Below are 477,207 nucleotides of genomic sequence, written 5' to 3' on the forward strand. Positions count from 1 at the left end.
TTGAACAATTCGGTGTGAAAGTGGAGGAGGCGGGAAGGGGGAAATCAGGAGGTGTTAGGGATGACATTCATAATGGCAACACTGTGCACCTATTTTGGTAATAGGCTTTAAACTTCTAAGAAGGTGAATCCTCTTATTTCCAGCGTTTATTTTCTCCTTTGCTGTAAATTTATCAGTTGGGGTCAAGTCTGCTGCAAGCTGTGAGGAGCCTGATGGGAAACGAAAGCCCTGGGTCCTCGTTAGTGCAGGGAACCTGTAATTTCCCAGCTTTCAAACCCTCCTGGGTTAATCTGAGTTTGCTTTTTAAACTTAGTCATCGCTGCCTGGTGAGCATGGGCACTTCTGCTCCTTGGCATTCCTGCTCCTGGAATCCCTGCTCTCATCTTCCCTGGAATCCCTGCTCTCCTTCTTCGTGGAATCCCAGCTCTTCTCCTCCCTGGGATCCCTGCTCTCCTGTTCCCTGGAATCCCTGCTCTCATGTTGCCTGGAGCCTCTGCTCCCCTGTTCCCTGCAGTCCCTGCTGCCTTTTTCCCTGGAATCCCTGCTCTCATTTTCCCTGGAATCCCTGTTCTCCTTCTCCCTGGAATCCCAGCTCCCCTATTCCCTGCAGTCCCTGCTCTCTTCTTCCCTGGAATGCCTGTTCTTCTCCCTGGAGCCCCTGGTCCCCTGTTCCCTGGAATCCCTGTTCTCCTTCTTCCTTGGAATCCCTGCTTTCCTGTTCCCCGGAATCCCTGCTGCCCTGTTCCCTGGAATTCCTGCTCCCCTATTCCCTGCAGTCCCTGCTCTCCTTCTCCCTGGAATCCCTGCTCTTCTCTTCTCTGGAATCCCTGCTCTCCTTCTCCCTTCTCTCCTGCTCCCCTGTTCCCTGGAGTCCCTGACATTCCTGTTCCCTGCTCTCTCCTCCCTGTTCCTGGCAGGTGAGATGCCTTGGCTGGGGGTGTCTGGCACACCAAGGTTGGGCTCAGCCTCTCCCCAGCATTTACCAGCAAATCTCCTTCTCCTGCTTTAACCTGGGAATTCAAGTTCTCTCATTTAAATACAAAACGACTCTCCCCAGACTATTTCACTGCCTCGTTTTTGTCCTGAGGTTGGGGCAGCGCTGGTCCCCCCTTCCTGAAGCCACCATTTCCCCTTCCCAAAGAGGAATTCCAATGCCATTTGCAGTTGCTTTTTCCTCCCAAGAAGTGCAGGCCAGCAATTGCAGCCTGCCAAAGAGGGGAAAAAAAAATCCTCAGCTTTAATCTTTGTGAAGGGAGAGCAGGTGAGGGAACAAAGGAATGGGGAAAGCAAGGGAAGAAAAGGGTGGACAAGAGGCTGTGGAGGGAAGCTGGTGTGTGGAGAGATCAGATGGAAAAGGCAGCTTTCGTGGGCAGGGATGTGAGGAGGAGGACAAAGGGCTGAAGGCAGACACTGATGGTGTGTGGGGTGGCAAAGCTTCAAGCAGGAGCCTCCTGGGACCTCATTTTGGGGGAGCTCTGTCCCACCCACACAGGCATCACCTCCCCAGCTCCTTCCCAGCACTGACAGGAGCCAAACCCTGTGGGCATCGCTGCCTCTGAGCTCTGCTGACTCCCAGGCCTGTTCCCAAACTGCTGTCGTTCCAAAAATCCCTGGGATAAAGCTGGAGTTGTTTATTCCACATTCCCTGGTCATGCCAAAGAAAGGAATGGGGAAATTGATGTCCTGGCATTCCTACTAGGAGAGAAGTTGTGGATTGTGAAACTTTGTTCTCTTCATCTCTGCTGTGATGGGAACATCTTGTGTCACCCTGATTTTTTAAGTTTTTCTAAGCCTTCTGATGTTTACATTCTTGTAATGAACTTTTTCACACACTTTATGTAAATAACTCATTGTTTTGCATTCTTTTATGGAGGAGGAGAAATTTGATGGACTGTTGGTTTGTCCAGTGTCATTGGAGAGGTGGCACTGTCACCCTCCAATCCACTGCCACTTTTGGAAATCTATAAATGTTGGAGCCAGAAAATAAACTTCCCTTTTTTCTCCTTGAGAGCAGCAGTGTGTGCACGTGGTGTTGTTTCATGTCCTATAGTGACAATCTTGCATTGCCCTCAGCCCTCAGGGTGGTTCTGCAGAGCTGCTCCCTCTCATCCCTTCTTCCACAGACCACCAGGAAACATCATTCCCATGTGCCTCTCCCCAGGGAAAGGATGGGAAAACCAAAACAAGCCTGGATGTGGCCCTGGGTGCCATGTAAGGTGTTTGGGCTGAGTTGGACTCAATGGTTTTAAAGTCTCTTCCAACCTGGTCATTCTGGGATTCTGTGAACTCTGAATTTCTCTTGGATGCCCCATGTGCCCAAGGCACAGCTGAAAGGTGCTGGGGTGTGTCAGGGATAACCATGTTCCAAGAGTCTCTGTTAAAGGGAAGGTCTTTTCCAGCAATATCTGCTGGGAAATGAGTTATCCCTACATAGGAAACCCAGGAGATGCAGACTGACACAAATCAACTCCCTGAATGAACAAAAAGCTTCTAAAAAGACAAAATGCATTGGCTTTATAGCTCGGATTTGAAATGACTCAGCAGTGCAGGTACCTGGTTTGTCCTTGCTGGAGAAGAGATCAGAAGAGGACACAAAAAGGTGGTAGAAATGTGACATTTTGGGGGGATCAGAGGCTACTCCTGGCTGTCCTGTGGTTTTGCCTTTCTCCCCACTCCGACACGTGCCAGAAATGTATCATTTTTACAGGATTTGTCTGGTTTGGGTTATGTCTGCCCTGGGATCAGGGTCTCTGAGGGCAAAGCAATTCCTCATTCAGCTCAGAGGAAAAGGCTGGAGCTACGTCTGGAGGTGGCTGAACATTTATAGGATATGATTTCAACTATTAACATAACTATCCTGTATTGCATCGTCTAATAAAGACATCAATTTAAACCCCTTACAAGTGGCAATTACCTAATAAAATGCAGTAAGGATCTTCCAGGTTGGCAGTAAAATTAGCATTACTGGGTTTTAATTAATAGCCCAAGCCTGAATGGCTCTTCCACGTCCTGTGCAGGAGGAATGGCTGCGTGACTGTTTGTGTGAATGGGACCAGAGTGGGAGAAGGAGATCAGTGAGCCCTGAAGGGGCTCCAGGCCTGGAGAGGTCGAGTGGTGGAGGGGGTGTGTAGGGCCAGCCCATGCTGGGGGGAGCAATGGGGCTGCTGTGCTGTTGTGGAATCCCAGAATTGTTTGGGTTGGAAGGAAGCTTAAAGCTCATCTCATCCCACCCCTGCCATGGGCAGGGACACCTTCCACTGTCCCAGGCTGCTCCAAGCCCTGTCCAGCCTGGCCTTGGGCACTGCCAGGGATCCAGGGTGTTCCAGATTGCAATGCAAGATGTTTTCCATTACTATCTGTATGGCAGATTATCTTTTGTCAAGTGGCAGTTTGCCTTATCTCTCTCTGAGTGATCACAATCACACCTCCCTTGGTAGGGGACATCTGCTGATAACAGCTATGGAATGTCCCTGCATGGCTGATAAGAACTACAGCATCCCATTGGGAGATGTGAGCCCAGAGGGAGGAGCCAAGCATTCCTACCTGGATATAATCTGGAGATTCTGGGACACCAGCCAAGCATTCCTGCCTGGATATAATCTGGAGATTCTGGAACACCAGCCAAGCATTCCTACCTGGATATAATCTGGAGATTCTGGAACACCAGCCAAGCATTCCTACCCGGATATAATCTGGAGATTCTGGAACAGCCGCCAAGCATTCCTACCTGGATATAATCCAGAGGTTTTTGAGACACCAGCTCAGCTTCTGCACTGGATTGCCCAGAGGAACAGCAGCTGCCTCTTGCCCTGGATCTCCAGAGGCAGAGACTGCACCTTTCTCCAGGATCCCTGCTCCAGCAGAACCAGCCCTGACACTGCAGGAGGGCTGAGCCACAATTCCAATGGTTCTGCTGCCAGCACCCTGACCCACAGGGTGTCAGGCTGGGTTCTGACTCTGGCAGTGTTGTTCTAGTGTACTGCATTGTTTATTTTATCCTTTTATTTTCTTCCCTATTAAAGAACTGTTATTTCCTGCTCCCAAATTTTTTGCCTGAGAGCTCCTTAATTTCAAATTTATCGCAATTCAGAGGGGTGGGGAGGGTTCACATTCTCCATTTCAGGGGAGGCTCCTGCCTTCCTTAGCAGACACCTGGCTTTCCAAACCGAGTCACAGGGGCAGCCACAGCTGCTCTGGGCACCCTGTGCCAGGGCCTCACCACCCTCACAGTGAGGAATTTTTTTCAGGTATCCAATTCAAATCTCCCTTCTTCAACTTAAAGCCATTCCCCCTTGTCCTGTCCTGATGCCAGTGCCCCACAGACTGAGCAGCAATGCTGTTACCATCACAGCTCCCTGGCACAAGAAATCCCTGTGAGAGCCCAAAAGCTCCTTGTGCCCGAGCTTGGGGCTCTTTTCAAAACCCTTTTTGGAAACAATTTGGCTTTGCCATCGCCCCTTCTCCCCTGCAAGGGGGTTGATGTCCTCTTGCAGCTATTTTGCCCAGGTTTATTCAATATCCTTGGTGCCCCCAGGGTGCTGAGCTGTGTGAGGAGGCTGCCCCTGGGGAAGCAGGTGAGATCTGCCTCTTCCTGCAGCCAGATCTGCCTCCCCCTGCAGCCACAGGCACGGACACTGTTTGAGCTGGGCTGTGACAAAGTCAACGTGTCAGAAACCAGCGAGCACATTTGTGATGGCAAAGTGACTTTATTCCTCAGTGGCAGAGTGCCTTTATTCCTTGCAAATTTGTGATGGCACACTGACTTTATTCCTCGATGGCAGAGTGACTTTACTGCTCCTTCCCGGCTTTTATGGTGTAACTGCAGGATTTTTGATGTGCTACAAGGAGCCCTAGAGCGAGGCTGCCTTGTGCTGTCATCCCCCATCCTCTCTGCCCTTTTCTCCCTGCTCCCCTTCCCATTTTCCTCTGCTTGCTGGCAAGCTGCCTGGTGGAAGCAAATAGCAGGGATGCTGCACTGATGGAGGGAAGGACCCCCGGTGTGCTTCCCAGGAGGGTGCCTCCATCAGCCAGAGAAATCTCAATGCTCCTGCAAGATTGCTTTTCCGGGGAGGGGAGGGGAGAGCCCAATCTGCCTGCAAATGTGCTGTTGGAGAGGGGGAAAATCAAACCCTGGCGTTTAGCAGAGCCAATTTCCTCCAGGAACAGGGAGAGGGAAGTGGTGGCTCAGATTGGCGCTTCCCGAGCTAATTGTATTGACAAAATAATGAAAGTATTTGTATGCACTTGTTCTTGTTGTGTATAAACTGCAGCAAATAGAAATCCACAGGATTATTTTTTTTTTTGGTGTTGCTATTTCTCAGGCTGTTCAGAGCTGGGAAATGATGGGAATTCACTGCACTGGCAGGTCAGTCTGGCTCCGTGTCCCATCCTACTCCTGCCCCTGATGCCCAGGGAGGGAGGGATGGGGTTCAGGCCTGCCTGAGCCACAGCTCACACACCATCTGTTGTCTCCCGGGCTGCTCCTTAATTTAAAGGGTGGCTTTTGACTAAGGAGCAGAGCTGGGGGCTGTGTTGGCTCCCAGGCTGTTCCAGTGTGCTGGGAGCAGCTTACTGAGCCTGTGGGATCTGTGTGAGCATGGGGCTGCAGGGTTTCCAGCAGAGCTGCAGGACACTTCATCCCAAAACACACAGTTCCCCTCCAGCAGCTGTGCTCCTTCCTTCTGGCAGGAAACCTGGCTGTAGCCATGATATTTTATGGAAAATCCTTTCCTTAGGATTTTTCCTCCTGAGAAGCTGAGAGGCCTCAGGAACAAAATGCAAACAATGATTATCTGCTGCTGTGGAATGCAACAGGTGCATCTGGGATTGGTCTCATGTGGTTGTTTCTAATTAATGGCCAATCACAGTCCAGCTGGCTCGGACTCTCTGTCCGAGCCACAAACCTTTGTTACCATTCCTTCTTTTTCTATTCTTAGCCAGCCTTCTGATGAAATCCTTTCTTCTATTCTTTTAGTATAGTTTTAATATAATATATATCATAAAATAATGAATCAGCCTTCTGAACCATGGAGTCAGATCCTCGTCTCTTCCCTCAACCTGGGACCCCTGTGAACATGGTCACACCTGGCCACTTCTGCTGAGCCTGTACTACAGTGGGATTTTTTATGTGGTTTTTCTTCTTTTTTGGAAATCTGCTCCTTTAACCCATTTCCAGTCCAAATTGAAATTGTAGGATGCCAGACTGCTTTGGGTTGGAGGGTGTTGCCCTGTTTATTTAAAGTTTTTCTAAGCCTTCTGATGTTTACATTCTTGTAACGAACTTTCTCACACACTTTATGTAAATAACTCATTGTTTTGCATTCTTTCATGGAGGAGGAGAAATTTGATAAACTATTGGTTTGTCCAGTGTCATTGGAGAGGTGGCACTGTCACCCTCCAATCCACTGTCACTTTTAGAAATCTATAAGTGTTGGAGTCAGAAATTAAAAGTTCTCTTTTTTACCTTAAGAAAGGTGCGTGTCCATGCCGTGTTATTTTGTGTCCTATAGTGACAGGAGGGGACCTTAACGCTTCTGTCATTGCACCCCTGCCATGGGCAGGGATGTGGGAACCCAGGAAATTCCTCTGGCTGCCCTGGAGGACTCGAGACCCTGCCCAGAGACCTTGGCGCAGAGCCCCAGACCCCTGTGCCTTTGATTTAGCCCTTGGAGAAAATAATTACCAACCTTATATGAAGGATTACAAGCCATGACAGTTTAAGTAGAATGACAGTGAATTTATCACAGGGTGAAAAATCGATTTTTTGGGTTTTTAGAATGGGGGTTCAGGGGGAAAGGTGGAGGGAACTGGGTGTGTCCAGCCTTTCTCCTTCTTGGCCTCCATCTTCTGCTGTGATGGTGGCACTTTGGGATTGGTTTAGAGTAGAAGCTCACTGTCTAACATAGGTGATGGGTATTGGGAAGTAATTGTAAGCATTGTACACGTAGTTTTAGTATAAAGACATAACACTGCCCTGGGGGCAGGCAGAGTGCCTCTGTCTGTCCTGCTGAGTGGACCTTGGCTGGACAGGAGAAAGAATTTTATAGATAATAAACAATAAACAACCTTGAGACTGAGAACTGAAGAGCTCTGACTCCTTCTTCAAGCACCAGGCTGGGAAAAGAGACTTTCTAACATATTTTGGGGTCACTGTGAGCAGCATAGACCCTGAGACAGGGACACCTTCCACCATCCCAGGCTGCTCCAAGCCCCATCCAACCCTTGGCCACTTCCAGCGATGCAGCAGCCACAGCTTCTCTGGAATCCCTGCCCTTCAGCTTCCCCTGTTTTATGGAGTGGTTCATCACCTGCTCATGTGTGAGTGAGATGATGGAGAGCAGTGCTGCTGAAAAGTAATTGTTTAACGTGCCTGCTGATCCCACATCTGGGAGCAAGCTGCCAATATTCCAGCACTTTGGAGATGAGGCTTGATCCTGCAGCTATTTATGGTCTGTTTAGGGCTGTGCATCACTCGCTGTTTGTTACCAGAGCTGCAGGTGTAGCTTCATGGGGAGGGCCTGGTAGTTTTGGCTCATTCAGAGTTGTGGAATCCTGACTGGAGACTCCAGGCTGTGGATGAGATGAAGAAAAGCCTTACAGGCACTTAAACAAGGGGGTCACTGTAAATGCCTCAGGTTTGTGGATGAGGGGATGGAGAGGAGTGTTGGGGAAAATGAAACAGGAAAGCTTTACAAATATGATTGTCTGGCAAAAGATTTTGAGAATATAGAAATTATAAACGAGATTGAAATGAAAGCAAGCTTTGAGATCCCTCAGCTACTGAACAACTGGAAAACAATGGTGTGGCTGGCTGAAGGTGATCCCCTTTTGATGGAACAACACCCTCTGCTTGCAGACAGGCCCAAGGGGCAGAGCAGACCCTACAGCTTGGCAGAAGGGGCCCAAAGAGGAGTTTTTAGGGTTTAAAATGTAACACAAGATGGTAATGTAATGATTCTTATAGGCTGTATGGAAATGCTACAGGATTTGTATCTTGTACTAGATTGGTTAGTGAGAATCAGAATATTCAACACAGAAGATGATTTATTGTATTGTAACAGGAACCTCACTCTCTTACCCTCTTACTCTCTTACGCTTTTACTCTCTCATCCTCTCATCCTCTCTCCCCTTCTCTTCTCTCAGTCCTGCTCTGAGCTGTGCCTGGCAGCTCCCAGCAGGGCCCTGCACCCAGGCCCTTTGCAATAAAACCCAAATTCCAAGCCCTGGCTGCAGAGATCTCTTGTCTCCATCTGTCCCCACTGTCCTACCCTCCGATGCTCCTACAGAGGAGAGGAGGAATAAATGACCTCTGCTGCTGCTTTTCAGCTGCTTTTTGGTCTTCTTTTCTGAGTTCTCAGTTATCCTCAGCCAGTGCTGCCCAGGAGGGCTGGCTGCTGCCAAACACCCTTTTGGCAATTCCAGCCACCCAGCTTGTCCAGGCCAGCACTGGCAGAAGAGGCACCAGCAGCTCTGGAGAGAGTGCAGAGAACCAGAAGCCCTTCATAAAGTGTCACTGATGTGGAAATACAAGATCAAATGAGTAGCAATTCGTGTGTCACTGCATGACAGAACAAAACCCTCTACCGAGGAATTAAAGCCATAAATATCCTACAGGGCCCCTTCCTGCTAACATGTTCCTGACATCTGGAGTGGCAGCCCACTGGAACCTATCTGCTGTCAAAGAGCTGTTGCAATTAAGTCGTGAATGCAGAGGGGAGAAGGGGGAAAACAATTTTTTAAATGACTTGGCAGGTGATGGAAAACCAAAATACCCTTTTCCATTAACGTGAGCAAATTTACCTTAAAAGGAATTGGGTTAGAGACTCAGGAAGTTAATTGCCAGAGTCATTCAGTCAGGTTTTGGTCTCCTTGGGGCCGGTGTGGGAGCGATGGAGTGGTTGGGCTCCCACCTGGCTCTGTGCTGCTGCAATATTTAACACTTTCTTGGCCTCCTGTGCTCCAGCGTGGCTTGGTGGGCACATGGTGGTGTGGGGATCCAGCTGGGCCCAGCAATGGGGATGGTTTTGGGAGGCAGTGATGGGATTCACTGTGCCAGGCAGGAGCTGTTGGGGTTTTGGTGTGGGGCAGCACCACAGCCTGGTGCTCCCATTTGTGTGGCTGATTGAGGGGCTTAGGAGATCACAGAATCATTAAGGTTGGACTTTCATCTTCCCCAACACTCCTCTCCATCCCCTCATCCACAACCAGCACTGGTGTGCTCACTAAACCATGTAGACATAGATACAGGGCCATTTTGTAGCTTGTTAGTAGAATGCTGTAGAACTCACAGCTTGTAAGACTGTGATATAGATAATAAATAATAAACATCTGAGTCTGAACACAAAATATAATCTCGAGCTCTTTCAATCCTGACCTGACAGAAGATAAAGAATTGACACCCAGCTGCTGGAGATCTGCTGGCTCTGGATGTTGTTAGGTGGGACTAGAAGGAGAAGGGTGTCAGGGTGGGGAGTTGTGTAATTAGCTTGGGCTGTGCCCTCAGAATATCCTGGAGGACACTTCCCAGATCTTGGGCTTTCCAGGAGCTTGGTGGGTGCCAACAGCCCAGGGATTCCTCTGTGGGTGAGCAGTACCCTTGCTTCAGTGGGAAGCTGAGCTTGGAGCTGGGAAGGGCCATGTGGAGCTCCTGAGTTGCTGTTCTCAACTCTGTTTTTTCCCTGCCAGCCTTAGGAGGTGCCAGGCAGCCCCTTGCAGGTGATCTTCACACCCACCCCTCACACCCTGCAGGATTTTGGATGCCTCAGCCAGGCATTAGAATCCTTTAGCACCCCACAGGGCACCACCAGCACACCCCTGCAGGAAACAGGACCCCTGCACAGCTGACCAATAGGATTCAGCAGAAACAATTTATTGTTTTTATGCACTTATTTATACATTCTAACTCTCTGCACATGCTGATCATGCTCTTCTTCATTGCTGCTTTTGTCTTGTCCACGTGTCCTGTGTGCACCTCTCACAATATGTGTTTGGTCACAGTCCAGGTGCTTTGCTGTCCCCCATTATTGACTTCTTGTGGTCTTGGAATTCTGTTTCTCAGCTTCTCCTTTCTTCTTTTAGCACAGTTTATGTCTTAGAAACCTTGATGAATTCCACAGTGCCCTGAAAAAATCCTGATAAGAGCAGTTCCAATCAGGATGGCTGGTGCACCCTGAGGCCCAGGTTGCTCAGATACATTCCCCACCCAGTGTGAGCCATCCCTGCACCCCAACCATCATCCAGGGCTGCAGGATCAGTGCCTGGGGAGCTCATTGGGATTCTGGGCACTGCTTGGTGCCATCCTGCTCGTTGCCTCTCCGCAGAGGTGGCTGTGATTTGCATTTTGGAGTTCGCAGGAGGTGTCACCCAGCAGAGATCCTGGCAAGCTGCGTCTCGCAGAGAATTCATTTTCAGGGGGTTTCACTCCCTCCTTCCCAATCTGGCTGGCTTGATCTCGACTAAAGCATGCAGCTCCTTTGATTCATTGCAAGACACACCAAACCCAGTGCAGGCTGTGCTGGGCTGGGTTTTCCTCCTCATGGCTCCGTGTTTGGCTCCTCTCCAAAGGGCCAGCACTTGGGAGACTGCCATCTCCATGCCTGTACTGGAAATTGTCCTCTCTGGTTATCTAAAAATCAGAAAATTTCCAGTACTGCCATCTCCATGCCTCTACTGGAAATTGTCCTCTCTGTTATCTAAAAATCAGGAAATTTCCAGTATTGCCACCTCCATGCCTGTACTGGAAATTGTCCTCTCTGGTTATCTAAAATTCAGAACATTTCCAGCACTGCCACCTCCATGCCTGTACTGGAAATTGTCCTCTCTGGTTATCTAAAATTCAGGAAATTTCCAGCACTGCCATCTCCATGCCTGTACTGGAAATTGTCCTCTCTGGTTATCTGAAAATCAGAAAATTTCCAGCACTGCCATCTCCATGCCTGTACTGGAAATTGTCCTCTCTGGTTATCTAAAAATCAGAAAATTTCCAGTACTGCCATCTCCATGCTTGTACTGGAAATTGTCCTCTCTGGTTATTTAAAAATCAGGAAATTTCCAGTACTGCCACCTCCATGCCTGTACTGGAAATTGTCCTCTCTGGTTATCTAAAAATCAGGAAATTTCCAGCACTGCCACCTCCATGCCTGTACTGGAAATTGTCCTCTCTGGTTATCTAAAAATCAGGAAGCAGAATTGTTCCCAAATGCCTCCAGCTGACCATGGCAAACTCAGAAAATAAAGGATCATGGCTGACAAGAGGCTGAGAATTTCAGATTGTGTCAATGACTTTTTTGCAAGGTTTTATTTAAGCTACTTCTGAGTGGACCTGATTTTCAGAAGGGCCCTGATTGAAGATTGATTCTTGTAAGAGACTATTTCAAAATTACCCATCACTTTTGGCTGCGGGTTTGCTAAATATGCAATTATTCCACCAGCAACTTAGTCTTGAGCAAACTGTTTTCTGTAATATTTTTTCCCTCTATAATTTACACAAATGGGGGAAAAAGACCTAAACTGAATAACCTGTGGCCAGTGATTGGAGCTGTGCTTGTGTTCACTCTTTTTGCTTAAAAATGAGATTTTCTCCCCAGCCCTAGGTGATTCAGCACATCCTGTTTGGGTTTCTTGTATCAGAAATAAGGGCTGAGAATCAGCTGGAGAGGAGGGATGTTCTTGCCCTCCTCCTGAATTTGGATTTAACTCTTAAAAGTAGGGAAGAAACCCATCCCTTCTCTTTGAAGTTCCTAGAACCTTCCCTCTCCATCCCTGCTGCCCTGCCTGAGGTTTGATGCACTTTGAACACTTATATTTGCTTTAAAAATGGGCAAATTGTGGCCTCAGAGGAGTTTCTTCATGGTTTTGCAGGAGGAACAGGTGGGGAAGCTCCCACTGAGTCCTGCCGTGGGTGCTCATGGCATGAAGGGGCTGAGCAAGGAGCAGGGATGGGGAGAGGGGATTTCAAGGATGATTCCTCCACACCATCCAAACTCTCCCTCACCACAAGCACCTGAGCATCCCTAAGCTCCAAACACCCACCAAAATCAGGCAGGAATTTTCCCTCCTTCAAACCTCACCCTGCAGTGCCTGTGCTGGAGCAGCAGCCAGGTTGCCTGGGCTACACAACCATCCTCTTGGATTATTCCTGGTAAATAATATTTGGTTTTTCACTCGGAGCAAATGGCCTCCGAGTCCATGGAGTAATTTTGGGCCAGCTTGCAGAGCCTGTGAGTTTAACTCTCCAATTTGGCCTGCAGCAGTGCTGGGCAAATTGCTCCCAGCAACTACTTTATTCATCCAAAACATGGTTTTGTGCTGACCCAAGCGGTCGACTCAGCACATGTTTTCAGCCAGGAAAAAAGAAATTAAAAAAAGGAGGCAAATTGTTTCCAAATGCTGCGTGTTTTCTATAAAGGCAGCTATACAGGGTGTTTTTGAAGGGATGGTGGAAGAAAAAAGCCATCTGAAAGGGGGGTGTTTCAGCTGGTTCAACTGTTCTGCTCGTGTTTGCAGCACTGGGAACACAGGTGCGTGTTTTTAACTGACCTGTTGTGCTGGGTGCTTTCCCTTTGGAGTTTTATCAGGAGGTCAAACATCCTGGATGTCTTCCCTGCATGGGAAAATTGGGGGAAAAGATTTTAAATAGGAACTTTGGAGTTTTATCAGGAGGCCAAACATCCTGGACGTCTTCCCTGCATGGGAAAATTGAGGGGAAAGATTTTAAATAGGAACTATCTCATTTTGTGCTATTGGAGAACTCTTAAGACCAACTTTAGACTTAGACCTGGGTGTTGCAGGTCTCCAGGCATCACCTTGTCTTTTTCTCCATGTGAAGACCCACTGACTGCCAAGGAATAGCTTAACCCTTTCCCTTCGGCTGCAGAGACTGAGGTTCATTCCTTCTCCTGCCATTTGCCAGACCAGAACCAGCCTTGACTGTCACAAGGGTGGCACTGAACACTTGGCCTCCCCAGGAGCCACTCTTGGGTGGGTGTTTGGCCGTGTAAAGGTGGAGAACATCCCTGTCTTCTCCCCACAGCCCTTCAGGCTCATACCACACCAGGTGGGCTGTCTGGGAGATGGGGAACAGCGGCGTTCACATTCTCTGAACAGACAGAGACATAATTCTCACTCCCAGGATTTTTCCTGGGGAGGCAGTGAGAAGCACAGAGAGAAGAAGAGAAAACCTTTCTTATCTCTATTCACTGCTCCTGTTGTTTGGCACATGTGGAATGTGTTATGGAGCTTGTTTACCCAAAGTGATTTGTCAGTTGGATTCTGCTGAGGATTGTTTTGTTTCCTTGGCCAGTTGGGTCAAAACTGTGTCCTGACTGTCTCAGAGAGTCAGGGGTTTTTCTTTAGTATCTTTTGTATAGTATAGTATCTTTTTAGTATCTCTTTAATATAGTATAGTTATAATATGGTATTAATGTAATATAGAAGAGTGTTAATAAAGCAATTGTTCAGCATTCTGAATCATGGAGTCAGAGCCCATTATTCCCTGGCCTGTTTCTTCAATAGGGAACTGGCAGATCCTTATGGGAAAGGACCTGGGAATGTGGATTATTGGGACTGTGGTACATGGCAGAGTGACTGCATTCCTCAGTGGCAAAGTGCCTTGTGTTGGTGTGGTTATTTTTTTCTCTTCCATTCATGAACAGGACAGGACTGCTGGGGTATGTTCCTTGAGCTCTATTTACAGCCTCAGTACATGGCTGAGACAATAGGAAGGTGGCAAAACTTATGTACAGCCAGCAGCAGTCAAATATTTCTTTGTTACAGAGCACTTTAAAAACTTTCTATCCAATAGCAAATTGCTAAAGCTTACAGGCAATTGTTTTAGCCAATATTAAAAGTACACATACACCTGCTTCACACAATTCTTGCTTATCTTCTTTCTATTAACAATACACAGTACACCATTATTAAGCTTAAAATCGAATAATTACTAAGCTGAAAATCTTCCCTTTACTATTTATCACATGCCTTTATTCCTTGCAAATTTGTGGTGACACAGTGACTTTATTTCTTGATGGCAGAGTGACTTTTACTGCTCCTTTTATGGTGTAGCTGCAGGATTTTTGATGCATGGTTTTGTGCTGGGCATGGTTTCGTGCTGACCCTGATTATTTACAGGCAGCTCTGGAATTCTTTTGCTGATGTTTCCTCCAAGAAGGGCTGCTCAGGCACATCTCAGGGCCACAGCTGGCAGTGGGGGCTCTTCCCATGCCACAGGCTGTGACCCCTGTCCCAGGCACTGCTCCCAAACCTGGGCCATGCTTCACCCGCGGGTCCATGAATTCATCTGTGGGACTCTGAGCTCTGGGGGATGCTCCTCAGCACGGAGGGGGCTGCCTAAGCAGCACTTGCAGCTGCTCCTGGAATTTTCTGGGTGTCCTACAGCAAACAGGCTCCCCTGAGAGACACAACTGCAGAGATGAGGCGCTTTGAAATGGGCGAAACACGGCGACAACGCCTCTGATGAAAGAAGGGGAGGGTGGCTGATGGTTTTGTCTTATTTAATGCTGACATCCTGAGGTCAAACCATTCCCCCCAAGGAAAGCACAGCCCCATTAGTCAAACACAGCAATCTCTAGCTTTGTAGTTTTGTTGCATGATTTATAAGCCACTGGGGTAAAAAAAAAGTTTTTCTCTGAAAATACCAGGGAACATTTTTATCCTTGTTGCGTTCCCTTGCTCATTTTAACTTCAGTTTTACAACATCAAAGCTGGAGTTGAGCTCTCCTGGTACCAGTTTGCAGGATTCAGTATCTTACCACGTCTGGCTGCTGGCTCTCACCAGTTGTATGGCAGGAATTCATCCCACATCCCCCTGGAATTCTGTAAATGAGCACCTCCTGTTCAAAGAGGTGGAATAGGAACAAGGAGTCAATTTTTGAGCTCTGTGGCAGTGAGAGCCGTGAGCTCTGGGGTGTTTACAGTGGGGTAGCTGAAATCCAGGTGTCAGCCAGCATTGGGACAGAGGATAATTTTCCAGTCCTGATTCCTGTTGGGAAATGTCAGATCACCCCTGCCTGGGACCTCAAAAATGGGTGTTTTAGGGACTAAACCACCTCTCTGCTGCTCTCAGCTAGGCCTGGCATTTCGGCTCTGTGTGAACTCTTGATCAGGTCAAAAAGTAAAACTCCCTTTTAGGAAAGATTTTAAGATGATGGAGGGCTTTGTTTCATTTTGCATTTGCAACTCTAATGTGTTCTTCCCCTGTGCTCCCACCCACTCCTCACAGTCAACCCCAGACTCTCTACTCACATGGCTATCAGTGTCACTTCTCAAACATGTCTTTCCTTGGAAATCCAGCTTTTCATCAATTAAACATTTTTGACAGCTTTTCTGAAACAAATCTTAAAAAAAAAAGTAAAAATAATTAAAAAAAATTAATCTTTGCTTTCCCACAAAGTTTTGGTGGCTTTACCTTAAAAGACTCAAGCAGCCCAGCAGTGAAGGTGACCCCAGAAGGATTTTGGGGCAGCTTTGGGCTGCTCTCATGGGTGGTGCGGGGCACAGCCTGCAGCTTGTCACTGTTGCTGTTAAGAGAATTCTGCTCAATGCTTGTGTGAGTTCCTGGCAGGAAAGGCTGGAGTGGGTTGGGATGGAAGTGCATGTGCCAGGTGTGTCCCTGTGTCCCAGCCAGGTCCTGTGCAGGATGTTTGATTTCTGCTTCCCCCTCCCCCAGAAGCCCCCAGGTGTGACCGTGTTCACAGGGGTCCCAGGATGAGGGAGGAGACGAGGATCTGACTCCATGTTTCAGAAGGCTTGATTTATTATTTTATGATATATATCATATTAAAACTATACTAAAAGAATAGAAGAAAGGATTTCATCAGAAGGCTGGCTAAGAATAGAAAAAGAAGGAATCATAACAAAGGCTTGTGGCTCAGACAGAGAGTCTGAGCCAGCTGGGCTGTGATTGGCCATTAATGAGAAACAACCACATGAGCCCAATCCCAGATGCACCTGTTGCATTCCACAGCAGCAGATAACCATTGTTTGCATTTTGTTCCTGAGGCCTCTCAGCTTCTCAGGAGGAAAAATCCTAAGGAAAGGATTTTCCATAAAAGATGTCTGTGACACTCAGGTAACAACCCATCATGTAGTTGAAGGTCCTTTCCTCATCCCTTGCACCCACCTCTGGGTCCCTTGGCCTCACTGCTCTGCCTGGTTGGGGTCTGGCCTTTTCCCAGTCCAGCCCAGTTCCCCCTGGATGCTCCTTGCAGGGATTCCAAGCACAGACAGATATCAAGGGTGCATCATTCAGAACGAGGGACACATGCCTGGATCCAGACTGCCATGGCATGAGCCTTGTGCAGGTGTGAGCCTTGCCCAGGGCTTGGATGGGCTGGTGAGCTGTTTTTCCTGGAAAAACAGGTGAATCTATTGTTTGCTTCATCACCTTTATCCTCTTCTGCTGCCAGATTTCAGCCCCTCACTGTGACAGAAGACTTGGAGCTGAAATCAGTTTCAGTGTCAGTGACCTCCTCATGGGTCCTTCCTGCGCTTGGGGAGCAGGGCTTGAGAATCTCATCCCAAACACAGCAAATGCCTCATAAACCACAAATGCAGCAATCACATCCTCTTGCTAAAAAGCACAAAATCTATAAATAAACCTGCAAATGTAACTTCTGTGGCCAGCTTTGCCCAGACCTCGGCCTTTTGCCTCAGAATAGGCCCCATATGTTTTATCTTCTCTAAATGCAGTGTAAAACAGTCTGTTCCCTTCCCTGAAAACTCTTGTCTTTGTCATCCATCCTTCTCCTCCCATCTGAATCAGATTTAATTTTCTTGCCTAGTGCCACTTAGAAGCCCCTAATGAACAGAAGGTCCCATCCCTTAGTGCCAATCATACAAAATTGGTTTCGTGGGCATACAAATGCTTCAGTGCTGAGACTGAACTGGCAGGACATGATGGCTTTGCAATGACTTGCAGACTCCTTTAATTAAGGTGAACATGTTTAGCTGGGGAAAAAAAAGAACACAGTCCATGAAAGTATGCTAAGCATGTTGATTTAATTGGCAATTACTGAATTTGAAATAAGCATTCAAGTGTAGCCAAACCCCTTGTAAGACAAAAGTTCGGCCCCAAAGTCCTCTGAGGCAAAACACCAAGAAAATGAGGCAGAGAAGGATTAAATGTCTTGCCCAAGGTCATGTGGGAAGCCATGGTGGAGTTGGGAACTGAGCTGGCTTTTCCTGTGGCCATCCTTCCTCCACAGCATCCCTCACATCAGGGACAAGGGGGTGCCCTCAGGGTGAGGGAGGGCAGGGCTGGATGGGATTTTGGGAATTGGGAATTCTTCCCTGAGAGGGTGGGCAGGCCCTGGCACAGGGTGCCCAGAGCAGATGGGGCTGCCCCTGGATCCCTGGCAGTGCCCAAGGCCAGGCTGGATGGGGCTGGGAGCAGCCTGGGACAGTGGAAGGTGTCCTTGCCCATGGAATTGTGTGGAGCTTTAAGGTCCTTTCCAACCCAAACGCCTCTGGGATTTTGTGATTCTCCTCATCAAGCTGTGCTGCTCTGTCAGCATCGTGGTGCTCAGAAAGGCTTTTTTAACATAATCTCCTGTGCCTTGGCTCAAATGTCTTGCTGATCTTTCCTTCCCTCTTTCCAGGGACATTGGGAATGTCATTGAGCAGCTGGGACAGGGCACAAATCCATCTGGATCTGCCCTTTGTGCACCTGAACACCCTCCTGCCACCCTCCCCAAAATTCCATCAGTGTTTGGGGTCTGGGGATCCATTGGGGTTTGGGGTCTAGGGATCCATCAGTGTTCAGGATCTGGGGATCCATCAGTGTTGGGATCTGGGGATCCATCAGTGTTTGGGATTTGGGGATCCATCAGTGTTTTGGATCTGGGGAATCCATCAGTGCTTTGGGATCTGGGGAATCCATCAGTGTTTGGGATCCAAGAATCCATCAGTGTTTGGAATCTGGGCACCCATCGGTGTTTGGGATCGGAGGATCCATCAGTGTTTAGCATCCAGGAATCCATCTGTGTTTTGGGATCTGGGGATCCATTTTGGATCTGCAGTGGGCACAGAGAATCCTTGGGCACACACAAATCCTGGCCCCTTCACCTTTCCCGTGCTTTGCTCACCAGCAGCATCTGCAGAATTTTAATTACACTCATTAGGAGTGGTTATGCTCCCCTCAGTTTCCGAGCATCCTTCTGCATTAAAAATCCCTCCCAAAGCAGGTGGGGAGAGCTGCTGCTCCTTTTCATTCCCTGAAACACAATCATCTCCCAGCATGGCTGTGATGCTGTGGCACTGGCCATGTTTGGAGGGACATGTGGAGCCAAGCCGGGGCCTGAGCAGCAGCCAAGGACTGGCAGAGCCAGTTGGCACTGGCCAGAAAGAAGCACTTGTGGTTTTTATTCAAATATGGATTTTTTTTTTTTTTTTTGCTATAAACCAGATTATTTTGTGAGTTTTCTTTTGCCACAACTCCTCTTTGTGGAGGAAAGTTTAAGAAGTTTTTGGCAACTCCAGACCTGTGATGCCAAACCATTTATATCTGCAGAGGAACATTTAAATTCTGCTTTTTTAGTGCTTCCCTAAGCTTTGCAGGGAGGGAAACTTCCTCCATAAACAGGGAAACTTGACTTTTCTGGTTTCTAAGACTGCCTTAATGCTTGCTAAAATAAATGTAAACCCTTGCCTATGTGCCAAGGTGTGGGACAGCCCTCCCACAGCTGCTCCTCTGCATCCATTGTGCTTCTAACTTTCCCTGCTGAGCTTCCATTGAGGAAAAGTGGAGAAATCAATTAAATCCAGCACTGTTTAAATTTGTTTTCTTGTTCCTCCAAAGAGCAATAAGTCACGGCGTGGCTGGGGAAAGCTCTTTGCATTTTGAAGCTTTGCATCCTGCACCTGGCTGGAGTGGGAATTGTGGATAGCAGCGGGCTAGAAAGGGTTGTGGAGATGGACCAGGGTCAGACAGGGACAGGGACAATGGAAAGGCTTCTGAAATGTAGTTACTCCTGGAATTACCCACTTGGGACCTAAAGGAATGAGGGGTTTGGCAGGAGGTGATGATGTGAGGAGGGAGAGGGGACTTTGGGCAGGGGGACTTCCAGCCTGGTGAGGAGGTGTGCCAGGGAAAGAGCCAGAAATCCAGGGAACAAGACCAGGGCAGGGTGCTTATAATCCCCTGGAGGATTGATTTGCCAGCTCCTAGCAAAGGACAGCAGGACCCTGAAATGGAGACCAGCTCTGTGACAGCAGTTGGGTGTCACTGCCCTCTGTGATTTAAAAGGGCAAATTGAGGGGCAGGGGAGGAGAATGCCTGGCTTGGTTTGGGGTGGGCTGCTTGAAGCCCTTGCTGGTTTGTTGGGAATGTCCACGAGCTGGGGGTGTCCATCAGATGAGGATGGCTTTGTGGAGAGGATGTGCATTGTACAACACCCAACGGCCTTTGGAGAGCAGGAGGCTCTCACTGCCCTCCAAAGGGAGGAGCTGCCACAGGATGCTGGACAAGATGATTTGAGGTCTCTGTGGGCCTGCAGATGGACAATAGCCAGGCATGGGGACCCTCAAATTCATAAATCAGAGCCTGCTTGGTGAGATCCTGGGCATCAGGGAGGGAAGGTGTCTCGGGGCCTCTCGCTGCTCACAGTGACCCCGAGATGTGTTCCAAAGTCTCTTTTCCCGGCCTGGTGCTTGAAGAAGGAGTCAGGGCTCTTCAGTTCTCAGTCTCAAGGTTGTTTATTGTTCCTTATCTATAAAATTCTTTCTCCTGCCCTGCCGAGGTCCATCCAGCAGGACAGTTCCAGGCACTCTGCCTGCCCCCAGGGCAGGGTTATGTCTTTATACTAAAAACTACCTGTACAATGTTTACAATTACTTTCCAATACCTATCACCTGTGTTAGACAGGGAGCTTCTACTCTAAACCAATCTGTAAGTGCCAACATCACAGCAGAAGATGGAGGCCAAGAAGAAGAAGGAGAAAGGCTGGACACACCCAGTTCCCTCCATCTTTCCCCCTGAACCCCCATTCTAAAAACCCCAAAATTCTACATTTTCACCCCATGATAAATTCACTACTATTCTACTTAACTGTCTTGGCCTGCAGATCCTCATCTAAGGTTGGTAACTTGCTCCATGGGTCATAATCAAACCCACAGGGGCATCTTGGGCTCTGTGCCAGGGTCTCTGAGCCCCCAGCAGGGTCTTGGCCATCCTGGGCAGCCAGAGGGATGTGCTGGGTTCCCACAGGAAGGGATGCTGCTCCAGCCTGCAAGGGCTCCTCTCCCTTCAGGACCCTTAAAACCAGCACCTCCAGCAAGCCAGGAGTTAAACAAACAGGAATTCCTGCAAGATGCCTACTACAAACACATTGTTACTGCAAGATGCCAGCTACAAGTGCAACATATTTTTCTATATGTGCCACTTATGTTTTCCACGCTGACTGTGCACATGGGGAAGGTGTCGGTGCCTCGGTGCGGAGCTGCCGGGGAGGGAGGCACGGGATGAGGGGGTTGATGGGGGCAGGAGGCTGATGGCAGGAGTCTCTTCTTTTCACAGAAAGTGAAAAATCAATCCTTGACCTTTAAAGGAGTTTATGAATTCCTGGCTTAGGGATCGATGTGCATTGATTTTTGTGTGTCTGCGTGGGCTCGCCGTGTACACGATCAGGTGATGGAAGCCAAGTTTTGCTGAGTCTGGAGCAGGCAGAAGCAGGTGTTGTCTCTGTTGAGCTGCCAGGAGTGAAAACATTATTTTTCCTCCTTTTTCTCTACGTTTTCTGCGTGGCAGCTGGAGGTGGAGGTCACTCAGAGACACTGTGTTTGGTATTTTGGTGACAGCACCTCCCTGCCTCCTGCCCTGCTGCTCTCCATCACCCTGTGGAGCACCCCTGTGTCTCCCAGCCCTTCCCAGGGATGTTGCTGCCTGTCTGTCCTCATTGGAATGTTCTGGAGCATCCCTGTGTCTCCCAGCCCTTCCCAGGGATGTCACTGCCTGTCTGTCCTCATTGCAATGTCCTGGAGCATCCCTGTGTCTCCCAGCCCTTCCCAGGGATGTCACTGCCTGTCTGTCCTCATTGCAATGTCCTGGAGCATCCCCGTGTCTCCCAGCTCTGCCCAGGGATGTTGCTGCCTGTCTGTCCTCATTGGAATGTTCTGGAGCATCCCTGTGTCTCCCAGCCCTTCCGAGGATGTCACAGCCTGTCCCAGGCCATTTAAAGCTTCTGCTTTTGCAATTTCAATGGGCATCAATGGAGCAAGCTTTGATCCATGTTCCTGCACTTCATGGCACCCCGTGCATTTTGATGCCTTTCACTTTGGCAAAGATTTTTTTTCCACTATCCATGCCATGTCACTCATATCTTCCCCTCAAAGTTGTGTCTTCCTCCTTGATTTTTTCCCCTGGTTTTACAGCACCTGTGAGGTTAGGTTTTGCATGTTTTGGTCCTTTGCACTGCACCTCATTTCCTCCCAGACAATTTTCTTGTAGTCACTAAATGTCTCAATTTTCTGGTTTTTGGGTTTTTTTTGTTTAATTGCATTTCATTTGATCATATCTCCTTTCCAGAGTGTTTGTGAGCCTTGCTTTCCTGTTTTGAAAGATTTTGTTTCCCTTCCCAAAAGGAAGTGAAGGCTCCTGGCTGGTTCTGGGGGGCAGCATCACTGTCCATCCCTGTCACACACATCTTTTATGAAAAATCCTTTCCTTAGGATTTTTCACCTGAGAAGCTGAGAGGCCTCAGGAACAAAATGGAACCAATGGTTATCTGCTGCTGTGGAATGCAACAGGTGCATCTGGGATTGGGCTCATGTGGTTGTTTCTAATTAATGGCCAATCACAGCCCAGCTGGCTCAGACTCTCTGTCTGAGTCACAAGCCTTTGTTATTCATTCTTTCTTTTTCTATTCTCAGCTAACCTTCTGATGAAACCCTTTCTTCTATTCTTTTAGTATAGTTTTAATGTAATATATATCATAAAATAATGAATCAAGCCTTCTGAACCATGGAGTCAGATCCTCGTCTCTTCCCTCATCCTGGGACCCCTGTGAACATGGTCACACATCCCCACAGATCACTCAGGACGAGGCTATAGCTGCTTGTTCAAGGGGTGATTTTTGGCAGAGCTGGTGCTGTGGGTGTAGAGATTTAGTGGCAGTCAGGTTTGTCACCCCTGGGTGAAGCCCCCGAGCCCAGACTGGCACAGGAGGTGCTGTGAGAACCCAGATTCCTGCAGCAGCAAGCCAAGCTTTCCCATTTCCACCCCAATAAAATAGCAATTTCCTCAAGACTGCAGACTCAGCCAGCACAGAAGTTAGCTTAATGAATTAAAACTCAAGCGTGGCTTGACCTCGGAGGTGTGACGTTCCTCTTGTGAATGAGGATTTAAGGGAGGAGACGTGCTGGCAGCCCAGCCCCGACGTGTGAGCAGAAGCAGAGCCCTCCTGTGCACATTTCTATATATATTTCCATATATATTTGGTGTGTGTTCATGTCCTCCCACTGATCTGCTGAGATGGAGCCGTGTGAGCTGACAGCTGCTGGGGAGCTGAGAGGTGCTGGGGGTGGGAGGGAACAGAAGGCTCCAAAGGCTGTTCAGCTGCCACGGGCTGGGGAGGGGGGCAAGCAAACAGAAAGGCTGACGTGTTTCAACTCACAAATGCTGCAAGAAAAGTGGTACCAAATAGCAGCTACCACAGTGTGACCGTGTTCACAGGGGTCTGAGGATGAGGGAAGAGATGAGGATCTGACTCCGTGTTTCAGAAGGCTTGATTTATTATTTTATGATATATATTATATTAAAACTATACTAAAAGAAAAGAAGAAAGGATTTCATCAGAAGGCTGGCTAAGAATAGAAAAAGAAGGAATGATAACAAAGGTTTGTGGCTTGGACTCTCTGTCTGAGCCAGCTGACTGTGATTGGCCATTAATTAGAAACAACCACGTGAGGCCAATCCCAGATGCACCTGTTGCATTCCACAGCAGCAGATAACCATTGTTTGCATTTTATTCCTGAGGCCTCTCAGCTTCTCAGGAGGAAAGGTCCTAAGGAAAGGATTTTTCATAGAAGATGTCTGTGACACCCACAGCACAGGCCTGAGCCCAGTCTCTGGAGCAGTGAGGGGATAATTGCTGGTTTTTCTGCAGCAAACCCCAAATGGGCCAAAAGTAGCAGCTGATGTTGCAGAATCCCAGAATTGGTCAGGAAAGGGAGCACTGAGGCTCGTCTGGTCCAGCTCCCTGCTCCAGCAGGGCCATCCCAGAGCACAGGGCACAGGAGTGTGTCCAGAATGTCCTGGAGCATCCCCAGTGAGGGACACTCCACTCTCTCCCTGGATGATCTGTTCTGTGCTCAGTCACTGCACAGGGCAGGGGTTCTGCCTCCTGTGAGAGAATTCCAGGATCAATCCCTGCCTGTGGCTCTGGGGCCATCGCTGGGCCTGGAGCAGAGCCTGGGCCTGCTCTGACCTCTGCACACAGGGACAGACAGGACAGACAGGGATGGACAGACAGGGACAGCAAGGGACAGACAGGACAGACAGTCAGGGACACACAGGACAGACAGGGACACACAGTGACACCTGGGGACACCCAGGGACAGACAGACAGGGACAGACAGGGGGACACAGGGCCGCCTACAGACACACAGGGACACCCAGAGACAGCCAGGGACAGACAGGACAGACAGGGACAGACTGGGACACCCAGGGATACCCAGTGACCGACAGGGACACATAGCAACACCCAGGACACCTGGGGACACTTGGGGACACCCAGAACACACAGGGACACTCAGGGACAGCCAGGGCTGAGGCCCCTCTCTCTCCCTGGGGCTCCTCTCCAGGCTGAGCAGCCCCAGCTCCCTCAGCCTTTCCTGGGCACGGAGCTGCTCCAGGCCCTTGCTCAGCTCCAGGAGCTCCTGGCCCTGCTGTGCTGAGGATCCAGAGCTGGACACAGCAGCCAGAGCTGGGCACAGCAGCCAGAGCTGGGCACAGCAGCCAGAGGTGCCCCCAGGGCTGGACACAGCAGCCAGAGGTGCCCCCAGGGCTGGGCACAGGAGCCTGAGGTGCCCCCAGGGCCGGGAACAGGGGTAGGATCACCCCCGACCTGCTGGGAATGCTCTTTGTGAAAAACGCCAATCACTCGGTTTTAAAATTTTGAAAGTTTAATAGTAATAAAATGGTTATAAAAATAGTAATATAATTAGAGTAATAATAATTTGGACAATTTGAATTAGGACAATATGAGACAATAGAAACAAAGAGTTATGGACAGTCTGGGTACCTTTTCTGGGCACCACAGGCCCGAAAAAGGACCCACGTTAACAGAGGATTAACCCTTAAAAACAATAACCTGTTGCATATTCATACACCTCATCCATGATGCATAAATTCCATTCAAACACAGGATTCTGTCTGTCATCATCAACTTCTTCCTCTGAATCCTAACAGCATCTTCGAGGCAGGAAGAAGTTCATTCCTTCTGATAATGGGGCAACAAATTCTCTTTCTCTGAAAGATTCAGGTGTCCTGTGGCTGCTATCTCTGTTTTTTTATATATTTTTATAACCTAAAACTATTCCTATTTTTTATAACCTAAAACTATATTTAACTATATTTAACTATATTTAACACACTACTTAAGAAAATGAATACAGCAAAACTTTCTAACACAACACATATAATATTAATTTTAATATTTGCAAAAAGCCAATCATAAAATATGCATTTTTCACACTCTTCCTAATGCATCCCTGCATCCCTATGGCCTCCTCACCCCCAGGGCACAGGGGGACAGCTCAGTTCTCCCTTCTCTGCAGAGCTGCTCTCCAGTTCTGGTGTCCAGGATTTCCCTCCCCAGGAGCAGGACCTGCATTTGTCCTTGCTGCCCAATCCTGCCCACCTCTCCAGCCTGCCCAGGTCCTTCTGGAGGGCTGCTCTGGCCCTTGCCCCAGCTCTGAACAGCTCCATCTGCATCCCATGGGGTCCATTGGAAATTAGGAAACATTTGTTCACTGCAAGGCTGTTCAAGTCTGGGTATGGTGGAATCCCTGTCCCTGGAAGTGAGGGAATGATTAAATTAATTCCCTTTTAGTGAAGTGTGTGGGTGTGGGTTAGTGGTGGCCTTGGGTTAATGGCTGGGCTCATCCAAGAGCTCAATTCCAACTTTTATGATTCTAAGTGTGGGAAAAGAAGGTTGTGAGGCTTGCTCATGGAGCGGGGAAACTGAGGCACAGAGCAAGAATGAGCCCATGGATTCTGCAGCAGAGTGAGGAAGCAAATTCAGGCCCATCTTAAGACATTTTTTTTCCAGAAGATCCATCTCTTCCCCTTGCACCATCTCCTTTGGCTTGTGTTCCACATCTTTGATCTGTAATGCAATCCAGTAGGGAAGATACTCCCCTTTGCTTTAGAAATCGAGGGATTTAGAAACCAAGGGATGGGAAGTGGCTCCTGCAGCCAGCAGGGGCTGCATTCCCCAGCCCAGGCCCCTGCTGCCCTCTCCATGGGTGATGATGCCTGGGCAGGTCCATGGGGTGGGAGCTGTGAGGGAAAGCCACCCCCTGGTCCCACTTTATTGAATCCAGCAGCTTCTCCAGCCTCTCCCACTGTCTCTCCTAATGTATTTCTATTTGTTTGATCTCCTACAAACTTCCCCTCTCTGATCTTCTGATGAAATAATAAATCTGAGGCCCTCGAAGACACTTCACGGCAGGAGGCTCTAAACGAGAGCCCCTTTAAGCATTTAGAGGTTTTTTAATGTGACAATTCCCTCCTGCAAGGGCACAGGATATCCTGGATTGCTCCTGGCTGTACTCCCTGGACAGTACAGGGCCATAAAACTCCTGTCAGTGGGAACGTGAGGATGTGGAATATCCTCCTGCCCTGTGCCTGAGGAGCTGGGGAGCAGATGCAGAGGATGTTTGTACCTTTGGAAAGGTGCACAGCTGGATCCAGGCTGTGCTGAGCATAACGTGGGTGTGCTGTGTGCCACTGGGATGGGGAGGAAGGAAGACTTGGAGGGGAGGTATTGCTTATTTTCACTCCTTAAAAGATGTTAAAAAAATCACCACAAAGTGTGTAGGAATGTTTTTTTTTTTGTGATAGCTGGCTGGAGAATGTGAGGAATGGGGGTCATTATGGGCAGCTGTGCTTGTTATCAATAGGGATATATATCAAAGGGATGTAGGGATATCAACCTGTGGTCTGATCTCTTTGCAATCCTTTCTACTCCAATTCTAAGTCAGGAATTAATTAAGACCAATAGCCTGGGCACACAGACAAGCTGGATCCATGTGCTGGGTTTTACTGAGAGCTCCTTAATGGAATCAAAGCTCTTGGAGTGCCCCCAGGTGAATTAAAGGAGATTTTGGTCCCAAATAGAGACAGTAGGAAATGCTCTTGCAAGGATGCTGAGTGCTTGGTGAGACATGGGAAATGGTTCTCCAGAGCAGCTGTGGCTGCCCCTGGATCCCTGAAAGTGTCCCAAGCCAGGCTGGACAGGGCTTGGAGCAGCCTGGGACAGTGGAAGCTGTCTCTGTCCATGGCAGGGGGTGAAACAAGATGGGCTTTAAGGTCTGTTTCAGCTAAAACCATTCTGGGGTTCTGGGGTTCAGTGCCCTGCCCACAGTGTGATGGAGAGTCCCTCTGCCCTGGGCTGAAACTGAATTTATTTGGTGCAGTTAGAGCCAGGGCTGGAGCTGGGATCATCAGAGCTGCTGAGAGGTGACCCCAGCCCAGGGGCAGGGATGCTCTGCAAAGCCTTTCCTGAGCCCTCTGTGCTGAGCTGGCAGTGGCTGGTGAGGTCTCTGCAGTTTTCCTGTAGAACCTGAACTATTTTGTGCACAGGGAAACGCTGCACCGGCTCCGGCAGGTCCGGGCACTGCTGCAGAACCCGCAGGAATTGGCAGCTCTGGCAAACACAGTGCCATCGTGTGGCTTTGGTGACAGAGGGACAGAGCCCGGGTGTCCCCAGCAGCTGGGCAGGGAGGTGCTGCCTGTCCCTGATCTCTTTATGAGGTGTAATGATGTTTGTCTCTTTAGCGGGTTTGGCTGCTGCTGCTCCTCATTGCATCGGATCCCTGATCTGATCACATCAGAGCTCCCTAAGTGAGTTTGCTGCTGCTGAGGATTTGTGTGGGAGGAGAGAGGGAGGGGAGGGCAGCTTTGGGGGATCTGCCAGCTGGAGAGCATCTAGCTGGGAAATGCAGTGTCCCTGCTGCACGGCCAGGGCACAGGAATGTTTGGGGAGGCTGGATGTGACTCATGGAATGGTTTGGGCTGGAAAAACTTCCAAGATCATTGGGCCCGACTGTTAAGCCAGAACTGCCAAGCCCATCCCTAAAGCACGTCCTCAAGTGCCACATCCATGGGGGTTTTAGATCCCTCCAGGGATGGGGAGTCCACCACTGCCCTGGGCAACATGTGCCAGGGCTGGGCAGCCCTTTCCATGGAGAAATTTTCCCCAATATTCAATATAAACCTCCTCTGGCACAACTTGAGAGGTTGTTTCCTCTCATCCTGTCCCTGTTCCCTGGGAGCAGAGCTCAGTGCCCCTCCTGTCAGGAGCTGTGCAGAGCCAGAAGGTCCCCCCTGAGCCTCCTTCACTCCAGGCTGAGCCCCTCAGCCGCTCCTGGGGCTCCAGCCCCTTCCCTGGACCCTTCCTTGTGGTTGGGATCCCTGTTTCACTTAGGAGAAAGCAGAGAGGATGAAATGGGGGGTTTAAACCCCGGTATCCAGCCTGTCCAGATCCCTCTGTGGACTCCCTCATGCCCTTTCACTGGAGGATGGCACAGCTCAAAAGTGCATGAAAATGACAAATCCTTCATTTCTGGCGAAGGGGGAGGCTCCTTCCCCTCCTCCTGCCTTGGGGTGGGGGTGATAACTCCCTTTCCCATGCTAATGGATGTCTCTAAGTGCTTTCCAAAGGCATGCATGGCTGCAGCAGTGCCAAGCTGTCATTCCCCCATCCCAGTGGCATCGGGAAAGTTCGGTCGGGAGCAGGAAGGATCCTTTGTGCTGGATTCTGCACAGAGAGGAGGGGAGGCAACAGAGAAAAAGCTTCACCCAAGGTCACTGAAGGAGAGAACAACCCAGGTATTTTATTTCCAGGACCAATAACCTCTCCTTGTGCTTCTTTTTGTCATTCTAGTTCTTTTTTTCCCCTTTTCCAGTGCTGGCACTTGCTGTTTCGATCCCATCCATCGCGAATATTCGGGCAGTCAAACACCCGGGCTGGCTAAACATCCTTAAGTGATTTTAAAACGAGGGGAAAAACATGAGCTAGGAAGAAAATAATGAAGTTTGTGGCTCTGAATCCTAAGCAGTCGCTCTGGTCGGGGCTCTGTGGTGTGCAGGGATGAACTCATCCTGTGCCAGCCAATTGGAGGTTCCCTCAAGCCAAGCTGCTTTATAATTAAGTGATAATTGTTTTTGCTGGGGAGCACACAAGAAAGATAAACAGCTTGAGGAATCAATAAGCATCAAGGTCATAGGCTGAGTTATTTACTGAATCATCTGCAATTTATCTCCCAACTTTTCTGTACAAAAGAAAACAGTGGCTCTGTTTCACACAGGGTTTGGAAGTGCAGCGTGAGTGTCATTACTTGAAAACAAAACAAAACCCAGCAAATTTGGGGCTTTCATCTGAAAAACCTTCAGGATGAACCAAGGAAGGTTTGGGGGCAAACTGCCAAAGAGCAGTGCAGCATCCCCACACACACATCCCCAGATCCACACGTGCACTTGCTCTCTTACATTGGTTGAACCAAATCGATGCAAAGCCCTGCCTGGACATTTCCTTCTCATTAACTTAAATTTATCCCTAATTGACATGGACCAAGCTGCCCCGGACTCCGTGTGCTCTGAGTGTGAGCAGCCCCTCACATCCATGGATTTGCAGCCCTTTGAAGCTGAACTCGTGCTTGGCAGAGGTGGGAGTGCAGCACAGGGGTGGAAGGAGCAGGAGCAGCCTCAGTGAGGGTCCTTTTCCAGCTGGTGACAGCTGGAAGTGGCCTCTCCGTGCTGTGGTGCTCCCAGCTGCACTCTTGGCCTGGTCCAGTGGCAAAGAACAACAGGGAATGGCTTCAGTCTGACAGGGGGGAGGTTGGGATTAGATATTAGGAAAGGATTGTTCCCTGTGAGGGTGGGGATGCCCAGGCTGCCCAGAGAAGCTGTGGCTGCTCCTGGATCCCTGGAAGTGTTTAAAATGTCAAGCCTTAACCTGGTCTAGTGGAAGGTGTCCCTGTCCATGGCAAGGGGGTTGCACTGAGGTGAGTTTTACATCCTTTCCATCCCAAACCATTCTATGATTCCACCCTCAGCTGAGGGTGCTCCTGCACTGTAGCTGATTTATTGGTGCTTGTAGCTCCAGGTTAGTCATTCCCTCCCTTGTGGTGTCTCAGGCTTTGCTATAGACCCTTCTATATGTTCCTCAATCCCTAAAATAATGATTGTGGGATGCTTTTCACTGGGAGACCTCAATTCTGCTTGGTATCCCTATTTCACTTAGGAGAAAGCAGAGAGGACGAATTGAGGGGTTTAAAACCCTCAAGATTTTCTATTGAACCAGCACCAGAGCAGGGACCCTGGGTCCCAGTCTGGTGCATTATCCTCTGAACAGCATTGACCCCTTGCACCAAAGAGAATATTTAATTTTTACAGCCTCAAGTGAGTGCAGGAAAGGCTTTTCCCTGGATAGAGATTGCAGTATCCCCATTTCCTCACGCGAAATCCAAATCAACTCTGAGCTGCAGAACTGATAAATGAATTAATAGCACAGATATGGAATTGTGCAGTCAGGAATTGTTTGGCTTGGAAGTGACCCTAAAGCCCATCTTGTTCCACTCCCTTCCCATGTCAGGGATGCCTTCCAGCAGCCTGCATTGCTCCAAGCTCTGTCCAGCCTGGCCTTGTAACCTCCAGGGATGGGACAGCCACTCCTCTGGCCTTCTATGACCCCATTCCCAGCACCTGGGTGCCTGAAGTGAACATTTCTGTGTGGAATCTGCCCCTTTTGCCAAGGCTCTGGAGGAAGGTGTCGCGTGCCGCTTCGCCCACGGCAGCCCTGTGCTGCTGGCTGGCCCCAAAACAGATTAATGAGATCAAAATCCATCTGGCAGCTCACTTGCTGCTGTGGGAGGGCTTTGGCAGCTCCGTGGCTGTGAGCAGCTCTCCTGCCATGGTAATCTCCTCATGCTGAGTTCCTCCTGCCTGCATTGATCAGGTTTGGTTTGCATCAGATAATCTGTAATCTCATTTTTTTTTAATCTTCTCCCTATATTGATCAGGTCTGGTTTGGATCAGGTAATCTCCTCATGCTGAGCTCCTCCTGCCTGTATTGATCAGGTTTGGTTTGGATCAAGTAAACTCCTCAAGTTGAGTTCCTCCTCCCTGTATTGATCAGGTTTAGATCAGGTAATCTCCTCATGCTGAGTTCCTCCTCTGTGTATTAATCAGGTTTGGTTTGGATCAAGTAATCTGTAATCTCATTTTTTTAATCTCCTCCCTACATTGATCAGGTTTGGTTTGGATCAGGTAATCTCCTCATGCTGAGTCCCTCCTCCCTGTATTGATCAGGTTTGGTTTGGGTCAAGTAAACTCCTCAAGTTGAGTTCCTCCTTCCTGTATTGATCAACTTTGGTTTGGATCAGGTAATCTCCTCAGGCTGAGTTCCTGTATGGATTAGGTTTTCCTCCCTGCATTGATCAGCTTTGGTTTGGATCAGGTAACCTGGGGATGGCAGAGCTGGGAGGGTACAGGTGCTCCTGGCAGAGCTGGGAGGGTACAGGTGTTCCTGGCTGTATCCTGACAGGGGCTCTAGAAAAGCTTGAGCTTTTCCTGCTGCTCTCTGATCACAGAGCTCACTTGGCCCCAGGGCCCCTCTCTGAGGTTTCTCTTTTCTGTGGGCTTCCTGCAGTGCCCGTGGAGTTGGTGCTGGACCTTCCAAACCCTCCAGTTTGTAGCATCCCTGATCTCTTGCTGGCTTTCCATGCTCCTTCCCCTTCTCCTCCATGAGAGAATTCCTCCCATATTTCACTCTCCTGCTTTGTGATGCCCTGTTGATCCCCATTGCTTTGCTCCCCTCTCCAATGTTTATTGCTCTCCTTTGTGTGGCTGCCAGAGCATCCTCCCATTTCTTTGTCCTGGTTCCCTGTGAGCCAAACCATCAGAGCAGATCCTTGGAGCCTGCTGTGCTCCTTTCCCTGCAGCAGTGGAGCTGAATTTAAGCAGGCTGGAGAGGGCTGGCTCAGTGAGAGATCCCAGATCCCAGTGCCAGCACTCCCAGTGCTCGCAGGTGGGAGTGCCAGGAGCTGGTGAGACAGCAGGGATCACCCACCCTGTGTCTCTGTTACTCCCCCTGCTCCATGCTCTGCACCCAGCCTGCACAGCACAGCAGATTTCTGGTATTGGTTTTTGCACCTCTACCAGCCACACTGCAGACAAGATCTGGGGTTCTCCTCTGCTTAGGGACATGATATTTCATTTTTCCCACAGTCTTCCTGGTTGGCATTTAGAGATGCTTTCCATGGGATGGCATTCACAGGTTCAAGCAGCTGTTGAATTATGATGTGGTTATCTCAGAGAGGAAAAAGTAGGAGTGCTTGACCCAGAGGGCCCTTCCAGTCCCCTGCACAAGTCTCTTTTGTTCAGTTCTCTGCTCTGATGCAAACCATGAGAGCCAAGCTGTGACCCCCTTCCCTGCACATCCGTGCCACCAGATGCATTCCAAGTGCTGCTCCTGTTATCTCAGGCTCCTTTATCTAATGTATTTATCATACTGAGGAAGCAATCCACACACCTCCTCCTCCTCCTCCTCTCTGCAAGGGCTGCAGTGCATTAACTGCCACGCCACCAGCCCAAATTACAGCTTGGCATAGATCAGCCCTGGCTTTTGAAATCTATTTAAATGGATGGAGCGATCTCCAGTGAGAGGCTGGAGAGAAGAGATGCTGTGTTAATCTGTAATGAAACATGAACTAACCCTGAAGGAAAGACAAGAGCGTGTGAATGGGGCCCTTGTTGCAATGAGCATTTCCCATGATGTTCTCATTCTCTTTCCATTTTTGCCATATATCCTCTGCTCTCTCTCCCCTTTTTCCTTTTCCCTTTGGAGATGCTCTCTATAATGATCCCGTCACTGGAGTTTTCACGAACAGAAATGAGTTCTTTTATTTCATTTGCTCACGACCTGAAGAAACTTTAAATGGAACTGGTGGTAGTGAAAAGCAAGCTGTAAGCGTGGAGATGACAACCTTATATTATATTTATAAAGTCTGCCTTCAGATGAGTTGGAAAATACTTTCTGTACTTCAGGAAAGAAACTTTTGAAATTACTCTCCCACATTACTATTAATTTAATTTCTTAAAGTTGAAGTGTTTGCAAAGTCAAAAAGTGCTTCCATTCGCTGTATCTGTGTCATAAACTTTGCTGCTTTATAACACAAATGAAATTGTTTTGAAGCTCGGGATTGAAATTTTCAAAAATGCCTAGAGCACTTTGATTAGAGCTGCTTGGAAAAAAAATTCTAATGAATCAGTTTTTCAAAATGGAAACACAGATTCACCGAAATCAAATCATTTTGTGGGGGCTATCACCATTTTCTCATTTAAAATTTCATCAAAATGTTTTATTTCAATGAAGCCAAATCCCCTTGGTTCAGTTTTGTGTGTGGTTATGCTGCAATTTGTCATAGGGAGCGGTGTTAGGAGAGGAAAACAAAGCCTTTGATGAGGCTCTTGTCAAAGAGGTCAACTTTTTGTTAAAAAAATGTATTGGAGGTGGGAAACTTGCTTTTCCTGGTTAATGGAGAAGATGAGGCAGGTTGGAATTTCCCAAGGACAAAGAGGTGGTGGTTGCTCCATCTGTGGTTTCTGTGGAGGTTCCTCCTGGCACTGACCCCATCCAGCCAATGCTCCCCATCTCCCGTGTCAGGGGAGCTCAGCTGTTGCCTCAACTCATAAATCAAAACTTGTTCTGCTGGGGTGAGATTGCTTTGAAGATTAATTCCTTTGAAAGGTTAGGGCTGAGGGCAAGAAGGGGACCTTTCTCACCCCTGGAAATGGCAGCGGTGCTGTGAAATGTCTCGGTCTGAAAGAAAAGTCAGGGCTGAGTGGTTGGGGACATGGCTGTGGTTGTGTTTGGGGATGGCTCCCCTGGAGCTGTGGGGCCCCAGGTCTCCAAAAAAAAGGAGCTGGTGCTGTGTTCTGGGTCACCACAGGCCATGAATCTCTGCCCTCCTCCTCTCCATCTGCTCTTGAGGAACATGATTCCATTGGAAATTTGGGAATTACAAGCAGGGGGATGTGCTCCTCCCAGTCCCATCCCCGTGGGAGGCACCTGCTCTCCTGAGCAGTCACATTCATCCCAGTGGTGCTTCTCCAGGTGTCCTTTGGTTAAAACCCAACCATGTGACTCTACCAGTCGTGCACCACAGTCTCTGCGTGCAACACCAATCTCTGATTCCCTTTAAACACAGAATATTCTGTCCTGGGGTATGGTCTGTGTGGTGGGACTCCACCTGACATCAAATCCTCCTGTTGTCAGAAAAAATGAAATTATCCATGTCCTGAGGGATTTCTTGCCTTAGTAGGTGACGAAGGAGGAATGGAGGGTACTGCAGCCTCTACCATGCCCCATGAAACAGCACTGAGCTGGCTCAGGCAGAAGCCACAATCCCAATAAAAGGCTTTCCTGGTTTCTTCAGAGCTCAGCACTGCTCCCACTTGTTGCACGCCCAGTTCTGGTACACTCCTCATGCCCACACATTGATGTTTGCTAATTTGCCCCGTTTTTTGCATGATGAAGGGTTGGATGAATTGAAGTGAGTGCCCCATCCCTGAGAACCTTTCCTACTACAGCTTCTGGTGGACCTTGACACCCTTGTGCTACAAAATCCCAGGAGCACTGGGCTGGCCAGGAAGGTTTTCCATTCCCAGTGTTGGCAGGTGCAGTGGGAGGGTTGGAATTTGGGGATTGGCCCAACCATTTCTCCTGCCTGCTTGCCAATTAATCCCCTGCCGAGCAAATACCTTCCCTGTGCTTTATCATCTTGAAAAGAGTCTTAAAGACAAACAGAAAAGCAAGAAAGAAACAAACCAAGGCACCCGCCAATAAATTCAATGCACCGAGGAAAACACAGAAAACACTAAGCAAACTCCAAACAGCCCCTTCCTCTGAGTTAATTAATTGGAGCCCTGTTTGGGAACAAGCACCCTCTTAAATCCCCCATTGCTGGATGCAATTTTCTCTGTACAATCACTCGGTGTCCCTGACGGACAGGAGCCCAATCACTTCTCGGCAGAAGGCGAGCGCTGCTGCAGTGCCCAAGTGAAAATAATGGATTTTTAACATTGCTGCAAGGCTTGTAAATACCAATGGGAACCAGTTCCAACCCTCCACGACTGCCTTGTGGTCCCTCCAAGCTGACAGGAGGTGGTGTTGGGCTCCAGCTAGGGTTTCCTACAACAGGAGACACGGTGCTGGTGATGGGGGTTGGGATAAGATGATTTTTAAGATTGGTTGCAAACTCAAACCATGCTATGATTCCATGATTTTTTCAAGTTCTATGGCTTCTCCCACCAGTGCTTGCAACGGGTGCAGGAACTTGTAAATGGCTGGGCTCTGGGATGTGGAAGATGATTTTTAGTGGGGGGCAAAGACCTGGAAGGAGCTGGAGCTGCTGGAGCAAGTCCAGAGGAGCCCACGGAGCTGCTCCAGGGCTGGAGCCCCTCTGCTCTGGAGCCAGGCTGGGAGAGCGGGGGGTGCTCACCTGGAGAGGAGAAGGCTCCAGGGAGAGCTCAGAGCCCCTGGCAGGGCCTGAAGGGGCTCCAGGAGAGCTGGAGAGGGACTGGGGACAAGGGATGGAGGGACAGGACACAGGGAATGGCTCCCAGTGCCAGAGGGCAGGGCTGGATGGGATATTGGGAATTGGGAATTGTTCCCTGGGAGGGTGGGCAGGCCCTGGCACAGGGTGCCCAGAGCAGCTGCAGCTTCCCCTGGATCCCTGGGAATGTCCAAGGCCAGGCTGGACAGGGCTGGGAGCAGCCTGGGGTAATGGAAGGTGTCTGCCCACGGCAGGGATGGAATGAGATGAGCTTCAAGATCCCTTCAAGCCCAACCCATCCCAGGATTCTAAGATGAGACAAGCTGGGCTCAGAGGGGTGAATGCAAAGCCTTGCAGGTTTGAATCCCTCTGCTTGTGATGGGAAGCAGAACCAACTTTTGAAAGCAGGTTTTATTGGGACAGGTGATGCTGAACACCTTTTGCTGGCTGTTTTGGATGGGGCTTGGAGCAAGCTGGGAGGCTGGAGCTAGATGAATTTCAAGTTGCCTTCCAACCCAACCCAGCCTGAGTTTCTGTGCCACTGCTCCTGCCATCCCTGGGGTGGGAGTTCAGCACCTTGGGGTGTGCAAAAAGCTGGGGAAGGAGACAGACTGGGCAGGATGTGAGCAAATGGATGGAGCAGAACTCAGGATGAGCTTTGCTCAGCTCTGAGCAGCTTTTAGCTGTTAAATTGCTGTCTGCGTCCTTGAGCATGAAGCAGCCCTGAAGATTTTGGTGGCTGCTGGTGCTGGCCAGCTGGCTCAGGCCATGGGGTCAGTGCTATTAAAGGCCTAATTCCCAGGCACTGCGCTAACAACTTAACTATGTTTATAATATCAGCGAGAACCCATGTCAAATCCATTGTTGCATGATGTGACCAAATCCATTACTGCACACATGGAAATCAATTACTGCACATTAGGGAACATTTAACACTTGAGCCTTTTCCGCTGCCTTGTTTGCGCGCCGTGGCCGGAGGAATCGTTATCTGCCACTCTGGAAATGGATTTGCTTCTTATTTTTTGTAACATCTGCAGGGGATGTGTGCAGGTACGGAGTGAAACACATGCACAGTGCTTGGTTAATGGTGAGGAGCTCGAGCAGAGCTGGGTGGTGCTGAGCTGAAGTTACTACTGATGGGTTTTATCCCAAATGTGTGGGAATAAATGTTTTCCTCTGCTGGATTCACACATACTCCTCTAGCTGATGCTTCTGTCTCCTGGAGCCACCTCTCCCACGCAAGCAGAGCTCGTTGGCCCACACTGCTGCATTCCTCCTCTGTTTTCTCTGCATTTAACACAAAAAAAAAAAACCTCTGTCAAGTAGAAAACTGCATGTTTACTCTGGAATCACAGAGGATCAGGCAAGAAAAGGTGTTCTGGGATGTGCTGTGGTGGCAGCAGGGAGAGAGCTCATGCTGACTGAGATTTGGCTTCACCTTCCTCCTTAAACAAGCTCACCCCCTGAGGTTTTCATGGGATTTGAGGACAGGGATAGACAAAATCAATGTGTAATAATAGCTAGCTGGAAAAGAGCTCCTGTGCAATGGGATAGAGCAGAAATGTCTCCTACCCCTTTCCATCTCGGGGGTGGGCTGATGCACCTCTGCTCCTGCAACGCCCCAATCCTGCACCCTCTCCCAAAGAGTCAGGATTTTCCTGCCAGGAGCTGCTTGCACATCCCACCTTTCCCCCAGCTCTGTGCCCTCACTTAGCAGGTGCTCTCCACCTTCCTTCTCCTGTGCACCCGCTGCGAGATGAAGGAAATGGATGAAGGTTAATTTTTTCGGTCCCTCTCATAATGACTCATCCATAACGATTTCCATTGGTTATATTTCCTTGTGTGACAGAAACAATTTACTGCATTCCTGCAAAGCCTATTTTCTCTGCATGATCTGCTTGTGCGGAGGTTTGGGGAAGTAATTTACAGATATTTTGCCTCAAAATAGCTTACAAAGACAAAAGAGTCCTGTTGACACCAAGGTGCTCTCCTCATGAGCTGGGGAAACGGCATAAAACAGCTCAAAAATAAAAACACTTTATGGTAGTCACTCAAAGTCAAATTCTACACCACACACTGTGGTCAAAAGCTCTTTTTGCTGGTGGGGAGGCACAGGAGTGCTTTGATTCAGGTTTGCCTTGTAGGAGGATCCTCAGTGACATAAATCAGCAGGGGTTTCAGTGTAGGGGGTTGCGATGCTGCTGATGGATTTGGCCCTGGATATTTTGTGATGGGGAAAGGCAGCCATGGGGCTGCCATGAGGTGTGAGGGCACAGAACTCCTGAGCATTTTCCAGGTAGGATTTTGGTGGTTTTGCTGTGGGATCAGGGCCAGAAGCCCCAGGAGGAGGCAGAGGGTCAGGGGGCAATGCATTTTGGCAGAGTCCAGGTTTTCTCTGGGTGTCAGCGCCCTGCTGGAACCTCCCTGCCCAGCCAAACTGCTGCCTCTGCCAGCAGCACTCAGATCGTGACTATTCAAGGGAATTTGCTCAGGCAAATGTTTCTCCTAATGCCAGTGTTCTCCAGCTACTCAGGATATTCTGAGTGGTGTGCTCAGTGCTCTGCAATGGATAGCTCTGTTATTTCCTGGATGTCCACTATTCCAGGACATGATGCCCCCTCCCTGCTTGCTCCCATTGCCCCACAAGCTCAGCATCTCCTGTGCCTGGCAGAGCATGGGAATCACCTGTGGCTGATTCAAATGGGAGCAGTGGGGGGAAAAGTTTCACGCTCGTGTCTCCATCTGCTCACTTGGTTTGAATCTTGTCAGCAGACACGGTGGCAGAAGGTGAGGAGTGTCATCCATGAGAGCAGGCACAGTTTTGCCTTCCCCTGCAGGCTCTGGTGTAGATAGCACAGATAACACCCTGCAGGCTGGGAGCAAAGGCCACTGGCACACCAGAAGCTGCAGGGTGAGGGCAAGGCTGTGTGCCAGGCATGGGGGATAAATTAGAGACGGTGAGTGGAGGGGAAAAGTTTTTATGCCAAGGAGCTGGGCTGTGCTGCAGTCACAGCTCATCCAAAGGAAGCAGTTCATGCAAGGCATAGGAAAATTGGGAGCTGGAGCAAGGATATGGGCTGAGAACATGGGCTTTGAGTGAGCACAGCACAGAGGCTCTGGTTTAACTCAAGATGGGTGAAACATGGGGCGATACCAACTGGTCTCAACTTTCTGCCTTGCCTCCATGCTGAATCCCTTCCAGATGCTGGTACCCACCTCCAAATTGCTTGGGATTTACTGGGAGCTCTTAGTTCCATTTTTGCTTTCCCTCTTTGTCCTTGCTCTGCTGTTTATTTTGGAAAGCAAATGCTTGTTCTGTGAAAGATTTGGTGCTGAGAAACCAAAACCAACCAGAAATTTCTTAACACATGCTGTTCTAACACCTGATGCTCTTAGACCTCCAAGCTATTGCAGCTCTTGAGGTGAGGACAATTATCAAAGCTGTCATGTTCGAGGGCAGTGCTTGTGCTGCTGTCCTGGTATCCTGGGGAGCCTGAATCACAGAGCTGAGCTTGGTACCTGCCTCCTTCCAGCACCCATGAGACCCTTGGTGTCCCTCTCAGCAGGGCTGGGGAGTCAGGGCAGTCGCAGATCTGGGGGTGGGAAAGGCAGGTGGCTGTTGGTGGGCATGGGACAGCTGGCAACATCCAACAGTGGCTCTTTATCCCCCTCCCACCCCAGGAACACCAGGGAGCGCAAGGGAACATCAGGGAACACAAAGGAGCAAAAGGGAGCACAAGGGAACGTCAAGGAACACCACGGAGCACAAAGGAGCACCAGGGAGCACAAGGAAACACAAGGGAACATCAGGGAGCACCAGGGAACACCAGGGAAAACAAGGGAGCACCAGGGAACATGAAGGAACACCAGGGAGCACGAGGGAGTGCAGGGGAACATCAGGGAGAACCGGGGGACACAAGGGAGCCCCAGGGAGCACAAGGGAGCACAAGGGAGAACCAGGGAGCCCCAGGGAACACAGGGGAGTACCAGGAACACCAGGGAACACAAGGGAACAGAAGGGAACCCCAGGGAGCCCCAGGGAACACAAGGGGACATCAGGGGAGCCCCAGGGAACACAAGGGAACACAAGGGAGCACCAGGAACACCAGGGAACACAAGGGAACACAAGGGAACACAAGGGAGCCCCAGGGAGCCCCAGGGAGCCCCAGGGAACACAAGAGAACACAGGGGAGCCCCAGGGAACACAAGGGAACACAGGGGAGCCCCAGGGAACACCAGGGAACACAAGGGAGCCCCAGGGAGCCCCAGGGAGCCCCAGGGAACACAAGGGAGCCCCAGGGAGCCCCAGGGAACACAAGGGAGCCCCAGGGAGCCCCAGGGAACACAAGGCCCCTTGTGCTGCCCATGGTGTCACTGCCTGCAGCGTGGGCTGTGGCGCTGGGGCCGAAGGCCGTGTCTGGCCCAGCTGTCAAGGGGCCCTTTGTGCAGGCAGCCAGGGCAGATGGTGCCACGTCAGGCCCGCTGTCCCTCTGAGTGCTGCGGGTGCCATGGCTTTGTCACATCAGCCCCCTGCAGCACAGGCTCTGCGGGGATTTGGTGACACTGAGTGCCCCCAGCCCTGGCTGTGCTCAGTGAGCTGGGGAGGGCAGGCAGCAGCGTCCTCACCCTCCAGATCTCCCCAGTAGTGTGTTTTTCTTCCTCTGCTTGGCTACTCAGTCTTCCCTGAGGGTCAGGAGCTGCCTTTGCAGCGCAGGAGGATCTGTGCATGTGTCCCTTCCTGAGGGCTGCAGAGCAAAGGCTTGGGCACCTCAGGAGCTTCCTGGAGGTGAGAGAAGGGGGTGCCTCTCCTGAGAGCAACCAGGGAGACCACAGCAAGGTTTTAACCCCTTGAGGAAGGGATGGATAAGTGCCAGCCCACGTGAGTGGCAGCAGAAGAGGCTCTGGAGCAGGTCCCTCCTGGCTGTGGTTGCAATGGTGAGGCACTTGCAGCCCCTCTGGTGGCTGCATGGCTGTGTTGACCTGCTGCATGCCCCATGCCATGGCAGAGGGTGTCCCCAGAGCACCAGCAGAATCTGTCTACTGGAACAGAGCCCCCAGAAACCATGGGGTCTGTTCCAGCACACGGATAAGCCCCATCCCTCTGAAGGCAGGGGGCTGTTGGCATTAAGTTCTGGTGCAAGTGTACAAGTGGCAGCAGCAGCTTCTACCAGATCTAGGCATGAAAACAAGACCATTTCAGGCTCCAGGTTAATAATTTTTTTTTTTTTTTTTTTTTTTTTTTTTTGTATACCATCCATCCAGCACTGATATGAAACTTTCACCTGAAATCACAGCTATTGAAAACTCCTCTTTTGAAAATACAAAGCGAATTCCCTGGATGCTGAACACGTTTGTTGCAAATGTGGTTCAAGCTCGTTTCTATTCAGGGCCCTTTTCAAAAATGTTGCCCACAAATCTGGAGGATCTCTTCTTCCTTGAGCCATCCCAACCCACTGTGAGGATTCAGCACAGTCCCAGATGATGCCTTGGGGCAGTTTAAACTCCACCTCTCTGCAGAGCTCTGCTCCTGTACTCATCCCTTTTAAGTCTTCAGGGAAGGATTTTTGGGATGCACACACCTTTTGAAGGTTTGTTGGTAAAAGGCTGAATTTCTCCCTAATTTCATAGAATCACAGAGTATTTTGGGCTGGAAGGGACCTTAAAGCTCATCTCATTCCACCCCCTGCCATGGCCAGCAGCACTTTCCACTATCCCACATTGTCCAAGCCCCGTCCAACCTGGCCTTGGACACTTTGGCCACATTCCAGGGTCTGCATTTAATCTCCAGTTTTTCCCAGTTCCTGTTGCAGCAGAACAAACCAGCGTGTGGAGCAGGGCTCTTGTGTAAGAGCCCCAAAAGAGCAGCTCGGCCGACAAGGTTTCTCTCTGTGCTAATTTGAAATGAGGTGAGCGATGGCAAATTGAGTTTCAAGGGCAGCAGAGACAACTTGTCAATTTAGCCTGGGCTCCTCTCCGCCAGTGCAATCCTTGGGAGCTGGAGCTGAGGCTTGTTTACGGCAGTGGATATAATAGCTGCAATCCCCCAGGTAGATTAAGCAATTGCTTCATTTAGGACTCGCAAAACTCGATGACATTTTGAGGGATTTTTGTTGACCTTGCGAAGGACGAGTGCTGACTTCCCCTCGCTGCCCTCGTGGGTTTTTCTAATGACTCCAGAGGGAGAAACAGAGCTTGTCAGGGTGGGAATTGCCATGGGATTGGGTTTGTTGGGGAGGTGAGGGTCTCAGCTCTGTGTTCACACCACCCCTCTGTTGGGTTTTCATGGTTACATTCCTAGATAGGGATGTGGCTCTTTCTGGAGTGATGTGTGAGCAGGTCCTGTGTTCTTGGTGGGCCTCAGTTTCTCCTCTGTAAAATCAGTCTAGTGGAAGGTATCCCTTGGAACAATATGAACTTTGAAGTCCTTCCCAACGCAAATCATTCAGGGATTCTATGATTCCTTGTTTAAAAAAAAAAAAAAACAAAACACAAAATAAAATGCAGAGATTTACTGGCAACACGTGTTGGGCAAAAGGAAGGAAAGATGATTTTCTCTTGTGGTACTATCCAAAGTCAAACAGGTGATTTGTAGCCCCAGACTTAGCAGCAAAACACTTCAAACAGGTGATGTGGCACTGAGTGGGATGTGGAGGCACCAGGAGTTCTGGCAGTGCTGGAGCAGGTGATGCATTTTTGTCCTGTGGGTTTCCACACCTCTCCAGCTGCTGCATGCTGGAATGCCACCAGGCACAGGATCCACATCTCCAGGTGTCTGAAGCCCTCTGCAGACCTGGCAATCCCAGCAATGGTGTGTCCAGCCCAGGAGGCAGCTGCTGGCACCTCTGGCTGCCCAGGGAAAGCTGGAAGGAGAGTTTTATCTGGGGCAGGAGACAAGATCAGGGTTCTCAGAATCCCTGCTGGTCAGAGTGACTCTGGGATACGTACAAGCCTCTTTTCCCAGCCCAGCAATTGAAGAAGGAGTCAGGATTCTTCTGTTTTTGTTCTCAAGGTTGTTTATTATTTCTTATCTATAAAATTCTTTCTCTGACCCACCGAGGTCTGTCTGGCAGAGTCGGGTTGAGGCACACTGGTGTTATCTTTTATACTAAAACCTCTGTGTACAATATTTACCATAACTTCCCAATACCTATCACCTATGTTAGACAGTGAGCTTCTACTCTAAACCAATCTAAAAATGCCAACATCACCCAGAAGATGGAGGCTGAAAAGAAGGAAAAAGGACAAGGCACACCCAAATTCTTCCATCTTGGGACCCCGAGCCCCCATTCTAAAAACCTCAAAAATCTGTTTTTCACCCTGTGACAAAATAACTATTATTCTACTTAAACTCTCGACTTGTAATTCTCCATATAAAGGTTGGTAATTGTTTTTCCATGGGTAAAGATCACAGTCACAGGGGTCTGGGGCTCTGTGCCAAGGTCTCTGAGCCCCCTGGGCAGGGGCTCGAGTCCTCCAGGGCAGCCAGAGGAATTTCCTGGGTTCCAATAAGGGTAAGGGGTGAATCACCTTCAGCAGGGGCCACGGTGGGATAAACGGGCAATGGCAACTCTCTGTTTGGCTGCTGAAACTCCTCAAGCAGAGAAAACCAATGGAAACTTCTGAACTATTAAGGAAAAACCCCACAACCTTGACAAGCTGAAAGCTTTGAAGGCAGGAGCGTGGCGGGTGCCATCCCTGCTCCCCGTCCCGCGGCTGATCCGTGTCTGTCGGCACTGGGAGTGTTCACAGCTGCATGCAGGACATGGGAAGTGCCTAATGACTGCTGCAGCTGGCGTAATTCCTAAGTAGCTGTGGCATGTGGCTGCTGGGGAAAGGATTTGGGGACTGACAGGCTGTGAAAAGTGATAGAGGAGGGAAATGCCAGGGTGTAGGGAATTAAACACATGCACGGATTAAATGAGCTCGGGACTGACAAGCAGGACTGGCATTGCCTGAGCCTGGCTTGTGATCATGAGGGCAGCAATGGTGTTTTGGGGTGCAAAATGGGTGGAAAATGGGTGAGGAGGGAGCAAGCCCTGGTTCACGCCACCCTCATCGTTCCATGATTCTTCCTGGGGTTTCGTGGCTGTTTCAGAGGTTTCCATGTGAAACAGGGATTCCCCAGCTGCCTGCTGCAGGTGTTGAAGGCATTTGGGGCAGGAAGAAGCAGGATCTATCCCCCCAGCCTTTGCACTCCACGCCATCCTCATTCCATGATGCTTCCTCAGATTTCTTGGATGTTCCAGAGGTTTCCATGTGAAACAGGGATATTGTGTTTGCGGGGCCCCACGTGGCAGGGAGGAATGATGAATCTGACTCCATGTTCTTAGAAGGCGAATTTATTATTTTAAGATACTATATTATATAAAGAATACTATACTAAACTATACTGAAGAATACAGAAAGGATCCTTACAGAAGGCTAAAAAGATAATAATGAAAACTTGTGACTCTCTCCAGAGTCCCGACACAACTTGGCCCTGATTGGCCAAGGAGTTAAAACAATTCACATGAAACCAATGAAACAATCACCTGTGGGTAAACAATGTCCAACCACATTCCAAAGCAGCAAAACACAGGAGAAGCAAGTGAGATAAGAATTGTTTTCCTTTTTCTCTGAGGCTTCTCAACTTCCCAGGAGAAAATCCTGGGCAAAGGGATTTTTCCAGAAAATGTGACTGTGACACAGGGATGACTCAGCTGCCTGCTGCAGGTGCTGAGGGTATTTGGGGTAGGAAAATGCAGGATCCACCCCCCAGCCTTTGCACTCAGGGTTGTCTCGCCACTTTTTTGGGGAGAATCTCTAAGCCCCTTTCCCTGCCCATCCTGGCAATGCTCTGTCCTTTCCACACACTCACATCCCTTCCCTGGGTTTTCATTATGGTGATTAGGGAATGAAAATTATTTTCAATATTTTTTTTAAACCGAATGATGAACTGATGAGCTGCTTTTGCTCCTGCCATATTGCCAAGTGCCTTAATAGTCCTATTTCCTATCCAAATACACTTCATAAGTCATTGCTCAGATGGTCAATGAGCAACAGCCTCTGTAACTATTCCTGATTCTGCAGTGAGAGCGAGGAACCAGGTTGTGGAAGCCCAATGAAAGGAATTATTGGTGTTTTGGAATGGAAAGAAACACCTGGCAAGGTCTGTGTAGTTTAGAAGAATATTATGGGGTTGAGGTGACACATTAGCATCAGGATTCAAACAGAATTGGGCTCCTCCAGACTGCATGTCCTTGGATCACTTGTTTTTATTCCTTTTATCTCTGCTGGCAACATGGGAGCACCAGGGAACCCAGCAGCAAACAAGGAGAAGCTTGAGAGCTCCAAAGGTATGAACTCAAATTCATATTTTGAGGCAGGACACTGCTCTGGGCCCTTGGGATTGATCCCCAGTACTGGAAAAACTTACTGGCTTCAACAGGCTGGAGCTTGGTTTGCTCCAGGATTCCTGGGTGCTCCAAAAAGTGAGTGGGAGCCCAATCTGGTTCTTAACCTGCAGGAGAGGGCCTTAGATGGATTTGCTCTCAGCTGGAAAAGGCTTTTTCCATCCCTCTGGGGTCATCAAGGTGGTGAGGAAAGAAATTATATCAATAGTCCGAAGAAAAATAAAGCCAGAACCTAAGAGAAGTCAAAAGCATCTTAATAAAGAGTAAAGTGCTGGAATAAATATTATTAGAGTATCTTCAGCAGCAATAAAAGTATTAATTTGCCATTGCAGGAGGGAAAAAATAACAGCCAACAAAGTGTTTATGCTCAAAACTGCTGCCAAGGATTGCTTTACAGCCAATGCATTCTGTTTGACTGGGATTTGCCTTTCCCCCTCCCTTTTCCCCCTCGTGGAGCTGCCTGTGTGGCTGTAGGTGATTGTGAAGCTCTGATCTATTGGTAGGGTATCCCTCAAACATTCACATGCAGCTCCCCAGGGCTCCACAACTTGTGATTTTACTTTATTCTCCTTATTTTTTTCTACATTTTTTTATTCCCACCATGAAGAAACTGCTTTGCCAGTGGCTGCTCTGAGAGGGTTTTACACACCAGACTGGCAACATCTGATGTATGGCCACATTTGGAGCCACAGACGACACCAGCCTTAATAACATTCCTCTTTCCAGAGTGCTTCCTGTTAAATATTCATGAGATGATGCAAGAGCCACCATCCTGTGGGAGAATGGGGTAGGATGGGAGGGACAGAGACCAGAGATCTCTGCAGCCAGGTCCTGGAACTTGTGGGTTATTGCAAAGGGCCTGGGTGCAGGGCCCTGCTGGGAGCTGCCAGGCACAGCTCAGAGCAGCCCCAAAGGAGCCCCAAAGAGGAGCCCCAAAGAGGTGGGAAGTTCCCATTACAATACAATAAATCTTCTTCTGTGCTGAATATTGTGAGAGACAACTGCTCACTTTGGAAATTTAAAGAGGTTTATTAAACCTTGAAAAAAATCCAACAAAGGACTACACAAGGGAGAAGCTGCAGCGCTGGGAGCTGCCCCTCATGCACAGCACATGGCCAGTTCATGTCCAAGATGGGTGCTCAGGCTTTTATACCCTGGGGTTGCATCAGCCAGCCCTGGCCCCTCCCAAGGTCTGTCACTCAGCTCTTCTGTGCCATTTATCAGTGCAAACTGCTTTCTTGTCACTGCATTGGAGCTCAGGTGTTGCCATGCCCACCCCCTGAGCACCCCAAGCTTTTCCATTCCCACCTGCCCAGGTAAGGGACACCTGTGCAGCTTCTTTGTACCTGTCCTGGACAGCCCAGGCTGTCTGAGGGCAGCAATACAGGGGGGAAAGGAACCATGGGGAGAACAGAGGCCATCTAAACTGCAATAACATAACTGTACATCACTAAAGCTTGTCTTAATATTCACACAATAGTTATCCCTTAATTGTGAGAGCCAATCATCTCATTATCCATCTAGAACAATATTCTAATTCTCACTAACCAATCTAGTACAAAATACAAATCCTACAGCATTTCCATACAGCCTATAAGAATCACTACATTACCATCCTGTGTTACATTTTAAACCCTAAAAACTCCTCTTTGGGCCCCTTCTGCCAAGCTGTAGGGTCTGCTCTGAGTCTTGGGCCTGTCTGCAAGCAGAGGGTGTTGTTCCATCAAAAGGGGATCACCTTCAGCAGCCACACCATTGTTTTCCAGTTGTTCAGTAACTGAGGGATCTCAAAGCTTGCTTTCATTTCAATCTCGCTTATAGTTTCCATATTCTCAAAATCTTTTGCCAGACAATCACATTGATAAGGCTTTCCTGTTTCATCTTCCACAACACCATCATCAGTGAGCATCCCTTCTCCCCGTGGTTTGATGGGCTCACTTTTGGAAAGGCAGGTGGGCACCTTCCCCTTATTATTCCAAAACAGCTCCCAGCTGGCCAAGCCTCGACCTGCCCTCACTGATTGTGTTTTCAGTGGATGGATGTTGGGCATCACGGATTTACTCAGGGCAGGGGACGGTGTATGGAGTCAGAGGGATGTGCTTTTTGAGTCTTCTTAACTGCTCCAGTGTGGCTTCAGTCCAGAGATAGGATTTTTGTGGCTGTGCAGGGGATGGAGGATTGTGGCAAGCATTGAGTGGGAAGAGTTGGAGAGAGAAAAGGTCCTGTGCTGAGAAGCTTTTTCTGCCTCTGAATAAATTCTCAATTTAGAGTCAAACTCTTTGTCTTGATGCCTTGTTGGGACTACCCAAAACCAGAGGCCAGACAAAATGAAGGGAATAAAAAGCAATTCTGTTTATTGAAAGCCCTTCAGGTACATTTAGGGCAGATAAAGCCCCCCAGGGGCTACAGTAAAAAAATGGTCATGGGTTTTCACACTTTGATAAGTTTGGTCCATTTGCATTTTGGGGGTGAATCTGCCAATTCCAGCTTCAGCTGATGAAGTCATTGACCCCAAGTTTGCTGCCCCCAACTCCCTTTTGTTCCCATCTCAGGGCCTGAGGCAGTGAGGTGTCCTTGATTGCCAGGCCTGGAGAGGAATTGTTGTGTCTGCCCCAAATGGGGAAGCAGCAGCTCCCACTGCGTGTGGAGTTTAGAGTTACACACTAAAGAACTGCAGGGCTACAAATAGATGGAAAACATAACAGCTAAACTCCTAAGGCATCACTCTTACCTTACTTAGCCCCTGCCATCCCTCTGGGAGGTCTCCGAGGCTTTTCCCACCTCTGGTTCCTCCCTTAAGTTTTTTCAAGTCTCAGAACACCACTTAGGTGCTGCCAGAGAGTGGCTGCAGGGGACAGAGGTGGCTTTTCTCCGCCCAAGGGGAGGATGAAAGCGCCGTTGCCGCTGGCTAATGATGTCTTTCCTTTCCTTTGGTTTGGGAGGGTTTGTTCCCAGAGCCGCTCCGCGCTGGGAATGTATCACTGCTGGCAATTCCAGCGTTACTCACACGCAGCAGCATTAAAGCAGATATTATATCCCAAGGGGAGATGGTCTAAACTCAACATTTCCAATTGTTTTAAAGTCCTCTGATTTTATCCGAGAGATAACGATCTACAAATTGCACTCATCATCTCTGAAAGCGGCTTTTCCTGGAATGTCGTCTCTGCCACGGAATTGCTTTAATAGCAGAACTAGCTCTGATTTGCATCTCCACCATTAGGTTTGGAGGCTTTTTAGGGAGTAGGCGACTTCCCCCATTTCCTTGCAAAGAGGGGCGGAAGGACAGAGCTCCAGTCTGCCAGGGGTGCTGTGGGAGCTGTCCTGGGATGTTCCTGGGGCACCAGGCAGCCTGGGATGCTGCTGGGGCACCAGGATGCTGTTGGAGCACCAGGTTTTCCATCTCAGAGCCCCTGGGATATTCCTGGAGCCCTGAGATGCTCCTGGGGCACCAGGCTGTCTGGAATGCTGCTTGGGCACCAGGATGCTGTTGGAGCACCAGGTTGTCCATCTCAGAGCCTCTGGGATGTTCCTGGAGCCCTGAGATGCTCCTGGAGCCCTAGGATGTTCCTGGAGCCCTGGGATGTTCCTGGAGCCCTGGGATGTTCCTGGAGCCCTGGTATGGTTCTGGAGCCCTGGGATGTTCCTGGGGCACCAGGCTGTCTGGAATGCTGCTTGGGCACCAGGATGCTGTTGGAGCACCAGGTTGTCCATCTCAGAGCCTCTGGGATGTTCCTGGAGCCCTGAGATGCTCCTGGAGCCCTAGGATGTTCCTGGAGCCCTGGGATGTTCCTGGAGCCCTGGGATGTTCCTGGAGCCCTGGTATGGTTCTGGAGCCCTGGGATGTTTCCAGAGCCCTGGGATGGTTCTGGAGCCCTGGGATGTTTCCAGAGCCCTGAGATGTTCCTGGAGCCCTGGGATGTTCCTGGAGCCCTGGGATGTTCCTGGAGCCCTGAGATGCTCCTGGAGCCCTGGGATGTTCCTGGAGCCCTGGGATGTTCCTGGAGCCCTGGGATGTTCCTGGAGCCCTGAAATGTTCCTGGAGCCCTGGGATGGTTCTGGAGCCCTGGGATGTTCCTGGAGCACCAGGCTGCCTTGAGGTGCGTTGCCGCTTGTCAGAGGTGCCAGATAAGCTCCTGAAAGCCGTGTGTGAAATCTCACAGAGCAGCTTTAACTCCTTCCAGTGCCACCTTTGGAATTCTTAACCTCAGCAAGGGGCTTTTGGCTGAGTTTCCAGCCAGTGTTGCCTCATTTCTGCTTCATCCTGGGAAGGCTGAGTGGATGTGGACATGTTTGTAGCCTCCAATTCAGCACAGAGCTGTGATGGTGTTCACAGGGGTCTGAGGATGAGGGAAGAGACGAGGATCTGACTCCATGTTTCAGAAGGCTGATTTATTATTTTATGATATATATTATATTAAAACTATACTAAAAGAATAGAAGAAAGGATTTCATCAGAAGGCTGGCTAAGAATAGAAAAGGAAAGAATGGTAACAAAGGCTTGTGACTGACCAAGACAGTCTGAGCCAGCTGACTGTGATTGGCCATTAATTAGAAACAACCACATGAGCCCAATCCCAGATGCACCTGTTGCATTCCACAGCAGCAGATAATCATTCATTACATTTTGTTCCTGAGGCCTCTCAGCTTCTCAGGAGAAAAAATGCTAAGGAAAGGATTTTTCATAAAAGATATCATGGCTACACAGAGCAATAACACCCATGCCTGGAATGCTCCTTACTCCAGTAACATCCACTCAGTGATAGGGAAAGAGCTCCAAAGCTGCTCAGAGGGGCAGAGCAGGGGCTCTGTACAACAAGCCAAGGTGCCTTGAATAAAGAAATTAGATTATAGCAAGGAGGCTTTTAGGGGAGATAAATTGGGGTGATTCTTCAGCTTCCTGTTCACTACCTATTTATTCAGGCAATTGGGTGGGTCATAACAATTTACAGGGAGTGCTGGATGTGGGGTTGTGCTGCCATCCCGTTATCTCTCCCTCATGGCCAGCAGAAGTGGTCCCTGAGGATTGCCTGTGCTCAGAGCAGATGCACAAATGCAGCCAGGGCTGTGCATTCCCAGCTCGTGGTGTGTTTAATGTGAAATCATGGCTTTAATCTCCACAGAGGAAGTTTTTAACCCTTATAAGAGAGAACAAGGCAGCTGCAAGGAAAAGGGAGCAAGTTTTTATGTACTCCCATGTTTTTTCTAATTATCTGAGGACATTTGGGGCACAGAAGATTGGTGTCTGTGTATTTATTAATTTCCTTGGTGTATCCATATGGATGGTGCCTGCTGTGTGTGATGCACAGGCAGCTCAGCGCCGTGGGGCTGACTGTGCTTGAAGCCTCCTTCACTTCCCAATGTTTATATTCCCATGCCAGGGGCACATTAGGAAAGTCTGGGCGGGTGAAGAGGGAGATGGGGATGAAGGACCAAGCCCTGAGGGTGAATGATTTGGCAGGACACTGGTACTGGAAATGTCACCCTGCTTGAAACCACCCCAGCTGCTGGCGGGTGAGCCCCCAGGATGAGCGTGCTGGTCTGGAAATGGGACACATAATATTCCTAATAATTTCACAGGCAGCTCTGTTCGTTTCTGAAGTTAGAGGAGCCACTTGTGCTATTCTGCCTGGCTCTCTTTATGGTATAATCTCCCATTGAGATTCCAGGCACAGCTCCGCTAATTAAAATGATGAATGCCGGAGGAAGGCTTTGGGTTTCGGGTTGGGTTTTTTAATTTTTTTTTTTTTTTTCCTTCATCCTTCTTCTGGTGGGTCTCACTGGTATCTGCACACACAGAGGCTGCTTCAGGCAGGGGATATTTGCTCACTGGATGAGTAGCCAGCACAGATAGAAACGCTCCCATACCCACACACAAACAGAGGCTCCGAGATCCCGAAGCCACGCGGCTCCTGCCAGCCTGGGAATCGTGTCAGCTCACGTGGCACTCACAGCACCTTTGGAGCCATCCCTCAGCAGCCATCCCACCTCCAAGGAGGGTGCTGAGCTCTGGGCTGAGCTGCTTTCCTGGGGCTCAGTGAGCTGCAGCTCTCCTGCTCTCGCTTGGCGTGGAGGGCTTTAGGGGCTGCTGGACATCCTGGGGATCCAGGAGGGATTTGGCATCCAGAGGGGCACTTCTCCAGCGCTGCTCCATGCTCCCTGGAGTATTTTAAAGAGCTGCCGTGCTGCTCCCTACTGGCAGCCACATATTGGTGACATTCATTTGCACAAAAATAGCTGGAGCTAAAACTTTGCTCATTCCAACCCCCGGGGCAGAAATCAAGGACTGTGGGGATCCTTTACCTTCCCAAAACACCACCGGGGGGCTGATTTCAGCTGCCCACCAACATTTTTCTACTCTAAATGTCTTGTGGTTTAATTAATAGGAAGAGATGCTAAATTAAGAGATCTGATGGGCTCTCTTCTCCTGTAATTAAAGCCTTGTTTTGGAGTAGAGGCACTCGAGAGCAGCGTTTCCATGCGATGGCAAGATCAGGGAGCAGATGTGTTCTCTGGTGGGCTGTGAGGGAAGGGAATGAATGAGCAGAAACACACCAGGAGGGTCCGTGGGGGGGATTTGAAATGTCTGTGTTTGGCTGTCACCAAAGCAGAGCTGCAAAGAGCAGCTGTGAGGTGCACACCCATGTGCTGACATGAGCTTGAGCAGGGAGGCTTCATGGGGGAAGGGGCAATCTGGAGGAAGCAGGATTAATTTCCTTGGGATTTTTCTTTTTTCTTTCCCTTCTCAAATCCTCCCTGTGGCTGTGAAGAAGAGGATGGAAACCATGGGAGGGTTGGATGTGTCCTTGAGAGTTACACACATAGGAGGCTGCCACATTCCCATGTCCCAGCTGGGATGTGGGGCTTGCTGAGTCAGCCCCAAGGTGGCTCTTGTCCCAGCACTGGCTCTCAGCTGGATATCATCCCATGTCCCACATCAGAGCCAACCCTGGGGCTTTGCCCACCCTGGAAAAGCTTTGCCTTCAGCTCCTCACTTCCCCAGGGTGACAAGGGCTGGAGGAGTTTGCTGGTTTAAGAGTAAAATGAGGAAAAACTCCATACCTGAGCCAAAGCGTGTCACAGACATCTTTTATGAAAAATCCTTTCCTTAGGATTTTTCCTCCTGAGAAGCTGAGAGGCCTCAGGAACAAAATGTAACCAATGGTTATCTGCTGCTGTGGAATGCAACAGGTGCATCTGGGATTGGGCTCATGTGGATGTTTCTAATTAATGGCCAATCACAGCCCAGCTGGCTCGGACAGAGAGCTGAGCCACAAGCCTTTGTTATCATTCTTTCCTATTCTATTCTTAGCCAGCCTTCTGAGGAAATCCTTTCTGCTATTCCTTTTGTATAGTTTTAATATAATATATATCATAAAATAATAAATCAAGCCTTGTGAAACATGGAGTCAGATCCTCGTCTCTTCCCTCAACCTGAGGGAACACCGTCACAAAAGGGAAATGATCCCAAGTGATTTGATCAGTGCCTGCTTACCAACACATCCTCTGAGCATGCCAGGAGCAGAGGCAGCCTCAGCAAAGGGGTGACACACACTGCCCTGGGATCCCAGCCCGGCATGCAGAGGGGATGGGTCCAGTGTCCAGCTGCTTTCCAGCTCTGGAATGTCTCGCTTCCATCTCCTGAATGAGCAGTTACCTGGCACCTTTTCCTGCTCGACTCTTCTTTGAATTCTGCTAAAAAACCTGGAGAAGGTGAAAGTCTGGTCCTCTTGCTGTCATGGAATCAGTAGGGTTGGAAAATCCCTTCAAGACCGAGTCCAACCGTTCCTCCAGTGCTGCCAACTCGTGTCCCCAAGTGCCACATCCACATTCCTTTTGAGCACCTCCCAGAATGGAGATTCTGCCACTTCCCTGGGCAAAAGGTGACTTCCCTGTCACCCCTTGGGACACAGCTCAGTGTGATGACATCTCATCCCCCTGCACTTGGGGATGCACGGGCAGAAAATCTCCAGCTCACGTTTAATTTCCATCAGCCTTTGGTGAATTTGTAGCTCCCTCCTCTGTCTCTGATCCAAACAGCTGTGCTCGTGGGGGCATGGGAAGGCACAGAAATCTTGAGACAGATGCTCTGACTCGTGCTGCTCTTTAATTCTGATGATTTAAATGGAAATTGTGAGTACCTACTGCGGGACGAGCCCGGGCGCTCCGCAGCCGTTGAGTGTTGTGAATTTTACGATCGGAAGCGTTTGTTTCAGGACTGGATTAGTTTGTTTTCATTTCTCCTCTTGCCTGCTGATCATCCAACTGTCTCATTGTTTGGGTGAGACGCAAAGATGCTCGGAAATAGCAATAATAATTAAAAATAACAGGCAGCAGAACCAAACCAGCAGTCTGCATCTTGGCTGGTGGCCACTGGAAACAGCTCGGTCAGGAAGCTGCAGGAAAACCCTCTGTCCTGGAGGTTCTGGGGTGATTTCCATGGACAGCAGCATCCAACCCCTTCTCCAACTCTCCCTGGAGTTCATGTCCTAAGATGTATTTTCTATCTTCATGGAGTCGCTCAACTCCAGCATCCCACCCTCCGAATCCATCTGGCTTTCTGCCCACAAGATTATGTTATATAAACCACCCCTAAATGCAGTGTCTGGGAAAGGGCCTTTATGTTTTAATTCTCAAATAGGCAGGGAAAATTGAGTGCTCTGATTGGCATCTGCAATCAGAGCCCCATTCAGCAGGCGCTGTGAAGGGAGTTGATTGCAGCGAGTGCTGCTCTGACCTTCTGGGGCCTCTGCTGCTGCCTCGGCTTCATTAACAGGATAAATATTTTTCCAGAAACAACATTTCCGAGCTGCCAGAAGTCATGACAGGCATGGGGACTACTCTGTGGCATGGTTTGTGTCGAGGCAGCTTTTCACAGCTCTGTGGCTGAAGGTTTGGGTGATGCCTGGGTGTTTTTAGCAGTGTGGCGATGTGGCTGGGGACACCTGGGCTTCTCTCCTGCAGTGCCACCGAGTGGCACATTGTCATCCTCCCTCCTTACATGCTTTCCTTCCCTCAGCAGCTTTCCTCCCCCCTTTTTTCCATTGAGTTTGTGAGCCAGGCAGAGCAAGAGCAATGGTTTGGGAGGTTTTGCCAAATGGAGTCTTGATAAGGCCCCAGTGGTTTGAGATAACAACAGTGCCAGCGATGGTGGTGGGGTGGTGAAGGGCAGCTGGAGATGTGTTCCATGAGCACTCCTGGAGCACATCAGGGATGTGGATGTGGCTGATAACCTTCAATCCTGTGCTGTGACTGTGCTGCTGTGCCCACACCTTGGTACTGAGTCAAATGCCCCCGAGTGCCAGAGCCTGGGACTGGGATAACAGCATCTGCAGCATCAGATGAGCCCCTCCGTGAGTTACAGCCTGGTCTCTGCTCCAGGGGCCTCTCAGCATCCTGCAGCCGGTAATAGATGTTTTTAATTCTCAGAGAATTATTGAACAAACATCAGGGAAATATGTTTTACAGTCCAGCACTGGCTCTGAGCATCATTAACATTGTTATTGGAGACGAGGCGGATGATTTAAGCAGGGGCCTCTGACAAAGACACACACCTGTCCATGAATAAAAGGCTGCAATTTAATACCCTCACTGGTAATTAAGAAGAGGATGAGGGTCAAGTGTGATGCCTGTTTCAGAGGTGTCCCCAGACGGGGTGGCAGCAGTGATGCCTCCTTCTCCACTCCTTGGCACGGGGAGCAGCCCTGGCTGCAAGGAGGGGTCTGTGAGGGCACTGAGTGTGAGGCACCGAGTGCTGGCTGGGCTCTGGGGCTCAGCTCACACGGAGCTGCACTGATGGAAGTGAGCAGAGGCTGCCAACTCAAAGAGCAGGAGCAGCCATCTCCTATCAGGGCACAGCCATCTGCCCCCCTGGCTGGGCACTGGCAGCCACCAGCATCTGTGGCCCTGGCTGAGGCAGGAAGGGCTGGCACATCCCTTCATGCCTTGGCAGTGACAGCTTCCCCCTGACTCCCAGCCTGCCCTGATGCCACGGGTTGGGGAGTTCAGTTTGTTTTGTATTGACCCAAAGCCCCCTGCAGCAGTGAGTTCCTGAGCTCCTGCTCAAGGCATCTCACCAGGGCTTTGCCATCAAACAATACCAGAGTGGCTGGGTTGAGGCTGGCCCATCCCTGGAAGTGCTCAAGGCCAGGCTGGACAGGGCTTGGAGCAACTTGGTGTAGTGGAAATTTTCCCTGCCCATGACAGGTGGGTAGAAAGAGATGGTCCTTAAGGTCCCTTGCAACCCAAACCATCCTGGGACTCTTAAAATGATACCAGAGCAATGTCCCTGTGAGCTGGGTTCAGAGGGAATGATGGAGCAGGGAATTGCATCTTCCCACTGCCTTGTGCATCTTCTCACCTGTGACGCAACCTGGGGCTGTGACTGGGGAAAATTCTGTTTCCATTCTCCTTCTGCCTTCCCTTGGTCTGTCAGGTTCTCCTGCGCTGCTGGGGCTTGCACAGACTCTGCTGGTGTGTTTGAACCCATCTGTCCTGGGCACAGTGGGCACACATCAAGGCATGGTGTGTCCTGCCCTGCTCGGTCCTGCTTGCCTCTGACATCTCTGCCAGCGACTGAAAAGGCTGATGAAAAACCCAGCACTACAAACACGATAATCCTTGGAGGGCCTCAACAGCTGAAATCTTGTATTTTGGCTGTCAGCGAGCTCTAGAAATGCTGGTAAACACTGATTTTGCTTCATTTGGATGCAGAGATGAGCCTATGGGAGGGTTTGGAGGAGCAGAGCTTGTTTGCATGCATGTTTAAGCGCACAGGCGTAGTCGTACACATGTCAGCGCAGAGTTTGGTTCACTTCCCTTGCATCCTGCGTAGGCAGCCATGCACGGAAATTACTTCTGCATCAGTCATGATCCTCTGCTAGAATAAAGGACCAGCAGCTGGTGAGCTCCTACAGCTCCTTGCCTGCCTCCCCTCGGACCAAGCAGCATCTCTTCTCCGCCCACGCACCTCAATTCTTTTTTGGTGTCCTTCTCTCCTGCTTTCCTACTGCTTGTGACTCTGGGAGAGAAGGGGGCGATGCAAGTGCTGGATCCATGGTGGGGAGACTCTGGGTTTTGATTAGGAGGGCTCTGTCCTGCTGCTGCAACACTGAATCCCAGCAGGGTTTGTATTGGAAGGGACCTTAAAGCTCACCCAGTCCAACCCCCTTGTTGCAGTGCAATTTCCTATTTTACCTATCCCAATCTCCTCAGGTGTGCCAACCTTTCCCCCTCCCCCTTTTGCCCTCCTGCTGAGAGCTCTCCATCAATCTTAACATTCCAGCAGGCGTCGTGTGGTTGGCAGATGCCTCTCAGGTCTGGGCTCATTGGCCTGTCCTAGTGTCTATCTCCCTTGAGCCTTCCCCTGCTCACACCTGGTTGGCCCTCACCTGTCCCTTCCGTCCCCCTGTCCCTGGGGCTTAAAAGGACACGAGACCACGTGGCTGGGGTCTGTCTGGGAGCTGTTACCACGTTCAGAGGTCTACCATGCTGCAATAAAACTCTGGACTAAGACTCTACGACAGAACTCGCTTCTTTTCTCTTCACTGCTCCTTGAACCTTTTCCACCAGAGGTAAACTGAGTTCCTACTTTGCCTGGATTTGTTCTGAGTGCCCAGCTGCAGCACCCAGCTGGCCAAAGGTATCTCTGGGGTGAAAACGCCACAGCTGCCGCCTTTGGTCCAGCAGCGAGGGCCAGAAGAATTAGGACCCCCACACCCGGAAACATTCGGGGACTAATATTCAATACCCCCTGCTATGGGCAGGGACACCTTCCACTGTCCCAGGCTGCTCTGAGCCTCCTCCAACCTGGCCTTGGGCACTGCCAGGGATGGGGCAGCCACAGCTGCTCTGGGCACTCTGTATCAGGGCTTTCCCATCCTCACAAGGAAGAGTTCCCTCCTAACACCTAATCCAAATCCATCCTCTTTTAGTTTAAAACCATTGCCCCCTGTTCTATCACAACCTGCCTATCACTCACTGTTTGCCCATTCTCTTCTCGTGCAAATGGCTCAAGCGCCCACCTCGCAGCACCCTCAGTTGGGAAGTCTCTAGAAAACTCTTCAGAGCTGCAGTTTTGGGGAAGCAGGTTCCCTGGGGCTCTGTGTGAGCGCCTCTGATGTTTTCCAGTCTTTTCCACCAGATTGCACCCCCAGGTTGTGGGTTGGGTGTAGGCATCTTGGTGAGGGGCTGAGGAGCCACCCAGCGAGAGCGGCCGTGGGAGGAGAGGCAGCAGCAGCAGCAGCTCCTCCTGTGCAGCCTCAGAGGATGAGCCTGCTCCCAGATGAGTGCATTGTTATGAATTCCCCAACGGTGGGGGAAAACTTTGATCAGAGCTTGCACCTCATTAGACATCAGAGAATTGAGCCGTGAGACACCGATCCATAGGCAGCCAGGCTTCATTAGCTGGGCTGCTCATGGGACTGCCTGCTTGAGGAACACAGGGAGGCTACAAAATTGACTTTTGTTTTTAATTATGTTTATGAGGACTCAGTGTTCCCCCCCCTTCCATATTATTTTGCTCTCAGGTCTCTAGCGAGATCAGCTTTGGGCAGCTGAAATTGGTGCATCTTTTTTCATCAAAGCGAGCCAAAATTTTCCTTTAGTTGAATACTGATGTGTGAATCCCTCTGCTGTGCCCTGGGGATCATATTTTGGATCAGGGGCCTCATGGGCCAGGTTTCCATCTCGATCACCACATCCCTTGTTGTGTATCCATGTTTCTCCTGCGTTGCAGGAACCAAATCCCAACGTGGTGCTTTGATTGAGCCCAAAAAGCCCAAGTTAAACACTGCAGTTCAGGAATGTCAGGAAGCAGAAATATCAAAAAGAAACATTTCGACATTTTCCAACCAGTCCTTTTCAGAACTCTCTGATAAAAAACCAGCTGGAAAAGGCTGTGGGATGTGTCAGCTGTGGTTTGGGGTCAAACAAGCAGATTTCAGAGCTGCAGAAATCACTGTGGGACAAATCCAGGCAGGATTTAGCCATTATGGCAGAACCTTTGCAATTTGAGGCTGGGTTTAGAGAGTTTTGTGTGAGCTGGGCTGTCTGATTTCCATCCTCTGCCCTGCCCTTGGTTTTTGGGGAGCCTCTGCCTGAACATCCCCTTCAGCAGAGCGAGGCAGGCATGACAGCCCATCCATAAGGACAATTCCTATGGAACTCCTCATTTGACAGGCATGGAGGACAACAAACATGCCCCTGAAAAGCCTGATTTGCACCATTCTCCTTCTCAGCTGTGCTCTGAGAAGAGATGTGCCAAAGCACAGAAGCCCCACGTGCTACAGACGGAGCCCACAGCTGAGAGGATGGAATTACTCACTCACGGACAGCGTTCCAGTCGGGATCACAGCTCAGAGAGAAAATAGAAGCAGGCAAGGTAGTGCTGCTATTGCCTCCAACCTGCTTGATCCAGACATGGAGAGGAAAAGCAGAGTGCAGAGCAGATGAGAGAGACATTTGCCTCCTTGTGTGCAGGCTGGCAGGAACCAGGGATGGAGGAATTCATCCTCGAGTGGAGGGGGGAATAGGAATCCATCCAAGCTGATTAGTGAGAGGTCTCTCAAAGAGACAGGCTGGCTGGATTTAATTCCCTAGTCAGCATTCCCAGTATATTGATCTCCTCCTAAGTAGGAGGGAGGGGGAGCAGAGAGAGGGATGGTGGGGAGCAGGGAGAGGAGAGAAAAATAGGCTGAGGTGGTGAGAGAGAGAAGGCAGAGGGAGAAAAATAAGGAGTGGAAGAGGAGAGCAGGAACACAGGAAAATGGCAGGGCTGCAGAACCAGCAGTGATGATGCTCCAGCTGTGCCATCAGCCAGCCCCAGAGCTGCCACAGGAGATGGAGGAGTTGCTGCTGGAAAATGAAGGAATCCAGCTTGGCTGTCCTCTCCTGGATCCTTGTCTGTGCTGGGGATGCAGCAGACCTCTGTGCCCAAGGAAGGGATGCAGGAGCAGCCCTGAGCTGTCTGGGTGAGGAAGGAGGGTGATCAGGTGCTTTCAGATGTTCCAGAGCATGGGGCAAAGGCAGGAAACTTCAGCATCTGGTACCTCCTGCACCACCAGGGATGGAGAAGGGAGAGATAAAGTCTTTGCAAGACAGGAACCCCCACTTGCAACAAGCAGGAAGCTTTCATTTCTAGCCCCAGCTGGTTGTGAGATATTAGGCATTAAAAGTACATTATTCTGATTGCTGTCTTACTTCTTTTTCCACTTTTATTCCTCACTTGGATTCCAGCACGATTTTAGTGTGCAGTCCCTCTAGATCCACAAGTGCCAGGAGCCGGTGCTGTATACCATCCACAGGCTCAGCCTCCAGCTCTCACACGGGATAATTAAAGCATTAATCTCTTACTCCAGCAGCCTGGAAGACAGCAGCTGCTAAAATAACATGGGAGGACTGCTGCAAAAAGGAGCTTTGCTTCCAAGAGAGTGGCAGCAGCACCTTTTGAGGTCAGCAAAGCTCCTGGGGCTGGGGAGGGTCCAGGGCAGAGCACAGTTCTGGCCTTTGAAACTAGAGGCTGCTCTTGAGTCTCAGATCTGCTCCTCCCTAAAAACTTCCAACCACGTATGAGGCAAAATGTTTGAATTTCTTCATATTAGGTTGGGCTTGGACTGGGTTGGTGGCTCCTTTTCCAAGGAGTTGTTGGATCCTTGGGAAATGCAGCCTTGAGGGAGAGGAAGATCCACAGTGGTGCTACTGGATGAAATCTCAAAAATTGTTCTCAAAAAATTGTTGGCTTCTTGCTCTGGGAATATTGATTATTTTAAATATTTTTGAATACTGAGTTAAATATTTTGAATATTTGAATATTGAATATTTTGAGTATTTGAATTTTGAATATTTGAATTTTGAATACTGAATCCCATCTTTGAGGGAGTACTGTTTCTAAATTTTTTGGGGGGTTGTTTTGTTGTTTTCTCTGGTTTTTTGGGCTCTTGCAAGTACCTGGGCTTAATGTCTGTAGAAAATATTAATTTTTGGGGCAATATTGAGGCTCAGGAGAAGAGGGATCTGATATCCTGTGTGTGACTCTGTAATAAGGCATGTTTCTTCAGCAGGGCTAAGGAGAAGGTACTGGAGCGTGACTTTATTGAGATTACTGCTCACCTGTGAGGCTGGGGATGTTTGCTGCCGCTCTCAGAAGAGTGGCAGGGATTGTTTAGTCTTGATTAAATGTGGAACGTTGGCTTCAGAAGCTCCACACCCCCTTTGGGTACTGAATTCCTTCCCCTGTTCCTTTGGCATCCAGCTGCAAAACATCTGCAGGGTACAAAGGGGAGCTTGGGCTCTGGTGAAGGTGCAGGGCTGTCCCTTAAATACAACATCCCAGAGGAGCTGCTGCCAGTGATGCCTTGAGATTTCAGCCTTTATATTTTCCAAACCCTGTGCTGCATTAGTGCATAACTCTAACTCCATATGAAGTGTCAGCTCCTGTCTCCACATCTTGGTCAGACACAACAATTCCTCTGGGCCTGGAACCCAAGGGCACCCAACAGCCTCAGGCCCAGAAAAGTACAAATAAAAGTGAATTGGGGAGGAGCAAACTGGGGGAATGGGACTTCATTGCCTGAAGCTGTAAGTGGAGGATTAACCCCTGATATTTAATGGACCAAACTGATAATTGTGTGAAAAACTTGTGACCCTGCCCATGCTGGGTGCAGCCCCTGGGACGCTCTGACTGCCCAAGGTGTGGCTGGTAAAGGCCTCTCATAAATCCCCACTTTATTCTCTGAACTCCCTCTGGCGTCTGTTCCAGGAGCCACTCCAAGGCATCACCAGTGCAGATACAGATGAAACTCCTGGCATCTCCTCTGAGAAAGCCCCCAAACCCTCCCACACACCCTAGGGTTTCCCTTCATGATGTGCCAATGATTTCCACAGCTCCATGAACGCCCTTCAGCCCCATTTCCACTGGTGCTGTGGCTGACAAGGTGGGTGTGCTCATTTCCTGGTGTGAGGAAGGCAAGGCAGCCTGAAGGAAGCTCCCAAAGAGCCCCCAAACACTGATCAGTGGCTGAGCTGGAGCCCCCGAGTGCCACCCATGGGGACCCTGATGGAGGAGCCCAGCCAGGGCATGGAGCTGGGAATGCTGGAGGGGGAAAGGACAGAGGAGAAGTGTGGCATGGCTGTGAAGTGGGGTAAGTGAAGAGAGGAGGTGGGTTTTGTTGTTTCTGCCTTGTTCAGCTCTCCAGGCCATTGTCCTTCACTTTTCCATCCTCTGGGGGTAAATCACTGCCTCTCCAGGCTCTGGATTGCTCTGTCAACACCTTCCTCCAGCTGCAGTGCTCTCATGGATGCAGGAATGAGCGCAAATCCTTGGGAAGTGGTAAAAATTCCTTCCAGAAGAATAGGTCTACACTGCAAAAGGAAAGCAGAATAACCCTCCCAGCTTCATCCAGGAGCCACTTCAAGCACCCAGCCCCGGGGAATCACGGCCAAGGGCAAGCCCTGCCCCTGGCTGCCCCGAGGAGCCACTGCTCCAGCCTCCCCTCTGCCCTGCCTAGCAGGGACTGCTGAGGGAAAAATTAACTTTTAATTAAGTAGCCTGTGGGTAGATGGACAAAAACCCTGGGAAGGTGATCTAAGGGTACACTTAGGGCCAGCTCTGCATGTGCTGCTTTATGGACCTGGACTTCATTGCCCTGAGAGCAGGGAGGTGCATTCCCAGGCAGAGAGAGGTGAGTCTGCAATTTTCAGCTGAGTGAACAGGTCGGGCAGAGTGTCAGCAAGACCTCCTGTGTTAAGCAGGAGATCTCGTTGTGGAAGACAACTCCTTCGTGAAATAAACACGGGCAGGAGACTTTTCTGCTTTTTAATGCCTTTATTAAAAGCGATGAGCTCGGGTGGGGAGATCCGATGGGTCCACGCTCACACCACCACGCTCACACCACCTCACACCACCACGCTCACACCACCGCTGCTCCCAGGGATGATTTGGAGGAGGAGAAAAAGAGCTGCTGTGTCCACTGATCTGTGGGCAGAGCTGGGGGTTCCATCCTCATGAGGTCATCAGACGATTCACTTGGTCTTCTGGTTTAACATTTGAGGTCCTCTGTCTAGCCGGCATCTTTAGGTTAGGATGAGGGGTAAAAAGGGCTTGGCAATACTGGATTCTGTTCTTCACATCTAGCCATTGCTTTGATTCATCAATTTTGTGTTGGCTCGTTGTTTTAGGGGTTTTTGGCTAGGTTTGGTGAGGGGTCTCTCCCATTGCATGCTGGATCCGATGTCATTTGCATACAGACTCGATGTCCCCTCCTCTTCACCATCCGGGTGCCTTCCTCCAGGAAGCAGCAGGCTGCCACTCGACAAAAGGGGGAATTCTTAACCATCAAGGACAGGTAGTTAACGAAAACGACAGGTGATTACAACAACAAACAGTCAGAACTCCACCCTGGCAGCAACTGGCCCAACCTGTGAACTCTGCAACCTTTTTTTAAAAAATTGGCAGCTTTTTCTACTCATAACATTCAGGAGCTCACCTCCTCCTTGCAGCTGGAGGCTCCCACCTGTGGCAGCCCTGGTGTGGGGAGGGCAGGGATGTGGTGCTGCCAGTTGACAGTAATGGGATCCACCTGCTTGCACACAGGGCTGCAGGAATAAAAAATGCTCCATTGTGCCTCTGGAATAGCTGCAATTAACAAAATCTGAATAGCCAAGGGCTGGATTCATCTCACAGCACGGTGGGAGGCAGCTTGAAATGTACCCACAAGCACTGATTGGGGTCTGGAGCTTAATTAGTCCCCGGGAGGCTCCCAGTTAGGATGTGAGATGGATGTGCTGTGGGCTCCAGGCAGGCCTGCCCCACACAGGAGTGTGGTGAGCTGCTGTGAGGAAGGGCTGGGAGCTGCCCTTGGGCTGCTGTCACCCTGCAGCTACAGCAGAGAGGGCACGTGGGCAGTGCCAGAGCCTCTGCCCTGCTGGGCAAAGCCACCCCCATCCTGCTGCTGCTGGAGTCACACAGTGCCAGCAGGCCTTGAGTTGGAAGGAAACTTAAAAACCATCTTGACTTAAAAATCATCTTGTTCCAACCCCTGCCTTGGGCAGGGACACCTCCCACTGTCCCAGGCTGCTCCCAGCCCTATCCAACCTGGCCTTGGGCACTGCCAGGGATCCAGGGGCCAGCAAAAGGTGTTCAGCATCACCTCAGTCCCACTAAAACTTGGTTTCAAAAGTTTGTTCTGCTTCCCATCACAAGCAGAGTGATTCAAACCTGCAAGACTTCACATTCAGCCCTCTGAGCTTGTCTCATCTTAGAATCCTCAGATGGGTTGGGCTTGAAGGGATCTTGAAGCTCATCTCATTCCAAACCTCCCTGCTATGGGCAGGGATGCCTCCCACTGTCCCAGGCTGCTCCCAGCCCTGTCCAGCCTGGCCTTGGACATTCCAGGGATCCAGGGGCAGCTATGGGCACCCTCTGCCAGGGCCTGCCCACCCTCACAGGGAACAATTCCCAATTCCCAATATCCCATCCATCCCTGCCCTCTGGCAGTGGGAGCCATTCCCTGGGTCCTGTCCCTCCATCCCTTGTCCCCAGTCCCTCTCCAGCTCTCCTGGAGCCCCTTCAGGCCCTGGCAGGGGCTCTGAGCTCTCCCTGGAGCCTTCTCCTCTCCAGGTGAGCACTCCCAGCTCTCCCAGCCTGGCTCCAGAGCAGAGGGGCTCCAGCCCTTGGAGCATCTCTGGACTCTGCTCAGCAGCTCCAGGTCCTTTGCTGGGACCCCTGAGCTGGACTCAGCTCTGCACAGGGGTAGAATCTGCTGTGGGATGAGTCCAGGATGCCCTTGGCTTGCACAGGGACAGAGCTGTGGGTTCTGGCTCCAAAGCTGTGTTTTATTCATGACTCAGCCATTTCCCTACCTACAAGATGAGGATAATGATACATTCTTCCTTTCCAAAGAGCTTGTCGTCTCCAAGTGTGTTACAAACTCTGGTAACAATGTACCTTAATTGAACATTTTCACTTTTTTAGAGTTCCAAGAGAAAGTTTGCAGCGAGAATAATTCTTATTTTATCTGCATTTGATACCGTGAGGTGTGTGGCAGAGTACAGATGGTCACATCCAAGGTGGGAAGAGGACAAAGAACTCTCCAGGGCCCCCCTCCCTGTTGTGACATTGGGACTCAACGTGCTGAGCAAGCACTTGTAAATCAAGCCAGCAAAAATTAAAGGCCCCAGTAATGGGTTGGATTAATCTGCTCTGACTTGACTGTCTAAAAGTTGGATGTCAACGTTTGGGGTTTGTCGCCTTGGGCTCCCTCCTCGTCGGTGGAGAGAAATGGGCATCTCCAGAGGCCATCCATCTCCTCCAGACAGGCTGCCTGGATGAATTGCCCTCTGGAGGTGCTGGTCTCTCTCTCCATTGATAAAGAGAGCCCTGAGTACATCTTATATATTTATATTGAAAGTATATGGAGAGGGATGGAGGTGAGTCCTGCCTGTTGGGGTGGAAAGGAGACAGGTCTGCTGCTGCCCTGGTACCTGGTGCAAGGCTACCCCTAAAGAAAGGAATAACTGACATTTCAGGAGCTGAATCCCAAGGAGTGTTTCACTAAGTGTCTTGGTTTGCAAAGCCAGGTGTCTGCTAAGGAGGGCAGGAGCCTCCCCTGAAATGGAGAATGTAAATCCTCCCCACCCCTCTGAATTGCTATAAATTTTAAATTAAGGGGCTCTCAGGCAAAAATAGGGGAGCAGAAAATAACAGTTCTTTAATAGGGAAGAAAATAAAAGGATAAAATAAACAATGCAGTGAACTAAACCAACACTGACAGAGTCAGAACCCAGCCTGACACCCTGTGGGTCAGGGTGCTGGCAGCAGAACCATTGGAATTGTGGCTCAGCCCTCCTGCAGTGCCAGGGCTGGTTCTGCTGGAGCAGGGATCCTGGAGAAAGGTGCAGTCTCTGCCTCTGAAGATCCAGGGCAAGAGGCAGCTGCTGTTCCTCTGGGCAATCCAGTGCAGAAGCCGTGCTGGTGTTCCAGAATCTCCAGATTATATCCAGGTAGGAATGCTTGGCTGGTGTTCCAGAATCTCAGATTATATCCAGGTAGGAATGCTTGGCTGGTGTTCCAGAATCTCCAGATTCTATCCAGGTAGGAATGCTTGGCTGGTGTTCCAGAATCTCCAGATTATATCCAGGTAGGAATGCTTGGCTCCTCCCTCTGGGCTCACATCTCCCAATGGGATGCTGTAGTTCTTATCAGCCATGCAGGGACATTCCATGGCTGTTATCAGCAGGTGCCCCCTCCCAAGGGAGGAGTGATTGTGATCACTCAGAGAGAGATAAGGCAAACTGCCCACTTGACAGGGATAATCTGCCATACAGATGGTAATGGAATATATCTCGCATTGCAATCTGGAACACAAGGAATATCCTGACTGAAGCTGGAGGTGTTTTGGCTGTTACTGTCACCTATATCACAGCTTGGTGTAAATCTGTGTAGCTGCATCTCACACGTGTGGGCACAGGACAAAACCTGCTGCTCTTGAGCAATCCCAGCCAGCAAATAACACAGGTTCAGCCAGCTAAGATTTGCATGGAGACACCAGAGTGATGGGCAACATTATAAAATCATAAACCAGAGGAAATGGAAGTTTTGGGCTCCTAACTACCAAACCCCTAAGCTCTGTGCATTTTGTCTTCCTAAAAACTATTCCAGAGGTGTCAGAAACAAACCATGCGCTTCCAGTCTCTTGTGTCCTCCTTCTGTATTTCAAATGAATAATAGATAAAGGAATCATTTTATTTAAAGAGAACGAGTTGAATAGTTTGCTTTAAAAAAACCCACACAAAAAGCACCGTGGCACTTGGTCCTGATTTCTCTTATAAAGGAAAACTTCCCTTTTTCATTTATTATTGAAGTAAATTAAGCTGATTGTCAGGAACGTGTGTGTTGGGTGAAAACGCTGCCATTGAGAGTTGGGATGAGATGAATGAATTTAATTTACCCCTTCAGAATGTTCAGCTGATGAGCAGCACCAGCTCTCGGCTCCCTCCTCCTCCTGGGAGAGCCCTGCCAAGTTCCCTGGGGTATTTTCCATGCTGGGATTTTATTTCTTCACAGGGGCATCTTGTCCCCTTGCCCTAGGGCCAGACAGGGAAAAAGAGGACAAGGAGACGTGTGGGTTTCTTCCCTGCTCCCTCACAGAGTGTTGTAGCAGCCAAGTCCTCGCTGGGCTTTTTCCAGAGCCAGAAAACGCCTCAGAAACTGCTCCAAGCAGGCCAGAGTCAGGTGCTGCTTCCAGATTTCCCTGGGATTCACGGGAAGCAGGGCTGCATGCCCAGGCAGAGGGTGAGCTGGCAGCCAGGGGGATGCAGGCTGGCACTCAGAGCCTCACTGGGTGTCGGGATCTCTGCTGCTCAGAATGACCTCACCCAGCTTGTGGTGGAGGAGACATCACTGATTTCCACCAGTGCCTCCAGAAACAACCAGGAGAGTTTTTCTCTTGGAAATTGGAGTGATGGGGTCTTATCAAATGTCCTGCAGGGATGCTGGGAGTGTGTGTGGAGCTTCTGTCAGGACAGGGAAGGCAGAAGGGTGCTCGAGGCAGGGAAAAGCACTCACCAGCTGGGAATACTGGGGCTGGTGGAGGAGGAAGATGCTGCAGCTGAGGTTTCAGCCCTGGTGAAGGAGCCATTGAATTCCAGGTTATTGCTTGTGCCACACAGGCAACCAGGCAAAGGCTAAATCCTATAATTATCCAATAATTAAGGTTGTGAAAACCTCTAAGATCAAGTCCAACCATTACCCAGCGCTGCCAGGCTCTCCATTAATGTCCATGTTCCCACTGGCTGCACGCCCTGAGCTCGAGCACATCCCAGGCTGGGCCAGCAGTGGGGGAGGCTCAGAGAGGTGAAATTCCCTGGAGAGAGCCCAGCTCAGGAGAACACAGGAATACTGGAATTGCAGGGAAAGCTTTGGCTGGAAAAGTGACCCCAGAACAAACACATGGTGACTTTTCACAGGAGAGTGTGGTACCAGGACAATGCTTCCCACTTGCCAGGGTTATATGGGATACTGGGAATAAATTCTTCTTTGTGAGTGTGGAAAGGCCCTGGCACTGGGTTCTGAGTCCAGCTGCTTCTCTGCTACAGTGGTTTGAGACTCTCAAACCACCTTGGGCAGCCTGGTGCAGTGGAAGGTGTCCCTGCCCATGGCCCCAGGAATGGGATGGGCTGTAGGGTCCCTCCCACCCAAAACCATTCCATGATCTTGGAGCAGAGAGGGAGAATGGGGCTGTGACCAGGTCTGTGCTGCTGACATAAATCAGCAGTGATCTAAACAGGAGGGTGGTGCTGGGCTGGGCTCTGGATGTGGTGGTTTAACACTCAGGTGAGACCCATGTGCCCTGCTCACGCTGAATTTGGGTGTTTGGAACAGTGCTGTGACCATGGAAGTGTCTTGGGCACCATCCTCCCCCTCCTCAGGGATGTCTTCAGGCTCTGCAGAGCCTGGGGGATTTTGGGGTGGTGCAGAGTAAGCACGAGGAGAGCTCCAGAAAGCTCCAGTGGCTCCTGAGGATCGCTGAGCTCGGGGCAAGAGCAAATGAAGGGCATCCTCTTGGAAAGAAGAGGCAGAGAGAAGGAGCCACAGCAGACCTTGGCACTGGGAGTGTTTGCCACTCGAATATTGCTGGCTGCAAGTGTGATTTTCCCTCTGCCAGTAGGTCTGTGTACACAGAACTTGCACTGCTGTTGCAATTACTCTGCTCTAAAGTGGCTTTTCTGTCGCTGCTTGTTCTGCCCGAGGAGCAGGACAGCCTGTCCTGGTGCCTTCCTCACCAGTGGCACTGAGCCACTCATTGTCACCAGTATTTGGTACCTGCAAATCCAGGCCACCTGCTTGGGTCAACTTAGTTCTTGTCTGGATTTGAAAAATTAGACCTAGAAGCTTGTTCTAGTCTTCTTCTTCTTCTTCTTCTTCTTCTTCTTCTTCTTCTTCTTCTTCTCCTTCTTCAGATTATTCTCAATATTCATATTCTCAAATTGAATATATTCTGAGTTGTTCTCAAGGATAATCTCTCCAGCCACCATTTTGTGCTTTATTCTCCCCAAAATTCACCAGCAATTGCACAGGAGGATGTGGCAGAGGGAGAAGGTTTTATTGAACTTTTCTCCTGGTTGGTTTATCTTGAATTTCAGGCAATTGTGATAACTTCAATGACTGACTTTGGGTCTTGATTATAGGGTTGGCCAGGCAGGATTTTGCTTCCCAAGATCAGCTGAGGATCAGCTGCAGCACTGCAATGAATTTAGGGCCAGAAGGGACTTTTAGATCACACAAACAGGCCCTGGAAAGTCATTAGGTACCTCTTTCCTGAGCCTTGGATTTGGTGTTTGTTGAACATAAATCTTCCGAAAAGGTGTTCAGGGTTGATTTAAGGATCTCAGGAGATGCTGAACCCAGGGCTGCCATTGGTAGTGGCTTTTAAAGGTTAATCACCTTTGCTGCTAAACATTTGTGCTGTATTTAATTTGTCTGTCTTTAACTTCTTCGTTGTTGGTTATTGCAGTGTCTTTCCCTGCTGGGAGAAATCACCTGGCATTTTCTTTGATCAAACTCCTTCCTCTCTCCCCCAGGACTGAAGAGTTTCCCTGTGTCCTTCAGCTGAGCTGTGTTTTATCATCCAATTTATCCTCACACACTGGGGTGATGTATCCAGGTTCCTCCAGCTTGCCCTTTTTGGTCATTTGATAAAAATTAGAAATTAAAAGGGCTTTGCAAAATGGAGGGGAGATTTTACAAGCCCAACAGGATTCAGGGGATGGGAGAGGGTGAAGTCTGTGTTGTGCTGCTCCACTGCAGAAATAGCCTGACAAGCACAGGAGAACCCTGGATACTGGGCTTGGGCCAGAAATGGGTGGGACAAATCAAAAGCTTTGTGTTTTAAAGAATGTAATAGATTTTAAATTGCATTTCCTTTAATGAATGACTCACCCAATTACCACAGCCTGAACACCTGCGCCCGAGAGCCGACGTCTCCGGAGAGGCTTTTGCTTTTAACATTATTTATTATGCTGAGTGTTATGGCATTAGGAGCAATCAGGGAGGAGAGAGGATGGGTCAGGGGCAGCACCAGGGCAGCCCTGGGTTATCCCCCCCCTGTGCAAGGAATTCCCAAGCTCCCCTTTCCACCAGGCTCATCACAGGACAGCAGAGGCTCTGCCCAAACCCCTCGTGCTGGGGCTGGGCTGATTCCCCTGGGCCATCCAGGTGGGAGACTGGGCAAAGGAAAATGGCTTTGGACTGACAGGGAACAGGGATGGATGGGATATTGGAAAAATTCTCAGCTGTGAGGGTGGGCAGGCCCTGGCACAGGGTGCTCAGAGCAGCTGTGGCTGCCCCTGGATCCCTGGAAGTGCCAAGGCCAGGCTGGATGGGGTTTGGAGCAGCCTGGGACAGTGGAAGGTGTCCCTGCCATGGCAGGGGTGGAATGGGATGAGCTTTAAGGTCCTTTCCAACCCAAACCAGTCTGGGATTCTGTGTTGCTCCTTCCTGTGCCTGAAGGGGCTGGGGCTGGCTTCACCTCCAGGAGAGCTGAAGAGGAACTTGGGATACAGGTCTGGAGGGACAGGATAGAGGGAGGAAAATCTTGGGGAAGAGAAGATTGTGAAGAGACCTCAGAGCTCCTTCCAGGGCCTAGAGGGGTTCCAGCATAGGAAACTGGAAAGGTTCCATGGAAAGGAACTGGGGACAAGGGATGGAGGGACAGGACCCAGGGAATGGCTCCCACTGCCAGAGGGCAGGGATGGATGGGATATCAGGAACAATTCTTCCCTGTGGGGGTGGTGAGGCCCTGGCAGAGATGAGAGGCTGTGGCTGCCCCATCCCTGGAGCTGCTCAAGGCTGGATGTGGCTCTGAGCACCCTGCTCTGGTGCCAGGTGTCCCTGGCCATGGAGAACCTTGGAATGGGATGTGTCCAGAGAAAGGCAATGAGGTTGGTGAGGAGTTTGGAACACAGACCCTGAGAGGAACCCCTGAGGGAGCTGGGGGTGCTCAGCCTGGAGCAAAGGAGACTCAGGGGTGCCCCCATCACTGCACAGCTCCTGAAAGGTGCCTGTGCTCAGCTGGGGCTGGGCTCTGTCTCCAGGAACTGACACAACCAGAGCACACAGCCTCGAGCTGCACAAGGGAAATACAGGCTGGAGAGCATGGAAAAGTGTTTTACAGAAAGGGTGATAAAGTTCTGGCATGTTCTGCCCAGGGAGGTGGTGCAGTCCCCATCCCTGGGTGTGTTTAACAAAGCCTGGATGTGGCACTGGGTGCCAGGATTCAGTTGAGGTGCTGGGGCTGGGTTGGACTCAATAATCTTGAAGGTCTCCCCCAATCTGGTCATTCTGTGACTCTGTGCATTTTTTAAAACAAACCCAACACCTTGGAGCCGTGAGAGCCAGGATAACTCAGCCCTGACCCTTTTTGCACAGGAGTGGATGATCTGGGAAGGCAATTTGATGCCATCTTGAGCAGTTATTTCTCATCCCCCCTCTCCAGCACGGAGCAGGTCAGTGCTGAGATCCCTTGTGTGGGGCTGGAGGAGCAGGTCCCAGGCAGGGCTGTGGCTGTGCTGGCTGGAGGGAGACAAAAAGGAGACAAAAATAAAATTATCCCAGCTCCTGGTGCTCTCTGTGCTCTGCCAACGCTTCTGCAGGCCAGAGGGCTGAGCTGATGTATTTATGCACCTTCCCCTGTCTGTGTTTAAACAGCACCTTGGAAAATGCAGTAAAAGAAGCCACAACTCTCCTCAGTGTCCTCTAGGGGTTTTAATTTATTTTTATGGTGTTGGATCCTTGCTTTGTTGTGGGTTTTTTAGTTGTTTTTTTTTTTCTCTCCCAGTGCTGGAAGTTGGCTTTGCTGCAGAGCAGAGGTGGTGCAGAGAAACAGAGGCCAGTGAATTGCAGAGTGTGAAGAGATATTGTGAGTGAGGATGGAGGGATGTGGCAGAGCTCCCAAAGATCTCTGGTGCTATTTTATAGTCTATACATTTATAATCAGTCTGTCTTTTTTCCCAGTGGATTGAATTGTTTTGGGCCCTGTTTTTGCTGGGGCACAGCCAGGATTCCCTGCCCTGTCCCTGCCTTGCACCAGGCACTTCTCCTGCATCCCTGTGGACAAATCCTGGTGTGAGCTGAGGGTGCTCAGTGCTTGAGGACAGTGTTACCCCCAAATCAGCCCCCAAAACTGCTGTGGAGCTTCTTGCATTTCCCAGCTCTGGATTCTGTGCCACAGGGAAGGTTCCTGTGTGAATCCTCTGTTATGCTCATAAAAAATTGTTCAAAATAGTTTTGTTGGTTCCCCCAGTGACTAAAATAGCAAGAAACAGTAAAAATCTCTGCATTTTATGTGGGATGAGCATTATTTTCTCCTTGCAGGCAGGACCTGGGTGATTTGAAGCCACCCCAGCTCTCCTGGCCACGCTGGATGCTGCATCACCTCGAGGAGGAGAGGTCTCTGAGGTACCTTATTTCTGCTTTTGGTTTTCTCCAGGTTTGAGGTTTTCTGTTTGCAAGATGATGTGTGCCTGGAGGGCACAGAGCCCTTGTCAAAGCACTGAGGGTGGTTCATCCTCTGGCTGTGAGGTGTGAAGTGCCCGCACAGTGGGGTTTTGGGAGCCTGGTTTCATCTGGCTGGCATTAGGTAGCCCTGCTCCATCCAGAACTGGAAGATTTTAAATATGATTTTGAAAACCCGGAGCTGTTTCAAAGCTTATAAGGCTTTTGACCTGTCTCATTTATGCTCACCTCCTGCATTGCAAAGGGAGGAAGCTTAGAAATGTGAATGATGTGAAATACAGTGTGAAATCTTTTGAGATGTCTAAATCATGTGCATATACACACAGGCACTTCCATCTCCTTAAAACTTCATGTCTGCTTCCTCAGCTGATCCTGGTGCTGGGAGGATGCATGAGCTGGGAGGAGGGGGAGGATGATGAGGGCTCCCATCCCCAGTGGCCTCCTGCTCCTCTTTTTGCTCCCCCCTGTGCTCCAGATGCAACATCCTCGTTCAAATCCCCTCTGGGATGTGGGGACAGCAGGAACAACCCCCAGCGAGCTCTGGGCTCTGCATTTCTGAGCCTTCCATGGCTTTTTGATCCTTTATTTTCTATCTCACAAAGCATGTGTCACAAAATGTCCCTTAGGTGACACATTAGTGTCTCTCCCTAAATGTAAGTTTTCAGAATCTGCCTGGTTTTCATATAAGTGTGTGCTCTTCCTGCTAATTTTTCAAGTGGATATTTCAAACCTGCTGGTTGTGCTTGGGCTCTCAGCTGTGCTGCAGAGGCTTTTTATTTTTTTTTTATGGTCTTGTTAAAGAAAACAATAAGTTAAATGTGTGCCAGGCAGTGTTGGAGGCGTGGGGGTGTGGGTGGGCTGTGCAGCATCTTCCTGAGGATATTGGTGGGGAAAAAAAAAAAAAAAAACAACCCAAAACTTCAAAGCTTTTGAAAATTCCAGCTGCTAAGGGGTGACCCTCTGGTTCTTGGCTCTCTCAGTGCCATCCCACCTCACTGTCCTTTGTTCCTGATGGCTGCTCCAGTCCAGAACTGGTGTCCCTTGGTGTTCATGGGGGGATTGGAGGGCAGGGGCCATCTTTTTATCTCCTGTGGCATCAGAGCTGCCTGACAGCCCCTTGCAGAGGCTGCTGTGGCTGGGAGGGAATGGAAGGGTGAGGAAACCACAGGGAAAGGCAGAAAGAGGGAAGGGCTGGAGGGAATGAATGAAGCAGTTGGAGCAGCATCGGTGATCCCAGGTTTTCCCAGTCATTCAGTGATGCTGTGTGTTTGCCATCTAATTCCATCCCAAACACCCTAAATGTTGCAGCGTGATGCTATTCCAATACCTAAACTGGAAATAAAGCCCTGTTTAATAAACAGCAGTCAGCATTTCATTTCCCTGAATATTCCGGGAGCAACTGCTCATTATTCTGATGATTTCCCCCCACTGTAATTATTCCAAACGACCATTCACAGATTCCACTGTTGACTTCCACGTCCATGCAATCTCACACTGAAATATGGATATATTTTGGTGTCCTATTGAAAATTCAATAGGATCCAATTTCAATGGCTATTGCCTTCGCCACCGTGCCTCCCCTCTCCAATTTCCCAATGCTACAGCTGCACAGTGGAGAAGAAAGGATGCAGCAGACATAAACAGCAACGTCCAGCTGAAATGGGGAGAGAAAAATTACTTCCTTGTACTACCACACTCCTGACAAGAGCTGAGTCTTTCTTTTTTCTGTTTGTTTTTTTTTTTCCTTTTTTTTCCCCCCTTTTTTTTCCTACCACATTCAATTTTCTAGCTCTGCCAGGCAGGTTGCAGGACTAATCTTGAACGTGCCTTGAGCCTGCTGTATAACACCACGGGCTTTTAAAGCTTGGGATGGGGGAGAAGGAGGAGGAGGAAGAGGAGGGTGTGGGGAATGCAATTAGTTTGGGGTGGCAGGATGAGCGGGAGAAGCTAAAATTGCAAATGAGGGTTATTTGGGGAATACGAATCCCGTTCCTCCCAGGGTTTACCTGCCTTTCTCTTTTGGCAGATGGAGAGTGGGAGATGTGAATTAGATGGGAAAAAAAAAAATCCCTAGACAGTCTGCAGGGTCTCAAATGGTGCTTTCATCACAGCCAGTGTTTTGTAATGTGCATGTTTATTTTCCCCTTCATCTGGAGTACAAAGGATGTGGTGTTTGAGACCTGCCAGGGGCTGACTGGTGCTGGGAGGCTGGGCTGCATTTGGAGGTGTCACTCCAGCTCCAGGGAGCAGAGCAGATGCTGGGTGGCTTTGAGCACTGCAGCAAAGGTGTTTCCGCTGCTGCACCTTCCAGAGCTGAGAATACTCATCAATAAATAATTTCTGGTGGGTTTCTGTCTGTTCCCAGCTTCCAGAGGGCTCTCTTGAGGTGGGATTGTCTGAGACACCAAGGTGCCTGCAGGTTTCTTTATTGGTGTGGTGGGCCACTGCTGAGCCACCTCAGAGTGAGCTCAAGCTCCAGAGGAGCAGGAAAAGAACAGTGAAAGAGTTTTCCCCCCCAAAATTTAATATCCCATTATCAATTTGGAAGAGATAATTAGAAATGCAAAAATTTGAGGGTGAGTACATCTTCCAACACCTTCCAGGACAGACTTGGGCAGCTGGCTGAGCCTTTGTCTTCACTCCCCAAGTCACAGAGGGAGCTTGAGGAGGGGAACAAAAGGGAAGGGAAGGCAGGGATGTGCCAGGGCTGTGTCCCCCCCAAGCCCAGCAGCACACACAGGCAGCAAGCAGCCACTATCTCCTTGAGCCATCTGTTTGCAGAGACTCTGCCCATGCAACGGTGCCTCTTCCCACGTGGACTTGTTGCCTCCTTGTAATCCATAGGTAAACAGACTTTTAATCAGCTGGAAAGCAGGGAGAGGAGGTGGTGAGCCACGATAAGAGTCCAGTTGGGATGGGGACTGATGGCAGCTCGAGCCCCAGCGGGTGGGTGATGGGAAGCATCCCTGCAGCATCTTTGGAATACAGAGAAAAATGGTTTGTTTGATGGAAGGGAATGAGTGGAGGAAATAGTGAGACCAAGCAGAGCATGGCCACTGAGCAGCTCTCCAGAGGCTCTTACTGCCTTGGTTTGCTGCTGTGTTGCTTGAAATCTGGAATTTTATGTAGAGGATAAAATTTCCTAGAGAATAACATTTCCCTGGGTAATACAATGCCCCATCCTTGTGCACTGGGTAAGAGCAGGGCACTGTGGGCATCGCCTTCCTGCAGGGATGCAGCTCACTGCTGCCTCTGAGCCTGCAGATTTGAGATCTTTGGGGGCATTCAGCCTGGCAGGGCTCTGGGTGGCTCTTTCATGGTGCTGTCTGGTGTCCAGGTGGGAGATCCCACCCTTCTCCATCCACCCTTTCCTTCTGCTTCTTCTGCTGTGAAAACCACCTTGTCCCTCAGCACTTCACCATCAAACAGTCACAGAATGTCCCAGATTGGGTGGGAAGATCCCATCCCATCCAACTCCAGCTTCAGTTTGATATATTTACTACAATTACCATCTCCCAGCTTGGGTGGGGTGACCCCATCCCATCCAACTCCAGCTTCAATTTGAAGGGGAAACAAGGCGTGCTCAGTGCTGGAGCTGCTGGGGTTTTTATCTCCCGAGGTGCTGGGATGCCAGAGGTGCTGCAGACGTAGCTAAAAGCAGCCTCAGGCAGAGGGCTGGGGTTTGGGAAGGTGCTGTGGAGCTGGGGCAGTGACCTGGTGCCCTACAGTACATGGCATTACCGTGTTTAATGTACTCAGCGCTAATCTTTCTCTAAACACAAGCGATCTTGCTGAGTTCAGCACTGAAAGAGCAATAACCAATGAAGGAGATGAGATTAAGAAAACTCACAAGAATCAAATGTGCTAGAAAAGGGCTGGGGAAGTGCCAGGGGCACTGCAGTAAATGACCTCCCTGGGAATCGAGGACAAATAAAATCCATGCCCCGTGTCTCTGTCCCCTCCCAGGCGCCTTGCACTGATGCTGGAGCCCTCCCCTTCCTGGTGGGGCCGTAGCTGTTGCTTTCAGGGTTATTTTTGCACTGGAATACAACAAATCCTCTGTGCTATGGGGCCCAGACGAGGATCCGTGTCGCTGCATTCAGAAAAACTAACCTCTCGAGCTCAAGGAGAGCTGCTTCAGTTGGCAGGAGCATTATTCTGTCTGGAGCAGCCTTGAGAGGGCAAACAAAACCTCTGAGCTGTGGCTCTTGCTTCCAAAGGCTCTCTGCAGGCAGGGATGCTGGTCAGAGTGGCTTTTTTTAATTATTTGTCAGCCAGAAACAGCCAAAAATGACCCAAATGTCATCAGGATGGGATGGAAATGGCGTGCAGCATCCTGAGGGAGTTGGTGTCCCAGTCTGAGCTCAGCTGGGAAAATCTTATGAACAACTTGCAGGTGCTCAGTGGGCATTGTGGGGACTTTAACCCCAAGGATGGGATGGATGAGGGGATGGGGGTGGGTGGAGGTTCTCCCCCAGTGCTCAGTGGCTTTTTTTTAATTTGTCAGCCAGAAACAGCCAAAAATTGACCCAAATGCCACCAGGATGGGATGGAAATGGGGTGCAGCATCCTGATGGAACAGGTGTCCCAGTGTGAGCTGGGCTGGGAAAATCCTATGAACAACTTGCAGGTGCTCAGTGAGTGTCGGGGTCTCTGCTGCTCAGAGTGACCCTGAGAAGAGTTGGAAAGTCTCTTTTCACAGCCTGGGGCTTGAAGAAGGAGTCAGGGCTCTTCATTTCTTGGTCTCAAGGTTGTTTATTGTTTCTTATCTATAAAATTCTTTCTCCTGCCCTGCCGAGGTCCATCCAGCAGGACAGTTCCAGGCACTCTGCCTGCCCCCAGGGCTGTGTTATGTCTTTATACTAAAAACTACCTGTACAATGTTTACAATTACTGTCCAATACCCATCACCTGTGTTAGACAGTGAGCTTCTACTCTAAAACAATCTAAAAGTGTCAGCATCACAGCAGAAGATGGAGGCCAAGAAGAAGGAGAAAGGCTGGACACACCCAGATCCCTTCATCTTTCCCCCCTGAATTTCCATTCTAAAAACCCTAAAATCTAGTTTTCCACCCCGTGATAACTTCACTATTATTCTACCTAAACTGTTGTGGCTTGCTGATCTTCATCTAAGGTTGGTAACTTCCTCCACAGGTCATAATCAAACCCACAGGGGCATCCTGGGTTCTGTGCCAGGGTCTCTGAGCCCCCTGGCAGGGGTCTTGGCCATCCTGGACAGCCAGAGGGATGTGCTGGGTTCTGACAAGTGGGCATTGTGGGGTTTTTATCCCAAAGGATGGGATGGTGGAGGGGATGGGGTGGGTGGAGGTTCTCCCCCAGTGCTCAGCAGCCTGAGGATGCCCTTCACGACTCCCAGGCATCCCAAATCTGCTGCCTCAGATCCCTGCCCCTCGCGCCGTGCAGCCTCGGAGGCTGCGGGGATGACTTGGCAGTGATATATTTACTACAATTACCATCTCCCTTCCCAGAGGAGGCAAAAAAAAAATAGATGAATAATATGTTTTGAAGGTGTCATGGAGTGAAAGCAAGAGAGGAGCTTGAGCCTGAACTTATGAATAACTTATAGGCTTCCTCCCTTCATGCAGCTGCTCCGTTCGGGCTTATCTTTCTCACCCGTGGGAGGTGTAATGAAAGGAGCAGAGCTGGGCACCCGTGGGCACGAGTCTGTCTGGCTCCGTGTGTCCCCTGCACGCCAGGGCTCGGGGGTGCTGGAATGCCTTTGTGCGGACACGTGGGCAGGGCCGTGCGTGGAGCTTTACAAATTCTTCCCATTGTCAAGAAGAAAGGGTCATTCTGCACATAATTCACCGCTGGTGTTTCTGGCAGAGCGCTGGGAGCGTTGCTTTCACTCTCCCCTTGCACTGGGGAGCCACGAGGAGAAGTCATTTCGGATGGGGAAGCAGGTGAGCCCTGCAAGCCTTAAAATCTGGGAGGTTTTGGTTCAGTTCGTGACACAGCTGGAAATTCCCTCCCCGGCCTCATGTGGTGGCTTAGCCTACCCAAGTCTTATTTTTCCAGCCCTAAAATGAGAAGTAATTTGCTCTTGTCTCAACACCTTCCTCTGCTTTCTCTATTTTGACTTGAAGAGCTCAAGGGAGGGACTGTTTTTACCGGGTGTACACACGGAGTGGAGCATAATGGAACCAGGATCTTATCAAAGGCACGCCAATGCTATTGTAATGCATACAGTAATTATAGGGATGTATATGGAGGGATGATGAAAAAAAACCCAATGAAACATGGCATTTCCCTCTGGAAAAAATGTTAGTGAAGTAAAACCACGCCTGGGAGTATGTCAGTTCCAGCAAAAAATGTCTATTAAAAATTATGCAGTGCTGCTCAGCAAGGTCACAGCGCTCCTTTTAGAGCCAGTTAGAGGTTTCCTTGCAAAGCAGCACATCAGGATTTTTTTTTTTTCCCTGCAGACTTTTAGCCAAGGTGTTGTGTTTTGGGCTTTTATTCAGATTTAGGGGCAGAAAAAAATTGAATTTCATAGAAATTTTGCAGGAATTTCTGCCGAGAGGAGCCTTCTGCATGGAGGGATGGTGTCCCTGGTTAACACCAGGTATAAATATATATTTATATATGATTTCCAGTGAATAACTTGTCCCCCCATCCCTATCTCAGGAGTGCAGCCCTGCTATCTGCATGTTCCTATCAGCCCAGCACGTAGATATGGACGAGTGTAATGGAGATATTAGGCATTTATTGCAAGGCATTCTGTTGAACATCACCTGCTGCTCAACATGAAAAGTTGATGTTCCCAAAGCCACAAGCCAAAGGCTCCTTAAGAGCTGTTCTGGTGCTCTGGTAAATATCCGTGCTCAGAGCAGGCGCTGTGTGGATTAATAATGCATGGAGCAAATCTGTAGGAAGAGCAGCGACTGCGTAGGGCTGACTTAGAAACTGCTCTCCCTGCTTAGGCAAACAGGCAGGGAAGTTGTGTTTTTTAAAGCATAATGTGTTGGTAATAAACCAAACCAACCTAATTGACCATTTCCAGCTGCTCCAAGCGCAGTCGCTGGCTCGGCAAGCTGGGGGTCAAAGGAGCTTTGCCAAGGGTGGTAAAAATTGCTGTGTGGCATCTCATGGTAGGCAATTTATGCAGGTGGAATGGTGGGGAGGTTGAGATGGGATGGGATTAGGAATCTTTCCCCCTTTCCAGGGGTTTTCTATCAGCTGGTGGTCGCTGGAGCAGCAGTGGGTTTGTGCTCCCAGCCCTGATATCATGACAAGATTAAATCCTCCACATCCTGTATTTGGCTCTGGAGAAGTGTCCTGCTGCACCACTGGGTCATTAATGCCACTGTGCTCATTAGCTCTCGCTGTCCTAATGAGCTGGGAGGTGCTGCAGGCCCTGGCAGGGTGTGGGGGGCTCCTGGTGGTGCCAGGAGCTGGTGGTGGATCCACTCGACCTCCTCAGGGTCTGTGGGTTGAACCAAGCCTTGGGTGGGGACAGGAAGGAGAGCTCAGAGCCCTCTGCAGCAGCCTGCAGCCACTTTCTGGCAACTCCCCGTGGAAATTGGTGGGACACAGCAGTGGAGGTGCTGGGGAGCACCCAAGGAAGGGTGAATGCGTCTTGTCTGTGGCTGGGGACAGTGTCACCCTTTGGCTGCTGGCAGGGACGTGCAGGCATCAAACAGGGCAGGTGGGAGCACCCAGCCTGAGCTGCCAATCCCTCCCAACGTTTGACATTTGAATTCTTGTCAGATCTGAGGATGGGGCTTGAGCAGAGGGACCTGTGCTTTGTCACCTTCCTGCAGCACAAGGACTGGCCTGGATCTGACTCAGAGAGTCCCTGGGTGATAGAGAGAGAAACACAGCTGGATTTCCAAGAGTTCGCAGCCAAGTCTTCTTCTGAATTGCAAAGTGAACAGCTCAGATTTTTGGAAACCTCTGAGGAGGCATAAATACAAAAAGCCAGAATATCTTTAATTTTTTTTCCTCTTTGTCATTTTTCTCCTGGCTATAATGTTGTTTGAAGGGGCTGTGAGTCACCCCGAGCAATCAAATGAGACATCCTTATCACTTATGAAAATAATATTTAATGTGATAGTTTTTATTTAGGTTGTTTTAAAGGGGTCTCTGTGGGTTCTGAGCCTCAGATATTCTTTTTATTGGACAAAGGGTGGAATAATTTAAGGTTTTTGTTTCAAGGACCTCTTCTGTGTGGGCATGTGGGTGTCATGCTCTTGATGCTGGGTTGTGGTGTGGACAGATGTGTTTGGTTTGGGAATCCTGAAGTGGAGAGAAGCCTATTTTATTTCTGGCGTTGTGAAATAGGGACCAGTGGTTGGCATGGGCAAGGAGCTGAGGTAACAGGAGTGTGTTCAATCCTAAACTGGGTCCAAGGGGCCCAGATGCTGCTCAGAGCAGGGGCTTGGTGTGAGGAATCAGATGAGCATGGGTACAGCATGGAAAACCCCCCTTGATCTGGACTAAAAGGAGATTTCTGCTCCAAACTGAAGAGGTTTTCCTTATTAAATTTTCTTCTAGAGCCATTTCCACGTGGGTTTAGGTGCACAAGGGGAGGAGGCTTGTCGGGGCTGTCCTGCAGAGATCAGCCCCCCAGGAGCAGGTGCCCCTCTTCCTTTGGGGCCAGGCAGGTGGGACGCAGGGTGGGTGTGTGTGTGAATCCCTCCCACCACCGTGCAGCTGGGGAAACTGAGTCACAGCACTGCTGCAGCTGCTCCAGGAGGGATTCACCCCCTTTCCCAGAGGGGAAGAGCTTTGGGGGGGTTTCAAGGGTGCTCTGGGGGTGTGTGGGTGATGGAGCAGGGGGGTGAATGCTAAAGGGAAGTGTGGGGGGTGCAGATGCTGGGGGAATTTAGGGGGATGCAGATGCCCAGGGGATGTGGGTGCTGGCTGCCAGGGGAGTTTGGGGGGATGCTGGAGCTGGGGGGATGCAGATGGAGGAGGGAACCCTGGGGGCTGCAGCTGCCAACACTGAGGGGTATGTGGATGCTGAGGGGTGGGGTGGTGCAGATCCTGATGGGATGAGAGGGCTGCAGATGCCCCGGGGGGGCAGTTTGGGGGTGTGGATGCCCGGGGGGGCAGTTTGGGGGTGTGAAGGCTCGGGGGGGCAGTTTGGGGGTGTGAAGGCTCGGGGGGAAGTTGGGGACTGTGGGTGCTGACAGTGACGGGGGTGCGGGTGCTGGTGGGGTTAGGGGGATGCAGAAATTGGAGGTGCCGATGCTGGCGGGGTGCTCGGGGTGTCTTTGCCGCTGGGGTGCTGGGCTGTGGGTGCTGGTGGGGTTAGGGGGGTGCAGATATTGGGGGTGCACATGCCCGTGGGTGTTCGGGGTCTCTTTGCTGCTGGGGTGTGGGGGTACAGGTGCCGGGTGTCCCAATGCTGGTGGGGTTGGGGGGATGCAGATATGGGGGTGCCGATGCTGGGGGGTGCTCAGGGCGTCTTTACTGCTGGGCTGCGGGGGTGCGGGTGCCGGCAGGGTGCGGGTGCAGATATTGAGGGTGCCGATGCCGGCGGGGTTCTCGGGGTGTCTTTGCCACTGGGGTGCAGGGGTGCGGGTGCCGGCAGGGTCCGGATGGTGCTGGGGTTAAGCGGTGCAGGTGTTGGGGGTGCAGATATTGGGGGTGCCGATGCTGGGGGGGTGCTCAGGGCGTCTTTACTGCTGGGCTGCAGGGGTGCGGGTGCTGGCAGGGTGCGGGTGCAGATGTTGAGGGTGCAGATATTGGGGGTGCCGATGCTGGCGGGGTGCTCAGGGCGTCTTTGCCGCTGGGGTGCGGGGGTGCGGGTGCCGGCAGGGTCCGGATGGTGCTGGGGTTAGGGGGATGCAGATATTGGGGGTGCCGATGCTGGCGGGGTTCTCGGGGTGCCTTTGCCGCGGGGGTGCGGGGGTGCGGGTGCCGGCAGGGTCCGGATGGTGCTGGGGTTAGGGGGATGCAGATATTGGGGGTGCCGATGCTGGCGGGGTTCTCGGGGTGCCTTTGCCGCGGGGGTGCGGGGGTGCGGGTGCCGGCAGGGTGCGGGTGCCGGCGCGGGGGGGCCCCGCAGCCAATGAATGCTGCGCGGGGGCGGCTGCGTGCGCGGCCGGCGGCGTGTTGCAGCCGGGCGGCGTGTGCGGGCCGGAGCGGCGGGCACGCAGCGCCTGTCCTCGCACCTGCAACCCCTTCCGACCCCCTTCCCCCCCCTTTTTTTTTTCTTTTGGGTTTTTCCCCCCTCCCCCACCCTTCGGTGCTTTTTTCCTTTTTTTTTTTTTTTTTCCCCTTCCTTTTTCCTTCCCTCCCCCCCCGCCCCTCTTCCTGCGCTTTGCTCCGGGAAAACGCTGGATTTTAAACCTTTCCCTGCCCGGCAGTGAGTGGGGAAGGAGAAGGAAAACCATGGCCCAGGCCAAAATGCACCACCCCGTCTCTTGGGTGATCTTCGCCGGGATGGCCGCGCTCCTCCTCCCCCAAGGTAGGGAACGCCGCGGGGGACGCAGCTCGGGCGGGCGGAGGATGCGCGGTCCCACAGCAGCACCCTCCGAGGGGGCTGGGGGATGAGAATCCCCCAAGAGCGGGGATGAGGGTCCCTCCAGAGCGGGGACAGAGCTGGGAAATTGTCCCCAGCCCGCCGTGAAGTTGCGGGGGATGCGGATGCGGGTGCGGCGCAGGAATTCCCGGTGCACCGGGCTGGCGGCGGGGGGGACACCGCTCCCCTGGCGTCCTGATTATCTTTGCGGGTGCAGGAGGACTCTGCCATCCCAGCACGATTCTGGCAGGATCAGTGATCCAACAGGCTGGGGGGCACGGTGGGGGGACCGGGGTTCCTTCGTGCTCCCCCCACGCCTTTGCTTTTCCAGCAAGGTCGTCCGAAAAACTCGGTGCAGCCCCGCTCCCGCCGGGCTGGGAGTTGGGAAGTCCTGGTCCAGTCTGTCCCGGATCAGCACGGCTGCCTCCCCCCAGCCGGGGGACGGTGCTTGGAGGGGAGGGGGTGCTGTGCAAGGGAAAAAAAAAAGAGCAAAAAGCGATGGGAAAAGGAGGGGGGAAGAGGCGGCAGGAGCCAGCCCCATCTGGCCGGGAGCGCCGAGCCTGTCAGCTCGCGTTAGGCTCCTCGCAGCCATCTGGAGGGGCTGTGGGAGCGGGGTTTCCTCCATGGGAGGAGAGGATGGAGCCGCATCCTGCCCCGGGCCGCCGCGGGAGCTCGGGATGCGCAGGGGATGCGCCAGGGGGATGCTGCTGCGCCTGGACCGGGGCTCCGGGGCGGGATGCGGGCACTTCCCGGGGACACGGATGCACCCCGGGAGGGGATGCAGGCGCTCCTTGGAGCAGGGATGCACCCCCGGGGCGATGCGAGCATTCCTGGGCCAGACGGATGCAGCCCGGGGGGCTGTGGGGTCTCCTGAGGATGGATGCGCCCGGCGGGGTGAATGCACCTCCTTCTCCACAGGCGGATCCTGCTCCCTCTGCGCTGCTCCCCGGTGCCCGCGGAAGGCTGGGGATGTCCAAAGCAGCCCAGCCTCGTCCCCCGTGTGCCGAGGAGCGCTGCAGCAGGAGCCGGGCGGGCTCTGGGAGCCCAGCGGCTGCGGGGCTGGGGGCTGCGGGGTGGCCAGGGATGCTCACTGCGTGTCTCCCACCACAAACTTCTCTCTGCTGGGCAAACCGGGCCCGCCGCTGCTGCTGCGGGGGGAGAGCCCCCCGTGCCGTATCGACCGGCACAGGCTGCTTAACATGCACATCACACGGTGCCGAGGCATCGCTCCTCTTCGCCTTCCTCCCGCTCTCCGTCTCGCAGGGCTGCTGCTGCCCGCCCGGCATTCCTGCATCCCAGGGGCTTCCCCCGCTCCCAGCCCTGCAGGGAACCCGGGCGGGGTGTGAAGCGTCGGGGCTCCCCAGGAGAGGGATGAAGCTGCGCCTTTCCCTCCTCACTTCTCCTGCTCGGAATTGAGGCTTCATTTGTTTTATTATTTCATTATTTTATTATTTTTTAATGCTTGCTTTGGGGCTCCTCACCTGGCTTCCTTGCAGTCTTATTCCATGCCTCTGGTCATCCTTCCTGCTTCCTTTCCTTGCTCCTATCAAAGCTTCCAGATCAAAAAGTAGTTGGTTTTTTATTTCTTTATTTATTATTTTTATAACTCTCCTGGGCAGCAGAGCAGTGGGGAGGAATGTGCTGACTCCCTGAGCCCAAAATCCCCCAATTCCCTGCATTTCAGGAATCTGATGTGGGTGCCAGAAGTCCCTGAGTCACTCTTGGAGTGAGGGAAAGCAGGGAGCCACGTTATTCTGTGGGCTGGGGAGGACCCAGGGCAGAGCTGTGGGGAACTGGGTGAAATATTGCCCAGGGCAGCCTTTGGCAGCAAAAAGTTGGGGCCTTTTTAGGGCTGGGAGTTGCTGCATTGTTGGAAGGAAGGAGTCCCCTTGGGAGGTTTTTCTTGCGTAATTTTATTTAAGAGTCATTGAAAAAACCCCTCAAACACACCCTACGAATAATTTTGTATTTTAGCACAAACTTTTAAAGAGAGTTTTGAGAAATTTGGGTTCATTCAAGCCCAAGGTAATATTTAGGTTTGTATGCAGTGCTGAAAATCAGCAGTAATGTGCTTCTGCTTCATGAATTCTTCTGCTAATCCCAGCAGTTTTTGGAATTCATAAGTTTTCCCTTTTGTTTGGTGTCCAGAAGTGGAGCTGCCTTGTGTTTGAAAAGGTGAAAATAATTGTCATGCAGGAAAACTGTGTTTGGCACAAACCTCCTCCAAATATCTCCAGAGATGTGAGCTGCCCTCTGCAGCGGCTCGTCCTCCCCTGGGTCATTTCCCTATTTCCAGCCAAACAAACAAGAAGAAAAGTGGTTTGTGAGTGTGCTTGAAAGGAAAGTGGAGCATGAAGTGGGATAATTCAGAGGCGTTTGACCACCTGCATTTGTGCAAACATCTGTGGGTCCTCCGAGTTTTGCAGATTCACTTTTGTGGAAATTTTGTACATTTGTTGGATTTGTGGAATTGCGGCCCTAAAATGGGAGCCGTTGAGGGTTGTGTCCACCAGGAAAGAGCCTCCTGAGCCCTGGAATGTCCAGGGTGGTTGGACACCAAGGGAGCTGGAGAGAGAGGCTGGGGCATTTCTTGGATGCTGCATCCCCTTGGGAAGGAGCTGCAGGTGTCCATTGCATCCACTCACAAGAAGGATGGATCCAGAAAATGTCCAGCCACAACTTGGGAGAGGAGATGGGAAGAGGGGAGGTTGCAGAGGGCTGGGATAGCCCCAGGCTTCGGGAAGTGAGCGGCAATTTGGCAACACAGCTCTCATTGTGTTTGCTCTGTGTCTTTCTTCTGTGTGATTTTTAAATAGCAGCAATGAAAATCCAAAATATCCTCACACAGGGCCCAGGCAGCAGAATTTTCCCTTCCCCCTTTCCTGGCTCAAAGCAAAGGGGTGTCCTCACTTAGGCCCCATGTCCTTGACCCACAGCCCACCTGGATTTCTTAAGGAAGAGGCCAAAATCTCACCCCAGCACTCGGGAGTGGAAGAGACAAGAAAACTCTTCACTCAGCCACACGTAAAAGGATTAACCAGGCTAAAAGGTCATGGAAGATTTAGCTGGGCCTTTAGCATCAGTAAGCCAAGAATTATGGGAATTTGATTTACAAATTAGCATAAAGACCTTATTCTAATAAGCATACAAGCTGAAATAGGTATGTAAAATAATAGCATGTGTCAACATCCTACACAGAGCGTTCCTCATCCGAAAGAATTATTCGCTCGTTCGATGTGGCTGGGATGCAGATAATTCCCAAAGTGAGACAGGCTGTGCTGGTGTGTGATGGAAAGGCTGGATCTGACCCAGAGACACATCCACAGGGAGGAGGGGCTGGGTGCTTCCCCTTAGGAAAGGCAGGATTTGGAATCTGGGTTGGGGCTACGAAAAAAAAAAAAAGTTATCCCCAAAAATGCTGTGCCCAAAAAATGCTATCTCAAAAAAGCGTCACCCCCAAAAAAATGCAATCCCCAAAAAAATGCTATCTCCAGAAAATGCTGTCCCCAAAAAATGCTGTGCCCAAATATACTATCCTAAAAAATGCTACTCCCAAAAAATACTATCTCAAAAGAGTGCCACCCCCCAAAAAATGCTGTCCCCAAAAATACCGTCCCCAAAAAATGCTACGCCTGAAAAATGCTGTCCCCCAAAAATGCTGTGCCCAGAATCCTGTGTGAATTTTCTCTCAGTGGAGGGGTGAGGGGAAACCTGCTACTCCCTAAAAATGCTGCCCCCAAAAACCCCTAGCCCCCAAGAAATGCTATCACCAAAAAATGCTGTCGCCAAAAAATTCTACCCCCAGAATCCTATGAGAATTTTCTCAGTGGAGGGGTGAGGGGGAAACCTCGGGCTACTCCCAAAAAATGCTGCCCCCAAAATCCTGTGAGAGTTTTCTCTCAGTGGAGGGGTGAGGGGAATCCTCCTGGCAGCTCGTGCAGGAGGTAATTGCACTAATGAACGTGTATAAGAAAAATTACGTGTATCGACATCTTTTTGTGAATGCTCGGATTTATTGGTCCTCAGGAAAAATATTAGATGTGGTTAATAGTTATCACACAGGTCAATAAAACATGATATTCACCCCAACGGCAGAAAATAGCTTTTTAATAGGTAATAACAGTAATAATCAATACCTACATGATTAGATAACCCAGTTATATGCAGTACATAAAAGGAGGGGAATGCACTCTGCCTGCTCGATGCTGGATTTGGAGCGTGGCTGAACATCTGTCATTGCTGTTGATTCCCAGCAGGGCTGAGGAGGTATCAGCACCTCTGGAAATCAGGAACCACGTGGCATTAATTGGCACATTTTTAAGATTCATCAGAGCAAGCAGGAACCTGAGAAGACCTTTGGAAAGCAGCTGAGCTGTGCAAAACGCTGGAGGCACCCAAAATGCTGGAAAGGGGATGGGATTTTGGTGTGGGTGGTGGAGCTGCAGGTGGGTTTTCCAAGTGTGTTGTCATCTTATTGCAGGGGTGCCATGCTGTTGTCTGCTTATCACAAAAGTTTCATATCTTCTTGGTGTTTCTCCTGAGTCAGCCCCTCACACTGTTGGGTGCCACATTGTTGTCTCTTTATCACAAAGTTTCACACCTTCCTGGTGTTTCTCACGGGCAGCTCCTCAGAGCACTGACTCTCTCTTCTTCACCCTGCTGCACCCAACTGACTCCAGTTCCCTTCTCAAGGGGCCAACCACTCTTTTATAGCATCTTCTTCTCACTGGGTACAGCTGTGGCCTGTTAAAGTCAGGCCTGCTCCTAATCTTTGATAATTGGCCCAGCTGCACTCCTTAGGGGTAAGAATACTTTCTATACTGTCTTTATTTTCTAATATTCTATCCCACTACACAAGTGTGGATTTCTGCTGCTTCTCTGGGGGCCTCCCTGTGCTGAGCTGGTTACACAGCAGCGGATTGGCAGGATACAAGGAGGAGTAAAGTTGTTGTAGTTGCTCTATGCTGTGGTTGTGGAGAGATCTCAGTGATAAAAATCATGATCAAAATAATTAAAAATAATCAAAGTGCAACGGAAGCTCCATTGTGTGTAATAAATTCCCTTGCAGCACAGGAGGAGGTGCTGGAGTAGGTTTGTGTAGTAGCTACACCAGGTTTAGGAGCCTCACTGGTGGGCTGGAGACGTGTGAGGTCCCATCATTTCAGGACAAATTTCAGGATTTTCAGTCATTTCCTGGCCATGAAGCACATGTGAACCAGGTGCCTGTGGCCACCTGCGGCGGGTATGTGAGGAGGAAAGGATGGAACACCACCTCAGGTGTTCATGGCCAGGGTTTGGAGCTGCAGCTTGGCCTTGGAGTTGAGCTCTTGGCTTCTAGCAGGGGCCAAGATGAGCCAAAATGCCAAATGCCAGACTTGGGGATTCTGTGGAAGCCCAGGTTGGTGTCCAGCTGCTCTCTCTTTCCCACATTTGGGATGAGCTTCATGGGTCAGAAGGAGATAAATATCAGTTTGAGAAGTAGAGAGGATCAGGTGGGAGCTGGGAGCTTGTGAAAAATCTGCTCTGGTAACCTCAGGGACCATCCCTGTGTGCAGGGCTGGGGCTCTGGAGGCTGCTGTCAGTTTTGGGATATCCCTGTGCTTCACAAAAGCTGCTTCTCCTTTCTCCACACAGGAATTCTGACCAGCACAATAACCCTGGCTCGTGGTTTTTCCATCTTCCTTTAACTTACTCCTGAGACGAGTGCATTTGATATGAGAAGTGTCTGCTTTGTGTATTTTCCTTGCAGTTTTCACTTAAAAACACCTATATTTTGATTTCCTCCCCCATTTTATTTTTTCCCCATGGGGAAGAAATTGAGCAGTTGACAGATCTAGGTCAGGTTAGTGAGCAGGGCTTGCTGTTTTCTGTGATAAACCAGGAGTGGATGGGGAGAGCTCTTCCCAGGAAGCTCCAGTCAGTCAGTGGAGGTGAATTTCAGCTTTCCTCAGCCTGGGAAACACCATGTGAGGAGCAAATATTTGGCCATGGGGATCAAAAAAAGACCTTAATTTGTGTTTGTCTTTGCTTCCCAAACTTCAGTAGTGGCAAGAAAGGGAAAAACGTTCCTTGCTTGTTCTCCAGTTGAAGGGACAAGAGCTTTAAAGAGGGGAAATGGGATTTTTTAAGCATTACTGTCATTCTCCTTTGATGGGCAGTGACAAATCTCCCATTAGACTCAAACCTGATCCATCTCTGATGTTCATGGCAAAAGCTTGGAGCTGTGCCTTGGATTTGGAGTTGAGCTCTGGGTTTCAAACAGGAGCCAAAATGAGCAAGGTGCCAGATTTGGGGATTTTGTAGTGGAAGTCCAAGCCATGCTTCTGTCTTCTGTTGCCAGCCAGAACCACACGTGGGTTTTTCATGCCTTTAGAGGCTTTTATAGGAAAAAAACCAGACTGGGAGAGCTGGGGGTGCTCACCTGGAGAGGAGAAGGCTCCAGGGAGAGCTCAGAGCCCCTGCCAGGGCCTGAAGGGGCTCCAGGAGAGCTGGAGAGGGACTGGGGACAAGGGATGGAGGGACAGGACACAGGGAATGGCTCCCAGTGCCAGAGGGCAGGGATGGATGGGAGATTGGGAAGAAATTCTTGGCTGTGAGGGTGTGAAGATACCAGAACAGGGTGCCCAGAGCAGCTGTGGCTTCCCCTGGATCTCTGGAAGTGTTGAAAGCCAGGCTGGATGGGGCTTGGAGCCACCTAGGATAGTGGAAGGTGTCCTGTCCATGGCAGGGGTTGGAATAGGAGGATCTTTAAGGTCCCTTCCCAACCCAAACCATTCTGGGATTCTCTGAAAAAACAGGAACACAAAGAGTGATCCCTTTGCACCCCTTGGGGCACCCCAACCCCTGCATCCTGCAGGAATTGCATCCCAGCACATCTGGAGCTGTAGTTGGCAGCTGGGAGGAGCTGCCACCTTCCTCCTCCTCCTCCTCCTCCCCAAGCAGGCACCTTGCTCGTGGTCAACAATAAATCAGAGGTGCTGCCTTGCCAGGCTCTGCTCTCTGCTGCCAGGAGGCAGAGCTCGGATTTTTGATGTGCTTAACAGTTAATATGTCTAATGCTGAAAGCTGTTGTAAATTAATTGACCTCTTGGCCCCCTTGTCCTGTTGACTGTTCCCACTAAAGACAGTGGTTGGCTCTTGGCATTCTTGCCCCCCTCCTCCACCTCCCAGTAATGCTTTGCTTGCTAATCAGGGCAGTCAAAAAAAAGGAGCCTTGACTGTGAAATGCTTCAGAGGAGCTGCATGGGCAGGTCAGGATTCTGGGCATCCTCTGTGCCTGAATCCCTGGTGCTCAGAGTGTTCCCTGTGTGCTCTGCATGGAGTCCTCTGCCTTCCCACGGGGACAGTGGGGATGGAGGTGCTGCCAGAGTGAAAAGCCCCAGCACAGCCCCAGGGACCCTCTGGAGGTGGATGGAAGGGTCACCTCTCTGCCCTGGGTGAGCTGTGGCTCACCCCAGGATGTGGGTCTGGCTTGGAGGAAGGATGAGGGTGGGTTCTCATCAGGGATTTTTTGGAAATTACAGAAAAATATCCCAGAACAGTTTGGGTTGAAAAGGACCTTAAATCTCATCTCATTCCTGTGGTAACCACATATCCTCTGAGCAGAGAGAGACATAGCTGTCCCAGGATTTTCCCGGGAAGCTGTGAGAAAGTTTGGAGAAAGAATTAAAACAATTATTATCTCTCTTTCTGTAAATGTTGTTTATAAATATGACTCTCCAGAGTGTGCTATTCATAGTTCACCAACAAGAGGGAGAAGATTCCTGAAGGCAAATCAGGCCTTAGGTCCACCATTGTTCCTACAAGAACTGTGGGTTTAAAAATAAAGTGCTTTCCATGCTTTCTGGTGATGGAGTCTCTGTATCACCTTTGTCTGTCTCCAATACCTCTTTGGTGATGCATTCCACCCCTGCCATGGACAGGAACACCTTCCACTAGACCAGGCTGCTCCAAGCCCCATCCAACCCAGCCTGGAGGGGTTGGTGTATTTTCCTTGCACACTGCTGATCCTGGGAACCCTGATTTAGCTTGGAAAGGAGCTTGGAAAACCACAAATGCTCAGTCCATAGGGCTGGTTTGTGTCCTCCAGTGACTCATGGTGGGAGAGAGAGAGAGCAGCTGCTAAGGAGTGGGAAATGCCACAGGAAATTGTGTAATATTAGAAACGAAGCAGAATGTTTCAGGTTTTTCTAATTCCAAAATGAACTAATAATAAAAAAAAAGAACAATCACAAATTCCCAGTGAAAGTAAATTCTGGGAAGAGTAAGGATTGATTTTTGAAACATTTTCTTCGGAGCTCGCTGAGGCTTTATGTACAAAGTTGTGAAGTGATTTAAAAAAAAAATAAAAAGAGCTCCAAAGGCCGTGTTCCAGCAGTATCAAAGAGCCTGGAGTCTCCAGCCTTGTTCCATTTTGTATTGTTATTTCTTCAAAACAGATCCTTTGCTAATGTTTCCATTTTACTAGAAACAGAATTCTTGATTTAAAGAACTGGTTTGAAAGCCAGACCTGACCCGCCTCACTGGAAGCGTGACAGGCCCACAGAGCAAAGCAAGGTTCATTAATGCCATAATATTCTCTTTCTTTTTTTAGTGTTTGGGGCTTTTTTTCCCCTCTTCGAGGAGTTATCTGGTGTATAGCACTTGGTTCCTGGCTTGGTTTGGGTGTTTTTAGCTTTCATTCCCTTTCTACAGGACAGATGGTATTTAGAGATCACAGGGTGCCTCCGTTAGACTTTTACTTTTCCAAAGTCAATTCCCCAAGCCAGCACTGGGGTTTTTGATAGCGGGCCAAGGTGCAGGAGAGCGGCAGGGCTGGCTGGCACGGGGTGCATTTGGATTTAGGATGAGTGACATCTCTCTTAATGAAGCTCTTTTTGGAACAAAGCTGGCGAGGAGCAGGATCCGTGATCCATTAGAGGCCGGGGTAGTGGCAGAGCCAAAACTGCCTTGTCACTGGAGACAACATGAAAAAAACGTGTATTATTTATTGTTTACTTTTTGTGCCGCTTTTCTGCACGTCAATGCTTCCCATTGTATGTTTTGGGCTTCAAAACCTGACACCACATTAGAAACCATCTCCAAAGCCCCCAAATAATGCATAAACTATGATTATTCCTTCTGATCCACTTGTGTTTATGTAAATGGCTGGAAAAGCATTTTTCAGCTTATTTCAGAAGCTTAAGGGATTCATACCAAGCCTATTATTGAAAAATCAGAAAGTGAAAAGCAACTTCTGAGACAAGGAATTAGCAACTCAATGGCAGCGCTGGTGCTGCGGGGTCTGGCTGGACCACAGATGGGAATTCCCTTGGGATTCAAAAATCCAGCAGGTTTGGTGGGCTTCAAGGGGAGAGGGGACTCAGAGGAGGTTTGGGGTCAATCCAAGGGGTTGAGGGGCTGCAGGGGGAGTTGGGGCACAAACCATTGGTGCTGCTGGGGCTGCTGGTCTGGGTTTTGGGGGATGAAGCCCCCAGGCACTTGGGGAATAATCTCTTGCATCCGTGGGTGGGAAGGGGCTGGCAGTGCCATCCTTGCTCCATGCAAACCTTTTCACTCTGTCCCAGGAGAGGTGGGACCAGATGCAGATTCTCTTTGGGCTCCATCCCGTTCCAACCAGCCCTGCAGCATCTCATCCCTCCTCTCCTGCTGCCTTTTTTTTTCCCTGGTTTGGTCCCTTTCCCCCTTCCTTATGTTAATTTCCCACCTGAGCACCAAGTACTTTATAAATAGCAAATCTGAAATGAATTTCCTAGCAGCAATCATTATCTCCCTCGACAGCCATTAAACATTCACACAAGCAGAGCAAAATGACAAAGGGGATTGATTTTTACAGTATGTTGGGGGGAGGTAGGAGAAAGGAAATATGTTGACAAGGCTTTTTTTTTTTTTTCTCCTTATTTCCCCCCTCTCTCCATTCTCCCCTCCCTTCCACATCCTCTATCTTGGTGGAAATCAAAATCACCCTTTTGGAGATTGGGTTGGGAGGGGATGGGAGACAGCGAAGTTGGAAATAAATAACAATAAATTAAAAAAGAAAAGGTGAAAACCAAAAAGCAGCAAGTTCTTCTTCGAGCAGCAAGCTCTGCTCCCTTCCTCTGCAGCCCCCGGAAGCCTCGCTCCGATCCGCTGGCCACGTCCAAGTGGTAAACACGAAGTTGGTTCCGTGGCCTGGCTGTGGAGATGAATATGTCAGAGCTAATGCCTGTGAAGATGGAGGGGTGGGCTGCAGGGAAAGGGGGGGCCCAATCTGGGAGCCTGCTCAGCAGAATAAATGTGTTGATGCAATCGTTGGGAGCGGGCGAGCCGCGGCCGAATGAGGCACTGTAGCTGAAAATTTAACTTTGATTTCAATTTTCATATTTGTCAGCAATAATTAGATTCAAGAAATGTTTTTGCCGCTGTTCTAAAATACTAATAAGTAGGAGCCTTTGTAGTATGGCTAATGGAGTCTTTTTTTTCCTAGTGGGCTAGAAAAATTCCATTAAAGGGAAAAGTCATACTATATTACTGTGCTTCAACATGCAGTGGCTTTGCTGCCACAGGAATATCTGTGCTGGGAAACAGTGCAGGGATGATGCTGATGCTGGATCCTGTGGCTGGGATTGGGCAGGGCCAGAGGGGACCCCCCACATCAAACTGGGCAGGGAGTGATGCTCTGAGGGGCTGCTTTGGGAAGCTTTTGAACTGCTCATGGGATGATATCCCAGTGGCTCTCATCCAGCAGGCTTTGGCAAATTGTTTTGGTGTTGCCATTTCCCTTTGGGTTTGACGCCTTGGATCAATGAGGAATTTCCCCTTGTTGGCTCTGCCAAAGGCAGAAAGCTCCTTCTACCCCTCCCCAGCCTGCAGGGTGGATTTCCTTGGCAGCACTGCCAGGTTTTATCCCAGGGAGATGCCGGCAAGGAAAGTGATATTAAATTTGCTGGCGATATGCAGAGCAAATGGGGAAGCTCTAAGTTGTGTCATTCTCAAGTTACTTCAGCCTATTAAGCAAACAAAAGCACTTGTGGAGTGAGAAATGGAAATGGCCAACGTGGCCCGATTAATCCTGGAGGTACAATTCCATTAATAAGCCAGCTTTTAATAGGTGGCTCTTTCCAGGAGCTGCTGGGACGAAGAATTGATGTATTCACTGTAATTGTATTGCAACTAATAGGATCAGAAGAAAATTGTATGGAGAACTTATTCCTTTGCCACCATATTCCAATCAGTTGAAATAATACAGGAGGGCCCAGCATGGTAATGAGACTTAAATCTAAACAGGAATACTTTAAATTTTAGTGTGAGGAGGGGTTGGCTTGTGCTTTTGCTTCCCCCTAGATTGGGCAGAAATAAAAAGAAATAAAAGAGCAGTTCAGAGAGGAGCTGGAGGAAATGGGGATCCCAATCCCAGTGGAAATGCTCCATGGTTGGGTGCTGGGGCTGCTGTCTCAGCTGGGGATGGGATGTGGCTGCCGGTGCAGAGCTGTGCCAGCTCAGCCTCTGTCCTGAATGCTAAGGGGGGTGTCTGGATGCCCAGGGATGGGACTGCCCCCTTGGCATCTCACCCAGAGCCTTTTGTTCCCGTCATTGGCAGCGAGAGGAGCCTTCCCCCTCTGCAGCCGCTGTGGTTCACTGGCAGAGCTCATTAACGAGCCTCAGGTCCTCCCTCCATTCATCCCCCATTTATTCCCAACTCCATCTGCAGGCTCTGATGGTTTGCTGATCCTTTCTTCCCAAAGAACTCCTGCAAAACCCCACCTTCTGCTTTAAGGAGCAAATGTACTTTTGTGGCTGCGGCTCTGGGCCCCTGTGGGCTGCAGAGAGGGATTTGGGCTCTAATCCATGAGTGTCTCTCCAAGGGACCTTGGAAGAGAAGAACTGTGCAAATCCCAGGCAGGCTGGGTGGCTCAGCACATCCGAGCTGATGCACAGCAGTGCCCCAGGATGCAGATCTCCACAATATCAATGGAATTGTGGAATGATGCACATTAAAGCAAGGGAAATACCAATGTGGGAGCTGCCTGACCCAGAATCTGTGTGGCCCATGATTTGTGGCGCTGGGGCTTTGCCATGAGAAGTTTGCAATCACTTTTTGTCTGTTCATCACTGGTTCAGGGCTGTTTGTTTTTCACTCCTCCTCCCTATTTGTATGCAAGCTCTGACCCTGCTTTGGTAACAGGCTAGAGAGTAAATAGAAAGGGGAGGGGAAAAAAAAAGGCAAGGGAAAAAAAAGCCAAGGCACAGTTCAGCTCAAATCCCCAAGGAAACAGATGTGATTGCCTTCCAGAAATGGCTCCAATAAGGCCAGAAAGGAATATTGCTTTTATAGCTTTTGGGATATAAAACATTTAGAAAATGTGATTGACTGGTAGCGCCTAATTTATCATTTATCCATTTCTCCCTCCACCCAAACACAGCAGTATACTCAGACAGACTCATTCCCACCTTCTTTTGGCTCTGTGCCTCTTTCCTGTGTGTGACACACGTGCACACCCATGTGTCCTTGCACGCTGAGCTGTGTGCACACACAGGCACGTGTTCCCCCACGCTCCTGGCTCCTTGTCCCTGTGCCTGTGTCATGGATTTATCATCGTTCTGCTAAGCACTCAAACTCCTGTGGCTATTTATAATTAATGCTCAGAAACCTGCCAATCCATTTAATGACACCAGGAGGTCACGGCCTCCCTTATAGCTTCCCATTAATCATCATTAGAACAGTTCTGGGTTTTTTACGTTCTTTTAAAATGTTAATTCACCTTTATAATGCTCCTTTCAGCTCTGACTGTAAAGGGATACTCTGTAGTCACTCCAGACTGTCTTGCAAGTGTGTGCAGGTGAAAGGCTCAGTGGGACAATTGCACTTGATAAAGTCTCTTGGATGTCTCCCGCTGGAATGAATTACACTCACAAGCTCTGCCAGATGGGATTTCTGCACTGCCCTCTGCCGCCGGCTCCTCGCACGCTGCTGGCTCAGCTCCCTCCCTGCCGGCTCCATCCCTTGCCACTCGCCCCTCCTGAACCGCAGGATCACAGAGTCCTGGGGTGGCTTGGGTGGAAAGGGACCTTAAAAATCCTCTGGTTCCATGTTCCAACCCTCTGGTTCCAAGACATGCCAAAATCTGGCTTGGTTTGGAAGGCCAGGTGTCTGCTGAGGAAGGCAGGAGCCTCCCCTGAAATGGAAAATGTGAACCCCCTTCCTCCAAATTGTTATAAATTTGAAATTTAGGAGCTCTCAGGCAAAAAATATGGGAGCAGGGAATAACAGTTCTTTAACAGGGAAGAAAATAAAAAAAATAAAATAAACAATGCAGTAACTAAAACAGCACTGCCAGAGTCAGAACCCAACCTGACACCCTGTGGGTCAGGCTGTTGGCAGCAGAACCATTGGAATTGTGGCTCAGCCCTCCTGCAGTGTCAGGGCTGGTTCCCCATGTGGAATGAGCTTATCCATGCTGGCACAGAGCTGGCTCTGCCAGGCTGTGCTCAGGCACAGCTTTGCTGGGCAGGTTTTGTAGATCTGGGGTGGGCTCATGCACAGTTTGGCTTTATGGGTTCTGGTGTGTCACAGACATCTTTTATGGAAAATCCTTTCCTTAGGATTTTTCCTCCTGAGAAGCTGAGAGGCCTCAGGAATAAAATGCAAACAATGGTTATCTGCTGCTGTGGAATGCAACAGGTGCATCTGGGATTGGCCCATGTTGGTTGTTTTTGATTAATGGCCAATCACAGCCCAGCTGGCTCGGACTCTCTGTCTCAACCACAAACCTTTGTTATCATTCTTTTCTATTCTATTCTTAGCCAGCCTTCTGATGAAATCCTTTCTTTTATTCTTTTAGTATAGTTTTAATGTGATATTTATCATAAAATAATAAATCAGCCTTCTGAAACATGGAGTCAGATCCTCCTCTCTTCCCTCAACCTGAGACCCCTGTGAACACGGTCACACTGGTGTCTTGGTTTGGGTGGAGCATCCATCTCATCCCTTGTGAAGGTTAACAAAAATCCCCAAAATCCCAATTCCCAGAGAGCAGGGCTGCTCCCATTGTTGAGTCCATCTCTGTCCTGCCAGTGCCCTGGGAGCCTCCAGCCCCTGTTGTGTGTCCCAAAGCACCCCCTGCCATGGTCACAGCACAGGACATCAGCAGAGATGGCAAGAGGCAGCTTGGAGGAAGGAAAACTCCGGGTGCAATCTGGTACCTTTGGCAAGCAGCAGTTCCTCTTCAGGAGCCCCCTCCTGGCTTGTGGTTGGAAGCAACCATCCCTCTCCAAAGTCAATCTGTGCTTGCCACCAACAGGAATGGCTCCAAAGCACTGCAATCCTGATCCAGACTGGGGTGTTGATCCTTTTGGGAGCAGTCCCATGGCCCCCTGTGAGCTGTGGGGACTTCTCACAGCTCTGGGTGCCCAAGCTCCAGAGCCTCCCATGATTTCTGCTCTGTGCTCATCCAAGAGGGGAGACGGCAGCAAGGACACCCAGTTCCTTTGGTGGGAAGCATGCACAGCCCTGCGTATGCTCAAGGAGGGCAAAGATTCATGCTGGCCTCTCTTTTTGGGTGAAATAGGATCACTCCTGCTCCTTTGGAGACTTCTGGTCTGGGTGAGAGCCGAGCCCAGGCCCGTTTCTCTGAGTAAATACGCCAGCAGCATTTGGCTTAATGAACTGTGGCTTTTAATAAATGGCTCTTATCTTGCTGAAGTGCTGCTAAATTGTCAGGATTTAAAATTAGCCTAATAGATTTGTGGGCGATGTTTTATTCACTGGTTAGTTGGAAAGAGATGGAGAGGGGGGGAGAGATGGCTCCACCCAGTTCTCCCTGAATTATACACGAGTTATTTATTTGTTTGGGCCGAAGGGGAAATGTTCTGGATTAATGTGCAATGCCTCAGCACCTGACTTAATGAGAATTTAGAGACCTATCCCAAACTGATATTCCCCCATTAATCACTCGGTGGCCCCTCTGCTTTGCTGTCCCTGGGATGTGTTTTTTATGGTGGTGGTTGGGTTATGGTACCCACAGCTGCTTGCCAGGAAAAGGGGATGAGGATGGACAAGGGAAGTTTTTGGGTGCTGTGGTGGTTCCAGGACCACTTGTGCAGCTTCGCTCCGTGTTGATGTTGAAGTAGAGCCCGTAGATCTCTGTGTGCACCACACCCACCCGTGCAACTTGAGTTCTTGAGCTCAAAGCTGAAGTTGCTCAGCTTGTGATGCATCCCATGAACTTCCATGAGCCACTTTGCCTGTATTTCTTTTGGCAAAGCTGAGCTGGTTATGATCCTGTTGACAGTTTGGAGACATATGGAGAGTCAAGGCAGAACAGTGTCTTATAATAGAGTAAAATGGGATCTGGTTGGGATGAAAGATGCCAGGGAAATGTCAATCACTATCATTATCCTAACAAACTGCTGTACCTGCAGAGATAATAATAATATTTAGCAATTATATAGCACCTAACAAGCTCAAACAGCACAGACTGCAGCTAATTAAATCTCCCAAGACTTCCTTTGGGTGGGTGATTTCCTCAGAGCGTGGACCAGCTTCCCAGAGTGTTTCCTGAGAAGCTAAAGGCACTTCTTCCCCATTTCACAGGTAGGGAAGGGTGGTCCTGCTGCAAATCCACGCAGTGAGGGTGGTGGGGTCAGTCCTGGCACTGGGTTGGGCTGTTTGCTCCATTAGGAGGTATTGGGTGGGCTTGACTCGATCACCCGATGGCCAAAGGTGTTTGGGTGCATTGATGTGCTTTTCCTTGTCCTTTCTGGAACTGGGGAGACTTTGGGTGCTGGACACCCAAATGAGGACCCCACCATCACCCCTTGGTGAAACAGAGGTGCTGGTACAGATGGTTTTCAGGGCTGGACAGTCAGAGGGTGTTTTCTCCTGTGTCTGTCTGCTTTGCTGGGCTGCTGCTCGTTCCCTCTTGGTTCATCACTCCCCATCCCATCTCGACCTGCATCCTCACAAACCCTTCTGCAGGGTGCCACACCAACCAGCATCCCTGCTTTGGCTGAGCCATCCAAGATCACAATGACAGAAAGCACGACTTGGAACATTTCCCCATTTGTGCTCTCACCTCTCCCTTCCTGGCAAGCAGCAGGTGAGCCCTGCCTGGATCCAGCCAGGCTCCCTGGCCCCTGCCCGGTGTGCGTTCCTCCAGCCCAGGCAGCCCCTGGTGTCCCTGTGACTTTGTGAAGGTCAGCGTCGGTGTCTGAAGTGGTAGCAAGGCGTGATGCGCAGTGTCAGCCATAAAGGAAATGTTGTATATAAAAGATAAGTTTTTTTTCTTTTCTTGTGGCAGAGGAACAAGGCACCGGGTTCATTTAGCATTCATAAAGTCTTGCTTTGGAAACGCCTTTAAGTACTGCTGAGGGAGACTTGAAGGAGCATGTTTGAGAGTCAAATGCACATCTCCTTGGGCTCTCCTTTCATCTGCTTTAAAAAACACAATCTTTTTTTTTAATCTTTTTTTTTTCCCCTCTGTAAAAATACTAATCTTCTCCAACAGCAGCAGACACCCAGGGTGCAGGCGCTCGGCAATTAGCTCAGTGAACAGAATAAGTGAGGAGCAGAGGGAAGGGGGGACTCAGCCAAGGACCTGAGGACGCTGAAATCCTGCCTGCTAATTAGGAGGCAGCACAGGATGGGGCCTGGGTAATCCAGGTGCTGAGTCACAACAGCCCAGTGTGCTGCCCACTCGGGTGGCAACGTGGCCCTCTGTCATCCTCTGGGCTGAGAGGAAGGCTCCCCAGGGAATTTGGGTCTTGGGCTGGGGAAGAGTCCAAGGGGATGAGGTGAGGATGAGTTTGGCTTGGTTCATGACCTGGCAAGAGTAGTCCTGATTCTGAGCAGGTCACGAGTAGCGGTTGGGAGAAACATGTGGAGGTTTTGGCGCGATTCCTCCTTGGAATCTTGGCCAACATGTGGAGTGGAGTGTCCATCCTCCAGAGGCTGGGCTTTCCCTCACAGACAGTCATCCTCTTGGAGTTGGTGTCAGCATGGAAATTCAGTGCACAATTCCTGTTCCCCTCGCAGCAGCTGAGGCAGAAGGAGAGAGACAAAAGCAACAAGGGTTGTCATCATCCAGACTTCTTCAGATAGTGAGGAGCCAACTTCTTGGGAAGTGTCAGATAGGCAGAATTTCAGCTCAGCCCCTTCTTTTGGCTGAAACTTTTCTTGTCCTTGAAATCTCTCCCCTTGTCTCTTCACTTGAGGGAAGGGAATTTACTGTGATGGAATATGTTGTCTTGTGGCTTTTTATGAAAACAGCACATGTGACTGCCCCTGTTTCCTGGAGCCAAAGGATATGGCTGGATTTCAAAAAGAAAAGGACTGGATGATTTCATTATTGCTAACAACTGTTCCCACCAAGATAAGGGCAGGCTAATCACATTCTCTGTGAAGAAGTACCAAGGGAACCAAAGGGGAACGTTTCCATTTGATCTTCCACGTTGTCTTCTGTGTTTTGGTCCTCTTCAGTGCTGGGCAGTGCCAGGAGCAGGCTGTGAGGCTGAGGGGATTTGGGGGAGTCAAGGCAGCAGTTCATGGTGCAGTGTCCTGGTTATCAGGGGTGTCCCAGGCTGGAGATGCTCTGCCAGCAGCTGCCTCCACATCAGGATTTCTTTCAGTGACCGCCTGCAGTCAGGGCTGGAATTCCACATCCCAAACTCTTTGAGCGGAGCCTGAGCTGATGAAGGAGGCTGAGCACTGAGCAGAGAGGGAGTTTTCAGCTTTTTATTTTTGATTTGCAAGTTGCCCAGAAGAAAAGTGCCACCTCCTTCAGAAAAAAAAATTAAAAAATCAGTGCTTATGGCTAATGAATTTGCTTTTCTTAATTACGTTTTGCAGATTCCCGGTGTAGATTCCCCAGAGAACTGATCCATAGCTGGAAGCCCCCTCTGCAGTGAGCATGCTCCATCTTTAGCTGCCAGGAGGTGATGCTGACCGTGGTGCAGCCTGGGCAGGGCAGGGCCAGAGGTGAGGGATCAGATTTTGGCTGTGCCCTCTGCTCCCCTCCACTGCCTGCACGGACTGAGCCGCACGTGTCCCCACTGCAGCCATCCCTGTGGCAGGGAAGGAGCTCTCAAGGCTTTGATTTGCCTCGTGGCAAGAGATAACATTATCATCTCGTCCTTTAATGACCTGAGGACATTGAGGATTTTTCACATCAATTTCTCTGTCCCGGTAGCTCTGATTCTGCCACGGGTGGGTAGTGCACAATCAGTGCAGGCAGAGGGGATGCAGTAACTCGGTTTCCCCCTCACCCTTGTGTTGTTTGCATGCCCTTGGCTCCTCAGGAGCTTGGTGCAGGCACTAATTGATCCATCCCGTCGGCACAGCCAGCATGGAGCTGTCATTTGCTGAGCAAAGTGGGGTTCTCCCTTCTGGAGCACAGGGTCACCGCTTCAGGTCCCAGCAGCGACCACCCAAAGAGAAAAGATGACTTATAATTACATTCATAATTGAAAGTGATTAATGGTAGCAAAAGAACTTCGAGCGATTTCTTGTAATTAAACACTAATTTTAGTTCCTTTGCAGTGCTAAAGCACCATGTTTGCTTTACTGGGGATATTTATGGCTGCGCCTTAGCACAATTTAAAATCTTAAAAATACATGTTCAGTCATTAAGAATTTTGTGGTGACTGGGTAAACAAGTAAACATCAATTAATTTGTTTACTTTGTGTCTGTAATTAGTTTTTATTATTTCAAATTTTGGAGGATTTTTATTCTGGAGGATTTATGGCTTTGAGTGGAAGAGTGGAACCCTTGATCAGTCCCATACCAGGGGAGTCCTGCCCTGTGCTCTGGGCAGCTCTAGCTGCCAAAAATCCCCCAAAGAGTTATGAGATGGAGGCAGGAATCACATCTGGAGTGGTTTAGGCTCGGAGGACATCATGGCCAAGTGTTGAGCCTGCTGGCTCGGAGGCTTTGGAGCAGGGAAAGGAGCTGTCTGCCCACGGCAGATGCTCGCTGGCTGTTGCTTGGTCTTGAAGAAGTGTCACCAAATCAGCTGTTTCTGCCAGGTTTTGGCTGTCTGTAAGCGACACCTTTCAAACTCAGCTGCTGCTCATGATGCTGTGTGTCAGGGGTTGCTCAGGGCTGCTCTCCTTCTCCCCTTGCTCCAGCTGCCAACACCATCTCCTCCCCTCCCCTCTTTGGAGGCAGCTTTTACCCTGGATCCAGCTTGGATCTAGCCTCGACTGAATTTTGGGGATATATTTGCAGAATTTAGTATTTAATCCCTAGTACTCTCATTGTATTGGTTGATTTTGGATATTGACCTGTCAAATGAGGCTGGTTTGGGGTTTGGCTGTGAACAGGGAGCTGATGGATGCTGGCTTGGATGGCTGTACCTGGATACAAGCATTGTGGAGTCACCAAACTGGGCAGAATTCCCATCCTAAGGAATGTGGGCTGTGTCAGACACCTTCCCAGGTCACAGTGGTCTGCTCTGACTGGAAGTGTCTTTAAGTCTAGGTTTATTCATGGCCCAGTGTTGGGAAGGATGAAAGTTTGAAAGAAAGTCTCACAAATATGTGTGCTTAGCAGAAAGATTTTTAAATGTAGAGTCTGGTGAAGGAATAGAGATGGAAGCAGATTTTGATATAGAAGAAAAGAATTGCTGAGCCAGTCTGACTGGATAACCAAGGAGGCAAAGGGTGTGTTAGTTAGAAGGGGTTTTTATGGCTTAGAGAAAGGATAAACCCACCCCAAACAAGAAGATGTTTTTACCAAGCAGAAAGAGAGCACAGGCAGACAAGGCAGCAAATGTGGCAAGTAGAAAAAAGGTCTTAGAATTTTCCACTGCAAGAAAACTGAAAAACAACTTCTAGCTTAAACTGTAATGTACTGACTTTGAGTGATTGGAGAACAGTAACATGAATATGGTAATGACAGCAGTTATGATAGGCTATAGATAATAGTTAAAGTATAGATTGGTTCTACTGTATTAAGATGCTCAGCAAAGAAAAGTATAGAATGCATTGGAACCAAAAGAAAAGTATAGAATGCATTGGAACCAAAACCAAAGGGCTCCAGGCCTGCCTGCAGCTGGAGCTGACAGCTGTAGGCAAAGCTCTGTCACCCACGACCTGGACTGCTGTAACACCTTGGACACAATAAACTGCATTTTGTGTACAATAAACTGCATTTTGGAGAGCCCCTTGAGTCCCTCATCTCTCATTTCAGCTCTTACAGCCCAGAGCAGCCCTACAGGATCAATGTTACACCCAGGTGTGCCCATGTCCTTCCTGCACCTTGACAAAGTTGTTTTGGGAATCTGTTTCCCAAAAACTTGGTCCTGCTCTCAGAGCAGCACACTGGGGTGGAAAGCTCTTGATGGAAATCATGTCTCTTCCTCACCAGTTCCCTGATTACTTGCTAATGCTTTTCATTCCCTCTTGCTGCTTGAGAGAGCTGATCGTCTGATTAAATTAAGACAGACACAAAAGCAGCTGGCCTGCCAAAGACTTGGATTTTATTAAAAATAATATTGTTTACAGAGTTCTCTCCCTTTATGGCGCATATAAAACAGTGTGTTCCACCCGAGCAGCCGGCAGACTTGCTGCAATTTACCCAGGAAAAGATGGAAAGACATTAAACCCTGGCTTGATAGGGAGCAGAGAGGGCATGGAGGAGACAGAGGTTGGGGATGAGAGACAGAGTGTGGCTGTGGCAGCACATGAGAGGGAAGGAAATGCAAGGGAAATCAGAAGAGAAAAGGAAGGATGGTTTCCTGATCCCCACCTCCCCTTCTCCCCTCGCATACCTGTGCTGAAATGAAGCTTTCAGCAAGGAGAGGGATCATGGAAAAGAGGAGATAAACTAGGGCAGAGAGCTTCAGCTGGGGACACAGCCTCCGCTGGAGCAGGAGGAGAGCTGCTTGCCCTCCTTGCAATATTCAGGAGCCCTTCCCAGGCTTTCTGTGCAGGTGGAAAGGTCTGTTCTCTGCTCATCTGAGGTCTTGCAGATGTTTTGCAAGTCCTGGGGCTGGGACTAGGTCAGGGTTGGAAGTGCTGGCTCCTGCCCACCCAAGCGCCTCACCAAAGAGCTCTTGTGCTGTGTAAATCAATTATTTGTGGTTTCTTCACACTTGAAGGGCAAAGGAGGGTGTGCAGGGAGCAGCACAGCGATGGGTCATGGCATGAGGGGCTGGCAGTGAAGCAAGGAGGGACAGGGAGGTTTTCCCAAGGTCACAGAGGCAGCTCAAGGTAAGACCCAAACTTCAAGCAGGGTCCTCACCTCCAGCAACCCTTGTGTTGGCTGAAAGGGGTTGTGCCTCACTTAGGGGAGGCAGGGATGAGCCCTGCTTATGCCCTGCTGCAGCACTGCCCTGGCTCTGCTTGGTTTTCTCTCTTCTTCCTGGGTCTTCTCTTTGTTTGTTTGATTTGGTTCCAAATAATTAATTGCAAAGAGCCATGGCTAATGGTTTGAATGAGGGGTGGATGGGTGCTTTAATTAACTCGTGAGAGGATTATACACTTGTGTTTTCAGTCTCCCTGACCCCAGCTGCAGTGACAAGGCTTGAGCACCCCATGTTTTGAGGGAGCTGAGCACCCGTGAACGTGGCATGTGCTGGGTGGGGGGATCAGCTTGGAAACCCACCCAGACCGTGCTGGGAAGATTTGGCAGGGATCCTGATTGTGGTTATCATGGAATCATAGAATGTCCTCAGCTGGAAGGGACCTACAGGGACATGGGGGTTGCTCCTTTCCCCTGCATGGGTGGGGTCTCAGGTCCCATGGGAGCAAGGTGTCCCACTCTCTTTCCCTGGAGCACTGAGCTCCACCCTGGCATGGGTGATCTGACTCTGACCACGTGCTGGTTTTGGTACCATAAAGGGGTTTGGTGGCGTGAGGGAGTTTTCCTTTGAGTTGTACAGAGACTTTAAGGATTTAATAAACCTGAACCACGTTTTGGACTGATTCATGTGGAATTTGGGTTGAGCATGAGCCACCTGCCCCTTCTTTGCAAGGTGGTTACTGTACAAGCTTCCAAGAAGAGATGCCTTCTATTTTCCAACTTTTCCAGACAAAATCCAGCCAATGAATCTGGTTGGGAATAAGCTCAGCAGGGCAACCTTGGGCAGGAGGATTTCTACAAAGCCAAGAGCTCAGGAGACTGTGAGACAGAAGGGGATCTTGGAGGAGGTCATCCCTTTCTGGCCTCCAGGCACATGGAAGCTTGGTGGGTGTCAAGCCCTGGGCTGATCCCTTGGTCTGAAGGCAGTGAGAGGTTTGGATTGTATCAGCAAGTGCTTCAGCCTCTGCAGCCCAGCACATCACTGTCTCACAAGTTTTTGCATAGAGAATTGCTGAGAAGATCTTTGAAGGCAAAGGCTCAGCTCTCACCATCCTCCCCACCCACCTTCCCCCTGCCCATTCCTAAAGCTGACTCCTCCCAGTGACTACTCCATGTTTTAGGATAAAAGTTCCTCCTTCATGGCTGTTTTAATGTTTTAATGTTAAATAAACTCCCAAGACCCAACTCCAGGAGAATTACTGAAGGAGCAAGCTCCTTTTGCAGCTCCTTCACTGCACAGCTGAGGAGGTTGGGATGGGGTTGGGTCAAGTGACTCCCTGAATGAGTCAAAAGTGCTTTGAACATCCAGGAGAGGCACAAGGTTGTCGCCTACATCATGCACTGAGTCACCGGGCAATTTCCTGTCCCTCCCAGCACAGAACACTCCAGGTGGGAGCTTCAGCATCTCTGCTTAAAACAAGCCTGATTGGGCTTGCTCTCTCATGGAAAATGCATGAGAAAAACTGCATTTCCATGCTGGTTTTTTTTTGGATCAAAAGTCATTTTTACTCTTAACAAGGCTTTTTTGGCCTTTTTTCAGTGGTTATATGTGCCTCCAGAACCCTCCCCACTTATCAGTCCCTCAGCGAGCCGCTCGGTTCAATTGCTAATCTGCTTTATTATGTTTTTAAATGCACTTTAACAGTTGAGTTTCATGGCTTTTTTTTTATTATTTTTGAGGCCAAACTCCAGCTTCTGAAGTGCCAAGCTCTCTTTTACTTCAATGGCAACCCTCCCCATTTATCCCAAGGCACAACATGGTCCTCACACTGTTTGAAATTAGATGCAGTGATTAGAGCATTTCTCAGCCACTGCTCTGCACCTCAAAGGACAGCTCAGAGAAGAGGCTGGAAGTTGGAGCTGGGGGTATTCATGCACTCAGAATGTGATTTCTTGGGACTTTGCACTTGTTTGAGCACTCTACAAGTGACCTGGAAAGGGATGTCTGCTGGAAGGTGCTGAACTGGAAGTGGTGGTGGTGGCAGGAGGTCAGTGATGGCCATGTGAGGATGCCTCTGATCCGTATCTGTGATGGATGATTCTATCTGTGCTTTTGCCCTGTGCTTTTTATAAGTAAGGCTATATAAGTAAGAGTGGTGTGTCGCAGACGTCTTTTGTGAAAATCCTTTTCTTTAGGATTTTTTCCCTCCTGAGAAGCTGAGAGTCCTCAGAAACAAAATGTCAACAATGGTTATGTGCTGCTGTGGAATGCATCAGGTGTGTCTGTGACTGGGCCATCTTGAACGTTTGCAATTAATGGGCAACCACAGACCAGATAGCTTGGACTCTCTGTCCGAGCCACAGATCTTTGTTATTTCATTCTTTTCTATTCTTAGCTAGCCTTTTGAGGAAACCTTTCCTTCTATTTCTTTTTAGTATAGTTATAATGTAATATATATACATCATAAAATAATAAATCAAGCCTTCTGAACGTGGAGTCAACATTCTCATCTCTTCCCTCATCCAAGAACCCCTGTGAACACCGTCACAGTGATGAAATACCGAGAAAATGGCTAAAAATTGCTGAGAGTGCTTCTGGCTCCGGCAAGGAGCTGCTCCAAGGGCTGAGACAGGCTGGGAGAGCTGGGGGTGCTCACCTGGAGAGGAGAAGGCTCCAGGGACACCTCAGAGCCCTTGCAGGGCCTGAAGGGGCTCCAGGAGAGCTGGAGAGGGACTGGGGACAAGGGATGGAGGGACAGGACCCAGGGAATGGCTCCCAGTGCCAGAGGGCAGGGATGGATGGGATATTGGGAATTGGGAATTGTTCCCTGTGAGGGTGGGCAGGCCCTGGCACAGGGTGCCCAGAGCAGCTGGGGCTGCCCCTGGATCCCTGGAGTGTCCAAGGTGAAGTTGCACGGGGCTTGGAGCAGCCTGGGACAGTGGGAGGTGTCCCTGCCCATGGCAGAGATAAGCTTTGAATTTCCTTTTATCTCAAACCCTTCCAGGATTCCTTTCTGACTCTGTTCAGCACCGTTGGTTCCGGCAGCCGTGCCCTGGGGTGTCTGTCAGTCAGGAATGTGTGTCTGCAGTGCTGTCTGCAGCCTCGTTAGGCGCCGGCTCTGCCTGGGGCCGCTCCTTGGAGAGCCCTGCCTCGGTTTCACAGGAGCTGAGCATTTTGTTAGGGAGCTCGCTCAGCTGCTCTGAGGAGTTTTTTAATTTCTTTCACCCCCGTGTTTTTCCTGGGGAATTCGTGTGTGCCACGGGGAGGTGTGGTGGAGAGGACAGATGTTGCAGATGTGGGCTTGAGCTGATGCTGATGGTACCTGGAGGTGCAGGATCCACCTGGGGCTTGGCAGAGGAGCTGTCACAAGTTCTGGCTGTATTGTTTTTTGCCCTTAGAAATACTTTTCTCCTCTAAATGCTTTCTCGTGGGGTGAAACTTTAATGTCAGCGCTTCAGACAAGGAGACTGAGCCCTCCAACAAAAGGAGGATGTGATTCCCAGATCTGGATGGCTTCAGGAGCCACCAATCCCACTCAGCTTGGGTGAAGGGGACTCGTGTGGGAGGTACAGTTGTGCTTGGGGTCTGACCTGAGAGCAAAGGGTGTGATCTAAGCTTGGAGACAGCACGTCATGATAACCTTTCAGCCTTCAAATCTTTGCAGAAGTGTGAAGGTCCATGTGCCCTCTGAGGTGCAGCCTTGAAACGAGGGTGATATATGGAAATACATTGGGTAGCTCTGTTTAATCCAGGCCAGCTGCCACCGTGCTCTTAATGATGAGCCCTTGCTGTCCCTGCAGGTAGGAGTGATATTTGTCTGAATTGGTTTAGCTTCTAACAATGGCCAGAAAACCTGTTCTGATTGAGTTGCCTCAGGAAACGTTCAGTGCTTCTGTCAGTCACTGTCTGAGCCTCAGCTGTCATTTTGGGCTGTGCCTTTTCAATCCTCCCCTTGTCAGAACCCTTGAGCAGTGCAAGAGAGGGCCTGGGATGGATGGAATTATTCTCTAGTTAAAGCCAATGCTCTTGCACAAACAGTGGTGTGTTCGAAACACCACAAAAAGTGGGACAAGAGCTGGGGGAGAGTGGAGGGGAGAGGCGATGATCGCGCTATCCACTGAAGCAGGGTTGTCCCTGGAAATGGAACATGAATAAGTAATCTGGATAAATAATGGAGCTGTCTGAACTGTAACAATAAAGAATAAAAGTGCTGAGTGTGTCTTGCTGTGATTTGTGGGGTCATGCTGTCTGAGGCAGTGGAGCCCTTGCTCCCACTGGTGAGCAGGAGCTGCGCATGGATCTGCTGGATGCCACAGAGAGGATTTCTACTTGCCACTGTCTGTGGTCCAGATTTTATGCTGCTGCAACAGTTTCATGGATCCTGAGAGGTTCCCGTGTCAGTCTGGTGAGGAATGACCTTTGTGGGGTTAGGACTGGGTGGATCCCAGCTGATTTCACCCTCCACTGGAGTTGGACACATGTGGGACCTGCTTCATGGGCAACTGAGCTGCCCTCTGGTGATGGAGCCCTTCTGCAGGGGCTTCACGAGCCTCAAAGTTATTCCAAGCTCCCAAACAAAACCCCTGTTGCAAATTAGTGGGTTTTTCTTCTGTCTCTTTGAAGGAATGCACATTCACCTGCTTTGTATGGTATTTATGTAAGATGTTGTGGAAGATGAAACAGGAAAGCCTTATCAATATGATTGCCTGGCAAAAGATTTTGAGAATATGGAAACTATAAGCGAGATTGAAATGAAAGCAAGCTTTGAGATCCCTCAGTTACTGAACAACTGGAAAACAATGGTGTGGCTGCTGAAGGTGATCCCCTTTTGATGGAACAACACCCTCTGCTTACAGACAGGCCCAAGGGTCAGAGCAGACCCTACAGCTTGGCAGAAGGAGCCCAAAGAGGAGTTTGTAGGGTTTAAAATGTAACACAGGATGGTGATGTAATGATTCTTATAGGCTGTATAGAAATGCTATAGGATTTGTATCTTGTGTTAGATTGGTTAGTGAGAATTAGAATATTCAGCAGAGAAGAAGATTTATTGTATTGTAATGGGAACCTCGCTCTCTTACCTTTTTTACTCCCTTACTCTCTCACCCTCTCACCCTCTCTCCCCTCTCTTCTCTCAGTCCTGCTCCGAGCTGTGCCTGGCAGCTCCCAGCAGGGCCCTGCCCCCAGGCCCTTTGCAATAAACCCCAAGTTCAGCCCTGGCTGCAGAGATCTCTTGTATCCTACCCCCGATGCTCCTACAGTAAGGGAAGAGAGTTGTCAATTCTTACTCCATCTTCTCTTTCAGTGACAAAGCAAACCCTGGTGCCTTTCATCTTTCTCTGGAGTTGTCTGCATCTCTCACCCGTTTCATTGCTATTCCGTGGATTCAGCCCGGCTCGTCCCGGCTGGGACGTGCAATCAATTGCTCCTCATCGATTAGAGATGTGTGTCTTGCACTGTGGCAAACGCACTTTGGATTGATCTCAGAAGAAAGGGAACCTCCAGCTGCAGGCTCAGGGCAGCCAGATGTGCTGGGGAAGGAGACAGAGTGTCAGCACGGGTCAGTGGGGAGGTGATAACGTGTTAAGTTGCAGTGTCTTGACCTTTGCCTTTCTGGGAGCCCAGTGTGCAGGTCGGGCTGAGGTTCTGCAGCTGAGCCCTTGCATTAAACCAAGTGGAGCAAAACGATTCTCCTTTGTCCTTTTTACAGCACTCCTGTTAAGATTTGCCATCTTCTGTAGCCTGGTTGAATCCTCCATAATTTGTGGGCAGCTCTAACACCCCAGTTCCTGAGGTATTTCTGTCCTTTTTATCCATGTGTTCAGTGTTTTCAGAGTGTATCACTATTGTATTCCCAGGGTGCCGGACGAAGGAAGGAATGATGAATCTGACTCCATGTTCTCAGAAGGCTAATTTATTATTTTATGATACTATATTATATTAAAGAATACCATACTAAACTATACTAAAGAATACAGAAAGGATAATTACAGGAGGCTAAAAAGACCATGAAAACTTATGACTCTCTCCAGAGTCCCGACACAGCTTGGCCCTGATTGGCCAAAGAGTGAAAACAACTCACAGCAGAATCCAATCAAACAATCACCTGTGGGCAAACAATCTCCAAACACATTCCAAAGCAACACAACACAGGAGAAGCAAATGAGATAATTATTGTTCTCCTTTTTCTCTGAGGCTTCTCAGCTTCCCAGGAGAAAAATCCTGGGCAAAGGGATTTTTCAGAGAATGTGAATGTTACATATTGTATCACAGTTGTCCATCTTGCATTTCCTACTGCTCATTTCCATAAAAGATTTGAGATTCTGGTCCTACCCTCAGAACCCTTCCAGCCCCTTTCCTTTCCTCCTGGCTGGGCATCATCTACAAATGTAAATCAGCGCTCTCCCAGCTCTGTAACGCAAGCAGTTAAATGTAAATGTTGGAGAGAGCAGGGCTGGACAGACCCCGGAGGAATCCTGCTGTAGGTTGGCCTCCTGGCATGGTTGTAAATAATAGATAAGCACTCTTTGAGAGCGCTTTGTCAACAGGCTGTTCTCCCTCCTCCCCTCTGCCCCCAGCCTCAGCGATTACATCCACTCCGCGCTTCCTCAACTTTCCTCGGAGGGGCCGCGTGGGACTGGCATCAGGAGCCTTATTAAAGTCAAGGTATATCATGTCTACAGCTTTCCTCTTATCCACCAAGTCTAGTTATCCTGTCAAGGCGGAAATTAGGTTGGTTTGACATGATCTATTCTTGACAAACTCATGTTGGTGGTGGATGTGGGGTTTTTTTCTCACTTTATTAAATTCCCGGGCCTTACAAGCTATGATAGTTTCATCGTTTGTTTTAGTATCTTCCCAGTGATTGAAGCTGAGCTGATTGCCTACAGCTCCTGGGTTTTTTTACTTAAAGATATGAAGATTTCTTGCCCTTGCTGCTGGCCTCCACGAGCTCCCAAGGAGCAGTGCTGATGGCTCAGCGACGTTTCTGCCCGATTTTTCATCACTCTCCAGAGACTTTCCTCAATCTCTGCCAGTTTAATTTTTTCTTTTAACCCATCTTCTCTCCCTGCTCCAGTCTGAAAGCCATCTCCCTGTTAACATGAATTTTGGAGCTGTCTGCTGGCCACACACCTGCCTTTATATGGATACAACCAAACACAGCTCTGAGGAGCTCTGCCACATGCTTTCCTTGACTGCTTGGTGACAGACCCAACATTCATTTTCCTTCTCATTTGAGCAAATCCAAGAGCCTTTTTATTCTCCTCTCATATCTCTTGCTAATTAAAACTTGTTTTGCATGTAAGTGCTGCTGACTTTATCCCTCTATGCTATTGTGGCTCTGTTATACCCATTCCTAATTATTAGCCCTTGTTTCCCTACTTTTTTCATGATTCCTTTTTTATTCCCAGGTCATTGAATGGCTCTGAATTCAGCCACAGCAGCCTCTTCCTAGGATTCCTACCTTCCCTTTGCACGGGGATAGCCTGCTATTGTGTGTTTAATAAAGTCTTTTTCAGTAACTGCCAGCTCTCCCCTTCTTTGTGATTATTTTCCCAGGAGAACCCATCTACAAGCTTCCTGAATTTTTTGAAATCTGGCTTTTGAAGTCCATTATCCATATTCCACAGCTTTCCATCTGCTTGAGAACTCGATCGTTTCATCACCACTCTCACCCAAAATTACTTTCCTCCTTAAAGGCTGAAGTCCCTATTCCCTAGGCAGGAAACCTCAGGCTTTTCCCTGTGCCTTCCCAAACACTTCCCTTGGACAGGGATGGACTGTGTCCTGCCAGACACTGCTCTGTCTGTCCTTCTGGCTCTGTCCCTTGGTGGAAGAAGGGCTTCCCAGGGATGTTACCCCATTCCCTTGGCTTTCAGCCTCTCCATGTCCCGTGCTTGCACATTTTGGGTGGGCTGGGGGATGTCTGCTGGTTGTGTCCTGATCCAGATGGGGATTTTGGGTGGTTTGCTGCCATCCTGGTCACCTCCCTTGTCCAAACCACATGGCACATCTGTGCCCAGCTCTGTGTCACCATTGAGTCAGGAATGGATAAGTGACACAGACTCTAGGTCAGAAGGTAAGAGGCTAGAAGCCCTGAGCTTATTGAAACCCCATCTTTTATACCTGACTGGGGACCTGATTGGTCGTTTAATCAACACATTTCACATGATTGCCTAATTAAGAAGCCACCCTTTAGTAAAACATCTTATGAGAAAAATAACTTGTTCAAAACACCAACTGCAGATAGTTTATCATTTGTTTAACATTCTTTCTCTCTGCCTCCCTAAAACTTCCCAGACCAATTCATGGGGAAGTTTAACTAGCTTTCTCTCTCTCTGACCAGACTGTCATCTCCACACATGAAGGAAGGACTGGCTTCCCTTTCCAAGCCTCCTGCATCAATGCCCCAGGAGCACAAGGGTTTGGTGGCCATGACAAACCCCATGGGCAGTGACAGCACCTGGATATGCTGCAGGCAAAAACATCTTACACCTGACTCTGAACTTTAAGGCAGCAGATTTGGGTGAAGCCATTCCCATCCTCCCTAACAAAGATGTGTAGGGCTGGTTGTCCAAGACCTTTAAATGTCAATAAGGAGTTCTGCACAGCACACAAATCTTGGTGGGGAGCTGACAGGGACTGCAGTGCAGGGCGAGCTCCCTGGCTCCTGGTCTGCCTGGGAGCAGAGAGCAGAGCTGGGGAGGAGCTGCAGTCACGAGCCCAGGGCTCTCAGCAGGGAGGGCTGGTGGTCGCTGGAGCAGATCCGTCTGCATCAGTGAAGTAGAGGAGGTTTAGATGGGATATGGGGAAAAATTCTTCCCTGTGAGGGTGGGCAGGCCCTGGAACAGGGTGCCCAGAGCAGCTGGGGCTGCCCCTGGATCCCTGGCAGTGCCCAAGGCCAGGCTGGGCAGGGCTGGGAGCAGCCTGGGACAGGGGAAGGTGTCCCTGCCATGGCAGGGGTGGCATGAGATGAGCTGAAAGGTCCCTCCCAACCAAACCTGTCTGGGATTCAATGATTGAGTGGTTTGAGCATGTGGGAGTCTCCTTTCCCCTGGGATTTGTGGTAGCTTTTTTAAGGCAGGGCCAGGCTGTGGCCGCTCAGGGATGGTTCCAGGGTTTGGATGCAAACGTGGAGATGTTGCAGAGTGGTTGGATGGCATCAGGAGACTCCCAGTGAAGTCTGAGATGGCAACAACAGGCCCAGTCTGAAATAACTCAGGCAAACAATCCAATTCCCTTGGATTCTAGTGAGAATAAGGGATTTGCCCCTCCAGCTGTGCCTGAGAAACCACAAGTGTGAGTTGCTTTGCTTGTGCTGGCACCAGCCAAGGTGAAGTTAAACCCTGGCTGCCTCATGTGTTGGATTGGTGTTAAACACAGGGATTGGGGGGCTGAGCCTGCCCCCAGCTGCTCTCTGGAGCACGGGAGGCTGAGCAGGCACTCTCAGAGGATGCAGTTTGGCATCCCCATGGCAGTGGTGGAGCAGGAGCTGGTGGCAGCAGGGCTGTGGGTGCCACAGCGATGTCCCCATGTGGTGACACCTTGGCAGGGAGCACACAGTGACAGACACCTTCCCAAAACAGGCTGCTGTGTCCTCAGGGATGTGTCACCAGTGCCCAGCTGGGACAGCTGGATGTGCTGCTGCAGAGGGGCACAAACACACAATGGATTCTCTATTTCTGATAGAAAATGCATCACCCACGAGCTCAGGCAGGGGTGCTGTGGGGTGGGCTGGCTGTGCCTGGGTCCCACTGAGACCCCAGGACCCCTACCCTCTCTCAGAGAGTTGCAGTGCCTCTCACCAGCCCAGCAGCACATTAAATTTGATGGATGTCCAGAAATTATCATATCTGGGAAACCCTCATTAATCTCTGTCTGCCTGGCTGGGTTTTATTGTCTCCCCTTCCTGTGAGCCCTGATCCTTTCTCTCAATTGGTGCCAGCTTCTTCCCACCCAAGTTTTGCCTCCCACCCCTCTTGGCTCCTGCTGCACCTCTGCACCCAGGGCAGCCCCTGGCAGAGTCTGTGATCCAGAGCCCACCCACTGCAAACTGGGAGGCAGGGCTGGAGCTTTTGGAACAGTCTGGGTTTTATCAGTGTTTATTTTTATGGCTTTGGGGGGCTGTGGGAGCAGAGGGGGAGGTGGCTGCAGCTATGGGCTGGTCCAGCCTGGTGCCTGGTGTTACCTGCTGGCTTTGGTAAGGGAATGCTCCTCCACACCTCCAGATGTGCTTCACTGATGGCACCTTGTCCCCATCTACACTACAGGACAGGTCTGCAGTCCACCCCTATATCCATGCCTGGAATGACTGGATTTCTTGGTATCCCATCATAAAATGGTTTGGGTTGGAAGAAACCTCAAAGTTTATCTTGTTCCATCCCCTGCCATGGTCAGGGATAACTTCCACTATCTCAGGATGCTCCAAGCCCTGTCCAGCCTGGCCTTGGACACTCCCACACATCTCAGTGGCCCTTTGCAATGGCTTGTTTCAGGCATTTCTGTATTCATTCTGGCAATTCATGCAACACAGCAGCGTGTGCAGGGTTGCAGTTGTCTGTAGGGAAAGGTTCTGGATCACTGAGGAATAACTTTGGATGGAAGGCCCCAAAGATCCAAGCTCCACCCATGGAGTCACACTGGTGGAACAGTGGAGCAGCTCCAAGCCTCATCCAACCTAACCTTGCCTCTTTCCATTTGAATGAAGCATTTGGATGAAGCATTTGCTATGTCTCTGGGAAACCTGTGCCAGTGTTTTACCACCCTCACCACAAAACATTTCTTCCTAGAATCATCTGTACTGGGAGTTTTCCCTGCTCCAATGGGCAGCCTGGTGGAGGAGGGAAGGTTACCCTTGCACAGGGGCTCCTGCTGATTTGTAACATCCCTTTCCTGAAAGTTTTCTGTCTGCTACACATGACAATTTGTTGAAGTTGAGTGAAATAAACTTCTTAATGATTCAACTAATTTTTCAGGCTGCTGCCACAGTTTCCCTGTGCAGTGCAGGCCCTCTCTGCTGGCACCACACATCCTGACACACTTGGGAATAGCTCAGCCCCATCAGCAGGGCTGTAATTTGGCACCAAACCTCTTTCCACACAAAGATTTTTTTGTTTAATAAAGCATAAGACTGAGCAGTTTGCTCTCGCTCGTAGGTTTTGAAATACGCATTTAATTTCGGCTTAATGAGGAAATTATTGTGTATAAAATGAAATGCTCCGTCATGGCTCTCCAGGACGGGGCTGTGTAGGATGAGAGCTGTTGGGACAAGTGATGCTGGGAGATCTTGGGAATGGGGGCAGCTGAGGGGAGAGACCTGGAATGATGAGGGTGGATCTGCAAGGCAGCAGTGACAGATCACTGAATCGTGGAATAGTTTAGGTTGGAAAACACCTTTAAGACCACCCAAGGAATACCCAAACCACTCCCCCAGCACTGCCAAGCCCACAACCAAACGTGTCCCCAAATGCCACATCCATACATGTTTTTAACCCTACTCCATGGTTTGACTCCACCACTTCCCTGGGCAGCCTTTTCCAAGGCTTGACATCCCTTGCCATAAAGAAATTTTTCCTAAAATTTCCTAAATTCAAAATTTCCTAAATTCAATTTCCTAAAATTTTCCTAAAATCAAGCCTAAATCTCCTCTGGAGCAACCTAAGGTTGTTTCCTCTTGTCCTTGTGGTGAAATCCTAGGATGGGAATGGCCACTGCAAAGGAGAGCAAAGAGCTGTACAGAAGAATGACTTAAATTTTCCAAGTATTTTTATTTATAGGGAAGTTTTCTTGCGTGAGCCTCATCAAATGTGTGGAGCTACTTCATGGCACTGATCTCCCAAAGCTGTGCAGTCTGGGGGTGGCAGAGGAGGAGGTCTGGGCACAGCAGAGATGCTCTGATAGCTCTTGGCAGAGGTGCAGAGCTGGGATAGGGACTGCAGGCCCTGTATGCTGTGGAAAATAAATGCCTGATTTCAGTTCTGCCTGGGAGGAATAACAGGATTTGGAGATCTTTAGCTGCAGGGGAGCCACAGCCAGGTGTGCTCCCTTGACTTGGAGCACAGCACAGCTATGGCAAGGCAGGGGGAATTCCAGAGTGGTTTGGGTTGGGAGGGATCTCAGAGCCCCTCTCATTGGGGGGCAGAGACACTTTCCAGTGTCCCAGGCTCTTGGGAGGTTGCATTATTTATTCTGAGACAGTGAACAGTCTCTGTTTCAGCCCGCACTTTTGAAGAATAAGTTGGAGTTCTTCAGTTCTGGGTCTCAGAGTTGTTTATTGTATCTTATCTATAAAAATTTTTCTCCTGCTCTGCCGAGGTCCATCCAGCAGGACAATTCCAGGCACTCTGCCTGCCCCTGGGGCAGTGTTGTCTCTTTATACTACAAACTATGTATAACATGTTTACAATTACTTTCTAATACTTATCACTTATGTTAAACAGTGAGTTTCTCCTCTAAACCAATCCAAAAGTGCCAACATCACAGCAGAAGATGGATGTAGAGAAGAAGAAGAAGAAAGGCTGGACACACCTAAGTCCCTCCATCTTGTTTTCAAAACTTCTATTCTAAAAACTTCAAAATCTACTTTTTCACCTCATGATAATTTTATTATTACACGACTTAGACTTCTGTGGCTTTCAGGTCTTCATACAAAGCTGGTAATTTGCTTTACAGGTCATAATCAAACCCACAGGTGCTCTGGGCTGCGTTCCAGGGTCTCTGAGCCCCCTGGCAGGGGGAGACAACCCAGAGGGATGTCCTGGGTTCCAACACCAGGTTTCTCCAAGCCTTGTCCAACCTATTTTGGAGGACTTTCAGTGGCTGTTTGCAGTGGATCATTTCAGGTGTTTCGGTATTTTGATAATTCAGCCAACACAGCAACACGTGCAGGGTTGCAGTGTTCTGTAAGGAAAGGCTCTGCCGAGGATGAGAGGTCCTGAAGATCCAAGCTCCATGCAGCCCCTCCAGTCACACTGGTGGAGCAGTGGGGACGAGTTCAAAGCCACTGCACAAATAAACTCTAATAGCTTTCCTCTTGCATTTATGTTATTAGGGGGTTCGTTTGACTGGCCTTATGATGATAAATGAAAAATGCTTTGCACCATTACATCGGGTGCTAATGCGTAGTGGGAAGAATTTTCTACTCATTAAAAAAAAAAAAAAAATAAAAGGAAGAAGGGGAAGGCAGAGGGGAAAGTGATGGGTTTGTGCAGCAGCACTGAGCTCTTCCCATGCAGCACCAGCCTTTCACATGTCCCCCCCTTGTCCCTCTGCTCTTGCTGGGCTGGGGCAGGGCGGCTGTTGAGTCCTTGTAATGTACAAATCCACATCTCCACATCTCAGTGTCACTCTCATCCCGTGTGTTACTCTCCCTTTGGCACCACATCCCACATCCCTGCAGGGTTTGGGATGCCACCTCCAGCCCCAGATATGAATCAAGGGCGGTTGCTGTGGGGTGAGGGGCAAGCTGGGGCCCCAAAAGCTCGCTCAAAATCTGCAGCCACCCTTGGAAGCCAAAGGAGGAGTTTGACAGTCCAAAGGCTTTCCTTGGTTTTCAAGCCGTGGAGCAAATTGAGTTCAGAGGGTCACTGTTACTCCCAGCTGCTGCGACAGAAATCCCTAATGCACCGTGTGCCTGCTCTCTCCAAAGCTTCAGCTGCTTTTTTATGAGGAGCTGTCACTCTATTATCTGGCTCTGAGTTGGTCTTTAGCTCTTTAACCTCATGAGAAGGGAGGGAAAAGGAACCTTGAAAAGGGGGGAAAATAAAGAGAAAACAGGATGCTCCAAGAGCAGCTTTTCATCCTCACTCACTGAGCTGTAATTGGGTGCTTGGTGAGAGCTTCTTTTGAAAGGGGCAGGTTTGAAATGTGCTGGGTGGGGGGAGAAGGGGCTCTCCATGTCCTTTTCGGGGGGGAGGTGGGTGCAGGGGGTCAGAGCTGACCAGAGACACCGGCATCAAACAGGGACTGGCTGTCCTTGGTGCTGGTGTGCTGTCACCTGCTTTGCTGCCCTCCCTGGTGCAGCCAGGAGGGAGGTGAGGAGGGGACAAGGAGGGGACCCTGGTGGCAGGTAAGGCTTGGAGGGGCTGAGCCCCAGCCTGCAGGGGAGCAGGAGAGCTCAGTGTGGGGCTGGGGCATGGGGTGGGTGCTGGCAGGGATGCATCACCTGTGGGTGCCTGGGTGCTGGGATGGATCACCCATGGGTGTTTAAATGCATCAACTATGAGTACCTGGGTGCTGCTATGGATCACCTGTGGGTGCCTGGTGCTGTTATGGATCACCTGTGGGTTCTCAGGTGCTGTTACAGATCACCCATGGGTGCCTGGTGCTGCTATGGATCACCTGTGGTGTTTAGAGGCATCATCTGTGGGTGTCCAGGTGCTGTTAGGGATCACCTGTGGGTGCCTGGGTGATGGGATGGATCTCACATGGGTGTTTAGATGCGTCACCCATGGGTGCCTGGGTGCTGTTAGGGATCACCTGTGGGTACCTGGGTCCTGCCACTGTCATTGGGGTTGTGGGTGCCCAGTGCAGCTGTCAGGGGGAGGGATGGTTCTGGAGCTGATGGTTCTGGAGCAGAGGGATGAGATCCCTGCTGCTCCTCCCTGACAGTCTGGGGCCGTAGCGAGATGGGTGGTGGCATTCTCTCACAGAGGGAAACTGAGGCAGGGGTAGATTAGGCACCAACCCCATCCCTACTTTGCAGCCAGGAGCTAAACGTGAAGAGGAGGCAGAGCAGCAGTGAGGGGCTGCAGATTCCCCAAGCCCCAGCTCCTTCCAGCAGCAATTTGCTGCTCCCGGCCGGCTGCTCCGTGGCACGAGACAGGGCTTTGCTGTGCACTCTCTCCTGCATGCTAAACACGGCGGCTCCCTGCAGGATCCTGCAGCCTTCTGCACTGCTCTGCTGCAGAGGGGGTGGGGAGGCAGCTCTGCCTTCCAGCACAGCAGCCGGCGGATGGCGGGAGGTGGGGAACTGCAGGACACGGCTCTCCTTCCCTGCACACCCTCCCTCCTCTGGGTCTGTTTTCACCCCAAACATCCCAGCATGGGCCCAGCCCAGGCTGCTGCTGCTCTGGGTGCTGCTGGAGTGTAACTCACTCACCCCACAGCGATGTGCAGCCCCACACCCATGCTGCTGCCTGTGGGAACCCAGCACATCCCTCTGGCTGTCCTGAGCAGCCCAGACCCCTGCCAGGGGGCTCAGAGACCCTGGCACAGAGCCCAGAATGCCCCTGTGGGTTTGATTGTGACCCATGGAGCAAGTTACCAACCTTGGATGAAGATCTGCAAGTCATGACAAATTAAGTAGAATAATAGTGAAGTTATCACAGGGTGGAAAAGTAGATTTTGGGGTTTTCTAGAATGGGGGCTCAGGGAGGAAAGATGGAGGGATCTGGGTGTGCCCAGCCTTCCTCCTTCTTCTTCTTCTTGGCCTCCATCTTCTGCTGTGATGGTGGCACTTACAGATTGGTTTAGAGTAGAAGCTCACTGTCTAACACAGGTGATGGGTATTGGACAGTAATTGTAAACATTGTACAGGTAGTTTTTAGTATAAAGATATAACCATGCCCTGGGGCAGGCAGAGTGCCTGGAACTGTCCTGCTGAGAGGACCTCGGCAGGGCAGGAGAAAGAATTTTACAGATAAGAAGCAATAAACAACCTTGAGACTGAGAAATGAAGAGCCCTGACTCCTTCAAGCCCCAGGCTGTGAAAAGAGACTTTCCAACTCTTCTCAGGGTCTCTCTGAGCAGCTACAGATCCCAACACTGCCTGTCCCGTGGGTTTGTCTGTCTTTATTTCTGCTCCCCAATGGATGACACTGTGCTGGGGTGGGGTTTGTGGATGCTGGCTCCTTGTTTGACCTCCAAAAGGTGTTGCTGGTGATGAGAGATAAGGTTGTGGCTGTATTCTGACCATGGGTGCACTGCATGTCCCCTGCATGTCACTCCCAAGTCCATGCTGAGACTCTGTAGGAGAAGTTTTGAAGAAAACAGAGCAGCTCCTACATTTTTTAGGGAACACATTTTTATTCCTTCACTTAAGTGAGGTCTTCTGTTCTTCCTGTTGGGAATCCACTTGGTTTCCATTTGTTCATACTTAGGAGCACATTCCCCTTTTCTTTCCCTGTGTTCATGATAAGTAGAAATAATGTGTGTTTTAAGAGTTAATTGGATGAGACAACTTGAAGAGTTGAAGACCTTGAAACCATAAATTTTAGAGCCATTTTGAGGTGTTTTTCCAGCGTGCTGAGCCTGATGTGTACAGCAATGCAAAACTTTAGATAAGATAACAATAAACAAGAAACTGAAGACTGAAAAAGTCCCATGCATCTCCTTTTACCTGGCACAGAACTGCTACAGGAAAGTTTCTCCCATCCAGGGAGCCCCCAGAAAGGCCCAATGTAAAACAAACATCAATAACTGGTGCCCCGACAATGTTTGTAATTAAGTTGTTTGTAATAAGTTGCTCCTACATTTTTTAGGGAACACATTTTTATTCCTTCACCTCAGTGAGGTCTTCTGTTCTTCCTTTTGGGAATCCACTTGGGGTCCATTTGGTCATACTTGGGAGCACATTCCCCTTTTCTTTCCCTGTGTTCACGCCAAAATATGAATTCAAATATTCAAAATATGAGAGCAGACTCTTGGAGTGGTTGCTCCAACTCGTCCTCCAAACCCACTTGGAGATGGTTTTCACCAGCTCTGGGAGCTGAGAGCCAGGGATGGCTCAGGCCACGTGTGGTGCCAGGCTGAGCTTTGGGGCTGTGCTGGTCTCTGCTCTGCAGGGAATGAGCTGCTGAACGGATGCATGGATGGGGAGGAGAGGTCCTGAAGGGTTTTATCTCATGAGAATCCCTCAGGAGAACAAGCTAGGGAGGTGTGGAGAGAGCTGGGAAGGAGGGGAGCGATGGGCTGGCGTGTTTGGGAGGGAGTTCAGTTTCCTGGCTGGTTGGAAACAGGCAGCTGCATGAGGAACAGCAGGAGCAAGGGGTTTGGGACAGGTCTGGAGGCCAGCAAGGACCCTTGAGTGTGGGACATGATGGTGTCCTCAGGGCTGGATTTCCACATTCCTAAATAAACCTCCATGGCTGCAGCTTTTGCTTGGGTTTACTGGCAGGGCAAGAGCACAGGAGGTGCCTTATGATCTTCAGAAACATGTCCCTGCTATTTCCAAAGAGCTCCTTATTTTTAAGCAAGGACCAGAAAACATCCAATTTTGCTTTTTCCTCTTCTCTAATAATTCCTCCTTTTCAGAGCTAAATAATAGAGAGGGAGAGGACACCAAAAATAAAAATGGAATCATTTTTTTTAAGAAATTTTTTTATCTGCTCCTAACAAAGAAACCACTAAGGAAACATGTCTGGGGTTTTTCTTTGAGACGAGGCATTTTGAGTGGGGTGAGGGTAGAGAAGGAAAGAGAGATCACATTAAAAACTTCCACCAGCTCCAGTAATGAGATTAAGGGAGCTGCCAGATGAAACCATCTGCCTAATCTTCTACCCAGAGTCGCTGCGTTCTCAACTCCCATCCAAGGAGGGGACCAAAGCCACCTTTTGCCATGGACAGGAGATGTACAGGTGTCTGCCAGGGAAGGACTGCTCACTCCAGACACGGAGCTCCTCACTGAACATCCGAGGAGAAGGGGGAATGAAAAGGGAAAAAAAAAATAAAAAAGGGAAGAAAAAAAAAAGAAAAAAAGAAAGACAGTCATAAAAAAGACAGTTTGACATTTTCTTGACTGTTTTGAAATTTTCCTAGCACAACAAGCTGTTTATCCGCCACTCCAGCTCTTATTGAATTAAAGTGTGGAGGGGGTGTTAGGAAGAAATCAATTCGTGCTCCATATGCTGCTCTGCCGAGGAGCGCGGCTCTCTGCACACTATGGAATATGTAGGGAAGGGTGGGGGAAGGAGAGATAAATCCATCAGCTAACAAGATAAGTGCCTTGTTCCTCCATCTGTTACTGCTGTGTCCTTATCTGGGATTGCAGCATGGCAGCAGTGATACATCTTGTGTCAGGTATTATATTCCAAATTCATATGAATGAATTTCCACGCTCGCGCTCCTGCCGCCGGCCCCGCCGCGGCTGCGGGCTTTGCCCAGCTCCTCTCTCCCTGCTGGAATTTGTGACTTGAGAGGGATCATGTGGGGACAGCTCCAGCCTGGAGAGGGGCTGGTAGAGCCTGGAGGAGGGCCTGGAGGATGGCCAGCCTCGGGATGCTGACAGGGTGGACATGTGCCTTTCGCAGACAGGAAAATCAGCTGGGGAATAAAGCGTGGGCTTAGGGGTGGCAGCAGGGACAAGGGCTTCTCGGGTCTTTGCTTTTCTGCTGAGTCTTGTGAGGTGGAGAATTGAGTGGGCTTAAACCAAAGTAGGATAGGTCTAGATGGGATACTGGGAAGAAATTCTTGGTTGTGAGGATGGGGAGGCCCTGGCACAGGGTGCCCAGAGCAGCTGTGGCTGCCCTTGGATCCCTGGCAGTGCCCAAGACCAGGTTGGACAGGGCTTGGAGCAGCCTGGGACAGTGTAAGGTGTCCCTGCCCATGGCAGGAGATAGAATAGGATAGGATGAGCTTTAAGGTTCCTTCCAACCCAAACCTTTATGGGATTCTCTGTGTTGCACATCCTTGGGGTGCAGAGGCTGCACTCCAGCCCTCACGTCCCATGGACAGCAGGAAGAGAAGCAGTGCCAAGGTGCCCTTCATATCATCCTTAAATTGGGCTTTTTTGGAGGCATCAACCTCTGCTACTGGTGGAAGAACCAGATTCCTGCCTTGGAGCAGCTAGCCAGGTTTTTGGGAGCAGAAGTTGGGTGGGATGGATCTGCTCCTGCTGTGAGAGCACGGGGAGCTCATTTAGCTGTACATGCCCAAAGTCCTGATGGGCACCTCTGCCCAGCTGCAAACCAGATCCAAACATCAGGCTGCAGAATGCTGAGTTCCTACACCGTGCTTGTGCTTAAAATCAGTTTGTCTCTGGACTGGGCTCAAGACTTGTACTGGATTCAGTGGCTCAGTGTGGGATGAGCCAGGCTTTTCAGAGCTGGGAGCTGCTCTCAGAGTCTGCTCTATGGCTAATCCTGGTGCACTTGTAATTGAAGGCACAAACAAAAGCTGGTGGAGGATTTTTGGGTGGTCTTCAAACCTCTGGTGTCTGCAGAACCCATCACTTTCTGGTTGTGTTGGTCGTTACAACCATCTGGTGAGCTGGGGGTCCTCAGAGCTGTCAGCAGCCTCAGGCTATAAATCCAAGTCTGGCTGGGATGCAGGCAGGCTGGTAAAACCCACATCCAGCATCATCCTGGAGTGAGGAACAGCATCACCATTTGTTCCTTCATGTTTTTGAACACTTGTGTGCTGTCGGGCCAGCTTTTCCTGGAGAGGACACTGTGGAGACACAGAAAGTTTAAACAGGGGATGGGAATGCATCTAAGTCATCTCTAACTGGCCATACTCCACTGAGTCTCTCCTGACCTGCAAGCCCTTGGGCTGCCCTCAAGGACCTGCTGCCACCAAGGAGATGAATTGAGTCTGCACTGCTCATAGAGGGTTTTCTCTCTGTCTCTCAGCTTTGGAAATGGGATTTTCCTGGCTGGAAAAAGAAGAAAATCACAAAAGTTTTTTGTACAACTGGGCTGTGTGAGGCTGGAGGGAGAGTGGTGAAGGTCAGAGCCAAATCCCAGCCTTTGGCAGCATGAGGGTTTGGAGCTGGGTGATTTATTTTGGGGCCAGTTTTCAGTCTGGGTTTGTATGTGCTGGCGCAAGGCACAGACTGTGGCACAGTGCCCAAGCCAAGAATTCAGAAACCTGTTTTTAGACGTAAAATCTAATTTGGAATTAAAGCACAGGAATTGCTAATGTGCTCGTGGGAATAATGCGTGCCTGGATCCTATTTTCTGCTTCTCATGTGTGTTAGACTCCTTTGAGCAGCATCCACGGAGAGGGATCACTCAGGGTGATGTGTAGGGCTGGGACAGAGTCGGGAGGAGGAGTCACTAACCACCAAAACCTTTGGAAAGGGAGAAAGTGAGATGCTGCCATTAAACACCTGGACCTGAGCATCCCTTCTGCCTGGGACTGGGATTTGGGAAGAATTCAGCCCCTCTGAATAAATGGTTCAATGGATTTGGTGGGGTGATTAAATTGTCATTCTGCTGCTGAGGATATCAGTCCAGGTGGCCCTGGGGCGCAGAGGGATGTGGGCAATGAAGCAGCAATAAAAGCAGGACTTGTGCCTTTTTTCAGGTGGTCTTTTCCTCTCCTTTTGTGCCTCTGAATAAAAGGAATGAAAGTGAGAACGCTTATCTTTGCCAGTGTGAGCATCGGGGGAAAGAGCACGTTTCACTTGCAGAGCGGTGAAAAGTTTCAGGAAAGAGTCAGGAACAGGACCCTGAGCTCAGCTTGCCCTGGGTTCCCTCAGAGCACGGGAGGTGTGATTTGATCTTGAAATATCCTCTCTGAACCCATCTCAAGCTGAAAAGGCAGAGAGATGCCTGAGGGAGAAGCGGGAGCATCGTCTCTGCCCTGCCTGCGGGAATCGGGAATCGGCGCTGGGACAAAACCCAGCTGCAAAGCCAAGACTGAGCAAACCAGGTGTGTCGAAGCCAGAGAGGATCTTTTTTCTCATTCCCACCTTCTTGCTCTTGAATAAAGATGCTATTTTTATTTTCCCTTCTGTTTAGCCCCAATGGGCTTAACCCATCTCTGCAGAGGCACCGAAATCCCAGCTCTAATTTCAATTAAGAGCGCTCCTTTTGATTGCAGCCCAGGCTGGGGTTTGGGATCTATTCCTAATCCCTATATTAGCACTGATTCATCTCTTCCATGAGTATTATCATCAGCAGCCCTTAGGGAAGGGAGGGGAGGGATCATTCGGGAGGATAAATACCATTTGTTTGTGTTTGTATTAGCTTCCACGCCGCATCCTGATTACATCCCGCATTTTGACACAACAATTATTATTAATTTCCCGGCGTCTGCGTTTGGATTCTCGCCGACACAAAGGGAAGATGACGGATAATGTCAGGCTCGGTAATTGGGTGGGGGAGGGATGGAGAAGGATATGGGGGGGGGGAGCATTTGGGATATTATTAGATTGCAGTTCTCAGTGTGGAGAGGGAAAGGTATTTCTCAGCAGATGTCGGCACTGGCTATTTATCCGCACGTTAGCGCCAGCGGAGCGATTGTCTGGGACATGCTCAGCTCCCTCACCCCTGCCCCTCTCTGCCCTCTTCCACACAGAAATCCCATCAGCTCTGTATTGTGGGAATTGGCTTTTCCAGGGAGCCCTGCTGGTTGCTTTCTGCTCCGGCGCTACCGTCTTTGCAATTAACTTGGCTGTGGTGAGCCCCGGCTGGGAAGCGGCGAGCACAGGGCTCTGGGAGGGCTCTGCTCTGGGGAATAGGGGTTTGGGACAGGCCCCATGGGGCTGCAGCCCTCTGGTGGGGGTTGGAAGGAGCTGGTGCCCATTGGGGAAACTCCACGAGCTGCCCAATGTGGCTGCAGGCAGAGCCAAGGTGGGAATCCACCAGTCCGGCGTTTCAAAGATGTTTTCCATGAAGATCCAACATCCTTGACATCCAACCTCGGTCAGAAACTGTTGGATGTTTGGCTGGGGGAAAGGTGGCAGATTATGAGCAGAAAAGTGATGGAGAGACATTGCTGGTGAAGATATCAGAGCAGGGCATGTGCCCTGGTGTCCCTCTGTCCCTCCTGCTAGGGATTTTTGATAACTGCCTGCTTTTTTCCTTCATCCGGCCTTCACTGGAGAATTGCAGCAGGGCTGGTGTGTTGAGCACAGCCCAAGTGATGCAAAATCCAGAAGAATTCTCAGAATGCCTATGCAGGCATGCACAGACAATCTTCTCCTCCCAGATCTTGCATCCATCAGCTGATCATTGACTTGCATTGGATCATTCCTTACCATCACGGGTTGCCCAGAGAAGCTGTGGCTGCCCCATCCCAGGTTGGATTTGGGGTTGGAGCAACCTGGCATAGCAGCAATTGTTGGAATGAGATGGGCTTTAATGTCCCTCTCAATGCAAACCATTCTGGGCTTTGGCATGGTGGTGTCTGGAGCAATGTGCTGGGAGGGAAGGGCTCCTGCCCCTCCCGTGCCTCGCTGCTGCCTCGTCCCTCCCGCGGTGCCTGTGCTTGTGAAACGCTGCCTGCTTCATCCCCTGCTCCCGCCATGCGGAAGGAGCTTTGAGTTCAAGCTGGGAAAATAATAAATAAACCAAAGGATCTAACTGTGATTCAGCGAGCATTGATTTCTGAGGCTGCTCCTGAAACATGGAGAGATGCTTGAGATGGAGGGGAAGCTACAGGAGAGGAGGAACAGATGGGTCTTTGAACCTTTGGGAAACCTCCCTTCTCTTCCTTATAAATCTGTGCGGGGCAGGTGATGTGCTGGAATATAATTTCCTCCCCAGCACAGGCAGTGAAGATGGTGATGAGATTGGTGGGGTTGATGGGGGGGAGACCTGCAGTCCTGGGGGGTTTCAGCAATGGGATCCCCAGGCTCTGTTCTGAGCTCTGGCAGGGGTTTGGGAGATGAACAGAAGTGCTGCTGGTGCCTGACCCTCCCTGGGGCTGCAAAGTGCCTTTACAGCTGTGCCAAGGGCAGCAGCACAAGGTCAAACTGTGTCTCTGCCTGAGAGAGGACCAAGTGCATTGACCTCCTAACTTGTGAAATCATTTGAGGAGGGTGATGGGTTTTGTTCTTTAATGTTTGAGCTTTGGCTGTGCCTGGCATCTGCAGTCAGTGCTGGGTCCCATGCCCCTGTGCCAGCCCCTTGGCTGGATGCTGCTGTGAGCCTCCTGTCCTGCTGGGGCAGGAGGAGATGCCTGACCCTCTGTTTCTCGGATTTGTGGTTGTTTTGCTCACCATGCCCTGCTCTGACATAGCCAAATCCCCCTGCTCATGCTCCCTCCCTCTGCATTGGGTCCTGTCCATCCCAATTCCTCTCCCTTTAACATGTCCCTGAGCTGGGCCCTGGCTCTCCTTCATCTCTGGCGTGCAGGTTTTCCCTGCAGGGCAGGAGTCAGGAGCATGGCTACATCCAAATCATCTTGTGCATCACCAGTTAACCCTGCAAAGTGTTTAACCCTGAGACTGCGCTCCCAGGGCTGGCAGCTCTCACACAAAGGGACATCTGCTCCATCCCTGTGGTGTTCAGACAGTTGGGTGCCAAGAGCTGCAGTGCTTGGAGGCTGCAGTTGTCCATTGGAAGGGCTACACACATCCAGCCCTGGAAGTCTTCCAGGCAAGGCTGGATGGGGCTTGGAGCAGCCTGGTCTCGCGGGAGGTGTCCCTGCCCGTGGCACGGGGTGGAAAAAAATTATTTTTAAGGTTCCTTCCAAGACTGACACATAGAACTCGTGGTCCTGGTGGGGCACAACTAGGATGGAGGAGGAGGCACAACTAGGAGGAGACACATATCCTGGCTCTGAGTCCTGCCCATGGATAAAAGCAGAAGGTGCCTCTGAGAGCTTTCCTCTGAAGTAGGGCTGCTTTCCCTGCTGCCCAGTGGCTTCTCTGGCTGACACACAAAGCTGGGCTGGCTGGAGCAGTGGCTTTGTCTCCATCAGCCGTGCAGGAGGGGCTCTGGGATGAGCCAAGCAGCTGGGCTGGGCTCACAAGGTGGTGTGGACCCACTCTGGGGATGGGATCCTGGTCTGGAAAGAGAATTAAGGGATTTTGTCTGGGTTTTGCCCCTTCTGACAGCTTGTTGAGAGGGCTGTCGTGGGGCTGGAAGCACCTCCTGGGTGTAGCCCTGAAGTATTTACCTACAGGGTGGAATGGGCTTGGCTTGGTGAAAGGAATGGATTTGATGCTTTGCTCTGAAATTAGGCCAAATCACAATCTCTGGATGCAGCAGCTGAAATAATAATAAAAAAAAAAAAACAACAAAAACATGCATTGCAATTAAATTCATTGTGATATTTAGTCTTTTTGGAAGCAAGATCAGCAGAAAGAGCAAGAAAGACTGAGTTAGGCAAGGGTGATGTGGCCTGGTCCCTGTGTGTGCTGGACCTGGGGGATGAGGAGCAGTTTGGTCCCAGCCCTGTGATCCTGGCCAAGCCTTTCTCCGTGTTTTCCCCTCTCAAACTTTGATCTTTTCTCTTCAGCCTTTAAGCACTTCCAGCCGTGGATTTGTGTGTTCAATATCCAGCCCAGTTCCTGTGGTGTTGCTAGGGGTTAGCATAATGGCAATAGTAAGGCAGGGAATTATCAGAGACCTTATCAGCACAGTCAAACCTGAACTTTTTCCATTTTTCCCTTTCACCCCAAAAGCAGGATGGGTTTTCTGTGCACTGTGACCTGTAGGTGCTGGACCCAGGCCATGGGGTCATCTCATCTAATAGCAAATCCTTTGTCCTTAGAACAATAAATCCAACGTTTCATTCCCCCTCTTGCATCTTTTTATGTCCATTTGCACATTGAAATCTCTTCAGCTGACTCCTGCCAGTCTTTACAAAAAGCTTTTGCTGCTTCAGATGTTTCAAAGATTGCAGGGTTGCCCATCAATCCGAGAGCTTCCCTCGTAAGCAGCTCCAGCTCTGCAGAAGGCAGTGGGAGGGAGGTAAATGTATTTGGAAAAGATGGGGAAGGGAGGCAAAAAGAGAAGGGGTTTTGTACCCTGTTCTCCAGGGGAAAGCATTTTTTATCTCTAAATCTGTGTAATTGATGCTCAGATACTCTGGTGATGAGTGCCTTAGAAATGCATCTGCAGTAATAATCTAATATCCGTTTGTTAGGGCTCCAAGGAAATCTAATAATACTGATACTTTGCCTAATAGAGCTCTTTTCATCCCAGGATAAAATGCAAGGAGTTTGAGATGGAAAAGACCAATTTTAGGTCGTGCAGTTCATCTCCCTTCCCATGCAAAGTCTCGAGGTGTCTTGCAGACATTAAATAATTAAGGAGTAGTTATGGTCAGGGAGGCAACTGAGTGAGGAAAGCAGCAGCTGGGGAGCTCCTGCGTGTGCTGCCAGGCTGGGGACTGGGAGCTCCCTGGGATGCCACATTCCCACCCCACTCCTGGTGTGAGCCAGGGCCTCTGGGTTTTGCTGGGGCCTTGTTTGTGTGCTGCTCTGGACTCTGAGCACTGCTGAGGGTGGAGATGTGTCACCATCCATCCTTACGAAGGGGATTCGTGGTGGTTCGTGGATTTGATCTCAGGGTGCAAAAAGAACTGGCATGGCACAGGGGGTTTGCAATGATAATCAGAACAAATGCTCCTTTATTGAATGACCACAGCAAAATACGAGAGGGATTAAGGGAGAGAAAAATATAGAGAAAGAGAGAGAAAAGAGAGAGAGAGAGAGAAAGAGGGGGAGGATATATCTACCAAATGTAGAGATGACGTCCTTTGGTCCAGTCCAGTCAAGGATCTGCCTGTTACATCAGGGACATCTCAAAATCTCTAGGAAACTCAGAGGTTTTTATTATGATAATTCTATTGAAAATTGTGAGGGAGAGGAAACAGATACAATAAGGAATAGATGTAACAGGTAGTCCATGCTCTCAGCAGTAAACGAGAGCCATTGTGTTCTTGGTCCAGCGGTCACAACCTGCAGGCACACATCTCGCTTTGGTCAGCTTGCCTCCCCCACACACCTGCCCCGGGCTGGGGGGTTCAGTCCCAGTCCTTGGGAGGAGCAGAGGGGCCTTTTCACATGGGGGTTCCATGTCTCAGTCCTTGGAAGGAGCAGAGGGGCCTTTTCACACGGGGGTTCCATGTCTCAGTCCTTGATGGAGAGGCTCCTCACATCTCAGTCTGTCTGTCACGGTGGTTGTAAAACAGGTGAGGGTCTTCTGTGGGGGGACCACCCAGAACTCAGGAGAATCCAGCCAGGCTGAGAGGTGGGACAGCTTCCAAAGCCATTGTTGCAAAGAGGGCACAGTGCCCCCTTCTTCTTCTCATTGGGCTCAGTGTAGCAGGCTGCAAACACACCTGTGAAAACAATAACCCAGCACTGTGCTCTCAGGTCTCAGGCACATGACTTTCTCCTTCAGAGCCAGAGATTTCCAGACAGGGGGGTCTTCTCTTCAGTGGTCCCCAAATGACAATCGTGAGGCAGATGAGGGAAAATTCAGACAGACTCTCACAAGGTGACACCCAGCTCCTCGGGTCCTGGCCAGCCCAGCTGTTCTGGGACACCATCCCTGCTAGCAGGGGATTTAGCAATGGCATCAGGGTTCAGGGCTGGTGGTGCCAGCCAGGGCAGAGCAGCAGCTGGGTGGCTGCAGGCACAGCTTCATCTCCTTTCTGACCTGAGAAATGCAAGACAGTGATGGAGCTCACCTGAGCTGGAAGCTCAAGGTGTCCCTTCTGCAGGAGCAGCTCCAAAGAGGAGGCTGTGACATGATTTTCCAGTTCACTGGCAGCTCCTGGCAGGAATCGTAGCAGATGAATCTCCCTCAGTTTCTGGTGGTTGCAGTCACTTGGTGTCAGTTTGTTATCTTTTGGAAGAAAGGGTTAAGGGCTGGGTTGAGGTTTGCAAGTGATGAATTACTAACCAACTCTCAACCCTCCAGCTATGAGTTATCAACCTAGTCACAAAACAACTAATAACACCCCTAGACAAAAAAGGACACAAATGAGCCCTAATTTTAACATCCCTCATAATCTTCCTCCTACTCATTAACATTCTAGGACTGCTACCCTTCACATTTACCCCAAGCACCCAACTATCTATAACCTTAGCCCTAGGTTTCCCCTTATGGCTAGCCACCCTCCTAACAGGACTCAACCTCAACCAAGTGATGCTCTCCAGCCTCACCCCACCTAAGGGCAGGACCAGCCCAGAATTCAGCCCCTCCATTGCTGAATCCATATTAGGTGTGATCCCAGCAGTTCCCTGCTTGGGAAGCAGAGCCATGATGGTTTTACTCCTTGTTTGCTCCAGGGAGGACCAGGCAGGATCCAGCCCGTCCCAAGGGCTCCACTTGCCCTGGGGCTGTGGAGGGAAGAGCAGGACAGCAGGAGCTCCTGCAGGACTCTGGCTGCTGCCAGTTTCAGCCCGTTGTGGCTCTGCATTCCCCAGGACGAGGGTGGCAGGAGGGTGGGATTTGGGGATTTGCAGAACTGATGATGTCTGCAGTGAGGATCTGCCCCCTGTGGCGGAGCGGGGGAATCACCTGTGACCGCTTCCTCGATGTGCCCTCCTGGAAATAGCCTGGAGATGGAAATGTCAAGCCTGGAGCTCCTGATGCCAGCCTAAAGGAGGGGATGAGCAGAGGGAAATGTGTGTGTTGGTGTGGGAGGGTGAGATATGGAGAGAGTGATGGGGGGAGACAGGGCAGGACAGAGATGCAAATGCCACAGGGAGGGCTGGAGGTGATCTCTGCAGGGATCAGGCTGGCAGAGATCCCAGGAGATGCTTGTGATGCTGTGTGGGGCTCTGTGAGGAGGGCAGGGGGTGTGCTGGGCTGGGCAGTGAGCATCCCCTGCCTTAGGATGCTTTCCCCAGGACTGTGGTGCCAGAGTGTCCGCTGGCTCCAGCTCCCGAGGATGAGCCCCAGGGAAGGGATTCTGCTGGTTAAACATGGAGATGTGTCCTTTCATCCACACAGAAACACAGCACGGAGGGATGGCTGCTCCCCTTCCCTTCCCTTCCCTTCCCTTCCCTTCCCTTCCCTTCCCTTCCCTTCCCTTCCCTTCCCTTCCCTTCCCTTCCCTTCCCTTCCCTTCCCTTCCCTTCCCTTCCCTTCCCTTCCCTTCCCCCTCCTCTGGAAAGACTCTTGGCCCTCTGCTTCTCTGCTGAGTGTTAATTAGAGGGCCAATTAGTGTTCAAGGTCAATTGGATTTGCACACTCGCTCCAGCAGCAATTGGAGGGAGCCCATCTCCTCATTTTGGGAGGTGGGAGGCAGCTCCCTCTCCATCACCAGCCTGGCAACGTGCCCTGCACATCTGGACTGCTGTGTGCACATCTGTGCAGCCTTTCCCTGGCTGATGGGGAGCAGCAGGCACTGCCATGGGGAGAGGGGAGAGAGGGCAGCACCTCTGCCACAGTGGGGTGAACCCAGGAACACTCAAATAGGAGGAAAAAATAGATTTGGGAAGCTGGCAGAGGTGATAGGGAAATGAAAGGGTTGGAGCTGTTCAATTTGTGTTTCAGCAGCTGAGCTGTGGCTGGATTTGCTGCAGTGGACAGCGGGATGTTGAGGAGAGGGCAGGTGTCAAACAGCTCATGAACAGGGACCTCAGCAGGGGCCAGCATCCTCAGCCTCAGTTCCTACTGCTGAATCTTGCTCTAGCAAGATCCAGGCAGGAGGATTTGGCCCTTTGTGAGTTGTGGACAGTCAGGACATGCAGTATCCTCTCCAGGAATTGGTGTGTGCAGGGATAACACTGGCAGCTCCAGTGCATCATGAGTGGGTGTTGCACCACCCCAGCTAACTGGAACATTTGGCTTTTTTGGGTGTGGGACAGGCAGCAGAGCTGGCTTTCCATGGCTGTCTCAAGTGCAAAGGCACAGCAAAGGCACAGGGAACACCTTCACGTGGTTCTCCCCGGCCTCAGGTGTCCTCAGGTGTCCTGCCAGCTGGGCTGTGCTGCAGGGCCAGTGTCCCTGCATGGAAAAGGTTTTGTAGCTGAGATTTTGCCACCCCTCTGCTCAGCCAATGTGCCCACACAGCCCACCCTGGCCTTGCCACTGGGATTTCTGGGCACAAAACAAGGAGCAGAAGGAGTGGAAGCATGCACAGCAGCTGATGCCTGCACCCAGGTGTGTGACACCAGCACCTGCCCCATCCCTGCATTCCTCCCATCCTGAAATTCCTGTGGGTGCAGAAATACCCCTCCAGCGTGCAGCCAGGACTGCTCACGTGCCCTGAGAGACACAGGCACCGTCTCCATCTCCTCCACCAGCTCCTGCCTTCCTCACAGGCAAGGCTGGCTGTGTGAAATCTGTGCTGGGGGCATCCTCTGATACCAGCTCCAGTCCAAAGCCGATGAGGAATGCACAGACTGACAGTGCTGGACTGCATACTAATGGTGTGAGAGCTCGCAGGGAGCAGCGAAGAGAAAGGGAAGGAGCCAGACTGCAGCTCCTGGCTACCCACGATTGATTTATTACCAGGTTTGCTGATGAATGTGTGAGAAACGCTATTGGTGATAAAGCAGAAAGCCCGTAATTAAAGTAACAGCTTTCAGTTTTTAAGCACTGCTTGGGTGTTTTCTTGTCTCTGGCAAATTTTGTGGCTCGGTGCCACTCGGCAGCATCCTCCCCCCACCATGCTGAGCCTGAGCTGCCTTTGGCTCCAGCCTGGAGGCTCTGTGCCAGCCTGGCAGCTGGTGAGGGGTAGGGTATGGTGTGGTTTGGTCAGTGGCTGATTTGGGGAGGAAATACGGCATTTTTGGAGCCCTGGTGGCACAGGGATCTGTGCGAGGAAAATTCCTCTCCTCTTGCACTTGCCTTTCCTTTCCACCCCAGCATGTTTTCTTCATGCTTTCAGGGTATGCATAGTAATGCCTCACACTCTCTGCCCCATCAGACAGTCCATGAAATGCAGGATAATCCACATCATACGTCATGCCACTCCCTCAAAAACCCAAACATTATCTCCCAAACAGATGGCATTCAGTCAGTACACTCACCAGACACACTCTTGTTTCAGGTACCATATAGCCCAAGTGTTCCTACCCACGGCCAAGCCACAAGCGTTACCCAAAGACCCAGAAACTTTTCTGCTGTGCACAACACCCAAATGTTGTGAATGAAATGAAATATGGCATTTTTGGAGCCCTGGTGGCATATGGATCTCTGCAAGGGAAATCCCTCTCCTCTTACACTTGCCAGAGAGCTGGCCAGGATCTGGGGGATACAGGGCACTGATGCTCTTCGTTAGTGTGGGGATCAGGATTTTCTTTAAATCCTTGCTGCACCTTGCAGAAGGTGCTCAGCACTTTCCCTATAAGCATGTGCCTGGTTTTTGTGCTCCTGCCCAGACCAGGAGCTGCTCTTTCCTCCTGCTGGGGGATGTGCAGGTGCAGCCCAGCCCAGCTGAGCACTCCACACCCACTCCAGCGCTGTCTCCTCCTGAAAGAGCGCTGGGGGTAGGACAATCGGGACAGACGGACACGAGAGATCTCTGCAGCCAGGTCATGGAACTTGGGGTTTATTGCAAAGGGCCTGGGTGCAGGGCCCTGCTGGGAGCTGCCAGGCACAGCTGAGAGCAGGACTGAGAGAAGAGAGGGGAGAGAGGATGAGAGGGTGAGAGAGTAAAAGCATAAGAGAATAAAAGGGTAAGAGAATAAACGGGGTAAGAGGTGAGAGCTAAGAGAGAGAAGTTCCCATTACAATACAATAAATCTTCTTCTGTGTTGAATATTCTAATTCTCACTAACCAGTCTAGTACAAGATACAAATCCTACAGCATTTCCATACAGCCTATAAGAATCATTACATCACCATCCTGTGTTACATTTTAAACCCTACAAACTCCTCTTTGGGCCCCTTCTGCCAAGCTGTAGGGTCTGCTCTGACCCTTGGGCCTGTCTGCAAGCAGAGGGTGTTGTTCCATCAAAAGGGGATCACCTTCAGCAGCCACACCATTGTTTTCCAGTTGTTCAGTAACTGAGGGATCTCAAAGCTTGCTTTCATTTCAATCTCGCTTATAGTTTCCATATTCTCAAAATCTTTTGCCAGGCAATCATATTTGTAAGGCTTTCCTGTTTCATCTTCCCCAACATCCTCCCCTGGCTCAGAGCGCCTTTCCCAGCTCCATCCCCTCTCCAGGGCTCCTGGCTGGGGGGAGAAAAGGACCTGCTGCTTAGTGGGCTGTGGATCCAGTGATCCACAGGGAAATATCTGGTGCCCTCGGGTAGCAAATGGAGCAGAGAGGCACCGAGCCCCGCGCAGGAAGAGGCTGTGATGGATGGGCTGGTGGATGGGAGGATACGTGCAGTGAAGGATGGGGGAGAGGAGGTGAGAGCTCTGCCCGTGACAGATGGACAGACAAGGGGGGTGTGTGAATGTGTGTGTGGATATATGGGCAGGTAGGTAGGGAAAGGGTCTCTCTGATGAGAGATAGATTGAGAGAGATGGATGGATGGGATATTTATAGTGATGGCTAGGTAGATAGAGCTGGATGTGTGTTGATGAATAGGTGGATGATGGATAGAGGGCAGGGATTGTGGGAGCTGGCGAGCTAAAGGGTATATATGGTGCTAGATAGATTAGATAGAAGGATATATGTGATGATAGAGAGATAGTATAAGCAGCAGTCTCTGCATCCCCAGCAAACTGCTGCTTTTAGCTACTCCAAGCTCTGGTGTAATCTCATTTTGCCCTGGTAAATTCCTTATCAAGGCAGCTTTAAAAGAAAAAAAAAGAAAAAAAAATGAAATCTCCTTAAAAGAAAGAAAAAAAAAAAAAAAGGAAAAAGAACAGATCACCACCAGTAGCACTTCCTGACTCCTCCACCAACAGCCGCTGACCCGGGCTGGCTGTTTCCATGATGACAAATTAACTGATGCTCTGCAGCAGCTCCAAGTTTTTCCCAGCACCTGTGGCAGGGCCTGCCCGGGAGGGAGTCGACAGGGAGAGTCCGTCTGTCTGTCCCTTGGCTCCCTCCTCCCTCCCCACCTTGGGGAAGCCTCTCTGTCCTCGGGCAGGCTCCACATGTCCCCACAATGCTGTAGGCACACGGGGTGTCAGTGTGCGGGGTGTCCCCAGCACTGGCTCATTGGCTATGGGCTGTCTGTCTGTCTGTCTGTCTGTCTGTCTGGGCTCAGCACGTCCTGGCAAAGCCTGGGGTGATCCCCGGCGTTCACCAAGAGCAGGGCTGTAAGATGAGCCTTGGCCTCTGTGAAAAATGCCGATTTTATGATTGGCTTTTTGCAAATTTTTAAGATGAATATTATAGTGTTGTGTTAGAAAGTTATGCTGTATTCATTTTCTTGTGTGTTAAATATAACTTAGATTATAACATAATGTTAAAATAAAAACTATGCTATGTAAGATATTTTTTTAAAGAAAGGACTCACAGCGAGATAGCAGCCACAGGACACCGAAATATTTCAGAGAAAGAGAATTTATTGCCCCATTATCAGAAGAAACGAACTTCTTCCTGCCTTGCTCAGCCATGAAGATTCGTCAGGATTCAGAGGAAGCAGCTGACACTGCCCAGACAGAATCCTGTGTTTGAATGGAATTTATGCATCATGGATGAGATGTATGAATATGCAACAGGCTGTTGCTTTTAAGGGTTAATCCTCTGTTAAAGTGGGGCCTTTTTCGGGCTTATGTTGCCCAGAAAAGGTACCCAGACTGTCCATAACTCTTTGCTTCTGTTGTCTCATATTGTCCTAATCCAAATTGTCCAAATTATTATTACTCTAATTATATTGCTATTTTTATAACCATTTTATTATCATTGAACTCTTAAAATTTTTTAAAAACAATTGATTGGGGTTTTCCCAGCTCCTTTCCTTCTCCCTGCTTCCTCCTGCAAGCAGCTGAGGAGCCCCGGGGACAGATTGTGCAGAGAGGAGAGTAAAGCTCAGGCTGCAGGATGCTGCAGGATTCTGAAGGATGCTGCGGGGTTCTGAAGGATGCTGCAGGGTTCTGAAGGATTCTGAAGGATGCTGCGGGGTTCTGAAGGATGCTGCAGGGTTCTGAAGGATGTTGCAGGGTTCTGAAGGATGCTGCAGGATGCTGCAGGATGCAGGGCTGCATTCCGGTGCTGTTCCCCCATCCCCGAGCAGGCACACAGACTCGGCAGACGCGGGGAAGTCTGGCGTTCCTCTGCCGATAGCAATTAAGATGTGCTAATGGGTTCGGAACAGCGCATAAAAAATGTGGATGTTTCACTCGAGCCTTCTGGAAGCTTTTGCTCATCTGCAGACATTCCTGCTGGTGGGAAAAGAAAGCGTTCCATGGCACGGGCGTCTTCTGTGGTGGCATCTGGAGTGGCCTCCTCGTCCTGAGAGGGAAGATGTGTCCTTACAAACAATGCCATGGCTGAGGGAAGGGGTGAGAACGGCTTTGAAACGGGTCTGAATGCTTCTACCAACTTCCAGCAGCAGATTTGTTACAGAGCCCAGAGAGCTCAGCTCCTGAATCAGACTGCACAAGCCTGAACTTCTGAACTTTGGGGGGAAATTGCAGATTTAAGGGGGGATATGGGCGGTTTGGGCTGTACCTTCCTAGTGCCTCAGCAATGGGGAAAGGCAGAGGGCAGCGTGCTGCAGGGAGTTTAGGATAAAAGGAAGCTGTGCCCTCTGAAACCATGAGAGAGAAGCCCCATGGGTGTGTGCCCCAGTGGACTCTCTCTCTTTATTCCAATAAAGTTGCAGGACTGCTCTGTCTCCTTTATGGACACTGGCTTGTCCCAGTGGGATCCTCCACGCAGTCCCACACGTGGTGTGGAAGGTCAGGGAGCCCTCGGGGTGTTTTCTGAGCACTCCCACAGAGGTTTGACCTCAGCCTGCCTTTGGGAGCTGCAGGATGCTGTTTTATCCTTCTCTGTGTCTGTGTTGGGCTCTGCTGGGGAGACATTGGAGAGGGACAGGAGTCCTGGACAGAGCAAAGGCCAATGCTGCTGTGGGGATTTATTCCCACAACAGCCAGGCACTGTTTTTAAAGGATTTGATGACAAACACAGTTCAGGCCTGTTGGCTTCACTCTCTCAGGTTGCTGATGAGGAGAAAGGTCATCAGGTTCTCCCTGGCTCTGGGGTTCATCCAAGAGGTGGTTGAAGGGGTGGTTTCCTCTGCTGATACTCAGCACAGCAGCCAGGGCATCCTGGAGGATCATTCAGGACCTGGAACCGCAGGAGTCCCCATGGTTTGCAGGGAAAAGCTGTAGCTGCTGTTTTCTGGCTGGATGCAGACTCTGCATTTTGTAGAATCACGGAATGGTTTGGGTTGGAGGAACTTAAAGCACACCTTGTTCCAACCCCCTGCTACAGGCAGGGACACCTTGCACTGTCCCAGGGTGCTCCAAGCTCTGCCCAACCTGGTCCTGGACACTGCCAGGGATCCAGGGGCAGCCACAGCTGCTCTGGGCACCCTGTGCCAGGGCCTCAGCACCCTCACAGGGTGCTCCAGTCTAAACCTGCTCCTGAGTGCCCAATTTAAACCTGTCCTGTGTCAGTGTGAAGCCATCTGCTCAGTCCCTGTCTACTCCTCATCCCGCTTTGGACAGCACATCCCCTGGTCACTGCTCCAATACCCTGAAATTCAGGAATAAATAATGCACAGAGCCCATATGATGCTGGTTGCCTTTTTCCACCAGTGCCTGTCCCTTTGGGAACCAGTAGAAATCCATTTCTGGTGAAGCTGGCTTCCCCTTTCCTAAAGTGGAAATAAATCCATGCAATAATCAAATATTTCCAGCAGACTGAGAGTTCCCTGCTCTCCTCCTAGACAGAGGAGGAGATCCCCTCTCGTGCAGACAGTGAGACAAGGGGAAATGCATCTCCATGCAAATCCCTCTCCCCTTCCTTGGCAACTTCATCTCTTGATCATTTCTGACAGCCCAAGTTTTGTCAGCCAGACACATTTGAGGCAAAAAAAGAAGGAAAAAAAAAAAAAAGGAAAACCACAGCAAGTCAAAGCAAGTTGGAGATGTGATTGGGGGAAGGGAGAGGGAATAAGAAGTAGGTGGAAAAGGAGGGTCCCTGGAGACAGCAGTGAATATGTAAACTTTCTCGATTTCCTCTGCCTACTCATACCTCTGTGTGTTAACAGCTAGACAGACATCTTGTATATATTTGATAAATAAGCCTCTCCATTTATTCAGAGGAGTGAATTTGTAGCTATTATGATTCAAATGGCATGACAGGTTCAGGATTGTTGTATTTTTTTGCTATTGAGTTTACAAAAAGAACAAAAACCAACCTGAAAATTGCGAAATTCAAAGCAATTTTCTTTGGCTATGAATCCTCACAATGCAGAGATAGACAGAAACAGTTTTATATATATATATGTATATACAAAAATAATACAAAGGCCGGTCCAAGTGCCTCTTCCCTCGAGACAGGAGGATGAGGGGTGCAATAAATAATTTAGAAATTGCTACCACCACTTGATTCAGAGTGATGGATCTGGCATGTGTTCCAACAAGGCACATGCTGTATTCATTACCCATTGAGCTACATTTTAATTTCTCCCTCATTAACCTTATCTGTGACTGGGGTTGTGCATCAAGTCAAATCCTTCGGATGTCAATCAATTCATTAGATGGTTGTTTAGTTTGTCATATGTGCTGTTATCGCTTATTAGGCTGCCACGCCGATCAATCAATCAAAAGGCAGCGAGGAGCTGGCTGGAAGGGACACGGGCAGGCAGCAGGCAGGCAGCATTCCATGGAAAGGGCTGCCTGGAGCAGAGCCCATGCTGCCAAAAGGAGCATGAACATTTTGTGTGAAAAATGGGTGGTTCGTGATTGGCTTTTCACAAATATTCAAATGAATGTTACGTGCGTTGTGTTAGAAAATGATGCTGTATTAATTCTCTTAAGTTGTGTGTTAAATATAGTTTTAGGTTATAACAAAATGTTAAAATAGAAACTATGCTGTGTAGGATACTTTTTTTTAAAGAAAGGACTCACAGCGAGATAGCAGCCACAGGACACCTGAATCTTTCAGAGAAAAAGAATTCATGATTCCATTATCAGGAGAAATGAGCTTCTTCCTGCCTCGCTTGGGCAGGATGATGCCATCAGGATTCAGAGGAAGAAGCTGACACTGCCCAGACAGAATCCTGTGTTTGAGTGGAATTTATGCATCATGGATGAGATGTATGAATATGCAACATTATTGTTTTTAAGGGTTAATCCTCTGTTAACATGGGTCCTTTTTTGGGCATATGTTGCCCAGAAAAGGTGCCCTGACATCTGTAACTCTTTGCTTCTGTTTTCTTATATTGTCCTAATCTAAATTGTCCAAATTATTATTACTCTAATTATATTGCTATTTTCATAACCATTTTATTATCATTAAACTTTCAAAATTTTAAAAACAAGTGATTGGTGTTTTTCACATTTTGCAAAGTGGAAGGGAAAAAAGATTCGGAGGCACTCAGATGGCTGCTGTTGAAAACCACAGCTTTGTTTCAGGTCATTGAAGCAAGTTATAGACACATAAAAATAATAATAATAAGGTTAGTTGGGTGTTTACAGTCAGGGCTGAATGCTTGGTAGGAAAGATGTCATCTCACCATCCTGCTGGCACAGAAAGTTTCTCCTCTTGACTGACCCTGCCTCTGTTTCCACCTCATATTTGCTGCCCACTGAGTTCCTCCAGGGTTTCCAGCTGATGGACCATCAAAGAAAGGCTCTTGGCTGGCTGCATCTACATTCCCACCTTCTTGGCATGGCTCATCTGAGCATTATTCCCATTCATGGATTAGGTCAGAGGCTTCACCTGCCCTGTTAGGAGAGGGGCAGGACCCAGGACAGTCCCAGGAGCCCCATGTGCCCCCCAACACAGCCAGACCTACTCCTTCACAGCTGTTTGCTCCCACTGGTGGCACTCTGGGGGAAGCACAAGAGCGCTTGTGTGGGGGCTGGATATGAGCCAGCAAATGCCCAGGTGGCCAAGAAGGCCAAAGGCATCCTGTCTTACATCAGCAATAGGAAAAAATTTCTTCATCCAAAGGGATATCAAGCCCTGGAATAGGTTGTCAGTGGTGGGGTCCCCATTTCTGGAGAGATTTAAAAGGCCTAGATGTGGTACTTGGGGGTATGATTTAATGGTGGCCTTGGCAGTGCTGGGGGATTGATTGGACTTAATGATCTTAGAAGGCTTTTCCAACCTAAATTCTGTGATTCTAGGGCATGGCAAATTTTGATGCATTGCTTTGGCTGCTGGCAAATCCTCATGCAGAAACTCCTGTGGCAGTCCCAAACCTCTCCATGGAGCACCCAGGAGAAGGTGTCAGCCCAGCAAAGGGCTGCAGGTGCTGCTACGTGCCAGACTTCTTATTCCTCCTCTTCTCCCCAGCATGAGGCTGTGAGTGCTGCAGGGCTGAGTTTCTCCACCAAAATAATAAAATAAAGACATCCAGAGAAGTTGTGGCTGCCCCATCCCTGGAAGTGCTCAGGTCAGGAGGGATGGAGTTCTGAGCAGCGTGGTCTAGTAGAAGTTGTTGCTATATGTGGCGGGGGTTGGAACACTCTGAACACTCTGGTTTTTAGGCTTGCTTTCAACCCAAACCATTCTATGATTCCAAAAGTGTTGGTTCAGGTTTGTGTGTGTTTGTGAAGGTGCTGCTGGGTGTTTGCTGCCCACGTTAGTGGCACTGGATGCTGCATGCCTGGGAAATTATCCCTCTGTGCCTTGATCCAGGCAAGCTGTGAAGTCCTTGGCGCTGAGCCGAGCCCTTCCCACAAGCCCAGTGAATCCTGCCCTGCTTTGGGAGGGAAAGCCACTTTCCCTCCCACTTTGTGCCCCTGGTACCTGCTAATGAGTTCCTTTTCCACCTTGGCATCCTCTCCCTAATTGGGAGGCAGGGACACAAAGGACTTAGGTAGCACGACTTCATTGTAGATGGAGTGAGACGGAGCAGCAAGAGGGGACAAAAAATATCCATCACTTTGCTTATAAAGTGCAGCTGGGTCTGCAGCCATTCAGAGGAAATGGCTGTGGATTCCCCCCCGTGTCATTCTTCAAAAATAGAGCCATTCTCCTCCAAGTGCTCTTCCAGGATTCATTTGAAACCCCCCATTGTAGCTCGGCCGCTGTTGGGTTTGGAGCGCAGGAGTTGGCAGCTTTTAAGAGCTCTGCTCCTGCCACAGGTGTCCTTTGGTGACAGTGCCTCTCTATTAGGGTACAGCAGGTAGATGCCACTGCTCGGTGTTGGGGAGGCTGGGACAAGCAATCCTAGCAAGGCGCCGGCGTTTCAATTAACTGCCAAGACAGGCAACATTTCAGGACCTGTACATCTCTCTCCGCAGCAGCTGGGATGTATTGTATTATAAATAACAATAAGCAGGCTCAGTCAAAGGCTGTAATTGAATCTCTTCATTTTGCTGACTCGGGTGGAAAAGCCCCTTTGAGTGAATTATGCCGCGGGGCTGGGTGATTTGGGGATGTGTAAAGGTAACACACACTCGCTGTAATTAAAACAAACATCCATCCCTGTCCCTGTCACTGCCCTCGGGGTGTGCAGGAGCTGCTCTGATGGTCTTGCTGTGGGCAGATCCTGCTGCTGGGCTGGGAAGCATCACTCAGCTCTCCTAAACTATCCCTTCCCCAGGACGAGGGAAGAGATGAGAATCTTGACTCCATGTTTCAGAAGGCTGATTTATTATTTTATGATATTTTATTATATTAAAAATGCTGTACTAAAGGAGGAGAAAGGAGACATCAGAAAGTTAGAAAGGAAATTAATGATAATAAAATCTTGTGACTGACCAGAGTCCCGACACAGCTGGACCTGTGATTGGTCATCGAGTAGAAACAGTTCACATGAGACCAATCAAAGATGCACCTGCTGGTGAACCATCTCCAGGCCACATTCCACAGCCATCAGATTGTTACTCTTCACATTTCTTTTCTGAGGCTTCGCAGCTCCTCAGGAGAAAAATCCTAGTGAAAGGATTATCATAAAATATGTCAGTGACACCTTCCCTTGAAGGGTGTTCCTTGATGACCGAGCTGTGGATGTTTGTTGAAGAGGAAAAGGAAATTCCCTCCTCTTGAGGTGTTGGAAGGGGTGAGAAGGGACTTGCTGTTCCTCCATTCTCTTATGGTTTTCCTTGCAGTGGTACTGCAGCCTCCTTCCCATGTTGCCAGCTGTCCCCAGGCTCCAAAATCCTCAATTTTGTGATCACAGAGACCTCCTTCATGCTGATGATCGTCAGGTAGATGCCCATCTGGCACACTCCAGCTGTGGGCCCAGCATTAAGGAATTTTTATGGATTTAAGCAAGTACCCTTTTGTGGCTGAAATGGACTCACGTGGGTGGTGTTGCCAACAGGAATGAGCAGTTTAGTTGACCTTTGCTTAAAGCAGTAGCCTGGCATGTCTTTTGGCTAATGGAGAGAGCCAAAGGTTGATGCCTTCCTGTTCCCTTCCATCCCTTGTGCCTGACTGCTCTCAGCACACACCCTTCTCATCTCATCTCTTCTCTCCTATCCAATCCTATCCAATCCAATCCACTCCAGACATCTCCCCAAGGCCAGCACATTTTTCAGCCCAAATTTTGCATTGACAGAATATATTACATCTGCGGCGAGGCGGAATATAAAGTGAGGAGGAGTTACTGGGGGAGCACAGGGAAATGAGGTTTTCTCCACTGCGAGAGCACAGGGTTAAATTGGCAGCTGCAGCCAGAGCTTCTAGGTCCCTCTGCGCTGTTTCAGGTTTTCTTGGAGATTTTTTTGTTGAGAACATGCTCCACCTTTTTTCTTTTCCCCTCTAGAATCCACTTTGTAAGTCGCTTGCTTTTTCTTTTTTTATTATTATCTTAAACATCCATTATTTAGAAACTGCTGGAGCCTGGAAACCAATTTCCATGCTTATTTCAAAGAGTTTGCAGCGTTTAGGTGGTTATGTACAGGCTATTACATGGACTGACCATGGGGAAACAGCCTGGCAGGGCTGGGTGCCCTGTGGGGAGGGGACAGCAGGCAGAGGGGTAAATATGGGATAACTCCTGCCTGATGGACATTTGTACCTCAGCATGCTGGGGGTGAAAATCATGGAGGATGAAAATCAGTGCTGCTTTTGGGACAGGGTCCTGTGCTGGAGGAGGGATGGGAGCCCATATTCTCCCCCTGAGAAGGGGAGTTGTGGTGGGCAGCTCTCCCTCAGGGGATGCTGAGCTCCTTCCCGGATGGGGACGCGGTTGTCACGAGTGTCCTTGGCTGTTCTTGGCTTTGCAGGGCTCAGTGTGTAAAGCAGTGGATCCCTGCAGATGCTTTAAGCTACTCAAGGGATTAGGCAGGGTTATGAGCAATCCCAGGATGGAGGAAATGTGGAGGCAGCTTGCCACCAGCCTCATCCTCCTCTCCTCCAGCCAAGGAAAGGAGTGGAGGGATCTTTTTGTCTTGGTTTGGCCCTTTGAGGGTGGGTGGTTGAGGAAGCCCCTGGTGCAGGAGGGATCCCTCTTCCCAAAAAAACCTTGCTGCTCATATTTAGGGCCAAGGAAGTGGTGGGAGGGAAATCCAGGATTGAGGGATTGAGTTCATCCCTCTTGTAAGCGCGTCAGAGCCAGCGGAGTCACGGCAGGAGGAGAGCTGGTGGGTGCAATCCCAGCCCGAGAGCAATCCCTAAATGCCATTGCCTCAGTGTGACCCTCTGCTGAGCCCTTGTGAGTCACAAGGATCCCTCGTGGTGCCACTCTGGTGGCAAGGGAGCACTGCAGAAGTCACCACCACGAGGGCATGGACAAAGGGAAGAGCTGTCCCAGCAGGACGTGCTCCTTTTTCCCAGCGTTAAGCCCGGAGTCTTTTATCCTGTGATTTCAAAAGAGCTGAAAAAGATCAATCAGTGGCATTATCTCTGCTTCTTGCAAACAGAACCGAGGTAGCAGAGCTGAGCTGGGGTCAGACAAGCCCCTGCCCTCCCCGGGTGCTCCTGTCCCTCTCAAAACTCCCCAGGGTGCCAACATGAGCAACTGGGGTCTGCAGGAGGTGCCATCCACGGGGCATCTCCCCTCCTGCTGCCTGTGACAAAATCAAGATAGAATTATAGAATCCTGGAAGGGTTGGGGTTGGAAAAGACCTTAAAGCTCATCCTGTTCTACCCCCTGCCCTGGACAGGGACATCTTCCACCATCCCAGGCTGCTCCAAGCCCCTTCCAGCCTGGCCTTGGACACTCCCAGGGATCCAGAGCAATCACAGCTGCTCTGGGCACCCTGTGCCAGGGCCTGCCCACCCTGCCAGGGAACAATTCCTGTCCAATATCCCATCCAGCCCTGCCCTCTGGCACTGGGAGCCATTCCCTTGTCCTGTCCCTCCATCCCTTGTCCCCAGTCTCTCTCCAGCTCTCCTGGAGCCCCTTCAGGCCCTGCAAGGGCTCTGAGCTCTCCCTGGAGCCTTCTCCTCTCCAGGTGAGAGGGGTAGAGCCTTCTCCTGTCCTCTTCCCCATCTCTCCCAGCCTGTGGAGAGGGGCTCTTGGAGCTGGTCTCTCCATGGTCTCTCTGGTGTGGCTCCAGCAGCTCCAGCTCCTTCTGCTGTGGCGTGCCCCAGTCCTGGGGGCAGCTCTGCAGCTGGGGTCTCACCAGGGCACAGAATCCCCTCTCTCTCCGTGCTGCCCTCACTGCTTGGGGTGCAAGATCATGATGGGTTGACTGTGTTGGGCTGGTTTGGTTTTCCAGGCCACAGCCCAAACCTGGATGCTCTGCAAGCACCCACACACCAAATCCAACCATGCCGGATCTTCCTGAGCCACAGCCTGCTCAGGGCCCTCTCCAAGCCCCACCATCCTCATCCTCATCCCCACAGCAGAAGGCTGAGGCTGGAATCCTCGTGGTGCTGTTGGTGGGAGGCAGGCAGCAGTGCAGTTGGAATTTTCCCCGTGTCGCCGTGAGTTAATTCATTCCAGTAAATCATCCAAAATAATTTGCAGCGAATATCAATTTTCTGTGCGAACTTCTCGCTGGCTGCACAGAAGTATCTTCTGCCGACACGGCTCCCTTATTCTGCTGATCTGAGACAACAAAGCAGCTGGGGAATAAACAGGAGGCGAGCTGGAGTCCCCAGGGCTGCCGGCACCAGGGAGGAGCCTGGGCTGGAGCTCACTCGTGGATAAAACCCAGCGAAGGCAGCGATGATTAAAGGCTAATTTGCTGTCTGTGTAGTGTTAAGTGCCCCCCTTTCCTAACGAGCAGGAGGCGCTGCCAGCCGTTCTGCTTCGCCGCCTCTCTTTTATTTACCTTTTCAATTATTTCAAGGCTTTTACGAACTTTGATAACGAACATATCTCCTCTGTGAGACCCCTCTGTGCCGGGTCGGAGGCAGGGGGTGTTTTTTCTATGCTGAGAGAGACTTAGATGAGCATCAAATGTCTCTAAAATACCCCCCAAAAAAACAAACCAGAAAAGCCAGGCTGCTCTGGCTGTCTCGTGATGGATTTCAGCCGTGAGCAGTGCTGGCTGTCACTTGCTCGACCTTTCTCCCCTACCAGCTGGTAGAGCAGAGCTGTCCCAGAGCCAAAGGCATGGCTGCATGGAGCTCTGTCACCCCGCGAGGGTGGTGGCAGGGTGAAGAAGACTCAGTATTAGCATCTTAACCACCGTCTGCCCTCCAAAAAAAAAAAAAATTAAAAAAAAAATCCCAGGGAAGACTTTTGGGGTGGTTCGGTTGTTTTTAAGGATGGCATTTTGTGATGTTTTAAGCGTGGTATGCAATGTTTTTTGTGTTATTTCATAGGATTTTGTGATTGGTTAATCTCTGTGCTGTGGCTGCGCTCACACCGGGGTTTGGAAAACCCGTTTTGGTGTTTTGGCTTTTGTTCTCATCCTGATGGGAAAATCTTGAGAGAGTTGGGATGAGGAACCCATTTTATCTCAGAATCACAGAAGGGGTTGTGTTAGGAGGAAGCCTGAGGCTCATCTTGTCTCACCCCTGCCATGGCCAGGGACACTTTCCACTAGACCAAGCTGCTCAAAGCCCCATCCAGCCTGGCCCTTCTCCCACCCTTTATCACAGACAGGAGCTGCCAGGTGAGAGTTTCTGAGTGGGGCTGTAAAGGAGAGAAAAGAGGAGCTCTTTCCCCACTCACAGAGCCTGGAAGCAGCTTATCCCTGTGGTACATACTGCAAATGTCCTCAGCAACCCTTCCCAGGGGCTCTCTGGCCAGGGTTTAACCTGCACACAAGGACTGGAGTGCCTTTGGCTCCTCATCTGCAGAAGCAGCAGCACTGCAGCTCCTTCCTGGAGGAAGGAAAATCGCTCCTGGGTGCTCAGCAGCTGGAGCTGCTCTCACACCGGGCTGGGTGTCCTGTGATGGGGACCTGGCCCAGCCCTGGGGAGCTCAAAATAGATCTGGGGCACCCATTTGCAACCGGTGCTAGGATTGCACGCAGGCTCCCCTGGGGGAGGCGGCCCTGATTAAAAGAACTATTTTTACAGAGCCTGGATGCAGGGAGGAAGAGGTGATAATTAGCTGGTGGCAGTGGCTGTGCTGCAGGACCGTGTTCGGATGGGTCCCTGTGCTAGCAGGGAGATCCACACCGCCAGAAAAAACCCTGCTGGAATCTGGAAAGGGCTGGCTCCCTTCTCCTCGCCTCTCCCTCCAAGAAACCCTGCTATTTTATTATCACTGTTTTATTTTCATGGATGTAGCACCTGCTCTTCACTCCCACAGTGGGAGCAACCAGGGCGTCGAGGGCTGCTTGGGAATTGTGGCTGTGTGGTGAAGATCATCAGGAATGATTTGGGTGATGTTTTTTCACCACGAAGAATTTATTTGTTTGTTTGCTTATTTGCTTTTTAGATGGCTGTGAGACAGGATGAATTTTTCATGCGGAAAAAAATTCAAGTGTTTTATTGTTTGAAAAATTGGCTTTAAGTACACGCGTGTGTATGTGCAGTTGGGAAAAAAAATGGAGCTCTTCAGTCGTCTCCACTTATTTATTTATTTGTGTGATGCATCATGCAGATTTATTTAATTGATGGCAGCACCTGGAGTGTGTTAGGCACTTCCTAAGCTCTCCCAAAGGCCGGGCTTTGGTTTTGTGCTCAGCCTAAGGACAGACAGACACAGCGCTGGAGGTCAGCAGAAGGGGAAGAGCTGCAGACAATTTATGTAGGAGCTAAATCTCTTCAGTCTGAGCCGCCCAGAGCCAGTACCTGCAGCCTCTCAGGGGGCTGGATTAGCTCCTTGTCACCTCCCCAGAGTAGATTCAGCTTATATATATATATTTATATATATAAAATGAGTGTGTGTGTGTGTATTTCTCTTTCATTTCACTGGGCTAAAAACTGCTGAGTCAAAGATTTATTCTCTTCTTGAGCCCCTTGGAAGGCAGATAAAGGGGCTGGCAGTGCTGAGCAGGGCCATAAATAATGCATAGAGCACAGGAGCAGCCAGCCCAGCCCCTGCTCACACCGAGGAGATTTCTCCATAACATATTACCCTGTCTCCCAGTGCCGGCACTTCTTCACTCACCTTAGGCTAACACCTACTGCTCAGAGAAATAAATATATAAAGGAGCCTAATAAAGGCTCTGGTTACCAGCATTCCTGCCTGATCCATCGCTGAATGCCCTGCTCCCAGTGCTGTCCTGGGTTTGCTGCCTCAGGAAGGCACCGTGCTCAAGGTGATGTGAGGACAAAGGGAAAAATGTGCCTGATTGTCCTCCTGCCATCCCCGCCAGGGCTGGAACACTGCCTTCCCACCATCCCCCTGCATCTTGGGGATAAGGCTCTTGTCCATTTAAATGCAGAAAATGTCCCTGTGCTGAGCTGGAATGCCAAATCTGAGGCAGCTGAGAACGTGGAGGAGGTTCAGATGCAGCTGAGGTTGGGTCTTCACCCACAAGGTGATGCAGAAAATGCCTCTTGGGATGCACTCTTGCTCTGCACCATTGATCAGATTGCTTACAGCTGCTCCTACAAGTCTTCCTCCCCTTTTCCAGATGTTGCTGCTGGTGGCCTGAGCCTCTCCATGGTTGGACGATGGCTTGGGAAGGTTTGGTGGCGGGAGGGTGACAGCCCAGCTGAGGCGTGGCTGGTCCTGGGTGCTCCAAACAAAGCTCTTGCCTGCTCAGGGTGGGAAGAGGCTCCTGTGGAGCATCGAGGACTTGTGTGGCCTCAGTGCTGAGCTCTGAGCAGTGCTCCAGGGAGGAGGAGCGAGCCCTGGCACAGAGGGAGTGAGGGTGTTACCCAGTCAGTGGCAGCTCAGGGGCCTTTTTCACGCAGTCCCACACCATGGGGGGCCTCAAAGGCCCTTTCCCTTCCCTTTGAGCTGCTGGTTCAAACGAGCTTCAGCTGTCAAAGAGAAACTCCGAGCAAAACTGTTGTAGTTCATCCTCTTGCCATTGAGTCCGGGTGCAATAAATTGGTCCCAGGCTGGCACAGGGGATCCAGGTGAGTAAATGGAGCAGGGGCCTCCCTGTCTCGTGGTGCACAGTCAGGAGATGCTGCTGAGAGAAACCAAAAAGCAGCAAATGTCAAATCGATGAAAGAAAAATCTTTCCTCTCCCTTTTTTCTGCCTGCTCACAGAACACGCTGCTGCTCCTGAAGTTTCTCAGTCTGCTTTGCCTTGGTCTCCAGCCTCAAATCCCTGTCAGGAGCTGCCTTTGAAACCCAAAAATAGCTGTGGAAGGGTGAGAGGGAAAGACACATTTCCCACCTGACCTGGACAGCCTTGGAGAGTTTGGAGGAGCTCTGAGCCATCCCAGTTCAGGGTGCCCGGCACCCTCTGCTTGGGGAGGTCAGGAAGGGAGATTGGCTTGGGAAGGGTAGCCCAGGAGTGCCATCTTCAGGATTGTCGTTACCTTTTTTCCTGAAGTTCTAACGAGCAGGTTGGGTGCTGCTGCTGCAGTTTGAGCTCGCTGAAAATCCTCTGTGGCCAAGTTTTCCGTGCTTCACCCTAATTCTCCTCCCTGGCTCCTGCTGCAGCCATGCATGCTCCGGGCAATGCCTCTTCAGCGACAATTCTTTGGGTATCATTTTGCTTAGTTGTTTGATTCCACATTTTCAAGGGTATTTGGAGGAAATGTGGATGGTTCATCGCCTGGTATTTGAAGGAAGCGGCAAATTTAATTAAAAAACATGAGGCAAAATTAGTAGTAAAGGAGACTGATTGCAAGGTTTGATGTAGGGCAGATTTAGGTACGGCACAGGAGCCCCAGGAAGCACTGGCTCCCTGCTCCATCCCACTTCTCTGCCCTTGGGGACAATAATAACAAGGAGAAGCAGAGGGAGAAAGAAAAAAAAAAAAAAGCTGGTTTTTATTGTTGTTTGTGATTTTTACATAAATTTTTCAGATTGCACAGCCTGTCTTGTCTTTTTTTTCCCCTGTCTGCTCTGTTTAATGCAAACGGCACCTTCCCGCTGATTGCAATCACACACTGATTGAGAGCAGCTCCTCTGCCTGGGCTGGGAGGGAAGGAGGGAGCTTTAACCCTTTCCCTCTGCAGTCTCACTCCTTCCTTGCTTCCTCCCATTGCCAGAGGACTCCAAACCCACTCCCCAAACCCTCTGCTTATGCATGCGCCGGAGCTCCGCGGCGCTAACAGTAAATTTATTTTCATAAGTGAAAGCTTTGAAATAGATACTGACCTGCTGCTGCAGGGCACGGGCCCAGCTCCAGCTAATATGATTAGGAAGAAACTTTTCCTGCAGAGGAATCCTTGCCTATCTGCCTGCTGCAGCTGGGTGCCCCGGGATGCTGGGAGCAGCGGTCACCAGGGGAGGGGGCAGCCTTGGCAGGGTGGCTCTTTGTCTGTTCCACCCCAGTTCTTGTTTCCTCCTCATCACAGCTGCTTCCTGTGGTGCATCCAACAACAGCCAGCCCTCATGGCCCCTTTGCTCCTGGCAGGTGGATTGGTGGGGAGCAGCCTCGCAGCTCACAGGGTCGTGGAAGGGTTTGGGTTGGAAGGGACCTCAAAGCTCCTCTTTGTCCAGGCGATTTCTCCTTTCCATTTCTCCAAGCGTCCAGGTTGCTCCCAGTCTTGTTCAGCTTGAGCCAGAGCACTTCCAGGGATGGGGCATGCACAGCTCCTCATGCACAGGCTTTGCTTGCTCCCAGGGACTGGGATCCAGGATCCAGGGATCCCCATAGAAAGATCATCATGGAGAGTGGCCATGGAGAGTTTGGCACAACTGCTGCTGGGCTTTTTGCTAATTCCCATCTTGTGAAAACTCATAAAAGCTCTTAAATCTCCATAATCCTTAATCCAGTGGACACACACCTTTTCACAGTGGAGATGCACAGGCTGTGGGAATGGTCCAGGAATTTGATGAGTGCAAATCTCAATTCCACGTGTTGCCTTGAGGCTTGGATCACAGAAATCTGCCAGGCACCAGGAGTGATGAGAGTCCTCCCCAAAAGGTCACTCCTGCAGGCAGCAGGGCTGCAGTGATCGCTCCTGTCTGGCTGCTGGTTGTCCATGTGGGGTGGAGGAGCTGAGGATCAGCCAGGAACAGGGCTGAGAACTGCATTTCTTCAAGGCTGGCAGCTTCACACCCAGTGGTGCAACCGGGTTTTGATGCATTGTGCAAAAATAGGAGCAAAATCCACCCTGGTGCTTTTTTGCAGGGATTCTGCTGGGAGGGAGCTCAGCCAGGCCAGGTGTGTGCATCCCAAAATCTGTTCATGCCAGGTCCCTCCCTTCTCTTCCCCTGCCACAAAGGTGCCCCAGGAGATAGGGAGGGGAGCTCTTTGCAGGCACAGCGATGCCTGCAGAGGTCGGCAGTGAATGTGGTCCATGGGCTGATAAGTTACCTGAGAAGGGAATGACTTCAGGGATTGGATTGTGTTGCCCAGCTCGGTTACGTGGAGATAACATCGTGGTTTGAGACATCGATCACTTCAAAGGAACCTGCAGAGGGATTTTAATGCCTCGCAAATTGCTTTTGCTTCTATTCAATTTACATTCACGATTGCACAGAGCGTATTTAGGAGCTTTCCAAACTGCCACAAACAATGACAAATATCTCCTGAAACGTTCTCCTGTTGCAGTAAATTTGACCTGACAAAAGAGAGGGAGAAACTTCAGCCTCCTTCAGCGCCATAAGGGTCTCCTAACCCCACAGGGATCTGGGGTTTCAGCTTGCCAGCCCCAAACCTTTGTGGGAAAGGCATTGGTGTGATGCTGCAACATCTGAGGGCTGGGTCAGGATGTTCTGTGTGAGAGAAGTCACTGATCCTGGAATTACTTCCCTGTGGAAATTCTTATTGATGGAGCTAGAGCCTCTGAAAGGGCTGCTGGTGCAGATTAAACAGAGTATATTCCTGGCAGTGGGAGGCTAGGAATTCCTTTCTGCCAACCTTGTTTTGTTTGGGGTTATTATTTTACCCCTAAAGAGAAGAGAAACACTCGAACTTGATTTATAACTCTCTCTATGCCCTTACCACTGGAGACTTGGTAAGGAGAGACAGGGATCAGTTCTGCACCAGAAAAAACCCTTCTTGCTTTAGCTGGGGCTGTGAGGTTGAGCCGTGGTCCCAGTGTCCATGGGAAGGACTGATTGCCATCCTGATTAGCACACAAATGAGAGGATTGGGAAGGAATCAAGGTGCTGGGAAACAACAGGACCTGGCAGCACGGCTGGGATTCCTAGCACAGGGCTCTTCTCATATAACACAGGGTCCTCAGGCCATTTGTTCTGGGGATTCTTGCTATGGCAAGAGGCACAAGAAGTGCCTCTGGGCTGGGATGTTTCTCTGTGCTAGGCAGCCTCAATAGTCCCATCAGCCCTGTCATGGCCTCTCCAGTGCTACCCAGCCCACCACCCCACGGGAATTCTGCTAATGGAAATGTAATCAATACAGCAGTGATTGGTTTGCTGGTGAGAGAGGATCCCTTTGTCCCCCCAGAGGAACAGGCTGTGCTGATATCTGGGGGAGCACAGGAGTCCCCAGCCTCATCTGGGGATCCCAGCCATGCTAGTTTGGGATTTCCAGGCTGCTCCAGTGTCACTGGATCTGATCCTCATGGTGTCAGAGATACAACAAAAACCTTCAATATTTGATCCTTATGCTCCCAGTGCTGCCATGGCTTTGGCATAGGCATCTTTCTGTGTCTTCTGATGGGGATAGGGCTGGGAGAGGAGGGCAGATGCCAGGAGGAGGGAAGGATATTTTTGCCAGGCAGTCTCCAGGGCTTGCTTCTCTCCAGCACAGCTTTTCCCCCATGCTTCCCAAACCTTGGTCAGGCAAAGAACCCTGTTGCCTGAGTTTAATTTCATTAAAGATGTTAATTCTGACCCTGCCTCTGCATATTCATGAGGCAGTGGTGTCCTTCCTGCCATGGGCAGTCAGGATGAGCTGCCATCACGGCACACAGTGGGTGCACATCCCCAGAACCAGAGGGTGCCACACTCAGCTCAGCCTCATTCCCCTCCAGCTCATACCTGCTGGCTCCTGGAGGCTTTCAAAGCCAGTGCAGAGCTGCAATGGGCTTGCCCTGAAACTCCCACTGGGTTTTTCCAGCAGCATTTGTTGCCCCAAAGTGTTGGAGCGTTGGGGGGTAGGATGGTTGGGACGGATGGAGACGAGAGATCTCTGCAGCCAGGGCTGGAACTTGGGGTTTATTGCAAAGGGCCTGGGTGCAGGGCCCTGCTGGGAGCTGCCACAGCTCAGAGCAGGACTGAGAGAAGAGAGGGGAGAGAGGATGAGAGGGTGAGAGAGTAAAAGAGGTAAGAGAATAAACGGGGTAAGAGGCGAGAGCTAAGAGAGAAGTTCCCGTTACAACACCATAAATCATCTTCTGTGTTGAATATTCTGATTCTCACTTAACCAATCTAGTACAAGATACAAATCCTACAGCATTTCCATACAGCCTATAAGAATCATTACATTACCATCCTGTGTTACATTTTAAACCCTAAAAACTCCTCTTTGGGCCCCTTCTGCCAATCTGGCAGGATCTGCTCTGCCCCTTGGGCCTGTCTGCAAGCAGAGGGTGTTGTTCCATCAAAAGGGGATCACCTTCAGCCAGCCACACCATTGTTTCCCAATTGTTCAGTAACTGAGGGATCTCAAAGCTTGCTTTCATTTCAATCTTGCTTATAATTTCCATATTCTCAAAATCTTTTGCCAGGCAATCATATTGATAAGGCTTTCCTGCTTCATCTTCCCCAACACCAAAGGACTTCTGCAAGTCCATGTGGCCCCTGCTTGCTTAGATGCACCTGGATGACCCCCAAAGCACCCCTAAACTTCCACAATTATTTTCCCAAATGGAAATCTATAGATTGCAGAGGCCAACTGAGCTCCTTGGCATGGCCAGGACATCAGAGTGAAGCCTCACATTGTGTCCATGTCCTCAGATTTGCTCTGTGGTACCTGCCAGAGCACCTCCTGCTCTGATAGAGCCTGAGATTTCAGCTGGGAAATGTCAGCTAGCCTTGGATGGATTAAGGGGTTTTGGCATCACTCCTGGCACCTTTTTATCTCGTTCCTCCATGAAGCTGTGATCTCAGGGATGACTGTGCTCCAGGGGAAAGCAGCTATCAAATGCAGCAAGGAGCAAAGCTCCTATAGCAGAGCAAAACCTATTCCCAAGGCCCCCAGTGTGGACAGGCTTCCCAAGCCCTTTCGTTCAGCTGCTGCTTCTGTTTGGGGATGGCGTGTTTGGCACTTTCCCTGATTTTCCTGCACTTGGGGGGTCTGAGATAAAGCCTTCCAGTATTTCCCATCTACCCCAGGAGACTGGGAAGGGCTCTGAGGGGCTGGAGGCTGTGGTGGTGTTTCCAGCTGGAGCTGGAGATGGTGGGGCAGCCTCTCTGTGTGGGGCTTTCAGGCTGGCACTTTGTGCATCCCTGTCCCAGCTCTCTCCACCTCGTCCCCTCCTTTGTGGAGCCATGCAGCAGCACAGCACAAAGCTGCTCTGTCCCCTGGGCCCTCTTGCCCTTAGATGGCTGCAGAAGGCTGCCAGCCCCGTCACTGGGCTTGATTTAATCCTGGTTTTTGTGTAACAGCCTGAAAATCCTCCCGGCCATCAGGGCACAGCACATTAGGGAGCTGGAGACTTGTGTTCAAACCTTGTTCTGGGCTCCTGTGGAAATGCTCCCGTGGCTGTGTCAGCTGTGGGGAGGTGCTGGGGTGCACAGGCAGGACTAGATTACATTTAGAGAGTCCCTCCCCACTCCAACTATTCCATGATTCTATTCCATGATTCTATTCCATGATCTTTCCCAGATGCTTGGGATACCCAGAGAAAATGAACTGCTTTCATACTGGTGTTTTCTCCCAAGTGTTTGGGTAGGGAGGTAAATTTGAGGGTCTGAAGAGTGAAGGAATGTGATTCATGGGCATGGGAGTGCTGGGCCCCTCTCCTGTCCAGGCAGGTTATTGCCTCCAGCATATCTCTGATCTGCACTGAATGCTGCCAGCTTTTAGGGCTCAACCCCTTTCCCTTGGATAGCCCTAAAAGGCACAGAGGAACTCTGAATGTCCAGTCTCTGCTGCCCTATTTGCTGCTTTATCCCTCCAAATCCACGTTGGCACTGTAGAAAATATCCTGATTATATTCCTCTCCCCTGCCTTGCCCCTTTTTCATCGAATTAGTGGATGCACCAGGGCTGATCATTAATCTTCCATGGCTCTGCAGGAGAATCTGCTGGGGTGAAGCTGTGGAGTCACTGCTGCACAGGGCTCTGACCCTGCCCAGGGCTCAAGAGGGACCCTGGGTGCCACTCAGCTGGTGGCACAGTGTGGCTGTGCTGGCTGGCAGGAGAGCAGCCACTGGGCTCTCCTCTCCTCTCCTCTCCTCTCCTCTCCTCTCCTCTCCTCTCCTCTCCTCTCCTCTCCTCTCCTCTCCTCTCCTCTCCTCTCCTCTCCTCTCCTCTCCTCTCCTCTCCTCTCCTCTCCTCTCCTCTCCTCTCCTCTCCTCTCCTCTCCTCTCCTCTCCTCTCCTCTCCTCTCCTCTCCTCTCCTCTCCTCTCCTCTCCTCCCAGAAACAGGAGAGTCATAAATCAATCTCGAGTGTTTCTCTTCTCTTTAGGGGTAAAATAATAACCCCAAACAAAACAAGGTCGGCAGAAAGGAATTCCTAATGACAAACTTACTTCAGCTAGGACACCAGGGGCTTCAGCAATATGAGATTAAACCTGCTGTGCTGAGACTCTATTACTCCATATATTACTGTGTGCTGCTGGACTGATGGTTCTCACGGGCGGAAATATAACCCTTGGAAATGTCAAGGCACATAATAAAGAGACCTAGCAGGGGAGGCTGGATGGCTCCAGGGATTGATAAAGCCTTTACAGCACCAGAGCTGCTGTGAGGAGGGGTGGGTGCCTGCTGGAGCTCACACACTTTGCTGGTCCCTTTGTTAGATGGCTCCAAGGGAGAGGTGACATGGGAGAAATTCTCCTGGAACAACTCTGTCTGGCCAAGTTTGCTTTGGAAATAAAGCAGGGACCTCAAAATGAAAGCTGGGATGAATAGCTGCCTCCTTGTGCAGTCTCAGCTGTGTTTGTCCCTGGGGTGGCTGTCACACTTCTACCTCTTCATTAGCTCTTAATGCTCCCCGTGTCCTCTTGGCATTGCAAATCCCTTGGGGACAGGATGTTTCCCTGGGAGCCCGGCTGGGTCTCCTGGGTCTGTGTGAGACCACGCTGTAAATCTCCTGGGAAGTGTCTCCCTAATGGCTGGTGGATAGAGCCATCTCAAGGGGAGAGCAGGCAGCACTTGGGATCCTGGCCAAGGACCTGTAACAAATCCTCGAGGGGAGCAAAAAGCATTTTCTCATTGGCATGTGGACCTGTAAATCCTGGGTTTGGGAACGGGCACAAGCATGAGGAGCTGGATGAGCTGATGCCAGTGGGTCTGTGAGTTCCCAAAAACCCCACAGGCCAGTGCTGGGCATGGCTGGGCTCCCTGGTAGCCCTGCTTGGTGGCTGGAGGCTGTGAACCTTCCCAGCCCTCCACGGCGGCTGCGGGCTCGTTAAGGCGAGAAGAGGGAAATAAATCTCCTGGAACTCATGAACTATTTACAGCAGTGCTGAGCAAGCAGTCTGCAATTATTTATTTATTCTCCCCAGGACTCTGCACTGGTGAACTCAGAGAGTTGGGAATGCTGCCAGGGCTTCCCAGTCCAGCCCCACACTGTCTCCTCTACATAGGGCTCCCAGTGGGCAGGCAATTCCCTGAAGATCCCAAAAGGCAGCACACACACCCTGGGAGCATCTATGTGCTGTGTGTGTCTTTGGAGGGAATAAAACCCAACCTTTCCTTGCGCTGAGATATTTTCAGGTCTGCTCTGGCTCAGCATTCTTGTGCCCAGGGCCACAAAAAGAAGGAAAATCATACTGTGGACGAGGAGGATATTTTGCAGGGAGATGTGTTGGGGGAGTCTGTTGCATGTGAAATGTATCTGCAGCTGGTTTGGGGTGTAAGGGAGGACCAAGAAATGGTTTGGGTTAAAAGAGACCTTAAAGATAATTTTGTTCCACCCCCTGCCATGGGCAGGGACACCTCCCACTACAAAGGTTGCTCCAAGCTCCATCCAGCCTGGCCTTCAACAATTTTTTGAATGGTGCTTTATTTTATGAAATAGTCATTTTCCCCTGAAGAATTCCCAGACAATCAATAGAAATTTATGAGTGATCCTTCCAGTAATTACACAACCTCCTGTGTTGTGAAAACAGGTCCTGTAAACAGCCAAGAGACAAGTCAGGGTTTGCTGGGCAATATCCACAGGACCCTGTGTCTGGGAGGCCCTGCCCTGTTGGCCTTCCCTTCCCTTCCCTTCCCTTCCCTTCCCTTCCCTTCCCTTCCCTTCCCTTCCCTTCCCTTCCCTCTTCCTGGGCATTTTCTACCCCAGAATTAGGGTTGATGGAGAGGATGCTGTGAGGATGAAGGAACAGCCCCTTTCCCTTTCCTGGCAACACTGGAGTCTCCTTACTGGCACTCATGTTTCTTCAAAGGCATTTTCCTGCTGTGGGGCTTATGGGCCAAGGACACTTCTCGCCTTCAGCTTTATATCTGTCAGTTTGATCAGCAAATGGGGGTGAGGGCCATAAAACTGTGGAGGCTGAGTCCTAGTCCCTTTAATCCCTCCAGGAGGGCCGGCGTTATTTCTCCGCCGGGAGCGCTAATAGGATTCTAATACGCTGGCAAATGGGATTTTTTACAACTGCCATTCTGCACTTACGGAGGCGGTGTGTCACCAGGACAGCCCTATAAATTCTGCAGATGGAGGGGGCTGCTGGCTTGGGAGGGGGAATGGTGCCCGTGCTGGTGATGTTTGGGAAGGATTGGCCGGGTGCCCCATTGCTGTTTTCCATGCTCTTGGAGCATCACCATGGCTTGACTGGGCAGTGTTGCTGGGCTGGTGGTCGGGCTGATGGGGCAGGGGTGGTTTGTGGTAGAATTTAGAGTTGGTGTCTGGAATTTTGGACTGATCCATTTTGCTCCTTCTGTGCCCTCTTTACTCCCTCTGTGCCTTCTTTGTTCCCTCTGTGTCTCCCCCCGTGCATGTGTGTGCCAGGATGAGCATCTCTTTGATGCTCTCAGCAGGCAAAGCAAGGAGTTGTTGCTTTGAGCATGTTTTCCATGCTCTTGGAGCATCACCACAGCTTGTCTGGGTGGTGTTGCTGGGCTGGTGGTCAGGCTGATGGGGCAGGGGTGGTTTGGCTGTTTCTAGTAGAATTTAGAGTTGGTGTCTGGAATTTTGCACTTGCCCTCCTTGTTCCCTCTGTGCCCTTTTTACTCCCTCTGTGCCTTCCTTCTTCCCTCTGTGTCTCCCCTGTGCATGTGTGTGCCAGGATGAGCATCTTTTTGATGCTCTCAGCGGGCAAAGCAAGGAGTTGTTGCTTTGAGCATGTTTTCCATGCTCTTGGAGCATCACCACAGCTTGACTGGGCAGTGTTGCTGGGCTGGTGGTCAGGCTGATGGGGCAGGGGTGGTTTGGCTGTTTCTGGTAGAATTTAGAGTTGGTGTCTGGAATTTTGGACTTATCCTCCTCTGTGCCCTTTTTGCTCCCTCTGTGCCCTCCTTTTTCCCTCTGTGCCCTCCCCTGTGCATGTGTGAGCCAGGATGAGCATCTCTTTGATGCTCTCAGCAGGCAAAGCAAGGAGTTGGGTGCTCAGTGGTGTTCACGTTGCTTTAAAGGAATTGCAAAGCCCTCATAAACCTGGCAATGTTCCAGCAGGATCTGTTTGTTCCTCCCCATCACTGCTGCCCCCTGCCTGTGTCTCCTCTGTCACAGTGCCTGGAGGGCTCCAGTGTGAAGGTTCCATCCAGCTCCCAGCTGCCTTTCCCAGCCAGCTCCAGGCCAGTGGGACCATCAGGTTTGTGGAATGGCAGGACAGGGGTTCATTGGCAGTGGTCACTGCAGAGTGGCCATGCATGGAACACCTGCCCTCGTCAGGGAGATTACCTGGAAGAGCAGGAATATCATGTCTTTGGAACTCTATTCCTTGTGTTCATGCACATGGAAATGTAGGCAGAATTGTAGGACAGTGATGCATTTATGGCCTTGCTCTAAATCCCTGGGCTAGAGCAGGGCTGGCGGAGAGGGCAGGCTCCATGGATGCAAATGGATCCCACTCCATGTGAACATCACTCTGCACCCATGGGACACCCCAGGAACTGCACTTCATCCCCTCCTCAGCAGGCAGTGCCTGGCTTGAGTGCCAAAGCCATAAATATTGTATCACTGTATCCAATCTCAGCTCTGGATTGATTTTCCTCCAGCCTTGATCGTGGGGAGGCAGGGAGACGGGATTATTTTCCAGGGCAATCACAGGTTGATGGCTCCTTGCAGCTGCTTCCACACTTTTTGCCATCAGTAAATAAGCAGCTCCCCACGCTGTGCTCAGAGTAGCACCTATTTCCCTGGGACATTCTCCAGGTTTTCATCCTCCTCTGCTGCAAATTGGTACAGGAGAGTGGCCCGACCCTTCTTGTTTTACAGCAGCGTGGGCATGTCAGTTTTATCTTATCTATTATCACCTCTGCCCAAGAGCTAACAAGATCTCATCTACCTCTCTCGCAAATCTTATTTGTCATCACATTCCTCCAGCTGCCCAAAAGTCCCACCCTGACGTCAGGAATCCTCACGCCAAGCGCTGCACAGGTTGATTGCCAGAGACAGAGCTGCCCCACAGGTAATAGAGCAGCTCTCCTTATTCCCACTTTACAGGCAGCTGAGCCGAGGGGAAACGCGTGGTCCAAGTTAATAAAAACTCCTTGAATAATCCCCCTGTGATTTTTCCAAGGTTATAAAGGAAGACTGAGGTTTGAAGAGAGATGTGGAGAGCGCTAAACAGAAATCTGGCAGTCCATAAACAGCTCGCTCCAGGGTTTTAAATTGTCAGGATGCAACCAAAGCAGCAGAGTTCCTTCCCCAATTAAAAAATAAAACAAATTTGAAAAGTTCTGCATGTAAATCGGCACCAGAGAATGAACTCGTGTTGTGCAATAAATAGGTGAAGGCAGGAAAATGTCACATTTTATTGAGGGAAAATCTGTGACGGGAGAAAATATCTTCTCTGAGACTGATATGTTTGGGGAAAATAAAATAGCAGCAAAGTGGCTTTTTCAGAGTCTCAGCTGCAGGAGGAGGTGGAGGAAGTGGGTGTCCCTGATATCACAGATACCTCTGCACCCAGGACCTGGGAACATCATGGAAAAGGGCTCCTGAGCTGCCACTGGCTCCAGCAGAGAGTTGATGCAAAATTGGGAACATCTGCTGCCCTTCAGGATTTGCTTCTCATGCTGTTGTATCCTACCTCAACACATCTGGGCAAGGAGAGGTGGTGAGACAGCTGCTGGGGACAGCAACCCTTGAACTTACCAGCTGGTGTGTTAGCTCAGGCTGCTCCAAATTCTTCCAGATTCTGAAAATCCAAAGTTTTTCTCTGCTTGGAGCAGTGACTGCAGCTCTCTGTGCTCCCAAAGTTCTGGAATTGGGGTCAAACCAATGCAGCGTCTCACAGGAATGGGTGGGATGTCCTCTCCTGGACCAAGGGACTCTCGAATGACAGAATCATGGAACCACTGAGATTGGGAAAGACCTCCAATGTCATGGAGTCCAATCTTTGATCAACCACCACCTTTTCAACTAGACCAGAGCACTGAGTGTCAGGTCCTGCCAAAGCCAGGGCTGCATCTCCCCTTCTCTTTTTTCCTAGAAAAGACAGGGGAGATTTGTCCCCTGGACAAATTAATCTGGTCTTGTCACCTTGGTTTTTAGTCATTGGAATGAGACTTTGTAGGAAATCATCTGGAATTGTGGGGGGAAAGTTGCAAACCTTCAGTGGTGTGTGGGTATATTTTGGTAGGTCCTGCTGTCTCTGTGTGCTTTAACCCCAGGATATTCCAACCCCTGCCCAAACCTGACAGGGTGCACTGCACACTAAGGTGAGAAGCAGGAGAAGGAGATGAGATTTTTTTACTGTTTTACTCCCAAAATTGGCTGTGACCAAATCCATTTGCTCGACAAGCAGTCTGGAGATGGAGGATTTGGACTTAGGAGAGGAATATTATTAGGAGAGTGCAGTATTGCAAACCAGGATGGGCCCTGGAAGGGGTTTTCCACCTCCTGAAGCATCTGGCTCTGGGCACTGCTGGCAACATATCCCAAACCAATGGGATTTCAATGGAAACATCCATTTCTGCAGGTAGGAAACAAACACTGACAACAGAGAGCTCAGCAGTGAGTGCAAGCAAGGCAGAAGAAAGATGAATATTTGGCTTGCACAGAACTGTTTTATTCTGTCCCTACCAGAATAGGATGCTCCTTTCCCATTCAGAAGAAAAATGAGGTTGTAGTGATGATCTTTGGGCTTTATTTGTAGAAAGGATTTCATGGCAGGAAGGCAAACAAGGAGGAGAGGGAAAACAAAATCATAGAATGGTTTAGGCTGGAAAAGCCCTTTCAGGTCACCAAAGTCCAACCAAACCAGCACTGCCAAGGTTACCATTGTCCATGTCCCCAAGTGCCACATCTACATGGCTTTTAAATCCTTCCAGGGATGTCAAATTCATCCCTGTCCTGGACAGCCTGTGCTAATCCTTTCAGTGTAGATTTTTCCCTAATATCCAACCTAAACCTCCGTTGGTATCACTTGAGTCCATTTGCTCTTGGTCTTCCTATGCTCTTGTTGAACCTTAGCACGATTTTTTCGTTCAAAAACTTTATATTAAATATTTTTAATTGGTTCTTTAAATAATAATTGAGCTTGGAAGAGTCTGAAGCTTTGTAAGCCCTACCAAGGATACGATGGATGTGAAAGTCGTGCATGGCCAAGCCTTGTTAGGAGCTGCAAACTCTCTACTTGACGGGAAATGGAAAATAAGACAAATAGATCAATTTTCATTGCAGCGAAAGCTTAGCAGTCGTGGGCTTCAAATTTCCTCTGGGGGCTAATGTTGTTTAACTTATTTCTTAATGGTCTGAAACACGGGGTGACTGGGGCTGTGGCCTTTGACTGCAAGAGAAATATAAAGTTGCCCTAATAATGGAGCGTTGGGAGTTATGAAAAGGAACTGGATAAATTAGATTGTGGCCTTGTGTGTGGCAATGGCAGTGTCCTTCTGGAGAGATAACGATCAGTATTTACTGAGGGGAAGGAAAAAACAGGCCAAATATCTGCTGTACATGGAGAATCTATTCCAGATACTGGGATGGGTGATGCTGTGTTCATGGAGTGCTGGGATTTCACATGCTCCCAGGGACTGCAGAGGGGAAGCTCCAAAATGTGCTGCTGGCAAAAACCAGGCAGGTTTCTGGGCTCAGCAGAGATGTGAGGAGATGAAAGCACTGAGGAGGGTTCTGTGTGTGATTTTATGGCAAGGAAAAGCTCTCACTTAGGCACTGGCAGGAAGGAATGGATATCTCCTAACACATGGGGCTCATGTCCTTAGTCACGCCGGTGGAAGTGACCCGATGCGAAATAGAGTTATAGATTTTTTGTGCTGCTGGACATATGGCCAGAGTGGGATTTAGAGCTGCTTTTGCAGCTTCTGGGCTGGGGCTGCAACTGCAAGGAATTGCTGATACAAAGATGTTTCTGGAGACTCCTCACCATTACCAAGAAAATAAACATTAAAATAAAGATTTTTGCAGTGAAACATTATATAAAGAGCCCCAAATTGAATTTAAGTGCTCAATAAGAATCAAATTTTTGATGTAAAGCTGACTTTTTTTCTCCACATGACCACTGTATGATGCCAGTAGAGGCTCAGCCAGACCCATTGGGACATTTTTTGGTGCAAAAGGCTTGTCCAGACTCAGTTCTCCTATGGTTTATGTCCCGTCTATTGTCCCCAGAGCTTCCTTGAGCTTTTGGCACCTCACGCTGCCCACTGGCCCCTGGGGGAATCAACAGCATCAGCAAACCTTGCAAACCTTTTTCAAATTCTCCTTGCTCCATGGGTTCACTCTGTGGAAAGGAGCTGTAGGGAGGGGCGACTTGCAGCAAGAATCTGGGATGAAATCCTCCTTGATCCGGGTGATTTGTGACATTTCACCTGTCATTTAAACTTCTGAAGTTGTTGCACTTGGGCCAAGCAAACCTCAATGTAAAGTGAAGGAAAAAAATACACGAATTATGTATGTGTAATATATATATTTGATATGCAAAACTCAGTCCGTTGATGTTTTCCTTTCTCTTGTTGAATATTCCCCTTCCTTATTGGGGAGCTGGAATAAAGTTCACAGCGCCGGGAACATAATTGAGCAAACGGCCTCTGCACTTATCAAGTGCCTCTGTTCTGCTTGGGCATTTAATCACCTGCAAAAGCCATTTATTGCCTCGTATACTCCTCTTCTATGAACATTAGCCCTTAAATACCTGGCATAATTAAAGGTGAAGCCGCAGCGCCGCGCTCCGTCTCCTGCCCGTGGAAGGGTAACAGATGAGGTGGGAGTTCTGGTGGAGTTCAAGGTGAGAGCCGTAAAGCCCATTTTCTGCATGTGTCAGGGACATTATTTTAGGAATGTCTAATTCTGCTGGTGAAAATTGAGGCTGGCTCAAATAATAATTCACGCTTAATGAACTTAGAGTTATAGCCCCGGTGCTGCGATTCCCTCCGTGCCTGGCGCGGTCGATTGGCCTTGTCAGATGTTTAAAGGATGGTGAGGAAATGACAAAAAGGATTTGATGGAATTAGATGGAATTCCCCCCAAAAACCTATTCCTTTTGTGTTTAGATCCCTGTCGGGGAAGAAAGAGAGAAATTTGCCGCAGCTTTGGCTGTAATCCAGTCGGCTCCTTGATCAGGACTTTTCAGGGCTTTAACCTTGTGTGTTCTTCTTGCAGCTCAGCTCTTCAAAGGGCTCGTGCCCTTCCTTTATGTGAAGGAAAATAAACACAAAGCCTTGATGAAGGGTTAACACAGGGAGCTGTGTGTAGGGAGCAAATTGAAGCACTTGTCTGCCACGTTCCTTGACGCACCCTCGGCTGCCCAACAATCAGACATCCAAAGGCTCCATCATTAATGCCCTTATCCTCATAACACCCCTTTGATGGTAAATTAATGGGCTGTGGGATGTAGAACATCAGACTGTTGCTGCTGCTGGGTTTATCCACTGGCAAATTGTATGGCAGGGAAAGGTTTGCCTGCTGATGAGGGTGGGGAGTGGAGCCTAAGGCAAGCATCTCATTATGGCAAGGAGACAGCAAAATGTGAGTCCACCCAGGAGCTGGACTTGGTGATCCTTATGGATCCCTTCCAACTCAGGACGTCTGATGATTCTGTCCTGGCTTCATGCCCAGGGGGTTTAGGTACCATCTGCTGATGGTGGAGGTGTTTGGTCATACAGATTGTCCCACGATGCATCCTAAGTAGGGCAACAAAGATGAGGAAGGGCCTGGAGTGGCTGAGGGAGCTGGGAAAGGGGCTCAGCCTGGAGAAAAGGAGGCTCAGGGGGGACCTTGTTGCTCTGCACAACTCCGGACAGGAGGGGGCAGCCAGGGTGAGGGCCAGGCTCTGCTCTCAGGGAACAGGGGCAGGAGGAAAGGAAACGGCCTCAAGTTGTGCCAAGAGAGGTTTAGGTTGAATATTGGGAAAATTTCTTCATGGAAGGGGTTGTCCAGCCCTGGCACAGACTGCCCAAGGCAATGTTGGAGTCCCCATTCCAGGAGGGATTGCAAAATCATGTAGATGTGGCACTTGGGGACGTTGTTTAGTGGAGGCCTTGGCAGGGCTGGGTTAATGATTGAACTCAGTGGTCTTAGAGGGCTTTTCCAGCCTAAATGATTCCATCATTCTGTGATTACATGATACAGCTGTTACATTTGGGAGGAAAACCTGAGATGAAAGAGTAGGGTCTGGGGCAAGTGGAGATCAATGAGATCCCCCAAATCAGCCCCATTATCCACCCCTCTTCTCCCTAAGCACATCCCCACAGCAGCATTGCTGCACCCTGCATCGCTTCCTAAAAAGACAGGGATATTTCTGGCTGTTGGAAACACGAGACATCTGTATAAACAATTGTATTAAGCTGCTGTTGTAGTAATTGTGTTTGTACAGTGAAGCAAAAAGGCTCAGTTTACCCCTCTGCTGTCTGGAAATGATTCCTTTAGGTTATGTGTGAAGCGTTTCTTCAGTGTGCTGATTTCATTCAAGGGGAAGGAAAAAAGCAAAGATCCCATTACAGTGACATATTCTTCCCCAATGGTAACTTTATCCCTGCTTCTGGCTCCGTGCAGAACCATAATTCATTTTGTCACAAGGATAGCAAATAAATAATAAGAATAAATTGAGCAGATTATCTCATCTTTAAGCCATGCCCAGCATTCATCAAATCCATGCCAAGAAGTAAGACTTAGCTGCAGTCAAATTGATCCTACAAGAACACCTACCTTAAGCTCCATTAGGGTACCTCAGAGCTGCTTGCCCATTTCCTGGTCCTTGGCTGCTTAAAATGACAAGTCATTAAAGTGACACATTCCCAAAGTGTCCTTTTTTCTTTTCTTTTTTTTTTTTTTTTTTTTTTTGGTAATAAAAGGGCCAGGAAAAACCTAGATGTTGCTATTTTTCCTCATTGATTTTTCCTGAAAGGATGAAACCATGCAAAGGCTAAATCCAAGGCAGGAGAAGTTTGCTGCTCATGCTGCAGATGCAAAAACATCCATTTCTTCTCTCGCTTCACTGAAGTTTTAATAACAGCTGCTGCAGGGACTTTGCACAGGACTAAGGTCTCATTATTTTTAAAGAAGATGCTTCTGTACATTTACTGGTGGTACTGCAAAGTGTTATAAATAATTAACGTGGAACTACAGCAACTAAACCTACTGCAGTCCGACTAATTGGTAAACAGCCATGTATTTCACTCGGAGTACATGAGAGGTATTACCACTTCCAGTGGGATGATTCACTTGTATAAATTTACGCTTATGAATAATGGTTTGAAGGGCTGAGGTTTGCTTTTATTCATCTCACAGTACTCAAAAAGCAGTGGGTGCGTCAGATGAAGAAAGGTGAGGTTTGTTTCCCCAGAAAATATTGGTTCTAAAGCCTCGTCTAAACTAAAACTGGGACAGAAGGAAGTCACTTTGGTAACAAATAACAATTAATTCACTGGAAGGCTTTGTGTTCAGTTGAAATAATATTCCCTGAACCTGCTTCAAGCCCCTTCCCAAGTCATCACAAAACAGCACATCCTGAATGCAGAATTAGGTGGTTGATTTGCACTTGTGCTCTCAAGGTGTGTGTGACGAAGGTTGTGCCAACAGCACAAGACTCATCTCCTTGTTTATAGGAATTTAACCCGATATCTTTAAGCTGGAAAACATGTGAGGATGAAGGGCTCCAATTTGCTTCAACTTGATCTGGAACTTATTTAAGGCTAGGCTGGAACAAGTCCTTTTCAAGCTGAAATAGTTTGTACTCAGGAGTGTTTGCCCCTGTTTAGGTGGGTTGGTTTGATAACGGGGTCTCATTAAATGGTGCTGGCTCTTGCTCAGCTCCATACCCTCTGTTATTCCCTACATGTGGACTCCAGGAGCAATTTTCCACCTCAGGTTTGCCTTACCCATGTGCAAAGGGAGCACAGGTTGGGCATGAAACCGTTTCCAGGTCAGAGGAGGAAGGTGCTGGTGTGGGTTTCATGCAGGAGAAGGGAGAGCTGAGGGTGGAAGCCAACATGGCAGTGGTGTTAAAGGGGGAAAGGTTTGGAAGTTGGACTTGCAAAGTCCTCAGCTTTGCAGCAGGTTCGGCAAGAAGTGAGGCTGTGCCTCAAAAGGCAAGCTGCCAGCGTGGTGGCACACAACATTTCAAGACTATATATAAATATCTGACCTATTTCTTATGGATAGCACAATAAGGACTCGATCAAAACCCCATTGAATTCTGCAGGAGTCTTTCCATTGACTTCAATGGCTTTAGGATTGGCCCCTATAAATGGCTCTTGAGAAGAAGATAGTGGTGCATTTGCCTGACTATTTTTATAATGTGTTTGATCACTCACTCAGTGATTTTTCCAACTTCAGCCGTTCGCGATGGGGAGCCAGTGCAAATTACAACGTTCGATGTCCAAAGAAATGTCTCTTGAAATTGAACGGAGACGCATAAAACAGATAAATGTGTTGGCATCCCATGGCCGCAGAAATGAAAGGGGAGCATTAACACTCATTAAAAGGGACAAGTCAGTGCCACGCTTCCAGCGACCCTGTCATGGGAACACGAGGGTTTTGTCATTTATTTTTCAGTACTCCCAGTTTTTGGACTAGCGTGGGACTTGCAGGATCAGTGGGCCAGCTCATCCCCTGCCCTCTTTTCTGAAAAATGGGAGTCTGGGGAAGGTCCAAGAAGCTTCTCAGAATGTGGCTGCAGAGTTACAATCACAGAATCACAGAATCTCTGAGGTTGCAAAAGACCTCTAAGATCACTGAGTCCAGCCATTAGCCCAGCACTGCCAACACATCCCACTTGGAGAAGTTTCTTTCTCTGAAAGCACAAGGGCTTGTTCTATTCTGCCGTGGAGCTGTGCAGGTTCTCATTGCTCATGTAAGTCCTTCAGCCTGATGGTTCCCTTTTAAGCTCTTCTGTTTAATGAAACCTGGTGTCAGAGGTTAATCATGCTTTGTGCAAAGAGGGGCCTCATCTCCTACCTCTGCATGGAGCTGCCTGTTGAATTTCACCGAGAGGCTCGTCTGTCTCTCCTCTTTGAGGGCTGGGAAGCACCAGGCATTGGGTTTGTGGTGAAAGGCTATTCCAGCACCACTTACAGTGAAATCAGAATATCTGGTATGATTCTTTTCCACTGGAGTTTCGCATGGTGTCACCAGTGGATATAATTTCCATAGGTTGGAGTATCAGAGAATTATGAAATGGTTTGGGTTCAAAGGGACCTTAAAGCTCATCTCATTCCACCCTGGCCATGGGCAGGGACACCTTCCAAAATCCCAGGTTCCTCCAAGTCCCATCCAACCTGGCCTTGGGCACTTCCAGGGATGGGGCAGCCACAGCTGCTCTGGGCACCCTGTGCCAGGGCCTGCCCACCTTCACAGGGAAGAATTCTTCCCAATATCCCCCCCATCCCTGCCCTCTGGCAGTGTGAACCCATTCCCTGTGTCCTGTCCCTCCAGGTCCTTTTCTAAAGTTCCTCTCCAGCTCTCTTGGAGTCCCTTTAGGCACTGGAAGACTCTTCCAGCATTCTCTTTTTTCTCTTATTTTATGTAATAAAAACCAATGGAATGAAAATGAAAGCATTCAGAGATCCCACTGATCACTGGGAATATTCTGTTCCTGGAATATTCTGTGATGTGAAGGAAATTGAGTTTCAGATTTTTGCCCCAGGTTTTGCACCAGATTTCAAAGTCTTTCACATATAAAAGAGAATTTACATTTTTTGGCTTTTTTACCCCCCCGCAGGAGATAAAGCTGTCTGCTTTTGCTCCTGTTGTATCCCACTCATCAAGACAGGAACACTCAATTTTTGTCACACCTTGAAATTTCCAACTGAAGGCACAGAGCATTTCAGGAATACTGTGTTCATAGATTGCTTTATATGATAATAACAGAGTTGTGCTTGCTTTTTTTAAAAGCATTTTGTGGATGTCTTGGAAGCAACAAGAGGATTAGGGATGGAAAACTGGCTGGAGGTTTGCTCATCACGACTCAGCCAAATCTCTGGGTTTTGTAAGGATGCCTGCTTGGTCTGTCCTTGCCTTTTTTTTTCATGGGTACAGAATGGATACAAACCCTTCCTTTGGTTTCAAGGAAAAGATAATACATTTTTCTTGGAATATAGAATCTGAGACTCTACTACACCCTGTGGCAGGAGTTTGCCCTCTCAATGTCACCACCTGTCCCAGGGCTTGTCATTTAATTCTTTGCTTCTTGCTCTGTCCCCCTCAATATGCAGCAGGCAGGGCGGAGGGACAGCCGCCTCCCCTACCTGCTGTGGGGAAGATGCCCACGGAATTGATCTCATTTCTCTTCCATGTCCTTACTCTCTAATTGCTCCCCAGCAGACCTGGGCTGCTGGAAATCTTCCTGCTATCCATGCTCAGGGGTCCAGCCTGGGAGCTGGTTTGGGCAGGTTGTGGGTGAGATGGGAAGATCTGAGGTTGTTCTCTCTGCTCTGACTTTGCTGGCTGTCCACTGGGGAGACCTCCTGGCTCTTTTTCCTGGGTCACAGTGTCCTTCTCTGCTATTTACTGAGCTTTAAACCCTCGATTTTCTCAGCAAATCCAGCCTTTGTATGCCTTAAACAAACAGGGAAACCTTTTCCACGTGAACTACAGAGTTTGTATCTGTATTTGTTGTCTGAAATTCACACTATGGGCCCCAAAAGCAAAGCCTGACCCAGGGAGCAAGACTAAACCCCTCCATTTTTAGGCTGCCTTAAGTAAAGTCATTGGAATGATCTTTCTAAATCTTGGGAGAGATCAGGATTAATTTGACCATGTGGGATTTTAGTGGCTGTTTTTATGTATTTTGTGTAGGTGCTCTTTAGAGAGATTTCCCATTGAATCCCATTCTGGGATTTTAAAGGGATGACTGCTTGCTCTGTCCTTGCTTTCTTTGGGATGGATACAGCATTGGGTGGTGGTCCCAGCCATTGTTTTCAAGGAAAAATGGTAAATTTTGGTTGGAATAAGTGGGTCTGAGGCTCCTCCACAGCCTGTGGCTGCAGGTCACCTTCTCAGTGTAACCACCTGTCCCATTAGGAATATTGATATTCCCAGTATCTCATTCTGGGATTCAATATTGGTGTGCCACTCAGTACTGGAATATGCTGTTAGAATGGACTGACCAAAGACCTGGATGCAAAAAAAGCAATTAAATAATGAAGAATAATAAAATAATATCAACAGCACTGGTGTAAGTCAGGTTGGTGACTGGGCTGCAATGTGTCAAAGCTCTGGTCCATGCACCTGCCTGGGGAATTAATCTGCTTTTTCTCCCTTCTTCAGGTAGATGAGACAATTATCCCTGTACTTAATTTTTAAGTCTCTGACCTGCTGAAGTGCAGGATCCTGTATTTCCCATGATGGATTTGTCCATCAGTGCAGTTCCAGAGGGCCAGAAGGTGCTGCTGATGCTGGGGAGAGGTCCCTGGTCTCAGGGATCCTCCGCCATCAGCCCCAGCAGGAACTCTCCCAATTCAAACTCACCATTTTTTTGCCTAAAGGCAAACTGAAAATTAAGTGAACTGATCTGTTTAAACCTTTATAAATACGTGTTTAATATCTGCTTAATGGGAGATGGAATTTATGAGCCGTTAAGTGATGCCGGATCATTTTTATAAGAATGGAGAAGTCTAGTGGGAAAACTTCCTCCTGGGACATAATCTCATATTATTATTTTTTTAAGAGAGAGAGATTTAATATGTTACAGTTGACGTTTGCAGTGACACTGGAATATTTCCTACACGGGAGCTTTCACAAGTGCTTTATAAATCTTGAAGGGTTTAAGTTAATGAAATCCTTCTGCCAGTGGGAAGGATTCCACCTCCTCTGCTGAGGGGGAAACTGAGGCACAGGTGCAGGAATGTGCAGAGGGGGAATGGGATCTGTGAGTCCCAAGTGGATCAGGGTGGTCGAGACACTTCATGGCATTTCCCCAGTGATGAGACAACGCTGTGCTTTGCATCTCCTTGGATTTGAGGGTTTTGCCTTTTGTGTGGTTTTGGAGATGATGGTGGAAGCAAAGGATGCACCAAGTGTCCTGCTGGGACAGCTCCTGGTCCCTGTCCTCTGCCCCCACTTCCTTCCCATCAGTTTTTTCCTATTTTTTTCTTCCCTTTTTTTTCTTTTTCCCTTTTTTTCATTTTCCTTTTCCCCCCTTCTCCATTCTTTTTTCTTTATTTCTTTTACCTTTTTCCTTTTTATTATTTTTTTCCTTTTCTCCTATTTTATTTTTCTCCCTTCTAATTCTTTCCTCTTTTATCCTTTTCTTCTTTCTCTTTCACTTTTTTCTTTTTCCCTTTTTCTTTTTCCTTCATTTTCATTTTTCCTTCATTTTCATTTTTCCTTTTCCTTCTCCTTCTTCTTTTCTCTTTTCTCTTTTCTCTTTTTTCCCTTTATTCCCTTTTTTCTTTGATTTTATTTTTACTCTATTTTCCTTTTCTTCCCCCACCTTTTTTTTTTTTTTTGTGCTCTCATCTCCCACTCCCTTTGCAGGGGATATTTCTGATGTGAATCCAAATTTCAACTCCTGGCTTTCCTAAGCTGCTTCTGCTGCAGTAACCCCTTGCTTTGGATCCACCTGGAGCATCATTATTATTATTATTATTATTATTATTATTATTATTATTATTATTATTATATTGCTGCAAGGGCAGCTCCAACCCTGGCAGAGATTCACTGCACTGGGGTGGGCAGGGGGTTTTGGGGACATGGATCAGCCCAGGGAACATCTCTGTTGTTGTTTGTGACGTAAAGATTTCCTGCTTGGTGACTTTGGGGGTGGCACTGCTGCCTGGAGGAATAAAGAGCTTTCTGCTTCCTGCATCTGGGGCTGCAATGAGATTTTTTTTTTCTCCTTCAATGCAAAAAACATCAGTGAAATCCCTTGGTGGATGTTGCAGTTTGCTTCTAACATTTGGCGTATTTCCGAAAAAACCCTCATGCATTTGTGATATGAAACTTTTATATTTTTTCCTCTCTCTTTTTTTTTTTTTTTTTTTTTTTTCTCCCTAAACCTGCATTTTGTGGAGGATCCAATTGCTGTATTGTCCTCAGAGGAGAGGAGGATGGATGGATGGATGGATGGATGGGTGGATGGATGGATGGATGGATGGATGGACAGGGGAGATGCCAGTTTCAGCTCATCAGGTCACTCCCCATCAGCAGAGCTGACTTGGTGCTGAGCTGTTTTCCATCTCCAGCCCCATTTTCTCCCAGTGCCAGGAAAGCCTTGGTGGGGGGAGCTGAGCCATGCAGGGCAGCAGATCCCGGTGCAGGAATTGCGTTTTCACCGTGTGGATGCAGCTCCTGGGCATTGCTGACAAACCTGGGCCATGCCAGCAGTGTCCCTGCCCCTGTCCCTGGCTGTATTTATCATTCCAACCCTGTCCTGGGTCCCTGGCCTGCATCCCACCTCTCATCCCAGCCTCCTCCTGCCTCTGGCTAATTAGGGACAGCAGAGCCTCATTAGGATGGCGTCCAGACAAGGGCTTTGACCCTTTCCCTGCAGCTCTTGGATGGAAAGTCAGGATGTGGCTCATGGGGACTGAGTTTTGCAGTCCTGAGGACTCTGCCTCCTTCCCCCTGTTCTGGGGGTGCTGGGGGATCTCAGTATCCCACAGGATGCTCCTGGATGATCCTGAGAATAGCCCTGTGCAGGAGCAGCGCTATCTCAGACTATCAGCACCCGTTTGTCTGGTTTCTTATGAATAATTATTAAAAAAGAAAGGCAAGAGAGGCAGAGAGAGCTGAGGAAATAATCTTTTTACATTTTAATCTGAGCAGTTTTCAAGCAGTTTGATAAGGCGGGTTGTAGAAATGTCAGCTTCCCCTTATCTCTAATTGACTTAAAGTAGAAGGCAGCTTTAATCCCGGCATGCAGAGGAGCTTCTGATGGGGAGATGAGGGCAATTGATTTCTGCCTTTTTAATTAACAGTCTGACTGCTTTTAAAAACAATAGGGAGGGGGGAAAGGAAGGGGAAAAGCACATGGTGACATTTGGAGCTGGCAGCGTGGGGATGGACAGGGGCTCTGGGGCTCTCCAGGAGGATCAAGGTGCTGCCCAGCTTCCAGAGAGTTAGGATGGACTGGTTCCAGTTTAAACAGGGAATTGCTTCCTGGAGAGGGGGCAGAGAGTGGGGCTGGGGGATTCCCTGCATTGAGCAGCCTGTGAGGATGGGGGGTGTCCTGTGCCAGGCCCCTGAGCTGGGGACTGGGCGTGCTGGCTCTGCTCAGGCTGTGGGAGGGTGACAGGCTGTCCTGGGACACGTCCCTCAGCCACCCCACCAGGGCAAACCCACAGTGGATGGAGAGGGGGAAATGGTCCCACTATCCTGTGCCCCCTCCAATATCCTAGAGCTGCTGTGAGGAGCAGGACCATGGGTTTGGCCAGGAAGGGGCAAAATGGATGCCATTCCTTTGCCAGGCTTTCCTCTTGCCTCCTGACCTTGCTGTAGCTCTGCTCCCCGCCAGCCCACACACACACGTGTTTGTCGGGGTGCATGGAAAGTGCTTCCTGCATGGGCAGCCCAGGAAGGAGAGGTTTGCTTGGAGTCCTCTCTCACACTGGATCTGTAGCATCACACAGATGATCTCCACAGAGTCCCCAGCCTCCTGCAAACTCCAAATTTCTCGTGACCCCACCAGGCAGCACATCACCAGTGGGGAGGAGGCGAGTTTTCTGCAGAGGTGGTTTTCTGTGTAGGAAAGCAGCCCAGATGTGCTGATGATTATGGCTTTCACAGCAGGGGAGCTGCTGCTGCCACTGTTCCGGCTCCATTTGCTGTCCTGCTGCAATTGGCTTCCACGTGTCCGCTTAAGTGTCAGCCACGCAGCAGAGGATTGTTTATGCAGCACTTAGTACCATCCATGGGGTAATGGGCTGTGCAGAGGACCCTGGCATAATTGGCAAAATGTCTGGAAGTGGATTAGCCGTGTGTCTGCACGGCGGATATTTGGAAATAGATACATACGTTCAATTTTTAAATACATATTAAGCTAAAGTCCTGCTCGGCACGGGGATCGCTGCACTGGGGTTAATGTTGTGTGAATGGAGGGGGTTCCAATCTCCCAGGAAGGCTGGGAGAGGCAGTGCTGGATGCCTGGCTGGATACCAGGAGGGGCTGTGTCTAGTGGGAGGTGTCCCTGCCCGTGGGAAAGGGTTGGAACAAGACAATTTTTAATGTTCCTTCCAACCCACACCATTCTAGGACCCCGTGACTCCATGAGATTAGTGGTTCACGCAGGATAAAGCTTTTTCATTACAGCTGGACATGGGAAGCAGGACTTGCACCCAACTTCATCACTGTGAAGGGGCTGTGTGTCCATGGTGGGGCAGGACAGGAACCACCTTCCCCAGGAGAACGCCCCATGCTAAATCCCAGAACTTTTAAAGTTTGAAAAGACCTCCCAGATCAAGTCCAACCTGTGACTGATCCCCACCTTGTCAACTACACCAGAGCATGTCCAGTAGCCCCTTGGACACCTCCAGGGATGGCGATTCCCCCAGGGATAAGCAGATTTGGGGTTGTGGCTGGAGGAGAGCAGAGGGATGCAGGAGCATCCTGGGAACACCAGCTCTGTGCCAGTGGTTTATTTGCACTTTGCTCAGGCTCTCAATGGAGGTCAAGCTGTTCTCTCTCAGCCGTGCCCCAGCTCCCCTGGGCTTCATCTTGCTCTTGTGCATTCCTCAGCCTTCTTTTTATTCTTATTTTCTCCAATCATCTCCTCTCCTACCAGCAGGAGGGAGAGGAACCACTAAACCTGCCCAGGGACACGAGCCTGGACACATGGTGCTCCATGGCACCTGGAGCAGAGGATGGCCACTTCCAGACGTGGGGTTTGGGGCCATCCCAAGCATCCTGGGGGTGCAGAGCCCTGTGTGCCTGCTGGCACCAGCCTTCCCAGCCCTCCCATTGCTCATTATACTCCAGGCACTTGCAGTGAATTGTTTAACGAGCTTTCTGCGAGGCTGAGCAGATGAGAGGAGCGCGGGGCTTGGAAAGGAGAGGAATAAATTGGGAATGCTTTTGATTTGTGAAGAGCCGTGATGAGCAGGAGGGAAATCAGACCTGGAGCATCCCTATCAAGGGTTTGGCATGGAATAGGGCTTAAAAATGGAGCTTGGCCCTGTTCTCTGGTATTTTTAGCCCAGATGCAGGACTGCAGGACCTGCGTTTAGCTGTGTGCGTTGTGAGTTCCAAAGGGTTTGGCATCTGCTCAGAGCAGTGGTTTATAGGTATCAGATTTTTGGCTTTTAGAGCTCCCTAATAACTCATAATTTCTTAATACCATGTGCTGTCTCTCTCGTTCTAACAAATCAATTTGTTATGGGTTATATCTGCTGCTGAACCGTGGTGGGGAGGAGAAGGAAGAACAGTTTTCTCTTTGCACTTTTCACATTCCCTTTTATATCCTAAGGGTTATCAAGTCAGCCACCAAAATGCCATGGCTTAATGTGATGGATATTTAAAGTATAAAACAATCCCAACAGCAAAGTAATACAGCAGCAGAAACACTAAACCACATCTGAAGTGATGAAATTGGGTGCAAGTCCTGCTCCCCATGTCCAGCTGTGATGAAAAAGTGTTATTCTGTGTGAACCACTAATCTCATGGAATTATGGAGCCCTAGAATGGTTTGGGTTAGAAGGAACATTAAAAATTTTCTTGTTCCAACACCCTGCCATGGGCAGGTACACCTCCCACTGGACCAATATGTCCTGGTCCTGAAATTCCATTTAAATTGTTCGGTTCCAAATATAAAATTTATATTCCAAATATGTATTTTCAAATATGAAAATTGTTCCAAATCCACCCAGATAAAATCCTTGCTGCCTCCAGATCATCTCTTGCCTCCTCATCATCTCCAAGGAAAAAGAAACTGGGGATCAAGCATAAGGGCAAAGGTGTAGACACTCAGGGTACAACAGCCTTGATGGGTTGGAGGCTTTGCTCCAAACTCCTGAGGAGATTTGGCAAACCACGAGGTTTCATTAAAAATTAATGGACCTTAGGCTGGGAATTGCATGGAAAAATGGGAATTGGACCTCTAAAATCACCTTGGTCCTTTGGGAAGTGTTGTCCTCGTGGTTCCCATTCCCAAAGCTCAGCATGGATGTAGATGATACAGCTCTGGTGGTGGCATTGATTTCCCGTCAGGATCAGGCTGGAGGGGCTCTTTCTTCAACCAGCCTGAGATTTTTGCAGCTTTGTGATTCAGTATAATTAACATCTGGGAGGAATTAAAGGGGTCTTGGGGGAGAAAAGCAAGATCTGAAGTTTAAATAACAATTTGGTTTCAGCACAATTAAAAATAAGCTGCTTTGCGATTACCGGCACGGCTGCTTACACGGAGATGTAAACGTGAGCTCTGGGAGGAGGAGATAAAGGTAGGGATGAACATGGAAAGAGCAAGAGGCTGAGGAAGGACTAAACCTGATCCTCAGGCTCTGGGGAATGAATCCAGGTTGCACCAATACAAAAAACATCACAAAAAGCCAGAGCTCAGTTGCCACTTGTGGTCTTCTCTAGAGCCTCCTTGTCATTCTTTATATGCAAAAATGGATCTGAGCGCCAGCTCCACTCACCAAAGGAAAAAAAACCCCAGATCCACTCCAGAAAATCAAATATTTTGCAGGTTGGGTGCCAAGACCCTCTTGAAGCTGATTGGTATCAGTGGCCGTCTGGGAATCTCATGCGATTCCTTTAATTGCTTTATTTTCCCTCCTCTGATTGCATCTCACAATGTAGAATTGGGAAACAGGGAAAACTGAAGCAAACAGAAATTTTTGAGTGCAAATTAAATGCTCCACTTGCCCAGCAGCAAAACATTTGGAGAAAACTTCAGCTTCGGGCCTGATTTGAAATAAAGCCAAATTTTTACCAACTTGCAGCAAATTATGGGTTTAATCCTGGTTTGGGAGGCTTTGTGATTGAATATGTGCAGTGAGAAGCAGCTCTAAAAAAGCTTTTTGGGGGGATTTGACCATCTGCAGCCTGGCAGGAGGATATGACAGAGTTCTTGGGGAAATGGCAAAGTGAGAAATACATGATCCAAGGAAATATCATTTTAATCACGGTTTAGTTGGGTTGTGCAAGCCACCGGTGGAAAATATGACTGGGAGAGTGGAATGAAGCTCCAAACCTATAAATTTGGGATGGGGTGGGTTTGTGGAGTTGAGGATGCTTTGCTTCATCTCCTACTTTCCATATATCCCTACACCTGCTGTGTCCCGTGATGGACCAGCCATATCCCAAAACCATGAGCCCATCAAAGCCCAGCAAAGGAATAAAGCTCCTCATTTCCTTCCAAACCTGTGTTGTACTTTGTTGGTGAGACACAGCAGAGTTCCTGGTTTTTCTTTCTTTACAGATTTCCATATTTATTACTTGCGTTGCACTGCAGGGGGAAAAAATGTTTTGCAATTGGAAATTTCAGTGGGTTTGGAGATGCCTGTGCTCCTCCTGCTTCTTTGGAGTGTTGGCACCATTTGTTGCTGGATAATTATATTTTATCTGTTTAAGGTGGTGTTTTGGTGGGATTTTTTATGGTTGTGTTTTCTGAGGGAATTTCATGTGATGGTTTTATTTCGATCCTTTCTTGGGCATAAAACCTTAGAGCACAAATGCAGCCTCTGCTTTGTTTTGAGGGAAAATGCCTGTGGGAATTTAAGGTTTGGAATGTGTAGGTTCCATGCATTTTGAAGGGTGGAAGGTGAGCAGACATCAGTGGAAGGGGAGTTTGAGAACCAAAAGTGACCCTTGACTACCTTAGGAAAATCCCCAAAGTTCCTTGTAAATGCAAACAAATGTTTTCAGCCTGTGAACAGGTTTGTGACACTTGTGTTTTGCACGGACTAAACATGCAGAATATATGGGGAGCTTTAAAATTTGATTTTTAAAGCACAAAAGGCAAGTGGAGAATGAGGCAGGAGAGATCTCCAGGTTAGAGTGTCTCCAAACCTATTGGAAACCTGGAAATGTGATTCTTTTTCCAAGTGGCAATGTGGGACGTGGCAGCTGTGAGAAAGTTTCTCACGCCTTCAAAACTCTCAGAAATTGTCAGTGGGACTGGCACAGGTCAAAAATGACAATCATTCTTATTTTGAAAGACATTTGGACTTGTTCTAATGTCCCTGCTATTTTCCTCACCTTTTTTTTTTGACTGCAAGATGTAGAGAGATGAAGCCTGGAGAGCCTGCAACCGCCTGGAACTGATTTGGGTGGAAATTACAAAGGATTTTTTAATCCCTTTCTCTCCTAATAGTTTCTGTGGGTTTTTTGTTTTCTTTTCTTTTTTTTTTTTTTTACTTTAAGGTGAATTTGATCCAATAATCTACACAGAAGTAGCAATTTTGCACAGAAACTCAATTTGCATTTCCAAAATACACCCAGAAAAAAAAAACATCCCCAGCTTCCACCAGCTACCGCCAACTTGTGTTTCCTCTGGGAATGAGTCTCTCATTTGTCTTTTAATTTCTCAATGCTCACTTGGTGCTTAGTTTTGGGCACAGATTTATTGCAGTGATCATTTCCCCAGCAGTTTGTACCTTTTTCTGTTCAATATTGTTGGTGCTTTGCCTTGCAAGTGGTTTGGGCAACAGTGGGAGTTTTGTTCCTTGTGCAGGAACATCATTCATGGCTCAGATTGAGTCTTCTGGGCGTTGTAGTTGCCTGAATAATAAATAATATTAGCAAAAGTCAGGAGCAGAGGATAATTGGGCAGTGAAATACTTTGTGTTGGAAGTTCTGCTGCTGCAATAGACTTGTTCCTTTCTTTTATTGACCCTTGATTAAATTTTTGTAACAATTACAGACCAATAATAGGCAGCTATTGATTTCTGGGGAGGTGAATATCAAGATTTATGGACAGGAGAGTGGAAGCTATTGACTCTGAGGAGAATAATAGCTGGAATCAAGTGGGGGGTTGCTCATGGAGGCAGGTTCATTTCCATGTCTGATCCAGTGGTTTCTGTCTCTCCAGCTTTGGGATGGGCACACTATGGAAATGCAGTGCCCCTTGATGTGGGTACCTGCCTGGTGAGAGCTGTTCCCCCATGGCTTGTCATCAAATGGGCTTTGAGAATGGAAATCTAATTTATCTCCACGTTATCCTGGAATTCCAGACTGGTTTGGGTTGGGGGAGACCTCGAGGACCATCCCATTCCAGCCCCCTGCCACAGGCAGGGAGAGCTTCCACTAGACCAGGTTTCTTTAGAGCCACCTTTGTCAAGATCAAGTATTTTCTACACAAAATCCAGTTTTGTAGAGTCCCCAAACTTAGAGAAAAGCTGGGACCTGCCCCAAATCCCTGAAATCACTCCTTTTGGTGCTTCTCAATCCGATTCTTGGCACTGAACTCAGTTTTTTTGTTTTGGGAAGTGGTTTGTGCTTTTCTTCAAGATCTTTCCGTTTCTCTTGCAATTTGGGAGGAAAAAAGTGCCTGCAAGCTCTCTTTTCATCTCAAAAACTCTCCTAAGATCCCACTCTTGTGCTTATCGCCTTTTCCAATTGAGGCTGGTGCGTGTCCTCCCAGGCACTTGAAATTAAAGGGTGCTTTGAAACAGCGCTTTTAACGGCACCAGGAGGATAACAGGCAGCTGGAAATCACTGCTCCATCTCCAAACCCACAGGAACCTGGTGCTCCGGGTGGATCTGGAGGTGCTGCTGCCTCCTCCACCATCCCCGTGGATGTGCCAATAGGTGGCAATCTCTCCACGTGGAGATGTGCATGTGGCACCTCTCCTGGCACGTGTTGTCCTTGCTTTGCAGGAGCTGATGTGGGAGTTGGATGTGGCACTGAAGGGAAAGAAGAGGAAAAAGGGGATTCATCTCTTTCATGGTGCTACCTTGGGATTCCCGCCAAAGTTTGGTGGTTTTGCTGGGAGAGTGGGGTGGAAAAGGGGGACAAAGCAACTTCCATGTCCCTTTAAGAGCTTTTGTTGGTGTAATGGAATCCTTGATCTTGCGGCTGCATAAATCACAGGCAGGCAGTTCAAGTCAATTCATATTTTTGCAGTTCGTTAGCAGCTCGGGAGGAAATTGCATTTACTATAATTGCCTCTAATTGCACCAGATTAGTGATTACAATTATTGATGGTGGCTGATTATTCATTAGGCTTCAAATCAATTCCCCTGCTTCATCATTACCCAAAACAGTAACTCTGATGAGGAGAGAAAGAGGTCTGCAGGAGTCTGCGGCCATGCTCCTGCCAGGGAGCCTGCCAGCCTCCAGAAGCCGTGTGAAATCAGCACTCCAAGCTGATTAATGCCTTGACAGGATGGGAAAGGTCGTTAGCCAGGACTTGGGATGCTTTTGGTGGCCAGGAGATTAATTAGTCCATCCCCTCTGCACAGGCAGTGCTTCTCCTGTCTCAGGTGGCTTCCTTAGAGGAAAACGTGAAACGGTGAAACATGGCTGAGCTTTGTGGAGAGGAGTCTCAATAAACCACACATGAAGTGGTCCTGGTGTGATTGGTGAGTCAGGAGAGCGGTGGGACAGAGAGCAGCAAAGGGAGCAGCTCTCCCAGAGCAGCCCTGCATTCCTGCAGCACAGCCCCAGGTGCAGGCAGCCACCTGCGCCGCCTCCCAGCCATGGCTAATTGTCACCAGAGCTGCCTGACTCGCATAATAACCAACGCTCGGGGCCACACACAGCTCCCAGGCTGCCTGCACTCCCAGCTGCAGTGGTGCAGGGGTTGGCTTTGCCATCGCAGCCCTGCTGCCCCGACCCTCTGCCCTCTCACGGGGGGCTGAGCTGCAGCCAGGGTTGGTGCTGCTCCTGGGGGCTGCCCTGCCCTCCCACCTGGACAGCTGTGGCATTCACATTCTCTGAAAATCCCTTCACCTGTGATTTTCTCCTGGGAAGCTGAGAAGCCTCAGAGAAAAGGAAAACAATTCTGATCTCATTTGCTTCTCCTGTGTTGTGCTCATGTAGAATGTGTTTGGAGATTGTTTGCCCACAGGTGATTGTTTCATTGATTTTGCTGTGAGTTGTTTTCACTCTTTGGCCAATCAGGGCCAAGCTGTGTCAAAACCCTGGAAAGAGTCATGAGCTTTCATTATTATCTTTCAGCCTTCTGTAAGGATCCTTTCTGTATTCTTTAGTATGGTTTAGTATAGTATTCTTTAATATAATATAGTATCATAAAATAATAAATTAGCCTTCTGAGAGCATGGAGTCAGATTCATCATTCCTCCCTGCCACGGGAGTCTCTGCAAATAGAATAGAGAGCCAGGGCTCTGAGGAGCTGGGGGCACCTGGGATGAGGCTGAGGAGCTCCTGTGGTTCCGTTGTCTGGCATGGGTGGTTGTCTGGCTGGCTGTGGCTGGATGTGATGCTGCTCACCACTCTGACCCATCAGAACGTGTTCTTCCTCCCTCCCATCATCATCGAAGCATCACAGAATGCTTTGGGTTGGAAGGGACCTTAAAGCTCATCCAATCCCAGCCCCTGCCATGGGCAAGGACACCTTCCACTGTCCCAGGGTGCTCCAAGCTCTGTCCTACCTGGCTTTGGACACTTCCAGGGATGCAGCAGCCACAGCTTCTCTGGGGACCCTGTGCCAGGGCCTCAGCATCCTCATGGGGAGCAACATCTTCCCACCTGCCCTCTGGCAGTTTAAAGCTATTCTCCTTTGACCTCTTCCTGGCCTTTTCCAAAGTCCCTTTCCAACCATTCCCAGTCTGGGATGAAGGGTGCTTCAAGATCCCAAGCTGTCCCAGGGGCTCCTTTGCAAACATTAATTATATTTATCTTAAACTGACTGGTGGGTGCTAAGAGTGGATGTGGTTTGGCAGAGCTTGAACATGTCCCCAGAAGTGATGGATATGTGAGCAGCCTTCCATGTTCTGGGGATCTCATTCCAGCCATCCCCCCTGCTGTCCCCACAATGAAACAGACCCTGGATTCCTTCCTTTTGTGGGGACTGAGGGATGAACTCAGTCCTTAGAGCAGCTCCAGCTGTTGGCCTCTGTCCCGTGATTTACACCAGCCCAGGGACCTGAGTGCCAGAGTTATGCCTGTCAGGCAGGATTGGGATTTGTAGCTGAGCAGGACATGCAGGTCCCAGCTGTCTTCTTAAAGGCCACTTATTACCTACATTTCCCACCTATTGATCCTGGTTCTGCTGCCGTGCTCAGACACTGCTAGGAAAAAAGAACCATAAAAAGAAGGGAAAGGTTGGTTCTGTTCATTAATCTCAGCCGCTCCCATCATCGGGAGGAACAGGGCCTGAAGGCTCAATTAGCCTTGGTGGCTGCAGCCCGGTGACACATGGCAGCTTCCATCACTTTCCTCACAGATCCTTTCCCTCCCCACGTCTGTCTCCAGCTGTTTATCCCTCACAGCTGGCCCTCAGAGGCCTTGGTGCTGGGAGACAAGGTGGGGAGCACTGGGGAGCACTGGGAATTGCAGCCTGCACTCAGGTGAAGATGGGAATGTGGTGGGCAGGAGCTGACTCAGCTGAGACAGACAAGGTCACTGGTGTCTGCCTTCTTGTGCAGGATTTGGAACTGCTGTGAGATCCATAAGGATGCTTCTTTTCAAGATCTGGGATTTTTTTATCTGAAAGTGAAAGGATTTGGGTTCCTAAATCTCCATCCCACACTCCCAGTGCTGTTGCCATCTCAGGTGTGCGTCACCTGCCAGGACAGGGAGGGACTTACGTGGGTTACAGGGACATCTCACCTCACTCTGAATGTCCCACATGTAGATCTGGCTCATCTGGACCTCCTGCAGTGCCAGCAATTGCATTTGTCCTGAGGGAGATGAGATTCAGATTGTGGTGCTGATGCAGCTCTGTAACATCTCCTGCTGGGGCAGAGGCAGAGCAGGCTCTGGTTTAGGAATATCCCAGGGGTGTTTGCAGGATATGAGGCCAGAATAAGAGCCAGGGAATCATCAGAATCATAGGATGGCTTGGGTTGGAGGGGACCTTAAAGCTTATCCTATTCCACCCCCTGCCATGGCAGGGACACCTCCCACTGTCCCAGGTTGCTCCAAACCCCATCCAACCTCACCTTGGGCACTGCCAGGGATCCAGGGGCGGCCACAGCTGCTCTGGGCACCCTGTGCCAGGGCCTGCCCACCCTCACAGGGAACAATTCCTAATTCCCAATATCCCGTCCATCCCTGCCCTCTGGCAGTGGGAGCCATTCCCTGTGTCCTGTCCCTCCAGGCCTTGTCCCCAGTCCCTCTGCAGCTCTCCTGGAGCCCCTTCAGGCCCTGGCAGGGGCTCTGAGCTCTCCTGGAGCCTTCTCCTCTCCAGGTGAGCACCCCCAGCTCTCCCAGCCTCCAGAGCAGGGGGGCTCCAGCTCTTGGAGCTTCTTTGTTGTCTCCTTTGGAATCTCTCCAGCAGCTCCAGGTACTTTTTATGTTTAGGACTCACCCCACGACTGCTCCCCTCTGGCTCCCACCTTCCCAGTTACCCTCTGCCCCTTTCCTGGCCTTGTCAGGTCCATTCCATTCATTTGGGAATTCCTGCCTCCTGCATTTTGTGTACCATGACTGCCTCGTTTGGGCCTCTCTGCTTTTCCTTCTAATTTGTCTGAGCATATGCTCAGGAGTGATTTGTTTGGTGATTGTTCACAGAAAAGAATTATTCTTTTATCCTGCCATTCTGAATAGCCACGAGCATCTCCAGTCCCCAATTATTTTGCAGTTTGCATTCAGCAGGAAATGTTACAGCAAAATTCAGACAACTTGCATTCCTCTCCCACTGTCTCTGAGTGCCCAGCCTTTGCAAACACCTGTAGGATTTTCAAATGCTGTGGAGAAATCTCCTCTTCCACTGACGAAAGAAGCAACTCCAAAATAGGGACAAAAAGTAGGTTTTAGGTTAAAAGGCAGAAAAAGCAACCCCAATATTTTCCAATCTGATTTTTAAGGACTAAACTCCTGCTGAAGGTTTGGGATCAACAATACTGAGAGCACCTTCCATGGGTTTGCATGGAATTAGTTAAAATGGATTTATAGAAAGGGACTTTTAAGCAGTTTCTCTTTGAAAACTTCAACTTGCAAAAATTAAAGGAAAAACTAAGGTACCAGTAGGGAATAAAACTGGCATCATCAGAGCCTTTCTAGTGGAGCAACACAGCTTGAACTGGACTAATGAGCCTGAGAGTTTAAAAAAAAGATTATATATGTCTCTGTATCTCTATATCTCTGTATCTCTGTGTCTCTGTATCTCTAAATCTCACATTTGTACCTTTGAAGTCCTGGCAGTTGGATATCTTGGATTTGGCTGGGCTGCAAACACACATGATATTGGATGTCCACTATTTATTTTGAATTTTCTGCATTTGACTACTTCCATCATTGTTGCAAGAGGCTCCTCTTCCCCTGTGATGCTGTCCAGTGCCCAAAAGTGACATTAAGTAGGTGCAGAGTTTGTCCTGGGGGTGTCCATGACTCTCAGTGATGGCAGAGGGGTCTCCTCCTCCTTGTAAGGCCGAGTCAGCATTATTTAGGAAGCTGAATAAGGAATTTGGGATCTGGGATTCTCATTTTGGGGTGGAAAGATCTTTACCTGCAGATAAAAGAAGTTAGAAAATAATTAACTAGCTGAAATAGTTATATCCAAGCTGGATAATTTACCTGCTCCCAGGCAAGTGTCCTTGCAGGATGTGAGCCTAAGAGAGCACACGACTCCCAGCCTCATCCCTCTCCTGCCTAAGTGCTCCAAGGGAGTTTTCGGGCGATTTACGGCTGACTGAGGAGATCAATCTCTCCAGCAGATGGGAGGGAACTCATTTTGGGGTTTTGAAGCAAACACAGTTAAATCTTCTTTTCCCGGCTGAGCTGCTTGTCTTGGAATGACAGGAGGGCGGACAGCTGGGAGCCCTTCCCTGCTCCTGCCAGGAGACTCAGGGATGCCTTTGTGGCATTCACATTCTCTGAAAAATCCCTTTGCCCAGGATTCTTCTCCTGGGAAGCTGAGGAGCCTCAGAGAAAAGGGAAACAATTCTTATCTCATTTGCTTCTCCTGTGTTTTGCTCGTGTAGAATGTGGTTGGAGTTTGTTTACCCACAGGTGATTGTTTCATTGGTTTCATGCGAATTGTTTTAACTCATTGGCCAATCAGGGCCAAGCTGTGCCAAAACTCTAGAGAGAGTCACGAGTTTTCATTATCTTTTTATTCTTCTGTAAGGATCCTTTCTGTATTCTTTAGTATAGTATAGTTTAGTATTCTTTAATATATTATAGTATCATAAAATAAATTAGCCTTCTGAGAACATGGAGTCAGATTCATCATTCTTTCCTTCATCTGGGAGAAATGCAAATGCAATACTCCTGGAGAAATGGGAGAAATGCAAATGCAATACTCCTTCTCTGCTCCTGGATCTCCAAACTTCACATGGTTCTCCTGGGGGAGCCGGTGTTATAGGGATCTGGCATGGGATCTGCAGGCTCATCACCACCAAGGCATTGCTGCTGTTTTTAGGGAAAACCCCAAAACACAAGGATTTATCTGGGCATGGACAGTAGAGCTGAGAGGGAAGCTGCTGGTGGGGGTCTGATCCCAATGGCTGAGCTGTCACTTCGCTGTCTCTGTTGGACAGCTTTCCATGCCATTTCTTTTTGATGGTTTGGAGTGAAGCTACCTGCTATTGTCATGGAAACAAGCTGGATGCAGGGTCAGGTGGCAGCAGGCAGCACAGAGCCATCTGACCCTTGCCTGCCTCTGATTCCCCCTGCTTTCCCTGACATCCTCACTCCAGCTCCCCACCTGGTGCTGCTGCCAGACTCACAAACTGGCTCCCAAGGATGGATGCTCAGCAGGAAGTGAAAGCAGAGGGTTGCTCCTAACCTTGGCAGGAAATTCCAGCTTTCTGCTGGGCTTTGTGTTGGTTGAATTCATAGTATGAATTCAAATTCCCTCCACCCCAGGCCTGACAGGAATTTCTAAGTAAGTGGAAGTTGTGGCAAAAAACATCCCAAATCAAAAAGAGGGAAGTATCCATATCAAATTGTACCTGAGGCAGAATCCTCTGCTTTCTTTGACTGATGCTGCAGGAGGAAAATTGAAGTGAAACACTTGGAATTTATTGAAGAGATGAGAATTGACAATTTGATCTTTTTTATGCCTTTGGTTTTGATGCCATTGCTCAGGTTTGGAGTTAGGTTATTGAAGCAGTGCTGGGAATCAAAAGCAGAATTTGTGGATAGCTGTTCCTGGCTCACAGTCAGACCTCATAGGAGCCACAAAGCTGCTCCGTGCCTCAATTTCCCCTTCCTTAGGATTAACACAGCCTGAGCCGTGCAGGATCTTACTGGGGCACAGCCCATGAGGCAGGGAGCAATTTGGAGGCTGGAAACATTCAGAAATAACTTTTTGTCAGTGCCCAAATTCCCGATCCGAGCGAGAGCACTTCGGAAAGGTCCCAGATGCTCTCAGGGAAGCGGGCTGCTCAGCCAAGCGGGACGGAGAGGCGCGTGATACAGCGGAGAACGACAGCCTTGTCACGCTGACTTATGATGGATGAGGAAAAAACCCATTTCTCATCGGCGCTGGGAAGATGTGAAGTGTAAAGAAGGATGCACCAGGAGTCTCCGAGCGATTCATCTTGTGTCGGGCTTGCTCCTGGAGTCGGCAGAGTCGAGAGAGAGCGCGCGCGTCGGCAAAGCCAAAAGGCGCGAGGGAAGGAGGGGCTGGGGAGGAAATTCATTATGTGGAGGATAATCCCAGCAGGAAATATCAAAATGTCAGCAGCACCCCAGATAGGGGAGAGGAGAAAAATTAACTGGGGGCGTTTGTCACCTGGTTAACCAGGCGTGGATTGGAGCATAGCAGTTGGGTGCCGAGGTGACGGCTGCCAGGGTGGGATGGGAGGCTTTGAGGAGCAGGGAGAGGGGCAGAAGGAGCTCTGGATTCAATGGAGAGGGGGAATTTTGCCTTTGGGGCTTCCTTCTGCTTTACAGGCAGTTTCTGCTTGCGACTGGCCCAGAGGCCCCATGCATTTTAGGTGTAGATTTCCTCCAAAGTGGGTATTTTAAAGACCCAGAGGGGCTCAGATGGGCATTTGGGATAGCTGCTGTAGAGACAGAGGGCATCAAGCAATTGAATACCTTGCTTGGACTGTCAGAAAACCCATCTCAATATGGGTGCCACATTGAGCTGGCGTTTTCCATGGAAGTTAAAAAAATTACTACATCCTTGCTGCCAAAGGGCTGCTCTTCGCCTCTCAGGAATTAAAGATCTCAGGATATTTTTTAATCCCAAAAGATGGTGCCTCTCTGCTGGCAGAGTGAGGGCTGGTGATTCCCAACTTGGCCACTGGTTCTGGTCCCATTAAAGGCTGTGGAGCCCCAGTGGCCACTGAAGGGAAGTGAGGGAGCAATTGGGCACTGGGTCCTTGCTGTTGTTTGCCCAACCTACATCAGCCTGGCCACATCCTGTGGTTCATCCCTGGTGCAGAGAGAACCAATTTCCAGCACAGGAGCTGAGCTCCCATCTGGACTGCAGCAGCTGTGTGAAAGGAAGTCAGGACTGAGCCCATCCAGAAAAGAAAACCTTGATTTTCTCCCTGGCCAGGGTATTCAAGGAGTTTTAGTGTTTTATCCCATCCTACAGTGAATTTCCATGCATGGAGCTGCCCTCAGTATCCCCACAGGAGCTTGGGAAGGGTCTGCACTCCAGGAGGGTTTCCAATACCTTGTTTTTCATTTGGTAAATCTAAAAAGCAGCTTTGCTTTGAGAAATCTCTTGGGTCAGGTGGAAGCAGTAAATGGCCAGGATGTTTAGAAATGATTGAGCCATTTATTTCTGAGTGACACCAAACCCGCTGCCCCAGCAGCATTTCCAGCTCTGTGTCCAGGGAGAAGTTTTAATAGCTGGAGTCCCAGGGTGCAGGGTTTGGGATAACAGTTGGGGCTTGACACCAAATAAAAATCCCCTATTAAAGAAATCAGGTTAATTTACTGTGTGAAATGAACCAACTTAAACTGCTCCCGAATAGACAATATATTGTACTATTTTAGTGGGAAAAATTATCAGAAGCCTTAGCAGGAGCCTGTTGGTCTCCTGCCCATGCTGCTCCTGGGGCTCTGATGGATGCTCCGTGCCTTTCTTCCCCACCATAAAACCCTTCTTCATCCAGGTGATACAGAAATCCACAGATGGGAGCACTCAGCATCTCAGAGCTGCTCTCCAATACACTCTGCAGCATCCAGGGAGCTGCTTATTCCATCCTGGGAGCATTTGGAGAGGATTCTGCCTGTGCCTGAAACCAAACCCATGTGGAGGTCTGGGAACAGGTTGCAGACCTCAGAATTAATGTTCCTGTGTGATGCGTTGTGATCAGGGAGGAGACACCTGCACTGAGCTGTTACAAACCCATCAGGGACCCAGAAAGATCTTAGAGGTCTTTTCTAAACTGAATTCCATGATTTTATGAAGCAAGGGAGAGTTGGAAAGCTTTGGGTGAGAGACATCTACTACACTGTAAAATACCAGGGTGCCACTTAGGGCCCCATTCCACTCTCAAAAATTGGTGTGTTTTCCCCATTTTCCCAACAATGCTTTTTTCACCCTATTTGTCTGAAACTTCTCCATTTCAGTGCTGTGCCTGTGTCCTTCAGCAGAGATAAACCCCAAATGATTTCTCCTATCGATCCTCACCGTGAGCATCGCGGGGAGCCAGGGGTGTAAGTGCCACTCTCTTTCTGCGCTGCTCTGTTAAGTGAGACTTTTAGCAGCAAATCTTGAAAGGGAAAGACAAGTCTCCTCCACAGCCGGAGCCCCCTTCTCCTTCCCTCCCCAGGAAGCCGTGGTACAACTTGAAACCGATTAATAATACACAAAGGGATGATGTGGTTGGGCAAAGTGCGGCGGTTTCCTCGGCTACCTTGTGTTATGCTTTTATTAAGCTGCGAACTAAAGCGAAGGAGAGGGAGTGATTTTATAGCCTGCAGCGTCTTGTTTGCAGATTATTTTTCCAAAGATGCTCAGTAGAATATCAATTGGCTGTGATGAGACATCCCGGCAGGTGCTGCCTTGCACGGAGGAGGCTGCACAAGTCCCTCCTGGCATTTGTGTGCTCATCCCGTGCTCTGCCCTGGTGGAATATGGCCTGACACGGGTGGGAACAAAGAGAAAATTTTGGGGTGGGCAGCTCTAAGTGCAGAGGATGGTTTGGGACTGAGGCAAAGCCCCGCTGGCTGTGCTGTTCCATCCCTCCAGCCCGGATCCAGAGGTTTCTGTGGAGGCACAGATGTTCAGCCCCGCACGTCCAGGTTGCAATGGCACTGCTCATTAGCATTTGCAGGGAGCTCTGCGGGGCTGGGGCTTGGCTGGGGGACAAGGAAACAGCCCGTGTGTCAGATGGCAGAGAAGGGCAGAGAGAAGGAAAATGGGAGGGGACCCGGCGGAGTGCGCTGACTTCCCAAAGTCACACTGCAGTGTGGGGCGGCAGCCAGGTGCCTGCCTGCTCTCTCAGCCCCCTGATCTGCCTGCTGGATTGTGCTACCCGAAATAAAACCATCTTTTCTCTCCCTCTTGGGGATGGACTGGGGGCAGCTCGGGGTGATTGGCATCTTTCCGAGCGGCTGTGGCGAAAGCAGCTGAATTCCTGAGTGTACAGCATGAGAAAAACGGGGGGAAAGAAGCTAAGCAGGGGTTTTGCTTTACAAAAGTAATACTTGCTGGTTCTTTGTGATGCTCTGAACCCTCCATGATGCCTTGGAGCCCCTTTAAGCACCGGTTGGTGGAGGGTGCAGACAGATTCCTGCCATCAGGCAGAGCTTCCCAAGAGCCACAAAGCCCAATCAGCAGGAGAGGAGCGGTTGAGGCGCCAGCGGTCTTGGAGCTCTTCAGCTGATGAAGAAGAGCAGGGTCTGGACAAATTTGGAATAAGAAATCAGCTGCTGAGGAGGAACACCTAGTGACCTAGCTGGGGAAAGGAGGCAGAAAGTTCTCCTCTATTACTTGTGTGTCTTTTCAGAGCATCTTTAATCATATCCCGCGTCATCTTCATCAGAGGGAAGGTGGTAATCAAGGCAGCTGCCTGAGGCTGATGCTGTGTCTTTATGCTGCTGAGGCTGTTCTTTTTGGGGTAGTCAGGAGAGCTGCTCTGGAGTGTGGGAGTGCATTTGGGATGTATTTGGCTTTTTATTTTTTTTTTATTGGAGCCACTTAGGAGTTGGCTCACATTGTGCTAAGGACAGGGATTGAGATGCTCTTGCCCAGGGAGTTAACGAAAGACAAATGCAATGTAGTCTCTTATTTATTATTTTTTTCTTCCTGCCTTCTTTTCTTTCTAGTGGTAAAATGATAGAATTTCATGCAGTCAATTGAGGCTATTGAGTTGTTTTGCCACTAAAGTTCTGGAGCATTGACTGTATGGATTCACAGTGTCCCCTCGCAATAACATCCCTTTTAACAATGTGCTATCAAGGGAGAGCTGTGCAGGCTTTAAAAGGTTTTCCACGATTGTATTTCTCTCTCTCTCTCTCTCCACTCGATGTGCTGAAAGCAAACCTGGGGCAGGTTTCAAGGGAAGAAGGGGGCCTCAAGTCGTGGCTGTGAGGGAATTGATTGTGCCTGCATCCTGCTTTATGGCAAGACACCAAATCACAGATTTTCTTGGAGCTGGAGCCACGTGGGATGCTTGCCCCTTCCCTCCTGGGTCCATCACTCCAGCTCTTGGCTCCTTCAGGAGCCACTGAGAGGCAGCTAATACTCTGTACTTACAATAAAAGTAAGGGATAAAAGGAATGCAAACCCAAGGCTGAGAGGGAAAGCAAACAGCTGAAAACCCCAATTTTCTCTGAATTCCTGTGATCCCCCCCTCTGTGCGTGCTTGCCCTCATTTGCTGTTAGCTCTGCTCTGCTGCCCAGAGGAGGCCTTTGCCTGAATGGAGCAGCACAGGGAGGTGCCAGGTCGAGCTCCTGGGTGAAATCCCATCCTGGTCCTTCTCACCATGATTCCATAGTGCTGTTGGTCTTTGCTCTCTGAAGGCAGAGTTTAAATGAGCTTTCCCTTCAGAAGAGAAGCGTGGCTTTGTTGAGCATCCCCTGGTGTGGTCCCTGTGGCTGTCACTGCTCTGGGGCACACCTGGGCACCCCGAAGGTTCCAGGTGGGGCTGGCATAGCTGGGCAGACCCCTCTGGGTTCAGTGCCTTGGGCTATGGCCCATGTAAGATAAGCTGCAGCCCAAAAAGGTCTCAGGAGGCATCATCCAGAGTGGGCTCAGCCTCCTGGGGTCCCTGTGGTGTTCAGTGGGGCAAATCAGAGAATCCCAGACTGGTTTGGGTTGGAAGGGAACATAAAGCCCATCTTGTTCCAGCCCCCTGGCACGAGCAGGGGCACCTTCCCCTAGACCAGACCGGATCTTGGCAGCTCTGGGTCCCCTGAGATCTCCTGGGAAGCTCCATGTCCGTGCCTGCTCCAGAAGCATCTCTGGCATTGCTGGGCCTCCCACCAGCCCATCCATAATGCAGATCTCTCCAGGTGTCCTTGCTGCAATATCCCTGCAACTGATCAGGCTGGGGCTGGGATATTTATGAAACTCAGCTTTCCAAATTTCAGCTGGTTTTAACCTTCACTCCTCGGTTTCCTGGCTCTACAGTGTGTTCTCTTTTAATAACTGTAACCCATCTGATAATGTTGTTGTAAATTAATGATCTGTTTACAACCTTAACTCTGTTTTAATGAAGACTTTTTTTGTTGAGGAAAATAAAAGCTGCTGTAATTATACCTTGTAACTGCAGGGTTTTATAGCCGGTGAACTCATCCAACAAGCAATTTCGATTAGTTTATCCAGGCAAATATTCTAGTGTTGATTTCATACATATAAAAAACACACACAGCTACTTCCAAGAGCAGCAGAAATAATTATTACTGGATCCCTGTGCCTGTGTCTCGAGAGCAAACTCGTGCTAGATTTTCTGATGCTTACAAAAAGTTGAATTCACAGTGCTGCCTTTCTCTGGGTAAAAGCTTTAATAGTATCTTTCATCTGACTAGTTCCCTATTTTCCCCAAACTTGTATCTTGGAGATAAATGTGTCCTTCCATCAGATTTTATTGAAATGGGTTATAAGGTTTAGAAATCACTGGAGATGGGGAAAGGAAACAGCCGGGCAGGCACTGCCGGTGTGTAAGGCTCATTTCCTCAGGAAACCAGGCTGAAAATGCTTTGGGTGCCATTAAAAAGTTGGAGCTGTCATTTCAGGGGAAAGCTTCAGAGAGACTTGGAAACTGTTTTCCAAGTGGTTAGTTCAGTCTGTGTTTCCCAAAGTGCTCGACTTGGATTGCTGGACAAATTCCTGAATTTCGGAGGCTCAGCAGCTCAACTTGTTGAGGACATTGGAAGAGGTGGCTGCTCCTTTTGGTACCTGCACTGAGCCAAACACACCAGATCCTTCTGGAGAAATTGTCCAGCACAACATGTTGATACCTTTATTCCATTTTACTGGAGATTCTGGTTCTCATGAGGTTCACCAGGTCCAAAAAGCCCTCGCCTCCCAGCAGCTGGGGTTGGAGCTGATTGCCAGAACCTTTATGCCAAGGACAAAGACAGGGAGCCAAGGCCATGGGCTGGGATCTGGGTGACCTCAATTTTGGTGCTTTTGGCAGAGGTGGGTGTAGTTGGCAACTCTGCCTTTAAGTCCAGAAATTCCTGTGGGATTGGGGAAGTCAGGTCAGTCTTCCGTGCTGATGGTGCTGCAAAGGAGCACATGAGGATGGTGATCCCTTCTCCTTCTCTCTGAGCCACCCCTTCTCTCCACCTGGAAATTGCTCCTAAGCAATTGTTCCCTCCTCTCAAGCTTGCTGATCATGGTTCACACAATCACAGAATCCCAGAACTGTTTGGGTTGGAATGGATCTTAAACCTCATCTCATTCCTACCCCCTGCCATGGACAGGAACTCCTTCCACTGGACCAGGTTAATCCAACCCCATCCAGCCTAACCCTGATCTAATCCAACCTGACCTTGAACACTTCTATGGATGGGGCATCCACAGCTTCTCTGGGCAACCTGTGCCAGAACCTCAGTGCCCTCACAGGAGCTGGGAATCTCCAATATTCCTGGCTGCCTTGAACAGTCCTGGTGCTCACCATCCACACTCAAACCCCAAGATTGTTGCTCTTGTCCTTTCTCACAGTGTCCTGTCCCAGCCCTGCTCTCCTGTTCCTTCACCCCTTCCACGCTGCCATTGTCCATGGATCTTGCTTCTCTGACTGCACCTGCCTCTCTTCTGGGCTTTCTGCTCATGTGAGATGTGCAGGTTTAAAAATAACCAGTGCTGGGCATGAAATAGGAATTCTGGCTAATGAGGGCACTGGGATTCACTGCCCATGATCACACCTGGCATAAAACCTGCAGGGTTTGTGCTTCAGACGTGACCTTTGCCATCCTGGACATGGCACCTAACTGGTGTTTTTCTCAGGAGGAGGATGAGGAGGAGAAGCACAGAGAAACACCAGCTAGAAAAACCCTATCCTCAGGTATAGAAAAAACTGAATTTCCTAGAGATTTTCTTTATTTTATTTGAGTTTCTTTCCTGCGGTAGGATGCTGCTTCTGCCTCGTGGATTCCCTACGTTATCACAGTATCAGTAACACCAGTGGAATGATTTTTTTCCTTGGAGGCTGTCTAGCAAGGCCCCTGGAGCAGGGACACTGGCCTCAGCATGTTGAGCTGCATCCCTGCCTTGCAATCAATTCCTCCAATTCCAGCCCCCTGCTGCAACCACAAAAAGTTGAACCAAAAGCATTTCCCGCCCCTGAAAATCCATTACAGTCCCTGTCACAGGCCTTTTCTCACAGTTGCTTTTTTTTTTTTTTTATTTTAATCTATTTTTTTTTTTTGTTGGGTTCAGTGGGGCTGTTTTCCCATCCTGATTACAAGGAGTTATCAGAGAAATCCTTTGCCAAGTGTCATCCCAGAGCCACCTGAGGCAGCTGGAGTAGGAGTTATCAGTGTTTGAACAGGTATGGAACAGGCTCCTGGCCACAGACTGGGGCGATGTCCTTCCTCTTGTCCTTGTGGCAGGCAGGAGGGACCGGCTAATGAAAGACACTGAGGAAAAAATGGCTTGGATTGGAGTCTGGCTGGTCCCATGAACTCCAGCTCTCCGTGTGTGGGATAAGGTCCCCAGGTGCTGAACCAGGACCGTGCCTAGGGATGCTCTGGCTGCTTTGAGCTGTCCTGCCAAAGCTGCTTTTCGATCCAGCATCCCATTTTAAAATTCCTTCTCCTTCCTTCTTAAGTGCAGAGCTCCAGGCAGTATTTTCGATCATTTTATTTTACTTCTTTTTTGATTTTTTTCAATTCCCAAGTGACGCTGCTATCTGAACCTTGGGGATGGGAACGGAAACACTGTGGGAAATCTATGCTTTAATTTTCTGTCTTTTTTTTTTTTTTAATTTTCCCTTTTCTTCATATCTCCACCAAGGATCTGCATAGAGCTCCTCTATGTATCATTTATTCATCTGTATTTCAGCATGAGAGGCTCTGCCTCGTGATGGAGATGTCATTTGCAAAATAATAAGGTCCCGCTTGCTGCAAGAAGAGCACCCCCACTCTTCCCCCACGAGGTCATTGCCTTCAAATTATAAATCTTTTTAACCATTACCTCATGGGTATCCACGAGCACAGCGCTCAGATTAATCCCAGGTCTGCTTCCTTGGCGTCTCCTCTGCTTTTTCTTTTTGCCGTGCGTTCGGCTCTCGAGCGTCGGATCTGGATTCCTAATTGGGTCGCATCAGAGGATCTTTGCCATCAGCTGCTGAGCTCTCTGCGTTGTGCAGGGGCGTAAGTCACAGATATCATCCCATAATTAAGCTGGTATTAGGTGTTGGGAGTGATGCTTCCCTGTTTGATCCCTTCCTGTGCCATCCAACGTCCCAGCAAAGCCGCAGCACGCGCTGGTCCCTCTGCTCAGGGCGAGGTGGAGACAAACATTAAAAAGGATTTTGGTTTTGTTTATGGGGTTGTTCCTGCAGCAGGAACTATGTAAATGATGAGTGACAGTGGGGCACTGGTGTTTTGGTGTGAAAAGGGCTTTGTTTTGGCCTCTGGCCATCCAATCCAGCAGGACACAGTGCCAGACCCTCATGGAGGGTGCCCATAGGAGCCAGGGATGCAGAGTTGGCTTCTCCCAAACCCCAAATCCATGGACACAGCCTTGATTTCTAATTTGGCTCATCCATACCAGAGCCAAGGGAATTGTGCTGTGCCACTGGTGAATCCCTTCCTAAATAAAGATGCTTTTATAGGACATACCCCTGAAGCCCATCCCATTGTCCTCTTCCCTAAATTTTGGGTTTTATTCCTGGCATCTGCCCCCAAACCCACCTGAGGCTGAGCCAGCTGCATCCCAGGAGCTGCTCACGTGGCCACCCTTACAGAGGGGAAATTATTAATGACCCAAGGTGTAATTATCTGTGTCTTAAGTCTTGCTCAGGCTCTGCTGACATCTTTCCAGAGGAGGGAGGAGGGGTTTCAGGGAGACACCTTGCTGTTTAATAAATAAAAGAAGAGATTCATAAAGTGTCTGGCAAGCACATTCCTCACATAGAAATGTTACGGAATAACACGGGATGAATAATAGAAAAGGTTATTGAAAAATTCATAATTTCCAAGCGCCAGTGAAGGCCAGGCTTCCATGCCGTTTATTTGCCTGTAGAAAAGTGATTAAAATATATATTATTGTCCTGTCCATAGGAAAATGTATTATTAAGTGGATACTAGCATGACATTTGAAAAATCCATTTCATTCCATTTAGTGGCGGGCGGTGGGAGGGGAAGGGGGGTCTTTTTCCCGCTTTTGTGGAGGAAGGTTTTAAGGGCGTTTTAGTCAGGCCTTCAGAAAAACAGTGAAAACATAAAGAGGGGGAGGGTTTAATTACAGCCCCTTCCCTCCCAGCGGTGCCCTTCACTCTCTGTTTTCATTCCTTTTTGCCTTAAAAATGGAATGAGGTTCCTTCACCTTTATTTATTGCTTTAATTGCCAAGAAGGGGAAGTGAGGACGGACGGGGGGGGTGCAGGGATGAGGGATCTCGTCCCTGGATGACACGGCTGAAGGGTGGGTGGGTTTCTGCCATGGTTTTCAGAGGTTTTCATCACTGGTGATCTTGTAATGTTGACCTAATCAGGTCAGCCTGGATGACCTGGAAGCAGAAGGACTGTCCTCCATGCAGGCTGTGCTGGTGGGGTTGGTGACACCTAGATTGTCACACTGGGCTCCTCCCTCTTGGGTCATTTCATTAACCTGAGTGCCTACACAGCCCATGCTCACAGACCTGTCCTGAGTCTTGGCTTGGAAAAGGGGAGAATTTGGGTTTTTTGGGAGATGTTGGGTGTGTTTATTGGGCTTGATCCCTCCCCTGATCCATCCAGCCCAATTGTATAATGAAGGGTGAGAAATTGTCCCAAGAAATTTTCTTGACCAAATACCAGGATTTTGATCAATGTGACTATAAAAAATAACTCCAAGTTATCCTTGTGTTCTCTTGGATAAATATCTCCTCTCCAAGCCAGCCACATTCCTGTAATTGTTTTGGGGATGGGTGTGATGCAAGGTCTCCGGGCAGACCAGGTCAAACCAGAGGGTGAATTTGTGCTGCACCCGTGGGATCTGATTCCTACAAAACTCCATGTATAAAAACATCTTTCCACAGGGCAAAAGACATGGGTCACTGAACAGATTGTTTTGGGATATTTGGGCTTTTTCTCCAAGAGCAGCCTCAGGAGATGAGCATTTTGGACAGGAAAGTTGTGCCATGCATAGCCAGAGGCATTTTGTATATCCAGTGCGTACACTGGATTGATCTGGGGATTAAAAGGCAAGAACTGTCCCCTCTGCTCCGTTAATGTCTGCAGGGATGCATCATCCCACATTAGCCTGGATCCGTCCTCGAGACGAGAGGTGGGAGCTTTCCTTCCCCCTCCCCCTCATGCCTCAGATCTTGAGCTGAGTCTATATTTGCTGCGTTAATGACTCGGAGCCAATCTCCAGCTCCTCTTCAGTTTTATTCATAGATCCCATCTGGGACTGTCGGAAATAGAAAGGCAAAACCTGCAAAGAAGCCATGTGGCAGGAGAGGACATGAGGCAAGGAGCTGTTTCTAAAAAGAAAACAAGGCTTGGGATTGACTTAAACTATTCCTCAATCTGGAAGGATTTGCCATGTATCCTCAATTAAGGCACTTTAAAAGACAAAGCTGCTGCTTTTAGGGTTTTAATGAAATGTTTTGATTTTGAGGCAGTGTTCGAATTTGAGCTGGGCCTCCAGCATCTCCAAAAAGCAGCTCACAGAGCGCTGATGTTGAGCATCTCTGGAGGTGATCTCCCTCCATCCATCCATCCATCCATCCATCCATCCATCCATCCATCCATCCATCCATCCATCTGCCCCTTGTGTGGAAAGCCTCAGACCCTGCCCCTCAAATTAGATAAAATACATAAACACAAGCATGTCTGAGACGCAGAGGTGTTCATTGTGTAAAGCTCTTTAAATCTGCATGGAAAATCAGTCTGGGAGGACAGGAATATCAAGATCTCTCTGCAAAGGAGAACTTAATGTACCCAGAAGCCGCTGATAGACTGACTGATAGCTGGAGTCACAGCCCAGTGGGCAGCCTCTTCCCCTCCTGCTTGGAAAAAAAATAACTCTGAGCAGGAATAGATGCTGTGCCTAGGAAAATGGCAATATTTGGTGTGGAGGGGCTGCAGCTCAGTGCTCCCCCTGGAATTGGGAAGGATTAGGGAAAAGGAGCAGGGGTGGGTGCAGGGATGACAACGTGGCAGCGATAGCTCCGTGGTCAGCATGGTAAATGTGTGGACACAACTTTTGTGATCAGCCATCTCTCCTTGCTTATTTATTTTTCTTTTCTCCCCCTCCCTGCCTTACAACCTCCCCCCTTCTCATTCTCTACCTCTCCCTGCCCAGCCCCAATACCCATCTTGGAGGATCTAAATTAAAATCTGTTATCATTTCCTGGATAATCCCCTTTGATGCCCTGAATACAGCAGAATCTGTCCTGCTTCAACCTTGCATGTAAGTGCTGATAGCTTTTGAACAGCTAAATGGCTTTGTATATCTCATACAAATGTCTGTCTCATCCAGGAGCTGGCAAGCCCCGCGCAGTCGGCTGGGGAAGCTTTATGAGTTACAAGTGGAATTACTTTGGAGAGATGCTAAGGAGGCCAAACCTTTCAGAACACGTTCCCTTGGCATCTTCTGTCTGGCAGGGCCGGGACTTGCATTGTCTTAACCTCCCAGAGCAGCTAATTGGTGTCATGGTGCTGATGCCATTTGTCATCAGGGCTTTCCTGCATCCAGCCCGCTGTGCCAGCCTGCATCTGCCCCTCTGGGCTTGGCTCTGGGGACCAGTTTGCCCCAAACCAAGCTCCTGGGGGGCTGTGGGTTGAGGAGAGCTTGGGCATGGTCTTTGTTTGTGGGTTCTGGGCAGAGCTGAGGGTGAAATGGGTGTTTCATAGAACCGCAGAATGGTTTGGATTGGAAGGGACCTTAAAGCTCCTCTCAGTCCCACCCCCTGCCACGGGCAGGGACACCTCCCTGCACCAGGTTGCTCCAAGCTGCTTTGTGCATCTCTGCCCTGAGATGCACAGGCTCAGATCCTGGTGCTCTCCCAGCAGAGCCAATCTTTGTGCTGGGGCTGGGGCTGCTGGGTTGCATCCCCAGTGTGAGGGGCCCCTTGTCCCTCTCCATCCTGGTTATCCATCCTCACTAGTCACAGGATTTTGGAAGCTCTGTCAGACCCTCCCTCCTCTGCTTTCCCTGGGGATCTGTGTTGTGTCCAGGGATGCAGAGGGATGCCCAGGGATGCAAGGTGAGGGATGTCTCCTTCCTTAAGCCAGCCCATCCCAGCAGCACCTCTTGTGCCGTCCTTGCAGGAGAGCTATGAGGACACGGAGCCTTGCAGAGGGGAGTTTTCCCGGTGGGAATGGATTGTGAGCTGGCAGAGCAGGGCTGCTTGGGGCTGAGCAGGTCAGTGGTGCTCCTGGAACATCCCAGCTCTGGGAGTGTGTCCATCCCCTCCGTGCCATGGTTTAACCCCAGCCAGAAACTCCAGCCCAGCCCAAACTGGCAGAGTGCTGCAAAATACAGAGTACAGCACTAAGCCATTGCCTGTCTGAAATAAAAACCTCTCCAGCCGGGACAGAAACCAGGAATCTCTGCAGCCAGTGATGTTTTCATGCTCCCTGGAGGACCTGGAGGGATCTGTGGGCATCTGGGGAATAAGGGGAAGGAAATTCTGCAGGAGGCTGGTGATGGTTCAGCAATGGCCCCATGACATGAGCTGATGTGGCAGGGCACAGCTGTGACTGGGAAGCATCTTCCCAGCTCCTTGCCCCAGGTGATGGGATATAAAATCACAGCCCCATGCCTGGGGAGAGGCACTTAGCCAAAAACCCTGAGGAGAGAGGATTAAAGGAAGGAGCCAGAAAAAGGGAGGAAGGGCTTTATTTTTTAAAAGAAAAATGAACAATAAGTCATTTTTAGTTGCAGTCACTTCTTCCCCATGACTGCCTTGCTGCTCCTCTCTGGTGCAGAGCTGGAAAACAGTGGACCTACATCCCTACATCCCTTGGTTAAATTGTGGAGCATCAGTGGTGGGTGGGGGTGCAGGAAAGGGGAGCTCAGGGTTCTGCAGATCACCAGCCCTGTGTTCAGCTCAGGGGGAGAGGACAGGGCACAGCCAGCCAGCACCAGCTGCATTCATTCCTCAAAGCTGCCTGTTGTGCAGGAATTCATCTGCCAGATCAGCCAGAGAGCTAGCAAAGAGCACCGGAGTGGACTTAACCTTCCACCTCTGCTTGTGCTTCCTCAACAAAAAAACCCCAAACAAACTGCTCTTGCTGAGCAGGGACTTTATCAGAATGAAGGGGGAAGCAGGCAGCTGGGCTGTGGAGGGCTTCTGGCTCAGGGCAGGCAGCCCTGGCTCTCCAAGTGTCCCCTGGGAAAGGGGGGATTCATCCCTGCTTGCTCTTTCTCTCCAAAGGCTCTGAAATCTCCCAGCTGTGTCAGAGGGAGCTTCCCCTGGGAGCTGAGGTGCCATGGCTGGTGGGAAGGGGACAGGAGCTGACCTTGCAGTGTCAGATGGAGCAGTGGCACAGGCCTGGCATGGGCTCTGGCTCTGGCTGATGCTGATTTTCCCCTTTGCACTGACGCTCGTGGCTGGGGACAGCAGCTGTGCTGTGAGTGCCTGTGGGAAGAGCAGGGCTGGATGCAGCCCATCCATCCATCCATCCATCCGTCCCTCCACATCCATCCATCCATCCACCCATCCATCCATCCATCCATCCATCCATCCATCCCTCCTCCCATCCACCCATCCATCCATCATCCATCCACCCATCCATCCATCCATCCATCCTTCCATCCATCCATCCATCCATCCATCCATCCCCCTGCATCCATCCATCCATCCATCCATTCATCATTCATCCATCCATCCATCCATCCATCCATCCATCCATCATCCATCCATCCATCCATCCGTCCCTCCACATCCATCCATCCATCCATCCACCCATCCATCCATCCATCCATCCATCCATCCACCCATCCATCCATCCATCCATCCATCCATCCACCCATCCATCCATCCATCCATCCCTCCACATCCATCCCTCTGCAGGGGCAGCTTGGGATGGCAGAGCCATGGGCACAGTTCCTGCTCTGCCCTTCTGACAAGGGCCAGATGTGTGTCCCTGTGGCTGGTGACTCTGGTCCAACAGTGGCTTCTGCCAGTGGTGCTCCAGGTGCCCATGGGTAAGGTCAGCCCTTCCCAGCACTCTGTCTCAGTTTCTCCCCTCTGCAGGGCTGGGATCTTGCCAGGGAATGTGGAGGTTTGTTATTTTCAGGCTTTGGGATCAAAACTGGTCTCTGTTGTGATGGAGGGTGCAGAGGAGGCCAATTCCTCCAATCCCTGGGATGTGAGGATGCTGAGGGAAGAGATTCGAAGCTTGGGCCCTGAAGTGAGCAGTGTTTCTGAGGCTGATGCTGTTGGGCACTGGTGTGATGAGCTGCTTCCAATCTCTGCATCCTCAAGGGCAGGAGATCCCTACCACTGATCCCCTTTTCCCCCCAGCCTTTTTTTCCATGCTGAATCCAGTGGAAAAGCAAAAAAGCACTCACCCCCCCCCCCCTTAATGAACTCAGCATTAATCGCTTGTGTCAAATCCTTGTGCTAACAAGCTGAGGAAATCAAACAGGCGTCCCCGGGGAGACCCAGGGAGTCAACACTCATCCATTAAAATGGTAATTTTGTATTTTTCACCAAGGCATTTGTCGCCTCTTGCCCTTGTGCACTCGTTAGAGCTTTGGCCTTTAAATTATAGTGATTTTTTTTTAAAAAAAACCCCAAACAACTAAACCGCAAAACCAGCTCTCTTCAGACTTCTTCCCTTCCTCTTCCCAGGAATGCTGAGCTGTGTGCAGGGGAGCGTGTCTCCAGGTGGGCCATTATATTGGCTTCAGTAATGGCAACAAAGTGCTTGTGGCTTCCAAAACAACTCCTTTTCTCCCATGAATTTAAAAAACTGATCCACACTAGCTCCAAAGAAAGCAACTTGTGAATGTTCTGCCTGAATCCAAGTAGGAATTTCAGGTCATGCTGTTGTTCAGGGCCTTGCAATAGTTTCTTGCTTGTGAGGTTTCTGGGAAATCATGGAGGTGTTTGCATATCCCAAGGGGTTTTGTGGGTGTTTGAGTGGAGGAGGTGGGGGCTGGCAGATGTTTGCTGCTTCCTTGTTTTAGAAAGTTGGTGCAAGCAAGGTTTTGTTAGGCTGCCAGAGGAGGTGGACGAATGCAGCATCCCTTCATCAGAGCTCAATCAGGTCTGGGTTTTCAGCATAAAAATGGCTTTTCCCACCTGCCCCAGCTGCTCCAATGAAAGATATCAGCTCTCCCCACAAACATTGCAGCTTCATCACCGTGCCAGTGGAAGGCTGTTAAAATTCCCGTGTGTGCAGCAGAAAAAACAGGAGTTATTGAAATGTAGCATCTCCAGAGCAGCCTGGGAGAGGAGGAGCAGGCAGGAGCCACAGCGCTGCTGCTCCAGCATCACATGGCCTGGGGAAAACCAGTCTGCTGCCCCAGTGCCTCAGTTTCCCCATCAGCAAAATAACAACAGGAAAATATCCTTCCTGGTGTGTCACCGTCATATTTTCTGAAAAAATCCCTTCACCCAGGATTTTCTCCTGGGAAGCTGAGAAGCCTCAGAGAAAAATGAAAACAATAATGATCTGATTTGCTTCTCCTGCATTTTGCTGCTTTGGAATGTGGTTGGAGATTGTTTATCCAACATGTGAATTGGTTTTACTTATTGGCCAATGATGGCCAAGCTGTGCTGGACTCTGGAGGAGAGAGTCACGAGTTTTTCAGTAGCATCTTTTAGCCTTCTGTAAGTATCCTTTCTGTGTTCTTTAGTATAGTTTAGTATAGTTTTAGTATTCAGTATTAGTATAGTTTTAGTATTTAGTATTATATTAGCATTCTTTAATATAATATAGATTATAAAATAATAAATTAGCCTTCTAAGAACATGGAGTCAGATTCATTCTTTCTTCCCTTTGACGGGGGTCTCAGAAAATACCACACTGGTGAGATCAACCCCCCCTGTTTCAGTGGAAAGTGTCCCTGCCTGTGGAAGGGGGTGGAATGAGATGGCTTTTAAGGTCCCTTCCAACCCAAGCCATTCCATGATTCTGGGATTCTGGAGGCATATGGAAAATGCCATGGAAGGCACAGATTGCTGCTGTGTCAGTGAAGACAGACACGATTTTAAATCAAGTTAGGGCTCATCTGTGCTGAGCAGGAGAGCGAGGGCTTGGCTTGGGGTTTGTTTGCCTTTTCCAGCTGGGATAGCTGTGGAGTCCAGTGCCTGCTTCGTGCAGCTGGGGTTGCTCATTCCTGGCTTTGCAGAGGTGGGAGGGAGCTGTGTTGGACTGGCAGCTCTTTGAGACAGGGGCTCTCTCTCATCTCTCACTCTGGCACAATTAATACACCCTAACGACGTGTCAGGCGGCGCAGGGACGCGAGCGCGGCGGCGGCGTTTCCCAGCGGAGCCTGCCGTGTGGAATCCGATGAATAATCATGCCCGTCCTCCTCTCCCCACGTGGAAATATTCCAATAAATAAATAAAATAAATGACATTTTCTCGTTCCGTTAAATTTTTTTTCCCCCTTTCTATTTTTCATCAAAGCTCTCCCTCTGGTGAACGATTTGCAGGCAGCGTGGTGCGGAGCGGCTCCGAGGAGAGGATCTGCTGTGGTTGATGTGTTTTTCATCATCTCATTGTCCCATTTTCTGGGATGAAGGAGACTGGTATTCCCCTCCCCAAACTGGTTTTTGCTTGCCATGATCCAGCTGCTCAGTGCTCCCCTGGAGCTGGGACCATTTGCAGCCACGAGGCTCTGCCTGGGCAATAGGAATGGGGAGAAGCCCTGAGTGGTCAGGAGGGGTTTGATTGGACTGACTTGGTGTTAAATTAGGGCTGGGTCATATTTCCTGAAAAATCCCTTTGCCAGGATTTCTTCTCCTGGGAAGCTGCGAAGCCTCAGAGAAAACTGTAAATAATAATTATCTAATTCGCTTCTCCCGTGTTTGCTGCTTTGGAATATGGTCTGGACATTGTTTACCAACAGGTGCATCTTTGATTGGATTCATGTGAATTGTTTTTACTTAATGACCAATCACCATCAGCTGTGTCGGACTCTGAGGAGTCAGTCACGAGTTTTTATTATTCATTGTTGTTAAACCTTCTGTCTGTATCCTTACTCTTTTTTAAATACAGTTTTAGCATAGCATTTATAGAATAGAATAGAAAGGAATGGAATGGAATGGAATGGAATAGAATAGAATGGAATGGAATAGAATAGAATAGAATAGAATAGAATAGAATAGAATAGAATAGAATATCAGCCTTCTGAGAACATGGAGTCAGATTTCTCATCCCTCACCTCGTCCTGGGGACCCCTCACAAACCCAACAGCGGGTGGGTTTCAATGGAGATCAGAAGGGCTGTGTGTGTGCACAGTGACAGTGCCAGGGGCATTCTGCAGGGCTGTGGAACCAGGATTAATGGCTCCAGCATCCTTCAAGCAAACTGTATCTCAGAGTGCCTGGTGCAGTTAAATGACACAGGACGGTGGGTAATAGATGGTGTAAAGCGCTGGAAAACAGCGGCACAAAGATATGGCAGGGGGAATAAATTAAAGCCTTCCGTCAGAAAGCCAATAATGGGGAAAGGGGGAGTGGAGAGGTGGAAACAAGGGAGAGGATATTTATTTGCAGCTGAGCTATGGAAGGAGTGGAGAATCAATGATTAGAACATACAGCACCTCATGCATAGCACCAATATATACACAGCAAAAACATGGCCAGGTTTGGGGGGAGCTGGGGGTGCCCAATTCCTTCAGCTGCTGCTAAAAGGGATGCAGTGTGTTCCTGTGCTGAGGTTTCTCCCCTTGAAGGTGGATTTTTGTTTGGTTTGGGCTTTTTCAGAAGTGCTGAGAGCTTTTGGAATTTGCTCTTAGCTGGGTCTGGCTTCTCTCTGCTGCTTTGGTTCTTCAAGGTCAGTCTTGCCTGGTCTCATCCAGCAGCTGCTGTGAACCTCATGTAGAAAACTGGATTTAGCCTCACACCTACCCCAAACCCCCTGAAGGAGGGAAATCTCACACACCAGGCTGGGAATGGGATATTAAATAGGAATTTTTACACTGTAACCGGGACAGCAGCACGGCTGCACCCACTTCTAGGAGCTTAAGGAGAGCAAGGAATGAGCACTCCATGCCCTGCCAGGATGTCTCAGTTCTCATTCATAGTTTATTCAAGGTCATACATTGCCATGGGACAAAGCAGCAGCTTTGCCAGGCCTGCTTTTATCAGGAGGCACGAGAGGTAGAGGAAGGAGGGTGCGGTGAGGGGATGAAGATCCTCGTGTGCCTTGTTAGACAAGTTTGCAATCCAAGGAGCAGCTTTGCAGGCGTCCTCACGTCCCTGGCTGTGCTGGGGAATGTGTCAGTGCTGCTCCCCAGCTCCCCATTCACCCCCTCTGATAAGGTAATGAGATGCAAGTCTTTGGTGTGTTTGACAAGCTGCTGTCCTACAGCGCGGGAGCTGGGAGTGCTCAGAGGCTGGGAGAGGAGATTAATTAATGCTAAAAGACACAGTTTGATGTGGCAATGAAATTTCGATTATAATAATCTCTAATTATCTTGTAGCACAAGTGCCTCGGCTCTCCCAGGTGTCTTCCCCAGTTTGAAATTGTTATTTGTCAGCATCAAAGGGAGAGAGGAGCTGGTGCAGGGGGTGCACGTGGGGTCCCTTGGGATGGGGAGCCCAATTTGTGCCAGGGGTATCCCTTTAGTGGGCACATCTGTCAGCTTCCAGGGATCCCAAATCCCAAATCAGGGCAAAGCAGGGAATTTGAGGTGTCTTCAGTGCACTTTCCACGGAGTGCAAGAGCACAGGGAGGCAATCTGAGGTCTGTGCAGCTGTTTTGTGGCACTTCCACTTTGCCTTTCCAAAGTGTGTCATTCAAACACCTGGTCCCTCACAGCTCTTTTTTCAGTTCCTGATGGTTTTTACTCAAAATCAACTCATTCCCAGGGAGAACTTTGGTCTTGACAAAACGACACTTTACCCAGGAAAGTAATTTCCTTCAGCTGCTTTATTGCCTCTCCTCCAGGCTCAGTGAGCTTTAAAATCCTCCTCCTCCTCTCCCATCAGCCTGAGCCCTTCTATTCCCAAATCTTCAGCTGTGGTGTGTTCCTTCCCAGAGGGGTCTGGTGGCCTTTGGAGGGGTCCCAGTGAGCATGGCTGGACGGTGTGTGTGGAATGGCAGATGGGCACAGCGGCACCTCTAGGAGCAGGAATACTTGGAGGGGGGCCTGTGCAGCTCCAAATCATATTTATCTACTCCAAATAGTCTCTGGAGAGGAAACATCTTGGGTTTGAAGTCACAGCCCCCATGGCATTGATGCCTTAGGATTTCAGCTTTTGTATTTTCCATCTATTTGTAACCTGCAGTTCTTTAGTGTAGAACTCTGAACTCCACACGCAGTGGGAGCTGCTGCTTCCCCATTTGGGGCAGACACAACAATTCCTCTCCAGGCCTGACAATCAAGGACACCTCACTGCCTCAGGGCCCAGAGATGGGAACAAAAGGGAGTTGGGGGAGCAAACTTGGGGTCAATGACTTCATCAGCTGCAGCTGGAATTGGCAGATTCACCCCCAAAATGCAAATGGACCAAACTTATAAAAGTGTGAAACCTGTGAGTCCATTTTTGTGTGTAGTCCCTGGGAGGTTTTGTCTGCCCTAAATGTACCTGAAGGCTCTCCAATAAATAGAACCACTTAATTTTGTCTGGCCTCAGTTTTTGGGTAAGCCCAGAAAGGCTCGGTTTATCCGGTGCTTCCTGGGGCTGTGGGGGCAGGAGATTTCCTGTAGCCACCAAAACCCTGTGAGTCCTGGGGGAGCTCCTCTCCTTCCCAGGAGCAGCAGCAGGATGGGGGAAGGCAGGGGGCATCTCCAAGCCCAGCGTGGGAAGGGTCCAGCCTGCTGCTGGCTGTGACCTGTCACCACTGTCATTGTGACCAATGCTGACATTGTCCGTCCCAGCATTATTTCAAGACAAAAAAAGGTGGGGGGAAAGGCAGCCAGTTGCAAATGAAGCACCTTTTCCAAAGCCTTTCCCATTCTTTCATCCTTATGGGTGATGGAGAGCCCCCCCTCCAGCCCCTCACTGCCTTCCCATACAGCTCCAAGCCTCTCCAACAGCATCCCAAATCCCAGCCTTGCACTTCAGCATCTCCAGAGAGAGCGGAAAAGCAACACAAACCACAAAAAAAAAACCAACAAAAAACAACCCATCCCCGTGTGGGTTGTTTGGAGTCACAGCTCTGTTTGCAAATGAGCTTGGGGGCTCACTGGGTAAAAAAAGGGCATGCTTGGTGAATCCCATTTCACTTCCCCAATGAGCTGAAAAACTCTTGGATAATGGGTTATGAGTTGTAGATCTGTTTGATTGCATTGTTGCAAAGTGGGAATTGTTTTGCAACATAGATTCTTAATCACTGAGGCATCTGTGATTGAATGTGTCGAAAATTGGTTGAAATTGAAAGTTAACTATACTGCAGACAGCTTATTCTTGTGTATAATTGAAAATAAATTCTAATACTCTTCTTGAAAAGGGCTGCCAGGAGGAAATTTCCAACCTTGTCGTCTCCTCAGCTCCCTCCTCCAAATCCACAAATCCTCTCCCTTCCCCTCTGATCCTTTTCCTCTCCATCTTTTAGAGCTGGGAAAGAAAAACCAATCTCTGCACATCACTCCCTGCATCCTCAGCCATAAAATATAGAACTTGTAAATAGTTCCTTTTGGAATGCCTGTGGATGGGAGAGCTGGAAGGATTTAGAGGACCAGGACACTGGGATCAGGGGTTTGTTTGCCAAATATTCAGCTCTTCTCTGAAGTGTTTTTCAGTGTGAACAGACTCATAAAACTTCAGAATGGTTGGGGTTGGGGGGGACCTTAAAGCTCATCTCATTCCCTTGCCATGGCAGGGACACCTTCCACCATCCCAGGGTGCTCCAAGCCCCATCCAGCCTGGCCTTGGCCACTCCCAGGGATGAAGATTCCCTGGACAGCACAACTCCTCTCACAGCTGGGCTGGTGCTGGAGGGGGAGCTGAGCTGCTGCTGCTCCTGGCTCTCACTTAATTCAGCATCCAAGCAATGTCCTACAGAACTGAAATTTGACAAAATTAAGGCTGATACAGGGGAATTTTATACCCGCAATAAAATTTTAGTAGGGATGTGATTGCCCTGTGACACCTCCTGCCCCAAGGTGAAGGTTTAGCAGAGCTCAGGAAGAATGAGCTGTTCCAGGGAATCCCATCATCCACTGCAATGTGGGCTGGGGGAGAAACCTTTGCCAGGGTGGTTCCTGCAGTCCCCCAGGGACAGCAATGGGGAATCCAGGTCTCAGGGCACTTGGGATGAGAGCAGAGCTCTCCTGTCACAGCAGCTCTCTGGCCACACAGAGAAACACAACAAACACTGCAGGAACCACCCTGGCAAAGGTTTCTCCCCCAGCCCACATTGCAGTGGATGATGGGATTCCCTGGAACAGAGAGAAACACAACTTTCCCAAGCATCGTTCTGGGAAAGGCTGTGAGAAGATCAGAGAAAAGAATGAGAAACAATTCTGTGAGAAACGCCAATCACTTGTTTTTAAAATTTTAGAAGTTTAATAGTAATAAAATGGTTATTAAAATAGTAATATAATTAGAGTAATGAAAATTTGGACAATTAGGATTTAGGACAATATGAGACAATAAAAACAAAGAGTTATGGACAGTCTGGGTACCTTTTCTGGGCAAAATAAGCCCGAAAAAGGAGACCCACTTTAACAGAGGATTAACCCTTAAAAGCAACAGCCTGTTGCATATTCATACATCCATCCATGATGCATAAATTCCATTCAAACACAGGATTCTGTCTGGGCAGTGTCAGCCTCTTCCTCTAAATTCTGATGATGTCTTCAGGACTGAGCAAGGCAGGAAGAAGTTTGTTTCTCCTGATAAGAGAGCAATAAATTCTTTTTCTCTGAAAGATTGAGGTGTCCTGTGGTTGCTATCTCACTGTGAGTCCTCTCTTAAAAAAAGTATCCTACATAGCTTAGTTTCTATTTTAACATTCTGTTATAACCTAAAACTATATTTAACACACTACTTAAAAGAATTAATACAGCATAACTTTCTAACATAACACATATAATATTCATTTGAATATTTGTGAAAAGCCAATCATAAAATACATATGATAAATAAAATCATAAAATACACATTTTTCACAATTCTTATCTTCACTTGCTTCACCTGGTGTTGTGAACACGTGGAATGTGTTATGGAGACCTGCTTACCAATGGATGGCTTCTTAATTAACCAGTGGTGATGGTGTTTAACTAAAGGGCCAATCAAGTGCACCTGTAGCAAACTAAGGTATAAAACTATGGGTTTCTTAATGAAGATTATTATTCAGCCTTCTGTAATACATGGACTCCATGCTAATTATCCCCCAGCAGGGCCCCTTGCAATGATACTCTCCCACCCCAGTTCCAGGTCACTGCTCCAGCCTCACCCCACCCTGCTCCTCAGGGCTGCAGTCCCAGCCCTTGCCTTGCTGTGCCCCAGCTGCCTCCATGGCTCCTCACACCCCGGGGATTTTTGGCTCAGAGATGATGATGCACACAAAAGGTCCTGCCTCCCCGTTTTATGCAGCCCACGGGGGTGAAAATCAAATGGTTCCCTGCTTCTTCCAAGCTTTTGGCAGTCTGCTGGGGGTTATTCTTCGTGGGATGAGAGGTCAGTTCTGCTCAACAAAGGGAGGGGACTTTGGTGGGTTTTTTTTTTTTTTTCCCTGCACTTATCTCAAGCTATTTTTATTCCTTTTTCCACCCTGTGATGGGACAGGCAGTCAATAGGGTGCTTTCATGGCCTCATTTTGGAGAGGCCTTTGGAGGAATTGAAGAGATGGGTTATTATTAAGTCCTCATCATGCTAAAGATGCTTTGAAGCCACACTTGGGCCTGCTCATGATCTAAGCCTGGACCACCAGAGAGGAGAGGGCAGGGCAGTAGCCTGGGATGGGGAACAAAAAAATGAAAAGCTTTTTTTTTTGGTGTATTGATTCTCCTTTGGTTGCTTGGGAAAAGCAAGTTGGAATCTTCTGTGCTGCCCGGAAAACTTGGGGCAATGCTGCTTCCTTTTGGAGGAGTATCATGATTTTATAAAGAATGATCACAACTTAAAGCTGGGTTAACTATGGAGATTTTATCATTTATCAAATGATAAATCATTAATATCATGATTTTATAAAGAATGATCATAATTTAAAGCTGGGTTAACTATGGAGATTTCATTATTTACCAAATTATCATCCAAATTTGGCATTTGACATCTTTTGGGAAAGTACCAGCAAAGAAATAAAGCAAGCAAGTGGCTGAAACCTGAACTGAGCTTAGTGATGCCTTTGCTTGTATTAGAAATTTGCACAAAATCAAGTGAATTGATTTTAAATCAATTTATTTAAAATGGTGCAAACTCCTAATACAGACAGAACTAGTTTAACCTTTGCTAAAATTGATTTTGCTTGCAACGGTAAATTACCAAGTGAGACTGAACTGATTTAATGGAGGGTTAAGCCTGTTTAAGTGTGTCCATTTTCAGGGCTTTCATTGGTTTGGAGAGGGGGGATGGCCCAGTCCTTGGGGGGGCTTGGGAAACTTGATTTTCCTTTCTTGCTCTGCCATAGATCTTGTCAAATTCTCCTCTCTGGGGCTTGGTTTCCTATGTGGGATGGGAGATTTAAAATTTTCCCTGTTTTGTAGGAGCACTGTTGCCTTGGTGGTGAGAAGCACCTTAGGGGGCGTCTGTCTAGGAAAAAATAGCTGCTGCTCCACCAACTCAACTGAAAATGACAACAGAGGAGTTGCTAACAGGTTTCCTTTAATTGGTCAGGCTGAGCCAGAGCCATATTCTGTGTTTCAGGATGGAAAAATTGACATTTTTCCAACACGAAGTTTACACCCCATCCCTGCGCTGCCAGCATCCCTCCTCCATCCATCAAACTCTGCATTTCAGGATGCCTTGGAGCATCTCCTCCAGGCTGGAGGGGGCTGCATGCTCTGCAGTCCTACATCCCCTTTGTTGTGACATTTGTTTTGCAGGGCTTGTTTGAGGAGATGGATGGGGCTGCTCCAGCCTAGCCTGGCTCCCCAGCGCTGGGTTTAAGGTTAAGGTGGTTTTCAATATGCCAGAGCAGCCCAAACCTGAGTCTTTGGACGTGGAGGAGCCTTAGTCCACCTGTACATCTGTTTTCCAGTGGATAGTAAATCCCTGTGACTTGTCTGGGAGCGATGTGATTTGAATTAATCAAAATGCTCAACTGCAGGAGGGGGGAAAAAACTCGGGTGTAGATTGACGGAAGCAATGGAGTGGTGATAACTGTGTTTTAATCCAGTAGCTGAGGACTTAGAGCAGCAGCCTGGGAATCAATCCTGCTTTTTTTTTTTTTTTTTTTTCTTTTTCTTTTTTTTTTTTTTTTGCCTCGGGGAATTTGAACCTGCAAATAACAGGGAAGCACCAAAGGATGTTGGGGATGTTGGCAGATGGGGGGTGCTGGGCTGGCCCCTGCTCAGAGCTCTGCCTTGTGTACCCATAGGTGTTTATTAATTAGGAATCCGAGTGGCTCCCTTGTTCAGAGGTTAGGAGACTCGCTGGGGAAGCTCTGGTCCCTCTTCTCATTAAGGTTTAATTATACAAAGTGAAATATCATCAACAAGGGGAGCAAGCCCCCCTGAATGCTCAATGAGGGGGTGGCTGGCAGGATGCCGGCCGTGGCTTTGGGTCCCTGGGGATGGGGAAGGCTGTGAATGGCTCCCATCTGGAGTGGGGGACATTGGGAGCTCTTCCCTTTTCCTGTTGAGCTGTGGTGCAAATCTGGGGAGTCCAGCCTGCAGTGGGGTGGGTGTAGGATGGGGTTAATTCTACAGAGGTCACTTGCCAACCAGGTGTGCTATGGAATGAGTGGTAAATGATCCAAAGCTGCTGATAAGTTAAGTTTCCATCCTAACTTATCAGCAGCTTTGGATCATTTGGATCATTTTGCTGGTGAGCTGCAGGTTCAAATTCCCCAGGTAAAAAAAAAAAAAAAAGAAAAAGCAGGATTGATTCCCAGGCTGCTGCTCTAAGTCCTCAGCTACTGGATTAAAACACATTTGCCATTCCTGCATCCTGGGAGCCCATAAATTCCAGGGATTATTAGCAGCTGCCATACAGAGAGCAGCAGGGCACCTCTCACTTGAGGTTTGGAGCCGCTGCTCTCCAGGCAGTGGAGCAATGAGGAGGAAGGGTGGGTGAGGATGTTCCTCCTCCTTGGAGCAGGTCTGGCACCAGCCCATCATCCCAGAGGATGGGAGCACTCAGGGAAGGCTCTGTGGATGGGTGGCTTCATTTTGGCTTGGAGAAATGGTGCTTGATGAGTGAAAGCATCTCTCTGAGAAGTCACACCGTGCTCTTGCTGCCTGCAGCCTTTGTCTCTTTTATCACCTCTGGCATCTTGAGCCTGGTGTTGCCCTGGTTTTTTTTAAGTTCTTCTAAGCCTTCTGATGTTTACATTCTTGTAACAAACTTTCCACGGACTTTATGTAAATAATTAATTTATTTGCATTTTTTTATGGAGGAGGAGAAATCTAATAGACTGTTGGTTTGTCCAGTGTCACTGGAGAAGTGGCACTGTCATCCTCCAGTCCACTGTCACTTTTGGAAATCTATAAATGTTGGAGCCAGAAATTAAACTTCCCTCTTTTTACCTTGGAAATTCCAGTGTCCACATCATTTTATTTTGTGTCCTAGAGTGACATCCTGGTTTTCACAATGTGGAAACTGAGGCAAGGTGATGAACAGCGGCTTTACTGCCAAGATCAAGACAAGTTTCCTGTTTTTCCTGCTGCTCTGATCAGCAGGGTGCAGGCTCTGCTGTGGCCAGGGCAGAGGCAGAGCAGCTCCAAGGAGTGGGTGGTAATGAGTTCACATTTTGGAAGTGCTCTCAGGTGAAAGTTGCTCTCCAGGAGAAGTGCAAAGAGTGCTGATTTGCATTCTTATTGCAGGCAATATCCATAGGGAGAGAATGTCAGAACAGCTGTTATGTCAAATTACCTTCCTCCAGTAACAGGGGATTTTATCTGTCATCTCGTGGAGGGCAGAGGCACTTGCACCCCTTGGGGGAAGCCTGGGTTTGCATATTTTTTACATCCAGTGCTTTGTGGAACGACTTTGGTGAGTCCAGCACTGGGAGAGGTGCAGGGAGAGCAGATGGAGCAGAGCAAAGGGGGCAGAGCAAGGGCTGGGACCAGCCCAGGTGCTGCTCTTCCCTGTCACAGACACATTTTATGGAAAATCCTTTCCTTAGGATTGTTCCTCCTGAGAAGCTGAGAGGCCTCAGGAACAAAATGCAAACAATGGTTATCTGCTGCTGTGGAATGCAACAGGTGCATCTGGGATTGGGCTCATGGGGTTGTTTCTAATTAATGGCCAATCACAGCCCAGCTGGCTTGGACAGAGAGTCCGAGCCACAAACCTTTGTTATCATTCCTTCTTTTTCTATTCTTAGCCAGCCTTCTGATGAAATCCTTTCTTCTATTCTTTTAGTATAGTTTTAATATAATATATATCATAAAATAATGAATCAGCCTTGTGTAACATGGAGTCAGATCCTCGTCTCTTCCCTCATCCTCAGACCCCTGTGAACACGGTCACACTTCCCCTTCCCTTCCCCAGGTCTTTCCCCATCCCAGCCTGTGGCAGCAGCTCTGTGTGTGAAGCTTTTATCCCAGCCTTTCAGTGTAATCACTTCTTAATTAATTCAAGCGATGGCTTTATTTCGTGAAGCTCGTTTCCAAAAGCTTAATTTTATTTCTATGCAAAATTAATATTTTTCGTTTTTCTGCTTGGAAAAAGCACCCACATCCGCAGGGAGGGGGAGAGGAGGAAGCTGAGCCAGCACAGCTCCTCGCACCAAAAGGTTTCTGCTGTCGTCTGTGTTTTCCCAAGCAGCCATCAAGTTCTAGTGATCATTTGCAGGGAGCAAAAAATAAAAATAAAACCAAGCGTGGATCAAGATCGTTAAAAGGCTCCATCTGGATGGTGCTAAGGATGGGTGGTGGCAGCAGGACCTGGCCCTGCCCGGCCTCAGCTGTCCCCATTGCAGCCAGGGGCAGGCAAACAGAGTATTTTTACATTAAGGTGGGGTCTGGGGGCTTGCAAGAGCCTCCAAATGTCCTTTGTGCCTCTGGGCTGGGGGCAGTGAGGGCCTGCAAGCAGGGGGGGCTGGGATTGGATTTGGGGCACCCCAGCTCTGTGTGGGGAGGGCTGGATGTGGGCAGGGATTGCCCTTTGGGTAAGGCTGCTGAACAGCAAAACGTGCTGCGGATGCTGCCTCCCTCTTCCTCATGCTCCCAGGACACCCCAGTCAGTCCTGCCCTCCCACAAGTCCAGCCCAGGCTCAGCTCAGGCTTGTTTTGCTCATGGCTGTCCCATCCCCGAGTTCCAGGCTGAAAGGGGATTTCATTCCCAGCAACAACACATCGTGCCTCAGTTTCCCCTTCCACAAAAGCCTGCTGGTGCCTTTCCTTGAGGTGCTCTGAAGGCTTTTAGGAGAGCAAGGTGCCACTGCCATGGTCAGCGTGGATGGCTCCACTTGGCTGTGCCTTTTGCCCAGGACAGCTCTGAGCAGGGCCAAGGCTGTGACCGTGTCCACAGGGGTCTGAGGATGAGGGAAGAGACGAGGATCTGACTCCATGTTTCACAAGGCTGATTTATTATTTTATGATATATATTACATTAAAACTATACTAAAAGAAGAAAGGATTTCATCAGAAGGCTGGCTAAGAATAGAAAAAGAAGGAATGATAACAAAGGTTTGTGGCTTGGATAGAGAGTCTGGACAGCTGGGCTGTGATTGGCCATTAATTAGAAACAACCACATGAGACCAATCCCAGATGCACCTGTTGCATTCCACAGCAGCAGATAACCATTGTTTGCATTTTGTTCCTGAGGCCTCTCAGCTTCTCAGGAGGAAAAATCCTAAGGAAAGGATTTTCCATAAAATGTGTCTGTGACACAAGGCCAGTTAGGCCTGACAGGAAATGTCCCCTCCCTGCTAATCCTGAGTGCTCAGTCCAGGCCTAAGCTGCTCAGTGGCATTAGGAGTCTAAAAAGCTTCAGGTGGGACAGGGCACTCCAGGGAGAGGGCCACAGGTAGGACTGGGTGTCCCCAGCCAGGTGAGACACTGTGCCCCAAAATAGCCACAGGGCAGCTCAGATGGACTGGCCTTCCCCAGCCTCTCCTTGGGATTAAATCACATCCCCCAAATCCCAGCCTAAAATCTGTGACTCACTCCTGCAAGGGCTGGGACACCCACACTGTGCTCCCCATTCCCTGACAGGCACCAGCAGCATCCCTGCTGGGGCTGTGACTGTGCCCTGCACCCCTGGGTCACACACTGTTAAATATATGTTAAATATATGTTAAGTATATGTTAAATATTCTGTATTATTAATTGTATTATTAATTGTTAAATATTCTGTTTTATTAATTGTATTCTGTATCTCATTCCCAAGCTTTGATGCACAATTCCTTTGCTGTGCCCTCATTCCCATGCTCCAAGCAGAAAGAGTCCAGAGCCAGTTAAGTGCTGGAAGTGTGGCAGAGGGACGCTGAGAGAGATATTAAATCTCTGTAGCCTTTCAGAGGCTCCATAATTCATAATCCTGAAACGCACAGGCTGATAATTGCCTTAATCACTGGAGAAACATGGCCAAAATGTACTGAAATAAGCCATAAAACTCATTACAAGATAACAAGATTCTATCTATTCTCGGAGGTCGCGTTAAAGCTTGGCAGGTCAGGGAGTTAATCACCTCCTCCAGCAGAAGCAACACTGATAAGCAGCAGAGCAGAGCCCAGCCCTGCCTGGATCCCCTGATCCCACCCTGCCTCCCAGAGGGATCCCAAAGGGATGGGGTGTCACCACATCTCACCGAGAAAAGCAAGGCTCAATTCTTTCCAATAATATTTCTGGGTTTTACATTCTCTGAAGCTCAGCGAAAGGAAAAACAATTCTTATCTCATTTTATGTGCCCGTGTTTGTGCCAAAGTAGAATGCAATACAGAGAATGTTTACCCAGAGTGATGGTGTTTTGTTTCCTTGGCCTATCAGGGCAGGTGTGTGTCTGTGTCAGCACTGTTGGGGCTGTCAGTCCCAAGATTCTGGGCAGTTTTGTGCAGGGTTGAGTGCTTGGCACATTCAGTCTAGATATAATGTAATAGAGTATAGAATAATATAGTATAATAAAGTAATTAATTAGCCCTCTGATAAGATGGAGTCCTCCTCATCATTCCTTCCTTTGTCAGGGCATTCCCTGCAAATGCTACAATGGGATGCAAGGGGGAAGCTGCCATGTGGCCATTGGCGTTGGATCAGAGGGAAGAACTGTCCTTGGGGAGGGTCCCCATGAACAAACCCAGCCTGAGCTGGGCCTGAATGGATTTGTGGGAGGGCAGGACTGCCTGGGGGGTCTCTTGCTGGATGAGGAGGGGAGAGGGAGCATCAGCAGCAGGGTTTGCTGTTCAGCAGAGACAGGACTGGGCAGGATGAGTTTTCTCTTCTCCTCAGAGAGGTGATGCCTCCCACGCTGTCTGCAGCAGCCCAGTGCTCCTGTATCCCCAGATCCCAGAAGGGTTTCAGTAGGAAGGAGGTTTAATGACAATCTGACTCCAAACCAGGGATGCCTCCCACTCAACCAGCTCGCTCCAAGCCCTGCCCAACCCGGCCATGAACGCTTCCAGGGGTGGAAGGACCCACCTGGTATTTTCTGCTCCTTTGCCCAACCAATCCAGCCTTGGCAGGACACACTTTGAGAGGGAGACCCCTTTGCAGAAAGTTTTGCAGGTTGGCATGCTGTGCCCTGTTTTTCAGGGATTGATAGTTAGGGTGCTCTCCTCCCTTCCATCCCTTGTGCTGTGTGTCCACTTTGCTCAATCCCAGCTCCATGCTGTTCCATATTTTAGTGGGGGGAACTGTCTGGAACCATGGGTTGGGGTCAAGTAGTCTCCTTGAGCCAGGCCTCATAAGCCCTTGGAGGTCCATTACTCACCCAAGATAGCTCAGCTACCTTTGGAGGCATAAAATCAGCAGGATGGCTTCTGTTGCAGTGCTGGAAACAAAAAGGTTGAATAAAAGGCAAAATAGCAAACAGAGAAAAACTGAACCAGGTGCAAGAGGTTCTTTCTCCTGGTAAAACACCCACAAAAGTGATTAGTTCCTTTGTTCTCTTCTTTTTCTAGTTAATTGCCCAGGCAGGACTGTTTGGCTTCTGTCCAATTACAGTATTTGCAGGGAATGTCCTGATGAAGGAAGGAATGATGAGGAGGACTCCATCTTATCAGAAGGCTAATTAATTACTTTATGATACTATATTGTTCTATATTCTGTACTATATTACATTATATCTGGAGTGAATCTGCCAAGCACTCAACTGGCTATCCTTAAGTTTGAGGTGAAGTCCCCCAGGTCCTGTGAGGTCTCTTTTTTCACCTAATCAAGGAGAGAAACCTCTGGGCTTCTTTCCTTTTGGAGGGGACAAAGGATAATTTTGTCATTCCCTCAGCAGGGTTCACTTTCCCATACCCATCCCGTTCTGGAATGTTCCTGGCAGGGCTGTGAAGGAGAAGAGCCCCTTTGGAGGGGCTGTGGAGGTTCCCCAGGGGTTCCCCCACCACGGGAAAGCCTCGTGCTGGCCCTGCTGGCAGCTGGATTTGTGGTGATGGATACTGGGCACGCAGCTAATCCATAATCCCCAGTAAATGCTGCTGATGAGTCAGTGCTCATTTAACATGAAATAGCCCTCCTGCGAAATCCATCTCCTCGGATTTAGCATGGCTACTTGTTGACTAAATATTAATTGGTTATTAAAAGTATCGCTGGGAGGGAAGGAATTCAGGATCTGTGTCCCATGGATGTGGCTTCTCCTGGCCCCTGGACACTGGGACCTGTCCTGCTCCAGTTTCTGAGCCCTCCTTGACCAAAATTGTTATCCCCCTTTTATTTACCACTCTCAGCCTTGAAGGAGCTGCAGGGGAGGGATCAAAATGCTGGCAGCAATAATAGCAACACCTCGCACGTCCCTCCTTTTCTGACTTAATCCTCCTTCCTTTTTCCTTCTCTTTTGTATGGATTTTTAAAATAATTATTGGTTTTTTCCCTCTCCCCTGCCTTGAGGGATTAATGCAACAAAATACAACAAGGACAAGGGTTGATGCCTGTGGTACTGGGGAGCAAGAGGGGCTGGCAGGAGGGAGAGGAATGTTGGGTTTATAAAATATCTCCTGGTGTCTTCCAAACCTCTCTAAATCCTGCTGTGCAGGAGGGAGAGCGGTGCCTTCCCCTCCATCACTCTGGAATTGCAGAGCTGGGGGAGATTTCCAAGCCTGGAAAGGGTGAAAAGGACCAGAACACCTCTCCTGGTGGAGCATGGGGGTTGAAGGGGATCCTAGACCCTGGAATGTATTTATAGATATTGGAAAAGGGGGTTATTGCTTGAGATCAGCACTAAGGGACGCAGCATCCCTCTGTGTTACTCTGCTGTGGCTGAATGGGGTGTTTTAAGCAGAGAATTGGGAGAAATGTGGATATTCAGTTATTTTTGGGGAGGGTGGTCAGTGGCTCTGCCCTTGGTGCCAATCTGAGCAGAGCCTCCCCATCCTCCCAGAGCCACCTGCAGTAATTTTCTCCTGGACAGGATTTTAACCAGGAAAATCCTGTCAGTTGGAAAAACACGTCATTTTTTTTTTTTTTTCAGCATGAAATGAAAGAAAGGAATGCTTTTTGTGTGCTTGCCGTGGACCTGTGCCCTGCTGGCTGACAGGAGCAACAGTTTAAAGCTGTCACACATTTTCTATCCCTCAGCCCTCCCTGCTGTTCCACAGGGGATGGTGGGTCCTGCAAATGAAGACCCCCACGGGTGCAGAATGTGCTGCATTGCCCTGTGTGAAAAATCAATGAATATGAAAAAAAATCATATATATATATATATATATATATATATATATATACACACACACACACACATATATACATACATATATACATATATATACATATATATACATATATATACATACATATATATACGTTATATATATGTTATATATATGTTTTTTATTTTGTATATATATATGCTATATATGTTATATATACGTTTTTTATTTATATATATATGTTATATATGTTATATATATGTTATTTGGAATATGTGTATATATATATATATGTATATATATGTGTGTGTATATATATATATACACACACACATATATGTATATGAATATATATGTATATTCCAAATAACATATATATATACATATATATATGTATATTCCAAATAACAAAAACCCCAAATACACAGGAAAACTTGCTAAAAAGCAGGGAGAAGGGAGAGCAAGAGCTCCCCTCAAAGGAATCGTTGTTGCAGAGGGATGTCTTGGAAGCTGATAACAAACCTGATAATAAATCCAAGCACTTTGCCGGGGAGGTGGAAGGGGATCAGCGGGGGACGCTGCAGGAGGACACACGCACAAACTGCTGGCACGGCTTTGGCTCTCACCCTGCTTTTCCCAGCAGGGTTTTCTCACATTCCCACTCTGCAGTGCTGGCTCCGAGGGGCTGCGGTCCCTCCGCGATGCTGGAGCATCCCCGTGCCGGGCTGGGATGAGCGGGGAGCGCCCGGCGGTCGGTGGGACTCGGTCGGTGGGACTCTGTCCCCATCTAGCGATGGCTCCGCCGAGCCTGGCGCTGCTCTGATCCCGGGCTGGTGTCCCTGACACCGGGAGAGACCGAGCGCGACCTCTGCCTTCACCTCCCCGCTCCAAAGCCCAGGCAGGAGCGAGAGGGGGAAACCCCTCACAGCCACTTCTGCTCCTAAAGCTGAAAAACTGCGGGAGCGGCAGGGGATGAGGAGCGGCACGGTGACAGAAATCCTGATTTTAGGGTGGTGTAAGAGAAAAACCCAAAGAGTTTAAGGGAATGAGGGGCAGGCAGGCTGCCAGAAATCCTGATTTTAGGGTGGTGTAAGAGAAAAAGCTAAAGAGTTTAAGGGAATGAGGAGCAGGCAAGGTGACTGAAATCCTCATTTTAGGGCACTGCTAGAGAAAAACCCTGAGAGTTTAAGGGGATGAGGAGCAGGCAGGGTGACAGAAATCCTGATTTTAGGATGGCATAAGATGAAAACCCTGAGTTGAAGGGAATGAGGGGCAGGCAGGGTGACTGAAATCCTGATTTTAGGATGGTGCTAGAGAAAAAACCCAAATAGTTTAAGGGGACAAGGAGCAGGCAGACTGAAGAGATCCTGATTTTAGGACGGTATTAGAGAAAACCCTGGGAGTTTAAGGGAATGAGGAGCAGGCAGGGTGACAGAAATCCTGATTTTAGGATGTGTTAGAATGAGAAACCAGTAATTTGTAACAGCAGGGTTCATTTGCCAGGTCTGGGCTGGGACTGCAGAGCACTTAGAGCATGCTCCAAGTGGGTCTCGACTTCAGGTGTTTGCAGGGAAGAAAAAGGGATTTATGTCTCATGTACCCAGCAAAAAAGAGATTTATGTCCCATGTATCCACAAACAAAAGGGATTTATATCCCATGTACCCACAAAAAGAAGGAATTTATGTCCCATGTACCCACAAACAAAAGGGATTTATGTCCCATGTACCCACAAAAGAGGTGTGAGAGCAGGCAGGGTTGGGGTGGGGGGGATTTGTGAATCCCTGAAGCGGAGGAGGAGGAGGGAGGTGAGGATGAAGCACTGGCAGCCGAGTGTGACCCTGTGACTGCAGGGATGGAGGTGATGGAGCACTGGGAGCTCCAGCCTCTGTTCCAAGCAGGAGCTGTCTCAGTCTGGTGCTCTGCAGTAAAAGCATCACCAGAGCCACGGGCTGAGCCAGGCTGAGGCAGGAGGGGGTTTGTGTGTGCTCTGCTCTCCAGCCTGCCCAGGAAGGATGCTGCAGGGGAGCCCAGGCTGCAGCAGGACGTGCTCTGCTCCCAGCCATGCTCTGTGACAGTCCCTGTCACTGCTGCTGCTTCCCTGCATATGGGAGAGGCATATGGATGCATGCAGGGGTCCTCCAGCTGCTCCCTCTGCTCCTGGTGGGAATTGTCAGCACGATTCTCAGCCTTAATGAATTACCACCACATCCTAAATGCACCCTCAGTGCCCCCCTCCAGGCAGCTCACGGGGCTGGAGATGCTCTGCAGAGGGATCAGATCAAACTCAGCTCATGGGGCTGGAGATGCTCTGCAGAGGGATCAGAGGAATGAGACCAAATTCAGTTTATGGGGCTGGAGATGCTCTGCAGAGGGACCAGACCAAACTCAGCTCATGGGGCTGGAGATGCTCTGCAGAGGGATCAGAGGAATGAGACCAAACTCATCTCACGGGGCTGGAGATGCTCTGCAGAGAGATCAGACCAAATTCAGTTTATGGGGCTGGAGATGCTCTGCAGAGAGATCAGACCAAACTCAGTTTATGGGGCTGGAGATGCTCTGCAGAGAGATCAGACCAAATTCAGTTTATGGGGCTGGAGATGCTCTGCAGAGAGATCAGACCAAATTCAGTTTATGGGGCTGGAGATGCTCTGCAGAGGGATCAGACCAAATTCAGTTTATGGGGCTGGAGATGCTCTGCAGAGGGATCAGACCAAACTCAGCTCATGGGGCTGGAGATGCTCTGCAGAGGGATCAGGAGAGATGAGACCAAATTTCTTCCCTTTCCTGTTTGGAGAAAGTGTGGCTGCACATCACATTCCTACATTTGAGGTTTTCTATATGTAGCTCATATATGTGCTGTAAAGGTGGGCAGGCGGATGGATGGGGATGATAAAACTGCTCTTTAATAACAAATATCTCTTTTTGGCACTCAGCTTTCCTTAGAGATAGGGCCTGTTAGGCTGCAGACAGCACTGGAAAGGATGCAGATTGGAGAATTTGCCTTAAATGGTTCAGGAATGAGCTGGAGAAAGGCCCTCATTGAGTCCTGAGCTGCAGGAGGAGAGGGGAGAATTCCAGAGCTCCCCTTGTGCTTGGGTTTCCCATCCTTTGCATGGGATGTGCTGAGATGTGGCCACCAGAGATTAATTCCTCCTTGGAACAGAGGCTGTGGATGCCTCATCCCTGCAAGTGTTCAAGGCCAGGCTTGGAGCAACCTGGTCCAGTGGGACTAGAAGATCTCTAAGGTCCCTTCCATCCTAAACCATGCTGTGAGTCCCTGCTTTCACCTCCCTTATTTGTTATTTTGCTTTTCTCCAGCTCTTTCCTTCTCTCCCTCAGGGGGAAGCAGCCACGTACACACATGGGACAGGAGGAGATGGGCATTGCCTGAGCATGGCGCAAAAATAAAAAAAACAACTGTACCAGAGGGAAAACTGGACTCAGGGAAGCCTTTGAAAGTAGACAGTCCTTTAAAAGAGTTGGGAAAAAAGAGAGGAAGGGAAGTGGGAGGAAAATATCTTTCAATTTTTGCCATTTCAAAGCTTTAAGCTGACCTGATTTCAAAGAATACGTGTGTAATACTTTCCCTCTTTCTTCTCTTTTTCCCCCCTAATAGGTAAGTGACATTTTATTCTACTTATCCTTGAGGCAAAGTTGGATTATTTTTTTTTATAGAGGGGGGATAAGACATGCAGGGAAGGAGCCACACAGGCACAGCAGCCAGTGGCACCAGGAGAGAGGCATCCAAAAGCTGTCCAGGTATGTGAATCCAGGTGGGGACAGCCCAGGGAAGGGGTGCAGCCCTTGGGGGACATCCACCCATCCCAAAATCCTCCAGTGTGTCCAGTTTTGAGAAAATCATAGGGAAAATCCTCAGGAGGGGCCTTCCCTGCAGCTGTAGGGAAGCAGGGTGGATGCTGTCAGGAAAAGGAGCTCGTGCTGGACTGTGAGCATGGGGGTCCCTGCCTGGTTTTGGGTGCTGTGACCGTGTTCACAGGGGTCTCAGGTTCAGGGAAGAGATGAGAATGTTGACTCCATGTTTCAGAAGGCTGATTTATTATTTTATGATATATATTACATTAAAACTATACTAAAAGAATAGAAGAAAGGATTTCATCAGAAGGCTGGCTAAGAATAGAAAAAGAAGGAATGATAACAAAGGCTTGTGGCTCAGACTCTCTGTCCGAGACAGCTGGGCTGTGATTGGCCATTAATTAGAAACATCTAACATGGACTAATCCCAGATGCACCTGTTGCATTCCACAGCAGCAGATAACCATTGTTTGCATTTTGTTCCTGAGGCCTTCTCAGGAGGAAAAATCTTCCTCAGCTTCTCAGGAGGAAAAATCCTAAGGAAAGGCTTTTTCATAAAATGTGTCTGTGACAGGTGCTGCTGTGGGGTTTGGGTGGGGTGGATGTGCTGAGGGTCAGGTGTATGGATATGAAGGCTCACTGTTGTTTTTACAGCCCTTTATTAATGACATTGGATGATGTTTTGGTGCTTTGGTGTGGGGGAAAGCACGACAGCCATGGAATGGATCCAGTTAGCACATGGAAGTGCTCTCTGAGCTCCTGGAACACACATTGCAATGGCACTGGGCATCTCCCTGTGCATCCCTCCCAGCCCTAAAAGCTCCTGCTGATAGAACCAACCCTTGTCTTTCTGGGCTGCTGCCTGTGGAAACCACATCGTGTGAATACCTGGGATAATTTACTGGGAGTACTTTTGCTGATGGCAGGAATGAGGTCATTTCTTGGGGGCCGTTCCAGGCTGATCTCCTGTGAGTGTGCTGACTTCTCCTGAAGGTTTGGCCTGGCAAGACAAACCTGAATTACAGCAGCAAATACCCTGGGCACCGTCCAGGAATGGCTGGGGAAGAATTATTGTTTCCTGCCCCGTTTTTCTCTGCAGCAAGATGACTTTATAACCATGGCTACGTGAGCGGGACGGGGCACTGCTGAGCAGGAATGCAGGCTGAGCTGGGAGTCTGGGAGAGACAAAAATACCTGTAAACAACAGCAAAAATCCCAACCTAAGCAAACAGCAGCGCATCTCTCCTCCCAGCATTCCTCTGGAGCCCAGAGGAGTGCAGAGCAGCGGGTTCTAACCTTTGTTGTCAGCTCTTTCTTTATTTTTCATCTCCGTTTCTGCTCCTCATAACTGAGTTGACCACTGAGTGAATCCCACGCAGGTGCTGATGCTCCAAGGGTTATCCCAGAGCCCGGCTCTGTCTGAGCTAGAGAAACATGGAAATCTACATTTTTTGACTCAAATGGGAGGCAGAACAAAGAAAAGAGGCTGGAAAAGAATAAATGCAGGCCGTGGAGATCACAGCTCTGTAGGAAGTTGTTATTTCCATGAAATCCTAGCCCAGGTTTGCATGGATCAGCAGCTCCCTGGGACTCTCTGGGACTGCTGTTCTTCATTAGCAGCTTGCTGTGGGGGGAATATTTCTTAAGCCATGTTCTTGTTTTTTCAGCTGTTTGTTTTCTTTACCAAAAGAAAGTGTCAAACCCTTTTCCAAGCCTGTTTTGCTGCTCCAGTGTGGGGGTTTTAGGAGGAGCAGGGATAGGGAGGAGACAAAGCGTGCAGGAGCTTGTGCACATTCCCACAAATTATTAGTTATATTAAAAATATTAATCGAGCCTTTTTGGGGGGAGCTGTGAGAAAAACGATGGTTTGAAACAAGTCAGTGTTTATATTTCCGCGTTGAACTTTGTTCTTTTTTCTCCTGCTCGAGTTTGCAGCATAGAAGGGAAAATTAAAAGTAAATGACTTAAAACCCACTTTGCTCCAAGAAGATAATTTCCCCGTCACTTTGATGTTTTGTTTCAGGGAGAGGGAGGGAGTCCATGCGTAAACTCGAGGTTTATCGGGTGATGCTTGAGATCCATCCCTGCGGCCTGGGAGACCCGGGCTGGATGGGAAAACCAGAGCGGAACAGCCCCGAGGGGAGCCGAGCCGAGAGGCAAAACACGAAGTGTGTTTGAGGCAAATATTTGGACAATCTCAAGGCTTTGTTTAAACTAAACGTCAACTGTTAATAGCCGACCCCGCAGGGAAAAGCGGATCCTCCTGCCGAGCGCAGATTAGAGCATCGCTGATGGGGGGGACCGCAAAGTCAAAGCAGTCCCGAGCTCCAGAGCTTCTGCTCGGGTCCCGCTTGGAAAAGCAAAGAAATGAAGCAATTTCTTCCCCGAAAAGATGAGCTTGTGCATCCCTCAGTGGTTTGGTGTCAGGAATAGAAAAGGTGCCCCGCGGCGCTGGACAGGGCTGGGTTTGGAGTGGTGCTGGATGGAGGATTCCGTGTATGATTTAACCAAAAATGTGGGAATTTATGGGCTGCGAGATTAACGCAGCACCAAGGCTGCTCCTTCACCCCTCCAGCCCCGCTATCACACTTCACAGGAATTAGGAAGCGGCAATATATAGATTTTAATAATTTTTCCTTTGATCTTGCTTGTCCTCATCCCTTTCCCATTCACACCCCAGTTTTTGATCTCTGTAAAGTGTTTACACCCCACAATTATTGTAATTACCTGTAGGAAAACCGGAACGAGCTGCCAAACCTGTGTAAATCCAAGGGTTTTTAACCTTTTCCCTGCTGGGCAGCCCTCGCAGCAGATGCCTCTGAGCCGGTTCCTGTCTCGGTGCCCTGCTGGGCGCTGGCTCTGCTGTATGAAAAGTGTTAAATGTGTTAAATACGGCAGGTGTTACACAAATTGCTCAGGGTTTAGGACATGTAGGAGGGGATAAAAGAGCTTTTGCTCCTTTAATTTCCCCTGTCTGTCCCTGGACCTCTGCCTTGCATGAGGAAGTAGGAGCTGGAGGTGGTTCCTCCCCAGCCCGGACTGGTGACTATTTTCCTCTCTCATTTGGAATGGATTTCCTTCTCCTTGGACAATTATTTATTTTTTTTTCCTTTGTTTGCTGCTTGGGGAAAGCTCTCTGGGCACTGGAACAGGCTCCCCAAGGAAATGGTCATGACTCCAAGGCTCCCACTTCAAGGAATTTTAACCAATGTTCAAGGAATGTTTAACCAATGTTCCCATGCACAGAGAGGGATTCTTGGAGTGTCCCAAGCAGCCAGGAGTTGGGCTCCATAATCCTTGTTGGTCTCTTTGAACTCAGGATATTCCATGATTCTTGTGGCTTTTTGGGGATGCCCAGCTGGAAATGCCACTGGGAGCAAGACAGTGAGTGATAACAGGAACAGAAATGGAGAATCATGAAAAATGGAGCTGTAATTCCATCGCACCGAGGTGGGGAATCCCCAAAGGGGGGTTTATTGTAGGGATAACAGGAACAGAAATGGATAATCATGAAATATGGAGCTGTAATTCCATCACACCGAGGTGGGGAATTCCCAAAGGGGAGTTTATTGTAGGGATCAGTGGAAAGGGGGTTCAGCAGGACCTGGAGGGGCTTTGCTTTGCTTCAGCTCCAGCCAGGCCAGTGGTAAATGGTTCCCTCCATCCCTTGAGTGTGGCCGATGGGGAAAATTCAACTTCAACATTTCCCAGGCTTTGGAAAAGCTTTGAGGCTAAAGCCGGGCAGATGAGCCAGCCCTGCCTGTATCTGCTGCTGCAGAGAAGGGAAGGACTGAGCTTCCTCCCCCCGAGCACGAGGGGAAACACGGGGGAAGCACCAAGCACTGCAACAGGTCCCATTTCCTCCCCTTCTAATCCCTGATTTCGGACAAACACCGACCCAGAAAGGGAGAGGAGAGGAATTAAATTAATGAACACAATTTCTCCCTGTCATTGCACTCTGACTAATGAGTCTATTTCTGGGTAATAAGAAGGAGCAGGAAGTGACAAGGCACTGTAATGAATTAGTGGCCCAGAACCTCGTTAGTCAGAATAATCTTTCCATGAAAGATAAACTATGCAAACATTAATTATGAAGCCGCTGCGGAAATGCATTTTGTTATTTGGCATCCCAAGACATCTCTCCAAGTTATTACTGAAGTGAGATGCTTTAAGAAACAAAACAAAAGGGATTATGAAAAGAAATGGGGATAATATGCTGGGCTCCAAGCAGGAGCACCTCTGTGGAGTGATGCACGAGGTGAGCAGCCGGGTGATTTCCAGGGGGCAGCACAGATTTCCAGGGTGTCCCTGGCTCCTGGTGTTAATCATCCATCTCCCACTGCTGCCTGTGGGTGCCTGCCAGCCCAGAGCCCAGTGCCAGAAGAAATGTCAGTCCGAAGAATTACAGCCTAAGGGGTTTAAAAAAATAATAGTAATTAAAAGAAAAATAAAATTAGGAAGTAGGATTTGGGTTATTCATCTATGTCACTCTGCACATGGGACTGCACGGTTTTGGCTGCGTGAGTTTTGGCCAGCTCAGTCTCTCCGTAGCTGGGTCACTGCTGCTTTCTGAAAGAGATGTCCTAAAACTGGCTCAGGGACATCTCTGTGAGCCACAACCAAGGCTTGGATTTCTCTGGAGGTACTGGTACAGCAGCTGAAATGAGGCTGGATTTTAATGAGGGGGAAAAAAGCAGCAACATCTTTTAAAAAAATATTAAAATTATATAGATATTATATGTATGTCTATAGATCTCACATGGGAATAAGGAGAATCATTCCACCCCCATTCTCCAGCTACTGCCTGCTCCCACCTCCCCTGTATTAGTGCAGCTTGTCCCAATTTTCTTCTTTGTTGTTTTTATTCCCAATGTATTCCGGAGCTCTTCTCCCAGATTTCAAAGAGGCAGCACCCGGTGTTTGGGCTCAGCCGTGGCTCTGCCTTCCAGGTGCAATTACTGTGCAACACAACCTTGTCTGGTGCAGTGCCTGTCATGGCAGGAAAAGGGGGGAAAGGGGCTGGGGGGTGGTGGGGCTGGGGAGAGGGAGGGAGGGAGGGAGGGAGGGAGAGGGCAGGGGAGAGGAATCCGGGGAGAGGGATGGAAGGAGAGGGCAGGGGAGAAGTACCTGGGGAGGGATGGATGGAGGGAGAGGGCAGGGGAGAGGTACTTGGGGAGAGGAATGGAGGGAGAAGGCAGGGGAGAGGAATCCGGGGAGAGGGATGGAAGGAGAGGGCAGGGGAGAGGTACCTGGGGAGAGGGATGGAAGGAGAGGGCAGGGGAGAAGTACCTGGGGAGGGATGGAGGGAGAGGGCAGGGGAGAGGAATCCGGGAGGGATAGAAGGAGAAAACAGGGGAGAGAGGTACCCAGGGTTACATGGAAAAAGCAAAGGAGAGATATCCAGAGAGGAATGGAAGGAGAAGGGAAGGGGGAGGAATCCAGGGAGGGACGGATGGAGGAAGAAGGCAAAGGAGAGGTACCCGAGGGAAGGATGGAAGGAGAAGGCGGGGAGAGGAATCCAGGGAGAGATGGGAGGAGAAGGCAAGGGAGAGGAATCCGGGGAGAGATGGAGGGAGAAGCAGCCTTTGTGTCACATTTTAATACAGCAGCACTCCCAATGACACCTTGCAGCCCCCGCAAACCCGCTGCCAGGGTGGGTGGGATGGATGTGGTGGATGTGATGTTCTTCTGGGACTCTGCTTCCCTCTGATGCTCTTCTAGGACGGCCTTAAGTTCCATGCCATGGATGACCAGGTTTAGTTTTGATGCCCTGGGCGGATTTTATGCAAGTGGCAGAACAAGCCAGGTACTCGCACAGATGCTTTTGCAAACCCTGCTGAGCATTTCCAGCATTATTTCAGTGTTATTTTGCAAACCCTTTTCCTTGCCTCCCTGGATCGCAGATCGCCGTGCGTTAATGGGGAGCAATAGTGGAACATTGCCTTCGCAGAGGCTTGCAGGGTACATCGGTAATTACGAGGCGCTCAGAAAGGGCCGTAATGGGGCCAGCCATGCATTGTGGCAATGCAAATACTCCGTAACAATCTCTGTGCTGCCTCCAAGGCTCCGTCTCGAATTCGAATGCGTTCCTACGGCTCCAGCTGCTCTCAGATGGGTCTGGTTAACGAGACACAACTCCAATAGCCCGAGGGTAGCTGTGCGCCGAGAGGGTATTTTTGGGTCTGGGTCAGACTCGGTCATACAAGTGTTATAAAGGATCAACGAGAAAGGCAAATTAATAAATGCAAAAGATTTTATTTTTGCGACTGAAAATACAGTCCTCAAAAAGCCACAGCCAAAGAGACAGTGTCAAGCCTGGGATCGGCGCTGGGTGAACCTGGATCCAACCTCTATCACACCGGATCTCCCTCTGTTCACAAATGCCATCCCAGCAGGGCTGTTTTATACAGTTTTTTCTGCCTGGGGCAGAAGTGCCCCAATTTCCTTTGTCACTCCACATATGTATGAAGTTTCTTTTCACTGTACAGGGCCGGACAATCGCTGTTTCTTGGGTGGTGGCGGTGCTGATCATGTCAGGAGCAGTCGAGTATTCAGATGTATGTTCTTGACGACTTCAGTTATCTTGATTGATGACACTTATCAAGTACTGATCGTCCTTGGGTGTTCCCGGGTGGTTCCAGGAAATCCCATCTCTGTGCCAGCCCCGTTCTTTTATTTGTAAACGAGGCATTCATTCCCACTGCCACCAGGACTTTCGCAACTTGGATGTGGTAATCTGTCTCTGGGTAGTCTGTGGTCAGAGGCTCATTGGAGGTTTAATTTATTTTACAATTTTTATTTTATACATTTTCCATCTAAGCATTAATTACTTTACATTACATATTACACAAGTTTAAGATGTCTTTTTGGTCCCCATCTTGGGGGTCCACATCCAAACTGCTTAACCTGTGGGGATGGGAATATTCTGTGGAAAGTGAGGTGCAATCCCTCTCTAGTTAGGAGTTTGTTGGTGATCCTGGTCAGCCGGCCCTGGCCAAGCACTCAGCCTGAACAAATCCATAAACATCTTTTCCCAGAGGCAGGAACACGCAGTGTCAGCCTGTCTTTATCCAGTTCCTTATGTCAAAATAGAATACTTTTATAGACTCACAGACTGGGTTGGGTTGGGAGGGATCTTAAAGCTCACCCAGTCCCACCCCTGCCATGGGCAGGGACACCTCCCACTACCCCAGGTTGCTCCAAACCCCATCCAACCTGGCCTTGGACACTGCCAGGGATGGGGCAGCTCATCAAATTCCCTGGGCAGCCTTTGCCGAGGAGGCCTCACCATCCTCACAGGGAACAATTTCTTTCATATATCAAACCTAAATTTCCCCTCCTTCAGTTCGAACCCAGACAATGAATGGTCTCCGCTTGTTGTAGGCCCTCAATCACAGCATGAAATTCCAGGTAATCACCACCATCGTCCTCGCTATTGTCTCATGAAAGCGAGAGAGAAAAGAAATAACCCCGACCTTGTCTTTTAAAAACGTTGTTATTGTTTTCCGGCAATTGTTGGCTCGTTATGCCGGTGCTTGAGTTAAAGGGAGAGAGAAACAGGCTGGAAATAAGCTGAGGAACAGCCGTGTTAAAGCGCTTTGCACCGGAGCTAAAGGACTCGGGGCCGGGTAATTAAGGAGCCCAGCATCCCCCCCGCACCCGGGAATTGTGTTTCTGCCTCAGGTGCTTCTCTGCATGTTCAAAGTGCACAGGAATGGATCAAACAGGATTTACTCCTTTCTGCAAGGGCTGCCTGACAAGCCAGGATTATGCTCTGGGAAAGCATCTGATGAGGAATGAAATGAGACATGGCCAAAAAAAAAAAGCGCTTTTTAGAAAAATACTGGGAAGGGAAGGGAAGGGAAGGGAAGGGAAGGGAAGGGAAGGGAAGGGAAGGGAAGGGAAGGGAAGGGAGAAGGGAGAAGGGAGAAGGGAGAAGGGAGATGGGAAAGAGAGGAAAGAGAGGAAAGAGAGGAAAGAGGGAAGGAACAAATGAAGATGTTATCTTGGAAAAAGGGAATGAAGATGCTGTCCTAGCTTTATGGCCAGCTGGTTCCTTGGGTAATACCTCAAGATGGAACAGTGATGGGAATGTGAAGGGGCACATGTGCAGCCTTCTTTTTTACCTGTCCTAGACAAGCCAGGCTGTCTGATGGTCACAATCCAGGGGGGAAAAGGGAACTATGGGGAGAACAGAGGACATCTAAACTACAATAACATAACTATACATCAGTAAAGCTTTTCTTAATATTCACACAATAATTATCCCTTAATTGTGAGACCCAATCATCTCCTTATCCATCTATAACAGGAACATCACTGGGATGGGAACAGTGGCCCATGTTCTCACCCATTAGGATAGCTGGGGTGTGGCCTGAAGGAACATTGAAGTTTTAGTTTGATTTTGAGAGGAGTTTGAAGCTGAATTTCCCAGGAGTCCTGACCTGCCAGGTGGGCTGGTGTCTCCTGTGATATTCCTGCCGTGACTTTCTGCCCCTCTGAGCCCCTCTCTGGAGCTCTGCGAGTCCAACAAAGCAATCTCTGGTGGGCTGAGGATGGAGCCCACAGGAAAAGGAGAGCCCTTACCCTAATAAACTGTGCTGAACTCAAAGAAGCCATAAGGAGGGGAAGGAGGCCATAAGGAGGGGAATTTTGGTGGGTTGAGGATGGTGCCTATAGGAAGAGGAGCGCCCTTATCCTAATAAAATGTGCTGAATTCAAGGAGGCCATAAGGGGAAGGGGGGAATCTCTGCAAGGGGAACTGTCTGGACAAACAGCTCTGTCCTAATTCAGGGCACAACCACACACCCTGGGGATGCTTGCAGCCCTTTTCCCCTCCTGCCTAGCAGAAGGTGACACCTCAACCTCTGCACACAGCTGGAACTGAGCTCTGTGCTGTGGTGGAGCAGGACCTGGCAGGCACATGAAGCCTTCCCAGCTGGAATTCCCCTACCAGCGGAAATCCCCACCAGGCCGTTGTTAAAATAGGTTAGAAACTGTTGTAAAATAGTTGATAATTGTTAAGCATATACTGTTAGTTTGGTTATGGTAAAAGGGTTTAAAAGGGGAGTTATAAGAAATTACACCTCAGTAAAGTGCACCAGCCCCCAGCAAAACGAGCCAACCTGGACAGAACTGTAATGGGCCAATCAAGCTCCTTAAACCTTCATGCAAATGAAGGATACAAACAGAAACCAATCAAAAGGGAGAAAATACGGATAAACAGGGGCATCTGACCCAGGGAAGCTGTGCTGCTCCACCTGGAACATCGGGGCCATCACAGCTGAGCAGCCCCAGTGCTGGCACTGCAGCATCCTCGATGGGAACTCTCCTGCATGGCCTGGGCCCCCTTTGATTTAGACCTCTATTTTTCTTATAATAAATGCTGGAATCACTTTAGTACCAGGAGCCTACTCTTGTTTTTAACATGTACTGTTAGTTTGGTTATAGTAAAAGGGGTTAAAAGCGGAGTTATAAGAAATTACACCCAAGTAAAGTGCACCATGCCCCAGCAAAATGAGCCAGCCTGGACAGAACTGTAATGGGCCAATCAAGTGCCTTAAACCTGCATACAAATGAAGGATCTAAACAGAAACGAATCCTCAGGATAAAAGGATAAAAAGGGGTATCTGACCCAGGGAAGCTGTGCTGCTCCACATCAGGGCCCCAGTGAGCAGCCCCAGTGCCGACGCTGCAGCATCCTGGATGGGAACGCTCCTGCTCGGCCCAGGTCCCCTTTGCTTTAGGCCTCTATTTTTCTTATCATAAATGCTGGAATCACTTTAGTACCAGGAGCCTACTCTTGTTTTTAAAAGGTACTGTTAATTAGGTTATGGTAAAAGGGATTAAAAGGGTCGTTATAAGAAATTACACCCAAGTAAACTGCACCAGCTCCCAAGAGAAACAAGGCAGCCTGGACAGAGCTGTAATGGGCCAATCAAGCGCCTTAAACCTTCATGCAAATGAAGGATCCAAACAGAAACCAATCCAAAGGGACAAAAAACAGGATAGGAAGGGGCATCTGACCCAGGGAAGCTGTGCTGCTCCCCTGGGACAATAGAGGCCGGCACTGCAGCAACCTTGACGGGAACGCTTTAGGCCTTTCTTTTTATTATAATAAATGCTGGAATCACTTTGGTACCAACAGCCTGCTCTTGTTTTTAAGAGCTGTTGTGTTTTCCCTCCTCCCATCCCTCCTTCATCCCCCAGCCTGGTTTCTGGCCCCCATGGGGTGTCTGCTGTGCTGGGAGCTCAGCCACCGGCAGATAATTGACTTTGGAAGCGTTTCATACGAGATCCGGGAAGAAAACAAGGGGAAATATGTTATTTTACAACCTTGATACTCCTGACCTGATCGGAAATAAATACACCCAGCAGCCTGGAGAAATGGGATGCTGCGGAGAGGCAGGGATGGAGAGCGGGGCTGTGCTGGCCTCGCACGGCTCTAATGGGTACTACAAGGCTCCGCTGTGGAGTAAAGTGCTTGGGAGGATGCACGGGGTGCATCCAAGGCAGAAGGACAGCCCCGTTTTCTTGGTTTTCCTCCCTAATCTGCCGCTGAGGGCTCCGGTGCGGCGCCAGACTGGTGATACTGGTGGCACTGGTGCGAAGGTGGGGGGGTTTGCTGTGCTCTGGGAGGCTCCAGAGGGATCTCAGCTCCCTTGGCATGCAGGAGGTGAAGCAAAGCCCCTCCATTTGCCATGATCCAGCTGTTGCACCCCCAGATGGAAAAGCTTTGGCGCTGACACCCAATTCCCCAGGCCGGGGAGGGTCACAGCATCACCCCCAGCACTGACCAGAGCCTCCGGGGGACCCGGGGCACCTTGGCTGCCCCTGCCCTCCCCGTCCCTCTCTGCCATCTGTGCCAGGGTCGTTAAAGGTGTGAATTAGTGCTTGTCGTGGGCGCTACTTAAAGGTAATGAAGTTTACTTGGCGGGGTAAATTACCAGCTCTCTTTAAATGGCCCTTTTTTCCCTTCATTACTATGCAGATGTATGCTAATGCGATGGTCTCCAAACACAGCTTTGATGACCTTCTAATTTTTATTTATTTATTTACTTGACGAAGCAGTTTTGGCTGGCAGTGTAATTTAATTAGCAGCTCCATTTCAGGGCCTGCCTGGCAGCCAGGGGAGAGGAGCTGGGGCTGCAGAGGGGCTCCTCAGAAGGAGACAGGGGTCCCCCCAAAACCTGGGGGTCACAGAATCCTGGAATTAGGGAACGGTCTGAGTTGGAAGAGACTCTAAAACTCATCTCCTTCTACTCCCTACCACGGGCAGGGACAGCTTCCACTACCCCAGGTTGCTCCAAGCCCTGTCCAACCAGGCTTTGGCCAATTTCAAACTGTGCCAGGGCCTCACCACCCTCACTGGGAAGAATTTCCTCCTAATATCTAATCTACATCTCTCCTCTTTTAGTTTAAAACCGTCCCTCCACATCCTGTCACTCCATGCCCTTGTAAAAAGTCACTCTCCCTCGTTTTTGTAATCCCAATTTAAGTACAGGAAGATGCAGCACGGAGGCTCTGGCCTGCCTGGACTACCCAGGGGTGTATTTAGGGAGTGACCGGTGGGATTAATTACATGAAGTTTCTCGGGTCCTACAAAAGGAGAGTGCTGTAAATATGCTGAATAAGAGGAAATCTCTGCATCTGGTCAGAAGGAGGGCACTGCAGGGAGCATCTCCTGCAGGCAGAGCCAGCCTGTGTCACGCTGCCAGCTGTCCCCTGCCCGGGTGGCCACTGCCAGTTCAGTATCTGGGTGTGTGTGGGGAGCAGCTCGGGGACAGACCAGGGCAGGGAAACGCCTCTTGCAGAGCATCAGCGTGGCTGCAATGAGCACAGCCCGGGAGGAGCATCCCCGGCAGCTCCACTGACAGATCTGGAATGCCTCACCTGCAAAGGAACGTGTGGCACTGCAGGAGTCAGGGGCTGGCTTGGAGAGTCAGGTCAGGCAGGACATGCAGGCAGTGTCTGAGCACCCGTGGATAGGCTTGAGTGGTGATTTCCCAAATTCCTCTTCTATTGGACCTCCCCTCATTTCCCCCATCCTTTTCTCTCCTCTCCTTTCTCCAAATCCTCCTCTTTCCTTTTCCCCCATCCTCCTCTCTCCCCTCCTTTCTCCAAATCCTCCTCTTTCCTTTCCCCCCATCCTCCTCTCTCCCCTCCTTTTCCTTCATCCTTCTCTTTCCCCTCCTTTCCCCTCATCTTTTTCTCTCCTCTCCTCTCCTCTCCTCTCCTCTCCTCTCCTCTCCTCTCTCCTCTCCTCTCCTCTCCTCTCCTCTCCTCTCCTCTCCTCTCCTCTCCTCTCCTCTCCTCTCCTCTCCTCTCCTCTCCTCTCCTCTCCTCTCCTCTCCTCTCCTCTCCTCTCCTCTCCTCTCCTCTCCTCGTGCCCTGGGGTGCTCAGACATGGCAGCTCCAGCTGCTGCTGTTTAGGTTTAAGTGTTTACATTTGTTTATCACAAAGACACCCCTGAGATTTCCTGGCTCATCCACAGGCTGGGCCAGAGAGCTGAGCGAGGAAACCCACAGAAGCTGTTTGTCAGCAAAACCAGCCCCAAAACCACCCCCAAAACCAGCACCTGGCTCTGTCCTTGGCTTGGAGGTGCAGGGAACAGAGCTGGGTGACAGGGTGGGGACTGTGAAAAATGAGTATTTTATGATTGGCTTTTCGCAAATATTCAAATGAATATGTGTTATGTTAGAAAGTGATGCTGCATTAATTTTCTTAAGTAGTGTGTTAAATATAGTTTTATGTTATAACATAATGTTAAAATAGAAACTATGCTATGTAAGATGCTTTTTTAAAGAGAAGACTCACCTAGATAGGACACCTAAATCTTTCAGAGAAAAATAATTTATTGCTCCATTATCAGAAGAAGCAAACTTCTTCCTGCCTTGCTCAGCCATGAAGAGGAAGAAGCTGACACTGCCCAGACGGAATGCTTTGTTTGAATGGAATTTATGCATCATGCATGAGGTGCATGAATATGCAACAGGCTGTTGCCTTTAAGGGTTAATCCTCTGTTAACGTGGGTCCTTTTCCAGGCTTATTTTGCCAAGAAAAGGTACCCAGACTTCCGTAACTCTTTGTTTCTATTGTCTTGTATTGTCCTAAATCCCAATTGAAATTCAAATTTTTATTACTCTGATTATATTACTAATTTTATAACCATTTTATTACTATTAAACTTTTAAAATTCTAAAAACAAGTGATTGGCGTTCTTCACAGTGCTGTGGGTGATCTGGGATCCCTCTGCTGGGCCCAGGCAGGACCTTTCCATGTTTTTGGCTGCTTTCAGACTTAGACCAGGTTGCTGACCCCATGGTTCACCTGCAGCTCTCAGTGGCTGAGCCTGCCACAGGGTGAATAATAATAATAATAATGATAATATTAATAACAAGAATAATGCTCTGGCAGCGGGATTGCAGCCTCTCCTGCCCATTTGTTCCGCCTGGTTAGAGGCTAATGGGAAAGCCAGAGGAGGGAGCACAGCCCAGAGGAACCTGGCTGGATGGAGCCTCCCACAGCATCCTTCATCCTTAGGGATCCAGGGTGTGAAAAACGCCAATCACTTGTTTTTAGAATTTTAAAAGTTTAATTGTAATAAATTGGTTATAAAGATAGTAATGAAATTAGAGCAATAATAATTTGGAGAATTTGGATTAGGACAATACGAGACAATAAAAACAAAGAGTTACAGACAGTCCAGGTACCTTTTCTGGGCAAAATAAGCCTGAAAAAGGATCCACTTTAACAGAGGATTAACCCTTAAAAGCAGCAGCCTGTTGCATGTTCATACACCTCATAAATGATGCATAAATTCCATTCAAACACAGGATTCTGTCTGGGCAGTGTCAGCTTCTTCATCTGAGTCCTGACTGTATCTTTAGGGCTGAGTGAGGTAGGAAGAAGTTCATTTCTTCTGATGAGGGAGCAATAAATTCCTTTTTTTCTGAAAGATTCAGGTGTCCTGTGGCTGCTCTCTTGGTGCAAGTCCTGTCTTAAAAAAAGTATCCTACATAGCAGAGTTTCAATTTAACATTATGTTATAACCTAAAACTATATTGAACAAATTAGCAAATAAACAACCTTGGGAACGAGAGCCAAAGAATTCTGCCTTCTTCAATCTCAGGGCTGAGAGAAAGAGACTTTCCAACACCTTGGGGTCATCTTGACTCCAGAGACCCCATCAGATGAGCTGCCCAAGCCCCTCTCATTATTTGCTTTCCAAGCTCTCCATCCTCTGTGGAGGAAAAGTGAACAGCCACGTGCCAGTTGGGCACAGAGGAGGTTGCACACCTCTTCCTCAAATCCCCCTGTTCTGTCCTGAACCAGGAGCTGGGAGCACAAAGCTGTTATAAATAATCAACGAGAAAGCTAAATTAATAATAATAGCGAAAGATTTTATTTTTGCGACTGAAAATACGATCCTTGATAGCCACAGTCAAGCCTGGGGTCGGTGCTGGGTGAGCCCTGATCCAACTTCTATCGCATCAGATCTCCCTCTGTTCACGAATGCCATCTCTGGCAGGGCTGTTTTATACAGTTTTTTCTGCCTTTTTCTGCCTGAGGCAGAGGTGCCCCTATTCTTTTTGTCACCCACATATGCATGAAGTTTCTTTTCACTGTACAGGGCTGGACAATGCTGTTTCTTGGGAGGTGGCAGGTGTTGATCATGTTGTGATAAGTCCAGTATTCAGATGTATGTTTTTGATGACTTCAGTTATCTTGATTGAAGATTCTTATCAAGTGTTGATCACTCTTGGGTGTTCTGTATGGTTCCAGGAGAAGCCCATCTCCATACCATGTCCTTTTGCTTGTTAATGAGGCATTCTTTCTTTGCTGCCACCGGGAGTTTCACAACTTCTACGTGGTAATCTGTCCCTGGACTGTCTGTGGTCTTAGGCTCTTTGGATTTTAGTTACACGTAAAATTGATTCTACAATTTTTATTTTATACATTTTCACATCAGCATGAATTACCCTACATCACATATTACAAAGCCATTTTGGTGAGCTTTGTCCCATCCTGTCCTCAGCCAGGAGCCAGTAGCACAAAGCCATTTTGGTGAGCTTTGTCCCGTCCTGTCCTCAGCCAGGAGCTGGGAGCACAAAGCCATTTTGGTGAGCTTTGTCCTGTTCTGTCCTCAGCCAGGAGCTGGGAGCACAAAGCCATTTTGGTGAGCTTTGTCCCGTCCTGTTCTGAGCCAGGAGCTGGGAGCACAAAGCCATTTTGGTGAGCTTTGTCCTGTTCTGTCCTCAGCCAGGAGCCACGAGCACAAAGCCATTTTGGTGAGCTTTGTCCTGTCCTGTCAGCCAGGAGCTGGGAGCACAAAGCCATTTTGGTGAGCTTTGTCCTGTTCTGTCCTGAGCCAGGAGCTGGGAGCACAAAGCCATTTTGGTGAGCTTTGTCCTGTTCTGTCCTCAGCCAGGAGCTGGGAGCACAAAGCCATTTTGGTGAGCTTTGTCCTGTTCTGTCCTGAGCCAGGAGCTGGGAGCACAAAGCCATTTCTGTGAGCTTTGTCCCATCCTGTCCTGAGCCAGGAGCTGGGAGCACAAAGGCATTTCGGTGAGCTTTGTCCTGTTCTGTCCTGAGCCAGGAGCTGGGAGCACAAAGCCATTTTGGTGAGTTTTGTCCTGTCCTGTCAGGAGCTGGGAGCACAAAGCCATTTTGGTGAGATTTCCCCCTGCAGCCCAGGCCTGGGCGAGCTCTTGGATGCTGGCAGCAAGGAGGTAGTTCAAACTTTTATTGGCGTATTCATGTCCTCCGATTGACTGATAAACTGGCTCCTCATTATGTTTTTGTGTTCTACTCGTCTTTTTAATTAGCCTAAGGGCCTCATTAGCAGCAGCAGCAGCAATGACTCTGTGATCAGCCTTGCCTGGCATCCAACCTGCATAATGTCACACCAGCTCCGTGCAGAGGGGTTACCTGTGAAGTGCCTTCCCTCCTCCCCAGGGCCCTATTCCCGAGGGAGAGGACAGGGAGTGGGATGGGGAGTGGCAGTGCTGGCTTCATGAAGGGATGCTGCAAAGAAAGAGGGAGCAAGCGTCAAACACTGCTCAGAGCTTCTGCGTGCTCTGCTTTGCTCCTCTCCTATTCCCTTTTGGGTGGGGGTTTATGCCTCAGTTTCCTTGCCTGAGCCCCTTCCCCCACTCCTGCTCACAGTTTCACTGGGGGGTGAGGATCCCTCTGGATGCAAATTGCTCCCTCCTCTTTTTTGGGGACTTGACTTCTGTAGGAAGCCAAAACCTCCTTCACCGTGCAGCAGCCAGGGAAGGCCCTGCCTCAGCAGCCAGCTGGTGCCCCTTGCTCTGCCTGTGCCATCAGGCAGCCAATTAGCAAGAAATTAATATTGTGATTAGCAAATATTATGATTTTCTATCTGAATCTGTAATAAGCTGATTATTCACTCGTGAGTAGAAGCCACTGCTGGTGGATGAGGCTGCCTTTACCCTGCTGGGATGGAGCTGGGCAGGTCCTGGACAGGAGCATCATCCTGCCTGGAGAGGGGGATTCCATCCTGGGCTTGTTGGGCTGCATCTACAGGTCCTGGAGGAGCAGGAGCAGGAACAGGAACAGGAACAGGAACAGGAGCAGGAACGGGAGCAGGAGCAGGGGAAGGAGCAGGATAAGAAGAAGGAGCAGGAGCAGGAGCAGGATAAGAAGAAGGAGCAGGAGCAGGAACAGGAGCAGGAGCAAGCAGGAACAGGAGCAGGAGAAGGAACAGGAGCAGGGGCAGGAGCAGGAGAAGGAGCAGGGGCAGGAGCAGGAGCAGGAGAAGGAGCAGGAGCAGGAACAGGAACAGGAACAGGAACAGGAGCAGGAGAAGGAGCAGGGGCAGGAGCAGGAGAAGGAACAGGAGAAGGAGCAGGAGCAGGAACAGGAGCAGGGGCAGGAACAGGAGCAGGAGAAGGAGCAGGAGCAGGAGAAGGAACAGGAACAGGAGCAGGAGCAGGGGCAGGAGCAGGAGCAGGAGCAGGAGCAGGAGAAGGAACAGGAGAAGGAGCAGGAGCAGGAGCAGGAGCAGGAACAGGAACAGGAGCAGGAGCAGGAGCAGGAGCAGGAACAGGAGCAGGAGCAGGAGCAGGCAGGGTTTGCTGCAGGAGCAGGAGCAGGAGCAGGAGCAGGAGCAGGAGCAGGAACAGGAACAGGAACAGGAGCAGGAGCAGGAGCAGGAGCAGGAGCAGGAGCAGGAGCAGGAACAGGAACAGGAACAGGAGCAGGAGCAGGAGCAGGAGCAGGAGCAGGAGAAGGAGCAGGAACAGGGGCAGGAGCAGGAGCAGGAACAGGAGAAGGAGCAGGAGCAGGCAGGGTTTGCTGCAGGAGGTGCAGGGCTGCAGCCTGTCAGCAGATGGCAATGCCCTCCTGCCGCACGGCACAGCAGCCTGGTGGCACTTTGGGGACATCAGGGCTGGTGGGGACCACCCTCCCCAAGCAGCACTGCCGTGCCTGCAGCAGCTGAGAAACCCCACAGAGAGAGAAACAGGCTCGGTGTGGTGAGCTGAGCTCTGGTTCTTCACCCTGCACAGCTCCTGAAAGGTGCCTGTGCTCAGCTGGGGCTGGGCTCTGTCTCCAGCAGCACTGACACAACCAGAGCACACAGCCTCGAGCTGCACCAAGGGAAATCCAGGCTGGATAGCAGGAAAAAGTTTTTCACAGAAAGAGTGATAAAGTTCTGGAATGTTCTGCCCAGGGAGGTGGTGGAGTCCCCATCCCTGGGTGTGTTTAACAAAGCCTGGATGTGGCACTGGGTGCCAGGGTTGAGTTGAGGGATTGGGGCTGGGTTGGATTCAATGATCTTGAGGGTCTCTTCCAACCTGGTCATTCTGTGATTGTGTGAATTTCCTGCCTTGTGTGGTTCCTGCTGCAGCTCTGCATGAGGCTGGGACTGTTCTTCCTGCTCATCCCACAGCACCCATGGTGCTCCTCCCCAGAGGGGATGGTAGAACTGTAAAATAGTTTGGGTTGGAAAGGACCTTTAAAAGGTCTCTAATCCACCCCCCCTACCAAGAGCAGCCAAACCAGGGTGCTCCAAGCCCCATCCAACCTGGCCTTGAACACTTCCAGGGATGAAGAATCCACCAGCTCTCTGGACAACCTGCTCCAGTGTTTTACCCCTCAGGCTCACTGTGCTTTCCCTATCAAATTTATTATTTTTGAGTTAGCAAATGTCTAGGTTGGTGTGGGACATGCTGATGGACATCAAAATCTGCTTTTTCTTTGTGTTATCCTATGCATTTTGGATCTCATGGAAAACATCCTGTATTCAGGTGTTTATCCTTCAAAAAGATATTGGCAAACTTCCCTCCCTTGCTGTTGCCAGAATACTGATGAGGGATGACAAGAGAAAATTTTCTCTGTGCTGCTAAAGGGGGATGTTTTCCTCTTCTTGGGGAAACTGAGGCACACACAGTGATTTCTAAAAGCCAAAGGAAAGGAGGAGAAAGCAAGGTTTCATGGACTGAAAACTGTGTGTTCTCCCTGCACCTGTTCTATGCCAGTCTGGGACAGCTCAGTTTTGTTCTCTTGCAAAAAAATTACTCCAAAATGACCCAAATATGATAATTTATGACCATCTTGTGCTCTGAGACTTCAGGTGCACAGGGGCCAGACCTGAACTGGCTTGGAACAGCGGGGTTTTATTCTGTACCGCTCCGTACTTGTGAAACAATCCGCGGCTCTGGCTGTTTATTGTGAAATTATCTGGCTCTGGCATGCAAAACGGAGCTGAGCACTAGATGGCGAAAACGAGCCGTGGAAAAGGCTGGTGGTCCTCACCCCGACATCCTCCCCTCCCTCACCCGCCATCCTCCTCATCCTTACCCCACCATCCTCTCCTCCCTCACCCCAGCATCCTCCTCATCCTTACCCCACCATCCTCCCTGCCCTCACCCCACCATCCTCCTGGTCCTCACTCCAGTATTTTTTTTCTGGACATTTGGGAAAAAAAAGAAGAGATAATTTGTGGAACATGATTTCTGCAGCTGCCCCTCTTCCCTCACCTTGAGCATCCTCAGTCCAGGAGGCGATGGCTGTGCAGGTGCTTCAGCCTGGCCCTCCTGCTCTTCTCCTGCCTCTCTTGCTCTGTGATCCCCCCCACCCCAGACTTGTGGTTCACCCTGAGCCCCCTCCAGCCCCACCTGCAGGTCCCTGAGGCTGGACAGAGCTCATTGCAGCACTGGGCAGTGCTGATGGGGCTGGAAATGGGAACGGTGAAAGGCTGGCTGGAGGAGGGGTGAGAGGATGTTCTGCAGTGCTGCCAGGCATGGACTCATCCTGGCCTGCTTAACCTGCTGTGTGGGAAATCACTGCACACATCATGGGCATTGTGGCACCCAAGCCCATCCCAGGGCATCTCCTGGACTCAGCCTGGCCTGCTTAACCTGCTGTGTGATCAGGGAAATCACTGCACATCTCATGGGTGTTGTGCCACCCTGCCCAGGGCATCTCCGCTGTATCCCCAGGCTGGATCCTCAGGGATTTTCCTTATAGGTGTGGGTTGCTTTTCCTGCCAGCTCTGCATTGTCCCTTCCCCCTGTGCAAACACACAGAGCATCTTTGTAGAAACAACAAAGCAGCATCACCTCCTCTCCTTCCTCCTCCTGTCCTTCCTCCTCCTCTCCCACCTGGTGCCAGTGTCACAGGGGCTTTGGCTGCCTGGGGCTCTCCCCTCCCTTTTGGGGAGCCTGGCAGTGCTGTCAGAGCCTTTCCTGGCTGCACAGGCCGTGGGCAGAGCAGGCTCCTGCTGGTCAGCCTTTGTTTGTTCTCCTGCCACCAGGCTATGCTGGGCTGGAATCGCTCCTCCTCCTCCTCCTCCTCCTCCTCCTCCTCCTCCTCCTCCTCCTCCTTGGAGCAGCCTCTCCTGTGTGTGTCTACGAGCTGTGCCTAAGGCATGTTTCCTCCCATGGAGAGCTGGCCCTGGCTCTTGCAGCTGCTTTTCCTCCCCAAGCCAAGGATGGAAGGGGTCTGCTGCATGCTAAAGCACCACAGTCCATCCCAGCAGGAAGCAGAGGCTCAGGGAGAGCTGTGTGTCCAGCTGTCTGTCTGTCCACCCTTCACAGAACCACAGAATGACCAGGTTGGAAGAAACCTTCAAGACCATCGAGTCCAAGCCAGCCCCAACATCTCAACCCTGGCACCCAGAGCCACATCCAGGCTTTGTCAAACACACCCAGGGATGGGGACTGCACCACCTCCCTGGGCAGAACATTCCAGAACTTTATCACCCTTTCTGTAAAAAACTTTTCCCTGCTATCCAACCTGTATTTCCCTTGGTGCAGCTCGAGGCTGTATCCTCTGGTTGTGTCAGTGCTGCTGGAGACAGAGCCCAGCCCCAGCTGAGCACAGGCACCTTTCAGGAGCTGTGCAGTGATGGGGGCACCCCTGAGTCTCCTTTTCTCCAGGCTGAGCACCCCCAGCTCCCTCAGGGGTTCCTCTCAGGGTTTGTTTTCCCAGCCCCTCTCCAGCCCCATTGTCCCCTCTGGATGTGCTCCAGACCCTCCATGTCCTTCCCAGGCTGAGGGCCCAGAGCTGGGCACAGCACTCCAGGTGTGCCCACCCAGTGCCCAGGGCAGGGGCACAGTGACCTCCCTGCTCCTGCTGGCCACACCATTCCTGACCCAGGCCTCCACAGCCTCTTCCTGATGCCCACAGCCCTGATGTTCCCACCTACATGAGGATCATGGAAGGAGAGGAGAGAAGTCCGGGTTGGATGGAGCTCTGAGCAACTTGGTCCAGTGGAATTTGTCTCTGCCCGTGGCAAAAGGTTGGAACAAGGTGGATCTTGAAGGTCTCTTCCAACCCAAAGCATTCCATGATGCTGCAATTCTGTGACAAGTGTCAAAGCCCCAGAGCCAGAGGTATCCATGGCTTCCCAGAGTGAGCTCAGGAGAACTGACATCACCCCCAGAGCAAGGAGTGGGGTTTTAATGATTTTAATGGGGGAGAAAATGGGTGTGGAAGTTGGATGGGAGAGGTGCTGAGCTTCTTCAAAGCACTGCTTATCCAGGGAATTCATTTTCTGCTGTGGATTTGCCACAATCAAGAATTGAATTCAGAATTTCTATTTTTTTGGGTTTCAATTACAATCCTCTTGTTTGCTGCTTTTCCTGAAACTCTTGAATATGTGGATCCAAACTTCCCCAGGGGCTGAGCAGTTTGCAAATGCATTCAGGCCCTGTCCCAGAGCACCTCAGGGGAGGTGACACCATGTGTTCAGTGACACTGCAGGAGTGACACCACACAGCCAGGTGAACAAAGGCAGCTTGGTGGGGACATGGGGACTCTGATCCAGGCTGAGTTAGAGACACCACTCTGTAATCACTGGCAAAAAGGGGATTAAGAAGGGGCTTCGTTGAGGGCTTACACATTTCTGAAGGGAATTGAGTGGATTGATGCCACGAGACTCTTTGAACTTGTGTCAGATTAGAGGAACAAGTGGGCATCAGTTTAAGCCAAGATGCAGCAAAGCAGGACATTAAAGGAATTTTGGTGAATATACATATATTTTAAATATTTTTCTGTGTGCTAAGTCATTGACTACCCAAGGCAGCAGTCAGAGTAATCAGTGCAAATGACTTTAAAATGAGGCCAAGTTGATAATTAGGGATAACAAATGTCATGTCAGGGAAGTGGTGGCTTGGCTCAATGGCTCTGGAGCTTTGCAAAGATTGTCCAGACCCTGTGTCCAGCCAGTGAGGGAGGAGGAGGAGCAGGAGAACCCAATGATGGGCCATGCTAGTTGTGCCCCACTCAGCTCCGTGTGGGTTAATTTTATTGGGAATTCTTTAGAAATTCTTAAGAATTTTTTGGGAAATCTGTGGGAATTCTTGGGGAGTCCTTTGGGGAATTCTTTGGGAATTCTTCAGGAATTGTTTTGGGAATTCTTGGGGAATTCTTGGGAATTACTGGGAATTATTTGAAAATTATTGGGAATTCTTTGGGGAATTCTTTGGGAATTTTTTGGGAAATCTGTGGGAATTCTTCAGGAATTATTAGGAATTCTTGGGGAATTCTTTTGGAATTCCTGGGGAATTCTTTTGGAATTATTGGGATTTTTTTGGGAATCCTAGGGGAGTTCTTCGGGAATTATTGGGAGTTATTTGGGAATTCTTGGGGAATTCTTTTGGAATTATTGGGATTTTTTTGGGAATCTTAGGGGAGTTCTTCGGGAATTATTGGGAGTTATTTGGGAATTATCGGGGAATTCTTTTGGAATTATTGGGATTTTTTTGGGAATCCTAGGGGAGTTCTTTGGGAATTATTGGGAGTTATTTGGGAATTCTTTGGGAATTATTTGGGAGTTCTTTGGGAATTCTGTCTGCCCTTTTGGGCTGGTTTTGGGGTGCCATTTGCAGAGGAAGCAGGAGGCTGAGGGAGGCACAACCAGAGAGTGGCTGAGCGAGCTGACTCAAACACCACGAGGACTTTGAGCTCGCCATCAGTAGGTTCTGGAGTTAACACCTCTCGGTGTGAGTGCCTGATAAGACATCTGATGTTCAGCTTAGCACCGAATCTCCTCTGCCTGCTGCAGCTCCCAGCAAACACAGCCCTTTCCTGAAGGGAGGCAGGGTTTTTGCCTGTTTGTGAAGTGCACAGCAGGGCCCCGATTTCAGCCGTTATCTCTGGAGCTCACTGGAACAATAACAACATCTGAAATCCTCGAGTTTTGTAATGACTGTTTTTTACAAAGTCTCTTCTAGTTGCGTTCGAAATTTTTTTATTTTTTTTGCCTTTAAGTTGCTCTGTGAATAAATTGAAAGCAGATACAAACCACAGCCAGCCCCCTGAAAAGTGTCACCTTCACAGTGACGCCGAGCGTGGCGCTGACAAAATCTCCTGTCGGGCGGCGCTGGCAGATGGCAACGTCCGCTGGGATGGAGCAGACGAGCAGCGAGCAATCCTGCAGAGAAACGGCCAAAATAGCCCCAATCCACCCCAGAGTGGGTGTCCACTGGGACAGGGGAATGCTGCCAGGGGGTGTAGCGGGCTGCCTTGAGCCCTCCTGAGGAGGTCTCTGGTGTTGAGATGACCCCGAGGGGTTGGAAAGTCTCTTTATCCCAGCCTTGAGACTGAAGAAGAAGCCAGGATTCCTTGGTTCTCATTCTCAAGGTTGTTTATTTTTTCTGATCTATAGCATTGTTCTCCGACCCACTGAGATCTGTCCAGCAGGTTGGGTTGAGGCACACTGACTGCCCTCAGGGTGGTATTATCTTTTTATACTAAAAACTTCGTGTACTTTATTTACAATCATTTTCCAATACCTATCACCTATGTTAGACAGTGAGCTTCTACCTTAAACCAATCCAAAAGTGCCAACATCACAGCAGAAGATGGAGGTTAAGAAGAAGTAGTAGGACAGGATATGCCCAATTCCTCCATCTTGTCTCCTGAACCCGCATACTAAAATCCCCAAAATTCAACATTTTCACCCAGTGATAAATTCACTATCATTCTATTCAAACTCCTGTGGCTTGCAACTCCTCGCACAAAGTTGGGAATTGTTTCCATGGGCTAAAATCAAAGGCACAGGTGTTTGTGACTCTGTGCCAAGGTCTCTGAGCCCCCTGCCAAGGTCTCAAGAGGAATCTCCTGGCTTCTGACACCCTCCCAGCTGGTGGCTGCTGAACCCACGGATCCAGGCAGTGACAGGACAAGGGAAGTGGTTTTAAATTGACAGAGATCAGGGTTAGGTGCGATATTAGGAGGGAATTCTTCCCCGTGAGGGTGGGGAGGCCATGGCGCAGGGTGCCCAGGGAAGCTGTGGTTGCCCCAACCCATGTTCCAGGCCAGGTTGGATGGGGCTTGGAGCAAACTGGTCTAGGGACAGCTGGGGCTGGAACTGGTTGAGATTTAAGGTCCTTTCCACCCCAAACCAGTCTGGAATTCTACAATTCCAATCCCAACCACCTTCCCAACAAATGCAAAGCTAGAAGTAGCCTGGGAGTGTTTTATCTTCCTCTCCTTCCCCTTCTTTTTCTTTCCCCCACCCCTGCTCATTCCTTGCCATGACTCCAGCAGCCATGGAATGAAGTGCAGGAATTTATACTGGCCAAAGTGGAATGTATGAGGCTGATTGCCTTCATCTCATTACCCTTAATGGGAGCCCGTGTAGATAAATCCTGCTGGGTCCTGATGGAAGCTTACCTGTGAATATCTGGCGTGCAGTGTGAGTTATGGGAATGCTGAGCCTGGGGGAAGGGGAGTCCCACGTGTCACCTGCTGCAAAGCTCAGGAGGTAAAGGGCTCCTGTGGGGATTTAGGAGTGATCCCAGTGAGATACACAGGTGACAGATCTGGGATGGATTTTTGGGTGTCGCCCTGATTTTTTAAGTTTTTCTAAGCCTTCTATGTTTACATTCTTGTAACGAACTTTCTCACACACTTTATGTAAATAATAGATTGTTTTGCATTCTCTTATGGAGGAAGAGAAATTTATGGAGGAGGAGAAATTTGATGGATTGTTGATCTGTCCAGTGTCATTGGAGAGGTGGCTCTGTCACCCTCCATTCCACTGTCACTTTTGGAAATCTATAAATGTTGGAGTCAGAAATTAAAAAATTCTCTTTTCACCTTGGAAGAGCTGCATGTCCATGTTGTGTTATTTCATGTCCTATAGTGGCACCTGTGAGTCCAGTGGCTGCTTTTGTGGGTGATCCCCTTGTGCTGGTTATGGTGGTGGCCCATGGGTGGTGGCCTGGGGTTTTTTCACTGGTTTATCAGTCCCCACCGTGCTGGATCAAAGGGGACAGTGGGAGCCACTGTCCTGTCCTCCCCACATCTCTGAGATGCTGGAACAGGTCACCTGGAGAGGCTGTGGACTCCCCACCACCCCTGGCAGTGTCCAAGGCCAGCTTGGATGGGGTTTGGAACTCCCTGGGACAGTGGAAGGTGTCCCATGGTAGTGAGTGGAATGAGATGAGGTTTAAGGTTGTCTCCACCCCAAACCATTCTGGGGTTCTGTGATCCATCCTTGCTGCTGGCCGTGGATGGCCATTTCCTCTGGGGATAGCAAAAGGAAAGGAGGAGCCATTTCCCAGGGCTGTCAGAGCTACAGTCCTGCTGGTATTTACTTTTTTTTTCCCCAATAAGCCCTGAATTCCCTGGCTAATTAAATAGCAAGTGGCTATTAAGCTCTTGCCTAGGACTAGGCAATAGCTTAAGGTTTAATAAGGCAGTAATAGGCACTGTGTGTTTGTACGTGTGTACCCAGCCTGAGGTGGGAAACCTCAGCCCAGGTGCTCTTTAAATAGTCAATAGTTATTTATTAAACATGGGGCAGCTATCCAGAGAAATTTAAATTAAAGGCCTGGCTGAGAGATGAGCTTGGATTTAAAGAATTAAAGGGTTAGCAGCCTAGCACAGCATGCCCTGGAATCCTAAACCTGCATTCCTAAAACTGGAATAGCAGAAGGAGGCAACACATTGCCATTTAATTTGTGTGAGTTGCCTGTTTGCTCTGCAAATACCAGTGAAGGTTAATGTTTTTAAAAGTTTTGGGCTGGCTTTTTTCCCTCTGATGGCAATCTGGGTGTGTAAAAGCCCAAATGACAGTTCTCCTGGGGGTGTTATTTCCCACTGGAGCCCTCCAGCTCCCGCTCCTTCTTTGGTGTGAGGCTTGTGGGCTCCATATGTGAGAATTATAGAGTCATAAAGAATTAGGGTTATAAGGAACCCTAAAGCTCATCCAGTTCCATCCCCTGCCATGTGCAGGGACACCTTCCACTAGATCAGGATGCTCCAATTCCTGTCCAACCTGGCCTTGAACACTCCCAGCTATCCTTGGAAGTGTTCAAAGCATCCACAGCTTGTCTGTGCAGCCTGTGCCAGCTCCTCCCACCCTCCCAGGGAAGAATTTCTTCCTAAAGAGAATCCTCTTGTCTTTATGGGCTTCCCCAAAAAGGTGATACCCAGAGTGGCAGGGTGCAAAATACCTCAATTAGGGTGGAAAATTGCATCTGTGGATGGATGACACCTGGTCAGGGCATGGAATGTCAGTATTACACTCTAATATTTAATGTCAGTATTATACAGTAATATATATATATATATATATATATATATATATATATATATATATATATATAACAATAGTAATAATAATAATGTTAATAATAATGGTAACAACAACAACAACAAACAACAACAACAACAATAATAATAATAATAATAATAATAATAATAATAATAGTAATAATTAGGGTGGAAAATTGTATTCGTGGATGGATGATACCTGATCAGGGTATGGAATGTCAGTATTATACTGTAATATATTTTATTATATATATATATATATAAAATAAAATAAAATAAGATACTAATACTAATACTAATAATATTAATAATAATAATTAGGGTGGAAAATTGCATCCATGGTTGGATGATACCTGCTCAGGGCATAGAATGTCAGTATTATACAGTAATATATTTTATTTTATATAATAATAATAATAATACTAATACTAATAATAATAATAATAATGGTGGAAAATTGCATCAGTGGATGGATGATACCTGCTCAGGGCATGGAATGTCAGTATTATACTATAATATATTTAATGTCAGTATTGTACACTAATATATTTTATATATAAATATACATTAATATACATATTATATTATATTATATTATATTATATTATATTATATTATATTATATTATTACTACTACTACTACTACTACTACTATATATAGTATAATATACAATTAATCAAATCTCAGCAGGGCTTTCCCATATTCCTTGGCTTCCCTTTCCATCTGTAGTGATCCTCACTTCTTTTTCCTTCCATCTTCCTCCTGAGGAGGATGGGCTGGCTCTGTCCTGCTCACACTTGAACCAGATGCTTGATGACATCTGGGGACTGGCAGAGCTCCCCCCGTGGAGCCTTTTTCCTCTGGGTTTGTGTCCCCTGTTCGGGCAGCCAGCAGGGAGCTGGTTCCCAACACGTCAGCTGTGCCTGCAAGCACCTCGCTGTGTGTCAATAACTTTGCTACAGTTGGTTCAGCATTGCTCCAGGAAAAAAAAAAGAAAAAAAAAAAAAAAAAAAAAAAAAAGGAGGGGAGAGTGTGGGAGTGGGGAAAGAGCCTTAACTGCTGCTGTTTATCCCTCTTATTTTCAGTTCATTTTATGCAGCTTCAAACACAGCCGACACTCACCCGGGTCCATTAATGGAAAATAAAGGTCAAGGCTGGAGGCAGCGGTGCTGCCATCCCCGGCTCCCACGTGGTGTGTGCTGAGTGCCAGGCCAGGATTTTCCATCTTATTCTCATCTGGGGGGACCAGCTGGGGCTGAATTGGCTCCGAGTGCCAGCGGCCTCCTGGCCCAGCAATGGGGACAGCACCAGGCAGGATGAGTCCTGGTCGCTCCTTGGATGTTCTGCAGTGAATCTCCCCGCAGGAATAGTGTGGTTACATTTAGGAATCAATTCCAACTCTCTTTCAGGGATTTAGGGTCACAAGCTGCACCCCAAAATCTCACTTGTCTTGAAATATTGCTATTAGCATTCTCCTTAAGGCAGATTTACTGATTTTGAGGATTCAAACAAGATGAAGTTTATTTGCTGGTGTGCTGATGGTGCCAGCAGTTTCTCCAAAGTGTCCCAGGAATAAGATTGGCTGGAATATTGCCTGTGAGCAGCATGAGCTGCTGACACAGGTCTGGAGCCTAGGCCTGAGGCTCCTGGACTCCATCTAATAGGAAACATGAGGGTTTTGTCAGGGTGATATGGAGGGCTTGAAGCCATGCTTGGGTGTTGTCCAAGGGGATAAGGCACTCTCCTCTTTCAGGAATTCTGCAGAATGGACTGCTAGCCCTTCACATTTTGCTGGTCCTTCAGCCTGCAGATCCCATCTCTCCACAGGAAATTAGGGAATCCTGTATGTGCCTTTTGGGATTTGCCTTTTGTTTTTCCTCCCCCTGAAATTTGCTGCTGGTCTCCCTGCAGGGCAGCAGGAGATGCTGGGGAAGTGGCTCTGTTTTGCCATGCAATGCTCCCAGGCCTGTGCAGGGATCTGGCAGCTCTGTCACCTTGCTGTGCCTCTCACACCTCACTCAGCTCTTTGCTTTATTGCCTTTGATGAGTAAACCTGACCAAACTATGGATCCTGAATGAAAGAGCCAGGAGCAGCAGGTTGGTAGGAGCTGTATGACAGCAGCTGGAATGTCACAGGCATCTCTTATGAAAAATCCTTTCCTTAGGATTTTTCCTCTCGAGAAGCTGAGAGGCCTCAGGAACAAAATGCAAACAATGGTTATCTGCTGCTGTGGAATGCAACAGCTGCATCTGGGATTGGTCTCCTAGAGTTGTTTCTAATTAATGGCCAGTCACAGTCAGCTGGCTTGGACTCTCTGAGCCACGAGCCTTTGTTATTCATTCCATTCTTTTTCTATTCTTAGCCAGCCTTCTACTGAAATCCTTTCTTCTATTATTTTAGTATAGTTTTGATGTAATAAATATAATAAAATAATAAGTCAAGCCTTCTGAAACATGGAGTCAGATCCTCCTCTCTTCCCTCTCCCTCAGACCCCTGTGAACACAGTCACACTGGAACAAACCTGGTGGCAGCAGACCCTCACAGAGCAGGAATTTGCCCCTCCTGCTTCCCACCAGAGCTGGATAACTTATTCAAGGCAGGCAACAGCAGGTTTTGTGCCTTGCCTTTGCATTTTTTCTATATTTGTGGCTTTCCCCCCTGGTTTTAGCTTGTTGTGAGGCAGCTCCTGCCTCTCCCTCATGCACAGTCACTGGATGATGTCTCTATCAGGCTTGTGCTGAGCATCCCTCCCCAGTGTGGCAGCACTCGCCCAGCCCCAGCTCTCCTGATGTGTGACAAAATCCTCCTGCCACTGCCCTTGGGCTCTGTGCTGCAGCTCTGGCAGAGGGATGGGGATAGGGGAGCTGCATTTCCAGGCTGGTACAAAATCCATGGTGCTTTATTCCTTCCAAGGTGCTCACCTGGACGCTTCCATGTGTCAGGATGCTCCTGTTCCTCACATCTCCCTCTTGCCTCATCCCCTACCTTTTTCTTGTGCAGGCTGCAAAGATCATCCCTGCTTCTCCAGGGAGCATCTCCAGGACTTCTCCGTGGGCAGGGAGCCCCGGGGCAGTGGGAAATGCTCTTTAGGACCAGCAGATCTTCCTGTTTGTATTTCAAAGCACCACTGGAGTGGGACTGGGATTTTTGCCAGAGTCTTGCTAGAGGGAAAGTTTTCTCTGGCTCAGTTCACACAATGAAGATTTCTCTTTCTTTTTCCCTCTCTGCTTTATTCTGATAGCTTTTTTAACAGGATCAGCTAAATAAGCAGATAGAGTGTACCAGTTCACAGGCCCCTAGAGGTGAGGAGCCACTGCAGATTAAAGTATTTTTGTGATCTCCAAAGCAGCTGTACTTTATATGCAGGCCCTGTTTTGCTGATCCTATTAAGGGGTATGGTGGAACACAGCACCCCGTGGCTGTGTGTGTCTGGCTTTTTGGGAGCAGGGTTTTTTGGTTGGGTGGTGGATCTTGTGCATTGCCTCCTTGCCTGCCTTCCCACAGCCTCAGAAAAGGTCTGTCCTTAGGCTGAAAGGAGATTTCCATTCATTCAGGACTAAATTCAGGACTGAATTCCATAAGGTCCTTTAGGAAAGGACATCCCCCACATCTCAAAGGTCACCCTCTGCTCTGGAGTGACTCCTGCTCTGCTGGGCTGGAGGGAACTGTGACAGTTCAAGGGTCAGGCTGGAAATTCCCTACGGGTATTAATCCCTGTACGTGATGCAGATGCTGTGGGCAAGGTCAGGGGATGTGATCTCTCCTCTTTACCAACTCTCCCATATTTTGGGGGATGTAGCTTCATTTCACCCCATCACTGCTCTTCCAGCTCATCTCCATCCCTTCCCTGTTTCCATTCCCCTGGCCCAGGGTCTGTGCAGAGATTTGAGGTGCCAGTGATGAGAGGCACGGATTTCCCTCCTCCCCCTGTTCACTGCTGAAAACCCAGCATTAATCTGAGTTTCTAAACCAACTCTTCTGCAAAGCACTGGGCCCACTCACCCCTGAGCCACCTCTCAGCTCCAGAGGATCCTGCCCAGGGACCCCCCCTCACACTAATGAATAAGGACAATAATTAATGATCATTGCTCTTTGTGTTGAGGACTATGACTGCTGTCACTGCTGACTGCTCTGGCAATTACCAAGGCTGCTCCCTCCCAGCTCTGGTCAGCAGGAGAGGAGGAGGAGGAGGAGGAGGAGGAGGAGGAGGAGGAGGAGGAGGAGCAGGAGCCGCAGAGATGCTCAGGAGTCACAGAGATACTCAGGGCTGGCCATCTCCAAAGTGTCCCTCCCCAAAGTGTCCATCCCCAAAGCATCACCTTGCTGAGTGCGGGAGCAACCAGCAGCAGGTCCCTGTGGTTCTTCAGCCACCTCACCCTCCTCCTCCTCCTCCTCCTCCTCCCGGTATCAATCAGCCTGTTGGAGCTTTCCCAGCTGGGTCTCACTTTCTGTTCCATCTCATTTGACATTTCATCAGCTGTAGACAGCAGAGAGACGTGTCAGCTCCTGAGATCCATCCCCGACCTGCCAAAAGGCTTGTGCTCCTTGGCAAGAAATGTGATTGTTCTGCTTGGTGGCAGAGATTTCTCTTTGTGTTAGCTTGGGGAGGAAATTTCAGCCCCCATCCCATTTCCTTCCCCTTTCCCAGCAAGGGCTTGGTGCTTGTTCTGGTGTGATGGAGATGTGGCTGAGCTTTAGTGGGTTATACACAAACTGACACCTGCCATGGGAAAATCCCAGCAGAATCCAGAATTTCTGCTTAAAAGAGGGGGAAAACCCTTGTGTTCCCCTATGGAGAGCATGGAGATCTCTTGTGGAATCGCTGATGCCTGCTCAGAGTGGAGGGAGGGGCTGGGCAGGTACAGTGATGCCACTCCAGGAGTCCTGAACCCTCCCCTTCCATCCTTCCAAATTCAGCTGGGAAGCTGCTGAGCCACGCCCCAGTTTCCCCTGAGATCCAGCTGCTCATCCCTCCCTGCAGCTGGCCCTCATCTGCATGCTCCAGCTGCTCTCTGGGTGACTTGTGGCTGGTGGGAAGAGCTCATGGCAGAGAGAAGAATTCTCTGCATGTTTCCACATTCCAGTGTTTTCTCTGTGTGTGTGTGTGTCAGCGTCCCATAAACAGTAATGATGGACATTGTGTTTTGAAGCTGTTTGAAGGGAGAACATAAAAGCTAATAGGTAAAAATGGGCTCTTCCATGCAGATTCCTTAGGAAATTAAACCCAGCCTGTCATTCAGCAGGTTTTGTGATGCCCCTTTCCACGGGGCTGGTGCTCCCATGGGTTCAGTTCCTCCCTGTGGAGGTGAGATACCATCCCTGGGCTCTGTGCAATCAGCTCAAAGAGAGGAAAGGATGTCTTTGGAATTGTTGGCAGGTGGAGGAGCTAAAGGAGGTGAGGATTTAAGAGCCTGGATTCCTCACTGGGGCTGTGACTTGTGATAACGCCCCAAGGCACCGACTGAAATGCACGTCATAAATTAGAACCAAAAATGTGATTACTTTGTCGCTTGGAAGACAAATGTGTGTGCCTGGGGAGTAACAAAGCAAGTTTGATTTGTTGTTGTTTGTACTATGTTTACTGTTATTATAACTTATTCCAAATTATTCCAGTCTGGAACAGAGAGGAGGCTGTAGCTGGCAAACCTCTTTTGAGGGTGGGTTTGGGGAAAGGGCCAAATCCTAAAAAGCTGAGTGCTATGGCATGAAATGGTCTGGAATATTGCTGGGGGGAAACTGGGAAGGTCTGGAGAAGTGTTGTATTGGACTCATACAAGAGTCCGAAACACACGGAATTCCTACAGAGAAGGTCTGGATGATGGAGGGTGTTGGGTGGAGCTGGAGATCCTGAGCCAGGAGTGCAATCTGAGAGGGAGGGGAGGTCCTGGTACAGGGGGTCCTGAAAATCTTCCCTGGCAGTGCCCAAGGCCAGGCTGGATGGGGCTTGGAGCAGCCTGGGATAGTGGAAGGTGTCCCTGCCATGGCAGTGGGTGGAATGAGATGATCTTTAAGGTCCCTCCCAACCCAAATTACTCTGAGATTCTGTGACAAAATAAATCAGAGAGAGTTGTTACCTGCTTTTTGGGGACAGAAAGATGAGCTGGAGCCCTGCTGGATGCTTGCCTACCCCGTGTAACCTTCAGCTCAGAGCTGAGTCCTTGACTTTGGACCCAGCTTGCTGCTCCATCCCTCCTTTCTGAGGGTGGATTTGGGGAAAGGGCCAAATCCTAAAAAGCTGAATGTCATGGCATGAAATGGTCTGGAATATTGCTGGGGGGAAACTGGGAAGGTCTGGAGAAGTGTTGTATTGGACTCATACAAGAGTCCGAAACACACGGAATTCCTACAGAGAAGGTCTGGATGATGGAGGGTGTTGGGTGGAGCTGGAGATCCTGAGCCAGGAGTGCAATCTCTGAGAAGGGGGGGGAGGTCCTGGTACAGGGGGTCCTGAAAACCTTCCCTGGCAGTGCCCAAGGCCAGGCTGGATGGGGCTTGGAGCAGCCTGGGATAGTGGAAGGTGTCCCTGCCATGGCAGTGGGTGGAACGAGATGATCTTTAAGGTCCCTCCCAACCCAAACTACTCTGAGATTCTGTGATGAAATAAATCAGAGAGAGTTGTCACCCCTTTCTGGGGACAGAAAGCTGAGGTGGAGCCCTGCTGGATGCTTGCCCACCCTGTGTAACCTTCAGCTCAGAGCTGAGTCCTTGACTTTGGACCCAGCTTGCTGCTCCATCCCTGCCTCTGAGCAGCATCTCCTGGGAGCAAGGCACTCCTGAGCCCCTCCAGGCACCTGCCAGGATGAGTGACAGAGGATCCTCCCTCCTTTCCTCCCCTGTAGGAGCAGAAATCTCCAAAGAACGCTCCATCCCCCATCATTCCTGACCGGGGGAAAAAAAGAAATGGATCTTCTAATACCCATCTCCACAGGAATCTCTAATGCTAAAGAGCTTAGAGGGAGCACTCATGACTTTGAGAAGAGTAAAAGGCTCCCTTGTCCCCTAAGCGGTGTCCGGCTCAGTGAGCCAACACGCTCTGATACCATGGCAGATGGGTATTTCCAGCATTTGTTTTGATGATGAAAGTGTACATTGTGCTCAAAGATGCCCCCAGGACACATTGTTCTCTGGATAAAGGGATGGAAATTAAAACTAAGTTCCCTAGGTCAAAAGGACGCTCGTTAAAGCATTCAGGCCTAAGAGGAAAAAGAGGGGGGATTAAAAAAAGACCCAATTGTAAAACCCAGCCCTTTCCTTAAAGGAAGGTGGCTCTGGAGGAGGTGTGTGGGCTCAGTTTGTTGGTGTGTGGGCTCAGTTTGTTGTTTCTGTGCTGGAAAAGCTCAGTTTGGGTGAGGATCTTGGTGCAGTGCACTTTGGCCCAGGTTGGGGAGCAGGTTTGGGGTTGGTGTGCTGGAGGGCCAGAACATGCTGGGGTAATTCTTATTTTAGGGTTGTATCCAGTGAGGTTGGGCCTGGCAGGAAAAGGCAAAGCTGTGGGGTTTAATCCAGGGATAAAGCATCAGGATTTGGTTTAATCCAGGGAGAAAACACCAGGGTTTGGTTCCTTGCATCAACAAGGTGGTGGGAAGGCAGGGGTGTGTTCAGGTGATGGTGGAATGGGATCAGGCACTGCAGTGCTGCAAGGTGTGTGGGAAAATGGGGGAAAAAAGGGAGGAAAATGCAGATTTCATTAAGGTTTGGGTCCAAGAAGGGCTGTGCCCGCTCCCTCTGTGCCTGCTGGACCTTCCCCTCTGCTCTCCACCCCCTTCACAGCTGAAGAAGAAGCCAGGAGCCCCTTAAGAACCACGTTTCCCTGGGAGAATGGAAAAACACCAGGTCGTGGAGATGGAAATGCCAATCAGTGGGAGCGAGGGGAAGAGAGGAACAGCGTGTGGCCTCTGCAAATTGCAGGAAAAGTGACACAGTTATTCAGAGCTGCTCAGGGAGGGAGGGAGCTTTAGTGGATAGATGGGAAAAGTGGTCTTGGATTCCTTTTGTAAGCACATTATTGAGCCAGCATGGACAAATTGTTTCCCATTTTTTTTGCCCCAGTTTCCCCAGCTGTTCAAAATGGGAATGATTTTTTACCTGCTGCCTGACAGGGGTGGGAGAGGAGCTTGGGATGTTCTTCCCAAGTGCTTGGGCATCCCCAGAAAGGCAATGCCACAGAAAGGCCAGGTGCTTTTGGGGCTCCATAGCAGGATCAGGCACTCAGCTGTCAGATTTAGGCTCTAAACTGTTGTTATCCCATTGGAAAATATGTAAAGGCCACCAAGATAATAACCCAGGCCACCCACCAAAATAATCAGATTTTGTTACTCACCATAGTTAAGAGATGAATTAGGAAAAAACCACATTTTGAAGGTGACCTCTCCTCTCTCTCCTTCCCAGAACCAGCCCCAAACCAACAATCCTCCTGTTTATTTTCCAGTGTGGCTCTTTTGGAGCTTCTGTTCCCCCCATTTGGGATTTGATTTGCCCTCCAGAGATCAAAAAAGAGCACCATCATTTTAGTTCTCTCCTCTAGATCAAGAGAGAAGATTAATTTATTAATTTACTAATTTATTAATTTATTTTGTGTGTTCTGGAGTGTGGAGCTATTGTTTCTCCTTAAACATTTCCTTTCTGGAGTCAAATTTGGGACTCTCTGCCCCAGAGTTAACACCAAATTCTTCCTTTCTCTTCCCCAAAACCATATCAGAATTATGGATCTCCTTGACAGCAAGAAATATTCTGGGGCTGCCAAGTTTTTCATCCTTTTCTCCATCCTCCACCAACCCCCACTTGTATTCTGTCATTAAAAGGGTTCCTTTTGATCTGGAAATTAATTTCCAGATAAACTCAGGCACACAGGAGCCGTGTGCATCCATGAGTGGTTTGGTGGCACCAGCTGCAGATCAATCCCAAATTCTGCGACATCCCTGAACCCCAGCGGCCCCAAATGCAATGAGGTTTTGTAGGGTAAAGCTCTTTTATGGAAAAATAGATGTATAGAAATGTGAAGATATATTTTTTTTTTAATTTTCAATTCCCCCCTCCATCCCCAATTTTTTTCTGAGCTTTTCCCTTTGAGGGTGGCAGGGATTTTTTCAGGAGCTTCACACCTTTCTCCATGCAAGATTTCTTCTGCTGCTTCCAAAGCCAAGGCAATTTTCCTGATGCTCTGGCTGATAGAGTCCTGCTGAAATCCCAACTTCCCTTTTCCCTTTGAAGTAACCCTCTCTTCAGGGTGGTTAAGCACAAAAGCTCCAAAAAGCAGCTGCTGAGGGCTTAAAAACAGGGAGAAAAGAGGGAAAAATAGGAAAAGGCCGCAACTGCATAATTTTTTTTAAAATCCTTTGTATTTTAAGGGCTGTGTTCACCTAATGAGGAATGCTGTGGAAAAGAGATCCCTTCAGAACAGCACGTGGGAGGTGTGGGAATCACAGAATTCCAGAACAGTTTGAATTGGAAGGGACCTTAAAGCTCCATCCAGTCCCACCCCTGCCATGGCAGGGACACCTTCCCCTGTCCCAGGGTGCTCCCAGCCCTGCCCAGCCTGGCCTTGGGCACTGCCAGGGATCCAGGGGCAGCCCCAGCTGCTCTGGGCACCCTGTGCCAGGGCCTGCCCACCCTCACAGGGAACAATTCCCAATTCCCAATATCCCATCCATCCCTGCCCTCTGGCACTGGGAGCCATTCCCTGTGTCCTGTCCCTCCATCCCTTGTCCCCCAGTTCCTCTCCAGATCTTTTGGAGCCTCTTCAGGCCCTGCAAGGGGCCCTGAGTGTTCCTGGAGCCTTCTCCTCTCCACCTGAACATCTCCTCCCAGCCTGTCTTTGTAGGAAAAGTGCTCCAGCCTCTGGAACACCTTTGTGCTCTCCCCTGGACTTGCCCCAGCAGCTCCAGGTCCTTCTGTGTGATGGGAATGTGTGGGAATCCCAGAATCCCAAACTGGTTTGGGTTGGAAGGGACCTTAAAGCTCCATCCCATTCCACCCTCTGCCATGGCAGGGACACCTTCCACTGTCCCAGGGAGCTCCAACCCCTCCAACCTGGCCTTGGACGGGGATCCAGGAGCAGCCACGGCTTCACTGTGCAACACAAGTTCAGAAAAAACCCCACAAGTTCATGAATAAATTTAATTTCCTTGTGCCTCAGTTTCCCTTTCTCTGCTGTCACCTGGCCTTGGGAACACGCTTGGGAAGGGTCCATGGACTGAGCAGAGCCTTTGGCGATGCTGAGAACCTTAATCCAGACCTAAAAGGTGCTTAAAAAAATCCTCCCTGCTTGACTTTCAAGTGGATTTATCCGTAATTCACTCTCCATGTATGTACTAGGAAGGATTTGGGCTCTCAGAGGGTGGGTTTAGGTTTTTTTAAGACGTATTACTTTTTTTATTCTTTAAAGGCAGCACACGAGGGGAAAAGCAGCTAAGTTCACCTTTAAGGATTTATTATCATTTCTCTAGAGCAGGTATTTACTGGGGGTACTTCTCGGAGGAAATGACTGTCGATTATAAAAAATAAAATAAAATAATAATAATAAAAATAAAAAAAAAAACTTCTCTCCTTAAGCTAGTAACCTTGTGGAGTGATGGATTGTCTTGCTGAAAGTGGAGTTAGGGAGAAATGGAGACTGAGAGGAAGAAATGTAGATACTGTAACATACTCCAGGGGGTCGGGAAAAGGGATATGAATTATTAAATAAAATTAATAATTGAAATAATTAACAGCTGCAAGAGATTTTTTGTCCATCCTCCACATAATAGGAGAGCAATGTTTAGTATCAAGCTGGAGTAACCATGAGTAATTTGATGTTAATTAATTTGTTGGCTCGGTATTCTAAGCATTTATGGGTGTTTTCTTTCCTTATAAATATATTAATAAGTTTAAGTCATTCTACAAAAGTAATTTCGAAAATAATAATAATAAAAAGAGAGGCCTGGCAAATGCAAGTCATTTATTTTTGATCAGTAATTAAAATGGTTTTCCCCCCACTCTCATGTACATCAGAGGAAAATGGCTTTGTTCCGAGGAGCTTCTAATCCTTATTTTCCTTCCTCTGATAGGAGTTTATATCATTTGTTATTTGGGTCCAGATTTATGGATTATTTTTCGCTGTGGGCTTTTGGAGTCTGTTGCTGGAGCTCCTAAAGACGGGAGGATTTCCTTCCCCAGCCCCGTCCCTGGATAATTCAGGAGAGGCTTTAAAAGATGGAGTGAGATGATGTATTTGGGGCAGGTAAATTTGGGAGTGCTGGATGGGTGGGTGATGGATGTGGGCAGGAGGAGCCAAACCCCTCTGGAAGCCCTGCTGGGAGGGAAATCCATCCAGAGGGAGAGCCAGGGGCAGATAAATGGGAGCAGTGGGGTTGATTGCAACCCCAAATGTTCCTCACCAGGGCTGGAGGAGCAGGATGCAGATGGATCCAGGGGTGCTTGAAGGATGTGTGGCTCTGGCAGGGCACAGCACTGCTCTGCTGACCTTCAGCTCTGTCTTTGCTGTGGAAAGGATCCCAAATGTCCCTGTTTGGGACAGCAGAGGTGTCCAACACCTGTCCTGGGGTCTGCTCCTCCTGCTCACATGCATCTCCCAGTGAAATACCGTGACTTGGAGTGGTGTTGCTGTTCTTCAGGAATGGGTTGGTCTGGTTGAAGTCTGTGGGGTTTTCCAGGGGTTGGCAGCCTCAAACTGAATCCCAAATTCCATCCCAGGAATTTGCTGCTGGGAGAAAATTCCCTGTCAGAGCTGAGGTGGCAGAGACAGTGCCCTGTGTGCCACACTTCACTTCCACCTGGGGAAACTGAGGCCACAGCAACACATGGGAGAAAAGGCTCAGGGGTGCAGGCAGTGTTATTTTGCCTCTGGATTGGGATCTAGGGTGGGATGCTTGGTGTTTGGGATATTCAGTGTTTGGGGTTCATTTGGAATGCTCCATGTTTGGAATGCACTATGTCCAGGACAATGTGTTCAAGTCACTCAGTATTTGGGATGCTCACAATTTGGGATACTTGGCATTTGGGATGCTCTGTGTTTAGGATGTTTGATGTTCAGGAAGTTCAGTGTTTGTTTGGGATATTTGATGTTTGGGATGTTTGATGTTTGGGATGCTCAGTGTTTGGGATGTGCTCAGTGTTTGGGATTTCAGTATTTGGGGTGTCAGTGTTTGGGATATCAATGTTTGGGATGTCAGTGTTTGGGATGTGCTTAGTGTTTGGGATGCTCAGTGTTTGGGATGTGCTCAGTATTTGGGATATCAGTGTTTGGGATGTGCTCAGTGTCTGGGATGTGCTCAGTGTTTGAGATGTCTGTGAGGGATGTGCTCAGTGTTTGGGATGTCAGTGTTTGGGATGCTCAGTGTTTGGGATGTCAGCATTTAGGATGTGCTCAGTGTTTGGAATATCAGTGTTTGGGATGTCAGCATTTGGAATGTCAGTGTTTGGGATATCAGTGTCTGGGATGTGCTCAGTGTTTGGGATGTGCTCAGTGCTTGGAATATCAGTGTCTGGGATGTGCTCAGTGTTTGGGATGTCAGTGTTTGGGATGTCAGTGTTTGGGATGTGCTTAGTGTTTGGGATGTGCTCAGTATTTGGGGTGTCAGTGTTTGGGATGTGCTCAGTGTTTGGGATGCTCAGTGTTTGGGATGTGCTCAGTGTTTGGGATATCAGTGTTTGGGATGTGCTCAGTGTTTGGGATATCAGTGTTTGGGATGTGCTCAGTATTTGGGGTGTCAGTGTTTGGGATGTGCTCAGTGTTTGGGATGCTCAGTGTTTGGGATGTGCTCAGTGTTTGGGATATCAGTGTTTGGGATGCTCAGTGTTTGGGATGCTCAGTGTTTGGGATGTGCTCAGTGTTTAGGATGTGCTCAGTGTTTGGGGTGTCAGTGTTTGGGATATCAGTGTTTGGAATATCAGTGTTTGGGATGTGCTCAGTGTTTGGGATATCAGCATTTGGGATGCTCAGTGTTTGGGATGTGCTCAGTGTTTGGGATGTGCTCAGTGTTTGGGATGTGCTCAGTGTTTGGGATGCCAGTGTCTGGGATGTGCTCAGTGTTTGGGATATCAGCATTTGGGATTTCAGTGTTTGGGATGTGCTCAGTGTTTGGGATGTCAGTGTTTGGGATATCAGCATTTGGGATTTCAGTGTTTGGGATGTGCAGGGGCTGTGGCAGCAGATGGAGGCTGTTGGATGGCAAATGGCATCTCCATCCTCGGGGAGCAGCGGGATGTTATCTGCAGGCAGCAGCAGCAGCAGCAGTGTCCCTTTGCAAAGCTCAGCACAAAATAGTGGAGCAGGGAAGGAGATAATTCCCATCCTCATGGGCAGAAGAGAGCCAGATCTATTTCTGGCCTGGCTGTGGGAGAGGAGTTTGCAGGGAGTTTGGATATCCAGGCTGCTCTGGAGTTGGCTACCAGGGGCAATTAAGGTGCTGAGCTGGAGGGATAGAGGAGAGAATCTCTGGGGATAGACAAAAGGGTGGGAAATCCCTTTTTTTCCCCCCACTCCAAATGCTGTGGGAGCTGCAAGGTGCCCGGGGGCAGGGACCGACTGCTCCTGCCCCAGGGAGTGAAAGCATTAAAAGTTGGAGGTTAAAATGATGGAGCTGAGCTGTAGCAGCAGAGTTCTGTGTATTTCTCCCACTCAGGGATTTGCCCTATATTTAATTTTTTTCCCTGACTGCTTTAGTGACTCTGTAAACGTTGCAGAGTTTTTGTGTCTTTTTTTTTTGCCTTCCTGCTAGATGAAGTGGGTTTGGTTTTTATTGAATCAGTTCCCTCCGAGGATAGAGGTTGCGAGTGGATAAAACCTCTTTCAATCCCATAAAAATGCCGTCAGGGGATTCACTTAAATTTATTTAATCCTGTGCACTTTATCGCGGTCACTTCATCATGGCAGGTAAGTGGATGCTAATGGATCCCTTCTTTTTATGGCCTGCAGACTCCTGGAATTAGATCCCCCAGCTGCAAATCTCTCGTTTGTGGTTGGCATTTCATCTTCTTTCTTTTATTTGATTAGCGGAGGGAGTGAGAGGCAGGACGCTCATTTCAGGGAATTAAGGCCAGGACAGCTCGTGGCTCTAATCCACTCTGACCCTCTGGGTGCCACCAGCCAAAATTTCACCTGGAGGAGATGCTCTCAGGGTGCAGGACACGAAATCCTCACTCCAGCCCTCCCATCCTGGTGAGCCGGGGTCTCTCAGTCCAAGTTTATGTGATAAAAACCACACAAAGCTTCTGCTCTTCTCTGCCTCAGCAATGAGTCAGGGTTGATGTGAATTTTCCTCTTCTGATGGCCTGATTCACTCTGCTCCAAGCCTGACAGGCCTTTTTCACTGAAATGTTGAACTTCATTGTCACTGAACCATTTTCTTTTATAAAGTCGAAGTGTTTGGGTGCTTTCGGGTGAAGGTTGTTGAATTGCCTGCTCCATTAATGCTTTTAAAACAGAGATATTTTATCCTCTGCTGTCACAATCCTGTACTTTTGTTTTTTTCCTTCCTGAACCTGCTTTAGTATTTAATTTTGGCTGCTAAATCTGGAGGCCTGTCCTGTCTGACCTTTGAACTGCAGGATGCTCAGGTTCAAGGATGAGGGATGCTGATCCCGTTGGTCCAGCCCTACCTGGGAGCTCCAGCACCTGTGATGCTGCTGAATCCCTTCCCAGCAGGAAAATACATTATTCAGGCTTAGCATCATGAACTGCGGTGCCTGCATGGAAATTCTGGCCAGCTTAGGCTTTGGAGAAGCTGAGGGTTGCAGGGTTTGTGTTCTGGGCATCAGCATTTTGTCCCCAAGGGACGCCTGCAAATATGTCCCAGAGAGATGAAAAAGGCTCCTCAGGCCCTCATGGAATGTGTTGTAGGGTCTTATCTCCAGAAAAACCTCACCTGGGGGATATAATGGAAATTTCCTCATGGCAAAATGTCCTTTTACAGCAACAGGCACCCGAATCAAGCCCACCTCCAGAATACTCTGCAGGGGGAAAGCAAAGCTTGGTGGGGGCAAATTAACCTGGTGGTTGGTACCATGGGAGGAGTGGTGCCTGTGGATTCCCAAAGGGATTTATTGCCTCTTGGAAGGGATCCCCTGCAGGCCAGAGCATCCCTGAGCAACCAATTCCCTCCTGTGTGCCCCAGGCAGGGGAAGGCTGGTGTTGGAGTGTTAATGGAAAAATTAAATAATGCTGGAAACACAAAACCATCAGGTGAAAAACAGAGTTTGAGTTATTAAGGAGCCCCCTCGTCACTCACTGCCGAGAGAGAGGGGGAAAGGGAGGGAATATTGGTGTTTGGGAAGCCCAATTATTTCTGAACTGCAGACAGTCTTATTAACTTGGGCAGAAAATTAATTACTCTAATTAGAAAAACTCATTGGAGTTTGGTGAGGAGTTAGTGGGGGAGATGATAGTGGTGGGGGGGAGTTGGGGGAGTCACCAAAGCCGTGGGAGGGAGGGGACAGAGGGGTACACAAGCAATGGGGGAGCTGCTGAGATTAATGGGAGAAAAGAAGAGATGGGCGAGAGGAAGGAAGATTTTATTTGAGTCATAATGGTCTAAATTTAGCAACTTCAGTCTTTAAAAAACATGGGTATTCTTATACGTGCACACTCATATATATATAAAAATAAATATATATATGCACAGACTCACAAATATATATATATACATATACATATACATATATATATATATATATATATATATATATATATTTGGAATGTAATGCAGAGATTTATCTGACTTTCTGTGGGTGGCTGTATTTATTTCCAACGTGCCAGCCCGTCAGCACGGGGGGTTGTTAGAAAGTGCTGGGTGGGTGGTTTTTTTATATTCACGGATTTATAGAGTCCTTAAAACATCTGTTCCATCCTGATTCCACAGTCCTTCAGCAGCTTGGGGAGAGGGAGATGTTCCTCGGCAGAGCTGTCTGGCTGCTCATGGTTTGGATAAAGATGCATTTGCTTGGTGTTAATAGTGGTGATGCAGGAAGGGGAAGCAGGATCCTTCCTTGGAAGGGATCCCAGGAAGGAAATTCATCCAGGATTGATGCTGGTGGGGCAAAATGCTGAGTAATGGGAGCAGGAAATTGGGAGTTGGGGTTTTTGAGGGAGTCTTGTAGGAGTTCAGTAAGAAATCAATTTTCACTTTCCTCCTATGAGCTGTGGTTACAAAGTGAGTGTATTCACTCATGCCCACACGGGTAAAGACAAACATTGATTCCAGGGACATGATGGGATCCTTGGGACTGCCCTGTGCAGGGCTGGGAGGTGGATTCAGTGATCCCTGTGGGTACCTTCCAACTCAAGATATTCTGTGTTTCTATGACCTTTTTGATTCAAGAACACTGAGGCCAAGGATGGGCAAGGACCAGCATCTGGTAGTCAGTGCCCTCATTACAAAACCCAGCAGCCAACCTTGTAATACCAAAAAAATCCCAAAATCTGAGACAAAGCACAGCTCTGGACGAAGTGGAGCTCTCTGGCGTTTGGGACCTTGGTGTCACCCACAAGTCACCACTGGCTGATGATTGTGCAACAAGCTGGATGTGCAACAGCCAGAGTCTGGGCAGAAGGGTTTGTGCTGAATTTGCTGCCCTACAAGGAGCACCCTGTGCCCCCATCCTGAGCCCCAGAGCAGTGCCCGTGGTGACATTGTGGGACCAGCAGTGACTGAGCCAACCCTGGCCCTGCCAGCTGCACAGGCCCTCAGCTTCTCCCCAGTGCCTTTGCTCTGCTGCCTTTGCTGCCTGTTACTGAAATAACCTGTCAAGCTCTCACTAATAATGAGCCATAAGTCAGATTCTCTCTGGTAGGTTGCCCTGGGTGTCTATCACAGTCTTTAGGGGTGACCCAATTATGGTAATTGGCCAATTTTGCTACCGGTGCTCAAAAAGAATTGCCAAACAAAGGAGGAGAAATCAAAGCTCCCTAGAAATTAGCAGAAACCCCAAATCTAGCTATTTTTCAGACTTTCTTTTTAAAGGCATGAGGTGCCTTTAATATTAACCTCTTCAGTGTGATGCCTGCAGAGAAGAGTGAAATAAAACCCCAAACGCAGCAGATCACGTCAGTGATGCTCCTCTTGGGTACCACATCGTGTACTCCATGCCCAGGATTGCTCACAACCCAGAGACACAGACATTTGTTCAGCTTCAGAGCCCAAAACTATGTATTTAGAGCAGTAGTTTCCCTCCCACTCAGTCATAAGGCCTTGATTTTGCAAGAATCTCTCTGATTATACAGAGATGGACTCAAAGGGGGAAGGTAGAGGAGAGATTTCTTTTCCACCCAGCTGTGAGTGACATGTACCTTCAGTTAGTCAGGGCAAGATAAAGGGAATAAAGAACAATTTTAGCCCCATCCTTGCTCCTTTCTACCCACCTCCTCTCTCCCTACTCGCTGGCCTCGTGTAAGAGCAGCAGTATTATTTCTGCATCAGAATAATAATAATACAGAGAGAACACACTGCTACCACTGCTGTGACCTCCTGCCCAGCGGGCTCGGCAGAAACGCTGCTGGAATTGCAACTTGGCACCGAGCTTTGTAGTGAAGCATTGCTCCTGGCTAATCTATAATTTACAAAACACACTCAGATTCATTTTTTATGGGCTGTTTTGATATGATGCCATTTAAAAAGCGGAAAGAAACAATGCACCTTTTTAAAGGTTGCTCCTGGTTCTTCTTGCTCTTTTTTTTTTTTTCCCTTTTCTTGTTATTTTTGTTGCTGTTGCCATCTGGCCACAGAAAGGGAATTTCTGTCCTCTCACAGGTGTTGGACTATTCCCTGCAGTGCTGGGGACAGCCTCGTGTCACAACCTGCACCTTCAGCATCCCAACAGGCTGTGCCTACAACCCTCTGCCTGTTCCTCTTGGCTTTTCCCCCCTCTGCTGGCTTGGGATCCATATCTCAAAGGAGGAAAATGATGTTTTATTCCACCCTCCGCTTTTGCTTAGGAAGGCTGGGCAGGGATAGAGAGGGAGGGTGATGCTGACATCCCCAGGGATTGGGGTGGGCTTGGGTTTCCCACCTGTACTGTCGGGTCTGTCTGTCTGTCTCTGCCCCGACACGGGCAGGGCGGTTCTTGGGTGGCACGCGATTCAAAGGACGAGTCTGGACTCTTCAGCTTTTCGGTCTTCAGATTGTTTATTATTTCTTATCTACAAAATTTTCTGTCTGCCCAACAGAGGTCTGATCTGCAAGCAGTCACAGGCACTCTCTGACCACCCATGGGGCGGTCATGTCTTTTTATACTAAAATCTACGTACACAATATTTACCTTTATTTTCCAATACTTTTCACCCATGCTGGCAAGTGCACCTTCACCATAAACCAATCCCCAAGTGCCAACATCACCACAGGAGATGGAGGACAAGAAGAAGAAAGAAGAAGGACGAGACACGCCCTGATCCCTCCATCTTGTCTCCATAACCCCCCTGTACCAAAAACCTTAAAGTTTATATCTCACCCTCTAAATGTGTCTCTTTTACACCTTTTACTCTAAAGTGATTCTCTTGTCCTCAAACTCTTGTTACTTCTGTGGATGGATCAAAATCAAGCCACCAAACACTCTTGGCAACATTCCAGGATTTTCGAGACCCCCAAGGGTTCTCCTGGCATCTCTGGACATCGGGAACGATGTGCTGAGATCCCACACTGTACCACCGTCCCATACCTCCTGCAGCCTCTGCAAAGGGGATATCAAACTCCTGGCAAAAGAGGAAAAGTTTCTGCTGGCAGTGGGGTGGCTCAGCACAGAGGGCTGAGCCTTTTTGGGGGGACCAAGGCTCGTTTCTCTGTTGGCAGTGCTTCTCCCAGGTGTTTTACTGCCTCCTCTTCCATGTCTTCCATTTTATGGCGCCCCTTCCTGACTAATGCAAATCCCATCCGGCATACATTAGTGGGAAGGGCAGCGTTAGCAGGAAGAGCAGCACTGTGAAAAACCAGCCATGAATCTTCTCAGGCTCACAGGGCTCTGTGAATAGCACAGGAGGGATTAAATGTGTTCATCTTTCCAATCCAAAGGGAAAGGAAGAGGTTTCTCAGCAGCCCCCGGCTGCAGCGTGTCCGTGGCAGGATGATGGAGCTATAATTAACCTCCTCCCTGGTGGAGACTGAGCTGCTGTGCAATCCCCCACCACTTGCCCAGTGTGGGAAGCAGTGTCTTGAGCAGGAAAAGGTTCTTATCTGCTGATAAATAGAGGCTGTGGTGTTCAGCACCCAGGTCCTGGGGTGCAGGAGCACCAGCAGACCTCGTGCTCATTTTTATCCATGTGCAGGTTGGAGCTCGGGTGTTTTATGCCTCCCTTCAGCCATGAAAAGAGGGACTGCCAGCCCACTGGTGAGGAGATCTGCTGTTCTCCAGAGATGGATGGGAAATAGCTTAACTCTCCTGGCATTTCCATGCAGTCCCAGAGATCTTCAGCTTTATTTTATTCAAATATTGAGGACAAAGGAGCACAAACCACTTTCTGTGCCACCCAAATGGTCTGGGTGGGTGCTGCTCCATAGGGTGTGCTCTGCCAGGTGTGTGATGGGAGAGCAGATCCCACACACAGCTGATCCATGGCAACTCGGTCTCCTGCAGGGGCACAAGGGTTCTGGGGCTAAGAAATGGCTCAGGTGACACAAGGCTCTGGAGGAAGGGGGTAATGGAGGGGGAAGGTGGTGCTGGGGGTGTCTGGAGGGAGAGATGGAGTGTGAGCCTGTCACAGTGAGTACCTTAGTACATATAACAATGCCTCACACTCTCTGCCCCATCAGACAGTCCATGAAATGCAGGATAATCCACATCATACACTATGCCTCTCCATCAAAACCCCAAACATTATCTCCCAAACAGATGGCATTCAGTCAGTACACTCACCAGACACACTCTTCTTTCAGGTACCATATAGCCCAAGTGTTCCTACCTATGGCCAAGCTGCAAACATTACCCACAGACCCAGAAACTTATCTGCTGTGCACAATGTCCAATCTCATGAATGAGGCATGTCCCAGTATGCCCTTTGTGCCATCCAAATGGTCTGGGCGGGTGCTGCTCCATCGGGTGTGCTCTGCCAGGTGTGTGATGGGAGAGCAGATCCCACACACAGCTGATCCATGGCAACTCGGTCTCCTGCAGGGGCACAGGGGTTCTGGGGCTAAGAAATGGTTCAGGTGACACAAGGCTCTGGAGGAAGGGGGTAATGGAGGGGGAAGGTGGTGCTGGGTGTGTCTGGAGTGTGAGCCTGTCACAGTGAGTCCAGGAGATGCTCCAAGGGCTGGAGCCCCTCTGCTCTGGAGCCAGGCTGGGAGAGCTGGGGGTGCTCACCTGGAGAGGAGAAGGCTCCAGGGAGAGCTCAGAGCCCCTGCCAGGGCCTGAAGGGGCTCCAGGAGAGCTGGAGAGGGACTGGGGACAAGGGATGGAGGGACAGGACCCAGGGAATGGCACCCAGTGCCAGAGGGCAGGGATGGATGGGATATTGGGAAGGAATTCTTTGATCTGAGGGTGATGGGGCCTGGCAGAGGTGCCCAGAGCAGCCGGGGCTGCCCCTGGACCCCTGGCAGTGCCCAAGGCCAGGCTGGATGGGGCTGGAAGCAGCTGGGACAGGGGAAGGTGTCCCTGCCATGGCAGGGGGTTGGAGTTTGATGAGGATGGAGTCCCAGGTCTCCTGTCACCCAAACCATCCTGGGATTCTGTGACAATTCTGTGACACAGCAGCTGACAGGGCCTGGCAGGATGGGACTGTGGCAAGGCTGTCATGTCCAGAGTTAAGAAACATCATAGTCAGTGCCATGCCTGAGGAGGAGTAAAGCTGGAGTAAACCTGGAGTAAAGCAGGAGCAATGCAGTCTCTAGGGAGGAGCACGTGAGTGAGGAGCACTGAACAGAACCAACCTGATAATGAATGCTGCTGTTACAGCACCTGTCACAACTGCTCAGCAGTTTAATACTCTGCAATGTCAGATGAGGGAAACATCTTTTGCTGGTGATTGCCACTTCTTTTTTTTTAAAGGGAAAAAAACATTCCATTCTCTCAGTGTTTATTTTCCATTCATCCTGTTTTTAAAGGTGGGGAAACTGAGGCAGCACATTGCACTGGCAGTCCTGGGGGTGAGGGGAGCTGTGGGTTCCTGTGGCATTGCTCCCCCTCCCATCCCCTGCCCCTGTTAATTCTTGGGAAAGAAGTGTGCAATGTTCTTTGGAGAAGTCCACATGGCCCTGACTGTCTGCATGGTTAATATTTAGGTCAGCAGAATCTAATTCCTTTTAAAATCATAATATTATCATTGTAATTGCAAATGTTTTCATTAGGCTCTGGCACTGGGGAGCCTGGCACAATCCTGCAAAGGGGCTTTGGTTTCTGGCTTGGGTGTCCAGAGGAGTGGCAGGGAATAATTTGTTCCTGTTTCCATCCCACTCCAAACCTGTGGCTGACACAGGGGTTTGAGGCTGTGCCCTGCCAGCATCAGAGTGCACAAGGAGAGACACGAGTGGCATTGCCAGGCTGTCATCTGAGTGTCACCTTCCCACTGCACTTCCAATCCCCTGGCAGAGAGAATTAGCTCTCCTTAAGTGAGTTATTGTGTCTCCAAGCCAGGGCTCTGCTTCCAGAGAATGAGACAAAACTCTCTGGGGATCCAGTCTTAAAACCACCTGCCTGGGAGTTCTGATAGGGGACTTAGTGCCAAAATGAATATTCATCCTTTGTGGTGGGAGTTATGATCCTGCTCCCCATCTCAGGGGGGATTACAGCCCTTTCCAAGAGGGATGGTGTCCTGGGGTGACTGGGTGTGGCTTGCTGTGGGGTGGGGAGCAGAGGAGGGGCTGTCCCTTCCCAAATATCCCTGTCCCAGGGCTGTGATACAGGACAAGCTGAGGAGGGGCTGTCCCTTCCCAAATATCCCTGTCCCAGGGCTGTGATACAGGAGGGATTGAGGAGGAGCTGTCCATTCCCAAATATCCCTGTCCCAGGGCTGGGACAAACTGAGGAGGAGCTGTCCATTCCCAAATATCCCTGCCCCAGAGCTGTGACCCAGAACAAACTGAGGAGGGGCTGTTTGTTCCCCAATATCCCTGTCCCAGGGCTGTGATACAGGAGGGACTGAGGAGGGGCTGTCCCTTCCCAAATATCCCTGTCCCAGGGCTATGATACAGGACAAACTGAGGAGGAGCTGTCCATTCCCAAATACCCCTGTCCCAGGGCTGGGGCAAACTGAGGAGGAACTGTCCATTCCCAAATATCCCTGTCCCAAAGCTCTGATACAGGAGGGATTGAGGAGGGGCTGTCCATTCCCAAATATCCCTGTCCCAGGGCTGTGACCCAGGACAAACTGAGATGGGGCTGTTTGTTCCCCAATATCCCTGTCCCAGGGCTGTGATACAGGAGGGACTGAGGAGGGGCTGTCCCTTCCCAAATATCCCTGTCCCAGGGCTGTGACCCAGGACAAACTGAGATGGGGCTGTTTGTTCCCCAGTATCCCTGTCCCAGGGCTGTAATGAGGTAAGCTGGAGTCCTGATTTTCAGGCAGGGCTGGTGAGATGCTGGCTTAGGCTGGGACAGGGCAGAAAAGACGATGCCACCTTCTCCATGCACTCCTTCCTTTCCAGTCTGGAGCTCCAGGACTTTCAGCCTCCAAGAAGATCATTCCATGCTGTGGCTGGCAATCATCCATTAGTCTGTCTGCAATTCCTCCAGAAGCAACCTGGTGTAGCATCTTTACACCACCCCCAAATATCCTGGGGTATTTACTGTGCAGGAATTGATCCTTTATCTGGGAACACTGAGGAGAAAACTGCAGGAATCAGGTCTTGGACAGCAGAGTTCCTCTGCAGCTTAACTGTCCCTAGCTAGGGCTGCAGGAAGCTCTGCCAATCCCTGTGGCAGCCTGCAAGAGATAGCTGGACTTTGCTATGCTTTGATTAAATAACATTTTTGTTTTTACAGTGGTTAATCCATCCAATTCCCTTGGCACGTTGCTGCTCAGCCTGGGATAATTGGGATGGTGCCGGGGTGAGGGGCATCTCCCAGCCCCTCACCAGCACCACAGGATTTTGAGCACAATTTTTCCTTGCAGTTTTCCTGGCCAAAATCACAACCTGTGCAAACTCTGCCCTGATCAAATCTACCAAGCCCCAGTTTTGGAGCCGTCTGTTGATCAGAGAAATGGGCTCGAAATTGGGCCTTTAATGGGAACACAACTCTCACACAAGTGTTGGAATTAATGGCAGTGCCCTGCTGCGAGCTGGCAAGTTGGGCATTTGATTCCAGTTACAGGAAATTGCCATAATTTCTGCTCCATGCACCTCTCAAGTGACGCTAAACATCCATCTTTTTTCCCTCCCTTATTTATTTCTGTTGGGAGGAGAGGATGATACGTGGGCGCTTTTCCCCACCCGAACCCTTGTCTTGTTTTCATGGCAACCCCTGCTTAGCAGCAGACCTTTTGTGCACTGAAAAAGGCAGGGAGAAGGGAGGTCTGGAGGGAGAAAAGGATGGCTGGGAGGGAGAGGAGCCTGGAAATTAGATCTGAAGGGCTGGTTTGATGGGTGTGTGGATGCTGGGACTGCTGTGCCTCTCTGGTGTTGTCAAGCTGGGAGAACCAAGGGGTGTCCCAGGAGATGTCTGAATGCTGGGGATGGAGCACTGGGGTCCTCAGGGTGCCATTCCCACAGCATTCCCTCCAGGAACCTCAAAGCCATCCTGCAGAACACCAGGAATGGCTTCTCCTAGCAGAGCCCCTTGTTCTGCTGCAGGCAGGCTTCTCCTGGGGTCAGCAGCTCTGTCCCACTCAGCTTTGCCTGGGGACATCAGCTCCTTAAATCAGATGTGGAATACAAGTGTGTGTAAATATCCCACCCTGCAGGGGGATACAGTATGAGGGTGGCATAGAATGGAATCTTATCCAACGAGTTGCAGCTGGAGCAATTACTGAAGATTAGGAGCAGGCCTGATCTTAACAGGCCACACCTGTAGCCAATAAGAACAAGTGGCATAAAAGAGTGGATTGGTGGGCACTGGGGTTAGATGGATGCTGCAAGGACCAGGAACAGTCAGTGCTTAGAGGAGCTGCCTGTGAGAAGCATTGAGGAGGTATGAAACTCTGGTGATATGGAATCCTTGCACCATAGTGATAAAAAAACTCTTGATATATGAGACAGCTCCACCCATCACTTTGAGCTGTTTATTTATCCCTGCCTGAAGGTTGTCCTCATCCCCCTGGATGCTCCATTGGGTTTGGTGCTCTCGTTTCCTCCTCTCCTGCTGGTAAAGGTTACCTGGGGAGATTGAGGCACCAAAGCACCAGGGGCTCTGCTCCCAGTAGTAAAACAGAGAGAATAGTGAGGAAGATCTGCAAAGATGGATGTGAGGAGGTTCCCAGAGCCTTTAACACTGGTGTGGGAAGCACCAGAAAATGCTGAGGAAGAGGTGAATAATTTTGTCTTTAGAACAGTGTAAAATAAAAGAGACCTGGAGGCACCGAGGGCCCCAATCCTGGCTGGGGTGAGGCTGTGCCAAGAGCTGGAACCAGTGCCTGACCTGGTATTTGAGCATTGACTCCTTGACTCTCTGCTGGTTTCTTACCATGTCCTGGGGTTTTTCCACAATTCAGAGCAAAATGTTGAGCTGAGATTTCTGGGCACAGGCTGTCTTGGGGAGTCCAACACCAGCAATGCTGGAAGAGGGGGGGATCCAAAACCTCCCAGCACCATGGTAGAGGGATGCTGGCTTTTCCCTTGGGTGCCTCTCTCTGTAGCAGACTCTATCCAAAGCCCAAACAAGAGAAGGGAGTTTCTCTCTCCACCTTTTAAATTATTTCTTTCACTGTTGTTTTTCCTGGGCTCGCTGTGGTGCAGGATGACTTATCTCTGCTCAAGTTAGGATCCTTTTATTTCCTACCAGCCCTGGCCCTAAGTCATGCAGTGCTCCTTTGACAGAGCTGTAAATTCCCCACATCAGCCTGACAGCCAGTGAACAGGGTGAGGACATTGGGAAAAATGAATTTCTGGGGATACAAAGAGGATGAAGCTCTTGGCATCCTCTTCCAAGGAGGAAAAAGGTGCAGGGATCACAACCCAAAGACCCCGAAGCATTTTTGGGGCTGTTTGTATAGGAAAATTGGATAAGATGATTCTCTTTTCTTCCTGAGGGAATATTGTCTTAAGAAATAATGGCAGTATAGGACAGGGAAATGCAAAGGAGTGCACACAGGTGTGTGTGGAGGAATCTGTAAATAAGGTTTTAAATTAAAAAAAAATCCCAACAATCATATGCAGCTGTGGAGATCCCAAATTGGTGAAGGCACATATTGCTGAGGGCTGCCTGCCAGCACCTGCAGTCCCAGTGGCAGTGGCTCAGGAAGGTAGAAAGTAGAACCTGATCCTGGTTTTCCCCATGGAAAAACAAGGAAAACCCCACAGCTGTGGGTTTGGCAGTGCATCAGCAGAGTTGGCAGCTGTGGGGAGGATCTGGTTTGTGTGTTTTGGGCTCATGTTTGGTTTTCTGTTGGTGTGAGTGTTGGTGAGGCCTTATCAGGGCTCACACACACCCCTTTTTGCTGGAATAATGTCCCATCTTTGCTCTGGGAAAATTCTGCTGGGAGTTCTGGACAAGATCTTCAGGCCGTGTGTGTGTGCATCTCTAAGGGTGAGTTTCCATCACTGTTTAAGGATCATGGAATGGTTTGGTTTGGGTGAGACTCTATGGTCCATCTCATCCATGGGCAGGGACACCTTCCCCTGTCCCAGGCTGCTCCAAGCCCTGTCCAGCCTGGCCTTGGGCACTGCTAGGGATCCAGGGGCAGCCCCAGCTGCTCTGGGCACCCTGTGCCAGGGCCTCACCATTTTCACAGCCAAGAATTCCCAATTCCCAATCTCCCATCCATCCCTGCCTTCTGGCACTGGGAGCCATTCCCTGTGTCCTGTCCCTCCATCCCTTGTCCCCAGTCCCTCTCCAGCTCTCCTGGAGCCCCTTCAGGCCCTGGCAGGGGCTCTGAGCTCTCCCTGGAGCCTTCTCCTCTCCCACCCAGCTGCCCCAGCCTGGCTCCAGAGCAGAGGGGCTCCAGCCATACATCTTCTCCATGGCCTCCCTGGACTGGCTCCAGCAGCTCTGTATCCTCCTGTTTTGGGCTCCAGCTCTGTTTTTCCATCCCTACTCCCCCATGGTGATGCTGAGGCTGAGCCGTGCCTGCCCTGGGCAGGGGAGAGCCAAGGGTGTCCCTGGTGCCTGGGCAAGCAGTGCCAGCCCCAGCCTAACCCAGGCTGTGCTCCAGGGGGAAAGGTGCCCCTGTCCCTCCCTGCCCCCCTTTGCCAGCCAGCACTGCCCTACAATCCCAGCTGACCTTCTTAAAAGGGATCAACCACGCCAAGTGAAGAGATGAAGAGTGAAGGGAGGAGCTGGGAGGAGGAATGAAATTAGGAGCAGATATTAATAACCATGTTAAATATTTATCTGACCTCCTTTCACATGATCCTTTTTAATGGTGACCCAAAAAGCTGATGTGCTAATATTCATTCACTCTCACTCTCCTTTCTGCCTCTCTGTCAAAGCTTTGGTTTGGAGCAGGGAAATCCAGCTCCTTTCTCGCCCTCTTGGTTTGGAGCAGGGAAACCCAACTCCTTTCTCGCCCTCTTGGTTTGGAGCAGGGAAACCCAACTCCTTTCTCGCCCTCTTGATTGGGAGCAGGGAAATCTCGCTCCTTTCTCGCCCTCTTGGGCTGGAGCAGGAAAATCCAGCTCCTTTCTCGCCCTCTTGGTTTGGAGCAGGGAAATCCAACTCCTTTCTCGCCCTCTTGGGTTGGGCTGTGGGAGAAATGGGGGTCCCAAGGGAGCCTCCTTCGATAAAGTGACACTGATGGTGATGGGCTTGTACTCACAGACTGCTCCTGCCTTAATGATGCTCATTCACATCTGACTGAAGGATTTGTTGGGTTTATAAAAATTTTCTTTGCTTATTTTTCAAGTCATCCTGCTCTGAATGGCTCCAGGCACTTTGAGCTGTAGCTTGGGGGAACGTCACTGCCTTGCAACTTCAGGGCTCGGGGATGGGAGCGTTATCAGCTCAGTGAATGTACGAGTCATTAGTGAGGGTTGCTGAATTCCTGACTGCCTTTCCTCCTACACGCCTGAAAGGCAGTTGTGCTGGAGTGCAGAAATGTCTGCTGTGGTTTAACCTGTTCAGAGGAAGATGAGAGTGGGACAGAGCATGGGAGCCACAGGGTTTTGGTTGTGGTTGTTATGAGGCAGGCCCGTGCTGGGGCACAGGGGAAAAGCAGAAATAAGTCAGGGTAATTTTAGTTCAGGGAGCTCCGTCGTGTGTTTCTGATCACATTTGTGCTGTTTTTCCACTTAGCCCTCGGGTTTCCTTCTCTCATCAGCTCCTGAATTGCAGGAGCATCAACTGTGCATCCAAACTGCTCCGTGTTTTCTGTCACCTCATCAGCCTGCCTTTTGCTGCTGAAGTGCCTGCTGTGCTCTCCCTCTTGTTTTCATGGCTCAAAGCCTGTAAAAAGCCCTTGAGAACAATGTGAAATATCCTTTCACATTATAGTATTTGTCTTTTTAAAGGAAGCTGAATCCATTAGGAGCAGGACTGAATACAGTAGCGGGATTTTTCTAATCCTGCCGACATCAGCCCCCTGGGATGAGCCCCTTTCAGTCAACTTGACTGGATCCTCTGTGATTTAATTTGTGTTTTCAATTTAAACATCAGCTAAACCACAGCATCTCCTCTCTTGGCCTCAGTTTCCCCTTTGCAGGGTGGAGCTGAGGGCATTTTCCAGCTCCAAGGTCCAAACCTGTTGGGTCTCCCCTTGCTCCAACATCCTGCAGAACCAACAACCATTTTAGTGGGGCAGTGCTTCTTTTTTGGGTTAAATGAATGGACTTAGGGATGAAAAGTGGCATTTGAATCCACTGCCAGAATGCAGAGGCCCTGGGACAGCTCAGCAAGGATGATCCCCATCCCTGGAAGTGTCCAAGGTCCAGTTGGGCAGGGCAGCCTGGGATGGTGGAAGGTGAGTTGAAGCAAATTGAGCTTTAATGTCCCTTCCAACCCAAACCATTCCAGAAATCTGTGATTTTTCCACTGGAATGGCTGTTCCCACAACCTGCTGCAGGACTGTGCCTTTAAAAATTAATTGCATTTATTTTAGGGAAGAAAAAAAAACCCAAAAACCACATGTTTTTTGCATTCCTGAACTTGTCCTGGATGGAGATTTCCACTGAGAGTCTTTCACCAAGTCCCCATCCCCACTGCCTCCAGCAAAACAGAAATGTGTTTAATCTTCCTAAATGTAATCCTGTTGTAGAACAGGAAATTCTTCGCTGGTCAGAGAGGATATTAAGATGCCTGCTCTGAAAAGTGTTTGAAATTATCATCATTAATCTGGAAATGATTATTGCTTAGTTCAAGCTGAGTAACGTGAAAAATAAAGTTAACCTGAAGTGTATACGGGGAAAAGTAAATTGGATTTTTTAAAAAGCTCTCGTTTGCCTAATGGAAGATAAGATTAATAGCACAGCTAGGGAATTTAGAGAAAGTGCAGGTTTCCAAAATTTAAAAGCAACTGGTGTTTAAGATGTTTGGAAACCTCCCAGTTGGAAAGAATTCTGTCTGACCCAAAGTATTCCATGATTGTGTCATTCCATGAACCAGGGGTGGTGTGACTGGACCAAAGTATTCCATGATTGTGTCATTCCATCCACCAGGGGTGGATTTGGGCAAGGGGTGAGGTTCAGGTGTGGGAAGGGCTGCAGGCACCTGATTCCACCCTCAGTCAGCGTGGGAGGAGCTGGAGCCTCTCAGATGAGCAAATTGTCCAGGTGTGACCTCCACCAGAGGGTGGTAATGAGGAGTGGCTCGGAATCCTGACCTGGGGATTCTCCCAGAATCTCTCCCTGAAGGATTTTGACTTTATTAGAGTCTCTCTTGTCACTGACCAGATCTGGGTTAGTTCGGGTTGGCTTCTGCTTCCAAGCGGAGCCAGCGCCTGGCAGATGGAGGAAGCCACATGATGGAAAGGAGAGCTTTGGGAGGGAGCTCTTTTCTGTTTGTTTTGAGCAGAGATCTGAGATAATCACTGCTCTTCTCCTCTTCTGTCAGACCTGCCTCGAGTTTGGCGCCGTGAACTCTCCCAGGTTTATTCTTTCTGGTTTTCTCTCTGATTTGGATCTGAGAACCATCACCTGCTGAGCTCTGAGAGCAGCACAGTCATAAATCCTGGGTTCCTCTTGCCTGCTTGATCCCTGTTGATGCTCCTTAATCCCAGGTCTGTGGGGGCAGCAAACTCTTGTCCCCAGCCCTGTCCAGAGTCTGTGTTAGCATTGACAGAAGGTTAATACCGATGGGGTTTCACAACTTTTTGATTTATTGTCTTTCAGCGTTCATCACTCTTTTCTTTAAATTAAAACTCCCTCCAGATGGGGTTTGTGACACAGATTTATTGATCTGCAATAAAACCTCCCTCATAACCTGTACAGCTGCCCATTCATCTTTCAGTGAAGGAGGGATCATTTCTCTGTGGATGTCCCAAGAATGAAAGCGAGTTGTTAACTTCTTCCCTCTTCTGCCTGTCTGGCTTCTTCCACGATTTCCATGCTTCTTTTTGGGTCATTTACAAGGCTCTAGATGGGAAAAACATCAGTTCTGAGCTACTCCTCAGGCTCCTTCTGTCTTCGGGTGGGATTCTTCATGTTGTCCTGTGCAGGGCAAGGAGTTTGACTTCAGTGAACCCTGTAGATCCTTTCCAACTCAAGATATTCTATTATTTCTTGATCCAGGTGCTCAGAAGGTGATGTGGTGGCAGAAAAGCCACCTGGGCAAGCCCTATGTGATAACATAAGACATAACAGCCTGGTTTAGATCCTGCCAGTCCTAATGAGGATTCTGCCTCTGACTGTGATGGGGATGTACAGAGGGAAGGAGCAATGGTGAAAGTTGTGTGGCTTCTCTGGTACAAGAAACAGCAATGATAAGGTGCTGGGAAAAATTCTAACAAGATGAGTTGGCTGGAAGCTGAAATGATCTCCTTGTGTGTGGCTTCTTGCAGTCTCTTGGGGTTTGTTTCACAAATGCCTCAGTTTCCTGATCTAGGAGAAACCCAATCAGAAAGTGTTGTCTTTGGTGGTGATGGGGTTTTTCTGAAGTCTGTGTTGTTAATGATGTGAGCACACCTTCCATAAGGGTTTCAGTCTTGGGCCTGAGTTATTAGCAAAGCTGTTTTGTTTTTTTTTTTTTTAAGTGTGTCCAGAAGAAAAGTGTGTTTGTGATAAAAAAATATCACAGAATCCCAAACTGGTTTGGGTTGGAGGGAACCTTAAAGCTCATCCTATTCCAACCCTCTGCCAGGGGGGACACCTTCCACTATGCCAGGTTGTTCCAAGTCCCATCCAACCTGGCCTTGGACAATTCCAGTGATGGGGCAGCCACAGCTGCTCTGCCAGGGCCTCAGCAGCCTCACAGGGAAGAATTCTTCCCAATATCCAATCTAAACCTGATCTCTGTCAGTTTGAAGCCATTCCCCTTGTCCTGTCACTACATGCTCTCGTAAAGAGTCTCTCCCTGTGATGTTGAAGTATTGAGTTACTGCAATTTTAGGCAGATTGATAAAAAACATGTCCTCAGAACACATATTAAAGTCTAGACTTGCCCAAGTCAATTCTTCTTCCTGAGTTTCCCAGCGGAAAAAGACAAAAATGAAATAAAAGGCAAAATTTCAGTGGTCTGAGGCAAACCCCTCGAACTTGCATTTGTGTGTGAAGTCTGGTTCCTGACTTGATAGACCTGATACTTAACAGCCTCAGGAATCATGTAGAGCTGTTCATTCTTCAGGAAGCAAATGGGATTAGGGAAGGATCAGTCGTCCTGACAATTGGAACAGGGTTTTTTTTCAGGTGCCTCAAAGCACAATGCTGTGTGAAGCAGGATTATGGAATGTCTGCCTGAAGTCACTCAATGCATTGAATGTGTATAAAGACAGCTTGCGTAAGGCTGGCAGGTGTTGGCTGAGCACAGGAAGGATGATTTTGGGTAACTGTCTTGACCCAGCTACATCTCTTCAGGTCACAGAATCATAAAATGGACTGGATTGGAAGGGAGTTTAAAGATTATCTCATTCCAACCCCCTGCCATAGACAGGGGTGCCACCCTCTAAATCAGGTCACTGAGATCACAGTCATGCCCAAAAATGTCTCTTCTGCTGCTTCACCTAGATTCTAGAGGTGGTCAAAGCTGTACCAGCAGCCCTTTGGAGGACATGGGGAGTGGGTGTAGCTTCAGGAGAAGCACGTGTGCTGGTGGAGGCATGAATGGATGGATGGACCAGAAATGGTCAATGGGAAAGGTCATAGAGCAGGACAGAGGGGTGAGCAGTGCCCATGGATAACTGAGGATGAGAGCTGGCCAGGGCAGGGGCGCTCAGGGGAGGCTGGGCGAGTGTTGAGTCAGAAGGGAAGGCACTGTCATTTGTCACCATAATCAGGAAACCAGGCTGAGAAGGTTTTAATCACTGTGCACGGAGCTGGAATGCAGAGCAAGTTTATGGTTTACAGTGAGCGGACTGACACAGCTGATTGATGTCAAATATGTCATGATGTATATTGTAAAGCCAGGAGATTTAATGGTGTAACTCCATGGTAGTCTTGGAAGTGAGGAGCTGCAGAGCAGGGAGTGATTGATGGGCTCATTTACATGTAAAATTGCCGATGGCATTGACAGCGCTGGTATGCGCAGGGAAGATAAGAGGGAGACAGTGAGATTCACTCTGACCCTGATATTGAAATATTAAAATACAGCTGTAGGATCATCTGGACTTTGCAAAGTGACTGCATGTCTGGGTGTGTGTGAGCACATAAATACATGGGTGCTGGTGGTTATGATTGTGTGCACAGAGACCTTGGAGAGGCAAAACAGCTCCAGGTGGTGCTACCAGCCCTTGGCTCAGGCAAGGAGAGTTTGTGCTGCTCCTGCACTCCCAGGGAGATGAATCCAGTTGTTTCCTAGCTTTGGAGGAGCTTTGGTCCCAGTGCTTTTTTGGGGCAGTCCTGCAGAGCAGAGCAAGCTGGATTCATCCTGGGAAGGGCTTTCTCCAGCAAGCACAGGCTGGTAGCCTGTCACAGACATCTTTTATGGAAAATCCTTTCCTTAGGATTTTTCCTCCTGAGAAGCTGAGAGGCCTCAGGAACAAAATGCAAACAATGGTTATCTGCTGCTGTGGAATGTAACAGGTGCATCTGGGATTGGCCCAGGTTAGATGTTTGTAATTAATAGCTAATCACAGCCCAGCTGGCTCGGACAGAGAGCCAAGACACAAACTTTTGTTACCATTCTTTGCTATTTTATTCTTAGCTAGCCTTCTGATGAAATCTTTTCTTCTAGTCTTTTAGTGTATTTTTAATGTGATATATATCATAAAATAATAAATCAGCCTTCTGAAACATGGAGTCAGATCCTCATCTCTTCCCTCATCCTCGGACCCCTGTGAACGTCACAGTGGCCCAGGGCTCGGCGTGTCCCATGGCACAGGGCTGGTTTTGGTTTTCCACCTTCAGTGCTCCATTGCTGCAGATCCCTGTTGTCACCTGGACTGTCAGGAGCAGGACTAGTGCAGGAGCTGCCTTTGTAGCTTCCACCTCCTTCTAATTTTGGTTAAGTGAGGAGAGGGAGAAAAGAAGTGTCACTATAGGACATGAAACAACACAAGCACACACACTGCTGTTTTCAAGGGGAAGAAAAAGGAAAGTTTATTTTTTGACTCTAACATTTATAGTTTTCTAAAAGTGACAGTGGATTGGAGGGTGACAGTGCCACCTCAAAAAATGACACTGGATAAACTAACAGTCCATCAAATTTCTTCTATAAAAGAATGTGAAACAATAAGTTATTCACAGAAGGTGTGTGAGAAAGTTTGCTACAAGAATGTAAACATCAGAAGGCTTAGAAAATTTAAAAAAAATCAAAGTGACAAAAAAAGGGAATTTGGGGCTGTGAGATGATACAAAGTGAACATGGTGGGGCAGAGAGGCCGGCCTAAATAAACTGTCCAAGGAGTTTTGTTTTCATTATGCCTGCAGCAAGCCCTTCCAATTGCTGGCAGGGCTCTGTCACACCATCCTCCAGGACAGTTCTGCAGGAAGCAAATTTCTCCAGGATAGCACCCCTGGGATTTGGTGAGCAGGAGCCTGGGGAAGGTCATGAGGAGAATCAAGGGGGCAAAGGGAAAGCCTGGAAGGGGTGCAGGCATCCAAGGGGTTGCAGACCCGTTTTGGGATGGTTTTATCAGGATTTAACTCTCCATCATCCACTGCAGCTAAAAGCCATTCTGCCATCCCCAGCCCAGAGTAGCTGTGTGTGGGGAAAGTGCCTCCAGTGAGGCTGCTGGGCTCACCCCCAGGGTAACTCATCCTTGTTACACCATGGAGAAACTGAGGCATGAGCAAGGGAAGGGAAAAGCTGACTTGGGGAAGGATGCAGGAGCATCCCAAGGAGGAGATGGGTGTGAAAGAGGAGGTTATTCCTTGCTCCCTAATGAGGGATATTTACATGGAATTTACCTCCATCCGCTTGGTCCCTGTTGCCTTTCATCCCATCCCTCATTCCAACCTTCTGGACAGTCATGGAAGGACCTAAACTGGGGTATTTTCAGAGGTGGGTTGACTAAGAACTAAGTGAGCTGACCCTGATAGAAAAACTTAAGAGGCTTTGCAGGGGATTAAGTGACTGTATTTTAATCTTGTATTTTAATTCGTTGTGGGGATGTCTTGCCGGTCTGCCTGGGGCTGTGGAGTCACTCTCCATCCCTGTTCCTGGCTGCAGATGCTCCTGGGACAGATGGACCAAGTGGAGCAGGCAAAAGACAGTATTTACAGGAATTAATTTGAGTTGCTCTTTCCCTAAATGAAAAGCCTGATATTAAAATTATCCTTGAAAAGGACTTTTTTTTTCCCCTTAAATTTATGAACTTCTCTGTGGTCTTTGGAGACAATTATAAATTATAGAACAGCCATATATCTGAGCCAGAGTTGGAGGCAAAGAGGCTCTGTCAGGGAGAGCAGCTGTGGGGGCAAGGGGAAAAGGATTTAGACTTTTTTAGACTTTTTTTTACTTCCTGAGCTCATCTTGGTTCTGATCCCAAATCCTTGGAAGATGTTGTGTATTCCATTCCCATTAACTCTCACAGACTTCAGAAAACCTTTTTCTGAGCAGAAATTGGGATTGCAATGCCAGATCAGTGCAGTGTCCTATCTCCAAAAGCTGCCAGCAGCAGATGCTTGGGGGGGAAAAAAAGTACAAGAGAATTATGTTGGAGCAATAAATTTCATCTGGGAAGTTGGCTGGGGGCTGCACAAACAATTATGCTTAACCTGTCCTTGCCCAGATGGGTTCCTGAGATAAAACAGAGGATCCACAAGGATGTGAGACGTTGTTGGATGTGGAAGGGTCATCTGTGTTTCCATTTAGCCCTGAGCATTAAGAAATGACAAGAGAATGGAGAAGGGTTGAAGGGGATGGTCATGAGGAGAATCAAGGGGGGGAAATGGAAAGCCTGGAAGGGGGGTGCAGGCATCCAAGAGGTTGCAGACCCATTTTGGGATGGTTTTATCAGGATTCAAGGGTCATCTGTGTCCCCGTGTAGCCCCAAGCTTTACGAAATGACAAGAGAATAGAGAAGGGTTGATGCTGGTTTATTTTCTTGCTGTTCCTCTCTGCAGCTCCTTGAATCCATCCTGAGGGCAAGAACATTGGGAGAATTGCTGGAAGTGCCTCACAGAGCACCAGTCCTGAAAAATGGATGGTTTTTTATGGATTTGGGTTTGCAGGGGAGAGTTTCACACATGGGTGCTTGCAGGAGCACTGTGGCCATCCCCTCCTGCAGCACAAAACTCAGATGCACTTGGGGTTGCCCTAATCCCAGTGGATACTCTGGTACTACAGCATCAATTTGCCCATTTTTAGGGGGCCCAATTGTGCCAGAATCACTTTGTCTCTAATTGCCCCACGTGGGAAACATGGATTTACAGTGACAGCTGCCCAGTTTGTGTCACTGGAGCACAGAGCTATGTCCCCAGGAGCCACATGGGCCTCCTTGCAGTCCAGCTTAGGGCAGGCAGAGATCCCAGATGGCTCAGCTTTTCCACCTTTTTTTCCAGGAAGGGCTGGGTTTCTCCTTTTCTTGTGCCTCAGTTTTTGGTTTTTTTTTTTTTTTTTGTTTTTTTTGCTTGTTAAAAAAAGAGACTGAATGTGTTTCAGTGATGATTTTGTGCAACCCAGTAAGGCTGCCTGAATTTATCATGGAATCTCTGATTGGTTTGGGTCGGAAGGGACCTTAGACCTCCTCTTGTTCCACCCCCTGCCATGGGCAGGAGCATTTTCCACGAGGTTGCCTCAATCCCTGTCCAACCTGGCCTTGAAAACTTCCAGGGATGGGACATCCTGATAGAAAACAGTGAGAGATGGAGTTTGAAGGTTTTTGGTGAGTCAATGAAGAGAGGAGAGACATTTTGGGGAGACTGGCACAGCTGATTTCTGCCTTTGAGAGTTCTGGGCCCAGCATCCCTGTTCCTGCAGAGTGGGGTGAGGAGGATGCTGGGAGGGTTGTCCCTGCCATGGGATATGCAGCAGTACTTCCTCGGGGCATCCTCATCCCTCCTTGGGATTTGTTCAGCCTGGTGAGGCTGCATTTTGCAGGTTGCACTAAAGATGTGATGGTTTAACCATCCATTGGGTGCAGCTGCCCTTCACAACATCTGGTGACAGGGACAGGTGGCTTTCCCAAGCATTCAGTGTCCTGATCCCCCTAGCTCCCCTTTTGCCCTCTGCCATGTCCCAGTGGCATCCATCCATCCCACCACCCCTTATGTGGGAAGTTGAGGCAACTTTTTGTTTGTTTATTTTAATTATCATCTTTCTCCACGGCTTGGTGCTCCCGCAAGGGAGACAGCGTCCGTGTTAATGGGATTATGTGTGCTGTTTGCTGATGGGGACGTGTTCTCCACTTCCTCTCCCTTTGAATTTCACCCGGATAATTGATTTCTGTCTCTTCCTTGGCACTTGCTTTTGCAGCACGGGGTGTTATTAGTCCCCTTTTGTTTCATTGCTGAGAGACGAAGCCTTTACACGGCAGCCCAAGCACAAACAATTGTTGAATCTCCTGTTTTCTTTATTAACTAACTGGGGATTCCAGGCAGCTTGAAGCCCTCAGAGAGACACAATAACCTCAGTGATGGATTGAGAGCAAAGCAGCTCCTTCCTGCTGCCAAGAGGCTGGGTGGATTATCCAGGTGTGTGTTGTTGGTCATGAACCTAAGTGGGCTCTGTCTGTCTCCTGTCCATCCATGTATCCCAAGATGCTGGGAGCTGAGGGAGCAAATCCTTCCCTGCTCTGCATGAGAGGAGTTGAGGGTGGGCTGAGATTCATGGCACTGGCGTGGGATTCCCCTCTGCCATGGCTGGCTAGGAGGGAAGAGAATCATGGAAGGATTTGGGTTGGAAAGGAGATTAAGGCTCCATCCTGTCCTGCCCCTTGCCATGGGGAGGGACACTTTCCACTCCAACCCCATTCAACCTGGCCTTGGACCCTTCCAGGGATCCAGGGGCACCCTGTGCCAGGCCTTCTCCACCCTCACAGGGAAGAATTTTTCCCAGTATCCCATCTAAACCTGTCCTCCCTCACCTTAAGGCCATTCCCCCTTGTTCTGTCCCTACAGGAGTCAATGCCCTTAAATGAGATGATGGAACACCTTCCATCTGGTTCTTCTTAAACAGGGACATACAGATTTAGGAAAAGCAGCTTTCCAGGAGAACAGGCCAATTTCAAAGGAGTGTTTGAGCAGAACTAAAAATACAAGGAAAATTAAAACATTTTGCAAGATTTTAAAATATAATATTTTTCTTTTCCTTGAGGAAAACAAGTGATTTTCTGGCTCAAAATAGAAGATTGAAGCATAGCTGAATTTTTCTTATCATTAATAAGCAAAAAAATGTGAAATCTAAAGGTCATGTTGACTTCGGCCCAACTTTCCTCAAGTTTGAGTAATTTGAGAATTTTGGTTTACAGCTTCTTCCCCCCTCCTTCCCTACATAGGAAAGGGCAAAATTTTTATAGAGCAGGAACAGTTATTTTCTTCCCAGCTCTTTTTCTGACTGCCGAGATTTCCATAAGAACATCATGTCTAATGCCACACAAACACTCTGAGCACGGAGAAGATGTTGGGTTGTTAAACAAGACTCAACTCCATGGAAAATAAATACAATTGAGTCCTCACTTGTTAGGTTGTCCTTTGCCCCACTCTCTGGGCAGAAATAGGATCTGCTATCCCAAAACACAGGGAACTGGCTTCTCTCTCTGCCCTTCTGGCTCTTGGCTTTGTTTTCTTCTATTTGCATAATTTCTCGGCTTGTTTTCCCTTCTTATTGTTTTTTCTCCTTTCGTTTCTCTTCATTTATTTCCTATTCTCTTGCTGCCTATCTTCTCTTTGATTTTTGCTTTGTTTCTTCCCTCCCTCTCAAGCCTCAAATGTGGGTGCTATGAATGAGTGATTTCTAGAAGGAATAAAACCAGTTAGGGAGGCAAAAAAAGCAACAACATTTTCTGTGCATCATGGTGTAAAATGTACAATAATCAAGCAGAACCACTCTAAGTGAATTATGGCAAAAAAACGCAGATTACCAACATGTCAAATACTATTAGCACTCACATTTGTAGAAGCAATGTATGCACAGAGGAAGGGTTTTGTATTTTAGTTTATTTTAGCCGTGCTTTCTTTGTAAAGTGAATGCCAGCGACTCCTAACAGCTGGCTTTGGTGTCTTGAATGAATTACTGATAAAAAAAGAGAAGCAGGACCTTTTCCCAGGACCATTTCTCATGATGTCAGGTACCAAGGTGTGACTTCTTGCAGGGACTTCAGGTGTGCTCCTGTATATGTGCAAAAGTCTCATTTCATTGGAAGGGATTAACAATCCCTTATTCCACTGGAGAAGGGAGATGCAAGAGAATCAAAACTAAAAGACCACAGAAAGAGGAATTCTGACTGGGAATTTGATTTGCTGACATGGATTGGAAAATTGAGGAAGGGTGGCTTTAATTAGAGGGATTCCTAAAGGACCAAGTGTCTCATGGCATCCTCAAGGACTGGTGGAGTTGGCAATTAGTTGGTGGCCCTGATGACCATTGGAAGAGGCCACCATGGCTGTTCATATTAAATACTCCTAGAATCATAGAATATCCTGAGTTGAAAGGCACCAACAAGGATTATCCAAGACCAGCTCCTGGCCCTGTGCAGGACAGCCTCAGGAATCCCACTGTGTGTTCTAACTCAGCTCTCCAAACAGCCAAGCCTGAGGACCTTAGATGGGGATGCTTCCCTTGTCCAAGTTTTATGAATATTTATTAATAATAATATTGCCCTCCCAATTTCATTAATAAAGATTGCTCTTGAATGCTTACAGCTATTTTTCCTTGTATGGTGGAGTTTGGAAGGATGAGGAGTTCAGCCAAGAGATGAAAGCATTCTGAGTTTGGCCAACAAACCCATATCTCCACCTCACCAGTGTTTGCTCCGGGGTGAATCCTCTGCAGAGCACAAGGAGAGCACACAAATTTGTCCCTCTTTCATAGAAACTGCTCCATTTTGCATGAATAAATATTTGTTGGGCCAGGAGGGATTTTATAGCCCATCAGCTCAGGCACTCAGCCGGGATGGAGGAGATGTGTGCCCAGGTCCCTGTTCCAACGTGTGGTTAATTATTTATCTGCAGCAGAATGGCTGAGAGAGACTGAGACAAAGAGCCAGAGGCCAAGTCTGCAGCCTCATTGCTGGATGAGGTTTGGTTGCCAAGGGAGGCCATGAATTTTATCCCTGCAGATAAGTGGCTTTTTTAGGGTTCAAGTGGCTTTGCTGATCAAGATCTGTGCAGGCAGCATTAAACTGGGTTTTAAAGATTGCTCCTGATAAATTGGGTTGGTCTAAGGGGAGTGGTAGGGGGTTTGTATTTTTCTAGGTGGAAATTTTCCAAGGTCTAGGGAAAGGTGATGGCTCTTAGAAATGTCCAGCTTTTTCCAGGATGGGATAACTCTTTCCCATCACATGTTTTCTATTGGACCCCTATGCTCTCTTCTTCCTCAGACACCTTTCACCAATTTCCCTTCTCAAAGGACAATTTGTCCAGCCTGGATTTTGTCTGGGCTGTCATGCACCCGCTTCCCAAGGAACACTGCACAAGAGGACCTGTTCAATGCAGGAATCCTGGGAAATCTCTTTGAAGAGCTCAACATTCAGCTGAGGTGGTTGTTGAGCCCCAAGCCTGTCCCGGACCAAAGGCCAGCAAAGAGGTCACTTTACCCAAAACATAGGCATTTAGCTTAAAGTCAGTTAATTAGCAGCTGAATTAAAGTGAAATAAGTTGTAGTCTAATAGACCCAGGCTTGCAGAAGTTTCTCCCATCCATGCTTTTCCAGAAGGGCTGAGACTTCAGAGGTGTCGTGTGGCCTCTAATGAAGACACGCTCTGAAGTCGGTGTGTGTCCAGCAGTTCAGACTCTCGTCCTCTGCTATTGAGTGGGAAGAAAAAGGTCACCTTCATGACCTCCCCCAGGCAGATCTTACATATAGCAAAGCTGCAGCTCCTTGACAGAAAGGCTGGGAAGCAAATTAAGCCATACAAACTGTTTGTCGACCCACTGAGCCTTCTTCATTACTGATTTGCAAAATTATGCTTCTCCTCCTCGCTAAAAAATATCTGGGATACTTTCAAATAATTACATAATCAAAACAATTGACTCAACTTTAGAAAAATCTGTTACTTCAGGCATCTTCTTATTAGTGGTTAATAAGAAATAATGCATTAGGTGTGAGTTAGTAATGGCAGGTTCCATTGGATTTGGTCTGTAAATGAAAATGGTTTCAAGATGTAGGTTTAATCTAAACCTGGATGAAGTTTAGGCTCAACTTCAGGTTGAAACCTGCTCCTGTTTTGAGTGGGGGAGTAGATCAGGGGTGTCTGGAGGGCTTGTCTGACCTCATGGCTCCCTGTGGAAGATGTTCTTCATGTCTTTCATGTTGCTTGGATTTTCCTTTTGAAGTCAGTGGAAGGATGTCCCTGAGCAGCAAATCTTCATTAATACCTTGCTCTGGTTTTCTCTAAGCACTGGACTCCTGAGGAACACCAGAATCACAACACTGAGATGGTCAGTGAGGCCTGGAGAAGCCTCCCAGCCATGGCTCAGTTCTACTTCCCAGTGCTGGTGTCCCTGCTGCCCCAAAGGTGACAGTGACTTTATCCAGTGCCATTTGTCCTGTTGTGGGAGACCTCCCCAATGTCTGAACGCATGTTTCTGCTGAGGAGCAGCTCGAGGACAGCCATGTGTGTACTGCCACGTTTTATATTAAACAAAAATAAATTCCCTCTAATGCGAGCTTTTCAGACAGGTTGTCCTAATATATTAACTTCTGTCTGTGTTTTGAATAGTCAATTTCACGGTGAAATGAGTTCCTAATAATATATTTACCACCTGGGAGAAATCTCCCAGCCATCTGGAAAGGAGTGGGGATTTAGTGCCTCCAAATGGAGATTGGTTTTTTATTTATTTATTTTGCCTATGGTTTATTCCCTCCCCTAGATCAGACCCAAAAGATGCTTTGGGTCCAACTTGACCATTGCAGCAAGTTTTGGGGTCTTTTGCCCCATTTCCAGTCTGGCAAGAGGTTCCCTGCCTGTGGTAGGAGAGTTGGAAATAGATGATCCTTAATGTCTCTTCCAACCCAAGCCAATCAGGGATTCTGGGATTTCTTTCTGGTATGGAGGTGTCAGAAGCACGTGGAGGTTCTCCACAGCTTCTCAGGCTGGAGGCTGCTGTTAAGGCAGCATGGGGACATGTCACCTGCACCAACCCTAAGCTGGGACAGCTTCTGTCCCAGGCACTGAGGACTGAGGTTTGGAGGAAGAGGAGTTTTCCTTGTAGGTGCTGGCAAAGCCTTTTCCTTTGGATGGAGATGTCAGTGATACATGACCTAAATCCAGGCCAGTTTGTGTAATACATCTTTGGAACTCTGGTAAAATAGGAGCCAGATGCAAACCAAGCTATCCCTTGATTATGTGGGGGAAATGGTGAATTCATCATCACTTGAAGTCTTTTAAGCAAGACTGATTGTCCTGCTAAAACCCAGCCAGAGCATCAGCAAGAAGTGACTGGGTTTGCTGGTGTTTGCCTCAGTGCAAGGGAATAATCCCTGTGTTTGCTCCGGCGCTCACAGGGTGAAATTGTGTGGCTTGGCTTCTCCAGGCTGTCAGCTTTGATTGTCTCTTCTGGCCTTAGACATTGTGGATTGATGGAAGCTCATCATGGCCTTCCTCTTGTGTCCTCACGTAGCTTCCCCGTGTGCTTAACCCTCATCTTTTATATCACTGGAGTATGAAATTCCCGTGTGGCTGAGAGAACTTGGTGCTCACCCAACACAAGTCCCTGTGGAAGTGAAATCTGATGGCTCCAGGGCTTGAAAATCATTAATTTTGTTTGCAGAAGTGATAGCATTAGGGATTTTGGCATATCCCCACCCCCTGCTTTCATGCTCTGCACAGGTCGCTCACGTGACACGAAATGAAACTTTTTGCTGGGGGATTTTGCACAATCCACATGGGAGATATCATTGAATTCACAAAATCACTCAGGACACATTTGCACGTGTCATTGCAGGGGGAAGGATCTGCAGCCCTGCTCTTGGAATTTTTCTCTGCTGCAGGAATGTGTGTAACCTGGTGGATTTTATCTGCCAAAATCTTCTTGTTGGGAATGGTGGGAGAGCCTGCAAGAGAAGGTTCTAAAGCAAGGAGGCAGCAGGGTTAGCATGGACCCATCTCTCCACAGTCACAGAATCCTGCTCTGTAATTTCCAGGGCTGTTGTATATGCAAATTAAAACCATGAGGTCACAGAATCATGGAATGGTTTGGGTTGGAAGGATCCTTAAAGATAATATAGTTGCACCCCCTGCCATGGAACATCTTACACTGCCCCAGGTTGCTCCAAGCCCATCCAGCCTGGCCGTGGACATTTCCAGGGATCCAGGGGCAGCCACAGCTGCTCTGGACAACAAGTTTGCCCTCCCCAAAAGACATCTTAAACCTCCTTTGTTTTTTTCTGGGTTAAATGAGTTCAGGAAGCAAAGCAAGTCCCAACCTCTCATTTTCCACTGTTAAACTCTGCAGCCTGGAAAAGGGAGAGGAGAAGGGTTGAAGGTCCCCTTTGACTGAGGTTGAAAGCATTAAGGTTTTATTTGTCTAAACCATTTAACCCACCTATTTCAGCAGCATGTGGCCAGGATGCCTCCAGCCATCCACAGTCTCTAATTTGGTGCAGACACCTGGAAGCTCCTAAAATATGTATGGGACAGGGGAAAAGACAAAGGGAGTCCTGTTAGAGCTGCATTTTACATCAGGTTGCACCAAACCCCTGGATTTAGCCTTTCTTGAACTTGAAGCTGGCAATAATTGAAGACTAGATTTGGCAGCTGCTGTTCTGACATGATATTGCTGCTGGGTGTTATGAAAACCACTAGAGCCAGAAACCAGTGCAATATTCTCTGCTTGGAGTTTGAGCTTTCAAACATATGAAGCATCAATCTCTCGCTAGCAGCTCCTGAGCTATCAGTTCCTACAATCAGGTGGAAAAGAGTCTTTCAAAAGTGCTTAGTTACTGGAACAGTACAAATGCTTTCTGGACCAGTAAATGCTTCCATGTATTGGTCCCGGACCATGATTAGGATGATAAAAATCTGGTCTCTGAGAAAATGCTCTGCCTGGATGCTCCTATTGCTGAAATGTCAGAATAAGCAGGAGGTTGAGGAAGGATGCAGGGCCCTGGGATCAGTTATCTCACTCCATGGGGCTGCTTCCAGCTGTGTTCTTGCTCCTATTTTTCTCTTTGTGGCCAATGAGTGATTTTCCCCCTTGATATTTTAATATGAAATCTTTGTTTTTGAATTTCTTAATAGGCTGATCCCATCATCCTCATCCCATGGATTCATTTTTAGGTTTAGGGTGGTTCAATATATACCTGAAATTTTTAGAGGCATGGATGATCTTTGGGGGATGTGGGGGGGTCAGACATACACTTGGGTCTACCTAGAATATGTAGAAAGTTTATTAATCCTTGTTTGATGTTGCCAGGATCATAACTGGACTATTTTAATTAATTGAATGAACATGATCCATGTGTCTGAGTGCGAAGACAGTGTTGGTGTGGCTTGAGCTCTGTCTTCCAGGCATACAAATCCAGAATCCAGCCCTACAAGCATCACTTTTAGCTATTTAATCTCATTTCAAATCTTTGTGATATTGCCACTGAAACTGCCAGCTATGCTTTGCAGTTGCTGTGATTTTATCAGTTGTAATGGGAATTGTGGGCTTGAACCCCCCAGGATGATGATTTGGGGGGTGAAGATTGTTGCTATTTTAACAGGAGCTTGGTGGTGCTTGTGCTTTTGAGCATCATACGCTGGGTGAAAACAACATTTTATTGATTTCTTTGCATAATTTTGGGTTCGAGGGACAAATAAGCCTGGAACTTTTTGCTTTTAAAAGTTTCATGGCTGTTGAGGGATGGTGTGGGGCCAGATCCAGTGGAAGGAGCAAACAAACTCTGCCAGGAACCTGTTTCTTACCAACAATTTGTTTGATTGTCTCAAAATCTCTTGTTTTGATTGTCCCCAAAACCACTGTGGGGTTAAATTTCCCCGTGTGACGTCACAGTGCCTTGGCTTCATTTATCTTGGAAGGATGTAAAAGGTGGGGATGTTTTCAATTGAAGCCATCTCCATTCTCAGCCCATTTTGCAGGAGCCGTTTTACTGGTGATGTGACACCATATCAATAACAATGAGGTTTCTCGCTGCCTGCTCTCGTTGTTTATGGAAAGGAGTTTCAGAAAACATATTATTATAGAGAATAATGGATGGGCTGTAGGGAGACAAGGAAATAATTGCATTGAGGGGGCTTGAAAACATCATAAAGCCAAGAATGGAGTTTGGTTGGACTCTCGTGTCACAAGGTCCCAAGGACTAAACTAATTCTCCATAAATCTGTGCAGCCCGTTTAGACTTACGGGATTTCTTTTCTTTCCTTCTCTACTGCATTTTTCCCCCCCTCTTTTCTTTTGAAGAAACACCACAGAGGAGATGGAAGTGAATAAAAGCCACCCAATCCCCAATTATGGTGATTAATTATCCGTTTGTATTTTGTTAGCACCTATAGATTCTCTGTCAGGGGGCTGAGAGTCATCCAAGCACAGAGTAGAAAAACACACAGCCTTTTTCTAAGGAGCTTGGAGCTTTTTTAAAAAAAGGAAGGAATGAATATTAAAAATAAAAACAACTAAATAATTAAAAAGGAAAAGAAAAGGAGCTGCTACAGAGCTGACATCCAGATCAGAAGTGTTGCCAGCACTCTGAGTGCTAAAACCTTTGCTCTGAGTTTATTTCCAACTGTTGGAGGGCAAGGTTAGATGGGATATTGGGAAAAAATTGTTCCCTGTGAGGGTGGTGAGGCCTTGGCACAGGTTCCCCAGAGCAGCTGTGGCTGCCCCTGGATCCTTGGGAGTGTCCAAGGCCAGGTTGGACAGGGCTTGGAGCAGCCTGGGACAGTGGAAGGTGTCCCTGCCCATGGCAGGGGTGGAATGAGACGGGCTTTAAGGTCCCATCCAGCCTGGATCATTCCATGATTCTCTTCCCTCCAATCCATTCTGGAATTCTACAAATTTCAGCTGCTGTTGAGAAGACCTCAAGTTGTTAAAGCCATTCATTTATAAGCAGAGCCTATTTGAATTGGGTTGTAAATCCTCAGTTGTGCTTTTGGGGGAATTTGAGATCCATCCAGGCATGCGGTTGGAAGGAGTTGGGCATCCCAATCCTTACCCTGGGCATATCCACATTCCCAGTCCTAAGAGACACAGGGGAAAACAACCATCTTCCCAAAACTGGGCTGAACTCTTCCCTCCGGTGGTGCTCCCACTGGAAACCTCAGACTGCCACATCACAAAACCCCCATTGACTGACCATTTCCCGGAGATGTTTTCCCTCTATTTTCCAGTCAGTCATTCCCCCCCAGGCCCTGTACTTTTTATCTGCATTACATCAGTCTGGGGGAGAATCCAGAAAATCAAGACTTTGACCAGTTCTTTCAGAAGGTGATGAAAAGGCCTTTTCTGCCTCGGGGAGGGGTTGTTTGTTCCAGCCTGGAACCATGGCATTATAATTATCATGGGATTAAACTGGTGGTGGATTAAATTGGTGGTGGCTGGTCGTTACAATTCCATGGCCTTCCTGGAATCTGAGGTCAAATTCGGGATGAATGGGGCAATTTATATTCCCTGCATGTGCTGGTTGTGTCGTTTTTCAGTCCTGTTTTCTCTACATTCCTGGATTTTAAGATCCTTCATTAGTTTAATATGGACTCGTGCTGGTCTAGCTCTGTCACAGCTGCCAAAACCTGCCATGACTTTCCAAGGGGATTTGTACACCTGCACCCCTCTGGACGATTCCCTGCAGTGGGAACGGCTCCACGCACTCTCCCAACCCCAGAACTGCCAACGTTGGGTGAATAATGGCTTTTTAAATTATTTTTCACAGCTTAGTTGGTGGCCAGGGCAAAGAAACTACATTGCCTTGAGGTCACCTCGGAGAAAAGTGTGGAGCTGGGTTTCTTACAGTGACGTCAACCCAGTGTTTCTGTCAAATCCTAATGAAACAGTTTATGCAAACGTGGAAGCCGACCCATATGCTTCACTCAGCGTAGCCTTTTTTTAACCTTTTAGATAAATGTCAATTTTTTGGAATGACAATGACATTTCAAGTGAGAGATTGAAATGTAACACACAAGAAACATCATCCACGAGATGTTTTGACTTCTCTGCAGCTCCCTCCTCTCCCTGTTCTATTTATTTTCTGCGAAAACTGTTCGCTAAACCTGACTTGAATCCACAGATAGCTTCGGTTCCTGAAAATGACATTTTCTAGCAAACACGCTGTCAATCGAAAACAAAAAGAAATCAATCTTACAGGCTCTGCTCACCTTTGGTGCCAGAGCCAGCCCTGGGCTTTACAGGACATTGTGTTGCTCAGAACCACTGGGGCTGGGACATGTGGGGCCCCTGACCCTCTCTGACATGCAGGGCTTTTGCTTTTCCAGCTTTGCAGCCCAGGAATTCTCTGTTTTGGATCAAGTGCTGTGCTTTGGTGGCTCTCTGCAAGGGTGGAGAGGAGCATTTTGGGGCTTGGTTGCCATCCTTGCTGATTAAATGCACCAGCCAGGTTCCTCTGTAATCAAATACAAGATCAGAGAATCCCAGAATGGTTTGGGTTGGGAGAGACCTTGAGGATCATCTTGTTTCAAGGGCAGGGACACCTTCCACTATCCCAGAGTGCTCCAAGTCCCATCCAGCCTGGCCTTGGGCACTGCCAGGGACCCAGGGGCAGCTGCTCTGGGCACCCTCTGCCAGGGCCTGCCCACCCTCACAGGGAAGAATTCCTTCCCAGTATCCCTTCTGACCCTGCCCTCTGGCAGTGTGAACCCATTCCCTTTGTCCTGGCACTCCAGACCCTTGTCCAAAGTCCTTCTCCAGCTCTCCTGGAGCCCCTTTAGGCTCTGGAAGGAGCTCTAAGTTCTCCCCAGGACCTTTTCCTCTCCAGCCTGAACATCCCCAGCTCTCCCAGTTTGTCTCCACAGGAAAGGTGCTCCAGCCTTTGTAGCATCTCTGTGGCCTCCTCTGGACTTTGTCCAGCAGCCCCACATCCTGCTGATGTTGGGGTCCCAGAGTTGGGCACAGTGCTCCAGGGGGGTCTCACCAGAGTGGAGCAGGGCGGGACAATCCCCTCCCTTGACCTGGTGCTGATGGTGCTGGGAACACAGCCCAGGAGCAGGCTTGGCTTTCTGGGCTCAAAGCACACATTCCCAGGGCAGGGAAGATCTGAGCTGGGAAGAAGAGTGTCCTTGTCACAGAGCTCTGCATCAGCATCGTGAGCACCGATCTACCCTGGGGGGAATGGAGACATGGAATGGGCAATGACTCCCACAGCCTGACATGGGATGGGTTGGGATTGGAGTCATTGAATGGGCAATGACACCCACAGACTGACATGGGATGGGCTGGGATTGGAGTCATAGAACAGGCAATGACTCCCACAGACTGACATGGGATGGGCTGGGATTGGAGTCATTGAATGGGCAATGACACCCACAGACTGACATGGGATGGACTGGGATTGGAGTCATTGAATGGGCAATGACTCCCACAGACTGACATGGGATGGGTTGGGATTGGAGTCATTGAATGGGCAATGACACCCACAGACTGACATGGGATGGGCTGGGATTGGAGTCATAGAACAGGCAATGACTCCCACAGCCTGACATGGGATGGGTTGGGATTGGAGTCATTGAATGGGCAATGACAGCCACAGCCTGACATGGGATGGACTGGGATTGGAGTCATGGGATGGGCAATGACACCCACAGACTGACATGGGATGGACTGGGATTGGAGTCATGGGATGGTCAATGACACCCACAGCCTGACATGGGATGGGCTGGGATTGGAGTCATTGAATGGGCAATGACACCCACAGACTGACATGGGATGGACTGGGATTGGAGTCATTGAATGGGCAATGACTCCCACAGACTGACATGGGATGGGTTGGGATTGGAGTCATTGAATGGGCAATGACACCCACAGACTGACATGGGATGGGCTGGGATTGGAGACATGGAATGGGCAATGACAGCCACAGCCTGACATGGGATGGGCTGGGATTGGAGTCATTGAATGGGCAATGACAGCCACAGCCTGACATGGGATGAGCCAGGATTGGGAGCAAGGTGCTGGCTCTGGCTCAGGAGAGCAATGAAGTGCAAGCCTCAAGTACTTCATCACTCAGGCTCTTGCTTAACTGCTGGCTTGTGTATCAGCCCATGCCCACATGATTCCCTGAGTCACTGTCTAGAAAGGGATAAACGCTGCTTCTCAGCATCTCATCCAAATTGTCCTCCTTCAGCCCCTTTATTTTTGTCTGTGGATGGTGTTGGGAAAGAAAACCTTCAGTTTACAGAGAGGAGATAAATCAAATCTTTCCTGTGCTGATTTGCTTCTGTTTTACCCCAAAGAGTGTGTGGCTTTCATAGAATCATAGAATGCTTTGGGTTGGAAGGGACCTTAAAGCTCATCCCATTCCAGCCCCTGCCATGGTCAGGGACACCTTCCACTACCCCAGGTTGCTCCAAGCCCCAACCTGGCTTGGACACTTCTAGGAATGTGGCAGCCACAGCTTCCCTGGGCAATGACCTGGGGAAGTCACTGCTGCAGGATGGCTCTGTGCCCCCTCCTTCTGTCAGGCTGGTTTGTGGCACAGAGCAGGGCGCACCCACGTCACTCCCTCTGTCCAGTGTAAGCTCTCAACCTTCTTTACAGCCAGGGAAAATTAATGGCAAGCAGGTTTGGAAGGTAGATTATTTCATTATCATCGTAATTGGTGCTTATAATTAGTTGTTACTCTGGCGTGTGATGTGCCCTGAGCTCTGCGGCTGCAAAGTGCAGGAGCAGAAAGGAAAGGCTATTTTTATTTTATTATTAATTATGGCTGTTGTTTATTTTATTGGATATTTATGCACTTGCTGTTTCAATCAAGTAACCTCAGCTCATTTGGCTTTGCAGCAGGCAGATGGTTGGGCTTTGCCTGGCCTGGCTCTGGTTCAGCTTGGGCTCTGCCTCCTGCTCTTCGGTCAGCCGTGCCTCCCTTTGCCCAGGAGAAAATTTGGAATAGCTCTGCCTGCCTCGCTCTGTGCTTGTGCTGTGCATCCACAGAAATTGCAAACCCCAGCATCAGTGATGCTGGATGCAGATCCCTCACTGGGCATCCAGAAAAGCATCACTGCTTCTCCCAGCCGGGACCACCGTCAGCCCTGGTGTCCTGCTGGAGGACAGAAGCCTCTTGTGGAAGGCAAATCACCCTGGAAAAGCTGCAGATATTTGCTCTGAGTCAGGCAAAGGGCTCTCTTTGTGGTGCGTCAGCCTTTCCCCACTGAAACAATAAATGGCCTTTTCCTCGTTAGCTGACGCAACCCAACAAAGCGCCATTGATGATTTTGGAAGGTGCTTCATCAGTGACAGCGAGGCAGGGACAGGGTTTGCGACCCCACCGGCTTTTCCAGGCGTGCACGGACATGTGGTTGGGTTTTAATGAGCACTCTGGGCCACAAAGTGGGTCAGCACTTTCATCTGCTCTGCCTTGTCCCCCCCACAGGCCCGAGGATGTCACCGCGCGCTGGCACGGGCTGCCACATCCCGGGGCTGGCCCGTGGGGGGTGGCAGGGCAGGCAGGGGTCCTGCTGGGACACGGGGCTGGAACCTGCTGATGCGGCTCCCCACGGATCCTGAGCTTTGTGCGAGTGGCCGGCGTGGTGCGCTTTGAAGCCTGAAACCTCGAGCACTTCAAACAGGCAGAGGACAGGGGGATGATGTATGGGAAATTAATATCTAACGGGGCTAAAAATTCTTCTCCATGTGGCCCGAACTCCCCTGCCCAGCTGAGCTCTATTTACTTTCATCCCATCCGGAGCATTTAGCACAAAGAGACCCCTTGCACCCTTAATTTCCGAAAACACAAAGCCTTCCATTTCACCGCATCCAGCTGAAACCTTCCCCTTTTCTCTCTCATTTTCCGGCTCGCTTTTGAAACCCTCTTCTCCCTCGCTGCAGCCTCTCAGGGGATGGAGCAGCAAAGTTTTGGAAAGGAGAGCAGGTCGGTAACCCTTTTGTGGCCGGTTTGGTGCAGGGAGGGCATCCTGAGGCTTCCCACATCGCGGCCTTTGCGGGAGCAAAGCCCCGCCGGCACCACGGGCGTGTTTAGCACCGGTCAGTGCACGGTGGAGGGTTTGTAACTGGGAATTGGGATGCTGGAATCTCATTTATGTCGCAGTAGGAGGATAACAAGTGGGAGCTGCCTCTCTGGCACAGAGCAGAGCATCCTGGCAGAGCTGTTTTCGCTCTAGGGAGGAGGAAGGAGGATGGTTTCAACATCAGGGCACCAGCCCGAGCCTGGGGGCAGCCGGGTTCAGCACTGGGCTCTCAGCGTCGTGTTGCTCACCCATCCCTAGGGAGTGCATCCCATTTCCTTATCAGAGCTGGGGATGACTTCAGGGAGGATTGCTGCACGCCGGGTGGGAATGGTGTGGGCTGGAATGAGCCCGGCATTTCATACCCCACCCCTGCACGGACAGGGAGTGCCTGAGATTATCGGGGCTGGGTGGGGGAGAAAAAAACGCAAAACAAGTGATGTTTCAAAACACAGCCTCGAGATTTTCCCAGGTTGATTTGCCGGCCCTCCTTTATAGGCTGATGCAAAAACACCGAAGGAAAAGTAGTTCTTTAGTGCTGACAGGTTAGAGGTGAGTGCTCCTGGGTGATCTCCTCGGGGCATCCCTGTGCCGAGGGCCGGGCAGGGCTCGGATAACTGGAATGGGACTGCAAATCAGGACGGTGCTGGGAGCCAGAGCCCTTTCGGTGGGGTCCGACCCCACTCCTGCAATCCCGGGGTCCCATCGGGCGGAGATTTCGACTTCCCTGTAAACACACCCGGGGCTTGGTGTGCGGCATTGTGAAACAGGGAAGGGTGGGAGCAGCGGTGCCTTGCCAGCTCCCTGGCACCCAGCTTTGCCCCGAGGCCTTCGATTGCTGCAATTGTGTTCCTGTCGTTCCAAGCGGCGTGTGAGTGCCCAGGGCAGAGGTGCTGCTCCCTGAGCTGCTGCAGGTGGTGCTGACCCTGAACGGGAACCTGCCCTGCACAGCTGCTAAAAGGAGGCAGGAATTGCGGTCTGGGGATGGAAACTTGTTACTGGTGTAAGGGTTGGCTGGTTTTTAACTCCTCATATATTTATGTGTGTGTGAGTGTGTGTGCGTATATAAATATATAAATATATCAATATACACACACATATATGTATATATACATACATACATATATACACAACTATATACATACATATATATATCTGTATATATATCTGTGTATATATATGTATATTTATATGTATATATATACATATATATACATATATTATATATGTATACGCATATACTATATATATATGTATATATACATATATATACATATATTTATATGTGTGTATATATATGCGTGTGTGTGTGTGTATATATGTATATATGCCCAGAGAGGTTGTTGATTCCTCATTCTGGCAGTGTTCCAAACCAGGCTGGAGCAACCTGGTCTAGTTGGAGGTGTCCCTGCAGGGGGTGGAATGAGATGAGCTTTAAGGTCCTTTCCAAGCCAAATCGTTCTGGGATTCTCTGACTCTAATTTTCTATATATTTGTATACATGGGGGTTTCTGCCTTATGGGGTGACATCACAATGCATTTAGTTTCCAAATATGCCCTGAGAGCCCAAGACTGGAGTCACAGGTGTGTGCAGTACATGGCTTTATAGGTTGACGCCTTCTTGCTGTGCTGTTTCTCTGCACTGGAGTGAAATTCTGTAGTTTTCACCTTGTGCTGTTTCTCAGCAGTCCCTGGAGAGCCCCTGTTAGCACTGCTGGAGGTCTGACATCCCCTCCTGGATATCAGCCGGGATGTGGAGCTGACCAGCGTCCCCCAGCCTCCTCAGGGACAGCTCACCGTGCCCCCAGGGGTGTCCCTGAGCAGGTGCAGCTCCCTGGCTGTGGCACCTGGAGCAGCTCCTGGAGAGCCCAGCATCTGTCAGCGCATTTCCCTGAGGGACCACGGCTCACCAGCCGTCCCTGCAAAGCTGGGCTCTCTTCCATGGCCCGAGGGCCTGGTCCCCAGCTGGCACTGTGTCACCAACAAACGGCCCAGCTGGTCCTTAGTGGCTGCCACTGCCTGTCCCTGAGCAGCCAAACCTGCAGCAGCCCAGGGCCAGTTGGAGCTGCTCCCCTCTCTCTGCCTCCCACTCTTTCCCTCACTTCTCCCTTTTAATTCTCTCCCCGTCTGTTCATCTCTCTCCCCTTCTGTTCAGCCCTCTCTATTCTTGAGCCATCCTGCTTTTCCTCTGTGAAGAAAGCTTGGGGAGGAAGGGAGGGGAGCAGTCCAACTCCATCGGTTTCTCCAATACCCTTCCCTAAAATCTCACCAGGTTACATTATGCTCTAATGGACTTTAAGCCAATCTGCCTAATGCCACTGCAAAGGTCAATTAAATTCACCCTAAAAAATTTACTCCTGGCTCATTATACATTTGGAAAATGAGTTAGAAGCACAAGCTGCCCCAGAGGTTTCTGATATTTTCCTAATGAACATGTCTCCTAATGGAAAGAAAAGAAAGAAAACACAAAAAAAAAAAACCTCACAGCAATTTGAAAGGAATATTTTGCTGGTCCATTGGAGAGAGTAGAGAAAGGCTGAGTGTAAGGTAAAGAGGAGGAGGAGGGATGTGTGATGTGATATCTCAGCGAGGTCATTACACCCACCAGAGGAATTTTTTTAAGGAATTTTCTTGCCAGGGCATTTGGGCAAGAGCTTTGACCTTGTGTCCATGCCTGGCCCCTCCTGAAGGGAGTTTTGGCTCCGTGCTCCCAAGGCACATCCACGCTGGCTCTGTCTCAGGGCACTCACAGCCCACCCACGGCTTCCTCACCCCGACAGGGTTTTGTGCCTGCAGAGACTCACAGGCTAAAGGAGGCAAAATTAATCAAGTGAATGATTAATTGCAAACTGTGACCTGGCTTGCTGAGAGTGACAACTTTGAAGGGCTTTTCAGGATGAAGATGCTCAATGTGAAAGGCCTTTGTGGACCCTGAGAGGTTTTTTTTGGTTTGTTTTTTTCTTGAGAGAGTGGTGAGAGGGCTCTTGAAACCCCTGCGCCTTTGAGGGCACAGATTTATTTACTGCTCATCAGATTTTCATCCTCATTTCTAACGTGCAGATCCAGCCAGGTGCAGGACAGAAATAAATTCAAAGATGTTCACTGGTCCTTTGGGCACCCAGCTGTGGGTGCTCCCCACAGTGCCCAGGATTGGGTTGATTTGGAATCCCTCTCAATTATGCAGAGGTTTTGTTGAATATGAGCTGCATTTTGAATTTAGAATTTCATTTCCTGCCCTGCAAGTGGAGTTTCTCAATGGGGAGAAGTGGGGGAAGCAGAGCATCTCTCCAAAAGATTTGCTAGGTAGGAATATAAACCATTAAGAACCAGCAGAGGTGCTTGGAATTAAAATGAAGCAAGTCAAGGCAATAAAAGCACAAATGTGACTTTGTCAAAGTCAACACGTTCCCATGGGAAGTTTTAAATTTCAAAAAACAGCATTTCTGACCAAACAAAGAGCCCAAATCCCTCCCATTTGTGCAGGGATTTGATGTCCTGGGATGGTTTGTTGAACAGGACTGAATGTGTAGCTTCCACTGGTGCAGAGATGCCACCACTGGGTGTGCTGGGCTTCACCACACCCAGGCTTAGTCACCCAAGTCATAGGGGTCTGGTTCATCTTGGTCATCTGCCAGCCAGGGGAGACCTTCCAGCAACTGAGGAGGCTTCAAGAGAGCTGGAAAGGGACTGTGGAAAAGGGCCTGGAGTGACAGGACAAGAAAGAATGTATTCCCATTGCCAGAGGGCAGGATTAGATGGGATATTGGAAAGAAATTCTTATCTGTGAGGGTGGAGAGGCCCTGGAACCGGTTCCCTGGAGAAGCTGCAGCTGCCCCTGGATCCCTGGAAGTGTCCAAAGCCGGATTGGATGGGGCTTGAAGCACCCTGGGACAGTGGAAGGTGTCCCTGCCATGGCAGGGGTGGAAGAGATGATGTTCAAGGTCCCTTTCATCACAAACCCTTCCATGACCTGTGCTCCTATAGCGAAGGCTGTTCCTCCCCTCCTGCAGCAGGTGGCTGAAGGAGGTGGGATACCTGCATTGCAGCCCTCTCCTTGTGTCTGGCTGAAAAGCCCAGCCTAAGCACCATCACCTAAACCAGGCTGCAACTCCAGGCTGAGCCTCTGCCTTTCTCCAAGAAGCTGCTGGGAATTTTCTTGCAGAGCTGTTTTTTTGGCACGGGGAAAAGCTTCAGGGAAACCGAAAGCCTGGGCATAACTCCCTTCAGTTTGTCTTTAATTACAGCTAGGGAAGAGGTGGTAATTACAACACACCTTTCCCTCGCACAGATCCTCAGGTGGAATCAGAGCTCAGAAATATGCATACTAATCAGGAGCCTGGCTTTTGCCAGCGTTGCTGTTGTGTTGGTTGGGATTGAGCAGAGCGAAGCTGCCCAGATGGCATCCAGGATGTGGCTGGCAGAGGAGGCTTTGCAGAGCCACGAGGACAGGGAAAGCTGTTTTCTCCCTCTTGCTACGGATATTAAGCAGGAGCTGGGGACAGCAGGATGGTGCTTGCAATGTCAATTATTAGCGTGTTTAGTAAATTACCTAGTAAATTGGCCCTTAAAATTTCCAACTGCGTGTCCTCTCTTGCACTCCAAGCCTGCAGCTGAGTTGTTTACACTCTTTCAGCGGGGAAGATGGATCAGCTCTGTCTCAGCTTCTGGACGTCTTGCAGAGAGGAGCCTGAGCTGATCCTGCACGCTGTGCCTGGCTGGGAGGCGGAGGGAGGGCTGTGCCCACAAGCACAGGAGCCCTCACCTTGGCCCAGCTTAAAGCTGAGAGAGCCGTGACAGGGAAGGCAGGACCCCAGGAATCTGTGTCCTTGCCATCCACAGGCATCCAGGGGCTCCCAGCAGGGTCAGTGCTGCTGCTGTGTGACAGCAGCTCCCGTGGTTCTCCTCATTGCCTTCCCCCTGTGCGCTTGTTCCTGGCCAGGGCTGTGCCTGGTGTGCTGTGGAACCCCTGGCACTGGGGATGAGCTTGTCCTCCTTTTCTCACAACAGCAGGCTGAGGGAGAGGCTGGCAAAAGAGAAAGGCAGGTATCTGTGAGATGGGGAAGGAGAAGGATGCTCTGAAAGCTGCATGAGATGGGTGAAACGGTGCTGGAGAAACTTTGCCGTGGTCTGCTGGCTACTGCTGCTCCTTAAGCTGATCTGGAGAACTCATCTCCCTCAAAATCTGGGGTTAAATAGTTGGGAGATCACTGTGGGTGAGAATCTGTGTCCCTGCCATCCCCAGGCATCCAGGGGCTCCCAGCAGGGTCAGTGCTGCTGCTGTGTGACAGCAGCTCCCGTGGTTCTCCTCATTGCCTTCCCCCTGTGCGCTTGTTCCTGGCCAGGGCTGTGCCTGGAACCCCTGGCACTGGGGGATGAGCTTGTCCTCCTTTTCTCACACAGCAGGCTGAGGGAGAGGCTGGCAAAAGAGAAAGGCAGGTATCTGTGAGATGGGGAGGGAGAAGGATGCTCTGAAAGCTGCATGAGATGGGTGAAACGGTGCTGGAGAAACTTTGCCGTGGTCCGCTGGCTGATCTGGGGAACTTATCTCCCTCAAAGTCTGGGTTAAATAGCTGGGAGATCACTGGGGGTGAGCCTTAGGGATGCTTCCCAGCAAGGGCAACCCTGGTCCCATGTGCTTTTGGGCTAAATCTGCTCAGGGCCTGCTTTGGGACCTACCCTTTGGGGCTGGAGCATTGAGAAGGCCTGGCTTTATCTGGGGCTGTTCCCAGGCTAGATCCCCTTCCTTCCCCATTTCTTCCCGTTTTGCTAGGTGGGATGTGCATGGTCTGTTTTCCATCACAAGGTACATTTTCCCTTCTGTGCATTTCCACCTCTCCTTTTGCCTTTTCATGTGTTCTGGAAAGGTCAGCCCATCTCTGGAACATGCTTTAAATTCGCACAGAGAGCCGGGGGCAGGAGGAGAGGGGAGCGTCGTGCTGCTGCAACTCCAGCCCTCTCAGAGGGAGGTTTGCTGCTTATTTCACTACTTTTATGGATGGATGGGATGCAGGATTGCATGAAAACCCACCTGCAACCTGAGGAAATCGCCTTTTCTTAGCAGAAATCCCCCAAAGCACAGAGTGGTGGTGTTGTAACCCTGTGACCGTGTTCACAGGGGTCTGAGGATGAGGGAAGAGACGAGGATCTGACTCCATGTTTCAGAAGGCTTGATTTATTATTTTATGATATATGTTATATTAAAACTATACTAAGAGAATAGAAGAAAGGATTTCTTCTATCAGAAGGCTGGCTAAGAATAGAAAAAGAAGGAATGATAACAAAGGCTTGTGTCTCGGACAGAGAGTCCGAGCCAGCTGGGCTGTGATTGGCCATTAATTAGAAACAACCACATGGGCCAATCCCAGATTCACCTGTTGCATTCCACAGCAGCAGATAACCATTGTTTGCATTTTGTTCCTGAGGCCTCTCAGCTTCTCAGGAGGAAAAATGCTAAGGAAAGGATTTTCCATAAAAGATGTCTGTGACATAACCCCACCGGCTGTAGCGATCTGCTGTCCCCCCTCCAGCCTCATCTCTTGGGGTACATCAGCCTTGTCTTTCCTCTCTCCCGGGGTGATCCTCACCTCCTCCATCCCGCTGCTGTCAGCCGAGCCTCATCCCCCGGCTCCGTGTCCCGCTGTGCCGGCAGCGCGGGTCCGACCCGCTCCCCCTGCATCCCACCGCATCCTGCATCCCCCCTCATCCCGCATCCCACCGCATCCTGCATCCCTCCGCATCCTGCATCCCTCCGCATCCTGCATCCCTCGCCCTTTTCCCGGGAGCGCCGGGGCCGCCGTGGCCGGCGCCGTGCCCCCTCCTTGTCTCCACGTCAGGCCCTTACCTTGCCTGTCAGGCGCTGCCTCCTCTCGCCGGGACCTGATGCTGCTTCATTTCTGTTTTAATTTTGCTGCGGTTTCGCGACAGCCACTGTGGGGTCAGGAGTTACAGAAAGGTTACTGGTGAGTGATGGGTATTGACATCCTTAACAGTGCCCTGACCCCATCAGTCTCGCTCTGTTCTTCTTTTTCTTTACACTTGCCCTGTTTTTTTTTCTTTTAAATTGGCCTCTTTCATGCATAAAGCTGCTTCATCACATTTTACCCAAAGCTGCAGCCGGAGAGGCAGGAAGGGAAGTGCTGATTTGCCCTGGCTGGCATTCAGGGAGGCTTTCATTCTCTTGTTTTCCTATCCTAGAAACCTTGTGTGCTGCTTTTTGCCCCTTTTTTTTTTTTTTTCTCTGATCTGCCAGTTCATCTTTCCAAATGCCCACCTGGGCTGTCGTGCCTGTGCCTGGGGCTGTCATGGGTGCTCACACAGACAACCAGCTCACCTTGTGCAGGGCCAGGCTGCATGCTGGAGGCTCAGCAGCAGGAGCAAGCTCATCCTGCTCCTTGTCTGGTGGATTCCACGTGGAAACACCTGGGAGAGCTTGTCCAGAGATATGCACCAGGCTGTAAAACTCCAGCACAGCAATTCAGGTGCAGCCTGAGAAGTTCAGAAGGAGTTGGCAGTGGGGGGAGGATAGAATTTCTACTCAAAAATTAAAAAAAAAAAAAAAAAAAAAAAAAGAAAGAAAAGAAGAAGCCTTATTTAATTTGTTTTGATGAGAGTAGCTTTAGATGGGATACTGGGAAGAAATTATTCCCTGAAGAATTTCAGGGAAGCAGAGCAGAGCAGCTGTGGCTGTCCCTGGATCCCTGGCAGTGCCCAAGACCAGTTTGGACAGGGTTTGGAGCAACCTGGGACAGTGGGAGGTGTCCCTGCCCATGGCAGGGGATGGAATGGGATGAGCTTCCCACCCCAAGCCATTCTGGGATTCTGTACATCCCAGTGTTTCCCCCCAGCCAAGGCTCCTGGCATCCCCTCCTTGTTGCACCTCATAAACCCCATCCTGGCAGCCCAGCACTGCTTCATCTGGCCAGACAGAAACCTTCACACAGGCTGTTTGGAAATAGGGCACAGCTCATTTTCAACGTGTCTTATCTCCCCGCTGAGGAGCTGTTGTGGCTTAGCAAGGCTGGGTTTGCCTCCCTCCTGCAGCTCATCCACATCTCCACTCCCATCCCAGTGCTCTCCTTCCCTCCATCCCATGACAAGCTGCCGTGACGTTATCAGATGCTTCAGCACTAAAACTCCTGGCATGCAAACTTCTTTTTTTTTTTTTTTTTTGGGCTTTATTGTTGCATCCATAAAACTGGCTGGGAAAACTGCTGAAGCAGTAACCCTGCTCCGTTTTAAAGGCAGCTGCAAATCAGCCCCACTCCCCGGTGCAGCACTGAGCTGGTTTTATGAGCTCTAATTAAACAGGATCTGCCCTGTGGTCCAGCTTCCACCCAGCCTATCTGAGAGATGGGATTTAATGGCTGGGGTTATGGATCTGTGTCCGTGGGCTCTGGTTCCCCTGGAAATGAACTGTAATAGGATGGTGAATGGATTAAAGGGAACGGAAACAGCCCGTGCAAAGCTGTACATCAGGTGTGTGTTTTCTCTTAACTGAAAAATGCAGGTTGGGGACTGAGTCAACCTGTTTTAGGGTTGGACAAGGAACAATCTAGCACTGTTTTGTGATGCTGACAAACGGGAATGGGCATTAAATGCAGGAAACAGTCATTGCTGAGAGGGCGCCAGGGCTGTTGACACGCCTGGGTTGTGCCTGTAGAATACCAAGGTTTTCAGGATTTTGTAGAATACCAGAGCAGGGTTTTGGTAGCTTCAGGCTGGCTTGGGCCGAGATCCTCCTCAGAATGAGATGGCATGGGCTGTCCCTTTGCTTGTTTTCTGTGGAAATCTCTGCAAGGTTTATATCTCCTGACATTTCTCTGTGGTGGCATCTCTGCAGGGGAAGCCTCACGGTGCTGCCGTGGCAGGAGGAGGGAAGTGCTGGCACCCAGCACTTGACAATTTATTTGAACCCTTGAGTCTTTCCAAGAAAGCAATTTCTTTGATATTTCTCTTGGCATTTGAAGAGGGGGAAAAGGTATTTCCCACATACACTCTCTGGTTTTAGCCTTCCCTCCCCTGAAATGATGATTTCTCTCTTTGTAAAAGTCAGCTGCATCTTACAACCCACAAACAGGGTGAGGAGAGAGGTGGGGAGGAGAGTTTGCAGTACAGGAACTCTGTAGTGGTGTCCATAAGGATATTGGAATTTTTCATGGCACGAGAGGATCCTTCCAGACAATTCTGTGCACCCAACATTGGGCTCCCCCAGCTGTGTCATCCACAAGCAACAGTGAAATATCAGCAGCATCATGGCTGGGCTTAAATCTTTACTGAATCTCCATTTTTCTTTCTTTAAACGCTTACAGAATAAATGGAATTTATAATCAGAAACCATAAAATCTCTGATTTATGATTCATCTTGATGACAATATTTAATAACTCGTGTATATTTTATTACATCTTTTTAATGCCCTGTTGTGGAATTTTACTTAGGCATTTCACCCTCTATATCAACCTGTCTCAGCACAGATGGGCTGACTTTTTTGCCTTGGGCTGGCAATGGAGCCAAATGTGCTCCGGGCTGGGCTCTTCCCAGGACTGCCTCAGTCTGTCCAAGCAGGCACAGAAAGCAGCACTGGACATCCAGCCATGGTTCCAAGGGCTGCTGCTCACATTGCAGCAGATCTGATGTCTTTCCCTGCCTGGGCAGCTCTTTTCCAACATCCCCAGCCAAGTTTAGGTGCAGGTGGGGAGAAATATTCAACTGTAGGACCTCTCTTCCCTCCTCAAGGACTTTTTGCTTGGAAACGCGGAGCTATTTAGGTTATTGCTCAAGTGTGTTCTCCTCTGGAGAGCTCTCCCTGCCTTTCTGGGACCATTAGTGCAAATTAGCTGCTGCATCCCATCATCCCCCAGCCTGCAGCACCCAGGGTACGGATCCTCCCACGGGGAGGGGATGCTCATAAGCACCAGAGCTGAGTTCTGGCTTGGCTGGGAAGCAGCAGCTCCCTGCATCCCTCCCTCCCAGCTGGCTGCTATAACCAGAGCTGGAGTGCAGAGAAACGAGGGATGGGCAGCAGCTTGGGATGGGTGCCCCTTGAGGTTTGGATGCAGGAGGCGTTCCTGTGCTTCCTTAGGTGCCTGCAGCCTGTTTTGGATGTTAAACCCACACCAGCACAGGGAAGGTCATGTCTAGAGTTAGTCCTAGGAGGGACTTCAGGCTTGGGGCCACATCAGCCTGGCTTTAGCCTGGTTTTTTGGCAAGTGAGCTGGGAGTGTACGATAACATCCATTTTCCTCCTGCTGAGCATGGTCTGGCGGTTTGATTTTGTTGCTCCTCGAGAATGATGGTGCCCCAGCACTACCCTGGTGCTCGAGCAAGCCAGGTGAGGGGATGGAGTGCCAGGAATAGCTGGGAGCACACAGGCCTGGGGCTGGCAGCACCCCAGGAGCTTGTTGGGAGCGTCTGTGCTGTGCTGCCGGCCGCTGCCCATCCATGCGGCGCTGCCTTCGCCTCGCTGCTCCTGGCAGGAGCTGGATGAGCAGCCAGGTGGGGAGGAGGAAACGGGGCGAGACTCGGCACAGCCTGCATCCCCGAGCTGCCTGCACGGCCTCCATCCCCTGAGCACAGCCTCCATCCCTGCACGGCCTCCATCCCTGCACTGCCTGCATCCCCCGAGCTGCCTGCACAGCCTCATCCCCTGAGAACAGCCTGCATCCCCCGAGCACAGCCTGCATCCCCCGAGCTGCCTGCACAGCTCCATCCCCTGAGCACAGCCTCCATCCCCTGAGCTGCCTTCACAGCCTCCATCCCCCGAGCTGCCTGCACAGCCTCCATCCCTGCACAGCCTCCATCCCTGCACAGCCTCCATCCCTGCACAGCCTCCATCCCTGCACGGCCTCCATCCCTGCACAGCCTCCATCCCTGCACAGCTCCATCCCCTGTGCTGCCTGCACAGCCTCCCTCTGCTGCTCCATCCGCATGCCCGAGGGGCTGTGGGCATCAGTGGGACCTGGGGACAGCAGGGCAGGCTGCAGAAGGGAAGGGGAGAAGGTTGGAAGTAGTCAAGGCAGGGAGGAAAAAGCAGCATAGCATCAAATTTTTTTTTGTTGTTTGTTTTTTGGCACCCAATAGCAAGAGGATGTGGAGATGCTGGGCAGAGTCCAGAGGAGATCATGGAGATGATCCATGGGCTGGAGCCCCTCTGCTCTGGAGGCTGGGAGAGCTGGGGGTGCTCACCTGGAGAGGAGAAGGATCCAGGGAGAGCTCAGAGCCCCTTGCAGGGCCTGAAGGGGCTCCAGGAGAGCTGGAGAGGGACTGGGGACAAGGGATGCAGGGACAGGGCAGGGACAATTGTTTGACACTGCCAGAGGACAGGGATAGATGAAATAATGGGAAGAATTCTTCCCTGTGAGGGTGGGCAGGCCCTGGCAGAGGTTGCCCAGAGCAGCTGTGGCTGCCTCATCCCTGGGAATGTCCAAGGCCAGGCTGGATGGGGCTTGGAGCACCCTGGGACACTGGAAGGTGTCCCTGCCCATGGCAGATGTTTGGAAGCACATGAGCTTTAAAGCCCCTCTGATCCCAAACCATTCTGGATTTCTATGATATTTGGGGTTCAGCATTTTTTTGGGTTGCACTTTTTGGGTACAGAAAGGTTGGTTGTTTAATTTTGGAGCTTTGATGAGGTGACCCTGTACTGTACAAGGAGCACTGCAACCACTTGGCTCTTGCATGGAGAAGGCAGAAAAGCCAAATACCTGGATTCCATGCACTGTTATGCACCCACCAGTCTGTTGGTCCTGGGTGCTGATGGCTCCTTTTGAAAAGAACAGAAAAATTCATTCTCCTTCACAATGTTTTGACAGTTTTTTGGGTTTTCTCGTTGGTTGTTTTTTTGTGGGGCTCAAACTGTTTTGCAAAGAACTCTGAGGGCTGGATGAAATGTTTGTGCTGGGAAATCAGCCATCTTCAAAAGGGCTACTGCTCCCTTGCAAAACATTTGCAGAGTTTTCATCTGCGCGTTTTGGCTCCTCTGATACAAGGCAGAAATCATCCTGGGAATTGTCTTCCCGATGGTTGTTCTGCTGTCTCTGCTAGGAAATAGAAAAAAGGCATAAATGAGAATAACTTCAGCCAACCAACAGCAAGAAAACATCCTCTGTGTGCTGCAGGTTGCTGGGCTTGGATGGTTTTGGTCTAAACAAGGTCATCGATCCCAAACAAAAACCTTCCTGATGTGAGTTGAATGGCTGAGATCTCAGATCACAGGGATATGGAGGAACTTTTGCCATCCTTGACTGCCTCAAATTGCTCTTACTGGCTGCATGTCATTGTTCAAAATTTATTTATTTCCTTATTGAACACCATAACCAAAGAGGATTTTGTAGAATAAAGGAATCACAGAATGGTTTGGGTGGGAAATTCTCACCCCTGACACAAGTAGGAACTCCATCCATTGGGCCAGGTTGCTCCAAGCCTCATCCAACCTGGCCTTGAACAATTCCAGGGATGAGGCAGCCACAGCTTCTCTGGGCAACAGACTTTAAAGCTGCATCACTGGCTGGGAGGAGCAGGATGATCCCTATGCAGATCTGAGCAAGAGAAAAACGTCCTTGGGAGGATGAAACTCCTTCCCTGGAAGGTGGAGGTGACTTCTCAGAGCAGGCACATCACAAGGCTGGGCTGACCCATTCCAGCCCTAAATTATAGTCTAGCAAAGGAGGAGAAACCTCCTGAGGAGGAAGGATTGGATCCCAATCTCTAAAGACCTTCTGGGCAATGTTGGAAATGAAGAAAAGGAATTATTCCTGGTCTCCAAAGGTGGTAGGACAAGGACTAATGGCCTGGAGCTAAGGAAGGGAAATTTTTTCTGCTTGGCTATTCAGAAAGTGCCCCCCAGTCAGGAGGGAAGGGGGAGAGTCCCCAGGGAGGGAGCGCTGGCGCCGGCCGCAGCGCAGAGATGGGATGTTAATGGAGGTGATGAAGGGAAGGATCTTTAGCAAACACAAGAGGTCAACCTGTTGACCTGAGCCAGCTCTCTCCTGGCCCTACAATCTGTACAGTGCCATGATAAATTCCACTTCCCTGACTTTACTGCGGGTGCTTTATCGCTCGACTTAATGGCTGGGAAATGTCTTCACTTGACTGCTCCGTTCAGATGAGAGGGCTGTCTGTGATCCTCGGGCTTCAGCAACAATTCACTGCCTGCAAAGGGATGATGCCTTTTTATTATCTTCCCTCTCAGAGCCTGGACTCGAGGTCCTGGCTCCTCTTTGCCACTGATTTTTCCCTTTCTGACCTCGTTCCATCCCTGCTACCTTGCAGATTCTCACAAGCCGCCTCTGGGAGCACATGTTTGGAGTTTCCACCCTCTGAGTTCTGGCTTGGCAATGGTTCTATTCAGTCAGAGGCAGGGGGGTGGTGTGGGGCTCCCTGAGGGTGTTGTGACCCCTTTGGATTCCAGCCTGGAGAGCAGGAGTCAGGTGTGGAGGAGGGTGCTGGCAGCAGATGTGTCTGGTACAACCAGCCCTCCTGTTTTTATTGCAGGTCTCAGTGGTCTCATCAGAGTTGATGTTTTCTTTAATGTTACGGGCACCGTGCAATTGCAGAGGAATCCAGGCTTTGGGTGAGCAGCAGCTTTGAGATGCTGGGGTTGCACAAAAAAATATGGGAATACATCTGCAATCTGCCAGCTAATAAACCCAGATCATCTTAATTATGACTGCTTTTATTTTAGAGGTCAAAGTGAAGGTTTGCAGGGGTCTAATTTGGAGCAGTGGAGCTATGGAGGTGCTCCCAATGGGAATTTTGGAGGAGTCTGGTGCTGTGCAGTGATGGAGGGGTGGCCCTGTGTTGCAGGGAGCTTTGACTCATTCCTGGAGGGAGCCAGCCATGCTGGAAGCTTTTATTTAAGGCAGTAAGGGAGAGATGGTGTTTGAGGCAGAGCCAGGGCTGTGGATGTGCCCCTGGGCTGGGCTGAGCGCCGTGTCCGGGAGCGATGCCGCAGGGTGGGGGCACTGGCAGCGCCCCTCCAGCTGCCCCCAGGCTGTGCTCCCCACAGAGCCTCCAGCTTTCCTTGGATAAGGGCTGAAGGAATGTGTGTCCCTTTCTGGGGGCTGTTAGAGTGAACTGTGAGCAGGCAACGGGAGCAGCAGAGGAGCTGTCGCCATCAGCGGCTTTTTGTTTATCCGATCCAAAGGTTCCTGCTGTGGATGTGGCTGGAGCTGTCCCTGCTCTTCCCTGTGGGTGCAAATGGAAATGTGCAGGCTCCTGGTGCCTCTGTCTGTGTGGAGGGACACAAGGGAGGCCGATGCAAGAGGGATTTTCCTGTGTCCACCTGTGCTTTTGTATCTGCATCCTTTTGCTTTGCTCCTTTTGCTCATTCCCAAGCAGACGTGGAGATGGAGAAAGCCACCTTTGGAATCCTGGCTGTGAATGCCAGAATGGTTTGGGTTGGAAGGGACCTTAAAGCTCACCTAATCCAATCTCCTGCAGTCATCAGAGACATCTTCAACTAGACCAGATTGGTCAGAGCCTGTTGGTCTTCCATCAATGTACATTTCTGCACAGAAAGTGCCTTTATTGCAAAATTCCTGGGATGCTTTTAACTTTTATCCAGAGAAATTGATTTTCCATTGGGCAAATCTAAATCTAGGATTGCCTGGAAGGAGCTCAGTGGTTCAGTTGTCTGATGGCTAGGCCAGGAGTTGTCCCTGCTGGCCAGGGAGACTTGCTGGGACGCAGTGGGAAGCACCAAACCCCAAAAGCCCAAACCCTAAAACCCACTGGAAAGTAACTTGCCATATTCTGTCCCATCTACAGGACACAGATTACTCTTTCAGGAGCAGGGAGTTAGCTGGAATGACCTTGTATTAGGTAAACAGGGGGAAAAATAATCTCTTCCATGAAAATTTTACTTTTTGGAAATTTCTGCTGAGATGGGAAGTTGGAGGATATTTTCTTTTTTATTCAAACATATATAGACATATATATATATACACACACACACACACATATTTGAGTTTCAGCAGCTTTCCATTTCCTAGTCAGCTCTCTGTGTGATACCATTTCTGCAGGCACCAGATGACTTTTTTCCCCCTCAGGAAATTTTCTAATATCAATTTAATTTTGACTCTCACAGCTGCATCTATTCCGTGGGGAACCTCCTCTACGGCCTCGCCAAGAAAGTGTTTCCTCTTAGCTGCGAGTTCATTTTCCAGCTTTAAAACATCATTCAGTCATTCCTAATGAAAGGTATAATCAACTTTAAGGCTCCATGGCTTAGCTGAGCCCCTAATGGAGATGGGGATCATTCCTGTAAGATCATTCCAGCAATGGCTCAGCCCTTATTTCCCATGGCAGCTGTGCTTGGCACCTTGCAGAGGATGGATTTCAGTGGATGAAACTGCACCCAGAGGGATTAGAGCCAGTCCACGTGGATGCAACTCTGTGAGTTGCTCCCTTGGGATGCATTCTGGCATCCCTCAGGGATTTGCTCCTTCTCTGTCATTGTGGCTCCACAAATCCTGTGTGGCTTCTGCAGGAGCAGATGATAAAGAATTTGGTCCAGCTTGACTTAAAACAAAGAAAAAGAAGGAAAAATCAAACCCAAACAGCAAAAAAAAACCCAGCAAAAACACAGTTTGTGTCCCATCTGATTGTATTTCCATGCCCACGTCTGCTCTGTGTAAATGTTTTGGGAGCACCAAAGGGGAATTGTCTTCATTTTCTGTGCTATGCTGTGCAACAGGAAGGGCTGGGGTTATTCCAGACCCTGCTGCACTCCACCATGGATACAGTTCTGTACATCCCTTCCTGTGCCCATCTGCTGGGGAAATATGAATGCAAATAGCAGCAGGAAAACAGGATCAGGGGGAAGGAGGGAGCAGTAGGAGACCTGTGAGGAACATCAGGGCTGGGCTGGGCTGGGCTGGGCTGCCTTGGGGATGGGGTAGTGTTAAATAAGGTCATGGAGCACTGGAACTCCAAATGGGACCCCATGGAGCAGGGTGGGATTTGTTCCATTGAATGCTTACCCAGCCTTGTGGAACAGGAACCTTGAGCTGGTCTGGGTGGAGGAAAACTCTGGAAATTATGGGATAGGATGGAATGGAAGAGAAAGAGAGAAGAGAAGAGAAGAGAAGAGAAGAGAAGAGAAGAGAAGAGAAGAGAAGAGAAAAGAAGAATTGAAAATAGAATCAGAGAATAGAATAGAATAGAATAGAATAGAATAGAATAGAATAGAATAGAATCAAAAACAGCAGAATGGAATAATTTAGGTTGGAAAAGCCCTGTAAGATCACCGAGTCCATCCTTTTCTCCAGCACTGCCACACCCACCACTTAACCAGCTTTACACAGCTTTTAAATTCCTCCAGGGATGGGATTCCACCAGTGCCCTGCTGCCAGGAAAAAAAATTCCCTGGGGACCCAGGGATACTCAGATGTGCCACAGGGGAAGGGCTGTAGGGATGAATCCACCCCTCAGCCAGGGCTGGGTGCTCTCCCTGCAATGGGTTATTAAGTTTCCCCCTCCCTGTTCAACCCTAAAGTAGCTTATGAAGCATCAAAATGACAGAAATTTGGAAATAAGCAAAACCTCCAAGTCCTCCATCTCTCTCCCCAGAGGAAAAACCCAAACAGATGAGCCAACAGAAATTTTTAATTGAAATGTTTGGGTACAAATTACCTGACAATCCAAACAGAGGAGTTTGGAACCAGCGCTGAGCTTCTCGTTCAGAAAATATTGAAGCGACCTGACACTTTCAGAACTCCCCATAAAGCTTTGGAAGTGAAAAATTAATCCGGAGTAACCTCTTTCTCTGCTTTCCCAAAGCAGATTGGCTTTTGATGGATGCTTTTACCTCCTCAATAGATCCCAAGCAGCCAAGTCTGGCTCTTCCTCATTCTGTGGTGCGAATCCCTGGAGCATCAGAGAGTGGGAATGCACCTGGGGCTGCTCAGGGTGTGAGTGATTGCTCTGGATACCTGGAGCATTTCCATTCCTACCCCCTCTCCTTTTGCTCTCCCTGTCAGTCCACGTCCATCATTCCTTCTTGCAGCAGTCAGGTGTCTGTTGCTGCTGCCTTTTATCCCTCTGGATCTACCTCGTGGGATTAGGCAGGGAATGGAGAGTTGTAGTATATAATAGCAGGGCTGTAATTACCTGATGAATACAGTGTAATTACACCGTGGTAAAGCTTTTGGATAACCTCACCACCTCCCACTTGTCCCTATAACTGGAATTTCACTACATTTCAGCTCTTAACGTTACCTCCATCTCCAAAATTGTGGCTTTGGCTTCCTGGTCACCATGGAAGGGTATTTATAACATTCAGTGGCACCACTGATTTTGCACTTACACTTTAATTAATTTGCAGCCATGGAGCCTTGAAGTTGTAGGAGTAGAGTGAAAATTGCAGGTGTGGGAAGCAGAGCTGTGGTGTAATCACACCACAATTGCTGGGCAATCACACCCCGCAAGCTCTGCATAAAGCCACATTAAAGTTTTGGTGGGGATTTCCCTGGGGTCTGTTGGCATGGGTTTGGGTGGGCAGAGGGATCTGAGCTGCTGCAGATTCCTCTGGCCAAGTGCAGGCAGGTTGGACTTCTCACCCTCTACAACTCCCTGACAGGGAGGTGCAGGCTGGTGGGGGTCAGCCTCTTCTCCCAGGGGACAGGGACAGGACAAGAGGACACAGCCTCAAGCTGTGCCAGAGGGGTTCAGGTTGGACATCAGGTGGAATTCCTTCATGGGAAGGGTTGTTGAGCATTGGCAGGGACTGCCCAGGGAGGTTTGGAGTCCCCATCCTTAGAGGTGTCCAAGGAACACCTGGACATGGCACTCAGTGCTCTGGGCTGGGTGACAAGTTGGGGATTGGTCACAGGTTGGGCTTGATGACCTTGGAGGGCTTTTCCAACCTTAATGATTCTGGGATTCTCTGAATGCTCTGACTCTCCTTCAGTTAGCAGCTGTGGAACAGCATTTCCCCTGATCCATCCTGCTTGCACCTTCGAGCCCCTCAGCCCAGCCTGGATGTGGCCTGGTGGCACCACTCAGCAAACTCCATCTTGATGAGTGACCTGAAGCTAATCACCACCCTCCTTGCACATTTCCATCCCTCTGACTCCAGTAAAACCAGCCCAGCCATTTCCCTGCCTTTTGGAGCTGCTATTTGAGATACACAACAAGCACTGTAACAGAATGGATTTTTATTATTATTAGGCTCCCAGTGCCTGTTTCCCTGTCAGTGTAACAGGGCTAATGAAATGTCCCCACCACTCATGGGGCTTGGAAGAACAATTTGGGCGGATCTCTGCAGCATTTGGAAGAGGTGGAATGCTGGTTGTTATTTATTACAGATCTGGTTTACTTAGCCCTGGGTTTATTGAGTCTCCCACTCACAAATGCTGACCACAGCTCCCAGCGCTGCTCCCGGTGCCAGGGATCCTTCCTGCTGCCTCTGAGTTGCCAGCTGGACTTGTTGTGGACTCCAGCTCAGGCCAGTGGGCCAGGTTCATCCCTGGTGTGCCATCATTGACTTTAATTGAGCTACCCCAGGGAGGAATTTGGCCCGCTCTGGTTGTGAGCTGTGCACTGATGCCAGGCAAAAAGCACAGTGGGTGCCAGCAAGGACTGTGAGAGCCCCAGTTCAGCGTGGGACAAAATTCCTGCACCTCTGTCTGCTGTGTGACACCAGCACCCAGTGATGGGCAGGGAAAGGGGAATTCAGCAGCACATTCCTTACAGGACTTCACCTCTCATGGGGTTCCAGATTTCATCTCCCTGTCTTGTTCCCTGACTGCCTGGAGGTACACAGAGAGAAAAAAAGCAAGAAAGGGAAAAATGGGCAGTGGATCCCTAAGAGCTGCTGCTCTCAGACCCTCTGGCTCAGACCCAATTTGCTCCTTACATGCTTGTAACTGGCATCAGAACACACGCAGAGAAGCAAACCCTTGTTTCCTGGTGGCAAGGTTTATTCTTGTTTTAGTCAGGATCCTGGGTGCCACAGCCCCAGCATCACCTGGGTGGGTGACAGTCCCTCCTGCAGCATCACCTTGGCCACCCCCAGGCAGTGCTGGACCCTGCCCATATCCCAAATCCTCTTCCATCACCTCCTGCACACTGCCTGGAGGCAGCCGCTTCCCGGGGAGAGAATTCAGCTGCCTGGTTCAAAGCAGAGGGAAAGTTTCCATGCTGGCAGATCTGGGGCAGAATTTTAAGAGTGTCTGAATTTCCTCCCGCTCTGTCTGAAGTGAGGCACATCCAAGGATGCAGCCCTCAGCTTTCATCTGCCTCACCACAGGCACTGTGAGCTGTTCTCCTCTGAATCCGCTCCCCCGGCTTTGGATTTCCTGGGGTGTTTTAGAGAGTGGCTCTGGCTTGCTAAATGCAGGGGCATTCTAAAAAAAATACATATAATTAACTCTAAATGCAAAAAAAAAAAGTGGCTTTTAGTGTGTCCTCCCACCTCAGACTGCTGGGATGGGGTTGGTTCTGTGATGGAAAGAGGTGGATGTTGTGATGAGATGAGGTGGGTGCTCTGATGGGATGAGGTGAGAGCAATAATGGGATGAAGTGGGTGTTGTGATGGGATAAGGTGGGTGCATGATGGGATGAGGTGGGTGTTGTAATGGGATGAGGTGGGTGCTGTGATGGGATGAGGAGAGCATTGGGATGGGGTGAGGAGGGCATTGGGATGGGGTGAGGAGGGCATTGGGATGGGGTGAGGTGTTGCCATGATGGGATGAGGTGGATGAGGTGGGTGCTAGGATGGGATAATGTGGGTGCTGTGATGGAAAAAGGTGGATGTTGTGATGGGGTGAGGTGGATGCCTTGTTTGAATGAGTTGGGTGCAGGATGGGATGAGGTGAGAGCAATAATGGGATGAGATGGGTGCTAGGATGGGATGAGGTGGGTGCTGTGATGGAAAGAGGTGGGCATTGGGATGGGGTGAGGTGTTGCCATGATGGGATGAGGTGGGAGCAATAATGGGATGAGGTGGGTGCTGTTGTGATGTGTTATGATGGGATCAGGTGGGTGCTGTGATGGGATGAGAAGGGCATTGGGAAGGGGTGAGGTGTTGCCACGATGGGATGAGGTGGATGCCATGATGGGATGAGGTGGGTGCCAGGATGGGGTGAGGTGAAAGCAATAATGGGATGAGGTGGGTGTTGAGGGTGATGAGGACAGGGTGAGGTAGATGTTGTTGTGATGTGTTATGATGGGATCAGGTGGGTGCTGTGATGGGATGAGCAGGGCATTGGGGAAGGGGTGAGGTGTTGCCATGATGGGATGAGGTGGGTGCCAGGATGGGGTGAGGGGGATGCTGTTGTGATGTGTTATGATGGGTGCTGTGATGGGATGAGGTGAGAGCAATAATGGGACGAGGTGGGTGTTGAGGGTGATGAGGATGGGGTGAGGTAGATGTTGTGATGTGTTATGATGGGTGCTGTGATGGAAAGAGGTGGGTGCTGTGATGGGATGAGGTGAGAGCAATAATGGGACGAGGTGGGTGTTGAGGGTGATGAGGATGGGGTGAGGTAGATGTTGTGATGTGTTATGAGGGAGCTGCTGGGTGCAGAGGAATTTATCTCAAATTTATCTCATTTATCTCACACAGCCGGAGATTTGCATCTCCCACCATCTCCTCTGCCACCCTGTCATTCTCAGCCCTTCTCCTCCCTGGGGGCTGTGAGGCCCTTTTGTAGCCAGAGCTGCACATCTCAGGTTATCTCAGGACACGGGGTGCAGGGAGCAGCAGGTTTGATGACAGCAGGGACACGCATGGAAAAGCTGTGGTGCAAACAGTTGGAAACTGATAACTAGCAGTGATGCCTTTGCCAGGAGAGGAAAAAAAAATGACTGTAAATTTGCTTTGTTTTGATATTCAAATACTCCTTTCTGTGTATGTGCTAATGGGTACGCTGGTGTTATGGCATTATTAGAACAAAATATTCAGATGATTCCTAACAGAATTTGTGTTTCACAAGCTACATGGAAATGTTGGCTTGGAAACTGGAGTAGTGTTAGAAGACTGTTTCTCCCAGGGGGTAATAACTGGCCCAAGCTGCTCTGCAGTGTTGGGGGTTGGAGTGTGGGATCCAGGTGAATTCTCCCAGGAATCCCTGCTAGACAGTGCTTCCCTCCCCAGTACGAAAGGAGCACCCTAAATACAGACCAGGGGGAGCCTCAGCCCCTCCTGCTCTTGATCCCTTTTCCTCATGTGTTTCCCAGCTTTGTGGGATGTGAAAGGCTGTTTTGAAAGGACAGCTCTGCTGCTGCTGTGTAATGGCTCAGCTGAACCCGGGGCAGCATCCCCCAAGATCTCCTCTGGCTCCATCTGCTCTGTGCCTGGATTCCTCAGCTGAGGCCAGGCTGAGGCTCTTAGCTCTTCATTCCCACCGAAATGAGCAGCAAATCAATGCAGGCCTAATAAAAGATGATTGGGAATTGCTAATAGGAGTGTGGGAGGGCAGCCCTGCCTCCCAGAGCCAAGATGAGTATGGATTTTCCTGTGCCAGGGACTGTAAATGCTGCTGAGCTCCCCAGGGAGCCCTGGATGCTCACCCTCTCCCTTCACCCTCATCATTCTCCCACTGCCTTTAAAAGGAGCCTGGCAAAGGCAATTAGCTGGGTTAATTAGCTGGAGGTGGCAGGGAGGGCTCAGCCTGGGTGGGATGGGACAGGGTGTGTGGTGAGGCAAGGAGCCCCTTGGCCAGGGGCAGGGTTAGATTGGATATCAGGAAGAAATTCCTACCTGTGGGTGTGGTGAGGCCTTTGCACAGGTTTCCCAGAGGAGCTGTGGCTGTCCCTGACCTGGATGGGTCCAAAGCCAGGTTGGACAGGGCTTGGAGCAACCTGGGACAGTGGAAGGTGCTCATGGTGGGAGGTTCCTTCCAACCCAAACCATTCTGGGATTTTATGATAAGATCATCTGCCCTGCTTAGAGTTTGGTCCCCATCCCCAGTACCTGTGCAGGGGCAGGAAGGGGAGAAACAAGGTCAGAGAGTGGGAGCACAGTCAGAGAGTGGGAGCTCAGTTAGAAAGGTTCTCACTGCCTTGCTGCTGGGCTCCCGCTCCAGCTCCTGTAACTGCTATCTCCAGCTTGCCCTGTTTATGGACTCACATCTCCTCCACTCTTCTCCCTCCAGCAGCCACAGTCCCAGCACCCCAGAGGCTCCCCATCACCAAGAGATCAGCACCAATAAACTCAATAAACTCCTTGCTTTGCTCTGCACTCGGCAGCCAAACCCCTCCTGCCCTTCACGTTGGTGCTGCTGGGGGATGATGTATGAAATCCAAGTCGGTTTGATTCATTCGAGTTGTGTTCACCTTGCAGAACAGGCTGTCACCAAAAATAATAAACCTCCTTGTTTTAATGCCTGGAGAGGCTGTTGGACGAGCAGCAGGACAGGTTTAGATCCTCTTCCAAGGAAAAGGACGCTTTTGAGAAAGACGGATTGCGAGCCACGGGATGGCTGCACGAACGGTAAATAATAATTAGAGCTGTGCCTGGAGGCTGCACGGGGAGCAGGGACCTGTCAGGCTTCCTGTGCCACTGTTGTTCTGGACAGGACAACTCCTGACCCATGGCCTGTAAGGGCTAAATGGTGCTGCCAAGAGCAGGGGGCTGGCAGTGCAGGGTGAAGTGACGTGTCCCTTGTCACCCAGGAGAGAGGTGGCACAGCCCTGAGCGTGCAGCTGCTGCTTTGTGCAGGGATGGGGACAGGGTGGCTGCAGTTCATCATCCCTTACATCCACAGGCCTTTGCAAGAAGAGGAAAAACCCTGCTGGGCAGCTCTTTACCCCCTGATTTATAGTTCATCCCTCGAATTTTTCTCAAAGGACAGCACAGTCCTTCCCTGAGCTCACGCCTGCTTCCAGGAGGAATTTTCTTTGGAGTAAATGCACCAGCACAGTATCCACTGAGGTTGTATCCTCATCTCTCTTCTTTTTGGACAGCAACTCAGATTATGTTGCCTGTCTTTGCCTGGCACCAGAGCTGCCTCCAGCAGGGTGCTGGGTGCCCCCAGCACAGCCCCTTGGTCCCTCTCCCTTGGATGCTCTGCTTTCTGCTGCCTCAGGATGTGGTGCCCAAAGCCCCGGCCTCCTCCATGTCCTGGAGCAGCCCACACGTGCACATGGCATTGAGGCAAAGAAGTATTAATGGGGGGAAAAGTTAAGCACGTTTATTGAACTGCAAAAAAGGTTGTTTTTACATCCCTTTATTGGAATATAAAGACAGCTTTTATAACCTTTTAAAGGGGCATAAAAGCAGCTTGGAGACCAGAAACCTCGCTCCAGTGGAAGGCAGGGGAAGGGAAAGAGAAAGGGAAAGGAGGAGAGCAAATATCTGCCACATTCTGAGGTCAGGATAGCTGGGGGGGCTGGCTGGAGCTGCTGGGACCCCAGCTCTGAGGTGGTTGTGGTGTCACCTCTTTCGGGGAGGTTTGCAGCCCCCACTGCTGCCCACAGCCCTGCTCCTGGACTGTTCCTCCCCTCTCCAAGGGCAGAGCCTCCCAGGAGAGGGAGGTGTTGGACTTAATGAACTCACCTCTTTCATTTTTCTCCCCAGTCTTCTGTGGATAAATACTGCCTTGGCTTCTCTCCTCCTGGAACAAGGGAGGAGGGGATGTGTAAAGGTCTGGCCTTGAGGCTGGAAGGAAAGTTTGCTCTGTGACTGCTCCAGCCTCTCTGGGGTAGGCTGGGTAGGCCAGCTCACAGCCTCAGTGGCCCAAAAAGCATTGCTTAATTTGGGATCTGGGGCTGGCACACTCGTGGCTGGGATATCCTCTGTCCCTCTGATGCCTTCAGTATTTTGGGACAGGCACAGGGGTGTGCTGCAATCCCTCTCCTCCACAGCACAGGGTTCGCTGCCTCCTTGCCCACCCAAATCAGCAGGTCCAGCTGCTGTTGGGGTGTGGTTGAGAGCAGCACCTTCAAATCCAGGAGGAAGCTCCTTCCAGCCCCTCCAGAGCTCCTGGACAGCGCTCTGAAGGCATTTGGCATCGCAGGTGGGTAGAGCCCAACCAGCTCCTGCTGGCACACTCCTCCCAGGACAGAGCTGGCTTTTCTCCACCCAGTGGGGGAGATGAGCCTTTTCCTTTGCCGTGTTCCCTCAGCGGTGGCTCTGACACGACATTAAGAGAGGAGAGTGACCTTTCCACCAGTCTGCAGCTGCGGGGAGGGGAGAGCTGAGCCCTGTCTGCAGCAGGGCACCGCTGGAATACGGATGGGTCACGGGGCTCCCTTGTCTCCACACCATCTCCCAAATAATAATCTTCCCCAGATAATGTTGTAGGGCTGTAGAGAGGACGGGAGCAGGAGCAGCTGCTTCTAATTTCACTTCATGGGGAGGGAGGCGATGCTGAGAGCACCCCGCACTCTCGGCACATATTTTTCATCATTATAGGCAGAAATGCCAGAGCTCTGACAGATATTAATGCAGTTCACACCGGGAGAAAATCTTCTTTCCATCAGGCTCCATGTGCAGCAAGAGGGCAGTGCCATTTGCAGCCCTAGGGAGGATGTGTTTGAAAGGTGATGTGTTTTTTACCTGGGAAGTTTTATTCCCAGCCAAAGTTCCGTATGGAGAGAGGGCACCTGAGCCCATCCCACTGAGGGCTGTGGGATCACTCTTCACTGGCCTGGCTGAAGGTGCATTTGCAGCAGTGCTGGGAATTAATCTGGATTTTGGAGTAACTCAAATTCCCCTCTGCTGGCTCCGTCGAGGCTGTGTGTCACCACGGGGGTGTGATTGTCCCATGGAGCAGTTTTGTGACCTGGGCTCCCATCCTCCCCTGACCCACAACGATGCTGTGAGGTTTTCAGACTTACCCCACAGGGAACTGCACCTCCTTGCACCCCTCAGCCTCCTTTTATTTGCTTATCCCACTAAATATTCATCAGTAACATTTAAGACAAAGGAAAGAGATAATTACAAGGGGAGAGTTTTTTTGCAGTATTAAAGGTTAACAGAATTCTTGGCATTTGTGCCTTGTCGATCTCCATGTAATTATGCTCATTTCCCAGAATTCAGAGGCGACTGTGCCTGTTAACGCTCAAAGATGGTACCCCGGGAATTAAATTTATGAGATCATTTCTCAAAATCTTCAAATTCAAACCAAGCATCTTGCTTAATGGCATGACTATTATTAATATTATTCTTGGATGCAGAGAGCCAGTGAGGGTCAGAGGACCGGTGGCAGAACTCAAATTGATACAGGCAGACGGCGACGAGCCTGGAGGCTTTTCCCAAGGAATGTACTCGAGCAATTTGGCAACTTCAGAGAAGGAGTTTGGCAAAAGATGGGTGCTGATTTGGGGTGAAAATGGGAAAAAGCCCATTTTGGGCAGCAGCTGGTGGGGACTCAGAAAGGACAGCTTGGTTTGGAGGTGGCTGCTCCCAGTCTGGAGGCAGGTGCAGGCAATAGGGAGATCAGGAGAGGCTGATTCCAAGGATGCAGAACACCTGGCAGTGGGCTGGGCTTTCACCCAGCACAGCTGAGCACACTCAGTCTAAAAGAGGGATTTTAGGGGCTCTGCTCTTGCTATTTGCTTTTTGTTGAAGGTGGTCATCTAAACTGAGGTATGTGCTCCTCCTCTGTTGTCTGCTTCCCCTGGTTTTGTAGGGACTGAGCAGTTTTCTGTTCAGAAAGGGTTTGGGGGGGAAACTGAGATGGAGAGGGTGAAACTGCCAGGCTTTTTGCTGCTCCCTGCAGCTGAGGCTGTGTGTGATATCCAGATGGGCTGGGGAAGGCTTGGCTCAGTGTGTTTGCCTTGGGACCATCCCAGGAGGAGGTGTAGCAACTCTTGGAGCTGCTTTTCCAAACAGTTAACCAGCACAGAGCCCCCAGACTGTGGGCAGAGCCTCAGAGGGGGTAGAACCTTGTGTTTTCACATTTAAGGGAGCCGTGCTGGAGCTGTCAAATATCCATGGTGAGATCTGAGGAGTGTCTGGCTTTGCTTTTCAGCTCATTCAGCTTTTTCCCCTTTTCCCTGACTGCAGGGATTGAGTTGTAGAACTCTGGGTTAATGTCACACACTTATCAAATGCCATTAGATGGATAATGACACGGCTCTATCCCACATCATCACTGTCCCTGACACCTGAGCCAATCAAACACTGCTGGAGATGCAGAGTCTGTATCAAAGAAGTTCTTTGGGCTGTTCATACAGCAGCATAAGCTCACAAGGAAGCCATGAGAAACAGATTTATGTGAAATCAATATTGATTTGTACCAAGGATCAATCCCAGTTCATAATTCTCACTGTGCCAGTGTGGCTTGGTAGCTCTTTGATCAGTTTTTTAACTCTCTGCATAGATGTTTGATATGGAGCCTGGACCTGCAGAGGTGTCACTCCATGAACGTGAGTGCCTGGCTGGGCTGCTGTGAAAGGCCCAGACACTGAGGGCTGTGGGAGAAAGGACCAATCCAAAGGGGAAAGTGAGGCCTCGAGGGCTGCTCTGCATCCTCCTGATCCCAGCTGCAGCACTGCCTGGCCCCTCTGCAATGTACAAACAACCCCAGCAGGGTTTGGGTTGGAAGGGACCTCAAAGCTCACCCAGCCCCAACCCTGGGACTGGGGACACCTTCAGCAGCCCAGGCTGCTCCGTCCAACCTGGCTTTGAACACTGCCAGGGATGAGGTATTGAGTGTTAGGAAAATTAACCCACAAGCACCAGAGGTTGATGTCCAAAAAGGAGACAGAGCAGTCCTGGAACTTTATTCCAATCAAGGCAGAGGCCATGGGGCATCCCCTGGGGTCTCTCCAATTTTTGGAGGACTCAGCCTCCTTTTTATCCCAATTTCCCAGCCACATTTCCCTTCTCTCTTTCCCCATTTCTGAGGTACTTGAGAGGTTCAGACTTCCTGATACACCTGATACCAGAGATTCCCCTCTCATGTATAACTCTCCCTTTTAATTTTTAATTCTTATGGAATTTAGAGGTTTTTCTTCCCCATTGTTTCTTTCATCTTTCAATGTCTAATTTCATTTATCAGCAAACCTAAAGTTTATTTGTAAAAGCAAATATCTTTTTGCATTCATCAATCAGTGGAATCCTTCCCATTGTTTCTTTTCTCTCCCAGTGCTGGTTTTATCCACCAGCAGCCCCACAGCTGGTTTGGAAAGACAAATCCACTGTTCCTCTCATTGAGTGTCCTCAAGGATGCTGCTGTGTATTAGGGCTGGCAGTGCTCTGAGGGGCATTTTGGCTTTCCTTGGGTGGGTTCAGGTTACCTGGTGAGGTGGTGCAGGGAGATCAGCCCTGTGCTGGCTTTTGCAGCACCCGTTTGGGGCAGATTTGCAGCCTTTTCCAGGGCACCTGCTCCTCCAGCCCCTTGGCTGAGGCTTTGCAGCTCTGCCGAGGGTGCCCTGGAAGGAGTTAATTCGTGCTTGAAAATTCCAAAGTCCCTGAGCACGATGAGAGCAAGCGACGAACCCGAGCCCAGCAGTTTTTTAAAGGGCAAACAAAATGTTCTTTTTTTTTTTTTTTTTTTTTTTACTGCGAGGCACTTGGTGCAAAGTGCAGGCAGAGCAGGGCAGCGTGGGTTTAGGGGAAGGCTCCCAAAAGCACATTTTATTGAAATTTAATAGGATGGTTACTGTAAGTTTATCTAAACTGCAGTTAAATATTAACAGCGTCTCTAGCAGGGATTAATGGGGTCTCCTGCGTTGTTTTTAAGCACCGTGAGGAGGGTGCTGGGAGTCCCTGCCTGGGAGGGACTGAGCGCCCATGAGGATGCTGCTTGCATTCCAAAACCTGCCCCAGAAACAGCCCCGAACAGGCGATTCCTGCAGCTCGGAGCGGGAATGCCTTTGGGGCGAGAAGGGCTCCGAACGGCTCCGGCCAAGTAAGGCTCCCAATTATTGTTCTTTAATTGGGGCCACCGCTAACGAGGGCATAAACGAGGCAGTGAGCGGAGTTAGAGCCCGCGTCCTTTGTGGCTTCGGTGAATGGCTGTGGACACGGAGAGCTCAGCAGTTATTCAGGAAAAGCTCCCCCGGACTCGTGTGTCATTCACCTGACGAATGCCAAGGAAATTAAGCACTTTTTGTGCAACTCGGAGCTTATTGGAGAATAATGTGGTATGCGATAGCACGGCTGCCGTTGTAAAATCGTGTTTTCATTTGGAAGGAACGAGAGTGTCTCGAGCATAAATTATGTTTCTGATCATATTTGGCCATTTCAGATTAAAAATAAATTTCCACTTTGGGGCTATAGATTGCCATCTATCAACTCCCTGAAAAGGGAAAAAAGGAATTAAAAGGAAAATCTGGCTGTACGAATTGCCTTGCTATGACCTACTTATTGAAAGTAGTTTTTTGTTCTCCAGGAATGAAATCCATTGGTGTGGGGAGGTGTAGGATTGTGTGGATATAGGTTTGCAGACAGCTCTGTAGGATGGGAGGATCTTTAATTTGGACCTGCAAGCAGCTACAATAGAAGACAGAGTCCTGCTGGAGACTTCGGAGGAAGCAGGAGAAAATGCAGCAATGTTGTTGTTTCCCTTGATAGAGGAACTTGAACCACGAATTTGCATCTGATTATCGGCCTTTGGGACCAGATCTGCAGATTAGCTGCTTAAGGCTTGGTTCTGCATGAAAAGCCCGAGACTGGGGCAGTGTTTGCTGGGAGGGTCCTTGCAGAAGGAGTCGGGGTCCCTTGCAGCAATCCAAATGCCATCATTCTTCCCTGTGGGACATTTTTGGGACTGATTTGCTCCCTGCTCTGCCTCTGAACTCCTCCTCCCCAGCTATCCAGAGAGATTCTCCTTTGGGAAGCAAACCCCCAGGGCCTTGCTCCTTCTGACCCCTTCTCCATCCAGGCTTTCAGAGCATCCTCCCGTCCAGCTGCCATCTCCCACGGGGAAAATCCTTCTCCTGGCTCCATCCTTGTCGTGCATCACTTCCCACCCTGTCCAGCCCTTGCTGCTCCTGCTGCCCTGTTTGTGGTCTCTGCCAGGAGAGGGGGGCCTTTAGCCTTGCTGGGAAGGAGAGCAGTGAGATGGATACGGAGATAGAGACACACCTCGAACGTGCTGTGCTCGGCTCGTTCTGTTTGCCTCCTGCCTGTTGCTCGAAACGAGGAGGGGAAAAAGAAAAAAAGACTTTCACCTAGTTAGGAAGAAAGGGAAGAAGCTGAAAGCGAGAGGCTGTTTGGTGCTCAGATGGGCTCAGCCCATGTGCAGCAAACTCTGCTGCTGCTGTGGTCAAAACCCAATGAAGGAAAAAAGACTCTCTCATCCCCAGAGAAGGCTACAAAGCTCTCTTTCTCTCGCTGCTGAACCTTCACAGCTGGACTCAGTTGCTGGCTCCACTGCTGCTGGAGCAACTGAATTATTTAAAGGAACCTTGATTTGGTTTTCTCTTTGCTGTTTTCCCGTGTTGTGTTTATTGTCTATAGATATTTTTATAGTCCGAAGCAATTACTGCTGTCAGAAAAGAGACGAGCTGTGACAGGCTGATTTATATGTACATTGTATGTATGCAAGAGAGGGAGGGAGAGCAGGGATTCTGCCGGGCTTTAGTATGCAGGAGCATATTGGATGTAAATTCCTTGGGATTTTCAAACAATGCTGCTGATGATCTCCTAGCAGTGGGCCAAATTCAGCCCTGGCAAGGGCTGGAACAGCTCTGCAGGTCACATCTGCCCCAGCCTCGCGTGCTTTCAGTTCAGGGAGGTGTTTTTTCGCTCGTAATTTCGGATGCTCCTGGCGATGCGGGGCTGAATTCCGTGTTAAGAGGTTAACTGGCGGTGGTTATTGGAATCCCTCTGCTTTTGCTGACACAGGAGTTGGTCTCTGCCCATTCAAAGGAGCGGCCCCACAAAGAGCGAGCTCTTGTGTGATGGTGCTGCAGGTATCCCGGGGGGTCCCCATCCTGCCAGGGGTGCCTGGATGCCGCAGCCACCGGCAGGATTGCTGTGTTTTATTCTCTGCTCTCTTGTACCCAGCCCTGGACAGCCTTTTCCCCTGCCTCTGACGGTCTCTCCTTACGCAGTGAGGTTTCAGAGACCCCTCCCATGTCATTTGTGGCCCCAAAGGATCCGCTGAATGCGGCGTTCCCCCCTCCCTTGCCAGTTCTGACAGCCGAGTTCACTGCGGGGATTAAAGTCCTTGTGCCAAGAGCTGGGCAAAGCTGCTGTTTCCTCTGGGAAAACACAGGGCTGGAGGCAGCACGTCCCACCAGCGCTAAATTCAAGGAGCACAGAACCTTCAGACAAGGAAAAAGTAGAGAGACTTGCAGAGCAATCCCCTTCTCGTATGACCAGCCAGCATGCACAATAATAATAAAGCTTTATTTGATGGAGTGTTTCCTCTGCCCGGCACAGCTCATAATGTTTTAGAGATTAAATAGCACAGTTAGTGAATTAAGCAGTAGTTTACAGGGGATTCGGAGACTCCAGGGATTAGTAACGGGCTACGGATCCTTTCACATCTAGGTCACCGGTTTGAATCCAGCTCAGGTTGCCAGCAGCAAACTCAAAAACAACAACAACAACAAAAACCCCACAAAACAAACCCCACCACCCCACGTTGGTGCCGTGCAAAAGCTGCCGAGCACACGGTGGGGGAATGGAGGGAGGATTTTTGGGTAAGGCAAAGCAGGGAAGGCTTTGGGCACAGCAAGGGCGGAGATCTGGTGTTCCCTGAGGCTGGGCTGTGACAGCTGGGGGGTTTGAGGGGTGCAGCACCCCAAGAGCTGTGATTTGACTGCTGCCTCCAGGACTCTCTGCTCTGAGGATGCTCCCCAGCACCTTTTTACCAGCATGGAACTGTGCCTGGAAATATTAATGTGTCTAGCCACTAGCGGAGGGAAGGAGGAATTACTCGGCATAAGCAAATGTGATATTTGTTAAATTATGAGCTGATAAAAAGTACACGGGGACCGTGCTTGCGGCTGGGGAGGAATTTGCCACTTAAGCTCACGCTGTGTCTGTGAGGTGCAGGGGACCAGGAGGACACGCTCCTGCCTCTCCTCATCATCACCTACCTGGGGGGGAAGCGGGGGGGGATATTACCCGTGCCTCAGTTTCCCCTCTTGCACAGTGACTTTGCCGCCTGGGATGGGGAAGGTGCAGAGGTAGAGGAGGGCAAAGGGGGGAGTTGTGCGGCGCTGGCTGCGGGACACAGGTAAGCGCAGGGAGAGAGAGAGAGGAGAAAGGAGCGGGGGTGGGGGGGTCTTGCCGTGCCCCCGCAGAGCGCGGCGCGGCAGGGGTTAATGTGCGTGTCCTCCTGCGCATCCCGCCCCGCTGCCGCCCGCCCGCCCGCCCGTGTGCGGGGCTCGGGCCGTGCGGGAGCCGAGGCGCCGGGCAGCGCTGGAGCCGCTGCCATGACAACCCCGGGGATGCTGCCGGCCGGGGCCGGGGTGCTGCTGTCGCCGCCGCCCCCCCGCGTCCCCCCCGCCCGCCGCTGAGGCCAGCCAGGGGCTCCGGCAGCCCGACATCCCCGCATTCTGCATCCCGCCTGGAGCAGTCCCCCGGCAGCGGGGCGGGAGGAGAGGAGCTGCAGGGCATCCCGAAGGGTTTTGCCTGCTGTGCCTTCTTGCGCCTGGACACCTTTGCTAGCTCGCCTCGGGGGTGTTTTTTTGGGGTTTTTATTGGTTTTTGGACTGCCCCCGCCTCGGGACAAGCGTGCGGGAGTGGGGTACAGCCGGGCCCCCCCGGCGCCTCCTCGCCCAAGTGAGCCTCGGACTGCTGCCCGAAGAACCGGCTCGCCCAGCACCTTTGCCACTTCTCCTCCTCCTCTTCCTCCTCCTCCCCCCGGCCCTCCCGTCCTCCTCCCTCGCCCGAGGACAGCGGGACTCCCTCCGATGCCGCTCGGCAGGCTCAGCGCTCGCAGCCAGCCTTGCCGGGGGCTCTCCTGATCTCCGTGGAGCTCCGCAGCGCTCGCCCCGGTGGTTTTGCTCCCCCCCATCCCTCCTCTCCACCCACCCCTTCCCCCTTTTCGCCTTGTCGGGTGTGTTTTTTGCCTGTTGGAAAAGTCCCCGCTGCCCAGGATGGGGGTCGGTGGGTGCTTGGCCCTGCCCTGGAGGTGCCTGGTCGTCCTCTGTCTCAGGCTGCTCTTCCTTGTGCCCGCAGGAGTGCCCGTGCGCAGCGGAGATGCCACCTTCCCCAAAGCCATGGACAACGTGACAGTGCGGCAAGGGGAGAGCGCCACGCTCAGGTAGGAGCAGCTGCACGGGGGCTTGGGGGGCTCGGGGGTGCTGCTTGCGTGGTGACTTTGGGGTCGTGACTCAGTTTCCCCGCGGGGGATGCGCCGTGCCGGCTGGCGGTGTGCGATGGTCCCGGGCAGCGAGCTGAGAGATTGGAGCGCCGGGGGATCGGGCTTGGGCTCAGCCCTCCCAGTTGTGTTCGGGAAAGTTACTGGGGGATGAAAAATAAGGGGCTGTGGTTCCCTTTGGGCGTCCTGCCCCCCAGCAGTGCGAGGCAGGGGCTCGGTTGCTGCTGTCGGTACCGTGGCTCGGGCACTTGGGCCGCGTTCGGTGCAGATGAATCCCGCTCTGCTCCTGGCGTGCAGTGCCCGGGGTGCTGCACCCGTGTCAGACCGCCCCAGCCTGGGGAAAGGGTGAGCTGGTGACCCCCTGGTGTGGCTTTGTGCCTTTATCTCAGGTGCAGACCTGCTGGAATTGGGAAGTGCGGGACGGGGCAGGTTGATGCTCCGTTCCTTAAAGATCCCTGCGCTCCAGAGGCAGGGGCTGCTGCTCCCTGGCAGCGTTCCCTCCATGGGAAGGGGAGAGATGGGGGCTGGGCGTTGCACCAGGGTCCTGCCTCCTGCAGCAGCGATCCGAGGGGCTCAGGGGCTGCCAAGGAATCCGTAATTTAGCTCAGCATAATTTCTGGGACATCTTATGCCCAGACACTCGTCCCTGTCCTCACAGCAGATGGGCGCAGTCATCCCAGAGGATGTTTGATAGGGACATTAAAAATCAAAAGCCAGGTTTTAATTGCAGCGTTGGGAAGCGGCGCTTGCAACTCCGGCATGCTCGGGAGCGACTTTGCTCCTCCGGGGCATTGCATAGGTGACACCGACATCTGCGGGGCCAGCTGGGCGTGTGCGGTGACACTGCACTCCTGCCTTAGGCCAGCCCGTGGAGAGGGGCCAAGCCAGGGCAGGAAAAAAAGCCCCAGGAGGAATTTCAGCAGGAATTTTCCTGCAATTCAGTTGTTTGCAGTCAAATCTTGTGTCCCCCCTCCCCAGCTCCTGGGAGGGTGGGAGCTGTGTTGTGGCCATTCCCCTGGGTTTGTCTTGTCATGGCACGACCGGGCAAAGAGGCTGGAGAATGGGTGGCAGAGGATGGAGTGTCTTGCTTAGGAATTTGAGCTTGGCTTAAAAAAAGAAGTAGCTCCTTTTCTTTCCTGAATTGCTGTGTTGTCCCAGGTGCCAAGCCAGGGCAGGAAAAAAAAGCCCCAGGAGGAATTTCAGCAGGAATTTTCCTGCAACTCAGTTGTTTGAAGCCAAATCTTGTGTCCCCCTCAGAGCCCCTGAGTGCTCCTGGGAGGGTGGGAGCTGTGTTGTGGCCATTCCCCTGGGTTTGTCTTGTCAGGGCACAACTGGGCAAAGAGGCTGGAGAAGGTGGCAGAGGATGGAGGATAGAGTGTCTTGGTTAGGAATTTGAGCTTGGCTTAAAAAAGTAGTAGCTCTTCTTCTTTCCTGAATCGCTGTGTTCTTCCAAGTGCCAAAATTCCTACAGATCCTGCTGTCAAAGAGGGAGGGTTACAGGGGGTCTGGGCAGTGAAACACATGGGGTGGCAGCAGCTGGGTGGGTGCTCTGCAAACTTATGGGAAGAGGCTCTTGTGGGGGCCTGCACAGGGTTTTGGGCATAGATCAGGGATCTTGATCCACACCATGGATTGAAGTGGTCTGCCCTGGCACTGGGTGGTCACTGGTGCTGGAGGAGAACAAAGGGAAGCTTGGGTGAGTCAGCAGGAGGGATTCTTCTGTCAGGGACATTTCATGGAAAGGTGACAAATCCTGTCCCTGGGAGGTGGCTCTGGGGAGGACAGCAGTGTGCCATCATCCCAGAGCTGCCATGGGTGCATCCCTGTAGAGCTGGGAGCCACTCTGGTGGCAGGGGATGTCCCTGTCCCTTGATAGGTGCCTTGCCAATACAGGTGTGCCCCAGGAGAGGGGCACGTGGGCTTTGGGGTGTGCAGCTTGTGCAGATTCTGCTCCCCCTGTGCTGATGACATTCCTGCCCCTGGAGCAGGGATTGCTCCTGGAAATGAATGGCTTGCTGCCACCACCAGCTCAGTGCTCTGCTCTGGTGACAGAGACATGCAGGTGTGGCTTTGCCTGGGCATTTGGAGGGGTTCTCCTGCTGGTTTGAGGTGGGAGCAGCTGGCCCAGCAGGCAGAGGGACATTGCTGCATCCCCTGGTCAGTCCCTGTCATGCTGCACTGTGGCAGGAGCCAGGAGGAGCAGAGCATGTGGAAACCTGAGGAAATCAAGGAAGCATGAATCTTCCTGCCTGCTCCCCTCCCAGCCTGGCGTGCCCATCGATCTGTTGTGGAGGAGTTTAACTTGTGCAGAATAGCAATGCTGCTATAAAGGCTTTGGCAGACCCCAGCCATGCTCCTGGCCACCTCCTGCCCAACCCTGCATGGGTGGCAGTCAGAAAAGGGGGAAAAAAAAAATCAGGTCTAATCCAATCCCACTCATTTCCATGCAAGGTGGGAGGACAGGGAGCTGCAGCCAAGGATTTGGAAGGAGAGATGTTTCTAGAGGTCCCTTCTTGGTGTTTCACAGATGCCAAAAGGGAAGAACAAGCTGAAAACTCAGCAGCAGAAGTTGCTCTTTCTCTGGAGCACTTGGAAATCCTGTCCCACCCTCTTCCCAAGGGAGAGGCTTTGGCTGTTGGAAATAGGTTATTTTATTGGGGTGGCAGGTGCTGAGGAGCCCAAGCTGCTGTCAAACAGCAGTGCCCTGCCAAGAGGCTCTTTTCAGCTCTGTCCCTCCAAGCAGAGTGAATTCAGTGCTGGGAAAAAGCTGGATTGAAAGCTGCAAGGAGATTTCTCTGTTGAAAAGGCTTTGCTCTGTACAATCCACTGTGGGGAATCAGTTTAGGACCAGAGACGTTGGAGGTGTTCAGGTATTTCCTTCCATCTCGTGATGTTTCTGCTGGAGGGTACAGGCATGTCGTGGGTACCAGCACTTTGGATCACTGTATTTCATTTAAATCAAGCTTTAGATGTTGGTTTAGGGCTGCTGCCTGGGATAGGAGGGGTAGGATTTACTCCTGGGTGCAGCAAAGCCTGCGGGAGTAGGGAAAGGGTTTGAGGGTGCTGTGTCACAGTACTGTGCTTTTACTGATGGATGTGTTGGTCCTGCTTTGGGGTTACACTGAGGAGTTGTGTGCAGGTGGAAGTCAGTTTTCTGTCCTTCCTTGTGTCCTTAAGCACAGATTGTGAGGGTGAGGCTGATCTTCATCCCCTCCCACCATGTCCACACAGCTCTGCCCTCACCAGCAGCGAGTGGCTCACGCTGAGAGGACCCATCCTGAACTTCCACCCAGTGCTTGAACCGAGTCCAGGCATTGCTGAGACCTTTGGAGCAGCTCTCTGGGCACCAAAACAAACGGCTTGATTATGATTTCACTTTAATTGGCATCAGTCAGCGCTTTCCATGGCGAGGCTCTGACATTCCCATCAGCAGCACAGGCGCCTGCATGGTGTCCCCCCGAATCCACGGTGCTCCTCTCTCCATCTCCTCTGGTTTCCTTGGCAGGGTGATGCAATGCCTTCATTTATTCCCCTCTTTGATTCCAACACTAGAAGTCAAATTTGAGTTAAACATAAGGCAAAGCTTTTTTTAACCCTGATGTTTCCTGTGGTTTCCACGCAGGCTTTGAAAAGGGCTGTGAGCTTTGCCACTGAGCTCTGTCATTCTTTACCTAAGCCTGTTTTGCAAATTTATTTGGCCCCTGTTGTGCTCTTGAAATAATTTTGGAGAAATGATGACTTGGCTGTGAAACAAAACAAAATCAAGCATGTTTGTTTGATGGGTGCAAACAGAAAGTGCTTGTTTGCTAAGCAGAAAAGACTATTTTTCAGAGATGGGTCTGTTTTCTGTGACTCTTTGCTGCCCCATCTTTTCCCTTTTATTCACAGGAATTTGCCTCGCTGTGTTTTTATTGTGTAATAGAAAAATAGGAGTGATCTCCAATGGGTAAATGTGGTGTGTTCCAGCACCCAGGTCCTGGGGGAGCCTCCAAGTCCCCCCCAATGCTTTTCCTGCCAGTGTTTGAGTGAGGGTGATTCTCACTGAGGTTTTGGGCAGCCGCCTTTGTGGTTTGCAGTCAATGAGCGCAGAAATCCTGCAGGGGGAGGAGGCCAAGGGAACCCATTCCAGGCTGTCTGTGCCTGGGAAAGCCTTGGCTGAGTCATGGGGGGTTCAGGGGGGCTCAGAGGGCAGTGCCCAGCACTGGGCTGGGCTCCTGGTGTGAGTAACAAAAGCCAGACAGGGAAGAGGATGATGATGAAAGGGGCCAGCCATGATTACTAACCCTCCTGCCCAGCTCTGTGTCCGTTTTGCTCCAGGCTCCCACTCCCACTCTGAGCTGCAATAACCCCACTGAGGGAGTGTTGCTTGTCCACCCTGTCCCACCAGCTGGGAACACCCCAAGTTAGGCATTCCCATCTCCTGCCCTGCCCAGCCAACTCCCCCCCTTCCCTGCACAACCAGCACATTCCTGATTTCCAGATCAGTGCTCATCTGCCTCTCCAGGGCCCAGACCTGTGGAAAAGCCATCCCATCCCCATGGTCTCCACGCCCAGTACCTGGTGGTTTTCAGGAAATAAATAACCTGCTGCAGTTATTTATTTCAGAGACTCCTGATTGCCTGCCTGCCTACTTCCCAAGGCCATAGAGGGAGATATAGCTGGGGCTGGCAGAGGCCAAGGTGTCACACCTTTGCTCTTCTCAGTTCCTGAGCAGTAGAGGAATTCTGAGCACCTGGGATGGGCTGGGAGCAGCTTCCAGCAGCCCTGTAGGGATGGAGTTAAGCTGTGCACTCATGTCTTAACCTAAGTTAATTCCACTAATTCTCCAATATCCACCACCTCTGTCCTTCTCCTTCAAACCTCTCCCCTTTTCATCCTGAGGTTTAGGGAATCAATTCAGGGCTGTGGTGACCCCTCCTGCATTAAGGTGGGGAAGGAGCAGAGCATGTCCTGCATCCCTCAGGGTGCCACTTCACCCCTGCCTCTCTCCTCTTGCTGGGTCCTCCTTTCTGGTCAGGGTTTTGTCCCCACATTGCTGGGGATGCCCCTGGGAGAGGCTGCAGGAGCCCCATGTGTGGGGTTTGTCGCTCACGAGCCGATTGCTCTGCTGGTGATGGCACGTTTCTGAAAGAGGAGTTTATTACAAAAGTGACATGTCAGCAAATCTCTGCCACCTCTCTCCCATCTCCGAGATGGAATCAGCTTAAAGTGGTGAAAAAAAATTGTCATATGCATGGATTATTCTTTTTTTTTTTTTTTTTTTTTTTTTCCCTGAGTGCAATTTCCATCTGAGATGAGACAAGCTCCTGATTGCTGTGCCAGAGGAGGGTTTCCCTTTATAGCTTTCCTGGTAGAGCTGCTGCCTCTGGTTCACTGGAGCTGGGGTCTCCTAGGGGACAAGTGGGCTTTTGTGGAGCTGGCATCTCCACCCTGGCTTAAGCATCTCAGATCTGGAAAAGCTGAAGTCAAACAAGCTTCACCTTGGGATGGGGAAGGGAGGCCAGAGCAGCCCCACAGTGGAGCCATGCTGGGCTGGTGTTTGTAATGGTTAAGGCAGGCTTAGGAAATGGATTTTCAGTTGTCAGCCCTGCCCTCAGCTCCTGGTGTGACGTTAGGTGCCCTCCCAGGCCCTATAAATGTCTTGATTCGTGCACGGCAATTGCAATGCTTCCTTTCTCTGCTCCATGAGTCATCTGCTTGCGTTGCAGTCTCTTTGTGGCAGGATTCATCCCTCTGCAAGGAAAATGCTAAAAGTGTCCTACTGGAGGGCACCAGAGGTGTCCACCCATGTCCTGCCCTTGCTTGGGGTTTGAAGAGGGGATTGGGAGATCCATTTGCTTGGCCATGGCAGGGAATTGTCATGTTGGAGGTACCTGGCGTACTGCAGAGGTGCTGGCAGGGTGGATTCTTAGGTGGGAGCTGAAGTAAAATCAGGGATATTGGGACTTGGGGAAGCAATGCCTCTGTGGGGCTGCTCACTGCCCCCAAGCCTGCTCTGAAGCTGCCTCACCGGAACCACGAGCTGATGGAAGCCTTGGAACTGAGCACTTGTGGGTGCCAATCCAAGGGAGGGCACTTGGCCTCACCTGTAGCCTTTGGCTGTCCTGATGTGCTGTCCCAGTGCCACCCTGGCAGAGCCCTCTGGGCCACGCTGCTGCTGGCACTGCAGCCCTGAACTGGCAGCTCCCATGTGTGTGTTAACAGAGGTGGGCTGGGGATGTGGGTCATCTCTAGCTTGCCTAAGGATTTGTCACTTCTGTTGGCCTCACTGGAGTTACTCCAATCTGTGCCGTTGGAAAAATTCTCTTCTTGATCAGACAGAGTTGTTTTCTTCCCCCCAGACCTGCCAAAACCTGCCACTTTGAGCTCAGACACCCTTATTTTCCTTCGGAGGAAAAAAAATCAGGAAGGAACTAATCTACGACCACATCAGTGGGAGCCTGGGCTAATAGAAATTGTAATGAGAATCCAGAGCCAAACAAACAGGCAAATGGGGAAAATGCAATCCCACTGATGCGACAGAGAGATTTATGCCAGCAAAGGGGCTGATCCAGTGCTCATTAATGTCACCATGAGTCTTTATCCCAGCTGTAATGGACTGGGGATCAGGTTGGAAGACAGCATTTCAGTCCTGCTCCAGGATGCAGACTGTGAACGGGTTGTGTGTGGAATAGCAATGTGGAATTCCTTCTCCCCGGGGTTTGCTCGTTGTTGCATGCGGCACCTTCGCAAAGCAAGTGGGAAATACCTTCTGCTCTCCTTGGGTTTAGTTCTCAGAGGTGCAAGGCTGTGAAGGAGCCAAGTCTGAGGCTCAGGCTTGGCTGTCTGGTTGCTGCAGCGTCTGCTGAACCGCCAACAGCATCTCCATCATGAGGATATTAAAAATCCTGGTTTAAATAAGGATTCTTCAGCTGTCAGGGAGTGGTGTTGGCTGTCACCGCCACAGTCACGCTGGGAAGCATCCTTAGTTTATGTGCAAAGTGAGGAGGCAGATGGGTGGGTATGGAAAATCTGCAGGCAAACTTGACTTTGCAGCTGGATTCTTCCCTGGAAAAATCTGGGAGAGAAATGGGATGAGGTCTGGAGAGCTGAGCCTGGTCTGAAGGTGGGGACACCTTTGGGGACAGTGCTGGATAGGAAAGGACACCAAGGGTCAAACAGCAGAGGAGTGAGTCCAGCTCTGCATGTCAATGAGGACAGAGTAAATAAGGGATAAAACCACCTTCCAACATGAGCAGCTGGTGAAATATCACAGGATTTCTTTCCCAGAGATGGGAGATTTTGACCAGCTCTGTGCCTGCAACCATAAATGGCTCTGACACCTGTGTCTGTTTTATAAGACACATGCAGAGCCCCAGCCATGATCCAAACATTCATTACTTGGGATTTTTGAGTCTCTTTTTCCCTTTTTTTGTCATGGTGGGATCATTATTTTCGCATCTTCACATCCTCAGTTCAGCAAAAGCAGTGTGTTTTTCAGCCTCGTGGTTTTTACTCATCTCTAATAAGAAGTATGAGAGGAAGCTGTTGAGAAAAGCAAATTCTCAAAGGTATGAAAGGAGAGCAGGGCAGCTCCAGGCTCAAAGACACCACCAAATCTCAAGATACTTTGGACCTACAGATAGGCACAGCAGTAATATTTGAAGGCATATTTAGGTTGTTATCCTTCAGTCCTCCAAATTCAATCAATTTTATGTGTAGGGCTTTATTCCTTAAATAACCTTAAAAACCATAAAGATAACATTTAATTATCTTGCATCCCTTTTCCTTTCTCACAGTCCAGTAGAAAGCTCTTGATGAGCTCAAAGGAAAGGTGACTGAGGTGAAAATTCAAGGAAGTATTTTCCAAGTCCTTTTTCTTCCATTACTATTCAGCAGGAGCTGGGAGTCTACTTTCATTCAAAAATTTCAGGTTTTTATCATTTGTTAAATAAGAAAGTACTTTTTCTTTTTTAATTCAAACCCAGATATTTTTATTAAACAATCCATTTCTTTCTTGCATACCTTGACTGGAAAGGATTTGACTTAGAATTGCCTTGTGGGGGAGAGGGCAGGTTTGGGTTTGCTTGGAAAAATAGTATTTCTTTCCTTTTATCTGAGTTTGTGAGTTCAGTGAAGCATTTTCTCAAATGTTACAGGAAGTTCTCTGATGAAGCTAAAGCAAGATTTGGTTTAAAAGTGTTTTATAGGAAGTAGCAAGATTCTGATTTCATTCAGTCTCAGAAGGAAAGGGTTTCTGGACACACACAGTTTCCCTTTAGCTGAAAATAAATCTTGCCCTCCTCACCTCAAAACTGCTTTACCTCTTGGGTCAATTTTTCCATCAAACTTCATCCCTGCCGTTGCTTGCTACTCTGTGGAAGAGCTGCTTTGTTTTGAATCAGACAAAGTTTGTTTTGAATGATGTTTTCCAAGGCCAAACTTCCAGCTGGCCAAGGCATGTCAGGACCGTGTTTGCTCTGCAAACTTCCACAGTGTGGAGTCAGGGCAGGACGTGGCAGCGTTGGGAGGGAGCAGTTTGGAGGTTCCTCATGGTGTGTGTGTGTGCAAGGGATGTGATTTAGTCCTCTACAAACACGAGGAGCCAAAGGTATCTTGTTGGCCTTGACCAGTGGAATTAAAGATTCTCTTCCCTCTCTCGCATTCTGTGGCAGGGCAGGGTGTGGGGATCAGTCTCCTCTCATGAGTAATGAGCGATAGGACAAGAGGAAACAACCTTAAGTTGCACCAGAGGAGGTTTAGTTTGGATATTAGGGGATATTTCTGTACCAAAAGGGATGTCAAGCACTGGAATGAGGAATCCCTTCTCAATCTTGGAGGGATTTAAAAGCCACGTGCATGTGGCACTTGGGACACAGGTGAGTGGTGGCCTTGAGGAATGGTTGGAGTTGATGGTCTTAGAGGACTTTTCCAGCCTGAACAATTCTGTGCTCAGAAAGTCAAAATCCCATCTTGGGTTGTTGTTGCTTTGTCACGGAGGTGGCTGGCCAGGGGAGATGCTTTCACTGGTGCATGTCAGCTGGGCTCCTAAATTTCTCCTGTTGTCCTTGTCTCCTGGAGGATGGCAGCTGCAATTTCCTTGCTGGTTCCAAGCCAGCAGCTTGCAGACTGTTGGCATTGCTCAGCAGACACGGGGCCTTCACCTCAGCCACCTCTGTGAGTCTGAAAACAACACAGACATTTTTGGCTGTCCAGAGGTGCTCTTGGTGACCTCCATCCATTCAAGTGGCACTGCCTGAAATAACCTGAAGGGATCGTAGGGTTATCAACATCCTCTTGATCTTTCTAGAAAAGGCTGCAGGCTTGGTGGCTGTGCATTGTTAGGAGGAACTTCACCCACCTTGGTGGCTCTGACCTGTTGGGATCTCTGCTGCTCAGAGTGACCTTGAGAAAAGTTCAAAAGTCTCTTTTACCAGCCCAGTGCTCAAAGAAGGAGTCAGGGCTCTTCTTTTCTTGGTCTCAAGGTTGTTTATTGTATCTTATCTATAAAAAATTTTCTCCTGCTCTGCTGAGATCAGCTCAGCAAGACAGTCTGAGGCACTCTGCCTGCCCCTGGGGCAGTGTTATGTCTTTATACTAAAAACTACGTGTACAATGTTTACAATTACTTTTCAATACCCATCACCTATGTTAGACAGTGAGCTTCTACTCTAAAACAATTTGTCAGTGCCAACATCACAGCAGAAGATGGAGGCCAAGAAGAAGAAGGAGAAAAGCTGGACACACTCAGTTCCCTCCATCTTGCCTTCTGAACCCCCATACTAAAAACTCTAAAATCTACTTTTTTACCTCTTGATAACTTTACTAATATTCTACCTAAACTGTTGTGGCTTGCTGGTCTTCATACAGGGTTGGTAATTTGCTCCATGGGTCATAATCAAACCCACAGGGGCATCCTGGGCTCTGTGCCAGTGTCCCTGAGCCCCCTGGCAGGGGTCTGGGCTGCTCAGGACAGCCAGAGGGATGCCCTGGGTCCTGCCACTGACCCTCTGGGGTGGGTGGGAGGTTGCAGGATGATCCCCTTGCAGGTTTGGTGGGAAGGGGAGGACAGAAGGTGCAGTGACACCCTGGGCAAAGGGCTGTGCCACCCACGCTGCCAGGGGAGGCTGCTGGGAGGCACCGTGGGGCTGCTGAATGAGCGCGCCGGGGACGTGTCAGCTCTTCCTCCTCTCAGCTTCCCCGCGCGGCGCCAACTGTCAGTAATTTAACAAACGTTTTGTAAATAAATGTGGCATTCGGACAGCTGTCACCGTGCCTGTTATAAACACTCCCTTTGTCACGAAAAGCTGGCAGCACTGCTCCGTTCCCCCTGCAAAGGCAGCCACCACTGCCAGTTAGCTCCCGAATCCAGGGCTGTCAAGGCATCACATGCTGGGCGGTGGCTGGGACACCATGGCTTTGCACAGGGAGCCTGGTGAGGCACTGCCAGGGCCTGGTGAGAAGGCAGCTTGTGCATCTCAGAAATAAATAAATGGCCTGAGCAGTGAGCAAGAAAACCCATCTGAATGTGGTCATAGGGCTGGTTCCCAGCCAGGAGCCCGGGCAGCCCAGCTGCAGTGCTGGTGGTGGCACTTGGTTCAGCTGCTGTCTCATCCCAGCTCCATGGGAAGCTCTGATAGGATCAGAGGGGGAGCTCAGCCAGCCCCAGGATCTGATGTGCCAAGGGAGTGATTTGGCACCAACGTTGTGAACGCTTTGCACTCTGAGCAACCTGGTTTAGTGGAAGGTGTCCCTGCCCGTGGCAGGGAGTTGGATTGAGATGAGCTTTAAGATTGCATCCGTTACCCAAACCACTCTGGAATTCTGTGAAAAATGGGCTACTCACTCACCAGGGTTTGGTTTTGGTAAATTTGGAGTCTCTGGGACTGGTTAGATTTGAGTGGTGAGATCAGCCCTTGGAGATCTGCCTTCTGTCCATCAGTTTTGCTCTGATAGCACACTTGTCCTATCAGAGCAGATTCAACACCTTCAGGCAGTCAGGAGGCTTCTCCTACTAATGCACAGGACTGGCACAGGTTGTCCAGAAAAGTTGTGGCTGCCCCAGCCCTAGAAGTGTCCAAGGCCAGCTTGGAGCAACCTGGGATAGTGGAAGGTGTCCCTGCCCATGGCAGGGGGTGGAATAAGATGATCTTTAAGGTCCCTTTCATCCCAAACCACATTGGGATTCTATGGACCTGGAGAAGGGATGCTGTTACGTTTCTCCTTGCTGGGAATTCTTGAGTCTGTGCTGCTTTTCTGTTCTCATCTTTCCGGGCCCTGAAGCTCCAAACCCCCTTTCCCTGGATTTTCTGTCCTGGTGCAGGGTGGTTTAACTTCCAGCTGTCAGCACCTAAGGCCTGGCCGTGCTGCAGCACTGGGTGATGCAGACAGTACAGAAATCAGCACATGACATCTCTCTCCCTCTAAGCTGCTGTAAAATTAGCTTCATCTCAAGTGGCAGAAAATGATCATATCCTCGCTTGAGGGCGATGAAGAATATTCCTGAGTCACTGCTAGTGATGAAACAGGCAGAAAATCCAGAGTGATACACAGCTGCCCACTCAGTTCTAATCGCTGAGGCCATTTGCTGCTGCAGAGCCTTAAGACACAGCTTCCTCCTCCTCTCCCTCCCTTTCATCCATCACTCCCCATAGAGGCCAGGGCTGCAGATCCCAGCAGGAGCAGAGCAATTTCCCGTCCCACCAGCGAGGCTGCAGGCTGTGAGCAGCTTGTCCTCTTTCCCTGCTCCCCTGAGACGAGAGGAGGGGGTCAAAGCTTCCCTTTCTTAAAGGAATCTGAGGAAAAATATGGAGCCTGTCCTCCTCAGGTTTCCTCCTTCCACACTGTGATCCTGCAGTCTGGGAAAAACTCTACTCTGAGCTCAGCCTCCTCTCCACAAATTTTCCCTGCTGTCTCTCTGAAGCAGCTGCTGTGCCCACGAGGATATTTCCTTTTTGTCTTTCTCCTGCATCAGCTTTAGTTCAAAGCCATCTCCCCAGATTTTTATGTCTTGGATAAAGCCACCCTCTTCCCTACAACTGCCAGCTCAGTGCTTGGGAAGCCTCTTGCCAAAATTGCTGGCGACTAAGGCCAAAAAACCCCTTCAAAACAGGGATGATCAGAAGCAAAGTGCTGTAATCCTTCTTTTCCTTGCATATGCTTCCTGACAGCATGGTAAGGGGAAGGACTCCTTGAAGGATGCTTCCTGCAAACCCTGTCCTGCCAATTCCCCCCATTTTCAGATGGGAAGCCCCCCATACTCCAGGAGCAGGTTGGAGGTTCTGAATTGCCTCCTCCTTCTGCTTTTCCGTGTGGCTCTATCACCTGGTTCAGCAGCATTTAGAGGGAAAACCGAAACAATCCTCCAGTTCATGCAGGTGTTTGAATGAACACTCTGTTCTCCAGTCAGGGCTTGTCAGTATTTATCCCTTAACCTGGTTTTCAGATGTTCTCTATCCTGCAGATTTGCAGGATATGCTATTCACACAGAGCTCTCCTGGTGTCAGACTTCTGCTAGGATCGCTTCGCCGCTCCCGCCAGCCTGCCACGGGAATTAAACAGCGCTGGCAGCAGAACAGGGAAAAATGTGTCAGAGCAGGGCTTCTGCCAGTGTCAAGTAAAAATATTGCACCAGCTCACTTCCCCCCCAGAAACTGCTGCACCAGCGCGAGATTCCCGCACTGGTCCACCAAACCTGGGCAGTTTTCTGTGAAAAAATCCTGCTCCCTTCCATAGTCCCAGAATGCTCTGCAGGCTGGGCAGTTATTTGTCAGCACAAGCAGGTGCAGAGCTGCAGGACATGGGCTGAGCATCTCGCTTTGCTGGTTATTCCAGCACACAGCCGCTTCATCCTCCCGTCAGGCAGCACCAGCAGCTTAATTTCCTGTTTTCCTCATATCTTTCCTCAAAAAACACAGTCTGGATGGTGTGTTTTGGGTAAGGTTCAGCGGGGGAAGCAGGAGAGCAGTGTCAAAATGAGTATAGGGCTGGGAATTTAGGGGTTGAGTGTTATAACAAAGCACCCCCTGAGCACAATTCGTTCTGCACGTGTCAGCCATCGGCGCATACAGAGACCAAATTTGTGTGTGTTTATCATGGGATCATAGAAATGCTCGGGCTGGAAGGGGCCTTAAAGATAATCTAGTGCCAATCCCGAATATGTAAAAAGAAATCTATATTTATATGCAAAAATTTTAAAGATTTTTTTAAAAAAGATAAATATGTGTTTATATTTACATACCCTGTGAACAAAGGTACAAGTGGGGAGGAGTAATTCATGCAGATACCTGGTGGGAGAGGCAGTACAGAGGGATAAAGCCAGGGGAGATAGAGCAGATGGGCAAGCCTGGATGCCACAGCTATGCCCTGGAAAAGTGTTTCTGTGGAAAGGCAGCACTGGGGGCTCCTTTCAGGAGGGGTGAGGGGACAAGCCTGTTGGTGAATGCTCCAATCTTTTCTCCTGGACCTGCCAACTGCTGCTTGTTTCCCCTGCTGCGAGTCTGAAACCATCCTGCTAACCTCTGGCAAAATCAGAGGATAACAAGGATGGAAGGTTGACTTTGTTTGTGGCATTCAGTTATTTATTTTTTCCCTGGCTTGGAAAGGAAGAAATAAAGTTGGATTTCAAGTGGGGTTGTTGCAGTAATGGAGGAAAATGAGATCTGCTCGTCAGCTGCCTTCTCCTTCCTCATGTCCCCATAAATAACCCTCCTCACTCAGAGTCAGCTCAGCTCCTACACAAGGGACAGAGATGGCTCTGGGCTCCTATTTTTTTGCAGTGGCTGGAGGGTTCCTTCCCTTCTCTTTCCTGCCTGCTGTTCCCCTCCTCAGAGCCCCCTCCTTCCAAGGGCTGCTGTCAGGTCAAGCAGTTTCCCTTGCCCGATGGACCAAAGGGGAATGGCTTCCCACTGCGAGAGGGCAGGGTTAGGTGGGATATTGGGATGAAATTCCCAATCCCTGGGAGGGTGCTGAGGCCCTGGCATGGGTTGCCCAGAGAAGTTGTGGCTGCCCTGTCACTGAAAGTGTTCCAGGCTAGGTTGGATGGGGCTTGGAATAACCTGGGATAGTAAAAGGTGCCCCTGGCGGGGGGATGGGACTGGATGACCTTTAAACTTGCAACCCAAACCACTCTGTGATCCCATGGTTCCAAGGATTTTTGGCTAGGTTTGACATGCAGTTTAGCTTTGCTGTCTGTAGCTCATCTGCCTTAAAGTCATTCACATCTTCTTTGTGGATGCATGGAAGAGAGGTCCAGGTGTCTCTTTTCCCCTTCACCATTCCTGCTGGCTTTTGTCAATCAGCTGCCTGGTTTTGGTCAGGTTTTACAGAGAGGTTACATTCCTACAACTCCCATGAAAACAGTAAAGCTTTGAGAGACCTCATTATTCCTCTGAAGTAATGACAGAACGAGCTCAACTCTTGTACGAGACACCCGAGAATCCACGTGGGTGCTGGTTATGTGCAAAACTCAAGGGAAGAGGGAGCTCCAGCCTGAGCTTGCATCATTTAAGGTTTAAAATGTGTAGAAAAACACCCTTCTTCCATGCAATGTGTAGAACTGCTCATTAAATGCAGCAAGGAGTGCAGGTGGGGAGGGGTTGAGCGCTCCAGATTGTGCGTAAGGAAAACTGCAGAGCTGATGTTGTGTTGGTGGAGAGAAGCTGCCAGTCCTGGTGTCAAGGAGAAGAAACAAAAGCTCAGGGCTTTGTGCTTAATTCTCCTGCTCTCAAATGGGGGATGCTGCACTGAGCTCAGCTGAATGGGAAGGCTGCAACAGCTGGTGGCTGTGGCATTGCTGGAACGGGCTGGCTCACCCTTCCCTCTGCTTAGAAAAAAAAAAATAAAGGCAAAAAAAGGCATAAGAGCGCTGACAAAAAAAAAATAATAAAGCCGGTAACTCGCTTTCCAGAAGTTCCTAATGCTGCAAGAGGCAAAGCACTGGAGATAAAAGAAATATAAAAGCGAGGGAAAGAGGGAAAAAATGCATTTATGAGCTCTCAAACTAACAGCATGCAACTCTCATATTATTTTTCCTCCTTAGCCTTTGAAACAGAACAACGGCCTGGAGCCTTCTCGGCAGATGGACAATGTGCGTGCCTTAACCACTTAACAGCCATTAGCCTAATTTCACGTACTGGAGCCAAATTAAATAATAAGTAAGAGGCTATGAAAAGCTGGTTTGGAGGCTGCGTTACTGCCTTTCACTTGATAACCTTCTCATAAACAGATGCTCTCTCTCTACCCTATTAACCTTGTCTGAGAGTGGGGAGGGGGCTTCGGTGAGGCAAACAAGCCAGACCTTGGTGGGGAGGGGGCAGATGTGGGGGCCCTGCCTGTTTTGGAGGCTCCTCTCATTTTTGTCCCCGATGCCCTGGCCCTGGAGAGGGCCCTGAGCAAAGAGCCCGTTCTGCGGTTGCGCCCAGGTCACTGGAACGTGCCAAATGATTCATCTTGATCAGCGAGTCCATCTGTACCTGCTGGGCGAGGCTGCACCACCCGGAGCTGATTTTGTGGACAAATCTGCTTTACTTGGAGGAGAGGGGAGATGGTGCTGATAGACAGGAAAGGGGAGGTGGCCACGAGGCTCAGTGCCTAATCCCTCCCTGGTTTTGGTCGGGGGTGCTGCTGCCTCCTCCGTCCTCACTCTGCCACCAGCTCACCCTTTCCAATGAAGGCATTTTGCTGCTCTTTGCCTCTTTCCCCCCTGCACTGAAATAGAAACAAAAGTACTTGCCTAAGCTCTGGGACTTTGGGAATATTAGTTTGCAAAATGCTTTTGACGCTGCTCTAGTGCTGGGAGGGTGAGGCATGTGCAGGTGTGTGCAGAAAAGGTGTGCTGCATTTCCTCCTGGCTGTAAAGGTTTGGGAGTGGCTGCCCTATTTCCTCACCACCCCCCACTAACTCCTGCTCTGTGCCTTGCGCCTCAACTTTAGACCTTTAGAAGTTTTCAGGGGATTATAGATGACCGTGCAGCTATTTTTGGTGAAAGCTTTTATTTATTAAAAAGCCATCTTCCCTCATTAAGAAGATACATTGATGGGAAATAGATGAGCAGCTCTATTACTGGCGTCTGGCGTGCCGGGCCAGCCCGGGGCCGCTGAGATCGTTTTGTGCCCTCCCTTGATGCAAGAAATGCCTTGAATGGAGCCAAGAAAAATTTGGTGCAGGAACCACCTAAAATTTGCTGCATCAGTCATCCCCTCACCCCGCCTGCAGCATCCAAGGGCTCTGGATAGATGTGGGAAGGTTTGGTGCAAGATTTCCTGCAGTTCCTTGGTGCCGGCAGCAACTTGACTTTGCTTCCGTGTTGGTTTTCCTCCTTTGTCTGAGTTGTCACACAGGCTCTGATTTCATATGCAAAATCCATCCTCTGACTGGCACGGAGGCCGATAAAGCCGGGGTTCTTTTAAGTTTACTTCATTTTAATCCAAGTAGGAGTCAATGATTTGCTGCCTGTGGTGAGGACGTTTGGAAAGGCTTTGTGCTGAGTGGATTCTCTGAGGTTCAGATGAGGATGAATCTCATTTTCCTGTGGCCTTTCCCTCCGTGGGGCACTCGCAGCGCCCCTCTCCCGTACCTGGCTGCCTATCTGCACTAGACTTGCAGGTACTTAATGTCTTTGAGCCATCTGTTCCTCTGTCAAATTTAGTTAAAATTGGCCAAAGGCTTCACAAATTATTGGGGAAGATTGCTAGACAGGGGTGTGCAGGTGAAAAGCGCGATTGAATAAGCTCATCCCAGTAGGACTCAAGGCTAAAAATGTATGAGGGTATGTTATTTGGAGACAAGGCAGTTTGGAAAATGGGATCCATATCCAACTTTTCCCCAGCATGAGAGATATTAGATTTGAGTCTATTTTTTGGTGCTGTAGAAAGCTCCTCATTGGAGATGGACTTTGCCTTAGGTTGGATGTGGTGCTTTATCTTTTATTTCTGGTAACGCATGGTTTCCTCTCCAAAATGAGCCCCATCCACGCTTTTCCAGAGCTCTGATCCTTACCCCAAGATGCTGCAGCTGTTTGCTGAACAACTCCTCCACCAAGGGCTGGGAGGGCTCTCTCAGCCTGAGTGAGACATGAACTGTGGGAGAGCAGTGTGCTCTTGCCAGAGACTGCTTCATCCATGTCTTAAACCCGGGTGCTTTGATTCTCTCTCATGGATGTCGTGATTCTGTGCTCCCAGTTAGATCCATCCAGAAATTCTGGCATCCAGAAATTAGGTATCTGATCCAAGCAGGTCTTAGGAAGAGAGAAGGACCAGCCCATCTCCCACAGTCCTGTCTGCTGTTGACTACAGGAGGACATGGGCTAAGGGGGAAGAGAGAAAAAGCAAAGGAACTGACAAAAATTCTGCCAAAAGCTTGATCCGTGAGTATTTCCATAGGAGCCCAGAAAAGGAAGGGCAGTCTGGGATACCTGTTCCTGTAACTGCAGGTGTCTGAGATGATGGATGCCTGTGTCTGAGCGTGTTTTTCCAGTCCCCCTTTGCAGTCACTGGGGAGCAATGGGCCTTTTTAGGGTGCAATTCATCCCAGTCTAAGGCAGGTGTCTAAAATAGGTCGGACAGATTGTGTCCTAGCAGTGCCTCTTTCTCTCCATTTGCTATGAAACGGGGTCCAAATGGTTGAACTTGGCTGGTGAGGTGATAAATCCCAACCCCAGCATTTAGAGGAAGTCACAGGATCAGAATAGAAAATATCCAACATTGATCAGGTGTATTAGAGCCTCATGAGGGTGTTGAGCAGCAGGAAAACACCTGGTACTGCACTAAGCAGAAATAGGGGAAGAAATGGCTTTTTTGGTGAGTTGTTGCATCCTGAGTCCATTTAAATCTCATCCCTGAAACTTCCAGGAGACTCAGCTAAGCAATTCTGCATGTGGCTTGTCATTAGGTGCCTCACCCAGCAACCTGCAAGTTCATTAGTATTCTTTTTAGTGCTAACAAAATGTCTGAGCTGCATCTTTTCTGCATGAGAGGCTGAAACAGAGGCAGTAAAGGGAAAAATCCAACTCCAGCTCTATGGAGACCACCCAGAGCGGGTCCCTTCTGCCAGCAAAGCGCTGCTCGTGTCAGTGTGGCAAAACCGCAGGAGTACAATAAAAAACTCAACCCCAAAAGTAGTTGGGAAGAGAATTTCAGCTTTATAATTACATCTGCAGTGGGGTCTCTGCCAACGTGGCAGTTTGAGGCGAGGATCTTCCCACCCTGTTGCAGCTGTTGCTGCAGAAATCCATGGGAGTGAACATCTGCAGGTGAAGAGCAGAGTGGAGGATCAGGTTACGGATGCTCCTGTTTCTCCTGCCTCTGTGGGAACCCATAGGGCTGCTTGGCTCTGCTTCCCGAGCTGGAAAATGTGGATCCAAGCTCTGTTTGTGGGTGAGGAGAAGGCAAAGCAGCACGAGGGCTGTGGCTGTGCCCTGCCTGCCTAAGAGGCTTCATTGATTTTTCTTTTCTTCAATGGAAACAGAACTGACATCCATTAACCGGCCTCCCGGCCTCTCCCGAGCCAGCCATGGAGGCAGCAAAGCCTTTATTGCTATTTTTTTTCCCCCTTTTCTCTTAGGCTTATGGGTTTCTCTCCTACTGCTCCTTGCTAATGCTCAGCAGCTCTGGCTGCAGCCTGGGGGATGCAGAGGGGTTGGAGAAATACGAGGTGGAAATGCAGCTCCCCTAATTTGACTTATTTCCCAGTGTGTTTTGGGAGACCCTCCCGTGCATTTAACCAGCTTAGACACCCACAGAGAGCTCTGTGAGATTTCCAGGGGGGAGATGGATGGGAGGAACCATCTCCTCTGGCTTTATTTGGCAGCTCAGATGCTTTTTCCTCCCTTGGGAATGGAGCACAGCCAGGCTGTGAATAGTGGGGTGCAGTGTGGATTCTCGGGGTGTTGGCGGGCTCTGGGAAATGGGATTCTCCTCCTCCAAAGGGTCTAAAGGGTTTCATTTCCCTGCTTGGAATGTTTAATAGAGGCTGAGGGTGAGAGCTGAGGGGCTTGAGGTGAGCCAGGGTCTCCCTGCAGAGGTGGGATGCTGGTGGCTTCATCGTCTGTATCCTTCCCATCTCCTGGGGGTTGTCCCAAACCCTTGGGCAGTTGTTCAGGGGAAAAGATGTTTTCCTTTCTCAGAACCTGTGGATGGTGAAGAGAGCAAAAGCTGTGTATGGATGAAAATAGAGCTTTTAATTTCAAGTTTTGCAAAGTAACTAATATATATTTAGCACTGTGTCTGTCTGTATGATATAGATTTATGAGCCTTATGTATATTTCATCCATACACACTTGATCTTAGACAATTAACGTCTCCTGAGTTCTTAGCAGAATTTTTTCCTTGGCATTCTCCTTATTTACTTCTTTTCCCCCTTACTTTGGGTGGGTTTGTTCCTCATCACTGTCACTGTGCAGCTCTCCAATAACTATGTTTTGTATTCAGTTGCAGAGTTTTCTTTGGAGGGTTGGTTTTTAATATACAGTTTATGAAGAAGCCTGATTTTTGGGAGCTGTCTATGTTTACAGCAGAATATTTCTGCAGAGAAAGGGAAGGTCTCAGAAAAACAAAGGAACAAGGGGGAAAAAGAGATTATTGGGTCTTTTTGGCCAGTGAACACTGCAGAAATACCTTTGACATTTTCCCAGACTGATTAGACAGGTCTCGAGCTGACTCAGGTACTCGGTTTCCAAATGTCTCTGCCTGGACCAGACCTCAGCTGTGGATTTAATGGCAAACCTCTCATTACTATCCTGGCTGTGCTGTACCATTCCCTGCTGGAAAAACAGCCTAGGCTCTGGATTTTAATGAAGGAGTTGTTAATGCTGTGGTACACAGAAAGCTTCCACCTTTATTAGGGAAAGACAGGAGCTTCCTCTCTCCCCATCCCCATGTGCCTGGAAAACACTCACAGTACCCATGCACATTGATCCCTTTCCAGTCCTAGATGCTGGTGAAGTTAAAATCAGGATTCTGTTAAGGATGTTCTGTCCTTGGCATTCTGGGTGATTTTTTTTGGTGTTCATCTCACCAGCTGCTCCAGAGACTTGGTGGGACATGAGGTTGTGTGGAAGCACTGGGAGTGAATGTCCTGAACAGGAAAAAATTCACATGCTGGAAATGGAAGCACTGGGAGCTGTGGGCTTCGTGCTTGATTGCCTTTCTGATTGGTACTATAGAAAAAAATGCATTAGAGAAAGAATGTTTGATTTCAAGAGTGCTTGGGTGCCGACATCATCTCTGTTTGTTTTCCTTCCTTTAGCAGAAACCTTGTAAAATTTTTATGAAGCATTAATGGAACAGAGATTTCTTTTTCCTCAAGCAAATTTCCTGAGGTGAAGGTAATCCCTACAAGACCAGCCCAGTTCTGCACTCTTGAGCAATGCAGGACAAGGAGCGCTTTGGGGCAGCTCCCAGAGCATCCCTGATGTACTCCCCACCTGGGATTAGGAAGGGAAGGAAGGGTCCATCCTCATCCTGGTGTGTGTGGTGCTGTGGTTGTTGGCCCTGGAAGGACAAGCTGCTGGGAAGGATGAGGAGGAGGTGCAGGATGTGTTGAAAAAGTGAAGGGATACAAACGTGGATCATCAGGTCAGCATCAAAAACTAACCCTGAACTTGAGATTCACCTCTGCATTCACCTCTCAGTTTGTGGGGAAGGACATTTGAAGGTTAGTGAGCATCAAGGGGAGAAAAAGTGAAATATAACATCCCAGCCATCCTCTCCTGGCATCCCTTCAGTGTGCTAGGAATGTGCTTGCAGGCAATAAACTGGTCAGAAGTGATGGATAAGAGGATTCTTCCATTTCTTTTTTTTTTTTTTTTAATTTTGTTTACATCTTCTGCGTTGAGTGCTGTCATCTTCCTTTGGAAGAGAAAGGCTAAGCTGGGATCAGGGCAAAAACTCAGAGGTTGTGGTTTCTCTGTCCAGCTCTGCCAGGGATTTCCAGCAGGACTGGTGGTAGAGATCTCATTTTACAACAGTGCCTCAAGCCATATCCCTTCAAGAGTTAGCTGGGTAAGAAGAGCAAACAAGCCCTGGCAGCAGCCCTGCAGAAAAGCATGGAAAACATCCAGCTCTGAGGAGCTTAATGGGAAGTTATTAGCTGGAATATCCTCCTTATTGTGGAGGCCGGGCTGCCTTATCATCCTGACAGCCCCGAGTAATTGATGTCCCTTCAGAAGGAAGGTGAGCAGAGGATTTGTGGCTCAGTGGGAGCTTTTGCTCTGCTTGACCTTCCCATTGGCTGAGGATTGTAACACTGCTGGTGCAGCCCTGGGAGCTGGGCATGGGGCACTGGCCAGGTCTGTGAGGCTCGGGATAGCAGAGAGTGAACTGAGGGCAAACGAGGACACCAATGGCTCCTGGTGGACATTTGGTCCTGTGTGGAGGCCTGGGCTCAAGTCCCGTGGCAGAGCAGGGAACATCCTGGCATGGGGAGTGGTTGCTCAGATTTGGAGGTGTGGGGTTATCCCTAGAGTTTGCCTAATTTGCTAAAAAATGGAGCTCAGAGCCCTGGGAAATTCAGAGCCCAGGCACAGATGAGTCCCATGATTATGAGTTAAAGGATATTTGCAGTTACTGTAGGTAATAGAACATAAACCTGCATCATCCCTGTGATGCTGGGAACACCTGGACAGGGCTGGCAGGGGCTGCTCCATCTGCAGCTTGGGACTTGTGCTCAAAGAAAGTTTCACAAGTTATTACAGAAATGGTCAAGACTTGTGTCAATGGTTCTGGAAGGGCTTTCACATCCTCAGGGTTTATTTTGACAGGAATGAGAAATAAATCAGAAGCTCCAAATGTTAACTCTTTCTGTTCTGGTCCCCATATGGCTCTTTGTTAAACTAGCCCACTTCATCCATTTTTTTCTGCACTTTCTTCAAATATGCAGTAGCAATCAAGGCAATTAACTATAATTGCAGAGAGACTACCTTGTGAAGGCGGGCCGCAGAAATAGGCAGGTAATTACAAGGAGTTATAAATGGATGGTTATTTACATCAGGAGTGGTGCATGGGGATTCAGCTATCGGAAGTGGCAATTGGTGATTGAAGCACAGGGCAGTTGTCTGGGGTCATTTGTCCCAGATCCTGCTGTGCCCTGGCACCTGTCTGGTGTTGATCCTCTCCCTGTGCAACCCAGGGACTGCATGCCCGCCACCTCGGGACCATGAACAAGCTGCCAGGGTCTTTAGGAGAGCTCTGCTGTCTTCAAATGAAATGAAAAGATTATTTAATTAGGCACATCTCTGAAGACATGCGGACTTTGAGGGTGAGCTGTTGGATCTGGTTTCTGAGCTCCTCTGAGCTCCTCAGCAGCTCGGGGTGGGCTGATGTTGAGCAGCTACAGCAGCACCCAGAGCTGCCCCATTGCTGAGCTGACCTGTGCCTTACTCCCCCTTGCAGTTGTAGAGCTTCCTTCCTCTTATGGGATGAAAAACTGCCTTTTAGGTGTTCTTTTCCTTGGGAAATTCATGGGGCAGAAAGACCTGACTCACCTCTCAGTGCTCCTCATGCTTTAGGAACGTAACTTGGTTGTTACAAGGGCCAGCCACGTCTGTGTAGCTCGTGCTGTGCTTTTGTAGGGCTGACAGGAACCTCGTGTCACCCTGCTGCCACTTCTCCCTGGAGGAGCACTTTGTAGGCATCATGCTCTACACTGAAATGATATTTTTAAACCAGATTTGAGAAGACTGTTAGGAATCAAGGAGGATACCTTTCCCATAGTAGTGACAAGCACCCTGAGGGAGGAACCACTGCGGGAGTGGCTCCAAGGAGCAGCACAGTCAGTCTCATTTCAGGAGACAAGGTACTTTGGTGGCAGGACATCTTGTCAGTTGTGTAGATTTCCTGGTCCTGGCATCCCCAGAGAGGTTTAAAATTTTTAGTGCCCTCTTGCTTGGATGTACTTAGCAACAAAGAGATTTCAATTATTTAAAGGTACAGGAAGACATGAAAGCCATTAGGAAGGGACCTGGTGCCCTCAGGAGATGTTACTGGCTTCTCCTCCAGCTTGTAGGACTGGCTGCAAACCCCAGCCCTGAATCAGGGGATGAAGTGAAGAACAGGTGAAAACCACCTTGAAATAAAGTTGGAGCTGGGTTTGGATTGGAATCCTTGGCTGGGTGCAATGGGGACTTGCTTGAGGTGGAGCCCAAAAGGAGAACAGCGAAGCCTGTGCAAGAGGGGGTGAAACAAAGAGATCAGGCAGCAGGGTGTGAAAGGTAAAGATTTGGTGTTCATTGTGCCTTGAGTAGAGATGGGACTCGATGTCCAAGGGTGGTGATGTGAAGCTCGTGTACGGATGAGTAGGTGGGATGGAATCCTTCCAGCCCCTCTGTGGGTCTAAGGGTGGCTTGGGGACAAGGAAAGGCTCACTCTGATGCCCAGGAGTCTGAGACAGGCTCCCTTCCAGCCCTGCTGCCTTGGGGCTCTCTCCAAGCTGACAGTAGCTCAGCCACAGAGCTGGGATTTAAAGTGGACATTAATGTGTGCTCTCCCCAGAACATGGTGGGTTCGTGGTCCTCATGACAGCTCACCCCACTGCAAGGAGCTGAACCTGAAGTATTGAATGCTGACCATATTGCAGAGAGCTGGGATTTATTTCTGCTGGCAAAGACAGTACTTCTAGTGTCCTCCAGACTTCACCATTGTTCCTTTCCAAATTCTTCCTTAGCAGCTTTCTGCGCCTGTCTGGAATTGCCACTCAGGTGGCATCAGGTTGTCAAACTCTGAGACTTTCACCCCAGAACTGGCTGTGTTTCACTGCTGAGCAAAGCAACTCATTAATTACCTTGTGTTTCTGGATCCATCATGAGGGAAGGCGATGCATAAAAAGATTTAATTACAATTTTAACCAAAATTAAGCCATTGTGGTCAGAGATGCAGAGCAGGAAATCTGTCTGGGCTGAGGACATGTAAAGTGGGTACAGTGGGTGATCAGCAGGCCTTCTCCAACTGCAGAAACTCCTCTTCACGCAGAGCAAGTACATTTGATTTATTACAACTGGAAGTGGAAACAGTACTGAAGCAGTAGGAGAATTAAAAACATGCGTGACACGGCTATGATACAGAATAACTAATCTTTGCTGACATTTACTGTCAGTCATGGCTAAGGAGAAGATAACTAACTCTGCCTCTCATGTTCTGTGGTCTGCTGTCTTCAGTCATGAAGATAAATGTCAGGCATCAGCTGTCCTTGTGTACAACCATATTCTGCTTTCAACAAATTCTTACGCTGGAATGGGAATATTTGTGGAGCCCAGATCCAAAACCCTGGAGACTTTGTGGGGAAAGGTTTTGGTCCCAAAAGAAGAACCCGAAATGTCCCCTGCACCAAGAGATGCCACAGTGGCCTTGGTGGTGATGTCCCCATGAGCCACATGGAGCTTGGAGGAAGCCCCTGTGCTGCTCTGATTTCCCTGAAGTGTTTATATCCTACATGGATCTGCCTTTACAGTCAGTCAGAGATGGGACTGCTTTTCCCATGGCAGCTGGACCAAATTCCACATGCATTTTTTCCTGTGGAAATAATAATGCCTTTTTAGCCATCTGAAATAATTTCCCCATTCATACAAGAGCTCTCAAGTTGTCCGGGGGAAAGGGAAAGCATGGAAAAATAAGCCAAAAATGGCTCTTTATTTTCGAGTGTGTCATTTGAAATCAGGGGGGCCAAACACTCAGCTCTTGTTGCTTTAATTTGAACTGCTCGACTCGGGGTTATTTTGGAAGGCGTGTGAAGTGGAGGAGGTTCAAGTTCAGTCACAAGGTGGGAAAATATATTTTGGGGCTTGTGCGAGGAGATAGAGTTTTCTTTTGTGTGGGGGTGAGAGAAGCATTTATCCAGCTTATATCCATGGGAAAAAAAAGATGGAGAAAGTCACGAAGTCCAGAGAAGACAAACAGGGATGTGCCCCTGTTGTTGGCACGGGGAGGGAGCACAGAAATCCATGGGGAATCTGCCTATGGACACTTGCAAATACTATTTCCCTCCTAGAGGTGCCTACAAGGGCAGAGTTAGCAGTATATTATTAATAATAAATAACGGTAGGACGGTAAAATGTTTACTTAAATATCCTGTGTCATTCAGTGCATCTCTCTGTGCCAAACAAAGGAAAATTGTAAGCACGTGTGAGAAGGGTAAATATGAGACTGGGAGGGAGATAAGGTGGAGATCAGAAGCTTTTCCCTCTTCTTGATTTTTTGGGGTTTTTTTTGGCTTACATATTATAATGATCCAATTCCCAATTACCAGGTGCTCTTAAGGGCTAGGCGGTCATTTCTGCGCTCAGGATGAATCCAGGCCGGGTGAAAAAGTGGAAGGAAAGGTCATGTAACGTTCCTGTCATACAAAATCTGCTGGTGATGGGGGAGGGCGAGGGGCTATCGCTGTGTGAGCTGCAAATAGAGCTGTTAGTGTGCCATCAGATAGCTGCCGGCCATCGATAGCGCCGTATCAATGGGATAAAGATAAATGCGAAGATAAGAGAGTCGGGTTTGCCTTGAAATCCACTTGTGGTTACCAAAAGGCTTTGTCTTCACGTTGATTTCTTCATCCCGCTCCTGTGGTAAATGCCAAGGCTTGAAATCTTATTTATGGTGACGCTAATGAAAAAATGTCCAGCAGAGCCAGCGCTGCACCCAAAGGATATGAAGATCTTCTGTGCTGTCTTAATTAAGTGAGGTAACGGGGAGACTTCTGAAGCCACCCAGCAGGGCTTGAATGGCTAATTCTCTCCAGCATTGCATTAAAAATTAGGAACATTTAATAAGCGGGGTTAGGCGCCCCCTGAGTTACGGTTTCAGCAAGATGCAGTTAAGCCCAGTCTTTTTGCCGGTTTTTGAAAGTCTGACTCATCTTTCCCAGCACTTCTCTGGCAGCTGTGAGGGCATGAAACTTTTAGATCAGAGATAAGATTCATGTCGTAATCACATGACTGGGGAGCTGGCGCTTTAAGGGAAAGAGTGCTAAAAATAACCAGAATTGGTGACAAGATAGTAGCAATTTTGGCTTTTTCTACCGTGAAGGGCTGGTTGCCAGCTCTAGGGAAAGAGTCAAGGGCTTCATTCTGCAGTGGGGTTCCAAAATGTCATTGCTCCCGTGATAATGTGGGGTAATGAAAAAAAGAGGAATTGATAGGAAGACAAAAAGATGGAATGGAATGGAAGTGAGAGTAAGTAATGGGGAGATTTGGAAGGGGTAAATATTGCAAAATAAATAAAAGCAGGGGGTGGGAAGCAGGGCACACCTTGGACTAGTCCTGCATAGGCTCAGATGGCGTTGCAGGAAGACAAAAGGAGTGAGACAGAGTGAGAAGCACAATGACTTTAATTTGTAGGCAGAGACTGTTAAGAGAGAGAAAAAAAAAAAGTGATTTGAGTTCTTTTATTCATTACTAACCATAAAAGGCCCAGACTGTGTTGCCAGTGGCTTTAAAATCCAGGATCCTATTAAACCTTCCTTGATAGTAACTCAGCACTTGGAAACGGAGTTAAAGAAGGAGCAGGCGAGAGGGAGGAGGGATGGGGGAGCTGGCTGGATCCAGGGGAGGCTTAGGGCGAAGGTCTCACCTTTTTCCTGGCAGTTTTTTTTGGGATCAAGTGCCTGTTTTCTTGGAGAACCATGACAGGACTGGCAGCATCCCGATGCCCCTTGCAAAGGGATCGCCCCAGCTGCTGCTCCCTAGAAAAGGGCACTGCTCCCCATTCCCAGGTATTAAATCAGGCTTTATGCTGCTGCTCACAAACCAGCTGCAGCTCCGGGGAGGCTGCACGGAATGCGAGATGAGATGGGAGAGATCAGCAGATAAATGCGATGGATAAAGCCAGCAGCAAAAGGTTCTTTGGATTAAGTCCCTGTATGATAAATAGCAGCGTGTGTCTGTCTGGCTGGAGTTTGAGGTGAGGCTGGGCTGGATCAGGACAGTGCCAAGGCACAACTGGGAATGTACTGGGAGAAATGGTTCATTCCCCCTCTTCACCTCCAGCATCCCCAGGGGTCCCTGCACACTCCCAGGGACTGTCCCTCCCGGTTTTCCATCGTGCTGCCAACCTGCAAAGCCTGCGCCCAGCTCAGGGGAGAGCTGTAATTAAAAGAGCTGTTCCCTGAGACCCAACGACTTATTGATTTTGTGTGTGTGCGGGGAGCGCTCGCTCCTCTCTCCTCGGGGAAATAGCAGAAACCATTCATTTCTAAGCCAGACCCGGAGCTGACATGCAGGTCTGCACCACACCACGTCCCCAGCTCCCTGTGACACGTGCACAGCAGTGCAGCCAGGCAAGGAAATAGCTCCCATGGGAGGCACTCGAGGGGATCTCATCTCCTCCAGGATTTTCCTTCCCTGCTGGAGTTCTGGTAGCGGGTGGAATACAGAGATGCTGTATTTCACCTCGCTCCACACCTTGCACTGAGGATCTCCAGGCAGCCAGCAACAGGTTTGGGGAGCCTCCAGAGCTCTGATAGAGATGTCACTTGGCTGGGAAACAGGGAGAAAGAAATGGGACTGAGCATCCCTTGTCTGAGCCAACACTGAGAATCCAGAGAGGCACAGGGAGCTGCTGCTCCGGTTGGTGAAGTGGGTAATCAGCCCTTTTTATGAAGTCTGACTCCAGCCTCTTTGAATTTCACCCCTTGCTCTTCCTGTTGTGGAATAGAATTGACTGATAAAGGTCTTATCTGGTCACTGTGCTTGAGGGAATCAGTGCAGCTGGAGGAGCGTGGCTGTGACCAGAGCCTCGTTGGGAATGCAGAGCTTGGCTGGGGGATGGAGGGCAGAGCAGGGCAGAGAGGCACTGAGCGACCCCAACAGCTGTGCTGAAGCAGCCAAGAGGGATGGTGCAAGGAAATGGAGTTTGGGGTGCCTCCCTTTTCTTTTGTGTGGAATTTGGGAATTGCCTACTGTAGCTACCTTTGCCTTTCCCAGAGGGGTGCGGTGTGTTTGCAGATAGTTCCTTTGTTTGCTTCATAAGAAAAGTGACAAATTGCAAAATTAACCACAAGTACAGGTTTCTGTCACCGCTTTCCTTTCCTAATGGAAATCCAGAGGATCCTGCGTAGTAACTAATCAGTCAAGCGGAGGAGTAAGATGGTTAATGCAGGAAAAATACTCCTCTCTGTGCCTTGTCTGGGAGAGACTCGACAGCTTCATGCTCAGTTATCAATCTGAGCAGGGGAAGGAGACACTGGCAGCTCTGTGTGTCTGTGCTGAGGAGAACATCAGGGTGGGCGGATTTGGGCATTTGAATACCTGAAATAAACCCTGTAAAAGAATAAGGAGATCTTCAGCCCCTTTTCCCTCCTTAGAATTATAAGGAGAACCAAAAAAAAAATCCTCCAGTCCATGAGGTCTCCCCCTAAATCAGGCATTTCTGAAGGGGCTGAAAGGAGAGGAAGGAATCTCATTAGCCACCCTTTGGAAGCTTAATTTCAGACAAGCCTGCCAAAATTCCATGGCCCCTCAGACAGGAAGTGTTGGAGAGCTCCAACAGCAGCTCTCCATGTCCAGACCAGCCTCGGAGAATATCTTTAAGTATTATTTGAGGATTTGGCCAACTGGAGCTGGGCAAGCTACAAAATCCAGATATTGTTGTACTTGGCAAGAGCATCTTCCCCCTTGTAGGGCGCAAGGCTTTGCCCTTTGCTAAATCCTGAACAAACTTCCATTAGGAATTATGCAGAGTTCTCTTCATTTCAACAATCTGGGATGGCTTCCTTCGTGTTTGCCCTGCTTAGCTCGTGGAATTCTGCAGAGCATCCATTTTCCTAGAAAGCTTTGCACCCATCTGCTCTATCGACTTTAGTAATGGAGTTAAGACCCCCCCTCCCGAGCCAGGGTGAGGAGATTATCCCTCTAATATGATTCAAGGAAACCCCTCAGCTCCCAGCTGGCTCAGGCAGTTGCTGGGTGATAGAATTCACACCAGAAACAAAAAACCTGGTCAATGTGGCTCCAGATGGAGCGCCTGCAGTTGGAGATGACTCTGGAAGAGGGGCTTAAACAGCTCCACCAAAGTTTTTCTCATTTTCTCTCAATTTTGAGGTTGAATGAGCTTGTTCACTGAGGACACTGGTGTTTTGTGGAGAGGTTTAGGGAACTAAAGTGTCTTTTTCCAGTTTGTGGACTTGATGCTCCAACTGGATCAATGTATAGGGGCTCTGTGTCTTTCTTGGGCACAAATCCTCTGCTTTTCCATCACCTGTCTCGTGGGTTTAGACATCATGGGAATGGGATTTGGGGAAAACTGCATGTATTGAGTGTTGAGCCAGGCGGGAGCAATTCACAGCATCCCTTTTCCAAAGGGTGTCCTGCAGCCCCCAGGGATGCTGGCTGAAAGCTTCCCATCATGCAATTGCCATAGAAACATTCCATGTGGAATTTTGCTGTGTAAAAAAAACACCCTCCTAACAGCAAAACCAAAAAAGAAATACAAACCCATAGAGACAAAAGGAAAAGATATTGATTTTTAGTTTGGATCCTTCCAGAGGAGTCTGTGCAATCATCGGTCCCTGTCTGTCTGCCTTACCCACTCCCAGCCCTCTGTAGTTTCTGAGCCCTTTGGCCAATTCCTGGCCAATTTCTACCCAATTTGACAGAAGGAAAGAGGTCTCAGAGATATTAAATTTCTATAAATTTCATTAAAAGAGGTGGCTGGGTAAAGGAGCCCAGCTATTACAGCAGCCCCATGAGACTGGGGTTCCAGCATATGCAGAGCCTTTGTTAGACAGCAGACAGTGGCTGAGGAGAAAGACTTTTCTATATAAGCAATTTCAGGGAGGGAAAAAACCACTTTTGACCAGCCCTTGCACCCTCAGAGCCACCGGGGAACGTGGCTGGAGAGGCTGGAAGGCCATGTTACATTTGTTCCGCTGCCTGTGGATGGTTGTTCATTCAGAAATGAACTTGTAAGTCCTCGAAATAGGTCACGAGCGGGATGGAGGCAGCGTTCCGGCCTCGCTCGGGCGTCTCCGCACCAGAATAAATCCCAGCCGTGGAGATCTGGCTGATTTCTTCCCCCCACCCCAGCACTTTCTGCTGGGTTTTTGTGGTTTTTGTTTTTTTTTTTTCCACGGCTGAAAATGCTGAGCTCCAAATTGGGAATTGGTTCCGAGCGGAGCCGCGAGCGCCCGGCGGGGAGAGGATGCGGAGGGGTGGAAGGAGGCGGCCGCCGAGGCCAACAGAAAGCTCGGTGTTATTAAGATTTTTAAGATATACAGTTTTGATAAAAGCTTGCAAGTAGCAAATTTGCTATCAAGCCTAATGTAGCATGGCAGATTTTGTCTGAGCTAGCAAAGGATCACATTTGCAGCTCCTCTGAGGCGGGGAAGTGGGCTCAATAGGCTATTTTCCACATCCATGCTCTGTTCCTAAAAAAAATCCCAAAAACAGGGAGGGGGAATAGGGGAGCTGGAAAGGAAAATAAAGACAGTTTCTCTGTTTTAGCTTTGCCCTGATTTTGCATGTGTTTGCCCTGAATGTTAATTGCAATTACCTGCACGCTCCACACCGGCTTTACTGTGGGATTTGTGTTTTGCTGGGTGTGCAAAGTTGCTCAGGAACACTTCCAGATGGGTTGTAGAATTTTGGCAAGTCTGGCATGTTACCCATCCGCTGGCATTTTCATTTTGCCCCTTGTTTTGTGGAATTAATACCTTGCTGCACCGTGCTGAAGCTGTAAGGCTGCTGAAGGGATGGGGAGGTGGAGATAACATAAAATATCCATCAAAAGTTGGATTGGTTGCATAGTTGATATTAATCAGGACCTGGTTTCTGCCATCTGAGCTCGGGTTATATTAAAAAAATGAGAGTTTTGGGAGAAAAACAGTTAATTCAGCTGTCCCACCATCACCCAGAGGAGATCCTGATACAGAGTGAAACTATTTACAAGGGCTTGGAGGGACAGGACAAGGAAGAATGGCTTCAAAGTGACAGAGTAGGGTTAGATGGGATATTAAGAACAAAATCTTCCCTGTGAGGGTGGGGAGGTCCCAGCTCAGGCTGCCCAGAGAAGCTGAGGCTGAACCATCCCTGGCAGTGTCCAAGGCCAGGTTGGACAGGGCTGAATGTGTGACCCAGCCAGCAATGGGATTCCTCACTCACCTTCTCAGTGCATTAAAAAAGATATTTGGATGTGGCCTGGAGGAGACTGGGTGTTTTCCTGTGCTGATATACTCACATTTTTCTCATGCATGAAGCAACTCTTCTTGTTTGAATAGACTGTGGCGTATTTTCCTGCTCAGGAGAGCATGGGGAGATGGCTTATTTTTTTATGGGATCAGGCATGTGTTTTGTTAATGCCCTCAGTGATGTGCCACTGGTTTTATTTGCATCACTTACTGTCATTCTGTGGCTTAGTGACCCATTGTGATTCTGCCCTGGCTCCCAGCACCAATCCTGAGCATCCTGCAAGCTCTGGCCACATTCCTGGGTCTTGTATTATCCTTTTGCCTTTCTTTCCCCCGTTCCTGCATGGCATTTGGTACCTCGTGCAGTTTATTAATGCTTCTTTGTCACTGCCTGCCTGATGGGTTTTCTTTCTGCCTCCCTGCCGCATCCCTAATCTTCCAGTCTTGCCTTCATTTAAGGGGGGGAATCAAAACCCTGCTGCTTCTGCTAAATCAAGTGGTGTTTGTGTTGGGAAATGAGAGAGTGTGATGCCATCAAACTCACTTATTCCAGAGCTCCGCTAGGATTGCATCCCGGCTGCTTGCAAATCACGTTATGTGGAGCCAGGGAGCTCGTGGCTTGGCAGAACAACTCCCATGGCTGTGCCCTGTCCTGACAGGAGGGAAACTGCTTATTTCCCCCCTATATTTTAAGAAAAAGATGGGGTTTGTGTTTTTAAGGGTGGTGATGAGGCTCTGGCGCTGCCCCTCCTGCCGTGCCCTCCCCTGCAGCAGAGCTGAGCCTGGGTGACGTGCCCCAGGGCTTCCCTGCATTCAGCCAGCAGGTCTTGTAAATGTACAGGACCATTTAGGCTTTTAAGATATCTGAGGTCACTTTTCATCGCAGGCTGGGCCGCTGCACAGTTTTACAGGGTCATAAAAGCCCTGACAGGAGTCATAAAAGCCTCCAATTGCACTGCACAAACCCGCGGAGTATATTTTAAGGGCCCCTGAGTTTTCATTTTGCTGCTTTTATGGGAACTCATAAAAGCCTCGATGAGCACAAGCCCTGATTGGCTCCTCAGCACGGAGGTAGTTAAAATTACAGCCGACGACAAATTGTTCCAGTCTAAATAAATCAGGGGTTTGCATGGAATGTGGGAGAGGAGCCCTGCTCCCCCTTCCTGTGTGCTCTGTGTGGGCACCATCCCCTGTGACCCGTGTGCTCTGCTGTCCTTAGGGACACGTCTTGGCTGTCCTGGTGGAGGACATGGTGCATCCTGCTGAGCCCTGTGCTGTTCTGGCCTCCCCTGGGCTGTTCTGCTGCATCACTCACCCTGCACAACCACGCCAGCCCTATTCCCACCAAACACTGCCCCACAACCCTTCTGCTCCCTTCCAACCCAAACTATCCTATCATTCCACAGTGATTCACGTCCCACACTCAGCCCCCAGTGGCACTGCAGGGCTGTCCCTGCTCTTTGTGCACAAACAGATGCTCAGCTGGCTGTCACCGAGGCAGGGACAGCCCCCTGTGCATGGAGGTGGCTGTGACTGGAGGGGTTTGGCAGCGTTTTGGGGCTGCATTGTATTTCTAATGAGCAATGTCACATTGTCAAGAGGGAAATATTTCATAGAAATAGCTTGTTGTGGTGTTTATTTTTAACATTACCTAGCTAGACTGAAGTAAATAAGAGTGGTTGAAATTCAAATGTGATGCTTGGAAACTACAGAATCAGACCTCTGGGTGTGGTGTGACCTGAAAATGGGAATGCTTGGGATGATTCTGTCTCTTCCTGGGGCAGGGGAGTATTTCTTGGTCCTGGCAGTCTCACCTGGGCTGCTGTTGTGATGGCAAGAGGGATGTGGTGAAGGTCAGGGCCATGGGAGGAAGGAGGGAAAGCAGGTGTTGTGGAATGCTTGCAGCAGCAAATTGAGTGTCTGGGTTTGTCATGGAAATTTCCTTGGCTGTTGTCCTGATCTCTGCACCAGCTGGGAATGGTGAGGGCAGGTTTTGGTGGTTGGGTGTGCTGTGGTTTTTGCAGGTTTTTGGGTTTTGTGCAGGTTTTGGTGTTTGGATGTCCTGTTGTTTTTGCAGATTTTTGTTCAGGTTTTAGTGGTTGGGTGTGCTGTGGTTTCTGCAGGTTTTGGTGGTTGGGTGTGCTGTGGTTTTTGCAGGTTTTTGTGCAGGTTTTGGTGTTTGGATGTGTTGTGGTTTTTGCAGGTTTTTGGGTTTTGTTGAGGTTTTGCTGGTTGGATGTGTTGTGGTTTTTGCAGGTTTTTGTTCAGGTTTTGGTGGTTGGGTGTGCTGTATTTTTTACAGATTTTTGTGCAGGTTTTGGTGGTTGGGTGTTCTGTGGTTTTTGCAGGTTTTTGTGCAGGTTTTGGTGTTTGGATGTGTTGTGGTTTTTACAGGTTTTTGGGTTTTTTTGAGGTTTTGGTGTTTGGGTGTGCTGTGGTTTTTGCAGGTTTTTCCTCAGGTTTTGGTGGTTGGGTGTTCTGTGGTTTTTGCAGGTTTTTGTTCAGGTTTTGGTGGTTGGGTGTGCTGTGGTTTTTGCAGGGTTTTGTTGAGGTTTTGCTGGTTGGGGGTTCTGTGGTTTTTGCAGGTTTTTGTTCAGGTTTTGGTGTTTGGGTGTGCTGTGATTTTTGCAGGTTTTTGGGTTTTGTTGAGGTTTTGGTGGTTGGGTGTGCTGTGATTTTTGCAGGTTTTTGGGTTTTGTGCAGGTTTTGGTGGTTGGGTGTGCTGTGATTTTTGCAGGTTTTTGGGTATTGTTGAGGTTTTGGTGGTTGGGTGTGCTGTGATTTTTGCAGGTTTTTGGGTTTTGTGCAGGTTTTGCTGGTTGGGTGTGCACTGTGCCACTCTCCCCGAACCTTTCCCTGCCTCTCATTCCCTGGGCATCTGCTTTTCCTCTGGGCTATTTCTAGCCTTCCCCTGAGCCAGTCCTCACCACAGGGAGCACTGAGGCCTCCTCAGTGGCCTCCTCCATTGCTGTGGCCTCCCCTTTTCCCTGGTTCTGTGCCCAGGGCCCTGCCCACGGTGTGAGGCCTTTGCTTGGTGTGGCCTGCAGGAGCTGGGCTGGCTCCCAGGGCTCAGACTGGCAAAGCCAGGCCCAAGGGACCAGGCTCAGGTCCCACAGCCCCTCAGAAAGGGACTGCCCAAATCTCAGCTGTGTGACCTTCCAGCCTGGAATCTGCTTGTCACAGCTTGGGAAAGAAAGGAAGCGATCAGAAAGGTTCTCTTTGCTCTGTGAAGATAAATGTGTCTTATTTCTGTCTTGCTGTAGCTTTATATAGTAATTATATCAACTACAGCTGATCAAAGCATTTGTTAAAGAGAAAACTATCTCTCCTTTGCTTTTGTTACTGTTTGCAGCCAATTTGACAGGCTTTATATCTCTGACTACATTTTCTCTTATTTTCCACGCTTGATTTCTCTTTTTCTCTTCCTTCCCCCTTGTTGGCACCTGGCACATAGATGTATCGCCCTCCCCTCCTCCCCTTCCCCTTCCCCCTCTCTCCATCTGGCTTAATAAAAAGGTTTTTTAAGCCATCCCAGAGACTCTGGAGCAGCAGCAGTCGTGCAAGTGCTCAATCTACCTGGGCCTCGTGTTCTGGCAGAGGTGGGAGTGAGGTGGGAGTGAGGTGGTTCAGCCCAGCACGAGAGTGCCCAGAGCAGCTCCCCTCGCTCCTCACCTCTCCTGGTTTTCTATTTTCCGACATTATTGTTTCTTCAGGTGTTTGTGAGGGTTTAACCTCTCATCTCAGAGTTTTTCATGAGACTGGCACGAATGGGCTGACCTTTTGTCCGAGCCATATCCACAAATCCCAGAAAGCACATCCTTGCTGCTGCTTTAATATTCTTTTTTCTTTTTTATTTCTTTTTTTATTTTTTTAAGATTCCTTCTTTTCTTGTTGACTTTCCATCTTTCTTTAATCTCATTTAAAACCTCCCTCTCCTCCAGTGTCTGTACTCCTTTCTCTCTCTCTCTGTTATTGGCTTTATGGCCAAATGCTTTAATTTATTTGCCATACAATATCTCTTTACCACCGTTCTGGGGATACAAATTGTTTGAAAGACGTTCCAATAATATCCAGGCTTGGCACATCTGTTTGTCAGTGCAGAGCTTTTCCAGCTCAGCCGCTCAGGGATGGGTAGGAGGAGGGTATTTTCCTCTGCTTGAGCAACTGGGGAGATTAGATGTAATTACCTGGGCTAAAACTTAGCTGGGATTGGAATTCCGAAGACAAAATGTCTTGGGAAGCTGCTCCTTCTCCAATATCAGCGCTGTGGTATTGACATCAGCCAAAATTATTTGTACCCTGGTGCTGGTTAGTGACAAATTCACTCCTTGCACAAGAAAAGGCTTGAATTGGTAACTGGGGGAAGAGTTCTTGGTCAAAATAGGGCTCCGAGTGGGGCATTTGTGTTCAGGCTGCAGGGGCTGATTGGGAATTTGTTGATGGGGTGGGGTCTGGCTCTATTCCTGATGACAAGAGTGTGGGTGCTCCAGTGGCTTTGCACAAAGATCACAGCAGCAGCAGCAGGGACAGGAGCTGTCCTTATACCTGTTCCCAGCTGGGAACAGAGCTGCAGAGGGGACAATGGCATGGCTGGATTTGCAGAGGGTCTCCAGCAGCCTCAAAGGTGATTTATTCCTGCTGATGCCTTTTAGCTGTGAGAACCTCAGTGATGTTAGCACCATGCTCTAACCAATTCTAGCCCAGCTGCCTTGGGCTGGGCTGGGGGTAGTGCTGTTAAATCCCCTCCGTGCTTCAGGCAGGCAGCAATTGCCTCCCCCATGGTGTTTTTAGCTCTCCTTATCAACGTGCTTCATAACTCCTAATGTACATTGATTGCTGTCTATTCCTCTTTTATTTTTGTGTTATGCTTGATTGCTGCTTTAGCAATAAGAATAGGGCTTTTAGCCAAAATTGTCTTTTTTGGATTGTGGAGTCCTGACTTTTTGGCTCTCTAATAAGTTTTGTGTTACGAGCCCACATTTCTCTGTTGACACTTTTCCTTCCAGCCAATTTCTCCCATAATTTTCCCCCGCGTTGGAAATGAGTCCTTTTGAAGCCCTGAGTATATATATTACTGATTGGGGCAAGCCTTTATTATCCATTGTGAATGTAATCAGGTCCTCATCACTAGTTTCTTGATAATCACTGAGCACCAGTTCAGTCATTAATTTCGTCTTTATCCATCATGTCTTCTTTCCACGTTATTTGCTAAATAGCTCGGACGTGATTGCGCCACTTGGCATCTGAGCTTGTAACTCTTTGCTTTCTTAATGTGTTTACATTGTCAGGGTAATGCTGTCCCTGCTGCTCAGGTCTGGGGGATTTTACTGTGAAGGATGCTCAGGCAGCTCCAGCAGGGAGGAGATGAATACTCCTTTGTTGGGTCATCACCATCAAAGGTCTTTAGGACCCTGAGGTTTCAGTCGTGCCTTGCCTGTGAGCTCTAATTTGTTATCTCCCCAAATCAAGCTCCTCAGAGTGTTTGTCTTCCCCCTGGTTTGTAGCAGGGTGTAGAAATTCATCCTGGTGTGTGGTTTCCCTCCGAGGTCTCTGCTGCTCAGGTTGATCCATATGTATCCAATAGATCAAAGAGATCAAAAGCTCTAAATGTAGGAAAATAAATGGATTATAGGAAAGGTGGCCCGGTTGTTCTGATCACTTGGTAATGCCAATAATATCTCCTCACTTCTTGTCAAAGAGATTTTCCAGTTCTTGCTGCCTCTGGGGAACTCCTGTGACATGGATGGATGCAAGGGGGGATCGAGGGAGGGAGGAGTGGATGGAGAAGCAGAGGGTGAAAGGCTGCTTTGGGTGGTAATTCATAGAATCTCAGAATGGTTTGTGTTAGGAGGGACCTTGAGGTTCAGTCCTACCTCCTGCCATGGGCAGAGACCCCTTGCACTATCCCAGGTTGCCCCAAGCCCTGTCCAACCTGGCCTTGGACACTGCCAGGAATGGGGCAGCACCAATTGGTTTGCTCACTGACCAATCTTAGCATTTGTGCCCTGCTCGTTTTTTTTGGGGTACCCTCATTAAACTACCACCCCCTACAGATTGCAGGGGTTAATTAGCCAAGACAGGGCTTAGTCCTGCCATGCTCGTAACTTCTGGTGCCCAAACCAGCTTCTTACACCTGTCCCAAGCCTCTCCCTATTCCTTCTGCATTGTGCAATTTGGGACCCCTTCAGCACCTTTTGAGAAGGTTTTCAGACTCCTCTGAACTCTGCCAAGGGGAAGCTGAGGCTGCAGACACTAAAAACCCAAACTTCCAACTGCTGCTGATCCCTGCACCGGTGTAAAACGAGCTGAGGGATGACAGGGGCCTCAGGGGGGAAGACACGGTGACTTGCAGGATTGAGCTGAGCCCTGCAGACACCTCTGCTGCCCTCCTCCTCCTCCTCCTTCCCCAGCCAAGTGCTCTGCTAACATTTTTCCCTGACAAGCTGCCATGCTCCCTCCTGGCTGCTTCTGTCTCCTGCCTTCCCTCAGTCTGCAGGGATTGGGCATTTAACATAGGGAATGAGACTCTCCGTGATTACATTAGGCTCGTGAAAATTGGAAAAACAAATGCAAAAGGACTCTGAAATCTGTTTAAAGCCACAGGCTGGTTTTTCAGCCATGGGGGTTTGGAACAAACATCCCCAAAAGTGGTTTTTTGGTACTTCTCATTGTGCCCTGCTGGGGTGACAGTGGCTGTGACAATCATTCTGTTTTGGGGCGGCCAGTTTTGTGTCCCCACATTCTTGTTTGAGGCATTGGAATGTGGCATCAGGGCAGGTATCTGGGTGTGTTTTAGACAGCACACAAGGTGCTGTATAAAAAAACAGCTCTGGTTTCGTTGCTTGGAGTGATGGAGTCAGCAGGATGCACTGGGAGTTTTCACAGAGTCCTACAATGGTTTGGGTTGGAAAGCACCTTGTGGATGGATCATTTACCTCCAACCCCCCTGCCATGGGCAGGGATCCACCTGCTTGATCAGGTTGCTCAGGGCATGTCCAGCCTGGCTTGGAGTTTTGAAGAATTTTGTTGTGTTGCCACTCAGATCAAGTTTCAATTTGTTCAAATTAATTTAACCAAAGCGTGGGGCTGTAAGTGGTGGGTACAGAGATCCTCAACTCCATCAGGGATCAGCAGAGAGAATCTCCAAGAGGAATTTATCCCAGCCTGTACCTATGCTCAGGAGAATTAGAACTCATGCTGCAGGGTGACCTTAAAATGAGATTTTCTTTTGTCTTTCCCATTGGAAAGACAAATTCAGGAGGCAATGGATGCCACTGGATGGTGGCTGCAGGATAGGTGAAAAGCTCAGTGCCCTGCCTGCTAAAGGAGCAGCCTGGAAGCTCTCAGTGCATGGAAAACTAAGCAGCAAATGGATTTAAAAATTCTTGATTGTGTCCTTCTTGATAGTGTCCTTCTTCCTTCTAATGCACATCTTGTCCATCGTCACCTCTCCTGTTCTCACTCACAGTTTCAACTTTCCCTTCTCCAGAGGCATCAGCCCCTCTGGATAATGTGCCCTGACAGCTCCTCTTAGCAGAGCTTTCAGCCTCAGTGTGCAGGGCTCTGTGGAAATGGAAGAAAATCCACCTGGTAAATGCTTCTATGGGCTGAAAACAAACTGCACTGAACACCCAGCCCAGGCAACTTCTGCAATTCCCAAAGCCAAGCAAAACCTCGAGGGGCTTAAAAATGAGCAGTGGCTGAGCTTTGGGATTTTCCTCCTATTTTCCTCCGCAGTTGTGGAAAATGAAGGATATTGGGAGATATTTTACCAAGAGGAAATCAGGGAAGTGCAAATACATCCACTGGGGCTCCTTCCTCAGTCCATCCCCACCTCCCTCAGCCCTTCCAGAGCAGGGAAAGGGGTGGGAGATCTGGGAGCCCCTCGTGCTCTTGGCACAGGCACGGATGCTGTGCCAGGACAAGGACCTGTGCTCAATTCCAGCTGTGCCTCCAGGATTCCTGCTGTGCATCTCAGCTTTACCAAATCCCCATCATTTCTGAAAAGATTAAAGCTGGGCTTTCCAAAATCCTATTTTTTGATAGTTTCTTTGCTTCCGCCCCCCACCTCCCTTTCTATTTTCTCTCTCCTCCTTCCCCCCACTCTTCCACCACTCTTTGCTGTCATCCATCTCTTGTACACACATGGAGAGGGTCCTTTCTGTTAGCCAAGCCTTTGGAGCTTCTTTTAATTTTAATTAGGGATGAGTGAAGGCAACAAAGGGATTTGTAAGGGGCAGCATCCGGCTGTAGGATGCTGGGTCCTGCTGGAGAAGGAGCTGGATATGTTCCACTTCTTTGTGTGCTTTACAATTTCTTCTATTGTTTTAGGGTAATATAATTTACTTTGTTTTAAATACAAGGGCTGCATAAACCGCCATCTGTATTATTTTGTGGACCCTGACATAAATTTCCATTATGGTGCTTATTAAAATGTCTCTTTAATGCCCAGAACATCGACAGCGCTTTGCAAATGTGTGGTTTTTCCCCACTGCCTTGTGAATTGACTGGATTTATCCCTGCCAGGAGTCTTTTGGAGGGTGATGCTCAGGGGGAGGGAGAATCTTTTTTATCTCATCCTGTTCAGTGAAGCTTGTGCCCCTCACAGGGGCTCCCAGGCCACCTCAGCGTGAGTAAAGTAGAGGGCAGCAAGTCCTGCTGGGACAATGCAGCCATGAAATGCACCAGGATTAAAAACTGGAAAAGCTTTTATGAAATATATGTGTCTCTTTCTTTTCGCCCTGCCCCCAAAATCCAAATATTTCCTGCAAGTGCTGCTGTTTTATCAGAGCAGGGCTTTTCCTAGAAGAGATCTTTTTATTCTGCTCAGTGTTTGTGCAGTGTCTAGCCAGGCAAAGATCCCGTTCTCCATGTGTTCCTAGGCATCTTTCTAATAACCGTGGTTAATAATGAATGACAACCATTAAATCACTTTAAATATGTACGAGCAGCACGATGGAGACCCTTGTTTCCCGGCACTGGTAATGCCAGTCAGGTGTGGATAAGCACGTTGCTCTCTTGTGCCACGGCCACAAAAGGGGGGGACCCTGTAGAGAACCGGGGTAATTTGCCTGCTTGTTGCTTTATTTAGCAGGGAAAATGCCTGGAAATGGAATCAGGAGACACATTCCCACGTGGGGGTCAGGGGGGCATCGGTTCATCGTGGCGCGGTGGGGATTATTTGAGGCGGCAGCTGCTCTGCCTCCGTGGGCTTCACCAGGGTAAAGCTCGTTTGTGGCAGCTTGATTCCTGCAGGCAGGAATAATCCAGATTAGAGGGACCTGCTGTGCTTATGGAAGCTGGTGAACAGCCAGCCAGGAAAGCCTCTGTGCCCATAAACTTGGTGTGTGATCAGGGGCTGTGCTACATCTGTCTAGAGATGGAGAGATAGCGGGATGCAGAGTGTGTCCCTTCCATAGTTATTGATGCAGGGTGCCCCGGGTGGGGGGAATAATGTGCTCTGACTCCATGATTCAGAAGGCTGAACGAATGCTTTATTAAGCTAGGTTTTATTACACTGATACTATATTAAAACTATACTAAAGAGATCCTACACTAAAGAGATACTATACTAAAAAGATACTAAAGAAAAACCCGTGGCTCTTTCCAGACAGTCACGACACAGCTTTGACCCAATCAGTCCAAACAACCATCATTGATGTCCAATTAACAAATCACTTTGGGTGAGCAATCTCCATAACGCATTCCACATGTGCAGCAAGGAGCAGCAAGTAGAGATAAGAATTGTTTTCTCTTCTTCTCTGAGCTTCTCACTGCCTTCCCCAGGAAAAATCCTGGGAGAGAGAATTAGGAAAAATCCTGGAGAGAGAATTATGTCTCTGTCTGTTCAGAGAATGTGAATACCACACATAGTCCCCACCTTCTGCCCTGATGTTGGACCATCTCCCCTGGCAGGATCCAAGGGATGCTTTAGCCCTGTCTCCTTGAGTCTGTATTGCCTCTGCTCCCACAAAATGGTTCTCTGCCTTTATCTGGTATTCTGCCTTCATCTCACAAATCTGCCAGTGTTGATGGCAACAGGATGAGGGACAGATTTTGGCAGAGCTGTCAAGACCCCTCCAAGGTTCAAGCAGCCGAGGGGGACACGTGTCCTGTTCCTTCTTACCCCAGGGAGGTTTGGCTGCCATCCCCATCAGGTGCCTCCAAACCCTCTCCAAGCTCCCTGCACCCCTCACAGAAGGCAGTCCAAAAGGAATCAAACACTCCCTGTTGTGCCCACACCAGCACAAACAAGAGCAGAATTTGTTCCTCTCTGCTGCTCCTCATGTGGCTGAAGCAACCTCTGGGATTTTCCACTGCCCTGCACCTCGTCTGTCCCTCTCCTCTCCTGTCATCACACTCACCTGGTCCCAGCATCCTGCTGCAGTTCAAAGGAGCCTTTGGAACACAGGGATGGTGCCCAGATGCTTAACCCAGGTGCCTTTGGAGGTGTCACGCATTCCTGGGGAATTGTGGAATGACTGCACGGGGCTGGAGGTGGCAACAAGAAGCTGTTTCTGGCTGCTCAGTGGAGCACAATGACATGAAAAGCCTGTCCTGCTGTGACAAATTCCCCTGGTCATCATTGCTGACCTGCTGGGGTGGGGCAGGAGGAGGAATGCTGAAGCATGTCTGGGAAATGGGGAGGGAAGAGCATGAGTGTGGAAGAGGAGTGGATAAATTATTTAAGATACGATCATTAGAGCCACGGGGGGAGGAAAAAGTAAATTTTATTGCCTTTTGCTTTGCTTGCAGTATTGAAAATAGGGGGAAAAAATCATTTGGGATCAAGCTGGAATTCAACCTTAGTAACTGACAGCTGAAGGGAAATAAGGGAATTGATGCTGGGTTTGACTGTTCTTCATTCAGTGAGAGTGGAGAAAAGCTTTGCTCAAGTCTTTTCCTAGTGAGACAGGCCAGGAGGCCAAGGGAGCAGCAGAATCCTTTGGGATTGGGCTGGAGAGGTCTGCTCCTGCTGCTGTTCTTGGTTGGGAAAATCAGAGAGGAGAGAAGGGCAAACTCTTATTGCCCCTGCTCTGGATGGCACCTCAGGCTTTGCATGGACAAATCCCACAGGTTTTGGGCAGCATCCTGAGGCATCCCCCTCCCCTGGGATCAGGTTTGGCAGCCACTGCCTTCATCCCTGCTCTGGGATTCTGGTGGGATTCTCTTCCCTGAGTCATGTAGCTGGCCTGGATTTCTCCTTTCTTCCCCCGAGCCATGGTGGCAATGTCCTAGTGGGACCTGTCTCCCTTTGCTGGGATGAAGCTGCTCCAATCTCCCAAATAGAACATGATGCTTCTTCCCAAGCCCTGGCAGAGGTGATGCTGAAGGCTCTGGACAAGTGCTTTTATAGTCTTTTAAGATTTCCAGAGCCACTCTTGGAGGGCCGTTAAGACCTTCGGCTGGTGATAATTGGATTTGTAAGACAGTGCAACATGTGATAAAGTGCTCTTGTTGGACAGGATCCCAGTTTTCTTCTATCATTCCTATTAATGTGATAAATGTCGCTGTCTCAGCTGATAGGGCCGTGTTGGATAATAAGATTGGAATCAGCTTTGATTTCTCCAGCTCAGTTCTGCATCACGGCTCGGCAAGAGCAGGCAGGAGAGACCTGGCCGAGGTGCCCGTGGCTGAGGTGGGGGTTTGTGTCCCTTCACTCCACACTGATCCCTGGCTGGCAGCACAAGAGGCAAGGGGATGCATCTAAGGCAGCGGCTGCAAGCCTTCAAAGCCTTCAGCATGGAGTGGGTGAGGAAGATGGCCTTGGAGGAGCTGGAGCAGAGGCTTGGATGTGTCAGGCGGTGAAACTTCTCCTAATTAAAGCTGATGGCAAACAAATGCGGGAGTGGGAGGACAGCTGGGAAGCACGAGTCCAATTTGGAACTGAGCAGCTGTGAAATTGGACCCACTGACCACAGCTGGGGCTGGGGGAGGAGGGAATCAGGACTGGGAGAAAACCATTGTGGCTATAGGTGATCTTACTACTCCCTGCATGTCTTGATGTACCACAGCCTATAGGACATCCTACTTTGCTCCTTGGGAGCTGTCCAGGTCCTGGACTGTGGATGAGTAGAGGGAGAGGTGGCACTTTGGTGGCCCAGTGTGCTCCATCTTCTCTACCACGGTGCTGCTAGCCAGAATGGACAAAATCTTTCCTCCAAGGCATTGAGCTGAGGCAGAAAGAGGGGGCAGAGTGAGGTTTTTCCATGTCTGACCTCCAACAGGCTGGAGAATTAATGGCTACCCTTTGTGTGCCTAGATAAGAGAGGTCTTTTACAATCAGTCTCCTAAGCTGGAGATGTTTTTCCCCTGTCCTTCTCTTTGTGTCTGTCCATTTCATTCCTCTGAAGATGTGCTGTGCTTCACTGGCTCCTCAGGAATGGGATGTGTGTGCTGGGGAGGATAATGCTGCAGCAGCACTCCAGTGTGGGTGAGCAGTAAATAGTTATGACATCCTGCTCATGGCTTTCTGCAGGACTTGTGCTTTTTCTTGCTAAACAAATGCCAAATGAAGCTGCCTTCCTCTTGGAGGGTGGTTTGAAGAGGCAGCTGGAGGCACCAGCCTTTGAAATTAGGTGGCAAACTGAGCTGCTGTCTCTTTCTGCTTGATATTTCGTGCAAGATGAGGGCAGCAGGAGAAGAGCTCTGTGTCCAGCCTCCTGCCTGCTCCTCTCAGAGTGCTTGGCCCTGCTTCCAGCTGTGGCTGGGGCCAGGGAGCTGCTCCCAAGCCTTAAAACCTCACTGAGGTTTGGTGTGGAGGGAGGCAGTGGCCAGAGAAAGTCATTAAACACCCCCTGTGTTTGAAGCTGGATTTGCCGGCCGTGCAAGCAGAAATCACAGCGCTGTGAGGCTGCTGCAGGGATCATCCCAGGGTTATTATCCTCAGGTTCCCTTTCTCAGGGAGCAGCTGCACTCAAAGGGAGAGAGGAGCACACACTGTTCAAAGAGCCAGGCAAAGTACCCTGGGCCTGCTGAGCCCTGCATTGGTAAATGTTATTTCCCATCTTCATTGACTTCCTGGCGTGTCCTTTCCACTGGCTCTGATTGCTGCCTCTCCCACCCTGAAAGCTGGGTTTTGTCCTTTTCTGTGATTGCTTTGATCTATACAACACACAGAAAAAAAAATGGGGGGAAGCCAGCAGGCAGCAATGAAGAAAATCAAAATTAAAGAGAAAAAGTATTCATAAATAAATATTTCCAGGCCCTGAATGATCTGCCCTGTTTGTGCCACTTGCAGCTTGGAAGGGAAGCATTTGAGAGCTTGATCTGAAGCTGAGCAGGGTCAGGAAGGATGCAAAGAGCAAGAATTGCAGCAAACTGCTCCTGTTCTGGGATTTGGGAGGTGAACTGTGCCCAGAGGATTTGTTTTAGTCCTTGGGAGAGATCTGTTGAGTCTTGCAAAGGCCCCAAGAGCTGCTAGGGAGAACAGAGGACTTGGCAGCATCAGCGTGGTCTGATGTGTGTTTGTGGTAGGAGCTATAAGACTGAGAGAGGAAATTTTACCTCTCCCTCCTCATCTGGTGGAAGGTGGGTACATATCTCAGACATCCCATGGTCCTGCTCTGTCACAACAGGGCAGCCAGCAGGATTTGGAGTTTGGATGTGCGTGGCATTTTACTTGGTTGTGGTTTTGCCTTGTCCAAGGAGATCAGGGAAAGGTTCTTCCCCTGAGTGTAGGAGCATCGGGGGTAGGACGGACAGGATGGAGACGAGAGATCTCTGCAGCCAGGGCTGGAACTTGGGGTTTATTGCAAAGGGCCTGGGTGCAGGGCCCTGCTGGGAGCTGCCAGGCACAGCTCAGAGCAGGACTGAGAGAAGAGAGGGGGAGAGAGGATGAGAGGGTGAGAGAGTAAAAGGGGTAAGAGGGTAAAAGACAAGAGCTAAGAGAACAAAGTTCCTGTTACAATACCATAAATCATCTTCTGTGTTGAATATTCTGATTCTCACTAACCAGTCTAGTCCAAGATACAAATCCTACAGCATTTCCATACAGCCTATAAAAATCATTATATTACCACACTGTGTTACATTTTAAACCCTAAAAACTCCTCTTTGGGCCCCTTCTGCCAAGCTGTAGGGTCTGCTCTGCCCCTTGGGCCTGTCTGCAAGCAGAGGGTGTTGTTCCATCAAAAGGGGATCACCTTCAGCCAGCCACACCATTGTTTTCCAGTTGTTCAGTAACTGAGGGATCTCAAAGCTTGCTTTCATTTCAATCTCACTTATAGTTACTATATTCTCAAAATCTTTTGCCAGGCAATCACATTGATAAGGCTTTCCTGTTTCATCTTCCCCAACACCGAGGGTGCTGGCACTGCCCAGGCTCCCCAGGGAATGGGCACGGGGCTGCCAGAGCTGCAGGAGGGGTTGGACAGCGCTCTCAGAGACAGGGTGGGGTTGTTGGGGTGTCTGTGCAGGGCCAGGAGTTGGATGTGGTGATCCCTGTGGGTCCTTCCAGCTCAAATTCTGTGATTTATGTTTGGATCAGGGACTGCCTCATTCTGTGGCCAGGCACAACCAGCCCTGGGTCTCACCATGCCAGGGTCTTATCTCTGCCCTGCCTGCTCATTGCTGTCAGCTGTGGCTGCCTCTTCATGAGGAAGGAGTGTCAAATATACCCCAAAATGTGCTCTGCAAGGACGAGAGACCCCAGAGCAGAACCCAAAAGCAGCTGCTGCCTTATCACACCTGGCTGCTTCCTGGTGAGTCCATCAGCGCCCTGTCAGGACGGTGACACCTGGTGTGGCACAGAAATCCTGCAGGGTACAACCCGTGTCACACAGGCAGGGGAGGGGTGGGATCAGCAGAGATGGCTCAGGGCAGCGTTTTCCAGCTGCCTCCAGAAAGGCCAGGCAGAGGGGAGGTGCTCAGGGGCTGTGAGCCCCCTCTGCCAGATGTTCACCAGTGGTTGCTCTCACCCATTGTTATTAGCACTGAATTCTCTGCATCCTCTCACTGTGTTTCCAATGCCCAGCTGCCTGTGCATCACCAGCTAGGTGGGCTGACCCTCAGTTATCCCCTTTTTTAACTTTTCTGGGCTCGGGTGTGTTTTATGGAAGCCCTGGAGCAAAGGAGTGCTCCTTCATGTAGCATTTTATGTGCCACAGTGCGGTCTTTATTACTATTATTATTATTATTAAACGTTGTGGGGTTTTTTTGGTTTTTTTTTGTTTTCTTTTTTTTGTTTTTAATCTGGAGAGAACGGATATTTATAATTTACCACCCAGGGCTTGGTAATTAATATTTGTGTAGAGCTCTCAGCGATGTCTTGGATGTGAAATGTATTATATAAATAAAGACTGTCTTACAAGCAGCAGGGGAAGAGGGGAATGAAATAAAAACCAGGTTTCTGAGATGTTCATGGGAAAAGGTGAATCTGGGAAGGGATTCAGGACTGTGGGAATTGTCACCTGGATGCTGCCTGGGGAGGTCAGGGGGCCTGGTGTTCTGAGGCTGCTGAGCACACGTGGAATGAATTTATGTTCTCACACAGAGCAGGAAATGCAATGAACTCGCAGGAGCTTTGAGAAATATTGGAAATATCTGCATGGGAATAATACTGGGGGTTAGATGGGCTGTGGGGATGGAGCCGTGGTAGAAGTGCTGCTGCAAGGGGGCTGGCACCACCTGGGTGACAATGAAGGTGTCCCTTGTGCCCATCCCCTCATCCCCCCAGGCTGCAGAGGGGCAGGGGAGGGACTGTGCAGGAGCCAGCACCCCTCAGACTCAGTCACAGGGATGTGAACCCTGCTGGCCACAGGGAACCTTTTCAGCTTGTCCTGATGGTGCCAGGAGTGAGGATGAGGGAGAAAATCCCACTGCCCCTTGTGGGGTCACCAGCCCCAGGAGCTCGTTTGTATCAGAATCCCAGAGTGGTTTGGGTTGGATTGGATTTAAAGCCCAACTTGTTCCATCCTCTGCCATGGGACCTTCCCACTGGACCAGGTTTGTCCAAGCCCCGTTCAATCTGGCCTTGATGACCCTTTTGGGAGGCATTTGGGGTCACTGATATCTACAGGGGGTTAAAATCCTCCCCAGCAAACTCTGCCTATTCACAATTTGACTTTAAAAGAAACCCATTAAAAAAAAAAAACTGAAAAAAATGGGATTTTTTTTTTTCCCAAACCCCTCCCCAATACCCTGCCTGTCTCACAGCTGTGCTTAAAAAATTCCATCTGCTGCATCCCATCACAGGTTTTCATGGTCATAATAATTTCCCTGGAAAAGGCAGGTGTGGGTTGACTGGAATTATTACTGAACAGAGCTCAAACCACCAATTTTGGGTCAGGGAAAGGAAAAAAAAAAACCATCTAAAAAACTTGTTTCATTTTCCAGAAAAATATTTGGATTTTTGTTTCAATTACTGTTTTGGGGTTTGTTTTGTTTTTTGCTAAATGTAACCAACTGTGGTTATGAAGGTCAGAGAAACCTGCTACCTAAACCAGAGAACACCTGACAATGAAACAAAACCTTTATTTTCTGGTTGAACAAAATATTTAATTTGACTCAAACAATTTTTCACCTGATTTTTCACTTTTGTCATAAAATCAATTTCCTGCATAGCTCTGTTCTCCCACGCTGCCAGCATTGTGGAGTCAGGGAATCTTTCTCCTTTCTTTGTATTATTTTCTCCTTTTCCTCCCTTTCTTGCTTTTCTTCTCTCTTTCCCCCCCTTTTTCTATTTTTCCTTTTTGTTTGAATTTTTCTCTTCTCCTTTTGTCTGATTTTTTTCTTTCTCTGTTCTTTTCCTTGCCCTTCCTTTCTTTCCCTTTTCCCCATTCTTTCCTTTTCCCCAGGTTTTTCCCCCTTCCCCACCTTTCCTCTTTCCTTCTCCCTCTTTCTTTTCTCTTGCCCTCTTTCCCTTCCCCACCCTTTCCCCTTCCTCCTTTTCCTTCTCCCCTTCTTCCCCTTCCCTGTCCTTCATCCTCCTCTTTTCCTCTTCTTTCCCTTCCCTTCCCTTCCCTTCCCTTCCCTTCCCTTCCCTTCCCTTCCCTTCCCTTCCCTTCCCTTCCCTTCCCCCTTCTTTTTCCCCCCTTTCCTTCCTTATCCTCTTTCTTTCCTTTCTTCCCTTCCCCCTTTTCCTTTCCCTTCCCTGTCCTTCCCTTTCTCCCTTATTTCCCTTCCCCTTTCCTCCCTTTCCCCCTTTCTTCTTCCCTCCCTTTCCTTTCCCCCACTTTTGTCCTTTCCCCTTCTTTCCCTTCCCCCATTTTTCTCTTCACCCCTTTCTCTTCATCCCTCTTTCCCTTTCCTCCTTCTTTCCCTCTCCTCCCTTTTCCCATCCACCCTTTTCCTTTCTCCCCAATCTTTCCCTCTTCCCCCTTCTCCTTCTCATCCTTTCCCTTTCCCCTTCTTTCCCTTCCCCTTCTCTTCCCTTCCTTCCTTCTTTCCTTTTCCCTCCCTTTCTTTCCTTTCCCCCCTTTCTTCCCACTTCTCTCCCTTTCCTTCCCTTCTCCCCTTTTCTCCTTTCCCTTCCCCCTCTTTTACCCTTTCCTCCCTCTTTTCCTTTCTCCCCTTCTTTCCCTTCCCTCCCTTTTTCTCTTCCCCATTTCTTTCCTTCCTTCCCCCTTCTTTCCTTTTCCCCTTTCTTCCCCTTCCTCCCTTTCTTTCCCTTCCCTCTTCTTTTCTTCCCTCACTTTCTTTCCTTTTCCCTTTCTTTCCCTGTTCCCTCCTTCCCCCTTTTCCTCCCATTTCCCTCTTTCTTTTCCTTTTCCCCCTTTCCCTTCTCTCCCATTTTTCTCTTTCCCTCCTTCTTTCCCTTTGCCCCCCCCTTTCTCCTCCTCTTTCACTTTCCCCCTCTCTTTCTCTTCTCCCTTCCCCCTTTTTCTCTTCTCCCCCCTTTCCCTCTTCTTTCCCATCCCCTTTCCCCCCTTTTTTCCCCTTCCCCCCTTTCTTTCCCTTTGTACCCCTCTTTCTTCCCTCTTTTCTCCCTCTCTTTCCCCTTCTCCCTTTTCCCTTATCCCCGCTTTTCCTCTTTCCCTCCTTCTTTCCCTTTCCCCCCACTTTCTCCTTCTCTTTCATTTTCCTCTTTTTCTCTCTCCCCCTTTTTCCCTTCTCCCCTCCTTTCCCTCTTCTTTCCCACCCCCTTTTCCCCCTTTCCTCCCTTTTTTCCCTTCCCCCTTTTCTTCCCCTTCTCCCCTCTCTTTCCTCCTCCACCTCTTTCTCCTTCCCTCCTCCTTTCCCTTTGCTCCCCTTTCTCCTCCACTTTCACTTTCTTCCTCTCTTTCTCTCTCCCCCTTCTCCCTTCCCCCTCTTTTTCCCATCCCCTTTCGTCCTTTCCCCCCCTTTCTACCCCTCTTTCTTCCCCTTTTCTCCCTCTCTTTCCCCTTCCCTCTTTCCCCTCTCCCCCCTTTTTCTCTTTCCTCCTTCTCTCACTTTTTCTCCCTTCTCCTCTTTCACTTCCCTCCTCTCTTTCTCTCCCCCTTTTCCCTTCCCCCTCTTTTTCCCTGCTCCCCCTCTTTCCCCCTTCTTTCCCATCCCCTTTCCCCATTTTTTTCCCTCCAATCTCCTTGCTCTGCCCTGCTCTGGCAGCCCTTATGTAACTAATCTGCAGGTAATATTGTGATTATATATCGGGAGCCATATGGTCCTGTGCAGTCACTTCCCGTGTTGTTAAACTGCTGAAGCGGATAAACTCCATGTCCATGCACAAAGTAATTGCACAAAACTAATTTGTGTTTGCAAACAGAACTGAAATTAAGTATGTAAATAAGCAGAGCTGCAGACTAAATATTATAGTAGGGAAGGAGGGAGCGAGGGGGGAGGAGAAAGTGGAAACAACTTCATAACTGCAAAGTGCAATCCATGCAGGAGATGGGAATGGGAAGTGTTTCTAATGTGCAGGGAGCTGATGCTGTGAACAACTGTTGGAGGCTTTGTGGTTATAAATCCTGCCTGTCTCCAGTGCAGGCCCTGCCTCCAGCTGCAGCACCAGCTCCCTCATCCAGGGGGGAATAGAGATACGTTATAATTTAATGGGGTTTTTTAGCTGGGAAATAGATCTAGTTTAACCCCGTGTGTCATTTGGTTAGAGGCTCTATTTTATTTGAAAACTTTTCAGGATGAATGTTTTATAGCCTGGGGTGAGCAGCGTGAATAATGGATGTGGGGTTTGCTTTGAATCCATTTGGGGTTGAGCAGCAGCTCCCTCTCCCCCAAGGGGCAGGGACCCCCCTGTCCATGGGGTGTGAGCTTCTCCCTGAGCCAGGGGAGAGACTGAATTTGATTTTGGGGGCTTCTAGGGGGTCTTGGCACTAATTCCTGTTGAGCAATAGGTGGGATCTGCAGGGATGTGTCCCAGGGAGATGCAAATTGATTTTCGCAATGGCGAGATTTGGGCATGGGGGATGGATTTGTCACTGGTGCACACCCCAGAAAATGGAATATTTGCACACTCTGCACCCACTCGAAATGCATTGGGGTGTCTGAGAGTGTCACAAGTGATCTGTGTGTGCTGGGATTCCAAAGCTGGGCAGAGCAGAGCGATGTTGGCTGCTGCAGAGAAGCTCTGAAGGGTCCCTCTGTCTCCCAGCCAGCAATGGGAAGGTTCCCTCTGCTGGCAAATGCCAGACTGGCCCTGGAAAAGCTCTCGGTGATTACACCGAGGCAGCGCTAAGGCAGAGAAAGGCTTTAATTGCGAGATGCTTGGGAAAATGTCACCACGTGTACACACATGTGACATCCTGTATTTATCGGGAGAAAAGGTGCTGGCAACGCTGCCTCCTATTTATAACCCTGCTAAAGCCTTGTCTTGGGACTGGAAGAAGAGCTCAGCTTCTCTCTACAAGTTTTTACTCCTAAAATTAGCCCCGTGTTTGGCTCCTCTGCTGGGTGCTGGCAGGTGACTCTGAAATGGGTTGAAATCTGCCAGCAGAGGCACGAGGCGAGTGCAGTGTCATTATTCCTGCTATCATCATTAATGGTGATGTCCTTGTCATGGGATTGTGGATTTCTGCTCTGTTAGAAACTGAAAAGCTTTAAAAAAAACCAAAAAAAAAAGCCAGGAAAATAAAAGAGAATGGCTGTTTACCAGATGGATAAGGGGCAGAATTGCTTGAGGGATATTATGACTCCTTGTTTTCAAGATGGCGCAAAAGCACAAGGTAAAATAGATACATTAATTGATAAATAAATAAATACTCCTGAAAAACAGATGGGCCCTCTTGAGCCCAAAGCCATCTCTCTTTGTTTCTTTTCCAAGCTGGTACTTCAGAGCAGTGTTGGAGTGTGCCTGGCACACTGTGCTCTCCTCTGCCGCAGTGTTCTCAGGGCAGGATCTGCACCAGGTGGGTTTGCCCCAGGTAAAACATCTGAACTGGCTCCAAGGCTCCCATTTCTCTTTGTCTTGCCGGGACAATCCCACCTCATCCATCTCCATGCCTGTTTCTGCTTGAGCTTCCTGGCCCTGCAGCCAAACTCTGCCCCTCCCCACAAATAATGAGGTTCAGCAGCCTGGGGGGACCACAGAGCTGTTTCCCAAAGCTCTAAAGGAGGAATGGGCTTCTGCAGTGGGATGTGCTCCTGGGAGCAGTGCTTTGATGGGTCATGGTTGGGATGGATGGCTGCTCACCCTGGGTGACCTGTCCAGCTCCCATCTCCTTGTGGGGAATCAGCAGGGAAGGCTGGGAGGAGTTTCCAGAGCTGTCTCTCCAGAGCATCCCATGGCAGCAAACATCAGGGATCATCCTGACCCTGGGCACCCTTTGGCTTGGGAAAGTCCATCCTTCAGCAGGTGTGAGGCTGAGTGGTTGAACCAGGGAAGGGTTTGGTCCTGGAGAAAGGTTTGGTCCAGGAGCATTTGGTCCAGGGAGCATCCTTTAGCTGTTGGGAGAGATGTTCCCTCTTGTCTGTGCTGTAAAGACAAAGTTCCCACCCGACCTTTGCTGTCACTCTGAATCCCTGAACAGTGCCCAGGCTGAAATCTGGCTGAATTCAGGACTCTCACTGCAGATTTGCAGCTGTAGGATGGGGATTGGACTCTTTGCCTTGACCTAAGCTCAACCCCAGCCTGCATCAGGCAAGCCTTTGGCTCAGGGAGATGGGAAGGTAACATTTCTAGAGCTGGGAGAGGCTGCTGGGAGGCTGATTCCTACCCTTAGCCATGATCATTAGGTTCTGTTGTTGTGCAAATGTTTTAAAAATAACTAGGGAGGAAAAAAAAATGCAAGTGCAGGGGAAAAGCACTGATAAACACAGCCTGAAATGCTGTTACAGGCAGACTTTAGAGCCTGAAATCACCTCAAATGTATTCTGAATTACCTTGAGCATATTTAGACAGATCTATTTTTCATTGCAGGACATTAATGTACTGACTTGGGGATTTTTTTTCTCTGCACAAACATTTCTGTCGCATGCTGGGAGGAAGGAGTAATAACCCTCCTTAACACCAGGACAGGAAGAAAGACTTTGTGAGGGAATGGCTGGGGAGATAGTTGGGGGCATGGCTGTGAATTTGGACTCTGGGGAACTGTTTTTTGCAGTGCAATCCAAGGAAAACTGGAGCTTTGGAGCTGACTTGGGCTCTGGAGTCTTTTCTGGTGAGGCTGAGAGTTGACTTTACCTATTGAGAGTTGATTCTCTTACTTATCATGCACACTTTGTGAGGCTGTTGTGCTCCGTGCAATATTTGTATCCCTAAAGGTTTGTGAATTCCCAAGGTATCCTTTCCATAGGTTAGGATTTGAGGAGCAGGTTGTATGAATTAATATAAACAGTAGTAAATGAGCTTTTTCTCCCAGGATCTGGGATATTAGGGCACCATTCCTCTGCCAGGCAGGGACTTTGTGCAGATCTCGGGATGAATTAAATCGGAGCTTAAGCATCCTGAATCCCAAAAATCCTGAGTTTCCAGCCAGATGAGAGGGTTGGGGTTGTTGCAGTGCCTCCAGCTCTTGCTGTGTCCAGCAGCAGGAGGATGTGGGGATGGAGATGCTCTGCAGGGTTGGAGAGAGGAGGAGGAGGAGGAGGCACTGGAAAAATCCAGTACAGCTGAGCCGGGTGGGAATGTCTGTGTGAACAGCAGGTGAGGGGCAGGAGGAGCAGCACGGCAGATGTTGAGGGGCTGGCCCAGGAAGGTTCTAAAGAGGAGGATGTGAAGGCACAATGGGCTCCTCCCCGTGCAGGCTGGAGCGGCCCTGCTGGGAGGAGCTTTGCAGGGATGAAGAAAGGAGGAAGATTTCTCCCATTTCTGGTTTGGTGCCTGCAGTTCCTGGGTTTGTTGGGGCAGTTCAAGGGAGGGGATGGAGCCTGGGATGGAGTCAAAGACTTCTCCTGGTTTCTGGCATTTCCAGGATTATCCCTGAAGGCAAGAGGGGTCTGATGTTTCCCTCCTCCTCCTCCTCCTCCATGCCTGGCTGGCTGCCTGCTTGGAGGATCTCCAACCCTTCCCTGAGTGCTTGTGATTAATGACAGAGGCAAAGAGACACCAGGGCTGCTGCTCAGCTCCTGTGGGCAGCATCTCCCACCCAAGCTGTGCCTGACCCTGGGGAGGGCAGCCTCTGCTCGGATGGGAGACCTGGGCTCGTCCCATCCTTGGGAACCCAGCAGCATCCCTTGGCATTCCTTTGGAATGAGGTGGAATTCCACTGGAATGAGGTGTTGCCCTTTCCAGCAGGGATTTAGGTGATTTAGGAGATCAGGGCCTGCAGATGCTGTCAGAGCAAAGGCTGCAGCTGGGGGTGAATGCCTTGGAAAATTTCTTGGAGCTTCCATGCTGTCCCCAGTACTGGGCAGGTGTCCAAGCAGATAAAATGGGGCAGAAACAAGGTGAAATCTCTCCTATTTTCCCTTCCCCTGTTGCTGCTCCCTCTCCTGATGCTGAGGTTGTATTCCATTTCCACAATCCATCACCTATGGCATGGCTGTGTCCTGTTGTCCTTCATGTAAATGCTTGGTTGCTGCTTGTGGGCAGTTAAGAAGAGTGTATCAGTGTAAAAATGTGTGAATTTCCCCTTATCTGGATATTTTTTCCTATCAGGAAGGCAAATGGAGATGAAGAGCAATAGGTGGATTTAGAATTCTGCTCTTATAACTCCTAAAAGTAGAATCTTCCTGCAAATATAATGTAAAGAGAAGATTCTAAGAGGATTTCCCCTATTTTCATCAGTCATAATGTACATTTGTCAGGGGTTTTCGTGTCCTTGCACTGCCCTTATCTCCAGCATTTCCAAGCATGAACTTCCAAGGCTGGGGCTGTTGAGCTCAGCCCCGTTGTCATCTCCATGGAGCCCCATCCATGGCAAGGCTGGGGTGTCCCCTGAACATGACAGTGATTAACTACCAGAGTTATTGGATGGGGACCCACCTTGCTGGCTTTGGGACTGCTGGTCTGAAACAGGCCAGCAAGAAGTTTGTGAATTAAATAGAAACAAAACAGAAAAAAAAACACCCAACAACAACAACAACAACAACAAAGATAATTTATTTTATTTTTTTTAATTAAGTCAATAAAGCCTGGGTTGTCAGAGCAGAGCAGGCCCTTGGCTGGTGACCTTGGTGTTATCAGTGCTGTCAGAGATCTTTATTGCTTCCATCTCACTCACCAGGGGTGGAGCTTTCCCCGTGTTGGTGGTGTGACTGCGGGGACGTGACTTGTCTGGAGAGGGGACAAAGCACCCAGCAGGGATTTTGGGGGTGAGGTTTGCAGCTCTTCCACACATCTGCATCCCCCTGAATCCCCCAGGGCAGGCCCTGGTGATAGCTCCATGTCTGACAGAGCCTTTCCCTTCATCCCTGATGGAAGAGGGGACACGATGAGGTCAGCTGGGCCAGTCTCCCCCTCAAGGACTGAGGAAGGGCAGAAGGAGGGCACTGATAGCAAAGGAATGTGTCTCAGCCTCACATTTTTCCCAGCTCCCCAGTTTTCCTGGTGGGAACTGGCCCCTGGAATTCCTGCCTAAAGAAGGCAACGATTTGTCAAGGAAAAGGCAAAGAAAACAGCAGTGATGGGAAGACAAAAGGGAACATTAAAAACCCCCCTTGCTCTTCCAGAAGAAAGCAGTGTGGGCTAAAGAAGGGTCCCTTAAAAATATAAGGCATGAGTCTGAAGGAAGGGAAAGGGGAGCATGCCAAATTCCCCTCTAATCCCCTCGACAACAGCCAGATTTAACGGGTTGCCAGACTTTTCCCTGAGCTTGTTTTGCTTTGGGCCGGAGATTTTTACAAACTCTGGCATGTTGGGAATTTTAATCAGGGCCAGAGCCTTGTTCGTGGTGATGTTTATAAATGGGAGTGGAGGAGAAAGTCCAGATTTTGCCCTTAAAAAAAAAACCCACCAAGGAAACAACAACAACAACAACAAAAAAGCAAACCAGAAAAAAAAAAATAAAAGGGAAGCTTACAAGCTGTTCCCATCCTCATTCTGTCCTGGCTGATGGAAAATCACCAGCTCTTGCCTCATGTAAATGGCACTTTATCCACTGGAAATGTGAATGCTGTCACCAATGGCCAGGTCTGTCAAGCTTATCAGCTGAGCTGGTGAGACAGAGATGCACCCAGTCCTGTTCACGCCAGGAGAGTGTGAGATAATAACATTGGAGGGGAGAAAAGGCAGCCAGGCTGATGGACAGGAATTAGGGTGTCCTGTGGAAGTCCATCACTTATTCACTCCTGGTTCCATATTCAGGAGAATGGTGTTTGCTCTCCCCTTAGTTTTCTCTCTTCCTTTTATGCTTTTGAAGAGCCAACCCGGCAGGATTAATTCCCTTCTCCCCTGCTCCCACTTCTGCATGTGTCATTCCTCATTTGCACCTGGAACAGGCTCTGGTGGATTTACTCTGGGGGCTTTGGGTGCTGAGAAAAAGAGAGATTTGGGGATTTTCAGGCAAAACAAGGAGTGGTTGTGGGAGCAAGGAATGCCCAAGGAGGGCATAACCGCCATGGGTGATGTGAATCCTCCTCCAGAAGTGCTGCTCAGGCAGAGGTGTTTGTGCTGGGGATTTGGGAATGAGGGATTGCAGCCAGGAATCTGTGGATGGAGAGGGCTGTACCATGGAAGAGTGTGACCCTGTTCACAGGGGTCTGAGGATGAGGGAAGAGATGAGGATCTGACTCCATGTTTCAGAAGGCTGATTTATTATTTTATGATATTTATTACATTAAAACTATACTAAAAGAATAGAAGAAAGGATTTCATCAGAAGGCTGGCTAAGAATAGAAAAAGAAGGAAGGAATAACAAAGGTTTGTTGCTCGGCTCTCTGTCTGAGCCAGCTGGGCTGTGATTGGCCATTAATTAGAAACAACCACATGAGACCAATCCCAGATGCACCTGTTGCATTCCACAGCAGCAGATAACCATTGGTTACACTTTGTTCCTGAGGCCTCTCAGCATCTCAGGAGGAAAAATCCTAAGGAAATGATTTTTCATAAAAGATGTCTGTGACAGAAGAGGGATAGAAAGAGACTCCAGCAATGGCTTTGGAGATGTTTTGGGCTAGGGAGATGTTTTTCCAGCCCTAAAAGAGGGTATAAGGGAAGAAAGGGAGTCTGGAGATGGCTCCTTCTAAAACAGGGCAGCTGGGCAATGAAGCTGAAAATAAAAGAAGTGCAAAAGTTGGTTTTGTGGGAACTAATCATTAACTTGGCATCAATGCATGCAGAGAAAGGCTTCCACTCTCCTGGGAAATGAACCTCCAGGAGGAAGGGGCTGTCCCTGTGCAGCACTCACAGGGAGCTGTGGGATCTCTCCTTAGCCAGCGCCAGGCTCGGAGGGACTGTTAATGCAGATCAGAGCTGTGTTCCATATGTATGATCCTGGAATCTCTGCTTCCAGAGCGCACCCCAGGCACGAGGGCTCTAATGTAATGAGTTAAACTGCTTGTTCACAGCTCCACTAAAAGCAAATGGACTGGGAATTTGTTTTAAAAAACTGGACGGAGCTTTATCGGCCAATTAATCAGGATGTATAATGGATAAATTAAAGGGCAGAGTCAAGCGAGGCTGCCAAATAAAAACCAATAAAGTGCAATCTGCAAATGGACATAACATTATGGGATGCTGAACAACAGCAGCACAGGGGATCAGCACATGGCCTTGGGCTCCCCAGGTACCCTTGGCTTCCCAGTGCATGTCTTGGAGGAAAACCCATCCTGTGTGGGTTGTTGTGGTTCACAGCAGGAGAAATGTTGCTGCTTGAGGGGTATCACCATTCCTCTTTGAAACTGGAAGCTGAACAAGCCACAGGCTGGATTGAAGCTGGCTGGAGATTTGGGAACTTCAGAAATTCAGATGAGTTATGTGCAGCCCCAAGGGGAGAATTTTGCAGCACTCACGGGAGCATCTTTTTTCCCTTTTTTATTGACATTGCTGGAAATATCAACATTTGGGATCCCTGGATATTACAAGAACTGCTCCACTGCCTTTATGGGCAGAGGTTTTCCAAGGAGCACAGGCAGGGGGCTAAAAGGAAGAGCTGGCAATGGCAGGGATGAGTTGGAGGAGCTCATTTCCTCCCAGGCTGTGCAAACTCTGCACAGCTGATCAGGCACTCGAGGAGCAGCGTGGGGCTCCCTGGGCAGCACCGACCCCTCTGCCCGTGAGCAGCCCCAGGGAAGCTTTGGGAGCAGCAGCCTGGCAGATTGATCACCCTTCTCCCTACTTGCCTCCATGGATGGGGAACTTCCTTCCCAACAACTAAACCTGAGCACTAAATTGACTTTGCAGGTAGGGTTGGGTGTCGCAGACAACTTTTATTAAAAATCCTTTTCTTAGGATTTTTCCTCCTGAGAAGCTGAGAGGCCTCAGGAACAAAATGCAAACAATGGTTATCTGCTGCTGTGGAATGCAACAGGTGCATCTGGGATTGGCCCATGTTGAACGTTTGTAATTATTGGCCAATCACAGCCTGGCTGGCTCGGACTCTCTGTCCAAGCCACAAGTCTTTGTTATCATTCTTTGCTATTCTATTCTTAGCCAGCCTTCTGATGAAACCTTTTCTTCTATTCTTTTAGTATAGTTTTAATGTAATATATATCAGAAAATAATAAATCAAGCCTTCTGAAACATGGAGTCAGATCCTTGTCTCTTCCCCCTGTGAACACGGTCACAGCTGGGGGCTCAGCAGCAGGATGGGGGGTGCTGAGTTCCCAACTGTGCTCACATTCCACACCCAAGTTGCCCTTTAAGTTTAAGAAAATAAATTAATTTTTCTTGGTGCCTGCCATGACCATTCTACTTCTCAGGTTTTGTGTCATGGCAGTTATAAAATCACAGGGAGCTCTCCTCTCCAGGTGACTGAGGCTCCGTTGGGCTTCCTGGGAAAATGAGGTGGCATCTGCTTCTCCAGCACTGGGTATCGTGTCACAGCTCCAGCTGGGGCCTCTTCCAGGTCACTTGGCACATCACAAGTGTTTGATGCATCCTCTGAAGGGACAGCAGAGGTGTGAACCTGTCAGGAAGAAAAGCCACAAACAACTAGAAACAGATTTTTAGTTTATTCTAAAAGTTTTTTTGGTAACTGAAAGTGTGAAAAATAAAAAAGGAAATTTTTTTGGGTCCTTGCTAGAACAAAACCAGTAGGGTAACAGCACCAGAGCACTACAGTTAAGGAGGGAATGAGATTGATATTTTAATGATATTAAGCAATATTTAGTTAATGGAAGACAGATCTGATGGAGAGGAGGTGTTTGGAACACTGTCCAGGCCTTTTCCTTGGGAGCTTTGGATGCCAGACCGATCCAGCCATGCGTGTTCTGTAGCGTTGCTGCCTGTGGAGAAACTTCCATAAGGAAATCTTCTAGTTGAGAGACAAGGCCAGATCCTGACAAGCATATTGTTTGTGAGCAAACACCGACAGCTCTCTCCTCAGCTGCTGCAGACACGGCCATGTGGCAGCTTCCCCCCAGCTCTGCAAATCCCTGCTCCTCTCTGTTATCAGCTACAGGAACGTGTTGCTCCCAATGATACTGCTATGGATGAGCCAGGGCTGTGTTTGTGGGGTGCTGGTGGAGCTGAGGGTCAGCTCCAGATTTTCTCCTCTCCTCTGACACCCATGTTTTTGAAAATCCCACGGGGTGCCTGCCTGCTTTACCAGGACCTTAAATCTCTGTCTCCTTTCTTGGTCTTGCCCCCAAAAGCCACAGGGAGTTTAAACTGAACAGGGATTTCATTGTGTGTGTAGGACCCAGATTGCCCATGAGCAGCATGGATGAACACTCCTTGTTCCTCACTTGGTGATCAGGGGCTGAGTGTTATCTCAGCAAGGAGATTGGGATTAGGTTTGGGGGCTGTTCAGTCCAGCAGAGTCTTGGAGCAGAGGTGGAGGGCAGGGCACTGTCCCTCTGCTCCCGTGTCCTTTTGAGGTTGTGGCATCACAGCTTTTGGGGTGTTGCAGGGTGAGGAGGGAGGTGAGCTGCCTTTGGGATTGCAGCAGGAAAGGGAGCTGGAATCCCTTGCAGAAACAGGGGATGTTGGTCCTTCCTGGGCTGAGTGGCAGCGCTTTGTCTCCCTTTTCCTGCTGTGGGCTGTAAAGAGGTTTTTAAGTGTCCTTAAAAAGCCTCTCCCAGCCCTCCTGGAGGTGCTCAGGGTGTATCCCAATGGATGAGCACCCACATCTCCTGGGCATCCCCCCTCAGGCTGACTCAGTGCTGAGCTTGCTGAATTGGGGCTCTCAGGATTAATTTCCTCCACTGGCTCCGCTTCCAGAGGCTCAGACTCAAAGAGGATTTGCCCGGCGAGAGAGCAAATCTCACCCAGCACATTTGTTTACTTGCAAATCACGCCTGTTCCCATGCACCCAGGCCAAGCTTTGCATCCTGTTTGTGGGCAGCAGAGACCAGGAGAACTTGCTCAGCAAGGAAAAAGCCCCGCTGGGTGCAAAATATCCCTCCTCATTCCCACAGGGAGAAGGAAAGCACAGGGAGGCTTTGGGTGCTGTTGAGTCACCCACTGCTCGTGGCAGAAGATGCTCAAAATAAGGGATGGGCCTTGCAGGGGATGCTCCTGGCCAGGGATGCTCCTGCATCCCTCTGCTGAGGAGGGAACCACTCCTCACCTCCCCAAGGAGCCTCTGCTGCAGGGTGGGAGAGCTGACGGCTGCACTGGCAGCAAGAGCAGCGTGGGAGAGGGTTGGAACCTAGAAAATCTGGGCATGTTGTCTTCTTTTGGACAAATAGCTTATTCTCTGAAAAATTCAGTTGTGGGTCGGCCAGCGCCATCTGTGAAGCCCTGCCAAACGTGGTGAAGAGTTTCAGCCAAGAGTGAAAGAAAAGGAAAAATTAAAAAACCTGGAAAACGTCCATTTCCAAAAGCACTTTGCAAAACAAACATTTCAGGTCTTTCTGTCCAAATTATGTTCCCTGTTGACATGTGTCTGGTTAATAATATATACATTTTTCTAAGGTTTGGAGAAGATGACCTCAAGTACTCTGGTTATTTGATTTGTGGCTTCTGTGTGGGAAATATTTTCACTCTCTGGACACAAAGCTATGGGAAGAGCAGATCCAGTCAGCTCAAGGACCTGTTTGGTGCTTGTACAGTGATTATTGCAACCTGGCCTCATTCATGTGTACAAGTCTGTGTTATGGGATTGACTTTTCTGGGGAAGGGTGGCAGGTTTGAGGTGGCAAACAGCCCAGCATCTTCTCTGGTTGTTAAAGATTGAATTTGGGAACCATGAGGTGTAAAAGTGACTGGGTTTGCTATTTCAAAGAGAGTTGGCTTTTCTGGAAGAACAGAGCTACACCTACTTGTGTTTCCACTTCCCCTTTCATATCTCTCTTCTCTGGTAGCTTCTCTTCTTCAACACTCTTGGTTTCCCATCTGTGCTTATCCAAGAGCTGTGACCCCAGATCAGTGTCACAAATCCTTTCTCATGATCAGAATTTCACAGAAAAGAGGAAATAACTGTGGGTGGTTGCCAACATGGACAGATTCATGTAATAATTTAACTCTGATGAAACTTTTAGGACATCACCAGGTTGAACTTTCTGCTGATGTGGAAATCACATTCATAACACTCATGTTATCACAGAATCCCCACAGAATTGGGATGGAAGGGACCTTAAAGCTCATCTCATCCACCCCCTGCCCTGGGCAGAGACACCTTCCACTATCCCAGGGTGCTCCCAGCCCCATCCAACCTGGCCTTGGACACTTCCAGGGATTGGGCAGCCACAGCTGCTCTGGGCACCCTGTGCCAGGGCCTCACCTCCCTCACAGGGATGAATTTTTTCCCTATATCTAATCTAAACCTGCTCTCTTTGTGCATCACACCCTTCCCCCTTGTCTGTCACTACGTTCATTGGCTTCATGCTTTTAAAACTGCTCCAGCTGCAAACCACCAGGCATTCCAGTGAAATATCCTCTGGACCAGTGGAGGTCTGGAGTCATCAGCTTGCTAGAGCAGTTTATTTGGCTAAATATGCCATTGATTTGTTTGGGCTGCATTCCAGCCGTGTGGGCTTTGTAAGTCAATACAGCTCCCGTCCTCCTCTCCATGCTCAGTAATTGCAGGGTAGTAGATTCTGTTTAAAAAGGACAATGCTCTGTGTGTGCTTGAACAACAGGAGATGGGAGGGTCAGCACCCAGAGAAGAGCAGGGTCAGGACTTGGTGGGGTGCTGGAGAGCAGAAGGAGAAGGAGGCAAATGAGAGTACCACATTTCCACCTTGCTCAAGGAAGAGATGAGACACATGGTTGTGTCCCCTTTGCTCCTGCTGTGGATGTCTGGGATTTTCTGCTTCTGGATGTCCTAGAACTGCTCAGGTTGGGAGGAATCACAGCATCTCCAGCCTCCCAGGGTCATCTCAGCACATGTGGCACAGCATTGTGGATGGTTCTGGGATATCTCAGTGGTGGAGACCCCACTCCTCTCTGGGCAGCCTGTTCCAGGGTGTGGTCACCTGCAGAATAAGGAAGCTCTTTCCTATATCACAGGTCTGTTGCCCCTTGTTGTGCCCATGAAGATCTCACCTGTCCTTCTCCTAATTTCCAGTGCTGGTTGGGGAGGCACAGAGTGGTGGAGGAGACTGCCTGGAAACGAGGAGATGCAGACTCCATCCCCACTTGCTGTCCCTTCCCTCCCCTCATCATGCTGAGATGAGGGCCAGTCCCTGATCTGGGTATTGACCTGCTTCCCAGCACAGATCCAGTCCCAGATTAATGGTTACCAGCATGAAAGTCACTGTGATATGTGATTATAACACTTATTAGTGACCATAACACTTATTAAGGGCCTCTGTTACCCCAGAGTAAAACACTCTGGGTGGCAAAGGGGTTAAACAGCACCTGCTGAGGCCAAGAGCATGGTCGAGTGGGATTGACTTTTCTTTTCCCTTTCTCTCTGAAAGCAGGCAATTTTAAATACCCAATTTCCCCTTAGAAATGTGGCTTTATCATCAGATACTGCAAATGTGGGTTTAGCATCAGATACTGCAAATGTGGGTTTATCATCAGATACTGCAATCCCACCTCCCCAGCACGACATCAAGCTCCCCAAACCAGTTCAGAACTGAGGCAGAAGGATTGAAGAGTGGTCAATTTCTCAGCCAGAAATCAAGTCTTGCTTCCAAAACCACATTGCATGAAGACCAGGCACGCAGGCAGCTGCAAGTGCTCCCCTCCCTGCGCTGATGTTTTTTCCCAGCTAATCACCAGCGTAACCTCGCTGTCCCTGATTGCAGGTGAGGTCCGTGCTGATTTCCCAGGGAGCCTCAAGGCACTTTAACCCTGAGCCTGGTGCTCCCAGGGAGGCTCCCCAAAGCCAGCCCATGTCCCATCAGCAAACACACCACACTTGTTAGGACACAGTGCAGCCGAGCCTGCCGTGCCAATCCAGGCTCATTCATGCAGGGTCTTCTTGCTTTCTCCACTGATGTGTAATTACTGAATATTTAGTAAGGAATATTAATCCCAATATTTCCGGGTGGGATGTGCCTGGCCTCGTCTGGCCCTTGCTGCTGGGCCAAAGGCGGCAGCTGTGGTATTTCACCTCAGAGGTACCTTTGGCTGGCTGGGTGCTGCAGCTGGGCACTCGGAACAAATCCAGGCATAGTAGAAACTCAGTTTACCTCTGGTGGAAAAGGTTCAGGTGACGGTGAAGAGAAACAGGAGAGGATTCTGCTGTAGAGTTTTAATCCAGAGTTTATTCCAGGATGACAGACCTCTGAATCTTGTAACAGCTCCCAACAGAATCCAGACCGCATGGTCCCGTCTCCTTTTAAGCCCGGGGACAGGGGCAGGGGAAGGCACAGGTGAGCCACCAACCAGGTGGGAGGAGGGGAAGGCTCAAAGGATAAAGACACTTGGACAGGCCAATGAGCCCGGACCTGAGGGGCATCTTTTGAACTTCTGCCAACCACACCATGACCCTGCTGGAATGTTAAGATTGATGGACAGCACTTAGCTGGAGGGCAAAGGGGAAAGGAAAGGTTGGCACACCTGAGGGGTTGGGATAGGTGAGACAGGAAATGGCGTCACACTGCAACAATTTAGAATAACAAATTCCTGGCTTGCAGGAGGGATGTATGCAGGGTCAATTCTGCCCCTTGTTGGAAGGAGGGGGTTGCATGGATGCGTTTTCCTGGGAAAAAGGACACCTGAGCAGGGAGGTTATTCCTTTTGTGCTCCTTCAAGTGGATTTGCACATTGAACTGCTGCTCTGGGAGCTTTACCTGTGCCCTCAACACACAGGGCTTGTAAAAGCAGTGGGAATCTTTGGATTTTATGTGCCTTTCCTGCTCTATTAACACTGTACATGGAGAGCTTTGCCATGGGATGTTGTTCGATGCAGCTCGTGTCCTGCACAAATGCCAATTTACAGTGCCTGCACCCACACATGGGTTTGTTTTTAATGCTGGTATTTATTATCTGCCTTCCATCTAATGTCACTGTCACTTCCATGTCTGCCACAATTGCCAAGGAATAAATACAATTAAATCAGCATCTCCTTAGGATAGAGAGAAGGAAAAAGCAATGTGTGTGCTGCTTCTTTCCAGTCTTGCTGGGCTTGCTGCAGCCCATCTCCATCCCAGCAGCTTTCAGCATGTCTTTGCTGGGGCTGGAGCACAAAGAAAGCAGGGAACAAGATTTTTCCAGGTCCCTTGGAAACACAGAGGGAAGGAGGCGATGGCAGTCAAAGGGTGGAACTGTCAGACTTGAAGAAAAGCCATTTCCAGGCAAGGAGGAGGTGCTAATTAAATTAAATTTGAGATTTCTGCCACTCAATTCTAAGCAAGTCTGAAAAACACCAAACAACCTTTAAAAATAATTAAAAGTTAAACCAAAAAAAGAAAAAAACAACCAGGTGGGGAGGGGTTGCTGACTACAGGGTTTGCTGCTGTTATCCACCTCCTGGTGCCTCTCTCTGAGTGCGTGCAGCTCTGCTGGAGCCCTTTAGAGCTGCCTTCCCTTTGATGCTGTGATTGATTTCCCCCAGGGATGGGAGAACACTACCTGGGGAAGAAATTGATGATTATTTTTAGCTTTGTGAGCACCGAAGGGGATTCCGCAGCAAGGCTGAGCTCTGCATGCCTGAACCTCTCCCATCCCATCCCATCCCATCCCATCCCATCCCATCCCATCCCATCCCATCCCATCCCATCCCCGCTGCCGTGGCTCTGGTGGGAGGATGTGGGAGCTGAGAAAGCAGGATTACTGCTATAAAATTAAGGAATCCTTACAAGTTGAGCTCCTCATGCACTGGCACAGAGGAGCTGTGGCTGCCCCGTCCCTGCAAGTGTCCAAAGCCGGGCTGGACACAGCTTGGAGCCACCTGGCCTAGTGGAAAGTGTCCCTGCCCATGGCAGAGGATGGAATGAGATGAATTTTAAGGTCCCTCCCAGCTCCAAATGCTCTGGGATTCAATGCTAAGCAGCCGTGATCCAAAAGAAGTCTCCCCAAGAGAGCACTTGGAGGCAGCAATTGAGAGCAGGAGGAGAGATGGAGGAGCATTGTTCTTGTAGAGGGCAGAGCAAGTAGCTTGGAAAAGGCAGTTGAGGTTGGAAGTGGTGCTTGGATTGATGGTATAAAAAAAAAATCGTTCGGGCTCAGCTCACGAAGGAAACGTTTCAAAATGTCAGTGGATTTAAAATCTGGGAAAATATTCTGACTGGATTTCACTCTTTTGCCTCAGCAAAACCCAAGAAGTCTGGTGTTTGCTTTTGAGCTTTCAGATTTGTGGCTGATATAAAGCAAATGTAAAGGAAAGGTTGCAGGGAAAGACTGTTTTAAACAGAGGAGTTTGGAGTTAAAATCCAGAACAAAAAGTGAGTGAATTGGCGATTCCATGGTGCTTCTCCCTTTGCAAACCCAGATTGAGTGACAAAAATAGCACTTTCCATAGAGCATCTCATCCATCCCTAATGATGAGATGGAGGGAGGGAGCCAGAGCTCCTGGGTGCTCCTCCAAACCGTGGGAAGGGCTTGGGCTGGGATTTTGGATGGGTTTTTAGCTCTGGACAAGCAGGGGGGGATGATTCCCACACCTGGTGTGATACAGGAGCACAGGAGCAGAGCTGTGGGTCCATGGACCAGGCTGGCAGGGGGGAGGCCCAGTTCCAGCCCCCCTGCACTGCTCTGTCCTCTCTCCAGATGGATTTTTCCATCCTCTGGGCTTGGCCTTTGTGGTGGTGAGGCTGCTGACGGGAGAGCCAGGGTGCTCTAATTGGCGGGGAATCGGTCCTGAAATGTCACAGAGATTTATATCTCTGTGCAGCCTCTCCAGGTGCTAATTGTGCTACAGGCCCCTGGATAATGGCTCCAGGAGAAAATCATCCCAGGCTCCCCTGCTCTCAGGCCTCCTTTTTTTCCCTTTTTATTCACTTGAATGCTGGGAGGGGTGAGTTCTTGCATTGTCCCCCACCTGCCCTGCAGGGAGAGGGAATTCTGTCCCCAGCAAAAGTGGGAGCAGGTTTAGTAGGAAAGGGGAATAATAGAAAATGTCAGTGCAGATGGCACTTGGGTGGAATGCAGCTCTTCAGTGCTGCTGACACAGGAAAATTTCTGGCTGGATTGCAATTGTGGCTGCTGGGAGACTTCCCAGCAAGGTGCTGCTGTGGGACATGGAGCTTCACAGCCCTGGCCAGGAGAGAACCCCAAATTTTATCTTTCCAAGAGAGGAAAAAATCTCACTTAGGGTTTTTGCCCCCAGGGTGGTAGTAGGTACTGGGATGAGCCATTTGTGAGGGTTTGTCCTCTCCAGACCAACCCAGCCAACCTGGTTTGGGCAGTCCTGAGCAAGGTGCAGGTTGCTGTAGGCAGGTAATGATGTGTTTTTGTCAGACAGGACAAATTTTTTCCTTCCCCGACTGAAACAACAATATTGATCTATCGTCTTGGTCAGTTACATAAAGACCATCTGCATTAATCTGATTTAATGGGGATTTAGCTGGCACGGGAGGGAACCTGTTACTGTTCTAATCTCATTTCAGCAACACACCGCTGCTTTTTTTAATACTGTTTTCCTTTCCCCCCATCTCTGCTGTTCCAGTCTATTTGGATCAGACTGTTCCTGGCTGGTTCTTTACTTGTTTTGCAGCTTTTCCATGATTTCTTTTGCCATGCTCTGTGTTCTCCCTGGTGTTCCAGGCATCCCAGCAGCCCCAAACTCTTCTGGGTTTGAGTTTGCACCCCAAAATTTGGACTGTGTTGATCTATTTCTCCACAAAAAGAAATAGATAACCAACAACATAACATAACCAGCAACACCCCAGTTGGCCCAGGCCTCTGGGTAAGGATCCGCCGCCAACGACACTGAATAAACAAACACTACCAATATCCCCCCTAAATAAACCATAACAAGCACCAAAGACACAAAGAGGAGGTGCTGGTAACTGCTGTGGTCATGGGATCCCTCCATGCTGACCTCTCCTTACCCCAGCCCTTTCCCAGAAGCTGCTGGACCATGTATTGAGGTCCACAAACTGAGCCTCTGCTGCTGCGCCTCCAGAGGTGAGACTGAGCTGGGGTTTGCAGCACCAGGCCTCCTGATTATCAGTCCTGCAGCAGAGCAGGGAGGCCTGATGGGCTTTCCCACCTCCAGATGGTGAACAGGATGAGAAGTACATGAGTACCAGGGGAGGGAAGATCAAACATCATCTTCTTGGCGCTTGTGCTGGAGGCTGGGGAGTTGCTAGGACCGAGCAGCGAGAGGCAAATTAAAACCTTGCATTAATTCCATTAACTATGATCATCTTCTCACCAGGGATGAATTTAACTGCTTGCCATTAGGATTTTTATAGACAAAAGTTGCACCGAGAGGCCCACGCACCATTAACCCGACCCCAGGGCAGGGAGGGTGTGATCCATCCTGGATGTTCACATTCCCTGGGTGCTCCATGGTCCCTCCATCCCTTCTCCTGCTGCCTCCCCAGGAGGGAGAGTGGGGAAGGTGTTAAAAGGCAATGAGAGGCACCAGTTTAATTTGCCAAGTGACTGGCTCAGTCCAGCTGTGCCACTAGTGCCTGCACAGCTGGACTGCTGTGCTGGTGGCAGCCAGGGCTGCCCGCTGAGATCTCGCCGTAGAACCAAGAACAAATGCATCATAAATGCTCAGCTGCCTTTTGTAGCTTGAGGTTCTGTCCTGAGGTCAGAGCTTTGGGGGTTTGGGTCTTTGCTGAGCTCAGTTTCTGGCGTGGGGGAGGTGGGAACTGTCCCAGTGTGGTGGCACCAGATTCCTGCTGTGCTCTCAGCTCTTTGTTCAGTTCTTTTCTTCTGGAGGGGGCTCAGGACTAATGGTTATTTCCAAATTCATCCATAAGGCAGAGCCAGGCTTTTCCCACCTTGCCAAGACACCAAGGATCAGAGAGTGCACCCAACCCATGGCTGAGGGGTTCCCAGACCTGCTCTGGGAATCTTGTAGCATGAGACCTTCCCAGAGCCAGGAGGCACCATGTGGTTGGGATTTCTGACTCCAGAAGCAAAGATCCATCCTCAAAGCATCCTGCAGTGCTGTGCCTGGTGCTCACCTGCCCTCTGGCACTGGTCTGAGCTCCCTTGGCAGGTGTTTGGACTGAGCACATCCCTCTGTTCAGCTGGGAGGGGGTATGTTTGGCATCTTCTACTTTCTTGGGTTCAGTTTTGTTTAAATCCTTGTTTTCCCTGTTGCCCTGGAAACACTGCAGAGGAGAGGGATGGGAGAGGAGAGTGCACAAGGGGCAATGGGAGCATCTTATACTGTGCCATGGGGACAACTGGGAGAGTTGTGGACACCTGAGTGAGCAGTTCTTTGTGACTTTTAGCAATTAGGGAATTTCTGTTAGGACAGCTCCAGCTGAGGGGCGGAGGAGGAAGGGACAGGGAGGTGCAAAACCAACTGAACAAGTGCTAGCAAGGGAGAAATGGCTCAGAAGGAGCTTCCTCCTGGGAAATTGTATTTACCTCAATGTCTTGTCTGCACACCTTGTCCAAGTCTTGTGGGCAATGAGGGTTGCATTTCTTGCTGCAGGGCTGGGGCTGGTGGAGCAGGTTTCTGGTCCATGCTACCCTAGGCTGGACATAAACCTCCTCAGATCCACCTGAGGTCTTTCCTATCCCCTCTGGCGTGTCCTGGAGCCATCATCATTCTCTGCACAGCTTCTGAAAAGCCTCTCAGCTCCATTGGTTGTGTCCTCATTGTCAGGATGGGCAAAACCTTGACCATTGTAGGGTGCGATGCCTCAGGGCCAAGCTGGGACATGTCCATCCCAAACCAGGTCCCCTTCTTTGGCTTTGCCTCCATCCCTCTGTACCTGCCCACAGCCCATGGCTGAGATGGGACAGGAAACAGGAGGGGAATGGGATGGGGCTGGCACAAAGAAGCTTTTTTTGCTCCATGCCCCATGGCTTTGGGGTCAGATGGAGCTCTGCAGAGGGCACACAACTTGTCAGGAAGCACTGGAGAGTTCCTTGGCAGCGGGTGATTTTTCCTCCTCTTTTGCATGGATTACACTTGTTCTCTGCTTGCCCTTTTCAGCAGGGAGAGCAGTTTGGATACACATTACCTACATGGCAAAGTGTGCTCTAATTGGCCAAGAATTGGTCCTAAAATGTCAGGAAAAGATTTATTTCCCAGTGCAGCCTCTCCAGGTACTAATTTTTCTATGGGCCGCCAGATAATGGCTCCAGTGCACAATAGCTCAGTTCCTAATCAGGATACAGAGCTGTAATTGGGTTGAAGGGATTTAAAATCATTAAAGCCCCATTCAAGGGGAATAAAAAGGAACCCCCCCACCTCCTTTCCCCCCCAAGACTGAGTGACTGTGTTTAATGAGCAACTCCTGGCATGTCACTCGTAATAGGCAGCAATGAAGTTGCAGTGAGAAGTCCAAGGGCAATCAAGAGAGACTTTGTGGCCTAGGGATGACTGGTTAAGGAATCAGGAGCACAAGCAGAGCTCTCCTGTGTTCTTCCAGTCATAGGGAATGCTGAAGAAAGAAATGGAAAGAGCCAGCAGATCAATACCTGGCTCTGAGCATGGCGTCATGGGCAGAATTTGGGGTTTTTTGGTCTACACAATGGGGTACCCTTGCCCCAAAGGATATCTGTGCAGGAGTCAGCAAAGCTTTAAATCAGATTTGAAGGGGTAAAGGAATGAAACCAGGCTCCAAGATAAGTCTGCAGGCAGCGCATCAGTGTTGACAACAAGCAGACCTAGAGGAGGTCACGGAGCATCCAGAAGTAAAAAAGTCTCAGGTTGTGCCATTTTGATGATTTTTCTGGTCTGGCATCCAGCCCTGCCTCAGCAGTGGTAGCCAGGAGTCCAGCTCTGTGCATCTCCAGGTCCCCCCTTACTGCTGCACCTCAGTGTCCCCCAGCCTTGGGTGCAGAGGGATCTCAAGGTGATTGTTCCCATTTTAGGGTTCTGGGTCCATACCGGCATTCTGGTGTTGTCCTATTGCCAAAATCAGTGCAAAGAGGTAAAAATCACTTCTGTTCTGTCGTGGGTGAGGAGTGGCAGGTAAAGAGCTGAGCAAAAATCTCCCACTCTGAGCAGAGCAAAATTGTTTGGTCTTGCTTTAATTTGCTTCGACTTTTCCATTCTTATTCACTGAATTTCCTCTTTTTCACGTGAGACCATATCTAAAAGTATGTTGAGACCTTCTAAATTCCAGACCTGCCCCTCCACACCCCTTGCAAACCCATCAGCTTGGTGTCACCCACCCACCAAGGCCACATTAGCACAACTCTGCTGGAACTGCAGTGGCTTTTGTCCTTCAAGCCCTGCCCTGTGTTGAATTCACGCCGTTATCTGGCCTATTACAACCTCAGGTATTAATTTCCCCCAAGTCTCACTTTACAGCACTGCACCCTTACTCCTCTGCGAGGATCATGGGGAAAGGTGATGTCAAGAGATGGGGAAAATACGATGTCCAGGTTTAATTGGCAATGATTGTTTTGTCTCCTGTACAAAAGCAGCAAATCCCCAGAAGCTGGAGAGGAGCACAGCTGTTTATGGGGAACAGAAGCCGCTGCTTATCTCCTTGTAGCAACCTGTCTCCAGGAGATCACGGCTTAATTAACTCGCGTGTTATCGAGAGCGAAATTGTACAGACATTGTTAAAAAAAAATAATATTAGAAAATAAAAACTAAGAGGAGATAAAGTGGGAAGGAAGGAGGTGACCTGGGAGCCGAGTGGAGCGAACTGTGTAGGGAGCCAAAGAGCTGGAGCTGCTGGAGGCAATGGGTGAATTTGTATGTGGTGGATGAGCTGGAGAGGGGAGAGCGATTCCCTGGCCACAAGGAATGTGATTCTCAGGCAAGGCGTGGGATGGACTTGGCCAAAACTGCATACCTGGGTTTGCACTGGCAGGGGTTTGTCATTGGGAAGGGATCACTGTGCACAGCTGGAGCTGGAGCCTCCCAGGCACTGGATGAATGGAAGGGCTGGAAGGATGCTGGAAGGATGCTGGAAGGATGAATGCAGGGCTGCTGCCCCTGGTCTCCCCACCCCTCAGCCTCTGATTTCCTAATCATAGAATAACAGAATGGTTTCATTTGGGAGGGATCATAAAGATCATTTCTTTCTACCCCTTGCCATGGATAAGGACATCTCCACTATCCCAGGGTGCTCCAAGCCCTGTCCAACCTGGCCTTGGACACTTTCAGGGATGGGGCATCCACAGCTTCTCTGGGCACTCTGTGCTGGAGCCTCACTAATCTCACAGGAAAGAATTTCTTTGTAATGTCCAATCTAAACCCATTCTCTTTCAATTTTAAGCCATTTCCCCCTTGCCCTATTGACAAGGACAAATAGATCCCAAACGACTGAACAGGGCTGTTATTTTCCACCAGACTGGAGTGCATAGACCAAGCAGCCACTTGCAGAAGAAGGGAGGGGAGAGCTGAATCCCTCCCAGAGATACTTTCCTCTGGGCAAACCTCGTTCCTGGCTCTTAGATCCCAAGTTTGTCAGCAGCCTCATCCCTGACTTCAGTGAGCTTTCCATCCATCCCACACATTGGCCCATCCAGGTGCTGGTGCTTTCTCCCAAACAGCTCACCCCAGAACAAGGGGCCCGGCCTTGCTGGTGCAGATCTTCCTGAGGATGTAAGGAAAGATATTGCTGGAGGAAATTGTAAAGCAGCCTCTCAGCAAGGGCTGTGGAGTCACTTGGAGAGTGGTGCAAGGGGAAATTTGACAACCTCTCCCATTCATCGCTCAAAGTGCTCTGCAGATCAAAGCCAGAGAGACAATAATACATTTTGAACTAAGAACATTAATTTGTATCCAGAGCATTTTAATAAATAATTTTTTAAAATCCAGTTCAGCCCTGTCATCTCAAGCCAATTCCATTTAATATCCAGACCTTCGACTGACAGATTTTTAACACCATAATTAGCATGTATGGCTCTTAAAAGCCTTTGCTGGTATTCTCAGGCCTTCTCTACATTACAGCATCTCCTCTCCTGTGCTCCCAGCCCCCTTTTCCAATATTGTTATTCCATTTGTAATTGTTTATTGTGCCTGCTGAGGCAGATTAAAGACAGGAAGGAGCCAGAGAGTTGTTCTTAGGGGCTCCTGTGCAGTGCAGAGTAAGCATGGCAGAGCTTAAGGATTCCAAATCCGGAGTCTTGCTTTTCAAACCTTGTGTCTGGTGACTGGAGGTGGTTTTTGAAGAATTTCATTGCTGCTTTGTTGGGTTTTGTTTGATTTGGGTTTTTTTTTCCCCTGTGGATTTATATATTTTTGAATGGGAAGAGTGAGGAGGGCTAAGGATTTCTTATATAACAATATATGAGTGAGAGCTGGGGCTTAAAAGGAAAATAAGAGGGGTTATGGAATACTTGGTCATATTGTAAAGTTTGGCAGCACCAGGAAATATCCTCATGTGTTATTGCAAAGAACAAAGCTCCTCAGGCTCCATCCAACGATGAAAGCAGGTCCAGCAGAAGCCAAACACAGCCCAGTCCCCCAGTTCCCTCCTCAGAGCCTTTTAGTGAGATGTAAATTGTCTGCAGCCCAGACACGCTTAGATCTGGGTCCCCTTCCTCCAGCAGAAATTGCTGCTGAGAGCTGGAGCTGTTTGCCAGTTCCCATTTTCTTGTGGGATCTGGAACACAGAAGGAGCAGGATTTTGTTTTCCAAAGGCACCGGAGTGTGTGAGGGGGGGAACCAGACCTTGTCCAGAGAAACAGAGATACCAAATGCTTTCTTGTAGTGATTTTGTTCCGCTTCACTCTTGGCTGAGGATGGGCCCAAAGCAAAATCCCAGCTCTGAGCAAAAGTCTGAAAGCTGAACCTGCTCCCAGCCTGCAGCTGCTGCTTATCTCAGTGATAGGAATCAAACCTGGAAACCTGGGGCTCTGCTCTGTGGCTGCACCTGCCCTTTGGAGCTTGTCCTGTCCCACAGAGGTGTGTAAGCCTCGGGGGCATCCATCTGTCTCTAAATCTGAGCATTTCTGGGCTGGAAGAATTCATCTGCAGTGAGCACTGTGTAACCCCCAGTCCCTCCAGTCACCTGGGGTCCAGGCAGGTGTTATCCTTTCAGTTTTGCCATGGCATGAAAATCAAAGCGAGGCTTTGAGGCAAAGCAGTGCCAAGCCCTGTTTTGCCATTCAAGATGTGCTGGTGTTATCCCCACTATGTGAGGAGCTGGTGGGGAGAGCTTTGGCTCCAGGATGGGTCCAGGATGCTCCCCAGCACTCAGGAGTGAGCATGCAGGACCACAGAATCATAGAATCTGCTCAGCTGGAAGGGGCCCATGAGGATCACTGAGTCCAGCTCCTGTCCCTGCTCAGCACCATCCCTAAGAGTCACACCCTGTGCCTGAGAGCGTTGTCCAAACTCTTCCTGAGCTCTGTCGGCCTTGGGGCTGTGACCACGTTCCTGGGGAGTCTGTTCAGTGCCCGACCACCCTCTGGGTGTCAGACTGCCCAGCCCCTGGCAGGCACCAACCCTCCAGCACGGTGTGGCCAGTGCACGAAGCACAGCAGAGCCAATTTGGGCTGCAGAGCCCGTCCCTCCGCCCGGCTCTGGGATGCCCAGAGCTCATGCAATGCAAATCTGCAGAAAGCAGCAGCAAAGCCCTTGCTCTGACTCATTATTCTGACCACAGCAGATGCTTTGCAGAGGGACACTGCCTGTCCCCTGGCCGTGGCATGGGGCCACCAACCCCGGCGTGCCACAGCAGCCCTGCCAGCTGACAGCTCTGACAGGATGATGGGCTTTGGCACCTTCCCATCACCAGCTTGGAGCTGGCCCACGGTGCCCTCCTGGGTCCAGGGAGGCTTGCAATAAACTTTAGGGCTTGTGCCTGGCTTATTGTTGGCACTTGATGCTTCTCCTCGCTGCTCTGGTGATATTTCTTGTCCCTGGCTCATGGCTGGCTTGCAGCTGCAGTGTGCTTGCCCTCATGCTGAGGGGAGAAATTACTCTACAAGCCCCCAAATTGATGCAGAGTTAATTCCTTGCTGCAATTTGCTAAAATCCTCCCTCCTCTGTGCTTTCCCTGTTAAAGATCACATGGAGTGGCTGGGTTTGGTGCCTGCTCTGTGGGAGCCAGCTGCAGTCCCTCACAGCCTTTTGTTTTCAGATTGCCTTTTTGGAGAGATACGAAAATCCACTGAGGAATGATGGGCGAGCTCTGCTTTGTAAAGCTTTGCTCTCCTTTCTTTCTGGAGTCCCTGCAAAATGTCAAATGCTCTTTTCCTGCCTCCTAAGTGCACACATTTACCCAGGTTCCTGGTATTTTGGGAACAATCCCATTTACTCACAGGCTGTGTAGGAGGCACTGGCAGAGGCTGTCCAGAGGAGCTGTGGCTGCAACATCCCTGCAATTGCTCAAGGCCAGGCTGGACAGGGCTTGGAGCAAGCCAGGCTAGTGGAAGGTCTTGAGGGGGTTGAAATGAGATGAGTTTTCAGGTCCATTCCAACCCAAACCATTTTGGGTTTCTGTGATTCTGTGCCAGATTCTCAGTACTGGCCTGGAGCACTTTGAAAACTGGAGCCTTAGACGTAAAAATTGCAAATACTGGTGATTTTTGGTGCAGTGGCCGAGCTGAGCTGGCGTGGTCATCTCCATTCCCCTGCCTTTTTACCCACTGCTCCTTTTCTGTTACTGAGAGCTCTCAATAGGAGATTTGGGCACTTTCAGTGCAGGCTGTTGCCTGGTGCAGATTCCATCCGCAGTCTCCTACTCCCGGTGTCACTCGTGGCTCGTGTCCCTGCAGCAATGAGCCACACAGGGTGAAGGTGACACTTCCCCTTAATCCCCAGCCCCAGAGGCTGAGCTTGACATGGGTCAGCTTTTGTGCAAAACAAGGGAGAAAAAACAAACAAGCAGCTGAAAGTTGAGCAGAACAAGGAAAGTTCAGGCTGCTCTGTAATGTCAAGGTGAGCAAGGCGATGGCATTTACGTGTGAGATATCCGGGACTCAGGATCTGGGATTAGTGTCAGCTCTTCTGTGGCAAGCTAAATTAGGAATGCAGAGGCTGTCTCTGTTTATGATACAGGGTTGTTAGGTGCTTCAGGTACTGTCATTCTTATTTAAGGATATATTTAAGGATTAACAGTAAGAAGTCCAGCATTAGCAGGAGAGAAATGAATGTTAGTGAGCTTAGGCTTGGAGGGCTTATTTTTGATCATCATCATGTGAGCTGCTTTAGGAGAGATGAGCTCCAAGATGGGGAGGGCGGGGGGAGATTCTTGTATTTTTTTGCAGGAAAAGAAAACGTTTTGCAAGTTTGAATAGAGCTCAGAACTTAGCAACAATGACGGCTGCATGGGCAAAGCTGCAAAACTCCCCGGAGCCGGTGCCTTTGCTGGGCTGGGGAGCTGGCTCACAGCACCCAGCCTATTTTTAGCCTCTATTTTTTTTGTGTTTCTTTCTTCTCGTGCAGAATATGTGTGATCAAACAATGTCCACGGATTTCTTTGTTGTTTGAAATCATTCTGTGTTTTTAATTGGCAGCTTTTCTGTTTCGCCTTGATCGTGGCTGACTGCAAGTAGGTTACGTTTGCTCTGAGCTGTCTCAGGCGCCTTGGGCTGGTGTGGAGAAGTTTCCTCCTGATCCTGCTCCCTCCAACCGGGTGTAGCACAAAGATTTTCCTGCTGCCAAACATTTTCTTATGTGTAAACGCCACGTTTTGCATTCCCAGGCTTTGGCTTTGATATTTGCTGCCCACAAGCACCTGGTGCTGGGGAAAAGCTGCTGAGGATTCACAGCTCTTGACATCCCAAGATTTTTTTTATTTTCAAGGCTCTTCTTAAAGCAGAAATGGGTGAAAAGATTGGTTCATCTGTGCAGTGGGTCAAGTCAGTTCTGATGGCTGAGATGCAGGAAGGGGCAGGTCTCACTATCCCCCCCCCCCCCCCCCTTTGAAGGAGTAGCATAAAATGTACATCCCAAACTCCTGGTTTTGACATTCCCATTTGAATAATTTTAATTCTTATCATTAAGAATTTATCAGGTCCAGCTCATCCTTTGAAGTGAGTTGGGTGTGCTGTAGGCTGTGCTTCACCCCTCTGCACTGAGGCCTCTGCAAACCATTGCTGGATGATGGAGTGGGCACCCAGAGAAGAGGGTGGCCAGGCTGAAGTAAAAAAGGTGCCCAATTTTGTGTTAAAAGTGCTTAACCAAACTGGACAACTCCTGAGTATCCATTACTTCTGTGCTTCCTGAAGCTGAAACAATTGCTATTATCCCCCATCACATTGCATGACCTACATTTGACTTGAAAGCCTCCTGCTAATAATTAGTTTGAATTTCGATTTAAAAATAAACACATTCATATTCTAGGTTTCAAAACTTGAAGAAATCAAGCCCCTGGATAGATGAAATCCCCCACCTTTCCCTCCTGGTCCCTCCTTTCCCTTTCCCTTATTTCCACACAGGCAGTGATGAAGGAGTGAATTAGCTGGGCTCAGTGGAGGAGGAGAATTTGGATATAATGAGACCACTGGGCATTTTCCTGGAAAACTGCAGGAGCCTCAGTGCTTGGAAGATTTGGGCCATCTGGATAAAGAGGGTCAAACTCAGCGTTGGCAGGGATGAGGCAGCGGGGGCAGAGGGACAGCTCGGCCTCGCCAGAGGAGCTGTGGAGAGCACAGAGCAACGCTCAGCGCCTCAAGCAGAAGGCTCAGCCCTTCCCTTCCCTTCCCTGCCTGTCCAATCCATCAGCATTGTGCTGCTTCTGCTCCTCGCTGTCCATCTGCCTTCCTGGTGCTCCACAAGGAGCATCCCAAGGTGTGGAGGCAGTGCTGGGTCAGCGCCTGGCCCTTGGCAGGGGATGGCTGGTCACCCACGGGTGGGGGGTTAATTGGCACTTCTGGGGAGGACAGGCCTTGCAGCAGGCCATGGGCTAGCTAGGGCCCCATGGAGAGGCCTAAAGACAGGAAAAGCCAAGTCATGGCAAGGCCCTGTCTTCCACCTTTCGGACCCCTGCTCATCTCTCTGTAACCCCATAGGTCACTTTCCCCTAACCCCTGCTACTGGACAATTTCTGATCCCCCTATACCCTATATAATGGGCTGGTGTAGCCCATTCTGGTTAGAAGAGCTGTCACTGGAACCCTTCACAGACCCCCAGTAAAGCCATCACTGTGAACCCCAGGACGAGTCTTCTCCTGTCTCGCATCTGCCTCCCGGCCAGCCTGGATGCCTTAGCAAGCAAAGAGCTGAAATTATAAAAGAGCTGATAAATCACTAAAGAGCTGATATCCCTTAAGCTTGCTAAGGTTGCATGTGGCTAAGAGTGGCCTGGGTACTCGGACAGTCTGTCCCCAAAGGACTGAGCTATCCGGCCCCGTGCTGCCTGCTCGGGGGCAAACCTGCCCAGAAGGGAACCAGGACAAGGCCTGTGCCTGGTGGAGATGGGATCTGTCCCAGAGAGGAGAGGTGCAGCTGGGCTGTGTCCCACTGCCAGCTCTGGGAGATGGATGCGTGTTCCTGGCAGGGCTCGGATCCCATCTGATGGGATGCAGCTGTAAGGGCTCTGGTGGTTGTGACAACACCTCATCATCTGCCCTTCTGCAGGCACCTCAGGGCTTTCTGTTGCTGGAGGTAGAAAATGCAGAAAGCTGTCATGATCATAATGCTTCTCCAAAATCCCAGTGTCCTCATTCAGTCATTCCATGTCCAGGCTTTCCCCTGTATTCCTTGGCGTCCGGTCTCCTTTTGTCATGATGTGCTGCCTTGTGCACGTGGGTGTTTTTGTGCTCTTAAGAGAAAATGTGGAAGGTAGGACAGCCAGAGAATGTCTTTTTGGAGATGCATCCTTGCCTGGATGAGCTGCTCCCTTCCCACCAGGTACCTGTCCACACCCACCCCTCCTGCTCTTTGTTCTGCAGCCATAGCCCAGTGGGTTGGAATTTTGGAGTGTGCTTTAGTAGACAAATCTCACAGCACAAGTGGCTGCACCTGGGACAAAAAGCCTGGCTTTCTGCTTAATCCAAAAATCCCCTAAAACACCGGATGGCACTGTGGGGTCATTCTCATTCCGAGCTGATGATGTGTCCATGCCTTGAAGCATGACAATTCCTGCTCCTTGTAATTCCTTTATAGGAAAAAAAAAAAAGTCTAATCAAACTTAATAGTGACAAAACCAAGAGGATTCTGTGGAAATTAGTGCGAAATCCTATAGAAAAGGGGAAACAATGAAGCATCCCTGGTGGGGTCCCACAGGTGAATTTTTCCACCCATGGGAAGGGTTTTATACTCCGGCTGCTTCGGCAGCACTTGCCCATAAGGTGTAATCCTAAATGATGCCACTTCAGGTGCTATTTTTATTCAGGAAAATGTCAAATCCTTTCTCAGAACTTAGTGACTTGTTGTCTTGGTAATTTCTTGCAGAAACAGGATCTATAAAAATCCCCTATTTTCTTGGCACTAGGCTTTTCTTGTCTATTTTGGATGTAAATATTTTTTACAATCGTGGAGGAAAAAAAAAGGGGGCTGCTTTAATTCTACAGTGTGTAATTTTCCCCTAGAATGTCTCTTGTAGGACTGTGCACTCAGATTTATGGTCCTGGCCCAGTGTCCTTTGAAGCACAGTCCTTGTACACACAGATTGTATCTGCCCCATTCTCTCTTCATGCACTGGTTCCTAATCTGAATTCCAGCCCTTTGGAAGTTGGAAATCCAGCACTGAGCGGGGTTATATCCATTTGGAGTTGAGTATGGCAGCATGGAGGGAAAACTATGCTGTTAAGTGGAGATTTTCTTCTAAATTTCCAACCAAAATGACATTCTCAACAACAAATAATCACTTTGGCAATGAATCACTTCCAAATTTTGGCAACTACAAGTAATTTGCAAATTAAAAGAACATAATCAAAGAGTATTTCTGATAACACCGAGATGTTCTGTACTCAGGGGAGCTTGGGGCTGGTTCTGCAATGCTTCAGTCAGAAATCTCCTCCCCAGAGAGGCTCCTGCCTGGTGGCTTCCAGGTGAGGGTGACTGGCTCTGCCATGCCCTGGTGGGACTGGGAGCTCTGGGCTGGCCTGGTGGACACTTTAATAGAATCAGAAAGGTTGAAAAGACGTCTAAGGTCATTGTGTGCAAGGATTTAGCCAGCACTGCCAGATCCACCACTAAACCATGTCCCTGAGTCCATAAGGTGGTGATGGAGGAGGAAGAGCAGAGCCTTTGCTCCCACTGTGATCAGCACTGACATCAGAGTTCACATCTTGGGGTTTCTGCAAGATGCAAAAGGAATCTTTGAGGAGGGCAGGGGGTCATTTTGGGATATTCCTGCCACCATCCAGGCTCCTGGGCTCCAATGCACTTTGAGTGAGATCTGAGGGAGAAGCAAGGCAGGAGCTGCACAGCCCTTCCTGGGAGAGAGGGAGATGATGAACAGCGTCTTTCCAATCACAACAAGATCCCCAGAGTCCAAAAGGAGCAAGGCTTGGGCATAAAAGCCAGAGCTGCCCTAATAAAACATTTACTGGGGTTTGGAGACCTGTGTGCTCCGACACGGTGCATACATATTAAATGATCAAAGTTTCCATGCCTTCGGAGGAGCCGGCTGCTAATCTAATGCAACCCTTGGGCTTTGCTCACCACTGACTCTGCATGAAAGCAAATGCCGGCTCTGTTTTCCTATTTAAAAGATTTCTGAGCTAAGCCAGGTGGGTCACAGTTCAGGGAACAATAGGATCTGGCCTCTTCAGGGCCTCGGCAAGGCTTGTTAGGGTTGGGATGTGTGAAAAACGCCAATCGCTTGTTTTTAAAGTTTTAAAAGTTTAATGATAATAAAAATAGTAATATAATTAGAGTAATAATAATTTGGAGAATTTGGATTAGGACAATATGAAACAATAAAAACAAAGAGTTCCAGACAGTCTGGGTACCTCTTTCTGGGCAGCATAAGGCCAAAAAAGGACCCACGTTAACAAAGGATTAACCCTTAAAAGCAACAGCCTGTTGCATATTCATACACCTCATCCATGATGCATAAATTCCATTCAAACACAGGATTCTGTCTGGTCATTGTCAGCTTCTTCCTCTGAATCCTGAAGGGGTCTTCAGGGATGAGCAAGGCAGGAAGAAGTTCGTTTTTTCTGATAATGGAGCAATAAATTCTCTTTCTCTGAAAGATTCAGGTGTCCTGTGGCTGCTATCACAGTGTGAGTCTTTTCTTTGAAAAAAACTATCTTACATAGCAGAGTTTCTATTTTAACATTATGTTATAACCTAAAACTATATTTAACACACTACTTAACAAAATGAATACAGCATAACTTTCTAACAAAACACATATAATATTCATTTGAATATTTGCAAAAAGCCAATCATAAAATACGCATTTTCCATAGGATGGATCCGGCTCCTTCTCTCAAGCCCTGTCTGCCTCTGACTCCTGCAGGCCAGCTTGGTGCTGCCATGGTCTCACCCCCTCCTCCTCTGCTTGCCCGTCCCTTCCCTGAATCGCTCTGTCCCCATCCCATTGCCCGGCTCAGCTCCCAGCCTGAGCGCTCAAGTGCTGCCGTTGGATTAAAACCAAAGCAAAGGGAGGAAAAAACCCAACCCAAACAATCCCACTGCCTTCGAATTTATAAACCGAGCGCACTCGAGCCGGAATGTGCCGAGGAGGAAAAGCAAAACACAGAGCCCCCGGGGTGCTGTTTTTCAAAGAGATGCAGCCCTTTATTTGCCTGCCTCCACTTGTTTCAGCTGTGCAGGGAGGCAGGCAGGTAAAACCCTGGCTGGGTGCTGGTTCCTGGCGCTGGGGCCAGCTCAGAGCTCTGCAAGCCCCCAGCTCTGCCATCGTCTGTGCTGCTGCTGCACAGCAAACACTTCACCTCCTGCTCATCACTGCTGCTCCAGCGGTTTGGGACAGATGGGTTTGGTTTCCCACTTGGTTGCAGCATTTCTTCTGCTTCTCGAGTGTCTCCCTTGTCTTTCATGTAATTCCTTAACTAGTTTCCATTTACCGGCGGTCGCTTTCTTTTAAAGTACTTGAATCTGTTTGATCATCAACAAATTTCTCTTTCTGTTCCTCTGATAAAAAATTAAATCTGGGCACTTTTTGAAGGCTTCCTCCCCACCCCCTTTTCTCTTCCTCCATCCCTGCTCAGTGGGGAATCAGTCCTTTTCTAGTGAAATGAAAATAAATAAAAATTAGAGTTCAAAGTGTGATATCTCCTCTTAAGAAGAAGAGGGGAAGAAGAAGGAAAAAAAGCCCCACCATATATTCTTACAGATGTGACATCAAAATTGAAAACTATAAAGGACGTGTTTTCAAAGGCTTGTACAGGGACTGAGTTGGATCAGTAGGGAACAGGCAAAGTCTCTCTGGTTGCTTTGAAATCCTATCCCCAAGCCAACGAACCTGTTGTTTTAGCTGGAGTGCTGGTGTTTCTCCACCTGCCAAAGCAGCTGGATGGGGAGCAGAGGCTGCTGCAGGCCCCGTGTCACCACAGAGGGGTGGGGTGCACATGGGACAGGACAGTGACACCGTGGGGGCGTGCTGGCATCCCCTGTGTCCTTGTGTCTCCTTGGCACCTGCATCCATGTCTGCCAGCAGAGGATCTCCCTCCTTCCTTGCTCACTGCAGAGGAGCTTTTGGGTGTGATGGGAGCTGGAGCAGGGGAAAAGCATGGCCAGTGCCTTGGGAAGGGATGGTACCCAGGGCAGGACAGAGCTGTGGGACATCAGCTCCTTCTGTGTCTTGGGCATGGCCAGCATCATTCAGGCTGTGGGGGTGGGCAGTGAGAGCTGCTGACTCTGCTGAGAGCTGCTGTGCCTGGGGAGGGCTGCATCAGGGCAGGGCTGAGGGCGGGGTCACCTCTGGCTTCCCAGCCAGCCTGGAATTGGGTTGGGATAGCCCCATGAGGCTGTGGAGCTGCAGTCTGGGCTGGGGGCTCCCCTGGCAGTGGAGGAGCAGCTGGGCAGTCCTGCGGGGTGGCAGATGGATTAGCAGCTCTCTGTTGCCCAGGTAACTGCCTTTCCTCCCCTGAATCCTGATTATTTGGTTTCTCACCATGCACCCTGGGGCCCTGCGACTCATTCCATCCCTCCCAAACCCACTGGTGCCAGAGCAGGCTCCAGGCTCAGCTCCCTCCCTCCTCAGAGGGCATTTTACCCTGTGGGCACAGTGGAGGCTGAGCCATCGTGCCCTGGGACCCTCTGAATGAGCCCCTGTGGGGCTTGGAGCAGCCAGAATGTTCCCCAGGGGTCCCATCCAGCCCAGTGGCTCTGCAGAAAGGGCCCAGGGTGCTGGTGGTTGTTTCCTGCAGGCAAAGGCTGTTGGACTCGATCAGCAGCAGTTTGATTGCATTAATAGAAATTACAGGAGGTTCCCAATGCATGGGAAACCCCTTGGCTGCCCCAGGATGGAGGGAGCAGGGCTGGGGTGAGGTGGTCAGGTGAAAACCCAGCTCAGCTCCAGGTTTGGGTGTATGCAAGGTCAGCAGAGCATCTCTGCTGCAGGCAAACACCTGTGGGAGCAGGGACCAGCCCTGAGCTATCCAAGCCTGGATTGTGCATCTCTGTTTTCCAGGGAAGCTCATAACAGCCAGGAGAATGTCCCACAGTTCCCAGCAAGCAAAAGCTCCCCCCTGCTCTAGGCAGGTGACTTGCACAGGCACAGGAGGCTTTAGGAGGTTGAGTGATGTTTCAGACAGCAATTTTTCATCTGTCACTTCATCTCCTCCTGCACCTTCTCAGGGTTATCCTCAGAACAAACTCCTTTTCCAAAGATTTTCTCCAACAAAACTCTCTCACCCCATCACTTCCCTCGGTGCTCATGGAGCATCCTGGCTGTCTGATGTGGAATACAAATGTCTGGAGCCCGTGGCTGTGACATCCACGTGCTTTCAGGGACAGCACAGACACCTGCCTGATGCAATCGATTATTTCTTTTGGGGAGGAGGAGCTGCAATTAATCTCTGCTTGTCTTTAGTGCTTTTTGTTGTCTTTCTGGCTGTTTAACTGCTTGTGTGGAAGGGAAGATGCACATATAATGGTGAAAACCTTGTCTGGGTAGGAGGCATCAGAAACCTTTGGCTTCTGGGGTGTTCCTGTTGTCCAACATGTCTCTGGTGAGTGAAGAGGGAGATTTCTTGGTCTGCTGCTGGTTTGGGCCATGGGGTGGGCTGGAGCCTGATGATGTGCTGAAGTTTTGAGGCTGATTGTCTCGCTGTGAATCCCTGGCTCCTGCTCCATCACCTTGGATTAATTACAGTACAATGCAATATACATTTATATGGTGTCTGCACAAGTGTCTCAGGGCTTCTGCAATCTGAAAAATCTAATTAAGGTGCAGCCTCCAACATGAATGCTTATCACCAGGATGCGTGCAGCCAGCCAGGGGCAGCTGCCTCCCCGCCTCACCCCCAAGCAGGATCCACACTCTCCTGGCATTATTAATTACTCAAGGCTTGGTGTCCGAGACACGATCGATACTGCAGCTCTGCAGAGATAGGAGAGACTGAGTGAGTGTGAGGGAGCTGGAGATAACCATCAGCCAGAAACGTGGTGGAGCCTGCTCCTGGCCTGGGAGGAGGAGGAGGAGGAGGAGGAGTCTCTTTGCTGAGACGAGCACGTGTTTCCCCATGACTTTGATGCTGGGATGTTACTCACTGGTGGAGAAGAACGTGGTTGACACTCACTGGTGGAGAAGAACGTGGTTCATGTTGGAGCTTGGTCTGGGGAAGGTGGTGCCTTGGGCGTTGCACTGGTGATGGACACAGCAGCACTACTGCAACACTTATTGGGCATTTTTATTTTGGCTCAGGTGTGGCAGCAGCTGCTGGGAATGCCCTGAAGGGAGGGAGGGAGCACCACAAGTGTGATGAGAACGTAAATAACCAGGGGAAAAGGGAAAGGAAATGTGAAGTGGCCCTTTAAATATGAGCCTCCAGAGCCCAGAGCCCAACTAGCTTTCCCTCAAGTATTCAAATGAGATTGCAGCATCAGATTGGTATGCATTAGGCTGGTCTCAATGAAAATTAACATGTAATTGCTTCAAATGAAGTAAGTGAGGAGGTAATCTGTTCTTAAATTGGATTCTCAGGATTTTGTGGTACCATAATGCAGCTGTGAAATGAAATATATTTTAAGGATGATGTCCTCAAGGGGAGAGGGAAGGATGGGGGTGTCTTTACTGGGAAGGGTCCTTTCCCTCACTCCCTCTTTTGTTTCTGGTCTCATTAGTGCTATTTTATAAATGAGGAGAGGGCTTTGGTGCCATGGCATGGCTGGAGAAGGTCCCACTGCTTTGGCTCCATCATGTTTCCTTCCTTGACATCCCTCTTGTCCCTCCTTTCCACTTCCTCTGGTTCCCCACTTGCCTTGCTGTGTCAATGCCTCTCCAGCCTCCTCTGTCAGACTCAAGTCCCCACCCCATTGTGATGACTCACACGGGAGTCATGAGAGGAGCACTTGAACTCGGTTTATGTAGCAAACCACCTTCTGGTTAGGCAGTGGAAGAAGGTCTGGCTCTGTTCTGGGGTTTATGCGTCTGTGAGGAGCTGTGCAGGTTCTTGTTAGGGAGCTGTGTTCTCTGAGGAGGGATGTCAGAGCAAGAGGCACAGTTTAGCTTTTTCTCTCAGCTGTTTATGCTCTTCTGCCAAAGAAGAATCACCCTGTGATGCAGCACAGCCCTGCAAGGCTTCAGGATTCATTCCAAAGGCTTGGGATGCCCCACTCCTCCCACTCAGCCTTGAGTTGCCGGGACCACCTCTCTATTTTAATTTTAAGGATTTGCTGCTTGTCCTTGTTCTGTCTCTCCCCATCTCTCCCCACCTGGCAGCAGAAGCATGACGAGCTCGTGGTGAAGATGCAATTAGGAGCGTGAGGGAGAGCTGGTGTAGGAAGGTGGAGTGGTAACCTGCAATTATTCCCAGGCTAGAATTATAGAGATGGCATGGCATATATAGATATAATATATATAGATAGAGAATAGATAGATGGATATATATATATAGATATGGTTTATATATGTACAATAGCAGCATATTTTTGCTACATGAAGTCGTGGCTGCCCCATCCCTGGAAGTGCCCAAGGCCAGAATTATAGAGATGGCATGGTATATATAGATATAGCATATATGGATAGAGAATATATAGACAGAGAATAGATAGATGGATATATATAGATATGGTAAATATATGTACAATAGCAGCATATTTTTGCTACCTGAAGTCCTGGCTGCCCCGTCCCTGGAAGTGCCCAAGGCCAGGTTGGATGGGACATGGAGCAACCTGCTCGAGTGGGAGGTGTCCCAGCCCATGGCAGGGGATAGAACAGGATGATCTTTAAGGTTCTCTCCAACCCAAACCATTCCATGATCCTATCTAGACCCAGCTGGTCAGCAGAAGGCAGTGATAGCCCAAGCTCCCCCAGCTCCCCAGAGCAGCTCTGCCAATGCCTTGAAAACCTAATTCCTGATCCTGTGCCCTTGCCTGGGCAGGTTTCCCTGTGTTGTCTCCACCAGTGCCCTGCAGCCCTCTGTTTGCATCACCTCTCCCTCCCTCTCGCCCCCTGCTCCTCCTCCCAGAGCCCCCGGACTCGCAGCATCCTTCAGCAGCCTCCCTTACCCTCCTCCGTCCCTCTCTGCAGTCCTGGCAGAAAGCGTTCACCCCTCACCGCTCCTGTTTTGTGCCTCAACTTCTAAGGAAAAGGCACTTCAGTGATAATTTCCCACTTGTGATAAGTTAAGTGCATCGCTTCCTTTGGAATGCATTTTCAGTGCAGTTAAGCTCAGCAGTGCCTTGCCTCCGTGCGCAGTTAAACGCGCTCCTTTGCAGCCCGTTGGGGTGGATGGCATCGCTTTATTCCAGGGCCATTAGTGTCACTTGGCAAAGCAGAACCGGGATTTATTCCGGGGCATGGCTCGTAATTGGGCGAGTTCAGCGCCGTTCAGGCAGTGCAGCCTGCAGGAGGAGAGCAGGAGCTGGAGCTGCCAGGGGGGACTGAAGGATGGGGAGTTGGGGTGACTTGAGTGGCTCAGCCCGGACTTGTGGGTCGTAAAGAGCATTTTTTCTAGAGAGAAGTGCAGAGCAAGGAGAGAGATCCCTGTTCTTTTGGAGGCAGAGAGAGAGAAAGCAACTTCTCTGCACCTCCTCAGATGAGGAGACCTTGTTTGCTAGGGTTTGCACTGCTTCCTTATGTTTGAGGGGAGAGGATGAGATCATCAGGGAGTTATTTTCTTCTTGTGGCATTTTCCACACCTCTTTTTGAAGCTGCCAGAGCTTGGTCCTGGACTGGGCTGATGGAGTGAGGATCCTTCTGTAGGCAACCCTGGAAGACTGCCAGGGGAGGGGTGGCTTTGCCTGCTGGCATCCAGGAGCCTCCTGTTCATTACTTGGGCTTGGGGAATGCAAAAAAGGAGAAAACCCTGAGGAATAACTGTCCCACAGCTCGGCCCAGGATCCCTCCTATGGTACCCTGTCGGGGTCTCTGCTGCTCAGAGTGACCCCAAGAAAGGTTAGAAAGTCTCTTTTCCCAGCCTGGGGCTTGAAGGAGGAGTCAGGGCTCTTCATTTCTCTGTCTCAAGGTTGTTTATTGTGTCTTGTCTATAAAAAATTTTCTCCTGCCCTGCCGAGGTCAGCTCAGCAAGACAGTCCAGGCATTCTGCCTGCCCCCTGGGGTGGTGTTATGTCTTTATACTAAAAACTACCTGTACAATGTTTACAATTACTTCCCAATACCTATCACCTATGTTAGACAGTGAGCTTCTACTCTAAACCAATCTGTGAGTGCCACCATCACAGCAGAAGATGGAGGCCAAGAAGAAGAAGGAGAAAGGCTGGACACACCCAGTTCCCTCCACCTTGCCTCCTGAACCCCCATACCAGAAACCCCAAAATCTACTTTTCCACCCCATGATAACTTCACTATTATTCTACCTAAACTTGTTGTAGCTTGCAGATCTTCATCTAAGGTTGGTAACTTGCTCCATGGGTCATAATCAAACCCACAGGGGCATCCTGGGCTCAGTGCCAGGGTCTCTGAGCCCCCTGGCAGGGGTCTGGGCTGCTCAGGACAGCCAGAGGGATGTGCTGGGTCCTGACAGTACCCATGTCATTTGTGTCCCCACACAGCTGCCCACAGGCATTTTGGTGCTGGTGTCGCCCTGTGCCCAGTGCCATTAGCACTTCTGGAGGGCAGCCAGGCAGATGGGCCAGGAACACGCTCCAGTGGTGCCCCAGGGAGCCAGCCCCACCCGGGCTTAGGGACTTCCTGCCATGCCTGCTGCCCTCATTGATGTTTTGTGGCACGATCAGAGATGCTGAGATGGAAGATGCTATAGATGTGCAGAGCCCTGTTGTTAGCAGAGACAATAGGAGGATAAATAGAAAGGCTGGATGAGCCGAGCACGGGACTTGGAAAGGTGCTGGTGCATTGCTGCATTGCAGAGAGATAAAGACTTTTCCAGACGAGCCATCCCTGCCGGCTGCATCGTGATCTGCCCACTCTGCAGCAGCCCTGGGGCCAGCACTGGGCTCTCCCAGCACTGCAGGGTGCACTCAGAGGTGCTCAGAGAATCCCAGCACTGCAGGATGCACACAGAGATGCTCTCAGAACCCCAGCAATGCAGGATGCACACAGAAGTGCTCACACAATCCCAGCACTGCAGGATGCACACAGAGGTGCTCACACAATCCCAGCACTGCAGGATGCACACAGAGGTGCTCACACAATCCCAGCACTGCAGGGTGCACACAGAGGTGCTCTCACAACCCCAGCACTGCAGGATGCACACAGAGGTGCTCACACAATCTGAGCACTGCAGGATGCACACAGAGGTGCTCACACAATCCCAGCACTGCAGGATGCACACAGAGGTGCTCACCCAATCCCAGCACTGCAGGATGCACACAGAGGTGCTCACACAACCCCAGCACTGCAGGATGCACACAGAGGTGCTCTCAGAATCCCAGCACTGCAGGATGCACACAGAGGTGCTCACACAACCCCAGCACTGCAGGATGCACACAGAGGTGCTCACACAATCTGAGCACTGCAGGATGCACACAGAGGTGCTCACACAATCCCAGCACTGCAGGATGCACACAGAGGTGCTCACACAACCCCAGCACTGCAGGGTGCACACAGAGGTGCTCTCAGAGCCCCAGCACTGCAGGATGCACACAGAGGTGCTCACACAATCTGAGCACTGCAGGATGCACACAGAGGTGCTCACACAATCCCAGCACTGCAGGGTGCACACAGAGGTGCTCAGAGAATCCCAGCACTGCAGGATGCACACAGAGATGCTCTCAGAGCCCCAGCACTGCAGGGTGCACACAGAGGTGCTCTCACAACCCCAGCACTGCAGGATGAACACAGAGGTGCTCACACAATCTGAGCACTGCAGGATGCACACAGAGGTGCTCACACAATCCCAGCACTGCAGGATGCACACAGAGGTGCTCACACAATCCCAGCACTGCAGGATGCACACAGAGATGCTCTCACAACCCCAGCACTGCAGGATGCACACAGAGGTGCTCTCAGAGCCCCAGCACTGCAGGATGCACACAGAGGTGCTCACACAACCCCAGCACTGCAGGATGCACACAGAGATGCTCTCAGAATCCCAGCACTGCAGGATGCACACAGAGGTGCTCACACAACCCCAGCACTGCAGGATGCACTCAGAGGTGCTGAGAGAATCCGTGCCTCTCCCCACCCTGCCTGATGCTCAGTCAGCAGGAGCTCCAGCTCTTTTTGCAGCTCTTCTTCCCTTCCCAGTCCGGTTTCCTCCTGTTTCCTTGGCATGTGCCAATAGCCATGTCTAAGGCAGCACACTGGGAGTTGTTTGCAGCTCTGCAAATCCCGGGCAGTGAACCAAGGCGGATCTTTTTGAGCCCAGTATTATTATTAATGTAATTAGTGTGAATCATTTGCATGTATAAACTTTCAATTGAGGAGATCAGGTACTTTATAAACATGAGTTAACTCACACTCCCTGGCAAGGAGGTGCCAGATATCTTTAAAGCCTTGCAGAAGGCAGGAACGAAGGGCAGGAACTTGCATGGGCCTGTGGGAAATGCAGGACCTCACAGTCCAGGGCCCTGACTCCCTCTGCAACAACCAACATGGAGCTGTCTGGGCAGGGAAGAGAGGGGGAAGCACAAAGGGGTTTTATTTTCCACTTCTGAGCATTCCTTTTGACCAGCTCAGTGTTGATTTGATGAGGCACTGGGGTGGCAGCTGATCCAAGGGTACCTCCTCACCCTGCAGCCTTTGGAGAGGCTCTGGCTGCTGCAAGGGGGACGGGAGGAAGGCACCAGCCCCAGCAGGGACCCCCCTTTCCTGCCAGACCCCACTGCTGAGTTAATCACTGGGTCGGCTCCTACCTGACAGGAGCCAGGCTGCCCATGCAGGGAGGAGCACTGTGAGCCACTCTGTGCTGTGAAAACCTCCTCGGGCTGTGTCTTTGGTGGTGTCACATCAGTGGGAGCCCCAGGGATGCCCTCCAGCCAAACTCACAGTGAGGGCGAGGATGACTGGGCTGGTCCTGGGGAGCAGGTGAGGACAGGAATGCCAAGAGCCTGATCACAGCCACTCACCCCAGCAGGGCTGAGCCTCCAGCCCCCGTTAGTGTCCCTGACTGAGCACTGGGGGCTTTCAGCAGTACCAAACCTACAGGCATTTTAATCCAACAGTCCACTGTGAATGTCTACTGCTCCTTGCCTGTGACTAACACATCCAACCTCGCCATCTGAGCTCCATGGCCTGAGCTGGGTGTCCCTGCTCCAGCAGAATGGGATTATTGCTGGGGGAGCACACGCTGTTCCCCACGTGTGTGGGTGCTCTCAGTGTGTGCTGTGTGGGCTTGGTGTGCAGGGCAGCACTGGCCAGCCCTGTGGATGTGAGCAGACGGTGCTGCAGGGAGGGTGTGTGAGCAAACACAGGCTGGGTGTGCACAGAAAGGGAGCAGATGCTGTAAATCCTGCTGGAGAAGGGCTGGACTGGGAGGAATTGCTGGTGCGTGACTTAGCCCAATGCAGCAGAGAGAGCGAAACCAGACTGGGTTGTAACAATGAGAGATTTGGCTCGATATTTATTAGTTAAAAAGCTTCCAGACCATGTTCTGTGTGATAGCCACACCTCAGGCTGTCCATGGCATGGGCATGCCAGCCTTACAGGATTGTGGGCAGTGCCTATCCTAAAGGAGCATGGCACAATCTGGCCCCAGCTTTCCCTTTGCCCAGGAATTGATGGCCAAAATTCTCTCCTAAACATCATAGGAAAGTCTGTGAGACTGTGCCTGACTGGGATTGAGTTGTTCACAGCCCGGCCTTTAATTAATCCTAATAAATAACAATAAAATGTGATAATCACAGAAATAAATCTGAAGATGTGGAGCTCTGCCTCGGGCGGCGGGCTGGTTTAGTTGATCATTTATAGCTTGGCTGATGGTGCAGAGGCTGGAAGGTGATGTCTGGGATATGAGAAGCTGGGGACAAGGCAGGCCCAGAGCATCCTGTCATCTTACCCAGCCTCAGTGGGAGGATTTGCACTCAATTTTAAGATAAACCCCAAATTTATTCCTGATCTCCAGCTTGGTTTAGCCCATAGCAGACAAAACATTGCTGGTGTGGGATTGATTAAAAATCTGTAATTGTGTGGGAATGGCTGGGTTGGACTGGGAAGAATATGAAAAGATATCTGGGGATGCTTGATAGTGGGTGTGGCACTTGGGGACATGGTTTAGGGGTGGGCTTGGCAGTGCTGGGTTAATGCTTGGACTCAATGGTTAAAGGTTCTTTCCAACCTAAAGATTTTGGGTCAGTGCCATTGTGAAATTCCATCAAGTGGCCAGGATTTAGGAAGGTGGTTTTCTCTAGGGTGGGCATGCCATGAAAATTAGGGGGTGATGGAAGGAGAATTGAGCCTGGGGAGGGTCAGTTTGGTCACAGCCCAGGCTGGGCCTCCACATTTCATGGGGTGAGCCAGGCTTAGCCCTGTTCTGTCTCCCCATGATGGAGCTTGTACCTTGATAATTGCAATGAAAGCAGCAATCAGGTTGGTAATTTTGCTGAGCTCTTTTCAGTTCTAATTAACATTATTCATTTCTTGTGTGTCCTGCTGGGTTGAGACAATCTGTGCTCTCCAGCCCAGCCCTCTGGAACACCAGCAATCTGCATAAGAGGCAACAAAAAAAGTGTTGTGTGCCAATTACTACACTTCAGTAATTAAAAACCTCCTTCCCCCCACTGCCTGCCCACCTCCTCTCATGTCATTTTTTTGTGTGCAAACTCGAGAAAGCAAAGAGAGAAATTCAGGAGGGCATGTCACTGCTGGTGTGTGCCATCTGTGTCTGCTCTGGAGTCGCAGGGAGGTGCTGGGGGCTGGACGCAGCATGGGTGGGATCAGTGGTCAGGGAACTCAACCTCAGCACCCTGCTGCTTGTTTATTCCTGGTACTTGTTTATGAGGCTGTTTTGTCCCCACTGATGGCTTTGTTGGCATTTTCAGCCCGGCTCATCTTTGTGCTCGCTGGCAGAGTCCTTGTGCTGCTGCTTTTCCTCTTCCAGTTTGTCTTTGAGCGCTGTCCCTACAGCCAGGTGGGCAGTTGGCTGCACCTGTGGGGCCCTGGGGATGCATGAGCTCAACCCTCAGGCTGTGGAAATGTTTGGGAATACCAGCTGGGGGAGAGTGGCCAGTCCCTAATTGATAGAAGAGAGTGGATAACAAAGCCTGGAAATTTTGGCTGTGGGAGATGTTGACAGAGGTGGAAGGGGCAGCTCCACTCTGTATCCCTTTGCACCCACCACATGTCATTAATCGGGGAGTGCAGGGCAAGGGATGAGCAGGTGGGTTGGGACAGGTGGGGAGGACGGAGATTCACAGCTCTCACCTTTGCTCAGTGTGTTTGACTGTAAAATGCCCCAATTTGTGGTCATTTTGAGGTGCCCTCAGAGGCCTCAGGGAGCAGAGGGTCTGGTGCAGCATGAGGAGCTTCATCTTCCTACAAACCATCCCTTCCTGCCCCAGGGTGATGTAGCAGTGGTGAGTTAGGGAGTGTTCCCCTCTCCCAGAGGAGAAACCCCAAGGCTTGGGGCTCTGGGTTTATTGGGAAGGAAACAACAGAGAGAGGCAGCAGTATCCAGAGCAGCATCATCTCCACCCTGTGCTGGCACACAGCAGTTTTTCATCTTCCTGGAGGAGAAGTCCTTGCTGTCTGAGCAGGAGTGGAACAAGGATTAAGGATCTTGAGAGAGAAAATTACCTCATCTGTGCTTAATTGTTTTTAGATCATCTTTTTGGAGGCAAGCACTGCTTTCCGGCACCCCAAGGACCTCTCCCTCCCCTCCTTCCCTGGCACATCCTGGGGTGAGAGGGAAAGTGAGAGCTTCCAGCGAGGTGGAGGAGGCATCCCAGGGCTTTGCACTTTGCCAAGAGCAGGGTGGAAGGATGAGAGGCTGTGGGCTCGGTGGTGGCTTTGCTCTCCACCTGCGCCTGGAGCTTGGCTTGCTGGCCAAAGGCAAAGGCTTTCTGCTCTGCTGCCCGCCTGTGGGAGAGGAGGCTCCCCATCCCTGCACCGGGCTGCTGGAGACAGGAGCTGCTGGAGGAGGCAACGAGGAGCAGATGGAGGGGCTGGAAGAGCATCGGGTCGCTGTGATGAGCCTCGGCCACGGGGACCCCGACCTGTGCTTGTGCGAGGAGGAGGAGGAGCAGGAGGGGCTGGAGGGGCAGGAGGAGCTGGAGAGACAGCAGGGGCAGGAGAGGCTGGAGAGACAGCAGGGGCTGGAGGGGCTGGAGGAGCAGGAGGGACTGGAAGGGTATGAGGGGCTGGAGAGGCTGGAGGGGCTGGAGGAGCAGGAGGGGCTGGAGGAGCAGGAGGAGCATGAGGGGCTGGAAGGGCATGAGGGGCAGGAGGGGCTGGAGAGACAGGAGGGGCTGGAAGGGCATGAGGGGCTGGAGGAGCAGGAGGGGCTGGAGGGACAGGAGAGACAGGAGGGGCTGGAGGAGCAGGAGGGGCAGAAAGGGCTGGAGGAGCAGGAGGAGCAGGAGGGACTGGAGAGGCTGGAGGGGCTTGAGGAGCAGGAGGAGCAGGAGGAGCAGAGTGCTTGGGAGCAGCTCAGGAAGGAGCACAGCTGCCAATCCCTAAGTAGCCCAATGCATCCAGAGGTCAAAGCACCTCTTTCCCAGGAGCCGTGCTGTGCTTCATTATATATATATTTTTATATATATATATGTCGGCTCAGGAGCTTTAAGAGGCAGGGAAGAATACAAAGTAACAGCTTGAAGCTTGCCGATCCCAGGGACAGGGAAGCGTGTCTGGATGATAAGGAGAGATTGTGCCCGGGTGCTGTGAAGGGCGACAGCACTTATTTCACTGTTGCCTCATGCGTTACCTGAGCCCCGTTGCTTTTCAAAAGCACTTAAATGCCCATATGATAGAGGGAATGCTTGGATTGCACACTGTCTGGCTCCATTATTATCCAAGGATCTCCAAGCTGCTGCATTTCATAAAGGATACTGGCATGGAGGAGGAGAGGGGAAATATATATTTTTAGTTCAGCCTGCTTACAGTTTCTCAAGGTAACGTCTGCAGAGGGGATTGGGTGAGAAATTCAAGTCATGTCTGGTTTCTCATCACCCAGCCCTGGACACCCCTGTGTCTGCGCAGAACCACCACCACAGGAGCCTATTTCATGGTACCAGAGCCAAACACCAAATAACCACTTCATTTCATTCGTGCCCCATAGGTCTGAGCTACCAGCAGAGCTGAGATTTGGAGTTCAATAGACTAAACCCATCCTCTGGGAAGAAATCTCCAGTTTAATTCAACTTGTGCAACTAAACTCTCAGGCCTTTTACTCAAGTTGTAATGCAGCTGAGAGCAAGAGCCAAGTTCTTGGTGTTCAGCCCAGACTGAATCTATTGCTTTTTTTAATGTAGATCATAAAAATCTGCTCACATTTAATTTATTATTATCGTAATATCATTATGGAACAGTAGTAAAATGGTTTAATTTATTGGCTGTTTTTCACACCAGGGAGGGAGGATGGAGCAGGAGCTGGGTACTGGCAGCTCAGGGGTGTCCTGTGCTGCAGACAACACGTTTCCTCTGTCACCCCCAACCCCCAAAATTTGTGTGTTGAGGCTGGGTGGGTTATTTTGGCGTCTCCTGTAATCACTGGGGCCAAAGAGGTTCCAAGAGGAATCTGAATGAGATGGGATGACTTGTCCCCAGGTGGGTACCTTTGTGTTCCCTGGCATCAGTAATGGACACAGGAAGAGAAGTCTTCCATCACGGGTCATCAAGGTTGGAAAAGCCCCTAAGGTCAGTCCAACCATTCCCCTGTACTGCCAGGTCCTCCACAAATCCATGTCCCCAAGTGCCACATCTATGGGACTTCTAGATCCCTCCAGTGACTCCAGCACTGCCCTGGCCTTGAGCACCCTTTCAGTGAAGAAATATTCCCTAATAGTCAATCTAAACCTTCCCTGGTACAACTTGAGGCCGTTTCCTCTTGTCCTATCGCTTGTTACCTTGCAGAAAATGTAAATCCCAAACCAAAGGGGGCTATAAGGAGCCCCAGTAAGGAGAGAGCTCACCCAAAGGAAGGACAGATTCCCTAAAGTGTCCAGGACAAGTCCATGTGCCACAGATACACCCATCCTTGCCATTAGCTCCCCTGTCAGTGCAGTCTGGCACGTGGAGCCCATTAAGTCCCTTACATTCCTTGAAGTCACCCCGAGTGAGATGTCCCAGAGGCTGCTGGGCTCCCTGCCGGTGCCTCTGAAGTTAATTTGCATCCCAGCCACTGCACAAGTAATGAAGTAGTTTGGGGGAGAATATAAACAGTGGATCTTAGGCTGAGTGGTTTTATGCAGGGACATTATGCTCTGGAGCCAGCATCCAGCAAAGCGTGGCTAAATCCCGATGGCTCCGTAATCCCAAAATTTCTCAGACAGAAGCAGGGGTTTAGCTGGCTGTGGGGCTGCAGGTTTCTGCTGTTTAGAGAACTTCTTGATGCTTCTCTTGTGGCAATAGGAGAATTCAAATCTGGCTTGGGGACATGGGGATGGGGGGTTACAGAGCTGGCAGAAACCTTTGGGAGGAGCAGGGCTGATCCCAGCTAATGTTGACAGGAAAGTAATCTCCTTCAGGATCAAAATAATTTCTGGGTTTGCACTGTGTTGTCTCCAGGGGGAATTCAGGTGCTTATTGAGGCTGAATATAGAGGATTTCTGCCTCCAAAACATCCCTGGATAAGTGAAATGCTCAGCTCACAAGTGAGGGAGGAGCAGTGGAGCAGGTGATGGGTATGGAAGGAAAAGTTGACAGAGGGGACAAATGGTCAGATATTCAAGGTTTCTCTTTAGAGGTGTGTGTCAAAGATGGCTTTCTCCAAAGATAAATTTTCCTTGCTCCTTTGTGAAGCAGCACAAGTTTTCCCAACGTCATTTTGCATCTTTTTGTGTGGCTGCAGGGATGTGAAGGTCTGCAGAAAGAATGACAGGTCATGGATTTGGGCAGGAAGTAACAACCTGCACCCCTAAAAAAAGTGTGGACTTGGGATGGAGGTTTGGACTCAGCTCTGTTTGTCTGGGAGTTTGTGAAAGAATAAATTGGAATGGAGGAGTGAAAATCTGGTACTGGGTGGCTCTAACTTCCCTGCATCTGAAAACTCTGTGAAGCTGTTGGTCAAATCTCTGGAGCTGCTGGTTTAGATGGATATTGGTGCCCTGAGCACTGCAGGAAAAGCACTGACCTTGTCCTCTTTGGACACTGAAAGCTCTTGGTCTCTGAAAGTGCTGCTGACAGCAAAGCTAAAAATAGTGCCAGGAGGACCAGGAGGGCTGGAAGGGAGGGAGGGAGAGCGCCCAGGAGCAGCGCACTGATGGGTCACCTCTCTGCCTCTCCCCAGGTGCTCCGTGGACAACCGGGTGACCCGGGTGGCCTGGCTGAACCGCAGCAGCATCCTCTATGCCGGCAATGACAAGTGGTGCTTGGACCCTCGGGTGGTGCTCCTGGCCAACACCAAAACCCAGTACAGCATCCAGATCCAGGATGTGGATGTGTATGATGAGGGCCCCTACACCTGCTCCGTGCAGACAGACAATCACCCCAAGACATCGCGTGTCCATCTCATCGTGCAAGGTAAGAAAAAGGAGTTTGTAGAGGGCTTGGGACTTTGCTTTCTGTTCCTTTTGCCTTGGTGTCTTCTTGTCCCATTGCTCCTATGTTGAGCATTTGACACAGCTTGGTGCAGAAGTAGAGGCTGATCCACAAGCTTGGATTGTCCCAAGCTGGGCAATGACTTTCACAGAATCAGAGAACTTGCTGAGTTGGAAGGGACCCACAAGGACCCACGAGGATGATGGAGTCCAGCTCCTGGCCCTGCACAGCACTGTCCCCAAGAGTCACACCATGTCCCTGAGGGTATTCTCCAAATACTTCTTGAACTCTGTCAGGCTTGGTTTCTTGGTTTTATCCATCTTTGCTGACATAATCTCAGGGCTCTGCTACAGGCTGCAGACATATCCATCCTTGCCATTAGCTCCCCTGTCAGTGCAGTCTGGCACATGGAGCCCATTAAGTCCCTTACTGCTGTGTTGAGCATTTGACACAGCTTGGTGCAGAAGTAGAGGCTGATCCACAAGCTTGGATTGTCCCAAGCTGGGCAATGACTTTCACAGAATCAGAGAACTTGCTGAATTGGAAGGGACCCACAGGGACCCACAAGGATGATGGAGTCCAGCTCCTGGCCCTGCACAGCACTATCCCCAAGAGTCACACCATGTCCCTGAGGGTATTCTCCAAATGCTCTTGAACTCTGTCAGGCTTGGTTTTATCCATCTTTGCTGACATAATCTCAGGGCTCTGATATAGGCAGCTCTGCCTCCCAACACAGTCACTGGCAAACCCGCGGTGCTGTTTGTTGTTGTTGTTGTTGTTTGATGTTTTTTTGTTTTCCAAGCTGGAGGCAATGCTTGAAGTAAAACTTGTGTTGGGGGAAAAGAGAGAGCTGACAGATTTGTGTGCTTTGTGGGAGTGTGTGTATGCCTAGCAACAATATGTGTTTGTGTGTTGAAATTCCATACTTTTGGAGGAGGAAGAGGAGGAGAAAGACCAGCACAGGGTGCTGGAGCTCTTTTGGTGGCTAAGGGGATGCCTACCTGTGCTCTTCAGCAAGGGTGTGAGCACACACAACTTCTTGAGAGGGGACAGACAGGTGTGGCCACATGGGATGGTCAAGCAGATGGACATTCATGGAAGATTGATCCTGTGCCCATGTGGCAGGGCAAGGGCTGGACAAGGGGAACCCTGTGGAGGGACACACGGAGCCTGATGAGCTCTTAGCCTGGGGGAAGATTAATGGAAAATTCCTAATCCCTTGCTAGCAACCGTTTTTTTTTTTTCATGCTGCTTCTTCTGTGATTTGGCCAGGAGCCCTCTTAACATGACACACCAGCTTGAGTATTGGAATCTCGTCTCGGGCTAATTTTCGAATGCTGATGGGTGTATTGATTTGGAAACAAGCTGGGTTAAAAAGGCATTGGTCTTGTACACAGAGTCGGGTTGAGCTAATCCACCGTCGATATTCCAGGCCTGAGCGCTATTGACAGCCTAATGAATAGAAGTGGGGAAAAAACCCAGACTCAGGGCCTTTATTTTTCTTCTTCCCTCCCTTTTCATTTTCCTTTTCCTCTCCAAGCAATCAAGCTGACTAACCAGAGCCGGACTTTCTCCATCTCCATTAAGCACAGAGGGGAAGAGGATGCATTGCCAGCCCTGGTTCTGGCTGTTTATCTTGCAATCTCTTATTACCTGCCTGAATTTCTTAAGCCAAAGTCGATCACCAGCAAGTTCTGAAGTCGCTATCAGATGCTGGGGTGCTGCAGGACAATTTCTGTCTGTTCTCTTCTGATTCCCGTTTCCTGACCTAAATTTCCTGTATCACCAGACATCCAGACCCATCCCTCCCGTGTCTCGCTGTATCATTAGGAAGAGATATTTGGGTACTGCAGGAAAAGGTCAGAGCTTAACTCCTTGCAGCAGTTAAGTATGGGATGATTCAGTGATGGGCTCAGTCCTGTAATGTGCTGAAGATCCTCAGAAATTCCAGCTCTGGAGAGCAAGCCCCCTAATTTGAAAAGCTGTTCTTTGGCTCACCCAGCCCTTTCTCAGAGCAGGACATGAAAGTGAATTATCATGTCCAATTAAAGGGAAACCTGCCTTAATGACCTCGATGAAAATTGGGCTGTGGTGCCAGGATTAATTCTCCTGCCTTGGAAAATGGGCCCTATAAATATGTATTCTGGAATAATCCTGTCCAAAACAACGTTCAGCTTGTGGGAAATGGTGCTTATTCCCCCTCCTAGGAAAGCAGAGTTGCTCAGCACCAGATTTCAGGGATGTGCCAAGTTCAGCACACAGCCCTGGGACATTTTGCCCCTTCCTGCAGCTAGATAAGAAAGGAGGGGTGATTCAAGGAGGTGGGAAAGGGGATGTCTCCTTGTTAACAGGTTTAGCCAGGAAGAGGAAGGTGTGCATGCTGCTCTAAGCAGGTCCTGAGTTCCTGAGTTTCCCCCTGCTGCACCAGGAAAGGGCCTGGGGGCAGGAGCACTCCGGCCTCTCAGGATGCAATTAAATCGTGCCCCGGGGCAGGCTGTGCTCTCCAAAGGGACTGGGTGCCCCGGGGCAAGGAGCTCTCCCCGTTCCAGCCAGGATTGCTCAGCCTGCTGCTCCCGAGGATGGGTGCATATCAGCCGTGCCTGCATCCCCTCTCCTCCCCAGGTTTAGGGGAAATCTCTGGGAAACAGCCATGGATGGAGGGCATCTGTGGTTTTGGCCAAGGGCTGCTGGAGGGAAGCAGAGCTGTGGGAGGGGGGAGAGCAAAACGCAGGAGAGGGGTAGGGGTGGGAGAAGGAGATTCCTTCAGGGTATGAGGGTCAGGAATGATCCCCAAGGACACAATGAGGTAGAAACACCCAGAAATGAGGATGCCCACACTGCAGCAAGGGGTGAGCTGCACGTTTATTTCTAGGTTGGCTCTATTGGATGGCCAAGATCCCAAAATAGGTGGGGAAAAGGCACCTCAAGAGCTAATTTATCCCGTCCCCCTGCAACCAGGCAGAGACCTCGCTGCCAAGCACATGTGAAAGCTATTCTTGAAAATCTTTAACAAAGCAGGTTCTTCAGTCTCCCCAGACAATCTATTCTACTGCTTTGCTACCTTTTTAATTAGAAAATGTATAGCTAATATCTAACTTAAACCTTCTTTGTTGCAAATGGAGTGGAGTTTTTCTCAGCCTATTCCCAGTGGATGTGGGGAACAATTGATCAGTGTCCTCTGTAATAACCTTTTGCTTTTGGGAAGGTTGTTATCCTGGTGCCCCTTCGCTGCCTTCTTTCTGAAACCATCCAAGCTCTGTTTTTCCCCACTTTTCCTCATTGGCCAGGCTTTCAGAAACACTTGTCAGTCTTGAAATCCTGGTACAAAAGGGAAAAGGTGATTGCTGCTGATCCAGGAATAGCAGGTCGGTGCCTCTGTGCTAATGTGGGACAAATGAGCTCAGGAATGAGACAGCAGACCCTTGGCACTGAATGCACCAAAGTTCAGACCTGCTATTTTGGGGACTGCTCTAAATGGGGTCAGGCTGGTGGTGCCAAGCCGATGTCAGCCAACAGCAGAGCTGCCAAAGGCACAAGGAGGTTCTTAGCACCTGGATCTCTCCTGGGCAAAATGCACCCAGGTTACAGACAGAGCTAAAATGAGCAGCTCAGGGAGCATCCCTGTCATCTGCAGGTCTGGAAGGTGCTCCCACTCCTTCAGTGCTCATTCCTTCTTAGGAGGAGTTGCCATAAGACCAGACAAAGTGTTGGAACTCAGCACATCCCTCTGGGTGTCCAGAGTTGCCAGGGCCCCTGCCAGGGGGCTCAGAGACCCTGGAACACAGCCCAGAGCGTCTGTGGGTTTGATTATGACCCATGGGGCAAATTACCAGCTTTGTATGAGGACCTGAAAGCCACAGAAGTTTTAGTGTAATAATAAAATTATCACGAGGTGAAAATGTAGATTTTGGGATTTTTAGAATAGGGGTTTTGGGGACAAGATGGAGGGACTTGGGCATGTCCAGCCTTTCTTCTTCTCTACCTCCATCTTCTGCTGTGATGCTGGCACTTGGGGATTAGTTTAGAGTAGAAGCTCACTGTTTAACATAGGTGATGGGTATTGGGAAGTAATTGTAAATATTGTACACGTAGTTTGTAGTATAAAGAGATGACACCACCCCGAGGGCGGTCAGAGTGCTGCTGGCTGTCCTGATGGACAGACCTCGGCTGGACAGGAGGAAAATTTTATAGATAAGATACAATAAACAACTCTGAGACCGAGAACTGAAGAACTCCAACTCATTTTTCGAACGTGTGGGCTGAAACAGAGACTGTTCTCGTGTCTCGGGGCTGCAATAATCAGCAAACTCCCCAGAACAAAGCAGCAAAAAGCAGCACTGCCTGTGTTTGCAGTGTCTGCCTTGGACCTTGGGGAGAGTGAGGTGTTTTTGGGAGTAAATGCCAAAGAAACAAAATCCAAGGAAGCCCCAGTTGCAATAGGCAAGCTGTGAACTTGGAGTGGGGCAGAAACCCAGAGTGAGAAACAGGATTGAGGTCCCACTGACCTCAGAGGAGCAATCCTCTCCTCTCCTCTCCTCTCCTCTCCTCTCCTCTCCTCTCCTCTCCTCTCCTCTCCTCTCCTCTCCTCTCCTCTCCTCTCCTCTCCTCTCCTCTCCTCTCCTCTCCTCTCCTCTCCTCTCCTCTCCTCTCCTCTCCTCTCCTCTCCTCTCCTCTCCTCTCCTCTCCTCTCCTCTCCTCTCCTCTCCTCTCCTCTCCCACTCTGGTTTCCTCAGCAAGTCCTGCTTGCAGCAGCATCTCAGGCACAGCCTCCCCTTTCTCCCTGCAGGACATTTCAGCTATTTAAGCCGTTCTCTGGGTTCCTGGGTTTAAAGGAGAGAGGCGAGGTAGGAGGAGAAGGAGCTATCTGGAAAGCTGTTATTTGTATTGATAATAAGCCGTCTCCAGTGCGTGCCTGCTAAACACTCCCACTGCCTTGTAAGATGCATTAAGGGAAGTTGGCCTTATCTCAGTGCAGGAAATGGACTTGGGGAAGGAGGCACGGAGCCTGCCAGAGTTTAATCTCACTTAGGCACACGAATTTGCATGATAGAAAATGGTGGAATTTTAGTGCTTAAAAAGAAAGAAAGAAGAAGAAAAAAAAAAAGGCAAAAGCAGGCAACTGGGGGGATATTAGCACTTTCCCTGCTTCTTTATCACTTTGCCTGGCCCTATCTGGCTTTTGCTGTTGTCACTGGAGAAACTAATCACCCCTCCCCTTTTGTTTGGTGTAAATGAGTTTTCCCCACTCCTTCCAGAGCCCAGGTTAATCTTCAAATCCCTGCCTTTGTCTGGGAGTTAATTACCTGCTCGGCAGAGTCGGGGGGCTGTGGACACAGGTGGCAGGGGGCAGAGGTGGCAGTGCTGGTGGCACCTGTCCCCGTGCAGGGAGCAGCACTGCCAAGGTCTGTGCCGGCGAGATAAAGCCTCCAGTGGGGCTGCAGTGCCCCAGCCGGCTTTGTTTCAACCATCAAACTCTGCCCAATTAATTTTCCTTTGATGCCACAAGCCCCTTTCACTTGTGGGACATCAAGGAGAACTTTTTGTTGCTGTTTTGCTGCCTGGGAAATGCCTTTGCTGGGAGGAAGGCTCAGTCCCTGTCGTCATCATCACCTTACTGGTGAGGCTGAGCCTGTGCCACCAATGCCTGCATTGCACATCCCTGGCTTGGGAGCAAGAAGGGAAAAGGGATTTGCCCAGACACTGCTCACGTTTGAAGCCATGGGCTGGAGTTTCACACTGGGTAGGATGCTCCCCCTGCTTTTGGCATGGATTTACTGGGGTGTCCACACATTTCCCACCGTGGGAGCAGCTATTCCCTCTAGAAGCAAAGGCAGGTTTAGGTAGTAACTCCTAAAAGGCATGGGGGAGCTAGGAGAGCCTCCCAAAGCAGTGGAGGGGAGGAAACCAGCGGCAGGAAATGGAAATCCTCCCTCACTTCGCCTGTGCTCTCGGCTCCTTTGACTGATGTGCTCCTTCCCCGGCTCTCTTTTGTTGCTAATCACCGTCCCTCTGTCAAAGCATCCTTGCCTTTTGTATCAGGGCTGTCGTGGAGGACTGAAGGTCTCCCACACGCTCTCACGCACTGGCCTAGTTTTTGGCTCTTTATCCTCGTTTTGCTCTGCCCTCGGGGAGCATCTCTGCAGGTCCCACATCCATTACTGCCCCCGGATCTCTCCATCTCCCTCACACCCTCGGATCACAGCCCTTGCTTCTCTGGGGTGTGCTTGTCCATGTTCCCCTGTGGAGTGGCCTCGTACCAGGCCAGGCTCCCTCCAGCCTCCCCAAAGTCACTTGACCTCTTTGCAAATCAGTTTAACATCTGTGAGGCAGAGATAATAATTGTCACCTACTTCACAGGGGGGTTGATGAGGATTAATTCATTAATGTCGACAGAGGTCTTTGAAGATGGAACGCTCTATCTGAGAGCTAAACGTTATTATTAATTAGCAATTATATCGTGGGGTGGGAGCAGGGAGGGAAAAGAGACTCCAGAGTCTGTACTGTGGAAGAGTTTGCCCTGGGCTCACTTTCTGCCCTTGCTGCAGCTTCAGGCTGCCCCAGTTTCATGTCCCTGCTGCTGCTGGAGGGAGCCAGGCATGCTGCATCCCACTGGGGGTGTGTCTCACCATGCTGCTCCTTCCTGAAGCTTGTGGATGAGCCTGCTGGTGTAAAGAGAGGGAGGGATGGAGGGGTGAACAGTGCTTGAGTGAGTTCACATTGTTACAAGGAGGGTAACTTGGTAATAGGGAGTTTGGGATGAAGGGATGTCATAGAATCCCAGAGTGGTTTGGGTAGGAAGCGACCTTAAAGACCCCTGGTTTCATCCCCTGCCATGGGCAGGGACACCTTCCACTACCCCAGGGTGCCCCAAGCCCTGTCCAACCTCACCTTGGACACTTCCAGGGATGGGGCAGCCACAGCTTCTCTGGTTAACCTTGGCCAGGACCCCACCACCCTCATTTTAAAAAATGTCTTCCTTATATCTACTCTACATAAAACTTTTTCAATTTTGAGCCATTCCCCTCCAGGCTTGCCTGGCACCCCAGTGATGAAATGGGGCCAGGCACTGCCAGAGTCATGGGAGGATGTATCCTGTTCCCAAGGAGAAATAATTGGCAGGAGACTGGAGCAGAGGAGAAGGAAGATCCAGTGATTCACAGGACACACAGACCAGTTTAATTTCCTTCCTGTTTTTCTTTCTCACATACACCCAGGCTGTGGCTGATTCCTGTTTGTGTCCCCAGTGAAGCGCTAATGCCGTCGTCCTGTTTGTCACTGGGCTCCTGACAGAGTTCTTTGTGGTCCCCTCCAGATGTCCCATGCCTCAGTGCTGGGGGCATTCCCACCTCTGGCATCCCCGTGGCTCCACTGTTTCCATCCTCCCTGGCTCAGCTGTGTGCGCTGCTGTGGCAGCGAGGAGAGCACAGCGGAACTCTCTCTGCTACTCCCTCAGAGCTGCGGAGGTCACCCTCGCTTCACCCCTCTTCTAGAAAACAAGAGCCTGCTCCTCTTTGAGCCTTTCTGAGCACGCGAGCTCCCAGCAGCCCCGTTCACCCAACCTCTCCAAAGGCTTTCAGGAAGAGGTCACCTGCCTCACCCAGAGCCATTCAAGAGTGACTCTGCTAATCCCTTCTGCGGAGCGGGTGAATCCGGGAGGCCAGAGGCGCCAGCAGCTCTCCAGGCAGGGAGAACTGCTGTTGGGGAAGAGGAAACAGGAAAGCCTTATCAATATGATTGTCTGGCAAAAGATTTTGAGAATATAGAAATTATAAGCGAGATTGAAGTGAAAGGAAGCTTTTAGATACCTTAGTTACTGAACAACTGGAAAACAATGGTGTGGCTGGCTGAAGGTAATCCCCTTTTGAAACAACACCCTCTGCTTGCAGACAGCTCCAAGGGTCAGAGCAGACCCTGCTAGCTTGGCAGAAGAGATTTAAAGAGGAGTTTTTAGGGTTTAAAATGTAGCACAGTATGGTAATGTAATGATTCTTATAGGCTGTATGTCAATGCTATAGGATTTGTATCTTGTACTAGATTGGTTAGTGAGAATTAGAATATTCAACACAGAAGAAGATTTATGGTATTGTGACGGGAACTTCGTTCTCTTATGCTCTTGCTCTCTTGCCCTTTTACTCTCTCACCCTCTCATCCTCTCTCCCCCTCTCTTCTCTCAGTCCTGCTCTGAGCTGTGCCTGGCAGCTCCCAGCAGGGCCCTGCACCCAGGCCCTTTGCAATAAACCCCAAGTTCCAGCCCTGGCTTCAGAGATCTCTCGTGTCCGTCCATCCCAACTATCCTACCCCCTGACGCTCCTACAGACTGCAGCTGTGTGTGCCTCTCCAGATGTGCAGCACGTCCCCTTCCTTCCCCATGGATTTACCAGCCAAAGGGGTGGCACAGCAGCACCCAGGATGTGTGTAGGGTACTCCCACTGCCGCGTGTGGTTTCCAGAGGAGCTCTGTGATAAAGCCGGTGGGGGTTTAATGAGGTCACTGCAGTTTAATGTTACTGCAGTAATCTCTTTTGTTTTACTACATTAAAATATTTGTGGTGGAACGGTTGGACCACTGTAATGCGATATCGCTACCTTAATGTTATTGTTGCCATGGCGACACTAATGGCAGCTCAATAACATTATTGCAATTTAATCTTACGACAATAAAATTAAGGGTAGAACAGTGAGACCCCGGCTCTGTAATGTTACTACAGTAACAGCGTTGTTATCGTAGCCGCGGGAGCGGAGTCAGCCCGCTCTAGTGTAACGCCGGTGCCGGCGCTTTGTTGTTACTACAGGAGCACGGAGCATCCGTGAAAATCACAGCAGGGGATGAATGGGAGGAGATGTCACCGGTGCGCCGGTGCTACTGCTACCCTGGGGCTGTCAACATGGGGAGGTCATGCTGTAATCCCATCATTTATTCATCTAATTCCTCAATTGTGGTGTTTTTATCGGGGTCTGTCCTCTTCTCTCTCCGTTGCTGGAGCTCTTTGGAGCGGGTCTGTTGTTTTAGCGGCAGTAACTCTGCAGGGAAGGATTTAAAGCACTGCCTCCATCTAGTTCCAGATCCTTCTGCCTGGCGTTTTATAGCATGTGGCTGTTATGGAGTGATAACGTTTTATATTTATATGTCATCTTTCAATGTGAAGGATCCTAGCACAAGCTACAAATTACTGCTGTGCTGCAGGGCCAGGCAGACAACCCGGCACACACAGTGTGCCAGAGGAGGGGTTTCATCCAAGGGCACTGATTCCTGTGCAAGTGAGAGTCTCCTTTGCCCAGAGGATTTATCCAGAGTCCCCAGACTTTGTGAGGTGGGGCACAGATCTTTGTGCACCCTAAGCCAGGTACCCCAAAAAGCATCTGCCATCGCTGGCATGGGTATGGGCAAAATTCCTCCTTTCCTGGTTGGCAGCATTGTATCAGGGCTGGAAAGGCAATGGGGGGACAAGGCGCAGGTGACAGCTCAGTGCCATGCAGTTTTCTCCATCCTCCAGGGGAGGGAGGCAGAGCTGCTGATCTGTCCCGAGCATCGCAGAGCTCCCCTCGTCCTGCCCAGACCCAGCGCTCCTGGGGATGCACACTTGCCATGCCCAGGGCTGTGTGCTTTTAGCTGAGGGATGTGCCCACGGATTTATGCTTGTCATGCCCAGGGATGCACACTTTCTGTGTCCAGTGATTCATGGTTGTTTTGCCCAGCTCTTGCTGTGTCCAGAGATGTGCACTTTTTGCCAAGAGATAGAGGTTTGTTGTGCCCAGGGATGCAGGTTTGCCATGGTCAGGGATGCACTCTTGCTGTCCCCAGGGATGTCTTCTTGCTGTGCAGGGATGCACAGCACTCCTGCCATGCCCTGGGATGCAGGTTTGCTTTGCCCAGGGATGTGTGGTTTGTGCCCACGGATGCAGGTTTGCCATTCCCAGGGATGTGTGGTTTATGCCCAGGGATGTGTGGTTTGTGCCCAGGGATGCAGGTTTGCCATTTCCAGGGATGTGTGGTTTGTGCCCAGGGATGCAGATTTGCCATTCCCAGGGATGTGTGGTTTATGCCCAGGGATGCAGGATTGCCATTCCCAGGGATGTGTGATTTGTGCCCAGGGATGCAGGTTTGCCATTCCCAGGGATGTGTGGTTTGTGCCCAGGGATGCAGGTTTGCCATTCCCAGGGATGTGTGGTTTGTGCCCAGGGATGTGTGGTTTGTGCCCAGGGATGTGTGGTTTATGCCCAGGGATGCAGGATTGCCATTCCCAGGGATGTGTGGTTTGTGCCCAGGAATGCAGGTTTGCCATTCCCAGGGATGCAGGTTTGCCATTCTCAGGGGTGTGTGGTTTGTGCCCAGGGATGTGTGGTTTATGCCCATGGATGCAGGTTTGCCATTCCCAGAGATGCAGGTTTGCCATTCCCAGGGATGTGTGGTTTGTGCCCAGGTTTGCAGGTTTGCCATTCCCAGGGATGTGTGGTTTGTGCCCAGGTTTGCAGGTTTGCCATTCCCAGGGATGCACTCCTGCCATGCCCAGGATGTGTGCTTGCCATGCTCAGGGATGCACATTTGCTGTGCCACCCCACCTGCCAGCCATGCTTAGTGCCCCAATTGCCCACTTGCCCACCTGAAGTACGCACCTCCTCTCCTGCTCAGCAGGCAGGAGTTTTCCCTCTGCTTTTAGCCCCTGTGCTCCCTCCCAGCTTCTCAGATCTCCATCCCCAGACAGCTCTTTGGCACCTGAACCTGGGGGTGTTGCTGCCTGCCCATGTTCCTCCAGCCCAGCCCCAGTCTGGGCCTGCTCAGGGCAGCAGCTGCTCCACTCCCCTCGTGCTTCAGCATTTGATCTCTCTCCATGAGTGTTTGGATTCTGACCACGGCAATAATTCCTTCTTTGTCCTTTAATAAAAGACCCGTGAGCTCCCCTTGACACCGGAGCTGGAATCGCTGGGACCTGGGGCGTCCTGTGTGCCAGCTCTTTGTGGCAATCTGGTTCCACATCCATCCTGCCAACCCCGCTCCTCTGGGGGTTACGTGTTTGAAAACATGAGCAGCAGCTCATCTCCCATTCACTGTTTTTCTCCATCATTTGCTTTATTAAATATTGATTTTCTGTTGCATTATTAAAACTTAAGTCCTGAGCATAAATTCAGAGTTGATACTTTAATCTGGCTCTTCTTTTTGGCCTTTAAAACTGGTTTTTCTGGCCAGTCTCTCTGGAGGCGAGTCCAGAAGCAAAAACCTGTTGCAGAGGCTTGGGGAGTCAGAGGATGAAGCAAAGGGCTCTTCCCAAGGGATTTTTGTCTGTTTGGTGTGGTCTTTGCCATGAAGGTGGCATCCATGGGGATCCTGGCCTGCAATCCTGCACAGACCTTGAGTGAAAGGAGGTTGGGGAGGAATCAGCCAAGTTTTTTCAGGGGATTTTGTACATTACTGGCAACCGGAAGGATATAGCCCTCTCTTTTTTTGGTAGCACAGAGAAATTGCAATCTGGAATGGGAATTTAGCCTGGAGCCACTGCGTGGGCAGGGTGGCAGTGAGGCATCCAGCCTTCCACGTGCCTGGCTCTGCTCCCTAGGGTTTGCTGCCTTGCTTTGCCAAAATTGCCCTGCTTGGGAGCGGGCCTCTGCTGAGGACAGGAGCCACAGATGGCAATGCCTTGTCCTAAATGCATTCCCAGCTCCTGAGTGGTGCTGCACAAATCTGTGTTATTTTACCCTACAAATCCTCAGCAAGAAACAATAAATGTCCTTGGCCAAAGCTGCAGGCAAAGCCAGATGAACGTGCATGGTAGAAAGCCACCAGCAAGGCAGGAGCAGTGCAAGTGGCCACCAGCACATCCTTGATGGCCACGGTGGGTAGCTCTGACCCCCAGTGAGATCCCTGCTCTCCTCCCATTCCCTATCAGAGAGCTGCACGCTGCCAGCTGCTGCCAAACCCCATGCTGCCAGCAACCAGGTGTCTGAACATACTTCCAGAGCCAAGAGAGCTCCTCAGCCAAAAGGGAGGAGGGGAAAGCAGTGTGGCAGCACCGGCAGGTTCAGGAGGATAAAAAAAAAATTAAAAAAAATTAAGAAAATGGGAGAAGAAAAAAGGCAGAGGGAGGTTTGCAAACGGCTTTTGGATCCCCCATCCAAACGGGGCATGGAACCTGTGCCTGGCAGCTGCTGTGCTGAGCAGTGATTTAAAAGCAGACTCCCAGCAGCAGGGAAAGAGGCAGAGGGGGAAGCAGATGTGAACACAATGCTGGAGATAAAGGAGAGGCCAAGGCAACAGCTGCCAAAAAGCTGCCAGGCCCTGCCACCTCTGAGGGCTAGAGAACCTCCAGCAAATATCTCCAGGCTTGAGGACAGGCTGGAGGGAGGTCACTGGGACAATAAAGGGGGAAACTGGGTGGAAAATGTGGGGTTTTTCACACTGTTCTTGCTTGGGTTTTGAAGGAGACGGGGGAAATGGGAAGGACGAGCTGCATTGAAACCTGGGGAGAGATGTGATTTTGTTTTCTTTCTGTTCTGGTGATGCAATGGAGAAGAAAGAGATTTAGAAAGACAAGGAGAAGCAGGAAGTGGAAAACAAAAAGGCAAGGATCTTTGTAAAAGATGTGGAAATATGATTGTTCAAATAAGATATTGAAACGTGGCCTTGATTTGTTTTGGTCTTGATGGGTTTTCCATGCCTGCTGTGAGACAGCAGTGAAAGCCCTTTGTCCTCCAGAAAGGAGGTGAATTTGTGCCTTAGTCTGTGACTGGATCCCTGGAAGGGATCAGCATGGCCCCACTGCACGCAGGGGACAGGGTGAGGAGGTCTTCTTGTTTTAGGTAGATCCATATCCTCATATAGAAAGACTTGTGCCCTGTGAGGGTGCTGAGGCCCTGGCACAGGGTGCCCAGATGGCTGCCCCATCCCTGGAAGTGACCAAGGCCAGGCTGGATGGGGCTTGGAGCCCCTTGGGATAGTGGCAGGTATCCCTGTCCATGGCGGGGGGTGGGAATGAGATGGCCTTTAATGTTCCTTTCAACCCAAACCATTCTGGGATTCTGTGATTTTTCATTTCTGGCTTACTGGTCCCAATAGCAGAGATGCCCAAAAGATTTCAGCTCTCCTTTTTGGTAGCATCTTGTATCGTTTCCTGGGTAGGATTTGGGATGAGGCAGGAGAGGCCACAGACTCCATGCTGGTTTGCTGTCCTGTGTGAGATAAGATGAACAGGTCTCAATCCACCCTCCTCTCTGCCCAAGTCTCCTGCCCACTGGGCCCCCACAGCCACCAGACTCCCCAGTTTGTGCCCCAGGCTCTGCTTGCCTGGCCCAGCATTGACACAAGGCATCAACAGAGATGTCTCCTCCATGGTTTGCTGTCCTTGTAATCCCTCCTCCCCGCAGCCAGCCCGAGAGCTTCAGCCTTTGATCCTCTTCCTCTTTTGCAAACACTTCTCCCTGCTTGTGAAATTAAATCTCTCTCACAGTGATTTCCTTCCCTATCTTTTCTTTTTGGCCGAGTCTGTCTGAAATACTCTCTTTTTTTTTTGCTCCTTCAGCAGCAGGGCTATATAATTGATGGCCTCACCAAGCTTTCTGCACTGAACATTAAACCCTTCCTGCCTTGGCTCCGACCGGAGTTCATTACTTTCTGAAAAGCTCTGTTGTCTGTTTGTGCTCAGATGATTGTTGTTGTGGAGGGGAGGATGTCGTCGGCACAGAGAGAGGAGGAGGGGTTGGATTTGGCCAGGGCTGCTTTATAATCAAATCTCTCTCCCTTTAGCAAATTTTTGAGTGGAAAAGGTCTCTTTTAGTGAAATTGAAATATGGTACTCTCCTGAAGCAGAAGCACAAAGCTCAGGGTCTGAATTAGTGCAGCAAAGGATTGTCTGGCTCTGGGGCCAGTGGGAAAACGCTGCTTTGCAATATTCCCCTGCTCAGCACTGGGCAGGAAGGACCAGGGGCTGCTCCCATCATCTCAGGCTGATTTCCTGGGATAGGCATTTCCCAGGAACCTGCTGTGGTCATTCCTTCCAAGCTTCTGCATCCCAGGAGCTGCCCTGGGAAGGATGAGCCCCACACAGTCCCTCCAGCGCTGTGGTGTCCTCATCCTGGAGCTGGGGGTCACTCTATGTGTGTGTGTGTGTGTGTGTTTTTACATGATGCAAATCCTTTCTGCACATTTTGGCCTTTCCTGGCAAGACCAAGTAGTGCTTTCTGTGCTTTGCCCTGTGCTGACAACGCTCCTGGCTCCCCATCTACCTCCGTGGGCTTTCCGCGCTTAAAACACAGCAAGGCTGAGGTGATTACAAGGATTGGAGATGCAGTGACACTTCCCTGCCAACAAGTAATTGATTTATTAAAGACATTACAATACATTCATGGTTGAGCGTGAGAGTTTCCTTTGAACTGGCTCAGAAATCCGAGGGGATTGTGCCTGGTTGCGAGGGACTGCGGGCAGAATAAATCTGGGCTCCCCCATCGCCTCCCCCCCGCGCCGCCACAATTTCATTTCCCTTTGACTGGCGCGAGTAAATATCACAGCTCGACAACTCCAGTCCAGTGACTGGTGTGATCCAATTTAATAGCATTTAAAAATTCAAAGTGATTGTTAGCCAAATGGAAATGTAAGATTTCATACCCAGCCTGCCTTGGGGAGGAAAGGGAGAATTAGGGAGGGTGCGGGGGATGTAGACAAATGGACTAGATAAAAAATAATGGAAAGTAACTTAATTAAGAGGCTCGAGTCAAGTTAAAAACAGTAATGATTTTGAATCGGAGAACCACAGGTATTAAAAATGAAAGGGAAAGAGGAAAGAAAGGAAAGGAAAGTGTGGATAAAAAGCCTCCAAAATGATTAAATGGGAGGAAAAAGAGGCATAGGAAGAATGGGGTAAAAATAGTCCATCCATGTAAAGTAGGAGCACATGGGGAATAGATGGTGCTGGTGATGAGGCTGGGCATTAGGAAGACAAATAGGGAAATTAAGGATGCTCTGGCGGGGATAATTCCCTGTGGCTTTTCTGGCATTCTCGGAGGCACGAGTGTGGCCGAGAAGAAGGCTCGAGGGCTTTGTTTAGGAGGAACAGGAAATGAAGGAGCAGCCCTAATGGGAAAGGAGAACAGCCCCCGCGTTCTCCAGGCACATCAATATCCTTCCCTTGTGGGACCATCGCTCCCTGCTTTTCCTCTGCTTTTAGCTCTCTCAAATGTTGCTTGGCTGGGTTGAAATTGGCGATTGGAATTTTAATTGCCCCTCTATGTACAGGGATACACAGCTGTGTCTCGGTGGCCTGATGACTGATTCTTAACTGTGGAGCTCTCATTCTCTGCAGCCCAATGGAAATACCTGCCCTGGCAGCCACCCTCACTCTCCCTGTGCCTTTTTAATGTGGTTTTCCAAGCTCCACAGAGCCTGAGAGGCAGGTGCTGCAGAGCATTGATCTGAACAGGCACTTCTAGCCCATTTGATCTTAGGGTCTCATTTCTCCATCCATGAAGTGGGAATAATAATAAAGCTCCCTTATCTCCCAGAGTTTGGACGATAGGGATAAACCACATTTGAAGGTTTGGGAAGGACAGTGAGCATCATCCTATAGACTCTGGATTGTTGGTATTTGCCCTCCTGCTTGTTCCTGGCACCTTTGGCCAAGCTTTGGGTTGGTCCCCTGGGCTTGGGGAAGCTGTGAGTTGGCCTAGAAATGTTCCTTGGGAGAGGATGAGGAACCAGTGATATTCCATGGGAGGGGTGAGGAAGGCTGGGAGGGGTCTCTTGGAGTCAAAGAAGGAGAGACTGAAAAAGCAGGGATGTAAAGAAATGACTAAGAGGAGTAAGGAATGGATCAGGGCATCTTTGGGAAGGTAGGCCTGCCTCTGTTGGAGTGATGGATGAGTCACAAAAGATGTGTTCCCATGGGGATAGGAGGAGTGGCAGCACATGGAGGCATGGATCACCTCACCTGGGGTTCATTTTGAGCTGCTGGACCTTGCTGACCTCCCACTTTGCGAGCTTTGTTCTCCCACTTCACAAGCTCTGCTCTCCTACTCTGTTCTCCCAGACAAGCAGTCTGGGCATAAGTAGCAGCCTCCAGACCACCTAATCAGACAATAACGGGGCTGTGCTCTCTGCCTGATCCATTAATTTTTAACTGGAGTCAAAGGCAAAGATGGGAAGAAGCCTAAGCAGAAGTAAAAGCCCTGTCTGGAGCACGAGGGCACCTGGAAGAGCTGGAGCTCAGGAAGGATGGGAGGAAAGTGGCTGTCTAGGAACAGGCAGTGCTGGCAGTGGAAGGATGTAAATAGATAAATGAGACAAAAAGGGCATGGATAGACTCAGAAGATCCAAATAAACTCAATCAAAACTTGAGACTTTCTCATGGTTTCCACATTAACACCACAAATCTCAGTGGTTTTTGAAGTAAAGGCACCGGGTCCAGCGAGGCATTTGGGGAAGCACAGCTCATCCTCCTGCGGGGGTGGGAGAGCCGTGTGCTCTGCCTGGGCACGGGCTGGCAGCTCCTCGAATTAGCTGAGTGTCAGGGTGGAAGTGCAATCACAAACACTTACTTTGTGCTCCAGCCCTGCGAGAGGGAGCACGAGAGAGAGAGCGCCGAGATAAGAACAAATATGCAAGAGCGTAATGTGTTTTTAATGGAAGGGAGATTTATTTCTCTCTGTGTCTTTTTAAGCCTCTAGATAGATCATAAAAAAACCCAGCCCAACCCACACACAACCTGTCTGCCTGAAATAGCCGAAATGTAATTTAAAGAGCATCATTTTAACTAATACTTCACTTCAGAGACACCTGCCCTATATTCATTGGAGATGCAGGCTGCATTAGAGCATCTGATTTATCTTTGGAAAGGATGTTTGAGCTCCTTTGTTCCTGTCAGGTCCTTTTTGAGGAGTGAAGTGGCACAGGGCAGTTTGGCGAGCTCAGCCCTTGGCGTGATGCCCGCTCTGCATGGACAGAGGAGACAGGGAGAGCCCCCCCTGCTCTCCAGCAGCAGAGTGGGGAGCAGGAGGGTGGGGCACAGCCACTCTGGCTGGTTGTGGGGAGGGGAGCTGGGGGTTTGTGCAGGATTTAGCAGGACAGCATGCGTCGATGGATCAGATGAGCAATATCATGGATATTTGCTGTCCATTGGAGACTCCAGGTTGGCTGGGAAGGGTTGTTTGCAGGTACATCCATTTGAGACACATGTCCTAAACTAGTTCTGTGCATCTGTCCCCATGGAGAAATGCCCCCCTGTCCAGTTCCTGTGGCCATAGGCTCTGGGTATCTCATAATTTCTTATGTTGTTGTCTTTTTCACGAGCCTGCAAGGATGAGAAATTCTTGTCATTACGTTGATGGAGAGATGAGACCAAACGAGACCAAGGGTTTTGCCAGGAGCACGCTGGCAGAGCCAGCATCCATCCATTTTTCTCTGCACTTATTGACCCACAGCAAGGATGCTTTTCTATGATTAAAAATAAAGGAAATTCCACAAATCATGCTTTTCTCCCAGAGTGGAGGAAAGGATCCCCTGCTGGCCTGCATCCCCCAGCTGCCAGGCTGGTCCTAATCATCTCCAAGCTGGGGTCACCTATGGAGGACAAGGGAGTGTAGGGATGAGTGTGAGGAAAGATGGGGAGAGGAGAGGAGAGCTGATGTGAAATCCCTCACTCGCCCTTTCTGATCTGAAGTTCACTTGTAATATTTTCCCCAGCTCGGGTTGCTAATGCGTTTTGTTCTCCAGAGTGTGCGTGGCCCGGCTTCCCGCGCAGCCTTTAATTAGTTTCTGGATGATGACATCTCCGCCGAGAATCATCTCGTCGTGTCCCTCCGATCTTGGGGGGAGATAAAGGAATCTAATAAAGACATTCAGCATTTCGAGGTGATGGGTTTGACAAGCTTTGTATTAACCACAAGTCGTGTTCAAACTTTCTGGGGTGCTGTCAGCACGCTCTGGCTCGTCCCCACACAGGGATTTTCCCAAGGGTCTGATGGAGACTTCACTGGTACCCAGTGGGACGAGAGGAGCTGGGGACCCTGCATTCCCTGAGCAGGGTGTGACAGAGTCACTGTCACTTTGTTGGTCACCGTGGAGGCAGTTGTGAGAGAGGCTGTCGTGCCTTGAGCAGAGGTGTCAATAATGCTGGAAAAATGATGCAGGTGTCTTAAGGATTCGAGATCCTTCAATTTTCTGCCTTTCATGAGGCGTTGCTTGGCTTACAGGGGGAATCCCAGGTGGCTTGGGGTGCAAAAACTGGAAACTAGATCCGTGCAGCGTGTGTGGAGTTGAAAATGAGATCTGTCTAGACAGGGAGCTGAACTGCCAAACACTCCTTGTTTGTCTGCATTTCTTCATGGATAATAATGAAAAAAACTTTGCTTTTATATCTTTCTTCTTGTTTTCTTTTCACTCAGCATCATTAGACTCATTTTAAAGGAGGCAACGAAGTCCAGAGCAGTGCCACATCTTCCTTCTGGCATTGTAACATTAACACAGAACTCTCCCAAACCTGAGGGGGGGATTCTGCCTCCTCTTAAAGCTGCTCATTAACAGCCATACAAAGAAACTCTGAATTGATTCCCCACAGGTGTGGGGCTTGGTGTTCGGTGTTTTCTTCATTATTTTTGCTAGGAAAAATGATGCGGATCCCTTCAAAGTCTTGAAAACAGGGGAGTGAATCTAGTGAGGCAGCATCCTGACTCCTGAGGGAGCTGCTCTTGATCCAGGCTCGTGACCTGGACCCATCCAGAAATCAGGGGAAAATCCTTGTGCTCGAGCCCCGACTCTCCTATTGTGCCACGTTTATTGTGGTGTATCCCTTGTTGACTGCAGTAGTAGTGCTGATTTATGCTGTCGTAAGTGGAATCAGATTGGGCTCCCTTTTGGCACTTAGCTATAAAGTTTGTCTGCAGAAACCCTGCTGTTTATGCGGTGAATTATACCCGCGTTCACAAATACTTTACTAATGAATGATTGGGAACGTCTTGTTTCCCCCTCCTCCTCTGAGTTATTATGATGCTGTGCTGTATAACCTGCTGCAGAGACGGGCGTAAAAAATCTCGTGTCCTCCAAGCTTCCCTGCAACAGGAGCTGTTACCTGGTTGGGAAATCATTTAGACACATTTCGGTGCCGTATGACACATCTCATTACGCCTCGCTTTAGAACGAGCAATTGTCATTAGTTATTTATTAATTGCTTATTAAGGTCGTTATGTATGTTCTCTTTGTTTCCAGCCTACTTTTTTCATGGCTTGGGCTGCTGCCAGGTTTGTGAAGAGGGGGATCAGTCCCTTGGTGGAGCTGTGCTGAACATGGGAAGGGGGTGGTGGTGCCAACCCAGGGTCCAGGCAGCCCTGGGAACCAGGATAGGCACCCACAAGGGGTTTGTGTACAAACCTTTGTGACTGAGCAGGCTCTGAGGCTGTGTCTGCCCTTCCTCACACCTTTGGACAGGCTCAAAACAGCTCCTGATATGATGGAAGGATGATATGAACGAAGGATGAAATGATGGAAGTGTGATATGACAGAAAGACAAAGCCCTCTCTGCTTTTCTCTTAACTATAATTGTGTTAGAGCGACACAAACTGATTTAAAAGCCCATTATAATACACCTGTAATTGAAGGCACAGGGCTCTCAATTTGCTCCCTGAAGGCAGAAAGCTTTGGAACACAAAAGAGAGAGGAGGCACCATGGAGGTGCCTGGCACTGTGGCAGCCAGCACTGCACCTTCTCCTGACCTGGCAGCTACAAAGCGCTCTGGTTACACTCTGGAGGAGCCCTGGAGCTGGACATTGGGTCCCTGCCTTTGGCAGCCCCTCAGTTGCCTGAGGATGGGCTCAGTTTGACTCAGCATTGCTGTGAGCAGGGATAGGACACCCAGGACTCCCCCTCACCCAATCCCAGTGGCAGGACCCATGGCAGCAAACTCTGTGAAACACAGGGAAGTCTGAGTGTGACAGCAGTGAGAAGCTGTAAGAAGCTGTTATGAGGAGCAGGAGCAGCGTCAGGCTGATGCTCAGGAAGCTGCCAGTGCACATCACAGATCGCCTGCAGAACGCTAGTCTGACTCTCCCTCTTTTTCTTTCTTCCAGACACTTTTATAGTTGTTCTTTGTTGTTTCCTTTGATCTGGAGCAGATGTTACTCGTGCTGGAAGATGGAGGTTTGCATGTTTTATGAAAGGGAAGCAGGGCTGGGCTTACCAGGACAGCCACTCTCTCCCAGGCTGTGCCAGGGCCTGAGACCCCTTGGCTGGGGCAAACACCTGCTCTGCCTCACTCCCACACCAGAAGGGGTTTGCCTGTCTGCAAAGGTCACAACTGTACTTCTGCATTACTTTTTTGGCTTCCAAAACTGAGTAGAAAGGGGGTGCTTAAGCCAAAAAAGTGCAGTTGCTCCTTGAAGAAGGAATAGGCAACTTGATTTGAAGTTCCATTGCCAGTCTGAGGTGGAGAGGTTGTTCCAGATGCACCTTCCACTCAGCCTGATGTGTGGCTGAAATTTGGGGTGCTGGGGTGAGGGAGCCAGAGATGGGGGCAGGGGCTCAGGGGGAGGACAGCCCAGGCAAGCAGCACAGTTAGCACATGCCAGGAAGGTGGGTGGGGAGCTGACGATGATGGAAATGGAGGTGGCAGGGCCCAAGCAAGGAAGCAAAGCTGGTGATGTTTATACAGTTTGGGATGAGCTGTAAAAGGTAGCTGGAGCAATAATCAGGGAAGGCCTCAGTGCTGCAGTGGGTGCCGTGGGAGAGGCAGCAGAGGAAGTGGCAGAAATGCCTGGGGAGTCCCACCACATTCCCAGGATGTGAAGATCTGTGTGCAGCACTGCTGTGGGATGCAGGCACGGGATCTGTGAGCTGCACACCTGTGCTGGCAGGGGCGGGTGTTTGGAGGTGAAAGCAGAGCAGGGATATCGTCTGTGCCAGTGGCAGGAGGGTGTCTGTGCGCCAGGGAATGGATGTGTGTCGGCAGGCACATATGCTTGGATCCAGAAAGACATCTATCACCTGCCTGAGCACCCTCAAACGTGCAGCTCACCATATGCTTTGGTTAAATATTTAAGCAAGCTGCTTTCTGTCCTGGGGACTCCTTGTGTGCACCACATTGGGGCGAGCTGGGGGCATGCCCAGGGCACCTGCAGGGGGCTGAGAGCACCCAGAGACCTCCCCCAGAACCGTGGTGAAGATGGAGGGGGAAAAAAGAAAGAGTTGGATCAATAAAGCACCAGCCTGCCTGTGGGGAAATCTGTGCAGTGTCACCGGAGCAGCTTGGCCAACACTGCCATGTTTAATCACTTCCGAGCAAGAGAGATGCTGAACACAAAAGGACTGCCTGCAAGGAGAGGGTTCCCGCCTGGGAAGCCTGCATTTACTTAGCTTTATTTATTTATTCATTCCCAAAGGGGCACAGCTCCATCTGCGTCCTGCTTTCGGCACAGGAAATGTCTCCTCTGCCCCACTGCTGCAGAAATGCCAAGTGCTGGTGAAAGTCCTTTAATGCAGAGGGAATGGGAGCGCCAGTGACTGTTAAATAATATTAAATATATACTTGGATCATTTATTTATTAAGATTTCCCTCCCTAGTCTGGTAAAAGCCTTACAAAACACCTGTTGTGTCTCTAGAAAGGCATTTGGAATAGTTTGTGCAGTAAAATATTCAAATATTTAATTAGCATACAATAACCACCGTGTTAAATCCTACCACTGCATAGACAATTCCAGACTTAGTTAACAGCTTCAGTGACGTTTCTCTGGTTTGCTTCCCAGATGTTCTTGCCTCCTCTCATTCCAGATGGGCCACAGTAAATTGCATCTCCCTCAAAGTGTCCTGAGCTAGCCAGAGTATGGTGAACTTTTGCCCTGTTGCATGAGCAGTTTGAGCTGCTTTTTATAGAATTATGGAAAGGTTAGAGTTTAAAGGGACCTTAAAGACCCTCTAGTTCCATCCCCTGCTGTGGGCAGGGACACCTTCCACTATCCCAAGCTGCTCCAAGCCCTGTCTAGCCTGAGCCTGGCCTTGAACAATTCCAAGGATGGGGCAGCCCCAGCTTCTCTGGGCAACCTTGGCCAGGGTCTCGCTACACTCATTGCAAAAAACTTATACCTGTTCTAAATCAACCCTCCTCAGGTTAAAGGCGCTCCCCTTTGTCCTATCAATCAAAACCAAGTTTAAATTGTTTTAATTATGTTTTATAACCTGGTCAGTTGATTTTTGTCTCTCGCCTGGGTGGGTGCAAATAGGTCTGTGCAGTCCCAGAGTAGCAGTGTAAAGTCTGACTTGCTTTTTTTAAAGCCTCTGCAAAACAAGCTGAATTGGGTCGATGTGGATTCAGCAGTTAAAAACATCAGAAAGGTTCCTCTGTGATGCAGCAAACAGCACATTAAAGATGATGGATATTGCTTTTGTTTTTTTGGGAGTTAGAGCTGGAAGCTCTTGCTGCTTCCCAGGCAAAGGTGGGCGATCACTGCGCCTCCACTTGGCTCTTCCCACCTCTCCAAAATGACCATGGTAGTACCCCCTGGGCCTGTTTTTGTTGTGGAGACCACACACTCTGTGTTTTTAGAGCGCACATGGATTTCCTGGCTGGCAGTCCCAGCCTCACCAGGAGCACAGTGGGGCAATCATAACGATGTTGTAATTAATTGCATCTCCTCAATGGACCTGGCCATGGGCAGAGCATTCCCAGCTCTGAGTGGTCCCATGAGGAATGTGCTGTCCCCTTAGTGACACTGAAGCATATTAATATTTTTTAGGTGCTGTCTTTGTGCCCTCCACTGTCCTGCCCCAGAGCCCCCTCTGTTTGGGAGCAGCTGATCCAGGGCTGCTCTCCAGTGCATGATTAGCAGATTAGCCATCATGCCCAGAGCAGCAAAAAAATGAACTCCCAGAAGCCCTTCAAAACAGAGAATAATTCATTACCCACCTTGATTTCCACTTAAAATGTACTTTAACTACACTTCCAACTACAAACCCTAAATCACCATCATGTTCACAAAAAATCCATCATTTTTTATTTTATTGCACGGCACTGGCATGACATAATCCCTTCCAGAGCGTCTTGGAGTGCTTTACGGATCAATAAATTACTTACCTGCACAGCAGAGGCATTGCGTGCAAGGCCATTGCAGTCATTCCGGCTTGGCGCAGCCCAGGAAGGGGTGGGAGGTGGGGAGAGGCAGGGAAGGGAGCCCCAGGAGCGGGGTCCAAGTCAGGATTTGGGGTGTTGGGCTGCAGCCCCAAGTGGGGCGATGAATCTGGCTCTCCCAGCAAGGGTGGAAGGTGTGGGTGATTTGTGGCTCTCCTGCAAAGTGCTGCAGCAGGGTGCCAGTGCCTGCTAGGCTCTGGAGAAAGTCTGGAAATAAACCTGAGAACGTGACAGTCTTTATTATATTCTGCAGGTGCAGGCTGATAACAGCAGCTGATGCTTTTCCCTCCTACATCCCCACCAGAAGATCTCCCAGCCCTCCCCAGCAGCCGCATCGTGTCCTCTGCTCATGCAGCAGCAGGAGCTGGGTGCTCCCTGCCTGCTCCCCATCCCTTCCCAGCCCCCTTCTCATCACCCCCATCATGCACCTGTGTCCCCTCCTGGGACCTGGACCCCCTGTGTCTGACTCACTCCTGCATGCTCTGGGTGGCAGTGCCAATGCAGGGGGATGGTTTTCATCCCTGCAGAATTTCCCTCCCTTTGCAGGGTGGTCGACCTCAAAGGCTCCTCAGCAGATTCTCTCTTCATGCCCAGCTCCTCTTGGTGCTCCTGTGCTTACAAGGGCCTGGAAAAGAGGAAAAGCTGCAGGAGTTTGAAGGGGATGACTCGTGTTTCCTCAGGATGATGCAGCTCTGCTGGGAAGGGTTTGTCATGTCTAGGAGGACACAGGGAATGCTGGAAGTGGGGTAGGAAGAAGTACTGTCTCACACCACGGAGGAGTTTCTCGAGCCTCCCTAAAATGACTGAATCCCCTCTGGCTACAGTTTCTTCCCACTTCAGCTGTGTCTTCTCTGCCCCCTCTTTTCCCTGTTTCATCCTGCCAAGTCAGATGAGACTGATGGGCTACTGCAAAAATTGTCAAAGCTGAGGGAGGATGGAAATTCAGCCTCCTTCACCCACAGTCTAAGATTTGAGTTGAAGCAGAACCAGTTTCATTTTCCTTCTCCTCTTTGCATCATTGCAGTGTCTCCAAAAATCACCGAGATCTCTTCTGACATCTCCATCAACGAGGGCGGCAACGTCAGCCTCACCTGCATAGCCACGGGCAGGCCAGACCCAACAATCACCTGGAGACACATCTCACCCAAAGGTAAGAACCAAACATTGCCTGAAATATTTTGGGAAGGGCACAGCACTCTTTGTGAGTGGCTGGGGAGGGGTCAGTGGCTCCTTGTGTTGCCAGGAGAAGGTGAAATGCACCAAAAAGATGTGACTCAACACAGGACTTGGTGACTTTGGTGGAGGAACATCCATCCTGGTGGTCTGAAAGAGGAGCTGATGGTTTTGGTCCTGTGGAAGACTGGCTGTAGGTGCCAGGTTGGGGTTGTTGTGCTCAGAGGTTTATAGAATCAGGGAATAGTCTCTGTTGGAAGGGACACACAAGGATCATGGAGCTCCTGCATGGGGCACTCGCATTTCACATTGAACGTGCTTGTCTGGCCATGTTTTGAAAATTTTTCAGGCAATTCTTACAGGTTGCTTCAAAGGAGGATTGTAAATAGTGCAAATGAGCAGGAAAACACATGAAGCATTAATTGGTGGCCTTGTTAATTGGTAAGCAAACCCTCAGCAGAACTGTGTGGGTGTGACTGCTGGGAAGCAAATTCCCAGGCGTGCAGGACCGTATAATTTCAACCCCCTTTCCCAGCTGCTTTTTGGCACTTGTTTTGCGTTTTGCTGCCCTGTTATTCCCAGGCGGTTGCGAGGCTCTCGTGGGTGAGCCGGGGGTGAGATCCGGAGGCTCCGGCTGGGATGAGCCGCGCGGCCAAGCGGCAACGCCTGCCTCTGATCCTCTGATCCTGTCTAAGCGCTTCAGTTCCGCCTCAGAGTCCTGTTTCCCCTGGGGTTTTACCAATGTGGGCTGTTGTTCCAGACAACTGCCTCAAGCTCTCCTTGGGGACGCCCGGCCAGGCTGTCCGGCAGCCGAAGGAGCCGGCGCAGGGGCGGCAGTGGCGGATGGCACCGTGGCTGCTCTCCCTGCCCAGCTCCTGACGAGGGCTGCGGTGTCTCGTTGCAGCTCCATTGATTTTTTGCTATTTGTCTGTGCTGGAGGGAATGGCTGGGCCAGATCCATCACTCTGCAAAGCCCAGGCTGAGCAAGCTGAGTTGGTGGCATCTCAGCCCATTCCCTTGACAGGAGCCTCTACAAACCATTCCCCCAGAGCACATCTTGGCTTATCCACTGTAGGTGGGCTTGCTTCTGGGCTGGTGGTTTTGGTCAGGGTCTTTGTATGGATCATGTGCTCCTCCCCATCCCTGAGCATCTCTCTATGGAATCAAAGTTGCTGTCACATTTATGGTGGAGGCAATCTCCATGTGTTCCCACCTTGAAGCCTCTTCTTCCTACTCGTCCCCTTGTCTACCCTGACAACATATTTTTGTTTTGCTCAGCCTCCTCAGTACCTGTTTTTCACAAGCATCTTGTTTTCCCACAGCCCTTCTCTCCTTCCTACATCCCCTCCTGCTCCCCAGAACCCTTGTCTCCCACTCTTGTGCCCCTTGCTGCCTTCTCCCACATGCCATCCATCCTGTCCTAACCAGGCTCCCAGCTCCTGATGCCTCTGTCTTTCACAAGGGCTATTTTCTGTGTTTGCTGCCATCCAGCAGGTTTTTTTCCCCAGGGAATCTTTACATGCGCTTGAACCAGATGTTTCCATTTTACTTAGGACTTAGCTGCTATGGAAACTGAGGATGCACCAGGAGAGGAAGAGTGAGCTAATCAGAAATTACCTGTGGCGCTGTGTAATTTGCAGCAGCAGCTCTTTCCTGATTTTGGCCATGATTAGGCATTCTGCTTTCAAAACTCAAAGGGAACAAATGATCACAGAGATTTACCAGAGCCTGGTCTCCTGCTGATGGAGGGTGATGAGCCCAGAGGTGGCCCAGGACAACTTCCATGGCTGCCCATCTCCGTGGGCAGCTCCTCTGTTTCTAGGTCTGCCAAGGCACCAAGGGGAACCTCTACTTCTCCATTTTGCATTCACCACACACAGCAAAGATGAAGATCGGGAGTGTGAGGACTGAAATGAGAGCCAGAGAAAATGCATAGAGGTGCTATAGCAGATCAGGGATGTAGGATACATTCTAATTCAGAGTGCCAGGGCCAAGCAAAACCCAAAGCTTGCTGCTGGCCCCTCTTGGTTTTTCTACTCATCCCATGGGAAGTCTTGAGCGAACTGCCACCTGTTCCTTCTCACCATCTCCCTCCATCTCTCTTGAAGTGGTGGAGAAAAGGGACAAGGGAGAATTGTTTGAGAGAATGCTGGTGCATAATTTAAGGGTTCCCACAGTGAGTGGGGAAGTGGCTCTCAGCAGTGTTGCTTGGCACAGGCTGTGTGTGCCAGGCACGGCCCCACCAGGAGCTGTCCCCGAGCTGACACTGGTGAGTGCTGCTCTGTGCAAAGGCACTTCACAGGTTTTATGATTTCCTTGGCACCTGCGAGCACACAGTGCACCTGTTGGTGGGAAATGGAGCAAATAAGAGTGTTTGCTCACCAGGGAGTGCAGGGGAAGGCCTTTCAGAGAATACACACCAAGAGCAGCCCGGCTCCCTGGTGACTGATCTCACTTGAGACCCTGTGCCAGCCACTCCAGGCTCCTCTGACTGCTTGGCTGTTCTGTCATTGCTCCAATGAATTTGCATTCAGTGGCTTGGGCTGGTAAACTCTGCTGAATTTGCCTGCCTGCAGCTGTTGCCATGATCTAGGAGTTGTGAAACCCATTTTGGAAGCTCTCTTTGGTTTGGGGGCTGGAGGAGTTCCTGCAGCTGGGATGAGGAGATCAAGTTCACAGTGTAACTCAAGAGCTCAGTGGACCTGAGCAAGAGAGTTTTCTGCTTCTGATTTTGAGAAATGCAGGTGTGTTGGTCTTGTTGGTGCCTCCAATGGTTCTCAGACCTTGGTCCTACCTGTGCCCATCCTCATCCTCCTGCATGAACAGAATCAGGCTGCTGGCTCTGGAGAAGTGTTTTGTGAGCCTGTGGCCAGTCCAAATAAGGTGTGATAAAGCCTGTCTTCTGTCCCTCTGCCTTACTTCTCTCTGTCTTATTTTATTTCTCCTCCCAGTAATGCTGTATTAACTCACAGCAACTCCTGTTAATGCAGCTGAACAGATTGAGGTGGAAAAAGAAGTGAAGCTGCTGGAGTCACAGCTTCTTCTGCCTCAGCAGAGGAGGCTTAACAGCTTAGAGGCTTTGTCCTGGGCTTGGATGCTCCAGCTGGCATCACAAGTACCAGCAGAGCTGCCAGGCACTGGGGCTTCAAAACTCAGCCTTGTGAAACTGCTGTGAGGTGCCAAGATCTGGCATGGGATGGGGCAGCTCCATCCCTTCTTGGTACCCCTGTGGGGCCCAGGCCCTTGGGATGGCAATTAAGAGAGGCACCTTGGGGGTGAAGGGACAGAGCAAAAGAGGCAAAGAGGGAGAGAATGATGTAGATAACAGTGGCCTGGATGTAACACCTGGCATGAAGGCAGCAGCATGTGCCCAGGGGAGGTAGAAGTTGCACAGACTTGGACTCAGGGGTCTGAAAGGCAATGCTCTGTGTGCCCATAAACGCCCATTTTGCACCCTTAGGTGCAGAGCACGTTGTGTTTCTGAGTCTTTGGCTGGATTACAGCCCCAGCCTCGCGGTGCCGACGCTGTCTGTAAACTGCAGCGAGGTCTTCTGGTTAATAGCCTGGTTTTGGTCACTCAGGTGTTTCCATAGTTACTGGGCTTTTTATTTATTTTTGTGGGGTAACTGATGTTGTCATGGCAATTGTCATATTGTCAGGCCAGTTTTCATCTCTCAGTGGATGAAGGCTGAGGTTTCTTGGCTGGGATGAAGCCCAGCACGCCGGGCCACCGGGCTCAGGGTGACGCCAAGGCACTGGCAGAGAGAGTGGCACCACGTTGAGCTATCCAGGGGATATTTATCTGTGCTGCAGACACAAAACTAGTCATGCCTCCCATTAAGCTTGGGAAATGTGCCAAGGAATTGAAGTGAGGGATCTTCCAGGAGGAATGAAAGCTCAGCAGCCTCTGTCCCAGGAGGAGCAGGCACAGTTTAGCAGTAATGATGAGGAGGGCTGCGTGGGCAGACAAGTGGGGTTATCGTGCCATGGCAGGGCCAGAGGCACAAGGAAAGGGTGTAAAGTGGGTGTGGATCTGCATGCAGATCCCTCCACTGGCTCATCCAGCACTGCTCTGCCATACACAGACACCCCGAGCCAGAGGCTGCATCCAAGTCGTCATCCTTAATGACCCTTGATGGACTTTTCTGCCATGGTTTTATCTAATTGCTTTTTGATTATTGCTGTAGTATGATGGATTCTGGTGTGAGGCTTAAGACAGTGGCTGCCAGGGTAGGAAAACATTATGGTTTGGCTGATGGTGTATTTACTTGTAAGAGGTCTGATCAAGAGGTCTGTGTGGTGGGAATCCCTCATTAATCTCAGGATTAAGCTGGGTGCTGAAAGCTGGATCCTATGCAGAGCTGGAGTCCTGAGCTGAGGCTGAGCTGTCATTTGTGGGGCAGGTGATGCCTCAGTGCTACAAGGCAGATCCTGGGGAGATGCCTGGAGGATCCTGATGTGGCCACATCCAGGATATCCCCCATGATCTGCCCGTTTAACCTCCGTGGCCTCCCTGGAAGAGGAACAATTGCAGTCACTTGTCTCACAGAACTGCAGGAGGATAAACACATTCCAGACGTGAGGCACTCAGAGGCAGCAGTAATCACAGCTCGTATCTGCACTTAAGATAGATGAGACACGGTGGCCTGATGTGGCAGAGGTCTCATGAGATCATCTGTCTATACATCAGCAGCAAACCAGCAAAGGGACTCTGGGAGAAGTCTGGTATATTTGGGTATATTGATTCTCCCTGGCTCTTGGCAAGGCTTAAAACAAGAGGACAAACATCTGCAAAAATTATCCAGCTTGGAGAGGTGCTTGTCCCTGGGAAGGGGAGGCATCCTCCTGTCTCAGAGGTTTGTCCATCAAGCACCTTGCCTGCCATCTTCATCCTCCCTGGAAAGGAGGCAGAGGATATTTATAGGTTGGGCATCAGATCTGGAGCCCAGCTGGAAGGCACAGGGAGAAGGGGAATCCTCTTGGGTGGGAAAATCTCTGTCTGCTTTTGTTCTGCCTTGTTCCTCCCCTGATCAGCTGCACGTGCTGTGAGATTGCTCCCATTAGCCTGTCCTCATGTCACCTCATTAATGGAAGACCAGAGACCTGTGTCCTCTCCTGGCCCTTTTAGCAGGGAAACACCTCTCAGAGGGAGCAGATGGTTCGTGTAAGGCTCCTTCTGTGTTCATCCTGGGTCTTGTGTCTCTGCTCTGCCTCTTTTCTGCTTCGGAGATTTGCTTTGAGCCAACATGAGTGGTGTGTCAAAGGAGGGAAGTGAGTGCTCCTGCTGTGTGATGGAGCTCAGAGCCCAGCCTGAGCTGCCAGCTCTGCATGGGATGGGGTGGGATGGGACAATGGGATGGGATGGGATGGGATAGGATAGGATAGGATAGGATAGGATAGGATAGGATGGGTTTGGATGGGTTGGGTTGGGTTGGGATGGCCAACATGTTGTACATGCTGTCCCACCTCACTTTAGTGCATGTGTCCCTCCTGTCTTTTGATGTCTGGGTGACTCAACAAAGGTTCAACTGACACACTTGGTGGCCAAGCCCCTTGTCCTCCTTCCTAGAGGCAGTTGCAGGCCTGGGCTCCACTGTACTAACTGGAGCATTTCAACTGGCTCCAATCCTGTCGGCAGCTCAACCATCCCCTTGTTTACTGTTGAAATAATTACTGCTTTGCCATAATATTAGCTCTGAGCCGTGACTCCATTACCATTATCGCCGGAATATTACCCATTTATTATCTCCCAGCAACCCTGGAAGATGAACACTAGGCTTCAGAGACCAATTGTTTTACAACAGACAGGATCTTGGTGTGCATTGTTTAATGAGGTAAACTACATTATAGCCAGCATTAATTTGGCTCCGGTGCTCTCCACTAAATCATTGTTAACCTGTAAATCTGCCACCACTTTTGATACTCCTTTAATCAATGTGTGCCAGACAGAGCAGCTGGGCAAAGGGTCAGCAGTGGTCCAGCTCTGCTTGTATCATGTAGGGTATACAAACAGGAGAAATAAATAGGGTGAAGTGGCCATGGAGAAGCAGGACTTTGGGATGGACACTGTTTTTTTTGTGTGGTTGTGGTGATGGAGGCAACTGGCATTGCCATGGGTTGCTTAAGAAGAATGTGGACCCATATGACCACCAGCAAGATCCTGACAGGGATCAGGGGAAATATTCAGTCTGTTGAGTGCCAGCAGCTTCTCTATCAGCTCCCATGGGAGAGGGATGTGGCCCAGCAGGGGACAGAATCTGGTGGAATCATTTCATGAGTTCCATGTTGTTCTTTTGCCAAGGAATGACTAAAACTTGGTTAGCATGACATGTGGGGAGCTTCTTTTAGCATTTCCCTTCCTGATGCACCCTAGTTCCTCCTGCTTGTTCAAAGCAATGGGAGATTATGTACTTTTATGTGTATAAAAGTAATATTTTTGGCTCTCTGCATGGTGGAAATGAACTCTTGGAGCTGATTTTGCATATTTGGCATAGATACCTCTAAAATATGCATCTTGGTACAAAAATAACAAGACCCCTTCCAGCTACAAATGAGGCAATGTCTTTCCCTTAAAAAAAGGTGGGGGGGGGAACCCTCTTGGTTTCAAGACATTCCCTAAATGCAGCTTTGCAATGTCACACTTTCCCAGTTTGCCAGAGGCAGAGAGGGATGTGCTCCTCATCACAGTTTGGGGAAGCAGCTGCCTGCTGCCCTAATAGGGGGCAAAACCAGGAAGCCCTGCCTGCACCCCCAGATTTTATCCTGTGTCTTGTCCTCTTGGTCCCTGACCACCTTTCCCACAAAGGTGCGACCCACTGAGGAGTTGCAAATGCCCTGATCTGTGCTCTGCATGGCATCTCCCTGCAGGAAGAATGGGATGTGTTAATGGCGTGGTGGGACAAAGAGGACAAAGCCCAACACACCAGCAATGTCAGCTTTTTGTTGGATTTTCCTTCTCTTCTTTGCTGCTGAACACAACTCCCTGTTTCCCTGATAAATGCGTGGCTTTGTGTCGCTCCCTGCCTGGGACTCTCCTTTCATTCAGCTGGCCTGGGGAAGAGCAAGGGACAGGAGTGTCTGAGATTCCAGAGATCTCCACGCAAATTAAAACCTTTTATCAGCCCCTAATAGCTGTGCAAACTAATTATATTTGGGCCAAACTTTGCCAGCGACTCCCTTGAGGTATTATTATAAAAATCTGAGCTGTGGAAATGCGTCCCCATTCTGTCAACACCAGGTCGCTCCAGCTATAGAAAACTCTGCTCTGGCTCCTTTTAGCTCCCGTGATGTGCTTTGCATAAGCTGCTGCTGTTGTTTTCGGGAAGGAGAGAGCCTGGCTGGGCTGTGTCACACATGGCCCAGGTCTGCTGAGCCAAGGACAGGGCTGTGAGCCGGGTAATAGCACTGAAATATTTATTTGCACAAACCCTGCCTGCCTGGCTCAGTTTGTGGCCATCAACGTGGCTCTGGGGCTGTGGGTGCACAAGTGCTTCCATCCCTGGAGAAATGGGATGTGGTGATGAGGGGTGGGAAGGATGCTGGAGAGGTGGGGACGCTCAAACACAGCAGGCAGGGGATGGGAAAGAGCAGCCCAAGGAGAAAGCACATAAGGCTCTCTATGGATGTTTTTCCCAGTGCCAGTTCTTTGCTGGGTGTCTCCTTGTGGTTTTGGAGCTGATTTACACCCAAATTTGTTCCTTCTTTTTCCTGGCATCACCATTTGCTCCATTCCTTGCCTTATAACCTTGCTCCCAAGCTTGCACAGGGCAGGGCACCAAAGATAACCCCCATGTTCACCCACCCCCACTGTCCATACATGGAGGCAGCAGAGGGAAATGCTTTGAGCCAAACTTCCCAGAGGGAAGGAGGATTTTGCCCAGTGCCACCATTCCCCCACCATCCTTGCACTCTTCCTGGGGCGCAGATTGCCAGCTAATGGGGTGGAGCTACTGCGAGCACTCTCCATTAATGGAGCAGAATATAAACAGAATAAAGCCTTCATTTCCCGGGCTGTGATTTCATTATTAATATACTTTACAGTTCACAGGTTGTTCATTTGCTTCCATGTTTTCTCAGCTGGTGTAATCTGCTGCGCAGAGTGAGAAGAGTCATAAAATTTCCATTTCCAGTTGAATGTGCGTCCAATTCGCCATGAAATGTTTCTCTCTGTCGTGAATATTAAGTGCCCGAGGAGTCAGTGGCCCTGGGATTAAGCAGGGCAGGTTGCCAGCCCCTCTCTGTGTCCCAGGGGTGCAAGAGAGAAGTGGCTGCAGGGAAGGAAAGGTGACAAGGCAAAGTGGGGGGACTGAGGGAAAGACCACGTGGCAGAGGGAGGAAGAGGGAAAAGAGGAGGAGAGAAAGTGAGGATAGAAGGAAAGAGAGGAAATTGAGTGGCAAAGAAGCTTTAAGGAGGGATGTGGTGGGGGTGAAGGATGCTCTGACAGGACTGACCTACACTCACCTCCTTGTTTCCCTGTCCCATCACCTTGACACTTGTCAGGGAAGATGCTGCACCAGTGTTTGCCCCAGTTTGTAAATCAGTTGTTGATGTCTGTGCTCGGTCACTGCCATGGGCCTCAGGGCTGTGCCCTTCCCCTGGCCTGAATATGGGAAGAAAAAGAGTCTGTTTGTCTCTGGTGAGGCTGAGAAATGCTGCTGTGCTTGTAAGGGCAAGGAGCTGGAGAGCCAGAGTGGCTCAGCTGCCCCGTACCAAGCTGGAGAACAACAGTGAAGTTACAGCCACGGAGCTGTAGCACCATTGCAGACACAGAAAAAGGGCTTTTCACATGAATTTGGGGAGAAAAAAAAATCATGTTCTGCTCATGTTAAACAGCCAGCAGGAAATTCGTTGCGTATTTAGGATATTTAATGGCTTGTAGACAAGCAATGGGTTTCTGGGACAAGGAAGCAGAAATTTGGGTAGTTGTGGCAGGTGGCCATGCCCCGAGGCTGGGAAGGTGGTGGGACCAGCAGTGCCATGGAGGGGTGCCCACAGCTGCAGCGCCACTGGCAGTGGGCACATCTGGCTGTACATCTGGCACGTTGCTGCAGCTGGAGGTGGTGAGAAATGTGTGCCCTGGTTACCCCTCCCTGGCCTTGCAATAGAAGCACAGGACGTGGTGTCACTGCAGGGAAAGGGGACAAAAAGGGAAATCATGGTGGCGTGCCCAGGCTGTGGGGGTAACTTGGGTGCTACCCCAAGCTGATGGCATCGTTTCCTTCCGACTCTTTGCTGAAATTACTTCAGCCACAGCATTCCTCACTGCAGGGAAAAAAAATGCCTCTTCCTTTCCCATCTTCTCTCGGTCGAGTCAAGATAATAATAGTCTTTTTCTGATCCCCTGAACTTTCCCATCTGCTTGGTAAAACAATGGCAATTCTTTTTCCTCCTGGCCTCTCTCTCTGTCTTCCTCTCTTTTATTTTTATTCTCCTATGGTATAATTTAAAGCCAGAGCAATGCTGTAGCCCATGGGTTTTTCCCCTTCCTGTGACACACTGCTGTTATTTAAAATGGCATTTCCCTTGCAGAGCAATGCCTCTCGCTGCCCTCCCAGCTCCTGTAGCAGGGCCAATACCTACACAGAGACCTGAGGAGGGGGTGATGGGCTCCAAGGAAGGGGCTCAGCCCAGCCTCCAGTCCCCCAGTCTCAGCCACCCAGCATCACACATCCCTGAAATTCCTGTCACAACCACCTCATCCCCCTTCCCCAGACCCAGGGCATCCTCACCAGCCCCCCAGAGCCCCAAACCCATCCAACCCATCACCCCTGCATTTCCCTGGCTTCTCTCAATAAGCCACAATATTGTGAGTGATCCTGCAGAAATGGAGACATCAGTGCCATAAAACACAAGGGACAGAGCAAGGCCACTGGGCTGGAAAATAGCGTGTCTGAAAAAATAAAGACGGGATAAAGATGACGGAGAGGCGACAGCAAGTCTCACCCTGCCATGATTCAGATGACTCTGGGGGGTGAAGAGTGGTCAGGGGGTCCCAGGGGAGAAAGAGGGATGGAAAATATCCCCCATTTGCAGAAAGTTGTGGCAGCCACAGAGTCCGGGCTTGCCATGAGCTGTCTGCTGGGATACGTGTGGAGAAGGGAAAGTTTCCCAGATCCCCATGACTTCTTGCCAGCTCTGGGGATGGATTTAGCCGGCACTTGATGCTTATTTTTTTACTCTAATGCCATTATGCCACTTGCTTCCCATCTGAGGGATATTTCCCTAATGCGGCTGAAATACGGCTTAGCCGAGGTTACAGCCATTTAACGCTTTGCATTGCAATTGCTTCTTAAGAGCTTGTCCTGTGGAGAAAGCCTTGGGGTTTAAATTTCCAGACGGAGGGACCCTTCGGTCCTGGCTGCCAGCAGCTCTTTTTCACACAAATCCAGAGGAAAGCAGGGTGCCTCAAGTTTGGCAGGGGTTGGGAATGTTTTCTCCTGCACAGCAATGTGGTCACATGGAGTTGTTGGGAAGGAATGTGGTGGATCTCCCATGGAATTTTTTAGGGTTCTTTGCAAAGCACCTGCAGATAAACGACTTTTAAGCTAAAAACTCTTCACAATGGTGTTATAATGGATGGCTCAGGTGACTTGGCGGCTCTGCATAGCATCGGTGGGGTGAGCAGAGTGGGCAGGTGTCCCTGGAGCAGGCAGGAGCAACCTTGGTTCTTGCTCTCCTTGCCAAGCCCTGTGCACCACAGCTTCTCCCAGAGCCAGCGAGGAAGCTGCCAGAAACGGGAAGAGCTCCAGAGGAGCCAAGTTGCGACAGGATTTAATGGAGGAGCAGCGTTCCCACAAACAGGATGCGTGTTTGAGTGATTTTCTCCAGCAGCATCTGTCGCTCTCCAACATCTTGGTAGCATTGCAACAAATTATTTAACCACTACCCACTGTACCCCATCTGTTAGGCAGCCCCTCCACATGGATGGGCCCCTACTTCCCACCTTTCCAGAGGAACTCACCAGCGAAGGCTGAGCGCCAAACAACAGGACAAATTAAATCAAAAGCGCAGCTTCGGCACCCAGGGGGAAAATGCACATCAGCTTTGACTTATTGCATGGTGCATGCTTACAAGAGAGAAGCAGCGGCTTTTGTCACTGCAAGGGGCCATGAAAAATGAATTAGAGCCACTGCTGGGAGAGGGCATGCAGGAGAATCTTTCATTCCAGCAACGCTGTCCTCTCTCACCTTGGAAGCAGCTATGGGGGAAAAAACCACAGGGAGGAAGGAGGGGTAAGGAAAGGAAGGAAAGAGGACTTTGTGTTGGGTGCCTGATTGGATGCTCTGGGCTGTGGAAGAGACCATGGGAGGAAGAGTGGTGCCAGGAGCAGTGCTGGTGCTCGGGCAGGAGCTGCTGGGAGATGCTGTCTCCTCAGGAGCTCTCTGGAGAAGGCTTGGCTCTGTGGGAGCCTCGACATTGATTTTCATGTACCTTTTGCATTTGTTTTTGCAAGGAGGCAGAAAAGCTCCGTGGGAAGTGGCTCCATGCCAGTCACAGCTTCTGCCAAGCATCAGTCCCTCCCAGTGTCACCACAAGGGTCACCCTTGCCTTTCCAGGGCCAAGGAGAAAGGGATTCAGCTCATGCTGGCAATAATGGGTGGGTGTCATTAAGAACAGCTGCCCTCTAACGAGCCCTGCACCCATCTTTGCTGCAAATCTGACACTATTTAAGGTCTTTGTGAACCGTAGCCATTGCTAATTTGCTCTAACAGGGTGACATGTGCCCTCTGGACCTTTTCCTGGGGTCCAGTGTCCTTACCAGCACCCCAGGAGGAGGCAGAGGCTGGGAGAGGCTGAAGACAGTCGCTGCCACTTTGCCGAGCCTTGAGCTGCCTCTGAGCTCTCCCTCACACTGAAATAAAAGAGCTCATTCTTTATTCGACTCATTTACTCCTGAGTTAGAGCCTCGTTCAAGGGTGGTTGGTCCCTGAGTTGTTTTGTTTTGTTTCTTTAAATATTAATTTCCATAATCCATTTATTTCCCAAGGAACTACTTCTTGCAAACAAAAGGTTTAATGCTCCTCTTTTATTCCTGGTAACAAATAAGTTGTCTGAGACGTGCAAAAAACCTCGGCAGCAGCGAGCCGTGCGCGCCGGCTGATGCCACAATCCACACTAAGGATGGAGAGATGCATCCCTGAGGGATCACAGGTGCCACAGCAGCGTCTCCCTGGAGGTGCTCGCCCAGAGAGGGAGGGCAGCAAGCCAGGCCAACACTGGGAAGCCCCCACAACCCGGGATTCCAATCTTTTGCATGGAGGCGTCTCTGACATGCCTTTTTGAGATGGAAGATTTGAGAGCCGAAGGCCAGGAAGCACAATAGAAGATAGACTGCTTGTACCTCATTGTCTGGAGAATAGATGGGCTGCAGGCTCCCGGAGAATAGGAGCTGCCACTCAGGTGGCTTTAATAGAACAGGCGGCAGATAGATTTCAATAAAAGAAATGAGTATAAATATTGTTAGCGGAGAATAGAGGGAAAGTGAAAAAGATCTTGTTTAACGAGTCACAGTGGGAAACTTTCAAGGACTTTTAAGCTAAAAACTCTTCACAATGGTGCTATAATGGATGGCTCAGGCAACTTGGCAGCTCTGCATAGCGTCGGTGGGGTGAGCAGAGTGGGCAGGTGTCCCTGGAATACCGCGGGGAAGGGCATGGCAGGGAGTCAGAGACTGGTTTGGGTTGGAAGGGACCTTGAAGATCATCTCATTCCTACACCCTGCCACAGACAGGGTCATCCCCCACTAGACCAGGTTGCTCAGGCCCCCAGTGCCTTGCTTTCGCTGTCCCTGGAGTTCATGCCAATATATTGACCATGTGTGACCACTGAGTGACCATGGGATGTGGTGGCATCTGGAAGGTCTCTGCAGGTCACCTGTCCCTGTGATGCCAGGGCTAGTGAGATTGTGGCATGTACCCACCTAATGGCAAATATCAGAGTTGTTGTGTGAGGTATGAGCCCCAGAGGTGATCTCAGGGATGCACTGAGCAAACAGAGCCACAAATGTGGGTCCTGACTTAGCTCTAGCTCTGCATTGAGCAAGAAGTTGAAGAACATTTCTTTCCTGCCTTTGTGATGGCTCCATGTTAGAATGTGCCTGTCAAAATCCCCATGTCCTTACCCTGTGGTCATGGGCAGCCAGAGATTGGCCCTTCAGAAATAGTCACCTGTGCTCATGTCAGCACAAAATCAGGCCTGGGCAGGTCCTCCATTGTATTTTGGAGCAAAATTCAAGGCACCCTCAGCTCACCTATGCCCCAGAAAGTTGGAAGGGGAAGAAAAGCCACAGCACTACATAGCAACAGGCAAGGAGAGGCTCCCACAGCCCCAGGGAGGAGGGGACACTGATACCAGTGGAGAAGAAGGACTTTATGCCAAGGATTTTATGGCCACCCCTCTCCTTCAAAACCTGTGCTGCCACGCACAAGGAGCAAAATTGGCTGTGAGAGTTCCCCAAATCCAACGTAATGAAGGGTCGGAGTAAGGAAAACATGATTTTTTTCTCTCTGTTTGATGACACCAGACACAAATGGTGATGGTTGCCACCCCGGGGGTGTGAGGATGAGGAGGGAGCTCAGACTGCAGCAGTGGAGTGAGCTCCTGCCAAGCTCCCACATCCCTGAGCACCGTGCAGTGCCAGGCAGCGAGTACAGCATCCCCTGGGGCTTTGCACAACATCAGGCCATGGAAACATGCTAATTAACATGAAAAAGCATGTCAGAGGAGAGATTTCCCTCCTTGTCATCGGGAAACTTCAAAAACAGTGGCTTGGCCCTGTGTAAGCACGACAGAGACTCTGATGTGCTGTGTGCCCGTTTCTGGGGAGACGGTCCCGCTTCTGAAGGGTTGTGAACATGGAGAACAGGAGGTGTGTACCCTGTACCTCATGTAGGTGTGCTTCCTAAATGGATTGCTCAGCTAAGGGGGGGGTCACAGATAGAAATGGGCTTGAGCCTGCGGTTCAGGGATGCAATATTCACAAGAGGAGGAGAGGAGTTTGTCTGGGTCGATAGGGTAATCTTAAAAAAAATCATTTTTTGAATGATTGCGCTGGATGGTTTCCAGCAGGTTAATTATCCCTAATCTTTGTCCACTGGAGCATGGCATCTTCAAGCTGGCACAGTGGGGTTGAAAAGAGGGGCTGCACGGAGGAGAAGCTGCCCTAGCTGGGGTCATTCACCTGATCAAAAAAAAATGGGGAAGGGAATTTCAGAAATGCCTGAACTTTGTTCCTGTTGTGTTAATGAGCCATCAGGAGAGGGTAATAGTGGTTAATAAGAGCTGAAGAAGGTGCATCCCTCAGTTTGGCTGGGGCATGTACAGGTGGCAGCCTTAGCTCTTGTTTACTCACCCACCTGGGGCTGTGTCCTGCCTCCTTTGAGACAGATTTGGGGCGATTTGGGGTGGTTCCTCTCCCACCTACTTCCCCCTCTGCTCTGATTCTACTAAATCTCCCATCCTGCTCCCATCCCAGCGGCACTTTTCCTCTCGCTGCTGCATGAAGGAGAGGTGAAGAGGGTCTCGGGTGCCAACAATTCTCTTATTACCTTTGTGTGCTTTATTTATTTACCATAAACTGTTATAGGATGGCCATCAGCACCGCATCGGGGTGACGTTTGAAATATATGGCTCTCGGGTTTAGTGCGTCACTCGGAGCCGGGAGTCTGCACGATGTTAATTTTTATTGCCAGAAGTAGCCATAAATTGATAGTTGAGAATTGCTGTAGGGACTGTAATTAACTAGTTACTATTTCACCTCCAAAAGGAGCAATGTTTCACGCTCTTACTTTTACTTATCTGGAATCAGCTGCTGTCAACATCCGCTGAAGCCCGTATAAAGATTTATAGACCTTGGAGGTAAATATTGACTAATGGGCAGCTTGGCTTAATGTTCACCTTGAAGGACAATAAATTGTGCTATTGATTGAAGTGAGATGTCAATATCTGCATTGTTGTAAACATTTTAATAAAATTATCTCCATAAAATATTCTCTTTCTTTGGCTCATCCTGGCCACTGGGATCAGTGCCTGGAAAATGCAGCAGCACGGTGTAGAGGGCAGGGCAGTGCTTTGGGATCACTGGTGGGATTTTGAGCACCCAGAGAGACCAAACCTATTGTGGGACCACTGTTGAGGTTGTGCCTTTGGGCTTTAGAGGTGAAAAATCTTGCAGCCCTGGCTGGTTCAGCTTGATCTGAGGTGCAGAGAGTTGGTATGGACACAGGGAAGAGCTCCAAGGAAGGTTTTTCAGTGGCATCACAGGCAGTCTTCAGCCAGGGAAAGCTGTGAGCAGTGTCCTAGAGACCTGAACATGGCTGCAACAGTGAGCCAGGGGACAGTGGCATGTAATTAATTTGGGAACATGTGTTCACTTTCTGGTGAGTTATTATCTTGTCAGAGGCTCAATGGAAGCAAATGGGGAGGAGGAGTCAGAAGGGAGATGAGTCAGGATGGGAAAGGGAGGAGAAGTGAGGGAAGGAGAAAGGCATGGAGGGAGGAATATGGATGCAGGAGGCATCTGCCCACACCTCATTGCATCCATGCTGTGTGGGACCCCAAGCACAGCTTGGCCATCTGTTGGTTTGCCTTGGTGCTCTGCGCCACACCAGGACCTCGCCTCTGTGGCTCCTCCACATTCATGATGGTCAAACTCCCCCTTCCCTGAGGCTTTTAACAGAGATCTGCAGAGCAAGTCCCAAATAGTGTGTGGTGGTCTGTGTGCAGCCTCCTGCTCACTGAGCACAAGGACTCAGGCTCTGCTTTCCCATCTCCCCTGCTCACAGTGGGTTAGTTCATCATCCTTGGCTGATGAGCAAGGATTACACTTGTGCATCGTCCATGGCCATTCCATTTCTAGCCTGTATTATATTATTAGTATTAATAATAATAATGATGGGTGCTGGCTGTGCTAGTTTTCTAGCTCCTGAGGAGATGAGAGAGCTCTCCATTAATTCCTGCAATATTTCAGCTCCTAATTGTGCTCAAGCAGAGACAGCCTTGAAAGTTCCCACCATCAGTTCAGGCAGAGAAGGATTGGTACCTCTGGCACAGCTCCTGGAGCTGCAGGGCTCTGGTCAAGCCTTGCCCTGAGCTTTCCCTAGCTCCAGGCGCTTCCAGAATGTGGTCCCACAGAGTGAAGCAGCTTTACAGATCTGGTTTTCCTTCAAAGACACTTGTATAGGAGAGGATGGGGGAATGTTGTCTTAGTCACCTGGTGTCACCAGGGGGCAGGGACTCTTTATGTCTCCTAAATATTTGAGATGCTGTAGCTGTCACCAAGGGGGCATCCCTGGGCCAGAGCCTCTTGCAGGGATGATATCCCTAATGCTGTTGTCATCTGAGCATGACTCATATCACATTGTGCACAGGACAGAAACAGGAATCATCTCCAGCTCAGAGCATCCTGTCTCAGTCCGGGGCAGGCTCTGTTTGGCTGTAGCCAAATTCCCAGGATGTCAGACCCTGAATCCCTGAACTTCGAGCTCTGCCTCTCCATCAGCTGATTACTGTGCACATATCTCAGACTTCAGTGCAACGCAGGCACAGGGGAAACCTTCATCCCCCAATTTCCTGAGCTTTTGCAGGTGGAAATCTGACCCTCGCAGTTACTTTAATGAAGTCTTTTGCTGGAGAACAAAATGCACTCGAGCTGCTTTGCTCCCTGATCAAACCAGGCACACAAATTATGGCTTGACTATGGCAAGAGCTAATTCTTGCCGTGTGTGAGCCGACTCTGCAACTTGGGAAAGGGCCTTTGGTGAGTTGGGAAGCAGTGTTATCTGAGCCTTTGCACAACCCAGAGTCAGATTTGTGCACGGAGCCTCTGAAGGCCACCGGCTGTGTCCTTACTTTATCAGCAGGCAGCGCTGTGCTACAGAGAAGCTGATTCTAGGTCAGCCACAAAAAGGAATTTTTTTTCCCCCTCTCTCCTTTTTTTTTTTTTTTTTGCAGTGCTGCAGGGCTGCTGGATGTAAAGATGTAATTTTTGTGTCTCTAAAGGATATTGATTTTGGGGTAACGCCTTCATATCTCACCCTTCAGTTGCACTAAGTACTGATGAGCTCAGCGGTTTGCACCACCAGCCACTCGGGTGGGAATTTCAGCACAGGGCTGAGGACACTGGTGCATGTCAGCAATTCATCAACAGGAAAACTCACTTCACTCCTTTGCAAAGCCCACAGGGCTGCCTTCCCAGTTAGATCAACCTGGAAAGGTGGGATGTATGTATGCATGCCTGGCGTCCTGAGTTCGGGGAGCAGTGGACATGCAGAGTACCAGGGATGCTGTGTGGAGGTGGCAGCTGTGAGTGCTGGTGCAGGGAGAGAGAGCCAAGGTGGGATTTCATCACGGCTGAGCATATTTGCACTAGTTTGAGTTGACAATAGTGGCACCTGGGACTGCAGCAGCAGGACCCTGGCAGATTCCTGGGGTGCTCTTGAGCTGTCCCAGGGCATCACAGGAACACCATCGGTGCTGCTCAGCTCTTTCCATGGTGGGTGCTGGAGTCTGACCACACTACCCCTGCAGCATGGCAAAAGATGCCATAAAAGCATCAGCCAGTGGGAAGCAGCGGCGTGTGCCCTGCTGGGAGCCTCCCACGTGTGGATGTTGCATGCATTTGTTAGGAGCAGGATGCGCACGGTTGACCGGCCAAGCGCGGCGAGTTGTGGCCCATCAGGTCACGGCAGCACAGACAGCGGTGTCTGGGTGGGAAGCCAGGGCTGGCCGAGCTCACAGCATCCCCCTGGGGACCAGGGACCTGTGCTTGGCCTCTCTGCCATTGGCACTCACTCCCAGAAACAGCTGTCCAGAGCTAATTTATTTCCTAATGCTGCAGCAATGTTAATTTATAAATTACACTGGTAATTCGAGCTATTATTAATTTCAGATGGTGTAGGGCAAGCCTAATTAAAATATGACACCAATTGCCACACATATGTACCAAGGACTACCGTTTAAAATTTATAGGAATATTAAGTGTGACACAGGGCTTGGAGATGTTCTGTGCAGTAATTACAGCATCCTGGCTGCAGGAGATCCAGTGGGGAGATGTAAACAACAGGAAAGGGAGAAATTGTCCCTGTTTTGGGACTGCAAAAAGTAATTTTTGCTGCTTGTTTGGGGAGGAACCTGGGGAATCTCATGCCCCAACCCGCTCCTGGCCAGACAAGCATTGGATTTTTTTCCAGAAATGTGTCAAAATAAAGAGAGCTCCTGCAAGGAATAAGGAATGGGGGCTGAAAGATGCCAGAGTGAAGAAAATGCCACTTATTGCATCTTTCTGGCTTTGAGTGAAACAAGAAGCTGCACAGCAGCCTGGATGGAGAAGAGGGTGACAAGTGCAGCACCCCCCCCCCCCCCCCCCCCCCCCAAGAAATGAGCCTGGGGTGGCACAGGGTTGAGGTGTTCCAGCTAAAGGGAGGTGTTGGCACCACCACTAATGGGAATAGACTTGCTGTGAATTAATTGAAGCTGAAAAATTAGAGAAGGGTGTTTATGTGAGTTGAGTTAGCCTGGAGGAATCTCCCAGCAGAGGGGATGTGCAGAGGTGAGCTCAGGTCATTTTGCAGGGTGCAGGCTTGCCCACTTTGCCCAACCTGAGCACATCAAGGACATTATCTCCAGCAAGTGATGCTCTCAGCGAGGCCAGAGCTGCTGGAGCAGCCCAGTGTTTGCAGAAACCTTTCTGGCAATGATGGAACGGAGGGGCACAGGCACAGGGACATTCCGGGCTGGGACCTGCAGGCTGGGTGTCCTAGTGCAGGGAGGGTGAGCAGCCAGTGGGCACAGGTTTCTTGTGCCTCCCCATCACTCAGGGCTCTCTGTCTCTGCCTCTGCAGCCGTGGGCTTCATCAGTGAGGATGAGTACCTGGAGATCACGGGAATCACGCGGGAGCAGTCGGGAGAGTACGAGTGCAGCGCCTCCAACGATGTCTCAGCGCCCGTCGTCCAGCGAGTCAAAGTCACCGTCAACTGTGAGTCCCTGGGGCCCTCGGGGGACAGGGTGGGGCTGCAGAGGTCACCGTGCTGCCCCACAAGGGAATGGCACTTCCCCTCAAGGAAGTGAGGCACACAAAGGCCCCAGAGCGAGACAGGCGGCAGCAGTTTTTCTGAGCAGGTGGTGTTTTGCCCTATTTTCCCCTTCTTTTCAAGCTCCATTTTTTCCCACCACCTCCTCCTCAGCTGTCTCCATCAACCTGGGTTTTCTGCCCATGGAGAGATGCTGTGCTGATAACCTCTGAGGAGAGGAGAGAAGTGAGCAGTAAATAGAATTTTTTTTTTTTCTGTTAGAAAAAATGAGAGAGAGGAAGAAAGCAGCATATTTCATGTTTAGATGTACACAAAGACTCTCTTAAGCCCCTCTCTGGTCACTCCATTAGCTGAACATGTAACAACCATGAGTTGAGGGTCTGTTGTTTTTGGAAGAGAACTCCCATGAACCTGAAAACCTCGGTACAGCAGCACCAGAGTGGCAGGAGCTGAGAATGGGCTCAGAGATTATTTTGGCTCCTGCTCATGTGCAGGGAGAGAAAGGAAATCTTCAAGAGCAAGGGGCAGGGATGGAGCCGTAGTTGTTTGCTTTGTTATACATAGTAGTAAAGAACTGCTATTCCTATTCCCATATCTTTGCCTGAGAGCCCCTTGATTTCACGATTCTAATAATTCAGAGGGAGGGAGGGAGGGGGTTTACAAGGGAGGGAAAAAGAAAAAGCCTCCTCCTTTCCAAGGGAGGCTTTTTCCACCTTCCCTAGCAGACATCTATCTTGTAAACCAAGACAGATAGGAGTCCCAAAGGCTGCTGGGTGTTGACCCCAGGTTCCCCCTCTCCCCGCAGACCCTCCGTACATCTCGGATGCCAAGAGCACAGGGGTGCCGGTGGGGCAGAAGGGCATCCTGCTGTGTGAGGCCTCCGCCGTCCCCTCCGCCGACTTCCAGTGGTACAAAGATGACAAGCGGTAAGAGTTTTTATTTAACTCATCAAATCTGTGGAAAGGGATTTTCCCAGGAACCTCTTGCAGCCCTCACTGGGGGAGGATTGCTGCTGCCCGTGCCTCTGTGTGAAGGTGTTGTGGTAAATCCCTGCTTGGGTGAAGCATAATGTCCAAAATGGATATTGGCAGCACAAATCCACGCACTTAAGAGTGGATGAAATCTCTGTCATCTCTTTAAATGCTTTGGCCAGAAGGCAGCTCTTGGAAAAGCAAAAGGAATGGGGTGTCAGTCACGAAACAGGGTTTGCTATACCTCAGAGAGAGCCTGCCTTGCTTTGGGGTGAAAATGGGCCTTTTAGATCAACCTGCAACTTCTGTGTCCTGCCAAAGCACAGGGACGTGGTTGGGGAATGAGGAGTGGTGCAGCACAGCCTAGGGTAGGTCCCACTCTGGAGAAATTGCCTCTCTCTGACCCCGGCAAAGTGGTTTTAACCAATTTTTGTGTTGATTAGCCCAGAGGGGCCGTGGTGTGGCCAAGGACACAGGACAAGCCACACTGGTCACTGATAAGGAGGGATGTTTTGACCAAAAAAAGATGCTCCAGAAGCTGGAGGGAAGTCTGGGTCTGCCTGCCTCACCCGGTTGGAGAGGAAAGGAGCAGCAGAGTGTACAAAGCTGCGGATGTTTGTGTGGCAGATGAAAGGCTCTGCTCAGAACTAGGTCAGATCACGAGGGCCTGCAGAGCAGCGGCAGGAGCGGGCTCAGCCCGCCTGATCAGCACCCAGCGTGGCTCATAATGGGAATCCAGCTCTTCCCCTGAGGAATTAGCAGGCAAGAGCTGCAGGAGCTAAGCAGGATGGGGACACCAGCTCAGGGAAGCCCAAGCACTTGGTTAATGCTCCAGCATTTGTGCTGGCTGAGAACCCTCCCTGCTGTGGTGGGTGCCTGTTGCAGCACTCACTGGGGACACACAAGGATGAGAGAAGAGGAAGGTCACAGAAGGCATTCTGCAAAACAGAGAGGACTGAGGGCATGAGAGGGAAACCAGGCTCTTCTGTAGGGTGGGAATGAGCCTTTCCCAGGCACGGGAGCATCCCTCTCTCTGCACAGCATTTGGTGAGTCCCAGCACCATCCCATGACCCTGCAGCAGTGAGGATGCCTCTGGTCAGCATGGGGGTGGTATGGGCTGGCAGCTGGAGACCCAGCAGAGCAGCATCCATCTCCCTTATCTTTCCCAATACCTTTCCCTCTCTCTCGTCTCCCAAGACCCATCTCCCCACTCACAGGCACAACCAGAGGATAACTGGGCATGGAAAATAGTGAGCACATCCCTTCCTGATGCCACCCCCGTGACCTCCCATTCCTCTTTTCTCCCAGACTGGCTGAAGGACAGAAAGGGCTGAAAGTGGAGAACAAAGCCTTCTTCTCCAGACTGACCTTCTTCAACGTCTCTGAGCAGGACTATGGCAACTACACCTGCGTAGCCTCCAACCAGCTAGGGAACACCAACGCCAGCATGATCCTCTATGGTGAGTAGGGCTGAGGGAATCAGCCAGGAAGGGGGAATGGCTTCACAGTGACATCACCAATGGCAGAGACATGGGAAGGGTCTCCCGTGTCTTTTGGGGGAGATTTATATTTGCTGCTGGTCCTTTCTGCCCTTGGCACGTGGGCTGGAGGTTGTGGTGAGTGCTTGGGAAGGGGTGAACCTCCAAAGCTGCCTCCTGATCCAGGTCCAGTGTCTCCCACCATTCAGAGGTGTTTGGCACTGTGTTTGGGACCTGCCACGAATGCAAAGTTAGGAGCTGGCTGCAGGTTTCCATCTTCTTGCTCTGATGAGTGCCTGGGAGAGCCTCTGTGTGAAGGCATCCCCCTGTGTTGATGGGTGGGAGGAGAGATGATGCTCAGTCATTGCTGCCCCATTCCCATGTGAGAACAAACAGGCTCCCTGCTCCATCACCTTCCAGGCCATGCTTTCTGCTCCTGACAAGCAGATATATCCTTATTGGAGGTGCCAAGAGAGATGGGAAGGTGTGGAGGGCAGGAAGGAGGAGAAAGTTTGTACCTCTGTCCCAGGACTGTTTTCCCTGCATGCTGGAGCTGGGATGAGAGCAATGCTGACACTGCCCATGGATGGGAAGGGCTGTGATTGATTAACATATTTGTCAAACCTCTTCAGGTGGCAGCAAAACCAGAGCAGAGGCTGTGCCCTCCAGGAGTCAGGAATGGATGACAGATCTCATCCCTGGCCACTGCTTGGGGACATTTCCCTGCTGGGGTATGGGGTGTGTGGTTCTTGCAGCTGAACCACACGGGACAAGTGCGGACTGGGGACCTCCAAACTCTCCCCAACATTGTCCTCCTCTTTGCCACCCGGTTGTTGTGCCTGGCCATCTCCTTGTCTCTTGTTATTGTACGGTCAGAGGGAGCAGAGCAGAGTGACAAATTAACCTTCCTTGTCCCCAGGTCCCTCAGGGATGGATCAGGGCAGTCTGTCCCCTGGCCATACAAAGTGTCTTGGGATAGGGAGCAGTCCCACAGTATGTTCTGGGTTCTGGAGTGTGCCAGGGCAGTGGGAGGCATCTGGAGACCCTGGGAAGCGCTGTCCATGTCCTGGGGAAGAGCTGGATGGATTCCAAGGGTGCAGTTGGTTTAGGGACGTCAGGGGATGTTGGGCTTTGCCAGGGGCCACACCACAGCTGTGGTGTCAGGGTGACATCACAGGACAGGCTTATCCTCCCCTGCCACTGGTACTGGCAGCTGTGCCAGGTTCCCCTGAGCTGTGACAGAGGAGTTCATCCCATCTTGGATGCTCAGACCCATTTGCTCCCCCAGTAAAGTCCAAGCTGTGTGTGATGAAGGTTCACCTGTGCTAAGCCATCATTGCCATTGCTTAGGAACTACCTCAGTTCTCTTCCACTCCAGCCTTCCTGGCAATCCAATAACCCCATGTTTTAGGGATGCCAACTCTGGCACTGCAAAGCCACCCAGGCCTGGCTCCACCGGTTTTGCAGACGTAAGGTGGCCGTGCCAAATGCTCAACATAGCCTGAGCCACATTCTTAGCTGTGATGTTGCAGCCTTCCAATGTGTTTATGAGGTTAAAATCTTGATTAGTGGGAGCCTTCAGTTTGGCATCTGCAGATCCAGGCTGGATGAACAGCCTAAAAGTAAATATGGTGTCTCCCTGCTGAAGAGCTCTTGGTTCCTTGGGTTCTAACTTCTTGGTGCCTTGGGTTCTAACCTCCTGGTGCCTTGGGTTCTAACCTCTTGGTTCCTTGGGTTCTAACCTCCTGGTGCCTTGGGTTCTAACTCATCCGTGGGACTCATGCTGGGATGGCAGTGTCAGGTGGGAGGCTGGGAAGCATCCCACAAAAGTCTAAGCTTATTTTATGATCTCCCCTTAGCTTTGTGGTCTAGCTGTGAATCCCATCAGGAAAATCAGAGTCCTTTGACCACCCATAATTTCCATAAAGGCTCCATTGATTGAATGATCCATTCAGTCTTTAAATTAGTCCCCCTGGGCGGGGGGGTGTCAGTTCCCTGAGGAGACCGTGACATGCTGGGGTTCCCCATCTCCTGGTGCAGGGCTCCCCAGCACCCCCAGGAACAATCCCTCCCTAATTACCAGGAATGTGATGGCCCCAAGCATCATAGGGCCAAGCTCACCCGTCCCTAAACCAGTGCCTTCAATCTGGGGATTAATGTGTCTTTATTTATCGACATATTTATTAATTTATTTAATGCAAGATAAGAGGGAAGTGGATGCGGTGGCTGCACTACCTGTGCATGAGAAATGTCTCTTCTGTGAGGTTTTGGGGGACAATTTTGTGAGTGGCCCTTTTTCCCTGAAGCTGAGTGTTTTGGAGTTTTTCCCCCACAAAGGGAGGTTTCATCTGTGCAGGTAGCGTGACATGAGCCTTTTTGGGGTTGAGAGAGAGGCTAATGTAGCGTTCATCTTTTAATCCTTTTTTTAATCTAATTTTTCATGGAGGTCAACTAGTGCTTTATTTAACATGTAGCACTCGTTATTCCAGACCTGCCGTCTCATTCAGCGGCTCATTTGGTGCTGTCTGGGATGTGATAGAGTGCTCAGGGAAACCACATCATTCTGTGGAGTTGGGGAAAAAAACCAACCCTCTGCTTCTCGCCCATCACACAGTCTGTGTTGCTCCCAGAGGCAGCTGTCAGGCCATAAATCTTTTTGGGATGTTGCAGGATTAGCAAGAGGGATGGGCCCTGGACTCACAGGGGAGAGCTGAACGCCCTGCATCCCCATATCCCAGCCCCTGTGCTTTGCCTTTTGCACAGGGTGCAAATACAGGCTTTGCCAGCTCTGAGGTCCCATATTCATCTCATCTCAGAGATGAGGGGACCATGGCCCCAGAGCAGTGGGGTGTGATTTGGGCAATCAGATCCCATTTCTACCCCATCCACTGGTTTCCCCACCCCAGGTCGAGGGCAGGCTGAGGGAGGTGTCTCGAGCCTGCGCTTTCCATTGCCCTTTTGCCTTAACTTTCCCTTGTTCTTTAATTTTTAGAAGAGACAACTACCGCTCTGACACCCTGGAAAGGTCAGTAATTTGGGGGTTCCCTACAATGCCAGTGCTTCCCCTGCTGTTCCCCTTGGGCCCCTCTGGCTCCCACCACAACTCATCTCAGTGGGAGCCGCAGCACCCACCAGCTGGATCTCCTGCCCCACAGCCCCACTGCTTTCACTGGTGTAGGGATGAATCAGGGCTTTCTTAGCCACCCTCCCATCCTGTCCCCTCCCTGCCAGCCTACTGTGCCTGTCTGGTGGCGGTCTGTGCCCTCTGCATGCCTGTCCCCATCCCATGGTGTCCCGCTCCCTCCCCATTGCCAGGGCACAGCAGGGCTGTCTTTGGGCTGTTTTCCCAGTGCTACTGTGTTAGTGGGCCTTGTGGCAGGTCCTTCCTCCTCTGGGATGCTTCTAGTGCCTTTTTTATGGGATGAGAGAGGGGTGGACAGGCATTTGGTCCCCCTTCTGTCGTTATTCCTGGCCAGGGCAGCCAGCTCTCTGCTGTGCAATCTTACTGTCTGGTCAACTGGCTTGGTGTCATTTTGATTTTGGGGCGGCTTCATTTGTGATGAATGGAGTGGTCAGTCCTTGGTATGACTTGCAGATGTCTGTGGAGGCAGTGTGTGAGACCTGGATTTGTGAGGTGGGAGGTGTCTGAGTGTGCTGGAGAGTGTTACTGGTGGGAAACCAGATGGTTTCTGATGCTCAGTGCCCCGGTCAGGTTTTGAAGTGAGGGCACATGTCCTGGGGTTTCGAAAACAGTTGTGAATCAGACCTTGTGGTCAGCCCTGCTTCCACAGGACACAAGCAAGGATGCTTTCCTGAGGTCTTTTTCCACCTTAGTTGTCTCTTGGGCCAACTATTTTGTGAAAAAATGGGTGTTTTGGTGAAAGCCATTGTCTAAGACACCCTCCACATCCTTTCCCACAGTGAGCTTTGAACTCCTCACTTCTTGTAGTCCCCATAGATGGGTGGGCTTGGCTCTTCTTGACCCTCCTCATCCCATCTCCTTGAGGTGGTGTGGGCCCATACTGAGCCCCAAAGAGACATTGAAGAGGTGCAAAACACCAAGTCCTCAATGTAGTGCTGCTGGCAGTGTCTCTGCAGGGTGGGCAGGTGGTTACTGTCCCTCCCAAGGGACACTGGAGGGCAACAGGGTGGTGACCCTGGGGTGGGCAGAATGTGCTGGGTAATAACTGTCATCTCCCCTACAAGTGTGGCTGGAAATCTGGGACCAGTTTGGAGGAGGGTGAAGGGGGCTGAGGGAGGTTGGATGGTGGTGATGCACAGGAAGTGGGCTTGGGATGGGGACTTCAGGCTGAAAAGGGACTGCAGAGGATCTTGTCCCAAAAATCAGCATTTGTGAGGACAGGGATGGCCATTCCCATGTTCCTGAGACAGCACAGATGGAGGGGGACACCCAGAGACCTCTCAGAGCAATCCCATCACGTGCAACACCGCTGGGGGCCCCAAATAGCGTGATTTTTTTTTTTTTTTTTTTAATCTTTATTTCATGGTTTCTGCTATTTGTTGACTTCATGACCAACCACATGGGCGTTCCTGTCCCTTTCCACAGGCCCTGGAGCAGTGCACGACGGGAACAACGGCGCGTGGCGGCGAAGCAGCTGCGCGTGGCTGCTGCTCCTCCCGCTCGCCCACCTCGCCCGCCAGTTTTGACCCGAGAGCCGGCCCGCGGAGTAGCGGCAGCGACGACCACGGCCAGCGAGCGCAAGCAGAAAGGAGAGGAAGAAAAGAAGAAGAAAAAGAAGAAGTGTTCACCGTTTCCGAAAATAATCATAAGAATTGAGAGAGTATCCGGCCAGGCCACCTGGGGGAGGGGGAGAGAGGAAAAACACGCAAAAAAAAAAAAAAAAAAAAAAAAAAAAACCACAACGGGAATTTGGAATGGAGAGAAAAGGGAAAAAATTAATAATCCAAGGCTTCCTGCTGAAGATGCAATGCGACTGAGTCTTTTTCTTTTCACCCTATTTTTTTTTTCGTCCCCTACCACTTTTTCCCCCTGTTTTTGTTGTTCTCTGCCACGGGCCAGCGTGGAGGATGGACGGGGCCATCAGAGTGTGGCACTTGTCCCCTGCCCTGTCCTCTTCACTGCCGCCACCCGCCTGCTCCCTCCCGTGGGACCCTCCATCCAGACACACGGGTTTTCTCCTTTGCCAAGATTTCCCCGTCTTCTCATGGACTGTGCCGCCATTTGTGTTTCAGAATATATATACATATATATATATATATATCTCCATGTATACATATATATATGTATAGATATATAGATCTTCAACAGTTACCACACCACCATGAAAGGAAAGGGAGGAAGGAGACCGGCGTCGAGCCACGCTTTCATCGTACCATCCGCGGACATCGTGAATGATAAGGGATTCTGAGTCATGGTTAATTTTATTAATTGTATTTTCTGATACGAGCCTAGAACTCTTAGTTCCTAAAAAACAGAAATGCAAAAAAAAGAGGGAGAAAAAAAAGAAAAAAAAAAGATGAAAAAAAACAATCCAGGAGAGGGGGAGCAAGCGGAGAGAAGTTTGTTTGCCGAGGAGGCGACCAGCCAAGGAGCTTTGTGAGCCCGGCGAGGAGGATGAGGAGGAGGTCTGTGCTGAAACACCCCCAAAACCGGCCCAAAAGCGGTCGTCTGGACAGTTCCTGCCGAGGGCACAGACGACACTCGCCGCGCGTTGAGGTGGAGGGAGATACTGAATCTTTTTATGGGATATATATATACAGTATATATAAATATACATATATATATATATATAATTTTCTTTTTTGTTAGAGTTCTAGCCACAGTTCCCAGCAGGGTCCTTCCGCTGCCATTACTGCATGCTGTATATGGAGTTAGGTGTGTATCGGTTCTCAACGAGACAAGTGTCTCGGTCACACATCCCTGAACCCCCTCGCCTTTCCACCCTCGGGTCACCGGGGACAAAAGGTCGCAGGGGACCAGGGCCCCTCTCTGTCGCTTTTTGCCGCGTGGCCCCGGCCTTTTCGCGGTGGAATAAAGCGAGCTGAGGGACAGAGGGAGATCTATATAGCTCAGTTTTATATATTTTTTTATATATATATATATATATGTGTATGTATATGTGTGTGTGCGCGTGCGTGTGTGTGTATATGTATATATATATATATATATAAAAAAAAAAACAAACACAAAAGAAATGAGAAAAAGAAGACGAAGCAACCGGCCCCTGCCAAGGCGCAGGACCTGTTGCCTCGCCGTCCATTTCAGCGGGGGTTTCTCCTGCAATTGGTTTTCCTCCTTCAATTTCCTTTCCTTCCCTGCGGCCGGCGGCGGGGGGCACACGGGGGGCCCGGGCGCGGGCAGGCAGGCGGCGAGGGGGCTCTCTCTGCCTATCCATTAAAACGATTGTTCCATGTGGCCGCTCCGTCTGCTTGTGGTGCTCATTGCCGCGGGGGCCAGGGCCACTCCGCGTTCTCCCCTTGCGCCACCAGAAATGGGGAGGGATGTGGGGAGGGGTGCTGGAGGTGGGGGTGGCAGACGGGAGCACCAAGTCATCACAATGGGCCAGGAGAGCATTGGAAAGATGGCCCCTGGACCTCACTGATGGGCCCAGCAGGAATGCTGTCACAGGTAAGGCTTGGGTGAGTAGATGGAGACAGTGTCAGGCACAGCTGACACTGCCCAATTTCCCTGCTCAGGACCACACTCAGTGCCCCTAAGCTCAGGTGTGGCTCTAGCCCAGCTGCAAAGCATTGCTGGGGATGCTTGTGGAGCAGCTGAAGTGAATCCTGCGTGGGAAGGAGGGACAGAGTGATGTGAGGTGAATACAGGGAACAGGATCCCCCATGCAGTGCTCCATACAGGCAAAGCATAGCAGGATTGTTTGTGTGTAGGTGCATTTTGCTGTCCATGGAGCCTTGTCTTGGTCAGTGTCTTGGCTT

The 477,207-nt window shown here is 49.6% G+C and overlaps 1 protein-coding gene across 6 annotated transcripts; it reads left to right on the forward strand.

The window, feature by feature from the left end:
* The first annotated feature begins 80,955 nt into the window (after nucleotides 1–80,955).
* Nucleotides 80,956–476,358, forward strand: LOC139601016 (protein CEPU-1). Of its 6 annotated transcripts, none has more exons than XM_071449689.1 (9): nucleotides 80,956–81,130; nucleotides 328,371–328,455; nucleotides 424,292–424,524; nucleotides 448,658–448,783; nucleotides 467,647–467,781; nucleotides 468,642–468,762; nucleotides 470,117–470,268; nucleotides 473,279–473,311; nucleotides 474,854–476,358. In XM_071449689.1, exons 1-9 carry the CDS (start codon nucleotides 81,055–81,057, stop codon nucleotides 474,952–474,954), a joined length of 1,062 nt encoding a protein of 353 aa, XP_071305790.1. In that variant the 5' UTR covers nucleotides 80,956–81,054; the 3' UTR covers nucleotides 474,955–476,358. The 6 variants fall into 6 exon arrangements, with proteins under 6 accessions (XP_071305790.1, XP_071305792.1, XP_071305794.1 ...); XM_071449691.1 differs by lacking the exon at nucleotides 80,956–81,130 and adding an exon at nucleotides 326,851–326,884; XM_071449693.1 differs by lacking the exon at nucleotides 80,956–81,130 and adding an exon at nucleotides 327,839–327,971.
* Nucleotides 476,359–477,207: the final 849 nt, after the last annotated feature.

Source organism: Agelaius tricolor, unplaced genomic scaffold (genome assembly GCF_023055355.1).
Source record: "Agelaius tricolor isolate 1412-34295 unplaced genomic scaffold, bAgeTri1.0.p SCAF_29, whole genome shotgun sequence".
NCBI lineage: Eukaryota > Metazoa > Chordata > Aves > Passeriformes > Icteridae > Agelaius > Agelaius tricolor.

Excerpts from the sequence above, each read along its gene's own strand:
- LOC139601016 (XM_071449688.1), top strand. The coding sequence starts at position 328,289 with ATGGGGGTCGGTGGGTGCTTGGCCCTGCCCTGGAGGTGCCTGGTCGTC. Across the intron at positions 467,782-468,641 it reads AGTCAAAGTCACCGTCAACT|ACCCTCCGTACATCTCGGAT; the intron begins GTGAGTCCCTGG and ends CTCTCCCCGCAG. Across the intron at positions 473,312-474,853 it reads CGCTCTGACACCCTGGAAAG|GCCCTGGAGCAGTGCACGAC; the intron begins GTCAGTAATTTG and ends CCCTTTCCACAG.